This window comes from Pan paniscus, chromosome 2 (genome assembly GCF_029289425.2).
Source record: "Pan paniscus chromosome 2, NHGRI_mPanPan1-v2.0_pri, whole genome shotgun sequence".
NCBI classification, from domain to species: Eukaryota; Metazoa; Chordata; class Mammalia; order Primates; family Hominidae; genus Pan; species Pan paniscus.
Window position 1 is genome coordinate 187,423,072 of NC_085926.1, and position 576,716 is coordinate 187,999,787.

The following is a 576,716-nucleotide window of genomic DNA, read 5'->3' on the forward strand; positions in this document are numbered from 1 at the left end:
CAGTCAAAGCCTTGTAATTGCCTATGATCGGGCCTAAGGGCTCACACACAGAATTTTGGCCTGGAGCTGGACTCCTCATAAATCAATGGAATAGAACAGATTCCAGTAATAGGCCCATATGTATACAGGCAACTGATTTTTGACAAAGATGCAAAAGTAATATAGTTACAAAAGAATAGCCTTTTCAAGAAAAGCTGTCAGAAGAACTGGATATCCATATACAAAAATGAATGTAGAGCCATACCTCACACCATCTATAAAAATTAACTCAAAATGGGTCACAGAGCTAACCATAAAACCTAAACAACTATATCAATCAATACGTGTCTATATGCTAACAATAACAAACATTGAAATCCCTTTAGGTAAAATTTAAACCTATAAAGCTAGAAGAAAGCACATGAGGAAATCTTTATTATCTTGGGTAAGGCAAAGATTTCTTAGTTATCACACCAAAAGTACGATCCATAAAACAATAACAACAACAATAAATTAGACTTAAGGACTTCTACTTTCTGAAAGACACAGATAAGGAAGTAGAAAAACAAGAATCAGACTGTGAGAAGATAGTTTCCAATTGCATATCTGATACCAAACCTCTATCTAGAATATATATAGTAGTTCCCATTTTCCATGGGGGATATGTTTCAGCACCCCCAGTGGATGCCTAAAATAGGAAATAGTACCGAACCTAATATACACTATGGTTTTTCTATCTGATAACCAAGACTGCTACTAAATGACTAAGTGCGTGTAGTTTACACAGTGAATATGCTGGACAAAGGGATGATTCCCATGCCATGTGGGACAGAGCAGAACATGCTGCTCAGAATGGTGCACAACTGAAAACCTACAAATTGTTTATTTCTGGAATTTTCCACTTAATATTTCAGACCACAGTTGACTGCAGGTAACTGAAACCATGGAAAGGGGACTACTGTATTCCTAAAAGTAAAAGCTATATAAACAAAGACAAAAATGGGGGAAATACTTGAACAGATAACTCAGAGAAGATGTATGATTGGCAAATAAGCACAGAAAAGGAAACTTACCCTTGTTAGACATAAGAAAAATGTAGATCCAGATGAAAATGCAGCACCACTACATACCTATTACAACAGCTAAAATTAAAATGATTGACCATACTAACGTTGACAAGGATGTGGAACAACTGAAACTTTCATACACTGCTGATGGGACTGTAAAATTGTCAGACTTTTTTGGAAAATAGTTTTCAGTTTCTTAAACGTTAAATAGTTAAATGTAGACCTATAGCCTAACTCGGACATTTCACTGCTAGGTATTTATTCACCTAAGCAAAATGTAAGTGTATCTTCACTAAGCATTTGTCATCAAACTTCATCTCAGCTTTATTTGTAATATGAAAGTTGGAATCACCCCAAATGTTCATCAATAGGTAAATGGGTAAACAATAATCGTGTTATGTCTATACTATTTGAAATACTATTCCAAAAAATAAAGCTATTGATGTATGTATGTGGCAAAATAGATGAATTTCAAAATAATTATGCTGAGTAAAAGACTGACACTAAAGAGTACATAATGTGTAATCTTATTTATGCAAAATTCTAGAAAATGCAAACTGATCTATATTGTCAGAAAATAGATCAGTGTTTGTCTAAGGATGGGGGCCGGCAAATATGGAAGGGGCAGGAGGGTGGAATTCCAAAGGAGTTTGAAGAGACTTTGGGGATTGATGGAAATGATCATTATGTTGACTGTGGTGATAGCTAATGGATGTACACATATCTCAAAACTCAACAAATTGTACACTTTATTTTATATATATATTTATTATACTTTAAGTTCTAGGGTACATGTGCACAACGTGCAGGTTTGTTACATATGTATACATGTGCCATGTTGGTGTGCTGCACCCATTAACTTGTCATTTACATTAGGTATATTTCCTAATGCTATCCCTCCCTCCTCCCCCCACCCCACAACAGGCCCCAGTGTGTGATGTTCCCCTTCCTGTGTCCAAGTGTTCTCATTGTTCAATTCCCACCTATGAGTGAAAACATGCAGTGTTTGGTTTTTTGTCCTTGCGATAGTTTGCTGAGAATGATGGTTTCCAGCTTCATCCGTGTCTCTACAAAGGACATGAACTCATCCTTTTTTCTGTCTGCATAGTATTCCATGGTGTATATGTGCCACATTTTCTTAATCCAGTCTATCATTGTTGGACATTTGGGTGGGTTCCAAGTCTTTGCTATTGTGAATAGTGCCGCAATAAACATACATGTGCATGTGTCTTTATAGCAGCATGATTTATAATCCTTTGGGTATATACCCAGTAATGGGATGGCTGGGTCAAATGGTATTTCTAGTTCTAGATCCTTGAGGAATCGCCACACTGTCTTCCACAATGGTTGAACTAGTTTACAGTCCCACCAACAGTGTAAAAGTGTTCCTATTTCTAAACATCCTCTCCAGCACCTGTTGTTTCCTGACTTTTTAATGATTGCCATTCTAACTGGTGTGAGATGGTATCTCATTGTGGTTTTGATTTGCATTTCTCTGATGGCCAGTGATGATGAGCATTTTTTCCTGTGTCTGTTGGCTGCATAAATGTCTTCTTTTGAGAAGTGTCTGTTCATATCCTTCACCCACTTGTTGATGGGGTTGTTTTTTTCTTGTAAATTTGTTTGAGATCTTTGTAGATTCTGGATATTAGCCCTTTGTCAGATGAGTAGATTGCAGAAATTTTCTCCCATTCTGTAGGTTGCCTGTTCACTCTGATGGTAGTTTCTTTTGCTGTGCAGAAGCTCTTTAGTTTAATTAGATCCCATTTGTCAATTTTGGCTTTTGTTGCCATTGCTTTTGGTGTTTTAGACATGAAGTCCTTGCCCATGCCTATGTCCTGAATGGTATTGCCTAGGTTTTCTTCTAGGGTTTTTATGGTTTTAGGTCTAACATTTAAGTCTTTAATCCACCGTGAATTAATTTTTGTCTAAGGTGTAAGGAAGGGATCCAGTTTCAGCTTTCTACATATGGCTAGCCAGTTTTCCCAGCACCATTTGTTAAATAGGGAATCCTTTCCCCATTTCTTGTTTTTGTCAAGTTTGTCAAAGATCAGATGGTTGTAGATATGTGGTGTTATTTCTGAGGGCTCTGTTCTGTTCCACTGGTCTATATCTCTGTTTTGGTACCAGTACCATGCTGTTTTGGTTACTGTAGCCTTGTAGTATAGTTTGAAGTAAGGTAGCGTGATGCCTCCAGCTTTGTTCTTTTGGCTTAGGATTGACTTGGCAATGTGGGCTCTTTTTTATATCTCAAAATAATAAGAACTATTTATGACAAACCCATAGCCAATATCATACTGAATGGGCAAAAACTGGAAACATTCCCTTTGAAAACTAGCACAAGACATGGATGCCCTCTCTCACCACTTCTATTCAACATGGTGTTGGAAGTTCTGGCCAGGGCAATTAGGTAGGAGAAGGAAATAAAAGGTATTCAATTAGGAAAAGAGGAAGTCAAATTGTCCCTGTTTGCAGATGACATGATTGCATATCTAGAAAACCCCATCGTCTCAGCCCAAAGTCTCCTTAAGCTGATAAGCAACTTCAGCACAGTCTCAGGATACAAAATCAATGTGCGAAAATCACAAGCATTCTTATACACCAATAACAGACAAACAGAGAGCCAAATCATGAGTAAACTCCCATTCACAATTGCTTCAAGGAGAATAAAATACCTGGGAATCCAACTTACAAGGGATGTGAAGGACCTCTTCAAGGAGAACTACAAACCACTGCTCAACTAAATAAAAGAGGACACAAACAAATGGAAGAACATTCCATGCTCATGGATAGGAAGAATCAATATCATGAAAATGGCCATACTGCCCAAGGTAATTTATAGATTCAATGCCATCCGCATCAAGCTACCAATGACTTTCTTCACAGAATTGGAAAAAACTACTTTAAAGTTCATATGGAACCAAAAAACAAATTGTACACTTTAAACATGTGCAGTTTATTGTATGTAAATGATGCCTCAATAAAGTTATTTAAAGTTATGAGTTTCTGTTCATGGAAATACATATTTCCTTTTTAAAGTCGAATTCTCGGGGAAGGGTCCTAAGTTTCATTTGCTGTTGGATAGCAGGGAAAGCAAGCTCATTACAAGCTATCATGGGTATTTCCTGGGAATGATTATGCAATCCATAAATCTGAGCTCACTTCCTCATGGGGTCTTGCTCCACAGTCCTACTCTTTTTTTCAGGAGGTCACCTCTTGATGTCTCTAAATTAGCAACTTTAGGGAGTTATTGCATACACTCTATTATTGAACTCCAAGCTCGATCACAGAATCTTCCCTCAGTTCTCTTTAGTAACAATGTAACTTTTCTGAAGGCTTCAGGACTAAAAAAGTTGGAGAAAAAATTGTTTTACATTAATTGTGAAACAAAAATCTTGAAATTGAACATGCAGTTTCCATGTGTGGGATGCTGCAACTGACGTCTATGGCCTATAAAAGCCAATTATTTGATATTCAGCAATCTTTCAAGCTAGTGGTCAAGCATAGCTATTATTAAAAATTAAAGTATATACATTTAGAACTAAATGATATTAAAAGCAGAGACAGTGGATATTCTAAACTCGTCACTTCTTACATCCACTATGATCTATGCTCTTGAGGTTTGCATCTCTTACAAACTCACATTCCATGACAGCAGGTTGGCATCTTGAAATCAGCCATTGTGGGAATATTTACACCACAAAAATGAGCAAATAGTACAAATAAAGGCTTAATTTATTGCTTTGTTGACGAGGAAGTGATGGAGAAAGGGTTTATAATGCAGATTAAAACTGCATTGTGTCTATGGTCATTGTATTGTGAATAGCACCAAAAATTGAGAAACTATTATTTCAGTATTGGAAAGCTATTATTTGATTCAATGCCTAAGTGGCTTGGGTAATTGACAAACCAAAGTTCTGAGGAATGTTTTTGTTGTTTCACTTTTGTCTTACTCACTAAACAATACCAATCAATATTCATACTGGAGTTATATTCACCCATCATTTGCAACCATGGGTTGGCTATACAAGAGTTTAACAAAAACTGATAACAGAATTCTATTGTATATTCTGTTATTATTTATAATTTTGTGCTATGTAAACATTATGTCAATAAAATTTATAAAACGCTTATGTACATTAAAATATGCACCCATTTTTCACAAAAGAGCCAGCAGCTAAACATTTAGAAGTACATTATTAGGCTGCTTTCACAGTTTATAAGCCCAGATGCTATGCAGAGATTTTCTTCTTGAGCATCTTTGTCTTGGCAACTTCCTGTCACTTGGTTGCACTTACCAGTTTACTTCCCTGTAATAGGACTTGCTTGGCCCTGAACTGTAAACAGTGAAGAATATTTTAGTCGCATTTCCATAGCTAGTCACTACCTAGGGGAGTCTCTTCAAATAAGGCAATACCTGACTTTGAAAATGGTGGTTTTTCTAGCTTTAGTTTTTCCGTTGCAGCAGGAACTCTGTTACCTAAGTTAAAATACCAAAGGCAGAAACTATGTGAATAAAATTGATAGATTTGCCACATTAAAAAGCGGTGCTTCTATAGTAAGGAAAACATCATTAACGAAGTTTAAAAACTAAAGATTAATAGGAAAACATGTTCAATAACTATTTCAAAGGATTGTTGGCTTTAAAGTATAATTTTTACACATCTGTAAGAAAACGATAATACCATGAAGAATAAACAGGCCAAAGTCATGAACAGAAATTTCACAAGGAAATTCAAATGGCAAAAAAAAAATACAATAATAACCTCACCAGTAATCAAAACAATTAAAATTAAAATAAGATACATTCACTTTTAAATTTAAAGATTTTTAAATGATTATCTGGGAGAATGTATTGTGGGGAAATACAGGGACTCTCAAATAATTTGATAGGAGTAAACTTGCACCCACTTTCTGGCGGACTTTTCGGCAGGACCCTTCTTGTCTCTTGACCTCACAGCTCTACTTTAATAATTCATTTTAAGGTAATATTTAAATACATGTGGAAAGATGTAGCTAAAAAAATATTTACCACAGCTTTGTTTATAATAAATTTTAAAAAATAACTTATATGTCTAATAAGAATGAATCAGTTATTTACACAGATACAGAATCCTAAGCAACTGTAACAATTGTTTAATGAAATATTATTAACTGTCATGGAATGACTTTAATGATATATAATTGTGAAATGAAAACAGCAGATGTAAAACTATGTATAACATGATCTCACACTTGATATAAATATGATTTTATATATACAATTATGTGTGTATATGTTACATACATACATACACACATAATGCATAAGATCTTAAAGGATATACACCAAAATGTTAATTGAGCTTTTGTTTCAGGTGGCTTTATTTTCTTCTTTGATTCTTTTCTTATTTGTATTTAATTGTTCTACATTAAGTATACGTTATCGTACAATAGAATTTAAAAACCCATCCCTACGCTATCTCAGCACTTTATGAGTTTCATAATCAGGTGATTCAAGGACTTGTTAGTACTCAGATTCTTGGGAATTGCAGCTGTCCTCCCTAGAGATGCAATTGGACGTAGCTCAGCAGGATAAGTACAACCTACGAGGGCACTCCTGGAAGGAGGAGAATTCCCTGTGTTTGCATTTTTTTCTGGCTACACAAATGCTGTGCTGACTTAACAGCCCACAGGTGGCTGTTCTCTTCTGCCTCGGTGTGGAAATGGAAAGAGAGACTGACTAATTTTACTGAATCATTTCACTAGTGATGTGACTGTGGGTTTGGTTACCCACAGGCATTTCTGCTGCAATTGGTTAGCCTGGGGGAAGTTTTATTTTAACATGTTCACAGAGGCTTTTCCTTTCCAAGTGAATGGTTGTGAATGATAGCGAGGGAGACCACACCCTCTCACGTATATCCATATACAAGGATTGGGACAGCCTGACCTTCTGGGATCATATCCTTTTTTTGGCATCTCTGGGTAAAAGGCCTTAGGCTTCTAACTTCAATGTTGGAATTTTGACTACCGGGCAATGTCTCATATTTCAAGCATCTCTGTAGCCTACCCTTTACAACTATCCTGAAGAGACCTCTATCCATCTGCCACAAAAAAACCTAACACCGAGGTTGCTTCTGGAGTTAAGAGCCTGGAGTTTGCTGCCTAAGACTATAGGAAGGCTACTTCCGCACATAAATGTGAAGTGACACTTGATAGGATCTGGGTTCAGTATCCCCATCATTTCTTCAGTTGAATCTATTGACAAAGGCATCATTAAAAGCAATCAACTTACATTTCATTTTGATGACCTTGTAAACGAAAAATAAAATCCTAAGCCCCCACCATCTGAACAGGCCCCCACTTGGCCAAGGGATTCCAGAAAAACCTAAACACTGAGTTTCCAGCCATGACCCATGATGGGACAAGAGGTCAAACATACTCTGTTAACCCCCCTCCTTTTTGCAGTTTAGACATAACTGACCAGCATTAATGTTAAAATAGAGACCATAAGACTGACAGAACAGACTCTTTATGATAATAGACTATCAAATTATAAACAGGACCTAAGGCCATGCCAGGCAAGAGTTAAGTCACACGCCTGCACTAAAGAATAAACTGTGTTCTAACCATGCCACAGGCTTTTCTTTAGCATCTAAACAAGCACTGGTCTTGAAAGAAGCAATATTAAGACAATTTTCAGCTCACCACCATACACTCACTGACCTCACTGTTTTACCTGCCATAATTATAGCTTTGATTGGACAAGTGACTGATTTCAGTAACTTTCTTCTGATAAGAAGACCACTGACCATAGACTGGCTCTGGTTGGTTTACAGAGGCTGTGCACTGACTGGAATTCCTTGTGTCCTGAAAAGACTTTTAGATGGATAGGGGCTAATTATAATACATTTAAATATTGTCCCTACTCCAAGGTGAACTCTTTCTTCTTTCTTTCTTTCCTTTCTTTCTTTCTTTTCTTTCTTTCTCTCTCTCTCTCTCTCTTTCTTTCTTTCCTTTCTTTCTTTCTTTTCTGTCTTTCTCTCTCTCTTTCTTCTTTCTCTCTCTCCCTCCCTCCCTCCCTCCTTCCTTTCTTCCTTCCTTCCTTCCTTCTTTCTTTCTTTGTTCTATATATGAATGTGGATCATATGTAACATGCATGTTTGTTCAATACATGTGCGTCTGGACCACCTTCATGAATATTCACCTCCTCTCGTAACCTGTTGAATATGTATGTTTAACCAATGCACTCAGCATAAAGCTCCTACCCAATCTCGTTTGAAGGGCCTGTGCTTCTCAGCCTGCAGGATGACCACTTTGAAGGATGTAACCTTTTTATTAAAAAATAAAGTCTCCTATTCTAAATTTATAATTTTATAATTTTTTTTCAAAGTTAGCAACCTATACCGGACTTCAAAAATATGCCAAGAGTGGTGCTAGATGCTGAGAATAGAAAAATAAGTTAGACAAAGCCCTGAACTCTAGTGATATAGAGTCCACAAGAGAATTTGCATGAAAAAATATGGCTTGTCCATAAAGTCTGGAAACATAAGCATATATGCCTAATAATATATGCATGTCAAGAATGTCACCAATATATAAAACTGATAATGTAATATCATGTATGTCCCCAGACTTTATAGATAGCCTGTTGAACATAAAATAATAAGTAATATGGTGACTATAGTCAGATCTTAGATTCCAGTGAATAATTAATTCTTCCAGGTAAAGGTAGTTTTAAAGAGGAACAGACCCTCATCCTGTTTGAGGATAGAGGTCACAAGAACTTCTCAAGAAGTGAAGATGCAGTGTATTGTTTTCTGGGGTTGGCTGGGGTACTGAAAACTAAACAAAGAGATAGTGGCAAAAGTTTTCTTCCATTCATGACCATTCTTTCAGCAGCCAGATGTTTGACAACCATCATATTGATACTGGTAGAAACACATATTCAGAGAGTGGGCAGGGCAGTTAACAGGGGTGGTAGCTTGTCATTTTGTCATATCAGAGATGTGGCTGCTTGATAATCTGTAGTGACTTCCTACAATTTTCCAATGCTACAAAATTAATCATAAACTTCTCAACCTACAGGGTCTCACACAGTACCTTAAATAGTCCCCTGCAGGTCTGGGCTAGGTGGGAGGGTTTCCGTAGCCAATATTCTTGACCCTGAGATTTGGAGGCTTGGTGCAGTCAAAGTTAATGAGGATCAAAGCCCACGTACAGAGTCCAGGGGTAGAAACTGGGAGAGAAGCCTCACTCACCTGGTATCACCTAGAAGCTTGTTAGAAATGCAGACTCTTTGCCCCACCCCATGCCTAATGAATCCAAATCTGCATTGTAACAAGATCCCCAGACGATTTATGTAATACTGGTCTGCAGACCGGACTTTGAGTAGCAAAGATTTAAACTGCTATTTCTCTAACTTGGATGTATATTGAAATTAACTGGGGAGTTTTAGGAAACACTGATCTCTGATCTCTGCTGCATATTTGCAGATATTCTTGTCCAAAAATCAAAGGGCAGAAGATAGGAGACGTGACCAGGAAAAACTGTTACCAAGAAATATGTTCTCAGTGTCAGAACTCAATGGGCATGTAGATTGGATGGACCAACGATGGGCCAACAGGCAGACTGGTAAGTGAATAGATGGATAAGAAGAGGCTAAAGAACTTTGAAATGAAGATTTTTAATTTTGTAAGTAACTTTGGGTTATGCTTTCTCTTGATAAGCTTGGGCCAGTGTTTCACACAGCTTATCTGTAGAATTACTGTAAAGGAATACACATTTTAAAATGTAGATTCTGTGCCACACCTTCAGATACTGAATCAGCATTTTCAGAGAGGAGACCAAGTAATCTGCATTTTCTATACATGCTTCAGGAGAACATTCTATATACTAAAGTATAATAAGGACTTCTTTAGACAGTGTCCTGGCTAACTGTTAGAGGAACAATCTAAATTGAAGTGTTTCTCCATGAGAGGGATTTTGGTATATACTTGAGCAAGACAATTTTTCATTGTACAATATTGACCGATACTTAAATGTTTAGAATCCCTGCCTCCAACTACTAAATTCTATGGCATGACCCAGTCATTGTGACAACCAAAATGCTCTCTGTTATATTTCTAAATGGTGCCTCCAAGCTACAAAGCACTAGCTCAAACTCCCAAGTTCCCTGACAGAATCATGTGAAAGACTGTAAGTGTACAGAGAGTTGCCTATGTATGACAGCTGACTACATCAGAGATTGAGTTCAGACAAGTGAAATCATACTTCTTGAAGCTATGAATATGTATAAGTGAGGAGGCGTGAGGTAGAGTGCAAAGAATCCTGAACCTGAAATCAGTCTGCTTGAATTTGAGGCCACTCGCTAGCTGTGCAAATGAGATAACATTAAGTCACCATTTCTTTTGCCTGGGCCTATTTCCTTGTTTATAAAATGGAAAGAAAAATACCTGGTTCAGTTATCTTACAAGACTGTTGGGAGATGATGAATACACTATGTTTTAGAAGGTCTTCTGTAGCCCTGATAGTGCAGCCAGCAAGTTTTCCCAATGGTTGAAATATGGGTAACAAGTTGCTCAAATAAAAATAAACTACAGCTGCAACTTTAAATGTTGTTTTTGACTCTAGCCCCTGCAACCTAAAGCCTCTTAGAATTCCCCTACACATATTCAAGAGCAGATGGTCAATGGGAAATTCCCATAAGTTCCTCCATATAGCATTTTTTACGCTTGACTTAGAGTTATATTCTGTTCTCTCACTTTCTTTTTTGCTATCTTTTCCTGTGTCTTTTTCTTGCTTTTGTGTATTAAAATATATATTGAGAAATAGTAATGTGTGCATTTGTGCCAGATATCATCTATTTCCTCTTCCATACTCACACACCACTGGCTTTTTGTCCCAGGAGCTTAACTCCATGGACTGTGTCAACATGCCTTCTACTTTCCAGTTGGGTTCAGTTAGTGGTCAGCCCCAGTGAGAGGTCAGACGTTGGGAGGAAACAGAAGTGAGGCTCTTGATCTCTCTGGTCCCCAACTCCTGTGAAGTTTCAGGCTGGCTGTGCCCCTTCACAGAGGGCAACCTGCTCTTTTTCAGCAGCCCTTTCTGTGGGTGTCTCTTTTTGTAGATTTATTTCTTTCATTTCTTGCTTCATTGGGCCTTGGGATGGGGCACTGTCACTGCTAGACTCAGTTTAAATACCATCTCTTTTTCTTCCCCTACAATTCACTTACACACTTATATTTATTCTTTTTGAAAATAAACCCACCTATTCAGAGTGGGACATCCGTGTCCTGTTGGGATCTTTACTGATTTAGTGGCAGAAATCAAAAAACACTGGACATTAAGGATGTGGGCAAAGGTCATCATGTTTCCACCAATAATTTGCCATGAGACATTCCCTAGTAAGGCTTTGGTCTTCTCCACTTATAATAGAATGAAGCTTTTGGGCTGTGTGATCTTGAAGGTTACCGTCCCTAGCCACCAACTAAAGGGTTTGCAATAAGATAAAGTAAGAAAAATTACTGCACAGGCATGTGGTTTGGCTATGGTTATCATTAGCAGAATCTGCATTCACATATTCTCTGTATGTCATTTCATCAACTGGGACTTGTGGAATCTGGGCAGGTGAAAAAGCAGCTTTCTGATGTTTGAAATATCTTGACACTTATCAATGTATGTGATTCCTGGTGGGTGGTGATTTTGATCATTGTTTGCTTATTTGAAAATGTTATGCTCATTAAATTTAGAAATGTATGATTCTTGGCCTACGTTGTCCGAATTTGAAAGGTTTCAAAAAGGAAACAGCTTTCTGTTCTTTTAGACAACATTCATCATCATCCATCAATCAATCAACTAGCTGTCTTGGAATACTTACTGTCAATTACATTGATGCCAGCTTCTCAGTTACCATTGTTTTGACTCTGGGGAGGCAAAGAAAAGCGCCCCAAGAAAAGGAAATGACAAGGAGTACTTGTCCATGGCAGCCATTCTTTTGGAGCCAGCAGTGATGTTGTTGGCTTCCTCTAAAGCAGGGCTGCTGTTTCGTCGTGTTACAATTCCTAAGTAAATCCCCCTTGAAGAGACCTAAATTAGAAAACTTGTAGTTTACCGTTTCCGGCTATACAGTATCTATTGAGCTGACAGGGTGACCTGTCAAAACTCATTCAAGACTAAAAAAACACTTTCATTTCAGTCAAACCTAGTGTTCTATTGCTCAGTTTTCCTTTTCTATCTAAGTATTTCTATTTCTTTCTAAATAAAAAATTAAATAAGCCATACGGGTTATAAATATTCATATTATTTGCATAGTACACAACAGTTTAGACAGTTTACTTTCTGGCATCTTATTTTGTCCTCACTATTATCTAGTGAACTTTGGCTTGGTAACATTTGATAAACAGTGGCGCCAACACACAAAGTCAAATTTCCCAATACAAGACCAAAGCTGTATTCCACTATGCTGTGCAAGTGTTTCTGTCCTCCGAGGAGTGTAACATGCCCACAGTACAGGCTTTTACTATTTTTCCTAGCATCGCAGGACAGGAGGAGCACACAAAGGTGCCCAGGTGAGACAGAGTCAGAAATAAAGAAAGTTACCTGAAATAGTGTGAGAATCACTCCTCAGCTCCATATCAAGTAAAGCTCTTCATGCCAAGATGGTGACTTTAAATGTAATTCACTTTCATTCAATTCAGTCATCTTTATACATCCTTCACATGGGGCTCTCCCACATCTTTTCCACAACCAGTGCCTGTATATCCTAACCACACAGTGCCAGCTACATTCGGTTTCTTCTTTCTACTGAAACATTACCCACTGTCTAGGCCCTTATCAACCCTCTCCTTGACTTTGCATCAAAGGAGGTCCCACATGGCACCCATATCAATCTGCACATTGTTCTTAGATCAGCCTTCCTGTGGCCAGAATAGATGCTCACCAAAGGTTTGCTTGAGTGACCTGTGCTGGAGAAGCTGATTACAGAATATAATAAAAACAGCAAAGAAATATTACAGAAATACCATAAGTTGAGCCAGAAATAAATATTTTTGCAGAAGATCTAAGAAAGCATTCCAAAGTAATTTCACATGTAACAGATTATGTTAATGCTATGCTCCCACTTCATACTCAATATTTAAGTTAAGATGTTTTGTTTTGGGGGAACAGTGTCATTAATTTGAAGCCTTATAGCATGAAAACTAACTGTTGATGAGATAGCCTCGCCATCATCAGTTCTTGCAAACTGTGCTTAAGGTGCCTCTCATCCCTTTGCACATTACTGCTTTCAGGAATGGGAGGAATATTTATAAAGTCAATCTTTTGGGATCATCCCCCAAAGGATGGGGTGAAAAGCTCTTCCCCAAAGGATAATGAGAAACAGCAAGGCTCTGGGCTTTTCTCTGTTTCTGGTAGCTACTTTCTAGCCTTTGTTTATTTCACCAGTTCTGTCTCCAGTTTAACTGTTGTTCTTCATTAGCTAACATTCAAGCCCCTCACCTTGAAAATGCAAACATCCCCTATTCCTGAGTAGGAAGATGAGCCTGCGTTATTCAATCTGGTCATTTCCTAAGAGAGCCCCAGGTCTGGTACAATTCAATGGAAAATTGGAACTAGAGTGAGGGGAATTTGAAACTAGGCTTTATTACTGCCTGTGTGGCACTAGGCAATATACTCCTGGAAAATAATTCTCCACTCTGAAATAAGGACAATAATGTTTTCTTTGCCTACCTTTCTATAGGTTTTTGTAAGGATAAAATGAGGTAATGTACAATAAGGTGACATAAATTGAAAAGTGATGTATAAATGTTAGTTGTGACTATTGTTATGAATAAAGAAGAAGTAGGTATTTATTTCAAAATCATGTAGAGTCCCATGTCAGTGAGATGTAGAAAGTGAAACCAACAAATGCCTTAGTCTCTAAGTAATCTTCAAACTGGAGTCTTGATCACCCCTTGAGGTACACAGAGCAGCATAAGGGACACAAAGGAATGATAAAAAATTTTAAGCAAAATAATTTCTAGATCTTCAGTATATACATATCTTCTTTTTCCATAAGAAAAATCCAGGAGTTGAGGACTTCACACAGCTCTTACAATCTGACTCTCTCACTGTGACATCACTTTCACTAACAACTACAGGGAATCTGTCTCTTATCTTCCTTGGTCTCAAGACCTAAGGTATAAAATTTCTGAGGGATCCCTACAAAGTAGTCATTAAGAATATTGATAGGCTCACGCCTGTAATCCCAGCACTTTGGGAGGCCAAGGCGGGCGGATCACGAGGTCAGGAGATCGAGACCATCCTGGCTAACACGGTGAAACCCCGTCTCTACTAAAAATACAAAAAATTAGCCGGGCGTGGTAGCAGGCACCTGTAGTCCCAGCTACTCGGGAGGCTGAGGCAGGAGAATGGCGTGAACCCGGGAGGCGGAGCTTGCAGTGAGCCGAGATCGCGCCACTGCACTCCAGCCTGGGCGACAGAGCGAGACTCCGTCTCAAAAAAAAAAAAAAAAAAAAAAAAAAAAAAAAAAAAAAGAATATTGATATCAGAAAGTCTACTTTAATCAGTTGCTTTAATTATTTTTAATAATAATCATTATAATAGCCTAATCCAGAAGTAATATTTTAGCACTTGTGTCTTATGGTCACAGGTCATTAAAAATAAGCTTAAATTTATATGTGTGCTTTATTACAGACAAGTAGAGATAAGTAATCATATTAAAATTTTTATAGATAAAAGTATACTACAAGAGAATAAAATAATACAAGGGCAATGGGATGAATGTATGATTGAAAGGAGAAAATAGAATGATATATTTCCAAATGGTATTAAGAATGAGCTTTCTCATGTATTTTTTAAAAGATGAGTGTATGGATTAAATCACTGTGGTATTTATATTCTATTAGAATCATTTAAAAGTTTTATTTAAAAACTAATAGTCTTTATTTAAAATGTCAATATTTATAGTACTTTGAAAATTATTAACTTTGCGGCTATTTCGATTTATGATAAAAATTTAAAATATCAACTTAAAAATGTAAAGAAAGGTACATACATTTTCAAAATTATATTGAGACATGCTAACAAATTCTTTGAAGGTCAATGCTTTAGAGCAGTGGTTTTCAAAAGTTTGGTCCCCAGAGTAGCAACATCAACCTGAAATGTGTTTGAAATACAAATTTTGGGTTCCTGTCCCAGACTCTGAATCAGAAACTCTGGAGGTGGGACCTAGCAACCTGCATTTCAGCAAGCCTGAAAAGTGATTCTGGAGCATGCTAAATTTTGAGAAATATTTTTAAAGTCTTACAGAACTCATTCTTAGGATATTTGTCATTTCTCTCCCTTTGTCTTTCTCAATTCCTGTTTCCCATAGAAAATGACAAAGTTAATAAGCAATGCAGAGTTTAGAAATCTGTATGATTTATAAAGTACTTGACTGGTAAGAACTGGTCATAGTTGTAGGCTGAGGTGATAAAGGGTCTAGACTCTAGACTAAAGAGCAAATGATTCATCACTCTTTTGATTCTTGTATGGTTGAAGCTGGTTTGAAAGACCTAGTGTTTACACCTTTAGTTACTTGGATAAGTTGACTGTCTGGAATTATTTCCTACTTGTCCCTGTGAATCATGACAATGCATTATCTGATTCCTCTAGCATCTGATCAGAGCCTAAAAAGACTCCTAGACACACACTAATGTAAATAGCTGTTAGGGTAAATGAGATGTTACGATGAATGGTGAGAAAGCTGGCTGGGGCCTGCCTGGTAAAGGGTACAGGGACATTTGAGGACTGTTTACTAAGCTTCTGATGAGGGAATAATTTAATAACTTTCTGGACAAGATTACTAGTTATCTGATGGATTGGGGTTCTCACTGCTGTATCATAACTCCTCCACAGTCTAATTATTCAGCAAAGTGACCAAACCTTAATTGGAAGAAGGAGGAGATATTTATATAATTAAGAGTATTGAAGGGATCAGACAACAGCAGATTCCATCAGAAGGTATACTTACAGTGTCTAGTATTCATCATAAGAAGTGGATTAACAATAACTTTTGTACTATCTTCCCTACAATGTTCTAAACACTATACTTTTTATAGTAACTCTGTGAGACGAACATTATTATTGTAGTAGTCAGTTCTTATTACTCTTCTGCTTAAAAACCTACATATAGCTCCCATTCTTACTCAGAGTGAAAGAATAAATCTTTACAGTGGCTTATAAGGCCTGATGCAGTCCCATTTCCTCTTTGCTGTCCTGTTGTTCTTGACTTCTGGTCTTTCTGCACATTCTTTTGCTTCACTGGGCTCTGGTCACACTGGCATTCTTGCTGTTCTGTCAACACCCCAGGCCAACTTCAGCCACAAGGCCCTTACATTTACTGTTCTTTTTGCCTGGAGCGCTCTTTCCCAGCATATCCACATGGCTTCTTCCATCACCTGCTTCACTCTTGATTCAAATGTCATGTTTTCACTTATACCCATAGGGATCATATTATTTAAAAATTTTCCTTCTTCCACATCACAGCAATTTCCATCTTCCTCCCCTACTTTATTTTCCATAGTACTTGCTTGCTACCCTCTAACATAGTATAATTTTTTTTTTTTTTAATGGAGTCTCACTCTGTCACCCAGGCTGGAGTGCAATGGTGAGATCTCAGTTCACTGCAACCTCGGCTTTTCAGGTTCAAATGATTCTCCTGTCTCAGCCTCCTGAGTAGCTGGGACTACAGGTGCCCGCCACCAGGCCCAGCTAATTTTTGTATTTTTAGTAGAGACGGGGTTTCACCGCATTCGCCAGGCGGATCTCGAACTCCTGACTTCGTGATCTGCCCACCTCAGCCTCCCAAAGTGCTGGGATTACAGGCGTGAGTCACGGCACCTGGCCAGTATAAAATTTACTTATACATTTTGTTTACTGGAATAGTTATTTGTCTATTGGCTTGCTGCTCCTTCTCTGCCTTCCGTGTTCCTCTAAATGACAGAAGACTAGAAGCTTCTAAGCTACATTTCCCAGATATCCTTACTACTTATCTTCTGGATAGATTCTGTCATTGAGAGGATCTGTGAGGAGACTGAAAGACAGGAGGAAAAAGAGAAGTCATTTTATTTTGTTTCTATCCCTATCTTGGATCACACCAATAGCTTTGGCAATCACTGAGGGCTCCAGGGTACCATCCTGGTCTGTGAGATTCCAACAGAAGCAGCAGCAGGGGCTCCTGAAGTCTTGATGGCCTAACACTCTTGGAATTTAGCTTGGGGTAACAGTGGTAATAGACTTTGGACTTGGGGCACCTACAGTGCCAGTAGGAGTAGAGGCTTCTAGCTTCCTGTAAAGCAGCAGTGGTAAAGATTTCAATAGGAGCAGAAGCAGCAGCAGCAGCGTGTGCTCCTGCAGTCTCACAGACATGGCTAAGATGGATGGTACCTTTATTCTGGTGACAAACGTTTCCTTTTTTGCCCTTCTAGTTATTGGGATGGCAATTCCTACTTCTCAATAATTTCCTGTTTCTCTTTTCACCTTTCAGCTATTTCAACATTTTAAATAACTGAATCCTTACAATAAATGTTCTCTGTTGGAAATGTCTAAGTGGCTCCTATTTTTCCTAAATGGGTCTTTGTTGATATGGTACATTAGAGACTGCTGCCTGGTCGTGAATCTGGAAACCCTTGTTGCCATTAGTATTGTCACTGTCTGAGGCACCTCCAAAAACAGAGCAAAAAACCTTTTCCTGTCTTCTGCTTTTCAGTCTTCCACAAATGCCCTTTTTTTGTAGAACTTAGAGAGATGCCAGCTGACCAGTGAGTTAGAGAAATGTAGGCTTCTAGTCCCCTATGTTATTGAGATGAGGGGTAGGGATGGAGCAGCGACAATAAATAGCACATTTATGACTTCCTTGACACAAAAGTAAATCCTACAAATGAAGTGATTTTGATAGTTTTGTTCACTGTTGTGTTCTTAGCACGAAAACTGAGCCTAGTCGTTAGCATTCACTCAGTCAATACTAGATATCACCATTTGTATATGAGGAAATTAATTTACTGAAAGATTAAAGAAGTTCCTGAGTAACAAGCCAAAAACGGCAGAATTAAACTCAGGTCTCATTGATATCAAACTGTATACATTTTCATTTGTGCAGGAGAACTAACATACCAAAATTCTACTATTGGTAAGGCCTGGAGGCAGAAGAGTGAGCAGGAAAGGGTCCGTGGATGAGAGTCAAGAAACCTAAGTTCTAGATTGAGCTCTGGCTTTCTTGACCACGTGACCTTACTTCACCTTTTTGGGTCTTGATAATTGAATCAACAAACATTTACTTAATGCCTTCTTTCTATCATACCATATAGCTATGATAACATTTAGCAAAAGTTATCTTTTCCAATGATTCGTCAAGCTGTGATGATGCAAAAATGTCTCAAATATTTCCATGACTCTCCATCTCCTCTGCCACGACACTAGTCTCACCTAAGTTCTCACTTTGTTTGTATTTTGCCTGTTTCTAACAGACTCCACAAATTAGCCAGAGTAGGAGATCATATTTAGTGAAAATGAGAGTACTCTCATGCATTCCAGTCCTTAATATGATCTTCAGATCTTGCCTGATCTGTTCCCAGTCTAACTCACTAAACCCATTTTATGCTACTTTTCTCCTCACCCTGGCACAGTGTACTTGGTTACTAGAAAGCAATTAATTCTTTTTTTGTCTCACGACTTTCCCATATGTTATTATGCCGTCTTCCTAGGGTACTCTTACTCCTCTCCTTTGTCTAGGATACCTCTATTAATCATTTAGACTGTAGCTTAAATGAAAGGTGCTCCCTGCCTGCCAATCTGAATCATGGCCCACCCTTTTATACAACCCTTCTGTTTTCCTTTGTAGCACTTTTCAAAGTTTAGAACTATTTTAAAATAATTTTTAAATACTTTTATTCATGTCAGAATGAAAGCTCCACAAGAAAAGGAAAAGCATGCTTTATTCAGCACTAAATCTTCACTATACACCCCACATGCTATTTCTACAACCCAGATGCTAGATAAGCGTCTGTTGAGTGAATGAATGACTAAGAAACCATTGAAAGATTTTAAAGAGAGACGTGACTGGATCTTATGTATAATTTTTTAGGTCACTCTGCATTTTAATTTCCCCAGTGTAAAATGAGGATTAGAAGATATATATGGTACTACCATTCTCACATTTCATAATTTTGTTTTCTTACACCTGTGGCAGAATTCTTAAAATTCATCTGATGTTTGGCTTATTCCTCTCTTGTGACACACATAAAAGACTGGTCTTAGAGCTTGCTTGCTACATAAGAGAGAAAGACAGGTGAATTTGCTTAGTAGCTCATGGCAAACATGATAAAGTCTGTATCACCAAACAAGAATATGTGTGTAAAGTCAAAGATACATGAATACGACCTTGCTGATTTCCAAACTGGACTTTTTGTTTTCTCTTTTGAGATTCCTTTGAGTCAGAATAATTAACAAGCTTGGAGAGACATCTCAAACCCTTCAACAATGCCCTTGAATGTGGGCCTACACATGCTTGATTTAGGTCACTAAAACTCTACATTTTTATTTAATCTCATCAGCATGGGAATATGCAGAATTCGTGATTTGTAGAGGCCTAGAGATAAATTTAACTCCCTGGATTAGCTGCCATTTTCAGAGAATATTTGATTTGGAAGAAAACTGGCAACCATTGGACCAAAAGCTATCATGTAGTTATGCATTTGCTGACTCAGCAAACCTTATAGTTTGCCATGCATCAGACCTGTGCTAGGTGCTGTGGACACAAGCATATTCTACATGTGGGAAAACTGAGGACAACATGGGAAAAATAACCTTTCCAGAGTAACAATAGGTTAATTAGAAGAGTTAAACACAGGAATCATGAGCCTCAATTCTTGGCTCCTTTCCACTATAACAAGAGCAGACAAACTATGGCCCCTTGGGCTAAATATTGTCAGCCTCCTATTTTTTGGAACACACTCTTGTCTATTTACTTACATATTGTCTAGAGCTGCTTTCATTCTATACTGGGAGAGTTGAGTATTTGCAACAGAGACCATATGGACTGTAAAGCTGAAATTATTTACTATCTGACTCTTTATAGAAAAAGTATTCCGAATCCTATTCTGTAGCCCAGAGCATTCATGGAAAGTTTCTAGAAATGATTTTCAGGTGACACATGTGAAAGTAGTGAAAAATACCCCCCTGCCTTTTTCGATCAAAATTTCCATAAAGCATTTCCTTTACTTGTCTACAAATGATGCAACAGCTAATAGAATTGAGTAAGATGTAGAGATTGGTTGAAACAAGCCTAGGGGATTTGGCAGATCCCTCCACTAATATAGGAATAATTCCTGCTTGAGTGGGTACTTGCAGTCACAGGGTGCTAACGTGACTTGGTGTCCATTTCTAAACTCAATTTGAGCCAACGGAACAGTAAGAGGCAGTTTTTATTTCTAATTTCTGACTGTAGTGAGCATAGTTTACCTGGGCTTTAGCTGTGTGCTCTGATACTCGTTACAGCATTTCCACTAGGGCTACACTTCCCACAACTGCTCCCAGCCAAAGACTGAGCATTGCAGGGACGTTAAAGTAGGCCCATTTCCAGACAGTGAGGGCTCCTTGAGGAGTAACTTTTGTCCAAGGATTTCTGACGCCCTTGTTGAACTTTCCTTACAATTCACACTTTCAATTTTCCCTCCTTCCCTCCCTTCCCTCCTTCCTTCCTTCTTTTCCTTCCTTCCTTCATTCCTTCCTTTCTTCCTTCTTTCTTTTCCTTCCTTCCTTCTTTCTTTTCCTTCCTTCCTTCTTTTCCTTCCTTCCTTTCCTTCCTTCCTTCTTTCTTTTCCTTCCTTCCTTCTACTTCCTTCCTTCCCTCCTTCCTTCCTTCCCTCCTTCCTTCCTTCTTTTCCTTCCTTCCTTCCTTCTTTTCCTTCCGTCCTTCTTTTCCTTCCTTCCTTCTTTTCCTTCCTTCCTTCTTTTCCTTCCTTCCTTCTTTTCCTTCCTTCCTTCATTCCTTCCTTCCTTCCTTCTTTCTTTTCCTTCCTTCCTTCCTTCTTTCTTTTTCTTCCTTCCTCCTACTTTCCCTTCAGGTGTCCCTATCTTCTTCATTTCATGTTGGGTAAAATTATGCACAACATTCCCTCCAAAGTAAAAAAAAATTGTTACATCTTACACCCCACAAAGAAGTAAGCGTAGCACTTGGTGAGCTTTTTTGGGTTGTGGAGACAAAACATTACATGCTTAGGTATACTACACGGGAATACTACTCTGTCCTATATCCTGAGTGACATGAATGGCTTTCAGCCTTGAGTGGGGGCTGGAGCAGGAAAGGATTTTGTAGCATATCCAGTCCACAGAACAATTTGTTTTGTCACTTGAGCCAAATAATCTGGTAGACTCTATGATGTCACAGGTGTCACTGGTAGGAAAAACTACAGTATGGAGATTATGGAAAGCTCCAGGTAGAGAATTATAGCACAAGCCCATGTGATCCTGGAGCGAGACTATCTATGCCTTCAGCAGTAGAGCATTATTTATCTTTTGAAAAATAGCTATTGGCAGGCTAGTGGTCCCCGGTAGAGTAAGATGTTTGACCATGGAATATCAGATAATTATTAGTGTGGAGCTATCCATCATGAACTGGATTCTGAGACACCAATCAAATAATAAAGGCAGGTATGCTGAGCACTAGTTAATTTTAAGTTGGAAATAATATATCTAGGATTGAGCCTGAGAAGGACCAGTGGGCATAATAAACTGAAGGAATATATAATCCAAATCTCTGTGTCACCCACCATAGTTGTACCAGTGACCTTTCCCTGGCCTGCACCTATGAGCATACAAGGGATCTTGAAAGAGGAGGAAAAAACTCAAGCTTGGATTACAATCGGTCAGCTTGATTTTTGAGCGCAAACCAAAAACAGAATGTGCTGCACTTAATGATATCCCGGAAAAAGAGTTGAGAAGAAAAATGTTTCCAATGCATGGAATTGAGCAACAAATCTGGTTACACCTTATATGTGGAAGGAGATGTGATTGAAAGAATATATATATATATATTTCTGGGTAGTGGCCAATGGTCTAGATGTCTGGTCAAGAAAACTGGGGAAAAAATATGGGATAATGGCATTTAGATGGATATATAGGGGTAGGCACAATGTGAGAATATGTTTGTATCACAAATTAATGCTCACCAGAAATCATCCACCAATAAAAAAGCACTGAATAACTAAGTACACAAAGTTGACTGGTTGAAGTTAGGCAGCCTTTGTCATTGACCACTCCAGAACTGGCACAAAGGGAATATGAATGGAGTGGCCATGGTGGCAGAGATAAACTCTATGCCCAGGCTCAACAGCATGGATTATGACTTACTGGGACTGACTTAGCTATTGCTGCCTCTGAATATCCACAGTGTCAGCAAAAGGGACCTGCACTGATCCCTTGATATGGCAGCATTTCTCCTGGAAACCAAATAGCCACTTTTGGCAAGCTGACTACTTCAGACCCCTTCCACACCGTGGAAGGGTCAGCAGTTTGCCATACAGAGGAAGATACTTATTTAAAGCATGGATTTATTTTTCTGCACATTTAGACCCTCAGCTAGCTCCACTGTTCCTGAACCCCTTGTAAAATTTCATGCCTTAAGTGTGTCCCTCCTTGATGCTCCCACTGCTCCTTTTGTATACCCAAATTACATATAGTGTATGTTATGATTATTTACACAAATAATCATTTATAATTAATAATTGTTCCAAATCTTATTCCATTTAATTCTCTAAAGAAATCTCTCAGATAATTTCTTACTGTATCTTTATTTCAGAGCTGAGGAAATTGAAGTTGTAAGAAGCTAAAAACAATTTTCATCAGCTAAGGAATGCTGCAGCAGTAATTTCAGTCCTGGTAGTTTGACTTAGAGCCCATGTAGTTAACCATTTTGGCAACTATCTCTATTGTACTTACCCATTTTTTTCACTTTTCTTCCATATGAGGCTGTAACCTCATTGGCACTACCTAGTGCAATGTGTGGCACATGGTACTCTCAGAAGGTTTATTGAACTTATAAAGGCAGAAAACAAACAGGCACAGACTTGGGCAATGGCAGTTGACTTGTGGACTTCTTAAGAATAGGGAATAGATAAGAAGCCATGACTTGTAAATTTCAGGTTATAATTTCGCTGAAGAAAAAATAGCATATTACAAAATATTATAGTTACTCACTTTCTTGCTTCTTTATAATTTGGTGTCCCACTAATCTCTTGCTGAATAACAAATTACCCCAAAGCCAGGTGAGTTAAAACAAAAACTATTTTGTTATATCTCCTGATTTTGTGGGTCAAGACTTCTGGATGGGCTCAGTTGAGCAATATTTCTGCTCTACATGGCATTGACTGCAGTTGCTCAATAGTATTTAACTGGAGATAGCCGGTCTAGAGTATCTTAGACAGTTTCATTCACATGTCTTTTGCTTTGGCAATGATGACTGGAAGATTGAAATTAGTTGAGCCTGACAATAGTACTTATCTGTGTGGCCTTACAGGCATGTAAATCTCAGGTAGTTGATCTTACATGGTAACTGAGGGTTTCCAGAGAATCACGTTCCAGGAGTCCTACTTGCAAGGCCTCTTATGTTCTAACCTTGCAAGTCCCAGGATATCACTTCTGCCACATTCTGTTGAACAGACAAATCATGAAGGCCAGTCCAGTTGCAAGGGAGAAAGAATTAGTCGCCATCTTTCAAGGGAGAAGTAGCAAATGTTTTGTAGTTATTGTTAGTTGGCCATATTTGACTTATTATTGGCTGTTTCAGATCTCACTATCAGACAATCATTGACTGCTTATGTGGAGAGACAAAAAAAAAAGCGCTTCTATGTATAGCCTTAAAATTCCATGCTCCTTAGGGGGCTTCCCTCAGGAAGGAAGAACAGGATTTTCCATTTTTTCCTTTCAATAGTTATCAAGTTACTACTAACTCCACAGCAGTGTCTAGAGGCAACCAGCTAGAGGAAGAACTAGATCTGTGGTGTTGGGCAATCCACTTGAACTCCTTGAGCTTCAGGTTTCTTATCTTTAAATAAAGGACTTTCCAAAGTTCAAAAGTTCTCATGAGGCTTGTCTTTGTCTGTTCATGCTGCCATAACAAGACTTCACTTAATATACTTGTTTCTCACAATTCTGGGGTCTGAGAAGTCCAAGATTAAAGCATTGGCGTATTTGGTGCCCTGTGAGGACATGTTTCCTGTTCACAGATGGCACCCATTTGCTGTGTCTTCACATGGTGGGAAGGGTGAACAAGCCTATTTGGGACCTATTTTATAAGGGGACTAATTCCATTCCTGAGAGCTCTATCTTTATGACCTGATCACTTCCACAAAGACCCCATCTCCCAATACCATCATGTTGGGAATTAGAATGTCAACATATAAATTTTTGAGAGACACAAACACCCAGACCATAGAAGCCCCTGAAGTATTAATGCATGGGAAAATTACAAATTATAAATTTCATTTTTTAAAAAAGAAGCCTTTATGAATACAGTCATGCCTCTTTTAACAACAAGGATTTGTTCTGAAAAATGTGTTTTTAGGTGATTTTGTCATTGTGTGAACTTCATAGAGTATACTTACACATACCTACACACCATATCCTGCTATACCACACACCTAGGCTATATGGTATAGCCTATTGCTCCTAGGCTACAAACCTATGCAATGTGTTAATGTACTGAGAAATGTAGGTAATTGAAACACAGTGATAAGCATTTGTGTATCCAAACAGAAATGGTACAGAAAAATATGGTATTATAATCTTATGGAACCACCATTGTATATGTGGTCCATTGTCGACCAAAATGCCATTATATGACACATGACTGTATAGCTATTAAATCAAGAATATAAGACAGAATCAAAAAGGTATATAACACAATTAGACATAAAAATAAAATTTAACATGGGATATAGTGGCTGCCTTACACTAACATAAATCAAATCCATATTGTTTCAAAGGAAAGATTGAATCTGGTTGCAACAGCAGGGAAATCTTTCTTATTATAATTTAATGACTCCACTATCTCAACTCTGCAGGAATCTAATGGGTGATATCGTACTAAGTTTAGAGAAGTCAAATAGCCTCTTCAGTCCAGCCATAACTCGAGTTTTCTGGAAGAACGCTGCACCAAGCAAATGTGGCTTGGCTTCTGAAAATGGGCCTGAAAAACTCAATACTGTTATTAGATTTTTCTCAGTGTTTTTAATGCTAATAGTAAAACATGCAAATTAATCTGATGAAGAAAGCTAAGGTATGCACGATTTCATCAGAGAAGGTTGCACCCATGGCCTCTGGGAATTTTTGTCCTGTATTCAGAGCCCTGAGTGCCTATCTGGAAATCAGTAAAGCCAACATCTCAGTCATCGACCCAGCTCCACAAGGCAAAGGAGCATGTTTCCTGCATTAACTACACCTTGCTGCAGCAAATTGACTCAGATGTGGTATTTTAATTGGCGTTAAACAGAATTATTATTTAATTAAAGCAGAGACTAGTTAATTTTCTGACTCATTGTTTGTGCAAAAGATACTAAATTCCAGTCAAAACCAACTTAATTGAATAACATCAAATACCCAATTTGGTGCCTTCAGGAGGTCTATTTTGTTTCTTTTATTTTCTTATCTAAAGGAATACTTCTATTAGAAATAATTTAGACAGAATATTTAAATTCATTAAATGTCACAGTAGAAAGGGGCATTAGATAAATCTTCCAGATTTTTCATTTTATAGATGGGAAAACTGAAACTCAGAAACTGAAAAACAATTATCCAAGATCACACACGTAGCATCGGGTCAGTCCTAGGATCACTGGCTCCTGACTCTCATTTTAGTGCTCATTCCACTATACCTAGAAACATGGGTTATCTGAGAGAGGACATATAGCATGCCAGCATCAGAAGCAACCTCACAGATTATCCTTTGAAACCTCCCCCGCCTTAATTGTTGGGGAAACTGAAGACTAGTGAAGACAAAGAACTTGCCAGGGTCACACAGCTGGGCCAGAATGAAAGACCCAGCTTGCATTCTATAATCTGCCTACCTTAGTCTCTAAAGTAAGTATTAGAGAGTAGATGAGTCTGTTGTGTTGAGAAGTTAGGCTGTGTCCCGCACACCATCTCTGTGATTTCACACGTTCTAAAATAAAGACTTTGGAAAGAAATCTCTCTTTGCTGTGGAGAAAAGACAGTTGAATGATGCATAAGGCTGACCCTTAATCTTCTTCAGGCCCAGCTCTCCTCCCTGCACAGGCTCTGCTCTTTCAGAAACCAGTATTTCAGTGAAGACTTCGTGGGAGCCATAATCATCCCTCCCTCACTGAGTGTCCCCCTGGTCCAGTCTGCTATCTCGCTGTACAATTCCAAACCTCCTTATGAATTTGCTGCATATATTTCTCTGTAGTTAGTTTTGAAATTTTCCAAGGAGAGGATCTCAGCTGCCTTTTAATTTTATTATACCCTCTCAAGTACTGGATATGTGGATGGCACTAAATACATGCTCAGTATAAATTCACTATGAGGACTTTCAAAGGACCTGGAATGCAACAGATTAGCAAGGACTAGAAATCTAGATGCAATGGCTACTTATTCTACATGGAATAGATGATGAAGCTCTGTGGTCAGAGGGCGCAAGTTTTGAAGCCCAACTCCCACTTACCCACTTTTGGGTATTCGGAGGCTGAATTCCGTCATCTGAAAATTGTCATTACAATATCTACTTCACTATGCTATCATAACAATCAAACAAAGCAAATGTGTAAACCACTTGCATAAGGCCTGACAAATAGTAGAAACCCAGGAAATAAATCCGCATTTCCATATTGTCTGAAGCGTAGAGGTAAAAATACTTCACAACCTCCCCTTTTGTTAGAGGGCAATGGCCCCAACACTCCTGATAATCTTGTAGTTTTTGCAACTTAGCTGAGAATATTGGATAGGCAGGAAAAAATCATGCTTGATGCTAGTTCTGCCATGCTCTTTGCCTGAAATTTTCTTATTACTGTGCAGTTATCAGAGCTTTTCAACGAGGGGGTGACTCTGGAAAAATCTATGCTTTTGTCTCAATACTAATTTAGAAGGGCGTTTTTTTTTTTCCTGATAAAACAAAAACAAGGAAAAAGCTAATGGTGACCAGCTGTCTAAAGCTCCTAGGCATATTTCTATCTATCACACAGAGGAAGGAAGGTCAGTGAGCTCCTGGTAAGGCCAGCATGAAGCCAGCAGTCTTGAACCCTGGATCCTCATGCTAAAAGCCTAATAGCTCTACTGACTGAGCTACTCAGGCTCATTCATGTCCTTTGTAGGGACATGGATGAAGCTGGAAACCATCATTCTGAGCAAACCATCGCAAGGACAGAAAACCAAACACCGCATGTTCTCACTCATAGGTGGGAATTAAACAATGAGAACACTTGGACACAGGATGGGGAACATCACACACCAAGGCCTGTCGTGGGGTAGGGGGAGAGGGGAGGGATAGCATTAGGAGATATACCTAATGTAAATGATGAGTTAATGGGTGCAGCAAACAAACACGGCACATGTATACATATGTAACAAACCTGCACGTTGTGCACATGTACCCTAGAACTTAAAGTATAATTAAAAAAAAAAAAAAGCCAGCAGTCTGTTCTTATGTCATGAATTCAGCCTGAGTGAAGAAACCAGCCCTACCTGAAATGGTTGTCTTCATACAATGCACCCTTAGTGGTGAGTTATCTGTTGAACATAATCCCCAGCCATGCCCTAGGGAATGGAGAGCTGGTGCCAAATTCTCCCTTCAGAAGCACGTGTGTGACTCTGAACTGCATATTAGGGTGAGTTGTGGATAGTTGGGTGTGTAGAGAAGGAAGGTAGGTGAAATCTGTCAGCAACCATTGCATCAGAAGTTTTATGGGTTTTCCTATACTCAGACTTCCCATATTTGGGATTGCTGAATTGCTTCAGCTTATTTCAATGATCAGGCTAGATCTGTGGGTCTCAGCCAAAAGCACAGGGGACACATCACTGCAGTGCCAGGAGAAACAGCCTTTAATGAACTTCAGGGACAACCCCACGAGGAAGCATGACTCTTCCTCAAAAGGCCTTAGGGTGGTTGCAAAATCCAAAAATAAGGGGGCGGACAATGAGCTGTGGATCATTCTAAAGACAAGCAAGGGCAAAGTTGAAAAAAATGTTAAAATTCCCTTGCAAGAGAGTTTAACACCCCAGACACAGGCTGCGACAATGAGCAAGGAAGATGGTTATTTCTGTGGGATAAGGCTATAAATTTTAGCGTTCCAGAGCAGCTCTAGAAGGAAGAGTTCCCACAGGTGAGGGAAGACCAGGTGAAACTGTTCCTGTAAGGACAAGGCAGACCTAGCTGCTCTTTGCCCTCTCTGCTCTAGAGTGAAATCTCACCTCCTCTTCCCCAGACTCACACTGAAAGGAAGCGTTAAGACTTTCCCAAGGGCAGAAACCAAGAAGGATCCACTTAAACAACAACATAGAACACAAAAATCTTGAGTTTCAAAATAAAGACAGAGCAATTTTGAGTCTTAGTTTCTCTCCAGCTAGTGAAGTGACTTTGGGCAAGTCACTGAATCCTTAGTCTCCATTTTCTCAGCTGTAAGAGAGAGTAATATCTTCCACAAGATGTTGTTGTGAGGATCAAATTAGATCAGATATGTAAACACACACTCTTTAAAGTGTTCCTAATGAAAAAAAAATGCTCTTTCCTTCTTACTTAGCCAATCTTTTTTCCTATTTTAGTGTTTATAAATACTGAATGAGGACTGGATCAAGGGAAGAAAGGCAGTAGCGACAACCAAGTCACAAAAATCGAGAGCTTCCCCTAAGAAGTGTTTGAATTGCCTTTCCTTTGGGGCAAAGGAAAGAATGGATAAAATCAGTAACTCATGAAACTCCCTCTGTACCAGGCATTTAGCATACATTATCTCATTTGATCTTCCCTCAAACCCCTTTTAATTGGCATACATACCCATTATTATTTTACAAATGAGGAAACTGAGGCTCAAAGAAGGTAAGTCATTTTCTCAGGATCACACAGTTAGCAAGTGGAGAAGTTATGATTCCTAACCAACCCCAAGCATGTTTCAATATGCTGTCACAAGCAACTTAGAGTTCCTTTGAGATGACAAGGCAAACTTATAATGCGATGTTCCAAGATATTGCCAAGGAGTGGAAAGTGGGGTCCAATTTGGGATCATATGGTAGTTTTATTTTTAATGTTTTTGAGGAACCTCCATACTGCTTTCCATAGTGGCTGTACTAATTTATATTCCCACCAACAGTGTATTCCTTAATTAATTTATTTTAATTATTTATGCTTCCGGGTAATATTTTAAGTTTGAAAATCAATGATCTAAGTACATATCCCTGCCTTTTGTAGAAGAAAAGCCAAGCCCAGGGAGGAAAAGAAATTGCTTAAAGTTACAAAACTGTTTAGCATAGAGCACAAACTAAAAGTTGTGTCTCTAGTCTAGGGTCATTCTCCTAGTTAGATGAGACTTGTCTTAAGACTACAGCAAATCCAAGTCTCAAGGTGTTATCTTGTTCTGAAGTAAAGTTTTATATTTTAAGGACCTACTGAGCTGGAATGTTAATCAGATGCCTAAATTTCCTCTAAAGCAGGATCCGTAGCAATGGACCCAGCCTCAATTTCTCTGCTATTTGAGCTGACCTATCATATTGTTAGATAGTTCTGTTTAGAAAGTGCTTCCTTATATTGAACCTTATTTTGCCTTCCTGAAATTTTCTCCCCCTTTATTAGCTCTAATTCGTCCTTTCCAGAAGAATCATTCAAGTTTTTCCATGAGCTCTTTCTGATCCAAGATGAATATTTACAAAAGCCTTCATTCCTCTTTGTAAAGGTGTAGTTTTGTTACTTCTCCAACCTAGTCAAATTACTCCAAAAATGTTCCAGGATGTTTGCTTTTCTTGAAAGCCATGGCAGCTAGAACTGTACCCTTGGTATGGTTTCTTGGTTTGGAACACGATACTCCTCTGTTTGGAAACACCCTGTCATGAACATAGCCTACATTTGTACTATTCATTTCAAATAGCCACACTACTTGACAACGACAACAACAACAACAAAAGTCCTATGTCTTTAACTTGTGCCTCTGCTAATCACATCACCCTTACTTCGTGCTTTTTCACTTCTATGTATGGTCCTAATGCAGAGCAGTTTAGTTTTCCCTTTTCAGTTTTGCAATATTTGATGTGGTTCGCTTTCCAATCTAGAAAATGATCCTTTGCACCCTCAGTGTGTCATCCTCTGTGTCAACCTCTGTGTATCTCTGAGATTATTTTTAGTAACTTTACCAATTTATCTCTCTCTTCTCTTTCTAGTCATTAGTAAGCAGCAAAACTTTCATTTTAGATAATTAGCAACACAGGGAGAGGAGATAGGCATAAAATAGTAGATGTGAAATTGAGCTTTCCTCCTGCCAAAATAGAGCTCTCACCAACTGCTTTTTTGTTCTTGCTGCTTTGATGAATCGACTGATTCATTAACTTATTTAAGATATGAGGAATTGAACCTTTCACTTTTTCCTGCTACCTAATTTTCACTTCATCTGCATTAATAATAATAACTGCGTTGTGACCACCTGGAAATCATTGTACATCCAAATAATTGTCATCTCCTCTCTAGCCAATTTTGTAATTCAAGTTCCTTCTCTGGGAGAATTCAAGGAACTTCATTTCAGAGACTGTGCTGTCTTTAAATATTTTAAGGAATATCAAGGGTAAGAGGAATTAACATGAGGCCCCAAGAGGGAGAATTAAACATTTCATTGGGTAGAAATTGTAGTGAGTCATATTTTACTTTAATGTAGAGAGAAGAACTCTATTAGAATCAATGCCATTTGGAAGTAGAACTGGCCATCTTGTGAGGAAATGAGTTCCCTATCAAAGACAATGTTCAGGCAAAAGTTAGATATTACTTCAAGGGGCTGTGGAAGACTGCATCAGACAGAACATTTGATAACCTTTCTTATAAGATCCTCATCAGTCTGAGATTTCAGTACTCTGTAAAGACAGAATAACTGGAAAGGGTAAGAGAGAATACCTTTAAATATTTTAGCACCAGGGAAACATGCCTTTCTACCTTTTTAAGTTTCTTATATTTGTGGTAGTAAAATTCTAAGCTCAGAGTCTGTGCCTGATAAATTCTCTCTGAAGAGTTACAGGCAAAATGCCCAGTTTTGCCTTACAAGCCATGTAAATCTAGTAATAGGAAATTATGTACATTGAATTCCCCTTCCACCTTCCAAATGCCTAGGGCTGGTAAAAGGGCAGTAGAAACTAAGTGGGAGGAAGCTGGGTTTTACAACTTAAGATACGTTAGGTTGGTTGGTTGGATTTTTAGTAGTTTGAAGCTACTAATTTTTTTTCACACTCAGTATGTGTCCGGAGTTAACAAGAGAGCTATTCTTATCACTGAAACTCAAGAAAAAAGGCTGATGAAGGCTGCATTTTGATACATGATTCCATGATTGCAGAAGAAAAAAGAACACTGTGAATCACGTCCTGACTCTTGAAACTTCTATCCAGATTCTGGGAAGATAGTAGTGGTGTCATGCCACTTGGTTTTGTAATTCTCTGCCTTTTTCCCTAAGGGATTATTACTAAGCACCCTAGTGATAATTCCTTTTATATTTCAAGAGAAATATTTTCAAAAAAATTTCTTCTGTGACTCAGCATGATAAAACAACATCAGCTGGCACTATGCATTTTCAGTTCTCCCGAATCTTGGAATTGAGAGAGAAACAGTTAATTCTCTCCATAGGTTTTCGGTTATGAATTCTGTATCCAAGAAAGCTAGATCTGGAAAGATCCTTAGAGAGCATCGATCCTCTCATTTTGTAAATGTGGAAACAAGGTCAGCAAAAAGGACTGGCAGTTCAATAGCATGTGGTGATTCAGCAATGCAGCCTTCAATGACATAGATCATACAATGCTCTTTTTCAGTGATCTTTCTAAACCATGTGTTATCCCTTCCCAGAACTATTGGCAGGTGTGGTTTTATAATGTGTACTGCCTGGTATATAAATATGTATTACCTCAGAATTAGCTGAAATCAATCAGGCAAGTCACCAGTATGAAGAGCTATCCACAAGACCTCTTTTTATTTTGATAGGGTGGGGATTAGAAGCTAAAGAACAGAAGGACATCAGATACTTGAGTGGAAGGAGATATAGCCATGAATGTTGAAAAGAGATCAGAAAAATGAAAGCCAAGAGGAGAGAACAAGTTGAACAGGAATATAGTATCAGTTCTATTGATTGTGGGTGCCAGTGGCAGCTATGCACAATGGTATCTGCCAAGTGCAGACATGCAGCTTCACTGGAATACTGACACAGAGCAGAGTGACACATGGTAGCATGCTTTGCACGTTTATGAGTTATTGTCAATGCTTCCAACTTGATTATAAGGGACCTTTGTTCCAAAGGTTGTGTTAATTGAGGTATCACTGTAATGTTACACATGGCTTATATAAGATGTTGATAAAATTAGAAAGTAGGGTACTGAGATGTCTGGTTCCTCACCCACCTAGCCCTCCAAATCCCGCAGGTGGGCTCATTGAACTCTCTCTGGAGGTGAACACTATCGTAAAGTCTGCATCCAAAATCCATTCACTTTTTCATTTATTCATACATTCATTTTCATTCAACAAACACAAGGATACCTGTGTTAGCAAGCCAGTTGCAACCACTAACACATAAGAGTCTTACAACAGCATGCAATAAGTTTGACCAGACCTCTTATATATGATCTTTTTATTAGCAATATTGAGGCCAGTCTATCAACAAACATGTTTCTAGATTTATCAGGTTAGTGTTTTCATATATATATATGTGTATCTAAAACACATTTCCATGATGCCTAAATGCCTTCATATATTGTTGTTAAAATTAAATGCATAACGAAATAAATATGCATTTCAAATGATTTATTGATTTTGCAAAGCTATAAGAATGAAAATACGACTCAAGGAAAACATAGCAGAGAGGAAAGTAACATCAGCAATATGGTGGTATAAGAGTCTCCAGCATATATCCTTTCACAGAAAAATGAATTTGAAAAACCATCCAGACATAAAAATAACTTCACAACAGATAAGGACTCCAAATGAGAGATTGCGGTGCCTAGGTGGAGCACAGAAATGATAAAAGATACATTGAAGAGGTTATAAAGGACAGTTTCACACTACCCATGTCAGCCTCCTGCAAGCTCTTGGAGTGCACTGTGGAGAGAGATACCTTCAAGGTAGAGGAAGGAGAGTAAAGTGAACATTTGGTTTTGCCATGGACATACTCCATTAACTCTAGTGCCAGACTGGCTCCTGCAAACCGCGGCTCCAGTCCTGCCCTAGTGCCAGGCCATCCTCACTGGAACAAAGCACCAGCCAAGCCCTTGTGAACCCAGAAACCAGGTTTGCCTGCCAACTGACCCAGGATTCAGGTCAGCCCACCTGAGGACTGAAACAGCGTGTCTACCCGCAGACCCAACGAGCTGCTCACACAAAATTAAGCCAGCTGACTGGTAAAGGGTTTTCCTTACCAAAATCAGTCTGTAAAGATTAGAAGAGGTGCTTACTTCTTAAAATACACAGACACCAATGACAGATATCCAAAAAAATCTAGAGAAAGGAATCAAAGCAAACCACTACAAAAAAAAAAAAAAAGATCATCAACACACACCAAAAAAAGAAAAAAGAGAACTACTGAGTATATAGAAAATGATTAACCAAATGACAATAGTAATTCCTTCCTGTCAATAATACTTTAAACATAAATGGATTTAATTCTCCAATCAAAGACATAGAATGGCAAACGTGACTAAAAAAAGAGAGAGAGAGAGAGATATCAAAATGTATGCTTCCTACAAGAGACTCACTTTAGCTTTAAAGACACACATAGGTTGAAAGTGAAGAGATGGGAAAAGATATGCCACATAAATGGTAACTACAAGAGAGCAGGGGTGACTATACTTACACAGACTTTAAGTCAAAAACTGTCACAAGAGGCAAAGAAGGTCATTATATAATGACAAAAGAATCAATTCATCATGAGGATATAACAATTGTAAATATGCATGAACTCAATATTGGGGTACCTAAATATACTGAGCAAATATTACAGAAATGAAGAGAAAAGTAAACAGCAACAGAGTAATAGTAGAGGACTTAAATAACCCCACTTTAAACAATGGATATGTCATCCAGACCGAAAACCAAAAATGATACAGCAGAATTAAACAACACTGTGACCAAATGAACCTGATAGACATATGCATAACACTTCAGCTAACAGCAGCAAAACATACATTTTTTCAAGAACATATGAAGCATTCTTCAGAATTCTTTATATATTAGCCCACAAAGTAAGTCTTGACAAATTTGAGAAGATTAAAATCATCTCAAATACCTTTTCCCTACCACAATGGTATGAAACCCAAAGAAATACTAGGAAGAAAATAGAAAAAAGTCACAAATATGTAGAAATTGGGCATCCTATTCTTGAACAACCAATGGGGAAAAGGGAAATCAAAATATATCTTGAGACAAATGAAAGAAAAAAATTACCAAAATTCACTGGCTACAGCAAAAATATTTCTAAGTAAGAAGTTTATAGCAATAAATGCCTACTTGAAGAAAGAAGAAAAATCTCAAATCAACAACCCAATTTTACACTTCAAGGATCTAGGAAAAGGAGAACAAAGAAAGCCCAAACATAGTGGAAGGAAGAAAATAACACGAATAAGAGCAGAAATAACAGCAGAGACTAAGAAAACCCTATAGAAGAGATCAATGAAAGTAAGAGTTAGTTTTGCAAAGATAAACAAAATTGACAAACATTTACCCAGACTAAGAAAAAATGAGAGGACTCAAATAAAATTATAAATGAAAAAGAGGACATTACAATTGATATGACAGAAATACAAAGGATCACTAAAGACTTTTATGAACCATAATATGCCAACAAATTGGACAACCTAGAAAAAAATGGATAAATTTCTAAAAATACACAACTTAACAATACTAAATTATGAAGAAATAGGAAATCTGAATAGGCCAACAATGAATAAAGAGATTTAATCAGTAAACTAAAACCTCCTAGCAAAGAAAATCCTATGACCTAATGACTTCACTGGTGAATTCTAACAAACATTTATAAAGCATTAACACCATTTCTTGTCAAACTCTTCTAAAAAAATTAAAGAGGAGGGAACACTTCCAAAGGTATTTTATGAGGCCAGCATTACCTTGATAGCAAAGTCAGACAAGCATAATAAAAGAAAGGAAATTAGCCAATATTCCTAATTTACATATATACAAAAATCCTTCACAAACTACTAGCAGACAAAATTCAATAGAACATTAAAAGGTCCATACAGCACAATCAAGATTTTTTCCAGGAATGCAAAGATGGCTCAAAACATGCAAATCAATAAATGTGATATATCACATTAACAGAATGAAGGATAAAATTACGTGATCATCTCCATAGATCCAGAAAAAGCATTTGACAATATACAACATCATTTAATGGTAAACATTTCAACAAATCAGATATAGAAAGAATGTAGCTCACACAATGAAGGCCATATACAATAAGCCATAGCTAACATCATACTCAGTGGTGAAAAGCTGAAAGCTTTTCTTCCCAGATTAGCAAAGAAGAATGCTGACTCTCACCATTTATATTTAATATAATTCTGGAACTCCTAGCCACAGCAATTAGCCAAGAAAAATAAATTGGCATCCGAATCAGAAAGGAAGAGATGCAATGTTGTCTGTTTGCAGATACATTATATATATTAAAAAAAAAAACACTAAAGACACTACCAAAAAAAAACCCGTTAGAATTAATAAATTCAGTAAAGTTGTAAGATACAAAATCCATCTACATTAATTAGTTAAGTTTCTATATACTAACAACGAACTATCAAAAAGCAAATTAAGAAAACAATTCTACTTAGCCTAAAAAAATACTGAAGAATGAATTTAGTCAACATGGTAGAAGACCTGTAAACTGAAAACAAAAAATTGATTTTAAAATGAAAGAAGACACAAATACATGAAAAGACTTACTGTATGCACGGATTCAAAGAACTAATATTGTTTAAATGCCCACACTACTCAAAGCAACATACAGAGTCAATGCAATCTCTAACAAAATTCCAATGCCATCTTTTACAGAAATAAGAAAAAAATTTTTAAATCATATGGAACCACAAAGCACCAAATAACCAGCAACCTTGAGCAGAATAAACAAAGCTAGAGGTGTCATAATACCTGATCTCAAAATATATCAGAAAGCTACTTTAATAAAAAACAGCATGGTACTGGCATAAACACTGACATTATAGACCAATGGAACAAAATAGAAAGCTTTGAAATAAATCCAGGTATTTACGGTTTATTGGCCTTCCATAAAGGTACTAAGAAATACAATGAGTAACAGATAGTCCTTTTAATAAATGCTACAAGGAACAATAAATATCCACACGCAGAAAAATAAAATTGGACCCTTGTCTACCACAATACACAAAAATCAACTCAAAATGGATTAGAGACTTAAACATAAGGCCTGAAGCTGTAAAACTACTGGAGGAAAACATAGAGAAAAAGCTTCTTGACATTGGTGTGGGAAATTATATTTTGGATATAACTCCTAAAGTTCAGCCAACAAAAGCAAAATAGACAAGTGGGATTGCATCACACTAGAAAACTATTGCACAGTAAAGGAAACAATCAACACAGTGAAAAGATAATCTACATAATAGGAGGAAATACTTTCACACCATTTATCTGATAAGGGGTTTTATGCAAAATATATAAAGAACTGAAATAAGTCAATAGCAACAAAACAAATAACCTGATTTAAAAATGGGCAAAGGACCTGAATAGAAGACATACAAATGATCAGTAGTTATAAGAAAAAATGCTCAACATCACTAATCCTCAGGGAAATGCAAAGCGAAACCACAATAAGATTATCTCACAGCTGATAAAATAGTTATTATCAAAAATACAATAGATAATAAGTGTCAGGGAGGATGTCAAGAAAAGGTAACCCTTGTACACTGTTGGTGGAAATGTCAATTTGGATAGCCATTATGGAAAACAGTATAAAGGTTCATACAAAAATAAAAAATATAACAACTGTATGTCCAGCAACTCCACTACTGTATATATATCCAAAAAAAAAAATTAGTAACTTGAAGAGGTATTTGCACTCCTATGTTCATTGTAGCATTATTCACAATAGGCAAGGTATGGAATAAAGTGTCCATCAACAAATGAATGGATAAAGATTATGTGGTATACACACACAGTGGACTTTAAAAAGGAAAAAAAATGCTATCATTTGTGGCAACATGGATGATCCTAGAGGAAATTATGCTAAGTGAAATAAGCCAGGTACAGAAAGACAAATACTGCACAATCTCACTTAAATGTGGAATGTTTTAAAGTTGAATTCATAGAAGCAGAGAGTACAATGGTGATTGCCAGGGTCTGGTGGTGGGGAGCAGGGGTGGAGAATGAGAGATGTGGCTCAAAGGGTACAAAATTTCAGTTATGCAGGATGAATCAATCCTGGAGATCTATATAGCATGGTGACTATAGTTAACAATAATACTTGAAGTGTGCTAAAAGAGTAGATCTTAAATGTTCTCAACACACAAACATATACAATGTTGTGTTATTGGATTTGAGTTGATGGATATATTAATTAGCTTGATTGTGGTAATCATTTCACAGTATATATGCATATTAAAACATCATGTTGTATGCCTTAAATACACACAACTTGTATTTGCCAGTTACACCTTAATAAAGAGAAAAAAAGAGAAAAGCAGAAGCATATGTTATACTTTATGTTTCATTAAATGTTTGACTATTGTCAGCTGGTGTTAATGCAAACTAATATTATGTGTATATTACCGTTATTATGTAATGATATCACTCTAACTTTTAATATATAAGAAATTACTTCAGCATTTTAGATAAAACCTCTAGAGAAAGTCTCATGTAAAATATTTTTATTTAAAATCTCATTGTATGAAACGGTATCTTTCTGTGTAACTGGCATATACTCTTTCCTTTTTGATAACAAAGTTTATCTATTGGATCGTATTTCCTATCGTGCCTAGACTGCCTAGAAACTCAGATTTAAACTGAAGTTCAGTCACAGAACCATATGGTTTGTATGGTTTGCTTAGTTCTCTTTTGCTTAATATCGAATGTTTAATTTCTTTTTGGTAAACAAATCTCACAAACAGCCCATTTTATTAGCTGCCTCAATCTACTTTATTAAAATGGAAAATATATTAAGTCATATATAGATTATAAATAAATTATATGTAGATTATTAAATCAACATTTATTTACATATTTAAACTTACCTAATAAACTTTGAATTTCAGTCATGAGAGAATAGTTTTTATTGTAGTAACCTTCCTGCTGAAGACAATTATAACTATTAAAAGTATGTCTATAAAGCAAGTATTTAAAGGCCTATAAGAGCAAATAATGTAGGCCTGATTTGAGAACTATGAACTTGGAAATAATAAAAGTACAAATACTGAGCTCCAAATTTACCCTGGCATTTTACCTGGAAGAATTTTCCAGTTTTCATAGTACAAGCACCACCCCCTGCTCCACGGCGCCCAGTCCCATCGACCACCCAAGGGCTGAGGAGTGCGGGCGCACGGCGCAGGACTGGGAGACAGCTCCATCTGCAGCCCCGGTGCGGGATCCACTGGGTGAAGCCAGCTGGGCTCCTGAGTCTGGTGGGGACGTGGACAATCTTTATGTCTAGCTCAGGGATTGTAAATACACCAATCGGCACCCTGTGTCTAGCTCAGGGTTTGTGAGTGCACCAATCCGCACTCTGTATCTAGCTCAAGGTTTGTAAACACACCAATCAGCACCCTGTGTCTAGCTCAGGGTTTATGAATGCACCAATCGACACTCTGTATCCAGCTACTCTGGTGGGGCCTTGGAGAACCTTTGTGTCCACACTCTGTTTCTAGCTAATCTGGTGGGGATGTGGAGAACCTTTGTGTCTAGCTCAGGGATTGTAAACGCACCAATCAGCGCCCTGTCAAAACAGACCACTCGGCTCTACCAATCAGCAGGAAGTGGGTGGGGCCAGATAAGAGAATAAAAGCAGGCTGCCCCAGCCAACAGTGGCAACCCGCTGGGGTCACCTTCCACACTGTGGAAGCTTTGTTCTTTTGCTCTTTGCAGTAAATCTTGCTACTGCTCACTCTTTGGGTGCACACTGCTTTTATGAGCTGTAACACTCACCACGAAGGTCTGCAGCTTCACTCCTGAAGCCAGCGAGACCAGGAGTCCACTGGGAGGAGCAAACAACTCCAGACGTGCAGCCTTAAGAGCTGTAACACTCACTGCGAAGGTCTGCAGCTTCGCTGCTGAGCCAGCGAGACCACGAACCCACCATAAGGAAGAAACTCCGAACACACCCGAACATCAGAAGGAACAAACTCCAGACGCGCCACCTTAAAAGCTGTAACACTCACCGCCAGGGTCCGCGGCTTCATTCTTGAAGTCAGAGAGACCAAGAACCCACCAATTCCGGACACCCTATCAGAGATTTTGAAAACTATGAAGTGCTGGGAACAGAGAGACTGGACAGCTTCACAAAGATGGGGAAACCTTGGTAAGTACTCAGTTTTGCAGTTGAAACCCAAGAAGATAAAAATCTGAAGGACCATGCATTAAGAGTAAGGACTATGCCTCCAAAATATGGGCAAAGCTGAAATAAATACGACTTAATATTAATAGGACTTATACATAGTCCAAAACCAGTACCTGACAGGTTTAAAGAGATATGCTCAAACTCTCTCTACCAGAGGAAATTTTAATCCTTTTAGGAGGAAGATAATAATATTTAGAATCTCAAAGATGTTTTGTCCAAAACTTCTAAAATCAAATTTAAAATGACAAAATATGGTAAAAATAGAATCAAATGATCAAAACCTTAGAGAAATAGGTAGATAATTGAAACAGATTCATAGGTGGTTTAGATAATGTAGTTATCAGAAACTTTAAAATAGCTAGAATTGGCCTGGTGCGGTGGCTCATGCCTGTAATTCCAGAACTTTGCGAGGCCAAGCTGGGTGAATTGCTTGAGTTCAGGAGTTCAAGACCAGCCTAGGCAACATGGTGAAACCCCGTCTATACTAAAGAAAAACAAGAAGTTAGCTGGATGTGGTGGCTCACACTTGTAGTCCCAGCTACTCTGCAGGCTGAGGTAGGAGAATCACCTAAACCCAGGAGGTCAAGGCTGTAGTGAGCCATGATTGTACGACTATACTTCAGCTTAGGCAATAGAGTGAGACCCTGCCTCAAAAAAAAAAAAGTTAGAATTAATGTTTTGAAAAATAGAAGGAGATGTAAATAATTTTACCAGAGACTTAAAATTTACAAAAAGTCAGATGGAAGTTATAGAACTGTAAAATACTGAAATGAACTTACAAATTCAATACACTGTTGAGAAGAAGCAAAATAACAGACTAGTGAACTGAATGACAGGTCAGCATAAAATATCTAAACTGAAGCAGTAAAAAGAAAAAGAATGAAAAATAAGATTTTAAGAAACATACGAAACACAATAAATAAAACAAATCTAGCATGCATATAATTGGAGTAGAGAGGAGAGGAGGGGAGAGGAAGGGAGAGTAGAGGAGGGGAGGAAAGGGACAGCAGGAGAGGGGAGGGAACGGAATGGGAGAGGAGAGAAGGGGAGGGGAGAGGAAAATAGGGAAGGAAAGGCGAGGCAAGAGAAGAAGTAGGGGAGAGAAAGAGAGTGAAAGATAAAGCAATATAGAAAGAAATTGTGGCCATTTTTGAAAACATGTAATAAAACATGAAACCACAGATTCAATAAGCTCCCTGAACTTCAAGCAGGCTAAAGTCAAAGAAAAATATTTAATCAAAGAAAAATATTTAATCACCAAAAAAGGCACAAACAAATATACATACAAGCTTATTTCAACACTATGAAACCATACATAGCACCTTTGAGATCCGGATATCAGCCCGATAACAGAAGTAAACCACTATCTCCAGCTGAATACCGTCCAGTGAGAACCAGAGGGCTGGGACTAAACTAGAATTCCAGAGCCAGCAGAGTGTTGGTGCAGCCTGCCCTGCAGTCCAGGATATGCAAGGTCAAAGGAAATCTGAATGACCATAGTCACAGGTAAGGCATTCATCTGAATAGTCTGTGTAGAGACAGAAATCAGAATCATAGAGTTTCTTGGATCTATGGGCAGAATCTAGAGGCCCCAGACAGTCAGCTTTTGGAGAATAGCAAGTGGAAGGCATATATTAGAGGGATTTCCCAAGGATTGGAGGCGTAACTGCGAAGGCTTTTTGCAGGGTACCCTAACCTTGCCCACAGCAAAGCAGAGGCTGAAGGAGGAAGCAGGTTTGGATAATGTCCAAGCTCACTTCAGAGTCCTTCCTCTTCTCAGACCTTTTTTTCATGTTTTCACTCTTAAAGTTTGTAACTTGCTTCAACATTATATTTACCTCCTTAGATATCAGTCTCCCTTCATCCACCTTTAATTCAAACTTTACGTTTATAATTACCTCATTGTTCTGTTTCTGTTTTCCTACTCTTTGTTCTTAGAATCTGCTTGCAAATTTCTTTAGCTTTTGGCCAATTTCTTGTTACAACCAGCCACTTCGCTTTCTCAACCTCATCCTTGTATTCAACTGGGCCTGGAAGGGTCATCAATAGACTTGGGTGTCAGCTTCTTTGAAATTTGTGGACCCATCAATTCCCATAATGTATCAAGGCTTTGGACTTGTAACCACAGCCTGATTTCTCAGAGACTCTTTCTGTTTTTGCCAGCCATCATCCTCATTTTGAAACTGGAGTGCTTCAATAAAATAATGAATTAATAATATTCTTTCTTACAAGAGTGGGAGAATACCCAAAGTGAATAGTGATGGGAAGCCCAATCAGCAACAGGATAGTAGCAGTGACAGCGATCACAGCAGTCATGATTAATGAGGTCTACCAGTTTCTTCTATGAGCAGTTTTCAGATTTAAAGATTAGGGAGTTTACCAAAGAAAAACCATTAGTAGATTCTGTATTAGTAACCCATATTTTTTTCAAGAGAGTTTCCTATCTCTAGGGATACAGAGAACACCCTCATATCAGTTTCTTTGACAACTTGCTTTGACATTGCTTGGATAAAACACTAGGTTTGAAAATTGTTTGTTCACCAAACTTTGCACTCCATTTGATCTTTCCTCAGCTTTATATTTTAAATGTACTATATTTATTTTCCTCAACGAGTCAAACACTTTTATATCATTTGTATGCATATGCTCTGTGGGATCTTTTCATTTATTATTGTTGCTGTTACAAGAATAAATTTTTGTATTTCAAAAATGGATACTATACCATTTCAAAATCACGTAATTGAGAAATAATATGTCGAAGAGGCAAAAACATTTATTTTACTGAGAGTCAAAGATCTTGTCTGATAATTAAACCAGTAATTTACTTTTTTATTAGACAAGTCCTTTTGAGCATCACCAACCCCCAGAAGAGTTTGACAAAACTTGTTGAATTTAATAAATGCAAATAACCTACTCATCACTGTTGGGAGGGGGGGTGGATCAATAGAAATGGATCATGGATTCTAATCCTAATTCTGTCTCTAGTTTGCCATGTGAATTTGTATAATGTGTTTAACCTCTCTGGGCTTTAGGTTTTTTTTATCTTATAAAATGAGGATATTGATTGTACTGTAGGTTAAACATGAATTGTACACATGCTATATGTCAGAAACAATTCTAAGTGCTTTACATGTATAATTCTTTAATTATTGCAGTGGCCTTAAGAGAAGTGCAGTACTGTTTTGTACCTATGTAGCAGATAGAAAAACCAAAGCACTAAGGTTTAGGTAATTTCTCTAAGGTGTGACAACTAGTAAGTATCAGAGGTGAAAGTCACATCAGGTAGCCAAGCTTCCAAATTCATTCTCTTTGTTATTAAACTCTACTGCCTCTTTATACTGTTTCTCCCTGCTTTAGATGCTCTCTGAAGCCCTTATTCTAATTAATGTTCGATCTAGGACTACTAAAACTCCTTACTACCAGGCCAGTACTCTATTAATTGGATAAACTTTTAGGGATTTTACAAAAGTAGGTTCAATAAGAGTTGCAAAAAGGCATCTAAAGAACCTGGTGATTATATATTTATACTCAATTTTCCTATTAGCCTTGACTACATACTTTGGAGGTCACCACAAATAAATTTCTTGAGATCAGCACATATATAAATTCAGATGTCCATTAAAGAGCATACATACCATCTGATACAGCTGTCTTTGCTATATAGAGAAACTAATTGAATCTCTAATCAGTACAACATGTGTTGAATTTTAGTGTTGTGCTTCTATTACCTTGTGATTTGGTATTTGCACAACATGTTTGGTAAAAAGCTTACACTTCATTTTCCTTCTAGAAAGTCATTGCTTATTTTTAATCCCATAGTTGATGTTTTAAAGCCTTCTTCAGTTCAGGTTGGATGTGTTCTTTTGTATGACTTTGTTCTTGGACTTGAGCTGCAATCTTGTGCATAGCTAGAATTTATGTTTTTGGAAAGTCTGAGAATTTCACGGGGAGAGGGAATTTTAAAGCTTCTAAATTGTTTCCCTTTTAACACCCATGAAAAATGAGCACATGTGCTCATTTACTCTCCTTCAGAAATGTCCAAATCTAGCGTTCAGAAAGGCATTTCCTCATATGCCAGTGTCTGGTTGAAGTAAACTTGGATGTGGAAGACCAGGTGTCATTTTGGAGCCTCCTGCTTTGGGACTACTGTACATCATCCTGAACCTCCCTGGAACCCTAAATTTCTAACTTGCAGATTGCTTTGGAAACCAGAGAGACTTTTACAGCCAAAGGGTTCATTAGAAAATTCTGAATTTACCATCTGCAGAAAGAATCCTCATTTTCTTGGATTACTATTTTATCCTTAGAACATTGAAAGTGATACTTGTTTGGTTAAATTGCTTAGCTTTTCCTCATTCATGAGTAGTACTCATGTTCACATTATTCAACTTCAGAGGTGAAGAGGGTATTATGCTCTAAATATGTGACTTTCCTGAGAGCATATAGATCCATTTCCCACATTCAGTAGCATCCTAGTAAATTATTAACAGCTCTCTCCTGAGGAAGCGATGTGAGCTTTTATAGTATGTGTCCATCTCACACTACCAACATAGCCAACTTCCAGCTTCCAGTAAGAAGTCACTGAAAATGGAATTGGAAAGAGATGCCCATGGTATGCTCTTCTGAGGCAGTGTGAGCTGGCTCCAGCACACTTCTGCTATCTCGATGGAAATTTAAACAACACTCTCAAATGATGCCTGATAGTAGTGAGTGTGAAAGAGTGGGAATAAATATCTCTAGGTGTGTGTGGCTTCTAGCTTACTTCTGCCACGATCAACTGTGTGGCATTAAATAATACCTTTAAACTCTCTACATCTCTCATCTCTTCTCCACTGAAAAATGAGGACAATAACAGCTTTCTCAGATGCTTCACAGAAAAAGCTAGGAGATACTTGAAGTGGTAGTGCTGGAAATAAAATAAAAGCCTAATTCAAAAATAATAGGAGGGAGAGCGTGTAGAAAATTACATGTGAACAGGAAGTCATGTGTGACCGTGGCTTAGAAAGGGCTGGCCACAGTGTGTATAATAACGTGTAGAAGAGAGATATTAATGGATGGAACAGTGTCAGAAAGCCCAGACTTTCTGGGGTGATCAGTGCATCACAAACATTTTCTTGGTCTTCTCATATGTGTTGAAGGAAGAGTGCAGAGGCTAAGAAAGAAGGGAGGAGGGAGGAGCAAGCCTGCTATGAAATCCCTTAGATCTTTTTTACAGGTGGGATTTGTGAAATGCATTTTACATCTATAATTAGGGAATGAAGTGGAGCAGATGGCTACAGTGCAGTTATAATTAAAGTATAATGCACAGTAAAATCACCTTGTGCAGCCAGTCATGCATCCGAGACAGCAAATATTAATTCTCTTTGCACTCTGAAGCCTCTTCTTTGGGCTGCAGGGAATGGTTGTTGCATCATGATACTGATTTCATACACTCTTTTTGTACCAGAAGTTCCGTTCACAAATTCTGGATTGTGCTGTATTAAATTATGTAGTTCGTAGAGTCTGCTGTTTAATAATGAACACTCTATTTTAAAATAGAGGCACAGGCATCACTTTAATGGCATAGAGCTAGTGTTCTATGTTTAATGGCATAGAGCTAGTGTTCTATGTTTAATGGCATAGAGCTAGTAGTAGGTAACTTCCCAGGTTAAGAATTCATTTATAAACTTTTAAACTTATAAATTCATTTATAAACTTTTAAATTCATTTTGAAACTTTATAAACTTCTCAGCTGCACTACTATATAAGCTCTGAATGAGACAGCGTCTAATGCAAAAGAATGGAGTCTCTTTTACCCAGGACTCAGTTATTAGGATTATAAGAAGGTTGAAAACCAGTTATATAGTGGGACAGGCAAACGTGCTGATTCTCAAAATGCTACATGTCCATTTCTCTTATCCTCTCTATAAATACTAATGCAGCAGTGGAACCAGCAATGGGCTCAAAGTGGATAGCTGTATCCTAGTCCCAACTCCTTATATGTGCCCAGGCCAGTCCCTGCCACTTTCTGGGCCTCTCTCTTCTCATCTATAAGGTGAAGAAATTGGACTACCTCATTCCTGTGGTTTTTTGGGTTCTGTTTTCTTCTTCTCCTTATCCTTCTGAGTTTATCAGAAGACCTATTTCCTTCATAGTAGTTATACTATTACTAATTCTACTTAGTGTTAATAAGAGCATGGGAAGCAGAAAGATTTCTTCCTCTGAGAGTGTATTTTGTTTTGTTTATCACAGGAGTTGAGAGAATAGTGGCTCAAACTAAGTTCTGCTTTTCCCTTGCCAGGAAATACCGGACACTCCATGTAAACATCAAGCAGTCACTTTTTGGAGTTTTATTCTATCTCAGTGGTTTTTGCCTTCATTAAAAAAAAAAAAAAAAAAAAAAAGAAGCACAGTCCTGGAGTTACAGATTTTTTTTCCTACCCTCTGACTTATTTCAGCATTTCACCTATGTAGTTTTACCTTTAAGTATTAAACTACTTTACTGTAAGAAAAGTATATACATCCCTCAAGTCCCAAGCTTTTAGCCCTCACTGGAAAATAAAATGTTTGCCTTTTCATGTTTCCATTATAGAAACAAAACAAACAAAAAGAAAAGAAGAGAAAAGGTAAATCGAAAAAATTTTCTTTTCCTAAGATTAGCCCCCAAAAGTTAACACTCCAGCCAAGTTTCTATTGATAACTTTAATGAGACAATCTGCTAATGAATAAATGGGTAAATAGAACACTTGAAAAATATATATATATTCACAAAAAAAAGAATTAGTAGAAAAGACGAAATTATTTTACCATCAGGGAAGTAGTGTGCAAAGAACATGGTCGTTGAAGTCAGACAATTCTGAGCCTGAATCTTAGATCTGCTACCTCCTTGCGTGTCCATTCCATACTCCCACCTCGGAACCTTTAAGAAATTGTTTCACTTCTCTTGGTTTTAACGTCCTGATCAGTGAAATAAATAATTAAACCTAGATTGCAGGGTATGTGGAAAAATTAGAACAAATAAATGTAATATGTCTGGCAGAGAGGTGCTCATTAAATTCTACCTATTATTTAGCTCTCATTCATTAAATGGGTAGATTTGTAAAATATGACCTCACTCTTCTTCACCACCGTCTCCCACCCAAATCTCTACCCATCTAGCTAAATTCAGACACTTCTCAGTAAAAAATAGAGATTGACGCGAGGCCTGGAAATTTTCCACGCAAATTCAGATGAGTAAAGGATAAATCTAGGCCTCTGTAGATTTTCTTTCTTGGATATTTACCTGGAGATAATCTCTAGGAAGATATAAACAAGGTCTTGGTTAAAAGTATTGTGGAACCCGACCCCTAGACAACCAGATATCTAAAACGTAACCATGAGTTTGCAAGGTTTAGGTTGCCGGGAGAGGGGAAAGAAGTTGAGATTGAGTTTAGAAAATGAGCCATTTAATGCAACTATATCTTATTTTGTTACTTCTTAGGCAAAAATATTAACAAAATTGGAAAACCACCTTCACAGTTTGTAAAGCTGTTTGTAAAACTTCCATATAAATTATTTGATTCTTTAAAAGTCTTGGGAAATAAACAGATTGACGTTCACTTTACATGGTTTATTTACCTAAGGACCAAAGAGAATTTTCCTAAGCCACCCAGGAAAGAAGTGGCAGGGCTTTCTTCAAACTGACATCTCAACATCCTATTTCCCTTTCTCCTGAATTGTGCCAATGACAAGGTTCTGGTGTTGTATTCTTTCCCCAGTGACTCCCACTGAGGGTCTCAGAGCTCTCTTGTGGCTTGGTTTTCTTCTAGTGGTATCTCTTCTCGCTGAGACCACACACAGAGGAGAAAGAAAAAAGGCCTGTGTCCTTCTTGGGGCATAATTTCCTACAAATACAATAAAAAACAAAATGCCTGCCTTATCTACTGAAAATATTAGTCAAGAAGGAAACTCAGGCTTGTAATTTCAGGCCACTGATTATGCCAACTCAATAGACGGTTTTATTTATCTTTAACAAGAAGTTTCACATTATTAGTAAAAATTGTATCAGAAGTATGCTTTTGTCAAGGATCTCTGTATAAGTCATTGCTATTTAGAGAAGAGGCAAGAATATCTCAGTTATTCCCCAAAATGTGAAAGTCAGATATATACCATGGTGTCTTTTGGCTGATTTCTTTGTGCCTTTCTTTGTGCCTCCAGAGTCATATGTTTGCTTAACTGTGGAATTTACATTGCATTATATTACAATTTCCAGAATTGTTAAAAGGTGAGCTGCCTGATGATACAAGAGTATCTGATTTTCTAAGCTGCAATATAGATTCTGGTACCTGCTATGTGATCACTAAATATTTGTTAAACAAAATGAACCATTAGAGACCTTCGATGTTTCTATTTCTGGTAAAATGATGGGGCAGGAAACTAGATTGAATCTCATTGCAAACAACTAAATTCTTAGTAAAATAATGTGTTTTAAAATTTTTTAAGTTTAGAACCATTAATGGCTAGAAAAAAAAATACGAAGTCCTTTAGACAAAGCAGTAAGTGAAGATAAGCACTAAGAGATATGATGGAATATCAAAGGCAAATTTTACACTGAATGTGTTTATTTACTTGGGTAAATTTGAGCTTTGGTGTTCATAGTTTCAAAGGGCAGAAAGAATAGGAGACAAAATACCAACCCAATGTAAGATAACTACCGGGATATCTTCCTGCCATAACACTGTGGTACCAAAGACCATACACAATAGAAAATTTAAAACAAAAATAAACTTGTTCCCTCTCATCCAAGAGACATTAAAGGAAATTAAATATCACAAACCTAACCACATAGTAGAGGAAAGAAACATTGCTATTCATAATTTACGATCTCAAGCTAACTCTGATGCAATTTCCAGTCTAAATTCACTCTACGTTATTGATCCAAACACCTCAAGATGAAAATTTAATTGCATACTAATTGATAATTTTCATAGGCACCTGGTAGAAGGAAACAAAACCTTCCCAAGAGAAATTCACTTCCATTCCAGGCCTCAGGAAAAAAAAATCCACAAATACAACATTAAAATCAACAGTTCATGGCTGGAAATAACAAAACACACAAGGAAACAAGGTACCATGAGTGTGAAGCAATAAAAACACCAGAGCAGAGCTAGGCCTACATAAATTTCAAATATTGGAATTACAATGCATGGCCCATAAAATAGCTATGTAATTGATAGCCTTCTAAGATGGCCAAATTTTTTTTTTTTTTTTTTTTTTGAGACAGAGTCTTGCTCTGTCACCTAGGCTGGAGGGCAGTGGCACACTCTCGGTTCACTGCAACCTCTGCCTCCCAGGTTGAAGCAATTATCGTGCCTCAGCCTCCGTTGCACCACCACAGCTGGCTAATTTTTGTAATTTTAGTACAAAATGAGTAGGCACAGGGCTTTGTCATGTTGCCCAGGCTGGTCTCCAACTCCTACTCCTGGCCTCAAGTGATCTGCCCGACTCGGCCTCGCAAAGTCCTAGGATTACAGTTGTGCACCACTGCGACGGGCCAACCCCGCAATGATCTCTTAATATACTTGTGTAATTATATCTCCTTCATTGGGAGGGCTGGGTGTGGTGATTCACTCTAATAAATGGCACCCATATAAATGTGATGGAATGTCACCACCATGATTATGACTATGACTTCTGTCATGCCAGTACTTTCTCTTTCATGCTTCCCTGACTTGCTTGCTTTGATGAAGTGAGCTGTTATGTTGGAGAGGCCCATGTGGTGAAGAAATGACTGTGACCTAGAACCAGGTGCCAGTGAGAAATGGTATTTCTACAAAATACCTGAGAAGGGTTCTTCAAAATTTCAATATCATGAAATGTAAGGAAAGTCTGAGGCTCTGTCATTAGGGAATTGACAGAGCAGAGCCAACTGAGAAGGCGTGAAGACTTAATGCAATGTGATATCCTCAATTAGATCCTAGAGCAGGAAAAAGAACATTAGTAGCAAAACTGATGAATCTGTTTAGAGTCTATAGTTTAGTTACTGTTAATTTTTAAAATATTGACAAGCGTATCATAGAAGCTGAATGAAGAAAATGCAGGAACTTTTGTGCTATCTTTGCAACTTTTCTGTAAATCAACATTCATTTCAAAATAAAAAGTTTATTTTTAAAAACTTAATAGAAAAAGGTTATTTGTGAGAAGGTATTCATTGCAGTTATTTATTATTACAAATAATTTTTCCCAATTGTGAAATTTTTTTAAAAATAATTTTTATTAGAGTAAAATGGATAAGTAAGATGAAGCATTTTGTCAATAAAAATGAAACAGTTTAAAATGGTAATTATGACTATAGTGAGTATATAAATTTGTTTCTATTATAAGATTAAATGAAAAATTAGAATATATAATAATAGTGTATGTCATTATGAATATTACATATATATTTAAAATTATCTTACATATAAAAATGTATACTTTTAAGCCAAACCCAGGAGGAAATGCCAAAACATAGTACAGTGGATAGCTATTCTAGGATTATAATGTTTATCACTTTAATGTATTTATATAGTTTTAAGATGAGCATAAAATATTTTTGAATATCACATTCTTTCAAAACTCATGACTCTAATATTCTAATATTCATTGGTAAAGTTAATGAAAGGCAAACATAACTGAACAGTATATCTAACTCAAAGAAAGTGTACTGGACTTGAGAGGTTCAGCCCTTACAAACAGAGCAAAGGGTTCTTAACTTGTTTAAGATATGAAGATCTCTGATAACAACTAATTCGTAGGTTATAAGTTCATTAATTACAATAACCTGGCTTTAAAAAATAAAGTAATCTATGGAGGTAATCAAATTTCAGTTCCTAATTAAAACAGATAAAAAAAAGTTGTGTGTACTGCGTGTGCATGTATGTGTTGGGGTAGATGGTGTGAGCACTCTTGAAAACTCCTTGGAAATCTTGGGGAGGGGTATTTATTTAGTATAACATCGCACCGAGTAAAGAGGACTTTTGTAAGGAATTAGAGCATTGGATAATGTCTGTGTAAAAACTTCAGTTCATTAGCTCCTATCCTCCTAGCTCATCTGTCATCAGAGTTCTAGAATTGAGTTTTCTTGTGATTAATTCTTCAGCTCATGCACCAGAATTATTGGACACATGATAAACTGGGATTTCTGAGGCTATGATATCTCTCAGAGTCATAAACACAGAGAGATAAGGCAATGGTAAGGGCATTAGATAACAACAGATCAAAATTTCAGAGGACAGGTGATGCAAAAATTTGTGTAAGTTTTATTTTCTTTGGCTGTTTTGTGAACTTGACTTTTATACTTTGTATCTCATTTCCAAACAAATGTAAGGCAGAATATGACTTAAATATATTATCAGCTATTTACATAAATTGTTTCTGAAGTTATTTTACCCTAGGTTTCATTTTCAACTTGTAGCTAGAGCTCTATTCAGCAATATCATAATTTATTACCCAAACACTAAGCCCCCATTTATTTTCTCAGGATTACAATTAATAATATTTTAATATCTTTCCAAAGAAACCCACATTCACAGCACTTCAATATTAAAATCAAGAGTACATTTTAAAAGCTTCACAAACCCCCTGACTCTCGGTAGTATGTAATAGTATTCCTTCCAAGATTTGGAGCACCAGGTACAAATTTAATGCATGGGTACAAGTAGTTTCAATCTTAGGATTCAGGAGGAAAACACTGTAGTTTCATACAATGAATTTTTTTCTTGACCTTCTCTTGCTGTCTAATTGAGATGCCTCCAGACTGATTGTACCATTGTGTTCTTATATTCTCTGAATTCACAACCACTGTGGGCAAGTTTCTGATGAAAAATACACACCATAAATAAGAAATCACTTGAGTATAATTTTTTTATTATCTCTTTGAATCTCCTTTTAGACATCTTTCCATGTATGGGTGATGGATGAGTTTCATGTAATATAGACAAATTGTCAGCCAAGTTTATCTGATTGAATGCTTTCCCTTTTTCTCCTGAAAAACGGTAATATTCAATGTGTTGACACAATTAATAGTGCATAAATAAGAATCAAACCATGATGCTATCAATGAAATGGGTATGTTACTATCACCCATTGACTTGTTTTTAACTTTTATTTTTTGGTTTGAGGGTACATGTGAAGGTTTGCTACATATATAAACACATGTCATGGGAGGTTGTTGTACATATTATTTCATAAGCTCAGTACCCAATAGTTATCTTTTCTTATCCTCTCCTTCCTCTGACCCTCCCCCTTGAAGTAGACCCCAGTCTCTGTTGTTTCCTTCTTTGTGTATATAAGTTCTTATCATTTAGCTCCCCTTATAAGTGAGAACATGCAGTATTTGTTTTTCTGTTCCTGCATTAGTTTACTAAGGATAATACCTCCACCTCCATTCATGTTCGTGCAAAAGACTTGATCATGTTCTTCTTTACGGCTGCGTAATATTCCATGGTGTATATGTACCACATTTTCTTTATCCAACCTCTCATTGATGGGCATTTAGGTTGATTCCATGTCTTTGCTATTGTGAATAGTGCTGCAATGAATGTTTGCATGCATATGTCTTTATAGTACAATGATTTATGTTCCTCTTTGTATATACCCAGTAATGGGATTCCTGGGTAGAATGGTAGTTCTGCTTTTAGCTCTTTGAGGAATCCCCATACTGCTTTCCATGACAGTTGAACTAATTTACACTCCCACCAACGGTGTATGTGTTCCCTTTTCTCAGCAATCTCACTAGCATTTGTTATTTTCTGACTTTAGTAATGGCCATTCTGACAGGTGTGAGATGGTACCTAATTGTGAATGATTTGCATTTCTCTAATGATCAGTGATATTGAGCTTTTTTTCAAATGCTTGTTGACTGCATGTATGTCTACTTTTGAGAAGTGTCTGTTCATGCAATTTACCCACTTTTTAATGGGGTTGTTTGTTTTTCTCTTGTAAATTTTTTTAAGTTTCTTATAGATGTTGGATATTAGACCTTTGTCAGATGCATAGTTTGCAAAAATGTTCTCTGCTTTCCTTATAAAACTGAATGTCTTTAAGAGAACACAAGTCACCTCTTGAATGCTTTGCTGCTTAGAAATTTCTTCTGCCAAATACCCTAAATCATCTCTCTCAAGTTCAAAGTTCCACAAATCTCTAGGGCAGGGGCAAAATTCTGCCAGTCTCCTTACTAAAACGTAGCAAGAGTCACCTTTGCTTCAGTTCCCAACAAGTTCCTCATTTCCATCTGAGACCACCTCAGCATGGACCTTATTGTCCATGTCGTTATCAGCATGTTGTGCAAAGCCATTCATCAAGTCTCTAGGAAGTTCCAAACTTTCCCACATTTTCCTGTCTTCTTCTGAGCCCTCCAAACTGTTCCAACTTCTGCCTGTTGCCCGGTTCCAAAGTTACTTCCACATTTTCAGTTATCTTTTCAGCAGTGCTCCACTCTACTGGTACCAATTTACTGTTTTAATCCATTTTCATGCTGCTGATAAAGACATACCCTAGGCTGTGAAGAAAAAGATGTTTAATGGACTTACTGTTCCACATGGCTGGGGAGGCCTCACCATCATGGCAGAAGGCAAGGAGGATCAATTAACATCTTACATGAATGGCAGCAGGCAAAAAGAGAGCACTTGTGCAGGAAAACTCCCCCTTATAGCACTGTCAGATCTCCTGAGACTTATTTGCTGTCACAAGAACAGCATGGGAAGGACCTGCCCCCATCATTCAATTACCTCCAGTTGGATCCCTCCCATAACATGTGGGAATATAAGATGAGATTTGGATGGGGACACAGCCAAGCCATATCAACTCTATTGATAGTTTCTTTTGCTGTGCCAAAGCTCTTAAGTTTAATTAGATCTCATTTGTCAATTTTTGCTTTTGTTGGAATTGCTTTTGGTGTCTTTGTCATGAAACCTTTGCTCATTCCTATGTCCAGGATGGTATTGCCTAGGTTGTCTTCCAGGGTTTTTATAGTTTTGGGTTTTACATTGAAGCCTTTAATCCACCTTGAGTTGGTTTTCGTATATGGTTTAAGGAAGGAGTTCAGTTGCAATATTCTCCATATGGCTAGCCAGTTATCCCAGCACCATTTTTTGAGTAGGTTGTCTTTTCCCCATTGCTTGTTTTTGTCAGCTTTGTGAAAGATCAGATGGTCATAGATGTGAGGCCTTATTGCTGAGCCCTGTATTTTGTTCCATTGGTCTATGTGTCTGTTTTTGTACCATGCTGTTTTGGTTACTGTAGCCTTGTAGTATAGTTTGAAGTCAGGTAACATGATGCCTCCAGCGTTGTTCTTTTTCTTAGAGTTGACTTAGCTATTTGGGCTCTTGTTTGAATATTAAAATAGTTTTTTCTACTTTGATGAAGAATGTCATTGGTTGTTTGATAGGAATAGCATTGTATCTTTAAGTTGCTTTAGGCAGTATAGCTATTTTAATGATATTGATTCTATTTATGACCATGGGATGTATTTCCATTTGTTTCTGTCATCTCTGATTTCTTTGAGCAGTGTTTTGTAATTCTCATTGCAGAGATCTTTCACCTCCCTGGTTAGCTGTATTCTTAGGTATTTTATTCTTTTTATGGCAGTTGTGAATGGAATTGCCTTTCTGATCTGGCTCTTGGTTTGGTTGTTGGTGGTGTATAGGAATACTAGTGATTTTTGTACATTGATTTTGTATCCTGAGACTTTGCTGAAGTTGTTTATCAGCTGGAGGAGCTTTTGGGCTGAGCATATAGGATTTTCTAGATATAGAATCATGTCATCTGCAATCAAAGATCGTTTGCCTTCTTCTCTTTCTATATGGATGTGTTTTATTTCTTTTTCTTGCCTAACAGACTGCATCCAGGGTTCAGAAATTCTCTTGAGGACTGTGTTCCTTTGGGAAGTGCTGCTGATATAGTTTGGCTGTGACACCATTCAAATTTCAACTTGAGTTGTATCTCTCAGAATTCCCACATGTTGTGGGAAGCACTGAGAGGAAGGTTACTGAATCATGGAGACCAGTCTTTCCTGTGCTATTCTCATGATAGTGAATAAGTTTCATAAAATCTGATGGCTTTATCAGGGGTTTCCTCTTTTCTTCTTTCTCATTTTTCTCTTGCCGCTGCCATGTAAGAAATGCCTTTCACCTCCCACCATGATTCTGAGGCCTTCCCAGCCATGTGGAACTGTACGTTCAATTAAACCTCCTTTCTTTGTAAATTGCCCAGTCTTGAGTATGTCTATCAGCAGTGTGAAAATGAACTAATACAATAAATTGGTACCATAGAGTGGGCCACTGCTGAAAAGATATTCGAAAATGTGGAAGTGACTTTGGAACTGGGTAACAGACAGAGGTTGGAAGAGTTTGCAGGGCTCAGAAGAAGACAGGAAAATGTGGGAAAGTTTGGAACTTCCTAGAGACTTGTTGAATGGTTTTGCCCAAAATCCTGATAGCAATATAGACAATAAGGTCCACACTGAGGTGGTTTCAAATGGAAATGAGGAACTTGTTGGGAACTGGAGTAAAGGTGACTCCTGTTACGTTTTAGCAAAGAGACTGGTGGCATTTTGCCCTTGCCCTAGACATTTGGGGAACTTTGAACTTGAGAAAGACAATTTAGGGTATTTGGCAGAAGAAATTTCTAAGCAGCAAAGCATTCAAGAGGTGACTTGGGTTCTGTTAAAGGCATTCAGTTTTATAAGGCAAGTGGAGCATACAACTTTAGAAAATTTGCTTCCTGACTATGTGATAGAAAATAAACTCATTTTCTGGGGAGAAATTCAAGCCGGCTGTAGAAATTTGCTTAAGTAGCAAGGAACCTAATGTTAATCCCCAAGAGCAAGGGGATAATGTCTCCAGGCCATGTCAGAGGCCTTTATGGCAGCTCCCCCAATCACAGGCCCAGAGGCCCAGGAGGAAAAAGCAGTTTCCTGGCCTGGGCCCAGGGTCCCCGCACTGTGTGCAGCCTAGGGAGTTGGTGCCTTCTGTCCCAGCCGCTCCAGCCATGGCTGAAAGGGGCCAACAAACACCTTGGGCTGTGGCTTCAGAGGATGGAAGCCCCAAGCCTTGGCAGCTTCCATGTGGTGTTGAGCCTGCCGGTGCAGAGAAGTAAAGAATTGAGATTTGGGAACCTCCACCTAGAGTTCAGAAGATATATGAAAATGCCTGGATGCCCAGGAAGAAGTTTGCTGCATGAGCAGGGCCCTCATGGAGAACCTCGGCTTGGGCAGTGCAGAAGGGAAATTTGGGGTCAGATCCCCCACACAGAGTCCCTACTAGGGCATTGCCTAGTGGACCTGTGAGAAGAGGGCCACAGTCCTCCAGACCCCAGAATGGTAGATTCACTGACAGCTTGCATAGTGCACCTGGAAAAGTGGCAGACACTCATGAAAGCAGCTGGGAGGGAGAGTGTACCCTGCAAAACCACAGGGGTGGAGCTGCCCAAGACCATGGGAACCCACCTCTTGTATCAGTGTGACCTGGATGTAAGACCTGGAGTCAAAGGAGATCATTTTGGAGCTTTAAAATTTGACTGCCCTGCTGGATTTTGGACTTGCATGGGCCCTGTGACCCCTTTGTTTTGGCAAACTGTCTCTTATTTGGAACAGCTGTATTTTCTCACTATCTTACTCCCATTGCATCTAGGAAGTAACTAGCTTGTTTTTGATTCTACAGGCTCATAGGCAGAAGGGGCTTGCCTCGTCTCAAATGAGACTTTGGACTGTGGACTTTTTGGTTAGTGCTGAAATGAGTTAAGACTTCGTAGGACTCTTGGGAAGGCATGATTGGTTTTAAAATAGGAGGACAGGAGATTTGGAGGGTCTGGGGCAGAATGATATGGTTTGGCTGTGTCCCCATTCAAATCTCAACTTGAATTGCATCTCCCAGAATTCCCACCTGTTGTGGGAGGGACCTAGAGGGAGGTTATTGAATCATGGGGACCAGTCTTTCCTGTGCTATTCTCTTGATAGTGAGTAAGTCTCATGAGATCTGATGGATTTATCGAGGGTTTTTGCTTTTGCTTCTTCCTCATTTTTCTCTTGCTGCCGCCATGTAAGAAGTGCTTTTTGCCTCCTGCCATGATTCTGAGACCCTCTCAGCCACGTGGAATTCTGAGTCCAATTAAACCTCCTCCGTTTGTAAATTGCCTAGTCTTGGGTATGTCTTTATCAGCAGCATGAAAATGGACTAATATAGCTGCCCTGTATTGACAGCACCCCAGGCAACTTTGCTAGCTTAATAGGACTAAGTGGGAACTTCTTTATTTCTTTTCTTCTGGCATTCATTCCCTTGTAAGACATCCTATGTATACAGTAATATGTGTAAACACACGTTTAATTTCCTTCATTATTTTGTATCTCTTGCTTTACTTCAATACTGGATTCGGGACAGAGGCTCATGTGGAGTACATTTAATCTGAAATTGACTGTACAAATTTACTTTCAAAATATAAGGTGTGGGGGCAGACATTTGAAAGCATGTGGCATGGGGGTAATCTCCTAATATTAACGTGGTACTTATCCTGCTGAACTATATGTATATCATACCACATGTACTTTGGGAACCGAACTGGACACTGGAAAGTCAGCTATAAAAGAAAAGCTGTGCCATCCACCTACACAGCTACTTCCCACTCAAGGACAGACAATGGAATGCATTCACAAAGTAGGGTGAGGTCCTGGCTCAATTTGTACTGTTATTAATCCACAGGATGATTGTAGTAGCTTCCTAACAAATCTCTGTGTTCCACTCTTGTCCCACAGTCAGACCAGAGTACTATTTTTAAAACATGAATTTGGGTTATACCACATCCTGGGTAATTTCAAAAGTTTTCCATTACTCTTAGAATAAAACCTAAACTCCCTTTCTGGCCTCGTATAACCTGGCTTCTGAATATGTAAGACTCGTGTGCCATCTCCCTCTCACTCACTCTAGCCCATGTGCACCATCTTCTTCAGTCTCTTGAATATTCCTGGCCTTCCCCTACCTGACTGCGGGAATGTGCTGCTCCATCCACCTGGCATGTTCCTCCCTCACCTTTCACATCAGCCTTCAGATCACCTCTTCAGAAAGGTCTTTCTCAACTATTTGATGTTACGTAGGCTTACCACTATCACTATCGCCTCTCCCTCTCATTATTTATAATTGCTGCTTCTTTTCAGGTTTCTTTAATGGCACGCATCACATTAACATAATTTTGTGTGTTTGGTCTCTTTTCCTGCTTTGGCACATACCACATTAACATAATTTTATGTGTTTGGTCTTTTTTCCTGAGTTCTAATGAAAGTTAATGTGTGATACAAAATGTTCATACTCAGTTTCCACTCCCATATGTCCATATATTTGCTCCAGACCTCCTTGTCTCCAATCTCCCCATTCCTTTTATTCTAGGCCCTTGACAAGATAGCCAGGCCATTGGTCTTGACTCAAGCATCTATTAATTTATGTCGTTACCTCAGGCCATTTCTCCTTCCTCATGAAGTAGATGCCCACGCTCCTAAGTCACAACTCCACACTTGAGGAAGATTTCTTCTCTGTTGACTTCCATTGCTGTCCTCAGATGTTCTTGAAGGCTGCCACTGTCATTTTTGGCCTTCAACCACTTACCAAGTTAACCTATCTGTAAAGTAAGCCTGGCCTTGGGAAGGAGAAAAGCAGGGCTTGACTGTTAAGACCCGATCTGGCACTATTAGCTGAGCCTGGCGTTGCTGAAGCTGGCCTAGAACTCACAGTTAGATTTTGATGTCTTCTTACTGAACATAAAACTACTTAATGAAATCAGCATCAGACAAGGTCTCTTCATGAGTGTCATGGATTAAGACAAAAATAAGAGCATTCTGTAATCAGTTATAAACACATTTAAAAAAATTGTTCAAGCCACAAAAATATCCACACATCCTCTCATCCTAGCTAATTTGCATTACTGCTGCTTCTTTACCTAATTATAACTAGCTTCATTTCCTGCATCCTGCCTTATAAGATTTATTATGATATCCAGTCATGGAATTGTCCCACTTTCTGACAGCACTGAGTAGACAGCAAAGCCCTAATTCCTTGAACCCTCTCCACAATAAGCTAACACTAACCTAAATCCTATATTAAGTTCTTTCTAACACCCTCTTATTGAGATGTTCCATGGATCCTCATGGTATATATTCTTCCTTGCTACAACAAATAATGAGTCCAACAGATACAGCTGGTTGTCTTTGGCTGGAGAGCACTTTCAGACCTTTTCTACCTCCTTCATCCAGTCTTAGAAGTGAAGTAGGGAAACATTGCTCATATAACTGCAGTGGGTAATAGGGATATTCGGGTTACTGCTCATGCAGCTAAGTTCTGGTCCTGCTTGGGCTCAATCTGGGCACATCATTTTCGTCTTTTGGTTGAGTTATGCTTGGTTGATTTTATGACTTAGAAGAACTGAAATAATCCAGCTCATGATGTGCAGTTCCAGACATACGGTCATGTAGAGCCTCACGGTCAAGTTTTCATTGCTTCCATGAGCTGTTTAACCAAAAAATGTATTATTTTCTCTGCTGTAGATGGCATTGTCCTACTCCTGAATATCAGAGCTTGCATTGTGAGTCTCCACTGGGGCTTAGCCTAAGTTTCATGCTACATCTTTTTCCACCAGACACCTGAAACCTTCCCTGTCACTCAGATTATGGACCAGAGCATTAGGCATAGAATATGTTGCCTCCAGAACCCAAAAATAACTATCAGGCTTTCTGCTTCCTCCTTTGTGGTATGGGACTGCAAAATATATATTCTGGCAAACTCCTGACCATTGGATCTGTAAAGGCTTCACTGAAGTGTCAGGAATCTAAATCTTCATGGGGATTATCCCCCACCCTCTGGAATGCATGTATTAAATGTCTTATCAAGGCCTCCTGTATGCTAGCCATCTATTGTTTGCCCTGCCTGATCAGCATGATCTTATTGATGTAACGCATACAGTGCAACGTTCTGTGGGTTGACCAAGCAGCCCAGTTATCTTCAGTCTACAATATGACAAAGAGCAGAAGAGTTAACATGGCCCTGAGGAAAAACTATAAATGGGTATTTTTGTATATCCCACATGAATGTGAACTGTTTCTGATCCTCTTTTATCATGAGAATAAACAAAAATATATTCATCCAAATCTATGGCTACCTGTCCTGTACCTGAGGTCTTTTTATCTGCTCTAGCAAAGATATCACCCTCCCATAATAGTGACAATCAGGCTATTACATTATTGAGGTTGCAAAAGTCTACACTCCAGGATTTTTCTGAGTTTTTTAGGGGTCATATTGAGTCAATAAAGAGAGATATAATAAGGATACTCTACGTACCCCGTTCAACATTCTTTGGCTGTTTAATGATGGCATTAACATCTACCATCTTCCTAGAATGTAATATTACCCTTTATTTACTCCCTTGGCATAGTGAGTAGAGGGCAGATACAGAGGTTTCCACTTGACCTTTCTGACTCTGATAGTTCTTACTCCAAAGGCCAGGACACAATGTGGGCATCAGTCTGGCTGCCAAGTATATCATTTCCAACAAAACTCTTGTGGACTGAAAAAGTGACAACTAAGTGGGTCTTCAAACACAATAAACTTACTATGAGTTGGATTGTAATAATAAATTTATTTATTATTTAGCCATGTGAGCTTCCACAGGTCCATGATTACTCTTAAGGTCTCTGGATAGCAACATTAACTCAAACTGTCTGTACCCAATATACAGTTACTCAAGTCAACAGCAGTAGGCTGCATAATGTGCAGCATCCAGTACAAATAAAAATGTGGGATCCTTTGTTTAAAGAATTTCAAGATGGTAACAGTAAAACACTAAACCAAGTGAGGGGCCCTTCTAAGAGCAGAGTTCAGTATATGTTTCTGACGTGCCTGGCTATAGGTCTCTTTAGAGAAGCCTAATGGAATTGTCACACTATATATACTTACAGGTTTCTTTCACTGAGAAACCCAGATACCTCTTCAGTCAACAAATTCTGTATCTCAAAATGGGCTCAGGTCAAAGAATCTAATGAGAAAGTCTTTCTTTGTATTGGGATGAACATCCTCAGCCTCCTACTGACCCATTCTTTCCTTTTCTTAGCTGTTAAGCAGCACTCTTGTTGGCTGCCACTTTATTCTTCCTCTAGGAATGCCATATTCTATCAACCATTCCCAGAACTCACTGCAGGTCAAGCCCCCTGGCTGTGACTCTGACCTTGCTGGTCATAATGGTAAATATGGCCTCCTAGCATGTGGTAGGTAAGTGCCACCCTTGGCCTCTGTTCTTGAGGGTAGAGGGGCATCATTTACATGGATATTAACAGTCCCAGGTCTATGACCACCTCTCCTACCCCCAGCTCTGAGACACAGAGGAGAGCCAGGATTGAACTTAGTGATCCTGCTACCCTTCCAACTAGCAAATTCCTGATGGCCTTAGTGAATCTTGATGACCTTTGAGTGTCCACTTGGCTCCCTCATCTAACATAGTCTTCTGGTGAATTTTCTGGCTTCATATTATATATCCATTCTAGCCATGTCCTCTTCCCTCAGCCTCTTTATTTCTTATCTACCGTCTTGTAGGGAAACCCATGAAATTTCTCTTCATTTAGCATTGATCATCACTTTTTCCAGACTTTTTCAAGCCACCCTAGCTGTGAGCTTGCCCTATGCACGGTGGTTCTTAACAGGGTGTTAAAGCCCATGTCATAAGAAAATGCCCCCAAGTCAATAAACTGTTTCCTATGTGGACTTATTTTTTAGTCCCCTCAATCAAGTACCTGCAAAAATCAATTTCTAGGGATGTCCATGGCTTCTGCTGATACATGCTAGCTAATTCTGGCAACTCTTTTGTATATTATTCATGCTTTACTTTATCATGACCAGTACGTCTTCAGCTGAGCTCTGCTGGAAATTAGCACTGTCTGGGACCTGGCAGCCAAAAAAGGAAGTAAAAGCATTTGAGAGGGGGGATATATGTTGCTTTATGAAGTAATGCCTCTGCGATATCTTCCAGTGTGAGGGAAGCACTAGCTCTTACTAGGAAAGGGTGGTCCATCTCCATAATCTCTGAGGATTTAGGAGAGTCTGCAAAACCAACTTATCAGGGGTATCCACTTAATGCCCCTATCTATATTTCAAGGTCTCAGGTGTTTACAACTAGCCTTAGCTAAACATTCAAATGTCTCTAGAGCTCTGTGACTCTAACTACCACATTTTCAGTGGGCTGCTTAGCTTTGTTTTTGCAAAGAGGGCCTTGTCTTTTTGTAAGACACCAAAGATGTCATCTGACTCTCACACTTAGCCTTTAACTGCTTGTTAAGAGCCCTAAGTTTTTCAATATCCCTCTTCAAGGTATCAGTACAACTTAGCAGTAACCATAAAGCTCTGCTATCCTTGTAGGCGCTGTTCCCACCATATCTGTAGGCACTCTTCCCACCATAACTGCCAAAAGCCCGAATCTGAGGACCTACAAGCATCTCTCCCTCCAACAAATGTTTTTCCAGATCAACCTCAGTAAATTGTATAGCAATCATGCCTTCTCCTTCAGCCCCAAACTGTCCAAAGTCCACATACTTCAGGAAGCCATCCTATTTGCTTGATAAGGGAGTGAGCCAGTCCCCAAACCCCCATTTTGTTCTCCATTCTTGGACCTCTCTCAGGACCACTTGTGTCACTTTGTGTACTCAAAGAAGCAGAGCTAAAGAAGGGATTGGGTTTACAAAAGATGCACTAGTGAGAATGCCTGTGGAGGATAATGAAAAAAAGAGCGGAAGAAGGGGGGCACTTCAGAGTGTAATAAAAACTCTTGGCCGGGCGTGGTGGCTCATGCCTGTAATCCCAGCACTTTGGGAGGCCGAGGTGGGCAGACCACGAGGTCAAGAGATCGAGACCATCCTGATCAACATGGTGAAACCCCATCTCTACTAAAAATACAAAACTTAGCTGAGCATGGTAGTGTGTGCCGGGCGTGGTGGCTCACGCCTGTAATCCCAGCACTTTGGGAGGCCAAGGCGGGCAGACCACGAGGTCAAGAGATCGAGACCATCCTGATCAACATGGTGAAACCCCATCTCTACTAAAAATACAAAAATTAGCTGAGCATGGTAGTCCCAGCTTCTCGGGAGGCTGAGGCAGGAGAATCGCTTGAACCCGGGAGGTGGAGGTTGCAGTGAGGTGACATTGCACCACTGCACTCCAGTGTGGCGACAGAGCAAGACTCCATCAAAAAAAAAAAAAAAAAAACAAAAAAACCTCTCTCTGACAGCCATGAGGTAGAGGAAAAATAAGAGAATTCAATAGAAATAGTTTCAGATTGAAAGCCATTTCAAGGAAGATTTGTCCAGGCTAATGAGGCATTCTTGAGTCAAAAATCACGCATCAAAGATGTCCCATGTGCTGCCAGCATGGGCCTTGTTTGTAGCCCTACTAGGTTCAGTCCTTGGTTGGAAGCAGCCCAGAAGTGTGGCCTCAATAAATGTGACAGCAGAGTGAATCCAAGGAGCAGTGCATGAGGCTGCCATCAACTGTGCATTCCACTCTCTTAGCTCCCACACTCCGCACCACAAATCTTTCATGATGGCCATTTTTTTTCTTGAACCAGAGGTTGTCCACAGGACAGTTCATCAGGAAATTGAGACACATTCTCTTAGCTTTCATTCATCTTGGCATAATATTTTTCACTCATCTATTACGCACACCTTTGAAAGAAAATGGCTTTCACCTGTATAGTTTTTATAGGGTAGAACCATCTAAGACACTTTCTTTCATGTACATTTATCACATGACTAAAGCTTCTCCAGGAAAGTATTTGTAATGGTTATTTCTTGTAGGTTAATACAAAAATGATGCCCATTGACTGTGCAAAATTTGAAAACTACAGAAAAGTATAAAGAAGAAAATATTCTGTTCACTCCACAACTCAGAAATAATTACAGTTAGGAGCTTATGAATTTTCTTTCTTTTCCTTTGCCTTTGTGATATGGAAAATCTACATTTTCCATACCATGGAAATACACTGCATAGATTGCTTTGCTTCTTCTATTAGATGATTTATTTTTGGTTTTAAAAATAATTTTTTACTTTGATTATGTAGAAGACATTAGTAAGAAAAGAAGAAAATTAGAGAATAAACTTGACCAATAAATATTCTCTGTATATACATACATATATATACACACACATACACATGTGCATACTTATATACATATTTATTATACATGTTACACTATAGTATATTTTATATAGAGAGAGAAATATACACATATGAATATAAGTAAATATGTACATTATGTGCAATATATACATATACACATATATACACATAAATGTGCATATATGCATACATATCTATATAAATATTATCACTCTATATTTATTCTCTCTCTTCTCATATTTCCCTCTCTATGTATACTCAGGGTCTTGATCTGGAAAAGAAGGATTTTTTTTACTTTGAAAATATTTTTTGCAATTATTATAACAATACTAATGGTAATTCAGTTCCATGGGGAAAATTATTTATACTATTCAGAAGTAGAATATAAGAGATAACTGAAGAAGAATTCAGATGGATTAAATAAATCAGTGGCAGAGCAACAGAATAATGTACTAACTAACCAAAGACAGTGAAGGTTAGTTGTGTTTTCAGACTGAGGCTATTCCTCCAAGGTAGCACTTTAAATTTACCTCGTAGAAACTTGACACAGAGATGTTGCTGTAAACAAGACCTACTCAGGGGTCACCCCGTGGGGATTCCCCTGTAAAGATGCCCTGAGAATCATGTCCATCCCACAGAAGCATTTGATCAGTGCATCCACCCCCACATGCTTAAACTGTGCGCACGCCCCAGATTTCAAAATAAGCAGAGTTAACATTCTTGACTCCTGGCCCAAATGTGGATGCCCGCCATGAGCTCATGCCTTCCTTTGTGGGCTGGCATTCGCAGGGCTTATGTTATCCTGCTAACTGGACCAGGAAAGAGACACTGAGGGACATGTGCTGGAAACCATGCATATGTAGGACTCTGAGATTTTTGACTGTGCACAAATGTATTATGAATCTTTTTGAGAGTCAAAAGCAAAAATGTGGTCATAAATGTCAGGGAAATGGGTTAATTTGAGATCAGATCCTGGCTCTACCACTATCTGGCTGAATGATTAATGCAGAGTCTCTTCCTGTGTGAAATGCAATTAACCTAACTTGGCTATTTCCTAGGGTTTTTAGTAGTTATCTAAATAGGTAATGGACATAAAATATTTAGTAAGTGGCAAGCTGTATAAAAATTCTGGTTTTGAAGATGCAATATAAAGAGGAGAGATCTTTGTTTTATTTATCTTTATTTTCCTAAATCCCGTCTCAACACCAGGCATACCATAGGCATTTAATTAATGTTATTTCATTGAGTGGATGAATTCAGGTTTGGGAGTTAGAGCTGGGTCCATTACAGGCCACAGTGGCTGATGGTTATTTCATCGTGTGATTGTAAGTTTGTTTCTTAAGCCGTCTGAGTCTTAGCTTCCTCACACATGAAATGGAGGTAATGACACCACTTGTTCTAGCCATCTACTTCGCATGACAGTTGAGATGTTGCAATGACATAATGTCTGTGAAAAGTGTTCTGTACGATAAACCACGATACAAAGCCTTGTTATTTTTAAGTCATTCTGATTTCTAAGATTTTTTTTTCTAAGTAAATGATCTCTAGATCTCTAAATTTCTTTTTAACTTTCAGTATGGCTAATTTTCAAAAAGAGAAATTGATAAATGTCTCTCTAGCCCCTCTTTTGTGAGCTATGTTCCCTAGGTAAACACTATATTTCAAGAAGCTACACCCCCAAAAGAAATCATTTTGCCATAGGCTTTGAAATATACACATTGGGCTTTTGTTTTCTTGTCTCAATTTCATCTCCTTGCCTTCCAGAAATTGTGGCTTTTATGACTTCCTGATGATCAGTACCAAATCAACAAGGCACAAATTTGTGAATCTATGTCTGAAAGAGAGGTTCAGCAACAGCTGTCTTATGGGCTCAAACTAACCAAGGGAAGGTAAATAAGAATGCTTCATTTTATTATCTCCCACCTACACACATGCTTCATGAATACTGTAAACATATTCTTATTGCATCAGTCTTCATCAGGTTACCAGATATTTCAAACCAAAAGCCCAGTAGGCAAACTGATCATTAGTAACTTGGGGTCACAGCCATGCCATAGTTATCCTTTTGTCTATGAAGTTAAAGATGATAAAAGGAAAAGAAGATCATTCTTGATTCTACTGGGATCTATTTGAGCATAGGAATTGGATTTTGTTGATCAACTTGCTACCAATGGCCCCTAGCACACTGATGGGGACACAGAGGAGGTCCTAAAAGAATATTCATGTTGAATCCATTAATCAGCTATCAAATCAATGAGTGCTATGGAGTCTTGTGAGAGAATCACACTGAAACCCCACTAGGAATTTAGGTCGCATCACAACATCATTCACTGTAATGTATTTGCAATAAGCAATCAACCAAATGCATTATAACCAGAGACCAGACGGACTAAAGGTCAATTTATTTGGAAGACTCAGTATGTATTATGTTTCCCTTTTATTCGTTCAAAACCTAGAGTGTGCTATGTATAACAACAGTCAAAGCTATTATTGTGGATAAAAAATAAATAAATAAATATAAGTCCTCTTACACTGGCTGTTTAGAAGTTCACAGATAAATTCATGGCGCTTTAGCACAAGTATGGAACTTCACATTATACAGTTTGTGAATAAACACTATCTTTGATTTTTGTCTTATTTTACTTACCATTGATGTTTATGCTGAGTATTAATTTCCTCATATACCTACATATGTTTTTGAAATTATTTAGAAATCCATAGTTATGGTAGAAAGCATATATTAATGCCATGTACCATATTAACTGCTTTTAAGTGTACAGTTTCATAGTGGTAAATATATTTACATTCTTTTGCAGCAGATCACGTAAATTTTTCATCTTGCAAAACTGAAACTCTATACTCATTAAGCTACCTCATTACCCTGTCACCCCCACCCCCATAACTTTACATATGTGTGGTTTTTAATGTTATAAGTATTTCACAAGCTAACTCAAATCATTTTAGAACAAAATGATTTTATGTAGATAGAATAATAGATGAATCATATGTCAATATAGCCTTTAAGAAGTTTATACTCATAAAATCATAGACTCTTGGGGTTGAACAGAATCTTTAATATAATATATAACAGCCTTTCCTCCTGCAGCCCCAATCTAAGGCTTGATAGACATACTTGCTGTTTGCAGCACTACCCCGTTTATTTTCCTACAGACACAAGAATAGTGATAAATTCTATTTCATGCATTCTCATCATAAATAAGCATATAATATGTGGTGCATTTATAATTGCATATGCTGAATAGAGAGGGGGTTTTGATTAAATATTGATGATATTAATTTCTCCACTCACATTTTTCATGGTTGGTAAAAAGGGAAAAGCATTCACATACTTCCCAGGCCAATTACTGTAGGACATATTCATATTGTGATGTAGTCTCCAGCCATAGTTGAACCAACACACATGGGCAGGAGGTGTGCTCTTGGAAGCCATTCTACACCAGGATGAGTAGCAATAATTTAGCTATACATAAATGTAACTGCAAAACACATACATGTATCCTCTCAAACCCAAACTAAAAGTATTCCCTATTCAACTTCCTCTTAGTTGGACCCTAAAAAATCCCACAGCCACTCCATCACGACTCTCTTGAGGTAAAAGGTGATGAAAGGAGTATTGGAGTAGAGATGGATAACAATATTAAAATATTGCAGATACAGTATTTCACATTTGTCTATGTTACAATTTATGACAATATAAACATATTGCTAAGGTACTTCCCTGGACCTTGGAAGGAACTCTGCAAATCTTGACATTTAAATGTTTTAGGTTCACAGTAAATCTGAAAGAAGGCCTGGGAAAAACCTGTTGGTAGACTCTAAAAAGAGAGCAATTCCTGATATGATGCACTGAGATGGACATGGCATCACTTTTGTGATATTTCTGCCAAAAGTGCATTCAAACTAAACTAAGGTATTTATCTACAAACAACTGGCCTGTGCTTTACAAAAATATCTGTGTTACGAAACACAAAGAAGACTGGGAAACTGTTCCTAATTAAAAGATACTAAAAAAAAAAGGACAACTGAATGCAACATATCATCCAAGATTTTTCCTTGGTGTAAAGGAGATTATTAAGACAATTGTCAAATCTGAATAAGCAGCGTAGAATAGATGATATTTTATGGATATAATTTTTTAATTTCAATAATTGAACTGAGATCATGTAAGGTATTTCCTCATTTTAGGAAATACACACTGAGACATTTAGAGTAAAGGTGCATCATATCTGCAACTGACAAATGGTTCAGGGAAAAAAAAAATCTGGGGAATGCCAAATAAGGACTTCCTGTGTTTCTTTATCTCTCACTCACGTGAGCTTTGAGCAAAGGAGGGGTGGGAGTGAGGAGCAGCCCCCACACAGCTGTTCAGGGATGTCTGGAAAAGAAGCCCACCCACATTGCTTCTGGACACTGGGTGTGACTTTGGAGGGTATCAGGTTTGTCTGTTAAAGAAACTGCCAACCTCCTCCTGCCCCAATTGGCCTCTGTTCCCTTGCATGCCCTCTTTCCTTGGGACACTCCCTTAAGGCATCTTCTTGACATTAACTTAACTATAAATGTTTATTTGATGAATTTCAGTGACCTGAAGAGAGATGGAGGTCAAATCAGAAGAAGCACATGGCTAAGGTTGCAATGCACTTGCTTTTTCATTGAATTAAAGTCATTCGAATACCATTCAGTTTACTTAAGTTCTAGGCCCAGCTTTACTCCTAATCGATGTCAGACTGTAGCAAATATTAGGTCCAAAGTTGGAAGAGTTAGCAGGATCCTCCCCATGACAGAACTTTGGCTTCCACTTTACTAAAATAGAGATTGTGTGGTTGAGCTGCAGCTATGTACAGAAAAGTGTCATACAATTAAAAATCACCAAACTCAGTCTCTTCGATTTGAGCAATAGTTGGTGAATTTACTCCACCACCTCCTCTCCTTGAAGGTTCTTTCCTGCTCTCCTCACTATAAATGCAGGATGACCTGGAAAGGCTAGGACCTGAGGTTCAGTTACCCTGACACAAAGGAATTCAGTTTCTCTGATCTCATAGTCACAGGCTGCCAGAGCTCTACGGAACATGCAAGATCATCTGCTTTAAGCCTCTTGTGGTGGCATCTGTTGTTTTCCACTGCCCTGTACCTATTGCTCTTTCCTTGGTTAACAGAACCTTTATTTTCTTCTGAAAACTCTCTGCTCAGTCATGGTAGGGCCATCAGTCCAGATGATCAGGCCTCTCCTGGCCAAACATGGCATCTTTCTTTTGGGAATTTGAATCTTAAGCTGAATAGCTGAAGTTCAAAAAAAGCTGTTGAATCTGACTTAAGCCTACAGTGGCTTTGCGAAGTGACTGTCCATTCCTATTTCTTAAGTCCCTGAATTTATAATTTATCCTGGTTACAGCCCTTTCTGAGATGTGTGTTTTTTTTTTTCCAACTGTCTCTTATAGTCTGTGAATTTTCATATTTCTTTTCATACATTTTCATGTTTTGTTTGTTTGTTTGTTTGTGTGTGTGTTTTTTGGCTTTAGGTAGGCAGAATCAGTTTCTATTGTTTATACCTAAGGAATCCTGATTGATACATCCTTCCCCTTTAAAAATAAAGTATCTAAGGCTCAAAGAGAGTAGGCTACCTGCCTAAGGTCTGGGAGTAAGTTAGTACCAGAGCTCATACTAACCCCAGGTTAGCCAACTGCTTTACACAACGTTTGCTCTCTCCTTCAGAGTTATAGCAGTCTTGGAAGAAAGAAGCTACTATTTTGCCAAAGACCTCAGGAGGACCAAGAACAAGTTCTGGGATATGTGATGATTGAACTCTTAAAAAGTTTGTTGGACTTCTGTCCATAATTGTGTATCTAAGACCAGATTTTGTTCTTAATAGCTAAACAAACAAACGAGAGAGCCACAGGTTCAGCAGCTATAATAAGAGTGAATTACTGATACAGTTGACAACATGAATATATCTCAGAAACCATGGCATCAATGAGCAAAAAAAATCCAGACACAGAAGAATACGTACCATATGCCTGCATTTATGTGATATTCTAGCATTGTATTGTCCAACATAGTAGCCAGTAGCCTCACATGGCTATTCAAATTTAAGTTGATTAAAATTAAGTAAGAATAAAAATTTAGCTCTTCAGTAGTGTTAGCCACATGTAGCTAGTGGCTACCACATCAGACGGTGCAAATATAGAATATTTCCTTTATAACAGAAAGTTCTATTGGAAAACAATGTTCTAGAAAAATACAAATAATCTATAAAAACAAAAAGCAAGTCAGTGATTGTCTAAGGCCAGTGGTGAGGGGAGATCGATTGCAAAGTGGTATGAGGAAAGTTTTGGGGTAATAGGGATGTTGGAATCTTGATTGCGATGAAGGCTACTCGGTGTCTAATGTGTCACCTCCTCAAACTGAACACTTGGAATTGGCGAATTTCATTGTATGTAAATTATACCTCATAAAGTAACTCTAAGAGGTCAAGTGTTTTGTGGAAATTATTTTTAATCAGTTGCAATACTTATTATGAGATGATTTTTGCAAATACATAAACATGTTATTCATCCATTGTGCAATATTTTTGCTAGCCCCTGAAAACACAGAGATGAATTAGAATAGCAAGCCTGCCCTCAAGCTGTTCACAATCCAGTACAGGAGATGAGTCTATTCAAAAATAGCTAGAATCCAGGAAGAAAGTTATAGGTGACCTTACACAAAAAAGTGCAGATATAATTATGTAGGACAGTAGAAGTGGGGAAGGTTTCTTTTATGTGGAAAAAAGAGGGAGAATTTTTGGTCTTTGAAGGATGAGCAAGATGTGAATATGCGCAGATGGAGTTTTAAAACATTCCTGGTGGAGGGCAAAATATGATCCAAGGCACAAGAGCAACCAGAAAAATATGCAACCTAGAGGAAAGTGCATGAAGGGGAGCAGTTGTAAAATAATTTTCATGAATGTAAGTGAGCAGAGTTTGTATCATAGACCCCTGAGTTTGGCAGAGCGCATGTTCTTGGCTCCTAGGAGTCAAGAAGAACAAAGTCTCCCTTTCTCCTACATTATGCTCAGTGGTCCAAGTCCAAAACACCTTTCCTTCCTTAGGGTACTTTCTTCTCCCCTCCATACAAATCTAAAGTCTTCACAAACATCATTTAAACAGGCACGTCATGGTCAGAAAGGCAATTACTTTTCCTAGACTTCTATGTACGTTATTATATTACAATTTCTGCCTAAAAGACTCAAAGTCTTGGAAAAGTTTCCACCTTGCACACCAAAGATATAATTCATGCATTTGTATAGTCACCTTAGTCCCCTAAGAGAAGAAGGATGAACTATAAATATAAGAGGCAATTATGGTAATCATAATATAATTGCCACTTATTTTTCACTTGATCGTGTATGGTTGCATGCTACTGGTGTTCTGTTGAATTCTAGAGAGTTTGCCTCTTTTTCCTGGGTCAACTGTCGCCATTTATTTCCATAATGCAATAGGAGCCAATCTTTTTCATAATTATTTATTTAAAATTTGTTGCCATTTAATTTCTGTTCCTCTTAGCTTAGTAAATTTAGGATTTTTAAATAACAGCTATTGAAATCATGACATACGTTTAAATGATATTATTTAAATACGTTAGGCTATAAATCTTTTAAATTTTTTAAAAAAATAGATGAGTGTGGTGGCTCATGCCTGTAATCCCAGCACTTTGGGAAGCCGAGTCGGGAGGATAGCTTGAGTCCAGGAGTTTGAGACCAGTCAGGGCAACACAGCAAGACCCCATATCTAAAAAAACAAAACAAAACAAAATTACCTGGGTCTGGTTGTGCTCACCTGTAGTCCAAGCTACACGGGAAGCTGAGGCAGAAGGATCACTTGAGCCCAGGAGGTTGAGGCTGCAGTGATCCAGGATCGCGCTGCTACACTCAGTCTGGGTGACAGTGCGAGAAGCTGTCTCAAAAATAATAAATAAATAAAAATAACTTTTAAAAAACAAAAATTAATTAAATTTTAAAAACACAACACGCTAGAGATGTTTGCAAATTGATTATTTGGGAGTCTATATCCCTGGAAGTTAATTTAAAATATTTAGGAGAGTTCTTCCTCATTTCCTAGAGACGTCGAATTGTAAATATCAGAGCTAGAAGGAACACTAGGGCTCGGCACTCCAAAGTGTGGTCCAAGGACCAGCAGCATCAAGTAACCTGGGAACGTGTTAGAAATGCAGAGTCTCAGGCCTCACCCCAGACCTACTGAACCAGAATCTGCATTAACAAGATTTCTAGGTGCCTCACGGGCACATTAAAACCTGAGAAGCTCTGCACTAGAAATCTTCACTCCACCTTTCATTATAAATGGAATCACTTGGCTGTGGTCACAGGAAATTGATTATTTTTAATTTCAGAACCTTCTATTTAGGTCATCTATATTTGCTAATAGCAGGGAAGAAAGCCAAACTCTTTAACTGCAATTAACAAATCTATAATTAATTAGTTAAGCAATCTTCCCTTCAAGTTTTACATTTTGTGGAGCAAGCTGTTTGATTTGGCTGGGGCTCAGGCCGGCCTGTTTGTGAATTTCACAATTCACAGATGTTAGCCGCTCTCGGGCTAAGTAAAGGAAGAGAATGTCAAGTTTTAAATAGCTTCTCCCTTCCATCCTGGCTGAAGCAACAAATAAAATATTTTTATGAAACACATTTTGAGTTAGATTTACTTACAGGGAAATGTCAAATTTCTCTGAAAGGGCTTTAGATTGTCTCACAACTTTGACATCTACTGATGTCACCTGTTTACAGGTGTGTCCTGTGATTAGGGGGTGAAAGGAAGATGTGAACTCGCCATGTTAGTGACCGTTAGATACACAGAGTGGTTTTTTTTTCCCCCTGTTGGAGTCTATCCTAATTTAGCTTCTGAATCATATTTCATTCAATTTCCAAATCCACAAAACCAGGATAAGTTTACAGCCCATATTCAGAAAGGAAATAAATTAGTTTGTGTGTAGACTTTCCTGATATTACACTGATTTGGGAATATATGAACAATTTTATGGTTTCCTTTCGAAGTAGGTCAAGTCAAAGCAAAACCAAAAACAGCAAAAACTGTAAGACATAAAGAATAGAGTGGAGCCGACTGAGAGATTAAAATAAACTAGAATATTTTTATTAACAGGCAATTTGAAATAATTTGTGCACTTCAAAATATTCTACAATAATATATTATTTCCAATTTTAATATCTTTAAGAAAATTACTATATTATATGTAAGTACATGTGCATGTGTTTGAGGTAGGATATTTAACTCAATAAGGGTTATTTTCTTTTATTCGGGTCAGGCAAAGCTTCTAAGGGGATGTGAAAGGGATATCTCTATCTCTTAGCTGAGAGGAAGAGTGAGTTCTAAGTTAAATATAATCAAGGAATTTCCCTGTCTTTGCTATTTGAGATTGTGACCACAACAGGCGGTTGGCTGAAAGGGAAACTGAAGGGCGGGGAGGGAGGGAAATAGATGAAAAAACAAAACAAAACAAAACTTCCCTAAGCAGCTCTACAAAACATTTTAGCCCCAGAAATAGTCACAGAAATCCTCAAATCAAACCAGTATCCAGATACAAGGAAGTGTTATGGAGCTGGAGCAGGGTAGACACTCATCAGCTCAGTTCAGTTACAAAAGTCCAGGCTGCTGAAATTAAACTCTGATGCCATTCATGCCAGCATCCAATCACGACAGAGATCAGAAGTTCAGAGATGCCTCCAGCTCCAAATTGCCAACAACAAGTGTGGCTACTATACGTCAAGGACTCTGAAGCCGTGAGAGAGGGGGAAGAACAACAGTAGAGAGGATGCCCAGCTGGTAAGAATCGAGCGTTTATGAAGTTTTAGTCACTTGATGAATCTCATTGGCTAAAATCAAGAAACGCTCCGCCTCTTTGCAAATATGTGTGAAGGGGAGAAGTGCCTAAACTTCTATGTCTGATAGCATTTGACCCTATTGCTTTTAGCCTCCCGGCTTTATATCTATATATACACAGGTATATGTGTATATTTTATATAATTGTTCTCCGTTCGTTGATATCAAAGACAGTTGAAGGAAATGAATTTTGAAACTTCACGGTGTGCCACCCTACAGTACTGCCCTGACCCTTACATCCAGCGGTGAGTTTGAATGTGACATAACTTCTCTCAAAACTTAATTGAAGTGCCTTGTGTATTATGAATGTGTCAGCTGTGTACAAAGAACAATTCCTCCTTGTTTAGTGAGCACAGTGATATTATTTTGGACTTTCTGTGGACTTAAAGTGGTCTGTGGACATATTTTCTGGATGTGTTTTTTGGTTGATATTTGGATCTACAAAGTGAAAAAATTTGAAGCGAATCTTCCCATTTAAAAAAATTATCACGCCATTTAAGATTGTTTAAAATATATTATTTGCCTTGTTCAGCACCTACTCACTCAAAAAGAAATGTCACTGGGCAGGGATATAATAATGTATGGATAATCTTCAAGTCAAAATAAACACCAAATAATTTTGATTTATACATTAAGAAATAGATAACTAGCCATTGTTGTACCAAACAGATTGTGGCTTGTCATTGCATTTTATAAGGAATATTTTTTGGTATGTTTGATAATGAAAATCTTTTGACAAATCTGACGTTTAAAGCTTGTGATTCTGGTAAATTTTATTTAGAAACATTTGCCTAGTACTAAGAGAGAATATTAGTGAGGGTGCACAATTGTGTGTGTATGTGCTTCAAATTAGACTTTGCTATTTTTAAACTGGTAAATGAAATCTGAACAGTGTTTTTCCAGTCATAAAGTTATGGGAGATATTCAAGTCATATGTAGCAATGTGATGTTAGTTTAACAGCATGAGATTTCGTACTTTATTTTATAAGACTAATGAGAGAGGTCCTTTGCGTGTTGAAAATGGTGAGGTTACAAAGGGTTAACTTGCCATTTACCACCTGTGTCTGTTGGAGCTTGATACTAGAAGCAGATTCTGCTCTCTCTGGGCAGGACTCACTTACTGTAGACTAGTAGAGTGTGAAAGATGTGTGATCTTCCTTTAACATGATTTGCTACAACGTAGAACACTAATGTGGGCTATGTAGATTGTTTCTCTTCCTGTGAGGTTTCTGGTGGGTTGTGCGAAAAGGCAGAAGAGAAAGAGCAACGCAGAAAGATAAATAGAATAGAGGAGATAAAAAGAAAAGGGTGAAAAAAGAGAGAGGGGAAGCAAGTTTGGGGTCTCCAAGGTTTCAGTGGAATTTGTTGGTGGTGGCTTGATTCGTGTCTTGCTGTTTACCACAAACAACAATATTAGCACAAATAAATGGCTCTAGGATTTATGTTGTTGTATAATGGGAAAATTAGATCTAGCTGCAGTTGGGGATTGGGTTGATTAAAAAGAAAAACACCAAAGATTTTCTGGTTCTCAAAATTGTTTCTAATCTCAAAATTATCTATTCCATTAAACATCTTTGGAAATAATAGTTCTAAGAAGATCATTGTGATGAAATAGTAACCGTGTAATGCTCCTCTTGAGGGCATCTCTCCTAAACTAGGTACTTGGAACCAGGGAAGCTTTAGAAGAAACTTCCTTCTATTGACTAATAACCCACACTTCAATCCTGCATACATACCTCTCTAGAAGCATTTCTAATGATAAGAGAGGCCTATAAATATAAAGAAATAGAGAAACTACTTTTTATATTACCTTGACGATCTATTAGTTCATGAAGCAAATGTCATCTCAGTTTTTGACATACTGTAATATTCTAAGCAATCATAGTATTTTTGTTTTTTTTTTAACCTTTATTTTAAGTTCAGGGGTACAAGTGCAAGTTTGTTATACAGGTAAACTTGTGTCATGGGGGTTTGTTGTACAGATTATTTCATCACTCAGGTACTAAGCCTAGTACCCATTACTTATTTTTCCTGATCCTATCCCTCCTCCCACCTTCCACCCTCTGAAAGGCTCCAGCGTGTGTTGTTCCCCTCTACGTGTCCATGCGTTGTCATCATTTAACTCCCACTTACACGTGAGAACATACAGTATTTGGTTTTCTGCTCCTGTGTTAGTTTGCTAAGGATAATGGCCTCCAGCTCCATCCAAGTCCCTGCAAAGGACATGATCTCATTCTTTTTTATGGCTACATAGTATTTTTAAGTAGTTTTAAATTTTCCTAGAATGCCCTGGGCTTTAATCATGGTGCCTGATACTTTTGGGGAAGGCAGGGGGGCATGTTGAGAAGCTGTGAGACTATGGTTCAGAATGGCCAGGGAGCAATTATTTGCCTAATAATTTTAGGCAAGAATGTGTACTTCTCATTTGTAATGCAAGCTTAACCAGCAAAAACATTAAGGTGAAGAAACATAGTCTTACTAAGCATCTGCTCTGGGGAAGACATTGCAAATACAAAAACGAATTAGATGTGACTGTTACATTCATTTATTTAATGTTGTATACTTATATATTTAATCTAAAATATATTTTCCTCAAATATTTTAACTGTCATGTGTTTTAAGGACTGAATTATTACTATTTTCCAACGTTTATTACTTAGTGAATAAACAAGTGAATAAATGAAATATCACTGAAGGAATTAGTATGATAATGTATATGGTCAAAGCAAGGATCAAACAATATGTTCTTTGATACCTCATGAGTAAATGGGTTTGAGCTGGTTTTTCTAAGCAGACAACCGTTGTAGTTCTCAGTTTACAAAAAGCTATTTTAAGAAAGACCAAATTTAATCATTCCATAATCATAGTCATCTACATAGTTAAATTTGTCTTTACTGACCTTGTGTTTAGAAAGAAGTCATGAAAGATAATTTTTTAAAGAAAGAACAGGATATCTTGATATTTTTAACTCCAAGCTACCTTAATTTATGAATTCCCTTACAGAATAGAAAAAAATGACAGGTGTTATCTTTTATTACTAAATGTTAATGCCATTCCAAAAAAGTGTTTAAATACATGTTTCAAAGGTTGATGGTAATCATTCTCTAAGTTAAAATTGGGACTTCATCCTCTGTTTTTTTCCTTTCCACTTAAACATATTACCATATTGAGCATTTCGTTGTGCCCTGATGTTAATGCTAATTTACTTTAGTCTTTGCAAAAACTTTTCTGAAAACCAAAAAGGCAGTTAACACCTTAGAGCTTATTAAGTTCCCCTTTTGATAATATTAACAATACAAAGAGGAAAAAAGTTGGATAAAATCACATTACCATTTGAATACTAACTTAATTTTTAAAATATTGAACTATAGATGAAATTATAAAAGTTCAATAAATAAGTCAGTGGGTTCGTTACCATTAATTTATGAATAGAAACTTGTACACAATAAATTCTGTTTGTTGCTTATTTTGTATTAGGTGAATATTGAAAATGAATCTAAAATTTAGCACTTCAGAAGATACATCCTTGTTAATTTATTGTTTGGGCTAAAACTTGGGCAATTTTCCATTCTTTCATTTCTAGAATTTCCATCTACTTTGCAAAATTTATTTTTTAACAAAGTAATTTTAATAGATTAAATTCTTTCAAAGTATTTTTTCAAAAAATAAACCAGTTAAAATGATAAACATGAATCAAAATTAAATTTTGAAATTATGTGATCACTGAGGGCTAAAAATTAGAGAAAAGTAAACATCATTTCAATTTGAACCACCAGTAAAATATTTTATATTGTTTTTTCTTAGTCATCCTGTATTCCAAAGAAGCATCGAGCTATTAAAATACTATATGGATAATACGAAGTGTGTTTTTTGTGTGTGAATTACATATTTGTTGTGAATTTTATTCTTTACTGGCGTAAAGGTCAACTTTATTAGCTGTACTTTCTAAATATATCCCAAAAGGAAGAGTGATGACAATGAAGTTACGGTGGAAGATCATTTCATTTGTAAGATAAAATCACCTAAAGGCAGATGCAGCTCTGTGTTGGGCGTCCTTCACTTGCTCCTCCACATCTGTTCTTTTTCTTTCTCATTCTTTGCCTCAAGAACCTGCCTCCTGATAATTGCTTTAACAGGTCTTTTCTTCTCTGGTTTCCTGTTGAATTCAACCAGCAGCAATCTCCTGCAGGAGAGTGAAGTTGGAATATTGGTTTCCCTGGCTGACTCCCTGTTGGTTTTTGGCTAAAGGCTGCAGATCCTCTCAGAGGCCCTTGCTGCAGGTCCGAGTCCCCTGACTTTGAGTAGTTACTCCCTCCCCTTCCTTTTCTTCAAGCTTAGGAGGAGTAACCATTTCCCGCCATTGCTAATTCTAGGGATCCACATCATATTCCTTACCCCCTCATTAGACTTTCCTCAATATCTTTTTTCTTGCCAGTATCATGCTCTTTTTCCTGCCAGGATCATGACAACTCCACACATTAAAAAAGTATGCCATGATGTTGTTTATGCACATAAGAAGACTTCCAAAATAATTGCTGTAGCAATTAATAATATAATATAATTTTTGATATGAGGTAAATGATGAATCTATCCATTTCAATGAGCACACTGGCTTTTAGCCATCTCCGTAATCACTAAGTTTCTCTGACTGAAAGGAATGAGCCAACATGCTACAGTCTGCATATGTTGTTTATACACAGTTGTTTATACACACTTTTAAAGAAATATTAAGTTACAGTTTATCTTCAGCATCTAATATATCCATCAGTTGTAATCAAGAAAAAATTTTTCAGTCTCTAATGAATAAGCTTCAAAATATATTTATGACCAACTGTGGTTAGCCAAAAGCACAATGCTGCTCTATTTCCGTGCGCTGCGTCTAAGCGGTGAGTGCATTTAAACAGCAGAGAGTCATCTTAGCAGAGTGCCCAAAGGATTTGCAAAAGATCTCAATTGTAGTAAGTAAACTCCACCACTAAGTGATTATGTGACCTTCATGAAATCACTTAAGCTATCTAAATCAAAGTTCCTCATGAGTTAAGTAGGGATAAAAACCTCTCATTTACTGTTCACAACTAGAACTTTGAGAAATAAACTCAACTCAACTCTGAAATACACCCCTTTAGTGGACGGTAAGTTCTCACTTAACATTACTGATAGGTTCTTGGAGATTGTGATTTTAAGCAAAACCGTATGTAACTAACGAAACCAATTTTACCCTAGGCTAATTGATATAAACAACAGTTAAGTTTCTATGGCATATTTCGGGTCACAAAACCGCCACCAATCTTCTAAATATAGACCCACAAGATTTCTAATATTAAACATTGAGATAAATGTGAGCTACACATGTATTTAAGAAAGATTAATACAAGGAAGTAAGATAATTATTTGCCCAATTTTTGGTGAATCAGTGAGTGATGATCATAGTGGTAGTACGTTAAATCAAGGAATAAATCTTTGCAAAGCAACAATTGTAAGGAGCACCTCTTACCACCACACAGTTCAAAATCAAATGAAAATATAGCAGGCTTACTGAGCACTTTTTGACTGCATCGTTTATCATCATGTATTTTATGATTATCATAGACTTTATGAATTTTTATTTTACAATAATGTATATTCATTCCTTTAATTATTTTCCAACCTGCTTATTCCAGTTCAGGGTCTCAGGGCCAGAGCCTATCTCAGCAGCTCAGGGTGGAAGGTAGAAACCAACCCTGGACTGGATGCTATTGCATTGCAGGACACACACACACACACACACACACACACACACACACACACTCACAATGGGGCAATTTAGACACACCAGTGAACCTAATGTGCGTATCTTTGAAATGTGGGAGGAAATAGGAATACCTGGAACATCCATGTAGACCTGGAGAGAACACAAAAACTCCACATAGACAGTGACCTCAGCTGGGAACTGAATTTTTTTTTCTCATCAGCGTTATATGGAAAAGACGTTAAACAAAACATTTTTCATGACCTGCTGTATTGTTCAGTTCTACTATTATATTACGTGTATAGTGTGCCAGTGGACTGGAGCTGCCTTCCAACAATTGTGTCTTCATGTAAGCATACCTCAAGTTCCACTTTATATCAACTTTCGGAAGAAAGATCATTATGGGTCTTGACATCATCTTGGCTTGTCCACCTCAGTTCTTATACTTTAGAATTAAGGAATCTGAATCCCAGAGTGGTTAAGTGTATTGTCAAAGATCACACAGCAAAATAGTAACAGAACCAGGATGAGAATTCAAGTCCCTTGACTACCAGTTCAAAGCTCTCTTTAACACAAAACATAGCATTTTATTAGATTTGTATAAAATTTTACAGTTGACAAAATGTTTCCCAATGCATTGCACATGTGACCTACCTGGGAGGTAGGCAGATATGGTAGGCAGAATAATAGTCTCGAAAGATAGCCACATCCTAATCCTCAGAACCTGTGAATATGTTATGTTACACAGCAAAGCAGAATTAAGGTTGTAGATGGAATTAAGGCTGCTAATCAACTGACTTTAAAGTAGGTGGAATAACTCGTATTATCCCTGTGGGCACCATGTAATCACAAGAAAGCGGAAGGTAGAAGAGTGAAAGTGACATGTTGTAAAAAAAGACTTGACAGGCTATTGCTGGTTTTGAAAGTGGAAGTGGGTCAGGAGCCAAGGAAGCTGGAAAGGGCAAGGAAACCGATTTTCTCCTACAGTCTCCAAAAGCAATGAGGTCCTGCCAACACCTTGATCTCAGCTCTGGGAGACCCACATCAGTTTTCTGATCTGCAGAACGGCAAGATACTAACTTTGTGCTAGTTTAAGCCACTAAATTTGTGGTAACTTGTCATGGCAGCAATAGGAAACTAATCCACCAAGGTAAGAATTGTTATCCCCAAATTGTAGATATGGACACTAGAAAACTGTGTTTTGTTTTGATGCGTTTAACTAAACCTTCCCATGAATTTATTATTTTTTTATGGTGCAAAGTGGGGAAGGTAGAATATATGAGTGAAATACAATCCTAGACCTCAGGGAATCCAAGGTAAAAGTACTTGTATAGAAATAATACAAGGTACAAGGTGGGGCTGAAAAACACTGGACAAGCTAGCCCGGGGACTGCAGATGCAAGCATCTGCTCTTGAGGCAGTAAATTGAAACAGTGATTCTTATTACTAGTTTCTGTTAAAGTTCCTCAAACTCTTTTACACAGAGATATATCTGACTCTTAGATGGCAGCTCTAAAATTTTGAAGGCCAAATTTAGATCCAGGAAACACAGGAATGCACATACTCACTTCTGATGTTGTCAGATATTGAGAGGGCTTCGGTGGAGCCTTGGAAATGCACTGTAAACTGTAAGACAATTTTGATTCGGGTGGTTATCAGACCACACTTGGAGAAATAATTCTAGACTTTTTGGTGTTGTAAGGTTCTCAGTTAATTTAGGTTTGAGATTACATCGATGCCTCTCTCTGAGAAATTGGGAGCCAAGGGAATGAATGCAAGTTCAGCATTTTTATCAGACACTCCAGATGATTCGTTTGTTTGCACACCCAATTTTGAAAACCACTACCTACAGTGAGGCAAGCTTAGACCCAATGCCCCAATACATGCTCATAAAAAGGTAACTAGAGATAATGAAAAACAGAGATGCATGCTCCCAAAGAAAGACTTCACATTCTCACTTTATTTCAAAGCCAAATTGATTGTAAGATTAAAGTGACAATTTTCAATCTCTGTTTGAGGACAAGAGAGCCAAGTTTCTGATTAGCTATTTTGAAGCTCAAATTTGTCTGGACAGGGTTTCTATCTCCTTTAAAGAATTCACCATGGAAAAGTCCTCAAGCAACAAGTGATGGGTAGATAAAATACTGTAATTACGATCAAAGTGCACTCTGTCTATGTAATTACACACTTCCCAACCTCTGCAAGCCACTTTGTTCCATTAAAATAGAATGAGAAATGGACATGGGTGATGTGTACTTATTGGTTAGTCAAGGTTTTGGAAATGACAGTTATTAACATGTTTGTTTTACCATAAACCATAATATTTGGGGGATAACTTAGATTGTGGGAATTAATTCTTGCTCCATCCTTATTTTTATTGTTTGCCTTCCATTCTCTACTTAATCTGACTATCTTATGGTGAATTAGATTATTTGAAGTTCAGAAATGAATTCATTAAGCTTAGAAAAATAAATGTAAGGGCTCAAAATCTCTTGCCACTTTCAAATTTCCAGTTCTTTTTTCTTTCGTTTCAAATGAGTAAACCTAATCTGTTAGGTTGAACAGCAAACACCCATTCTCAAATTCCATTAACTCAGGCAGATTTTTCATAATTGAGGGCAAAACTAGCATCATCATAATGTTATGACTGAGAAAGCATTTTGAGTCAAGAAATACAAAACCGAAGCTAGCGTGGTTATTTAGTCAGCCATATGGCCAGCTAGAATAGGTGTTTAATCTTTTTAAACGGATGTTGATTTATCATGGGAATAAATAATAGAACATATACAGGTTTATAATAGTGGACTATGGGAACTCTTTCTTTTAAAGTCAAGTATATTATGCCTTAAGACTGTTGATTGCATTTAATTTAACCCTCCATCAAATGCTGACATTTTATCAATGTGTTCAATTTTTACAGCTTCCTTAAAAACATCAAACTTTAAATATTTTATTTGAAATTCATCATTAGCTTTTCTTTCTTCTTTATTATTTTCTGGCTCAAAGAAACTTCTATTTTTGCACTTGAATTTAATAGTGTCATTTACTTCTTAACTACATAAATAATGAATATATTATTCATTAAAGCTTTCAATGAGGAAATATGCTTTCTTACAACTTTTCCATGACACTGCAACTGCCTCTATAAAAAAAATTTTAATAAGATGTATTTTTCTATTTTACTTTTTTCCTTTTAACCCCTTTGTTATCTCAGGCAATAAATGAGACAAAATTTTTCAAACTAAATGATGAACAATCAAAACTGACGGGTTTTCTTTCAGCATCTTAATTGATATTGTCTAATATGATAAATCTTTGTACCTTCATAAGCTCATTTTTTAGTACCCTATAGAGGCTGATGTGGCTATAATTGAGAATTCTGCAACAAAATGTGAAATATTAATGCACGATTTATCCTCAAGTTAGTACTGCTGCAAATGTGGTCCATTGTAAATGTTGCAGTCACACTGACACACTTTTTACAGTCAGATGTTCAATCATTTTTTTCTTGCTGAACAAAAGGCTTCAGTGATGCTCTATAAATGCACTACCGAACCTCTTGTATGATATGCAAGGTGCCAGCCTATGTTCCTACATAAAATGTACATACAATTTTACCTCTGTGTCTTAAATGCTTTAAAGCAGTGAAGTGGAAAGCTTGTTTTTCCCTTCAGCTTTTGACCTCCCTTCTTTTCTTTTGCTCTTTCTCTCTTTCACAGAAGCTCTGCATTCTTTGCTGCTTGTTAGTACAGAATATGCCTGAAAAAGCTAAAAATATTATAGAACACTTTTTTAAAACAAGTCCAAGCTTTGCTTTGCAAAAGTAAAATTGGGCTATTGTGCAAACTAAACTAAGACATTGAAACAGAAACATATCAAAAATATAAACACATAAATAAAACTGGCAAAACATATGCCTTTTGGATTTTATACAATAATTGTTTTTAATACCTAGCCTCTCTGAATTAAGTACATTTAAGAAGATTTGTAAATAGCTGATCTTTAAATAAATTCATAAATTCTATTTGGTTGGGGGGACAAGGAACAATAGGAGAAGGGAAATAGTTCACTTTCATTGTAAACTTAGTAGTTGAGTTTGTAGTTTGAAAGCTACAAAGCTACTTAATATTGTTCTGCACATATTTATTAAATACTTGATACTGGATATATGATAAGAAATTTACAACTTCAACATTTTTACGTATTTGTTTTTACTGTAGCAAATTTGGTTCTGAAATAATCTTAATTAAGTGTGAGGTAAAGGAAGCTCTTCGAAGCTCAGGTAGAAATATAAATGTCAGAGCATTTTAGATATTCTTAGATAAAACATACTCAGATAAAAGTGATTGTGACTTGCTACTACTTATATTTCAATAAGTATTTATTACACAAATGAAGTGTTTCTAATAATCATGATGCCAACAAAGAAAAATTTAGTAAAACAATTGTTTTCCATGCCATCTTCTAGGTTCATAATTTTTTTACAAACAAGTTATAATCATAAATAGTTTCAATGTCTTATTCATTAATAAATAATCTAATGAGCACTTTCCAGTTATTATATAAGTGACTGCATCAGTGTCTCATCATATCTATGTAATTTACTACATTTATTATTTCCCTTATTTTTGAACATTTGGTGTGGTTATAATTTTTGTTATTAATTAAGAATGTTATACAACCACCTTTCTTTTGAATTATTTCCTTGGGATAGTTCAATGGTCCAAATATTTAAGGAAAGCAAACTTATACATGTTCAATCTAAACAAGGTATGTAATTTACCTGAATTATCTCATATAACACAGTTCTTAAGTAATATTCCCAGTTTGCAGATGAGAAAAATGATGCTTGGAGATAGCTAACTTAACCAAGGGTGACCTAACTAGTAAGTGGAAAAACCTGTTTGTACTATCATTCTCACCCGAGTCAGGGCTATCTGACCCAAAGATTTTACTGCTTCCCCCACAACATCCTGCCACCTAAGAAGCAAGAGGGCCGGGTAGTAAATGAGTGTATACTTTTTCAAGTTTCTGGAAAACATTACTATTTAAACAGTATGCCAATGTATTTTGCTAAAGAGTTGCAGCTTTGAATAGTATTATTTTTAAATTTCATTAAGTTAATAGATGTAAGATGATATGTGGTTTTGATTAGCACTTTTTATTAACTAGGACAACTACGGAAACCACAATTACTAATTTTAAAAGACCTCAACGTTTGATTTTGTATTTTTACAAAATGAAAATGAGATATGAACAGCGAAATATGTAGTATTCATTGAATTTTAACTATGTTCCAGGAACTGTTCCAAGCACTTTACACATTTAACTCTCAAACCACCTTTAAAGGTAGTTACTAGTATTATTTCTTTCTAACCAAGAGACAATAGTATAACGTTTAAGAGACTGGATTCGGGGGCCAATGCACATAGGTTCAAAAATCTCACTCTGGCAAATGTTGTACCTCCTAACTTAATCTATATGTCTATTTTTTTTTCCATGTATAAAGGAGAGTGATAATAGTAGTACCTACCTGATTGGATTGCCTTAAAAATTAAATGAGTTAATTGTACAAATGACTTAAGACAGAGTCTGGCACACAGTAAGTACTATAGGATGCTAGGTCTTATTATTTATATTTTATATGAAGAAATCGAAGCAGAGAGACGCTGTGTAACCTGTCCTGGGTAAAACAGCTGGTAGTTATGGGTAGGATTCTGATTTCTATCACATTTTCTTTAATAGTAAGTGCCTTAACTTTCAGTAAATTCTATATAGAAATGATTTTAAAGCATAAATAAAACATGACAGAAAACTGCAAAAACTAATAATTTAACATTCTAGAAAAATGGTCTGAGTCTAAAGAGGAAATATATTTCCAAGTATCACTCACACCCTTAACTTAATTCCAGACAGCCAAATTTATTTATTTATTTATTTATTTATTTATTTATTTATTTATTTTAGATGGAGTTTTGTTCTTGTCGCCCAGGGTGGAGTACAATGGCGCAATCTCAGCTCACTGCAACTTCTGCCTCCCGGGTTCAGGCAATTCTCCTGCCTCAGCCTCCTAAGTAGCTGGGATTACAGGCACATGCCGCTATGCCCAGCTAATTTTGTATTTTTAGTAGAGACGGGGTTTTGCCATGTTGGCCAGGCTGGTCTCGAACTCCTGACCCCAGGTGATCTGCCCGCCTCAGCCTCTCAAAGTGCTGAGACTACAGGCGTGAGCCACTGCACCCGGCCCCAGACAGCCAAATTTGAGGACAGTCTATTCTCCCTCTGGAAATAAATGTTTCCATTAGAACCCTTACAGACAGGGGCTTAACTTTGAAAACTTAGAGTTGCCCAGTTTGGAAACTTGGGGTCACTTACTTCAAAAGCTATCCTTTAAACTGATTTTTTAAAAAAAACCCTCAATGCTTTTGCTCCCCTATTTCTGTTGATAAATCAGAAATCTCTCATTTACCAATTTCTGTTACTGAAATTTGGTGATGTGGATCAAGCCCTCCTCCATGAACTCTTGACACAATCAGATTAATTAATTTCCACTCTACCAATGTGACTGTTTTTTCCCTAATGTGGTACTTCGACTCACCATCATTTCTTTCCATCTCTGTTCTTTTTATCTTTTATGCTTTTGCTAGCTTGTCTTAACTGAAGGCTTTTCTTTCTCTGAAAACATCTACATCGCCCATGGTTCTTTAGTAGAAGCAATGCCTTCTGCACAAACTCCTTTTCATTCCGGTGGACAAGAGAAGAAACTATCATATTTTTCAGACAACACTGCTGTTTTGGGATCATAGTTGACCCACGGTTACTCAGTAATTTCACGTTTTCTGAAATCTCAACCATCAAAGTGATTTACTGACCTTTATGACAATACACTGACCTTCAGAAAGCTCTCTTCTGTTACATGGCTCCATTTTCCTCTTTACTGTGGCATCTCATCTGCCAGTTCTTTGGGAAATCTATTCCCTTTTGATTGCCTTCCCACAATGTTGTCTTACAGTCCCTCTGCCTTTTCAGCTCAAGAAGCTCCCATTTCCACTTCAGGTACCAATCCACACAAATGCCCTGGGTTGTTCATCATTACCTGAAATTATCAGGCCCAAATCACACAATCTTACACTTTCCTTTCTGGCCACTCTCTCCTCTCTCATACCCCCAGCTTGCACCAAGTCCCTTCCCCTCTCTCATACCCCCAGCTTGTACCAAGTCCCTTCCCCTCTCTCATACCCCCAGCTTGCACCAAGCCTGTTCCTTCTGCACACCCTCACAATCTTCCCTATGAAAATTTATTCCCTTCTTCAAAGTTTGTCTTAATTTCTATTTATTTCATAATGTATTTTGTGCATATTCACTTATGAGTTTCTGTTCACCTACTAGACCCTACTACTTAAAGTGAAATGCATAGAATAATACAAAATGTGGGGCCCACATCAGTCCTACTAAATGAGAATCTGCATTTTATTTATTTTTATTGTTTCAATAGTTTTGGGGGAACGTGGTTTTTGGTTACATGGATACGTTTTTTAATGCTGATTTCTGGGATTCTGGTGCACCCATCACCTAAGCAGTCCACACTGTAACCCAAAAGTGAGTAGTCTTTTATCTCTCACTTCCCAACCACTCTTCCCCTTGAGTGTTCAAAGTCCATATATCATTCTTATGCCTTTGAGTCCACATAGCTTAGCTCCCACTTACAAGTAAGAATATACCATATTTGATTTTCCATTCCTGAGTTATTTCTCTTAAAATAATGGTCTCCAATTCCACCCAGGTTGTGCAAATGCAATTATTTCTTTCCTTTTTATGGCTGAGTGGTATCCCATTGTGTATATACACCACATTTTCTTTTTTTTTTTTATGGTGAAATGGAACTTTTATATTGGACCCTACCTTTTCACACCCAATTCAGTTTGAGACAGACCAACAGAGGCACTATAAGAGACTATGGCTGTCTTCCTCGATATTCAGACATCCTAGTTTCCAATAATTTATTATGGACCTGTTACCCATGAATCAATATAAACCTATTCATATTTAGGGATTAGTTTCCACAAGTACTAAGTTGAATTTCCTTTTATTTGTCCTAAAATGCTTACTTTCAAACTTGAAGGAACTTCAATTATTCCATGTAGTTTTCAATAACATTCTTTTATCTTTTCAGACCAGAGTCAAAATATTCGTACAGTATTCATACTGCAGCACCTTCCACACACCCTTTGGTCTCTTGAACTGCCCTTCTTTGGTTCCTTTTCCACTTTCAGATCTTTCTTGAAGTCTAGTAAGCAGAACTGTACTGGGTATTCCAGCTGCAGTTTGGTCTGTCATTGTTGGAATGACTTCTGCTACTCCATGGTCTTCCAGCTGGTCTATTTCTAAGATTATATGATCTTCTTTTTTAATTTTTTTTTATTTTTTATTGTGTTTTTTAATTTTTTTATTATTTATTTTATTATACTTTAAGTTCTAGGGTACATGTGCACAATGTGCAGGTTTGTTACATATGTGTACATGTGACATGTTGGTGTGCTGCACCCATTAACTTGTCATTTAGCATTAGGTATATCTCCTAATGCTATCCCTCCCCACTCCCCCACCCCACGACAGGCTCCAGTGTGTGATGTTCCCTGCCCTGTGTCCATGTGTTCTCATTGTTCAATTCCCACCTATGAGTGAGAACATGTGGTGTTTGGTTTTCTGTCCTTGTGATAGTTTGCTCAGAATGATGGTTTCCAGCTTCATCCATGTCCCTACAAAGGACATGAACTCATCCTTTTTTATGGCTGCATAGTATTCCATGGAATATATACCACATTATCCACTATGTTGGTTGATGGGCACGTAAGCTGATTCCATATTTTTGCATTTGTGAATTGTGTTACTATAAACGTACGTATACAAGTGTCTTTTTCATATAATGACTTCTTTTCCTTTGGGTAAGAATCTGTATTTTAACAAGAACTCAAGGTGATTTGTGAACACATTCAATTTGAGAAGCATGGATCTAATCCAGTGGTTCCCAAGGTGTGATCCCAAGAGTACAACTGTAGCACCTGGGAATAGTATTAGAAATGCAAATTCTCAGGTCCACATGTGTACTATTGAATTTAAAAACTTGAAGTTGTAGTTCAACAATCTGTATTTTAACACAGTTAACAGGGAATTCTGATGCACATGGAAGTTTGAAAACCTGACCATACAACTGACAAGGGGAGGGGTTGTCTTGTTAATTTTGGTATTCTCTGTAGGTGTAGGGTATGCGTTTTACAAATGCATAGGAAGTGACTGAACAAATGGATGAATGAATGAGTGAAGGATGCTCTTGCTTATCTCACAGATAATGTGTATTGTTTTCTTCTCTGATACAACTTTATACTTCACATATGGTATTTACATTTACTTACTTCAATGACTAAACTTTTAATTATTTCTGGATATACATTATAGCTAACATTGAGTCGTGTATATTATAAATATTCAATAAATGTTTAATTTGATTGAAATAATTCTATTATACATTCTTCTACTTTTGGTCCCACCCCCACCACCATACACCTTTCCCTTTCACGACACATTGTTTCAGGCCAAGTGAAGGAACAAACACAAGATATAAGGCAGGTGGGAATCTGACCTATTGGGATTTGTCTTCTCATAATAACAAAAATAAATCTTAAAAACAAAGTCGGCCGGGCGCGGTGGCTCACGCCTGTAATCCCAGCACTTTGGGAGGCCGAGGCGGGCGGATCACGAGGTCAGGAGATCGAGACCATCCTGGCTAACACGGTGAAACCCCGTCTCTACTAAAAATACAAAAAAATTAGCCGGGAGTGGTGACGGGCGCCTGTAGTCCCAGCTACTCGGGAGGCTGAGGCAGGAGAATGGCGTGAACCCGGGAGGCGGAGCTTGCAGTGAGCCGAGATCGCGCCACTGCACTCCAGCCTGGGCGACAGAGCGAGACTCCGTCTCAAAAAAAAAAAAAAAAAAAAAAAAAAACAAAGTCGAAAATGAAAGTGAGAAAAGCAAATAAATCTGGTTTGAGGCTACACGTAGTTGCTGACCACACCCATAATTTATTCTTTTATAAAATGCCTTTGGTTGCCATGTTGAATCATGTGAGAACATGTGGAGTGCAAACACTGTTGGAAACAAAGGGAGCTTGGGTCTGAAATAGGCTTTTCCAGTCATAAGAGAATGCCACGATTTTCATTGCTCAAAGCATGCTGCTTAGTTTCAACCAGTGAAATGAAATCGTCAGGCTGGGTAACTAATGGTGACTCTTGGCAACAGTGTTTTGTGGATCCTTTTCATTGAACAGGGACAGACTATAAATAATAGCATTTGTTTAGCACTTTGTCGCTTCCAAGAACTCCAACAGCCTTAACAAATAGACATCAGTGTTCTTTGCCAGCTCACAGGTGGTTAGTTTTTAATACCCAGTAAGGAGGGTTGCTATAAGTAGATAGCAACACGAATACTGATGAGGTCCTTCAGTTTAAGATCTTAGGCTAACAGTGACTATTTTGTCATTCTAGGCTTTTCTTAATTAGTCATACCCTAAAACAGTAGGTCTTCCCTGGGGCACTAAAAATGTCTTAAAGTATGAATATCTGCGTTAAGGCAATGATTAATATATCTAAGTTTCGTGATGAACAGTTGACCAAAGTCACTAAATATGACTCATATTTCAGCAACCTACCTCTAAGATGGTCCAACTCAACAGGTCCTCCTCTGGTGCCTTCTTCAGTCATACACAATGATCCAGAGGGTTGACAGAGGATCCGTTGATTATATTTATCTGGAAAGCCATTGCAAGCTCTACGTGGATTGTTTTTAGGGAGATGGGGGGATATCTCTCAGGAAACCTGACATCCCTTTTTTCAGTTACGTCACGCTATAAGATACGCAAGCTGTCTGGTCATTGTGTATGCAGCCCTTGTAGGAAGACCGAAGCCAAATTATCAAAGAACATTGTCTTAAAGAAAAAAAAAGTAAAACAAGCCTCTACCCTCCCTTCTCCCATCCATCGCTATAGATGTTTCCATGAATAGAAAATTTAGTAATAAAAATCATGAGATTCAAAACAAGTGACTAAAAAGTATGCGTACATTTTAAAGATAATGTTATTTATTTCACTTGCAATGGAAATGTTGCTTCTTTTGAAAGCAATCACTATTAAGAGAGCCTATGATATAGACTGTATTTCATAACTAAGATTAAAGATTTCACATAGAAAGATTAAATAAACTAATTTCAAAAGATTTTACAGTAATGTTTTTTAAAGATATGTTATTACAACTGGTTACTCCAGTAGAAGTATGTAGGCTCTGTAATTTTAAGAAAGCATATTTATAATATAGTTTTAAACATTTAAAGAAACCAAAAATAAAGAACGAGAAGTAATGGAAGAGGAGGAAAGTCTTTAAATGGCAGTGTGTGTTCGAATGCCATGGCCCCATATTTATTGCAACCTGACCCCCTTCCCTTCACACATTCTCAATTCCTAGTTTCTTATTTATGTTATTTTGTCCATATAACACACATCACCTTTGAAAATACAATTTAGTTTACTTTTTTATTATGCTTATTGTTTCTTATCTGTCTCTTCACTTTGGAAAGTAAGCTCCATGGAGGACAGACATTTGTCTACTTTGTGCCCCAATTCATCCCAAGCACCTAGGCCACAGCCTGGCACACAGAGGTGCTCAGTCAATAACTACTGACTGAATGAATTACGGAGAAATCATTAATAAATAATTCTTGGTACATTTACTTATATTGCTTTTCCTGACCACTGGGATACAATTTCTTTTAAATGAGTGAAAAACAAGCTTATTGAAAAAAAGAAAGTTTTCTCTCTCATTAGGATAAATGAATCTTAACAGGATTGAGTAATTAACTCCAAATCACAGAGCTGGTTAGTGGGAGAACCAAGACTTAATAGCCAGAATGTCACACTCAGAATTCAGTGTTCTTCCTAAATCTTACCATTATCCTGTTTGTACGTCTAGATATCTTGTTTGCTCAAATCCCTCATAGTCGTTTAGGACTTTATCATGTAAAACCATTTCACATATAGTATTTGAGCCATAGAACTATTATTAGTTTCATTTTATAGATAAAGAAACTGAAGGTTAGAGTGTTAATGACTTGCTGAAGATCACATAGATGCCTAATTAATGGCAAAGGCAGGATTAAATTCCTGGAATCTAATCAAATATCCTTGTTGTTATTACATAGTTCTCTCTAGTTACTGTTCATTTTAAAAATGTACTAAGCACCATCTATGTGCTAAGCCTTATACCAGGCACTAGTTAGCAAAAAGTTATTCATGCTATTATGGAAGTGTATCTTCAGTCCATAAATGAACACATGATATATTGGGTGGTGGTAAGTCTCTGCATAAAAATGAGGAAAATAACAGATATATACAGAGAAAATGACAGGGTTGAAAACGATGCTATTCACAATAGCAAAGAAATGGAATCAACATAAATGCCCATCAATGGTAGACTGGACACCGTGGAACACTATGCAGCGTAAAAAAGAATGAGATCATGTCGTTTGCAGGAACATGGATAGAACTGGAGGCTATTATTCTTAGCAAACTGATGCAGGAATAGAAAACCAAATAGCATTATGTTTCACTCATAAGTGGAAACTAAATGATGAGAGCGCATGGACACAGAAATGGAAACAGCAGACACTGGGACCAATTGAAGGATAGAGGGTGGGAGGAAGGAGAGGATCAAAAAATAATAATTGAGTGCTAGGCTTAATACCTGGATGATGAAATAATATTTACAGCAGAGCCCTGTGACATGAGTCTACCTATACAACCAACTTGCACATGTACCCCCAAACTTAAAAGTTAAAAAGAAAGGAAAACAGTGCTATATTAACTGGGATGGTCATCTAATAAGGCCTGTCAGATTAAGAGACTCAATGAATTCAACTGCATTTTAGAGATCTGAGTGACATAGATCTGAGGGGAATGAGGATGGAATTTGGTAGAGAAAGAGCATTCCAGACAAGGAGTGTAAGATCAGAGTGGCTGGAACAGAGTGAATAAGAACAGGGAAATAGGAGAAGAGAGCAACTGATAAGGAACAGGGATGTGACGTGTAGGTAACAGTAATGATTAATTTTTTTTAAAGGATTTTATTGTCTCATATTTTAAAGAATGACTTTGACTCTATGCTGTGTAGGAAATAAATGTATAGACCAAGTTTAGGGGCTATTGTTCTATATGAGAATTTATGGTGCTATGTACTAAGGTGGGGAAGCATGGTAGCATCAAGCACACATTTCAAAAGTTGACCAATGGAATAGTTGACGTTTACAGAGATTGACCTCACTTAATTCTTGGGTGTCATCCATAGGAGGGCATCGGGTTTTCACAGCATGGCATTACCTTACCTGAGTGAATATATGTCAATCCAAAGCTGGTTCTCAGCTTAGAGAACTTGGAAGCCTGATATGTCCGCAAAAGATCAATTTCTTGTTTAACAAAACACTCAAAGATTGATATATGAGAAGGAGAAAACCCATCAATGCATTACTTCTTACAATAAGAAATGTAATTTATCTTGAATAAGCTTCTGTTGATTGATGAGTGATATGGTTTGGATGTGTCCCCCACCCCAAATCTCATCTTGAATTGTAGTTCCCATAATCCCCATCTGTTATGAGATGAACCAGGTGGAGAAAATTGAATCATGGGGGCAGTTTCCCCCATCCTGTTCTCATGATAGTGAGTTCTTATGAGATTTGATGGTTTTATAAGGGGCTTCCCACTTCACTGGACATTCATTCTTCTCCTTCCTGCCACCATGTGAAGAAGGATGCATTTGCTTCCCATTCTGCCATGATTGTAAGTTTCCAAAGGCCTCCCCAGCCAAATCTCAGGTATGTGTTTATTAGCGATGTGAGAATAGACAAGTACACTAAATTGAAACCAGAAGTGGGGTGCTGCTATTAGGATAGCCAAAAATGTGGAAGCGACTTTGGAGCTGGGTAACAGGCAGAGGCTGGAACAGTTTGGAGGACTCAGACGAAGACAGGAAAATGGGAGAAAGTTTGGAACTTCCTAGAGATCCGGAGGGCTCAGAAGACAGGAAGATGTGGGAAGGTTTGGAACTTTCTGGAGACTTGTTGAATGCTTTTGACCAAAATGCTGATAGTGATATGGACAGTGAAGTCCAGGCTGAGGTGGTGTTAGATAGAGATGAGGAACTTGTTAGGAACTGTAATAGAAGTGACTCTTGCTTTGCTTTAGCAAAGAGACTGGCAGCATTTTGCCCTGCCCTAGAGATCTGTGTGACATTGAACTTGAGAGAGATGATTTAGGGTATCTAGCAGAAGAAATTTCTAACTGGCAAAGTGTCCAAGAGGAAGCAGAACATAAAAGTTTAGAACATTTGCAGCCTGGTGATGTAATAGAAAAGAAAAACCTGGCAAAGCCAGGTGCAGTAGCTCACACCTGTAATCCCAGCACTTTGGGAGGCCAAGGCAGGCGGATCACTTGAGGTCAGGAGTTCAAGACCAGCCTGGCCAACATGATGAAATCCAATCTCTTCTAAAAATACGAAAATTAGCTAGGCATGGTGGCAGAAGCTTGTAATCTCAGCTACTTAGGAGGCTGAATCAGGAGAATCGGTTGAACCCAGGAGGCAGAGGTTGCAGTGAGCTGAGATTATTCCACTGCATTTCAGCCTGGGCAACAGAGTGAGATTCCATATCAAAAAAAAAGAAAAAAGTAAAGCAAAGAAAAACCCATTTTGGGGGGAGAAATTCAAGCCCAAGCTGGCTGCAGAAATTTGCATAAGTAACGAGGAGCCGAATGTTAATCACTGAAACAATGGGGAAAATGTCTCCAGGGCACATCAGAGACATTCACAGCAGCCCCTTGCATCATGGGCTGGGAGGCCTAGGAGGGAAAAAATGGTTTCCTGGGCTGAGTCCAGGGCCCCCTGCTCTGTGCAGCCTCGGGACATGGTGCTCTGCGTCCCAGATGCTTCAGCTCCAGCTGTGGCTAAAAGGGGAAAAGGTACAACTAAGGCTATTGCTTCAGAGGGTGCAAGCTCCAAGCTTTGGCAGCTTCCACATGTTGTTGGTCCTGTTGGTGCTCATAAGACAAGAATTAGGGTTTGGGAACCTCCACCTAGATTTAAGAGGATGTGTGGAAACACCTGGATGTCCGAGCAGAAGTTTGCTGCAGGAGTAGAACCTCATGGAGAACCTCTGGCAGTGTGGAAGGGAAATGTGGGGTTGGAGCTCCCACACAACATCTTCACTGGGCCTAGTGGAGCTATGAGAGGAGGACCCAAAATGGTACATCTACCTACAGCTTGCATAGTGCACCTAGATAAACCACAGACACTCAACCCCAACCATGAAGGCAGCCAGGAGGGGGGCTTACCCTGCAAAGCCACAAGGTGGAGCTGTCCAAATCCATGGGAGCCCACCTCTTGTATCAGCATGTCCTGGATGTGAGACATAAAGTCAAGGAGATCATTTTGGAACTTTCAGATTTAAGGACTGCCCTGTTGGATTTCAAACTTGCATGGGGCCTATAGCTCCATTGTTTTGGCCAATTTCTCCCATTTGAAATGAGTGTATTTACCCAATGCCTGTACCCTCATTGTATCTAGGAAGTAACTAGCTTGCTTTTAATTTTACAGGCTCATAGGCAGAAGGGACTTGCCTTGTCTCAGATGAGACTTTGGGCTTGGACTTTTGGGTTAATGCTAGAATGAGTTAAGACTTTGGAGGACTGTTGAAAAGTCATGATTGTGTTTTGAATTGTAAGAACATGAGATTTTGGAGGGGCACAGTGCAGAATGATATGGTTTGGCTGTGTCCCTACTCAAATGTCATCTTGAATTTTAGTTCCCATAATCCCCACGTGTCATGGGAGGGATCAGGTGGAGATAATTGAATCATGGGAGCAGTTTCCCCCATCCTGTTCTCATGATAGTGAGTTTGTTTTCATGAGATCTGATGGTTTTATAAAGGGTTTGCCACTTTGCTGGGTGCTCATTCTTCTCCTTCCTGTCACCAAGTGAAGAAAGATATGTTTGCTTCTCCTACTGCCATGACTGTAAGTTTCCTGAGGACTCCCAGCCATGTGGAACTGAGTCAATTAAACCTCTTTCCTTTATAAATTACTCAGTCTCAGGCATGTCTTTATTAGCAGTGTGATAATGGACTAATATAATCAGCATGTTCTTTTTCTATAGATATAGAGGACAGAAAATTAGGTCCAGAATGTTGCCAGATAAATATGGCATCGCAGAAAATAGGAAATAAATGGAGATTTTAATAGCATGTTTCATCCATCTACCTATAGCTAATTCCATAAAGATATACCTGTTAAAAGGACCATATAGTTACTCATGTTCTTGGTCCAGAACATATGCCAGGACAGAGTGGGAGAACCTAGAGTCAGGATATCTCTTTCTCTCTTGTGGTTTCTCGACCCTGACCAAAGACCAAAACATCCTCCAACAGCCTGACTAGCACATTTGTACTTTAGATATGTTAATATATTTGATAGGTTTCATTCTATTTTTAACCTGAAATTAATCCATCTGTTTGATGACTTTGTCAATCAGATCCAGTGTATATATATTTTTCACTCATGAGGACAATCAATCTTATTTCTCAGTTTCTATGTTGTAACCATTATATGTCACAATTATAAACTATGTTATGTAATTTTCCTAGATTTCTATTAAGTAGATTTATCTGCTAATTTCAGCTGGTTGTACCAAAACAAGTGCAGTCTCTTTTCAAATTTTAGTACCTGCTTTTGCTTTTTTTTTTTTAAATTACTCTACTTAAACTAATTTTCCTCATGTGTCAGTTGAGTCAACCTAAAACTAGACCTTTGTGAATATATGGCACTCAATCTTTCATAAACTGCAATTGTTAACCAAAGATTCAGTCAGTATTTAATTTTCTTAAAGCTTTTCTCACAAACCATATTTAACTTATAATAAAGGTGCTTGTCTAGTTTTCCATAATCTTTATATGTTTAAGGGATTAAATATCAACAGATTTCTTACTGTTTGTTATTTAGCACCAAACCAGTGTTAGAGAGAAGCATCTTAAGTGTTTCATGGGGTCCTAAGTGCTTAGGGGAGAAATAATTGAATTTCAATTCATCTTCCACTATGGCTGAAGAGATTTAAAGATTCAAATAATGACTGACTAGAACCTCTCTCTTCATGCATTTATGTTATTCTCAGTAAATACTGTATACCTAGTCTCCCATTTATTTGTGAGATAAGTTTGTACTTATTAGCCTAAGCTGAGAAAACATGTATCTCATTTGCCAGTAAAATGTCTTAAAGACAAAACCAGTTGAAGTATCCCACTAAACATTTAAAACAAACATTTAAGTAAAAGAATGTTAATACCGAGCCTTTTGTTAGAAAAAAGAAAAATTGCAATCATTACAAATAATCAAAATGGCAGGACTCATGGCAGAATGAAAAAAATATATAGATTATTAAACTGAAATGTATGTGAAAAAGTCCATTTTCTTCCACAGGCTATAGGACAAGAAAAGCAGTCTGGCTTTAGATTAACTAATTATTTTGTTTACTGGCTTTGATATTAGAACTAAAGAATCTCATGTTACTATTTAGGAATTTCACTAAGGAGTAAAAAATAAACACATTTTTGATGTTATACTTTTATTATTGCATTAATTAATTTTAAGAAGTACTTTTCAATGGAATCTTTGTGGTAGAGATGTATTACCAATGTTTACCTTGGGATAGCCTGGGGTTTTCAGATATGCTAATGTTATAATGGCTTTTTACAAAAATATATTTAAAAACCCTAAAAAATGATTAATGGAATATGCAAGCTGAAAAAATCTATTAATTACAAAGCCCTTTTATATATGTATGAATGACCCAGTTATGTAGAAATTTTTGTGTGTGCTGAGTTTCACTCAGATTTCAACATAAAATCTCCTGGCTCAACTATTTTGCCATGTCATTTTATTTTCCATTGTAACATGCCCTCAATGTAATGTCTTGTTCAATGTGTTGAGCTGGAAGGGATTTTAATTAGGTTAGAGGAGAGAAGCCAAATTTTAGGTTTTGCATTCCACTGAGAACACCTGGATGGAAATATCATGGAACAGTTCTTGAACTATATAGGACTCTGCAGTGACTACTGCAGTGCTGTTAAGTCTTGATCATCGGTTAGAAAGAAACGCCATAATTAATCTCTTTATGGACTCACAGAATTTGGGAGAATGAAAGGAAGACTGGAGATCATTTTTATCTATTTTTAGTCTATTGGAACACAATGTAAATGAAAATTGAGATCTCTGCTTCTATAAAAGTTTTAAAAAATTATTTAGGGAGACTTCTTGTTTAGCCCTAAAATGCAAGGAGCTTGGAGGTTGTCACTCCTCTTTCGACAAGAAAAAGCTGGACAAATCAACAACTTTTTCTGAACCCACAAGAAAACAGAGACTGTAGGATGAATGGCCACAAACAAATCTGGAGAGTGGGCATGGTGGCTCACATCAGTAATCTCAGCACTTTGGGAGGCCGAGGTGGGTGCATCACCTGAGGTCAAGAGTTCGAGGCCAGGCTGGCCAACATGGCAAAACCCCATCTCTACTAAAAATACAAAAATTAGCTAGGCATGGCACATGCCTGTAGTCCCAGCTACTTGGGAGGCTGAGGAAAGAGAATTGCTTGAACCCAGGAGGTGGAGGTTGCAGTGAGCCGAGCTCATGTCACTGGACTCCAGCCTGGGCAACAGAGTGAGACTCTGTCTCAAAAAAAGAAAAAATAAAATAAATCTGGAGAGACAGATGCACATAGAGAAACTGCTTAGCTAGAACAGAAGCCATAAAGTGGTAAGAACACTTAGTTGGTAAATTTGATAAATTGTTTGAGGCTGTGTAGACTATCTATCTTAACAGTGAGAAACCCCTTGACGCTTCAGTCTTAGAAAAAACCCACACATTGTTGTTCTTTTCTGTCATTAACCCATCAGGTTCTCACTGTAGGGATCTGAGTACAAGAGAAGAGGAAGTGGGACTTTTGTGAAATATACACAGAATTTTTTCATAACCCCACAAATGACCTATTATCCATAAGAAAAGACATTGACAGGGACTCATTGCTTTTGGGAGAAGGAAATTCTTCCTGACTCTTGCCTTATCCAGGTTTAATGCCTTAGTAAGAAAGAAAAATAACATAATCAACAAGATTGTATAATAATTGAGAATAAACAAACATAAAATATTTACTTTTTTTATCCTTAATTGGTCTGAAAGAAAACTGTTTAAAACAATAGTAAATAACAATGTATTAGATGATTAAAGTGTATAGCAGGGTGAAATGAATTACATCAATATCACATGGGATGAGAGAAGAATTAGGAGTTCTCTATTATAAGAGAACATGTACTACCCATAAGATAGTGTAGTGTTATTTGGAGACAGACTTAGATTAGTTAAAAGTGCATATTTCAACTCTAAATCACTAAAAGAATGTTTAATTGCAATTTTTACATAAATAGAGGAGGCAAAATGGTCTTATATAATATGCTTAGTTAAAACCAAAGAAGGCGTAAGGGTATGTATGGGAGATTGGGAACAAAGAACATAAGCAATGAATAAAAAGAGTTTCAAACAAGGTAAGTACAAATCTACCTCAACCAATCATCACATTAAATGTGAATGGTTTAAACATACCAAGTAAAAGACAGAGATTGTCAGAATAGAATAATAAAAAACAAAAGCCCAAATATAAGATGTCTATAAAAAACTCACTTTAAATACAAGGACAGAGATATTTTAAGGGTAAAGGATATAAAATATATGCCATGCTAACACTAATATAGAACAGCTATATTCATAAGGGACAAAAAACAGATTTCCAAAGCCTGAGGACCACATAGTAACAACAAGGTTAATTCTCTAAGAACACATAGCAACACTAAATGTGTATGCACCTAACAACATATCACCAAAATGTATGTCTCCAAAACAGAAAGAACTGAAGGGGAAAATAGACAACTTTATTATTAGGGTTTGAAATTTTAACACCAAAAATTGGAAGCAACCAAGATGTTCTTCAACAAGTGAGTGAATAAATAAACTGCAATGCATTCCATTCATACAATGAAATATTACTCAGCAAAAAAAAGGAAAATATTATGAAGCATGCAAAAAAAAAAAGACAACAAGAATCTCAAATGCATATTGCTAAGGGGAAGAAGCCAATCTGAAAAGTCTTCATACTGTATGATTGTGATTTTGTGACATGCTGTAAAAGGTAAAACTATAGAGATAAGAAAAAGATTACATGTTGCCAGGGGTTTGGGGTAAAGGGAAAAATATTTAATAGAAGGTACATAGGAGATTTATTTTTGGGCAGTGAAACTATTCTGTATAATACTGCAGTGATGAATACATGATATTATGAATTTGTCAAAACCAAGAGACCATTACGGCATAAAAAATGAACCTCAATGTATATAAATTTTGTGAAAATTTGGAGATCAAGCATTCTCCAGTGGAAGGCAGAATGGGGTAAAACAGTTTTACAATATTACAGATTAGTGAAACAACCTCACTGAAGGAGATGAAAAAGGTGCTGACCTAAGTAACTTTAGAAATAAATAGAGACTATAAAATGAAGACAAAAGAACTAGACATAAAAATTGCACTCTCTTTGATGAAGCTTTTACCTATGGAGATACAATTTAACAATATTGCAACAACAAATGTGTACTGGAATTGAACAATTAAACAAATGGATGGTACATGGTAAGAACCATATTTATCTATTGGAGTAGGAGATTACAACAGATAAGCAATGAAAGAAAATGAGAGTGATTCATGTGGTAATGGATTAGAGTTAGAGACATCAGTGTGAATTTATTTATGTTTACCTTGTATTAGATATGGATGGTTATATATAGAAATATCAATATGCATATGTTCAAGTGTTTGTATACTTTCATATTTCCTTGCTCTACCAACTGATGGCCTCGGAGGAGTGATGTCCCAGGAGCAAAGGGCATATTCCTTGATTCTAGGACTGGTATAGAAGCAAGGACACCTAAGTAGTTACAAGCACACTTTCTTCCAGAATTTGATTTCTAATACTAGCCTCTTATATCTGTTCCTACTACCAGAGCTTCTTGGAAAAGTGGCAATTCTCAAACTAGGGTAAGACATATACAAGATAAAACTGATGCATCCTGTGTTTTCAAAAAGTAAAGCATTTCTAACAACAGAAACAACCCACAAAACATAATAATGGGGATGTGTCAATGGTACAAAGGCACCAACTGAAGAGCTCCCAATCCACAAAAAGGGAATGATTTCAGTAACAAAATTAATAAAGTAGTATTGGGTTGTAATACAAAATATTAAATGAATATTCATGATTCCACACTAATATGAATAAATTATTGGATAAGCAAATTAATATAGGAGAATAGAAACACTTGAAGAAAGGGATTTCAAATAATTTTTGTAGATATTCTGCCCTCAAGGAGGTGAAGCCCTCACTCCTTAAGTACAGGCTGCATGTAGTACTTCCAACCAAAAGTACAGCATAGAAAGGGAAAAAAAAAGAACTTAAAAGTGAGAAACTTTGCAAACACTCCTCAGACAGGTGATCAAGAAAAATATCAACAGTGACAATTCAAGTAGATAGTATGTAGCCTTAACAAGATGTAGTAAAAATGGCTTTGATCCCCCATGGTTTTCTTTTAAAAATCCATAACGCTAAGTCTAATCATGAGAAGACATTAGACAAATTTCAGTTAAGGGGCATTCTACAAAATACGTGACTAGTGCTCCTCAAAATTTTAAATGTCATCAAAACATGGAAAATTTGAAAAACTGTCGTAACTAAGAGCCAAATGAGATATGATGAATAAACATAATGTGGTATCCTGTATGGAATTTAGGAGAAGAAAAAGGAGATAAGCAAAACTAAGGAAATATGAATAAATTATGGGATTTTAGCCCATCTAACTCAGTTGGTAGAGAATAAGACTCTTCAGTTATGGACTTTGATGATAATGTATCGGTATTGGTTCATTAATTGTGACAAATGTACATACTAATATATGATGTTAATAATAGGGAAACTGAGTCAGGGTAAAGGGAAACTGTCCTATCTTTCAATTGTTCTGAAATATAACGCTATTCTAAAATAAAAGTTTACTAACTTATTTATTCATTTATTTTTAATTATTTCAACTTTTATTTTAGATTCATGGGGTGCATGTGCAGTTGTGTTGTATGAATATATTGCATGATGCTGAAGTCTGGATTATGATTGATTCTGTCACCCAGTACCCAATAGTTCATTTTTCAACCCTTGCCCCATCTCTCCTTCCCCACTCTAGTAGTCACCAGTGTCTACTGTTGCCATCTTTATGTCCCCCTATACCCAATGATTAGCTCCCACTTATACACGAGAGCATGCAGTATTTGGTTTTCTGTTCTGCATAATTCACTTAGGATAATGGCCTCCAGCTGCATCTGTGTTGCTGCAAAGAAGATGATTTCATTCTCTTTTATGGCTGTGTAGTATTCCATGTTGTCTATGTACCATATTTTCTTTATCTAATCCACTATAAATGGGAACCCCAAATGGGCACCTTGATTAATTCTGTGCCTTTGCTGTTGTGAAGAGTGCTGAGATGGACATATGAGTGCATTTTTAATAAAATATTTTTTCTTTTGTGTATGTACTCAGTAATGGAATTGCTGGGTCGAATGGTAGTTCTGTTTTAAGTTCTTTGAGAAATCTCCTAATTGCTTTGCACAGTGGCTGAACTAATTTACATTCCCACCAACAGTGTATAAGCATTCCTTTTACTAGGCAGCATTTGTTACTTTTTGACTTTTTAGTAATAGCAATTCTAAATGGTATGAGATGGTATCTCATTGTGGTTTTGACTTGCATTTTCCTGATGGTTAGTGAAGTTAAGCATTTTTTTCATGTGTTTGTTGGCCACTTGTATGTCTTCTTTTGAGAAGTTTCTGTTTACATCTTTTGACCATTTTTAATGGATTAGTTGGTTTTGGTTTTTCCAATTGTTTAAGTTCCTTTAGATTCTAGATACTAGACCTTTGCCATATATATAGTCTGCGAATATTTTCTCCCATTGTGTAGGTTTTCTGATTACTCTGTTGATAATTCCTTTTGCTTCACAGAATCTCTTTAGTGTAATTAGGTTCCACTTGTCAATTTTTGTTTTTGTTGCAATTGCTTTTGAGGACTTCATCATAAATCCTTTCCTAAGGCTGATGTCCAGAAAGATGTTTCTAAGTTTTCTTCCAGGATTCTTATAGTTTGCAATCTTAAATTTAAATCTTTAATCCATTTTAATATTTGTTTATGATGAAAGGTAGGGGGTCCAGTTTCATTCTTCTGCATATTGGTTAGCCAGCTATCCCAGCACCATTGATTGACTATGGAGTCCTTTCCGCATGCTTATTTTTGTTGATTTTGTCAAAGATCATATGGCTATGGGTGTATGGCTATCTGTCTGGGTTCTCTATTCTGTTCCATGAATGTATGTGTCTGTTTTTGTACCAGTACCATGCTGTTTTTGTTACTGTAGCATGCTGTTTTGGTTACTCTAGCCTATAGTTTAAAGTTGGGTAATGTGATGTCTCCAGCTTTGTTCTTTTGCTTAGGATTGCTTTGAATTTTCAGGCTCTTTTTTTGCTCCATATGAATTTTAGAATAGTTTTCTCTAGTTCTGTGAAAAATGACTTTGGTAGTTTGATAAGGATAATGTTGAATCTGTAGATTGATTTGGGCATTATGGCTATTACAACAATATTGATTCTTCCAATCCATGAGCATGGAATGTTTTTTTTCATTTGTTTGTGTCATCTGTGAATTCCTTCAACCGTGTTTTGTAGTTCTCCTTGTAGAGATCTTTCACCTTCGATGTTAGATGTAGTCCTAGGTATTTTTGTGTGTGTTCCTATTGTAAATGGGATTGCATTCTTAATTTGGCTCTCAGCTTCAACATTATTGGTGTACAGAAATGCTACTGATAGCATTTCTATCAGTGTAACTATACATTTATTTTGTATCCTGAAACTTTATTGATGTCATTTATCAGTTCTCAAAGCCTTTTGGTGGAGTCATTAGGGTTTTCTAGGTGTAAAATCATATCAGCAAAGAGAGACTTTGACTTCTTCCTTTTCTATTTGGGTGTCTTTCATTTCTCTCTTGCCTGATTGCCCTTGCTGGGACCGCCAGTATTAGGTTGAATAAAAGTAGTGAGAGTAAGCATCCTTGTCTTCTTCTAGTTCTCCAGGAAAATGTTTCCAATTTGTGCACACTCAGTATGATGTTGGCTGTAGGTTTGCCGTAGATCACTCTTATTATTTTGAGGTATATTCCTTTGATGCCTAGTTTCTTGAGGGATTTTATCATGAAGGGGTGTTGGATTTTATCTAAATCTTTCTCCACATCTTTTGAGATGATCATGGGGTTTTTGTTTTGAATTCTGTTTATATGTTAAATCACATTTAATTGATTTGTATATGTTGAACCCAGCGTGCATCCCAGAAATGAAGCCTACTTGATCATGGTGAATTAACTTTTTGTTGCACTGCTGGATTCAATTTGTTGGTATTTTTTTGAGGATTTTTGTGTCTATGTTCACCAGAGATATTAGCCTTTAGTTTTCTTTTTTCATTTTGCCTTTGCGAGCTTTTGGTATCAGGGTGATGCTGGCTTCATAGAATTAGTTAGGGACGAGTCCCTCATGCTTGATTTTTTTGAAATAGTTTTGATAGAATTGGTACCTTGCCCTCTTTGTATGTCTGGTAGAATTTGGCTGTGAATTATGTAGTCAGGCTTTTTTGGTTGGTAGAATTTTTAATGCCAATTCCATTTCAGAACTCAATATTGGCCACTTCAGAGTTTCAATTTCTTCCTGCTTCAATCCTGAGAGGTTGTGTTTCTAGAAATTTATCCATTTCCTCTAGATTTTCCAGTTTGTGTGAAAAGATATGCTTATAATAGTCTTTGAGAAACTTTTGTATGTCTCTGGATTGGTTGTAATGCCACCATTGTATTTTTGATTGCGCTTATTTGGATCTTCTCTCTCTTTTCTTTGTTAATCTAGCTAGAGTCTATCAATATTGTTTATCCTTTCAAAAAATAATTTTTGGTTTTGTTGATTCTGTGGGTGAATTTTGGGGTCTCAAGTTTCCTAAGCTCTGCTCTGATTTTAGTCACTTCTTTTCTTGTGCTAATTTTGGGGTTAGTTTGTTTTTGTTTTTATAGTTCCTTTAGGTGTGATGTTAGATCATTAATTTGAGGTCTTTCTAACTTTTTGAGGTAAGTGTTTAGCACTATAAACATTCATCTTAATCCTGCTTTTGCTGCATCCCAACGATTTTGGTATGCTGTGTTTCTGTTTTTATTTATTTCAGAAAAACTTTTGACTTCTGCCTTAATTTAATTGTTTACCCAGAAGTCATTCAGTAGCAAGTTGTTTAATTTCCATGTAAATTGCCTAGTTTTGAGAGATCTTGGTATTGATTTCTACTTTTATTCCACTGTGATCTGAGAGTATCGTTGGTATTATTTCAGTTTTTTTTTAAATTTATTGAGACTTGCTATATGGTTAAGTATGTGTACATTCCTCTAATCTGCACACAGAATAAAAGTTTATATTTAAACAAATAGGCTTTCTACACTTGAGTGGAAGATCTTCTGAATAAACATCTAGTGTTTATGTTCTTCATAATATGTAGAATTTATTTAAAAAACAAATTATTAGGCTAGCTCTGTGTTTAAAATATATAGTACAGTATTTCAATTCCTTAAATAGGCTAATTGTTTATCTTAGTCATTGAAAGAAAAAATATAAATAAATATATGACTTCACATCTCTACTTTCAATTTGTCTTTTATGGGGATGAAGAGAACATGTTCTTTCCTCTATTTTAGTTTCTTAAACATTTGTGGATATATGTTACAGTTGATGAAGCATACCAAAGATAAGGAAACTGTTGGAATTCTAATTTGATCACTAATTATTTATATAAGATTAAGAGAGCCTTTCTGGGACTTATTTTTGTTTCTATGTATATAAAGTGGTCTGAATAGATTAAGCGATTTTAACTTATTATGTGGCTTTCATAAGTGCTCTGAATTTTTTTTTTGCAAATTTAACTATTGCAAAATAAACATTTCAGAGTTTTGATCATATTTTTAAAATTATCAGTTACCCACAAAGTGGTTAAGATCCTCCGGTCTTACTGATGTTTGTAGCTGGGGTATTAATTCTGTAGAGATCTGTTGACAAATATCAGTAAGTATCAAAATACTTTTACGACATTGAGTTCTGTACAATAGTGATTATAGTTAAAAATATAAGATAGGTTCTGGAAGGACTTCAGAGTTATCAAGAACCATGGAGTCCTTACCATTTAAGTTCTTTTTCATCAATGAAAGAAATTAAGACCCAGAGGAAAAGATTTATAGAAACATCATCTTAAAGCATCTTATAGAATCATTTAAAGTGGTTATGCTATCCTTTGCTGTCCACAAAGATGAGCTGCTACAATTTCAGTACAATTTCAGGCAAGATGAACTAAAACACCTAATTCATAATTTAAGTGGCTTATTTCATTCATTCTTTTTTTTTTTTTTTTTTTTTTTTTTGAGACAGTGTCTCACTCTGTCACCCAGGCTGGAGTTCTGCAGTGCAATCTCAGCTCACTGCAACCTCCATCTCCTAGATTAAAGAGATCCTCCTGCCTCAGCCTCCTGAGTAACTGGGATTACAGGCACATGCCACTATTTTCAGCTAATTTTTGTATTTTTAGTAGAGACAGGATTTCACCATCTTGGCCAGGCTGTTGTCGAACTCCTGACCTCAAGTGATCCTCCCACCTCAGACTCCCAAAATGCTGGGATTGCAGGCATGAGCCACTGTGCCTGACCTGAGCCACCGCACCCAGCCATTTCATTCTTTCATTTTTATTCTTAAATTCACTTACGCATTTAGCAAATAATAATGTTGTAATATATGTTAAGCTTAGTGTTAGGTGCCTTGGACACAGAAACAAATATATACCTATTATTTCCTGAGTGTCTACTAAGTGCTTTAGCTTAATTAACTTCCAAAACATTTTAAATATCTAAAAACATGGAGACTGGGAAAAAGTACTCTCTGTATAGGTCTATACAGAGAGTAAGCTGCAGATTAGAACTTAAGACTTAGGTCTGACTTCCCCCTAAACTATATTTTTGTCATCTTTCCTATCCCCCCAAGAGACCTGCCTTTAAAGGGCTTAAGAGCTTTTTGGTAAAAATAGGCACGTGGACATGTGAACAGCAACAGGAATATCACAATACCCAGTAAAGAAATTTAACATAAATCTGACATAATTTATTGCATGCCTATCTCGTTACTAAAATCTTTTGTAAATTTTAAATATGAAGGGCAGTACTATGCTCAAAATTACATAGAAATATTTTTTCAAAAACATTCAAAATGACAAACTTTAAAGCTAGAGATGGTCGATCTTTGGTACTGCCATCCTATTTCCTAACTGAGGAAGATAATGCTCTGTGATGCAACATGCATTGCAGCATGCCACATTGCATAGACATCTGAATCCCACAGGAACCAGAGCCTGAGTTAAAAAAGAAAACAGTGACTCAGAATTCAAGACTTCTGGCCTTAGTTGATTCAAGATGTCATTTTTTCAGTTTTTTTTTTCCTCCAGATCAAATTTCAGTAAAATGTGACAGTAAGACTTTATTGTGTGTGCCTCTTATTTCTCCTTTAGTTTATAAAATATTTTGGTGTTCTCTGACTATTGCTGAATTGTATGCTTGGATATTAAACATAATAAAGTTCCATCTACTTTCATAATGAATGAAATAGTAGTATTTGTTTTTATGTAATGTTTAAGAGAATCCATAGCCTTTTATGTGTGTAGATGGTAGAAAGCTGTAATTTCACTAAAAGCAGAAGAGATCTAGCTGGTCGGGAGACAGTGTTGTATCGGAGCTAGCTTGTACCTGCTCATACCATCTGGTTATTAAATATTCAGGAATTTTACAAACCAATTGTGAAATATAGCCATTATTAAAAAATAAACTGTATAGACTTATAACTAAGTAAAAATATTAGAATGAAAGCATAAATAACCAAACTCATCACTTCTTAATTCTTTTACTACATCTTACTATTACCTGTGTTCTCATTATTTTACACTTACTGCCTTTGCATGGTAAAACGACTCCTTATGAGAGTGTACTACCACCCGTGGTTTTCTTCACTCTGTGTTCAGTGACATAATTTTTGTAGCTTAAAATTGGCCATGTTGGGAGTATTTATGCTGTAGAAATAGACTTATGCTACGGTTCAGGGATTTTTATCTCGGATATCCAGTTGTTAAACATGTGTCAGCATGCCACTGAGAATAGAGGAATATCACAAATATTGATCAGCTTCTGCTATTCACAAATTCAACCCTACTTCAACATTATAATCTTGTGTTCAAACCTGATAAACTACCTTTTGTCAGGATCAGGTCCTAGTTTGGTATGTTTTGAGTAAAATTCCCAAATAGATTAGAGTATATGTAGTTTGAGGATGAAGTGAATGTAATATTTGATGTTATTGATATTTGCAGCTATGAGGGGATATATCTGAAGGCAAAACCTAACATGCAGAGGATGGCTGAGCAGGAAGAAGAGTGAATCCTTGATGATGATATTGAATCACAACACTAATTAATTCTGGAGTCACACTTCAGCCACCTTGTCATGTGAAAAATATATTCTTTAAAGCCACTTTTAATTGTGGTGTGTATTATATGCAGCAGAAAGTAACCTAACTAATACACCAATTACCCATTTTATAGATAAAAGTCAGCTAATTCCTACAGCCACGACATTTAGGAAAGTTCATGTAAGGTCTTATTAGCACTTCTATTTTAAAGGCTTGTCTTTTTTATTTTTTAATTTTAAGTATAACTTTAATTATAGCTTCCAGTATATAAAAGCATTATTTGAACCTAGGTCAACGTGAAATGCAACCAGAAACTTTAAAAAAGTGTAAGCACTGCAAATATATATTTGTATAATAACGGGTACTGATGACTATGATGGATATCTAATATCTAACTGAAAATAAATATAGTTTTCCTTAGGAAAGGAAAAGACACCAGAACCCAGTTATTCAAATACTTACTTAGGCCTTTCTTAAGTAGGGGAGGTTGTTTATAGCCATAAGATACTTATCAAACGTAATAAATAAGCACATTTCCAATTATAAACTAATGAGTAGATTTTATTAAACATTATTCTTACAATTCCTTGAAAACTCTAGTAGTTATAGAAAGAGCACAAAGTATTCTGATTTTATGCTTTTAAAAATGTGACCCTTTAACAGAGAAACTCCACTTAGGTTTAATAAGACATATTTGACATTCTACTATCACTCAAAACCCCTGAGACTGGTTACACAAAAGTTATATCAACTAATACAAAAATAATGATTATATGAAGTTATTTATTCTGTGTAATGAACAAATACTAATTAATGAAATAGACTTATATTGTAATTATGACTTTTTATATTCTAGCAAAAACAATGAAATTGGGAGGTTTTAAATTCAACCTATAGTCTGAAATCCAATATTATTCTAGCAAAAGGAGAGAAAGAGAATGAAATAGAGAAGAGACAGATGAATATTAAGAAATGATTTAGAATAGGTAAACAGTAAAATAGTAATAAATAATACAACATTGGTTAATATGGCAGTTGATTTACCTTGTGAGGTGTCAAAAATCTGAAGAAACTTTTGGCAGTTTCTTGGAAGAAGTGAGTAATTCATTCTCCTAAAGTCAAGCTTAGTGTATATGGGCAGTTCTTAAGTAACATGAAATGAGTGTAATACTATCACTGGCTTAATATCTACTAAAAGGGAAATTGTGTGTATGTATGTAAATGGGTTTACATGCATTTACAAAAGAATGGTTTGGATATTTTTAAATGACAGTAGAGGAACTTATACTTGTGACCATATATAAACACACCGATATTGGACAAAATATACAAGAAAACTTTTCAAGCCTTGAGCAAAAGACAGCACAGGCTTACAGTTTTTGAAAAAAAGAAAAACTCATGAAAGTGTGTCTCATGAATGAACCTACTCTCTGCCTGAGAACAATTTCCTAAACTGTGAAAGAAGGAGCTGACACACAAGCGTAGCACGACAGTCCCACTGAATCTAAGGCAGAAGTTAGAATTTTTTTTTTTTTTTTTTTTTTTTTTTTTGAGACGGAGTCTTGCTCTGTCACCCAGGCGAGAGTAGTACAGTGGTGCAATCTCTACTCACTGCGACCTCTGCCTCCTGGATTCAAGAGATTCTCCTGCCTCAGCCTCCCGAGTAGCTGGGATTATAGGCACCCGCCACCACGCCTGGCCAATTTTTGTATTTTTAGTAAAGACAGGGTTTCACCATCTTGACCAGGCTGTTCTCAAATTCCTGACCTCTTGGTCTACTCGCCTCTACCTCTCAAAGTGCTGGTATTAGAGGTGCGAGAAAGTAGATTTAAGAGTTGCTGAAGGAGGTAGAATCTGTGGACTAGGGCACCAGAGAGCAGGGAGCTAATTTGAGTAGGAACCCCAGAGTTTGTGTGGGAGCTCTTGTAGGGTGTCTGGCTATGGGATAATCTTTACAAGCTCAGGAAGAGACTATGGGAGGCTGCAAAGCAAATAAGTACTAAAGACTTGAGAGTAGAACAGAAGCTGAAGATTGCATGGTTATGGAAGAACCCAATGCCCCAACTCAGCTAGAGTGCAAAAATCTTATTAATATCCTGAGTATTCAACTGAGACATCAAGAAGTTCATTCCTTAAGTATAGACCATGTTCTACAGCAAGAGACAGCAAATGTTTTCTGACCCTGGTCCCTATAATCTCTGTTCCAACTTCTCAACCTTGCTTTTGAGATGTGAAAGCATCTATAGAAAATACATAAATAAATAGGTGTGGCCGTGTTCCACTACAGCTTTAATCATAAAATTAACAGGTATCAGTCGAGATTTGACCCACAGACCATAGTTTGCTGACCCTACCCAAGAGTAAGGCCTATACAACACCTCCTTATTAAAGCGTAAAACTCAGCTTTGACAATATCCACAGGAAGACAGAGTTTAGAAATTAAGCCGTAGCAAGTTACAGGGGCTTGAGAAAAAAAATTAGGCATTGCACAGATATGTTCAACAAAGCATAAAACTAAGCGAATACAAGTTTAAGGTAAATAGGCTGTGATAGAGCTACTTATTTGAACAAAAATCAGCAATTTTCTGGAAAAAAAAAATCCAAAATCCAGTTTACCTAAATTACATCATCCAAGATGTCCAGTATAAAATTGAAAAAATTAAATAAATAAAAACAGATTTTAAAGTCATCCTGAGGTTTAATTTATCAAATAAAAACTTAAAGGAAACTATTGTTCATTTCAAGGAATAAAATGAAAATATGCTTTTAATGTTATATAGATGAGGTATCTAAACAGAGACATGAAAAATATAAAAGCAAATGAAATAGAAAATCTACAACAAAAATGCAATAAGTAAAATCTTAAATCCATATGAGCTTTACAGATGACTGAAGGTAGAAAAAGAAAGTGTCAATGGATTTCAACCAAATAAATAGAAGTTATCCAATGTTAAGAAATAAAAATATTGAAGAAAATATAATAGCAACTCGAGCATACAGGACAATATCAAAGGATCTTAAAAAATGTTTAACTAATATCCTAGAAAGACAAGTGAGAATGGGTGAAAAAAGTATTTAAAGAAGTAATAGCTGGCTAGACGTGGTGGCTCACATCTGTAATCCCAGAACTTTGGGAAGTCAAGGCGGGAGGATTGCCAGAGGCTAAGAGTTCAAGACCAGCCCAAGCAACACAAGGAGACCTTATCTCTAAAAAAAAAAATACATAAGTAAATAATAACTGAGATTTCCCCCAGATTTCATGAAAAACATTTATTTACAAATCCTTAAGGAACTCAGAAAAAAAGCAAACAGAAAAATACAAAGAAAGTCACACCTAGGCATATCATAAATTCATTTCTTTAAAGCTAAAGATGAAAGAAACCAAAAAAAAAAACCTTAAAATCCACCAGAGAAAGCAGAAAAAACAATTATTCAGGGAATAAATAATATAAATCATGACTGACTTCTCATCAGAAAAATGGACACCAAAAGATAATGGAATAGCGTCTTTTAAATAGCAAAGGAATGTGGTGGCAGTTAGGTCAGTTGGTTGGTGTGGTGCTAATATATAGCAAAAGAAAAAACAATACTAACAACCAAAAAACCTATAAAACTTGATTCTATGTCTAGTAAAAATAGTTTTGAAAACAATAGCAGAATGAAGACATTTATGGTAAACAAACAGGATAATTTGTAGTTAGCAGGTGTGTACTACAAAAAAAAAGAAAAATGTTAAATAATTTTCTTCAAGCTAAAAGGAAATTATACCAGACAAAAACTCAAACCTACAGGAAAAATAGAGGACATAAGAAATGATAAATAATTGGGCAAATAGAAAATGTTTTTTGTTTCTCGAATTTTCCTGAGGAAACAACTGTTTGTATGAAGTAAAAATAATCACACTGTAAAGTGGGTTTATAAAATCTGTAAGTAAAACCTGTGACAATAGTGAAAGGGAAGACAAGGAAAATAGAACTATACCCCATAAGCTTATTACATTTCTGAATGTTTTGGAAAATGGGCTCTGAGGCTTAAATCTGAAGTGATAATATATGGGCTCTAGGTAGACATTAATAAGTTAGAGATACGGAATATTAGTCCTAGAGCTATTATCATAAAATAAATAAAAAGAGATACAGTAAAGCAAGCCAATAGAGAAATAAAATAAAACAAAAGTATATGACTCACCCAAAAGTGGCAAGAAAGGAATAAGAAAGCAGCAAAAACAGAAGGGACCAGTGGAAAACAAATAGCAAAATGGTAGGTTTAAACATGGCTATATCAATGTTTGCATTAAATGTTAAACATTCCTATTAAACAGTAGAGTTTGTCCTATTGAATTAAAAAAAAGGGGCCAAATATACCATATAAACTATATTAATAAGAAAGCTGAAATGAACAAAGTATAAACCAACAAGAAGAATATTATTAGAAATAAAAATAGATACTTTATAATTGTAAAGAGACAATCAGGAAGAAATAACAAGCCTGAATGTGTATGTGCTTAATAATAGAGATTTTTAAAAAGAAGAATTGAAGACTGACACATCCAAAGAAGAAATAGGCTCATAAACAGATATAGTTGGTTATTTTCATCTTTTCACAGTAATTGATAGAAAAATTGAGTTCTGAACAGGTACAGAAGATCCAAACAACATTACCAACCGACTTGAACCAATCGATATTTGTAGCACACAATACATGACAACTGCAGAATGTACATTCTTTTTACCTACCAAGATAGAGCACATGTTGAGCCATAAAATCTCTCAATGTATTTCAAAATATGGAAATCATGCAAATTGTGTTCTTGGAGTCTAATGTTATAAATTATAAATCAATACAAAAATAAGGTTTTAAAACTCATAAAATATCTGGAAATTAAATAAGAATCTTCTAAATGACTCACGAGTGAAAGAAGAAATCATAAAAGAAAATATATTGAACAGAAATAAAAACAGGACACATAAAAGATTGTAGGATGCACATACTACCCAACTTCAAAATATGCTACAAAGCATTAGTAACCAAAACAGTCTGGTGTTGGTATAAAACAGACAAATATACCAGTGGGACAGAACAGAGAACCCAGAAATAAATCTATGTGTTTGCAGCCAGTTGATTTTTGACCCAAGGTGCCAGGGACATACATTGGGAAAATGACACCCTCTTCAATAAATAGTACTGGGAAAGCCATCAAACTAGAATCCTTTCCCTGGTCATATATGAAAATCAACTCAAAATGAATGAAAACTTAAATGTAAGATACAAAATGATAAATCTACCAGAAGAAAACATGATAAGTGCTTTAGGACATTGGTCTAGGCAAAGATTTCATGGGTGAGACTTCAAAAGCACAGGCAACAAAAACAAAAAGACAAATGAGAATATCTCAAACTAAAAAACTTGTGCACAGCAAAGGAAACGATCAGCAGAGTGAAGAGACAACCTGTAGAAAGAGAGAAAATGTTTGGAAAGTATACATCCAATAAACGATTAATATCCAGAATATACGAAAAATTCAAACAACTCAAAAGCAAAACAAACCCCAAAAGTATGATTTTAATAATGGGCAAGGGATTTGGATAAACATTTCTCAAAAGAAGACATACAAACTTACAAAAAATATATGAAAAAATGTTCAACATCACTAATCATCAGGGAAATGCAAATCAAAACCACAATGAGATATTATCTCACTCCGGTTAGAAATGTTATTATCAAAAAGCAAAAAGAAATCACAAATGCTGGTGAGGATGTGAAGGAAAGGGAACTCTTACACATTCTTGGTTGGAAGATAAATTAGTACAGCCATTATGGAAAAGAGTATGGAGGTTTCTCAAAAGATTAAAAACAAAACTATCATATGATCTAGTAATTCTACTACAGGGTATTTATTCAAAGGAAAGAAAATACATATATTGAAGAGATACCTGCACCTTTATATTTATTGCAGATCTATTTAAAATAGCCAAAATATGGAATCAACCTAAATGTCCATCAATGGATGAATTAATAAAGAACTTATGATATATATACACAATGGAATACTATTCAGCAATAAAAAAGAATGAAATATGGTCATTCACAGCAACATGGATGAGCCTGGGAGGACATTATTTTAAGTGAAATAAGTCAGAGACAGAAAGACAAATACTACATGTTCTCACTCATATGTGGGGGCGAAAAATATTGAGTTAATAGAAGTAGTGAGTAGAACTGTGGTTATCAGAGGCTGGGAAGGGTAGCAAGGAGGGAAAGATAGGAAAAGGCTGGTTAAGGTATACAAAGTTACAGCTGAGTAGGATGAATAAGTTCTATGTTCTGCAGCACTGTAGGGTGAATATAGTTAATGATAATGTAGTGTATATTTTCAAAAAGCTAGAAGAGAAGATTTTTGAATGTTCACAACACAAAGAAATGATAAATGTTTCAAGTGATAAATATATTAGTTACTCTTATTTGATCATTACACATTGTAGATAAGAATGCAAAGATCACTCTGTATCCCATAAATATGTACAATAATTACCTGTAAACTAAACATCAAAGGAAAAAAATAGGTTGCAGCCAAAGCTGTGCAGGGGCAAATTTACAGCTTTAAATATCCATATTAGGAAAAAAAGTTTTAAAATAAATTATGTAAGCTCCTACATTAAAATATTTGAAAAAGGCTGGGTGCAGTGGCTGCCACCTGTAATCCCAGCACTTTGGGAGGTCGAGGTAGGAAGATCACTTGAGTCCCGGAGTTGGAGACCAGCCTGGACAACATAGAGAGACTTTGTCTCTACAAAAGATGAACAAAATTAGCTGGTCATAGTGGCACATGACTGTAGTCCCAGCTACTAGGGAAGCTGAGATGGGAGGATTACTTGAACCTGGCAAGGGAAGGCTACAGTGAGCCGAGATCATGCCACTGTGCTACAGCCTGGGTGACAGAGCAAGACCGTTCACAAAAAAGAAAGAAAAAAGGAAGGAAGGGAGGGAGGGAGGGAGGAAGGAAGGAAAGAAGGAAGGCAGGCAGGCAGGTAAAAAGAAGAAGAGATTAAGACCTAAGATAAAAATAAAAATAAAGTATGGGCAGAATTCAACCATAGAGAATTAAACAAAGCCAACAATTGTTTTTTTTAACATAATTAATACAAACAGTTAAACCTCTAGCAAGATCAATCAAAAAAAGAGGAAAAAGCAAAAGAATACCACGATCTTGGCTTACTGCAACCTCTGCCTTCCACGTTCAAGCAATTCTTGTGCATCAGCCTCCCGAGTAGCTGGAATTGCAGACTCCTGCCACCACGCCTGGCTAATTTTTGTATTTTTAGTAGGGACAGGGTTTCACCATGTTGGCCAGGCTTGTCTTGAACTCCTGACTTCAGGTGATCCACCCTCCTCAGCCTCCCAAAATGCGGATTACAGGCATGAGCCATAGCACCCAGCCTATCAGAATTTAATAAATAACAATCATCTGAATAGATGCAGCAAATTTTTTCACAGAACTGAACATTCTTCCATAATAATAACTCTAGGAACTAGGAAAGAAGGGAATCTTCCTCAGTCTGATAAAACTGATCTGTAAGAAACCTCCAGCTAACATTCTACTTAATGATTAAAGAAATCTTTCTTAAGATTAGAGAAAAGGGAAAGTTTATTCTTGGCAATTATTTTCAATATTATTCTAGAGGCTCCAGTTAGGACAATAAACCTAAATAAATAAACATGCAAAGTAGAACATAAAGATTGGAAATATATAAAGTAAACAAAAAAACTTTAAAAATTACAAAAATAAATCTATCAGATAAGATAATTTAGCAAAGTCACATAATATAAATACAAACAAATGAATTTTATTTTTGTGTATAGGTCGTTAACAACTGAAAAACAATAATCGTTACCATAGCATTAAAATAACACCACAAAACAGGAAGAAATTTAACAAGAAGATAGGCAGGACATTTATATTGAAACATTGATGAGATAAATTTAAGCACATATTTTCGTTTCTGTTATACCTTGTGTGGAGGGGTGGGAATCACAACTCAATTCAATTATTTGCAGCTGTTTCACTTCTGCAATTTACTTAGCTTAAACTCAGTTTCTAATTCTTTGTCATCATTCATAAAATTCATTTTCTGAATATGTCATTAATAGAATTGGAAATATGTAAAGTAATTGGCATAAAGCCTGAACTTAATAGAAGTACAGCAAATTGAAATAGTTTTATTATTGTTATTATGAATAATGCATCATAAAGTGAGATACTTGTATTTATTACTTTAGCAATAAAGAAACCATAGGCAAGACTTTGAATAAAGAAAACAACATATGATTGATAGCGTAAGTGAAGATTAATTTTCATAATGGTGAGAAATCCAGGCTTATTTAGCCTTTTATTTACTAATAAATTCTGAAGATAAGTCATAAAACAATATATGGATAGTAGATACACCAGTGTACATAATGTCAGGTCTTTGCAGAAGTGGCAAGTAGCTCAAAAGTAGGTTAATATGAGAAATTTCTTTTTCAAACAAAATGAGATAGCATTGTTCCAGGACTTCTTATTGGGACCTATTCAATCCTGAACCACTCCATCTAAGTCTGCATATCTCCAAAACCACAGTCGTCATTCTTGTTTGGGATGATGTTCTTAAATGTCTTATTTCTGGTTCCCTCAAAAACAGAAACCCAGACAGGAACTTTGGTTCTGGTAATTTATTCAGGCGATGATCCAGGAAGCAAGAAAGGGGAGCAAACAAAGTAAGACAGGGACACAGAAGCGTCAATATAGAATGATTTATTGAGGTTACACTGTGGGCAATGAGGGATTTTTTTCCAAAACCTGAGAAACATACAGAAAGTTTCCCAAAATTTTCCCTTAGCCAAACAGAAATCTACAATATTTATCCACAAGCTCCATGAATTGAAAATTACATGAAGGCATTAACTCCCCTAACTCTCTGCCTATCCAGGCTGCGTGTGTACCAGGCTGAGTAGATTCCCAAAGTGTCAGAGAAGGCACTGAAGCAGAGTACAGATATACACATAAAATGAGCTTTAGATGGGACTCTATCAATGTGTGGCAGATCTGAACTAGCACAGAACTGCCCTCTGCAGCTAAGGCTGAAATCAGAAATGAGCTAAGGTGATAATGATATTAACTAGAAGACCCTATGTAGGACATCAAGTGTAAAAATGGGTTAGGTTTTGTTCACTCTACTAATGCTGAGGCACTCCTCAGCATTGACAAAATCATGTATTTTGTGAAGTGTCTTAGTCTTTTCAGGCTGTGATAACAAATACCATCAACTGGTTAGCTTATAGACAACAGGAATTTCTCTCTCATAGTTCTGGAGAATGGGAAGTCCAAGGCACTAGCACGTTTGGTGTCCAGTGGGGAATCATTTCCTTATTCATAGATGATACCTTCATACTATTCCTTCACATGATAGAAGGGACTAACTGGCTCTCTGGAGTCTTTTAATGAGGGCACAAGTCCCAGTCATGAGAGCTCTGCCTTCATTCATAACTCAGTCATCTCCCAAAAACCTCACCTCCTCCATTGCCTTAGGAGTTAGGATTTCAACATGGAATTTGAGGAGATACAAACATTAAGATCATAGCAAGAAGACTGTCATCAAAAGATAATTATTGAATTTTAATATTTAATCATGATACAAAATAGAAAAAAATTACTGTCTATAGGTCATTTTAAAAGATTATAAAAATATAAGGAGGTCAAAAAATTTAGATTGCATTTAGAATATAACCTAAACATCAGAATTTGATAAAGTCTAGATTGGCAGTGCTATTTGTACCAGGTCACATATTAGACATATATAAGTCACATATAAATTTAGAGGTCATAAATATTCCCCATATTCCCAACCCACAGATTTTTTCTCTAGTCTACTCAGTCTTTATCCACATCACCTGCTTGGATGCCTGAATCAATTTTGACTCATAAATAGATTGATATGAACGAGTACTGTGGCATGGTTATGTCTCCTGCTCCCCCTCACCCACGACTGTGCTGGGTGAGCTGCATCAGATAAATGAAACCAGCTACAGCCTGGAAGTATGGTGTCACTTATGTCAAGAGGCTAAAGACAGAGGCTTAATTCTTATGGAAAATGTTCTTCTGGTGTGTTAATTAGCTCTTCTGAGGAACAGAATAAGCATGTGCTCCCACAAGTCCTTTTTTTTCCAGTAGAGCCAGAAACTTTTTGCTGCCATTATTAACACATTCATTAAAAAGAACCGTGAACCCTTTGAAAAACCATTAGTAAAGATTTTATTTTGTTCAGCTTTATTGTGATATAATTGAAATATAAAAATTATATAGATTTATATTGTATAACATAATGTTTTGATGTATGCGTACGTTGTTAACTGAGTACCAAAAGCAAGCTAATTAAAATGTCCATCTCCTCATATACTTACCATTTTTGTGTGTGTGATGAGGACACTTAAGTTCTACTCTCTTTGCAAGTTTCAAGTATACAATATAAAATTATTAACTATACTCATTATGCTGTACGTTAAGTCTCTGGAATTTATTCATCCTGCATAACTGAAACATTGTGCCCTTTCACCAATATCTTCCCATTTTTCATACTCCCAAACTCTTGGCAACACCAAGCTACTCTCTGTTTCTATTATTTGACATTTTTTAGATTCCATATGTAAGTGGGATCATGCAGTATTTGTCTGTCTCTGCCTGGTTTACTTCACTTAGCTTTATGTCCTTCAGTTATATCATGTTGCAAATAACAGGATCTTCCTTTTTAAGGCTGAATAATATTTCAATATGTATTTGTGTTATATACAATATATCGTGTGTGTGTGTGTGTGTGTGTGTGTGTATCCCATATGTTCCTTTAAAAAAAACAGACTTAGGGAGTACACGTGGTACAGTTGTGTTACATGGATACATTGGATAGTAGTGAAGTGTGGGCTTTTAGTCTAGCCATTACCCAAATAGTGTACGTCAGGAATCCCCAGCCCCCTGCCCACAGACTGGTACCCATCTGTGGCCTGTTAGGAACTGGACCACATAGCAGAGAGATCTAGTTTTAATGCTCTTCATGAGAATCTAACTAATGCCTGACAATCTGAGGTGGAACAGTTTCATCCTGAAACCACCCACCCCCCAACATCAGTGGAAAAATTGTCTTCCACGAAACCGGTCCCTGGTGCCAAAAAGGTTTGGACTCCTGGTATACATTGTACACATTAAGCAATTTCTCATCCCTCACTCTCTTCCAACCCTCCCACCCTCCCAAATCTCCAATGTCTATTATTCTGCTCTCTATGTCCACGTACAGGGTATTTAGCTCCCATTTATAAGTGAGAACACATGGTATTTGGCTTTCTGTTTCTGAGTTATTTTACTTAAGATAATGGCCTCTAGGTTCATCCATGTTACTGGAAAAAACATAATTTCATTCTTTTTATAGTTGAATAGTATTCCATGGTGTGTGTTTGTGTGTGTGTGTGTGTATACATATTGCATGTTTATATATGTACATATAATGTGTACATATATATATACACACACACACAGTGGAATACTACTATATAAATGTTTTATATATATTATATATACACACACATATTTGTATATATATAAATATATATTTATATGTAAATAATTATATATAAATTTATATATAAATATGTGTGTACATATACATATATACATATATATACACATATATATACATATATATATATGGCATTTTCTTTATCTAACCATCAGTTGATGCACACTTAGGTTGATTCCAGATCTCTGCTATTGTGAATAGTGCCACAGACAATGTACAAATGCAGGCATCTTTTTGGTATAATGATTTCTTTTCTGGGTCAGTATCCAGTAGTGGGGTTACTGGATTTAATGGTAGTTCTATGTTTTCTTCTTTGAGAAACATCCATATTGTTTGCCATAAAGGTTGCACTAATGTATATTCCCACCAACAGTGCATAAGCATTTCTTTTTCTCCCCAGCCTCATCAACATCTGTTATTTTTCGACTTTTTAAAAATAGCCATTCTGACTGGTGTAAGATGGTATCTCATTGTGGTTTTAATTTGCATTTCTCTGATGATTAGTGATGTTGAGTATTTTTTCGCATATGTTTTGGACATCTGTGTATCTTCTGAAACGTGTCTGTTCATGTACTTTGCCCGTTTTTTCAATTGTGATTATTTCTTGTTGTTGTTGTTATGATGTTGGAGTTACTTGTAGATTTTGGATATTATTCCTTTGTAGGATGCATGGTTTGCAAATATTTTCTCCTGTTCTGAAGATTGTCTGTTCACTCTATATTTCTTCTGCTGTGCAGAAGGTTTTTATTTTAACTGAGTCCCATTTGTCTATTTTGGATTTTTTTATATTTGCTTTTAAGGTCTTAGTCATAAATTATTTGTCAAGGCACTGTCCCAAGTGTTTTTTCTAGATTTTCTTCTAGTATTTCTACAGTTTAAGGTTTTACATTTAAGTATTTAATCCATCTTGAGTTAATTTTTGCATATAGTAAAAGATGGAGAGGCAGTTTCATTCCTCTGCATATGGCTATACAATTTTCTCAGCACCATTTATTGAATAGGATGCCCTTGCCCTAGTATATGTTTTTGTTGAAGATAAGTTGGTTGTAGATATGTGGCTTTATTCCTGGGTTCTCTATTCTGTTACATTGATCTATGTATCTATTTTTATACCAGTACCATGCTGTTTTGTTTACTAAAAACCTTCTAGTATAATTTTAAGTAACATAACATGAAATCTCCAGCTTTGTTCTTTTTGCTAAGGATTGCTTTGCTATATAGGCTCTTTTTCAGTTTCATATAAATTTCGGGATTGTTTTTTCTAATTCTGTGAAAAATGACATTGGTATTTTGATAGGAATTGCATTTAATCTGTAGATTGCTTTGGGCCGTATGGTCATATCAATGATATTGATTCTTCTAATCCATTAGCATGTGACGTTTTTCCATGTGTTTGTGTCATCCAAAACACAAACATTTCATTAAACACATTTCATTTGTCAGTGTTTTGTAGTTTTCCTTGTAGAGACCTTTCACCTCCTTGGTTAAATGTATTCCTCAATATTATTTTTTTAGCTATTGTAAATGAGGTTTACTTCTTGGTTTGTTTCTTAGTTTGGTTGTTATTGATGTATATAAATGCTACTGATTATTGTAAGTTGGTTTTGCACCCTGATTTTAAAATGAGCAAAGACCCCAAATTTACTGAAGTTACTTATCAAATCTAGGAGTCTTTTCTTAATTCATTCATGTTTAGATGAACAGAGGTTGATTCTGTATCTGAGCTATTGTGATTATGCTTCAGTGAACATGGGGGTGCAGATAGCTCTTCAAGTTACTGATTTCATTTATTCTGTATATTCATTGAGAAGTAGGATTACTGGACCATGAGGTAGTTTTATTTTTAATTTTCCGAGAAACTTTTATACTGGTTTTCATAATGGTTATACCAATTTACATTCCCACCAGCAATAGGTTTGCTTTTCTCCACATCCTCACCAGCACTTGCTTTTTTTATATTTTTTATAATAGCTATTCTATCAGCTGTGAGGTGACATCTTACAATGGTTTTGTTTTGCATTTCCTTGATGATTAGTAATGTTTGCCATTTTTTTCATATACCTAGTCATCATTTGTAAGACTGTTTTTGGGAAATGTCTTTTCAGGTTCTTTGCCCATTTTTAAATTAGATTATTTGTTTTCTTGCAATTGAGTTGTTTAAACTCCTTATATATTTAGAATATTAACCCTCTATCAGATGTCTGATCTGCAAATATTTTCACTCATTTCCTAGGTGACCTCTTCATTCTGTTGATTGTTTTTTTACTGTACAAAAGTTTTTTTGTTTGATACAACTTCATTTGTCTACTCTGGCTTTTGTTGCCTTTGCTTTTGGTGTCACTTTCAAAAAATCATTGCCCAGACTAATATAAAGAAGACTTTCTCCTGTGTTTTCTTTCAGCAGTTCTACAGCTCCAGGTTTTATGTAAAGTATTTAATTGGTATTTATATTTGGCATAAAATAAGTATCCAGTTTTAATTCTTGACGTGGATATTCAATTTTTTTCAACACTTATTGAAGAAGCTATCTGTTCCCTATTGTATGTTCTTGGCACTTTGTGGAAAAAACAATTAACCACAAATGCATAGATTTATTTATAAGCTCTCTGTTCTGTTCCATTTGGTATACATGTTAGTTTTTATGACAGTACCACGCTGTCTTAATTTTGAAACCAGGTAATGTGATGTCTCCAGCTTTGTTTTTCTTGCTCAAAATCACTTTGGCTATTTGGGCTCTTTTGTGGTTTCAAATTAATTTTAGTGTTTTTTTTCTCTATGTCACTGAAAACTGCCATTGGAATTCTGGTAGGGATTGCATTAAATCTGTGGATATCTTTTGGGTGTTTGGATATTTAAATATTAATTATTCCAATTCATGAACATGGGATATATTTTCATTTATATGTGTCTTCTGCAATTTCTTTCATCAATATTTTGTAGTTTTCAGTGTATGGATCTTCAGCCTCCTTGGTCAAATATGTTCTTAAGTATTTTATTTTTATACTATTTTAAATAATTAAATAATTAATGCCAATCCTTTTCAAACTCTTCCAAAAAATTGAAAAGGAGAGACCACCACCAAACTCATTTTAGGAGACCAGCATTCCACTGATACTAAATCCGCCTAAATAAAGAAACAAATAACAGATCAATATCCCTGGTGAACACAGACATAAAAATTCTCAACAAAATACAAGCAAACCAAATTCAACAACACATTAAAAGCATCATACACCATGATCAAATGGGACTTACCACAGGAATCACAAGGATTGTTCAACACATGCAAATCAATATATGTGACATATCACATTAACAGGTCCACAAGGACAGGCCTGTATCTTGGTTCTATGGTGGCTGGCATGGAGTCAGGGTCCACTGGAGTGAGCCTGGTGACTGGGTATGCTGACATGGACCTGAAGCCTGTGTCTATGGAGGCTATCCTGAAGCCTAGGTACAAGGGGTCCATCCTAAAGCTGAGGTGGTTCTTGAGCCTGAGTTTACATTAGCTAGCCTGATGTTGAGGCACGTTTGGAGCCAGCAACAACAGAGATGAGCCTGGAGTCTGGGTCTGCAAGGGCTGGCTGGCCTGGTGCCAGGGTACACTGGTGAAGGCCTGGTGTTTGGGTCCACAGTAAAGTCAGGTGCTTCCTTCACTTTTATCTCATCACACAGCCAGTATGTCTTTCCATGAGGCACTGCTTAGGTGTGAGGAAGGGGTGACATGGGGAATTGTAAAAATGTCCTTCCAGTTCTGCTAAATGTATCTTTTCTTACTTCTGTGCTCCTATAATCTTTCACCTGGTTTTCTCAGCTCCTGGTAATATATTTTCATAAGTGAATAGTCACTTATGTATCTTTTCTTACTTCTGTGCTCCTATAATCTTTCACCTGGTTTTCTCACTTCCTGGTAATATATTTTCATAAGTGAATAGTCACCCAAATTGTAAGTGAACAAGAGCTGGAACCTCCTATTTCACTATTTTGCTGATGTCACTTCCATTAGCATACATTTTAAAATTTGTAATTAGGAAGGTTAAAAATAACTTGAAGCCAAGTTTATTAAAATGTCTAACATATCCTAAATTACAAGACATATTTCCTATTTACTTTACCTCCTTTGCTACCAAGCTTGCATCTTAGCGTGATTTCTTTCTCATGAACTTAAATCCAACTAGCTAAAAGTGGCAATCTTTTTGATCACTGAAGCCAGGCTCTATATTTCAGCTCACGTGCTCCATAAATTATACGCAATATTTGGCCCTGTTAATAACTCTTCTTCTTGCCATTCCTTTGGCTTCCTTGACTTTGAACTCTACTGGTTCTCTTCTTCCTCCTCCTCCTTTTTTTCTACTCTCTCGCTGACTGCCTCTAAAAGTAAATATTTTCCAAAAAATAGGGTACAATATAGGGATACTTCCTCAGGTTCTCTCCTCAGGTCCCTCCTCTTACTTCTGACTCTCCTCATCAAGAAATGACCTCTATCCCCACAGGCTGGAATCCCTCATTTGTTACCTAGGGAACCAGGCAATCACCTTTTACACACTAAGTGAACCAACCAGACCAAAATAGCAATGCAAAGGCTTTGAAAACTATATTGTCAGCTGAGCACGGTGGCTCATGCCTGTAATCTTAGCACTTTGGGAGGCCAAGGTGGGAGGATCACCTGAGAACAGGAGTCCGAGACCAGCCTGGCCAACATGGTGAAACCCGGTCTCTACTAAAAATACAAAAATTAGCTAGGTGTGGTGGTAAACACCTGTAGTCCCAGCTACTCAAGAAAATATTCTAATATATGGCAGAGTGATGATATTCTTAATATCTATATTCATATATCAGTGCAACACAGAAGACCTCAAATAAAAATTAATGAAGAGCATTAATAATTTCCCAAAGAAAGACCACAAAAGACCAATGCATATATGAAAAATTCTCAACTTTGCCATAAATCAAAGAGAGGAAAATTAATAATAAACTTCCATTTTCTGTTGAATAAATCAGCACCTTTATTTTTTTTTTTTAATTACTACTTAGTGTTGAGAAGTTTCTAGGAGGGGGGTACCTTTCTTACACTGCTACCTTAAAAGTGTTACATTATCCTGGAAAAAAATAGGACGATATTTTGCAAAAGCCTCAAGAATGCTGATCATTTAACCCAGCAGTTTCATTCCTGGGACTTGGTCCTAAGGGGGAAAAAATCATATATATATATATATATCTCCTATTCGCAAGGTTGTTTATTGAAGTATTATTTATAATAGCAAAAAAAACAAGGAAATATAACTTTTAGCTAATTTATTTCACCTAGGAGGTCTTTCACCATTATTCTGCACTGAACATTTCTACTCAAAAGTAATACAGGTATCACTCCTGCCTCTGTGATCTAATGGCTTTTTCTATATAGTGCCAGGGTTCCCTTTACCTCATTGACCCCAAACCGTAATTTTACTTCCTAAAATTTACTTCTAGACTAGAACTCTTGGGGAGAGTGAATCATTGGATCTCTGGAGTCTCCATTTCTGAATTATGCTAGAATGGTTTATAAATGATACTAATGAGCACTTACATCCATCAAAAATCATGATAGGGACTTCATTTAATATGCTATTTAATGATTACAAAATCTTATGCTTCAGATGCTTTTATTATTTCCATTATACAGATGAGGAAACTCAGGATTAGCAGATAATTAGCCTGTCAGTTTCATGCACCTATTAAGTGGCAAGGTTGAGATATAAGCCCGGGTTCACCTTATTTTGTGGCTCAAACTCTTAATAATTATAAAGACATTGCCTAAAGGATTCATCATATCTAATGAACATTAGATAACTATGTGCAAGGTACTGTATTAAGTGCTTTATATGTATCTGTTCATTTAAGCTTCACAACTCTGAGGTAAATATCATTATTATCTCCATTGTACAGATGAGAAAATATGCACAGCACAAAACATTTGTTGCCCAAGGCTTATGTCAGTATGTAGCAGAGCTAAAATAAAGCCACATGCATTTCTCTTTGCTGCCTTGTGAAGCTCCTACCATCTACATAATGTTTTGATAATAATTTATAACATATGCTTAATTCATTCACTTTCTTTTAGAAACAAATCTTTCTTTGACAACTCAGTTGCTAAAATACAAGATGCTGGAGCAGCAGACACAGGAAACAGGAAAAATGCCACTTCTAAAACATGAAGAGCTATATTTCTTCCTCAACAGCCAGTGAATCAGTTCCATCCCCTATCATATTTAGCATATTGAATGTCCCACCATATAGTTGGACAATTGCAGTTCCCAAACATGGCCAAGATGATTTCATCCTCTGCTCTTTTGTCGGAAACTCGGTCTCCTCTTTATACTTGAAGATGAAGTCATTGCAGTAGCCTGCCAATCCTACCCTCTCCTCACTACTTCAGAATTTATAGAATCTCTGTCTTGCATGACCTGGAATAACAACAACTCAGCACCTGCTCTCAAAGTGTTAAAGTGCCCAATGTTCTCACCAGAAGGAAATTTGCAGCATTCAGACATGTCACCTAGGATGAAAAATAGATTCAGTAAGGTTTTACATTCAAAGTTCAAAACTAACAAGGTTTGATTACATCCTGGACATCTGCAGCTTCAGCAACTGCAGGAAAGCAGTTGGTAAAATATCATTATGACGGTAATACAAGGTGTGAGTGGGTAAAAGAAAATCCACAGCATGATGTGGATTTTCTGTACAAATATAACAACACCTTAAGATTACAGAGATTACTCAAAAGAAATACTTTCCTTTCATTCTTTATTCTTTAATTCAGTAATTCAACATTTATTTGGTACCTATGGTGTGTAAGACACTTTTCTAGGTACCAGAAATATGAAGCTGAATAAGATACATTCTTCAAAACCTAGTTCTTTAAAACCTAACATCCTATAGGGAAGAGTGATAGTTAATCATCATACACATTATAAATGCTGTGGTGGAAATCTGAACAGAGGGTTTTGAGGGTTAAAGAATTCAAATAGTGATCAACTCCACTTTACAAAGTCAAAAAAGATAACAGAGGGAATTTCAGAACAGGAGAATTGCATGTAAGTATGCGTAAAAGTATGAATAAGACTGTGTTCTGAGAATTTTGAGTAGTTTAGCGTACCTGAAGGTAAGGGCAGGAAGTGAGAGTAGATTAGAGCAGAAGAGAAATATGATGCCTATTAGTGATGTCAAGGGATATAGAATTGATCTATGCATTTCTTATGTTTTCTTTCTTTCTTTTTTTTTTTTTTTTTTTGAGATGAATTTCACTCTTGTTGCTCAGCCTGGAGGGCAGTGGTGCAATCTCGGCTCACTGCAACCTCCGCCTCCCGAGTTCAAGCGATTCTCATGCCTCAGCCTCCCGAGTAGCTGAGATTACAGGCATACGTTACCACGCCCAGCTAATTTTTTATATTTTTAGTAGAAATGGGGTTTCTCCATGTTGGTCAGGCTGGTCTTGAACTCCTGACCTCAGATGATCCACCCGCCTTAGCCTCCTAGAGTGTTGGGATTACAGGTGTGAACTACCGTGCCTGGCCAAGGATATACTTATATATTATTTGTGTAATAGATATAATCAAACAAATACATATAGAGTAGAATAGTTTAGAAAAGAAGTGAAAGAGCAAAAGGAAGACTACAAAGTATGGCAGACCCTAGACAAACCATAAATGAGAATAGACAAATAGAATGTGGTGGAAATTATGACTTTTTCTAAACGAATATGAGAGTATTCTAAATGTAACCAAAGATAGAAATCAGTGAGTAGATTACCATAATACAAAAAGTACTTCAAAAAGGAGGAGATTGCAAGGTGGTGGCAGGAGATGGCATGGGGAGGATGCTAAGGGGCTTGGTTGGGTTAGAGTTGATAAAGACAGAGTCAAATGGACTGGAGAGGTTTTTGTCTCTTCTTAGGTTGATGTTTCTCCCTTTGCCCTGCATTGCAGGTTGTTTCTTCCTCTGCCTCACTTAGTTTTGGATAAGTCCAGTATTTTCCTTTTTTCATCCTCAGTGTTACTCTTCTTTCACTTCTCCTGCCTTTATTCTTTTCACCCTAGCTTCTTTTGTTCTCTAAGGCCCAGTCAAGATGAAGCTTCCCGCAGCCAGCTTCTGTAGCACTTACTTTAAACCTCTCTCATAACATATGGTTTCCTGTGAACTCCATAATGGCATAAAAGGTTTTAACTGTATATTTCCCAAACTGGTTTGTGGAGCAAGTCTTCGATACATGTGTGTTCAATGGAAGAAAGGAGGAAGAATAGGAAAAAGAAAAGAAAGCTTTTTCTCTCACAGCTGATTTTTCTATAGAATTAGAAATTTGATAGCAATATTGATATTAAATTTGAAAGCATTATTTTATAGCAATAATGCAATTGTATCTTTCCAGTCATCTTACCCCAGACATGTAGGATGTGAATCAGAGGTAATATATTTCTCCTTCTTAAAACAACAACTCCGAGGCAATATGAGCTTTTTAAAAGAAGGGAACTATCTGAGAAACAAATGAACAAAGAGAAGGGGGATAAAATGGTGAGAAGAGTACTGCTTTGCTCTGGGAATCAGAAAACCCTACACTTCTGCCTTGACTTTGCACTAAGTAGCTGTCTTGAGTGCTGCACTTCATATTTCTGAGTCACAGTTTCTTCTCTTGTAAAATGAGGAGTTTGGCTCAAAGTTCTCCAAATTGTTTGATTATGTGGCAGAAAGTAAAGAAGAGAGTGCAGAGCTGTGACTCGTCATTTCCGGAGGGAAAGGAAAGCACAGAGGAATGTGTACTCTTGGTGTCCAGGTTCAGGCCTCCATCCTGAGCACTAATTTTTGAGTTTGTCCCTTGAACTTTTACCTGTTTTTCTTTTTATGAGACAAAACTTATATTTTAGATTCAGTCTTTGCGGTTTCTCCTCCTTCATACTGAAGCTGGCAATAGAAGACAGTGAGTGAGTAAGAAGTGTCTTAAACAAGAATGGCTGGAAACAGAGCTCTCTCCCAGGCAGGGTGGTAATGCCATTCAAAGAAACTAAGATGTGGCATCACAGGATGTCTCCAGTTTTTGGGGACCATGGACCCTCATATCTTGGCTTTCAAAAAGTGAATGGTAGGTGGCTGTTGACTGAGGCTTTCTTAGAAACATAATTTCATGAACTACTGGAGAGAGACAGGAACTTAGAGTCTACCCAGTGGAAAAAGAATAAATAAATAAATAAATAATGCCCAAGAGCTTAAAAAAATGATAGCAAAGTTTACAAACTTGCCAGATAAGGGAACATACCACCAGTAAAATAATTCACTGAGAACTTTACTCAGGGGGTGGGGGGCAGGGGCAGGGTTTTTTTTTTTTTTTTTTTTTTTGAGACAGAGTCTCACTCTGTCAGCCATGCTGGAGTGCAGTGGCACAATCTCAGCTCACTGCAACCTCTGCCACCCAGGTTCAAGCGATTCTCCTGCCTCAGCCTCCCGAGTAGCTGGGATGACAGGCACCTGCCACCACGCCCAGCTAATTTTTGTATTTTTAGTAGAGACGGGGTTTCTCCATATTGGTCAGGCTGGTCTTGAACTCCTGACCTTGTGATCTACCTGTCTCAGCCTCCCAAAGTACTGGGATTACAGGTGTGAGCCACCGCGCCTGGCCAAGGGTCAGGGTTTTTAATGCTAGGAAGAGGAGGTCCTTGGTGGTTGGGTGAATGAAGGATTGAAAATTAGCACTCTAGATAAGGGAGAAGTGGTCTACAGATCTGTACACAATTGGGCAAAATAAGCTCCATTGTCTTCAGTTAGGTTCAATAGAGTCTGGAGTACCCAGATCATTCAAGTCCATGGTCAAATCAGCTCCACTTGATTTGACTCAGTTATGATGAAACGGTACATAGTTTTGCCATTTTCTAGGTGAGTTTTCACATAAATGCAAAGTTTTCTTTTAATACAATCCAATCCCATCATTTTAGAGATGGGAAAACCAAGACAAGAAATGGAAAAACATTTGCCTAGTTTGAATGATTCCACATTTGTGTCAGAAATCAGCATTATTTTATCTTTGATGCTTGCCTGTTACTTGAGCTTGATAACTTTACAGCCCTGCCTCAGTTGAAGTCTTACCTCCTTTGTAAAAGGGGAACCTAGTTTGTAGTCTCCTTGTGTAATTTCAAGGGAATATAGAATTGCAAATAAAAATGAAGTGGGCTGCTACAGAAAACAGTGAGACTCCGAATTATCTAGGTTACTTAAAGAATAGCAAGACAACCACGTAGTAGGGCCACTAGAGGGAAATATCAAGCTTCAAATGGGCGATTGGACAATGTGCCCTTTAAAGTGACTTCTAATTCTAATGTACAATGGTAGAGGAACCATGAGTATTGTATCGTTACCCTCACTGTCTTCTCTTCTACCATAAACATCTTGAGAGAAGAAATAATGTCTTATTTACAGTTCCCTGAAATGTAGCAGGTGTCCAATAATACCTGTTAAATAACTGAATGAACATAAAAACTGTGAAGCAAACAGTTGGAGATCCTTTGGAAGGACGTCTGTCAAGACTAGACTATGTTATGGCTCTTTATTTCCCTTTCATTTCAAAGAAGCTCTCAAAGTAATGTGATCTGAAAGAAAAAAAAACAGCTAGCAACTTGCTCATCTATTACAGCTTTGTAATTCTGTTAGAGGAGAAGTGAAGCAATGGTTGTATTAAAAAGCCCAGAAATAAGCTTCAACACTTGGCTCCTTCAAAGGATTTTGGGGTTGGGGGATTGAGTTTAAAGAAATTGGTTCTGAGGAAAATGCACTAAAATTAAAATCTTCAAGTTATAAAATGCCTTAGAGATAATATTGTCTTCCTCCATTTTAGAAATGAATAACTCGAGATGTCCAGGTGAAATACAATTGAACTAAAGTCTCCACATTTCTAGGTCTTACAAATTCAGAAATGTTAGCAGTGAATATGAGTACAGGATATAATCCTTCCTAAGATAAGAAAGATTTATACCCTTCTTTAGTGCCTGGGGAAAGCTCCTTGATTATAAACAGACAGTTGGTTGCTGAAGAGGATGCAGTTCACACACACTTCTGACACTGAGCTTATTCACTACAATACCTCTGTGTCCTAGAAACAGCTGTTTCATCTCCTCTGGCTCTGAGGCTACTTCCTGACCTATCGTCTCTCAAAATCCACCTGAGTTCTTATCACTGTACCCTTTTGCTAGTAAAGATGTGGCTACTGATAGGGGTCAATGCTGCAGGGGTTTATGGCCAGAAAGATTGGTAAGGGAGCTGATAAAAAACCTGATATCCACTGTGACAGTATCTTGCTTCACCAGTCACACTCTAGGACCTAGCCAAAAGCAAATACGTTGTTGTTTATGTAAATGGTTGCTCAAGAGGTCCTGGCAGGATTTTTGTTTATAGCAGGTGAATCTATCTCCACATGCTTATTAGGGAGTTAAAGCTGTTTCCTGTACCACCTTATTGTTTCCTGAATTAAGAATCTCAAAACACTAGACCCAAAAGATGATTTACAAGTCATCTTGTATTCATTCCTCACTTTACAATGGCAGCGAGACTAAGTCCCAGAGAGGGGAAGTAAACTGCTTGATTTACAACATGAAGCAGTGACGGATGGGGTTTTGGGACTCCTGGAATATCTTCCACCATACTCTTCTAATTTCATCAACACATAGAATGACAGAGTGGCCAGCATTCAAATCTACCTTTTTTTTTTTTTTTTTTTTTTTTTTTGAGACAGAGTCTCACTCTGTCGCCCAGGCTGGAGTGCAATGGCATGAACTGGCTCACTGCAACCTCCATTTCCCAGGTTCAAGCGATTCTCCTGCCTCAGCCTCCTGAGTAGCTGGGATTACAGGCACGTGCCACACTGCCCAGCTAATTTTTGTATTTTTAGTAGAGATGGGGTTGCACCATGTTGGTCAGGCTGGTCTCAAACTCCTGACCTCTGGTGATCTGCCTGCCTTGGCCTCCCAAAGTGCTAGAATTACAGATGTGAGCCACCATGCCCAGCCCAAATCTACCTTCTTATAGGTGGAGAAACTGAGACCTTGAGGTTCATTTGCCATGTATAGGGCAATACACATACTCAGTTGCAGAACTTGTTCTACAACAAAAATTCTTCACCTAAAGAATTTGGGGTCCATTGTTGAGCTACTGGGGATTTCTTGAATCATATGTATTGGGAGTGTGCCAAAATTGTGTGCAAATATGTTCATTTTTCTGAGTATATAAATGGTATTAGATATTCAAAGGGGTCATGCCTCAAAAAAAGGATAGGTAACATTGGTCTATGTCCTAGATTACTGCTCATTGTGGCAGTTATGATGTATATTTTTAAGTGTCTTAAGGCCATACATAAGAGGAGTTTCTGTCTTGAGTTGTTGGGAAACTAGCAGTTCATCTCTTTGCTAAAGTAGTGTTTATACTGAATGGTCCACTTGAAATATCATTAGTCACTTTATAGGACAGGTAATGGCAGGAGAGGAGGGTGAATATTGAGAACAATGAGGCAGATTTTTGAACTTTTATATATTGTGTCTTAACAGGGAAAGTCCTTGGGGTTTTAACCTCCAAGGTAATGGATATCTTTGCCTCCTTCCCTCTACCTCTCTGCTCCTCCTGCCACACTGAAGGTCCCAAAGAATTAAATTTTTGGACTTTGAATAAGATGACATGGGTTTAAACTCATACTCAACTACTTGCTAGTTTTGTGGCCTTGGGAAAATCGCTTTTTCTTTTCAGACTTCCAATCTCCTGGTAAACCTTTTCAGTAGAATGTAATATCATGCTTTCTACTAGGTGGGAAAAATCATCTACAAATGAAGAACCCAACAAACAATCTGTAGAGTAAGTAGAACATGGACTTATTTAATCTGCACATCTCCATCTCTTCTCAGGCTGATGGGGTCCAGGCTCTTTAGGAATCCAGGATCCTGGCCCTGATAGTAACTTGGTGTTTGGCACTCAGCCAGACGCTCTCCTACTCCCCCCAGCTCAGGACGTCTATTTCTTTATCTGAAACTTGAGCTGGTTAAAACAAGTAATTCCTACTTTCTTTCTAGCTCTAAAATTCTGTGGTCTCTCCAGCTGTCACTGAGGTCTCATGTGGATCTGCTGAAATCATTGTCATTCTATGATTGCCCCACAGCTACATTTTGAAGAATTTCCTATAGACACATTTATTTGAATTGGTCCTGGGTGATACCTGGCAGCTCAAGAACTGAGTGGCTCAAGAAGGAAAACCCAAACCCCGGTAGAATAAGGAGAAATGAGGAATGATGATTTTGGCCTGTTATTTACATGCTTAGCTGTTTTGTTCCTAATTCAATGTGGGTATCACTTATTTTTATAGAATCCTTCTATTAATGCAATTTCTGATCATTACTGGATTATTTTAGAGGCACGTTACCTTCTTTGTGACCTTTGCCTTTTCAGTTAGACTTGGAACATATTTCCACATGTTTGGAGTTTGTCCTGAAGATGCTTTTTTGACTGGACTCCTGAACCCAATGTGTTACATAAGAGAAAACTGGCGTTGTCACTCTCAGGAACTGCTCCACCAGAACAAGCACGATATAGAGTGATTTAAATTATTCACAGTATATTTAACAATATAACCTTCTTCACTACTGCCAGAGATTTAGAAAGGTAATTGATTGTGGCTCGGTGCGGTGGCTCACACCTGTAATCCCAGCACTTTGCAAAGGCTGAGGCTGGTTGATCACCTGAGATCAGGGAGTTTGAGACCATCCTGGCCAACATGGTGAAACCCTGTCTCTATTAAAAATATAAAAATTAGCCGGGCGTGGTGGTGCACGCCTGTAATCCCAGCTACTCAGGAGGCTGACACAGGAGAATCTCTTCAACCCGGGAGGTGGAGGTCACAGTGAGCTGAGATCATGCCACTGCACTCCAGCCTGGGTGATAGAATGAGACTCCATCTAAAAAAAAAAAAGAAAGAAAAAGAAAAAGAAAAGAAGAAAGGTAATTGACTGTGTGTGGCAACTCAGGATTTCTCAACCTGGGCAATAGACATTTTGAACTGAACAATATTTTGTTGTGGGAAGTTGTCATATGCATTTGTAAGGGTGTTTAGGAACATCTCTGGCCTCTTTCCATTAGATGCCAATATGACACTTCTGCTCCCCAAGCTGTGTCAACCACATATGTCTCAAGATATTTCCAAATGTTTCTTGGGGGCCAAAATTGCCTCTGGTTAAGAAATGCTGCTTTAAATAATCAGTTTTCCTGTTTAAGCTTCAGGGTTCCTATCTGTAAAAGGAAAGCATGTTTCTCACACTAGCTGTGTAAGAGTCTATACTACAGTCCTCTGGTATCTACAGCACTAGATGTTTCCTTCTAAAGACCATTCTCTTTTGTTTTTCTGTTGTTGTCCTTTGGGTTTCTGTTGTTATTTACTATAGAAATAGGCCAGTTAGAAAAACTAAGTGACTAATAGAAACATAGAATATCATACCTAGAACCATTCAAATAGATCATCTTGCCCAAGTCAATTATGTTCAAGCAAGTGTACTTTTCAAGATCAAGCTTGTTAATGTCAGGACTGAAATACAGATTTCTTCATCATTTCTTTCTGACACAATTCAATGCTTTTCTTTTATTGCTATGGGTTGTCATCTTCGGAAGCACCTATAATCTTACCTTAATAACATTACTTCTAGCACTCTCTATTATTTTATTGATAAACAGCAACTGTGAGGTAACACTGATGTGACTGAATATGTAACAAACTTACCTGAGTTTATCTCTACACACCAGTATTCTCTCTTTAAAAGTTATTTCCATATGAACTTGACATTCACTTGAACAAATACAAAATACTTTTGAAACAGCTTTAGATTTTGTGTTAGAATATGTGCCTCTTGTTTTCCTTCTTTTTTCTTCTTATTTTCTCCTCTTTCCCTCTGTTCTCTATTTCTTTCTTCTTTTCATCCCTTCTTTATTTCTTTTACCTTTTTATTTCCATCTTGTCTTCTTTCCTTTTTTCTTCTTCCTCTCTTCTCCTTTTCATCCTTCCCCTTCCTCCCTCCCCACTTTTATTTACTATGTGTTACACCTCATTACAAAAGGAATGTGGCATAACTTACAATTAATGGGCTAAAAATAGGCAGTAATCACAGTGAAAAAATATAGCCTTTCCTCATTCCACAAATGAAAAGAAATTCTACATTATTTAATAACGTAACTATAAAAATTATATATAAATGCATTTTATTTTTGGACTTGGGAGAGAAGAAAAGACTCTATGAACAACTGAGCAATAGGGGGAAACAGGATGGTCATCACAGAATCATTGATTCAGAGACAATCCAGAACTGTGAAAAGTGAAGATGCTGAGATGTTGCGAGCAATGACCTGCCAAAAGCTGCTCACAGCTATGAGTGGCCAATCTGTTTACTGAACTCCTTCTCAAAACGTGTCTTTTCTCTCTCCTTCAGGCAGATCTAGCATGGATTAAATCACTGTGGAGCCAGCCAGTAGCAAGTGTATTCGAATCTATTTAATATGATCTTAATACCCGTACAAGAGAGTCATGTCCTGTAAATGGATGAGTATTATGAAAATCTTCAGAAAAGGGTACATCTGAACCTTTCCTGCCAGCACCCCCTCAAACAAAAATCAGTGTTTTCAGGAGAATAACTATGTTACAGGTGCTTGTTACCTACAACCTTTGGCTTATATCTTATCTCAAGCATCTACTCCGTTATGTGGCTTCATCAATAAAATAATTGAAATAGATAGGATGACTGTTTCTTTGACTCCAGAATTTCATATCTTATACTATTTAAGGAAAGGTGATTAATGAAAACAAAGTGATTTATAAAGTATATACATTTTAGAATTTAAACTAATTCTTCCAATTGCTTGCACTAATCCATTGAAGGTTAGCTACTCTTCCCTACGTTCGTATTCTGCAGAATGATTTCAGATTGAGGAACAGACACCCAAGAAAATGTTTTCCCCCAAATACACATTAATTAAAACCAAGGGAGAAGAGAACAAGGTGTGACAGCTTTTCTGTGTGAATTAAGCTGGGTAAAATACCTGAACCATGAATCTTTATTTGTGGAATGATAATAGCTAAATCCAAATAGGGTTTTGCACCAACAAATTATTCTACAAATCATGGAGTGCTTCGTATACTAAAAAAGGAGTTATTGAACGGAATTTGGATGGGGACGATTATTCTGAATTTGTGCTACTCTAAAAGGTAAGAAAATTATGGTAGAAATTAGGCCTTATGTTTTGCCTATTTGAATATATACGGCTATAGTGAAATGGAAAGCAGTAGAGGTAGAGGCAAATAAAACAATCTGGACTTAGGGTAAATGATAGCTCTCTGATCATTAGATGTGCATTTGGGGCAGATTAACTCACGGTGCCTGGTGTTCTCATTTCTAAAATGTAGGTGGTGATAACAAAGATAATATATGCCTACCTCACAAGGTCGTTGTGGAGGTTCAGCGAGTGAATAGATGAAGATGATTTTAAAAAGTTTCTGATACCTCAACAACACCGTTTTAGTGTTATCTTTTATTACGTGGCCATATTGTTTTATGCATTCAAAAGATGTACATGAAATTAGCTAAACTATCTGAGGTTTAAGAGGTATAGCTCAGAGTGCCATGGACTATAATAAAGTATGTTGGTGTTATTTCTTCCAGAATATTGAAGGGCAGAACAGAAATGTGACTAAGATCAACCCAGTAGTATATCCTTCACTTCCTTTGAATATAGTTTTCTCATTTTAAATAAGCTTTTAATCTTAGAACAGTATACAATTTACAGAAAATTTGGAATGATAGTCAAAGGAGTTTCCACATAACCCACACCCAGTTTTTCCTATCACTAACATCATACGTTATTACGGTATATTTGCCACAACGAATGAACTAATAGTGATACATTATTTTTAACTAAAGTTCATGCTTTATTCAATTTTTCTTTGTTTCACCTAAGTGTATTTTGCTGTTCCAAGACCTTATTCAGAATACCACGCTGTATTTAGCCATCATGTTGCCTTAGGTTCCCCTTGGCTTTGATATTTTCTCATACTTTTCTTGGTTTTGGTAACCTTGACTGTCTTAAGGTATGCTGTTCAGAAATTTAATAGAATGCCCCTTAATTAGAATTTGCATTTTTTAATGATAAACCTGGGTTTATGTTCTTTGGGGAGGAAGACCATGCAGGTAAAGTGCCATTTTCAACACATTATATTAAGGGTACATACTATCAACATGAATTTTCACTGTTGATGGTAATACTGATCACCTGGCTGAGTCATGTTTGTTAGGTTTTTTCACTTTGAGGTTAACTCTTTTTTCCTCTTTTTCCATGCCATACTCTTTGAAAGGAGGCCAGTATTTACAGCTTTTTTTTGTTTTTTTTTTTTTTTTTTGAGACAGAGTCTCGCTCTGTCTCCTAGCCTGGAGTGCAGTGGCGCGATCTTGGCTCACTGCAACCTCCAACTCCAGGGTTCAAGTGATTCTCCTGCCTCAGCCTCCTGAGTAGCTGGGATTACACATGCCCGCCACCACACCTGGCTAAGTTTTGTATTTTTAGTAGAGATGGGGTTTCACCATGTTGGACCAGGCTGGTCTTGAACTCCTCAGGTGACCTGCCCACCTTGACAGCCTATTCTTTAAGAGTGGAGAGTTATTTTCTATCTTCTTGAGGGTAGAATATCTACCTAAATTATTTGGAATTTTTCTGCATGGGAGACGTCTTTTTTCTCACTTTTGTTAATGTATCTGAATATTTATATCATTATAAACTCATGGATAGTTATGTTATACATTGGAATATAATTAAATACTACTTTATTTCCTTGCTCCATTGCTCCAGTTTTGGCCATTGAAAGCTCTTTCAGTTAGTTCCTGTGTCCCTTTGACATACTCATATTATTTTGAGCATGGTTTTAAATTTTTTGTTTGTTTGTTTGTTTTTCTTTAATTTGTGGTGCTACAAGATGTTTCAGGCTCATCTTATATATGTCCTGCTTCAGTCATAGAAGCAGCTACTTATCCAAGGATCTCTGGTTTCTTTTATTGGAGGATAGTTTTAGAAACCAAGAACTGGGCATTAGGTTTTCTCATTGCTGCTGGGTGTTGTTGCTTCTAGGCTGTCTCAGCTGACAGAGCAAGGAAATATATGGGTATATACTGACCCATGTATATGCACATATCTATAAGTATTTCTATATGGAACTAGCTGTACCTATGCTGATTTCTCCAACTTTTATTCAACCACATGGATCATTCTAGCCTTTTTGCCTTGTTTTTCTGTATCCTCCCACACTAAAGTGAAAAACCTCGCTCTCATACACGCATCATCCATTTACTTAATTGTTTTATCACAGTGTACATATATAGTGGTTTCAGAATTGTTAAAATGTAGCCTGTGGAAAATAATTTTATCAAGTAAAGTACAGTGCTTATATATCGTTCATTCGGTTCATTTTACGTTAAATTTTATAGATTCGCTAACTTCAGAGTTACTGAAGTGAGTGTCTCCTCCCTTCCACTTCTTTAGTGAGGTTGTTTCATATATTTGTAACATAGTGAGAATATTTTATCACATTCTACATTCCATCCCAAGATTTCCTGACCTCCTTTGTATTTTATTTTGTTTTTAATTTGCACACATTAAGGTTCATTTCTTGTGCTATAAAGTTCTATGGGTCTTGATAAACCCATAATGTCATGTATCCACCATGAATATACCATACAGAAGAGTTTCACTGCCCTAGGTTCCTATACTCATCTATTCATCCTTTCCCTGCCACCAACTCCAAGTTCCAGACAACCACTAATCACTTTATCTTATTTATAATTTTGCCTTTTACAGAATGTCATATACTTGGAATCATATGGTATGTAGCCTTTTCAGACTGGCTTTTTCACTTAGCAGTATACCTGTAAGATTAATCCTCATCTTTTCATGGCTTGATAGCTCATTTACTATTATTGCTGAAAATATTCCGTAGTATGGATATACCACAATGTATTCATTCACCAACTGAAAGACATCTTGCTTGCTTCCAATTCTTGGTAATTATGAATAAAACTGCTATAAACATTCCAATGTGTGTTTTTGCGTAGATGTAAGTTTTAAATCAGTTGGGTAAATATCCAGAAACATAATTGGTGAATCTTCTATAGTAAGGGCATTTTTGGCTCTGTAAGAAACTGTCAAACTGCTTTCCAAAGTACACATACAATTTTGCATTCTCACCAGCAATGAATTAGAGTCCTTCTGGCCCCACATCTTCACCAGCAATTGCTTGGCAGTCTTTTATATTTTAGCCATTATAATAAGTATATTGAGATGTCTCATTGTTTTACTTTTATTTTCCTATGACAAATTATGTTGAAAATGTCTTCATATGCCTATTTGCCTTCTTGATATGTACTTTGTTGAGGTGTCTGTTACAATCTTTTGCCGATTTTAAAATGTTTTCTAATTGTTGAATTTTAAGAGTTCATTGTATATTTTGGATGTAAGCCCTTTATCAGATATGTGTTTTGCAAATACTTTTCCCCAGCCCGAAGCTTGTCTTTTTAGTCTCTTAATAGTTTCCTTTATAAAACAAAAGGTTTTAATTTTAGTAAAGTCTAAGTTACCAATTATTTTATTTCTGAGATTATACATTTTATCTAAAAATTTATTAACAAACTCAGTGGTCCAGATTTTTCCCATATTTTCTTCCAGACATTCTTTATATTTTTAAAATTTTTACATTGAGTTCTATGATCCATTTTAAGTTAATTTTTGTGAAAGATGTAAGGTGTATGTCTAGGTTCAATGTTTGTTTGTTTTTTTTTTGCATATGGACACTCGATTGTTTCAGCACCATTTGTTTGAAAAAAAAGTCTAATATTTCTCCATTGAATTTCTTTTTCTTCTTTGCCTAAGATCAGTTGATGGTATTTGTATGGGTCTGTATATATATCTGAACCTTCCATTCTGTTTCATTGATCTGTAAATATATTCTTTTGTCAATACCAAATGTCTTGATTACCGCACTTTACAGTATGTCTTGAAACCAGGTAGAATGAATCCTCCAATTTTTTTCTTTTTCAGTATTGTGTTGGATATTCCAGATCATTTGTCTCTCCACATAAACTTCAGAGTGAGTTTGCCAATATCTCAAAAAAAATAAATAACCTGCCAGGATTTTAATTTGGAATGTTTTGGATGTATACATCAAGTTGGGAGGAGCTAACATCTAGACAGTATTGAGTCTCCTCTCCCATCAATGCAAAACATATCTCTATTTATTTAGATCTTGCTTGAATTTTTGTCAGTTTTATACTTTTCTGCATATAGATCCTGTATTTATTTTATTGGATTTATAGCTAAATATTTCTCTTTTTTCAGTTCTGTTATAAATTTCTATAAATTTTCATTTTTATTTGTTGCTGACACATAGGAAAGCAATTTCTGTATATTACCCTTGTATTTTGTGACTTTGTTATAGTTGCTTATTAGTTTCAAGAGGTACTTGAAGACCCATGGATTTTCTATATAGACAATCATGTCATCTGTGAATAAAACCAGTTTTATATATTTCTTCTCAATTTGTGTATTTTAATATGATTTTGTTATTTTACTTCACTATTTAGGGCTTCCAGGACAATGTTGAATAGGACTGGTGATAAAAGACATCCTTGGTTTGTTCTCATTCTTAGCATTTTAAGAAGCATCCAGTTTCGTACCATTACACATCAGGTTTAGGTTTTTTGTAGGTGTTCTATGTCAAGTTGAGGAATTTCTCCTATACTCCCAATGTCCTGAGACTTTTTGGTCATAAATGGATATCGGATGTTGTCAAATGATTTTTTTCTCCATCAATTAATAAGAGCCTATTTATCTTCTTTAGTCTGTTTATGTGAGTGAATAATTTTTAAAAGTTTACATTGAAATGTCTCTAGAAATTCAATAATTACTCATTTACTCCTTCCTTTCTCTTATTTTTCTCAGTTTCTTCCATCTCGATTAGAGGTGGCAATCATTCCTTTATTTAAGGCAAGCTATGTGTTATTTCTCGAAGGGGGAATAGAGAGTGTAATGATACCTTTCTAAAGCCAGAATGCCTGTGTTAACTGTCCAGCTTTACATTTTAATTATCCATGAGATGCTATATAGATTTCTCCTTTACATTGCCTATCTGTAAAATAGGCTAATAGTAAGATCTGTCTTGTGAGGATTAAATATGCTTATACATGTATGTTCTTAGAAGAATATCTGCATGTAGTAAATTACGTAAATAATTTATTACATCCTAGAACTCATATTCTTTAGCGCATTGTTGTTCACATTGTAAATAAGAGCCTATTGATCATATCTAAACCATATAATATTTAAGTTACAGGTCAAGATAATATTTTACACAATATTTGAAAAATGGATATTGCTTTTTTGAATACAGAGCTATAATATTGTGGAAATTACAGTGTACGATAGGAAGAATAGTATCTATTATACTTGTCTCACAGAAATTCTATTGGTACAAAACAGAATAACAGACATGAATGCAAGTATATTGAGTTAAACTAGTATTGAATGCCTGCCAAGTGCTGACCATGGTTAGCTCCCAGGCACATAGTGATGAAATGGCCAACATGGTTCCTCCTTTCACAAAGCTTACAATCAAGTAGGAAAGAAAGATCAATTTTCCTGTAAATTATTTCCTTCATACAATACAGTGAGCATTTCCTCTGTCCAAAGTGTTCCATGCTTACTGCCTCATTTTAACACTCACAGTAACCCTCTGAAGTTGCTCTTAATACCCTTATTTTACTCATGGAGAAACTAAAACAGAGAGAAGTTGAGGTTTGCCTCAGGTCCCAAGACTAATGTGACTTAAATTCACTTATTTCTCCTGACTCAAAGTTATTGCTCTTCATGTGCAAGTCTCCACATTCTACAAGCTAGCATGATGTCCAAAAAATATTTTATTAACTTGTCCCATGAAATTGGAACAATAAGAAATTAAAAGTTTGGACATATTTTTTCCTATTTTGTCTTGGAGTTGGAGAGGAACTTAGAGAATGCATTAAATGATTCTAAAACATTGAGCCTGAATGCAAGTACCATCAGCCCATCATCCAGTTGTCTGTAGTTTTATCCACAACAATGATATAAGAAATTCAGAATGACTAAATACTAGGAAAGTAGGATCTACCTGCCCTTCATTAACATAGGTTAATATCTGGTAAAAATGGCACTAGCATATTTGTTTAAAAAAAAATCCTAGCATTTATGAAACTGTAAATCTAGATATCTTGACATAGCTTTATGGATACCATCACTGATTTGATTAATGTCACTTCTTTTATTATAGATAATTTAAATTTTTTGCTTGTTCTCAAAGAAAAAAAGGAAAAGAAACTATTCTTCATATTTTAAATTTCAACATTAAATAGTTAATGAAGCTCGAGTTATGATTCCTTACACAAATATTTACCAACATGGATTTTAACTGCTGAAGAAATGTATTTTAATTTATCTCAGCTTTCGCAGTATCTTGTTTTAGAAACAAAAGAGTTATGTGCGCTGATGCTGTTTGGTGACTGAGGAACACTTGTCTGACTGCAGTGCTGAGTGGATAAATCCCCTTGTGCCTTTAAGAAGTCTTAGTTGCTTAATCTTCATGGACATTTGAAGTGTCTGGAGTGAGCTTTGATAAAAGGTGGATCAACAGGTTGTGCAATAACTTGAGGTTAAATGCCTTCCCAGAGGCTCCTAAAGATGATCATTTTGATTTTTCCAATTGAGGTTGTTAAACAGCAGCTGTAGGGCAGCATTGTGATGAGAGGAAAAGCCAGCAGGATGGTTTTCTGTTACAGCTCCATCTTAAGTAATACAGGCATTATGAAAAAAATGGTGCCATCATTCATAGATTTCAGTTTCAACACTTACTGAATGCCTTACTCTAGGTCAGTCCCAGTGTTTGCTGCTTCCATGTACTCCATCTCATTTGTTTCTCACTATAGCACTACTGCTCAAGTACTTATTAATATCCCAAAATTGCGTATGAGAAATGGAAGCCCCACATGAAGAAGGGAAATAAAGTACATGGTAATTTCCTAGTTGCAGATGCTGGAGCTCTAATATGAGGTAGGTAGGTAGATGGGTATCATGGCTAGAATGTGGCATCACCATTCAGGATCAGAGATTAATGGGAATTACTGCTGGGTAGCTATAACACAATAACATGTCCTTATGTCCCTTGATGTGGGCGGGGTAAACTTTCCATTTTGATCTTAATTGCGATGTGCTCCAGTGAGCAGCTGGTACCTAGAGAATTGGAAACAGGAGTGTCTAGTAGCACTGACTTACCCACTTCTGAAGTTAAGATAATGAGTTCTTTTACATCCTCTGAATGTTCCAGGGATGTTTTAGGAATATGTTTGGGATGGGATGGTAATAATCACAACATACCAAGCTAGGAACATAAAAAGGTATGGATCATATTAATATCACCCAAATCTCTTTTAAAGTAAATGTATTACAAAAGTAATGTTAATGAATCCTGGTTAAAAGCGCTACCAAGGCCCATCCAAACCAGAAAATCTGTGATATGTGATTTTAGAAAGGATAATTTAATATTTTCAAATTTTCTAAAATGAGAGATAGGCTTTGAAACTGCAGATTGTTCCTCCTTCAACTTCCAACATTGTTGTGATGCCTCCCCAGCCACATGGAGCTGAGAGTCCATTAAACCTCTTTTTCTTTATAAATTGCTCAGTCTCAGATATGTCTTTAATAGCAGCGTGAGAATGGACTAACAGAACTCCAGTACATGCTCCTCAAGAATTATCTCTAATGAAAGGGAATTAAGAATTAGTCTGTTTCTGTGAAGATGTGAAAGCTATGAAAATTCATTTTTCCGTATGTCTGAGTATCACAGTAAATGAAGGAGTGAGTCTTCCAGAGAAGGGATTACGGTAGTTATTTAAGTGAGGTATCTAAACATGAACAAGAAATCAAGGCAAAGTCCAACTGAGTATGAGAAGCCACCTTTCAGGAAGCTGGAGATGAGGGTGTATGAGAACTGATTTTCAGTAATGTGAGGAGATATATGTATATATATGTAATTTTATATATATGTTATATATATATGTAATTTTTAAGTTCAGCAGGAAATGTGGGAGGAATACAAAAGAGTACCTATTTGGATCATATTTATTCCAACAGAAAATGGAGGGGAAAGTTCAAAAATTCACATGGTCCAATGCAAAGAGGCCTAGAGTTAAATGTTCTGATATGGCGCTCCATTCCTTTTCTATCATTTACTAGATAAGTGACCTGGGATTGATTCCTCACTGTCTCTGTACTTTCCTATTTTTTGAAGCAGAGGTGATAATACCTGGCCCACGGTCATGTTCAGTACAATTAATTGAGTGTATTCTTCAAATCTGAAGGACCTCTCTTTGTTTCTAATCTTTTCTTTCTTTTTCTTCTTTTTCCATGTAGATGAACACCACATACACAATTTACCTTAAGAAATTAAATAAATGTGTAACTTGTCTGCAAGTTGGAAATTCCTGAGGGCAAATGCATTATCTTAGGGAGCCTGCAAAATGCCTAGTATTACTGAGTTGGCCAGAGAATTCTTAACACTAGCCCTGGAGGCCTGCACCAGAGTCTGGGTCCTGCTGAATTGGCCCTTGGGGTTTTTCTGGTTCTGGAGCTGCTTTGGTGGGTTAGTTACTGAGCTTCTCTAGTGGGCCTCTTGTTGTTTTAGTAGCTTCCCTGAGGGAATTAAAGGTTTTAACTGAATGTGAAACATCAGACAGAAACTGCAGGGAAGATTTATTGACAATGAATCTCAACTTTCCAAAGGTTCATTTGAAACTAACTTCCTTCTAAGCCAAAATGATTCAAATTTGAAACCCTCCAGGGGCTTCTCTGGGATTTAGGGTATTAGGGAGCTTTTTCCTTGCTGTCGTAGATTATCTCACCATTGTTTCTTGACTTGTAGAAGAGGAGGTTTGATTGGTAAATCACCTCTTCCCTACAGCTTTAAATTCTTTACTCATTCAGAAGATAAGCAGGACTCTGGCTGTGGTGCATTCCAAATGTTTCCTCTCCTGCCTGGGTCCCAAGGAAGCCAGCCTGGGCCCTGCCAAGGGTATAATGAGCAGGGCACATGCCACAGGAAAGAGCCAGAGGGAAAAGTTGAGGTTGAGCAGTGCAGAAGGTTACCATGGATGCTACACTGTTTTTAAAAAGGTAAATATTCAGGATCGAGCAGAGCAAAAAGTACAGACATGAATTTGAGTTTTACCTCTGTCACATGAAATGTGATCTTAGGAAACGTAAACTTCTTTCATGCTCCTTTTCTGCTTCTGTAAAGTGGCTGAAATAAGTTTTATCTTACAGCACCATTGATATGATTGGAAATAATATATGTATAAAGAATAGCAAGAAATTAATAAATCACATCATTAACAACAGGTTTTAGGCACTGGCTCAGGCAATGTGTGCCAGGCATTGTGCAATGTGCCTCATATGTATTATCACATTTAATCCTCTTGAATCTGCAAGGTAGGTGCCATTGTCATTTCCATTTTGCAGATCAGAAAAACTAGGCTAGGTTTAAGGAACTTGCTCCCAGCCAGCTGATGAGTGGTGCAATCAGAACTGGGATCAGGGCTAACTACAAAGGCCACTCCATGTTCACAAACTTCTCTCAGGCCGGGCACGGTGTCTCACGCCTGTAATCCCAGCACTTTGGGAGGCCAAGGCCAGCAGATTTGTTGAGCTCAGGGATTTGGGACCAGCCTGAGCAAAATAGTGAAACCCCATCTCTACTATAAATAGAAAAATTAGCTGGTCGTGGGGGCATGCGCCTGTAGTCCCAGCTACTCAGGAGGCTGAGGCAGGAGGAGACTGGGAGGTGGAGATTGTAGTGAGCCAAGATCGTGCCACTGCACTCCAGCTTGGGTGACAGAGTAAGACCCCGTCTAAAATAGATAGAGAGATAGATAGATAGATAGATAGATAGATAGATAGATAGATAGACCTCTCCCTGATGCTATTTTCTAGGGACCCAATCCGTAGGTCTTCCTATTGAAAAAGAAAAGAAAAGGCAGGTGGCTGCCAGTTTGAGTAGGGTGTGCATAAGATGAGATTGAAAGAAAAGGTAGAGGGCAGAGTCATTAGAACTTTAAATAAAAGCAGTTTTCTAAATCCAGATCCTTACATACTATACTAATACAGAGAAGAGCCAGAAAGTGCACTAACACCCCATATTTTGGTCACAGCATTGTCAATATTCTATAGGAAAATTTAGAGAAATTTCATTTGTATCTTTTTCTCTAAAGACAAGGAAATAGAAACTAAGAAAGTGATCATGACTTATTCAGAGTTATACAGTGAGTTGTTGGGAAAACAGAGGCCAAAACACAGTTCTCTACCACACCAGACCACCACACTCTACACAACCTCAACCTGGCCTCTGATGGAGAGTCTACAGTCAGTGAGATAGCCTCAAGTTCTCTAATAAACATTCACTTACTAGAAAGGACTCTATAGTTATCACTTACACTTCAGTGTGAATTAAGGACACTTTGTTGTTCCCTGTCCCAGAGAACATTTCTTTGGGTTCACATTTGGACAACTAAGCCATACATATCCTGTTTCCACTTACTAACCAGATACTACCTACACTTCAGGCTAGCCCTGCGCAATAGGCTAGATGATAAGAGCTACAATGGTGGGAGAAAAGTATGATTGCCTGTAGGCAATAGTGTGTGTGTATATGTGTGTGGCTGTCCTGCTCCAACCTAAAAGGTTAAGTAGTAAGGTGATGTTGGTTTGCGCTATTTTTCTTTCCAGAATGTTCTTTTTCTGGTTCTCTACATGGTAATACTGAATTAACATTTCAAGTCTCAGTTTTCATTACTTCCCTTGTGAAGCCACCCCTAGCTTACACAGTAGTTTCTCCAGCTTTTTAGACAGCCCACCATTTAAATAATATCTACCTTTTGTTCAGATCTCACTTTAAATGCCAGGATCTCAGGGAAACATACCTTCATACCAGGCTTAGACTCCCCTAATACCTGCTTTCAATGTACCCTCTGTTTTCTTCTTCATGCAATTGTCAAAGTTGTATGAGAGCAATTACTGTGCTTGGTTAATGTCTATCTCGTGACTAGGCCATAAATTTAAGGAAGGACAAGGTTCTTTTATTCAGAGCTTTATTTCCTCAGGGCCTAGCACAGTGCTCAGCACAGAATAGGCTCTCAATAAATACTCCTCGACAGAATAGGTTACCTGCATTCTTTTAAATTGTATATAATTTTTCGCAATTCGGATACTCTCACTGAATTTTGTTTCCTTAGAGCTTGGCACAGAGTGTTGGCCACTAGAAAATGCTTTTTAAAAGATTTGAAAGAATAACATGAATAAAATAGGCTAAAATCTCTCATCCATGAAAATTTTGTAAATTCCTGTAAATCCAGCTAGCCAGCTAGAATAATTCCTACAGGTGGTTTATCACTTCATTTCTCCTTGAGAAGCATTAAAATCACAGAAACCTAGTGTTCCAAATATTTGTAAAATGCTATGATTTTTAAATTTACATTCACCCAGATGTATGATTTTCTTCAATATTTTTTACATATGTATAATATTTGTATAAATAACATGTCATCATTAAAAACCTAATTTAGCAACTAACAACCCAGGTTTCTCAATGCTCAAGCTATCTGAGAAGCTGTATAGTGCAGACTCAAGAGCTTAGATGTTTTATCAGAATGAGTATGACCTCAGCTCTTCTTACTGGATGTGTCCTACAGGCAAATTGCCTAACCATTCTGAGCCTCAGTTTCCTCATATGTAAAATGGGGATAGTAATAGGACCTACCCTATAGGATTAGTATAAGGTCTCAATGAGATAATGCCCAGTATTTAGCATATAGTAAGTAATGAGTAACTTTGAGTTTTTTCTTCATTTCAATGCTTTTCATTCTTATTCTTTTTTCATTCTTATTCATTTCTTTCTTTTCTTTTTCTTTTCATTCTTATTCAATTCTTTTCATTATGATTATTTAGCCTGTGGTTGGTAATACCTAAAACACATCCTTATGGTGCCTGAAGTTGCTCCTGAGTGCGAAGCAGCCTTCTCACCTAGACGGTGCACACCTCCCATCCCAGATCAGAACCTCTAGTCAATGGGAGAGCATATGGAGTTTTAAAGAACATATTGATTATAATATATACTTTTATATTTAGAAAATTTAAAAGGAATCTGTTGTTTTCAAGAACCTTGATAAAGAAAAATATTCTCAAGGGGGGTACACTGAATTCTCCAGGTGTGTTTAAGATTTTTTGTATGTCAAAAGGTAGAAAGGAACACTGGCTTAGACCTGAAAGGAGATCATTTGCCACCTTAAATTGCTTATTATATGAGGGAGAAAGTATCAGTCTACTGTGAATTCACAATGCCAGCAGCCATTTAACAGTAACTGTGATACTTCAGGGACTGGGATATCCATAAAGAAGCCTAATGTTGACCTGATTTACAAATTAAGGAAAAATTTATTAATTCTGTAGTGCCCATGCATATACTATGTCTAATAAAGTGTGGAATTCTCCCACTCTGCTTTGAATTGTGCATTTCAAATATGGAGAAAATCTTTATATCACATCGTATTAATCTATAATCGCCCCCTGGTTTCAGCTCCACCAGCCCACCCTCCCCCACAAATACAAACAGTTGTTACACAGTATAACAATTATGACAAACATTATTTTAGAAAAAAAGAGAAATCAGCTTGCCATTGTGAACTTACTTCTTTATTTTATTTTATTTTATTTTTTATTTTTTGAGACGGAGTCTTCCTCTGTCACCCAGGCCGGAGTACAGTGGCACAATCTCAGCTCACTGCAACCTCCGCCTCCTGGGTTCAAGTGATTCTCCTGCCTCAGCCTCCCAAGTAGTGGGATTACAGGCACCCACCACCATGCCTGGCTCATTTTTGTATTTTTAGTAGAGATGGGGTTTCACCATGTTGGCCAGGCTGGTCTCGAACACCTGACCTTGTGGTCCGCTGGCCTCGGCCTCCCAGAGTGCTGGGATTACAGGTGTGAGCCACCGTGCCCGGCCGTGAATTTACTTCTTAATTCTGTTTTTTCCCTTGGAGACTCTTCCCATCTTCTGCCGTGGGCTCTCTGCATCTTGTGACATCCAGCAATACATCTCAAGCAGGGAAACTTTTTTTCCAACCAGTACCAATAAATCAGACTCAGAATTTGCTATATCCTATGTATCAGCCAGGCGAATTTAAAACTCTAAGACCAAGGGACACAGGTTATCACCAGCTTTGTTTGATAGATAAGGGAGGATCACAGAGAAGACTTGTAACATTGCCTAAGGCAATAGTAGTTCTGACTCTAGATCTCTGACACTTCAATGGAGAGTCCAAATAGACAATCCAAATCCAGGAGAAACAATCTTCAGCATTTTATACAATTTCTCCTACACGCTGAAAGATCCCCATGCTGTGTAACAGGTCTTGATTTATTCTGTTATGGTTCGTAAAAGTGTTCTTTTGCTAGCTCACTTTCATAAGATTTTAGCAGTGTATATACAGATGAAGCATTTTAGCTTTGCTAATTGTTGTCAACACAGGTTGTATCTTAGAACCATACTAAGACATGATCATTTTTAATAGTACAGTTTTATGATAATACTATCTAAAAAAGGAATTTTTTAAAAACCATCTACTATTTTATCACTTCAGCAAATTAAACATTTCTATTTTTCTGTTCCTTTCCAAAATCTTGCTAAATGCTTGCATAGTATTTGCATATCTGTAATCACAGCACTGATAAAATTATATTACTTAAATGGATTGTATATTCATTTTTCTGAATTTGCCACAGAGTAATCATTTTAATTACTGTATGTAATATTGTACTATGTAGATTTGCCAGAATATTATAAACCCAAACTTTTATGTTGAATTGTAGGTGAATTATATACTCTTTTTGCTATTATTAACAAATCTATAGTCGTCATCTATATACATTTGTACATTTTTGTTGTTTTACAAATTTTCTTTTGGAGATATTCCCAGACATGTTTGCTGTGTCAGAGGATAAGGATATATTTATGTCTATAGCATAATCAAATTTTTGCTCTTTTACATATGTCATAGTAAAACCTTCCTGAGCAGAATGCTGCTAATTTAAAATTTAGATTATTATCCTAGAAAATGATTACTTTAAAAAACAATATTATTCTAAATGTTAATACTAACATCATAACCATTATAACCACAAATAGAATAAATTAAATATCAATAAGGCAAATTTATTGCCTAAATTTAGAACTTAAGAAAGTTACTTATGTATACTTCTTGTTAATTTAAAATAGACCTTACCTATTTTTTAGAGTGGCTTTCCAATATTTTTGACCACTAGCTATAATAAAAGTACTATTTATGTGGCATTGTACATTGCGTACATACATATACAAAGACATGCAAGTATCTATAAGGTGAATCCTAAAATTCCATAAAACAACACTTGTTCATATTACATGCAGTGAAATCTGATATATTCCATGTTGTTCCATTGCATTTTATTCTATTTCAGAGTCATCTATGTTTTTTTCGTTCCTTCTTTATTTTCTTAAGCTGGCTGTAGCCCACTAAATTGTTTTCATGATCTCAATCAGCAGAGTGAAAAATCATCTTTTAAAGCAGCCTTGACAATACCTAAGCTTAAAAATGGTTTACTAACATTGAATTCAATTTGTACAATCTTTTAACTTCGAACTTGGAACCAGTTTCAGCAAACAATGTCTCTGCCAGTAGTAGCAGTCATGAGAAATACACGGACTTAAGGAAATCAACCTGTTGTTTCGTGAACAACAGTTTCAAAGAAACCACAACCTATCTTTGTTTTCTCGTTTGTTTGTTAGCTACAGCCTGATTTTTGGTTCGGTCATTTATACAAGTTGTGCCAAAACCTAAACTGTATGATTGGCATACAGCAGTATTTAATTTGGTGGATTAATTTCTTCTCTGGAATGGATGCATCTAATTTCTGAGGAAAACCTCAAATGACATGTCCTTACTGAGAGATGGCATGCCAAAGTGGCTTGTGGTACCTGACATAAATAGAGCTGTGAAGCATGTTTGCTGACCACGAATGAACAGGTTATAAAGGGAAGCACGTGCAAGGGTGCTTTTAAGAGTAGACTGGGCAGGGTCTTGAACCCCTAAACCCACCTGGAACTCAAAGACACAGATTTCATTCATTAATTCTGTCACTATCCACTATTCTACTAGAATCTATAATGAACATCGCCTGAACTGCTAAAAAAAATAATATGCGAAGGAAGACTTTCATTTTTTATAATACTTAAAATAGGATTACTCCTCTTACACTTCTTTATACCCATACATTGCTTCACGGCTCAGAGACGCTGCTAGAACACGAGAGTTAAGAGCCTTTACGTTGTGTTCAAGAAATTTTAGAGTGTCAGTTTGTTTTTTCACAGTTTCCACCAAAAGCAAGCCTCTTACATACCTAGAATATATTTTACTGTGGTATGTCTCAGTATTATCCCCATAGAGTTATGTAGATTCATCCTTGTTTGCTGTTTTATTTCATCATCTCACTTTTAATCTATTATCTTACGGTATATTATTTTTCTTGTACATCATGTAAATGTACACCCCAGCTGAAATATGAATTTTTGTATGTAATTATTGCTCAGCTTTTTTGAGAACAAGGAAGATACAATATGAAATAAATTACTACTTTCCCCTTTTGGTATGATTTTAAATTTGCTTTTAGAACAAATTATTATGATGGTTTTCTATTCTGAATCTAAATAGCCTTTTTTTCCATAAGAGTTGAATTAATAAATTTGTTATAGCTTTGCTTCATGGAACTTTAACAAACATCAAGGTTATATTTCTGTCTAATCCCTTCATCATTCTGTTGTCCTATTTATGATTTTTTTCTTTTATTTTTCCACTATGGAGCCCACAGTCTGAAACCGAAGCATACTATTACAACTTTGTCTTCATTTTTATTTTAAATTTGTCTTATTTAAGACAGCTTTATGTTATTTATTCTTAATGGAAAATGCACTGAAGAGAACTTTTTTTATTTGCTTTTTTAAAGAATTACAATTGTGCCACTGTACTCCAGCCTGGGAAACAGAGCAAGATTCCATCTCAAAAAATAATAATAATAAAAAAGAATTACAGTTGCTTTTTACATTTATGCTGTCCTCAATAAATGTTCTTCAGATCATTAGTCCTGTTCTCTGATTTATAATTCCTAAGAGGACACTTTAGGAGGCATACATGGGAGGCAATGTAATATGCATAAGCTACAGTAAGGGATGATATAACTCAGGATTGTGGTTTTCCTTTGAAGGTGGGTTATACAACTTAACCTTTGCTCACTTTTTCTCCATCCATAAGATGGACATGCATTACCTTGTTTATACTTTTTAGGAATATTTTATAAATGAATAAACATATTTATCAATAAATGCTTTGAGTTATTTAAAGACACTGTAACCATATCATTTACTTAGTAATAGCAAAAATAGGGGGTTGTGTGACACTCCAGATGTCAAGTACTTATTTGAATTTGTTATGTTTTCAAAAATGGTCCATGTTTCACTAGACTTAGACTATACTATTAAATCACAGAAGTCTGTGTATATGTTAGGGAAAGGCATGGGGAGAGAAAAGGAAAAGAGAAAACATACCTTCACTGTGTCCCTTCTAAGTATAGTTTGTCAGGTAACCCTCCTAACAGGCCTAGGGGATAGATATTATTACCTCCCTGTTGTAGAGGAGAAAAATATAGCTGAAAGAGGCAAAATAACTTGCCTGAACTTATAATCAATATGTGACTGAGCTAGGATTTGAACTCAGCTACAAAACTCAGCTTTACAGGTCACCACTCAGTTTCTCAGCTTTCAGATTTCTGCTTTGGAAACATGTTAGCAATTAAAATAGAAAAGGGCAGGGATAATTTAATTAAAATACTTAATTTATAATGTTAGCCAAATAGATTTTTTTTTAGCTTCCCTCAATATTTCCATTACTGCTTTAGTTGCAGTTTTGGATCATTTCTTATTTTATCTTGCTGGTTTGTCCAACTCTAGTTCCTGGACTCACAAAAATATACTTGCTAAAGATGCGTTAAAGTGCATGACTTATACTGCAATTTCTCTACATAGTTATTTATGTGATTAAAATGGCCATCTTGGAGAGTGCCTGAAGGTTGAACTAGAGGAGGGTGATGGAAGGAGGGGGGTGATTCAACAGAGTCAGGGAAATTCCAGATGACATGGGTTGCCAGATTTCCTGCTGGCCCTTCACTGCCAAACTCCACCTCCTGCTCTTCTTACACAGCTGTGTGCTTCATTAAATAGTGATGTCTACAAATCACAGCAGTGTTAAAAAATGCAGAGCAGGGGGAATTCCTGTGCACTGACTGCTGCCAAGTTCCTAGAGTTTTAACAGCACACTCATCAAACTGCCCCTCTCTTCTCCAAAAACTATAAATAAGTTCAATATCAAGAGTGTTTTCATCAATTATAATGCCTCTCTGTTCTCTTGGAGGGTTGGGAATAGTATATAGACACATTCGTTACAGTGCCCATGTCTAAGGCAATATGGTAGGGGTCATCTGTCGTCAGAGATAAGACTTTTGACCTTGATGTTGCCACTGTTCTTCCAGTTGAGCCAGGAACCATTACTTAATCATTTACAGCATAGATTTTCCCATCTACAATTTGCTTTTCAGAAACCAGCCTTGTGGAATTTAGGCCAAGAACCTGGTTGCTACTGCTCAGAGTAGGTATAGAAGAGGTGTGCATTTAATTCAACAATTCCTCTTGAGGGTTTCTGTGTACAAGGTCCTGTGCTGGGTGAGGTTCTACCTCATCTTTAGCAAGTATATTTTTGTGTTTACAATGACAACATTAGTAAGACAAGGCTGCTAATACATTCATAGTACCCGCGTGAGGTGAGTGCTGATGAGTGGTCCACTAGAGTTGTTAAAAAGTGCCACAGGAACATGGGGAAAAAAATATAAATTTTACCTGGAGGATTGGAGACATTTCAAGGATGAAGTAACATTGGCTCCAGGCTTTAAAGAAGAGAGGGGTTTAACAGATAAATCTGGAAGTACTCCAGATAGAGGGAAGAATGCAAACAAACGGGTAGAGAACGGAGAAATTCAGTGAATTGTCAGAATAGTGTCTTGCCTTGTGTTGTAGCGGTACCATAATGACTGACAGCCTACAGTACTCTGACAATTTAAAAAATATAACCTGTTTTCTTTCATGTGGGTATAATGTCTCCAGTTAGGCCTATCCACTTTTTATGATCTTATACCAGCTGGATCCTTACACTGATGTATGGGCTTGAGCAAAGAATATAAGGCGGAGATAGGTAGACTGATGGAACTTCCATGATAGGAAGCTGTCATGTTGGTTTGGTGGATGGACAGAGGAAGAGCAAAAGCATGAAGGAGAAAAGTGGAAGAAGTGTGGAGGCCACATGAAGAAAAGTAGTAGCTAAATGGTAGGCAGGACTCGAGTCGACTTTCTTCTGGAAAGTTTCAGGACTGAATCTGGAAAAGGAAAACACAGAACAATTAAAATTGATGTGCATTTATTGAGCACATACCTTGCACAAACACTACAATAGGCAACGTGGTAGACACTGAGATACAATAATGCATTTCCCTGTCCTCACTTACGAGGACAGGAAACAGACACGTAAACAACTAACTATTGCACAAGGTAGAATTCAGTCACAGAGGTCAGTTTGTCACAGAAATATGGAAGAAGACATTTTTGATTGGAGACGAATAAGAAAGTTTTCTGAAATATTCTGAGATAAGAAGTGAAGATTAGCTAGGTTATTAGTAAGTCTTAGTCCACTAGGAGTGCTGTAACAAAATACCATAAACTGGGTAACTTACAAACAATAGAAATTCTCATGGTCCTGGAGGCTGGAAAGTCTTAGATCAAGGCACCGGTGGATTCCGTCTGATGAGCACCAGCTTTTTCATAGGTGGCACCTTCTTGTTTTGTCCTCACATGGTGGAAAGGGCACACAGCAGCTCTTTGAGGCCTTTTTAACAAGAGCACTAATCCCATTCATGAGGAGAGGCAGTAATGATTTAATCACCTCCTCAAAACCCCACCTCTTACTATCATTACCTTGGGGGTTAGGTTTCAACATATAGATTTGGTGGGGTGAGGGTGGGAACACAATTATTCAGATCACAGCAATAAGAAGACAAATATGGAAAGGTGTTTCAGATTGAAAGACAGAGTAAGCAAAGAGAAAGGTTATAAAATGCAAGGACTATTTCAGAAATGAAGGTAGGATTATGAATTATGTTTTGTTATGAGATGAGTTTAAGCTCAGATCATTAGGCATCTTCAGAACCATGCCATTGAGTTTGGGCTTTGATCTTGATAGGGAGCCATTGAAAATATCTGACATGTGAAGTGACATGGGGACATCTGTTTTTGGACTCAGGGGTGCTGGGAAATTCCACTATTGCCACATCTTAAACCTCTAAGAAAGAGCTAGGTTTGCCTGGGAATTCTCCCAGACCACCAGAGCATAGACAGAGAGGTCAGATTGGAATTCCTGATTATTTGGCTTATGGTCAGATAGATTGAGATGCAAAAACCTCAAAATAGGCTTTATGGCCACTTCATCTCCATTTGTACCCCTGCCTTTGGGCTTTATAGCATTCTATTTATTCTGTGTATTTCTGACACTTAACACACTGCCTGGCAAGTAACTGTACTCGGTAAATGTTTACTGAATGAATGGACAAACTACTAACTTGTTTCAACAGTGGGGAAGAGGCCAATTATCAGAGCTTGAGTAAACAATTTATACATGAGCATCTGGTTTTGAGCTGACAGAAAACTAGCCTTTGATACCATCCTCTGGTCCTTGAGTTTTTGGATAAATACTTCATTTTCCTCAGCTGAGTTCTTTTCATTTGAAACGAGTTCATCTTATTCCAGACGTTTTAGGGGGTAATCTCAAATGTACTTCATCTCCAATGAACTGATCCAGTTTTAACTTCAGAAAGTCAAGCTTCACATCTCCCAAATTTATTTGATTTTTGAATTTTGAAAAGATTAGAGACTGAAGCCTGCATAAAATAACAAAAGTAATCCAAAAAAGTATTATATATACCATAGTTGAACAATTAAATTACAAGTTCAAGTCTAATCCAACTTTTTAACTTATAATATTATATTAGGTGTATATTTTGTGAATAACTTTATATCCCTCTTCATAATTATAATTGATGCTTTTATAAATTTTATAATTGATGCTTTTATAGCTTTTATAATTGAATATTATTTCAATAAATAAGTCCATAATAATATAATAAAATAAGTAGGAAATCAATTTCTAAGTCTGAGAGGCTTTACAAATCACTAATTAGAAAATATATGATCAAGTGAAAAATTTTTTGTTCAGTATGGAAAGAGTGATTAAAACCTGGTCTTCATTCTCTCCAAAGTACGGTTTTAATAGTTTCTGTTGATCCTTAACACATCTGAAACCTAAAAGCAATTTAGACAAAGTTGGATTTTCCAGCTCTTCATTTTATATGTGGTATTCACAGATCCTCAGTGCCAAATGATTATCTGTAGACGAATTAAAGACACCCCGTAAGTGGAATTGTGTGTATGTGTATGTATGTGTGTGTGATGCAAAGCATCACAGGACCCTCATAAGGTGGACTTTGGGAAAGGTACTATTAAACCTCTAAGAGTTCTGCCTTCAAGTTCTATTATTCTCTGCCATGACTTTTGGGAAAGTGATCATGTTCCCGGTGTTCTGGAGCTCTACTTGTCCTGAAAGCTTACAGAGACATATGCAAAGAGATGAGGTTTTAGCAATCGCTCCAGAAATTATCCCATCACATAGTGTAGGCTCATTGCCTAAGAACAGAATATAACCGAGAATAATACAGAAATGTCAATATCCAAGGACAAGTACCGAAAAACAAATCTTGTTTTGACAGAGGTCTGTTAAAGTGTATGTTTGTACACCAATTATGCGGAAATTTTGAGAAGTTTCTTTTCTGTCCATCGTAGTAATGTTTGAGTGACTTGGTTGTGACTTAGAGGCCTCCTTTTCAAGATTGTATCTCTCACTGATGTACACCACAGTTTCTGATAGGTTTTCCTTGGTTGGAGATTATCCTTACATCTTTCCAAAATTGTCTCAAATATGAGAGGCCTGGTTTCTCAGGAGGGAGTATTGAAGAAGGGCATCCATAAATGACAAAGAGTTAATTCAGCTTGCTTCTCAGAGTTAGAGTCATTGTACGTAAACACACGCAGACATACATGTACACATTCATATAAAAGGCATCTCTTTTTTTTTAAAGTGCTGTCTAAAAACCAAAATAGAACAAAAATCCAAGAACTCAAAAATTCTACACAACCAGAGAAGCACTGGGAGAGAAACAGTGCTGTATGTTCAGCAAACTGTTTTATTTTCCTCTTGCACGCAGTTAGCTATATTTTTCCAACCTCCCTTAAAGTTAGGCATGGGCATGTGACTTGGTTCTAACTAGTGCAATACAGGCAGGGTGCTTCATGCTGCTTCCAGATGTGGCCCTAAAATTACCATCTGACCCTTCACTTGCCCTCGTTTCCTCCCTTTCTCCTCCCGTCTCCTCTCCTCTCTTTATCATAGGCTGAATAGAGAGGACCCAGAAGAAATCTTTGAGGCCCTACAGGGCAGCTAAGCCACTAGATGGAAGGATTCTAGACCTCTTAGTCACCCCGAGTAGGAAAGCCACACAAGAGAGCTGCCAGAAGGGAAATATCTGTGTAAGATTTTGTGTGAGAAGGCTGATTATAGCATTTGTTTTGAAATTATGGCATTTGTTTTTTCCTGTGATTATCTTTTAATCTAAAACAGGAAGCATTGAGGGTATGTTCTGATCACTTAGAAGAAGATAAGGTATAACATCCAGATTTGATCTCTCTTAAGAATGTGCTACCTTTGCTATTCTAGGGAATATTCCTTGATAAACATTAAGACCTATTAGGTATATACATTTCAGCAAAAGATGATTGTAATTACAAACTGACATTGATGGTAAATTACTCTATACCCTTAATAAGGTCACAGGTTGTGAGTCTGAAACCGTCTCTGTGGTGGTTTGGGATATAGCCACCATGGTATGTAAATCTGATGCTAAAAATTGGAGCAGCTAGCCATGTGAAGAATTTGGATACTGTACATAAACCACAATGAATCTTATTGTGGAATAGTAAAGATTTATCACTGTATAAATTTCTGTGCACTGATTTGGTCTGTTTGTTTTTCTTTTGTTAGAAAAATCAAGAGACCATGAAATTGTTTGAGAAATAATTCTAAGCCTACGTGAGCACCGAGGCTTCAGGAACTGAACCATGCTCTTCTGTGCCCATCCCTTAGCTCATTATTCTCAGAGGGATGTGGATTTCACTTTCGACCACTTTAGCTTAGATAGCGATAACAATTACCTACCATTTATTCAGTACTCACTATGTACTATACTAAAAACTTTATATACATCTCATTTACTCATACAGCGATATAACACATTAAATATTTTTATTCCTGTTCCCCATATGAGGAAACTGAGGCTTAGAAAGTTTAAGCAACTTGGTTCAAGTCAAACATCTGTAATGTGGCAAAACCACATTTCTAAAAGTCATGTTCCTAATCAGTGCTCAATGCATCCGTTACTGACCTTTGTATTCTTTATCTGTAATTGTATTAGATACCTCCCTTTTATGTATAATGCCCAATTTTATAAAATATATTTTTATTTACTCTTGAGTGAGATCAAACCCCAGGGGATAGCATATTTGTTCAGGGCCATTTTGTTTTAATGATTTTACACCATAAAATTTGTTTAGATTCTTAGTCACTGGACTTTGTGGAAAGAATGCCATAATTTCTGTGCTGAATTTCATTTTTAAAAAGCCCTGGAAATGCTACTTCCATGATCCCTTCCCTTTTAAAGAGAGAGAATTTGCCAATCATCTTTCTCACTCAGTCCCAACATTGGAATGGTGTCATTAGAAAAGGAACTTTTCAGCTTTCACATCAGTAAACACAGTGGAGATGCAAGAAATCCATAGTTCTTACTCGGAAAGGACTGCGGAATTTTATGATATTCTGAATTTTATAGCCCAACATTTTTAAAGGAACCAAAATAAACAAACAGTTCCTCAGTTGCATTCTTTTTCCCCTTTGGCACTAGTCTATCTTATCTGAAATTTTTTCAGTTCATCTACTTCATGATAAGCACTTTTCTTCTCCCAGGAAGAGCTATCAGAATCTCTTAGTATCTTTTTTTTTTTTTAGATGGAGTCTTGCTCTGTCTCACCCAGGCTGGAGTACAGTGGCGCAATCTCGGCTCATTGCAGCCTCCACCTCTCAGCTTCAAGTAATTCTCCTGTCTCAGCCTCCCAAGTAGCTGGGACTACAGGCGAGTGCCACCGCACCCAGCTAATTTTGTATTTTCAGTAGAGACTGGGTTTCACCATGTTGACCAGGCTGGTCTAGAACTCCCAACCTCAGGTGATCTGCCTGCCTTGGGCTCCCAAAGTGCTGGGATTACAGGAGTGAGTCACTGCACCCAGCCTCTTAGTAACTTTCTAACTAATTCACACTATCAATTGCAACAACTGAAATATCAACATACACGTATATGAACTAAACAAATATGTACACACACACACACAGTGTTTGCTGTCCTAAAGCTGCTCCCATATTTCAACATCTCTGAAATTAAAGAGTTATTATCACTATTTAATAACCTTTCCAACATGCAAACACATACTTCATCTGGATCAATCACAGATAATTTCATAATAAATAATGTACTAAATATCATCTTTCACACTGATCAAGAGATCAGCTTGAGAGAGTGTGTCATGGAACTTTTGACAAACACAATAACTTTGAATAATAATTGGCTTATTAGCTAAGATTTGGGAAGCTGACTGCTTCCAGAAGCATCTGGATGGAATAAGAAGTGAGAACAGCTATACTGTTTTCATATAGCTATACTGAATTTGAATTTCTTTAAACTCAATACACTAAAAATATGACCTCACAAGCCTGTAGGTCACAGATAAAATCTGAAATTAGGATTGTAGACATCCTGATTAAATGAAGTTGGTCTCATTAACCAAAAGTAATCATGCTTGTTCAGTCCCTAAGCTGCTTAATGCTTCTGCAAAATCTGGGAGTTAGGCTTGAGGATATCTCTTCTGTGCTGCATAAGCCCTTTCCTTTAAAGCAGTTTTCTTTGTGTTCTTTTTTCTTTTAGCTTGAAATTGGACCCAGCCTCCAAAAGTCAGTCTTTACCCTGAGCTTAGAAAGGGAAGACATAGAGTTAGTAGTAACAGGAAACATATTAAATGCAAGGGATAGAATTAAAGAATGTGTTAATGTGGAAAAATGAGAAACCTTGCTATATAATCCACGATTTCTGTCAGACTCCAAGAATCTAAAATGGAAAATTATTCAAGAAAGATAACAACATAAGAGAATGCGCCGATGGAGAAAGGTCTATATTGGAAAAACAAAAACAAATGCCAATCTTTAAAGAGGGTAACCTACAAGGATATATCACAAGCATCTACAAGTGATGGATTTTGATTCCCAAGTGTGTGGAGAAAACTCCTAGGGACAACTTTGCAGTGACCAGAAAGCCATGATTGAATAAGGGGACACATGTTCCTGGGATAGGAGTGATCTTGTGTTTATTTTGGAATGAATTATTTAAAGGGAAAAATAAACCTGATGTATTAGTTTGTTTTCACAGTGCTATAAAGGACTACCTGAGACTGGGTAATTTACAAACAAAAGAGGTTTAATTGACTCAGAGTTTCACAAGACTGGGAAGACCTCAGGAAACTGACAACCATGACAGAAGGCAAAGGGGAAGGAAGGCGTGTTTTGCAGGGTGGCACAATGGGGGAACTACCAAACACTTTTAAACCATCAGATCTTGTGAGCGGTCACTCACTGTCATGAGAATGGCATGGGGGAAACTGTCACCGTGATCCAATCACTTCCCATCAGATCCCTCCCCTGACATGTGAGGACAAGATTTGGGTGGGGAGAGAGAGCCAAACCATATCACCTGAAAATACTGCATAAATAACATTTAGCAGGCTAAGTGTAAAGACCTTTATCACATCATTTAGAAATTCAATGTTTCAATTGTTAAAGAAACATGTAAACATATAATATTGTTAAGTTAGCCAACTAATATAAGTGATTCAGTTTTCCTTGGGGGTAGAGAACCTATACATGTAAGACGGGATTGTCATTTTTGGGAAAGGTAGAAAAAGATGGAAATTACTTTTGAGCTTTACTTTGAATCATTTATCTAAAAAAACAAAAACAAAAAAACAATGTAGCCTATACTTTTGGAGAGGGGTATATTTAACAGAAATAAGAATATAAAGAATATGTGAAGAACATAAAGAATACTTCGGAATATGAATGTCTCTAGCTCTTTGTGAGGAGCTCTGACATCTCTCAGACATAACTGAATGAAAAAGCACAAATTTCTCGGTTGCCGTAATTGAAGTGTAGGGTAAGAGGAAAATAGCAGCAAGAACAAAACTCATAGATGCAGACAAGGACAAAAGCCATAGACGCACGAAGGAAAAACCTGCCCACAGAAAAACGGTGTTCTCGGTTTGGTGAAAGTGAGAGAACTTGTTCTTTGGGAAGCCAGGCAGCTCCTAGCAATCACAACTTTCTTTTGTACATACTCAGATCATTTATTTTAAAACGAATCTGTAGGCTTTTTTTGAAAATACTCAAACTTGTCCTTAGTTATAAGCTTCCTAATCTGCGCTTGCAGAGTCCATGATGCTCAGTTGGCTCTCCTTGATTATGTGCCCATATTCACTCTTTCATATCTATTCTTTTTGCATCCGATTTATCAGAAATCTGTTTATTCCTCCAGATTTCTTTTGTAAAGTTCTACCTGACCAATCAACACATCTAGTCCCTCCATTTTATGGCATTATCATGCCATAAAATGTTATCTTCGATTCTAGTCCAGCAAAGTTTTTCTGTAAAAAATCAGATTGAATATTTTCAGCTTTGCAGGCCATGCGGTCTCTGTCACAGCTACTCAGCTCTGCCGTCGCAGGTTGAAAGCAGTCATAGACTACACCTAAACAAATGAGCATGGCTTAAACACGCTGCAAAAACAGATGAGAGTAATTTTGTGGGTAGCAGTTTGTAGATCCCTATTTCAGAGAGTCTTCTGCTTTTCTTGAGCCAGATCTCCTTCGTGAGCGCTTTTCTTTGGAATTATGCTCCTCTTTTTCTCTATGAACTTTAAAAAGCAAATTTCTTTCTTGTAATGTAGATAAAGCCTGGGTTTGTCCTCTAAGTACTGCATTTGAGAAGCATTGAACAATCACATAAAACTTAAAAGGATTTTTATTCATTTAATCTCATTTATTCTGTTTCTAAAAGGATATTAAAGAAGATCCATTTAGTAATCTTCAGTAGCAGTTTTCACTGTTTACTCTTCTCTCCTGCCTTCACAAGCTACAATCTGTTCACTTTTCCTCTGCCAAACCCTGTCTCAAATTCTTGCCCCCAGCAAGCTCCGCCCACAAGGTTTTCATTTTTTCCGCGCCACCTCTATCTCAGAGCTCTTTGTTTTGTAGGTAGACTAAAGCATCATTGCTAAATTTGTTCATCTGTCTTCTCCCTCCATCATTCTCAGATACAGAAGTCAAAGAACCAGGCCAAGGAGGAAGAATCATTGAAGGGAAGATCAAAGCTTGTGAACACTCCTGATTTTAAATGTTTATCCTGTTAAATATTATTTTTATTATCGTTATTGGCTTAAGTATATTTCATTTACTTGTGAAAAAACTTCTCATACATTGTACATAGAATGTTCTCATTAGACAAGGCCTTAAAGACCATCCTGTCTCCAATAACTTTAGATAGTGCATCTCTTCCATTAAAGAAGACTGAATCCCAGCATTTTGGGAGGCTGAGGCGGGCAGATCACCTGAGGTCAGGAGTTCAAGACCAGCCTGGTCAACATGGAGAAACCCCGTCTCTACGAAAAATACAAAATTAGCCGGGCGTGGTGGCACATGCCTGTAATCCCAGCTACTCAGGAGGCTGAGGCAGGATAATCACTTGAACCCAGGAGGTGAAGGTTGCAGTGAGCTGAGACTATGCCATTGCACTCCAGCCTGGGCAACAAGAGTGAAACTCCGTCTCAAAAAAAAAAAAAAAAAAAAAAGAAGACTGGAGGCTGGCAGGGAGCAGATAGGGAGATAGGGAGAGACTCTGCTACACATTCATTATCCAGCATCTCCTAACAGACTCAGCCATCTCACACTAAGAGACAGCAAACAAAGAGAAGGCTCCCAGCAGCCACACTGCAATCACACTGGAATTACCTTCTGTGCATCACTGGACAGCTGGAGGGGTGAGGCCAGAGGGCCTATTCGTAAACAAGTCTCTCCCAGTCATGTCCATAAAGGCATTTGCCTGTAGGAGGTGATTGGCTTCCGATGAAGTTGCTATAAGAGGACACTGACAGGGAAGATCTTTGCAGAGATTTAGAGGCCTGATCTGCAATTTAGGCAGAGAGTTTTTGGTGCAGTAGGAAGTTTGAAGAAGTCTTTGCAGCAGTAGTTATTGGTTTACAGTGGACCGTCTTTACCAGGAGTCGTGAATAGATTTTCTCAGATGAATTGCCTGTCATCAGCTGAATGTTGAAAGAACTAGGGCTACTTGTGTAACAGAGAGAGGAACAATAGGCTGTGGGCCTTACAATAATAGAATAATAAAGTAGGGAGGATGCTTAGTGATTTTCTAGTATTTTCTAGTAATACAATAACCTTCTATTACACATGGGGAAAATGAAAACTAGAGAGAGAAAGGGATTCCCCCGTAGTTACCTGGCTAGTTAGGGCAGACAGTGAAAAATATATGGATCTTTCTATCAAGTGCTTTTTTTTTTTCTCTCCGCATTGCCCGTTGTGATTGGAAATATTAACTGGGTGGCAAGACACAACAAGAATCCTTGGGTTGCTCTGCTAAAGTGGGCGGCAGGAAAGTATAATGATCCATCTTGCTTTGGAGGTTCAGCTAGAACTTTGTTTCATAAAGGGACTTCTTCAAACCACCTGGGAGGCTCTCGCTTGTTTCACATGCCCAGACTTACCTCCCTGGGCGTAAGGAGTATCCAGCTGCCCAGGTGATTTCGATTTGCTTATCCTCGCCACTTGAGACTCCTTAAGTCTAGACAGCAATGGTTCTGAACCTCACCAAGCATTACAATCTCTTGTGGAATTTCTAGACTTTTAAGTAATATTCCAGCTCAGATTTAAGTCTGGGAAATTCTGATTTAATTGAACTGAGGTAGTGCCCAGGCATCTGTATTTTAAGCATCCCAGATATTCTAATGTGTAGCCAGCTTCGAGAAATACAGGGCTAAAGGAAGCCTGAAGGTTTAAGCCTGGAATTAAACAACAGCAAGAAAGTAGAGAAGTAGGAAGGATGGATTGGAGAGATCTTACTGAGGATGAATTAGGTCAGAAGAATGTCATTGCTTAAGAGGAGAGTAGGAAAGGAGAGACAAGAAACTGGTGAGCCTTCCTAGGAGAGTAATGAGGTTCAAACAGGCTCAGGTGGAAGCTCTCTGGGGGCCAGATTAAACAAAGACAGCAGGGCTTGGAAAGAATTCTGTGAAGACGCTGATCTACCCTCTCTAGACTGAAGTATATGTGGTTTCCTCAGCATAAAGGAATGACAGAGGACAAATAACTCAGCAGGAAGTGTTTGGAATTGGCAGGTAAGGAAAAATAATAAGGGAGCAGCCTTAGAAGGATAAGCGCGTCTTTAGTGTCAGCAATCCTTGGGCTGTAGTTCATCTGATAACAAGGTCAAAAGTCTCCTGTAAAATGCACGATAGAATCTTTGGACCAGAGGGTCTTAGAGCTCAGGGGAATCAACCCCTTCACCTCATAGAGGAGGAACTTGAATCCCAAACAGGGGCAGGGACTTGCCCAACATCCCAGCCAGTGAACGCATTGGGCCTGTAAGGCAGGGCTCTGAACTCTGTTCACTCCTAGGACAGTCCACACAGTGTGATAGTTAAGAACTACTCCAGGCACAGAAAGCTCATGTACCTTCCCCAAAGTTATACACCTAGTAGACGTGGGTGTGTATAAAACACCAACTTTCTCATGTTTTGTTGGGAGGATTAAATATTCGTAAGGCATTTAGAGCAATGCCCAGCATGCAGTATGTGTTATATTAATTATAATTATTACATCATACTATTTTGTTCAAGTATTAAAGTGACATCACAGTGAATAAGACTGAAATCTTGTCTATTTGAGGATAGATATTTAGAGAAAATGCAGACTTATTAAAGTGCTCTTTCATAAAACTCTAAACATTAGAATTTAGGTGAATACTGAAGCCATGTGTTTTCAAGTGCAGTTTGTTTAAAGTGCAGATTTGTAAGCCTCAGTCCAGATCATTTGAAACAGAATCTCTTGGAGGAAGGGACAAGGAACTGGCATTTTCCAAATGTACTCCCAAGTATTTCTGTTGAACTGTAAAGTGTGACACCTACCGCTCCTTACTGGGGAAGTGGAGTAACCTAAGGTAAAGAGTCAAGACCTTTTTTTCCTTCAGTGATATAGTTACTACTGGATTCTCCTTCTCACCATTACAGATATGGAAATTGAAGGTTAGAGAGGTTGCATAGCTCGCCCAAAGTTATTAACCTTGTGAATGACAGACTAGGGACTCTGAAGCCATATCCTTAAGAACCCAGAGTTACCATTCTCCCGGTTACCATGTGAGTTTGAGCATTTTTCTTATCTATTAAATGGGTTCATATTGGTATCTAATTCAAGGGATGTTGTGAAAATTAAACAATGCCTGTCAGGCATATTGCAGATACTTTGCTCATGGAAACAATCAAATGATAGCTATCGATTCTCTTATTGATGTTAGCATTGTTACTTGTCCTTTTCAAATATTTTATTCAACAAACATTTGTTTGACACCCCCTCTGTGCCATATACTGTGCTAATCTGTGAACCCACAAAGGCCAGAAACTAAAATTTGGTTCTTCTCTCCATGAACCAACCAGTCAGGTAGGAACTGTAAATAAAAATCTGTACCATAGACAAAATGTAATTCTGATCAGAGAGGAACAAAATGTGCCCTGATGATTTAGTAAAAACAAAACTTATCTACCAGGTGTCCTTAAGAAATACATTATTCTGGGTAGCTGAGTTTTCTATAATAGTTGAACATATACTTGTTAGATAGCATTTTATGTTTCTTTTTGTATTGGAAGATAGACATTTCTGAATATAATACATACTTACTTTTTAAGCCAAAAATAGTGTGCACCCTCAGGATTACCATGGGGAACTTTATTTTCTGGGTTGTGTTATCACACCAAAATCCTCAGGGGCTTTTGCAAGTACTTTTTTGTTCTTGTGCCTGGCTTTCATTTTTTTTTTTTTTGTCTCATTCTTGCAAATATCCACTTCACTCCTCACAGAGGTCATTGCAATATACCAGAAAGAATAAAGACTTAGGAGTTATCCAACCTATATTTTTATACTAACCCTTTCAGGCTGTATGAATTAAGCCATTCATCCATTCAACAAATGTTTGTGAATGCCCAGTTGTTATATCAGGAATTCTGTTATGTGTAGGGATGCGAGATATAAATGTATCTTCAAGGTTCTATAGTGTTAAAGTTTCCCTAATTGTTCATTACTTTTTTATGGTATGTAATTTATATTATATTTAATTCTTAATAATGATTTATTTTCATAGGTTATTGGGGAACAGGTAGTGTTTGGTTACATAAGTTAGTTTTTTAGAGGTGATTTGTGAGATTCTGCTGCGCTCATCCCCCGAGTAGTATACACTGAACCCGATTTGTAGTCTTTTATCCCTCACCCTCTTCCCACCCTTTCCCTGGCTCCCCAAAGTCCATTGTGTCATTCTTATGCCTTTGCATCCTCATGGCTTAGCTCCCACTTATGAGTGAGAACATATGCTGTTTGTTTTTCCATTCCTGGGTTACTTCACTTAGAATGACATTCTCTGATAATTTCTTTGCATCTCTACAGTGGAGCTGGGGCAGTAACTAACAGAGATGTTTTGTAAGAGTGGAAGACAAATACAATTAAATGCACCTGGGATTCAAATCCCCTCCATCTCCTCTGTTCACATTCTGTATTCACAAGCATTATGGTTATGGAACACCTTCGTGCTGAGCACTGTTCCAGGCCTTGGGGGATGCATCCGGGAACGGGGCAATCAGCTCATGTTAAGCTTACATTCTTCAGGCAGTGGGGTGGATGGGGGTACGGGAGAGACTAACAATCAACATGTAAATATATAACACAGTCTCGGATAATTGATATTTAAAAAATATGGGGCAAGGATAAACCAGCGATCGATTTCTTTTTCTCCCTTACTTCTCACCATGATTTGCACAAATGTGTTGCTTAATAAATAAATCCTTATGATTTGTATCAGACTTTACTGCTAGATACTATTTTTTCAAGGTGTTATACCTCATTCTGAAAAAAAGTCTAAAGGTTGTGATTTATATAAACCACATTTCCTGTCTTTAGTCAATTTTGTATATTTAATTTACTAAAAATGAAATTTACCAGGACAAATAATTAAAACAGACATAGTATATATAATTATTACTTTGAATGTTAAGGAATTAGGTAAACATGGTAATGTGAAGTTTATACAGAAGACAGACCCTGTAAAGTCCACTTTCAAATAGGGTTAAAGCATAATCAACAGAAAATTTAAAAAATAAAACATAGGACTTATCGGGACTAGGAATATAAATATGTAAAAATTAATATATAAAAGGAAATTGTTCCTGAATGGCAAGATGACTAATTTTAAAGTTTAAAACTTCTATTTTTATGCCACCAAAACTTAATAATACGTATCCCGTTGTGATAAAGTACATTTTAAAGACTCTGATTTGAGCTATTTTACTACCAAGAGTTGGAACAAATAAAGTCAGGACAGGTGAAAATATATATTTCCTTCACTTTGAAGGGAACCACACGAGGGAATTTAGCAATATGGGGGCAGATGGTGGGGGAGGAAATCCTGCTTCAGAATGTGAGTGTGTGAATTCTCAGCTTTCTGCCATGGTTCTTTGTTACTACTGATTCTTCAGTGCAACACATACATAGCCAATACAAATGTAAAATTATTTTGCCGGCCGGGTGTGGTGGCTCACACCTGTAATCCCAGCACTTGGAGAGGCTGAGGTGGGCAGATCATGAGGTCAGGAGTTGGAGATCAACCTGACCAACATGGTGAAACCCCTTCTCTACTAAAAAATACAAAAATCAGCTGGGTGTGCTGGCACGCACCTGTAATCCCAGCTACTTGAGAGGCTGGGGCAGGAGAATTGCTTGAACCCAAGAGCCGGAGGTTGCAGTGAGCCGAGATCATGCCATTGCACTCCAGCCTAGGCAACAGAGCGAGAGTTTATTTTGGGTGGGGCGGGGGGGAATATTTTGTCATCATTGCTAGTGAATGTTTGGAATAAAACATGTACAGATTAGGCAAATTTATATTTAAGAAAAATCCATAAACACATATCTTGTTCCTCCATATAAATGTCACTCGGTCTTACTCTCTGGGTGGGCGGATCATCTTATCACTGAGTAGCGGCAGTCCAAAGAATGAGGCTCAACACCTTGGTCTGCTGCTATTGATGGAATATGTGATCTTGACAAGTATTTTAATGTTATTCAGCTGTAGAATATTGACAATAATATTCATTCTATGACATCGAACCATATGAACTTGGTAGCATTCCACCATTAACCTACAAAACAGGAAGTTCCTAAGGTTCAATATGATACATAATTCGTCATATGACTATCAAATGGAGTATGTGTGAAAGTGATTTTGTACTGAAGTATTCCAGGTTTGAATCATTATGTAGCAATAGACTATTGAATCATATCTTTGTGATATATCATGCTTTATGAATTGGGTCACCATCCCATATTTAAAGTGCTAAAATATTAATGAGGATGATAAGAAAAATACATGAAGAGTTACAATAAAAAAAAATCAGGTGTGAACCGAGGATCCTGCCTCACTGGTCCAGGGTCACTTCTTATTTCCAGGTCCACATCTGATTGCTTGTAATTCCCTGGGATGACAAATATTAGCCCAGTGATCTCCCACCTTTATTTTGTACTCCACATATAATGGTCCAAGAGAAAGTTTCTACAACTTCACAAGTATTAACTCAAACTGCAATTTATTTTAAAATCTTTAAAGGTCTTTTATGTACATCAGGGGTTAGCAAACTTTTTCTACACAGGGCCAGAAAATATTTTTGACTTTGCAGGTCACATGGTTGCTATTGCAACTCCTCAACTCTGCTGTTGTAGCTCAAAAGCAGCCATATACCAACACCTAAATAAATATGGCAGTGTCCTTAAAGACTTTACCTAGAAAAACAGGTGGTGGGATAGATTTTGCCTGTGAGTAGTAGTTTGTCAACACCTAATCCAGATGAAAGATTATGGTGCAGATTCTTCACTAAGCTTTCAGCTATGGGACTTGGATTAGGAAAGTGGATTAAGGTCTATAAAATCTTTGAAAATCAAACCCAATCACTTACATGTATGTCAGTATGTATACTTCATTTTTACTTTTTTTTGTTTATTGTATAAGATTGTTCAGAACTGTCATCAGATTCCCATAATAGATTCTATAATTGAGAAAAGGTTGAAGGCCACTGCAGTTGGATTATTTTCTGCATGAATCAGACCAGTATCTGGAAGTTTTAGGGCAGTAAAGCTTTCCCGAATTTTTAAATCACTCATTCAGCAATCTGAGTTGTCTGACAGAGAGTGAGCAGCCTTATGTGGTACAGATACTCAGCTGAGGTTGCAAGATCACTGTTAATAAGTTAAGAGTTTGGACTAGATGACTTAAGGTACTTCCAACCATTAGGCCTTATAATTTTTTCCAAGAAGGTCTACTTTTTCTTTTTCCATATTTTCTTTTCTTTTTTGTCTAAATTCAATGTATCACATTCTTTAAACCTAAGAAACCTCCTTTACAGGTTTCTATTTCCCCATAGTCCTTCCTGAGCTCCATTTTCTTGTATCTGAGTCGTGGATGTTACATGCATTTTTCTTCAAGTGTTCACAGTTGTGTAAAACCCTAATGTATTCCAAACCTGATGTCATGGTGATTACACTTATTCAAATGTCTCCTAAATTCTAATTTGGGGGCAGTTTGTCAAAAAGTTCCCTGTTTGTAAGCATGCATGTTACTGTGTTTGCATGCTATAATGCTAAAATGACATTTTAAACAAGATACTCAAGTATTCCTTATCTTTGTCTTCTACCAAATGCCAGATTCTAGACTGAAATGGCTCAGAATATTAACTGATGAATTTAGTATAGTAGAGTGAAGTTTGATAACATGTTTTATGTTTGTGGAGTTAGTACAGTTTGCAAAAGTGTTGACTGTATACTTTATGTCTGAAGAGCTTTGCATAAGGATCCAGGATGGCTAGGCTCCAGAACTAGATACTTGTGGACTTCCCGTGGGATATGAGTAAAATCCCTATGAGTTTCATTTATTAAAAAAAGGAGTAGAGATGATGAGAAATAAAGCCCTTTCTAGTTTTTCCCTTCTACGGATCTGTCCAAAAAATAAAAAAACAAGGAAAATAATGTTTTTTGAGTGTCAGTGTCTTATTAGTTGAGGCAACAGACCTACATACACAAAATGGAAACGCCATTTCAGTGTGGGTAAATTCGTGGGTAAATTATGATAGAATGAACTAAGGACAAGAATACTTAAGGCATGCCAAATTGAGGGGGTGAACCCAAACAAGATATATAAATATTGTATCCTTTCTAGGTGAGCTCAGTGTTGGCAAATGTAAAGAATATGACTTGGGGGAAGATGGTGGATTATGTAAAAAGTCAATTTGTAAGGGCTCAAGGATGAAAACAACCTGTAGGATACAGCTGATGTATTAGTTTGCTTTCATGCTGCTATGAAGAGATACCTGAGACTGGGTAATTTATAAAGACAAGAGATTTAATACACTCACAGTTATGCATGGCTGGGGGAGGCCTCAGGAAACTTACAAAATGGCAGAAGGTACCTCTTCACAGGGTGGCAGAAGAGAGAATGAGTGGAAGCAGGGAAATGCCAGATACTTATAAAACCATCAGATCTCATGAGACTCACGCATTTTCAGGAGAACAGCACAGGTGGCGGAGAACCTCCCCCATGATCCAATTACTTCCTCCTGGTCCTGCCCTTGACACATGGGGATTATTACAATTCAAGGTGAGATTTGGGTGGGGATACAGAGCCAAACCATATCAGCTGGCTAAACAATTTGTAAGGAGGGTTTGCTCAAAAGAATGAGAGACAAAGGTGATTAGATTTTTGTCAAGGATGCAGGGTTAATGACTGTAAATTCTCTGTCACAAAAGGAGTAACCTAATGAAAATTCTGCTTGAGAAGGCTGATCATTACATAGTCCTTTAAGTTAGAAAATGCTGACTAATGAAAAAGGCAAGAGGTTTAGTGGGATGGGGAGCATGAGTGAAGGGGATTGTATTCAGAGAAATCATTACCTTTAAGGAAGAAATTGGTTAGGATAAAGAATGGGCCACAAAACATAAGACGTTAGAGAATTTGGTAATTGAGAGAGAAAAAGGACACTCCCTCAGAATTAATGACTGCCAAGTTTGGGCTAAATATGTAGAACTTTAATGGGAGAAATTTGGGGTTGGACTGCACAGTAAAAGGTCATGGAAGAAGCAAGCCGTGAAGCTGTGGGCAATCAGATCTTAAGACAGGTCATGGTCAGTCAGTAGAGAAAAGATTTCTGAAGATGAAAAGAAGTCAGTAACTAGGAGAAATGAGTGTTGAAATATGCAAAATAGAGTTTTTTAAGAATATATTGGTTCAGTAATATATAAAAATAAATTCCTTGATAAGATTTTTTGTTCAAATTGTGGTGAATTGAGATATTAAGGCATACAAAATGCTCTAAATGAATTTTATTTTTTGAAGTTGTGTTTTCTGAGAGTTAAGCTGACATGGATTTGAGTTGGGATGAGTAGAGAGATAAGGAACTTCATATTTTTCCATATGAGGTTGAAAAGGAAAGATTTCCATCTAAGGAAAAAAAGATGCTAATGGGCTTAATTTAGAGTTTGCAAGTGAGTTTTGGAGGCAAATTTATCTCAAGTTTATGAATAAATTTAGTCCTCCAGGGTCCTTGGGCACTGTTAGGTACAATAAAAAGGCAATACACTAAAAGGCATCAGGGTATTCTTTGGCATCCTCAAAACTAAGTATGATGATTAATGATGGAATAGTTATAATAATGGCAGGGTAAATTCTAAGTATTGGAATGTTTTCTGAACTAAAAATGTAAAAGGAATTGTGTGGTCAGGAATGCTTCTGAAGCTAACCCGAAGACTTATTTTGCAAAAGATCTAGGGAGGTTAATAATGAAGGCTTAAGCAATAATTGGATGGATTGATAAATTGGATGGATGGATAGGTGGAAGAAGTCATGTTTAGAGTTTTGAATCACTTTTATCTAAGGGTTGGGGATACTTCCAGAGTCTTTGAGGGCTCAAGTTTCCTTGAGCAATACTAATCCTAACTGTCTTTTCTTATATTACCTTTGACAGTCAGTTCCTTCTGGCAACATTGAGAATCTGCAGAAGGGCAAGCATTCTGTAAATATCATTCACCTGTCATTACCCGTTTTCTTATGCCAATTTGCTGGTCATATCGTGGAAAAAGGATGGCTATTTTGATGAGACAGAATTAGTAAAATATTTAGTTATTTCACAGAAAAAAGAAATATTCCTCTTAACTATGAAAACTTCATATGCCCAAGTTTTGTGGTGAATGAAAATAAGGAGCCATATATGTAATTTAGCAAAGCACGAATTTGAAACAATATAAATTTAAATCTCAGATTTATTACCAACACCTGAGTAACAACTTCCCTATCCTTGCTGAATGTAAAGATCATCATGTATAAATGCTGACATTTTGTGAGGTCCTCAAAGGTTTATACCTATTTGTGATCCCATCCTCCCAATGAGGATATCCCAGTTTGATCACAGTTGGTGAGGAGAAGGTCCCTCCAGGCCTGCTCTATTGGAGATTTCTCCTGCAACATTCTCTCTTACAACTGCTGACACCCTGTCAAGGAGGCCTTTGAGCCAGGAGATCTAGTAGCATCAATGAGCTTCTGGTCTGCATCACTACTAAGTGCTATTTTATTTTGTTAAATGAGTTTATATTGATGTTTCTATACAATCAAGTCTATTTGTAGTTTTACAGCTTTAAGTTTGGATGCTCCAATGGGGAGTAAGTGTGGAAACTTAAAAGAAGTCAAGGGTTAGACAATTCATGACAAGAATTTGTTTCTGATGCACAATTTTTTTCTTATTGGACTATAGATAAAGACTTAGCACCAGGCGCTCTGGCTCACGCCTGTAATCCCAGCACTCTGGGAAGCTGAGGCAGGTGGATCACCTGAGGACAGGAGTTTGAGACCAGCCTGGCCAACATGGTGAAACCCCATCTCTACGAAAAATACAAAAATTAGCCGAGCACAGTGGTGCATGCCTGTAATCCCAGCTGCTCAGGAGGCTGAGGCAGGAGAATCGCTTGAACCCAGGAGGCAGAGGTTGCAGTGAACCAAGATGGTGCCACAGCACTCCAGCCTGAGCAAGAGAGCAAGACTTCATCTCAAAAAAAAAGAAAAAAAAAGAACACTTAGGTTTTCATGAAATATATCTGGTGTGAACCAGTGAACCAATTCTTCTTAGATTTCAGCTTTTCTGTCTGTTAAATTAGAAAAACTAAGCTAGACAACCTCTCAGGTCTATTATTTCTAAAACCCATCTATGCAGCTAAGGTTGTTTGGAATCTGAAATTTTAGAGATGTGGAGATTTTCAAGCACACTGACAGAAAATAAAGGTGCAACAGACTAAAATGACAACATTTAGGGAAGAACAGGCAAAGCAAGAGGGAGTGCAGACCATTGGCAGAAACCTCTTGATGTTTTCAGTTCATTTCTGTAAAGTTCTTTCTTCCTGAATTAATGCAGAGTGTAAGACAGTTAATCCAAGAAAAACAACTTGAAAAGAAAAAAAAAATTGACTTCGGGCTTTCTATCTTTAGGTGTGACTGACTTGACAAAAACCTTTGAACAGAATGATTGTTCTATGAGTAAATTGATACTGAGAGTCACCCAAAGGTAAAGACTTGGAAGATAGGTAGGATTTGCTTCACTCTTCCTGCCCTATGGCACCAGCTAATCTTTTTCCTCCTTTTCTCTCAGTAATGTTTCAACATATTTATCTATAAAATGGAAATTAATACTGAGCATGAAAAGAAAAGGCCATGAAAATCCCCTAACATAGACCATTAATTTTTCTTTCCTTTTTGTTTTTAAGAAACAGACACTTTCTTTAACTGGACTCTTGTTCAGAACCCTAATATACCTTAGACAAGAAAAAGCTGAACTTCATGGTGTTAAGGAGATGTGTATCAAGCCCTACCGACACTGGCTGTTTCTTTACCTCTGGTGAACACACTGAGTCACCAGGAAACTGAGGATATCTGGAAACACAAGCTGAAAATGACTGATCTATTCCAACTCCCCTCCACCACCCCTGTCTTTTGTAATAAAGCCCCCTTGAAGCCCTGAGAGGAGTAAAGTTGCCTCATTTAATGTAGCCAGTCTAAGACAAAAATGATCTAGAAGAAAATGAGTGGTGATGAGGGTATTGTTTTGACCCAAGGTTACAGATGGAAGGGAGGGATAGGTTTCATATAATTACTTTATTTTTATGTGACACTTTAAAAGCTCAAACAGACCATTCAAACACACTATCTAATCAGTTTAATTCAGCAAGTATGTCCTGGATGCAAACAATGTAGCGCGTTTTATGGTAGAACCAATGCATTGACTACCAGGCGCTGTATAAAAATTATGTTGCACATTTAAAGAAAGCCTCTCAACCACCTTCTGAGGGAAGCATAGTTGAAGAAACTAAGGTTCAAAGGCATTGAGTAACTTGGCCATGGCCTCAAAGCATGTCATTAGCAGAACTGAGATTGAACCTAGGTCAGCCCCATTCCAAAACTTGCAATTCTTCAACTCTATCCTCAAGGAGCTATAAAACCACAAGAAATACAGAGTTGAGAGAGAGATGTTTCACCCACAAATTACCTAAAATCCTCTGCAGCAGGTTAATTGTTGAACAAGCAAAGTAGGACAAAGTAGCATTGATGAGATGAAATAAAAGAACAAAATTCAAAGGAGAAAAATCATACTTAAATTAGGAACTAGGAAGTACTAAGTAAGGAAGAGAGTGCTGAGGGTTGGGTAGGCATGGGAAAGGCAGTGGGGTGGAGATCCTGGTCTCCATGCTGTCACGTGCAAGGAAGCTGAAGTTTGAGGAGTCTGGAGGCTTGTCCAAGTTTTCACAGCTGATTATGGTGACATTAGAAATACAGGGAAATGACTTTTAGGAGTCAGAACCTAGGGATAAAAGCGAAACAAAAAAAATAACAAAATAAGTACAGACAGGAACCAGAACTTACTATGTGGAAATAAGGGAAATAAGAGAAATAGATGAGTATGGAACCAGTGCTGTTTTTCTCTCTTCTGCCTTAGAGATGATGTCTTCCTTCTACGTAACACTCTTTTCTGAATCTGCCTTGGTCTTTATTATTGAAGATGTTGGTCACATTATCTATCAATCAGTCTCTTTAGAAACTAAATCTACATTTCTGCCAACTTAAAAACTCATACTTTTTCGAATCTCACACACTAATATCATTATTGTTGAGAGCCTATTTGTGTGGTGATGTTTACCTTCTAGTGCTCACCTGGCTTTCGAGCTATCAGGCATCCCGTTTGGATCTTTGGATGTTGGGGATGTCCTTATGGGTCCGTGTATATGACCACTCATATGGGAGTTTATCTGCATTTTGGTTTTGGAATAATTCATGCCTTTGTTCATTTCTGTTTTTGACATTTGCTATGATTGCATTTACTTTTATTTTTTCCTATACTTCAGTCTTATCTGAAGACAAATTTTAGTGTAAATCAAACATATTCAAAAGTGTCATCTTGAGAGTATATATAAATTTCACTTCAACGTTAAAGCTATTAACTTTTACTTCTTCTCTACTCACTATTTGGCAGTAAATAAACCAAGTCAGCCACAATCTCAAAAGAGAAGTGAAGAAAATTAATATACCCTTTTAATTTAAAGATACAGGATTATCAGATGGTCTTCTAATTATAGGGACCTCCTTAATTCTCATACCCCACTCTCCCATTTCTACCAATTTAACTTTGTTAATTCCTTCCCTATATAACTCTGTTTTGACCTCATAGAGACATAGTTTTCTTCCTTTCTTTCTTTTCTCTTTCTTTCTTTCTTTTTCTTTCTCTCTTTTTCTTTCTTTTCTTTCTCTCTTTCTTTCCTTTCTCTTTCTTTCTCTCTCTCTCTTTCTCTCTTTCCCTCCCTCCCTCTGTCCCTCCCTCCCTCCATCCCTCCCTCCCTCCCTTCCTTCTTTTTTTTTTTTTTTTTTTTTGAGACAGAATTTCACTCTTGTAGCCCAGGCTGGCATGCAGTGGCGCAATCTTGGCACACTGCCACCTCTGCCTCTTGGGTTCAAGCAATTCTCCTGCCTCAGCCTCCCGAGTAGCTGGGATTACAGGCACCCCCCACCAAGCCCAGCTAATTTTTGTATTTTTGGAAGAGACAGGGTTTCCTTGCCCTGGACCCTCTTCCTGCCCTCTCCAGTCTGAATCCAAAGCTAGTCTTCACAATTCCCTTAATTCTCTGATGTAACCTATTCAGTGAAACAACAGTAGTATTGTTTTTATCTATTTTGTTTGTTCCCTTCCCCAGTGGTATAAGCTGGAGAAAATCACTTAACTGTGTAGGTTGGGAGATGACAAATTCATGTTTTCTAAACTGATTCACATTTCTAAACCCTCACCTTTTTTTCCCAAATAGTCACTTAATGTCTGACCCCCTCAATTTTCAGCAGATGGCCTTGTCTTCCTCCTGCTTCATCAAGAAAATCGAAGTCATCAGCCTTGACTTCTATTTATCTTCTATGAAAACCTTTATATCTGTACTTAATTTTGCCATCTACTTCATCCTAGAGTGAGGGATTAAGGGGTTTTAGTTCAAGACAGTCCTCTCTACCTATGCCTTGACCTTTTCCAACCTGCCTATTCCAGGATTTCTTATCATGCCATTCCCTTTCTTTCCAGGATCTTGAAATTTTCTCTCTCCACACTAGCTCCTTCCTCTTTAGGCATAATTCAGGTTCTTCTAATCCAATTGTATCCAAAAAACATTTCTTTTGCACACCCCCATTTACTCCTCAAAACACTAAAATATTTTGAGGGTGTCATTAATCTACAGAAGGTTCTAATGTCAAGGTTGCCAATGACCTCCTTATGTCAAATCTAGTAGGTATTTTTGAGGTCTTATCTTCCTAGATCCCATTGCCATTGAGTACTGTTGATTACTTTTCATTTTGTTTTTACCTTGGCTTCTAAAATACCATAAACTTCTCAGGGTCTGTTAGTTCTCAGGTTTTCTAAGTGGAGCCCCACGTGCCTTTTCTCATTGCACCTATTCTGCATAGGTCGTTTTATCCACGCTCACAGATCCATTTTTCCCCTATGAGGAAGATTTCTGTTTCTAAACTTTTGGTCTATTTTTCTTCCTAGAGTTTAAGGCTTATTTAAGTTGGTTTCACTTTTTTCATATCCCTAGGTACTTAAAACTCAACATGCTAAAATGCAGTTGATCATCTCTCTTTCTTCAAGCCAGATCCTCCAACTATACTCACTGATGTAGTTAGTGGAATCATCAACCACACGGTTCAATCAAGCTGGAAACGTAAAGTCATCTTTCACTCTTCATTCTCCCTTCATTAGTAACACAACCAATATCTGACTTAGCCTTTTTACTAATAATTGACTTTGTCCCTATCATTTCCATTCCCATTGATTTTGCCCTTTTGTTGTCTTACCTGAACTGATGCAGGAACATTCTAAATAGCCACTTTACCCATAAACTGACATGCTGTGAATTCTTCCATCACACAACTTCCAGATTTACCAATATAAAACATAGTCTGGCTGTGTCTGTCTCATGAATACTGACTGTGGTGATAGATACACTACTCCACACGTGTGATAAAATTGTATAAAATGAAATACACACATATATATATATATACCCACATTCGAATAAGTACAATAGAACTGAGGATTTATGGGTCAGGTCACTGGATTTTATCAATGTCACTATCCCAGTTCTGATATTATATGGTAGTTTTACAAGATGTTGCTATCGAGGGAACTGGGTAAAGGGTACATGGGATCTCTCTGTATTATTCATTACAACTGCATGTAAATCTACAATTTCCTCAATTTAAAATTTATTTAAAATATTTTGAGATATATATTATTTAAAATATACATATCATTTATATATGAATATTTTAAATGATATATATTTATATCATTTAAATATATAAATATATCTATATTATTTAATATATTTTGATATATGTAAATATACACACACACTCTCTCTCTGTCTCTCTCACCACAAGTACAGACATAGGCTTTTTAAAAACATAGCATATAAGTTTCTTCTTACCTCTCTGGCTTAATCTCCCAGCATTCTCTGCCCCAAATTTTTCAAAATATTAACACAGAGATGCTTGTGATTTTCTCACACATACCAGGCTATTTTCCATTATAGTGTTTTGTTTATGCTGTTGTCATAGAGTGCCCACTGTGTACCATTAGCTCTTACCTGACCTTCCTAATTTTCATCAGTAAAGGCTCTTTCCTTGATTCTTCAGATAAAATTACATTGTTCATCTTTGTGTTTTCGTAGTGCTGTCTATACTGCTAACACATTTACTGTAGGTTTGTTTTCCTGTCTTTCCTTCTATACCATCAATTCCTAGAAGATGAGACAGTATTATACACTTTTTATTTCCAGTTTCCATTATGCTTCCTGGTAAATAAGTCCTCTATGCATGTTTAACTTGAGCAAATGAATGTGCTATTGCAGGTAGCTTGGAAATCAGCATTCATAAATCTAATACTATTATCTTCTACTGTATTACTAGACCAGAACACATATTTGAAATTTTAAGGAGATGATTGACTATCTTAATACAGTATTTTTCTAATTCTTTATAACAGGAACAGTAACAGTTAAGAACTTAACTAATTTTATCCTGGGATAAAATTAGTCTACTGCTTATCACAACAAATCACATATTAAGATGATCTGCCCGGATAATATTTAGATTTGGAGAACACATCATCTGAGAAAGTTGATGTTTTCCTCCAAATATATAGGAATAAATGTTTGGAAAAAATAAGTAAAGCAAACTTCAGGGCTCAGCAGCAAAATGAAGCAAACAGAAATAGGATTCATTTGCAAAGTGTTCAGATGTTTGCTTATTATTAAGTCTAACATACAATTCTACACTTTAATTAAGAACCACCCACACATCAAGGTAAGCAACTGGCAGTAAAAAATTAAAAAATATTAGGTCCACAGGTTGAGTTTATTGTCCCTGAGTGTGATTCTAAGATTGCGGTTATGGGAGGGATGACTAATCTGAGGAAAAAATTTAAATTTTCTGAGTTCATTTCTGTTTCCTGGTTCTATTTCTTACATGCTGGTGGCAGAATGGACAGATAATCAGTTGAGACTATTATAAAATGGGTTTAATGATAGGTCAGGCTTGCTATCAAATTTAATGAGGAAATGTTTATTTTCTTTTCGAAATCTACAGAACACAGATGTCGGATAGTGGAGGTATAGAGCATAATAATATTATTAGTTAGGAAAGGAGAGCTTTGATAGAAGACAAGATTGTCTAGCATTGGAGGTCTGCCTCATTTTATGGCAAAATTGGATTCATTACACTACCTGAAGAAATGCCAATTGTGCAACTTGTAACATGTGCTACATATATACCTGCATGGTTTTATAGATTCACTTGATGTTTTCATGATAGAGTATGCTTTAATTTAAATATTCAGTGTCATAAATACAGAGAGTATAATACTGGTTTCATTTTTGTCCTTTTAAGTTTCGTAGAAACCCCAGCTCATTTCTCTTGGAAAGAAAGTTATTACCGATCCACCATGTCCCAGAGCACACAGACAAATGAATTCCTCAGTCCAGAGGTTTTCCAGCATATCTGGGATTTTCTGGAACAGTAAGTATAAAACAAGCAAGAAATGTTGTGCTCGAGCTGAATAGGTAAATATGGGTGGTCAAAATATTGCTTACTAGGGCATGTTTTTTCTAGAATCAGTAGAAGTTGTTTAGGAAAAGTTAATGACTCCAATGCCATCTCTTTGTTCAAAATTCAGTGGTGATTTTTTCCATTTCTAACACCAGAAGATCCTTGCTAATCCAAGGTGATGTAATTTTGGAGGGCCTAAGGCCTCCTGCACCAAATTCACTTCCCCAATGTTTCTCTGATACTCAGAATCCATTCCTTTGGCTTGAAGACTTATCTACTTTTATAATGCAGGTACTCACTGAGAAGATAAAACACTAAATTTTATTGTTTATTTATACCTTTCTGTGAAACGTATTATTATTTCTTTATTAAAACAGGTTTGGATAAGTGAATAAATTAAGAAAAGGTGAAAAGAGAATTTCAGCACACTGGAGACCCTTAGGAATCAAGTATAAAATACTCTATCACAGATACATCCGTTATTTCCTGCATCCTACCCAGTAATTATCTGAGGAGGGCAGAGGTCATGATCCTCATTTAACAAGTGGGGGTTGGATTTGAACTGCTTGAAATTACACATTTGATAAGTGATCGAGCCAGGACTCAAACCTAGACTTTCTAACTCCAAGAAACCAATGAGCCTTGCTGACTTTGAAGCAGAAAATGCTTGTTATTAACAACAGCATGAGTATGTTTTAGTCCCTTTCCATGCCTAACTCACTTTTTTCTTTCCTATGTGTTAGGCCTATATGTTCAGTTCAGCCCATTGACTTGAACTTTGTGGATGAACCATCAGAAGATGGTGCAACGAACAAGATTGAGATTAGCATGGACTGTATCCGCATGCAGGACTCGGACCTGAGTGACCCCATGTGGGTGAGTGGCACAGGCTTTCTCTTCAGTCTTTGGGCCATGCTATCTATAGCTCTGTTAAACCTGTCTTTTCAGTCATGTGTGAAAAGGCAGGTGGCTCTGAATGGCCAAGGCCTTTGGGAAGAGAGTCTACGTTGTTAGCTGAGAGAAGATTTGGTGTGGATTATGGATTCTGGGTCTGCCTCAAATATCTATAATATATGTGTTTCCATCCGTGTGGGGAGGGAGATTCTTTACATCTTTTATCTTGATTGTTCCTCACGTCAACCCCAATTTAGAAAAGATGGTACCAGCTCAAGGCTTTCTAGCTGGTAGGGACAGCAAAAGAATCAGAAATTTATTTTATTTATATATTTATTTATTTGACAGAGTCTCACTCTGTCACCCAGGCTGGAGTGCAGTGGCATGATCTCAGCTCATTGCAACCTCTGCTTTCCTGATTCAAGTGATTTTGCTGACTCAGTCTCCCAAGTAGCTGGGATTACAGACATGCACCACCACACCTGGCTAATTTTTGTATTTTTAGGAGAGGCAGGGTTTCGCCATGTTGGCAAAGCTGGTCTCGAACTCTCGCCTTCCTGTGATCTGCCCACCTCAGCCTCCCAAAGTGCTGGGATTACAGGTGTGAGCCACTGTGGCTGGCAAAGAATCAGATTTTTAGATCTGAATCCTATCCAGGGCACTTCCTACTATGACAAACAACTTCTCTATCCTTCTTTAATGCAGGAGGAATTTATGCACGTGAATTCTATGTGCATATGCAGGTTTAAGTACCTGGTAACAGAATAAGAGGGAGGAAAAAAACTAATACATGAAACAGGCTTTTCTTGGCTATACCACTGAGTCACTCGTGATCTTAGGCCCCAGTTCCTCATTTATAAAGTGGTGAGATCATAGGTGTTACATACTTCCCAGGTAAGCTAAGGAGTTTAATGCGTTAATGATATTAAAACACCTTCCTGCGATGTTTAGATTTCCTGTGTTTGTGCAGTTTCATAATGCTGGTGGGTTTTCTTTCTTTTTTTTTTTTAATCATTTATTTACCACACAAGTCCTGCTATCTTTTCTATCAAAAATGTCTGGAAAACTAGTCGGGGGAAGCTAGACAGTGGGGTGTCATAGAGTATCTGTTGACAAGATTAAGGGGAATGATTTTAAAATGCCTTACCTTGTTTGATATGTTTTACTGGAATTTTTGCTATGTGCTTTTTGGATATAGAATGTACTGCTTAATATTGGGAGAAGAAAGTCAATTGGAGAAAGGCAAGAGGAAACAAAAACAGAAAGTTATAACTCTGCAGATACATAGATGCTTTGTCACTAATTTCATTAGGGAAAAATACACTTTTTCATTGACTCCTTTCATTCCAATACAGATATAGTTCTCAATCCTTGAGCCAGTGAAATGAAACTATCAAATAATTCCAAGGGGAAGGTCATTCAAGGCCTTGGACTATATCATAATTCAACATAAATATGTGTAAACTCTGATTTGACAGTTACTTAAAAATTAGGACATTCCCAATTTTCATAAAAATATCATCTCTTAAGTTGATGGATAGGATCTGCCTAGGAAAACCTGTTATTGTATTCTCTCCAGGGGTTTTCTGTTCTCAGTCTTGGACTCATAAAAGTTGGCAAAAAGTTAAAGAAGTTAAAAAATGAAGAATTTTCTCTTACACACTGAAGCACGTAGTTTTTTATTGTTGTTTGTTTTTTGATTTTTGTTTTTTGTTTTTTTATGAGCAGGGTCTCCCTCTGTCGCCCAGGTTGGAGTGCAGTGGCACAATCTAGGCTCACTGCAACCTCCGCCTCCTGGGTTCAAGCGATTCTCCTGCCTCAGCCTCCTGAGTAGCTGGGATTACAGGCATGTGCCACCACACCCGGCTGATTTTTGTATTTTTAGTAGAGACGGGGTTTCACCATGTTGGCCAGGCTGGTCTCGAACTCCTGACCTCAGGTGATCCACTCGCCTTTGCCTCTGAAAGTGCTGGGATTACAGGCGTGAGCCACCACACCTGTTTTTAGCATGTATTGTCTTAATGTGCCATGTTGTTTCTTACTTCCTTGTATTCTTGGAGATGTTCTCCTTGAGGATACCATTGACATTTTTTCTCGTCTCTGGATAATTCTTATTTGTCCCTTAATGCCTAGTAATTACTTCTTACACAGTGTTATAGTTGTTTATTTTTCTCTAAAGTAGGACAGGGCTGTACTTGTCATGTCCAGTGCTTGAAGGTACATAGTAGGTCCTCATAGTAGGAGATTCGGAGAGAGCTAAAAGACAAAATGAAAACAAATGAGGTTTTGCCAGTGAGGTAAATGAAATAGGGCACTTGGAGGCATCTGTATTGAAAGGAACATAAAGGTAGAGTGAGAAAGAATTTAACTGAATAAACTTGCCTATCTGTGGCTGCTCTGTCTGTGGGAAAAAAAACAAACAAACCCTGAGATATTCCTAATAACATAGAAATCCTGGGGCTTCTCTTGCCTTATGACTATTCCAACATTTTTATATTCTCATATATGTCCATGTGTGAAGGCCACAAAAATCGAGTTGGATAACAAGAATGGAAAAATGGTAAACTTACCCAGGATGTTAATAGCTAGTGTTCTGGTTTAGAAAGTAGGGAGTAGGATCCTTTTAGATTCTTAGTCTTTCTGAACTGCTACAACAACGGGTGTGAGAGTCTTTTTTTCCCATTACTTGGTAGCATATTTTCTTTTCTCTTTTCCATGTATAGGTTAATAGCTAAATAATTCCTAAAGTCTGCAAATAAACTACTTTCCTCTTAAATATAATATTCATTAAGTAAGGATCGTAGCCAAGCATTCTCTCACTATACAAGAACTTATAGACATGAAAAAACATGTCATATTCTTAGGGATAGAAATCTCGAAATTGAGAAATTTAACCCAGTTTTACTGATTTTTTGATACAACCTAAACATTAATAACTAGCCATGAAACGGAATCACCATGTTTTGCTCTGATTGTTAGCAAAGGATGTTTGAATTGCAGAGAATGTGTGCCTTCTTAATTTGAATTATTTTAGTATCACTGAAAAATGAACTCCATTGGGTTAGTAAGTAAAGGTGAGTGGAGTCTCTCCAAAAAATTTGACATTTTAGTCTGTTTTCAAGGAACTTCTAGGTTCTTGATTCTGTTGTCAAGTATATTACTTTAGGCCAGGTGCATTGGCTCAGGCCTGTAATCTCAGCACTTTGGGAGGCCGAGGTGTGTGGATCACCTGAGGTCAGGAGTTCAAGACCAGCCCGGCCAACATGGTGGATTCCCGTCTCTACTAAAAATACAAAAATTAGCCGAGCGTGGTGGCGGGTGCCTGTAGTCCCAGATACTCAGGAGGCTGAGGCAGGAGAATCGCTTGAGCCTGGGAGGTGGAGGTTGCAGTGAGCTAAGATTGTGCCATTGTACTCCAGCCTGGGCAACAAGAGCAAAACTCCATCTCAAAAAAAAAAAAAAAAAAAAGTTACTGTATATCCCATCTTTGTATTATTCATAGACTGTGTAAGCATGCCGGTCATGTCTTCATGAGGTAGATAATAATATTAACACTTAAAAGTTCTTCCAGATTGATTGATGCTAACTACGTAACTCTTACTTTCGCAATTTTTTTTTTTATTCCTTGTAAACTTTGAAGGAAACCCTTTTAACCTGTATTGGATTTTTCCCTGGAGAGTTGGTGGTAATTATTTAAAACTATTCCTTTTTGTAAATACTTGTTGAATCATCCCAGATATATGTGAGGAGGCTTCAGCTCTAAGTATCAAAAGACCAATATCTACGTAGCCTATTTGTGTCTGGAAAGGCTTAGGCAACAGCCCTTAGCATAGTGCCCTACATCTTATATAATCCAAGATTCATGTATATTTCAAGCACATACAGTAGGTCTAGCCACAACAATTGTGCACCTATGATCTTTGTGACACAGATCATGATATCCTTGAGAAGACGATAACACAGCAGAAAAGGCAAATGTGTATAAAATTACCTATGAAAAGTAGTTAGATATATGTGTTTATGTGTTTTTATAAAGCACAGAAAAAGGAATGATTTAGTGTGCCTGAGATTGGCAACACATTGCAGAGAAGGTAATTTTTTTATTTAGGCCTTAAAATATGAGTCAAATTGATCAAAACAGGGAAAGGAAAAATAATCAGGTTTGGGTAACTGTTATAAAAATAATTGATTATAAAAACATAATGTGATGCTCATAAGTATTAAAAGATAAGACTAAAAAATTGACTAAAGAAAAGTTTATATTAAAAAGACATAAACTTTAAAAATTATAATTCATAACAAAAGCTTAATAACCCCAATAAACTAAATATTCAAAATTTAATAAGAGAGATAAATTTCCCCAATTGGAAAAAGATAAGGTAATTCACAAATGATTAATGTACAAATGTTTAACAGATTCAAAGTGTTCAGATTCTCCACTAATAAAAAATTAGGGAATTGAAATAATGAGATTAATTATATCTTTCTGATCAGCAAAAAATTTAATGATAATAACCAATGCTAGTGAGATTGTTGAGAAACAGGCAATCTTTTCATTTCTTATGAGAGTATAAATCGAAATAATACATTGGAAGGCAATTTGTCCATTCTAATTTATTTAATTTTAAAGACACTTTCCCTTTGGCCTGTAAGTTCCAGTTTTAGATATTCCACAAACCTATTCAAATATAAATAAGTACCTACAAACACAAACACACACACACATACACACACACAGAAATGAAGGCTTCATTGCAGCATTGTTTATAATAACTAAAATGGTAAGTCCAGGTAAAATTTTATAGCCTTTAAAATTTTAGAAAGGAGTCTTCAAAATGGTTGACTGGATTCATCATAGGCACCTACTCCATGGAGAGGAGCCAAAATGGCAAGTAGATTGTCACATTTTGAATAGATTATCTAAGGGAAAAAACTGGAATTCAACAGAGAAGTGACAGGAAGCATCAAAAACAAGAAAGGGATGTGAGGGATCAGCTGGGAGCCTGGAGAGGCTCCCTAATATTGGGCAAGGGTAAGTGGGAGACCCCTCACAGTCCACATTCCCACCACAGACTCCTATAGTCCTAGCCAAAGGAGAGCCCTTTGACCATCATGGGCCCTGAGACTAATACAAGGAGCTGAAGACTACTCAACAGTATTGCTCCAGAGAGAGAGCTCATGCTGAATCCCACAAACCTCTGAGTCGTAAGCAGCTGCAGCATGACACCATTTCAAAAACCCAGCCTCCACCAGACTGCATCCTACCCTGGTGCCCAATAGCCCATGCATCTCCACATCCTTCAAGCACCATTGACATTCCCTGCCTGGAATGGCTACCACCAAGGCTGAGGCAAAAGCCACAGGCAGTGACCCCTTCACCCCCCAACAGAGTAGCAGCGACACATTTTCATGTACCTCAGGACAAATCTCACTGCCCGCAGCTGCCGCCACTATGGTGGGGCTGAGATGCAAGCAAAGAACACACTCTCAAAGCAGCTATTTCCTTCCCAGTAGAAGAGCTATGGTGTAGCTGCTGTGGCCCTTACCTGAATATTGTGCTGGCCTCCCAGGGGATCACCCTGCTTCTGCTTACCACAACCAGTGCCCGCACACACCACCAGGGGGCCTAAGGACAGGTTCGCCCAACTCGGCCCTACCCCTCAGTGCCCAGGGACACCATCCAGGGGCCTGAAAATTGCCCATTTCAGTGTGCCACCATTGGCACCCGAGCATTCCTTCTGGTCACGCCCACCCAACCACTGCTGCTACCACCATAACTGCCACCAACTTACACACATCACCTGCAGGCCTGGGGTCTGGCCCACCCAGGCTGTCACAGCCACTGTCAATACCAGTGTGGAACATTTGGGTCCCAGAGGGTTGTCTTGCCACTGCTAATGCCATCACCCATGACATGCCAGCTGCCCAGGGGCTCAAGAACCTGCCTACCCACCTACCTTTCCACTGCCATTCCAACCACCTGAGCAAGCCACCTGGGACTCCCAAAATTGGCTTGCCTGGACTCACTAACAATGGTACCAGTGTACACTGCCCTAGGGTCCAAGGACAGGCACACTCAGCCCACTGCTGCTACTGCAGGAGTCCAAAGGCTGGCCTACCGGGTGTCTAAAACCCAGCAAAAGTTCACTACAGCCTCCACTAACAACCACACCCTAAGCCACAAGGGAAATCATAGACACTGCTGATGCTGTTTACAACTGAAGATATTATACAGAGGCTACAGGACAGCATGTACTGAGAATAAAAGCCAAAATTGCCTACCCATCTAATTTCATAGATAATATCTTCAGGAAAATGTCCTCTTCTATGAAAGCAAATTCAAAAAAAATTTGTAAGAAATGACTATTCTACCAGATGTGCAGATATCAATATAAAGACACAGGAAGCATGAAAAAGCAGGAAAATATGACACCACCAAAGGAACACAATAATTCTCCAGCAATAGATCCCAGTAAAAATTATTAAAGTCTTAAATTCAAAATATTGATACTGAGAAGCTCAGTGAGATATAGGAGAATACCAAAAAGCAATAGAAGTCAGAAAGATAATTCAGGATATAAATGAGACATTTACCAAAGAGATAGATATCATTAATAGAACCAAACAGGCTGGGCATGGTGGCTCATGCCTGTAATCCCAGAACTTCGGGAGGCTGAGGTGGGCAGATCACAAGGTCAAGAGATTGAGACCACCCTGATCAACATAGTGAAACCCCGTCTCTCCTAAAAATACAAAAATTAGCTGGGCATGGTGGCACATGCCTGTAATCCCAGCTACTCGGGAGGCTGAGATAGGAGAATCGCTTGAACCCAGGAGGCGGAGGTTGCAGTGAGCTGAGATTGCACCATTGCACTCCAGCCTGGGTGACAAAAGCAAAAACTCCATCTCAAAAAAAAAAAAAAAAAAAAGCCCAACAGAAATTCTGAAACTGAAGAATTTAGTAAGTGAAATCCAAAATACATTTGAAAGCTTCAGCAATAGACTAGATCAAGCAGAAGAAAGGATCTCAGAAATTGAAGACAGGTTTTTAAAAAATAACACAGTTAGATAAAAATGAAAACAGAAGAATTAAAAAAAATCAAAGCATACATAACATATAAGATACCTCAAAGGGACAAAACATTAGAATTTTTGGTGTTTCCAAATCAAATAAAAGGATTAGAAAATCTATTTAACAAAATAATTCATAAAAATATCCCAAGTCTAGCAAGATATTTATATATCCAGATATGAGTTTCAGAACTCTCCAAATAGACACAGTTCAGAAAGGTTTTCTCTACAGCACGTTACAGTCAAACTTTCAAAAGGCAAAGAATTCTAAAAGCAGCAAAAATAAATAAATAAATAAAAATTTTGTCACTTATAAAGAGACTCCCATCAGACAAAGGGTGGGTTACTCAGCAGAAACCCACAGGCCAGGAGCAAATAGAATGATATATTCTAAGTGCTGAAAGAAAAAAAAAAATGTCAGTCAAGGATATTATACTCAGCAAAGTTATCCTTCATTAATGAACAAGATATAATATTTCCCTATAAGCCAAAGGTGAGAGAATTTATTGCTACTAGATGGGCCTACAAGAAATGCTTAAGAGAATCCTATACCCCAGAAGCAAAGGAAGGATATCTACCATCAAGAAAACACATAAAAATATAAACAACACTGACACAACAAACATAAAAACAAAGAAAAGTCTCAAATGTTAACACTACAGAAAACAACCAAATCACAATTATGAAAAAAATAAAAAAGAATAATCAAAGCACATATAACATATAAGATAACATAAAGTGACCAACTGTTAAATAAGGGAACAAAGACTACACAAAAGAACCAGTAATTAATAAAATGGCAGGTATAAGTCCTCATATATTAATAACAACCTTCAATCTAAATGGAATATACTTTCCACTCAAAAGGCATAGACTGAATAGATTTTTAAAAAGACCCAACTATAATATCTATTAATATATAAATATATATTTCAATATATTATATATATATATATACACACACACACACACATATGAAACTCATCTCACCTGGAAAGACACACATAGATTGAAAGATGGAAGAAAAAATGGAAGAAAAGGAATGAAAAAAGGCATTTCATGCATATGGAAACCAAACGCTAGCAGGACTAGCTATACTTCCGTCAGATAAAACAGATTTTAAGGGAAGAAAAAAAAGAAACAAAGGTCATTATGTAATAATAAAGTAATCAATTTAGCAAGGGGATATAACAATTCTAAACATTTATGTACTCAACACCAGAGCACCCATATATATAAAGCATATCTTATTAGATCTAAAGGGAGAGAAAGACTTCAGTACAGTAATAGTTGGGAACTTCAACACTGCACTCACAGCGTTAGACAGATCATCTAGAAAGTTAAGAAAGAAACACTGGATTTGAACTGCACATTAGACCAAATTGACCTAATGGAGATTTACAGAACATGTTATCCAACAGCTACGGAATACAGATTCTTCTTATCAGCACAAGGAACATTCTTAGGGATAGATGATATATTAGGACACAAAATAAGTCTCAAAAATTTTTTAAAAATTGAGATTACATCAAGTTTCTTCATAGACAACAATGGAATAAAACTAGAAAAACAATAGCAAGAGGAACTTTGTAAATTGTACAGATATATGCAAATAACATGTTTCTGACCATTGGGTCAAGAAAGAGGAAATTAAAAAATTTCTTGAAACAAATGAAAATTGAAACACAACGTATCAAAAATCTATGGGATACAACAAAAGCACTGTTAACAGGGAAGTTTATAGTAATAAATGCCTACACCAATAAGGTAAAAAGATTTCACATAAACAATCCAACAATGCACCTTAAGGAAATGGAAACACAAGAACAAACCAGATAGAAAATTAGCAGAAGGAAAGAATAGTAAAAATCAGAGCAGAACTAAACAAAATATAGACTAAAAAAATTGCAAAGGACCAGTAAAACCAAAAGTTGGCTTTTTGAAAAGATACACCAAATTGATAAACCACTTACTAGACTAACCCAGATAAAAAGAGAAGACTCAAATAAACAAAATCAGAAATGAAAAATATATCACCGACAAAAGATCATCAGAGATTATTATGAACAACTATATACTAACAAGCTGGAAAACTGACAAGAAATTGACACGTTCCTGGACATATTGCAACCTACTAAGGTTGAATAAGGAATAAATAGAAGACCTGAACAGACCAATATAGAAACATGCCTCTACATAATGATGGCTATCTATGACTAATCCACAGCTAACATCACACTGAATGGGGAGAAGCTAAAAGCCTTTCCTCTAAGAACTGGAACAAGAAAAGGCCACTTCTAGTTCTCCTATTTAACATCGTACTGAAAAGTCCTAGTCAGAGTAGTCAAGCAAGAGAAAGAAATAAAAGGCATGCAGACTGGAAAAGAGGAAGTCAAATTGTTTGTCTTTGCTGATGATGTATCTAAGAAAACCTACGCTCTTCCTAAAAACTCTTAGATCTGATAAATGAATTCAGTATAGTTGCAGGATACAAAAATCAAAATACAAAAATCAGTAGCATTTCTATACATCAATAACAAACTAGCTGAGAAAGAAATCAAGAAGGCAATTTCATTTACAATGGCTACAGAAGTAAAACACCTGGGAGTAAATTTAACCAAGAAGGCAAAATATCTCTACAAGGAAAACTACAAAAAAAAAAAAAAAAAAAAAAAAGGGGGACAGAAACAAATTGAAAGACATTCTATGCTCATGGATTGGAAGAATGAAAATTGTCAAAATGACCATGCTGCCCAAAGCAATCTATAGATTCAAAGCAATTCCTATCAAAGTGCCAATATTGTTTTTCACAGAAAAAAAAAATCCTAAAAATCATATGGGATAAAAAAGATCCCAAATATCCAAAGCATTCTAGAGGAAAAAGAGCAAAACTGGAGGCATCTCACTACCTGGCTTTAAAATATATTACAAGCCTAAAGTAACCAACAGAGCATGATATTGGTATAGAAACAGATACATAGACCAATGGGACATAATAGGAAATCCAAAATTAAATTCAATATTTCCAGCTAACTGATTTTCAACAAGGGCACAAATAACATACATTGGGGAAAGGACACACTCTTCAATAAGTGGTACTGGGAAAATTGGATATTCATATGCAGAAGAATGAAACTAGATCCCCAACTCTCATCACATACAAAAATCAACACAGATAAAATACTTAAATGTAAGGCCTTAAAACTATAAACTACTAGAAGAAAACATAGAACACTTCAGAACATTGGTCTAGGCAGAGATTTTTATGGCTAAGCCCGCAAAAGAACAGACAAAAAAAAAAATAGACAAATGGGACTATTTAAACTAAAAATGGGGCTATTAAACTAAAAAGCTTCTGCACAGCAAAGAAAGCAATTAATAGAATGAAGAAACACCTGCTGAATGGAAGAAAATATTTGAAATTATTCATCCAACATGGGACTAATATCCAGAATATATGAGGAACTCAAGTCAACAGTAAAAAAAATAAATAATCCTGTAAAAATGAGATACTGACATCAAAAGATATGAAAAGATATTTTTCAAAAAAAGATGTAAAAATGGCCAATAACTATATGAAAATGTCAGCATCACTAATCATCAGGTAAATGCAAATCGAAACCAAAATGAGATATCCTCTTACGCCAGTTAGTTTATTTTTCAAATGACAAAAAATAACAGATGTTATTGAGGATGCAGAGAAAAAGGAACTCTTATTCACTGTTGGTAGGAATGTCAATTAATACAACCACTACAGAAAATAGTGTGGAGATTCCTCAAAAAACTAAAAACTACTGTAAAATCCAGAAATCCCACTACCAAATATTTATCCAAAGGAAAAAAATCAGTATATCAAAAAGGATACATGCACTTGCATGTTTATTGCAATTTTATTCACCTATGTGTCCATCAATTAATAAAGAAATAAAATTTGGTGTATATATACACAATGGAATACTATTCAGCTATAAAAAAGGAAAGAAGGCCAGGCACGGTAGCTCACACCTGTAATCCCAGCACTTTGGGAGCCCGAGGCAGGCAGATCATGAGGTCAGGAGATCCAGACCATCCTGGCTAACAAGGTGAAACCCCGTCTCTACTAAAAATACAAAAAAATTAGCCAGGCATGGCGGCAGGCGCCTATAGTCCCAGCTACTCAGGAGGCTGAGGCAGGAGAATCGCTTGAGCCTGGGAGGTGGAGCTTGCAGTGAGCTGAGATCCCACCACTGCACTACAGCCTGGGTGACAGGGTGAGACTCTGTCTCCGAAAAAAAAAAAGAAGGAATGAAATATTTTCATTTGCAGCTACATGGATGGAACTGGGAGTCATTATGCTAAGTGAAATAAGGCACAGAAAGACAAATATTGTAAGTTCTCACTCATATGTAGGAGCTTAAAAAATTTATCTCATGGAAGTAGAGAGTAGAATGATAAATACCAGAGGCTGGGTAGGATGTGTTGTTGGAAAGGGATGATGAAAAGAGGTTGGTCAATGTGTGCAAACATACATTATAGAAAACGTATAAGTTCTAATGTTGAATAGCAGAATAGGGTGGCTATAATTAGCAACATTAGATTATATATTTTCAAAGTAGATAAAGGAGAGGACTTGAAATGTTCTCAACACATAGAAATGATAAATACTCAAGGTATCGAATACTCCAAACATCCTAACTTGATCACTGAACATTCTATGCATGTAACAAAATAGCACATATATCCCATGAACATGTAAAATATTATGTATCAATTAAAAAATATTGAGGATCCAAAAAGGTAATAAAACGTTGGACTCTGATAGGAAGGAAACTATAAAGCAAATAATAGTTAACCCCACCATTGAGAGACGATAGTAGTAGTTAGGATGTGTAGTCATTTTTATCTTGATCGTATTGTTTATGATCCTTGGTGGAATTTCTGTATTTGTTTGGTGTCAAGTGCCTTTTATTTTTATTATTTTTAATTTTTATTATACTTTAAGTTCTAAGGTACGTGTGCACCACGTGTAGGTTTGTTACATAGGTATACATGTGCCATGTTGGTTTGGTGCACCCATTAACTAATCATTTGTATTAAGTGTTTCTCCTAATGCTATCCCTCCCCCAAGCCCCCACCCTGCTGACAGGCCCTGATGTGTGATGTTCCCTGCCCTGTGTCCAAGTGTTCTGATTGTTCAGTTCCCACCTATGAGTGAGAACATGCGGCGTTTGGTTTTCTGTCCTTGTGATAGTTTGCTGAGAATGATTGTTTCCAGCTTCATCCATGTCCCTGCAAAGGACATGAACTCATCCTTTTTTTATGGCTGCATAGTATTCCATGGTGTATATGTGCCACATTTTCTTAGTCCAGTCTATCATTGATGGACCTTTGGGTTGGTTCCAAGTCTTTGCTATTGTGAATAGTGCCGCAATAAACATACATGTGCATGTGTCTTTATAGTAGCATGATTTATAATCCTTTGGGTATATACCCAGTAATGAGATGGCTGGGTCAAATGGTATTTCCAGTTCTAGATCCTTGAGGGATCGCCACACTGTCTTCCACAATGGTTGAACTAATTTACACTCCTACCAACAGTGTGAAAGCATTCCTATTTCTCCACATCCTCTCCAGCATCTGTTGTTTCCTGACTTTTTAATGATCACCATTCTAACTGGTGTGAGATGGTATCTCATTGTGGTTTTGATTTGCATTTCTCTGATGGCCAGTGATGGTGAGCATTTTTTCATGTGTCTTCTGGCTGCATAAATGTCTTCTTTTGAGAAGTGTCTGTTCATATCCTTCACCCACTTTTTGATGGGGTTGTTTGTTTTTTTCTTGTAAATTTGTTTAAGTTCTTTGTGGGTTTTGGATATTAGCCCTTTGTCAGATGGGTAGATTGCAAAAATTTTCTCCCATTCTGTAGGTTGCCTGTTCTCTCTGATGATAGTTTCTTTTGCTGTGCAGAAGCTCTTTAGTTTAATTAGATCCCATTTGTCAATTTTGGCTTTTGTTCCCATTGCTTTTGGTGTTTTAATCATGAAATCTTTCCCATGCCTATGTCCTCCCTTTTATATTCTGGGGAAAATTGTGTAGAATTGATATATCTTATTGTATATTTGATATAATTCAACAATGAAACCATTTGGGCCTAAGATTTTTTTCTGGGACACTCTAATTATGAATTTGATTATCTAATAGTTATAAGAATCCTGAGATTATCTATTTTATCTTGGGTGAGTTTGGTGAATTGTGGTTTTTGAGGATTTGGTTAATTTCATCAAAATTGTTGAGTTACATCAAATTATTGGGAATATTTTTTATTTTATTTATTTTATCTATTTATTTTTTGAGACAGTGTGTCCCTCTTCACCCAGGCTGGAGTGCAGTGGCATGATCTTGGCTCACTGCGGCCTCAACCTCCTAGGCTCACCTGATCCTCCCATCTCAGCCTCCCAAGTAGCTGGGATTGCAAGCATGTGCCACCATACCCGGCTAACTTTTTGTAGTTTTTTGTAGAGATGGGGTTTCACCGTGTTCACTGTTCAGACTGGTCTCGAACTTCTGGGCTCAAGCAATCCTCCCACCTCAGCCTCCCAAATTTCTAAGATTACAAGTGTGAGCCACTGTGCTGGCTATTATCCTTTTTAATGTAAGTGGAATCTGTAATGATATCTTCCACTTTCATTTACCATATTGTTAACTTGCGTTTCCTCTCTTTTCTCTCAGTCTTACCAGAGGTTTATCAATTTTATTTATCATTCAAAGAATTTGGTCAGCTTATCGGTTTCACTGTTTTTCTCTCCTTCCATTTTCAACTTGATTATTTCCGGCCTTATTTGCTTTCTTTTTCTTTGGGTTTATGTTTTTTCTTCTTTTTCGAGTTTTTTAAATTAGAAGTTTATATTATTGAGTGGAGACATCTTTTCTAATGTTACCATTCATTGCTATAAGTTTTCTATTAGACACTGCTTTAGCTGCATACAATACGTTTTGATATATTTATTTTTTATTTTGTTCAGTTCAAAATATTGTCTAGTTTTTCTTGAGACTTCCTCTTTGACCCATAAGTATTTCAAAGCATTTTGTTTAATTGCTAAGTTGGACATTTTCTGTTACCTTTCTATACTAACTTAGCTTAATTTCATTATGGTCAGAAAATATACTTTGTATGATTTCAAAATTTTTTAATTTATTAGGGTTTGTTTCTAGAGTCATGATATTGTTTATCTTGATGACTGTTTTATGGCACTTGAAAAGACTGTTTAATGAGCTTCTGTTGGGTGGAATGTTCTATAAATGTCAATTAGATATAGTTGATTTGTGGTATTGTGCAGTTCTTTTATATCCATTCTGATTTTCTGTCTACTAGTTCTATTAATTACTGAGAAAAGAGGGTTGAATTCTTCAACTGTCATTATGAATGTGTCTTTCTCTCCTATCAAATATGTCAGGTTTTACTACATGTATACTAAAGCTCCCTTGTTGGGTATGTCATATTTAAGATTGTTAAGATGTTGATAAATTGACTCTTCTATTAATATATAATATTTCTTTATTTCTGATATCTGATAATTGCTTTATTCTGAAGTCTACTTTAGTCTGTATTAATATTAATACAGCAAATCTAGCTTTCTTTTGATTTATGTTTGCAAGGTGAATTTTTTCTCCTTTTACTTTTAACCTACTTTTATCATTTTTAACCTACTTTTATCATTACATTTGAAATGAGTTTCTTCTAGACAATACAGAGTTGGCTCATTCTTATGCATTATGATAGCTCCTGTCTTTTAATTGGTGTATTTACATCATTTACATATAATGTAATTATCAATATGGCACTTTTAGGACTACCATTTATTAGTTTTCTATTGGTTCCCTCCTGTGCTCCTCGCTTTCTTTTTATACTGACTTCTTTTAAAATTATTTAACCTATTTTTAGTATTCAATTTTAATTTGTCTATTTTAGTTTTGGCTATATCACTCATATTTTTAGTGATGGCTCTAGAAATCTCATAGAAATTCATTATTTCATAGTCTGCTGAGAATCACTATTTTACAAATTCAAATGGAAGGTAGAAACATTACCATAATATTGGCTTTATAACCCTCACACCTTTATGTGATACTCGTATATATTTCTGTACATTGAAAACTTCATCAGATGCTTATAATTTTTACTTTTGTCAGAGTAAAGAACTCAAGAGAAAAATAGTCTATTTTATTGACTATAATATTTATTATTGCTGTTGCTCTTTATGCCAAAGCTACCATTTTGCCTGGACATTAGCAAGAAGAATAGAGAACTGCATGCACCTCTTTATCAGATGAGTTTTTTCTAACTGGGACCATAAACCAGGTCAAAGCTCTAGTTTGCTAAATTTTGAATTGATCAAAGTTTTATAAATATTTCCTTAATACCTCTCTTCCTTCTTTCCTCCATCCTTGCATCTGCATGCATGTGCATGTACACGTACACAATCACCCACATATAACTCAATTTGAACAAATTATATTTTCTATATAGAATTGGATTATAAAACTTTCTGATATGCCAATTATTTTAAATCTTCATTTGATAAATTTTGATCTTTAAATAGATATTAAACACGTATTGTATGAACATATCAGTGGCCTACTGAAAAATACATTGACCCAACTCCAGTCAGGCTGCAAGGAGCTGGTTAACAATATTACTAGGTGAGTCACTTAAACACTCTAAATCCTCCTTGCCGTGTGCCTTTTCCTAGATCAAGAAGGTTGAAAGGATCTGATTTCTGATATGTCATAGAAACAGCAATCATTTTCTATGTGTCTTGGTCTCCTAGACTTCTGGGATTCACAGTGTCACTTGACTTTAAGTCTGACACCAATATCAAGCTCACTACAAAGAAAGCATCTCTATTTTCCTTCTCTTCTCTTCCTACGTTGGTCTCTATCAGGCTCCTAGAGCCACTCTCACACTGCCATTATCATCCTCCTTTTGTTCTTCCTATACATTCTCTTGTTCCTTTTCAAGTTCCCTACTTTTCCCCCATGTTGAGTATCCACTTTTTTGGTTACCCAGAAAACCACTAAAATTCAGTGTAGGCAGATTTGATTAAAGGCTGCTGCTTTTTTTTAGGGCTTTATGATGTCTGATTTACTTTAGAATTGTAACATGGGATTTGTACTCAGACATACTAGAGTTGAAATTCTGTCTGCACTAATTTAGGTGCGACCTTTACAATCTTTATGAGCTGCTTCTTCCTCATTTGTATGGATAAACAGTATTTCTCATTGATCTCAGAGAATTGTGGTGATACCTTTATTGGTGAGTTTCATTCAGAGTTACTGGTGCATAAATATACAGCCGAATATAAATTGTCATTCTTGCTGGTTGTCTCTCTGTACCATTTTTCCTCAAAGCTCTGTGAGGAAGGTAAATATGTATTTATTTTTATAATAAAATATCAATTTATACATTTCTCACATTATGAAAGCAATACAACTGAAATAACTTCAGAAGTATCAAAAGGACATAAATCCCAAACCAGTGATAATAACTATGAACATTTTTGGGGTTTTAAATTTTTTTCTAGAAAAGATTTAATAAAACATTTGTGATCGTGTCATACTAAATGTTATAATATACTTTTTTCATTCTATAGCAAACATTTTATTTACTAATCTTCAAAACTTAAATTTCCTCATTATGTATTATATTTTATTGTGTACATATACCATGGTTTATTTAGCCATTCTACTCACATGTTTTTAAGAAAAAAAATTTAAATATTTTCTTGTGCTATATGCTTAGAAGTGTAATTATTGGGTAAAATTGTATAAACATGAGTCTAACCAAACTTCTTTTCATGAATCTTGTTTTTTTAATGTTTGTTATCCGTTTACACTCCCACCAACTGTGCAAAAGTGTGGCCTGAAATCAATTTGATTATAGACTTGAAATCAATTGGATGATACAGTCTCCTCTTTGAAACATGCAAGTACTTTTAGGTGACTGAAGGCCTGTCTAGTTGTCTGCCATCAAATTGCAATAGTGTCTCGATATACCTTTGATTGTGGTCTATGGAAGGGATAGTAGTTTTGGCTGGAGGTGAGTAAGACATCTTGAAGAATGGAGTATCCAGGAGTGGGGTGAGCAGACCTAGCTGGGATGGAAATAATATGAGTGAAGAGGTGGTAAAAGAGGGCTAGACAAAGTCTATTTCGAGACTTTCACCTAAGGTTAATCTTGAACATGGGAATGGACATAATATTTTCCCCTTTTCCTTCTTAACCCTTGCTTTTAGTATCCCAAATGCTTTCATCCCTTTGGCTTCTACTATTAAAGTAATCATTTAAACATAATTTGTGTCAAATAGGCTTTGGGTATGAGTTCTGTAAATATTAATTAAACAAATAAGAAAATATATTTCACATAGCAAAAATCCTCTAATTTTTGGAAAGTGGATTTGTAGCTACCTATGTGGCTTATAGGGTAGCTCAATATTCACTCCGTTTAGACTGAATTCCGGTGTCCCCATAAGAGCAGACTGTTTCTCTGTTCTGTTCTTTGTACAGTATAGCCAATGGGAAGGCAGCACTTTGTTAAAGAGTGCCAAGTCGGGGACTTTACCTTAAACACAAGTATGCATTTCAAACCCTGAACAAACAGCCTTCTTAATAAAATAAGGGAAAGAGTTTTCTTTCTTCTATTCTCTAGAAATTCACAAATATCACTTGACAGGTGACAGTTCTTCCCTTACAAAAGGGGCTGTTTGCCTTTTGCTTTGGTGTTTGAGTAAACTGCAGTATGCACTGGCAGAGAATTTATTGCCTAGGGGAAGGTGTTTGCAGTTGCTGTGTTTAATCTGAAAAGAAACCCTTTTCCTTCTGTCTCCTCCCTCTCTTTTTAAGGAGGGAGAGTTGGAAATGATAGCCCCAGGGAAATAGTTCCCTTAACACCTGTCTTTGGTGTAACCTCAGCAATGTTACTTAAGACACTGTGCTCAGACTGTATGCATTCGGAATGACAAAGTTGAAGAGGGCAGATAAACAGAAAGGGATTTCAGCAGAAACACAGGAGCTGATTCTGACCTTGCATCCTCTTAAAAACTGATCAGGTGGAAATCCTATCATGCTGGCTAAAAAGAATCTGATTTGTTTGAAGTAATACTCATGCTATTAGTCATCTGTCCTTTCCTTTGGCAAAATATACATATATATATATATATATATATATATAGTTTCAATCTGTAAAACGTGAAAAATTCTACAATGTTATATTTAGGAACTTTGGACCTGCTAATTCTAGTCCAACCTTTAGTAGATGAGAAAACTATTAAGATCCAAGTTCATCAGTGGTGACTTCTCCAACATTTCTGATAAGCATTTTTAAGAAAACCAGGGCTACACCCAACTTTCTGGATTTCTAGACCCATTTTTCCAGCTATTATCAGAGGTGGTGTGAAGAGGTCAGGCTCCAGAGATAGATGGCTGCCTGTGTTTGAATCTAGCTCAGTTATTCAGTATTTGGGTGACCTTGGGTGAACTACAGAATGTTTCTAAGCCTCAGTTTTCTCATCTGCAAAACAAGGATCAGGATTGATATTGGTGACATCCTATAGAAGAGCCGTTCTGATAACTGAGATAAGGCATGTTAGCATAACACACTGCCTGTGGCCAGTCCTCAGTGGAAATGGTTGTTGCTGTTACTCTTTAGACTGTGTTAAATTTGGAAACAGTGAATTATTAATCCTAAATAGAGCAATTACTGATGCAGGACAAGAAAAAAATCTACACAGATTTGTATTTTTGTTTTTCCAAAAAATATGATATTATTTGAAGATACACTAGTGTTATTGTAGGTAGCTAGTCAGACATGAGCAGGACAGGAGAGGGCTCCACCCCCTACCCCCAACCCTCACCAGCAATCTCAGACGACCATAAGGTGATGGTCAGGCAGTTGTTACACTATTTCACTCAAATAATATTAATAATTGTTCGTGGTTGCAGCCAGCACCAGGGAAAGGCAGTCTCCCAACAGGTAGAAAAAAAACCTTAAACTAGTGATCAGCAGCTTCCCAAAAAGACCTCAGGAGTTGGGTGAATGGGCTCAAGCATGTGTACTAAGGGGCAAAATGGCAGAGTTTAACTAGTATATGACCTTCTAGGAACATTCAGCCTAGTAAAGTGAGAACACCTCAAGCAGTGGTCCTCAATCTTTTTGGCACCAGGAACCAGTTTTGTAGAAGACAATTTTTCACAGAGAGTGGGTGGAGGTATGATTTGGGAATGAAACTGTTCTACCTCAGATCATCAGGCATTAGTTAGATTCTCATAAGGAGCACACAACTTAGATCCCTCACGTGAGCAGTTCACAACAGGGTTTGTGCTCCTGTGAGGATCTAATGCCCCCGCTGATCTGACAGGAGGTGGGGTTCCAGTGGTAATGCTCACTGGCCTGCCTACCTCTCACCTCCTGCTGTGTGGTCCAGTTCCTAACAGGTCACATATTGGTACCAGTCCATGGAATGGGGCCGGGGGCCCCTGGTCTCAAGTGAGCATGCATACAACTCGAGTAAACACATTGCACATGCAGCCCCTCCTTAGTGCACATGTCGACAGCCCACCCCAAGGAAGACTCAGGGGAGAAGGGATGCAAGACTCCAGAAGTACACCAACATATAAAACCCTAAGTCAAAGGTCAAACCAGGCACTTGATCTTTCAAGTCACCTGCTTGGCTTCTTCCAAGTGTACTTTACTTCCTTTCATTCTTGCTCTAAAGCTTTTTAATAAACTTTCACTCCTGCTCTAGAACTTGTCTTGGTCTCTCCCTCTGCCTTATGCCCCTCAGTTGCATTCTTTATTCTGCGGAGGCAAGAGTTGAGGTCTCTGCAGACCCATACAGTTTGGTTGCCACTAACATACTTTGGTGCTGCATGCCTTGGATATGTTCCACTGCTGACACTGGCAGGCTGTGAAATATGACTTGACCATCATTTCCCATTTGAAACTAGACAAGGTTGAGTTTTCTTCAAACTAAGATCAGGATTTTGAACCAGACAGACTTCTTACGAAAGCCAACACTCTTTTGTCTGTTCAGGTTTCAGAGAACTCACAAGAAAACTTTATTTTACTTGCTAATTTTGTTTATTTGGGTGTCATTCAGTAATGATAACATAATGAAATATTCCCTTTGCCAGTCTAATGATTAAGAGCGTGGGCTTTGCAGTTGAGCACACCAATATACTTGAGTTTAAATCTTAGCATGATAATGAAGTCAGAGCTGAATGAACTCCTATATAGTTTAATTCTGTGGTTCTCACCGTGTGTTCTCAGGGCCAGCAGCATCAGCATCATCTAAGAACTTGTTAAGAAATGCAAATTATTGGATATCACTCCAGATCTACTGAATCAGAAACTGGAGGGAAAGTTGAGAGTGGCGATCTTTCTATAAGCCCCCCAGGTGATTCAGATGTTTGAGAACCAGTGGTACAATCAAGTGATTTAGTATATATTTTTATGGGAGGGGAGAGAACTCGGGCTTTGGGAAGTGACTAACCTGTCAAGGAAGAGGAAAACTCTGTAAAATATTTGAAGAGGTTTATTGTGAGCCAAATATGAGTGACCATGGCCCTCAAATTTCAAGAGGTTTTGAGAACATGTGCCCAAGGTTGTTGGTTTTCGGCTTGATTTTATACATTTTAGGGAGATGTAAGATATCAATCAATACATATGAGGTATACATTAGTATGATCTGGAAAAATGGAACAAATTGAAGCTAAGGGCTCATGGGTCATAGGTGGACTCAAAGATTTTCTAATTGGCAACTGTTTATTTTAAAACATGGAGTCAATAGAAAGGAGTGTCTGAGTTGAGATAAGGAGTTGTGGAGGCCACAGTTCTTATTATGTAGATGAAGTCTCATAGGTGACCACCCTCAGAGACAGTAGCTGTTGTATTACTCTATTTTCATGCTGCTGATAAAGACTGGGCAATTTACAAAAGAAAGAGGTTTATTGGACTTACAGTTCCACATGGCCGGAGAGGTCTCACGATCATGGCGGAAGGCAAGGAGGAGCAAGTCACATCTTATGTGGATGGCAGCAGGCAAAGAGAGAGCTTGTGTGGAGAAACTCCTGTTTTTAAAACCATCAGATCTTATGAGACCCATTCACTATCACAAAAACAGCACTGGAAAGACCCGCCCCTATGATTCAATCCTCTAACACTGGGTCCCTCCCAAAACACAAGGGAATTATGGGAGCTACAAAATGAGATTTGGGTGGGGATGCAGAACAAACCATTTCATTCCACCCCTGGCCCCTCTCAAATCTCATATCTTCACATTTCAAAACCAATCATGCCTTCCCAACAGTCCCCCAAAGTCTCAACTCCTTTCTGCATTAACTCAGAAGTCCCCAGTCTAAAGTCTCTTCTGAGACAAGGCAAGTCCCTTCTGCCTATGAGCCTGTAAAATCAAAAGCAAGTTAGTTCCTTCCTAGATACAATGGGGGTATAGGTATTGGGTAAATGTGGCCATTCCAAATGGGAGAAATTGGCCAAAACAAAGGGGCTACTGGCCCCATGTAAGTCCAAAATCCAGTGGGGCAGTCAAATCTTCAAGCTCCAAAATGGTCTCCTTTGACTGCATCTCTCACATCCAGATCACGCTGATGCAAAAAGTGGGTTCACATGGCCTTGGGCAGCTCTGCCTCTGTGGTTTTGCAGGGTATAGCTTCCCTCCTGGCTGCCTTCATGGACTGGTGTTGAGTGTGGTGTTTCCAGGCACACAGTGCAAGCAGTCAGTGGATCTACCACTCTGGGGTCTGGAGAACACTGGCCCTCTTCTTACAACTCCACTAGGCAGTGCCCCAGTAGGGACTCTGTGTGGGGGCTCCCACTCCATATATCCCTTCTGCCCTGCCCTAATAGAGGTTCTCCATGAGGACCCTGCCTTGACAGTAAACTTCTGCCCAGGCATCCAGGCATTTCCATACATGTTCTGAAATCTAGGTGGAGGTTCTCAAACCTCAGTTCTTGACTTCTGTGCACACACAGGCTCAACACCATGTAGAAGCTGCCAAAGCTTGAGGCTTGCACCCTCTGAGGCCATCGTACAAGCTCTACATTGCCCCTCTCAGCCACAGGTAGAATGGCTGGGATGCAGGGCACCAAGTCCCTAGGCTGCACACAGCACAGACACCCTGGGCTTGCCTATGAAAGCACTTTTTCCTCCTAAACCTCCAGGCCTGTGATGGGAGAGGTTGCCACATAGGTCTCTGACATTCCCTGGAAACATTTTCCCCATTGTCTTGGTGATTAACATTAGGCTGCTTGTTACTTATGCAAATTGCTGCAGCCAACTTAAATTTCTCCTCAGAAAATTGGATTTTGTTTTCTGTTGCATTGTCAGGCTGCAAATTTTCCAAACTTTTGTGCTGTTTCCCTTTTGAAACTGAATGCATTTAACAGCACCCAAGTCACTTCTTAAATGCTTTGCTGATTAGAAATTTCTTCCACCAGATACCCTAAATTATCTCACTCAAGTTCAAAGTTCTGCAAATCTGTAGGGCAGGGGCAAAATGCCACCAGTATCTTTGCTAAATCATAACAAGAGTCATCTTTGCTCCGATTCCCAACAAGTTCCTCATCTCCACCTGTGACTACCTCAGCCTGGACCTTATTGTTCATACCACTATCAGCATTTTTGTCAAAGCCATTCAACAAGTCTCTAGGAAGTTCCAAACTTCCCTACATTATCTTGTCTTCTGAGCCCTCCAAACTGTTCAACCTCTGCCCGTTACCCAGTTCCAAAGTTGCTTCCACGTTTTTGGGTATCTTTTCAGCAACACCACACTTCTGGTACTAATTTACTGTATTAGTCCATTTTTACACTACTGATATAGACATACCCGAGACTGGGCAATTTAAAAAAGAAAGAGGTTTATTGGACTTACAGTTCCACGTGGCTGGGGAGGCCTCACAATCATGGCTGAAGGCAAGGAGGAGCAAGTCACATCTTATGTGGATGGCAGCAGGCAGAGAGAGCTTGTGCAGAGAAACCCCCATTTTTAAAACCATCAGATCTCCTGAGACTCATTCACTATCACGAGAACAGCATGGGAAAGACCTGCTCCCATGATTTAATTACCTTCCACAGGGTGTCTCCCACAACAGGTGGGAATAGGAAAGCTACAAGATGAGATTTGGGTGAGAACACAGAGCCAAACCACAGCAGATGGCAAATGTTTCCTATTCAGAACTTTAAAATATACTAGACTTTCAGTTAATTTCTTCAGGATTGGGAGGACCTGGAAGAGGAAAGATCTAGTTAATGTTAATAGAGATTCTTTACAGATGCAAATTTCCCCCCACAAAGGCTGCCTGTTAGGGCCATTTCAAAATATGGCAAAGAAACATATTTTGGTGTAAAATATTTTGTTGGCTTCTTTATCTGTTATTTGGTATGTCAGAGTCAGGATGGAAAATAAGTCATGGTGTTTAAGGTTCAGTGAAACCCCTGTGATGGGATTTTATGGTTTGTAAGGCATGACTCCCCAGGTCCCTTAGATAGCTTTTGGGGCAAGAAAGAAAAAATGTCAGAGTTTAGTCCTCAGGCCCAAAGGTATACAGCTATAATGACAGAGAAGAAATTTCTAGACCCATCTCTAAGATAATTATTTCTGACTGTGACTCATTTTAAAACATGTGGAAGGGTCTGCTGGGTTTTATCGTTTAAAAAGTTAAAAGGTAAAATGTAATACTTTAAAATAGTAATTAAATATGATTATTCAGTGGTTGGCTACATGTATCTTTATAAGTAAGATGTTAAATGCATTCTCATGAAAATCTCTTCCTTGGCAAAAGAACTAAAATGTCAAGCTTGTGTACTTATTAGTTCAAGAAGCACTTACTGAGTATCTGCTAAGTTCAACACACTCTGCTAGGAGTACAAAGTTTAAACGAGCTGAGTCTATCACTGCCTACAACTTAGAGTGGGTGAGGAGACAGATATGAAGTCAATAAACTAGATTATTAATGATCTAAATTATTGTACCTGGGAAAATATTTGCTGCTGAAATATTGAGGGATCGATAGAAAAGACAATAAATGGGCATCCATCATTGAACAACAGACCAGAGTTCTGTTATTAACAAGGACTGCTTGCCAGGTGTGGTGGCTCATTCCCGTAATCCCAGCACTTTGGGAGGCCGAGGCAGGAGGATTGCTTGAACTTGGGAGTTCAAGATCAGCCAGGGTAACCTAGTGAGACCCCTGTCTTTATAAACAAAATTTAAAAATTATCCGGGCATGGTGTTGCATGCCTGTATTCCCAACTACTAAGGAGGCTGAGATGGGAGTGTTGCTTGAGCCTGGGAGGTCAAGGCTGCAGTGATCCCTGACTGTGCCACTGCACTCTAGCATGACAGACAGAGCAAGACCCTGTCTCTAAAAAATAATAATAATAAAGGAGGGTACTGCTGGGCTATATTACTTTAGAGACAGTATTTTATACCAAACTCTATATGAATAATGTAGAGCGTGATATATTTTTCATCACGCAGCTCAGTGGTCCTACATTCAGTTACGTTTGATGCTTGCTAAACTGGAGGCAATGTGGAGAATGAATTAATAAACAAAAAGCAAATTCTGCCCCTAAGGATTTCTTAGTTTGTTATGGACAGGAGACAATACAAACAACTCATGTCAAGGTAGAGATTGCTAAGTGCCAGAGGAAAGTAAAGCTGTAAAGAGCAGAAATTCTGATCACCATTTGTATTTGAAAGCTCAGGAAATAGCCTGGTCACTTGAAAGAGGTGGGGAGAGGTTATACTGGGAAGACGAACTGTGTTTAAGGTAGTTAGGAAATAGGCTGCCAGCTTAAATGTGTGAAACACTCAGTCTGACATGAAATGGTGATGCTTAGAGCTAAAAAATACTTGACTCATCGAAAGTATTTAAATTAATTTTTAAAAGTGTACTAGACGTGCAGAACATATATATGGCCATCAGTGTGACAACCCTTACTTAAGTGTAAACATGACTTTGACAGAATGTGCAATGGGAGGAGAGTCAGCTTGGTTTGATGTGAACCCTACAGCAAGATAAATTATATGGGAATAAACAAACAGCTGAGGGTCAATTAAAGAAAAATAGGAATACTCTATAACCTGGTGCTCTTGCTGAGCTGACTGTGGTAATTAGAGGATGGGTGGCTGGGGGTGTCCGGGTCCCTGTGCATGCATATGACCTCAAACTCTGCACCCTTGTATGCTCATTGTCAAAAGAGGTGGGTGTCTTGGGATTATGATTAAGTCCCTCTGGCACACTGTTCTTTGCAGATAAGGCCCTATTAATTGTCTACTTTTTCTTTCCCAATGTCCATTCAGAATAGACTAAATGCTATTTCTTGGAGTAAGAATAGAGGAAAATGAGAGTCTCTTTAGTTTTCAGTCTAACGAGGAATACAGGTGCATATCCCACTACCTAGGAAACAAGAACCATGTTGATAAAATGCCAGAATACAAACAGAGCTGATAAAACCAATAGCTGGATGGCTTATTTCTGACTGGGAGGATTACAGGTGTCTTCATCAGGTAAAAGGTAAAAATTTAAACACCCACGCACACACACGTAGGTCATACTCTTAGTGTGTGCAGTATAAGCTTTTGACTGGGAGCTATTTTGAAGATGTTCCCTTGGCTGTCTACTTGGTGGACATAGGTTGGCTGACTGGGGTGCTCATCAGGAGTATATTGTCTGCAGGGACGTAAGCTTAATTCTAGTCTCTTTTGTCTACTAAAGTTATCCATTGTGTTTAGGAAAGACATACAATTCACTTGTAGATTAAAAAAAATAGTTCTAACTTCATTGTGTTTACTTATCATCCTCCCAAGAAGCTGGGAGCTCTTAATAGATATTATTCAAGTCATTTCTCACCACATCCTCTTGAAGAGGTAGAAAGAGCCCAGGTATTTTAAAATCTCATCTTTGTACTTCAGTGGCACAGCGTAATGAATCAGAAAATAAACTAGAAATAAAACCCATGCTTTGTCCTGGAATTGAGTGCACTTTGTTCTAGCAAATGTTCCTACCTGCTTTTCTTAAAATTAGAACTAGATGGCTTATAAAATGTGGCTTTTAAAAAAGAACTCTCTTTTAGATGTCTGGGTGGGGTATCAGATGATTTTTCTGTAATCAAAGCTTTATTGGAGCATTGCGGATTTAGTGATGTTGGCTGCCCTAGATGAAAGGAATCAGCAGAAACCATCTTTGCTATTGAATTAAATAGATGCAGCCAGTTTCCCATTTAACCAAGATATTTTATTCACTTTTTAGCAATAAGCCTGTTTAGGAAAAGAGACAACTCAGCTGCTTGATGAGATTTTATGGTTTGATAGAAAACTAAGGGGAATATAGAGCAGACAAAAAATCAGTTTTGTGACTAATTGATACGAGAAACAAATGTATCCCAGTATATTGTTTTTTTTCCCCCTGAGATCCAAGAATTAATCTCATCAAGTAACATTAAGTTCTTTGGAAGTCCTTTGACATAAAAAGGAAAATTGGGGTTTTCAATTTGGGGCTTTGTAAATATCCTGTCCTCTGCTTTTTTTTTTTTTTTTTTTTTTTTGAGACAGAGTCTCGCTCTGTTGCCCAGGCAGAGTGCAGTGGGGGAATCTCGGCTCACCGCAAACTCCGCCTCCCGGGTTCACGCCATTCTGCCTCAGCCTCCCGAGTAGCTGGGACTACAGGTGCCCACCAAACATGCCCAGCTAATTTTTTGTATTTTTAGTAGAGACGGGGTTTCACCGTTTTAGCCAGGATGGTCTCGATCTCCTGACCTCATGATCCGCCCACCTCGGCCTCCCAAAGTGCTGGAATTAAAGGCATGAGCCAGCGCGCCTGGCCTGTCCTCTGCATTTTTAAAGGAACAGCAGTTTGTTGAAAAAGCATTGGCCTAGGAGCCAGGAGCCTTGGCTTCTGTTCTTCATGCTGCTGCCACTAATTGTTTTCTGTTCATGAACAAATAACTCCCCCTCTGGGCTTACTTTCCTTATGCGTGAAAGCATGGAGTTGGGCTAGGTGAATACTCAGTTTTCTTATAGTCTGTAATGGATAAATCTCCATGCTCTTGCTTCTGAATTCTATGTTGCTAGGATTCCTCTTGTGTCTCCATGTGGCTATGGTGGGCACCCAGCACATCTAAATAGGTTTTTAAGAAACAATGGTGGACAGTTGCAATGGTGAATGCCTGTAGTCCCAGCTACTTGGGAGGCTGAGTGGGGAGGATCACTTGAACCCAGGAATTTGAGACTGCAGTGTGCCATGGAGCCACTGCCCTCTAGCCTGGCCAACATAGCGAGACCTCATCTAAAAAAATAATAACTAGTGAAAGCATATATAAACAAATGTAATCTGTATGAAATAGTGTAAAACAACATTTCTTTCTAAATAATAGCTGTAGCATGGAATCTAAAGAGTTTGATGATGTCTCTTCTTTCTTTCTGTCCTTGGATCGGGGGTGAGTATTGCAAAAACCCAAACACAAAAGCTACATTTACATATCTGAGAAAATAAATACTTCCTAATCCGTTTTTTTTTCTGTGGAGGTGGGGTGGGTGGTAAGGTATTACACTAATAAAGACCAGTCATAAATGTGAATACTGTCTGGAGTTGGTGAAAGGAGAAGTTCCTAACTCTTTCTGTTACTCTCCTGTTCCCTTCTCTAACATGCTGCCTCTGTCTTCCTCGCAAGCCCTGCAGGCAGTGTTCTTTCCAAACAACTACTTGCCTAACCAGTTCATTGGAATGTCTTTTCTCCAGACTGTCTCCTCATTGAGATTTCTTCTGAAAATTAACCTCGCTAAAAACATAAATCATGTTTAAAAAAATACAGTGGTAAATATTGCACATAAAATCTTTTCTCTGGTTTAAAAAAATGCACAAACCTACCTACCACTTTGAAACAGCAACAGTAACAAAAACAGAAACAATTAGGGCAACAGTTGCTTTTCTCCTTTTAAAGAAAATACTTTTCTTGGTTGCAATTGTTCTTTGGAGTGACAGGGATTAAACTCTTTGGATGAAATCTTTCCTCCTTATTGCACATCTCCTACCCCTCACCCTGCACCCTGGGAGTGATTTTAGGAAATATTAAGTATATGTTTTCTTGGCTGGCATTTTAAATAAGGTATAAATTGTGGAACAAAGTATAAAAATCACATATTTCCACAAATCTTGCCATATAACAAATCTTTCCCCATAACTTCTTGTTTGTTTGCTTTCGTACAAACAAAAGGTTCTTAGTCTATCGTGAAAAATGTAATGGTTGTAGAGCATATACTTCAAAATTTATCTTTATTATTTATTAGCATCTTAGGCAATCACAGATGTCAGTGGATTCTTTTCCTTTTTTATTTTATTTGAACCAGTTTCTCATCCAGCAGTTCTACATGAAAGAAAAAAAAAAAAACATGAACAGTAATAACTCACATAACATGTTCTTGTTGTTGTGTATAGGTACTATTAAATAAATAGGGATAGTTTGTGGTTTGAATTCATTGAAGGGGAAAAACCAGTAAACATGTACCAATCTTTCAATTTATGCAGTGGACTCAGGATGCTTTTCATAGTGTTATAAAAATTCAATTTCGCTTTCTCTGGCTAAAATCTGAATGGCCAAGAATGGAATAGTCATTTTCTTTGCTAGTTTCGTATTTGAAGATATCCCCAGAATTTGAATCAATTTGAAGTTTGATTTTCATTTCTAACTCCTCTGGAACAATATGATGAAACAGCCATACCCATCAGGAAGTTCAGCTAAACAGGAGCTCATGGTTGGAAAACCGTGAGTCTCAAGTTTTACCATATAGAGTGTAGGATACTAAATTGTCTGATAGACAATAGAAATAAGTCATCATCTTATGGCTTAATTAGAGGAGAAAAGAATGTTCAGACTCAAATATCTCAATAAACAGACTGTTGTACAGAGACAAAAGAGCTACCTTAGAAGTTTTGGACCCTGGATCATAGTCAAGAATTCTCTACCATTTAGTGATGTGATCTGACACATGTCACTAACCCTCTCTAGTGTCAGTTTCGTCACTTACAATAATCTAAATGTTTGATATTTAATCCAGGATTTTAGAATAATAATATATATGTGAAATCACATACAGTATGCCAGCACATCACGTAAAACAAATGAAGTAGCATTTTATTGTTAGAGATTTATTTTAAGAACTAGGTACTTCAGGCTCTGTGTTCAAACCCCCCGCGTGTATGAATAACTAACCATCTCTAGGTTTTAGGGGTTTTGTTGTTGCTGTTGCTGTTGCTGTTTTTTTGCAAAATGGGATTAATATGATTATGGTGAAAACTAATTGAGATAGTAAATATAAAGAGCTTACCACAATAGCATTGGCTCAATAAATGTGGGCTTTTCTTTACTATTTACTTTTTTAGGTCAGTCATTGAACACAAGGGGCTGTTTTAAATAAACACAATTTAAGGGGTGATTTTGTATAGAAGTTACAATATTTTACCAGCATCAACATCCAATTCCTCTTGTATTTTGGTTGCGATGTTATTCTCATGATTATGTAATTCTTTTAAAATATCTCGAATCACAAACGTAGGTAGTTGCATGTTACTTTTTAAAACTGTTTTTGCAACCTCCAGATAATCATTAGTCAAACTGCTCTAAAATCCTGAAAGACAAATAGTAAAAAAATATTTTAAAGTCAACACACTATTATTAAACAATTGCTCATTTTTCCTTATTATAAACACTTTGGACCAAAAATTCCAAAACGTATGCACTGCAATGGCCTATGATACAATATCTCCCGCTGTGCATTGCGGATTGACTTGCCATTTTATAGTTGACTTAATATTAGGTTGTTATAAGAGAATGTACTGAAAACTGATTTGCCAGTGGCAGGTGGGTGCCATAGTGAGACTTCATGTACAGATTAAATGAATGTAACGGATAAAGCATGGAGCTGAACAACAGCAAAAAAGCACAGAGTTAAAACTTCCTAGTAAATGACATTTACAAGAAGTATAGGTATGTTCACGAAGATGACCAGAGAAGATTCAATCTAGGGTCAGAACAAAAGCAAATTAATCTGGCTGCAGAAGACCTCTTTGAAGCTCACATCTAAAACTAACTATTTGTGTAACATCAGGCAAGTTATTTCATCTCCCTGTTTCATTACCTCATTTGTAAATTGTGGGTTATAATAGTACCTTCCTCATAGGTTGATGGGAGAATTAAAACAAATCATGTATATAAAGTGCTCAGAATCATGTCTTGCCTTAAAAAGTGTTTAACAAATGGTCACTGTTGTCATTCTCTGACTCTGTTTATGCATAGATGTATTTTTTCAATGTTTAATACTGCATTAAAGGCACTATAAATTCTATCATCTTCCGATACCTTGATTCCATGTAAGGATCAAGTTGAATAATAGAGTAGAAGTTTATTCTGGGTAAAAATGAAAGCACAATTTTATCTCATTAAATGTTATTCTAATCAGTTCCTTTGAGAATATTGGACAGTAAAACACTATTACAGATGTTCCTGTTTATGTGTATACATTTGTGGTTATTTCAGTCTGACAAGCCAGCTCTACCATGAGTTTGGATTAGAAATTGTGTATCCACTGGATGTAAGAACTATGTTTGATCTTTTCTTGGTATTCTTCCACTTAATTGGTATTCCTTTAAAATAATTAGAATTAATCCAATTAATAAGATTAATATGGTCTGTGAGTACAAATATGATTATAATAAATATACCCAATAAATGGTTTATATACCATATAGGATGTATCAAAAGAAATAAAACTTTCAAAATGACTGTGCCCGTTTAGACATTTAAAAATGTTTCTAAGTAGCCATTGTAGGCAATTATGTTGCTGGACTTCCTCCTTGTCACTGACCTTCAATGAAAGATTATTCAGAGCATAAAAGTGTCCCTATTTTAATGCTAATTTGTTTTCTGAATTAAAATTATCTTATCCTATTTGACTACTCATGTTACACTCTAAATTTGGCTGAATAAATTTTTTAAAAAGATGAACATTTGTTACCATTGATTATATTCCAATAATAAGTCACAGACTGGTTCATAACTTACAACAGATTGTTTACCAGGGTTACAACTTCATGAAATCAGAAATTATACGTTTTTGGGTGTTAAACATATTATAAAGCCTGGCACCTGTTCATTTTTAGCAAATGTTTGTTGAATGGTTTGAGGCGGTAGTAGCCTCATCTCTTGAACTAAATTGTTAGTGCCTTTAGAAAAGTGGTACAATCTGAATCTTCTAAATGCTGCATATTACCTTGATCTAAGTTTTGAAAACCAGACACAATCCTTATCATTGGGGCACCATCCTTGTTAGAATTTTTTATCTGTTGCTTTCTATTCATCTGGAATGTGTAAATATTAAATTAAAATTATTTTGGGCCGGGTATGGTGACTCATGCCTGTAATCCCAGCACTTTGGGAGGCCGAGGCGGGTGGATTACCTGAAATCAGGAGTTTGAGATCAGCCTGGCCAACATGGTGAAACCCCATCTCTACTAAAAATACAAAAATTAGCCTGGCATGGTGGCACATGCCCATAATGCCAGCTGCTCGGGGGGCTGAGGCAGGAGGATTGCTGGAGCCCGGGAGACAGAGGTTGCAGTGAGCCGAGATCGTTCCACTGCACTCCAGCCTGGCCAACAGAGCAAGACTCCGTCTCAAAAAAAAAAATTATTTTGACATCTATTAAGAAATTTGCAGCAAAGTTAAGCAGCAACAGTTTACGCCTTTGGGGAATTATTGAATATTATTATGCCTAGAAGGCTGTCCCTTCTTTTTCATTTTAAAGAACATTTTTCTCTGAGTTTATGCAAATTTGAGGAGGCTAATCCAAGTCATCTCTACAGATAGTTAGGCAAGACAAAATGTTTGATGCTGCAAATTTTCTCTTGAAATGTATCAGTCACTTCCACTGTATAAATCATGTAATATGTCAGAGGTTTTTGTTTGGATGAACTAAAGCTAATTGCAGTAAAGATTTGAAGAATGTTACTTATTCATCAAAAACAAACAAATATCTTATGTTTGAGTAATGCTCTACAGTTTAAAAAGTCATTTCACATCTTTCATTACCCTTGTTCCTCACAACAACAGGCAATGTATATCTACTACCATTCTAAGTGAATTATCTCTGGATTTTTGGCTTAATTAACTGTTATGAAAAGCTACTTAACTTCATTAGTGAACAGGTTAGTATGTATGACTAATTAAAAGGTACCCATAATATTTTATACTAACATTAAACAAGTAAAAATGTGGCTATTGTTCAGGAGCTCCAAGTTGAATGAGATCTCAAAGGTAACGTTTTCTTTGTTATTGTTTCATGTTATTCTACCTGCAGGTGACATTTTTGGTAAAGCTAAGACAAATATATATATAACATATTTATATATATAAACATATTATATATTATATATTTATATAATATATTATATATAAATATATAATATATTATATATAAATATATTATATATTTATATTATATATTTAATTATATATAATAATTAATTATATAATATAAATATATAATATATTAATATAATAATTTATATATAATATAAATATATATATTTATATTATATATTTAATATAGAATATATTAAATATATAAAATATTTAATATAGAATATATTAGATATATAAAATATTTAATATAGAATATATTAGATATATAAAATATTTAATATAGAATAAATATATAAAATATATTTAATATAGAATAAATATATAAAATGTATTTAATATAGAATAAATATATAAAATGTATTTAATATAGAATAAATATATAAAATGTATTAAATATATTAAATATATATTATATATAAATATATAATATATATAACTATATAATATAAATGTATTATATTAAATATATAATATTTAATATATAATTAATTTATATAATATATAAATATATAATATAGATATGTGTGGAGGATGAAAGCACTGATCAGCTGATTGGCCTTGAAGATACTCTCATTTTCTTTAATTTTCATGATTGCCTTCCTGTTAATAATGTGACAGACTCTTTTTTAGCCCTCCTGAGTTGAATATTTGGGCACACGTGGCAGTATAAGTACAACTCATGATTGAATAAAGTCTATTTTGGTTGATTGCTCAGTTATCTGAGAGTGAGATCTTGGCTCTCATTTGGCTAAAGCAGTAAATGTCTGAGCAGTGTCTGCTAATGTCGATCAGCAGGTCAGTTCACATCAACATTCAGCAAATTTGTTGATTGATTCATTTATTCTTAAAATATGTTGAAAGTTTCCTATGCATATGACCCTGTTTAATATTTGTATGAGAATCTAATGGCTTTAGTGTAGATATCATTCCCAATGGGATTCGATAGCATTTCGGAAACTGTTGAGCATGGCAGAGTGATAAATTGTGCTTTTGTTTACATGACTAATTGTAAAGGTTTGGAAACACTCCTTTGATGTACTAAGAGCAGCTAATGAAGACAGTTAAATAAACAAACCATTATGATGAATCTAGGAGTTCATATAGACATTCTGCTAATTTGCTTCTTGTCCCTTTCCCAAAGTTTTATGTATATCTTCCCAAGCATAACAACTATTTTACATTTCATGGAGAGCGAGTTTGTTTTTCTTCATAACCTAATGCTCTATTCACTCACTTAGAATGTCACTGCTCAAACTGGCTTTAGAGATCACCTACTAGCTAGCTAATGCTCTTTACCAATAAGGACACTGAAGCTCCTAGAAGTGAAGTGATAAGCCTTAGATCGCATTGCTAATTGGTGATGGAGCCAGTCTAGAATCCAGGTCTCCTAATTGTTTCCACTATGCTATGATGCTTCCTTTAGAAAGCTAGATGCTGTATAAAATCTCTTGAAACTAGCTCTGTATTTCACCAGTCAATACACACCAACTTGAGACTAGCAAACTTTTTTACTACGTTCCATCGTTGCTCTCACACTGTCATTTTGCCTAACAGCAGCTCATATCTACTTGGAGAAAGTATCAAGGATTTTCCTCTGATGAGTTTGGTGGCTGTTTAGTGCCTAGACTACATCATGTTTAATGGAAAAGTAGATTGAATTTCTGTCTCATTTTCAAGAAATGTGCTGTAAGAGCATGCCAAGCCCAACCCCTTGATAATCTTGTCTAACAGCGTTGGTGGTGTAATGAATTAGTCTTGCACGAGTCTGCTGCTTCTAGAGGGCTAAGCAGGGGATCAAATCCCCCCTTTGTAGTGAGACAAGCTGCCAGAGAAGTGATTGATATTGCAGACAGACTTCAAGGAAGAAATAAGCAGATAAGTGGGGTAATAAGTAGATAATACTACTACTTTGCACTTAGTGTCTTTTATCTGAGCATCTGAAGGCAGCTGTATGCTTAAACATCAAGGCCCCTTAGTGTAAGGAGACAACGGGGTCTTTCCTTTTATTCTGTGGTCCTCCTCCATAATCAATAAATCAGTGAAAATGTTTCCAAAGAAAGATCAGCAGTAAAGATTTGTTTTTGCCCTTTCTCTGTGAAGCTAAGTCACCAGGATGTGAAGCAATCGCTCTAAAAGTTATCTTGATCTTGATGCAATGTTTTGTATGCACTTTCTCCTACAATGTTTGGATCTGAAAAAAGAAACTTCTACTGTACCAAGTAAGGCATTTACTGTATTTTTAATCCCTTCCGATTGTGTCAGACTCATTCCTCTGAGTAATTCTCATTCTTGCATTTATTTTACTCCTCAAAAATTTCCCTTGTAAATCTTATTTTCGGTCAAAGTCCTTAGACAGTAAATCTTTCAGACAGCTTCAGGCCATTGTGGCTCCAAGAAACCATTGTGAAATAAAGTCGTGTTTAATAAGGTGGATGGACCCTGTCGGAGATCTCTCTGAGTATGCTTCCATTAATTTTGTACACATCTTGTTAATTCACACAAAGAGAGTAAGTTGCCAAGCCAAAATTGTTTCCTTTTAGCAGACCATGACTCAAAATTCAGAAGCTGATTCCTAGGAGAGTTAAAGAACAATAGTGGCTGCCACATTATTTTTTTAGGTAACTTTGCTCTTTAACAGAGACTAGAATAATTTTCTAGTCATTAAATCACCAAATATAAATACCCAGCGACCTTACAAATATTGTTTAATCATCCTCTCCATCAATGGCTTTTTTTTTTCTAGTTTATGTCATGTGAGGGTATTTGTTAAATCATAGAAAACTTTGAGATCATGAAGGTCATCAGATCTAACCACCCATGCTGTCTCTGGCCTTTCACTCCATCATTATAATATGCAAGTGACTGGCTTATAGTTCCCTTAGGAGGTAAGAGAACACATATCCATGTATTGTGTCTTGTGCCTTTTTTTTTTTTTTTTTGAGACAGGGTCTCGCTCTGTCACCCAGGCTGGAGTGCAGTGGCACGATCTTGGCTCACTGCAAGCTCCGCCTCCTGGGTTCATGCCATTCTCCTGCCTCAGCCTCCTGAGTAGCTGGGACTACAGGCATCCGCCACCACGCCCAGCTAATTTTTTGTATTTTTAGTAGACACGGGGTTTCACCGTGTTAGCCAGGATGGTCTCGATCTCCTGACCTCGTGATCCGCCCGCCTCGGCCTCCCAAAGTGCTGGGATTACAGGCGTGAGCCACCACGCCCGGCCGTATTCTGTCTTTTGAAGATCAGAAAATATCGCTGAATATGAAACAAAAACAAAAGCAAAGAAACCAAGTTCTTAGCTTCATATTTATAGTTTGTCTAAAGAAAAAATTGCTTTCTTCCAACGAACTGCATTTCCTGTAGAACACAAATTTTATACTTGGAAGAATTATGTGTAGCGACGTTGCAACCATCTTTCCTTGTGACCAAATACTTTTGTGAGCTGAGAAGTCTCAGGATGACATAATTAAAGATAAAATGTGACAGGAATTGTATGTGCACCTGTGTTTGAAGGGGGCCTTGCAGTAAGTAGAACATAAAGATATATGCATCGCTGTTTTGGTCATCTCAATATAGTATTGACTATACTCTCATATTTTTCCCACTTTATAATTTATAAACATTTCATTTCATTTGACAACCCTTACAGTTACCTGTAAATGAGATGATGTAGGTGTTGTTATCCCTATTTAATAATTATAAAAATAGAGTTTCCAATTTTCCCCACGGCTACCAACCTAGAAAGTATCAGAACCCAGACCTTTTGACTCCTGGCCAAGTATGAAGTGCTTTCTAATAGGGCATCAGAAACAGCAAATCATCTGTTACTATGAAGTACTGTACAAAATGTTAGTACTGTTATTGAATATATTCTCAAGACTTAGGTACGCGGTTGGCCATTGAGGTACAAATCTTTTCCCATAGAAAGGAAATTGACAGCCGGGCATGGTGGCTCATGCCTGTAATCCCAGCACTTTGGGAGGCAGAGGCGGGTGGATCACGAGGTCAGGAGTTTGAGACCAGCAGCCTGGACAACATAGTGAAACCTCGTCTCTACTACAAATACAAAAAATTAGCCAGGCGTGGTGGCAGGCACCTATAGTCCCAGCTCCTTGGGAGGCTGAGGCAGGAGAATCGCTGGAACCTGGGAGGCGGAGGTTGTGGTGAGCCAAGATCGTGCCACTGCACTCCAGCCTGGGCAACAAGAGTAAAACTCTGTCTCAAAAAAAAAAAAAAAGAAAGAAAGAAAGAAAGAAAGAAAAGAAAAAAATTGACTTGTAAACTACATATAAAGAAGTCATTTGCTGTTACTGAGTCCACTGTGTTAACTTGTTTACAACTTCAAACTCATTCTGCCTCAAGTCAGTCTTATTTTCTTTTCTTCACCCCAAACCTAGAGGATTCTGCCTTCTTGCTGGGTTCTAGGTTCTACCCTTTCAGTATAAGATGAAAACCACCTTCCACACAGCTACCTAGATCGTAATATGCCATGTTTTCTCTCTCCTTGTTTTCACTTAGTTTTGTCTTTCTATTTGATTGCGGGTGCTCTTTGGATCGAGTTTTTTGTAAAGTACCTTCTAATATACTTGGGCAACTATTATACTTCTCTGAATGTTGTAAGCATCTTGTCCTCATTTCTTTTTACTGATATCTAACCTTCTATCTCTCTTTAATTCACACATTTTTAAGTATCTTTTTTAAGGCCCAAACATAGAAGTGAAAACTTTTCACAGAGAGAAACAGAGGTTACCTTTTACTATTACCTTAGTATGTTTATTGGAAACCTGTAATAGTCTCCAACACTTAACTGAATTTAAAGCAGAAATTGAGGCAGCTGAATGGGATGATTGAGATAAAGTTTTGGTACCCTAGAAATATAAGCCTTGGGCCGCAAACAAAAATATACTTAGTTCTCATAGTTAAATGTAATGAGTAATGTAATTATTTCAAATATTGGATGCAATACTAAGAATGAGGAGAGAAGGAGAGCCGCTTGACACTTACAAAATAGTTGCAAATTCGGGAGGCTGAGACAGAAGGACTGCTTAGCCCAGAAGGTTCAGATTAGCCTAGGCAACATAGCAAGACCCTGTCTCTGTAATTTAACAAAATATAAAAAAGAGTTGCAAAACATTGGGACACTTATTTTCAATCTTTGGATTTCATATTGTCTTTCTCTAAAATAAAAACGTGTGGTTATATAATTTCTAAAGTCTCTTGATGTAATATTCTTTAGTTTTATTTTTATCATTGCTTGCAATTACTGCTCATATTATCATTACAATAAGCCCGACATTCGTTTTCATCCCTTATCTTTGGAACACCGTGTTTCCCTCCAGAGATGGAGACAGAGCGCTTCCTCCTTTCTCTTCCTGTCTTGCTGGGGCCTAAGAAGAGAAAGGGGCACTATCTTTATGGGTGAATACATGTATAGCCCTAGGAAATAATGAAAAAAGGATTTAGGAGTGGATGCTTAACTGATTGCTTTCTATTAAAGGCTCACAATCCTACAGAAGAGTAGCAATGAAGAAATGGATCTTTATGTTTGAATTCCTAAATTTATCCTGAAAACAAAAGCCAGCCCCTGCTGGGTTAGAGTCCTCCAAAGCTAGGGATCTGTTAGGAGCCCTGGTTTTGCCTTACAGACCTAAATGTAAATGTTAGTCTCAGATGGGCAGAGAGTTGAACTCTCTAATTAGCCCTGCAGGTCAGTCTTGAAAGAAACAAGAGTGTAGCATCCAGCAATTTAAAAAGGCATCCTGTGCAATTGTTTGCTGAGGGTCAGAGGGTAAATGCTGTTGTGACAGTTGGGTGGACTTGGCACACTTCTCTACGCAGGATAAGAGAGAGAAGAGAGGTTGATGTTGATCTTTGGTGATAGCAATAGCAGAAGACAGTTCCCAAAATTCTAGGGTCTTTTAAATGTCCTTTCAATTTACATGAAAGGCTCCCATTTGCAATCCAAGGAATTGAAATATCAAGTCATAGGAAATAAGAGGTGATCTAGCCTATACCTTTTCTTCAGGGAAGTTAAATCATAAACCTTTCTGGAAGCTTAAAGCTGAAGTATATTTCTCATATTTACTTCAAGTATGAGAAGGATACAGATAATTCAAGTCCACCACAGTCTTATTCCAACATGTCTTTCCTACTCTATCTTCCATCTCATGTCATTCCAGGCTCACCTAACTCACCCTGTTATTTTTTTTATGTTTATTTTTATTTTATTTTGAGACAGAGTCTTGCTCTGTCATCTAGACTGGAGAGCAATGGCACGATCTCGGCTCACTCCAATCTCCGCCTCCCGGGTTCGAGCAATTTTCCTGCCTCAGCCTCCTGAGTAGCTGGGATTACAGGCACCCGCCACCATGCTCAGCTAATTTTTGTATTTTTAGTAGAGATGGGATTTCACCATGTTGGTCAGGCTGGTCTCAAACTCCTGACCTCAGGTGATCCACCCGCCTCCGTCTCCCAAAATGCTGGGATTACAGGTGTGAGCCACCATGCCTGGCCTCACCCTGTTATTCTGAATGCATAATTTCATGTCTCTGTCTTTGGTCCTATGCTGTTTCTTAATTAGATTCCTAAATGGCGATTTCCTCTTCCTCTTCTATTTCCTTTTTACCTTAAGGATTCAACTCCTTATCTCTACATGAAGAATTAATCACTCCTTTCTCTCTGTTCCCATAGAACCATGTCTGTAACTTTACACTTACTTAGTCTTCACTTTAGTTACTATTTCACATATATTTCACCCGACTTTGTTTACATATTTATTTTTTTTTCTTTTAAGTGTATGTCTCCTATACTAGATGAGGAAGTCTTTGGACAGATGCTGAGTCTTCTTCTTCTTCTTCTTTTTTTTTTTTGAGTCAGAGTCTTCCTCTGTCACCCAGGCTGGAGTACAGTGGCTGGATCTCAGCTCACTGCAACCTCCGCCTTCCGGGTTCAAGTGATTCTGGTGCGTCAGCCTCCTGAGTCGCTGGGATTACAGGCATGCGCGATCACATCTGGCTAATTTCTGTATTTCCAGTAGAGGCAGGGTTTCACCATGCTGGTGAACTCCAGCCATGGCTGGTCTCGAACTCCTGGCCTCAAGTGATCTGCCTGCCTTGGCCTCCCAAAGTGCTGGGATTACAGGCATGAGCCACTGCGCCTGGCCGAGTCTTATTCTTCTTTAGGTCTTATTGCAGGATAATGTACAATAAAGCATTCAGTTAGTGTTTGAAAGGAAATGTGTTTGTCTACAGGTGTATGTGGGAGAAATAAAATGGCCTCTAACTGATGGCCTCTAACACACTTCTAGTATTAACATATACTGAATGGGTCTATAGTTTGATGTATCAATAAAATCAAATCAACTAATTTTTAATCAGCTATTATTTACTTTAGCCTTCATTTTTTTTTGTCTTGATTCCCTGTAAGAGGATGAAAAACTCAAATGTGACAATCTTTCCTATTATGTGAACCAGTAAACATTTTTGACCTTTTCCATTCTAGAGTCATAATGGAATCGAAAGTAGAACTTGTCTGATGGGTGAGGATTGTGCATGAGTTTTAATTTGCTTAAGTAGTCTTCTAGCTATTGATCATGACCAAGAACTTATTATTGTTGCTAAATAGGAATTGTAAGAATGTGGATCTTTTGAGGAATGAGTTAGGAGAAAAGAAGCTGAATATATCTTTTAAAGAGATGTTTACACTGAAGTATCAGTTCCCTTTTTTGTCCACAATCTTATAGATCTGGTCACACCACTTACATTGTTATCAACTCGGCCCTTTAACTTTGTAGCTTAAATCCCTTACCCCATAGAGAAACTATCACAAAACCTCATGAATCAAAGAAATACTTAAAGAAGAGAATGTAAGTAAATGATTAAGATCGGTATAATATTACCATTTCATTCACTTAGCAACCGAGTTACAAATAATTCCTTAGCTTTATTTTTTATTTTGCTGAAGCCAGCTTTCCCATAGCTCGTGTGTGTGTGTGTGTGTGTGTCTTTATATGACTTATAATGAAGCCTGACTTTGCTATGCATTTCTTTTTGTGATTTAAATACAATACTCATACTGAATACATTTGAAGAAATGATTTCATCATTATCAGGAGGCTACAGTCTATAGTTTCCCTTTACTTTTAAGCAACATATATATTAACACTAAAGTAGCTTTCAATCTTTGCTGGAAATTACCTATATTTTTAAAATGCATCACTCCTCGAGTATTTTTTAATCCCTTTGTGACATTATTACAAAATCGTCTAGTTCATGATCAATGCAGATAATGTTTCCTTACAAAATCAAACCAGCAGCCTCCATAGGCCAGAAGATCTGGCTTAACCACCCGGGTCACAGAGGCACACCTACTTGGTTGCACCACTTTTTAATCGACTTGTGAATCAGGCTTGGGAAGGTGGAGTTAAGTCAGTTCATTGTGTCTGTAACAGTAGGAAGCTCAGAAGACCAACATGTAGGGAAAAAAGCTGCAAAGAAAATCCATGGGAGCCATTTGTGTCCACAGGACCTCTCAATTTCCCATGCAGAGCATGCAAATAAAAAAGGTGATTTGCTCTGATATGGAATTCCTGCACAATGTTCAGGCATGCGTGCAAGACAGTAATCTCTTCTGTGACAGAGTAACCTGTGTAGCACAGGGGAGCATGAAGTTTGGAGCCAGCAAACCTGAGTTCCAAGCTCTAGCCTTAAGTATAGTTTATTGTATGAACTTGAGTATGACATTTAACCCCTCTAGAGCCTCATTTCCTTATCTGAGAATCGAGGACAATAAGACGCTGCCAACTTCACAGACTTATTATATGGATCAAACCAGAACAGACATCTCCCAAGCAGAATGTGAATGCTTACTCTGCATACTTTCCAAGCTGCAGGAAATATAGAACTAAATTGGGCATCGCCCTTGCTCTCAAGCTTCTATTTCAGTGTGGGATTCATGAAAACATAACTAAAAGGCAATAAGATCAGATCAACAGTAATATAAGTATCCCAAGAATTGAGTAAAATGTTAACGGAGAGAGCAACTGACTGCCTAGAAAAGACAAGAAATTACAAAAAAAGCAAGAAGACAGATCCTAGCAAGCACAAGCTAGGTACACAGAAGACACTCAACCAGTGTGGAGTAAAATGGAAGTAGCAGTTATGTGGGTGTTAAAGAATGTGTTTGAGTTTGCCTGTTGGAGATAATAGACGAACTAGGGTCTACAGAGCTGCCAAATTGTGAAATATAAGAGATGTATGCTTTGTAAGCTGCAATGCAGGATAAATATCCTTAAGCTCTTATTACCCAGCCCCAAATCACTGTACCCTTCATTGCCCACTAATAAGACTTTTCCAAAAGAAGTACTTAAGTTAGATCATCCTAGACAGAAATGTAGAATACTTTAAAGCTAGAACTGATCATTAGGTTCTTATCAAAATATTTTCTTGCACTCTTGAAGTTGGATTTGGTTTTTCACTTTGGAAAACAATTTCCTCCATAGATTACTCATAGGCCCCTATTTCCTAATTCTATGTACACTTAACTCTCTCCTGTACTCACGGTCACTGGGACAAAAATGACACAAGGAAGGCACTTGTTTTTATGTCTTTATTATTGTTTTGGACCAAGATCTCCTACACCCCACACTTAGAGTGAGTGGAAATTGTTTTCAGAGACAGGTGCTTTTTCTCCCATGGCTTAGTGTCACAGAAGGAAGATGACACCAGCCTGGTGACATTTGTGCCTGGGAGAGCTGCCAGTCCATGCTGCTTCCCCAGTTTTAAGAAACACTATGGTTTGTCATACCTAAATTACTTCCACCTCTCTGCTGGCGGTGACAGTGATGTCAGTTATCCTGGGTCCAGCTAAGGTTTCAGTCTGTCCGTTTTCCTGATCATGTTGATTCTCTTCTTCTTCTTAAAATGCAATTTTTCTCATTTTGTGTTTGTGGTAAGGGCCATTTTCTGCCAAAACAGACATTATCAAAGCAGTTGCAAAGTGAGGGACTGGTGTCCTTTATAAGTGTAGAGAAAATCCGAGAACGTCAGGCCCAGAAAGGACTTTAGAAATCCCACAGGATTTGGCCAACTCTTTGTTGTACTTGCAAGAGGCTGAGAAACAGACAGACTAGATAGCTATGTCAAGGCCTTGTAGCAAGTCACAGCATGAGAAAAGTGAAACTTTAAAAAATATAGATAGCTACAGATACCACATTTACAGATACCATTTCTGTATACTTAGGATTTAAGGGTAATGTAATCCTGAACAGTGTAGCAGAGAGGATTAGTGAAAACGGGGTTCTTGGAGTGACTTATCCACCCTCATGGTTCATGATGCAAAGGTGGTGTGCATACTGGATGGGAGATTCACAGGTGGGATTATCCACGGGTTCCTGATGTCACAAACCTGTGACTTCTCCTATTTTCTAAAACTGAACTGTGGCTACTAGCGGACACATATGCTATAACTAAAGGTGCAGACCGGCAGCAATTAAAACCAGAGACGGACGCTAGAACTCTCTAAGAGCAAAATGCAATCCCCGCCCCACCTGGAGTTCATCTAGGATTCCAAAGTAAATACACCTCCTTTCTATTTTGCCTAGGGATTTTTTTTTTTTTTCCTGGAAAGGGTGGAGAAGATTTACGTAAGAAAGCTGAGTTGCCTCAAAATACAGCCTCCAGAAAGAATGAGGCATCTCCTGCCCAACCTATTATTCCTGCTGAGGAGAGAGAAATTGAGGAACTAAAAGTGAAGCCTAAAATTGCCAGGGCTGAAATCTTGGTAGAAATCAACTAGTCTATAAAATTAGCTGCCTCACTGGCCCTTTAGGGTGGAAATACCACAAGGAGCAGACATCTGATGTAAAGTTGAGAGGGAAGTTGTCTGTCTTCATCAATAGTAAATCAAATCTAGGTTAAATAGACAAATGCCATCTCCAAGGAGAGTAGGATCACAATTATATAGGATGCCAAATATATAATGACACTAAATCCAGTGAACAGGTTGAAAACCTGAGGCATGGGCAGGGGAAGTGTCTTGCTTCAAGTAATGTAATGAATTTACTGGCAGATGCAGAACTTAACCCAAAATTCATGACTCTTAGAACAGTGCCCTTTCATGCATGAACCTGAAATGCAAGAGGGGTTTCGTTTTTATGGTTTCAAGCTAGAATGAATTATGAAAATCTGGGCTTGTATTATAATATATCCCAGTGTGGAATCAGAAGGAAAAGTGATGTGTTATGCAGTGAACTTGAGTGAATATTTATTCATTTATCCATTCAGCAAAAGAGACTAACTCAAAATCAAAGAGATGAAACCCGAAGCCCAGGTTTCCTGATGTTGATTCCAGAGTTCTTTCCACTATTCCTTGCTGGCAGTTGACTGCGTCTATGACCATTTGTCATGGTGGCAGCTGTATGGAGGATATGGCAGTAAGTAGGGGGGCCAGGGACTGAAATATATAGTTTTAATCCGGCTATTCAAACATAAGACAATCCAGTGCTTTAAAAAATAAGAATTTATAGGAGATATTTAGTAGCCATCTTCAGAAATACACATATTGATAAATACAACAATAAAAGATACCGAAATTTATTTGGAATCTATCATAAACTAAATAGTGCCATAGGGCTGATTAGGGAAGTTAAATATTATAATATAAGGTGATATTTTACCTTTTAGAGATGAAAGTTCAAAGAAACTAAACGCATCACTATTCAAACACAATTTAGTTTGATTTAAGACCTTCTCTTTCCAAAGTAGACCAGTCAATGGGAGTACAGATGAGTATGTTTATTTTAGTGAATAACGTATAATAGCAATAGGAGGAACTTAATTTTGTTGATGAGTTTTTACTCTAAGAAATTTTAAAAAATATTTTAAATAATAGTAGCTGCTAGTGCTTGTACTAGTGTCATAGTAAGGTGAGCTCTGTAATGCATTGTTGGCCTAAACATAAACTGGTATACTGTTTGGAAATTAATGTATCTATCAGGCTTTAAAATATTTTTGTCTTTTAATTGAATAATTTGCTTATGATAGTGTATTTTAATAAATAGTATAATAATTTTTGCTTTATGATTATAGTGGTAAAGAAAAATCGAAGCAAATTGAATTCTCAACTAATTGGAAATAGCTAAATTAATTCAATAACTATGTAGCAATTTAATTTTTTTAATTTTAAAATTTAACATAATGCATTCAATGAACTGAGAATGTACTCATTTTAGCAGATTAATTTCAAAAAGTAGGTATACGCATCTGTATACACAGATACATATGTACATACTTAACAAAATATATCTTTGGTATTTAGTATGTGTACACCTGGTAAAACACATACTTATGTGTAATATGTATCTCTGGAAGAGAATAAACCAAAATGCTAATGGTGTCTACGTGTAGTTTCTAGGATAAATGACTGCAATTTATTCCATACATTGTGTATTTTCTATATTTTCAACAACATATTTGTAATCTAAACAAATACATGTATTTTTAAAAATCCTAAAGAAGTGAGTTTTATATAATAAAATAGAGTTTTTATTTTAATGTATATAATACTAAAAAGGAAAGCAATTTGGAAATATTTGATGAATATGTTAAAGGTTTAAACCTTTATTAATGAAGACACTACTCCCTCAGCAGAGCAGGGATTGGGAGTAAGGCAAAATATATTAATAGATCATTTAAAGGAGAAAGGCAGAGGGCTAATGAACATATTGAAACACACGTAATATCACTAGCAGTAAAGGGAATTAATATCAAAATGAAATATTTTTTTCATTTATAAAGTTGGAAAAGATAACCCTCTCAGTGCTGTAGTAGTTAGCCTCATTCGAATGTAATTTGGTGCAGTCTTTTTGGAAAATAACTTGGTATTATACCCATGAAGTGACTTAAGTCCATAACATTTGACCCAGTACTTTTAGTTGTAGGAGTACTTAACAGGGGAAAATACTCAAAATATTATGATAACTAAAAAAAAAATTATATTGCATATGATCTCAATCTTGTTTACATACATAAACACGGGAGGAAGACCATAGAAACTTTTAATGTAATTCTGAGAGTTGCGCTTACAGTTGACTTTCATTTTTTATTTGTATTTTACTTTTTTCTTCTACATTTCACACTATTTTTGTAATCTAAAATTTTAAATTCCATAATACAAAACAATATGAGGAGAGATTATCTTATCTCCGTACATTTGTATGTCTATTTACTTGAACTGTAAGTAAGGCACTATCTAAATCCAGGTAAGTGGTAAAATACTGTTGTTATAATCATAGCATGGGCTATATGGTAAATGAACTGTAGGACATACATGACATTGAAGAAGGATAAATACAGGAGTAGGGGGAAAAGTAAATATTAAGATGTAATTAAACAATGAAGCAGTGTTTGTAGATTCCAGTCTCAAAATACACAGATTCGGATCTCAATTCCAATGTTTAATATCTATCTGCATTTCAGTGTCTTCATCTGTACAATAACAATGAACATAGTATCTAAGGTATAATTTTGTGAGTATTAAATGAGTTTGTTATATGTAAAGTGCTTTGAGTACCTTAACCATAAAAAGTGCAGAATCTAAATTCTGTTTACCATTTTATCTTTTACTTGAACATGTATACAAATAAAAAATTAAATCTAGAATAAAACTGTAAGATTTACGACAGAACTCGTCTCCCTTTCTATGCCTATGAGACTTACCCATTTTTCAGAACTTAGCTGGTCACCCTAAAATGGGTGAGATCTAATATCTTGCTTTGGAACTTAGCCTCAGACTAAAAATTGATTTGTTGAACTAATTCAGTGGACTTCAGTAGCTTCCTCAAATGCTAATTCTTATCACCTATCTGAGGCAGGAGAGGAAGGTAAACACTTAATTCACGCAATATTAGAACTTTAAAAGTTACTCAGTGTGTTCTGTTGATCATCCTTCAAATTAATGGTAGCTGATACCAAAAAGATCTCATTGGTTTTGTTCTGCAGCAGCCTGGAAAGCCCCAACATTTCTTAGCTTTCACACATGTTCTAAAAACCCCAACCTTTTTTGACTATTATAGGTTTTTCATGCTGACAACTGTCCCTTTTCACAAATAATTATCAAGGGCTTGAGATACGGAGCTTGAATTGAAAGCGATATTTTTTCTCTCTTCTATTTTAATTAGATACTATACTTTGATTTTTACAAGATCAAAAGGCGTCTCTCTGTAAAAAGGCATCTCTCTGTGTCTGTCTCATAATAAATGCTTTGGGTAAATACTCTTCTAATTCTAGTTCTTTCTTATAGAATTATAGAACTGTTTAATTGAGCTAATACTCACCGAGCTTTTGGAGTACTAAATGTGACATGATGAACATAAATGTATTCTGACTTCAAAAACTTCACAATCTTGTTGAGGAGAGAGTTAAGTATACAACTTTTTGCATTGAAAGATAGAATTTTATTACTGCTTTTATTTATATTCATATAAAATAAGAGAAGGTTTAACTTCAACTAGGGTTTAGAGAAATTCTCACATCGGTAGGGTTTAAAGAATCTAAAAGTATTTGAATATATTGGGAAAGCAAATGAAGGCATTCTAAACTGAGGGACCGGATTGAACAGAAGGACAAAAATAGCCAGCTGGGGTCCACATTTGCTAAGCAAAGTGGATTATAAGGAAAGTGAAGCTGAAATGGTAGTTTGGGGCCAGATTTTAAAGGGCCTTGAATGCCATTCTAAGTAATTTATCTGGTCCTGTTGGCACTGGGACACCCTGAGGAGTGACATGATCAGAGTTGCACTTTAGGAAAGATGAAGTTATATAGTGAGGGAGCTCTAGCAGAGAGGAAAGAAAGTGGAGACATTGCTTTATGTTCCTTTTTTGCCCTCATTCAGCATTCAGGTAGATTTGTTATTTAAACATAGAAGGATTGATTGTCAGCCCCTGTACCTGCTAGTTCTGTATTCATGGACTCAAACAACCATGGATCATAAATATTCAGGAAAAAAATAAAAAATAAAAATACAACAAACCAAAAAAATCCAGTATAACTATTTAACTTTTTCACATAGGGATGTCAAATGGAGCCATTGACATCGGTATTTTATGAAAATGGCATTTCAAATCTGAGAAAAATATATATTATTCAATGAATAATAAAGATCAGTTTTCGATTGATGAGAGTGGATTTTCCTTTGTTTTTCATACCGACATAAATTCTGGAAAGTTAAAAGACTTGCATGTGAAAACATTCAAAAATCCTAATATTGTGATATGGTTGCGAAATTTTACATTGGGCTGGGAAAGGCCTTTCACGCTGTGTCTGAAACACAGTAAGTCATAAAACAAAAAAGGATAAGATGACTATGGAAAAATTAGAATTTTCTTACACCAAAAAGCAAACCATAATACTGTATGCAAATTTGAAAGACCAGACATACCTAAACACACACACACACACACACACACACACACACATGCATGCACAAATACATATACAAACACAAACACAGGAAAATATAGCACTTATAATAAAAAGTTGGATGTTAAAAAAGGATAGTCAACAAAATGTTAGCATTTTGTTATTTCTGGAAAGCATATGCTTCGATCTGACATCTTGGACTTCTATTCCCAAAGCTATGGCTTTACAGCACCGGCATTTTTACCCAGGGGGCAGGGGTGACCCCTAATTCAGAGACCATGGAACTTTACGAAGTCTGAGGAAATGACTGAGAAAAGGCAAGAGCTCTAAATAGAGTTGTTCTAACTACTGAGGACTTGGGACATTGACTTAAAATCCTTGCATTTCTTTCTTTATCTGAAAAATGTAGATAATAATACTAACTTACACCACTAGGTGGTTAGGAAAATTAATGCATGTTACTAAACATTTAGTATATTTGAGATCCATGTAAAAGCATTGTTGTTGAGTGAGTGCAGAGAATTGTTACTTCTTTGTAACCTGCTTAAATCAATGCATGATATTTACATCAGCTACTCACTAATTCTGAAACCAAACATTATCAGGTATACTTTAATTAGCTCTTTTATGGAAATGTTTGTGCTGAGTTCAAATCTACATGAACTATTAGCTAATTTTCCATTGTGAGGATACCTTAAAGCAAAAAATACGGATTTTCCACCAATATGTTGTTCCTTTTCCTTTATGTCATTTAAGTGTCTTAAGTAGCTGTGCAACTTGACTACTTCACTTGTACAATATGAAGATGAGCAAACTGGGGGACAAATAAATATCCAAGTAAAATAAGAGGAATATCCTCTAAATCACTTCTCTGATTCTGGACAAAAACAGGCTCTTATCTTTGTAATTGTCTTTAGAAATCATTTAGCTCTGCCCTCATTTCACAAATGAGGAATCTGAATCCAGAGTGGTTAAGTAACTTGCCCCAAGGGCACGGAGCTCCTGTCTCCTAACTCCCAGTCCAGTGCTCTTTTCTTCCAAAATACTCAAAGTTCTCAAGTAGCCATAGTGGATATATTGTCTTAGATTTTGTCCAGAATCTTTGTAGATAATGTTAGACAGAGACCGTATTTGGATTCATGCTGATAGCTGAGGTGGCACATGGAAGGAATCTGACTTTTTCATCTTTCAAATCTTGCTGGGAATCTTTTGACTTCATGAAAGGTGAAGTTTGTTTACATTTTTAGTGGATATCGATACTTGGGACCCTGAGCCTTAGATTTGGGTGTTCAAATGGCTACATGATCCCATTAGTGTAAAAAACAATTTAATAATGACTTTGGTAGGCAGTTGTGCTAACAGCATTTCCTCTAGATCATTGATTCCCAAGCGTGACTCATCCAGAACCGCCTAGCAGGCTGTATAAAATCCAGTTGTTGGGGCTGTAACCCTGCAGAGTCTGATTCAGGAGGTCTGGGGCCACGTCCAGAAATCTGTTTTTAAAAAGCACCCTGGATGATTTTCAGGATCATCCAAGTTTTTGGGCCACAGGAATTATGCATACCTTTAAGGAAGTAACCATCTGCTTTCTACTGTTGACTCTTAAGCTGTCAGTAGGTGTAGAATTTAGACACATTGTACAAAAAATTATACTGTATTTTGTAAGTAGGTTTTTTTTTTTTTTTGCCTTCTAGGCAGTGCTCATTTGGTTAATTATAGGTAGAAAGAGAGATCATTCTTCCCCAATATATGTGTGAAGAAATGAATGTTTTGTCTGATATAAATTTGTAGTGTTACAGAGTACTGTCATATTCTTGCATACTCAAGATCAAATTATATTATGGGAGTTTTTTGGTTTTTGTGTACAAAAGAAGGAAGCATTATTACCAGTAACCTATGGGTCTTATATATCAGCCAATGACCACGTCATCCTTTAAGTGCATAAATTTTATGGATGCAAAAGTAGAAGTAAAGGGGAGGCAAATCCGAAGGCGTGAACGTATTTGCAAACTTTGTTTCTGAAATGTATGTTCTAATCTCTTCTGGCTTCCAATTCTCTTCTAAACTTTGTGTCTTCTAAATTTTAGAAGAAATCACAATTTTCACTTATAGTTATCTTGGCCACTTACAACCTTTCAAGCAAAATAGAGGAAATTGGGTCCCTGAGTGGGGGGTGGGGGCGTAGGATGATGTCAAGAAATAAATCTAACTGAATTACAAATACTCAGCAGTAAAGAGAGTATTTTAATGAATCAGATGATAACCATCAGGGTGCATTTCATCTCCACTAAATCTTCGTACCAAGGCCAGATTCTACATGAATGTTGGTACGTATTTATGTAAATGTATTTTTAAAACAAAAGCCAATTGATATCTTATGCTTTAAGACTTATTCCACTAATCATTTACATAGATGCATCACGTGCAGTAATCATTTTTATTACCTATTCACAAGCAAAAATATTAGTATAAACTGGGTACAATAAAATAGAGAAAAGAAATATTCAAATAGATAAGCATTTTGTTAAAAAAAAAAAAAAGAAGAAGAAAGAAAGGACACATTTATCAGGATTCCTATTTCCCATACATAATATGGATGTTTGTTTGTTTTTGTAAGTTAACGGGACCGGTGGTTTAACTTGTTATTGAAACATGCTCGAAAAAATCAGGTAGCTTATTTTGTAATTGCTTGTTATGAAACCACTGGCATTTCTCTGGGGAAAATAAGTTAAAAACTCTTTAGCTATCAGGCAGTGGGTTTTAATTTTTTATATTGGTTAAATGTAACAGTGGATTTGCGTACTCTCTCCTAATTTCTAACTTTCTGTAATCATTCTTGAAACCCCAAATCTAGATTTTAAAAAAGAAGCCTTCTAAAAGTTTTCCTGAAGTTTACTTTTCAGTTACAAAGAGTAAAATAACTTTCTGAAATGCCTTCTGTAAATCGTGGTGGTGGTGCGGTTTGTTTGGGGAGATTTGTTTTGTTTTTAAAAGACAGTGCACTTTCTTATGAAAGAGACAGGGAAAGTTTTACCTGTCTGTCTCCTGGGTTTGTTTTTTTTTTCTTTCTTTCTTTTTCTTTTAAAGATTGGTGATAAGGAATTCTAACTACTTAATGAGATGGGAGAGGCCTCACTCCATTGGAGTGGAGGAGTCCAGGTGGAAGTTGATGGATTGGACAGGTAAAGAGAAGAGTCCCGCCTCCTCATGCCTATAGTTGGGTATATATTAGGAAACCTTAAATTATGTACAGAGAGAGAAAGAGAGAGAGGGACTTGAGTTCTGTTATCTTCTTAAGTAGATTCATATTGTAAGGGTCTCAGAGGGGGTGGGGGGGTTGGCAAAATCCTGGAGCCAGAAGAAAGGACAGCAGCATTGATCAATCTTACAGCTAACATGTTGTACCTGGAAAACAATGCCCAGACTCAATTTAGTGAGGTAAGGATTTTAGATTTTAGCACCCCATTTAGAGATGCTTTTTAATTTTTATTTTTGTAAAAAAACTTACGTATTTGCGGTTCTCGGTCACCCAATGTAATGTTTTGCAAATTGTATATAGGAATCTCCTTTTCTTGATTAATGTTTTCTGTGGTGGCTGTAAGATTTTTTTTTTTTTATTAAGTAGGAGATGAAACAGTAGGAGAAGATGAAAAAGAAAATCTGGGTGACAATATGTATTTGAAAAAATAATATTCAGGAGTTTATAAAATCACTTTTTAGAAAAACAGACTCAGAGAGCAGATCACACTCTGCTAGATACATTGCAATGAATCCTCTGATGGGTATTCATGTACCAGTAAGAAAAATCAGTTGACTGTGTCTTAACTTCTTAGCATAGTTGTATTTCCAGACTTCATCCTAAAAGCAAATGAAGCTTTTTTCAAAATAATCAGGTGAGATTTTTTAAAGCCATCTTCGTTTTTAAGTCTGTCAATCCAGAGACCCACCTAAATCCAGAAGGGGCTGTGATAACGTTTCTGTCGTCTGGAGGGTGACTTGTACTTTCACGTGTGATGACAAATAAAGTTATTTTGGAGGGATGCATTGTTAAATATTTATACATGCATACATGTAAATGTGTATTATAGCATACAGGATTTTATTTAAGGAACTGATTATTTGCATTTCTGATCTCTTCTCAGCAAGTTTGTCTTAGGTATTTAAACCTGTGCAAAGGGATAAAAAAAAAAAAATCCTGAAGAGACTGTAAGGCTTTGAGGAAGTTTCCTAAGGTTGAGGGAGGGCTAACAACAATATTAGTTTACATTCCTCAGAATGGGGCAGCTGTGTTGACACTAATCAGATTGGGTTGTGGTGGGGAGTGTTGTGGAGAGAGAGAGTTCGGTGTTTCAGATAAAAATGCTTGCAGGTGAGTGCTTGGAAAAGTGGACTAGAGTACTCAAATTGAGCTCCTTAAAAATCAAAACAAAATGCATAGTATTCCGGTGCAGACCGCAAGAGGAAGAGTGGAGCAGAGGGCTGCAAAGCAGGGCCTGTGCTATCGTATTGACCACGCTATTGTCTAGACTCCTGAACTGTGTAAATACAACAGGGGAAATATCGAGTTATCTAAAAAAGGAAAAGGAAGTGCCTATTTTTCTTTAAAACATTCAAGCAGGCTTGCTTGTCCTCAGTAGAGAAACCTGAGTTTCTTGTTTTGCAGTTATATTGAAAGTTAGCTTAAAATGTTACCAATTTGTTTTTAAATAGGATTAGCTTTTAAGATCTTCTTGATTCTATTGGATCCAATTTTGTCCAGTTTTAATCATTCAGAAAATGATCTGTCCATCATGTCATACCTGAGTTTGTTTGTCTTTATTCATGAACTATTTCACACACAGTATTTATAAGCCACCTAGGATCTTGTAAGTCAAATGGGAGAAGCAAAAGTCTGTTCATTGATATCTCTAAGTGAAGCACAAGGTTGATGTAAAGTGGCAAGAAATGATTATTTTTAGGTTAAATATAATGTCGTGAAAGAAAGCAATTGCATTAATGTTGTGATTAGAGGATATTTGTAGAAATTATTTCCCTTTATGGAGGCAAAAGAGTCATGTTGTATGTGAGAATATGGCAGGCTTATGAAAGAAAATAGTTTTATACACAGGTTTTAGTTTTTCAAAACTCTAGGTAAATATGTAATCAAGAGCTACAAAAGGCATCCCTTGTCTGTTTTCTATTGGAATGCTGCTAAGGTCGACCAAAAATATCTGTAAAAAACATGGCTGCACTTCCCTACCTTTCTATGTCTTTTTGCATGTTGCCTGCATGACTTTCATATCCTTCCACCAGTGCATGTATTAGGTTATAATTTCATGGCTTGACTTCCATTCTATTACGTACGAACAACTTTCTTTCTGTACAGGATTATGCTTTCATATCTAGTCCTCTGTTAAAATTCAGTGCTACATCTGAGTATATGAAATGCCTGGCACCACATGGCTCTGAGAACCATGAATTTAATATAAAAGTTATAATGTGTAGGGATTTATGTTTATTAGTAACTGTCAATACAGAAAAAGCAATCTACTATTATCACACAAGAATTGTTAAACATTAGGTAGATTAAAAATGAAAAAGGCATAAAACTCCCTGTAAGAGTGAAAATTATTTAAAAACTATAATCCATTCTTTGACTTCAAATAAATTTATAGTTTAATTTGCTAGCAATTTCTTTGAGTTGATAACTCAAAAACTATATAAGAACACTGTTCCTTCTCTATTCCTTTTTCCACAACTTTTGAATTCTTCCCCAACCCTTAGCAGATCTGGATTTGGGGGAGCTGCTAATTAACACGAAATGGTCCGGAAGGGAGGAGAACACGAGCAGGATATAACAGGCAAGGCTGAAGGCTCTACCCTTGGGTACAGCGGAGAGGCCGCAAGCAAGCTCCACTCCCCAGTGCCAGACTAGGAAAGACAGAGCCTCTGGGAATGGTCTCAGACTTGGAGATAGAGAGGGTCAAAAGAAAGGAACTTCTTCACAGATCAAGTTTTAACTTCAACTTTCTGGCAAAACAGAACAAAACAAAACTGGGCTGTGTGTGTGGTGTAAGTGTGTATGTGTGTGAGTGGGGAGGATCTCAAACTCCTTCTTAGAAAGAGATATTTACTAAAATTCCTCATCCGGGGTTTTAGATGATGAAGGAAAGACACTTTGGTAAATGGGTTACAGTATTTTCGAACTAAATGGGAAATCAAGGTTCACATATGGAAACACCTCATTTTACAAATCAGGGTTAATGATTTTTCTTTCTGTAGTTGAGAGAGCTATATGTATATGATCGTGTTCCCTTTACTCAGCCACTTTCTTTTTAATACCAAGGAGAGATGGGATGATTCATAGTAGATGCTCCAAAACAGTTTCCATGAAGAACAGTTGTACAAAGCCAGTTGAATGCAAGAAAAAAAGTGTGGAGACAGCAGTGTAAACTCCCTGTAGCCCAGGTCATTCTCACTTAATTGACTTCTTTGTCTGCTTGGTCTAGGGAAAAAAATCTGTCCTGTCCTAGTACTATTTCTACTGACTCAACCATTTAAAAGATATGGGTGTGAGTTTTCTGTTGATAGTTAATAAATGTATTAAGCTGTCCCATGTTGTACTTCTGAGCTAGTTAGCATCATAGGAAAAAGCACAGTGGGTGAGAAGCAGAAGCTGCAGGTTTAATTAGTGTCAGCCAGGTCGTATTCCTCACTCCATGCTGTGGCCATAGATTGCACTACTTGTTTTACAGTTGGTTGTCCTCGAGCCCGGAGGGAACGAGGAGAAAGACATCTTAGATCACAGATCACAGATCATACCTTCCTTCACTACTACTGGAAAAAAAAAAGATTTTGAGACAATAAATCACTTATCCTTTACCTCGATAAGGAAAACCGTGTTTGGTTTGTTTTGCTTTTTAGAAGAGCAGTGATTCTCAACAGGATGTCACACGTACAGCAGAAAGCATCAATGGATGTCTACATTTTCTAGAGCAACCAAAAAAATATTGGTTTCTTTTTCATTATACGTACATTTTCTGAATGCAAAGTTGCTAAAACATTCCTCAATGACTATGGACAGAATTTAGATTCTGCGTTCTGCTTATAAAGGGAGTATATATCTAATGTCATGAGATTTTAAAAAGGGATTTGGGTCAAACAGTTGAGAAATATGTTACCACAAATACACCCTAGTTTTCTTTGACGTGTGTATGATTGCTCTGGGTGGAATCTGAGCCGGTAGAACAGAGGGGCACAGGTAAAAATCCTTCCTTCCTAGTATAACTTTTTTCTCCCCTTGAATATTTTTAAATTTCTAATTGTTTTATGTCAACAAATAGAATGAATACAGATAACAAAAAGATACTTCTGTGAAAAACAACTTGATGATTTCCATAATTTATAAGTTTTACTATTTTGAAGATAAAAAATTGTTAAACCCAAGTGGGCGCTCAATTTTCTTTAGATGTATGTTGAGGAAAATGTCAGATGACTAATATAGCATTATTGTCCAGTGCCAATTTAGTGGAACCTACAAATGGTATCCAATAGAGTACTACATTTTGGGTCTGGAAGAGAATGGATTCAAGTGTCAAGGTGAAACATTTGATTCAAAAGTTAAGTTTTAAATCTTATTCCTAATCTTAAGGACACAATTTGTGGGCCCAAGAAAATAGTGAAATGTGGCTTATTAATGGGCCACCACTCTAAACATTTTATAATTTTTACTTATACTTTTTTATTAAGTTCTATGTTGTCAATATTCATGAAAAGTAGTATTGAGAAAGAGAAACAGGTTAGAAGAAGAACTGACTGACTCTTAAAAAAATGTTTACTGAGCATCAATTATATGTAAAATGGTATATAGGATCTAAAAATAATTAAGAAACAATTCCTACACTAAGAATTTTATAGTTCTTTGGGGGAATGAGCTAAGTATGCATGCAATTTTAATACAGGAGAGATTTTAAGTGTGTGAGCAAGATAATATAAAACATCAAAGGGAAAGAGAGTCCATGATGTAGGAAGATCAAGAAAGTCTATATGCATATGTAAGATGAAGCTGCACTTGGAAGGACAGATGGAAATTTCCAAGTTCTAGAAATATAAGAAGGAATGAGGATTTTAGGTGAAGAAATAAGCATCAGCAAAGGGAAGGGGGGTGAGGAGTGAATGCTGGTACACTCAGAAGCATCAAATAGTTCAAATGCAATTGAAATTATGAGACGATCAGGAAATAAAGTTGGAAATGCAAGATAGAGTGGCTCAGAGATGACTATAACACTGAGAGGAGAGTACATTTATCATAGTGACAATGAAAAGCCATGGAAGGATTTCGAACAGAAGAATGGTGTAATTGTGTAATTGGAGCTCTACTAGAGAGCACAGGGAGAATAAATGGCTTTGCTTGAGATTGCCTAGAAGTATGAAAATGCATCTCTCTGCATTGCACATTGGCTGCCTGTTTTGCAGAAATATCTATCACTTCTCTTGGACCTTTCGAAGGATACGAATGGATTGTTTCTAAAGTCTCATACAACCTGTGTATTTTCTGCCCAGTGCTCTTTTTAATAGCTATGGTCCCTGCCATAGACAAATTGGGAACTACTGGTCTTGGTTTGTCTTTATTTATGCCTGCTATTCTAGCATAATTACTAATAGCACACCTTTTCACTTTCAAAACTGTCCCATTTAGAAGATAAATTATATAGTCACTCTGTAAAGACCCCATTCTTTATTTCATTCTCTTCCACACACTAACACTCCACCCCAAAATGAAAAAGTAGTGTAAATTTGGCTGTAAGCCAGACACAATGATTTCGAAGTACCAGCCACAAATCATTTTGATTATTTCCCCCACTAAAGGAAACACTTCCTTCCAACCCAACAGTTACTGAAAACTTATAATAGTCACTGTTATATGCACTGTGAGGAAAGAAGAAATTAGTAATTCACAGCTTCTAGCCTCCGTGAATTCATAATCTGAGGGAGTATATGAGGGGTTCATAAATGACTCCAGTATAAAACAGAATTGGTAAAAGATATCCCAAGTTTTAAAAGAGTGAAATCGAGTTCAAACTGTTTATGATAAAGGTAATATTTTATATGGTTTGAGAACTGAAATTCAGATGTGGAGTGAGGGGAGGAAAGACCTTCTATGTAGAGGGGATAAAATTTATAAAAATACAAGGGAGGACTGTGCCAGACAACGTGAAGGAACATAGTATATTGATTTAAAAAGAAAATGTGTTGGTTTAAACACTGATATGTATTTACTATTTATGTCAAAATGGAACGCTTTTGTAGAAATAGCAACAAAAGTTAATTGGAATATTGATCTCACTAAGAGCGGAAACCTATATGTGTTTTAAAAGTGTGACCAGTGTTCAGAATTCGAGATTCACAACTTCACATACTCTAGGGATGATGAGTGACATCTTGCAGGAAGGAAAAGAAAATTAGCCCGAATGATTCCTTAGGCTGAAAAGTTGAGGATTACCTTTTCCCGTTCCTTAGACTTCTACAGAGCCAGATATGGTGTCCTATCATTTATAGGGACTTAGTAATGACATTTTAAAACTTATCAAAGCTAGGAACAAAATTCAAACTGACTCTCTGTGTTTATTATGAGTTAATTTTATTTATTAAATAGTCGTCTTAGAAATAGGACCAGAAGTCTTTTCTCTGGTCACTGCTCTAAATGCAAATAGTAATCCTGAAGCTGAATATAAGACATTTATTCAGAATGAGAATCCCAGCTGGGAAATAAATAACAGAGCAGAGGGAAATATGAATATCCCATTTAAAACCAACCCCACCAAATAAAAAACAAAAATTTAAGATATTATCTTTGCCATAAAATTTTTAAATTTGACTTTGGGACAAGGATACATACGTAAGATGTAATATGTAAAGATAAATATTGGGAGAAGACATGTCTTTTCCCACATTAATATCCTCCCTTTCCACAGCCTCCTTCATCACTTCCATCTCACCCAAGAAGACCACGTGGGCAATTGAAGAGATAATAACAGGGCAGGGGAGGGTAGGCCATGGTGGGAGGAAGCAGTGAACCAGTGACTTGATTTAAAGCCAAAGGGAGTGGATAAGAGAACTGGGCTTCAAGATAAATAAGGAGACATCTAAGCTAGTACTCATTTCTTTCTCTTTTTTATACCAACCTAATCCTCCACTTTCAGAAAGTAGATTTTGAAAGCATCAAATGTTAGCATATGATTGTCCTAGAGACATTAGGGGAAACAGGGAGGTTCCACTAAATACAACCTCCTTAAAAGAAATAAGTAGTTCAATGAAGTGTCTGTAAAACCTTTTCAAAAGTCTTACTTTATACTTCCCCACAGTTGATTTCCTTAGTTGGTCTGAAAATATAGCACCTATACTATTCAAAAACTATTCTTTTCCATTTTCTGCAAAAAAATTATAAATTTCTTATTTCTAAGTTGATTGATTTCATGTTTGATATGGACTAACTTTATTCTGATTTTGAAGTTGTTCAAGCTTCTTTTTCAAAGACAAAGTACAAATGGATCATTATGTGGATTCGAGCTGAGATGGCTTCACCAGATAATGTTCACCTGTCAATTTAAAATTCAGTCACTGGGGTTAAGATAGAGCACAGGTTGGTTCTAGGCGAGGGAATAACTGGCAAGAATAAAACATTTTTGGAATGTTAGCGAATGTGTGTGTAACGTAAATTGATATTTCATGCAAAACTTGTAATCTGAATTGCATCTTGTCTGTATTTCTTAAATGGCAAAAAGATTTCCTTATAAAAGCTGAAAGAGGGAATTTTGAGTCAAGCTGTGGTGTGTTGCCAGAGGCGGAAATTTATGAAACACTCTTGTCAGCTATGCTGGAAACACTACAAAAGAAATAGTTCTACTTTCTTATTGGTGCTAAAGCCACTAATAGGTGCAGTTTAGTATAATACCCCTATGAGAATTACCACCCCCGAAGTGAGCTTGCCTTGGAAAGAACTCTGTACAGGCGTTTTCTTTTTCCTTTTAAGCTTGCGCAAAACACCCAAAGGGGCCATTTCCAACCCAGCCAGTGATCTTTCTCAAGTTTATTCTTTCTCAGATCACAGAGACAATGGGGAATATGCCCTGTTTACTCAAATCAGTCTGGATTAGTGTCACTCTATTGATGGAGTCAGAATTAAAAGGAAAACCATTACCCTCTCAAAGGGCAACATCAGGTGTTTGGGGAATGGCATGATTACTTTTAAATAGACCGTGTGAGACTCTGTCACCAGACTGAGGTTGAGGACTCCACAAGATACACTTGAAGAGAAACAGTAACACTGGGTGAGGCAGAAAGCTCTTCATAAGCCTCAGGCCTGGGAAATTATTTCAACAGACAATCCCAAAATGCTTGAAAGGCTGAAAATCAGAATGGTGAGATTTCAGAGAAGAGGGCTTTTCTGCCTCCTTTCTTCGCTCCAACACCTCACCCCCACATATTTATCTCCAGGTCAAATCCTTTCCAGTCATTAAGCCCTGCTGGGGAGAAACTTAACCCTGAAAAAGCTCTCAGATTCCCCCATTCAGGATAACACTTCCATCCTCTGAACTCTTTTACTCTGTTTCTTCCTCATTGCTCTCTGTGTGCACCAGATCCTTCCTCTCTATCCTTTGACTGAAGACCCTGGGAGGGTAGAGGATGTGTTATGCTTATCTCTGTATCCCCTACAGGGCCACTCGGTAATGTTCCCTGAATGTGATGAGGACATGCATCTGTTGCTGTTGCTTGAAGGGATATCTTCACCTAGGAATATATGGTGTATTGTATATACTTAAAAGGCTGTTTGTAATTGACTTGTGCACAAAAATAAATAAAGCGAGCCCACATATTATACAAGCCTCTTCTATCTATATGTTCTGCAGGTAAACCAAATTGTGTCATTTTCCTTCACATCTTGCAGGTCATTTGTTTTTTGCTGTTTGTTTTAATAAGCCCAATATTATTTCCATTATCTTTTAAATAGCAAGAAAGTTTTTGAAAGACAGGGCAGATGATTTGTATGGTATCAAGTGATTAGTGTAAAGTATGTGCTGCTTTCACATAATTGATTACTCATAAGGACAGAGAATGTGTTTGATTAAAAAAAAAATCTTAGATTTTTATCTTGCTTTGCGGGCACTTTTTAAAAGTGTTTACCTGTGTCTGCACTGTTCCCTTGATTCAGTTTATCCCCTGCAGGTCTCTCTGTCCTCACCAGAGATGGGGGAAGTTTGATCTGGGTGAATAAGCTTGATGATTTGCAAACGCTCTCTCCTTTTAATTCTCTATAGTGTTATCACTAAAGGATGTCTGAGAAACCTCAAAGCAATTTTTCTCTTAAACGTGGTATTCCAACTTTTGGTTTTGCTCATATCTTTTATAATAGGATAAATAGAATAAAATGAATAAGACGAGTGTCTTTTCAAAAGTAAGGCATGTCTTCTGCGTAGCTCAAAACTTGAATTTTATTTTGCAGTTAAAGTGACAGCTGAGAGGAGCACTCCAATGTTATATAGGTCACCATATCTAATTGCAAAGTAATCACTAAAAACTTTAATTATCTCAAATATAATTTTAAAAGTAGCAATCAGCAAAGAATTTGACAAACAAAAGCAAATTAGAACTCATGAAACGGTGTTCCCCGCTTGAATGCCTATAGCCTAACAAGATTGAGTAGTACACTCCTTGTTTCAAGCCTCAGTTTTTCAGTTGCAAATAAAAACTAGTGTTTCAACCTTTAAGTGTTTGTTATATTGGAGCATAAATTTATATCATTTGCAAGAAAGGATTTATAAGTCTGATAAACTATAATCTCAGTTCCTTAAACATACAATCACAAACTGTTAATTGCGGCTTTATTCTAAACTGAATTCTGGCTAACTGGGCATAAAATCATGGAAATTAGGCAGGGAGGGACCAATTTTGTGGCCTATCTACCAGAAACTAAATGTCTTTCTCTAAGCTTGTTTCTGGGTGGTTTCTTTTCAAAGCAACCTGCATTTGGCCATGTGCTCCATCAGTAGGAAGTGAATAATTATATGACCACAAAGATATAGGTTCTTATTGCTGACCTAGATGCATTCGAAACAAAACCTAGACCATCAGGTTAAAAAACACTGCCTTGGCACAAAAGTGTGTATGTGTTTGTTTTAAGGAAGTAGAAGCTCATTAATAAACTTCCCAGCTAGGTGTGAGCTACCAAGTATTACTCATTGCATTGTGAGTGACAGGACTGGCTATTCTGCTACTAGTTCCCATAAAAGCTGAAGCTAAAAGCACAATTCCCACCTACCAAGACAAAGCTAAACAAAAAGTAAAGATCATAGAGATTATTTAGGGATGCACTATAACATTTGTCTGACAGTAGCATATAAAGAAATGAATCAAATTTGGACACAGACTTACTTCAGGATAAAATAAATGATCAGTTGTATTAGAATAAAAGAGATACTTTCTGCAAGTAATTTTCATGTTGAAGTGTTTTGCATTTATTCTTTTGAGAACTGTCTCCTGAGCATCTATTATGTTTCAGCCATTATCCCAGGTATTGGGGGTTCAGTACTAAACAGGCCAGATATATTCTCTCATTAACTTATTGCCTAGCAGAGAAGACCAACATTTTTTAAAGTTTATACATATAGTTAATTTCTATTATGATTATATGATACAAATGGAAAGTGCTATGAAAATGTGGAACAAAAGAGAATAATCTGTCTGAACAATCAAAGAAGACTTCTGGGAGATGACATCTGAGCTAAAGGTTGAACAAGGAATTGGAAAACAGCTGGCATGTGCAAAAGACTTGAAGACTGAAGGAGTTAGCCTTTAAAAAAAATGAAGAAAGTTCTATTTGGCCAGAGCAGAGTTTCAAATAGTGCCTCACAGGCCACGTTAAAGACCTGAGGCCTTTATTCTAGGAGAATAGGGAGCTGCTCAAGGAATTTAAGCTTGAGAGTGACAAGATCAGATTTGCAATGCCTTTCAAGTGGTAGTTACAAGGAGTTGGGTCTCTGACCCTTTGCAATTATACCCATTCTAACTAAGAATGGGGAAACTTTTATATCCTGTCTTTAATGAGTAAAAAAAAAAAAAAAAAAAAAAGCAAATAAAAGAGGTGCGCTTTTCTTGATTGTAACTTTCAGATGAAAATTCCAGGCAGAAATGTGAGTGATTCCTATTTACATGCAATCGGAATGAAAGCTACTTAGGAAAGCGGGTTCCGGAGCCAGATTTACTGGTTTGACATCCAGGCTCTTCTCACTACCTTGGGCAAGTTACTTAACCTTGTGGAGCTTCAGTTTCCTCATCTATAAAACATGGATATTAATGCCATGTATCTCATGAGAAATAAGTAAAATGCAAAGCACTTGAACGCTCTAAGACACATACTTAGAACTCCGTAAGAGAATTAATAATAGTAGAAGTAATCGCTCATTTTCTTTTATAGAGGGGAGGGAAGACGGATGATAAGTAGATTTCAGAGTTTTAAAATTTATTTTTATTTTTATTTTTTGCTCCTGTTAGTCACCATTACTTTATTGAAACTGATATGTCTTCAGTTTCATGTCATGGTAACGAAAGCTTATTTTCTGTGATAAAATGTTAATCACATTTAATCACCCATTGTTTTAAGTCACAATTTAGGATATGAACTAGACAAATATACTACCAACATTATTTTAAAAATATTTTTAAACTCACTTTCAAAACCAAGGATGCATTACTGCTGAGCTTCTAAAGGCAGTATGGTATGCTTAACATAAAGATGGCTTAACATTCATTGAAGAATTTTATTACTATGTATTTTCTTCTTTTAATATTACCATATCTGCTATATAGAGCTATGAAAACATATTGATTGCTATAGATTGAAAATCTCTTCAAACATATTTTGATTCACTTGGAATAAACTGAAATTCTGAATATTTCCCCTAATACCAGAATTAAAAATTATTAAATATTAAAATTCTATCCTGCTTTCTGCTTAGTTTGATACTTCTTTGACATAAAATGATAATAATTCTTTCAGAATTGGGATGCCTTCTGATTTTCATTTTGTTGAGTCGTTATGATTATTATAGGAGTATATACTAAAATAATATAATTTTAAAATTTATTTTTCTTAATTGAGTTCTACACATTTTAATTTAGCTGCATTTGGGTCAAGTTTTAATTTTAATACCTTTCCCACTTCCTGTGTTTTCAAATGTTGTGTCTAATGTTTGTTGACATTGTTGTCCACCTGATCAGACAACTTTGTATTTATTTGTCTCACCTGCCGTTGGGGCTTCTAGAGCTCTTTCTCCTAAATTATGGAATCTTGGCACTCAAAGGAATCTTGACACTTTGTGTCAGAACACAGGACATCTAGTGAACTCTCTGCTTACAGTCTTGATAGTTTTGGGTGCGTTTAAATACTTTATTCTTATATTTTGTTCTTTGTATGAGTATATATTAAGTATTCACTTTTTATATAATTTTAGAAAACAAAATGAGTGACATATTTTATACCTAATAAAATCTGGTTTTGAGAAAAATGTGATGCTAAATAAATTCTTCGGTTGGAAAGATGGTGTTTTAATTTGACGTTTGAATACCAATATATTTTCTTAACCTGGAGTAGAACAGTGTAAGTCAATTGTGTTTAATTCTAGCATAAAAGAAACCATCATTCTCTGAGGTGGGGCAGGTGGCAGAAGACGAAAAAATGACAAGTATGTCTCCCTTAGGCAGTGCTTGTTGAAAAGTCACTATCCTGCTGATATTTGGGGATGGAAATGTAGTACTCTCTGCTAAAGTATAATTGAATGAATGCTTTTAAAGCCAGGGTCATCAAGTAAAGCTGTTTTCTTTACCCATGAGGGACTGTAGAATGTTCATAAAAGCACCTCCGTGAAGCCTCAGGTGAAAGGTGGTTATCAGCTGAGGAAACTGTATGTGCTGCCTAAAATGTTTTAGATTTCTAAGTTTGGTCAGGGACATCTGTATAGAGAGAGAACAGTTACCTTAGAAAACTGTTTTGAATGTGGTCTTATAGCATTGTTTTAACGTAGCTTCACAGATGAGGATGGCCATAAGTCACAGAATGTTAGAACTGGAGATCCCTCTCATTGAATCCTCAAATTCAGTCTCCTCAATTTTACACAGACTTTGGATTATGGTAAACTAAGGTCCACAAGTTGTTCAGCTACCTTGCCCAGAGGTGCACAGCACGCTAGTGGCAGTGTTGGGACTTAGACTCCATGTAAAGAAGTTTAAGTTCAGAATTCTTTTGCATTACTAGGATCCATACAGGAGTGTAAGGAGTACTGAAGTGTGTTCAATCCCCTAGCCACAGTCACTCATGGATTATAAATACAAGTTCTTCCAAGTGAAATTTGGGAATACTGTTGTATCTTGTAACAAAGGTCTGGTTGAATCGAGATAAGTAATGATTATATATCCCAACAGTAATCTCTTCTACCCCTGATTTGGTCCCTATCCCATTTTTTAAATAACCTCTTACTATATATTGTTGACTATTGTTGCTATAGTGTCATAAATTTACTATTATAGATAGTAATATCTGAAAAAGGGGACATTTTAAAAAATTCTCTTGGCCAGGTGTGGTGTCTCACACCTTTAATCCCAACACTTTGGGAGGCTGAGGCAGGTGGATCACCTGAGGTCAGGAGTTTGAGACCAGCCCGACCAACATGGAGAAACCACATCTCTACTAAAAATACAAAATCAGCCGGGCATGGTGGCACCTGCCTGTAATCCTAGCTACTCGGGAGGCTGAGGGAGGAGAATCTCTTGAACCTGGGAGGCAGAGGTTGTGGTGACCCAAGATCATGCCCTTGCACTCCAGCCTGGGCAACAAGAGTGAAACTCCATCTCAAAGAAAAAAAATTATCTTTTACAGATAAATTGGTGGAGAGAGATTTTCAAAAACACAAATTATAGGTAAATACCTATTTCTATTGCATTGGTCAAATAGCTTCATTGGAATCTCTTTTTGATGTTAAATACTTTTATAGGAAAATAATTACATCATCAACTTTAAGTAAATATAAATCCAATTATTTAATATTGAGTTATAGCAATATATATTGACACAGTTTTGTTTCTTCATGGTGAAAACAGTTTGAGATTCAGCTCCTGGGTATCTTTATACCTACCATGCAAGCTGTATGTTTCAGAATGCCCTCAGGGTGTGCTATGATTGCAGGGAATATGTCGAGTCCATGCGACCAAGGCGTACTTCGTCCTTTCTGTGATCAGATCAGCTAGTTTGTGAGGAACCTGAATATATCACAACTACAAATACATTTTCCAGGGTCCAAACAGTGATTCTTCTATTTCAAAGTTATTTTATAGAAAATGAAGCATCTGTTTGGAATCACAGGAAATTATTTTACTTTATAAGTTTCACAGTAGATATCACAGAAGTTGTGTTCATTTTTGCCTTTATGTTTTATGGAAAGAATACTGCCTCTTTTTTCAGACATGCTGAGATAGATATATAATGTTTCCATTCACTCATTATTTGGGTGTCTGCAGGGTATGTTAAGGTTATTCCAAAGTCAAGATGCCTTGTGTTTAGAAGGGGAGAACCTGCTTCCTATTTCATTTCAGATACGCCAATAACTTTTGTTACCTAAGAAATACATGCATATGGGACATGGGGGCTCTATGGAGTTCTTCCAAGGGCCGTTTTTATGGCTGATCTGAAAGTATAGTGTTCTAATCTCTGACACTGACTCTTTGACTTGTCATTGTCAATAAGCATTGCATTAACATCCCAGCATATTACACATTTCTCTCCTCTGTTATGGAATTATTGGCTGTAAATAAGGCAAGAGGTACTGCTCCCTTTACCCCGCCAGATTTGCTGTGATAGAAAATAAGGGATAGATATTATTCACTTGACCTGGGACAGCTTCATGGGCATAAAAACTGCAATTGGTCACACAGGGCCCTATCTTAGAAAAGCACCATTCTTTGTTTAATGCTTTGCTATCATCATTTTGAAATTCTTAATCTATGAACAAGAGGTTCTGCATTTTCATCTTGCACTGAGCACTACAAATTGTACAAATTGTTTTGCTGGACCTGTCTGGGTAACACTTGTTCTTCTTGACTATAATGGCCAGCCCTTGGCCTCCAATTGTACCCTGTTAACACACGCGATCTTTGTTTAAATCAAAGGAATAAGTGAATAAGAATATTTTCTTTAAACTAGATATTTTAAAAATTAACTTCTGAAGAATGAATTTATTGATTTTTAATAAACTAAGAAAAGTATGTAAATGGATTTCCAGTCATTCAGTCCTGACTTTGGTGGGTTTGTTGTTGTTTCTGTTCATTTTAAGTAACATTCAAAGTTAGTAGTGTCAGTTTTACGCTTTCCAGGAAAAGACAACGGAGTATACTACTTGGCTTATATTTCTGTAAAGTATTACTTGAGAAGCGTTTCAACTGAAATGTGTTTTCCCACTTTGATTTTGTGTAGTAGGCTGATTTCTCATCAATCCTAAGAAGTATACCTTTATGTTATATTAATTGAGGATAAATCTTGTTTTTCTTACGTACAAAATCTCCCTTGGGACTGGATATGATTTAAAACTATGACGCCTAAAAGTAGACCCGTCAGTACCCACATTGCTATTCATGACTTTTGAAATACAGTTTCTGCTTCTTTGTTGCTTCTCAATGGTTCAGTCTTTCTATCATTCCAAAGGACTCTTGTGACTCCTCAGTAAATGGAATTTTCCCTTTCTTTTTCTTAATATCCATAAAATCAGTTTACTTAAGAAATTATATAGCAGTATACAGCCTAAACCCTTTCTCAAAATTGTCACTAGCTTTTCTTATTCATTAAAACATTTTCATCTCATTAAAAATGATTTCTTCCTTTAAAATTTCCCAGAAAGTATGGCCTCTGTATTTTCTGCTGCTCAGTTTAAACACATCATCAAAGACAGATAATTATTAATGTCATATGAGCATAATAGGAGATTTATAAATCAGAAATGTATTTTCTGGGAACCAACTTTCAAGTTAGTCAGGTAAGTTTTATTAACTTCACTGGTGAAGTCCTAGGATAAAGCAGTGCCTAGATCAGGCTTGTTTACCCTTGGCCTTATATGGCACCAAACACTGTTTCAGGACAGTGGAAGAACAGCCTGGGAGGCCTTCAGCCTTAGCCAGCCTTGCCCAGGCCCAGTCACAAGGAGAAATAGGAAGGAAGGCCAGTGAGTGTGCAAAGGAGCATGGCTTATTGGCACCAAACACTGTTTCAGGACAGTGGAAGAACAGCCTGGGAGGACTTCAGCCTTAGCCAGCCTTGCCCAGGCCCAGTCACAAGGAGAAATAGGAAGGAAGGCCAGTTAGTGTGCAAAGGAGCATGGCTTATTTTGAGGTCCTGTTAATTGCAGGCCAACAAAACAATGGCAGGATTTGAAGGAAGAAAGTATTGCAGCAGAGTCACCGTATACTTTGAACTGCAAAAGGAGACTGAGGAAATGTTGCCTCAAGGCCAAAAACCCTGGCTCAAAACACAGGTTCCTCAGGTGGCTCAGAGGCAGACCAAGTTCACCAAGTCAAGGACATTTTCCTGCTACCCCCCTGGGGAGAGGGGCCTTCACCAAACCACGCTGGACATGGATCTCCTGCTGTTCAGAACCCACCCAATAAACAACAGAAGCAAACACTTTTTTTTTTTTTTTTTTTTTGCCCCTTACACGGAATTGTCCCTTTTTGTAAGTCCTTGTTGAATTGAAGAGTGTTTGCTCACTGGCTTTTAAAGTGTGGTCCCAAAACTTTTTTCTTCGTTTATATTGGGTTAAAAAAAAAATCAAGGGGCCCATGCGTCTTTGTTCTCATCCAAGCCCACAATTAGTTAGCTGGGGTTCCTTCTGTGTAGCTAGAAGCAGGAGGGAAGTGGGTGGCCCAGCAGGCATTTTACTGCCTGCGAGAAAGTGCTGTGAGTTTCTTTGTCCTTTTTGTCAGGGACGGCTGCCTCCCTAATTGTACTGCTGTAGGGAGGCACGTGCCTTTGGGAGCATTATCTGATTCCTACAGGACGTTCAAGAGTGCTTTGTATACTGACCCTTAACTTGAACACAAAGAATATCTTTTCAATCCCCTTCCGAGGCTGTTGCCTCAGGCTTGGATACCTAAGAGCTTTAGTTCAGCCGGGGTGTGGACCATTTATATGGGCTGAGGTTTTATTTTTTTGTCCCCTAGTTGTCTTACCTGCAGTTTGGCCACACCTGCCGGGAGAGAAAGCTGAAGATGGTGGGTAAGTGGTGGATAGCAGCTATAGAAGTCAGAAGAGAGAGAAGGCGAGACAAACAGCTGCTCTTGTCAGCATGGGGATAAGTGTAAAGAGATTAATAGTTATTTGAAGAGCAAATGGGGACATGGCATTCGGCAGTGGAATGCGAATGCATGAATGTAATGGAATGAGCATGTGACTATTAACATTTAGACAAATGCTTCCTGGACTGAATGGAATGGCAAAGCCCACTTCTCCTCCCCCTGTGGAAAAAAAAAGTTCAATAAAATAATTAAAAGTTTGAAATTTTTAAAAAGATAAGCCTAGCTCCTATTTCTTTGTAAGTTTGTTCTTCTCTATAGTTTTACTTAATCTGGGACTCTCAGTTACATTTCAACTGAAGAGCTAGGCCTATTTCCTTTATAAAATATGTACGAATAGGACTGCCTTAATCTTGCTTTTGATTTTTTTTTTCTCATTCATTAGGTTGATGAAACAAGATTTCTATGTGTTGGAAGGTTTTACAAAGGAAAAACAACTGTACCATAAGCTGGTTGCCCCTTTGTTCATTTTGGCTCAGGTTTAGAAATGATGATAGGCTGATTTGCCTACTCAGGCTGACAGTTTTGATGGCATGGACAGAGCCCTGAAGTCAGAACCGGAAGATTCAGCACCGAAAGCCCCAGTCATTGTGTTAGCGGATGCTAGGGCAAATGCTCTACCTCTCCGATAGTAATATAGTCAAGTTTTTTGTAGAGTAAATGAGGCAAAATTAATTTATTCTTTCATAAATATGTTCTTGAGTACTTTTACTCTGTGCTTGGGCCCATTCACATAGAAGACATAAAAACATTTGGCAGAAGGAAATACATGAGCTAATGTATTTTTGAATTATATTGACCATAGAATTTTCTTCATAAGTAGTTGGTATTTCTCTTACAAATGTTCTACTCTAGAAAAGAATAAATTTCTATTAAGAAAATGAAAGAACAAATAAAAAAGAATTAGACCAGTTTGGATGATTTACTAGCATGTTACTTTTTAAAATACATAGTTGGGTGTCCCTAACCCTGCTACCCATGATCCTCCAGTCTTTGTGAAACCAGTCCTTAGGGTGCTGGGTGGTACACTCTTGGTACTCTGGGACAGAATGTAGAATTGCAAGATTAAGAGAAAATTCGAAGGTCATTTGATTTTGCCCCCATGCAACAATTTAACACTTAAATCCCCTCTGGAACATACCTATCAAGTGGTCTTTCTCATTTTGTGTAACACGCCCCAACCCCCACCAACAACCTCAAAATGGAATAACAGGCAGTATTTATTTAAAGACTTCCTAAGCAGCTACTGAGCACTGGGAACGTTTTGCCTAGTTTGTGAATAAGCATATACTCTACTTTCAAATGCTCTGTAGGAAGTCAGTCTCCAGAGGTGGCACATAGAGCTGCTGAGTGATCTGGAAAAGCCGTTACAAACACACACATGCTCAGACTTCTCTTGTTTTCTCTGTTTACCAAAAATCAATGGTTTTACTTTGAATGTGAAGTGCTTCCGACGTGAGGTCCATCTCTGTAGAATGCATTCACCCATGGATGCCTTTTTTTGGAGCAATGATCTGTGGCTTCAGCGGCTAATATTGGGGTTTCTGGGTGTCCTTGCAGCCACAGTACACGAACCTGGGGCTCCTGAACAGCATGGACCAGCAGATTCAGAACGGCTCCTCGTCCACCAGTCCCTATAACACAGACCACGCGCAGAACAGCGTCACGGCGCCCTCGCCCTACGCGCAGCCCAGCTCCACCTTCGATGCTCTCTCGCCATCACCCGCCATCCCCTCCAACACCGACTACCCAGGCCCGCACAGTTTCGACGTGTCCTTCCAGCAGTCGAGCACCGCCAAGTCGGCCACCTGGACGGTAAGAGCAGCGGGCACGCACATACCTGACCCCCAAGTCCAAGGATGGGCTTCACCACGTCCCAGGGATTTCTCCCCCTTCCCAGTTTAGCGATTCCATGTTCATGGTGGAAAATTTGTCTTTGAATATTTAATACTGAACCAGAGAGAGAGAAAGTGCCAGTTAGTGGGAAAAGTCCCAATTTAGGAACCAAACGTCTGCGTTCTAGCCAGCTCCTGGCAACTTCAGTCAGTGTGTTCCTGCCTGCTTCACACTGTTGTATGTGAAAGTTTATGGCAAAGTGAAGAGCGCTGTGCCAACAAGAAGTATCATAATCATGGGATATGTGTTTACAGTCTCCAGAATGTGAAAGTGTTTACCAGTCTCATTCTTGTAAAGAAGTAAGTGTCACATTAAGGTGTGATTTTAAAAACTGAGTAAAATAATAAATATAGTGTTATAAAAATTAAGAAAATAAAATCCCATTTATGAAGGAAGGATGAATATGTTTATACATGTAGGTATCAATAAATTATAATTTATCAGTAAATTGTATAATGTCTTATAAATTACTATTTATAATTTATCAGTGAATTATAATTTATTGATATGTATATATTTATTTAATTTGGAAACATTCTTTTCGAAAAGAAAGCCTTTAAATAGACATATCAGAGCCCTGAATTAGTCCAAAGAAATTGTTAAAGAAAAATCTTTCTGCATATAAGTTTTCTAAGGAAGCATGGAATTTTCTTTTCATAAATTAGGAAGATACAAGAATTAGTCCAAAGAAATTGTTTTAAAAAATCTTTCTGTATATAACTTTTCTAAGGAAGCATGGAATTTTCTTTTTCATAACTAGATACAAGAATATTTTATTTTGAAGTGTATTTTGAAATGTATTATAACAAGAATAAAGCTCAAGTATAAAAGAGGACACCTACAAAGTTGGTTTTAACTGGTTGATCAAAGAATGTTCAAGACCAAAGTGGTACGTTTGTCAAACAACTTAATGTTTACATGGATTATAATAGAAATGCTTCCAAATATCATCATCTTAATAAAAAGTAGCTTTAGAATTGTTTTGACAGTTTTTTCCCTCTTTGACAAGTGGATTTCTTTGGAAAGCATTTCTATGTTTATGTTATATATAGTATCTAGTTCATTCCAGCCTTTAGTTTGTATAGTTTATAAAATGATCGGCATGCCTAAGACCTATTACACTCTAACATCATTTCACATCCATTTCCTCTTTTTCACCTCATTTCTTTGTGAAGTACCCAGGACAAGTTTTATAACTTCCACTGTGCTAGTGAGGAAAGCTGAAGAAGTTGGAGGTTAAGAGGCATGCCTAAACTTACAGAAACTTGTGTGTAGCTGGGCCTGTTTTTCATTTCTGCTTCCCTCTCACTGGATTGTATCCTTTCTTTCAACCATTTTATATCAGGATCTCCCAAAATTGTCTAAAAATTAACGTTATTTTAGTTCTTTCCTCTTGTGGTTTGAGAAGTAATTCTCCGGTGGCTCATATTTCAACTGTAGAGCATGAACATCAGCTTAAAACTTGATCTCTCCTCCACGTGTTACTTATCAATGGTGTCATAATCCTTAGTTTCCTTTATTTTTATAATTCTGGAGGCGATGGATACTGCAGGTGAGTAAACTTAGAGTTTATAGGCTTCAAATAGTTGGTTGATTGATCTAAGCAGTATCTTGCTAAAGAGCCACTAGAATAACCATTTTATAAATGGAGCACTGATATCTCTTAGGTCACCAACCGGACATTTACAGTCACCAGTCTTCAAAGCTAACAGTTACTAATTCAGTTTACTCCACCAGGGCTCCATTATATTAGGAGTCAGCATGTCTGATGAGATGATGGGCATATTAGGGCTGCTAAATGAATAATCGCTTTTTTTCCCTGTAAAATTTTTAGAAAACCGTGGGGATGAATCTTGATGTAAGTTCAACATCAAATTAGTTATCCTTCCCTGTCCCTTCCTCACTACCTCCTCATATAGAAATCTTAAAGTCAGCCGGGCGTGGTGGCTCACACCTATAATCCCAGCACTTTGGGAGGCTGAGGCAGGCAGATCACGAGGTCAGGAGTTCAAGACCAGCCTGGCCAACATAGTGAAACCCTGTCTGTACTAAAAATACAAAAATTAGCCAGACGTGCTGGTGGGTGCCTGTAGTCTCAGCTACTGGGGAGACTAAGAAAGGAGAATCACTTGAACCTGGGAGACAGAGGTTGTGGCGAGCTGAGATCGCACCACTACATGTGATCTGCCTGCACAATAGAACAAGAGTCCGTCTCCAAAAAAAAAAAAAAATTAAAGTTATTTTCAGGTTTAGCACAATCCTAAACCATCACTCAAAGCCCCTCTTTCAGAGAAGTCAATTGTCTTACTCAGAAAGGTTGGAGATCTCTACCAAAATGTTAGGTTTAAAAGAAAAGAAAATATTCTGGTACACTGGTAAAATTTCCTTACATGTGACAGCAGTAATATCAGTGCCCTGAAAAAAGGGATACACTGTGGTGATGAGAAAAAGGCACTGACTGAGAGACAGAAAACCTGGATTATGGTCTTGATCATTTATGCAAACTTAGCCAAGTCACTTGATCTTTCTAAAATTCAGTCTGTGCCTCAGATGAGAAAGAGGATGAGGATGGAGAAACCTACTCTGTTTTCTTAAGGTGAGATGATAGTATTAATAATTAACATAGAAAGTTTTTAGAAGGACTTTGGTTCATATCGATATATTGTCTGCCATTCATGAGTGTCCTTGGTTAAGTGATTTTGCTTCTCTTGGATTTTTGTTCACTTTTCTGCATTCTACCTATAAATTTTACAATCAGGTTTCTACTCACATATCACATGGTAATTATATTTTTATTAAATTTCTTTCTTGTTCACAACCAGGCTTATTTCAGGCCCAGTTCATTTCTTCTAAATTAGGGCACTTGAACCCTTATCTGAGCAGCTACTGAGATCACCTAAAAAGATGTAAGTTCTTCGTCATGGATACCTGCATCTTAGCTTCTAATTCTTTGAGCCAAATTATATATCCTCATGTTTATAAACAGACTTCCCATTTTAAAAAGTATTTTTTCATATATTTATCTTAGTTGAGCCTCGTAACCAAGTTTGTAATCCCCAGTTTTATAGATGAGGAAACTTGAAGATGTAAAGGTCACATGGCTAATAACCAGCCAAGGATGGGGAAGAATCCGGGCCTCCCTCACCCTAATTCAAGTCTCTCCACCATCCTAGTTAGACTGTTTCTCCTCTGGTTTGAGACCAGGGAGGGGCATACAGGAGCAGGCAGTGCCTGTGTAGTTTGGAGCTTGCCTCTTATGTCCCAGAGTCCAACTGGTAAAGAAACTTTTTGTGCCTTATTATACAACACCTATTTCTTAGGCATTTGTGCATTTTAGAGCAATTTTTCAAAATAAAATGCTGCATTTTTGAACTGCCCACAAACTGAAAGAAACAGAAGCAGCTGTCATAAGGGGGAGATCATGCTTATCGCATAGTCTTCTGGTAATTCTTTAATAAAAATATTTTTAGTACCATTTTATCACTTGCAATCCTTTTTTGTCAAGTTTTCTTTTTTAACTTTTCTGGTTTTACCCTCAGGATTACTGTCAAAATATAGCTAATATATTTAAAGTATATGTGCATTTTTCCATTGCGTTTCTGTGTTTTAAATAACAAATGTGATTATGTTTCCAGTTCTACAAAAATATGGTATTTATTTTAAACTTCTTTCAATGAAATGAAGTAAAATAAGACAACATTTTTCATCTTCTCTGTTTCACACACACGTACATACACGACAAACCAATGTTTACTTTAGTTTCAGATTTTCTTATTTCCACAATTTAATTGATACTAGTTACAGAGGCCTATCATTTAATATAATGTAGTGCTGGTCTAGCATTGTAGCTGGGAATCGTTAATCATAGGACAGTTGAAAGAATGGTAGTGTGGAGATGGCAAGAAACTTAAATTCAGATTTCAACTCGGAAACTTACTAACAGCATATGGGGCTTTCACCAAAAATTCAATCTCTCTAAACCTCACTTTTCTCACCTACAAATGGGAACAAATGGGAACATTAATACTTTCCTTATCATGAGGATTACTTCATGTAAACATACCTATTAGCACCTAGCTACTCATATGCTCCCAAGTGTTTATTGGGTCTGAATTTGAATTTCTTCGGTTCGTGAGTTCACTGTAGTTTTGTTGAGGCTTTGACAAAACTTTAGTACCTTTAGTTGTACTAAAGGTACTCATTTGAGAGAATGAAAAATAAAATTTCAACTAATGTTTTTTCTTAATGCTTTTGGGCTATTAACATGCATACTTTATAGAGGGACTGTGATACTATCCACTCTCCGAATATATGAATAGATGGTATAGGGTGATAACAGCCTCTCCTGAATGCAGACTTCTGCAGGCTGGCTCTGCTGCTTTCCGAAGCCTGCCCAAGCAGATGTAGGCTCTCCTTGCCAGTGCAAGGAGAGGCCCTTTCCAGATTTAAGAACCTGTTGATTTTTGACATTCGTTCCTCATTTTTAATCTGATGCTTCATGATGGGAATGCCTTTTTGTATTCTTTGTGTTAAGGAATAACAGTGGGCCTTACTTATGGCAGACTCAAGATATTAATGTATAATGACAAACTACTGGAAGCAACCTGATCAGTCACCCATGAAAAACTAGATGGCATGTTATAAGCAATAACCATACGGCCATTAGAAAGAATTCTCTGTACTGATAAGGAAAGCTTTGGAAGTTGCTGGTGAGGGAAAAAGAAAGCTTTCTGTGGCACCTGCTTGAGAATTGAGAGTCCTGGTAAGGAACCCCACTTGTAGGGGCGGTGTTTCTTTGTGCTCCCCTCTAGAGATGAGGCTTCTTGGTGAACATAGTTCAGTCTGTCTTGATTATTGGCCTCACACACCTTTGCCAGTTGGAGAGCTATTTTTCACTGCTCATGACACGAGAGTACTCTCTGTGTGCATACGCCATGAAAATCCTCAGGTTGTTTTTTTTGCTTTGTTTTGTTTTTTAAATTGTGTTCAGACTGAAGTAAGGACCCTTCCCCTGGGACATAGGATCACTTTTTGCTGTTGTATCTTTCTCCTGTCATTGACCTCAAGGTCTTGTATGGCAGACACCCTGATCTAGTGCCCAGCACTATGTCCAGCACACAGTAAACCTTTAATAAATGGGAAGGAACTTTTTTCTCTTATAATTAAAGGAAACAATTGTAGTTCCCAACAGGAGCCCTCAATTCTGACTCTGATTGTTAACTGCCCGTGAATTTGTTCCCTTTAGCCTTCACCCATGATTTATAGAGAGTGTTCTTCCTTTGCCTTTCTTAACCATGCCAGCTTCGTGTCATGTTCAGAGCTGTGGAGAATTTGACTTGAGCAAGTGGAGAGATTAGGGAGGTGGCGTTTGAAAGGGGAACAGCCAGTTCCCGGGAGAGTTCCATTGATCCCAGCATATGGGTCTTGGTCTCGCAAGCTCACTCCCTTTGGCTCTGCAGGCAGGCTGAGATGCGCGCCTGCGGCCCACCCTCCCTGTCATCAGGTTACCTGTAATGTAAGACTTTTAGAAAAAGGCTGCCAGCTCTGCAGAAATCTAATGCAACCCAGCCAATTGCGTGGCCCTCTGGAATTTAGAGACTCTTAAGAATAGCCCATCAAAGGACAAGATGTACAGACAAACTCTTCGATGGTAAATAGGATTTATCAGTTTTCTTTCACAGTGGAAGCACTTCCCCCATTAAAGTCTGAGTCTCATCTGGGGCTTGATCTAATCTTACAATTGAGTGGCTGTTAGATTTTATTGGTGAGGGGCAGAAGTCAGTAGCTCGTGCCACTGGTACATGTGTTCGTGTTTATCATAACAAGATAATTTTTACTTCTTGCCATAGCTGTTTCATAAATTATGTGAGATATGTATCAGGTGCCTTTTTGTGCCACTCCCATGATGAAGAAAATAATAGCATTGAGCATATTAATCTGTTATCTAAACTATTTCTTAGTTCACAGAGTATTGAGGAAGAATGTACTAAATAAAGTGCTTGGAGATTTTTGGTGATGGTTCAAGTACCTTACCTCTAGGTTTTGGATTTAAAATGAATACTCGTTGTAAGGCATGCTTCCGAAGAGTTGTTCCCTCATCCAGAGCAGAATAACTGAATCAGCGTTCTTGCCTGAGTTTTAGATTGACTCTAGGTTAACGTATTCGTGATGAGCCAGTTTAATCTAATCTAAGGCTTATCAGCCTCCCCTACTATTTTGAGTGATTTGGTCACTGCACCATGGAGTGTCTATTTAACATTAAACTGATCTGGATTTATTGCATGTGAACATTATAAAAACTATTGATTTTAAAAATGAATAATTTAAATAAAGCTTATATTTCTTTTCCTACTACAAAGAGTAACAGCAAAAATCCTCTGCTTTTCCCTTTTCTTCTTTCTCCCTATTCTTCTCCTCTTCCCCCATTTCTTCTCCCCCTTCCTTCTACTCCCTCCTTCTCTTTTTTTCTTCATTTATGTTATTATTATTAGTTAATTTGGTTTTGTAGGTATCATCAGCTACATGGTATCTTTCTTTATTTTTTTTTACTATAGCTTCACTCTTCTCCATAAATTAATATGGAGAACATGATATATATCAATCACCATGGAAATTTTTATCAAGATTAAATTATCAGACCCTTTTCATGTAACAAATCACTTTGGTGAATAATAATGGGCTGCTTTAGAGGTAGCAAACCCAAATGTCATTGGGGTCAGGGAGGTAGCATAAATGAGCCGAATGATTAAGTACAGAAACTGTGGCAAAAGAGCTTATATACCTTATCTACAAGGACATCTGCTTTACAATCCCAGACTGTTGTCACAGGGGAAAGTAGACCTAGTATTAAAATATTTAAAATATTAAATTAATTATCACAGTATTAAACTGTTAAATATTAATTTTTTTAAAGATTAACTAGAAACCTGGGTTTGCATGTAATATCTTCATATCTTAAAATGATGATACTAATTCAAAAAAAAAGTTGTAAAACACTACAGGCCAAACAAAACAGTACACAGGCTGCATGCCATCCTGTGCAAGGTGTTAATGGTAACAAGGGGAGATTACTAAATGTTTAAATAAATTAATTGGAAGTTAGTTATTAAAATAACTAAAATAACTGGAATCAGCATCTAAGAGAAAGGTTACTAGTAGGTATATTTTATTCACAAGTAATAATTCTTTATTCCTTTACAAAGTCATATAGATTAATCTCTTGCTGCATTTAACTAAGCAATACATTATCAGAACATATTTTTCTCAACTTGTTTTCTTACAGCAAATGACCTTTCTGCTTCTCATGTTTATATCATTTTATATTTTAAAAATCTAATGATATGCAGGATCGGATACTTGAAAGTTTATTGTTTGTTTGTTCCTGTGCTTATCATTAGAGAATTATGGAACTCTGTAACTTAACTCCTTAAAATTGGCCAAAGTTGTACTCAGAAAAGAGCTTTGAGATTTAAAGGGCTTCTAATCAATTTTCTCAGCTTACTAACAGATAGCTTATTTTTAATTGGCACATAGTGTGCCAGAACAAAAATCACCTGATAATTGAAGTATAAAGAGAAAATAATGTCATAAGAACTTTTAATGACTCTGGAAAACTATATCATTAAGCTCAACAGAGATCCCTTAAAATGAATACAAACTTAAAATCAGCTCTGAGTGATGTGTACCATTTATTGTGGGATTGTTGCTCTTGGTACATTTCCATACATGAGCTTTGCACGTTCTCCTGTTCGCATTCCCCAAATTAGGGTTATTTCCATAACGTGACCAAGTCTATGCAATTGTTCCTACCCGCTTTGGTAAAGGGCCGATGTATGTTTCTCATGAAAAGTACTCAGCAGGTACAGCTGTCATATCACGAGTAAAACCATATAACAATATATAAAACCCCCCTGGTTTTATATTAGCAGCAATTGGTATGTCTAGTCAGGTCACTGTGACTGAAAGGAGACTTGAGATAATGTAGCTTTCCAACAACTTCCAATTCTTCAAAAGTAAAGAAGAGTTTATTGTAGAATAGAAGGATAGAAAGATAATTCTTCAGTTCTTTGAAGCCCTGCAGACATTTTGTAGATATGGAATGGTTTTTAGAATGATGGATCCTGTAATGAGGCACACAGAGGCGTAAAGGTAATGATCTTAGTAGATTTCTCTCTTGTGGTTTTTAGTAACGATCATGACCTTATCATTAGGCCCCCCACGTGAAATTTAAAAGAAAATTTGATAGTAGTCAGAGACCCTAGATCTAATTTTTTGTGAGGTAAATTAGGGAGGGATTCTGACTTTACAGATAGAATGAGACTTCTCATTTTAGTCTGAATTTAATAATGAAGATTCATGTGGGGAAAAAAAAAAACCCTACAACTTGCCACCTTGTTATTGTATCAGACAGGACTGAAAACAGAGCAGGGACCTTAATTGCTAATTGTGTTAGTACCAAACTTTCAAGTTCATTGATTAAATAGGAGTTCCTTCTTGGATTAATGCCTAAGTTTTTATTTTTGTTTTGCTTCATGTGCTGTTCAGTCAGTATCATCTGCATTGAATCTTATAAAAACTATAATGAATAAGTTGAGGAGACTATTTCTAAAGACTTTTCCTTTGAGTGGTTTCCAAGTTGTATTAAATAAGAAGACTAATGATTACTTAAGGGTTCTCATTTGAATTTGAGAAGACATCTGACAGGCTCCTGAGGAGTGTGACTCATTAAGTAGAATACGGGACTCAGAAGGACAACTTTGGGGTACTAACAAGCTATATGAACTGGGGCAGGTCTTTTGTCTCTGTCCGTATGTTAAATGAGTATTATAATTTTTACTTGGCAAGATTGCTGTGAGGCTTAATTAAAGTTTATAAAGTGCTTTGGGAGCCTGAGAGATGAAGCTCTAAAAACATAATATGTTATTATCTCATCCTGGATTTTTGTTTTTAGATTTACTTGCTTGAATCTGTATCATAACGATGCTTACAATTCAGGCAGTTTTCTGAGGTTTTTTATTTCTGCAAAGACATGAAATAAAATAACATAAATATATAAGTCCCTAGACATTCATATGGGATGAAAAAATTACACATAATTTTTTTCTGATGTAAAAGAGTTTCTTCTTAAAAAATGTTTAATTGAATCTTATATCTGTTAACCAGCTTTATTTTTTTAAAAGCATTTCAGTGTTTTATTGGTAACATTTTTGCAGAACCAGTAAAAAGTTTTAAAATGCAATCATCTTTACTGGGTCATGAGAAGAAAAATTTACTCCATTTAAAAAATGTAAATACATATTTAAATGTAAATAAATATGCACATTTAGATATATATAATTATAAATATATTACTCCAATTGAATAACAATGGAATTAATTTACAGTAATTAGAATTTGATAATTTGGGCTTGAAAGATATTCCTTTCTTCTATCTTTCTGCCTTACTTTTTTCTTCTACTGTGTGTTCATTTGAGATTTTCATATTTATAAAATATAAAAATGTATATAGAGCCCTGGAGTTAATATAAATTGCCTTGAAAATTCTTTTTATTCCTACTTTGTATTCTTGAAAGAAAAATCATGTTTTCCCATAAGAACAGTGTCATAATTATGGATAAAATTTCTGACCAAGGTATTGTCATCAAGTAAGTAATAGATATCTTTAACTCTATGTCATAAAAGCAAAGCTATTACCACCATAAGCCAGTATAATTATTTGAAATAACAAAATGATTCTCATTGTCATATAAAGTTTGCTTAAATATTTTGTATGCCTTGACATATATGTATTAAGTTTACTTATAAAATGTTATTTTTATAAACTTATCTAGAACTGACTGCTATTATAATAAATACTTTTAACATTTTGACATGCCATAATTTTGATCCATTTCATGGGGAATAATTTCAGAAGCCTATGTTTCTCAAAATTTTTGTAGGAAAATTAGAATGGATACTTGTATAATATATTCCTGTTACTAGGAATGATGCTCAAAAAAATTCTATAGTGTAGGTCAGTCTTCATTTTAAGCAATTGAATCCATTTTTAATGATATTACTTAAGAATTTTGCTTCTAAGAAAAAAAACTGTATCTGATTGAATTCGAAAATGTAGTTTTGGAGTGTATTTACTCTTCCTGCCTGATACCCCACTCCCCAAAACAGAGCAGTCTTGAGGAAATAAAGGGTCCTCAAAGGCAGCTAGATATGAGAAGAGTTTGAATTGCTAATGGGGAAACTTCTAGACCTTTGCCTTGATGTTAGAAAAGGAATTTGAGAACATGATTTATGTGTTAGACCCAGAGTTTGTCTTTAAACACAATTCAAGTTTATCACCTTTCTTATAACCTTTCTATACAAAACCATGGATTTAGTGAATAAAGCATTTGGAAGACGGTGGATAGTTGATAGATAAAGCAGATTGACCAACAGGTAAAAATAGAAAGTGTTTTCATAGTAGGAATTTGGAATAACTTTTTCTATATTCCCATAGTTAGAATGGATGCCTAGAAAATGTATCCTTATTGTGATGATTAAAAATCTCTTTTTGAACTAAGACACGTAAGAAAGTAACCTCTTTCTGCTTTGCTTATTCTCCCACCCAGGCTGTGTTGAAGTTATATAAGTATAAGCAAATGTACACTTTTTTTTAAATTTTATTATTATTATACTTTAAGTTTTAGGGTACATGTGCACAATGTGCAAGTTTGTTACATATGTATACGTGTGCCATGTTGGTGTGCTGCACCCATTAACTTGTCATTTAGCATTAGGTATATCTCCTAATGCTATCCCTGCCCCCTCCCCTCACTCCACGACAGGCCTCGGTGTGTGATGTTCCCCTTCCTGTGTCCATGTGTTCTCATTGTTCAATTCCCACCTATGAGTGAGAACATGCGGTGTTTACACTGTTTTATAAAATGCTTTAGTCTAATTTTGTTACCTTTAAGTTTAGCTACTTGGCAAATAAACATTTTTAATATTGCTTAAGTCAAGTCTTTTACAAATAGAATTGTCAACATCCAAGAGTTACCAAAAGATATTTCATTCTTTAGATTTTGATTGTTCTTTCACAGTACTCACAGGTAACGGATTATATTTTACCTTTTTTTTTTTTTTTTTTGAGACAGTCTCTCACTCTGTCACTCAGGCTGGAGTGCAGTGGTGCCACCTCAGCTCACTGCAACCTCCCCCTCCCAGGTTCAAGCAACTCTCTGCCTCAGCCTCCTGAACAGCTGGGATTACAGGCGCGTGACTCCATGCCCAGCTAATTTTTGTATTTTTAGTAGAGATGGAGTTTCACCATCTTGGCCAGGCTGGTCTTGAACTCCTGACCTTGTGATCCACCCGCCTCGGCCTCCCAAAGTGCTGGGATTACAGGCATGAGCCACCACGCCCAGCCCTATTTTACTTTTATCTATTGTCAATGACTACATTGAATACTTTTGTATGTAAATGTAACAAAGGCATATTGTGCAGTTATTTATACTTTACGTCTGAGAATTATCACATAATTTAGCAAACATTAACTCATCTGTGTACCTTTTGCTGTAAAAGCTAGAGCAAGTGATGTAGATGGGGACAAGAAAATGACTCACTCAGCCTCAGAACCACAAGGAACTATAGACTTCTTGCAGTCTGGTTTTCTCTTCAAAAAGCAATTAAATATACGACCATTTGTGTAAGTTTCCGCAATGCGTTCATATTTCAGAACTGATTTCTTACCTAGCACAGCATGGATTTCAGTTATAATGTCTCTCCTTGCACAAGCATGGTAGACATGGGGTTAGTAGGTATAAGAATGGCTCTGGGAACAATCTTTTAAGTTTTTATAGACTTTTCTCACACCTCTCCCCCAACCTAAGTGTAATTGTCATCTTAGACACTTTGAGTTTAGGGGTGGAGATAGGGAGAGCATCATCAGAAGGGACAAAAGGAGAAAGGGGAAGTGAAATGGTTTGTTGGATACTAGTGAGTGGAGCCTTTTACAAAAGTACAATGCACGCATTTTACATTTGTTAGTTAGATGTTTTCTAAGATGGTTTTGTAGCTCTGATGGTATATTTTTATGGATATAAACTTCTAATATGAGGAAGAGACCCAAACCAATTCAAATAGCATGTTAAAATTCAATCTATCTATAATCTTCAAGTCCTTGATTATTACATTCTGTAATCTCATGGGTATTTTTGCTTCCAAATATAAGGACATAGCTATTATTTCCTTCAGTTTTCTTTTTAGGAGAGTTGACTGAACTATTTCAGGAAAGAAGATGTCTTACTTTCCTTTGCCTAGTAAGCCTTGCTGCTTTTTGAAAACAGTGCATTTTCTTCAAAATATACCCAATACTTTCGGTGGTCTTAATGAATGAATAACATGTAATTGTATATACTTTTCTAAAATTCTTTGAAACTTCCAGGAGGGAAGGTCCCATTAAATATCTATTTGAATTTTAGTGAAAAGAACAAAAAAAAGCAATAGCAAATTAAGACCTTTGATTCATGTGTACTAGCAGTGGTTTTATTTTGGTAGTTAGTGCTGTGATGTAATTGAAGCAGTATTTCCATATAGAAGCATTTTTTACTTTTATGTTCTTTCTACTTGTTAGAAGTATTCTTTTATTATGGTTACTTTTGAATGTATGTTTCCCTTGCACTAACTCAGAATACAGCTTCACTTCACAGCGCTTAGATTTGATTCCTGCATTCATACTGTTTGCCTTTGAGGGTCCTGGTGACTGCAGTAATCTCCACCTCCTCCAGAGCCAGAGAGAAAGAAATGGCCACAGCTACTTTGTCATCTTTTGTCACTGGTCTCAATAGAGGGTCAAGTGTGCTTACCACATGGAGGATGCTTCAGAACAACAAGGGAAAGAATTAGAGTGTTGCCTGGGTACTGCCCACACTGCTATATGAACAGTGAGAGAGGTTATATTTTCCTAAGCCTCGCTTAAAGCATTCCCAACTAACAGATTTTCTGTTTCTAATGGTTTGAAGTTTTGTTTTTAAGTTGTTATTTGGGCATGTGGTTGTAGGGCATAGATTATCTCCTAATTTATTGCTTTCTTAATTTGACATTGGAATTTAGACTTCAGAAACAAAAAATGCAATACTTTGAATTATCTTCTTTCCATAAGTTCCTGATTTAAAATGAAAATGTCCCCTTAACTGCTAATTATGAGATATCATATAAAGCATATGATACTTACAGTGTATCTTTTTTGGTTGTTTTATAAGATGAAGATTACAAATATGATATTTAGCACATCCTCACTCTTCTTGAAAGCAGGGACTATGGCTCTTTTACTAAAGGACAAACAAATAGTGCCTAAGGAAACAGGAGGGTGTAGGAGAAAGAATTCAGCTTCATGGTCAGATAGACCTGGGGGGTTGAATTTCACTTCTCTCTAGCTGTATGGCGTTGGGCTAAACACTGTCTCTAGAGCGGCTTCCTCACCTTTCAAATAGGGATGATACTCCTTTAGGTAACAATGTTATTGGTAGGATTTGATATAATAAGTATAAAGTGCCTAAAACAATGCCTGTAAATGGTAATTTCTATTAGGATGGATCATAGATTTAGGATTAGAATTTACACTAAACCTACCTTATTCATAGATTTGTCCAGAATCATAGCAGGAAATCTACTCCATAAAGTAGCTCTAGCCCCTGGTGCCTAGTAGAGGTGATGTATTAGGATAGTACTTTAAAACTTTTACCCCAAGTAAGAGCAGAGGAAAATGAATGGCTAGATTAGGCATCCTGAGGATTTAATCTGAAATAGTCCATAGAAGACATATCATTTTCTTTCTGAAGAACTTATTTCAACTTTGCATTCAAATATAAATATATATTTCAATATAAGTATTTCTTCCCCTCATTAAAAAGTCTTTAAAATTGTTGTTCCAGGAAGATGAGTAGTATTTACCTTGTAACATTGAGTTATTATACCCAGGCGCACTACCAGGCACACTTCTGATGTACAAGTGCCTTCAATAATTGTTTCAGAAGCACAATTTTGAGATAAGTTAAAGTGCCCTGGGAAGGAGCATTGTTTATTTTTGTAGCCTTAGCCCAAAATGACTCGGACTCATGCTACAAAATGATAACGCTCTTCATCAGTTGTATAGAGCTCCTTCTTTATGGCCAGCGTTCCTAGAGATATTTTAGACTTCTTTAGATGTCCCCAAAGACACGATAACCACGTAAGAAGGGAAGCCACAGGAAGGCAGATTGCAGCAGAAAATGAATGGTCAGGGTTCTCTAGGGGTGGCTGCACTGCCTCTAGTGGTGGTGAGTTCTCCACCTCCAGAGAGTGAGAGACCCTTGACTCAAGTTTTAGATGAGAGAAACAATCAAGCAGCCTCTGAAGTTCCCCTTGAATTCAAATTCTGTGCATCCAGAAGAGAAGTATTTTGTGACCAGAAAGATATAGATTGACTGCAATTGACCTTTTCTATGCCAGACCATTGGTTAACTGAAGAGAGTAGACTCTCCAGACAGGCGGTGGACTCAGCCTACATCAAAACACACAGCAAGCCTTCTGTGCCTTTCCCCGGGACAGTGACTCTTCTCTCTGAAGCTGTGGTTCTATGTAGGAAACTACATAGGGTGAAGCTAAAAGGTAGGATGGGCCAGCCTCTGTAGGGTAAGGCATTTTAACTCTATCGCATGGGCAGTGTGCTGACATTGCATACTTTTTGAGCACCTCTTCAGATCAGTATATAAAGTAGATTAATCTGACAGCAGATGGAGGTTGGTTGGAGGGGCCTGCAGTAAAGGAGAGCAGTTTGGAGAATGCCACGGCATGCAGACGCACACTGTGGAGCTGAGCACTCAGTCGGTGATGTGGCTCACTCAACAGGGGAAGGACAGAGGTGAGATAGGGCAAGAGTCAGTTGCTGAAGTCACTACTCCAAAGGGCTAGATAGAAAGGTAGGGAGGAGGAATGGAGAGCCAGAAAAGGAGCCAAAATGATTCGCTATTTTACTAGAGCAGGTCTGTCCTAAAGGCTTGGCTGCCATTCTCTAGCTGGGACCTTGACGAATCACTTCCTCCCTAGTGCCTCAGTTTTCTTGTCTTCAAAATGAGGATGATGCTACCTATCCTGAAGGGTTATTGTGAGGATTAAATGAGATGATGGGGTGAAAGTGATTTGTAAACTAGGAAGTCTATCATGCAAACCGCATGATAGACTTCGGATAGAGGCAGCAGGTATACCTTTCAGCTTTCTGTCTTGCCAAATGAACATTTGTATCCTCTCACCTGGTGTCCAAGATGAAGGTGCTGGTTCAGTGAGATAACTCTTATCCAGCCTAATCTCAAGACTTCCTTTCATGCTCTCTCTCTCACACCTAGCAATAAATGCCAAAAGCCTAATAGCCCCCCAAACCTTGATCCTTTCAAGAGGATCCTTTCAAAGGAAACCTGCCTTTCCTCTCTCCTGGAGGAGAAACCAAAGCAGTCCAGTGAATAAAATTCATATTTTTCTCCTGGGCTGATTGAAATGGCTGGCCGTGGGAGCCTAGGGCCTTTTTGTAGGACTTTTTATTTATTTATTTTATTATTATTATTATTATTTTTGAGACAGAGTCTCGCTCTGTCACCCAGGCTGGAGTGCAGTGGCACAATCTTGGCTCACTGCAACCTCTGCCTCCTGGGTTCAAGCCATTCCGGATTCGAGCCTTCTCCTGCCTCAGCCTCCCCAGTAGCTAGGACTACAGGTGCCTGCCACCATGCCTGGCTAATTTTTGTATTTTTAGTAGAGATGGAGTTTCACCATGTTGGCCAGGCTGGTCTTGAACTCCTGACCTCAGGTGATCCACCTGCCTCAGCCTCCCAAAGTGCTGGGATTACAGGAGTGAGCCACCGCGCCTAGCCTGGACTTTTCCAATTAGGCTGTGCCGGGGCTGCTGTGAAACTGTTTTCCTATGAAGACAGTGATTTTCTCCTTAGGGTGGCTGCTGTCACACGGCACTGCCCCTTTCCTTATAATACTTGATCACAGACACAGTAACATTTGTGCCTAGATCACAAGCCATACTTACTCAGGACGATTTTCCTCTTAAAGCACCAGGGAGGGAGAGGCCCTTGTCAGAATTCTCACGACTGAATCATTGCCATGAGCTAATGTCTCCAGTTTTATGAGTCAGTGCTGGCCCAGGCATCGGTTTTGTAGGTTTAAAAAAAAAAAAAAAAAAAAAAACGACATGGGTTAGACTCCCCTAATATCATTAGCTTGTTCAGGGGGAAAGCAAACTGAGCTATCATCAGACAGCAGCATTTTAGAAATCAGATGTTTGGTTCCTCTCCTCTGTAAGGATATAGAATAAGTGGAAGGATTTCAGAATTAAAAATAATAGTAATAAAAGCTCTCTGATTTGTGCGTGTGTTTTGTTTTGCTTCTGGCAAAGAAGGTGAAATGGTGTGTTTGGGAGATGAATGTTCTTGTAATAGGCAAGATGGAGCTTGCAGGAGAATATCTGCAACAAATCCTTATTCTGCATGAGATACAGCCAAGACCTGTTTGTGTGTTAGTGCCTGTTCAAACATGTCTAATTTTTTAAAATGATTTATAAAGTTTTGGAGGAATCACCTTAAAATGTTATTTCCTCATATAATAGGCATATACATTGACAGCGTGGTGGCTAAACTATACACCCTGTTGGAGTTTGAGCAGTGCCAATATTGAGCTAAGTGACATAAAAATGGTTATCAATATGAAGTAGATATAAAAGTATTAGGAATATCTGCAATCATTCGTGAGTCTACCGATTAATCCAGCAGCAGGCAAAAATAAATTATGCTTTCCACGTTTTTAACTGTTCTTGATAGAGAATTTATGCAAAGAATAAAAGGGAAATACATGGATATTTGCTTCAAAATACCCAGAGGTATTGCTCAAAACTTGATTAAAAATAAAATAACAGAATTGGGGATGGAAGTCAATAAGAAAGAATAAGCTTAATATCAGTATCTATTAAACAACATGATTTTTAATTGTGTCTTCTCTATTCTTTCCCTTTATCATATATTTACACATAATAGGAAATACCTTTTAGGAAAGATAGTGGAAGCCTTCTCTCTTGTTTTTAACAGCCATTGCTTATGTCGTGCTAATGCACCTTCTTAAATCCACGTGCTTTAAAAAAAGTAATATTTTATGGTAGTCATGTACTTCTCAACACATCATTTGGAAAGAAAGTTAGGGGTATGCGCTGTAATTTGTACCCAGTATTCAGAGTTTACAAGAAAGATTGCTCTTCCCTGCAGCCTCTCCACCCTTCCCCCTCCTTCTCTCTCACCCCCACTGGCTTCTTGCTCCTTGTTTCTTTCTCTGAAGAAGGACGTGAGCTACATGGAGGACAGGGCAGAAAAGGGAAGAAAAAAATAGGAAATGGTGAGAAAAATATTAAGGACATTTAAAACTTAAAGTTTTATGGTTCTTTTTAGCTAAATGAATCTTTTGAGCTTCCATGGGGGAAATTAGTGTAATTAAAATTTTCTAGTTCATAAAACCAAATCTTTACATGCTGACTGAGCCCACTGTAAGTATTGACTAAGGCAAGGACAAATGTTATCCTCTGACTTGGAAAATTCAAAAGAAGCATTTTGTCTCTTAAATGAAGGTAGGTTGATTATATTTGATGAGCTTCTTGGAAAAGGCATTAATTAGTCCACATCCAGAAATTTAACTTCCCTTTTGCTTATACTACTTTAAAAATGATTTTATGGACACCGTGATATACACAATGAGTCTCTCTAGGAAGGGATACTGTGTATATTTTTTGTTTTATTTTTAACTTTGCGGCATTCGAAGACACATACAGTTTTTATTTGAGGGAAATATTCGTAAAATAGAATACGAAGGAACTATTCCAAAGTCAGGAGTTGAGTGAAATACCCCAATTAAAAAACTGAAAGGGTTGTTTATCAGTAAGTTTCAGGATATGTGTAGAGCTCCACAACATGAAAATTCAGTATTAATAATTTTGGCTTGAAATATTTTCAGTTTTATCTCCTTATAAGCTTCAGAATTACTAACCACTGAAACTGGTATAACTAAGAGGATGCATAGCATGGCTCTCATAGGATCTCTCCAACTGGTGCCTTGTAATTTTGTATGGTATGCATGTGCACACATGTCCCAAGATGCGTTTGTTGAGGCTTAGTTGAAGGCCCCATACTATGAGGTCTCAAATGTTAGAGTTCACTGAACAGCACCTTTAGTTTCAAAATGCATTGTCTAAGCACTGGAAGGTACACATTGAAGAAAAACAGATATAACTCCACAGTTGACTAGCTGGGTTGACTAGGCAAGTGACCTGATGCTTCTGAGACTCAATTTTCTCTTCTGTGAGGTGAAAATAATCTCCATTGAAGGCTTTTGAAAGTTCAATATATGAAGCCCGTAATATAGTTCCTGCCACTGAGCAGGCCCTTGATAAATTGTGCTAGTTATTATTAAGGCTAGACACTATTGGGTAATTATATTAATAGATAAGTTAGCCCTTTTTCAAAGAGCTCACAGTCAAGAAGGGCAAACTGATAAACCTAGTTGTAATTTAGTGTGACAGGTGCTATAATCTGTCTGGAATGTTCCCCTAGCCACCACCACCTCTGTCTGCCAGGCAGACTCCTACTTATTCTTTAAAACTCATTGGAAGCATTAATTGTAGATGAACACTTGCCCTGTGATACCCACCCCCCCACCAGCTCCCCCTTACAGACATGTACTCAGGAGTTCAGAGGCAATAGCTTTGACCTTTCATCTCTGGGTCTTAGTGCTGGCTTAACAAATATTTTTCAGATAATACCTATTACCTAAACAAAGTGGAATGTAGTACAGAAAACTGATTTTGCTAGTTTCACAGAAAACTTTGCATTGAAAGTTGGGCCTTCAAGGATAAGCAAAGTCTTGGGAAAAATAAGAATAGATACTCCAGGTAGAGGGACCAGGATAAGTAAAGGCATGGAGACATGAATGTGTTATGTAGGTCTAGGAGTGGGAAGCAGTTTGGTATACCTGGACCATAGAATGTTTGCAGGAACAGGAGTAGCAGGAAATGAGGCTAGAGAGAAGTCCACAGAGCCAGATTGAGATGGGCTGTGAATACCACCCTAAGGAGTTTGGCTCTAGTCCTGCAAGTATTAAGAAAACATGGAAGGGCTGTGAGTTGGGAGATGACATCATGTTCTGTTGGAGGAAGCTAACTGGCAGCAGTTTGGAGGTAGGGAGACTAAAAGCAGGGAGGCTAATTGGAAAGGTGTTGCAATATTTTAGATAAGAGATATGGGGGCCAGGTGCAATGGCTCATGCCTGTAATCCCAGCACTTTGGGAGGCCGAGGCTGGTGGATCACCTGAGATCTGGAGTTCAAGACCAGCCCGGCTGATATGATGAAACCCTTTCTCTACTAAAAATACAAACATTAGCTGGGCTAGGTGGTGGGCGCCTGTAGTCCCAGCTACTTGGGAAGCCGAGGCAGGATAATTGCTTGAACCCAGGAGGCAGAGGTTGCAGTGAGCTGAGATCGTGCCACTGCGCTCCAGCCTGGGCAACAGAGCGAGACTCCATCTCAAAACAAGCAAAAAAAAAAAAAAAAAAAAAGAGAGAGAGAGAGATGGAGATATGGGCAGGCAAAGGGGAAAGGAGGTGAGTGTGGGGTTTGGGGTGGTTTTGCAGTATATATTTTAGAGATAGAAACCTATTTTCTGTAATTGGGATTATTTTGACTCCTACCATTGTAACATTTTCTAGACATTTGTTTTAGAGGTACTTCTTATAAGGACTGTACCAAGAAACTAGTTGAATGATATATTCCTCAAGGTTTGGGGCCTTTTTGGTGCCATGCTTTGCTTTCATTAGTTAGGATTAGTCTTGGCTATTTATCCTACTGCTTTGACTATGAGAAGAACCACATACCTGTAATTGGCCAGACAAAAGAACATTTTATATTCTCTATGTCTCTGCCTTGCACTAGAAATGTTTGGGTAAAAAATTTATTGGTTTAAGAAGGAAGAAATGTGCCCAAATAGCCAATGATTGGCTTGATGGCTTTGGCTAGGCCATTTTGCTGCTTTGAGCTTCAGTTTTCTTATCTGTAAAAGAAACATATTGAGCTAAATCTTGGTATCTTTTTCCTATTTCTTAACGTGGTATGGAAGTTAACACTTTCGTCCTTTTACTGAATGAAAATAATCTAACAGTAGCTTAAAGAAAATGGAAGCATCTTTCACTTCAGTGTTTTGAGCGTAATGAAATGAATGCTATTATTATAAATAGCAGTACCATTTTACAAAATCAGAAGCTAGGAAAATGTATTTGGCCTTTGACTCGTGGTTGGTCCTCAGTGAATGTTCAGTGAATAGAATTATAAAATCTCTTTGTTCTTTTTTGCTGAGTACTAAAGACCATAAATTTATTACAGATGATATTTACTGATAATAAAGTACTTTTATTTTTACTGGTACCCAAAGAAGGATTCAAAAATCTTGGCAGATACCATATTACCAAATCTAACTATAGGAGCTGGACCAAGAGAGAAGACTCTGTAAATCACCTGTCTACAGACCCAAGACCCAACCCTCTTAGAAGAGGATTCAGGAAATCATTTAAATGTTTCTTCCTGCTTTCATGCCTTGAACATGCTGTTTCTGAGCAATACACTACAGAGATTGCCCTAATTGACACTAAATATGAGTTTTAAGCATTTATTCTGAAAACTAGACCCATGTAAACAAGTTAGCATCCAACTATCAATTCTTAGAAAATCTACTTTCCCTGTATGTCTACTGGATTATTTGTCTCAGATCTTAGGGAAGGAAGTGGAAGAGCTGGAGAACAGCACGTGTTATTTTAGAGTTATAACTGGAAGTATTTGGAATGGCTTCTATGAAAGTTTATTTCACTGAAAATGTGGAAACAGCTTTGGAACTACGGAATGGGCAGAGACTAGATTTGGAGGAGCAGGGTACTAAAAGCCTAGAGTCTGGTGAGGACTTAGAAGAGAAAAAGATTCTGGCAAGTTTGGAGCTCTTAAAGAAAAACAAAAATTTACTTCACTTCTAACTATTTGGTTGGTGCAAAAATAATTGCAGGTTTTGCCATTACTTTTTCACCAACTAACAAATTCAGTTTCAAAGATTTCTATACTGCTGACAGTTTTTTTCAAATATTAGCCCTTTTAATTATTTAATTACCAGACCAATGTAACCTTAATTTTTTTCAACCAAGATAAACAATTTTTCTGCAGTAAATTTGTATTTATGTTCCAGACACATCTCATCTGATATACAATATTTTCTTAAATTGTATAAAGAGAAATTATTGTACATTGGATGAGCTGTGTCTGGGATTAAGTATTAGCTCCACTGTAACCTTCATTTTCTTGAACACTGGAAAGAAAGGCCAATGGTCATTTAGTAGGGTTGGAATAGGATGGGGAATGGGGGTTTGGTGAGAGAGCATTGGACTGTTGGTTACAGAAACACAGTTCAGGTATATCTGGAGTTCAGATTTGAGATCTGACTAGGAGAATCTGTCTAGTGAAAAAAGCTAGACCTTTACAAATTGTAGTCAGGAGCTACCCTCGTAACAGTCTGCCAGAGTTCCTGATACAAAAGATTGATAATTTGTGTGTTTGAAAAACAAAACAAAACAAAAAACATCTACCTTCCATTTGACTTACTGCAACTCTGATTTTCATGGCAAGGGATAGAGACAAAATTCATTCTATAAAATTTGAAAAAAAATGTATATTCTGAAACCATTGGAAATTGGATATCAGCATTAATTTTATTGGACTGAAAAACCTCCAGTTTACTAACAGGAGTTGAAAGTCATCACTTTTCCTTTCATCATAGTGAGTTTTCATCACAAACCACAATGATATGCTTATCTCAAATATATTCATTTACTTGTTTTACACAAGTATCATTTCTGTTTACATAACATGCAATTTTGTTGCTGCTGCTGTTGTTTTATTATGCCTGTCACTTGAGTAAAAGATGGGTAAGGTAAGGTCTCCATTTGGAAATGTATAGTCTCTTGGCAGGGAAGACAAATAAAGGCCCATAATTATCATAACAGAAAAATTAATATGTGGCACAAGAAAAAACAAAGATACTAATAAATTTCTTTGGGACTTTGAAGGAGGAAGGGAGCATATAGACATTTAGTAAATATTGTTTGAAGAAGGGAATGAATACGTAAAGGGAGAATAAACCTCACCTATAAGGTCTAGGGCAATTTAAACACAAAGGAATTGTGTAGGATTATTTAAGGTTTGCAAATGTGTAAAATTATCTCACTACAATACTAGGGAAATGGAAAAACACCAAAGTTCCTCTACCAGCTTTTGCTGGATGAGATGGGCCAGAAGTAGTAACTGCGAGGGCAGCCTGTATTTCTGTTGTTGGTGTGGTTTATCTTCCCAGTGCCAATGCTGCCAACTTCCCCTCAAATAAAAACCCATAGGGGTTCAGAGTCTCATGAGGTGAGAACAGGCTTGCACTATCTGTGACAACAACAAAAGCACTTATAATTTTGATTTGGAGGATCATAATTTAAATCTGCTGTTTGAGGTTCCTTGGGTCCTGCATTCTTTCTTAAATATTTCTACTTGAGTTGGTTATTGATCCTTATTTATTTTCCATCTAATCGATTGACTTTATAAATATATTGCAGAGGGCAGATTAAATAGGCAGACAGTTTTCTAATTTGCTGTGAGGGTATTTCTTAACTTACTTTTTAAATACTGATTTTATTTATACATTTATATGCACAGGTCATTTTCATTTCCATGATATCATTCGAGCTTCACAACCACACTCCAAGTTCAGTGTTGTTATCTTCATCTTCATGTTGAGGATGAGGACACAGAAGCTCACAGGTAAAGTGACAAACCCCAGTCTTTAGGCTACTAGATGGTGGAGTTCAGACTCTGATTTTCTGGCCGGGTGCTCATTTGATGATAGCAGCGTGAAGCTCTTCCCATTCTGCACCATTTGAGCTCCTACCCTTCCTAATCTTCTTTCTCTAATACAAGAACACTGTAATTAAAGTGGTATTTGGCTGATAAGTAGTAGGTTTTGATTTATAACACATAGAGCTGGCAGTGTAATTTTTGTCCCAGAACTTGATGTGCCATGAAAGCTATTATGCTCTTTTTTTTTTTTGAGACGGAGTCTCACTCTGTCACCCAGGCTGGAGGGCAGTGGCGTGATATCTCGGCTCACTGCAACCTCCGCCTCCAGGGTTCAAGTGATTCTCCTGCCCCAACCTCCTGAGTAGCTGGGATTATAGGCATGCACCACCACTCCCGCCTAATTTTTGTATTTGTAGTAGGGACAGGGTTTCACCATGTTGGTCAGGCTGGTCTTGAACGCCTGACCTCATGATCCACCTGCCTTGGCCTCTCAAAGTGCTAGGATTACAGGCATGATCCACCACGCCCGGCACTATAATGCTTTTAATAGAGGGAAATGAATCTTCAGATGATGTCAGCATCCTAATTTTTTTTATCCTCTTGGGGTTTTTCTAAATGACTGGCAAATGGAAAACCTGAAAGTTACCTGAGACTTCTCTGCATCGGGCTTGTTGGGGTATGCTGTTCTTCTTATAATCAACCCCAGGGACTGACAGATGGACAGATGTTAGAGACAAAGTCCTCAATCCAAGGAGGTCACTCAGGGCCAACTTTCCTTAGTGTATATCATTCATTACATTAGTTGGTTATATTAGCTGTAGTACAACTCAAGTACAATAGCTGCAGGAGGAGACAGCTCGCCAGCTAAACCTAAAAGTTACAACAGTGACACAGCAAGCAAGGGTAAAATAAAAGGCTCTTGACTTATTCCTTCATTTTTTAATAAAGCATGAAGTTTGACATAAATTTTAACCTCTGGCCGCATAGTCAGTTATGCTTATTATCTTGTGTGTATTATTATGCTGTCAGGAGTTGGCCACTGATGACCAACTCCAAAATTTAGATGATAGAGATAAAACTGGTAGTTAATATATGTTGAGTACCAGGTCAAAAACTCCATAAGACACTTTACACTGTGGGAACTGGTTCATGTAACAGTTCTCCAGGATGGAGGATTAATATTCCCATTTCACAGATGCAGAGTTACGTGTCTTTCTAGACCTGACAACACCTGTCACCTACCAAATGAATAGAGAGCTATGCTATAAGTCTAGGGATGAGTGATCCTTGGATGCAGAGCACTTCCTACTAGTATTCTGACTTTTACTATTATGCATCTGTTACTATTTGACAGCTCTCGTTTTTGCCTGTCCAAATTTAAGCACGTTTAATGAGATAAAGAGAGCAGAGGCAAAGGTGAGACTGGATCTTCCCTTGTATGTTATTGATAGAGAGTAAATAGAATCCAATTTGCTAAGGCCTTCTCTCTCCTTTCATGTTTCCTCACTTTGCCTCCACCACCATGAGGTCGAAAAATGAGTTTCCATTTAGTTTAAGCCTTTTGTCATTCATTACTTAATTTTGCTTCTATTTCCCTCTTCTATCTATGACAAATTCAGCACAGTGAGGGGAAGAAACAGTGATGATAGTGATGGCCTCAAGAAGAAAACAGGGTGACTGAGTAGGAGCAAATAAGTATCTCAGACCAGCATATAAACAAGTTCATTCGTAGTGTAAAGGAACATTATGCCTTTGGCTTGAAAACTGCCTTTCCAATTTACGAGCATGTTTAGGATTATGTAAGTACAGTGTCTTCATAACAAGCCCAACACCTCTTACCCAAAGAATGCAAAACGCTTTGCAAACAGTAGAACTCACAATTCCCCTGTGACCTGGGGACTTATATGTATTTTCATGCATTATTTTTTATAGATTGAGAAGTGAACTTGAGACCTACCAATCTGTCCACGTTGACAAAATAGATCCAATACTAAACTCTTAATTCCAGCTTCCTGTCTTCCTAAAAGCAGACCACACTGAAAGAGTAATCTTATGTCAAGGGTAGCAATTTTCTCTCTCTCTTTTTTTTTTTTAAAGAAAACACAAATTACATAGTAGATATATTTGCATAAAGGTAGCTCTTGAAAACATTTAATTAAGACAGTGGTATCTATTTCCAGGGAAAAATAGAAAAGCCAGATCTCTACTCCACTGAATTTAAAAATTAGAGCAGCATTTTGCAGTTAAAAACGATTATTATTTTGCATTCTGCCATTTGTCTTTACATGAAGAATGCCTGAATTCAGAATGGAAAATATTTTCTTTTGAAAAGTGCATAGGAAAGAATTGTTATAAAGCAAGTGTGTTCAGAATGTATGTAGATATTAATTATAAGTAAAAGTAAAACAAGTAGGATGTATGTGAGCGTATGTGCATTTGTGTTGCAGATAAACCGATTTTGAAGGTTGAGAGACATGACGATACTTGTTAGGTATGAGGGAGACAAGACCAGAGGCGCCGGGAAGCTTGACTACCGTGGAGTGCTCAGTTGAGACTTGTCTTTGCCCCATGGCCTGCAGCGCTTATGTAGAAATTGGGGATGCTTTTACTCGTTCCAAAGCCTAACCTGATCAGACCTGCCCAGGTTGGAGTTTGGGAAAAAAAGTGTTTGAAGTAAACAGGAAAATTACTCACCTTAATGATGTGTCTTACTGGCACTGACAGTGCTTTGATAGTCTGAAAGTCTTTTTTTTTTTAAGTTTTGGGAGGAAAGACGGGGGAAATTATTAATATGATTTTTGGAAAACATAGATTCTTATGCTTATGCACTTGCTAGTAAGGTGGAAAAAGCGGGCTTTGCACCATTTACAGTTATGGACTCGCGTTTCCTCCTACTAAAGTCTATATCAGGAATTTTCCATTAGGAATTTCTACCAAAAAGAAAAGAAAATATGTTACTGTTTATTTTGTGTACTTGTTGTGCCATGTGTCTCCACAATTGCGCTGTGGCTGTTCACACAGAACAGATTCTTCCTAGCACTTGGGCTGTGGGTTCCCAAACTTGTAGGTTGCTTTCGTCTGTCTGGTGATTAAGAGCATAAACCAAGTGGTGTGATGAGAGAGTTTGGTGCTCTAGACAGAGCAAGCACACCCTTTTTTCATAAGAAGCACAATTCTTAAATCTCTGCACCTAAATCTTTCCTTAGGATGGGTCAGTTTTTTGGAAAAAGCAATTATATATGTTTTGATATTTTTTTGAAACATAATAGGTGTTGATTTCATATGGTTTTTTCCTTTTTTTTTCTTTGTCTTTGCTAAATGTCAAACGGTACATTTTTTCTAAGCTTGAAGACTGAGAACTGGGTCATATGTCTCTAAACATTTAAATCTTCACTGAGATAGGGAAGAGTGACCTGATCTTATGGATCGTCCGAGTCCTGTGAGACAAAAATGCTGGGTTTTTCATGCAGTCCCTAATTCACTTTGACCTTGGTGGAGGGAGTCAAATCTCCTAGTTTGAGATCCCACACATATAAAGCTCTAGAGTTTCAGGATTAAAATCTTTTTAACTTTATATTCTCAGATTCTGTATAGCTTATTAAATTAGATGGAGGGTCTAGTTATACTGTCTAGAAGGACATAGATGAATAGTTATATTTTATAAAAATTAAACTCCTAATGATAAAAGGCTAAATGCGGAGAGAATAAATTATAGTTTATGAAGGCATGTAAAACAAAAGATGTCTGCCAGTTTCCTCCCTTTGGTGCTCTGACTGGGAATAACTGTATCGTTTTTACTTTTTTTGTCCTAACCGTGTCCTAATTGTAAATGAATCTGGTGCCCAGTAAAATCAAATGAATAGAAATACTTACCATGGTGTGTATATACCAGCCTCCTGGTGTCTCAGATATAATTAACATAATGAAAGCATTGCAATACATTCTTACCGAATGCTCAGTTCCTGTCCTGTCAGCAACTGTTTGCCTACAACTAAAGCAAGTCTGGGTTCAAAGCATTTTAAAATGTTCCAAAAAAGTGGGGAAGGCGGCTGGGTGCAGTGGCTCACGCCTGTAATCCCAGCACTTTGGGAGACCGAGGCAGGTGGTCAGGAGTTCGAGAACAGCCTGGCCAACATAGTGAAACCCCATCTCTACTAAAAATACAAAAAATTAACTGGCCATGGTGGCAGGTGCCTGTAATCCCAGCTACTTAGGAGGCTGAGGTAGGAGAATCACTTGAACTCAGGAGGCAGAGGTTGCAGTGAGCCAAGATCGTGCCATTGCACTCCAGCCTGGGCCACAGTGCGAGACTCCATCTCAAAATAATAATAACAATAATAATAATGTAAAGTGGGGAAGGCAAGATTTGGCTCACGAGTCAGACTTCCTATCAATGGGTCTATCTTTGAAGCAAGTGCTCAGAGTGCCTATTCCTTTGATCACACGGGTAGTGGTTTATTTCCATGAGTATTTGCTGTTTTCAAGAGATTTCACTTTGGGTTTTGTCCATATTCCACATTCAGGAAACTGTTAATTTTGGAAGAAGAGATTGTTTTTACTTGGTTCTTCTAAGGAAATTAATCGAATGTGTATGTGCAACTTAAAATCAAAGAATCCCTGTTTTGAGAGGAGATTTTCTTATTTCAACTGGCAAACAATATGAAACTGAATGTACCCAAAGTGTTGGAGGTTTACAAACATGATCAGCACTTGTTAATGACAATTTTCTCCTAAGAAAATGGAATGCTACCTTCTAGCATGGGGACTTGTAGGCAGTATTTCTGTGTTTGCTAGCCTTGGAAAGTATAGCTCTTATAGGGTTGGGCAAAGCAAAGCGTTTTTGCTTTGTAACCTGTAGAAATGATTACATAGTATAATTTGGTTATTTAATATAATTTGTTAATAATTCTCATTCGTCTACCAGAAACTTAAAACTTGGTACTATCCTGCTAATTTGGTTTTGGAAATGTCTCTTTTCCCTAATTTTAATATCCCTGTTCCTTGGCAAACCCATCCATATACCTACCTGTTGTTCAACTGGTGCGATAAGCTCCATCAGTGCTCCTAGACATTTTCTTTTCCAACTTTTCCTCTTCAGTGTCAGGCAGAAGGATCTTTCTAACACTCGCTCAGTTCATGGATCGCTGATGGTCCATTGTTGGTGACTGCATGATGACCTCTAAGCATGTCACACTCTGATCAAAGTGTTTGTATTTGGCCCAATTCCCCACGGCTAATAATAATCCCTTTCTGTTTGGAAAATGTCTTATATTTTTCAAAACACACACATATATGTATTATCACATTTAATCCTCATAACAAACCTGTCACATTGGCAGGTGTTATTCTCATTTCTCACATGCAAAGTTATGTAACCTTTCTTGAGATTATACCTCAGTTTGGAAAGTAGGGGAATGAGCCTTCTGCCTCTGTGAGTACCGTGTTCTTCACGGTATACGATGCTTCCAAATATATACTCTTCCCAACAGGCAGAGGTGGTGTTTCGCAGTCAACAAAAGATGATTTTTGTTTTGTTTTCCCTTCTGCATGCCCTGTCTCCTGCTACTTCCTCTGTTCAAAACATTTTGTTTTTCTCTCTCTCTCTCCTCTCACTCCTGCCTACCAAAATTATGTCGTATAATTTGGTTATTTAATGTAATTTGGTTAATAATCCTCATCTATCTACCAGAAACTTAAGAGTTGTTATCATCCTGGCAATCTACCTTGAAGACTGGCAAAATGTTACTTAACTATTGAATATAGATGATGAGCATATGGAATTAAATTTGAAATTTCCAATTTCAGGTTTCAAAAATCCAATTTCAAATTAAGAAATTTTAAATTTAAATCTTAAATTAAGAAATTTTAAATTTAAATCTTAAATTAAGAAATTTAAGAAACTTCTTAAAATTTTTACTTATCCTTTTTAGCTAGAGTTGCCAGATTTAGCAAATAAAAACCAAGGATGTCAGTTAAATATGAATTTCAAATAAACCATGAAAAAATGTTTAGCATAAGGGAATCCCATGCAATAGTTATTACTTTTGTTTTATTTTGTTTTGTTTTCTTGAGACAGAGTCTCCTTCTGTCACCCAGGCTGAAGTGCAGTGGTGCAATCATGGCTCACTGTGGCCACTACCTCTCAGGCTCAATCAGTCCTCCCACTTCAGCTTCCTGATGGCTAATTTATGTATTTTTTTTTTCTTTAGGGACAGGGGTTTTGCCATGTTTCCCAGGCTGGTCTGGAACTCCTAGGCTTAAGCAATCCTCCCGTCTTGGCCTCCCAAAGTGCTGGGACTACATGCATGAGCCATTGTGCCTGGCCAATATTCATTACTTATGCTGAAAAATTTCATTGCTTTTACAATTAAATTTTAATTAGGTGTGCTGGAGATTATCTGGTAACCCCATTCCCAGCTCAATCACCAACTCTCTAAGCAGAAGGAAATTTTTCATCTCTCTTGCCACAGTGAGGTCAGGATTAGTGAGGTAACAAGATTAAATATGAGCTAAGCTATGACACTTGTTTTCCACAGTTTCCTGAGCCCCACTCCCTCCTTTTCTCTTTCTTCCTTCCTACCTCTCTTCCTCTCTCCTATTTATTCTTCCTACCTTTTTGTTGTTGCTGTGAGTGTCTTCACCTGTTTCCTTCCTTCCTTTATATTCCTGGTAATGTTTCAAATTTATTGGCATGGGCAGCTTCTCATAATAGGTTTGTTTTTATTATTTTTCTTGTTATTACTAAAACATGTTAATAGATAGATTCTAACTCTATGGCACAACTAAGACAGTTGTGTTACATTCTTTTCCGTGTTGGGGCTAATTAGAATATTAAGTTTACAAAGAATGCAGAAAAAGCGAACAAGATGAAGCACGTTTCCATCTTAAACAAATGAACTCTAAAGAAATAGGAAGTAACATGATGACAAGCTTTTAAGAAATGTTGCAAGTAGAGGAAAGGGTTTGTTTAAATCTCTCCCCAAGCACCCCCTACACCTACCCCCAGCCAACACAGATGCTTATATATTAGTGGTCCACACAGTACCTAATTATCAACGATGGAAATAGATGTCTCAAAATTGTTTCAATTCTCAGGGATTCCCTTAAAAAAGGAGAGGAGAGCAAAAGTTTAAAACTTGGCTTAAAGGTATTAAAGAGCAAATCTGATCTAATTGATTAAGTTACACCTTTCCTTTTTGGCAGTATCTTAATACCCCTAGGATCTCAGTATTTCAGCATATTGGTTTCCTGTACTTATCTAGAATAAAGAAACTCAGCAATTTGCCTATAGGATAGTAGAGCCTTGAACTAAATTTATCTCATTATTGTTCACTTGAAACCTTGGGGACAGCTGTAGTTGAAGGGACCTTGAAGTCCCTTAAACTTCTCAGCATTTGCAGGTTCACTTTTAAGGTGCACTAAAAAGCAACTAGTATCCTAAGCTAAAAAAAAAAAAAAAAGAAAAAGAAAAAGTAGATTTAAGTATACCAATGAGCATGGACTCTGTTTATGTTTTGAAATCCATTTGCTACTCATTTTCCTCATTTTTAAATCCTATTATATTTACACCTGGGCATCCATTTCTCTGAAGAGAGAAGAATGAAGGATCTAAAATGTCAGAATAACAGTGATTCTCAACAATTATTGTCGGCACTCTTTCATGAAGAGATTTAAAGCTCTTTGCTTATCTGACTTAATTCCTGCCGGAAGGACAGTACAGAGGGATTACAGTTTAAATATTGCAGTTAGAAGCACAAAGTGGAACCTGGACTTCCCCGACCTTGGAAGGAAAATAATAAAGTGTGGTTCCTATAAAATATTATAGGAACTTCAGACATAGAATGGAGCATCCATTTATAGTGATTTAAGTTCCAGTATTGAAACAGGCCTTCTATTTTTATTTCAATCTCCCTCCCCTTTATTTTCTTTGTTTTCTGATTCACCCCAAAACTTATCTTCTTATACGGTAATATTAGCTAGTACCTTAGTCAAAGATTGATCTCCAGAAGTTTGTTTAGAAAATTCCTTGTGTTACTTGTCTAGCAGTTAAACTGCCTAGTGGAAACAACAGCTCAGCTAAATAGTGTGATGCAATCGTGATAGCTGCTGTTCATCAGGCATTTACCCTGGACCAAGCACTGTACCCTGAATATCATGTGGCTTTTTCTCCACACTCAGGACAAGCTTGCAGTGGGCAGTAGTATTATCTCAGCCTTGAAATGAGTCACACAAGGTTTTGCAGCAGAGAGAACTGTCCTCTTTTTCAGCCCTGTACAGGGGAGGAGCAAGGGTGCCGCAGTGAGGGGATCTGGAGTTGAATCTGGCTTAGTAGCTGTGAAAGATTGGGCAACTTATTTCACGTTTAGGAGTTTCAATTTACTTAACTGGCAAATGGAATAACAATGTCTACTTCACAGCTTACTGCGATGATCATATAAGACATAAAGAACTTAGCAAAGTGCCTAGACTGTAGATCACAGTACGTGTTAGCTTTTTGTGTTTTATACAATAAGCGTAAGTCTTATTTTTTACATCTGTCTTATTACCCTTTCCCCAGTATTCAGAGTATTTGAGTGTATACGTACGGGTGGTAAGTGTTGTTTTTCATTGAAAGTGCAGATCCTAACTTTTTTTTTCATGCAGTAATCCTCAAAAAGGTAGATGTCTACCATGATTCAGTCTGTTGCTCCAATTGGAGGATGTACAGTTGTTTTAGGAGTTGAGGAATTGAGTTTATTCTTTTTTTCTTTTCTTTTTTTTTTTTTTTTTTTTACAAATTCTTTTATTCTTTTCTTCTCCAAATTCAGGCAAACAGTATTAAACACTTTGTTTTAAAAATAGATTGTGTACGTGTGTGTGTGTGTTTATGAGAGAGACAGAGAGAGAGATGGGAGAGGGTGAGAATACACAGTAAGGACTTGGAACATATTCTTTGTGTGAAATGTTAAAAAATTGTTCACGGTGGCTGGGTGCGGTGGCTCACGCCTATAATTCCAGCACTTTGGGAGGCTGAGGTGGGTGGATCACGAGGTCAGAAGTTCAAGACCAGCCTGGCTAAGATGGTGAAACCTGTCTCTACTAAAAATACAAAAATTAGCCGGGCGTAGTGGCAGGCACCTGTAATCCCAGCTACTCGGGAGCCTGAGGCAGAGAATTGCTTGAACCCGGGAGGCGGAGGTTGCAGTGAGCCGAGATCATGCCACTGCACTCCAGCCTGGGCGACAGAGCAAGACTCAGTGTCCAAAAAAAAAAAAAAAACAACTATTCAAGGTTTCCCAATAACCTTCTTGGGCTTTGAAGCTAGAGAGCACTTTGGAATTCAAGCTCCATTATATGTGTGTCTTAATGCTATATACTGTTGTATGTCAGCAATATATATATATATATATAAATTTATATATATGTATATATAAATCTTTTGTAAATAGAGGGTGGATACTTTGTCCCCACCTTTTCCCATCCTAGCATGCAGTATAATGATTTGAACACGGCAAGGACACCATAAATGCACAGGAAGACATCCTACAATGTACATATAGTATGTGCCTTATGTACAGTAAGGGCTCTGAATTTAAAGTTAAAACCTAGATTGGAGAATTCTAACTTTGTGTTATCATGAGCAAAGTAGTTTACTTAAGTCTCTGATTCTGATTCTTCCTTGACAGAAAGGGAATACAGGTGACTTTCTTATAGAGTTAGCTGAGGATTAAATTAATAGCTGTATGAAAATGCTCTATAAACTGTTAAGGACTATACAGATGGGTGAGTGATGGTGTCATTTATGGAAATCAGTAGATGCCATTACTCTCCATACTGTCGATACATAGTCTCCCATTTCTTCTTATCAGACTGGCCTACCTAGTCTTCCGGTGAAAAGAAGATCCTGCAGATACAAATTACCATTACTGGAACAGAGGACTCACTTTTAGAGCAGATGTACAAATGACACTCCAAAACAAACCACAAATCTACCAGGAAAGAGAACCAATATGTGTGGTATTATATCGCCAAGGATGCCTGAGTGATTTCATAGAAATTGAGCTGTGAGTGCCTCCCAGAATGAATGGTTTCTGAACGTGTTTCTGTTAGGAATGATGCAACCTTCAGTAGAGACCAGAGATTTAAGAATTCTATACTGTGAGTCATTTTAAAAGACAATCAAAGAGTATGTGTGGAAGCATAGACAACAACTTTCACCTCTAGCGTCCAGGTGTTGAAGGAGGTCCGCTACCAGGGAAGGACTCCTACGACTTTGGGTGCCACTGCGTGAGGCTTTGTCTTGGACCAGGGGGTAAAACATATCTCAGGCAGGACGCTGAGCTCTAGCTAGGGCTATCGTTTTTGTAGAAGCCTGACTTCTTGATACAACAAAGTAAGAGCTGAGGAAGGAACAGGGAAATCCAGTTTGGGCCCAGAGGGGAAAGAAATGATAGTGTAGTAGCCCGGGGTTTTGCAGGCAGTTGGGAGTAGCAAGCCACCCTTAGGGGGAGGATAATGTTTTCTCTACCTTAAGGGAAAATGATAGCTGACTTGCAGAGCAGTGCGCTGAGACAGACATGCTGCTACTGCAGTGGAAGGGGGTTGCAACGTATTGTCTTCTGTCTGGAGAGTGAGAGAGAGAGCGCGTGTATGTCACGTCTGTGTCCATAAAGCTCTCCGATCTGCCCACCAACCCTGTCCCCCACCAATAACATCTTAAAGAGAAGAGGTACAGGAATGTTTTACAGTGAAAAGATTACAGGGCTGGAAATTAGAAGCCACAAGTTCTAATTATGTCTCATTGCTAACTTCTGGTGTGATATTTTCTCTGGGTCTCTCATTTATCGGGGAGTTAAACTAGGTATGTCCAGTGGGGGTGAGGGGTAAGAGTTCTCTGCCCATCCAGGGTTTCTACTAGAAGAATTTTGACTCTACAGATAATTGTGTCTTCCTGTATTGCTGAGGAACGTCCAGGTTTGTTTTATTGAGGGCAGGGGAGCACATAGATGTCCAGTAGTCAGGAAGGTTGTTTGCAGGCCTTTAATCAGCACTGAGAAGAGGGAAAACTAACTGCAGTTCAGTTCTCAGTTCCACCATTCACTGGAGTGCTGCTTTCAACTTTTGAGCTCCTGTTTCTACACCTCTAACATATCAGTGTCATCTCACCCTGGCCTTTTTCTCATGATTGTCGTGACTTTAGGAAACATGTAAAAGTAAGCCGACCTTAACGCGAGTACCTGCTGTATGACAGTCACTCTGACAAATGCCTCCCAGTGTCTGCTCTGTGAAGGTAACTGTGAATGATATTACTGGTCAGGTGGGGTTGACAGAGGTGGCCCTGGCAGGAGACACTAAATGAAAGGTCATTTTACCCTCCTGGGGAGATAAAGTTGCAAAATTACCGATCAAGTCTGTCAAATCTTTTTAGACTGGGTTTCCAAATCCATACCCTCAGGCAATTAGAACAAGGCTGGCGAGCTCCACCCCCGCCCCTTCCCAAGGTGGGTGCCAACATGCTGCCCTTCAGCAGGGAGGACACAGCTGCCTCTGGGGCCAGTGCCCAGGGCTAGCCACAAAGCTGGCTATGGCCTCCCCAAGAAGACCCGGGACACATTACTCCCTGCAGAGGTTTTGCTGCTTTGTGGCATGGTCTAAGTGTCGCCCCACTCCCACCACCTGCCAGGCCCAGTGGGCTCCTGGCTGGTCCTCACGGTAAGTGAGTAGCAGACAGCCCACCTGCTTGATGTCAACATTTGTGGGCGCGGCCCGGGAAGAATGTGCCGCTCCCAGCCTCCTTGGCTCAGGTAATTAATCCCCACAACTGACAGGTGGCAACAGGCGGCCCTTTGGCTGGGGCCATCAGGAAAAGTGCTTGGAGGAAGGATTTTTTTAAAAAAATGATCAAGAGCACAATTCGTACATGTCTGGCAGCTAGACGGCTGTGGCAGGAAGGGAGGCAGGGAGAAGTAAATACCTTGCCAAGACGACTGTGGGGCCAATGTTGGGATCTGCGTCTGCCTGATCATTGTGATAGATCCAAAAGGATATGGTGGCCTTGGACTTGTTTGCAAGCTCACTTTGCAGAATTCCCCTTCCTTTGATGTAGATACAGTCTGAAAATGGAATGCCTCATTTGTGAATCAAAAAATCTGGGGCCAAAGTTGGAGCCCCAGAGGAGAAATAATTTGCCCAAGATGATGCAGTAAGTCAGTGGGCAGGTAGAGGACTAGAAGCCAAACTCAAAGCCTCTTGGCTTTGTTTCCATGATTCACTGGGCAATATTTACTGCCCCATTATACACATGTAGTTTAGAAATAGAATGACAAAACTGGGGTCCTAGTCAAAGGAAGGATGATCAGTTGCCTCTTGAAAGATATTAGTGTTTTCAATCTAACCACTTAAAGCTGACTTCTCAAGAGAATGCCCCCACCCCAACCCCAGACCACCTGTACTCATTCACGCCCCACTTTTTATTTTTGGTAGTTCGGGACACTGACTATCAGAACACATTGACCTGATGTTTATTAGGATGGATATATTTAAAGCCATTGAAATGAACACTTTTCCTTTGTCTTTATTTTTTTTTCTTTGAGACAGAGTCTCACTTTGTCTCCCAGGCTGGAGTGCAATGGCATGATCTCAGCTCACTGCAACCTCCACCTCCTGGGTTCAAGTGGTTCTCCTTTCTCAGCCTCCCAAGTAGGTGGGATTACAGGCACGCGCCACCACACCCAGCTAATTTTTGGCACGACCTCAGCTCACTGCAACCTCCGCCTTCTGGATTCAAGCGATTCTCCTTTCTCAGCCTCCCAAGTAGGTGGCATTACAGACACGTGACACCACACCCAGCTAATTTTTGTATTTTTAGTAGAGATGGGGTTTCACCATGTTATCCAGGCTGGTCTCAAACTCCTGACCTGAGGTGATCTGCCTCAGCCTCCTGAAATGCTGGGATTACGGGGGTGAACCACTGCACCCGGCCAACACTTTTTAAACATTACATTTTTTTAAAAATAATATCTTTCTCGATATGAAATTTAAAATGTTTTTCAAGTGAGTTTTTTTGTAGAGGACAAATCCAAAGTATAGTATATAATTAGCCGGTATAACTTCATGTGATAATCAGTGTCTTTGAAGCAGACCAAACTGAAGCTGTGTCTCAGCGCTAAGGGTCTTTTTACATTTTACTGAATTGGATCTTTAGAATTAATTTTTCAAACCCTCCTTATCAAAAGTTATTGTTGGACCCTCAAATTTTTATTTTCATGTATCTCATTTCTCTTCCCTAAATCTTACCTCCCACCAAATTAGCTGCCAGAACTTTATCTGGTTCTCTGGCAACCCTCCATCTGTTTTGTATGATTTTTCATTCCCAGCAGTTCTAATTATTGATTTCATCATCCTCTTACCCTTATAAAAGGACATTTTTAATTTGGAAGTCCCAAGGAATATAGCTTATGAAAAGAAAAAAAATTAAGTCACTGAATATTTTAGGAGAGCACTAAGTTAAGACAGACTTTGTACCTGATGATGATGGTTACATGTAGATTAACGGAATTGTTCTGAGAGCTTTAAAGCTTGACTTTTTTGTTCTTCCTGTCAAGTATTTTGGGTTATTTGAGATAGTACAGACAACACTTTACCTCTTAAGTTTTTTGAACTAGAAGCCATAAATTAGAAGTGCACCTGGCATTTCCTGTTTGTGACTAGTGGCTATCTTTTAGATAACAGTGAAGTCCTCAATGTCCTTGATAGGTTCTTGGTAAACTGCGACCTTAAACAAAATGATGGGCAGGAGATCTTCGAGTAATTGTTTCATACAATGTTATTTTCTTATAACAGTGATGAGAAAAACAAATTGTTTTGTCATATGTGTTTTGCTTAAAGTTACAGTTTCCAAAAATCTATCAAAAATGTTAAATGAGGATTCATTGTATTTGTAAATCTCATTATTTTTCTCTCTTTTTTAAAGAAACTAAATTCAAATTCATTCAGAAAGCCAGGCATAAAGTGAGACTAATATGTTCGTTGGTGTATTTAAGCCTTTCTTAGAGTTTTCTTTTTTTCAAAACCCAGCCATCCTCAGTATAAGAACATGCCAGACATGAATTGATCTGGAATTGCAGACTCGGGAGGGCTTTGATGCTACTCTATCTAGTTGCCTTCCTTGAAGAGGGATTGAGAAGAGAAGTAGGTCATAGAATTAATGATTTTTTTTTGTTCCGTGAGAGTTTATTTCATCCATAGTCTCTAAGATTTAGGGCTCAAGATAGCCATGTGATTTGAGATTTGCATGTAGTATGGCATTTCTTCTGGGAGAGGTTGAAAGAGCTAAAGTTCTTGTTTTTTGGTTTTGGTGTAGTAGGCAGGGAGGGTTTTGATTCTACCTTTAGGAAAGGGAGGTGTTGAAAAATTACGCAGGTGTGTGCTGATATTACCTGGCACCTCTATGCATTGTGATACTGAATTACCAGTCTGCCAGCCAAAAGCGTGTAATATAGTATGTCTACTGAGGCAGGTGGTAAAGGTAGGGTCCTAGTCACTGGAATTCTTTTTTTTCCCCCTTCTCTTTGCAACATATTATTAGTAAAGGAGCTGAATTTACTTGTTTTCCAAAATCCCCTGGAGTTGTTTTATTTGAACATGATATTTGGCTTTAAGCAGCTTACCCCTCAATATTCCAAACTTCCTCCCCTCCCTCCCAAAGCAAAACAAAATTTAGGCAAAGCTTACTTATCCATTTTGACAAGGATATTTTATAAAAAGAAGGAATTTAGTTCATTTGTTAGTTTTCAGGAACTTCTTTTCCACGTCATTGTTGAAATATTTAGTTCATGTGGATGGCCAAAACTGTCATGTCAGTATACAAGGAAATTCGGTTGAAGATCAATACAATATTAGGCTCGTCATTCTTGCCCATGGGCTGGTGCTTCCTGGGAATGAACAAACTATTGAATATATATACAGTATGTATACAGAAGAACATATATTGAGTTCTACTCTATATATTTATACATATATGATCAGAAATGGCCAGTAGGGTGTGTGTGTGTGTGTGTCATCAGAAAGATTACCAACACTTTGTTTTCCACATTCTTTTTTTTTTTTTTTTTTTTTTTTGAGACAGTCTCACTCTATTGCCTGGGCTGTAGTGCAATGGTGTGATCTTGACTCACTGCAACCTCTGCCTCCTGGGTTCAAGCAATTCTCCTGCCTCAGACTTCTGAGTAGCAGAGATTACAGGCGTGCATCACCACACCTAATTTTTATATTTTTAGTAGAGATGGGGTTTCACCATGTTGTCCAGGCTGGTCTCGAACTGCTGACCTCGTGATCCATCCACCTCGGCCTCCCAAAATGCTGGGATTACAGGCATGAGCCACCACGCTTGGCCTTCCACATTCTTTATTAAAGAGTCGCTTTGCCAGTGCAAATCTGGTAACTGGGTTCTCTAAGAGATTTGCACCAAATTATAAAATAATCAAATGAGGCTGGATACAGTGTCTCACGCCTATAATCCTAGCACTTCTGGAGATTGAGGCGGGCGGATCACCTGAGGTCAGGAGTTTGAGACCAGCCTGGTCAACATGGTGAAACCCCGTCTTTACCCAAAATACAAAAATTAGCTAGGTGTGGTGGCGGGCGCCTGTAATCCCAGCTACTCAGGAGGCTGAGGCAGGAGAGTCACTAGAACCTTGGAGGCGGAGGTTGCAGTGAGCTGAGATTGTACCATTGCACTCCAGCCTGGGTGACAGAGCGAAGCTCAGTCTTAGAATAACAAAAATCATCATCATCATCATCATCATCATTATCATCAAATGGAAGTAACACTATGTATTATCTATTTTCCCCTCTATGAATGATTAGCTCAAGATTTGGGGGGATCATGTAAGTTGCCAGTTATTTCTCAGTGAGTGTCACATATTTATGACTTCTTTGAAGAGGCCAATCGTTTTTGAAAATTATTTCAGATGTGCTTTCTTCCCCCCCCCCATCACAGTATTTTATTTCTGATTTCACTTAGATTTGCATAATGCAAAGAGCCACAGTTGCACTGGGGGTCCTTTCTAAATAGGCAACGAGGTTAGTGCAACCCACTGCTGACTTATTGAACCCAGGACCTGATGGAGTAGAGTTGATTCTTAAAGCAATTAGTGGGCATTTTGTGTTGTTTTTATGTTCAAGCTCCCATTGTGAGAATATGGTTACACTTTAGGGAAGAAAATCTCAACTCTTAGACAAACTTCTTTGCTTAACTAAAAATAAGTGTATATACTCCTGTAAGAATTTGGTGATCATATTTTTATTTTTGTTAAAGGATGGCCTCTGAGCTTTATACTTGATTGTCTAATCATATATTTTCTAATCATGTGTTTATTCACTCAAATTCACTCTGGCACGAATACACCAGTTCCACTTTGGCCTCATACTATAACTATTAAAACTGTGTGGGACGTGGGGAAGAACACTGGTCTGTATGTCAAGATGGTCCCAGTTACTGAGAACTTTTGAGCAAATCTCTTCTCCTTTCTGGGGCTTAGATTCCTCATCGGCAAATAAAGTGGCTGAACCAAATGATCTTTAACTTTGAATTTTCCTGATCTAACTTTTCCTTTTCCTTTTCCTCCCTCTGCCTCCTCCTCCTCCTCCTCCTTCTCTCTCTCTCTCTCTCTCTCTCTCTCTCTCTCTGTTGCCTAGGCTGGAGTGCGCTGGTCTGAGGATGGCTCACTGTAACCTCAACCTGCTGCACTCAAGTGATCCTCTGCACCTCAGCCTCCTACAGATGCCCCCATACCTGGCTTTTTTTTTTTAAATTTTGTATAGGCAGAGTCTTCTTGTATTGCCCAGACTGGTCTCAAATTCTTGGGTTCAAGCAATACTCCTGCCTAGACCTCCCAAAATGCTGGGATGACAGGCATGAGCCACTGAACTTGGCCCCTGATCTAATGTTCTAAAAAAATCTTAGCAAATGTGTGTTAAACTAAAAATGCTTTGAAATGGGATGACTCAGTAATAGAAACATAGAACCAAGCCCTTGCTTTAAGATGTCAAGTTGGATTTCTACAGAAATTCTGTAATTAGAATATAATATTGTAGTAAAAGCATTATCTTCATAGAACTAAGGAAATCTGAGTTCACTTCTTCATTGCCCAAATTTAGTTGTGCAACCTTTAGAAATCATTTTATCAGGGATGCACTCCTGACCCTCTGTGATATCATGAAATACGTATTTGGACTTTGTCCAAGTTTCTTGGCATATAACTCCTAAAATCCTTGGAATTTCCAAAATGCTGCCTTTTTTGTATGCTAATGCTGGCTCATGGGTTCAGAATGGGGGTCTGGTCACTGGAAAGGCAAAGGCACAATTAGAGAGTCAGCCCCACCCCCCAGCCTCCAGGAAGGAGAGAGAGGCTGAAGGTTAAGTTGATCACCAGTTGCCAATGGTTTAATCAATCATGGCTAGATAATGAAACCTTCATAAAAACCCAAGAGGACAGGTTTCAGCAAGGTTCAAGATAGTAAAACGTGGAGAGTTTTAGAGGTTGAAGCCCAGGGAGGGCATGGAAACTCTGCACCTCTCCCCCCATACCACTCCCTAGATATCTCTTCATCTTCATCCTCTGCAACATCCTTTATAATAAACCAGTAAATGTGTTTCCTTGAATTCTGTAAGCTGCTCCAGCAAATTAATCAAATCCAAATTGGGGTCATGGAAAACCCAGTTTGAAGCTGGTTGGTCAGAAGTTCCAGAGGCCTGGATTTGCTCCTGGTTGTGTGTAGAGTCTTGGGAACTGAGTCTTCAACCTGTGAGATATGACAGATCTCCAGGTAGACAGTATCACAGTTGAATTGGAGGACACCCAGCTTGGTGTCTGCTGCTTGGTGAGTGGTGAAAAACTCCCACACATTTGGCCACAGAAGTCATCTTCTGTGTTGATGATTGTTGCTGTGGTAATGTGAGAGGAGAGGAATAAACACAGTTTGAGCATTTCCCAAAACATCCTCCAAGCTAAATAGACCCCCATGTTTTACCTTCTCTCCTTTTGCTTTTTTTTCAAGACATGTGTCACAATTTTAGAAATTATTTTTTTAATGTCAGTACTTCCTTTGGATCAACTCCCTTACTGTAAGGTTTACCGTTGGTTCCCTAATAGCCAGGACAAGGACTGGCATGAAGCGCGTGCTCAATAAATATTTGCTGAATTAATAAGCTTCACCTCTTTAAGTCTCAGTTTTATATCAGAAAATTAGGAGAAGAAGGTTTGGACAAGAGGTGCTATAGTGTTCCTTCTGAGTTCTTAACATCTTCTGTATTCTCTGTCTTCTAAAATCATAGGTCTGTAACAAGTTTACAGGTTGGTGCTACTCATAATAATTTATGTATTAAACATTTTAAGTGAGAAATATTTCAAGGTCAGGTGTGGTGGCTCATGCCCTATAATCCCAGTACTTTGACAGACTGAGGTAGGTGGATCACACTTGAGGTCAGGAGTTTGAGACCAGCCTGACCAACATGGCAGAACGCTGTCTCTACTAAAAATACAAAAATTAGCCAGAAGTGGTGGCACTCGCCTGTAGTCCCAGCTGTTTGGGAGGCTGAGGCAGGTGAATTGCTTGAACCCAGGAGGTGGGTGTTGCAGGGAGCCAAGATCATACCACTTCCCTCCAGCCTGGGCGACAGAGTGAGACTCCATCCCCCCGTACCCCTTCCCCCACCACCACCACCAAAAAAAGAATTATTTCTAACGTAAAAAAAGTAAGTAAATTAAGACATCTGAGTATAAGACAAAATGTTAACATTTTTCCATATTGCTTCAAATCTTTTCCTTAAATAAAATATAAAGCAAAAAGTACGCCTCCATTCTATCTCATTTCCCTTCTTTCAGCCATTAAAATGAATAAAATATACCTGTATATAAGAACATGGATAAATCTGGGAAGCATGGGAATTGAAAATAGATTACTAAGGCTAAATGTAGGATGATGTAAATTAAATTTTAAGGACACGGGGAGGGATAGCGTTAGGAGATATACCTAATGCTAAATGACGAGTTAATGGGTGCAGCACACCAACATGGCACATGTATACATATGTAACAAACCTGCACGTTGTGCACATGTACCCTAAAACTTAAAGTATAATAATAATAAAAATAAAAAAAAGAAAAAAATTTTAAGGACACGCAAAATTATATTACATATATTTATGGATGTATATTAAAAATGTATGGGAGTAAATAAAATTCTTTTTTTAATAAATGAATCTAGTAATTTGAAATGGTTAAGAACTTAATGATTATTAATAGATAAATATGAATTGTGTGATTTATTTTAAATGGTTAACATTCAAACTTTAGCAGACTTTTACTATGTCAACAAACACTTTCTCACCAGGTTGAGATACAGTTTTCACAGTGCTGTCTTAAAATCACTTAAGCTATGTTAAACACTTTATGTGGAGAATCTTAGAAATATGAGGCTTCAGTCATAATTGTTATACATGACTTTTATTTTGATCTTTGCAGTTGAGTAAGGATTTTTTTATCTATTTTGTCTTTCACCTTAAGAGATGTGAACTATAATTTTTTCCATTTTATATCTGTAATGGTGAAGTGGCCAAAATGTGGGTTAGATGTTATTCTATTTCAAAGCTAGCTTGGGAAGGGGCGCAAAGCAGTCTGCCTTTAAATGTATTATTTCCAGCCAGGCGCGGTGGCTCACACTCGTAATCCCAGCACTTTGGGAGGCCGAGGCAGGTAGATCGCTTGAGCCCAAAGAGTGAGAGACCAGCCTGGGCAACATGGGGGAAACCCCGTCTCTACTGAAGAAAAAGAAAAATTAAAAAAAAAATTAACCGGGCATAGTGGTGGGCGCCTGTAATCCCAGCTACTCTGGAGGCTGAGGCAGGAGAATCACTTGAACCTGGGAGGCAGAGGTTGCCGTGAGACAGGATCGTGCCACTGCACTCCAGCCTGGGTGACAGAGCGAGACTCTGCCTCAAAAATAAATAAATAAAATAAAATGTGTTAGTTCCCCTTTGGAGCAGAAAGAAGTGGACACTTTTATAAGGTAAGGAGGGAAGTGAACAAGGGCAGGGGGTCCCCCTGCTAGCTTGGTGCCTTATCTACCTGATAGTTGAGTTGGCACCAACCCGGGCAGAAATAAGTTGTGAAAATGGCCAAGCAGGCAGACTTAAGATATGCCCTTCTGATGGGTGAAAGTCCCAAGGCCACCCCGTGAAGGTGAAAGTTCCATGGCAGGTGTTCTCTGGTTTGCAAATGGACTATCAGCTCTCCAGGAGAGATTTGTCTTGGAGCACACAGTTAGAACTTACCCTGCAGGGAGTATCTGGTGAGGAGGACGTGAAGGGTTATATTTGCGTTTCTGAAGGGCTAAGTAGGAAACAGGGAACGGAGGAAAGGGGACAGGATAAGAGAAAATAATAAAAATAATAGTAACTCATTCCTCTTTTCTTAGAAAAAATGGGAGTACTCAGTTACGACTACATGAAGGCAGAGGGAGGGAATAAAAAGAGGAGGCAGAATTTAAATAGGATTTTTTAACTCCTAGTCCAATAAATAAATGATGCCCACAGTTGTTGGTGTTGGACAAGAGTCTGTTTTCTGTTGCTTTTAGATCTGAGAACTGAGCCCTCTCCTTCACAACAAAATTGGCCTATTAATTCCAGTGTTACTTCATGTAATTTTTTTATTTGTCCAGAACTAAAACTATCCTTTCTCTATTGTCGACAATTCCATTGGCTAAGCCAGGTTTCAATTGTCTGCTGAATATCAGGAGCTCTGTGTTAAAATTAACTCATTCATTCTGCTTTGATTTTAGAAAACAGATAAACAACTGATAGTATTTTTGCAAGCATCTTTTGTTCTAAAGCATAATATGTATTGGTCTGTTTTGGTACTTCCATGTATGTATTTCATGTTAAAACCAAGAAGGCTGAATTTAGTAAATCCAAAGAGTTTCCCCCATCATTTTCCCTTTTCATTCATTTCTACTGCCCTAGGTTGGGCCCTCCTCATTTCTTGTCTGAATAGCTCCTGATGGGTTTCCCCAATTTTACTTTGCTTGTTCCCACCACCTTTGTATTTCTGAATACAAAGAACTGATTAGGTCTTTCCCCTACCTTATAATCCTCAGTGACACCTCTTTGCCTGCTCATAGTAGTTAACGGTATCTTGTGACATCCAAGGCTCCTCAGAATCTGGTAAGTGCCTTTCTAGCTCAGCCTCATTGAGTTCTGCTGGGCTACTCCTCCTCCTTCCCCCATCCCATCTATATTTCATCCACAGTTAACATCCCCTTGCTTTTACTGATGATATTCTGTCTTCATGGAAAGCCTACTGTTGTCTCCTGGCTTTTCCTTCCTTTCTTTCTTGGGTGCACAATCCAATTGGTGAATAATAACTTCTTTTTTAAGACCTAGTTTAAATATCACTACCTCTATGAAAATTGTCTTTCCTATTTTAATTTTCTCTTTCTTATCCCCAGCCAGTTCATCAGCTAATCTGGTGACTTCTCATCACCTCTACTGCTGGTCTAAGCCACTCTCATCTTGCACTTGGATTATTGGCAGGAGCCCCCTGACTGGTCTTCCTGCTTCTGTCTTTGTTCCACAAAGTCTGTCCTTCACGTAACAGCTACAGTAGTCTTACAGAAATGAAAATCAGACCACATCAGTTGCTCAAGCCTCTCTAGTGGCTTCCTATCTCACACGAAAAAAGCTGAAGACCCGTCCTGCTCTACAAGGCCTTGCGTGATCTGGGCTCCCTATTATCTCTGATCTCGGATCTTAACTCCTACCACTGCAGGCTTTGCTTACTTTTCTGCAGGTGCACTGGCCTCCATGGCAAGCATGCCCAGCCAGGACTTTAGCACTTGCTGTCTCTAGTACTTGGAACACTATCTCCCCAGGTATATATATGGCCCAGCTCATTATTTCCTCCAGACTTTTTTCTTTAATATCATCTTATTGAAGAATTCTTTCCTAACAATCTTGGAAAAAATAATATCCTCTTCACACTCACTCCCCTGACTCTTGGCTTTTTATACTCTATCCCCTTTAAATTTACCCTGATTTACTTTTTCTTCTAGCACTTATCACTATCTGACATAGTAGTTATTTGTTTATTCTAGAATTCTAGCATTTTTAGGGCATAGACTTTGTCTTTGTTTAATGCTGAATTTCCAAAACTAAAACAGAGCCTTGGTAATAGTATATGCTCAATAAAAATCAAATGTATTACCTAGTAGTTAATTGTTCTATCTCTGTAATCCCATAACACTTGCAGATGGTTCCTTTATACCCAGTGTATTTTGGTTGTTTTTGCTGTACTCTGCCTCTAGACTGTGAGCAACTTGAGGATAAAGATCGATTTTTTTCTTTCAATTTATTTTATATTTCAAGTACCATCCTAGGCAGCATGGATACATAAAATTCTGCATTCCAGGATTTTAAAGTCTTACTTCTATCTGTTCCCAGTACAGAATAAGGACCTAGCATTGTGCAATACATGCTCAGTAAGAGTTTGCTAGATAAGTATTGAATGTTGTACAAATGAGAAGAACTAGCTCTTATTTGTGGTTTATGATGGCAACTGACTAGCAGCTTTTAGTGTAGTCTCTCCTATGTTGTTGTTTTTATGTTTGTTTGTTTGTTTGTTTGAGATGGACTTTTGCTTTTGTTGTCCAGGCCGGAGTGCAATGGCGCAATCTCAGCTCACGGCGACCCCCGCCTCCTGAGTTCAAGCAATTCTCCTGCTTCATCCTCCCGAGTAGCTGGGATTACAGGCATGTGCCACCACGCCCAGCTAATTTTTTTGTATTTTTAGTACAGACGTGGTTTCTCCATGTTGGTCAGGCTGGTCTCAAACTCCTGACCTCAGGTGGTCCACCCGTCTTGGCCTCCCAAAGTGCTGGGATCACAGATGTGAGCCACTGCGCCTGGCCTCTCCTAAGTTTGTATTAAAATATTAATATTACAAATTCCAGAAAAAATTAAACTAAATTGGACACTCAAGCCATTGGCAGAATTTTATAATAATTTTATGCCCTAAAAGCCTGATAGAATAGAACTGAAAAATGTCAAAATGAAATGAAAGCTGCAAACACTAGCTATGGCTATATCTTGCTATGTTCATGGAAAAGTAAAAAAGCAAGAAAGGGCTTATATTAAAAACAAACAAAATCCTATCTATAGGGGAACATCGTTTTAAATACTCAAGAAAATCAACTTAGGAACTGGAAGAAATATTTAGAAGATTACTTTAGTGCAAATTAATAAGACAGTAACACTACAAAGTTGGGAAGACATGGCAAACCTAAAATTGCAGGCTGAGATGTAAAGAGGATTAGTAAAAAGGGATGAAGATTAAATAAGGAAGGACATTTGAAATGCAGCAGCAGAAGTGAAAGTATTATTTGTAGTAGAATAGAGCAGAATTAACTGTAGAAAACCATACACATACTGAAGACAAATTTAAGAAGCTGTCCCAAAATGCAAACAATAGGAAAAACTGCATAAAATATATGGCGGATAGAAAGTGGAGATCCTAAAGTAAGACTTAACGTGTTTCTGGAAACTGATACGAGCAGAAGAAACAAAAATACAATTGAAGAACAAAATGTATTGAGGTCAAGCATGAAAGTTAAAAGGACCCACCAATTTCCAAGTAACTTCCATTTTAAAAATCACATTTAGAGACAGTGCCACTTTATTTTTTAAAAAAGATAAACAAAATTCTACAAGAAACTATGGAAAAATAAGCAGCTTACTTAATTTAAAGAAATAAAATTCAGATTGACCTTGGACTTTTCTACACTGAAATGTACATTGACTCAATTATTCTGTTTTAAGAGATCTATCTAAATCCAATTTATATACTAAACTGTGCTATATGGTGTTATTTTTAACTGGAGTAAAATTTATACACAAGTTTACTAAATTATACTATTCTACTAAAAAGTTACGATTAAATAAATAATGGTATATCCCTTTTTAATACTGTGACAGCCACCACTTAAAATCATGTTTTAAAATTAGAACATGCTCATGATATATTAAATTATAAAAAGAATACCGTCTTTGTATTATATGCCCCTAGTTTGTGTGTATATATGTGTGTGTGTGTGTGTGTGTGTGTGTATGCACAGAAAACAGTCAACAATGTTAATAATGGTATGTATCTCTTGAGTAAGCAAGAAATCATTTTTTTCCAGAATTCTGTGTGCACATGTTTTGACAGTGATGAAATATTAATAAAAGGCAGATTGTAGAAAAAGAGAAGTTGGGGAGACGTTGATAGAAGTTTTAAATTTTCTGTAACGGCTTCTCATAGTGACAACACTACACGGCAAGGTACTTTATACCTTCACATAGAAGGTTTGAAATATTTGCTATCCACCCAAAGAGCTGCTGGAAATTTAATACAATGGGCTGGCATAATCAAAAAAGTTCTTAGCTATAGAAGATATTTTTTCAGGTATAAAATCAACTGAGTTCTTAATTTAATGCCTATAAGTAGGAGAAACCTACACAGAGATATAAGGTAACCCTGGGAATAGCAATTAAAAAATCTGTTTAGAATGGTAAAGAAATGTGTAAAGGAGAAAATAAGTTTGAGCTAGAAATGGAACCTGTGAAACAAGCAGAAGACCTAGAGAATTAATTTTCTTAGGAATGTGAGTAAGTGTTGTCATTTGATATATTGGTTATGAGGACTGATAAAAGATTTAAAAGAAATGCTTCACATATGACTCAGTATTAAGAATTAGATATATCAAAACTTTGTGGACATAGCTAAGAAGTACTTAGAAGAAACTTGGTAGAATTAAATGCTTATATTAAAAAAACATGAAAGTCTAAAATGAATGATATATGATTCTAGTTCAAACAAATAGCAAACTCAACCCTGGTTTAATTATTGCAGTCACATAAAAATAAAAATTTAAAGGTATGCAGATTTGAAAGGAAGAAGTAAAACTGTCCCTGTTCATAGGTGACATGATCATCTATGTAGATCGTAAGGAAGGCATCTACAAAAAGCTACAAGAACTAGTAAGTTTAGCAAGGTCATAGGCTACATGGTCATTATACATGAATTAATTAGGTATAAATACATGGCATAGTATAAAATGCATTAGAAACAAAAAGAAATTTTCATTTTTAAAAGTACTGTTTATAACAATTATTTTAAAATAAAATACTGAAGGATAAATCTAACAAAATAGGTACAGTATTTATACACTGAAAACTATAAAATATTTCTGAGTAAAATTAAAGATACTCTGTTTAAATGGAGAGATATCATATGCTCATGGTTTAAAAGACACCACATTGCTAAGGTATCAGTTCTCCCCTAAAAGACCTTACATATTTAACACAATCTCATGCAAAAATCTTACCAGGCATTTTTATGGAAATTGTAAACTGCGTGTAAATTTTGTATGGAAAAATCAAAGGATATAAAATAGCCAGAACAATTTTTAAAAAGAACAAAATTGCAAGAATCAGACTACCTGATTTCAAGACTTACTATAAAGTAGATTAACCCAAACAATTTGAAATTGATATATGGATAGACAAATAGATCAATAGGAAAGAGGGAAGTATTCAGATACAGACATGAACACATATGACCAATTGATTTTCAATAAAGAGTCCAAGGCAGCTCAACAAGGGAAAATATGCAGGTAATCTTTTCAACAAATGGTGTTAGAACAATTGGATATCTGTTAAAAAGAGAAGAATTATAAACCCTTAATTCACACCATATACAACAATTGACTGAAAATATAGTTCTAAATGGAAGAGCTAAGACAATAAATCTACTTGAAGAAAACATAGAAAATCCTCCTAATGTTAGGCCAAGATTTCTTAGGATATAAAAAGCAAGAGCTTTCAAGGGAAAATATTGATAATTAAGTATTTTGGGAAAGCAGGAAAAAAGCCAAGCTACAGGCTGGGAGAAAATATATTTTTAAATGTATATCTGATAAAAGACTTGTAGCCAAAATACATAAGGGACTTCTAAAACTCACATTAAAAACAAAAGCAACCTAATTGACAAATTACCCCAAATCGCCAAAATAACCCAATTAAAAAATGGGCAAAAGACCTGAATGGATATTTGTCAAAATAGGATAAGCGTATGAAAAATGCCCAATATCACTAATCAGGGAAAGGCAAATCAAACTACAATGAAATACTACTTCATTTAGAATGGCTATTAACAACAAGATAACTGTTAGCGAGGATGTGGAGAGAAGAGAACCTTTACATGCTTGCAGTGGGAATGTAAATTAGTACAGCCATTATGGAAAATAGTATAGGAGTTCCTTGAAAAATTAAAAATATAACTACCATGTGATCCAGCAATCTCACTACTAGGCATTTATCCAAAGGGAATAAAATCAGTATGTCAAAGGGATATCTTCACTCCTGTTTATTGCAGCACTATTTGCAATAGCCAAGATATGCAATCAACCTAAGTGTCCATCAAAGGATAAATGGATAAGAAAATGTTGTGTATATGCACAGTAGAATACTGTTCAGTCAGAAAAACATAATGAAATCCTGAGGTTGGGCATAGTGGCTCATGCCTGTAATCCCAGTACTTTGGGAGGCTGAGACAGGAGGATCACTTAAGCCTAAGAGTTTGAGACAAGCTTGGGCAAAATAGTGAGACCCCATCTCTACAAAAAACATACACCAAAATTAGCTGGGCATAGTAGTGCGCATCTGTAGCCCTAGCTACTCAGGAGGCTGAAATGGGAGAATTGCTTGAGTCTGGGAGGTCGAGGATGCAGTGAGCCGTGATGGTGCCACTGTACTGCAGCCTGAGTGACAGAGCAAGAACCTGTCTCAAAAAATAAAAAAAGAAATCCTGATCCTGTCATTTGCAACAACAGGGATAAATCTGAGGACATTATATTAAGTGAAATAAGCCAGGCACAGAAAGATGTAACCACAAGATCTCACTCAAATGGAATCTAAAAATGTTAATCTCATAGAAGTTGAGAGTAGAATAGGGGTTACCAGAGGCTGAGAAGGGGACACGGGGTGAGGGGAAATGGGGAAAAGATGGGTCAATGGGTACAATATTACAGTTAGACAGAAGGAATAAGTTCTGTTCTATTGCACAGTAGGATGACTATAGTTAACAGTAATGTATTGCGTATTTCAAAATAGCTAGAAGGGAGGATTTTGAATGTTCTTACTACAAAGAAATGATAAATGTTTAAGGCGATGGATATACTACATATCCTAATTTGATCATTATACAATATAGACATGTATCAAAACATCACATTTTACCTATAAATATGTACAATTCTTTTGTATAAATCATAAAATAAAACCTAAAAAGTGAAATTTCTGTGTTACAACGGGGGAGAACACAGTCTGTATTACAATTTTTTTAACTCAAAAGTTACAAAATATTTGAACAGATGCTTCAAAAAATATCAAATAGTTGTATAGAATTATATAACATGTTTGTTTTTATTTTTATTATATATAAATATGAATGAAATAAGTACATGAAAAGATGTTAAACATTATTAATCATCAGAGGAATGTTAATTTAAACCACAATGAGATCTGCATACATACCAGAATGACATCAATTAAAATAACAGCTGACAATACCAAATGCTGACAAGGATATGAAGTCCTCATATATTGCAAGTGACAATGTAAAATGGCACAACCACTTTGTAAAACTATTTGGGAGTTTGTTAGTAAGCATACACTTACCCAGCAATCATATTCCTAGGTATTCAAGAAAAATGGAAATGTACATCCTCACAAAAATTTGTACATGAATGTTCATAATAGTTTTATACACAATAGAAAAAAGTGGAAATAATTGGTGAGTTGACAAATAATGAAGTGCTATTCAAAAATACAATGGAATGCTGATACGTGCAAAAACCACAGATAAATCTCAAAAGCATTATCACATAAGATTATATACTATATTTTTCCATTTACATAAAATTCTGGAAAGGTAAAACTAGTGGAGGAAACAGGTACATGATTGTTGAGGCCAGGAGCTAGGGAGGGGATGAACTGCAAAGAAGCAAAAGATAATTGAAACAGGAATGGAAATATTCTATATCTTGATTGTAGTAGTAGTTGCACAATGGTGTACATTTGTCAAGCCATCAGCCTTTGCACTTAAAAACTGGTATACTTTGCGGAAAAGTATACCACATAAAACAAAACCCCCATACAAAAAAGAATAAATTAGGCCTTAGAATGAAAAGAATCTCAAGTCAATGTTGAGGAGCAATTTAGATGTGAATTTTTTAAATTCCACACAGAAAGAAAGATAGTAAAATAAGCCATGTGTGTTCAAATTTACAATTTCTGCTGACTTGAATCATCAGGGTATTTTAAAATCTTGCTGTAAATCAGATTCCCATGTTCCAATCTTGCAGAAGCCGGGAAAATTGGAGATGATGATGCTATTTTTAAGGGATATGGAAGTGGGCAAGTCTAAGGACTTGTTTATACACATAGACCAGGGAGACTGAACTTAGTACTGGGTAAAAAAAAATAAAGGTCATCATGGAACAGATTTGCAAACAATGAAGTAAACAGAGTAGCAGAGATTTGGCTTTGTAAAAAGAAAAAAAGCGATTGTGCCAGACCACTTCAGCGCCTCTAGTTGCTGAATTGCAGGACTGGTAGTTGAACCAAAAGCAATAAACATAATGCATCTTGGCTGTGGTCAGATATTTTGATTTAGTCAAATATGAAGCCCTCACCACTAAAATTGGAAAATATGGTTTGCAGTACAGATACAGTACTAGCTGAAAAGTGATATCTGAATTGTCCTGGCATGACGTGGAGAGCAGAGGAAAAAGAGAAGTGTACCACACTGGGAATATCACTTTTGTTGTTGTAGTTGTTGTTGCTTGCTTGTTGCTTTTAATTATTTTAGGTTTCAGATTCCGTGGGTACATGTTCAGTATTGTTACATGAATATATGTATATACATGTAATATACATGTATAATGGTGAGGTTTGGGTTTCTAGTGTACCTGTCACCCAAACAGTGAACATTGTACCCAATAGGTATTTTTTAACCCTCATCCCCTCCTACCTTCCTCATTTTTGGAGTCCTCAGTGTCCATTATTTCCATCTTTATGTCCATGTGTATCCTTTTTGGGTTTTTTTTTTTTTTTTCGTATTTTTAGTAGAGACTGGATTTCTCCATGTTGGCCAGGCATGTCTTGAGCTCCTGCCTGCCTCGGCCTCCCAAAGTACCGGGATTACAGGCATGAGCCACTGTGCCCGACCACATGTGTATTCACTACTTATCTCCCACATATAAGTGAGGACACATGATACTTGATTTTCTTTTTCTGAGTTGTTTCACTTAGGATAATGGCCTTCAGCTCAATCCATGTTGCTGCAAAGGACATGATTTCAGGGAATAGCATTTTGAATTTTGGGTGATGATCCTATGGTGTGTTTGAAGCATTAAAACGTTTGTATGGGTAGAACATGGGGTGAGAAATGTGTGTGGGTGGGGGTGGAGGGGTAGGGGGAATTAGAGATAGATAAGGCCATAATACAGAGGGCCTCATAAAGTCCTCAATAAACCGTGTTAAAGAGCAAGACTGTATCCTTGAATTCCCAGAGGCAGCTGGTGTAATCGTCCAGGCTGTCTTCCACCTAGCCCAAAGTTTTTTCAACTCTATCACTTGCTGCCTCTCCCTACCATTAAATGAGTAAGCAATATACTGAGAAATTAATAAAACTATGTTAAATAGACCACTTTTGAGCTCCATTTTAATGCTTGGAGAAGAGTATAAACATTGTAATTGATTCAGAAAAGAACCACAATGTTGGAAACTAGAAAAAGGTAAACATTTGCATGGCTGAGTTAAGAGAACAGAGACATAAGAAACTGTTATTACAGGACTAGGATAGACTCATATACCAGTTACTAAGCAGGTTCTTGGGCAAGTCCTTTCTGTACATTTATTTTCTTATTTATAAAATAGGGATGATAATTCAAGTCAATTATCTGTTATCTACAATTCTGAAGTTCGAAGAGCTCTGAAAATCAGAAGTTGGTTCAGTTTTATTTTGATTTCTTAAGTTTGTGGCACACTCATTTGATGGTGAAACCCAGGCTTCGTAGTCATTTATCAGTTAGTGTGAATATTTATGAATTCTGCAGAAATAATGTTTGATCTTATGGTGCTACCCTAAATTCTGCTGGATACATTTATATGTTATGCAAACTACTATTTTTCTAAAATCTAAACAATTCTGGATTCTGAAAATTCTGGCCCCTGTGGTTTCAGATAAGAGATAGTATGCTTGTAATACCTTCCTCTTAGGGTTGTATCAGGATAAAATTTCTTAAGGCAGAACTCAGTAAACGATGAAGCTATTATTATTTATCATTAATTAAGCTTAAAAATTAGATTCCCACCCCCATCCCCGAGAATGAACAAGAATTAGCACTTGGCGATCCTTAATCTTACTCTTAATGCTTTTATACTGTACTCTGTCGAGCTTGATTTATAGTATATCAGTTATTAAAATGGAATGTTTTCCTTAAGAAGCTTCTACTCTGAACACTTAACCTTCATTTCTGCAATCTTTACATACTTGGAAGGATACCTTATTTGCCTTTAGGTATTAGTTGACAGACTTATTTTTCAGTCATCTTTCCTAAGGGTCATCTTACGAAATTCATGGTTAGATTATGCATTATATACCTCCTAACGAAAACACGAATGGATATGCTTATTTTCTTCAAGTTCTCAATAAAAGGAAGTTCTTAACATGTCATAAAACAAGTTCTGTGTAAGTCTTTAGTTAAAAGCACTAGAGCAAAAATACCCATCTAGATTTCATTCAGTGTTTCCCAAGTAGAATTTTATTTTTGTGGTTGAAGTTTGGCGTGTTTCCTATTTCTCCAAGCTATATAAAACCCTTTTGCTGTGTCTAATCCATGGCCTGCGGACATGGAGGACTGATTTTGCAATACTTTTCTAGCATTGGGAAACTTCTAACTAAAAATTTCGTATGCTGGAATACTTGGAAGAAAAGGAAAGGTCATTTAAACAAATACTATATTTTAAAATGAAGAAATAAAGCAACATTTTAAATGTGTGATTTTTGTTAAGATACTTGCCATTAGTGAGAGTTAGGGTGGGACATATCAGTAACGAATCCGATTGCCACTATGGCTCTGCCCCCCCACCATCTTTCCTCTGGGAGGATGTTGGGGCCAACTTATGATTGCAACCTGTGTGTGTGTTTATCCTTTGTTTGGATACATGTTACTAGGTGCCCCACTCTTGGCCAGCAATTCCAGTGCCTGGGTGGTTTGCCTGAGCAAAGTGCCTGAGTGGGTAGGAATGTAGAGATAGGGCTTTGACCCAGAGCACAGGGATGATAAGGTTTACTATAGTGTAAGGATTAGAATGAAGGTTCTCTTCTGCTTCAGAAGTGGGAAGAGGAAGCAACACAGGATGGGATCTCTATCTGGTTCTAGGTCTCAGGCTTTCTCCAGCCCGTTTTGCCAACTTACAAGCAACTAACCACCACTAAAGTTCCTCTCCCTGGAGAAGGAAAAATTTCACTCCCTTGTGAGTGAGAAGATCTGCATCCAGATCCTTTCTGTGCCATGATTAGCTGTGCTACATCAGGCCCGGTGTTTTCAGGAGTTTAGGACCGAACAGCCCCTTTCAGCTCTTGCGTTCTCCTAGTCTATGACATCAGAAGGAAAGTGCAGGCGTTCAAGGGAGTTCTTGTTTTACAGTTTCAAGCGATCTGACATCAGGCGAAATCTCTTCACTCTCTAACAGATATTCCATCTTAAAAAAATCTCATGAACCCTAATTCCTGTGAGTCTCTCTAAAGTATATTAAAGTCTGGATTAATTGTAATCTAGGCAGAAATCTGTCTTTGTGGTTGTTGTTTAATATCACTCAGTACATGCCAATACTCTTCTTTCACTTAGCTTCTGGTAATCTATGAAGCTACTCATGGTTTCATTCATTTAAACCCCTCTCAGCCTCAGCTTCTTCATCCTAAAGGAAAATAACAGGAAATAATGGCATAAATGTGTTTTGACAAACATAAAACCTTTTGTAAACATGGGGTTTTATTTATGATAGCACAAAATATTAATATAACTTCCTCTAATAACATTGACATACGTCACATCTATAGTAGCCAGTAGTAAACAGGCAGCATGCAGCTCTAAAAAGTGGACAGATTTTCATTGTTCTGATTTGGAATGTAACAATATCTCCTGTTGGTTCTCTCCTTCCTTTCTCCACTGGCCCCAACTCTAAGCAGTATTCCACTGAACTGAAGAAACTCTACTGCCAAATTGCAAAGACATGCCCCATCCAGATCAAGGTGATGACCCCACCTCCTCAGGGAGCTGTTATCCGCGCCATGCCTGTCTACAAAAAAGCTGAGCATGTCACGGAGGTGGTGAAGCGGTGCCCCAACCATGAGCTGAGCCGTGAATTCAACGAGGGTAAGCAGAATTTGAATCTCTAACTGTTCAACCTCCTTGAAGGTCAAGATTCTGTGGGCATTTTTGTTTGAGACCCACCTACCTGATTCAGACTTCTGCACTCTGATGGCAGATCAGTCTGCCTTTTTTTTTTTTTTTTTGGCTGACAGTATCTAAGAATAATGATAAATAAATTCATGGCTTTCATAGTGGTTGAACTATTTAATATTAGTAATTACTAGATGACCTGAACTACTGGTTATCTTTACTCCTTCCTGCTTCCTTCTTTTTATTTTTCTTGCCTTTAAAATAAAATAAGAGGCTGGGTACGGTGGCTCATGCCTGTAATCCCAGCACTTTGTGAGGCCGAGGTGGGCAGATCATGAGGTCAGGAGATCGAGACCATCCTGGCTAACACAGTGAAACTCCATCTCTACTAAAAATACAAAAAAATTAGCTGGGCATGGTGGCGGGCACCTGTAGTCCCAGCTACTCGGGAGGCTGAGGCAGGAGAATGGTGTGAACCCAGGAGGCCAAGCTTGCAGTGAACCAAGATGGCACCACTGCACTCCAGCCTGGGCGACAGAGCGAGACTCCATCTCAAAAATAAAAAATAAATGAAAAAAAAATAAGAGGGTGCCAGGAGACTACATGGTAGCTATTCTACTTGGCCCAGGCTACAGTTTCTTCAGATTTAGTGTTTTCCCAGAAAGATTCTCAAGTCTAGACCAGTTGAGACCTGGAAGGGTAAGAGAAAGGAGCACCAAATGAAAGAAATAATGAAAAAACCAGAAGAAGAAAAAGGAAAAAAAGATGAGAAGGCAAGTAATGGGTAAGGGGAATAAATAGAAGGCCTAGAGCATACTGTGGCCAATCAAATAAAGGACTGGGAGTCGAGGGATGAGGTATCATGAAGGCCACCTTTAGACGCTATATCCATGAATAAGTCATGCCTCATATTCTACATCTCAGATCCTACAACAATTTAGCAGAAAAGGTCAGCAATGCCAAGAGTTCCCTTAGATCTGATATTATAGTTCCATGAAGGGAGACTAAATAGAGAGTGCTGAAAAGTGGAAGGTAAGAGCAGGATAAAGCATAAGCAATCCTCAAAGAGTATTGAGGGTGCCAAAGGTGTTGGGGGTTAGGATACTTTATAGAAAAAATATTAAAATATAAGGATTGATAAATACAGAGAATATAATTGTAGAGAAAATCAATGGAAGAAGAAAGAGAATGGATCGGAATTTAAAAGAAGAAAATAAAGTCAAAATTCTCTTTAAAAAACTACTTTTTACACATTAATTTCGAGTCCTTGCCCACATGGCCACATTATCCGTACATTTATGTCTTGCTTTTCACTTAACAATCTGCCATAAAGAATATTGCAATATAGATAGACTTCATTATCAGCCTCCCTAACTTGGTATTTCACCAAGACAACATAGTATTTGTAAGCGTTTTCCCATTTTTTAAACATAAAAATTGTTTTTAGTTTTAACCATAATAGATGATGCAGCAGAGAACATTTTGATATGCTTCACTTTTTACTTTGATTGAATGGTTTTTGTAGACTGGGACTGTAGGACCCAAGAGCTGTTAAAAACAGCTTTACGGGTCCCAGTTCTTGGAGCATCTTCTCTTTTCTGGAGCTCTGCTAAATATCACAATTTTATGAAACTTTACTCAGTCTCTTTTTTAAAATTGCATCCCTTTTCTTACACCCAACTTGGGACTCCTTCAACACACAAACACCAGAATGTTTCTTATCTTTATAATCAACACAATGTTTAAAAGTTGAGGAGGAGGAAAGAAGAAGAAGTGGAAGTCATATCCTTGCTATCTTCTGCTTCTCAGTGTATTTGCTGGTCAGACTTTTGGGCAGCATTTTCTCAGTTAAACTGATTTTTTTTTTTAATTAATTTGCTTATTTCCCTTTCGTTTTCCAGGAAGCTGGCAAAATTTCCTCCACGATGAGGTCAGAGATGTAGTTATAGAGTTCCATAAAGCTTGAATCATTAATCTTAAACTCCAGATTATAGGACTGTTCCCTTAACTGTAGATGTGCATTCCAGCCCTTTCTGTTGCTATAAAGGTTATGACACCTTCATGTATTTGATATCTGGCTATGGGATCTGTTCGTTTCTTCAAGGATGCACATTTTCTTTATTATACAGACTATTTCTTTTGCCACCAACATCCTGTTCATGCAATTTCATTTTATTTTCTTTATTTTTAAGGTAAAGAACTAACTCTTTTATCGTTTTCTGCTCTGCAGGACAGATTGCCCCTCCTAGTCATTTGATTCGAGTAGAGGGGAACAGCCATGCCCAGTATGTAGAAGATCCCATCACAGGAAGACAGAGTGTGCTGGTACCTTATGAGCCACCCCAGGTAAAAAGCAAACCAAACCAAAAAACAACACCTCTATGGACTGAGTAGACTTGAGAGAACATCTGTTTCAGCAACAGCAATGTTTCTAGCATCTATCACTGTCTCAGTTCTTGTCATCAAATATGTAATATTTTTGTATTTTTTTCTACCTATTCTCCACATGCTTTCCCTTCAGAATACCTAAATATGCACTGAATCAACTTGGTAACATGGCTCTGTGTCCATATTCCCATCTTAAGGGCAGATAACAATTGAACTGGCAATTGGGTGTATACATGAGATTGTTTTATCCAACTGGCAATTGGACAGGTAGTGGATAAGCAATAGTAGTGGATGCAAGTGTTACCATAAGTGGGAAAGCCTAAGAGGGATCTCTTAGCTGAAGTTTGAATGAACAGATGATAGATTTGTAAGTCTGTTGCATGAAGCAGAGTAGTGTGGTTGAAAGTACACTGGTGTAACAGGACCCAAGTTCTTTGGTTTGCAGGCTTGCTGTGTGGACCTTCGGCAACTCTCTCTCTCTAGGCTTCAGTTGCCTTACCCATACGTATGTACTTTGGACTAGATTATGTTTAATTCTGAGAACATTTTGAGCTCTAAGATGTTATTAATGGAAGTGTATATTCAAATCTATATTGTACTGTTTTATCCACACAGGGAAAATATTCTTGGAGCATTGCTACTGTTTTTGGCAATTATTCCCAGTTTTCCCTTTTCAGTGATATTCATGAAGGTGGTATAGCCTATTTGAATTACATGATGTGGATCAGCTTACAAACGAACAGGATCAAAGATCACAAAATGTTAAAGCCTGTCTCACCTAAGGTAGTGTTCAGTGTTGCAAACGTTAGCTTTAAGCTTCCCCGCAGGCAAGATGAAGAAAAATCTACAACAGGGTTCAGAGTTTGCCCTTTTAGGAGGAAGTGTATCACTTCATCAGAAGTGGAATTCCTTAAATAGAGGGAAGAACTGAGAAGGAACAACGTCAGTTTAAACCATTGTTAACACAGATTATTTTCCCCTTGTTTTCAGGTTGGCACTGAATTCACGACAGTCTTGTACAATTTCATGTGTAACAGCAGTTGTGTTGGAGGGATGAACCGCCGTCCAATTTTAATCATTGTTACTCTGGAAACCAGAGAGTAAGTGGCATATGTAAAATTGTCATTCTACACAAAAAATCACGAGCAGAGGGCAAAGTGAAATCGTGGCTGCTTTATCATTAATTTTGCATGTGCAGCGGAGAGCTTGTCCTTTGTGCTTTAAATCCTTGCTACAAACGGTTACATAAAAGATCTAAGAAAGTGGAGACAAAGGAAGGTGGGTAAAGTTAGAAGGAAAAAAAGAGCTAGAACAGTGTGCAAGTCACTTCATACCTGAATTCTTGACATTTGACTGGAATTGTTCTGATTAGACCATGGTCCTCAAGGCATTTCACAGTTTTTTTTAAGTCTGCGCTGCCTCAGGGGATTTTATCCTTGAGACATCCACTGGCTTAACTCAAGTTTCCTTCAAAATATATAGCTAAATACAGCTGTTCAGCTAATAGCTCAGAGGTTCTTTGGAGAACAAATGGAATGTTATTTACTAATATTACTTGTGGCATGTTAGCACTTTTGTGTTCTGCCAAGTGCTTTTGGGTCCATTCTCAAAGCCGCCATGGCTAAGCTGGTAGTACATTGGCGATGGCCCATATGGGAAGTGGAAGTGGTAGATCTTCAGGGGACTTTCAAAATGCTTTGAATTTAACTCTTTCTTCCCCTTTATTCTAATTCCTAGTGGGCAAGTCCTGGGCCGACGCTGCTTTGAGGCCCGGATCTGTGCTTGCCCAGGAAGAGACAGGAAGGCGGATGAAGATAGCATCAGAAAGCAGCAAGTTTCGGACAGTACAAAGAACGGTGATGGTACGAAGCGCCGTAAGTAGATGTAGTGGCCAAATGGGGTAGGGTTGAATCTTCTCCAGATGTTGGAGAATGGGGTGATATTGGAGAAGCTGCGTGATAAGACCTGTGACCTTCAGCAGCAAGTGGGACGTCAGCCCTCAGAGCCAGTGAGAATAGGTATAGCATTGAAGTGGACTCCAGGCATGTACCACAGCTTTACAAAAACAAGTAGTCATTGTGACAATTTCTTAGTCCAGGGATTCTCAAAGTGTGACTTCCACACCAGTAGCATAAACATCATCTATTCACAGACACACACCAGCAAGATACGGGCTTTCCTGCAACATTACTTAAGCCAAAGGCTATTTCCCAGCATATACTGAATTTCTTTTATTTATTCTTCCCCACCATCCTTCCACCTCCTTATTGCTAGGATCACAATCAATGTAAAAACAATTGTCCCCAGTTAAATGGACGCTTAGGACTAGAGCCGCTAATCTTACATGTGTTGCTGGTACTACTGTCTGTTTAATATGTACATTAAATCTGATTAATATTAATATTTAATTATTAAGTAATTTAATATGCATTAGTGCTTTAGAAGTGTTCCCAGGATGAAACTTGCATTTTTCCTCCACCAGCGTTTCGTCAGAACACACATGGTATCCAGATGACATCCATCAAGAAACGAAGATCCCCAGATGATGAACTGTTATACTTACCAGTAGGTCTTCCTTGGGTGTTCATGGTTGCTTCATTTTAACCTTCTTTGAATGGGCTTTTACAGTATGATCATCATCTCGTTATCTGTGACAATGGGAAAGGAGGTGTCTTAGTCAGTTGAAGCTGCTACAACAAACTACCATAGACTAGATGGCTTATAAACAACAGAAGTTTATTTTCTAGAGTCTGGAAGTCTGAGATCAAGGTGCCCCTATGGTCGGGTTCTGGTGAGAGTTCTCTTCTGAGTTGCAAACTGCCATTTTCTCCTTGTATTCTCATATAGTGGAGAGGGCTAGAGAGCTCTCTAGGGTGTTTTTTTTTTTTTTTTAATAAGGGCAAAATCCCATTTATGAAGGCTCCACTCTCATGACCTAAATTACTTCCCAAAGGACTCACCTTCTAATGTAATCACAATGGGGTTAAAATTTCCATCTGTGAACTTTGGAAGGACACAAACCTTCAGTCCATAATGGGGAAGAGGGGAGACGGTTGAGAGCTGGTGATACAAAGGAGAGAAAATATGTGTTTTTTTAAAATTAGAATATTATTCTTTCTCTCCACAGTTTTGGACTGTATTACTAGCATGAGCTTCTCTACTTACCTACCCACCCAACTAAAGCTAAACTCCTAACAGAATTTTTCTTACCCTAATATTTAAAATTAATTTGTCCTTCATTATTTGAGAATGATAAGATTATCCTAGGCAGCATGGCCATAGAAATTTAGGCCGAAAATATTGTCAGAAAAAGTTCACAAAATTGATAATGCAGCAATGATAGCCTTGACTTTGATGTCTTTTAGGCAGCACTATAAAGAAAGCCAAGCAAGGCAGAAGCCTGAATTACAGTCAGCCCTCCCTATCTGCCTGTTCCATATCTGCAGATTCAACCAATCACAGATCAAAAATAGTTGGAAAAAAACAATAAAAAAATACACCAATCAAAATAATACAAATATAACAACAATATAGTATAACAACTAATTGCATGGCATTTACATTATATTAGATATTATAAGTAATCTAGAGGTAATTTTAAACTATACAGAGGATATGCATAGGTTACATGCAAATACTACACCATTTTATGTAAGGGACTTGAGCAACCTAGGATTTTAGTATCCACGGGGGCCAGATGGGGGTGGGTAGTCCTGGAATCAATGCTCTGCTAATATCAAAAGACAACTGTGTATGTAAATGGCCAGAAGTCTTAGCCCAATTATTATGTAAGAACCTCATTAATTCCTACAAGGGACATTACTTCTCTTGCAATCACTAATGAGATCACTTTATTAGATTATGGTTGCAGTTAGTTAGTTGAATTTTTATTGCATTAGGTCTTTGCCATGTAGGGTGGCAATGACGTTTTGGTGGCTGGCATAGCCCTTGATGCCATCTAAAGTGATGACATGAGACACAGCCAAGCAGGGCCAGGAGATTTGACCGTGAACTACTACCCTGGGATTGAACTAACGGAAGTCAACGGGTTTAGGTGTGCTGCACTTTCTTCCTCATCTTCTTTGGGTCCTGACTCTCAGGGGGAATAAATTGCCAGTAGACCAATCAGACGGTGAGTTAGCTGAGATTCCCAGTGTCTTGTTTCTCAAGGTATATATGGAAACTGACTTGTGATGTTAAAGTAAAACATTACCCTGATACACTAAATATTCCAAAAGTCTTAATATGTTTTCAGCTGATAAAACAGGAACTGCTTGAAAAATTATTTTTAAATTTCAGTTTGTACTAAGAAGGAGGTATCCTTCTTAGTGTCATGTCTCAAGTTGAGAGAAGACTTAGCCTAAATAATTTATGGGTGAGGAAAAACTCCATTAATTTAATATATATTTTGTTGGTGTTTGGTGAGTGGCAAATATGCTAGACCTTGAGCATTTAGAGTTCAGTAGGATACAATTCTTACTTTCAACTACCTTGCCTTCTATTGAGGACACAAACAGTTATAATGCAATAAATAAATGTAATGTAATAAAATAAATATTCCTAGATCAAGGCCTAGTGCTGTGTGAGTACACAAGAAGCTCCAAAGATGCAAAAACTATAAGAGTAAGATCAAGAAAAGCTTCTCAGAGAAGGGGTCCCACAGCTGGGATGAGTAAGAGTTAATTCAACAAAAGGTGGAGAACATTTTTCATTTCTGAATTCTGACTAATTCTGCCTTTCCTACTGGGTGCAGCAACTGGGGTAAGGCAGTTAAAGTGCCTAGGGTGCAAAATTTAAATAGTCACTCACACCCAAGGCAATGCACTTGTGCTGAGTGCCTCTCTTGCCTCACTCTAGTCTTGGCCCTGCTCATCCGTTTTTTTGGGTTTTGTTTGTTTTGAAACAGGATCTCACTTTGTTGCCCAGGTTGGAGTGTAGTGGCAGGATCATGGTTCACTGCAGCCTCAGACTCCCAGACTCCAGCAATCCTCCCACCTCACCTCCCCAGGTAGCTGGGACCACAGGTGTGGGCCACCACGCCCACTAATTTTTGCACATTTTGTAGAGAAGGAGTTTTTTTCCCAGGGTGGTCTTGAACTACTGAGCTCAAGCAATCTGTTCCCTCCCAAATTGCCGGGATTATAGGTGTGAGCCACCATGTCTGGCCCCTGCTCATAACTGTGAAAGCCTTTAAGAGCCTTTATTTAAAGATTTTAAGGGACTCTCTTAAAGAGAGAAACATATTTTATCCCACATGAAAACTTTTATCCTATCAGACATAGTTACAATCTATTCTTATGTTTTGTAGTAGTTTAGTTTTATGAAGGTGTTGCAAAAATGGTATTGGTGGATATGAATCATCTCATCGCTCCTAAGAGAAATATAGGATTGGGTTTCTATGCACCTCTGGTCACATACATTTCATCAACAGAATAATATATCACTTCATTTGATGTGTGTTTCTGTTAAGAGACATTTTATTTAATATATACCGTTGACTCATTAACATCAGACTCATGGCCAATTAGCCTTATAACTCATGCCTGAATAAAGTTTCTCTAACACACATATTTTCTCCATAAGGCATGGAACGACCTTCTCGCACTTAGGGACACTAGATAGCACTTCCGCACTGCCCTTGAGGGTCTTTTAAATAACAAAATCACCAATGAAAAGCACAAAAATGTAAAACATGTGGCGCTAAATAGACCATGAAAAGAACGTGGGTTTACGGTATAAGAGCTACAAGATGACAGAGCATCTCCTTGTTTGAACCAGCTGGGAAGGCGCACAGGTGACTCAAATTTTTCATCACTCTGCCCGGGTCTGAGTGACCACAAAAGGGCCAAGAGTATTGATTTTCATGTTACAAATAAATGTTAGCAAATAAACAAATTGCAATTATGGAATCCTCAAACAATGAGGATTGACCACACTTATAACAGTTCTACAGCTTTTCATGTTTCCTTCTTTCCTTCTGCTCACCTCCATAGGTGAGGGGCCGTGAGACTTATGAAATGCTGTTGAAGATCAAAGAGTCCCTGGAACTCATGCAGTACCTTCCTCAGCACACAATTGAAACGTACAGGCAACAGCAACAGCAGCAGCACCAGCACTTACTTCAGAAACAGTGAGTGTATCAACGTGTCATTTTAGGAGGCATGAGTGAGGGTGACTTTATTTGGATCAGCAATAGGGTGATTGATGAGCAATGTGGAACATAATGGGAGATAGCAGATTGTCATAGATTCAGATGACCTGGTGTGGCAACCCTCTTTCAGTTGCAACCTCTTTTACGTGTCTTATTATAACCTTCCCTTCAGAATTCCACTTATGTTCTGAAATTAAATACAAACCATTTCTGGTGAATTACAAAGAAACTCACACTAACAGTTCTCTTCTCTATATGCCTGATCCATACACACTAACAGTAAGCACACACTCTATTTGGTAGTAATGTGTATATTTGAAAACATGAAATCTTTTCTCATCCCAATGGATTGTCTTATAAATCTCCTGGGATGCACACTATCCACTTTTGCGAATAACACTGTAGACCAGGGATAGCAAATAGGCTTTACTATAATATAAAGTGACTTGTTTGAATGCTGTAGTGAGAAGAATTCTGAGACCTAGTGCATGATAATTGGGGAAATATCTGGGTGCAGAAGGATAAGGTAGCATCATGTTGCCGTATTTTAGCATCTCTGCTCTAGATTGTCTTCCAGCAGTACATTTTTTGCATAAATCAAGCCAGATTTTTCAAGTATATTACCATATACATATAACCTATTTATATATTAAGCTTTGCCTTGAATCTTGGATCTTTCCTAAAGTTATTTTATGACTGACTAGAATAGAATAGCTCTTATGAAAGGATGAGAGGTTGACCAATCAGGACCTTGTTTATATTTACCTTTCTGTGGTTAAAAATAATCACTTGTTAGTTTAATTAAAATATGATATGTGTCCTGGAAGTATTGTCAGAGACTCTGTAGATAAGTGTAAAATATATACATTATGAGTCCACTTGAGTAATGTAGACTTTCAACTTCATACTTTAGGCAAAAAAGAAGTCAAAAACTATCTTCCAGAGGCAAAGATTATATTTTACAATAGAAATGCAAATGAACAATAAAAATGGTTATTTTCTATGTTATTAGCTGTTGTAGGGAGTCAGCTATGGAAAATGTAATAAAGAGGGCTTATTATTATTATTATTATTATTATTATTATTATTATTATTGAGTCTCGCTCTGTCACCCAGGTTGGAGTGCAGTGGCACTTTCTTGGCTGACTGCAACCTCTGCCTAGCGGGTTCAAGTGATTCTCCTGCCTCAGCCTCCCGAGTAGCTGGGATTAGAGGCACCTGCCACCATGCCTGGCAGATTTTTTGTATTTTTTAGTAGAGATGGGGTTTCACCATGTTAGCCAGGCTGGTCGCGAACTCCGGAACTCAGGTGATCCACCCACCTCGGCTTCCCAGAGTGCTGGGATTACAGGTGTGGGCCACCATGCCGGCCTTGTTATTATGTTTTAATCAATATGAATGTATCTCTGATAGTGAAGAAACACTTTCTGAGCACCTGTTATCTACAGAGTGGAGTAGACGGCAGGGAGAAAAGCGGCACATTCTCTGTTCAAAGGACTCTAAGCTATTTGAGCATCCAAGATCCTTTTTGGCCAGAAGGGATCTCACCATTTACTTTTAGCATAAAAGTTTTGCAAATTTTAGTGGTATGGTTTTATTTGTAAGCCTGAGCAGAAAATTTAATCACACAGTGTATTCTGAAGGAGAATTAGAACTCAGAGTTGCAGACACAATTTCCATTGCTAATCATATGGATGTTTGGGGATATCAGATGGAAATATATACTAACATATTTAAGTGGAAAATGATTTAGTTCTTATAAAACCATACAACCAGGATCAAAGAAACAGAGACCTGTAACATCATTTATAGACCCAGGAGGGATATCTACCTTTCCTAAGATCTGTGTGTCATGGTATTAAGAAACACCCTCAAATTTCCTCCTGTTCACTCTGAAAGTTTGACTATACCAAAATGACCTCCAAAACACCACTAAGTAATATATCATGCTGAACTAGTTGCTCTTCAGTACTCTTTCCTGTCTTTTTTTTTTTTTTTTTCAGTTAATAAGAAAAGGTCTCATATGTAGTACAGGAATTGGCAAGCTGCTTTTTGTAAAGTCCTGGTAGTAAATATTTAGATTTTCTGGGTCTATATTGTCTTTTGCAACTACTCAGCTCTGTGGTTGTAGCACAAAAACAGCCGAAGATAATGCATAAAGAGAGTGGCTGTTCCATAAATGGAACTTTATGGACCCTAAAATTTGAATTTCATATAATTTTCACATGCCGTGAAATATTATTCTCCTTTTGATTGTCCCTCCCCCTATTAAAAACTGTAGGCCGGGCGCAGTGGCTCACGCCTGTAATCCCAGCACTTTGGTAGGCCAAGGTGGGTGGATCACGAGGTCAGGAGCTCGAGACAAGCCTGGTCAATATGATGAAACCCCGTCGCTACTAAAAATACAAAAATTAGCTGGGCATGGTGGCACGCACCTGTAGTCCCAGCTACTTGGGAGGCTGAGGCAGAAGAATCGCTTGAACCTGGGAGGCAGAGGTTGCAATGAGCCAAGATTGTGCCACTGCACTCCAGCCTGGGCAACAGAGAGAGACTTCATCTCAAAAAGAAAAAGAAAAAAAAATACATATATATATATATATAAACTATTCTTAGCTTGCTGTAGTTTGATAGTCTGTCTTATAGATAAATGAGTGGATCTCCTTTCATTGCTTCTTGAGGCTCCAATTTTGTTTGATAGGTGTACTTGGAAGTTAATATGTATATTCCAAGCTAGAAAGTTATTAAAAGATTTTAGGAAATCCTAAAGTGGTTTTTCAGGTGGCATTTCAGTATCTAATAAAAACAACACCAGCCTTGAACAGATATCTTTTTTGTCTGAGAAAGTGAGGCATGCCCATCCAGATATAAAATGCAGTTAATGACACAACCTCATTGTCAGATGAGGCTGGAATAGTTGACTTGATTCACGTCACATATTCTTATTGAAGATGTGCTATGTGAAAGCATTAAGGATAGAGGTGAGAAAGATGTAGCTCCTGCCTTCCCATGGTCTACAATTTAATGGTGAATTTCTAACCTTAACACTCTGAGTTTGAAGAAAGCTCTGGAAATTTATTCTCAGCATTGTGCAAGTTAATAGGACAATTTTAAACAGTTTCCATGGATCATATGAGAAAAAGAATAGTTTCATGTCATTGTTTTAGAAACTTGACAAGCCAGGAGGATTGACATCATTCAGTTCAGGGACATATGCTGAATGTATTTGTTTTTATGGCATACATGAAAATACATAACCCTCTTTTTCTATACGATGAGTATCTAGTGCTTATTGTCTGACCGGCTCACATTGCTCTAAAGGGAATTTTTTGTTCATATTTCATAAAATAATCTGTGTCCCCAGAGAAGAAAACACATGTTAATATTGTGTTATTTTTAAAAGCACACAAGATTTTAGGGACATATTTACACTTTTTTGCATGTGTGGCCACAGATAGATAGTAAAGAACTAGTAGCTTCGTAGTTCCCTGGTGTGTTCATTTAAATGTATTATATGCATGCTTTTGAGTTGGTATCTCACAGCTGTGATAACTTGTGCATGGAAATCTAACAGACTGCAAAATTAAATCCTTGCAAAATATAGACATTTGGTCTAATTATGTCTTTGTAACATTATATATACATGGGTCTCCAGTGATTGATACGCATCTATATAAATCCTTCAGTTGAATTCTTCAGCTGAGTTTTTTTAGCTCTTATTTTCATGCAAATCTCCAAGAAAGAGCATGAATGACTAAACAAAGAAAAACGAAAATCTAATTTCCTGGCAATCATTTGAAAAGAATAAATCAGCTTGGAAAATACCTATAATAGCCTGTGATTTTCTTTCCAAAAATGTAGTACCAATTTTATGCTGGTAAGGAATCAATTTTGTATTTTTCTTTATAGTAGAGGGAAAATTAGTGGGAAGAGAACGTACTTTCTGTAAGGTGGCACTACAATATTTTTACTTTAATTACTTCTATTAGGTTCCCACTATGTGTTTTCTTCTGCCTGCTTTTCATTTGTGCATGGTTTTTCTTTTTAAAAAAATTTCTTCGCGTTTACCTTCATGATCATAGGCTTTATCGAAGATAGACTTTACAGAGCTGCTGTGAATCAAATTGTTATAGATACAAGTAGGCTTTATATTACGAAGAAATGTGATTTTAGTTGATTTGCTTACATTGGAATAAATATAGAGAGTTATGTTTCTAGATGCCAGAATCTAATAGAAAGACAAATCGGACCCTATCTTTAGACTTCTTGCCATCCTATTATCAAGGGGCATCAACGCTTAAGACAGCTTTGCAGAAGCCTCTTGAGACCTATTTAGCAACGTTTTGACTTCTGTACTTCAGATCAGTACTATTTCTTTTTTCATTTGTTAATTGTTTTCCCTTATTCTTGGCTTCCAACATAAAAGCGAGGCTGACATCGCTTTGTTACAGTCTCGCTTAGGCTAGCTCTTCCTTTCCTCTAGAAATTTATTTTTGAGCTTCTACAGGATGAATTTTATTTAAATGATAAAACAGATCTGTGACATCCTGATGAGCCCTTAGTGTTTCCTTCTCTTTTATGATTACTTGACAATTGTGGCTCATTAGTAACACAAGTCAGAGATTATTAGAACAAAGCAGGATCTCCAAGTCCATGGTTCCAGCCCCTCACACCATAGCCAGATAAACTGAGGCTCTGTGAATTTATAGCCAGTTTATAATAAAGCTAAGACTAGAATCAGATTTAGAACATAGAGCTCTTTGTAATGTTGTGTTCTGCTACATTGGCAGTTAAGTAAGTAGTTAATTATAAAACTTAAACATCCATTTCCATTTTTCTGTCTCTTTTTTGTAGGATTGTTTTAGAGATGGGGTCTAGCTATTTTGCCCAGGCTGGACTTGGACTTCTGGGCTCAAGCGATCCCCTGCCTCAGCCTCCCGAGTAGCTGTGGACCGCAGGCACACCCCACTGTGCCTGGCACGTTTTTCTGACTCTGTTGTTAGTTACTTGGTATTTATTCTTGTAGGTTCAGTTTAAAGTCCTGTATCTTTAAACTTGTTTGGCGATGGTTATCATCAAGAATATTGATATTTTTTTCTCAGATTCATGTATCTGAGAGAGAAGCAGGCAGTATTTTCAGGATTATCAATGTAGAAAAGAGAAAGGTACACGGTCTCCAAACTGATAGAAAATGTCAACACCGTATTTCTAGGTTAGACAGAGAAATCCTCCACGTTTCCAGAATATCTGAAATTGCCAGCTTTATAGGTTAAAAACAGATGAATATTGATAATTTCATATGATTCACCCTTATAGTTATTATGGAACTACACAAGCTTTTACAGTTTCCTTTTTTTTTTTTTTTTTTTTTGAGACAGAGTCTTGCTCTGTCACCCAGGCTAGAGTGCAGTGGCATGATCTCGGCTCACTGCAACATTTGCCTCCTGGGTTCGAACAATTCTCCTGCCTCGGCCTCCTGCGTAGCTGGGATTACAGGTGCCTGCCACCATGCCCAGCTAATTTTTGTATTTCATATATATATATATATATATATTTTTTTTTTTTTTTAGTAGAGACGGGGTTTCACCATGTTGGCCAGGCTGGTCTCAAACCCCTGACGTTGTGATCCCCCCGACCTTGGCCTCACACAGTGCTGGGATTACAGGTGTGAACCACTGCGCCTAGCCTACAGTTTACTTTTGAATTTCATAGTTACGAAGTTTTCAGGGCAGAGATTTATTATCTCTGAATTGGTAATGAAGAAAAACCATAGAGACGGGGTTTCACCATGTTGGCCAGGCTGGTCTCAAACCCCTGACCTTGTGATCCCCCCGACCTTGGCTTCCCACAGTGCTGGGATTACAGGTGTGAGCCACCGCGCCCAGCCTACAGTTTACTTTTGAATTTCATAGTTATGAAGTTTTTAGGGCAGAGATTTATTATCTCTGAATTGGTAATGAAGAAAAAACTCAATGATTAATTAAACTCAGATAGATTAAATTACTTTTGTAACTTCTCTCACCTCATTGCGGAATCAGGCTCAGTCCTAGGTCTTAGAGGTCTTTAGTTAGCTGTACATTGCTTCCCCATCCATTTTTATTCGGGCATATTCTGTTAAGATGATATCAATTCTTGCTGGTGACATGGTTTACTGAATCCTAGCATTAAGCAAATAAAAATGACTTTGTTCCTTTGAAAGGCATAGCCAAATGTGATTCAAGAAGCCAATCTGGGAAACAATTTCCAAACAGTTCATGAGATTGCCCAACTTTCAGCAAAATAAAAGGGTTTATTTCTGGCATCCTCGTGGCGTAAATAATTTCTTAATTATGCAAAAAATTGCTTTCTCGGGTTTGATATATGCATTTATAGGCCGAGTTTTTTACTCAAAGGATTAAGGTATTTATCCATCTCAATCTGGGAATATCCAAAATACTCATTAAACAGTTCTTTGTAAATGCCTGATGCCACAGGCCCCATTCTGATATCATATTTCTCTATACCTCACACTTAGGCTAGACAAGAACTGTAATGAGGGATAATAATTGACCAGATGACATTTTACAAAAGATTCAAGTTTATTCTTCTTTCTTCATTCCTTTTTTTTAATTGAGTCCAGTAAACCATATGCTAAGCACTGTGTTAAATACCTTCATCTACCTTGATCTACCTTATCTCAGTGGTCCTCGACTGAATTGCCTTGTGTAACTTATTAAAAATATGTTTTCCTGGATGCCAGCTTGTGTTGGAAGGGAGCCAGGAAAATGCATTTTTATAAGTTTCACAAGTGATTCTGATGTTTATTTCTGGTTAACTACTATAGCCTTATCCCATTTCTTCCTCATAAAAATCTTGAGAAGTCTCAGTAATTGTAAAAGAAGATAAATTGGAAGAACAAAAATAGCTTTTCAGGCACTCTATTCTGTCTATACTATGATCATGAAGGTATAAGGAGTGTGTTTCTGAATTCAATTGATTTGAATAGATGAAGTCCTAAGCCTTCATTTTTTCTTTTCTCTGGTTCCTCTCTGCAGTCTCCTTTCAGCCTGCTTCAGGAATGAGCTTGTGGAGCCCCGGAGAGAAACTCCAAAACAATCTGACGTCTTCTTTAGACATTCCAAGCCCCCAAACCGATCAGTGTACCCATAGAGCCTATCTCTATATTTTAAGTGTGTGTGTTGTATTTCCATGTGTATATGTGAGTGTGTGTGTGTGTGTATGTGTGTGCGTGTGTATCTAGCCCTCATAAACAGGACTTGAAGACACTTTGGCTCAGAGACCCAACTGCTCAAAGGCACAAAGCCACTAGTGAGAGAATCTTTTGAAGGGACTCAAAACTTTACAAGAAAGGATGTTTTCTGCAGATTTTGTATCCTTAGACCGGCCATTGGTGGGTGAGGAACCACTGTGTTTGTCTGTGAGCTTTCTGTTGTTTCCTGGGAGGGAGGGGTCAGGTGGGGAAAGGGGCATTAAGATGTTTATTGGAACCCTTTTCTGTCTCCTTCTGTTGTTTTTCTAAAATTCACAGGGAAGCTTTTGAGCAGGTCTCAAACTTAAGATGTCTTTTTAAGAAAAGGAGAAAAAAGTTGTTATTGTCTGTGCATAAGTAAGTTGTAGGTGACTGAGAGACTCAGTCAGACCCTTTTAATGCTGGTCATGTAATAATATTGCAAGTAGTAAGAAACGAAGGTGTCAAGTGTACTGCTGGGCAGCGAGGTGATCATTACCAAAAGTAATCAACTTTGTGGGTGGAGAGTTCTTTGTGAGAACTTGCATTATTTGTGTCCTCCCCTCATGTGTAGGTAGAACATTTCTTAATGCTGTGTACCTGCCTCTGCCACTGTATGTTGGCATCTGTTATGCTAAAGTTTTTCTTGTACATGAAACCCTGGAAGACCTACTACGAACCAACTGTTGTTTGGCCCCCATAGCAGGTGAACTCATTTTGTGCTTTTAATAGAAAGACAAATCCACCCCAGTAATATTGCCCTTACGTAGTTGTTTACCATTATCCAAAGCTCAAAATAGAAATTGAAACCCTCTCACAAAATCTGTGATTAATTTGCTTAATTAGAGCTTCTATCCCTCAAGCCTACCTACCATAAAACCAGCCATATTACTGATACTGTTCAGTGCATTTAGCCAGGAGACTTACGTTTTGAGTAGGTGAGATCCAAGCAGACGTGTTAAAATCAGCACTCCTGGACTGGAAATTAAAGATTGAAAGGGTAGACTACTTTTCTTTTTTTTACTCAAAAGTTTAGAGAATCTCTGTTTCTTTCCATTTTAAAAACATATTTTAAGATAATAGCATAAAGACTTTAAAAATGTTCCTCCCCTCCATCTTCCCACACCCAGTCACCAGCACTGTATTTTCTGTCACCAAGACAATGATTTCTTGTTATTGAGGCTGTTGCTTTTGTGGATGTGTGATTTTAATTTTCAATAAACTTTTGCATCTTGGTTTATCTTGCAGTTTTTTTGTTTCTGTCTCTCTCACTTTTTTTCCCACTAAATACTAGAATATTCTCATGTAAGTGCTTGAAGTAGCATGTGTAGGTCTAAGGAACAAGAATAATAATAGAATCATCACTTTGTTCCTATGTACATTTCTTCTGTCAGTATTTGGTATTTTTATTTAAGATACTCTGTGTCAAGGTCATCAATCGTAACAAGGAACTAAAATGCCTAAACTAACTTAAAAAAATACTTTAGCTCTATGAGTTTTAAAGTTTGTCCTAGGAAGCCAGGCACCTTAGAATCATTTATTGACATTCCTGACAAACCTCTAGTTGTATGTTAATTCGCCAAATTTACTAAAATGAATTTCAATCAAATCCAAATGTTTTAAATAACATGGCTTCTGTGGCATAGACATTAGCAAATATTTGGCCAGAAATCAACAGTGGAACCTATTGTCCAATTTTTTTTTTTACTTATAATATGTTTTGAGCCCTGAATAATTGCTTTTAAAAGCTTCATAAGAAGTTCTAACCAAAAAAAAAAAAAAATTAGTATTTTAGATAAATATTTCAGAAAAAAATATCTTTATATTTGAGATAAAAGTATATTAGTAAAACCAGATGCTCCTGTTATATTTGCAAAGTGTTTTTCAATTGGTCTAATAACTTTGATTCACAAAGCCCTTAAAGGATTGGTGAGTATGTTTCGTTTTTTGATATTTGCTTTTCTTTCAGAAGGGTTTTTCTTTTCTTTCAGCCTTTTTAAAGTAAGTTTTTAATGTGTTTATAGTGACTTGTATATAAATGCACATATTTGAAATGATGGAAAATATTAGAAAATTACAGTTTTCCCATCTAGAGAATAAATGCTGCACTGTCTTTAGTAGCCGGATAACCCAGCTAAAGAGAAAGGTCACAGGTAGGCAGTACTGGGTAAAATTGAGAGAAGATATAATTCTTTTTCTGATGGTCCATGTTTTCCCTTTTTTTTTTTTTTTTCCTCACCTTTCTCATAACAAGGATGCTCTGCTCCGCCCTCAGTATCCCTTTCTGCTCCCAAATTCTTTACTGCAGAAATGGTTTGTTGAAATAGATTTAGCCTAAGCTATCACCAAATCCTACTAGAGGGTTGCTTTTTAATGAGCAATGGAAGATTTTAGCCAAAAGAAGGAATCTAGTGGAATTCTAGACATCTAGGAGGTAGATAGTGTAACTTGTGTCTGCGCAGGAATTTTGATATTCTACCACATAGATAGTCACTAGGGTTGGAACCAGAAAACCTGATTTTAAGTCCTATATGTCCTAAAACCACTTCTCGCTTTTCAATTTTGAATTTTATTCTTCGGAAACTGTGCAGAAGCTTATATTGTTAAAGTTAAGAACTGGGACTTGGCTCCACCAGGATTTTTCTTCAAAACTGGAAATACGTGAAATATGATTTTCTACATCTCTGTTACACTGAATTCTTAGAAAAATCTAGTGAGGCTCTAGAGAAAACAACCTGAGGTATACACCTTACGATTTTTTTCTGCAGACAGCTGGATTCTTACTTTTTTGGGTTTTGGATAGGAGAGGAGAGTGTAGGCAAGAAAACCAGAATGGTACAGGTCCTGTTATTCTTCTGAACACATTTTCCTTCTCTTTAGTTTCTCCAGAAATTTTTGGAATATTTCACTTAAGAACTATTATATTAAATTTGTAATTTTTTTTAAAAAAAGGTTGTTCTTCAAGGCTTTCAAATTGGCTGAGTTTATTCAGCCTTGCTTCCTTTTTCACAGTATGTAGTTTTCAGAATGCTTCTTCTAGTTCAGTCATTTTGAAATTAATAGTAGACAGACTACCTTGCTCCCCTTCCGTGTGGCTTTAAAACTCACTTTCATATTAAAGGGAAGGCATTCCGAATTTCTGACCTTTCCTGACTGTTAACCCCATTCAACTGTTCACCCTCATTTCTGGATATGTTCAATTAAGAATCCAACTCACCTCTGGCCACTTCCTCCTATTAATTCTTACATTGTTATCTTCTATGCCATGGGCCATGTATCAGAGTGTTAAATATTTGAGGCTGGATGGAAACAGTGAAAGAAGCTAAGAAGCTGATGTTTCCTGAGCACCTACAAATCACTGGACCCTGTCCAGGGCTGTTACATGATCTCATTCTTCATAGAAATCTTCTAGAGTAGGTACAATATCTAGGCTACAGGTTAAGAAAATGAGACTCAAGAAACTTGTACAACATCCTGCGTCACTAAGTTTGTGTTAGATGTTTTGATTGACTTAGAATCCATGTTCCTTCTTTCTTCATCTGTGGTTTCTGACTTGCCCTCCTCAAATTAGTGGCTTATGATGAAAAATGATAAATGAACTAATAAAATAGTCAAAAATAATAACCATAAGCTAAAGAAAGCAGGAGGTTGTAACAGGAATTGTAAGAAGGAATTTACTCTGAGCGTCCAGAAAAAAAAATGCAAAACTTTTAAATGTATTTTTATTTTTCTAATTGTGGCTATTAATGATTCAAGCACTGCTTTCTATTAGCTCTTGCTGTACATTTGACTGGTTTGAGGAGGGACAGATAGAGAGGTCTCCTCAGGTTACAGAGGACCAACTGCATCAGGAATATGGGCTACCTGGAATCTTAGGTACTTTTCAGTGAGCAAAGAGAATTGAAGAAACATCAGCTGGCAGAGAATCTCCTTACTGCCTTGCCCCAAGCTTTCCTATACTCTGATGTGGACTAATGGATGAGCCTAAGTGCAGCCATATGTGCTGACTCTTTGAAAAGGTTTCCCCACAGGGACGGAGTGGATTCAGAAGTGCTTGGTAGTAGCTGGAGTTACCTCCTTTACCCCTCTTCCATCTTGGTCTCCTACATTTCTCTTACTACTTCATCTATTTCTTGTCCCCATAACCTAGAAAAAACAATAGGTGCCAGGAGACCTAGTTCTGCCCTCAGTGCATCCATTTAGCAACATGTGATCTTGGGCATATGTTTTTTCTTAGAACCTTATATTTACCCGTATGTATATTTGGAATAGTAATTTCTGTCCATCTCTGCCCTGCTATACCATGACCTGCTCCACAAGGATGGTGTGACAATCATTCAGAAAATGTACAAAGAAGAGTTTGGTAACCTGAAATGTTTTATAGTTGGGAGGATTTATTGTATCAACACCAGTATATATATACAATGTGGATCTATAATTGTGAGTATTTGATAAGGGTAAAGAGAAAAGTCAATGCCCTCCTACCTTAAAGGCAGTGATTGTAAAATCCACCTGAATTGTTAATTTACATTAATTGACATGATAATTTATACACATTAAAATACAGCATATTGTTTGCATTCATCTAGCTGTGGCTCTCCATTGACATGGAATGGAGCCTCCCTTATTTTCATGTAATTATGGAGAGAATGCAGAGTGGCAGCTTCGAAGACCATCCCTACGATTGCAGCACCTAAGCGCTAGGGCCATTTTTAAAATGATTTTTTCAAATATTATGCCATATAGGCTTGGAACCTGGGTCCATTTACAGAGCCTCCAAAATTTGAATTATACATATATATGCAGATAAAACTCAAAGAAAAAATTTGTCTCCCCTCTAATGTAAATATGCCTGTGACAGGGAAAAGGTAAACAGGAACAACATAATTCACTTTGTTTGAAAATTGTTAAAGGGGAGTTTTCCCATACCAGACTAGACACTTGCTTAAAGTCCAGTCTTCATTCTGTGGTCACAGTAATTCAATGTAGATGCTGCATAGTCTGTACATTTCTTCCTCATCTTCTCTTTTTCAGTTCTCATCATAGCCGTATAAGGTAGGATGGATTATTATATCCATTGCCTCCACTACTCTATGAGTGTCTCAAAGATGGGGACCATGCCTTAAGTTTTATTAACTTGAACATCTGACTCATGCAGCAAGTGTAAATGTATGTAGTTTATATAGTTTTCTTGTGAGAAAACAAAGGCCAGGATGTTAAGTAGCTCGCATGGGCATCTATAGCATCCTAACAGATGACGGAGGAAGGCTTCATCTCTGACTTTGTGACTCTCATTGTAGTACACATCACTAGTTTTTATATTAAGATAAAACATCAGGAACGACAGTTGAGTTGGGAATATTATCTGTTAGATATAATATGACAAATGAGTTCTGGTAACTTTCCAAATTGAAGATCATGCTGAATGGAAAACTTTTGGGTTTTTATGTTGCTTTGTTTTTTTCATTTCTCCCAGGAGACTTTTGGAAAGTCAATAGAATAGTTATTTGGGCTTCAGCGTTCTCCTGTGTAGAAATGCTTTTGACATTCCAGTAGGTTCTCTCATACATCATGAACATCTCTATTGAAAATGCATGTTTCCAAGTAGGGGCCTCTGCATGACAGCAAGATGAGCTGCCAAATGCCCAGTTTGATTGGCTTTGTAGTCATTTTCTGCATATCCCAAATGGAATATACAGAAAGCTACAAATGGAACGCCTTAGCTGCAGTTTGAGGGTGGGATATCCATGTTTTTCGTCAGCCTTTAAGTCTTTGCTCAATTCTTTTCCCTAACTGCTTTTCAAACTCATTTGAGTTGAAGGGAAAAGAGGAGAAGCGAATGGAGAAAACAACTGAAGGGAAAAGAGGAGGCAAGAATTTTCTCTTTCTCAAAGGAAATACTAAACCTTGCACTCTGCACATTCAGGAAAAATATGATTTGATGATAGCCTCGCAATCAGTTTCTCCCTATTCAGGAAATATTCTCAGATGGAAATAAAATTAACTTCTTACCATTAATCCTAGAAGAATGTTTTCAAATGTTTGGTTTGAGGCCATGTTTTAAACAGAGACCTGTTGAAAATCAATAGTCCCCACTCTTCAGTGTCCCGTGCTCACCATCATTTCCATGTTTGTCTTCCTAGGACCTCAATACAGTCTCCATCTTCATATGGTAACAGCTCCCCACCTCTGAACAAAATGAACAGCATGAACAAGCTGCCTTCTGTGAGCCAGCTTATCAACCCTCAGCAGCGCAACGCCCTCACTCCTACAACCATTCCTGATGGCATGGGAGCCAACAGTAAGAGCATCTCCTTTTAGCTGTGGCTGAAGGATGAACAGGCTAGCTTAGGACAAGACTCTGTGATAGGGAAGCCATGTTCTTAAGCTAAATGAGAGGCACAGTGGGACAGATCAGATCAAAGTGGAGTGGCTTGGGTTTCTGACTGAACCTTTCACTTTTGAGGTTTATCGTTCATTGCAAAATATACTACTGGTAGAGATAGGGACGGATGTTTCTTTAGTGTAGGGATAAGGATTTCTGTGAAAAGAACAGTCTACTTGCTGCTATCCTGGATGGAGACTCACCACCTGCAGCCTTTGAAATAGTCAAAAGGAAACAAATGCAACATGCATAAAGTAGCATGTTGCAGTGAACTTAAAATCTAGAGAAATAGGCCGGGCATGGTGGCTCACGACTGCAATCCTAGCACTTTGGGAGGCCGAGGCGGGAGGATCACTTGAGGTCAGGAGTTCGAGACCAACCTGGCCAACATGGTGAAACCCCGTCTCTATTAAAAATACAAAAGTTAGCTGAGCCTGGTGGTGCATGCCTGTAATCCCAGCTACTCAGGAGGCTGAGGCATGAAAATCACTTGAACCCGGGAGGCAGAGGTTGCAGTGAGCTGAGATCACACTGCTGCACTCCAGCCTGGGTGACAGAGTGAGACTCAGTCTCAAAAAAAAAAAAAAAAAAAAAAAATCTAGAAAAGTAGATTATCATCTGGACTCTATGAAAAATATACCTCTAATTACGAAGAAGTTACTTCTCGAATACTTAATTTTCTATCCATAAGATTGTCACTATATATACTTAACATTTTATGTCTGTTACTCTATAATCCTGGCCTTTTAAACTCACCTATTCTATCCCAGACACAGTCAGTAAGGAACTGATCTACAAAGGAACCTGCCTTTTATTTCTTCTCACACACATTCCTCATATCAGCTAAGTACAAATGAAAAAGGCACTGTAAGAATTGGGCCTCCAAGTGGATGATGACTGGCATATAGCTTTACTATAAATATAATTATCTTCTCCACTAGGACTAAATCTAGCAAAGTGGATACACAAACTTGAAGGAAAAAAAAGTCGTGGTAAAAATGCAAAAGATTGTATAACACCCTCGGGGATACAGAAGACTGAACATTGCATGGGTATCATATAATCCTTACTACCTAAAAAACAGTACCCTCAAGCTTGTCTTTTGAAATCCTAATTATTTTGATCAAACCTCTAAACATGCATTTCAGTGTTGTCTCTTCTGAAAGAAATCAGGGGAGGCTAGGATTATGACTTTCTGTGGTCTAATGGCACACATTCATTGTTTTGTTTTTTTTTTTTTTTTTTTAGACAGAGTTTCGCTCTTGTTGCCCAGGCTGGAGTGCAATGGCACAATCTCGGCTCACTGTAATCTCTGCCTCCCAGGTTCAAGTGATTCTCCTGCCTCAGCCTCCCGAATAGTTGGGATTACAGGCGTGCACCACCACGCCCGGCTAATTTTTTGTATTTTTAGTAGAGGCGGGGTTTCACCATGTTGGCCAGACTGGTCGCGAACTCCTGACCTCAGGTGATCCACCCACCTCAGCCTCCCAAAGTGCTGGGATTACAGGCGTGAGCCACCGCACCTGGCCACACATTCATATTTTAATGAGATAGAGGTGCGTGTGTTTGCAATGGTTGCCTGTTATGGCAAACGTAGACTTTAGAGTGAGATCACTCTCTCACTAATGATAAACGCATCATAAGGCTTAAAACCTGACCCCTTGACAGGCCTACTTTGACATAAAAAGAGTAGAAACCATTTATTTTCAACTTTATTTTATTTCTTGTGACATCTTAGAGTCCTCAAGTTCCTTCTTGGTATGACAAAATTGTGATAATAGTGATGATGGTTCACATTTGTATAACTAACAGTTTGCCTACTTTTTTTCTTATTTGTACTTTACAATTATTTCAGAAGGGAAACAGATTGAGATGTGATAGGGTATGCTCTTTAGTTAGCTAGTTAGTGGCAAAGACCTTTTCTAGGCATACTGCTACTCACTAAAGTAGAAACAAATTACATTAATCTTTTAGTAAATTATTTTGTTCTTTTTGACATGAAGGCAAAATTCATTTTATAAATATTGATATTAAACTTTTTTTCTCTATCAGTGAATGTTTACACTTAATTGTTTAGTAAAATATCAGTAAGTATTGGTGGTGTTCCTGTATACAACCCTGAAAATGGACCATAAGTAATAGAATATTTAATTGTATCATCATTTATTAGGCACATGAGTCCTTCTAAATATTGAAGTCAGTCTCCCTATTCCTAAATAAATGTTCCAAGGGTCACTCTTTCATTCACAGATTTGTGCATTTATCCACTTACCCTAAGTTTACTGAGCACCTACTCTGTGCCAGGCACTGTGCTAGGGACTGTAGGCATCTAGACACCTATAAGATCTAATCTCTGTGCTTGCACAGGTTAGTGAGGGAGACAGAAATATCACCCTCGAAGGCAAATACAAGGAAGAATATGTTAACATTAAGAGCAATTAGCAATTAGAGAATTAGAAGCAGAGAAAGGGGAGGAAAGAGATTGTTCTCGGACAAGGTACAAAAGTCAAGAGGTGCCTAATTAGTTTGGAGTCTGACCGTTCTGTTTGACTAGATGTAGGCTGTTTGAAGGGGTGTAGTGAGAGCGAAGATTAAAAAGGAAGGCTGGCAGTTTAGGCCCTTGATAAAATTTAACCAGACAAGATGGACCACTGGGATGCTGGTACATGATGATGGCAGTAACCCTTTTTGTTCCTCCTGCTTCTGTTCAGTTCCCATGATGGGCACCCACATGCCAATGGCTGGAGACATGAATGGACTCAGCCCCACCCAGGCACTCCCTCCCCCACTCTCCATGCCATCCACCTCCCACTGCACACCCCCACCTCCGTATCCCACAGATTGCAGCATTGTCAGGTGAGTCCACAGCATGTGCCCCTGGGGGCCTGCCCTAAGCATCCCGGGATGGTGGAGGGAGGATACTGTTATAGTCCATAAAACAGTTGGAAGGGAAGACAGCAGTCCTGTGGTTGGAGTTCAGTCACTATTATCTCTGATCTGTGGAGTGGTCAACAATGTTTTATCAAGGAAAACTACTATAACCAGCATGGAAACAAGGGAAAATGTCTGTTGATAGGCATATTGTTTTCATGTCTGTTTCCCTCGCCTTCACTTACTCCCTTCCTCCTCTCTCACATTTTTACATTGTCAATTGCGGCCCTCAAGTTGGTGCTCAGGGCTGGGTTTCCAAAAGGGCAATAAACTTGCTATCTCGCTCCTTTTCCTCTCTCTCTCATCCTCATAGCTCTCAGCCACCATGGGACCATTATTTTGGAGTTGGATGTCCATAAAAAGTTTTAATGTTATCCAAAATGACAGGGACTTTCAAAAACTGATGGCCTTTACTACTCTGCCTATGGGAAATGGGCACACTCCAGAAAAGGGGAGTTGAGATAGGCAGAAGAAAGAAATGCATGAAGCCTGAAAGATTTGCTTCCCACAGAGGCAAGAGTAGGTTCCCAGATTTCTTGCCTAGTGTATATCTTCTTCTGCTTCATGTGCAGAATGATTGTTTCATTTGGCTACTGGAACGATTTGTGTTGATTTTCCTGCTACGTCAATCACAGGGATGGCAAAGTGCATGGCCTTTTCCACCCAGGGTCTGTTCCGTGATGATGGTGGCATCATCATCAGTCTCAGACCAGCACCAAAAGGAAGGGGATCTGTATCCTGAGAAGGACATAAATCAAAAGGCATGAATGACTTCATGGAGTAGAGGCCTACAATTTTTTTCTTAACCACATGAGCCATTCTCACAAAGCCCAGATACAAAACAAATAAAGTAGAGATGTTCTTTTTGAAGTGTAGAGCCAAGCAGCAAGAAAGCTAGGAACCTGAACACTGGACTTCCCTTTCACCCTTTGCAATGGTTTCTAGGACACTTACACAGAACCCTAGAATTCCACAGATCACCATATGATAATCGCTGATCTGCAGGAATCCTTATAGTTGCTTTTAATTTCTGTAGACCTAAACTTCATGTCACCAGTAATCTCCAGACCTCAGATTTAAGGCCCACATATATATTACCCAATCCTCATCTCTGATGTGGGGCATCCAAGGGCAAAATATATTGGGTTTTCCCTTATCTCGCCAATGCAGTTGGGGTGAACTTTCTTTTTCTGTTTCCTCCTTCCTCTTCCCTCCTCCCTCTGCAGTTTCTTAGCGAGGTTGGGCTGTTCATCATGTCTGGACTATTTCACGACCCAGGGGCTGACCACCATCTATCAGATTGAGCATTACTCCATGGATGTAAGTAACTGTTAGACTTTTCTCAAATTTTATTTCTTCATTTCTTTCCTCTGATGACAACCGCCTTGTAGTTCAATCCCTGATAGTTTAAAAATTTGTTTTTGTCATGCCCCCAATTATCCATTTTGATAGAACCCATAACTATGTTAGAAAGATTCCCAGGCCTCAACCTATACATATTAGAAGCTTAGCAATCAATCTTCCTTAGCTTGTCTGATCAGTCAACAATTGTCTATTGCACTTACACTATTCTCAAGGTGGGAAAGAGGAGCTATTCCCGCAATCAAAAAATTCATAATTTCTAAAGAATTAATACAACTTTTTGAGTGTTCTCATTAATCTGTATCAGTTCCCAGAAAGGATAGCAGGACACCGGTGGTGCTAGTCTCTTAAAAACATGGAGAGATGACACAATAGTCATTTGCCATGACTATTTAAAACAAAACTAGGAATAGAACACAAACATGTAAGCTTACAGTCTTTAACTTTATTAACTGGCCTTTTCTGCTTTTCTTTAAATTAGTACCTTAAGGGAGATTCAGCCGTTCCTCTTGATTAAAACTATATGTTCCTTTATTAATTTTCAGTTTTATCCTAATAGAGCCCAGCCATTTCTAATCATTGGGCATTATCAATGGCCATGGGGTCAAATCCCAATCACCCTTTTTAGTAGCAGTGAGAACTTGGGGTTATCACTTTGCCTCTCTGGGCCTCAGTTAATAAAATATTGGGTTCAAATTACTCCTTTCTGGCTTTCATATCCTTTGATTTGTCTTTGAAACAAGCTGGGCGAGAGGGGACTTTTTCTTGCTTCCTACTCCACTTTTTGAACTCCTGCTCACACGGGAGCTAGTGTTGCTCTGGTTGATGGCAATCTGATTTGTCTCTTAGGCCGCGCTCTTCATGCTGCTCTCTTTGGGGTTCACTAGCCTCTCTTCTAGCTTCCAGAGGGTACTTTGGATTGCGGGAAGAAGACAGTCTCTGCCTCTGCTGCTACTTCTATTGTTGGGGACTCTTTTTTCCCCCTCCTTGAGCACCGATGCTAGAGATGCCCCTGCAGCATAAGAATGCCCCCACCATGAGGTGACGTGTACATAGTGTCCTGCCCCTATGCCCACCCCTCTTCACCCCATAAATCACTCCTGGCTGCTGCTCCCTGATAGAATAAGTTATAAGTGAAAACTGCAGGGAAAGCTTTAAGAGTAAGTTCCAGTATTATTCTGATAACTTTACAGTCACTTCCGTCCACTGAAGAGAACAGAGTTGCCCTATATTTGAGAGAGCCTCCTGTAGTAGATTCCTACATTTTGGAACAGAGAATCTTCCTCTTCCCTATATTTTTAAAGTTATACTTTCCACTTGCTCACTTATTTCCACTGGGGAATGTGTCAGGATGTTCCCTTGATCATTAGGATCTGCAGATACCCTTTATAAGTTCATTTCTGCTGATGTTGACTAAGTCCTATGCCAATCTGTGGGCCACAGCTTTCTCACCTGTCAGTCATTAGTTAAAATCCATCCAGGGCATCATGACAATTGACAGAGTCTAATTTACAAAGAGCTTTGCATTTACTGAGAGCCTCAAAAGTATAAAGAATCCAAGAAACATAAAAAGCTATGCTCATTTAGGCCGGGCGTGGTGGCTCACACCTGTAATCCCAGCACTTTGGGAGGCCGAGGCAGGCGGATCACGAGGTCAGGAGACCGAGACCATCCTGGCTAACACGGTGAAACCCTGTCTCTACCAAAAATACAAAAAATTAGCCAGGTGTGGTGGTGCACCTCTGTAGTCCCAGCTACTCAGGAGGCCGAGGCAGGAAAATGGCGTGAACTTGGGAGGCGGAGTTTGCAGTGAGCCGAGATCACGCCACTGCACTCCAGCCTGGGTGAAAGTGCAAGACTCCGTCTCACATAATAATAAAAAAAGCTATGCTTATTTATTTGTGGATTACCTTCTTTATAAGGTATTCTTCTGCTACAGTAAGAGATTAGGAATACCTCTAATGGCCTGAAAATTCACACCATAGGAAAATATGACACCAAACTACAAACTTCCAAATTGAGAAATGTTGGGAAGCTGTGCAACTTTCTCCTCCTCACCTCAGCTTCTTCCTGCGTATTTCTAGAAAGAGACACCCTTTTCTCAGCTTTTATCTTAGAGCCAGTCTAAGTTATTGGGCATCATCACTTCCTGGAAAAGGAATGTGACCTAAATTTGGGGAACTTCATTAATATCCCCATAACATGCAAAAAATGAGGTAACAATACAACATAATAATAATACAAATGGTTAATATTTATAGAGTGTGTTGTAATTTATAAAATACTTTCATAGCTGTATTTACCTATGAGTCTATAGCATCTTTTGCCCTATAAAGCAATTGTATCTCATTTTACCAAAGAAGAAACTGAGGCTGGTAGAGAATAAGTGACTTGCTGAAGTTCTATAGCCAGTCAGTGACCATCAAAACCTCTGCCACGGTTTTCTCACTCCAAGCACAATGTGCTGTTTACCTACCATTCTGCCCTGTGAAAATATGAGCTATCACTGAAACAATCTAAAGAAGAGCTAACGCAGATAAATGTAAGCGATATCACCACAGTCAGTTAAGGTTGACCCTATTTGCAATGCCTTCTGCACCCATTCACAGAACACAGACACAGTTGCTCTGCATTTTGATACCTTGCTTTATTCAAACACCAAGAGACCTTTTAGATAAAAGTGCCGTTTCAGGTTCTGAGGATGCCCTAAGTCCCGAATTTTTTCACTTAGTTATGTGACTTTAAACTTGTCAACCTCTCTGGCCTTCAGTTGTTCTATCTATAAAACAGGTCTAATAATGTTTACCACTAATCTGAGGATTAAATGATATCATGAATATAAAATAATTCAGTGCCTGGCACATAGAAAGTACTCAGTCTTTTCTTCTCATCTCCTCAACCAAGTGGTGGTGACATTCCATTAATACCTTTCTTCTAGTGACTAGCCAGGTAAATTCAAGCATAAGTAGGTACCTCATGTTTCTATTTGGGATTTTTGCCCTCTCATCTAGCTATTATCCCAATTTTACCAATGAAGAAACTGAGGCCAGTAGAGACTAAGTGAAGTGTTCTACACAGGCAGGAATGACACCTCAAGGCTGTGCCTTTGTGCTTAGTTACATAGAGTTGAAGACTCAGAGAACTAATTTTGTTTTCTACTTTGTCGATCAATAGATTCAGATCAGTTAAACCAGAGCATCAGGGAATGATAGGATGCTGTGGACTAAATGTCAGTTTTTCTCCTTGTTTTCGTTCTCCATGACACCTTCCCCTGTTGCACAGGATCTGGCAAGTCTGAAAATCCCTGAGCAATTTCGACATGCGATCTGGAAGGGCATCCTGGACCACCGGCAGCTCCACGAATTCTCCTCCCCTTCTCATCTCCTGCGGACCCCAAGCAGTGCCTCTACAGTCAGTGTGGGCTCCAGTGAGACCCGGGGTGAGCGTGTTATTGATGCTGTGCGATTCACCCTCCGCCAGACCATCTCTTTCCCACCCCGAGATGAGTGGAATGACTTCAACTTTGACATGGATGCTCGCCGCAATAAGCAACAGCGCATCAAAGAGGAGGGGGAGTGAGCCTCACCATGTGAGCTCTTCCTATCCCTCTCCTAACTGCCAGCCCCCTAAAAGCACTCCTGCTTAATCTTCAAAGCCTTCTCCCTAGCTCCTCCCCTTCCTCTTGTCTGATTTCTTAGGGGAAGGAGAAGTAAGAGGCTACCTCTTACCTAACATCTGACCTGGCATCTAATTCTGATTCTGGCTTTAAGCCTTCAAAACTATAGCTTGCAGAACTGTAGCTGCCATGGCTAGGTAGAAGTGAGCAAAAAAGAGTTGGGTGTCTCCTTAAGCTGCAGAGATTTCTCATTGACTTTTATAAAGCATGTTCACCCTTATAGTCTAAGACTATATATATAAATGTATAAATATACAGTATAGATTTTTGGGTGGGGGGCATTGAGTATTGTTTAAAATGTAATTTAAATGAAAGAAAATTGAGTTGCACTTATTGACCATTTTTTAATTTACTTGTTTTGGATGGCTTGTCTATACTCCTTCCCTTAAGGGGTATCATGTATGGTGATAGGTATCTAGAGCTTAATGCTACATATGAGTGACAATGATGTACAGATTCTTTCAGTTCTTTGGATTCTAAATACATGCCACATCAAACCTTTGAGTAGATCCATTTCCATTGCTTATTATGTAGGTAAGACTGTAGATATGTATTCTTTTCTCAGTGTTGGTATATTTTATATTACTGACATTTCTTCTAGTGATGATGGTTCACATTGGGGTGATTTAATCCAGTTATAAGAAAAAGTTCATGTCCGAATGTCCTCTTTAGTTTTTGGTTGGGAATGAGGAAAATTCTTAAAAGGCCCATAGCAGCCAGTTCAAAAACACCCGACGTCATGTATTTGAGCATATCAGTAACCCCCTTAAATTTCATACCAGATACCTTATCTTACAATATTGATTGGGAAAACATTTGCTGCCATTACAGAGGTATTAAAACTAAATTTCACTACTGGATTGACTAACTCAAATACACATTTGCTACTGTTGTGAGAATTCTGATTGATTTGATTGGGATGAACGCCATCTATCTAGTTCTAACAGTGAAGTTTTACTGTCTATTAATATTCAGGGTAAATAGGAATCATTCAGAAATGTTGAGTCTGTACTAAACAGTAAGATATCTCAATGAACCATAAATTCAGCTTTGTAAAAATCTTTTGAAGCATAGATAGTATTGTTTGGTAAATGTTTCTTTTAAAGACCCTCCTACTCTATAAAATTCTGCATGTAGAGGCTTGTTTACCTTTCTCTCTCTAAGGTTTACAATAGGAGTGGTGATTTGAAAAATATAAAATTATGAGATTGGTTTTCCTGTGGCATAAATTGCATCACTGTATCATTTTCTTTTTTAACCGCTAAGAGTTTCAGTTTGTTGGAAAGTAACTGTGAGAACCCAGTTTCCCGTCCATCTCCCTTAGGGACTACCCATAGACATGAAAGGTCCCCACAGAGCAAGAGATAAGTCTTTCATGGCTGCTGTTGCTTAAACCACTTAGACGAAGAGTTCCCTTGAAACTTTGGGAAAACATGTTAATGACAATATTCCAGATAGATCTTTCAGAAATATAACACATTTTTTTGCATGCATGCAAATGAGCTCTGAAATCTTCCATGCATTCTGGTCAAGGGCTGTCATTGCACATAAGCTTCCATTTTAATTTTAAAGTGCAAAAGGGCCAGCGTGGCTCTAAAAGGTAATGTGTGGGTTGCCTCTGAAAAGTGTGTATATATTTTGTGTGAAATTGCATACTTTGTATTTTGATTATTTTTTTTTCTTCTTGGGATAGTGGGATTTCCAGAAGCACACTTGAAACCTTTTTTTATCATTTTTATATTTTCATGAAAATACCATTTAGTAAGAATACCACATCAAATAAGAAATAATGCTACAATTTTAAGAAGGGAGGGAAGGGAAAGTTTTTTTTATTATTTTTTTAAAATTTTGTATGTTAAAGAGAATGAGTCCTTGATTTCAAAGTTTTGTTGTACTTAAATGGTAATAAGCACTGTAAACTTCTGCAACAAGCATGCAGCTTTGCAAACCCATTAAGGGGAAGAATGAAAGCTGTTCCTTGGTCCTAGTAAGAAGACAAACTGCTTCCCTTACTTTGCTGAGGGTTTGAATAAACCTAGGACTTCCGAGCTATTTCAGTACTATTCAGGTAACACTAGGGCCTTGGAAATTCCTGTACTGTGTCTCATGGATTTGGCACTAGCCAAAGCGAGGCACCCTTACTGGCTTACCTCCTCATGGCAGCCTACTCTCCCTGAGTGTATGAGTAGCCAGGGTAAGGGGTAAAAGGATAATAAGCACAGAAACCACTAGAAAGTGGGCTTAATGGAGTTCTTGTGGCCTCAGCTCAATGCAGTTAGCTGAAGAGTTGAAAAGTTTTTGTTTGGAGACGTTTATAAACAGAAATGGAAAGCAGAGTTTTCATTAAATCCTTTTACCTTTTTTTTTCTTGGTAGTCCCCTAAAATACAGTATGTGGGATATTGAATGTTAAAGGGATATTTTTTTCTATTATTTTTATAATTGTACAAAATTAAGCAAATGTTAAAAGTTTTATATGCTTTATTAATGTTTTCAAAAGGTATTATACATGTGATACATTTTTTAAGCTTCAGTTGCTTGTCTTCTGGTACTTTCTGTTATGGGCTTTTGGGGAGCCAGAAGCCAATCTACAGTCTCTTTTTGTTTGCCAGGACATGCAATAAAATTTAAAAAATAAATAAAAACTAATTAAGAAATTGTGTGTGTGTCTATCTGTGTCTGTTTGCCTATTTGTCCATTCTTCCATCCTTTGGCCTTGTTTATATTATTGAGGAAGAAGAGATACCGAGAGAAACATTGGAGAGGTTCAGATGTTGACGTTTCTCATCTGAGAACAAATAATCATTCTTTTCTCATTTTAGCCAACCTACAAAATAGGAAAGACCAGAATGGCATTTTCATTTGGTGAATGAGACATTCAAAGTTTTAATACCTTATTTGATTCAGGTCAGAAAGAGTTTGCTTTAGAACAGGGACTAGACTTCAAATATTCGTAATGTCTAACTTAGTGACCTTCCAATGATACTCAGCAGTGACCTCATCAGTACTGTGGGAGTGGAAAGCAAATAAGCTGGTGGTATGTGGGAGCACACTGCAGATGATGGGCCCTGACTGGGCCATGTTCCCTTTTAAATTCATTGTTAAATATCACCCTTCAATTATGTACATTGATTCAGCCAATACTATCTCTATCAAAATGGGTGAATTATTTTTATTAAATAAGAATGTATATTACTTTATGGGATAACATTGGATGGCATGAATACAATATAATGCCTTAGACTTATAAAATAAACTTTTCAGAATAACAAAAATATATAGTAGAGATATCAATTTGTTTTTCTATTTATAGATATAATCACATTATAAAGATATGTTCATATAGGCAAGCAGGTGCAGCCAAAATATTCAATTCTTAGTCCTTGCAGTCTAGGTGATAGAGTGCCAGAAATGAAACAGTTAATTCAATTATGCTAGCATGAGGAATATAAAAGAGCTATAAAAATGATTAATAATCTGTCATTTTGGCTCTTTCAATTTTAATTTTTATTTTTTCAGTAGTTCTATTTGTATGGATTGGTAGTTCATGACTTTTATTTACTCTTAGCTGTCTTCTGGAGTAAAAGAAAAACCTACTTTTAAAAAAATGCATTTGCTTAGAATTATTGGGTCTGTTAAACCCTTTTACAAATACAAAATGCACTATGGAAACTCGGCGATTTTCTTTTTCATGTCTTGAGACTTTATTTTAGCCGTTCTAGAAATTGCTTTATTTTTATCCATCAATTCTAATGAGTAAAAAAAGAATAAAAACCAAGAAGAATGGTGGGATTGCCCAAAACCGTGCTGTCCAATATGGTAGTCACTAGCTACATGTAATTATTGAGCACACGGATGGAGCTAGTCAAAACTGAGATGTGCTGTATATGCAAAATACACATTAGACTTCAGGGACTCAAAAATATAGAATAACTCCTTGATAATTGTTTAAATTAGATGTTGAAAATAAATATTTTGGGTTAAATATACTGGAATTAATTTTACCCATTCCTTTATATGCTTACTACAAAATTTAAAATTATGTAAATGGATTTCATTGTAGTTCTATTGGGCAATTAGCTAGAAAGATGATGTAATAAGAAGCCTGTTAGGATGATGAAATGAATTTACTATTTACTATTGTGTAATTGTCCAGGTTTTTTGGTTTTTTACTGGGTTGCTCATTAGTATTGCATCAGTTTTCAACAAAGTATAGAATAGGAGACAATATCTTTGTAGTTAGGATTTTTCATTTTCTCCCCATAATGGTAAAGGTATTAAAACTGAAAGAGAAAAGCATTTCAAAATTGTTACATCAGAATATGAATACAAAACACAATGGCACTCTAGACTCTGGTGATGGTGAAATGGCTTGTGTAAGTTAAATTTTAAACTGAGTTTTCATATAATGATATCCTAGATGAATTTTCTCAAGCACAAGGCTCAATGGCCAAGGAATAAAGTTTTAAAGATAAAAGGGGTATATGCTTACTTTAATCTAGATAGTTCTTCAATAGGAAGAATTTTACCATTTAAGGTTACAACAATAATCTGACCATCCGATTTTCTAAAAGGACATGCGATAGTATTATTTTAGTTCTAATGATTCTTGTGCACCAAAATTTACCAATATACTTCACAAGTGGACAAATAAAGGCTGGTGTGTATCAAAGGTAATCGGAAGAAAATGAGGTAGAAACTTAACTCATTGGATTAATCATTCTAATCGGTGTTTAAAAAGTATTTTGCAGTTTTGGAGTGAAGAACATAGTCATCCTCTCTTCAACAAAGGCATGAGCCGTCAAGGATTCAAAAAAAATAGTTCAAGTGTTTTATGTTGATGATGTAAATACAAGAAAAGCAATCAGAAGTAATGATGTTAGAACTTACCAGAGGTGCATTTGAAATCAATACTTACAAGGTAGCTATGTCCCAAATTTCATGATAGTTCATGAGCAGTTAATTGCATTCAGAAGATATTTTCTATTTCATGTACATGTGCCACTGAAATCATTAACAAAATTTTAGATTTACTATGTTTATATTAAAATTTCTTATAAAATTATTCTTCATATATTCTGTTATTTATAAAATTACTAAAATAAAAATATAAAGCATTAATTAGACCTAGAAGATGTGGATAATGACTACTGCACTGAGAATTATTAGAATAATTTATCTAATATTGTTATAGAATGCCAAAAACCTAATGTTCATTAAATACTCTTGAATTATCTAAAATCTGCATAGAATCTCTGAGATTCCAAGAACATATTTGTGCTTTTGGGTGCAGTTTCTGAATTATCTAAGAAGGTAACCCAAGGACTTTCCTTAGTACACTGATTTATTTTGTATTCCTAGTAGCAAAATAAAAGTATGGAATAAAGGCCTGCACATAGGTGGGTAGACATTGGAACCTTCCTAGATCCAGGAAACATAACTTTAGTCTTGAGTCAGGGCATCCACAGACTGGCAGAAGGCAGTGGTTATTACCCGTTTTGCCATTCTTTCTCTTTCATATACTACAGTTGTCTTACTAGGTAAACTGGAACATAGGACACTTTCAGCCTTGAGTATGGATTTCCTAGCTTCCTCTTTGTACCCATAAAAATTTTGGTGTCCATTATCATTCTTCCGAATTTGATTTACACTATGCCTTTTCCCCTGGTGCTTCAGACTCATTCCAAAAAAAGTTATGCAGATGTGTAGATTTCACGGAAATATGAAGATCCAGAGTGAAAGGAACACTTGACTGAGAGGAGTCTGGTGACTTGGGCCAGATGCTTAATCTTCTGCATTTCAGTTTCAACATCTGCCAAATGAGAGGTCTGAACCCCTAACTTGTATTTCAGTAATATCTTTTGGAAGAAAGCTGAAGGATGGCATGAAACAACTCTTCCAATATGGAAATGGGGTTAGAGTTTTCAGAAAAAAATTCAGCAGTCTCAAAGCTCTAATCTTCGTTAAATGCAGACCTAAAAGTGTCGGGAATCTTGTTCCTTCTTTAGAAAGGTTTTTGATAGAGCACTAACCATATATATTTTTCTCAGATAAGAGTAGTTCACTAATTTAACTTTGTGGTTTTAGAGTCATGTTGGGTGTGTCCTTGAAATTTATGAGATTTGTAACTCCTTACACTAATCCTGACTCTGTCTATGTGCCAGATGGGTGGCAAGTACTGGCAGGTGAACTTTCCTTTTGTGATTCTGATTAGAATTCTAGGCCTAGCACACTGGAGGACCAACGTTTTGCAATTCAAGTAAAAGTCTGACACAGGACAAGGAACAAAAATTTTTCGCAGAGAGAGTTTGACATCAGAAACACCAGGCAGAAAATAACGAATCCTGTGAGTGCTTTAACTCATCTGACATTTGCTCTATAATTAGAAACGCTATTATTTTTCTGTGAAAGAAATTATGGTGACTTTGAATATGGTTCAATATTCCAAAATTCTAGGACTACCTTCTATAAGTAAGTTGATTACTCTGCAGTGCAGTGGCACAATCATAGCTCACTGCAGCCTCGAACACCTGGGCTCAAGCAATCCTCCTGCCTCAGCCTCTTTAGTAGCCGAGACTACAGATGTGTGCCACCAAAACCGCTAATTTATTTTAGTTTTCATAGAGATGGGGTCTCGCTATGTGGCCTAGGCTAGTCTGGAACTCCTGGCCTCAAGCAATCCTCCTGCCTCTGCCTCTTTAGTAGCTGAGACTACAGGTGTGTGCCACCAAAACTGCTAATTTGTTTTAGTTTTCATAGAGATGGTGTCTCACTATGTGGCCTAGGCTAGTCTGGAACTCCTGGCCTCAAGCAATCCTCCTGCCTCTGCCTCCCAAAATGCTGGGATTACAGGTATGAGCTACTGCGTCCAGCCTGCTCTTCTGTATTTTAGCTAAGTTTGCATCAGCGGTCTTCAATATTTCTCCAACTTATCAATACCTTCCTAATACGATTTTGTCTCACTAATGATTAAATGTTAGAGAAAGCACTTGAAAGCACTTGCAATCCCTAAAGTACAGAAATGGTGGAATTTTAAAAGAGAATGAAAGGAGAAAGAGAGAACAAAAAGATCAACCCATTGTCAGATTCTGGATTGTGAAATGAATAGAGAAAATTCTGCTGTGTCATTTCATGGGGCCTCTTGCCAAATGCATTTTGGAAATGTTTAGAAAGTTCGTTCTAAAGAATTCTGGAATTACGTGGCATCCAGGTACCAGCACATTTGGTATCTCAGAACAAATGCTGACATCCATAAATATCCAATGGCAGTCGTGAAATAATATTCTAAGAAATAGAACACTTTTGTGAACCTTGCCCACGCAGAAGAAGCCCTAGGAAATATTTGCCTAACAACACCTGGTGTTCAACATGGCTTTCAGGACACTGAGAAGTAAATATATATATGCATATATACAATTTTTGTTTTTACTGCTTGGGGATAGGAACATCTCAATATCCCTTTTCCTTATCTTTTGCTTTCTCGGGGTCCCACTGTCACCCTAAGTAATTGGCTTATAAGCAGCACAGACTCTCAGCAAAATGATATGAAAGTTGTCTTTGGAATATTCCATTTCCATGCCTGTCTTTCTTTTCCCTTTCTGCTGAAGACATTCACATTTTCTTTTTTACTTTCTCTACTCAAACCTGATGTTCCTAGCTAGGTGGTAATTTCCTTGATGGTGCATGAGATACCACGGTTATATGCATTTTGCCAGGAGTTTCTAACCATGCCTTGGAGGTGGTTACCTGCCACTTATTCTTACCAATCCCCACTTTAAGGCCCACAAGTCTTTCAAGAGTCACATGTAAGACAGGAAGCCATGGCTAAGCCTAGTCTCACCAAAGGCTCAGCAGAAGGCGTAATACTGTCCAGTGGCTGGCCAGTGTTCAGTTAGCATTTGGCAATCAATAGAGTTCTGTCTTCTCAGATACAGCCCTTCTTCTTCCCTGGTATAATATCCTATTCATAAGAACATAGTTTGGCTGGCTCTCTCCTCCATCTTTCATCTCCTTAGCCTCATTATTTCTTGTCCTGGGGTACAATACCACAGTCTTTGCTCATCATCACAGCCTCTGTAACACTTTGACCTCCCTTGGTAGAGTATCAGGAGAAGTGAACGGGTGCCTCTCTCCCATGATTGTAATGCATTCTTTCCTTCCCTGAGGAAAAGTGCTTCCCTGTCTCTTGGCTGAAAGACTAATTTTTTTTTTTAAATGAACTCCACTCCAATTATTTCCATGATATTCTTGTGTAATACCAGTCTTTCCTCCTCATGTTGAATGGGTTGGGTGCATTCAGTGAGGAGACTAGAGGTGGTAAACATTGGGAAAATGAAAGAATCTGATGGAGCAGGTGGAGCTCAGCAAAGGTCTGTGTGGAGGCTACACATGGGCTTTGGTGAGGGATCTCCTTGTGCTTCCGGTCCCAGGGGTTACTCAGCTGCCTTTGACAGACTCTCATATGTGCAAGGCACTGTGGGAAATTCAAAGTTGAAAAATACACAGCTCTATGAATCACAGAAGTTTAGACCTAGAAGGAACTTAAGAGCCATCTAGTTTAAACTCTTCATTTTCTGGAGTGGAAAACTGAGGCCCAGGCAGGAAAAGGAACTATACAGATTCTCACAGCAAGGCAAAGAAGAACCAGGTGATCCAGACTTCCCTTTCTCATTTGTAGTACAACCTAACTCCACCTCTACTTAGAAGAAGTCTCTCTTCCATACCACAGTGATGCCCTTGTTATTGCTGTTGCTATTTCTCAATGGAACTTGTCAATGAATACTTTTGAGGGCTGCTTAGGAGTGACTCCTTCTCTCACTCTGTTTGCTTTACTCTTTTTCATCCCTATGCTGGTTTTTACCACAAACACCCCTGGCCTGAAGAACTCTGGAATTCACACAATGGGTCTTGGTTTTCCCATCTCTAAGAGGAAAGAGGCTGGAGTAAAAGATCTCAAAGTCCTCTACTAGCTTCAGTGTTCTAGAAATGTACATTTCACCATGAGGTAGGCCACCATTTAAGGAAGAAAATGGGATTTTCATTACATACTGACATTACTTAGCTAAAATTAAGAGGCCTTAAGAATTAATAACATTTAGGTAAAAGCTGTGAAAGGTGCTAATAGGAATTGCTGGGATAAAAGCAAAGATTTGTGCAACAGCTATAGGTATTTTCCATGACAATCTTCCTTCATAGCATGACTTTCAGCTGGGACACCCTCTTCTAATCTCTCAGGAAACAGAAGAGATGACGTCAACGTAGGGGAAAAGAAGTGGCAATTTTCTAGTTTATATATTTAAAAAAATACAATCAAGTAAAACATAGCTAAAGAGTATCTGTCAATAGGTCTGATGATCTAGATGGATTGTATAAATAAATATAAAATCTTTATATTCTTAATATATACTGATTCACTGTTTCCTAAAACATTTCATATAAATTATCTTGTTTATTTCCTCAACACTGTGGAAAAGACAGAGCAAACATTGTCAGTACAAAGGGCGGAGGAAGCTGAGCCTCTAAGAAGTTACAGGCATGTCTAAGTTCACAAAGCTATTATAGTCAGTGGCAGAATCAGCAAGTCTTCCTATTCTAGTTTGGCTCTTTTTTTCCATGGTACTGTCTTCAATCAGAAAATAAGTTCTCAGAGGGTCACTCTCTTAGGCTGCACACACACGCCTCAAAGAAAAGAATTCTGTGGACTTTCCCTGGTTGGAGACAGAGTATGCGTTCCAAAATCTGTCAGCCATAGATTGCATCCAACTAACCTAGGCCCCTCAAGCCCCTTATTGAAAACATAACCCTTCTATCACTGGCCATTGTCAGCAGGATAAAGCCTATCTAACTTTGTCACTAATTTGCCCTTTAAGTCTAATATTATCTGATGCTCCAACCAATTCTATTTACTCAACATTCCCAGCTAGAATGTAATCTTCACAAGGCAGGTTTCCTTGCGTTGTTAATTGATGAAGCCTACTGTAGCCTTCACTCAATAACTATTTGTAGAATTCAACAAATCAGTTCTTGAATTTTCAGGTATCTGTGCATTTTCTATGCTGTTCTCTTCAACAGAATGCTTCGACCCTACTCTCACCCATCTCAGTCTACCTCTTCTTGTCTTTCAAAAATTACCTCAAACATTACTTCCACAACAAAGCTTCCTTAATTATCTACCACTGGAAAGACTTTGTAGGACTTAGATGTGTTTCTGTTTTCATGATAGATATGAACGAACTTGGCTTCTCAGTTTGATCGTCTTTTTTTCTCTTTTTTCTATTTCTGAATGTTAAAAAGCATTTTAATTGTTGTGGGGGCAGAACATAAGCAATCCCTCCCCTATCCTCCAGGGGATAGGAAATAGGAAGAGAAAAGGAAAACATATATCTATATCTATATCTGCACACACACACACACACCATTATATAATATATATCTATATACAACCCTCAGCTATGGCCAATTATACCACCTGTCTTTCAAAAATGCCTTTTGAAAATCCCAGGTTCTCCTTGATACAAGAATGCTCATTCTTTATTCAAACCCCCTAAAAGTGTATCTTTTAAGGCAAGCTACCTGTTCTGATTGGTAAATGTGTACATTTTGAGTGGTCTGTGCCCATTCTCTGTGGGTTGTTAAGTAGTTTGAATATAACACATGCCTCTATGGATGTCATCACAATCTGCTTCATGTTTTCTGTTTTGTGGTCATATATCTCTTGAAAGTTGATCCTGCACAGTTTCTAGTCCAACCCCTAAATAAAGTGCTTAAGACATAATGGGTGTTTAATGAAGGTTCGATGGATTATTATTTTAAATGCTAATAAATACTTTGCAAACAGGAAAAACAGGTAGTATGTTTTGCTTTTTCTGAATAGCTTTCAGTGGAAGGAAGTAGAAAGGTAAAAAGGTACTAGATAGGTATATTCAAAATTTATTTTCACATATATATATATATATTTTTTTTTGAAGGTTTTCTTTCAGTCACACTAGATCTGGCATCAGCTGTGGTTCAGCTCCTGTCTAGAAGGGACAGAGCTTTGCAGATGGGGTAACTCCTAATTCTTAGCTAGGAAATAACCCCTTGGGATATTAGAGATCTCAAAAGGTTTTACTACTTTCATTTGAGAGTCTAATGCTCTATTAAAACCTACTCTAGCTTCTCCTTGATTGTCCCTTGATTTACTAGTGACATGCTTTCTACTCAAGAAAGAGGATTTTGTGGTCAACAAACCACACCCTAAGCTCTATGATGTGAAATGGAAATTTTCTAGTATACATAGAATTTATACTTTTAAAAATATAGAAAAGTTTAAAAAATAATTGATACATGTCCATATACCTACTGCCCATAAGTTATGATTAACATTTTTTCATATTTACCACAAATCTATGTATCTCTGTGCTTTTCATATAAGTCAAACTTAACAAAGTAAATATCCCCTTTATCGCCCACCTATAGGTATACACATCTTTCTCTGTTACTTCCCTGCATTACCTGGGGCCAGAATTAATCTGCACCATAAGTTTAGAGTATTTCCTCCAATCCATTATCATTTTGCTTTCTATAGTACAGATAAGTGAATTTCATATAATTGGAATAATAATATACATACATATATATATATATATATATATATATATTTTTTTTTTTTTTTTTGAGATGGAGTCTCGCTCTGTCACCCAGGCTGGAGTGCAGTGGCATGGTCTTGGCTCACTGCAACCTCCGCCTCCCAGGTTCACGCCATTCTCCTGCCTCAGCCTCCCAAGTAGCTGGGACTACAGGCGCCCACTACCATGCCTGGCTAATTTTTTGTATTTTTAGTAGAGACGGGGTTTCACTGTGTTAGCCAGGATGGTCTCGATCTTCTGACCTCACGATCCACCCGCCTCAGCCTCCCAAAGTGCTGGGATTACTGTCGTGAGCCACCGTGCCCGGCCAGAATAATAGTCTTAAACATAACAGTTGCCACGTTAAGGTTTTTTTTTTTTTTCATCCAGTTTCTCTGCCTTCATACAGTCAAGCTAAGTGATGGAATTGCCATGTTATAGATTGTATTAGGCTTCTCCAAAGAAACAGAACCAATAGGGTATATATATATAATGAGAATTGGCTTGTGTGATGATGGAGGATGAGGAGTCACATGATCTGCTGTTTGCAGGCTGGAGGACCTTGAAAGCAGGCAGTGTAATTCAGTCTGTGTCCAAAGACTCAAGAACAAAGCGAGAGGAGGAGGGTGTTGGTGGATTGTGTGCATCCTTGCAGGGAACTGGGAATACCGATGTCTGAAAGTCAAGAAGATGGAGGTTGCCGCTCAAATAGGGGGCAAATTTGTCCCTCCTCCACCTTTGGCTCTCTTCAGGCCCTCAAGGGATGCCACCCACATTGGTGAAGATGATCTTCTTTACTCAGTCTACTGATTCCAATGCTAATCTCTTCCAGAAACATCCTCACAGACACAATCAGAAATGTTTTTCTAGCTATCTGGGCCCATTCAAGTCGACATCTAAAATTGACTGTCACACAGATGAAAAAACAGAAATTCAAATATTTGAAACAAATTACCTAAGGCCACGCGGAGATTAAGTAGAAGCAGCAGGATTGAAATGCTTTTTTTTTTTTTTTTTACTTCAAAGTTTTCCTCTCCCCTTTGCATCGTGCTGTACCTTCTAAAATGATTGACTAAAACATATGCCAATACTACTGAGCTTGGAAGTCCATAATTTTTAGTGGTACCAGTCTCCATGAATTATTCTTTGGAGCAAGACAGATGTGAGACTTATAGCCCTTGCCCTTCCTGTGAGCATGGTTTAGAGTTTGGGAGAAGGTAAGGATGCATAAACAAACATGTACAAAGTCTTTCCAAGTGAGACTGCAGTATGAACTACTCGGGAGAATCCCAGGGGAAGAAAAGATGTTTTTGATCAGAGAAATCTGGAGAAATATCAGAGGAGAAGAAGCATTTGGACTATCTTGTAGAATGAATATCACAGGCAAAGCCATAACGACATGGCAATGTGACGGTTAAGTCAACAGACCTCTTCGCTAAGCTAGGAACATGAATGGGGACTCACAGCTTTACATATGACCAAAAGTCAGGAAAGACAGGCCACTGTACCTACTTTGGGGATTTTTGCCTCAGAAAGCTTTACAGAATTTTAGAAAAACTCTGTTTTCTTGGTATTCTACAACTCAGCTAAACATCTAAAACTCGCTAGTGTGGCTAGCCACCCCTCATAATATTTAGACAATTGCTCAATTACCCCTGGAGTAACTTGCAGGTTTTACACAAAGACATGTGGGAGAAGCAGGAAGGCTCCAATGCCTTGGGGTGAACAGCAAATTGTGAGTTTCCTAGTTTTCTGTTTTGTGGCTAGCTGATACAGGGACCGTTCATTGTCCACAGAAACACTGGATACTACGAGAGAAGAATGAAGTTGCAGAATGCTGACCACAGCGAACTCATAGTGACTGCTTTTCTCTACAGATGGGGATGCCGTTACTCAGATAATTTGAGTTATTTTCCTAAGGTCGCAAAGTCAGTGATTGACCTCCAGTGACTTCTCATGTCTCTTCTTCACACCCTGTGCAATACTCTTCCTGGCATGCCATGGTAATAACACTCCTACATGTTTCTTTAATTTTCTTGCACAAAGCATGCTCCAGTTTAGCTTCAGCCAAGCAAGAGCACACTAGGAGGATCCTGAGAGTGAAATTTGTTACCTGGAATATTAGGTGAAGAGTGCAACCTGCCTTCACTGTTCAGGTCCTATAAAATACAGAGGCCAGTTTGTTTTTCTCTAAACCTCTTAGTGTTTGGGAATTCCACTGGGGTCTCTAGAAAGAGTGCCTACCTTGGTCATCTGATGCCATTAGCTTGTGCCACTGCACCCATACACTGCTGTTTCTAGATTTTCAACACAAAGATACAGAGAAGATACAGGGGAAGATGACTTCTGTGGGCCCACTTAGAGAGGTAGTCCCATCAAAGTTAGCAAATACCTACGTTCTTCAAAGACATTAAATAGTCATGCTGCTCCAATACAGCCAAAACACACTTTTTGGAGCAAAGTTAATCCTACTGAAACCACCTTCAATTAAACCAAGCTCTAGGGGCTAAGAAACAGAAAAGTGAATTACGCTTCAGTGACTCAGCTCCTCCTTCCTCTCTGCCTTTGTCTATCAGCCAGGAATGTGGGGAGGAAGTGAGTTAGGGCAAATCTATGCTTGAGCTTCATAATGCAAAGAACCAGGATCTATACACACCCAAGGTGATTTTCCTGCAAATGCTATTTCTTTACAGTAAGTCTCCCCTAACACTTGGCTCCAGTGAGTATGAATCTTACATTTGCAAGTCTGGAAAGACCATGAATGGAAAGAAAGGCATGGATGCCCATGAAGAGGAAATTAAGGTGTGGCCATAGTACTCTCATTGGCAATAACATGAACTGGATGATTTACTAATTAAGGTTAGATTGCTTACCATCGGACCCAGAAAAAAATTCATAATGTACAAGTGATTTAATAACAAAGTTCTCCATGAAAAAATAGTGACAGAAACAGGACAGGAGAGAGGAAGAAGCCACACAAGCAAGAATACAGTGTCAAGCAAGGTGGGAGACAATAGCTTCAGCCTGAACTTGACACTGAACTATGAAATGTCAAGTTTCCCAAAATAGTCTCAACCTGAGGCTGGGAAACTTGGGATGTCATAATCCTGTACCTACCGATCATTGGTAAAGGGCTCTCCCAGGGACATATAAACTCTTAGGAACTCTCAGTTTTCTGTGTGTTCCAAAAATCCCAGGGGCAGTCATCGAAAAAGAACCATCACAATTGCTGGCTGTTGGAAATGAAACATACCAAAGCCCAGGGAACATATTTAAGAAAAAAATATATATCTAGAAAAACGTGTTCTTAGAATATCTAAACCTTAATCCAATAGCATCCTATCAGCTACATTTCCCAATTTTTTAAATTAATATTAACAAGGGGATCTATATTTAAGAGAGTTACCTTCATTTACTAATTTACAGACATCACACTAATGCTTTCATATATACTCTATGATACAGCATGGTGATTTTACATATACTATATGGCATTGCAAGATCACTGGAGTTCAACAGTTCCAGGTTTAAATTTTGACTCATCCGTATTTTAGCTGAGTGACTTTGCTGAAGTTGCTTCACCTGTCCATGATTCAGCAGGTAGGTCAGTGCCTGTGAGAAAGGAATGAAATAAGCAAGTACAACCTTTAATAACCCAGTCATGGCACATGATGAAGTCTCAGTAAATACTTGTTATTAACAATGATAATAATAATAATAATGTTCTTTATTTATTCATTTATACAACAAATATTTATCAAGTACCTTCTATGTGTCAGAGCCTCTTCAAGGACAGGAATTACAGAGGGTTTAGTTAAAGACCCTGACCTCACAGAGTTTATATTCTAGTAAGTGACATAAACAATAAGCACACAAATAAGTAATGCAATGTCAGTTACTGATTAGCACAATAAGGAAAACTGAAGCAAGGCAAAAAACAAAACACAAAATGAGTGGTAGAGTGAAAGATGGAGGCTATGATTAGATATGAAATTCAGGATATCAATGATTAGATATGAAGTGCAGGAATTCCTCTCTGGGTAAAAGAGCAGACACCTGAATAAGTGGAAAGGATAAGATATCTTAGGAGTAGAGTTCCAGGAAAAGATAATAATGAAAGCAAAGACCCTGGGAGGGAATATATTTGTAATGATAAAGAAATAGGAAGAAGCCCTGTATGACTGCAGTTTTGTGAGGCAGGCCAAGAGTATTAGGAGACAAAATCAGGGACAGTGGCAGAGAACAGACTAGATCACATACAGTCAAGTAACCCAAGGTAAACAGTGGAAATTTCATTTAACCTGACTGATAGAAAATTATTGGAGGATTCTGAGTAGAGAGGAACAAACCTGGTTATGTTTGTAAAGAGTACACTTTTGACTATATGCTGCCACAGGGCACGGGAGCATCTGTGCAAACCACTTTCGAGGAACAGACCTGGAGCTCACAGAATCCTCAAGCTCAGTGAGCAAACTAAACTAATAGTAAACATAGGTTACTGGTTCATTCATGTGTCAGTATTGTCATTCAGAGAATAAGAGTAATTTTCTCTAATAGTTGCAAATCAAGTCCACATAAGCCATCTCTAATATAAACATAAGGTTACAAATGCACCATCCGGGTATTCTTTACCTTTAGTCTGTAACTTTAATTTTTCTGCCTTTTAGTGGAATAGTCTCTCTCATTGGAATAACTGTTTTAGGATGATCTTATATAACTGTGCCTGATTTGCTAGAAGCAAAATTACATACTGTTGGGAATTAATTTTTTTGAAATATCCTGTTTCACAGAAACTCCCTCCATTTACACACCTCTGATGGCTGCCTTTTGATTTCAAATTAAAGCTCAACTCTGTAGCTGAGTATTCCATACTTCCTCTTTCCTGAACCAGGTAGAGCACTCCAACGTGCCTTACCTATGTTCTAACCTAAGAGAACCACCTGCCCTGACACAACCAGGCTTCACTGTCCCTCAAACATACCATGCATAATTTTGTTACCACATAACTGCTGATTTATTTTATTTGCTTAAGTGTTATAGTTCTCTCAAGGCCAAGTTCAAGTCTCATCTCTATGTGGGGCCTTTCCTCACTACAAAACCTCAATGATCATTCTCTTATGTGAACTACTTCTGCACTTGTTAGAGTTAGCACGTCATCTCTGGGATTATTACTGATCTTTTAAAGAATACATCCTTATAGGCCATCTGTAAACTTCTAAAAGATGGTGATTATGTCTTACAAATCTTTGTATTCTAGAAACTCTGCATGTAGCGCTTGACTTTCCCGTAGATAATTCAAACTCATCATGGTTCATTCATGCTGAGTTCACCCTGCTTTCCACCCCCAGCACACCTACTCTTTTTTTTCCTTTTGTAACGTATGAACCTCACTCCACAAACTTAAATGTGCAAGAAATTTACCTTTCTTTATTTTTATTAAATATTGACTTAATTTCTATTTCATTTTTTTTGCACCAATGTGGTAAAAAATAAAAAGATTCTAGGTCAGTTCAGGCTTTCTTCCTTTTTAAGTTCTGGTAAGGCACCTCAGATCCACTCAGCCAACTGTCCACTCAGCCATCTGTCCACTCAGACATACACTAAGGATTCCATAATCCCATCAGCTCCTTAGTCATTAATCCACTAGTGTAATTTCTGGAAGGCTTCTTTCTCTCATCACCATGGCCATCCAAGGCCTGCAGCTCTATCTCAGGCTTAGAAGTTTGTGAGTCTCTCTGATGCTGTTTTGGGCTCTTCCTGCCTAGGCTCACATGCAATATGGACATATTAAAGTCTTGCTACCTTCTTAAAGCTCTGTTCTTGAAGCAAGAAGCAAGACTCTTCTCTCCAGTATCTACCAATAACTATCGTCTCATCTCTGCATCATAACTCTGTCTTTCCAAGTGAGGAAAGCTTTTATGGTCTGGAGGAAGCCAACTCTCATCTTTCAAATATATTTTTTCTGCCTAAATTATTTAAGTTAACCTTAAACATTTATAACAAAACTCCAGAAAAACACTAGCAAGTAATTTTGTAATTGTACTTTGAAAATTTCTCTTTTTTAAAGCAATAATTCCTGATCAACCACTACTTTGATTAAGCAGTATAGGAACATATAGATAAATTACTGGGAAAAAATGATTATGGGTTTAAAATGTCATCCAGCAACATTTACTTTAGTAGTTAGCATAAATGTATACTTCTCATCTACCTAATCCATTAGCTTGGTAGTCAACTTAGACTTCTTTCTCTTGCCCATCTCCATTGGTCTTGTTGTGCATAAACCAACACCAAAGAGAACCCTTTGGTGTAAAATTAGGTTTAATGGTAACATTCATGCCTAGACAATTCTGCTTGAGAAAAGCAGAATGAGTGAAATAATTCAAAAGTTCAAAGTAGCTAGGGATAAACCATAAGGGAAAAGAAATAATACGTGCTAGAAGTTCAGTTGAAAAAGAAATAAATTCTTTTGTCTTGTCTTCCTTAAGTTTCACCTCCCTGCCTACATGTTCTAGGTATTCAGTAGTCATTTGTTGTTACTCATGATAATGACAATGGTGTCCATTTGCAGCTCAACTTGTAAGTTTATTTTTCCTTTTAAAGCAGCAATATGGTGCTTTTTTAATAATAGAGAGCATATTATCTTTCTGAAAGACACTTATAGTCATTCAGGTTGAGAAGTGCACACAGGCACAACATTCCAAAGTTATAACTTTTACTGTAGCTATCATAGCCTTGTACATTTAGGACAACAACTGAAGTAAAGGGTCTTGAGAAAAGGACAGCATTTTATAATTAACACATAGCTACCATATGAGCTAGGGACTATTCTTTCCCCTAAGTATCAAAGAGCTCTCTAATTTGGTCCTCAAATTTTAGTTTTAAGAACCACCTGAGCTCTTTATTTCATTCATACATTCTTTAAAAATATACCAAGGTCATTATTTATTTATTTCATTTTTTTTTAATTTTTGTTTTTGACAGGGTCTTGTTCTCTGTGGCCCAGGCTGGAATGCAATGGCATGATCATGGCTTACTGTAACCTCAAACTCTTAAGCTCAAGCAATCTTCCCGCCTTAGCCTACTGAGTAGCTGAGATTACAGGTGTGTGCCACCACACTAGGCTCTAAGGCTCATTGTTTAGTTAATTAGAAATAAAAAAGGCATGACATCAAGGACCTGTAGGCCTCTTCTTTCCTTAAACAACCATCTACTAATATATGCAAAGCATGGTATAGTTATCCTCCTGGGAAGAACCAAAATAAGATTACAGAAGTATATCAGACCTAGTCCTCATCTTCTGAAAGTTGACATTCTAACTTATGAAATAACACAAAAGCAAATGGTTGCAGTACAAAGTGATGAGAGCTGTAACTGCTGCCCGTCCAAAATACTGAGGAAATACCAAGAAGGAAGCAACTAACTCTACCTTAGGGATTAGGAGAGAGCCTCAGTGAGGAAGTCAGGATTGGGACTTCCCAGGCAAAGAAGAGAGGGAATGCTTCCCAGTAAAAGGAAATAGCACATGCCTGTTTCAGGGAAGTAAATAATTCTGCTAGAAAATATTAACTGAGTCTGTAACTTGGGGTACAGGAGTGTGGAGAAGAGGGATAAAGCAAATCTGGTAAGACTGGCTGGAGTCCGGTAAGATTATGGAAACTTGTTTGTCAGGACTTAGAACTTGATTTTAAATGAATATGAAGGAGAGAAATGCAACTGTGTAAAGAAGAAACTTCAGATGGTGTTAGGAAGATCTGAGGCACTCTACCACCTGAGTATTAAAACTGTCTATTTGGCAGCGCTGTAGAGGTGGGTTGGAGGAAAGCAAAGGACGAGTAAAGGGCTAGTCCAGGTAGGAATAGGACAAATCTAACTTCAGGAATCTCTTAGCCATCTCTGACCTTGCAGGACATCATGGAAAAGCTCTAATCATCTTGACAAGAGTCTAATTCTAAGACTTCTGTTGTCTCCACAGCACCAAGCAGCTCGTGGTAACAAGTTTCTGTATGCCACCAACTTCTGAGGTCAAAAAGAATGAAGGTGTTTATTTACAGTCCCTTCATTATTGCCTCTCATAGAATTGTGCTCCTTTCTTTCAGAGCATTTTTTAAAATTTGGAATTATTCTTTCATAAGTATGATTATTTGATAAATGTCTGATGAATCTCACTAGATTATAATCTTCAAAATATTAAAAGTGGTGCCTGTATTTTGCTCATCACTGTCTCTGGAGGCTAGCAGAGAATCTAGCATATAGTAGACCATCAATAAATGTTTGCTGAAGAAACATTGACTAAAATATTGAGAAAGTTGATGTAATAGCATGCTACTTAGAAAAATGTTTAGTGGTTTTTTTTGAAATGATAAAATATTCAATTCGTGATTTACTGTTTACTAGATAATTTTTTTGCTGTTTATAGCCAAATTTTCTCCTCAATATTGCATGTGTACACTAACTTTGTACCTATTAAATTTCAGGTCTGAAATCCACTTAAATTGGGAAGTAATTTGACCAAATTATTTAATTCTCTGGACTTTATATCCCAAGATAAAGTAATATCTTCTGTAACTAAAGGGGACTTTTTTAACCTAAGGCAAACAATTTTTCAATCATGACTTTACATTTGATGAGGTTCCATTGAGAAACTCTATGCATGTCCTACTTCTAACAGGCACACACAAAAAGAGACAGTCAAAGCACTTCATTAAAGGCAGAAAGATTAAGGCAAAAGATTACACAACAAAACCACCCACATTCAGTTTTGCAAGTCTAATAGTCATCCTGAATCATCACCCTAGAGCGGCCTGTATTCCGTTCCAACTCGTGGCTTCAGCTTACCATTCAAGATGCAAGAAAGTAAAATATTAGTATTGGTGACCAAAAAAGCAGGTGTGTTTCTCTTTCCTTAGATACTCTTAGCCCTGGAGGCAGCAATTGTTTCTTGGTTGCTAGTTAGTAAATATACATCTCTTGGGAGGTAATTAAAGAACAAGCACATATTTTAAAATCACCAAAGAATAATACTTGATCGTATTTCTAGCAACCGAATCACTGACTTAAGAATCTCAGAAACTAGTTTTTAAATAAGCTTTACCCAGCCCTGGCTCAGCCCCATAACAATATCCTCCAGTTATTCATCCTTTCCTTTATCAGGCTCTTCTCTCAAACTACCCTATTTTTCTCTTCTTGTACATTTGTTCATGTTGTGTTCTTAACCTAAAGCAATGTCCTTCTCCTGGCAAAGTGTGTGCTCCAATGCTAGCCCACCATGTTCTCCCTCATCATTCTAGGAAAACTGTATTATTCCTTTGTCTGCTTCCCTTCAGCATGTGGTTTATGCACCTGTTACACAGTTTTCTTCCTCTCTCCTATTCCAGTTATTTGACTGCAAGACCTGTTAAGTCAGGAAATATGGAATTCATCATTATAGGCCTACTTAGAGACTAATTTGATGCCCCAAATAATGTAGGCAAGTGATAATAAATAACGAGTGAATGAACTTCATAAAATACTAGAGAATCTTTATAATAATAGATACAGGTACAGTAAGACAATTAACTAAAATAAAAAAGTTTGTTATAAAACTAAGAAACAAGGTCAAGGTCAATATAATTGTTGTACTTAAATGTTAAACGTAACATGAAACTTCCAGGAAACCAATGAAAAAAATATATAACTAATGGATCACATATTTCTCATGACTTATTGAGGAGTAATGGGAAACTAAAAATAGAACAGTTGTTACAAAGATTGAAATTTAGCCTCACATTAGCACAATTCCTTATAGAATTGAAATGTTATACCCTATTCTAACTTTGAGCTTAAAAAGAAATACGAAGATGCTACAATCTTTTTTACACAATGTCAAGCATTCAATCCAAAATGATTAGCTATTTCCGAATAAGACAAAATAACCAAAAGGGGAAAAAAAATAACACTAGAAATCACTGAACAGGTGAAATGTATACAGAAAAAAAAATTTTTTTCAGAACTGACTAAAGAAATTAATTCACAGATTTAAAAAGCTCTGCGTGTCTTCAAAGGAAATGATGAAATACAGAATATAACAAAATGCTAATGCTAAACTATTGAAAAACAAAATTCACAAACAAAACCTATATGCCAGTTGAAAACATTTTTTTAAATGAACATAAAATAATTTTCAGAAAAATAATGAGAAAATTTAGTGGCAGCAGACATGTACTAAAAGATATGCTAAAGAATATTCTTTGGGCAGAAAGAAAGTTATCCTAGACAGAAATGCAAGAAGAAAATCAATCCAGGCAAAAATTTAAGTAGAAATAAAATCACTGGAAAGAATAAACATATAAGGAAACAGAAATGAATACTGATAGTATAAAATGACAATGGTAATACAACATGGGGTTTAAAATGCAGGCATAATTAAAATACTTGACAATAATACAAAAAAGCCTGAGTGGGGTAAATGAAATTGAAGAGTCCTCAAGTGCTCACATTTCCTAAGAAATGAACAAAATATTAATTAAGAGTACATGCTAATAATTTAAGGCTTTCTGTTGTAATTTTTAGTGTAATCACTAAAATAAGAGAAAAATAATTTCTAGCTAATAAGCTAATAGATGGCAAAATGGAATGATAGTTGAAAAAATCATAAATTAAAAAGAAGGCAACAAAAGAGAAAAGAAGAACAGTTGGGATAAACAAAAAAATAGAATACGGTAGATTTAAATAAAAAAAAATCAGTGATAAATTGCCTGTAAATAGACTACAAGTTTCAGATTTGATAAAAATAAAAATGCACATTCAATTTATGAGTCATTTCTTAAACAAATATGTAGAGAGGTTAAAAATAAAAGAATGGAAAAAAGAATATACTATGCAAATATTAACCAAAATTCACTTTGGAAACTAATAAAGTAGGCTTTAAAGTGAAAAGCATTATTACAAATAATAAGAAAAATTGTGACAATTACAAATCTGTCTTCACCTAATAACATCGTCTCAATATATAAACATGTGTAATGTGGCACAACTGCAGTCATAATGAGAGATTTACAACTTTCAGTAACTCATAGGACAAACAGACAAAAGTCAGAACAAATACAGTAGGTTTGAACTACATAATTAACAAATATTGATTCAAAGTTTAAAAAAATACACAGTGTGTTCAACAGAAAAATATACTACATGGTATTTTTATAAAAATAATGGCCGGGCATGGTGGCTCACGCCTCTAATCTCAGAACTTTGGGAGGTCAAGGCGGGTGGATCACTTGAGGTCAGGAGTTTGAGACCAGCCTGGGCAACAGAGCAAAACCCCACCTCTACTAAAAATACAAAAATTAGCCAGGCATGGTGGCGGGCGCCTGTAGTCCCAGCTACTTGGGAGCAATTCAAGCATGAGAATTGCTTGAACCTGGGAGATTGCATGAGCTGAGATTACGCCATGGCACTCCAGCCTGGGCAAAAGAGCAAGACTCTGTCTCAAATAAATAAATAAATAAATAAATAAATAAATAAATAAATAAATAAAATAAAATAAAATTTGAATGTTTGGATGTTAACTATAAACTCCTAAAATAATTGATGAACCAATGAATAAATTGCAGTGTAAATTGCAAAATATTTTGGATGACTTCTAAAGAAAAATATGGAGGTCAAGCTCATGCCTGTAATCCCAGCACTTTGGGAGGTACAGGTAGGAGGATCACTTGAGCCCAGGAGTTTGAGACCAGTCTGGGCAACATAAAGAGTCCCTGTCTCTCCAAAAAAATTTTAAGAAATAAGCCAGACATGGTGGTGTGCAGCTGCATTCCCAGCTACACAAGAGGCTGAGGCAGGAGGATCACTTGAGTCCAGGAGTTCAAGGCTGTGATTGTGCCACTGCACTCCTGCCTAGGTGACAGAGCAAGACCCTGTCTCACGCACACACACACACACACACACACACACACACACAGGCATACTAAAGCTTTACATACACAGCTAAATTTGACAAAAAACAAACAAACAAATACTGATTTGCAATCATCTACCAGAAAAGAAAGGCTGTATTTCATGATTTAATGTTTTATCTTAAAACATTATGAAAATAACATCAAAGTAAACATAAAGAACTCAGAAGAAAAGAAATAAGAGTAGAAATGAATGAATTAAAACCAAAAGTACAACAGAGAATATTAAAAAGGCAAGAATTGGTTTCTGAAAAATAATTAGTGAAGTGGATAAGACTTTTTTAAAAGATTGATCAAGAAAAGAAAAAAGTACAAATTACCATATTAGGAAGCAAAAGTGGGCATTATATGTATTACAAAATACAAATTACAGAATATTTTTGTAAATTACAAAATGTATTATTTAAAATATTATATCTTTCATATATTCTTTCATATACATATGAAAGATAAGAGAATACTAAGAATAATTTTTGATCAATATATTTGTAAATCAGAGGAAATGAAGAAAGTCATTGTGAAACACAATTGACCAAAACAAACACAAGGAAAAAGCGAAAAATCTAACAAATCCAACATATGATTTTTGAAAATGAATTTGTAATTTTAAAACATTTTACAAATCAATTTCCCAGCACAGATGACTTTACAGAAAACCTTTCTAATCATTTATAAAAGAAAGAACACCATAAAATCATAAATAAAGGTAAAATAAAGCATTTTGTTTTTCTTATTCTTAATCTAAAATGTAACTTTAAATTATTAATAGTTACAATGTATTGGATAATTATAGTACATAGATAAGTAAAAGGGATGACAACTTTGTCATAAGAAATGGGATGGAGGAATTGGAAATTCTCTATTGCAAGATATCTGTACATCTGAAATGGCACAGTATTATTTGAAAATGGGCTTTGATTAATTTGAATTGAATAATGCAAATACTACAGTAATCACTAAATAATTTAGAATAAGTAATAATAAATTAAATTTAAAACTTTAAAATGCATATAATACATGTGCTAAGAGTGGAGATAAATGCAATTATGCAAAATGAATAATTAACCAAAGAAGAATTTTTTATAAGTAGAGAAAAAAACAGCAAATGCAACAAATAGAAAGCAGTTTAAAACACGTTAAATTTGAATCCAACTGTGTAAACAACCACTGTAAATGTGAATGCTCTAAATACACTAAATAAGACAATATCAGAGTGAATAAAAACAAGTAAGATACAACTATATGTTGTCTACCAAGAACCCACTTTATAATGTAAAGTCTCAGATAGGTTAAATGTAAAGATATACCATGCTAATTCTAACCATGAGAAAGCTAGAGTAGTTATGCTAATTTTAAACAAAGCACACTTCAGAACAAGGACAATTTTGAAAGATAAAGAGGAGTAATACATAATGATAAAAGGGTTAACTTTCTAAAAGGAGACACCAATCCTTAATGTGCATGTACCCAACAACACAGCATAAAAATATGCAAAGCAAATCTGATAGAACTGCAAAGAAAAATTGACAAGTCCACTACTATAGTGGGAGACTTCAACACCACTCGTTTAATAATTGATAGATCCAACAGGTAGAAATCTGATAAGGATATAGATGACCTTAAAAACATCATCAATCACAGTGATCTAATTGACATTTGCAGAAAACTCTATTTAATATGACGAAATATACTTTTTCTCAAGCCCCCATGGAATATTCGCCAAGAAGAACCACATTTTAAATCATAAAACACACCTTAACAAATTTAAAGGAACAGAAGTTATACAAAGTATGCTCTCAATGTACACAATAAACAAGAAATCAGTAATATAAAGTTGGGTGAAAAATATCAAAGTATCTGGTGATTAAATAGCATACATCTAAATAACACGTGATCAAAAAAGAAGCCTCAAGATAAATTTAAACATGTTTTAACTAAATGAAAGTAAAACATCAATATTTGTGAGCGGCAACAAAAGCAATGATTACAGGAAAATTTACAATTACATGCTTATGTTAGAAAAAAAGGGAAATATCTTAAATCAATGACTTAATCTTCTACCTTAGGAAACTAGAGAAAAAAAGAGTCATGTAAGCCTAAAGCAAGCAGAAGAAAAAAAAACATAAAAAATAGAGCAGAAATTGATGAAATTAAAAACAAAAATAAAATAGAAAAAGGTAAACTAATATCTATTTCTTTGGAAAGATCAATAAAATTAATATGTAAGAAAGTAAGAAAAAGAGAAGACTTAAATTGCCAATATCAGAAATGAAAAAGAGGTTATTTTTTATTTTATGAAAATTAAAAGGATAATCATGGAATACTATGACAACTCTTTGCCTACAAATTTGATAACTTTGATAAAATTGACCAATTCCATGAAGACAGAATCTACTAAAACTCATATAAAGAGAAACAGATAATCTGAATAGGCCTACATCTAACAAATAAATTGAATTAATAATTGATAACCTACAATAAAAGAAATAATAGGCCCAAATGGTTTCATGATGGATTCTACCAAATGTTGAAGAATGAATTGTACTTATTCTCCACAATCTTTGGAGAAAATAGAAGCAAAACAAACACCTCAACTCATTCTATGAGGACAATGTGACTCTAGTAACAAAACTAGATAAATAAATTACAAGGAAAAAAGAAACAGTTGGTTCAGCAATTAAAAATCAACATAATTCACCACATCAAAAGGCTAAAAAAGAAAAATCATATGACTAAATGCATAAAGTATTTGATAAAATCCAACACCCTTTCATGATTAAAAATGAGCAAAAGCCAACCAAACAAAAACTCAGCAAACTAGGTATAGGAGGAATATCCTCAACTTGATAAAAATCTATACTCGTGGCTGGGCACGGTGGCTCATGTCTGTAATCCCAGCACTTTGGGAGGCTGAGGAGGGTGGGTCACGAGGTCAGGAGATCGAGACCATCCTGGCTAACATGGTGAAACCCCATCTGTACTAAAAATACAAAAAAAATTAGCCGGGCGCTAATTTTTGGAGCACCTGTGGAGGTGGGCGCCTGTAGTCCCAGCTACTCGGGAGGCTGAGGTAGGAGAATGGCGTGATCCCAGGAGGCAGAGCTTGCAGTGAGCAGAGATCGTGCCACTGCACCCCAACCTGGGTGACAGAGCGAGACTCTGTCTCAAAAAAAAAAAAAAATCTATACTCATATTTAATGGTAAGAAACTGGATACTTTCCCCTAGGATCAGAAACAAGGTAAAGATACCCTCTCTTACCATTTCTATTCAACCTGGTACTGTAAGTTCTATCTAGTGTGATAAGACAAGAAAACTAAATAAAATGTATATACATGAGGAAGAAAGAACACTGTTTTTGCAGACAAAGTGATTGTCTATGTAGAAAGTCCCTCCTGGAACTAAGAAGCAAGTATAGAAAGGTGACAGGTTACAAGTTACTATACAAAAGCCCATTACTTTTCTATATACTAGCAATGAACAGTTTGAATTTAAAATTATAAAAACAGTATCATTTGCAGTAATACTATAAAACAAAATATACATGTATAAATCTAACAAAATATGTGTACAATCTAATTGTGGAAAACAACAAAGCTGTGATGAAATAAATCAAATGCCTAAATAAATGGAGGTGTTCCATGTTCATGGATTGGAAGACCCAATATTATTAAGATGTCAATTCTTTTCAACTTGATCTATAGATTCAATGCAATTGCAATCAAATCTCAGTAAGCTCTTTAGCAAACTGATTCTCAAGTTTATATTTAAAGGCTAAAGACCTAGCACAGTTAACACAATACTCAAGAACACAGCTGGAGGGATAAGAACAATGGAACAGATTAGAGAGGTCACAGATAAGCCCATTGCAAATACAATCAACTGAGAAAGGTGCAAAGTCAATTCAATAGTGAGAGCACAGATTTTCAACAAATTGTGCTGAATCCTCACATGCAAAAAAAGGGTAAACTAGACAGACCTTATACCATTCACAAAAATTAAATCAAAATGCACCCTAGTTTAAAATATGAATTGCTACACTACAAAACTTCTGAAAGAAAAACAGGAGAAAATTTATGTGATGAGTTTTTAGATATAACATCAAACGCACAACCTGTGAAATAAAATAAATTATTTGAACTCTATTAAAATTACAAACTTCTCTGCTGAAAACAGTGTTAAGAAAATAAAAATACAAGCCATAGACTTGGATAAAATATTTGCAAGACGTATATCTGATAGAAGGCCTGCATCCAAAATGTAGAGCAATCTCTTAAAAATCCACAATAAGAAAACAACCCAATAAAAATGGGTAGAAGATCTGAAAAGACATCTCATCCAAAAAGATATACTGATGGTAAATAAACATATAAAATGCCCAATAACATTTGCCATTAGGAAGTGAAAATCAAAACAATATGGAGGTACTACTACACATCTATTAGAATGGGTAAAACAAAACAAATAAGAAAAAAAATCACTAACAATACCAATTGCTAGTGCAAATGCAGAGGAACAAGAATTTTTATTTGCTGCTAGTGGTAATGAAAAACGATATGACCACTTTGGAAGACAGCATGTGAGGTTCTTACAAAGCTGAACTTAGTCTTATGATCTAGCAGTCACACTTTTAGGTACATACCTAATTGATTTGAAGAGTTATAACGAAACAAAAATCTACACACAGGTGTTTAGAACAGCTTTATGTACACTTGCCAATCCTAGAAAGAACCAAATTCTTCAATAGGTGAAGAGATACACAAATTGTGATACATTCATGCAATGGAACATTATTCAATGATAAAAGTAAAATAACAAGTCATAAAAATACACAGAAGAGCCTAGTGTTGACTACTATGTGAAAGAAGCCAGTCTGAAAAGACTACAAACCTGTATGATTTTCATTATGAGGATATTCTGGAAAAGGTAAAACTGTAGATAAAGTTAAAAAGTAAGTGATATCCAGGGCTCAGTGAGAGAGGGAGATGGTTAAATAGGTAAAATTCCCGTGATTTTTAGGGTATTGAAACTATCCTGTATGATGCTATAATGGTATATACTATAATGACATTATGCATTTATCAAAACCCATTGAACTTCACAATACATAGTGTGAACCTTAATGCATGCTCATTTTAAAAACTCATCTCTGAAACTGGAGGATTTTAGGAAGAAGTGTAGACTGTGGCAAGAGAATCTTACTGTATTACAGATGTATGAAAAACTTCAATGAAAGGTTTGGAGGGAAAAGATACTGGCTAAGTAAACTTTGGAAATTACTTGAGTGTGTAAAACGGAAAGTAAAATAAGCTACTTACAAGCGCTATACTCTAGTTAGTAAAGCTGTTTCTAGCAGGTACTAATACTGATGGTGCTATACTGTATACTGAAATTGAACAATTAAGTAAATGGATAGTGGATGGTGGACACAAGTTTCTCAGTTTAGGTGTGGGAGTTAACAGATAAGCAAAAAAATTATGCCACGGGTATTCACATGGTAATGGATTATATTTGGAGACATCAGTATGAACTCTTGTTTGCTTAAATTATAGATATAGATTATTACAATTAAAACATTTATAAATATGTGTATATACACCAATTAGTATCTTTCCTTGGTTTGGTTAGCTGATGACATGGACAAAATTCTTGAATGACACTATGATCAAAATGTACACAAAAGAGGCCGGGCACGGTGGCTCACGCCTGTAATCCCAGCACTTTGAGAGGCCGAGGCGGGTGGATCATGAGGTCATGAGATCGAGACCATCCTGGCTAACACGGTGAAACCCCATCTCTACTAAAAATACAAAAAAATAGCTGGGCGTGGTGGTGGGCGCCTATAATCCCAGCTACTTGGGAGGCTGAGGCAGGAGAATGGCGTGAACCCGGAAGGCAGAGCTTGCAGTGAGCTGAGATCGCGCCACTACACTCCAGCCTGTGCGACAGAGCAAAACTCTGTCTCAAAAAAATAAAAAATAAAAATAAAAATAAAAAGTACACAAAAGAAATAGAAAACGAGAATAGCCCTATGTCTATTAGGAAAAATGAACTTGTAATTTACAACCTTCATCCACATAAAACTCTAGTCCCAGATGGCTTCATGAGTGAATTCCATCACATATAAGTTTAAAAATATAAAGCAAATTCTACATAAATTTTACATAAAATAGGAGAGACTTGCCAAGTCATTTTATGAAAACAACGTCACATTGTTATAAAAACCAGACTAAAACATTAGAAAAAAATACTCTGAAAGACCATTTTTTTTCAGGAATATATTATCTTGTTAATATATTAGCAACTTGAACCTAGCAGTATACAAAATGATAATACACCATATCATATAGAGTTTAATCTCATGAGTGCAAAATTGGGTGAACATTAGATATTCAATCAATGGAATTTATAATAAAACAATAAATGTGGCCAGGCGCGGTGGCTCACACCTGTAATCCCAGCACTTTGGGAGGCCGAGGCGGGTGGATCACAAGGTCAGGAGATAGACACCATCCTGGCTAACACGGTGAAACCCCATCTCTACTAAAAAATACAAAAAAATTAGCCGGGTGTGGTGGCGGGTGCCTGTAGTCCCAGCTACTCGGGAGGTTGAGGCAGGAGAATGGCGGGAACCCGGGAGGCAGAGTTTGCAGTGAGCAGAGATTGCGCCACTGCACTCCAGCCTGGGAGAAAAAGCGAGGCTCCGTCTCAAAAAAAAACAAAAAACAAAAAAAACAAAAAAAAACAATAAATGTGAGAAGATTATCATTTAAATGGATGGAGAGATAGCATTTGACAAAATTAAATTCATTCATGATTAAAAATAACCTCTCATCAAATTAGGAATAGGAGGTAATTTTTTCAACTTGATGAAGTGCACCCCATAAAAGTAGAAGCTAATGTTATACATAATAGTAAAAGAAAATCTGACAAAATTGTCCTGATGATAAAAGAAGGTTTGAAGGAAACTATTTCTTTGATTCCTGCCTATTAATCGACAATTAATCTCTATTGCAGGCAAAGTCAAATAAGCACTTTATTCATTTTCATGGGAATGTAAATTGGTATAATCTTTCAGGAAATAAGCTGGGCAACATGTTCAAGGAACTTTAAAAGATCATATCCTTTGACCTAGAGTTTTTACCTTTTAGAATCTACTAGAGGATCTTATCAAAGATATAGGTAAATATTTATATATAAGAAAGTTCACTGGATAATTTGTTTTTATTTGTAGAACCACGTATTGAACTTTAAAACAGATAAGATTACTTAACTTTCCTTTTAGAGAACACAATTTGCCTTCAAAATTATTTAGGAACTAAATTGTTCCCTCCTTCTCCCACAAAGAGAAAGGAAAGGCATACAACTATCCTGTTACCTCTCCTTAAGCCAGCAAAGAAAGGATAACCCTGTTGGTGACAGGACTAGTCTAAGGAACCTCTCAGCTAATAGGCAATGAACAGAAAAATAAATAAATAAATAAATAAAAGCTATGTTCCTCAAAGTGTTTGAAGGCAGATGACATCCTGTGAAACTGCCCCGTCTTGGAAAACTTTGACCAAAGTTCTTATCTATCCAATTCAGTAGAGCATTGATTTGACAAGTGCTAACCAGAAGCTGCGCTCTAGGTTCTAGCAGTTGGACTTTCTCTGTTAAAATTAGGATGCTTTTTTATCCATATGCTTTTGGCAGCATTCCACCCATCTTCCTTAGATTCTAGGAAGTTCTCTCTATTTGGTGACTTACCTTTTTAAATAATGTTTTTCTTCCCATCACCTTAGGTTGTTTACAGAGATGTATAGCCCTTTAATTAAAAACAAGACTATAATTTCATAATCCAGAGCTATACACACACACATATGTATATATACACATCTATATGCCAGTAAGTAATCTGTATATGTACCCATAATTTTTTTTCACACACACACAATTTTTACAGCATTGCTTAATGTGAGATTATTGGCTCAAAGGACCAAAAAGGGATTCTCTGATCAGTGAGGTTTTTTGGCTGAGACCTCATACTACAATAGCAGCGACAACAGTGTCAACCATCAAAATAGCCATTAGGAAGAGATGGGTTAAAAAATTGTGTTATTAATATGTAATGGAATATTTTTCATTCAACTGTTATGTTTTTGAGCAAAGAGCATGAGAACATTTCACATTTTATACAACAGGTGCTCAACATTTCTTGAATTAATTTATTTTTATGTGTTTTACAATACTGGCATAATAATATATGCAAGTTAAATGTTTTTCCCCATTTATCAGTATCATCATGTCTATAAACCCTCTTTGAAAATGCATTTTACACACTACACAATATTTTACTACATGATATTTTACTACACAATGTTTTATTATATGTTAGTAAACAAATTAAGAATAACTATGATACCACACATCATACTGGCCCCAGGATAAAATATAGATAGTTTTTTCCAGGGTTAATTCATTGTACCCTGTTGATAAATATTTGTTAATTTTCTCTTAAGATTTACACATCTATCTTTACCCTCCCCCGCCACCAAAAGTATAGCCCCACATGGAAGCAATTCTCTAATTATCTAAGGCTATTAAAGAAGATTCCATTGTAACTGCCATGAAATAATTATACTTGTATAAAATTAATTAGTTTATAAGTATGCCCTTTCATACTGAGTATACCATTTGCAACTTAAAATAGCTCTATTATATTGGCATGAGAAGGCATAATCTCATTTAGCAATGAAAATACTGAAATCAGAGAAGTTAAGTGAATTACTCAAAGTCACCTGAATAATTAACAGTGAAATCATGGCTTAATTTTCTGACACTAAATTCAATCAGTGTCCTTTCACTACATCTTTGGTCTCCTGCGATGTTTTTCCGTAATAAATAGAAAACATCAATCATGATTTTGCATAAGAAGCACATGGCATTTCTTGACTGTACATAACCAATAACCATGTACCAATATAAAAACTTATTTTTGTTTCACTGTAGTTCTGTTTGTTTGCTTGTTTGTTTTTACCAGGTTTATTTAGCTGAACCTCAGGTATATTGAAATTCTAGGAGAAATATTTCTATTGCCTCAGCAACCAGATTTTAAGGAGTGTTCTAGGTTCTCATTTTGCAACAGAATTGATAGAGCTTAACAGATGGCTAAATCTTAATTCTAAATTTCAGTGCAAAGAGTCACCGGAATCTAGGTCGACACTGGGACAATAGGCAACACTGTCTGAGAGCTTCACGGTGGAATGGTCCTAGAGCTTTCAGTAGGCATAAGAATCACTTTGGGGAGTTTTAAAATGCAGACTCCAAAGATCTATTTCTGATTGAGCATAACAAATTTGGGGGGTTTGGAATTAGAATCTGCATTTTAACAAGATCTCCATGTAATTTTAATGCAGACACTTATTAGAAACATTTCTGTGAAGCCCTGCAGACTTGTTTTTTCATGTGGGATGTTTGGCAAACAGTGAAAAGGCTTCAGAATCCAAATATCCCTTCACAAAGATTATCTGCCATATAATAATGTCCTTTTAAGCATAAGCACTTCTGTCTCTTTTCCTTCATTCACCCCAAAGATGACATTGGCTATTAAATGAAAGAAAGTGTCAAATTAGAGTCAGGACATTTGATAGCTGTTTCACCTTAGTATCTCCAACCTAACATAGAGAACAATCTCTGCCTAGACCGGTGCATACAGTGGTTATGGAAATGAAATGAGAAATGAGAAAGCTTCAAAAACCAAATTTCAAAATAAAAGAGTATTTCTCAGATTAATTGTTCTCAAACTGTTTTTTATATTAGATCTTGGGGAGCTTTCAAAAATTCTGATGCCCAGGCATTAGTATATATATTTTTAAACTTTCCAAGAGATTTCAGTGTACAACCAAGTTTAAGAACCAGTATATTAGACCAATCCTTACATTTTGCCTTAGTGCATTCACTTTTGCCTTAGTGCATTCAATCTCTTAAAAAATGAATAAGCACTGATAAACTCTTGCTGTAGAATTGATTCATTGGATTCTTTAGAATCAGCTCCACTCTCACCATAAATCAGCAGTGTTTTATGTTAGGCATGAGCAGAGCTGCCAAACAGGCCATTTTCTTTCTGTCCTTCAACATTGTTTCCTCTAGGTAACTCACTGGCCTTGGATTAAGGAAATTGGCAACTAAATCGAGTCTCAGGAAAAGCTGCCATACTGTATCTTGCTGCAGGGGAAAAGATCAGCCCTTCATTTCTGGGAATTCTTAGTCATAAGCCACATGTCATCAGCCATACCAACCATTTAGTTCCATTTCCCTTCAGGTGAGACTGAGTCACTTCTCCAGAATGAGGACAGCAATGCAAGATGGTAGAGAGAAGAGATTTGTTACCAACGTGGGAATAAGGATAACTTATCTCACATGATTTATGCAACATACATGCCTCTGGGTACCATTAGTTCAGAAAAATCATTAAATTATTCAGGTACCAGTCTAGATAAGGTCCTTTACCTCATATAACATTCATTTCAGGTTTCTGATACAGATCAGCACCTAATCCCCAAACTTATTTTGAAATTAAGAAACAGTACCACGTGATGGAGAGAGTCTGTTGCACCAAAATGACATGGTAGGAGACTTTATTTGTCCGCCTCGGCCTTCTGATAGCTGCAAAAGTATTCAGACCTTCAACATTGCTCCAAGCCCCTTCGTATTTACCTGCACTAGAGCATCGGTCTCACCAATTCACACCCCTAACTATTCTGGCAGAATATATGTCAGTTTACAAAATCTCTAACCCCACACTATTACTACCACCACCATTAATTCTAGCTGCAACATTACAAGAGGACAGCTTGCATTTCCATACCCTCTTAAAGTTTATTTCCATACTAGTAATGTAAAGAGACTGTATTTACATGTGGCTTTGATCCAGCTGTATGAGTGTGAGTCGTTAACATATTGTCTCTGAATCTCATTTCCCTCATCTGTAAAATGGAGCTAGTAATTCTGATTTAATAAGGTGTTGGGAGTTTGTAATGTCATGTTAAAATTAAGAAAGCACTCTCTAAACCAGAAAACGGTTACAAATTAGATTGTATTATCACTCTTCAGAAACCCAGGATGCCCAAGACACTTCCCCCTTCATTTGAAATATTATCCTGTCATTCTGTCTTATGAAGATGTCCCAGTGTTTCAGGATCTGCAACAGGATGCCTACTGTGTTAGGAACTCTATGGCCCCCTTTTGTGCAAGGTGATGTTAGTGTGACACAGTAGCAAGTGCATTGGATAATGTCAGAAAATCTGTGTTTTATTCTCATGACTGTTCTTAGTAATTTAAGTTCCATGAATTTCATTTTTCTCACCTGTGAAAATGAGAATTAGATCTATCTCAAAGATTTATTTTAGGATTTACATGTAATATTTGTGACAGTGCTCATAAATCATTAAAATATATATAAAATTATCAGATTATGATGAAGGGTAATTAAATATTATCATGCTAGTTAACTATTCTTAGTCAAGTCTCTGGTATAATAATTTCATCTATCTAGCTATGTGAGATTATTGTAATGTTGAAGTTTTAGGATCCAGCTATGGGGTGGTTTAGGGTCAAAATCAATAGCCTTTGAGTCATTCCAAGCCCACCTTTACATAGATTCATGCATATACACGCATCTTTTACTGAATCAAGAGTCTGGGTTTCTCGTTCCTCCCCTGTTTCCAAAACCCACTCCTCATCATCCATCTTCCTTGTTAATCTTGTCTTCTCTGATGATAAATCTTTTCGCTCCCTAAGATAATTTTTAGCACAAACTTTTTGTCTTTGACCCCCTTTACTTCTCCTTTCACAATATTTATTAAAGAAGCTCATACAGTTTTATAGTTTTGACTAACATGCATTTATTAAGAGTGTAATATCAGCCAGCTCTTGTGCTTTTTGCAGGTGACTTCTGAATTTATAACTTTAGTGTTTAAAGTTCTCTTCATTTCTAGTCCCACAATTTCAACTCCCTGCCAGACTTCTGCTAGAATTTCCATCAGCACTGATAATAATAATAAATAACATTATAAAATAACCCGTATGGTGCCTAAACCCAAAACCTCTCCGACCTTTTTCACCTCGCGTTCTTGTTACTACTCCTACAACTTTTCAGGCTATAAATGCATCCTTAATTGAGTGACTGCCAAATACCGATAATGTTTCTTTCATGATATTTCTCAGACATATTTCCCTGACAACCACTGATCTATTTACTGTCTCCATAGTTTTACCTTTTCCAGAAAGTTGTAAAGCTATAATCATACAGGTTGTAGCCTTTCAGACTGGCTTCTTTCACTTGGCAAAATGCATTTAAGGCATTTCCGTGTCTTGATGGATCCTTTGTTTTTAATGCTGAATAATATTTCATTTTATAGAAGTAGCACAGTTTATTTATCCACTCACCTATTGAAAGGCATCTTGGTTGCTTCCAAGTTTTGGCAGTTATGAATAAAGCTGCTATCAACATTCATGGGCAGGTTTTTGTGTGGACATGAGTTTTCAATTGGTTTGGATAAATACTAACCAGCATGATTGCTGGATCATACGGTAAGAGTCATCCCTCAGTATCATAGAGGATTGGTTTCAGTACCCCCTGCAGAAATCAAAATCCATGGATGCTCAAGCTCCTTATATAAAATGGCACAGTATTTGCATATAACCTATGCACATCCTCCTATATACTTTAAATCATCTCCAGATTACTTATAATACCTATTATAGTGTAAATGCTATATAAGTAGTTGTTATACCATAATGTTTTTATTTGTATTTTTTATTGTTGTATTGTTATTTTTATTGTAGTGGTTTTACCTTTTCAAATATTTCCAGTCTGCGTTTGGTTGAATATGCTGATGCAAAACCCTTGGATATTGAGGGCTGACTCTATTTAATTTTTTAAATATTAATTTAATTAATATTTGTAAGAAACTACCAAACTATCAACCAGAGTGGCTGTACTATTGACATCCCCATCAATAATGAATGAGAGTTCTTGTTGCTCCACATTCTTACCAGCACTTGATGTTGTTAGTGTCTGGGATTTAAACCATTTTAACAGGTATGTAGTGGTGTCTCATTTTAATTTCCTAATGGCATATGATATTTAGCATCTTTTCATATTATTCCATGCCACTTGTATACCTAGTTTGGTGAGATGACTGTTCATATATTATGACAATTTTATATTTGAGTTGTTTGTTTTCTTATTGTTGAGTTTGAAGATATATTTCTATATGTTGTATACCAGTCCTTTGGAGATAAATCCTATGCAAATATTTTCTCTAAGTCTATGGATTATAGTTTCATTCTCTGGACATGTTTTTCACAGAGCAGCTTTAAATTTTCATGAAGTCCAACTTATCAATCTTTTCTTTTATAGCTTATGTTTCTGGTGCTGTACAAAAAAGATTATCACCAAACCGAATGTAAACTGGATTTTCTACATTGTTTCCCAGGAGTTTTCCAGTTTTGCATTTTAGATTTGGCTTTATGATCCATTCTGAGCGAATTTTTGTGAAAAGTATAAGGTCTGTGTCTAGATTCATTTTGTTTTGTATGTGGGAGTCCAGTTGTTTCAGTGTCGCTTATTGAAAAGACTATTTTTACACATCCTATTGCCTTTGCGCTTTTGTCAAATGTGAGTTGGCTATATTTGTGCAGATTTATTTCTGGGTTCTTTATTGTGTTCCGTTGACTTATGTATTTTTCTTTTTTCTTTTTTTTTCCCAATACTCACCGTCTTGAATACTGTAACATTATATTAAGCCTTATAGTTAGGTAGTGCCAGTCCTTCAACTTTGTTCTTCTCTTTCAATATTGTGTTGAATTTGCTGAAAGATTCTTTTATCATGAATGGGTATTTGATTTTATCAAAGGCTTTTTCTGCATTTATTGATAGGATAATATGATCTTTCCCTTCTTTAGTTTTTTTTTTTTATTATACTTTAAGTTCTGGGATACATGTGCAGAATATGCAGGTTTGTTACGTAGGTATACACATGCCATGGTGGTTTGCTTCACCCATCAACCCGTCATCTACATTAGGTATTTCTCCTAATGCTATCCTTCCCCTGGCCCCCCTCACTCCCCAACAAGTCCCAGTGTGTGATGTTCCCCTCCCTGTGTCCATGCATTCTCATTGTTCAACTCCCACTTATGAGTGAGAACATGCAGTGTTTGGTTTTCTGTTCCTGTGTTAGTTTGCTGAGAATGAGAGTTTCCAGCTTCATCCATGTCCCTGTAAAAGACATGAACTCATTCTTTTTAACAGCTGCATGGTATTCCATGGTGTATATATGCCACATTTTCTTTATCCAGTCTATCATCGATGGGCATTTGGGTTGGTTCCAAGTCTTTGCTATTGTGAATAGTGCTGCCATAAACATATGTGCGCATCTGCCTTTATAGTAGAATAATTTATAAACCCTTGGGTATATACCCAGTAATGGGATCGTTGGGTCAAATGGTATTTCTGGTTGTAGATCCTTGAGGAATTGCCACACCATCTTCCACAATGGTTGAACTAATTTACGCTCCCACCAACAGTGTAAAAGCGTTCCTATGTCTCCACATCCTCTCCAGCATCTGTTGTTTCCTGACTTTTTAATGATTGCCATTCTAACTGGCGTGAGATGGTATCTCACTGTGGTTTTGATTCGCATTTCTCTAATGACGAGTGATGAGCTTTTTTTCAAATGTTTTTTGGCCGCACAAATGTCTTCTTTTGAGAAATGTCTGTGCATATCCTTTGCCCACTTTTTGATGGGTTTTTTTTTTTTTTTCTTGTAAATTTGTTTAAGTTCCTTGTAGATTCTGGATATTAGCCCTTTGTCAGATGGATACATTGCAAAAATTTTCTCCCGTTCTGTAGGTTGCCTGTTCCCTCTGATGATAGTTTCTTTTGTTGTGCAGAAGCTCTTTAGTTTAATTAGATCCCATTTGTCAATTTCAGCTTTTTTTGCTGTTGCTTTTGGTGTTTTAGTCATAAACTCTTTGCCTATGCCTATGTTCCGAATTTTTTTTTTTTTTTTTGACAAGGTCTCATTCTGTCACCCAGGCTAGAGTCCAGGTGTGATCACAGTTCACTGCGGCCTAGAACTCCTGGGCTTAAGAAACCCCCCAATCTCGGCCTCCCAAATAACTGGGACTACAGGGACATGCCACAATATCCAGCTACTTTTTTTTTTAACTTTTTTTGTAGAGACAGGGTCTTCCTATGTTGCCCAGGCTTTTAGCCTGTTGATGTGGTGGATTAAATTAATTAATTTAGTGAATGCTGAAATAGCCGTGCATCCCTAAAATAAATCCCACTTGGTCATGATGTATAATTCTTTTTGTAGGTTGTTGCATTTCATTTGCTAATAGTATCTTGAGGATTTTTGCATCTATGTTCATGAGTGTCAACTACCTTGTAATTTATGGATTTTAAAATGTAGCTGTAACAGTATCATAAAATTGCTTCATATAACTTGCAGTTTATTGTGGATTTATTCATTTTAACATGAAGAACTCAGGATGTTATATTTAATTTGTATTATCCCAGAATGTTGCAAGCTGTGTGGCATATAGGAAAACATTAAATAAATGTTCATTCACTCAACTGATCAACTGAAAAAGTAACCATGTGATAAGTAAGTGCATATTTAGATCCCACTCTATGTATGAAACTGGGCTAATTAATAGCAACACACGGGTGAATCAAACTAAACTCTGTCTTTATGGATATCACCAGACACTACTTGAGACATGGTTAAATTAGAATTGTTATAATTATGAGATCTACTCTAAAGTTGGAACCACAGTCAATGTAAAAATTGGCCAAACAACAAGATCCTCCGTTTGAAAGCTAATTCTCTATACTGCAAGGCAAATTTTCAGTAGATATTCAAGGTATTCACATAGCACAAATTATAGTTGGAAATATATCTATTATGCAAACAAAGGGGTTATAAATAAAGTTTGTGAGGCTGGTGGATATGGCATTTTTATTTTTTCTTGACTTCTTTAATCAATTTAATTATTTCTTCCCTGATCACTCCCCTTCACCACTAACACTTATTTAACCCCGTAGTAAGCAATGAAATGGATACTCAGAGTATGAGTAAAGCACTGGCAGAAAATGTTGGCAGTAACAAAGGCAGGACAAATGTGTATTACTGGTTTTTCTATTCAAGTGCAATGCAGAACCTTGTCATAGGAATCTGAAGAATAGAGGCAGAAAGAAAGTAATTCTTTACAAAATAAAAGGATATTGGGCGACGTTTGTTATCTATAAAGATATGTCTTCATTCATTATGTCATTTATTTAACAAATGTTTACCAACTTCTTAGCATGTGCCAGGCAGGCCTTATGGTAAGTATATTCGAGATGAATAAACCATGATCTCTATGCCTTCGAGAAACACACAATTAGGAAAGATAAGGTATGCACATAAGTAACTCTAACACAGTATCTAGCATAGTATAGGTGATCAATAGGTATTTAATGAAATTTAATTTAATTGATTCAATAATTATTTATAGAGCATGTAGTACTTTCCAAACCCTATTCTGGGTGCTTGGGATACACCATTGAACAAAACAGACAGACAAAATCCTTGCTCTCAAGTTGCTTTTGTACTCACAAGGGAAAAATTTAATGGTATTGACGAGATAAGTTGCTAGAACTCAAATGGGAAATGCAGATAAAATGTTACTAGCATTATATTGAAAGGTGGAATGGTTACAGTGGATGGGGGAGAGCCAAGGAATGTCATCCATACATTACAGTCCCATTTTGTTTTGTTTTCTGTTCTTCTTTGGAGATTCAGAAGAAATGCAATCCAAGCAGAAAGGGACAGATGAGTCAGTCTCCAGTGAGCAGCTGGGTGTGCATGTGTCCTGGATCCTTAGGCACTTTATTGAATCTATATGCATTGGACATGTGGCTGGGACTACTAAGACATAAAGTTGGAGAGTTAGATGAATGCCTACAAACTTTAAGTCGGATGGCGCTATAGCATGCAGAGGGAACCTAGTGAAGATTTTTAAAGAGAAGGATGATGTTATTCAAGTGATGTTTCCAGAAGGATGGATGTGGTAGTGTGTCCAGAATTGGTTCCTTCCGGTGGGTTCTTGGTCTCACTGACCTCAAGAGTGAAGCCGTGGACCCTCGCGGTGAGTGTTACAGGTCTTAAAGATGGTGTGTCCGGAGTTTGTTCCTTCAGATGTTCAGATGTGTCCAGAGTTTCTCCCTTCTGGTGGGTTTGTGGTCTTGCTGACATCAGGAGTGAAGCCACAGACCTTCACAGTGAGTGTTACAGCTCTTAAAGGTGGCGCATCCGGAGTTGTTCATTGCTCCCAGTGGGTTCACAGTCTGGCTGACTTCACGAGTGACGCTGCAGACCTTCACATTGAGTGTTACAGCTCATAAAGGTAGTGCGGACCCAAAGAGAAACCAGCAGCAAGATTTACTGTGAAGAGCGAAAGAACACACCTTCCACAGCGCAGAATGGGACCCCCGTGGGTTGCCGCTGCTGGCTCTGGTGGCCTGCTTTTATTCCCTTATTTGGCCCCACCCACATCCTGCTGATTGGTCCATTTTACAGAGAGCTGATTGGTCCATTTTACAGAGTGCTGATTCGTCCATTTTGGCAGAGTGCTGATTGGTGCATTTACAAACCTTTAGCTAGACACAGAGCGCTGATTGGTGCATTTACAATCCTTCAGGTAGACAGAAATGTTCTCCAAGTCCCCTACCCAATTAGCTAGACACAGAGCCCTGATTGGTGCATTTACAAACCTTTAGCTAGACAGAAAAGTTCTCCAAGTCCCCACCCCACCCAGAAGCCCAGCTGGCTTCATGTCTCAGTAGTGTCATTGAGAATAAAAGAAAGGAATTGCAGGCAAAGGCATATTTACGTTAATTTAAAATAGTAAAATAGTGTGCATGTGGATCGTTTCTAGTCTCAGGACAGAAGCTGAAGTTTGTGCCCATGGACTATGCATCAAAATCTGTGCTCCTGCAGAAAGGCACCAAAATACTAGAGAAGAATGTTCTGCAAAGGCATTGCTGGTCTTTCTATGTCTACCTTGATATTTATAAGTCTCCTGAGGAGATTCTACTTTCTCTATGGAATGATATTACATAATCATTTAGGAGTTTGACTTCAAGGCCCGCACAATCTATCTATTGCATTATACATGACACAAGATCCGGGCACAGAACAATGTGTTAAGATGATGACTCTACCACTGTGCTCACATTTGCCTCCAGGGAAAAGAAGGGCACTCTTGTCTCCAAAATATGTAACTCCTTTTCATCTCAGCCGTTGTGGCTGCACTTTATTTCCTTGTCATGTTAAGCTGAAGAAATAAGAGCAAAGCAAAGGGAATGAGCAGAAGATATCACAGATTTGCTTGGAGTGGTTCGTCTCAGGAGGTGAGAGAAATGGTGAAAATTATTGGGGAAAAAGCAAGACTGATAAGGTAGTGAGAGACACGTGAGTGTCTCCCACAGAGGCCAAACAGGAACACACCCAAGGCTAGGGGAAGTTGGGAAATAAGAAAAATAAAAACAGAAGATACAACATGAGGAATAGCAACCTTAAAAGACACACATACACACAGATGGCTATTGGGTGGTTCCCAGCCATCCTAGTGAAAAAGTGTATCAAATAATTAAGTTGGCAGATGGAGTAGAAGAACAACCCAGAGCCAGCTTGGGCAGGGCCTCTGACTGTTTCTAAGATAAAGCATCCTGGAACCTTGGGAGAAAAGACACGGCACCTTTTGTTTGTTTGTTTGTTTTGTTGTTTTGTTTTGTTGTTTTGTTTTGTTTTGTTAAGGAGGCCTTAGATTATTCAACTCTTTTTTCCCATTCTCTGTCTTGTAATGTGCTCTACTACTTGGGAAATAAGAATTTTACTGTGAACAGAGGTAAAATTTTTATTACAATTTTAGAGAATGACACGGCTGAGATCTGTGGAATGTTTAGAGCACGAAATGAACTTTAAACACTTGGATTGTTTACTCTATCTTTTCTGTTCCTATTTACTTACTTATATACATGTATCCCCTTAGCTGTCATGCTTTTCACTGCCTGGCAAACTCCTATTCATTTTTCTACACTTAACAATTAATTTAATTCTCATGTGAACCTTCACTTTCCCTCTCAAGTTAAGCTACACCTGACTTTGTCATTCCATGTTATTCCATTCCATGTATATGCCTTCATTCGCAGCGATTACAAGGTGTTTAATATTTTAAGGTTTATCTTTCCCTCTAAGTAGACCTGAGGGCCAGGGCTATCTGATTCATCTTTGTTTTCCCCATGCAAATAATGCAATCCTTGATACATGAGGAGGGAATAATATATTTAGGGGCAGACGATAGGTACTAATAAAATAAACAAATGAGCAAATGAGTTGGCTGACCTCTTCCCTTCTCTTCCTGAGACTATGGGTGTAATTAGTGCTTTCTAGGGCACTGTGAGGACCTGCCACTCCCGTGCCCTATCCTTGTGACTGGCCCCGTGGGAATTTGCCTGGCTTTTGCCGGATAGGTCACCCTCTTTTTGGCTGGAGAATGATCAGGCCTGGGTGTTGGAAGTCAGATACACCACTGAGTCACAGTACCTCAAGGCACTGTGGTTCCACTCCATGTGTGAAAGGTCTCTCTGCAGCATTCTTGCAAGATGAGTTTTCTAATTAGCTTTCCCTTATAAGGTGCCAGAGGGGATGGTTGGTCAGCATTAGAGCCTACAGATGGGAAAACAGTGGCCAAGAGACTTTGCCTAAAGCTACTGGGTGGGCCGAAGCCTTCCAGTTAACATCTGGTGAGAATTTAATGACTCAGTGCTCTATTCCCCACCCAAGGTTCTCTCACCCGCCAGTTCCTTTCATTCTGCTGGGCCTTGACCTCAAGAGCACGAAATTGAGTGCGATGTGATTCTACGACTGTGCTACTGGCTACATTTCGCATTGGTGACAGGAAAGCACGGGCTGAGGTGACTTTGTCTTTAAATGGCTAGAAGAGGGCAGACTGCATCTCTGAGTATCCTTGAACCTAACACCTTTGTTTAGGGTTGCTCTCCAGAAAAAGCTTGAGAGAAAGCCTAACAGTTTGCACAGTGGTCAAGAGATTGAATAATAACTGAGTAGCAATAATACTCAGATGGGTTATGTCTTTTGACTGTTTAAAGGACTTTTGTATACCACTGTATGCAGCCTTATGAAATAAATTGTGTATACACACACACAGACACACACACACACATACATATATCTAGGATAAAATTAATAAATGGTTCAGTGTTAAATATTGGAAAATATGGGAAGAAAAACAAAAAAATTGACATATAATGCCATCATCTAGATATAACTAGTATTAATATTTTTGTGTTTCTCTTTTCTATTTTTATTAAATAACATAGTTCCTAATATAGTAAAAAAGTGACAATTAAAATGTTTATTTATGGAGGAGGATCTGAGATAGCAAGACGGCTGGAAGAGTAGTTCAGGAATGGAGAGAGAATCAGGAGTTCTGATGACTTCATGTGTGATCTTGAGTAGATCTTAAAATTTCTCTTAGTCCTTCATTTTTGCCCCTACAGAAGGGCAGGAAATTTGAAGGCAATGTCAATACAAGCTCAATGCCCTAAGTTGAAGGTTAAACCTTAAATACCAAGAATTAATGTGATAAGAAGTTAGTCTACATGCAGTAGACAAAGACACCAAAATACACCCTTTAACTTCAGAGCTACTGCCAGGATTTCTATGTATCAAGGGACTGTCTTACAAATTAATATTTTTTTTTTTTTTTTGAGATGGAGTTTCACTCTTGTTGCCCAGGCTGGAGTGCAATGGCACAATCTCGGCTCACCACAACTTCTGTCTCCCAGGTTCAAGTGATTCTCCTGCCTCAGCCTCCAAGTAGCTGGGATTATAGGCATGCACCACCACCTCCGGCTAATTTTTTATTTTTAGTAGAGACGGGGTTTCTCCATGTTTGTCAGGTTGGTCTCGAACTCCCAACCTCAGGTGATCCACCCACCTCAGCCTCCCAAAGTGCTAGGATTACAGGCATGAGCCACTGTGCCCAGCCGCAGGAATTAATTATTTACCTGATCCCCATCCTTTTTTTTATGCCCATATTTTCAGGTTGCCAAAGTCTAAGAAAGGAAAGGGATGAGGTAGCTTAAATGACTGTAAGATGAGCAGCTCTTCTATCATTTAAATCCACAAAACTAGGCAACAAGGGAATCATCACATCAAGCATCCTACACTAGTAGTTAGCTGTAGTATAAAAGGTAGTTGGCCCGGCGTGGTGGCTCACACCTGTAATCCCAGCATTTTGGGAGGCCAAGGCGGGTGGATCACCTGAGGTCAGGAGTTCAAGACCAGCCTGGCCAACATCATGAAACCCTGTCTCTACTAAAAATACAAAAATTAGCTGGGCATGGTGGTGTATGCCTGTAATTCCAGCTACTTGGGAGGTGGAGACAAGAGAATTGCTTGAACCCGGGAGGCGGAAGTTGCAGTGAGCTAAGATCACACCTCTGCACTCCAGCCTGTGTGACAGAGTAAGACTCTGTCTCATAAAAAAAAAAAAAAAAAAAAAAAAAGAGGTAGTTTTCTGCGTTCAAACTATCTCCCATTTAATGATTTGAACACACCTGTTCTGTGGGCCTCATACCCTCTCCTCTGATGCCCAGACATCACAACAAGAGAACTCTACCTAGAACAGGCAAAGATTGGAGGAGATGAAAAAATGTCCACCCTGAGTCAAAGGAATGGCTCCACCTTTAGGGCATACCTCTCCAGACTGGGAAAGCTAGTTGGAGAAGAATAAGAATAAAGGACATCTGGGTTTTCATTTTTGCCTTGCTGGCCTGTGGTTTCTTGAGATTTTCTTACTATAAATTGCCCGCTATTTAGAAGAGAATTTTGATTCTGTGGGTTCAAAGAGACCAGGTAGGCTGTGGAAGAAAAAGGCAAGGGCTAGTGGCATTCACTTACTCCTGGGCTCTGAGCTCTGGGCTCTCTCTGGGAGAGAGAGGACCCTTCTATATACTTCTTAGTGTGTAACCCAGTCTAAGGTAGAAACGAAGAAGCTCTCAGGGCAAATGTTCTATCCAGGACATTGGCTGGAGCATTCCTTGTCTTGGATCATATTGTGGATCGGCAGCAAAAGGCAGAGAACAACTTAGGGATATAATTTGCAGAAATATCCAAACATTGTTGTTTGAACAGAACTCTGTTGAGTAAATGGTGATGGTGATGATGGGATGATCATAAGTACTATTATTGATGTGTTCTGTAGCCGCTTTACATGCATTATTCTTTCTACAACCCAGTAAAAATAGGTATTATTTCTTCCTTTGCACAGAGGAGGAAGATAATGTTCAGAACACAAACAAGTCACCCAAAATCCCACAGCTAGTTATTAACCAGGACAGTATTGAGGTTTCCATAGCCTGTGAAATGTCTTTCACTATTTGCTGTTCCTAGTTTTGTGTTAGAGTCTTGGGTTTGGTCTATTAGAGAGAATGCAGAATGCAAATTCTGGAGACTCCCCCACCTAACATGTCTGGGCTACTGATCCGAGAAACCCTCACAGGTAGATCTAACTTAACTGGGTACAGCTAGATGGCATTTTGTAGCAAAGGCTGTGAGCCTAAAGGCTGGGGATGGGGAGCGGTTCAGCCTTCATGAATTGCAAATAATTTTTCAAGGTATCTTCTTAGGGAAGAAAGAGAGTTGGGGTCTCAGGATGGTGGGGAGAAGGAGCTGTGGTGGGGCCCAGTGTAGAAAGAGGAGGCCTATAGCTATTTTCTCCCTCTGTTAGGGCAGATCTCAGCTCACTTATTTTCCTTCAGCCTCAAACGAGTTTTTTTTTTTTTAATTTAGGAAAGAGAAAGATTATCTTTAAACAAAAGTGGCACCAATATCCTGCCATCCTGATTAAAAGCAGGATGAAGATAAAGTGATTTCTCTATCCCTCATGGCCTACAAAGCCAACGCCTCCCAGGGAAATGGCCTTCTCCCAGCGGCAGCCCAGCCATTCACCTTTGAAGCTGCCTCTAAACCTGTTTGCTTTTGGAGCTCCAATAAGATTTGTGCTTGCTGCCACAGGCTGGCCCAGATAGGCTGCTCATGCTGAGACTATGGCTGTCTTCCCGGGTGAACAACGACAGTTAATTACATCAACCCAATTAGCAGCAGCACCCACTTTGTGCAAGCAAGGCCCACCTGTGGTCTTACCTATGTCTAGCAAAGGGCCCCCGGGCCTTAGTGGGGAAGCTGGTGAATTGGGAGGCTAGATGTTCAGCAGTGACCTCCTTTCGGAGCCCTCTTTTCTTGGAGATAAGTGAGGGAACTGGAAAAAGACCAATGCCTTACACCATAGTCGGCTAAACAGCCTGCAGATCATAATGGTTTTCAGATTATTCTGCTAGGTAGGAACAGAGTCTTCCCTCAGCACTTAGTGGATGATCAGAGGTGGAACTTTATCAGATTTTGCCTTTGGTAATGAGGCCGTGTTTGCCTTGCCTCTAATAGAACACTAAGAACAAAGGCCTCTCTATGGAAGGTGGGAGGTAGACAAGAGAATGTGACAGCTGTTTTCCTTGGCTCCACACTCATGTTTTCCAGCCTTTACAGGGAATCAGAAGTGCTGGGTTCAAAGGCTAAATCTAACCACCTATTAGCTGCTTACCTTGGGCAAGTTACTTAAACTTTCTGAGCGTTGCTTTTTTATTTGTTAAAAATGTGTCTAGACAAACTGTAGGGGTGGAGAGCAAACCAGTGATTGCCCAGGAATGAGTCAGGAGGGAATGACACAAAGGGCAGCGGGGTGGGTGGGAGGAGAAAAGTTCTGTGTCATGATTGCAGTGGTGGTCTCACAGCTCCACGCATTTGTGACCCATAGAAGTGAACCTGAAAATAATGAATTGTACTGTATACACATTTTAAAAGCAAATAAATTCTAAAGAGTGATTAAAATAAGGGTGAGGATAATAATAAAAGATTTGAAAACATCTAGGACAATAAATGGCTCACATATGTACTAAATACATATCAATTGCTTTCTTTTCTGTTTCTTCATTCATAAAATAAAAATTAAAATATTACTTCTTATAATCATAAAACATGTTATCTTTGTCATAAGTATTGTATGATTATAGGATTTTGAATGTAAACACTTTATCAGTAGTCAAGATATAGCAATTCATTCATTCATTCATTCATTCATTCATGTTTTTTGAATGCTCTTGTTGGGTTAGGCCCCGTTGTGGGCGCTGCTGTTAGAATTTTAACAGAACCAATCCCTCCCATCCCAATGTAGCTCATAGTCCAGGGAAAGAGAGAGTGATGAAAACATGATTGTAATAAATGCTACATGTGTGAAGTTCCAACAGCTGTAGTAGTGTATCTAAGAGGCACCTAATGCAGACTCGGAGGACCAGAGAAAACTGCTTGAAAAAAAATATTATCTAAAAAGAGACATGGAAGGCGAGTAGAAGATAGGCCCCAAAGGAAGCACAGAAAGAGTAAGGGTTTGCAGGCAGACAAGACTATATAGAGAAAGATCTAGAAGGGAGGAAGAACAAGGCTCATTCTGGAACAAAGCATCTTTCAGTCTGGTTGGGGCCAGGGATGATGGTTCATCCTGAAAATTCAAGCCTTAGACGGGGTGTTGGAAGAAGTGACCACTAGAGAGATTTCCACTCCCATGGGCACATTATTTCATAATGACTCTTGGCTCCCTCCTTGTATTCATTTCTAGGCAAGTGGGGTCTCCGCCCTTTGCTTTTCCTCAGGTATTTGGATTGGAACTTAGGGGAAAGTCTCTCTATTGAGCAGTGTGGCCTTCTAGGTTCCCTGTGTCTGCTTTTGCATAATCACTCAGGTTCCAGCCTGCAGTCTTCGCCGCCAGATAGAAGGTGACAGGAGTCATGGAAAGGATTCAAATCCTCTAAGGCTGCTAGATGATGTCAACCCAATTACCAGAGACAGCACTATCTGAATGGCAATGCCCCTCAGGTGTCTGCACCTGTGTGGATCTGGGTGGAATTCTTTAATGTGACATTTGACTGGCAGAAGATCTGCTCCTCCCTGCCTCTTTTGTCCCCTTCTGAAAAGGAAGCAGCATCAGCAGTAGGGCAAAACTTCAGACAATTCATAAATAGCCACTTTCCCCAGCCCCAGCCCCTGAACCACAGCAACCTCTGCCTCTAGCCTCCTCAGTTCCTCCTTTAAAACCTTGAGACCTCCTCACAATCCAGGTTGTGGGCCTGGCCCCTGCCCCATGCTTTATTTGTTCTGGTTGTTGAGAATGTACTGCTTGTTATATATTATAAATGTCACCTCTTTGGAGGACAGAGGACAACTGACTGGATGACTGCCCCGGGAAAATCATTTTCTTTTTCTGGGTTGCTATGACTCAGTGAAAATAAAAAAGGATTATCGTATAGTTAAAATGTAGAGTTACCAGCTTTATTAATTTCTACGGTCTCTTCCACTCTTAGTAGTCTATGATTCTGTAAACTGTGAATAAATTCAGATTCCCATATCGGAGGTCTGAATACTGAGTGCTCATCCAAAGAAAGGAGTAAATAGTTTACATCCGGATATGAGTAGGAACTTCTGTGAATCTTAGATTAATAGAACTTTAGAGCTGGGAGTGAAATCAAGTTCACCCAGCAAGCCTTTTCAGGTGTGTTCCACAGAGCTCCAGGAAGACCATGGGGAAAGATGAGAAGGGGTTAGCGGAGAGAGCTCCAAATTCCTGACTCTTGCTTCAGCCCAAGAAGCTCTGATTTTTCCTGCTGTTTACAGTGGTAGTCTGCCTAAGATTTTATTTGACGAAATATTTCTGTGTCTGGCAGACAAATCCTAAAATCCTTATATCCTGACTTGACAACTTGCTCTCAGTAGAGCCTTGAGTATTTACCTCCCAACGTCTCTGAGCCTCAGTTTTCTTGTCTATAAATGGAACCAATCATTCTGGCTCTCAAGGTTTCAGAGCAGCACAAAACGTCCAAGAAAATGACTAGCATGAACTAGGCATTTGATATCTGTTAGTTGGATCTTAGTCCCATTTATGATTACTTCCTTAAGGTGGAAACCAGGTTCCCAGAGCTGCTCTGTGAAGATTGAAGAGGTTGGTAAACACATAGAGATACACATGAGCACACACACACACACACACACACACACACACACACACCAGGAACTGCCAAGAGGATATTTTAATAAGGACAATTACATCTGCAACGCTTGCTATCTCTGCATTACCAAACAAGGTGACAACAGCAAAATCCTACTCAACCACAACGGCAGAAGCAGATCGCTCTGATAATCAGTGCAACACCATGGGTTTGGTTACTGCAGGATAACTCTCTGACCTTACTGGGCATCGTTTCCATACAGTAGCTATACAGGGGAAGTTGAATAACCGGTCTTGTTCCTCGCACTCAGGGTGTGGCAGCCGTAGTGCTTACAGTGTCTGTTTCAAATTTACCAATCCAGTCCCTTCCACCCTCCCCATTTGCCCTAAAATGGTGGCCAGCTTGTTGCTCCCACCAGAGACAGTGTTGCAGTGGGCAGAAAGTTGTGCGCACGGTGACCCTGCTTTCCATTTCCGAAGACATGATACTCTTCTAAGTGGAACAGCCTAGAACTTAGATGTGTCTTCTCTTAAGCCTTCTGTTCTCATATGACTAATTCGAGAATCCACCCACTCTGGGGGCCATTAGGCGGGTACGAGGAAAGATTTCCAGGCAGTGTTCTCGTCACAAATTGTATCAGTGCAGGGCTTTGTAATCAGATGGGGACTGACTCTCTCTTCCAGGCTGCCAGGGCAACATATCCCTGGGCTGAGGTTCAATCCTAGCCCTGTAACAAATTGACTGTGTCAGCTTGCCCCAGTCACCTGCCTTTTGTGTGTTTCCTCACATATGGAATTCTCATGTTTCTTGTATATATTTTTTTCTCAGTTGGAATTTGCACAATGCTTCTCTTTCCCTTGTTATTGTTTCTTGCTTTTGGACCCTGTTTAGCAACAAATTTGGATTCTAGTTCATACTTATCATTGGCTCCTAGACTTTGACAGTACCATTACTTATAGTATTCTCAAAGAGTATTGAGACTAATGCCTTCATTTTTTAGTTGGAGAAATTAAGAATTTGAGTTAGAGGGTAATTTTCTCAGAGCCTCCCAAATCCTGAGTGATTAAGCTAAAATTTGTGACTTTCAGTCAGTTATCCTTTCCAATGTGTTTGTTCACTCTTTCATTTAATTGTGTGTACATTAATTAATTACTCATTTAATTAATAGTTATGCATTTCTTATCTGTGTCATGTAATATTTTAAACTGTGGAAATATAGCAATGAATGGAACTCTTGTCTTAGAAACTTTATTCTGGGCAGAAGGAGGTAGTCAATAAATCAAGTTAGATTACACATAAGTAGGAAGTTATGATATTAAGGGTTATGAAGAAAATAAGCAGAAGGCTGAGGTGTGCGGATCAACTGAGGTCGAGAGTTCAAGACCAGCCTGACTAACATGGAGAAACCTCGTCTGTACTAAAAATACAAAATTAACCAGGCGTGGTGGCACGTGTCTGTAATCCCAGCTACTCAGGAGGCTGAGGCAGGAGAATTGCTTGAACCCAGGAGGTGGAGGTTGTGGTGAGCCGAGATTGCACCATTGCATTCCAGCCTAGGCAACAAGAGCGAAACTCCGTCTCAAAAAAAATAATAAAATAAAGAAAAAAAAAAGAAAAAATTAAGCAGAGAGAGGGAGTGAGAATGCTGACTGCAGGAGTTCAGTTGTAGAGAGAGGTCATGGCGGACCTCCCCAGGAAGGTGATCTTTGATCTCAACTTGATAGACATGGGGAATGAGCCACGTAGACACCTGAGGGAAGAATGGCTCAGGCATAAACAACAGTAAATGCAAAGCCCTGAGGCTGGAGCATGCTAGGCAACAGGCATGTTCTAGGAAGAGTAAGGAGGCCAGTGCCACTGCAGCCAACTAAGCAAGGGGAGAGTATATAGGATATAAGAACAGAGAGGTAGCTGCCTCAGGTCTTGGTGGCTGTTCTAATGACTTAGCCAATGAGATGCAAAACCAACGAAAGATGTTTGAGCAGAGGAATGACATAAGCTAATTTATGTTTAAAAGGATACCGCTGGCTTTTTGGTTGAGAATACACCGAAAGAGGACAAGAGCGGAAGCAAAAAGAAAAGTTAGGAGGATACTGCAGTAATTCAGCAGAGAGATAGATGATGGTGGCTTAGACCAAGATGGTGAGAGTGGTGATGGCACAAAGTTCACTACCATGGACAGCAGAAGAGATGAATATAAACTCAATAATTAGGAGTGTGAGAAGGGTAAGGAAGGGTGGGTCTGGACTACTCTGCAGAGAGACCGAACTTAGCCTAGGAGTACATGGCATCAGAGAAGGCTTCCTGGAGGAAGAAATCTTCCAGACCTAAGCCACAGCATGATGTGGAGTGACCAACTGTCCAAGTTTGGTTTTCAGACCCCTCGGTCCCAGGGAAAGTGGGATGGGTGACCACCCACGGTCGGAGTTTCCTGGTGAAACCAGAGTGGTGGTGGGAGGACAGTGTTTTCAGCAGAGAGAATCGAATGTAAACATCTGAGAGACAAGAGAGGGCCATGCTACAGGGTAGGGAATAGAGAGGAGGAAAGTGGCAGCATGCAGGGTTGAGGAGGTAGGCAAGGACGCCAGCGTACGGCAAGGAAGCCAGAAGATCGCTGGGATTTGTTTCTACATCATTGGAAGGGTTTTAAGCAAGGAGTGTTAGCACTAACACCTCAGTGTTACCTGTCACCTCAGTTAATTTACCTGTAGAAGAGCTATTAAAAGTAATTTATAAGTTTTCAGGTAAAGAAAAAGATGACAAGCAAGAAATCACTAAACAGAGTAGGAAATACATTTATACGAAAACATTCCAGCTAAGTGTTCAGTTGCTACTTGGGAGTCCTTCTGTGTAATAAGGTCAAATTCCCTATGAAACTAGTTGATGTTTTCCCTCGTTTCTCTGCTTGCATCACTGACATCATTATTTTCTTAGGCTCAACAGCTCAGAGACATAACTTTTATCTTTTCTTCTTGGTGACTCTGACAGCCTCCAAGTTCTGATTGGTTTTTCCTTCAGGATGTCTCTGCTTAGTCCTTCACCTGCAAGTTCCACGGCTGCCAGCCTGCCTCAGGCTTCCTCACATGTGCCTCGGCAGTGGTGGACTAAGCTAGGCAATCGGTAGGATTGGATACCCCTGGGTGCAGGCAATGACAAGGTGTTGTCTTTAGAGGTCTCAAACCAATACAAAACCGATTCGAAATTAGCCTGCCTTGTATTATTTCTATGTGCCAGCAACTATAGACAATGACAAAGATAAAATCTCCTTCCCACTGGGGCAGACTACTCCCAAATTCCCTCCCACCCAACTCTTGATTAGTGTAACATTGGCTTTATTGGTATCCCTGACAATTGACCTTTTTTCCTCCAATCCTTCTCAGGTTGACTTTGTTAATCTAACAACTACAATCTATAACCACCTGTGTCGAGCTCTCCCAAACTTCAGAATCCTCCCTGAGGTTTACAGGATCAAGCCCCAATACCTCAGTTTAGCTTTCAATCAAGCCCTTGGTAACCTGTAGGTAGCCTAACAGCTGTGACTTTTCCTTTTAATTTCACATCCCAAACCCTCTTTTCCAGGGGAGTCTGTGTTACAAATTTATGGTTTCCTGCTGCAGTAGCAGGGAGGAAAACCAGTTTTGGATCCCAGCAGTACTAGTGACTGTGTGAGCTTAAGCTAGTCACTTTCCCTCTAAAAGCCTTGATTTTCTCATAGTAAAATTAGGATAATAATACCTATAGAGCCGAAGTCACAGGATTACAGCAAGGGCAAAATGACATCATGGTTGTGAAAGCAGCTACCCATGTGAGCCACGATGACTATTATAAGCAGTAGAGGTAAGTAATACTTGTCAGGGTAGTGGTTGTCAACAATTAGTGTTGATATTCATGGCAATGCATGACTTACTGATTTTTTTAATGTTGTCTATTTTATCTTTTATATATTTTATCTTTACCACTCCATATCATACTCATCATTTAAGAAACAACTCTAGACTAACTTCCTGCCAAATACTTCCTGGGTCACACTAGCCTACCGAACTGAACTCTGCTGTCCTCAAAAACCTCCAAAACATATACCCTTTGCATTCAGGCATGTACCACATGTATCATTTCATACCATGTTCCCACCTGGACTATAAATGCAACATCTCATGCTTGTTTAGCATTTCTCTAAATGCTGAGAACATAGTAGATGTTAAATCAAGACTTGCTAAAATGAACGAATGAATGAATGCATAGAGGCATCTTTCTTTTTTATTTTTAACCCCTCACAGCAAAATATGCTAATAGTGCCCTCTGCTGCTGACTAACGATTCTGTTTTTTACACAGTTGAAAAGCAAGTGACAGAAAGCTCAGTAAAAGGAAATAGGTAAAAATTGTGTCTTTCAAGGTGCTTGGCACAAACAAAGTAGCTGTAATGTCACAGTGCAGACAGAAAGCTAGGCTGTCAGAAGGACCAAATGAGGTGGCTGCAGACAAGACAAGCCTCTCTTTTCTGGACTGCTGATTGACAACCAGCTTGGAGTTCAAACACTCTCAATTTTGTAATTTTGTAACAAGTTTCTCTTCTCCTGTGCCCCTGCCCTAGCAATAAGTGCGTTATTTATGATCAGACTATTTATAAATGTAACTGTATGAAAATTAACCTTGAAGGTTCTGAGGTTGATCAAGGGATAATGCACTAAAAAAAAAAAAGTCATGAGAGCAGGTGAAATATTGCCAGAGAATTCACGGTCCTATTCATTTTCCTTCATTTTAGGTGTTCTGATATAGTCACAAGTCATTGTCTTTTAATGATTACCTGCTATGTGTTCGGCTCTCTTTTTATAATCTCAATTAATCTTTCTTCTTTTCTTTCTTACTCTTTCTTTCTTTTTCTTTCTTCTTTCTCTTTCTTCTTTGTTTCTCCTTTCTTTCTTTCCTTTCTTTCTTTCTCCTTCCTTCCTTCCTTCTTTCCCTCCTCCCTTCCCTTCCCCTCCCCTCCCCTTCCCTCCCCTCCCCCACTCCCTGCCCCTCCCCTCCTGTCCCCTCCCCTTCCCTTCCCTTCCTGACAATATCTCCATATGTTGCCGAGCCTGGTCTCAAACTCCTGGCCTCAAGTGATCCTCCAGCCTTGGCCTCCTAAAGTGCTCAGATTACAGGCATGAGCCATCATGCCTGGCCAATGAAATCTCTAGATAACTTATGAAATAGATATTACCAGCCTTTTCTTTATAGATAAAGACACTGAACAGATGTGCGTTAAAGGCCAGTAAAAGGCAGAAAGGGCTGCAAGTCCATGTAACACAGTCTGCTCTCTTCTCTGCAATTCCATAGCTTCTCAGTGTGGTCTGCCGCTCTAGGAGTCAGAGGACCTGGTTTTGAGTCCATATTTCTACCACTAACATTTCAGTAAAGTTGAGTAACTCACATTTCTCCACCTCTAAAATAAAGGGCATAAGGTCAGGTGCTTTCTGAGGTCCCTTCCAACTTGGAGTCAGTTGTTTGCAGTGTCGTTCATTTGCTAAGCTATAAATACAAAGCACAATTGTGGCTATGATTCTTCCTTGGGGTCCCTACCATGGACTTGATCTTCCCTGTTTAGCCTGCTCTGATGAGTTAAACGTTGACCTCAGATCAATAATGAAAAGCCCTCTGTGCTGACTTTGATGGTCATTCAAATATCATTCTACTTAATTTGTAAATCCTTCTACACATAAATGACATGTTTTGACCACAGAGTTCAAGGCATGATAATTTATTTCATGCTGATTCTGAAGGTAGGGCAGTTTTCAGTTTTGGCACGCCAATTTGTCACATTTGACATTTTTGACAATCAGCCTTTAGCTGGTAAGTGGCTTGGTGGGCAACGTGTCCCTAGTTAATAGGCACACCCCGATAGCTCACAGTCTCCAGGGACAGCCATCTCTGCAGCATGCCTAGCCTTTGAAGCGGCTCACGCGTTCTTCAAAGCAAACTTTCTGGTACAGGGAGCAACATCTGATGTACTTTTATTACCCTTAGAGACAAAAAAAACATCACTCAGAAGCCAAACGTCTGCAAGGAAAAATCTGTACCCTGTGCTTAGCCCTGCGGCCTGGAAGTTCAGAGAAGGCTGAAAGTGCTCCCTGTGAGGAAACCAGGGCATGTTTAGACAGAGCTTTAATCATGTCTAACCAATTCAGAGCAGTGGCAGCAGCCATCTTGCTGAAGAGGTCGCCTCCTTCTGGATTTGCACTGGAGTGTGGAGGAGCGGGTGAGATCTAGTGTCAGATAAGCTCATAATAATTCCTACTGCTTCCTAGTTATTCAAAACATCAAAACTGCAAAATCTTCTTAGAGAGTTCAGCAACTTTTTTTTTAACTTGAGGAACTGACATCTACTGACTTTGACTTCTGTCAAATTATTTATCTATTCTGGTGTTTTATTTTTTCCACTATATAAGAATAATCATCACATCTATTGGGATGTCGTGAAAAACTTAGTGAACCCAATGCTAAATGATGAAGTGGACTACTTTCCCAGAAATCTTTACTCTGTCTAGGCAATGGAGCTTCAACAATACCGCCCATGCCTGTTCTTTACTTAATACTAAGTAGCTAAAGTTAGAATAAATTGCAGATTAAGACCACTGAGAATCCAGCTGTCCTAAAAGATGTTTACACCTTTATCTGGGATGCTGAAGGGGTGAAAATCTCCAAGTAGTCTTTATTTAATTAACCAAAGTTAACTTCAAAGAAATATAATTCTGGTTCATATTACCTTGTGAAAAAAAGTCCTGAAATTTGGAACTTGAAATATAATAAAAATTCTAGCATCTATTCAGTAAATGTTGCTAAACACTGGACTATCGTGATAGACCAGAATATTACTCCAGTGACCGGAAGACTTGAAGTCAGCTTCTGAGCCTCAGGGACTCTATAATTTATTCTAAATCTAAGTAGTCTGATTGCCTAAGACCTTCAAAGGCATTTGCAAAGTTTAACACACCAAAAAACAGGTACAGAGAACAAAAAGGGTGATTGGATGCTTGTTGCTTTATGTCCTATTTGACCCTTTGGTTTTAAATGAGGTAAATTGCTCCAATTAACTCCTGTTGGAGATGGTTTTCTTTCAATGATTCCTTCTGTTCCTTGTTTGACATTGGAAAAGATGTCATTAGTAAAGCATTACATGGCTTTCGGGTTTTATTAAAAGACTGAGTTTACCAAATGCTAGGCTTTTCAGACAACACACCTGTGTGCTGCAATATTGTCATTATTCCCATTTCTGATATGAAAGTCTAATAATTTGAGTGAAGTAGATTAGTTCCAGGTCATGTAGGGTAGAAAGTTTCATGGACTTACGGGCAGAGGAATATGCTGCTGGTAGAGCCCATTGACTTTAGTCTCAACGATGAATTCACGTCAGCTATTTCTGATAGTAGCTACTCCTCTGCTTTTCAGAAGCAAGCTCAGTCCTTCAGGGCTTTCACACTACCCACTTGAATAATACCTCCCTTGCAAGTGAATACAATAAAACTTACTCTTTAACTGGTATTTATTAAGATTTTCACAGCATTCATTAAACTGCTTTCCGAAGGCTGTCTCATTCCACTCCACCCCAAAACACCAACTTTCTGAACTCTCATTTTCTCTGAAGGCTCAATCCTTTAGAACCCAAGAAATCATTCAGTTCAAATGCAACACTTTTCAGCTGAGGACACTGTGATGCAATGAGAGGTTAAGTGGCTCATTCCCACGTATTGGTGGCAGATCAGGCAGGCCAGATCCAGCTCACCTGTCACCTTCTCTCCAACTTTTCCCTACCACTAACCACTCCTTTCCCACTTGCATGACCTTTCCTCCTACCCCTATCACAATCCTCTGCCGTAACATTCACCTTACTTTAAGTTGATCATTTGTTTACATCTGTTTTTTTCCACTTTGAGTTCCTTAAAAGAAGGGATAACATTTTATTCATCTTTAAATGCCTCCCTAAGCCTACAACGGCACGGCCACTCAAAAACTCTCTGCGAAATGAATTCATACATGACCAGGGCTTTACGACATCACCTTCTCTGTGCCTGTTTGTTTTTTCCCATTTACACAATGAAGATGGCATTGACGTGTCTCTGAAGATAATTATGTCGTTACATATGATTGCTACGTGCTTCAAGACCATAAAAAAGCTTTATAAAGCCAACCACGATTACAACCTTTGAAACAATGGAATATACGATTAACAAGTGGAAAGAGATGAGACATACCAGGTAATGCTTATTGTCCATTCCCTATTTCTACCCCCACCCACCACCAGGTAGTAACTCAGAGGTAAAAACATAAACTTGGAATAAGAGAGGAGGGTTTACCTCGGGTCTGGATAAGATTATTAGGACCGATGTCATCACGCTGCCGTCATGCGGGAAGGCACCTAGGTCTGATGAGAGAGGCCCAGGGCAAGATTCCCATATATATAGGTAACACTCAATTCACTGTTGAAATGAGGCTCAAATCAAGAAGGCACTTGGCCTTATCTATTCGAAATTGATTCGTCCTTCAAAAGCAGAAGATATCAGATAATTATAAAAGGGACTGTTAAGGTAGAAAGACTGTCAAACTCTAGGCTACCCTGGCTCTCCTCTGTGGCCATTCTACCAAAAAAAAGAGAGGGGGTACAGCATGTCTTATTCACCTTTTGTTCTCCCTTCTTCTAAATGTACCATATAAAATGACTAGAAAACGTGTGTCATATGTTGACTAAACGAAGCATTCATTTAGATTTTCCTCCCCAGCAACATGTCTGGAAAAAAAATGATAGGAACATCTTGTTTGGTTATTTTTATTGCAGGCCCTTAACAAGATAGTTGAAGCCAGAGGTGCCTCATTAACCCAACTTTTTACAGCTGATGCCATCCATTGTAGAGCGAAACAGAATCAATAGTCAGATTGTTCGCAACTTGGCTTTGCCCAGCCTCAGAGGTCAGCAGTGGGCACAGAAAACACTGTGAACTACAAGGAGGAGGTAAAGGGGAAGCTCTGACAGAATGAGTCTGCAGCTCCAACCCAGCAGTGAGCTCAGTGAGTGGTTGATGTTACTTGTTTTGATGTGTTTGAAGAAATCAACCAGGTTCAGGAGAAAAAAAAAAAAAAAGTCTATATGCCTCCTGTTGGAAACATCAAATTATCTGGGAGTAGAGGATTTGTGGGTGGGCAGTTGGAACTATGTGAGACGTCATTTCACATCACAGCCTTCTTGGCAGGAGGCAGAGAGGGCTTGTAACACGGACTTGTGGTCTGGAGTTGTTGCCAATGGCTCCTGTTTCCCTAAAGTGCTCTGGATGTGGGAACAGGTCAACATTTTCCCACTTCTCAGCCACACCACTGTCAGTCAGCTCAGAATGTTCAATGTTTTGGCATAAGGAACTGGTGAGGCGGCCCCCATTACCTCCTTTCTTGACGTCAGTGAGGGAGTCATTCCCTGTGGTTCTCTTGTGTGAAATAATTCAGCATTTGTACTTCAATTAAAATTCACAGGTATATATTATTAAATAGCACTGACTCATTCCATGGCTTCTCCTCAGCTGAGGAAGTGCCAAAAATGTTACGATGTCAATGATGAAGAGTGCATTCAAAGTCTTAAGAGCGCGTTAAAACGGAGATTTCCTTGTCAAACAGTGTAGGTTCGGGGCTGTGAAGAAAGCGCTTCGCCCATCCACGGTATCACTCTGTCCTGTGTCAGATTTTCCTAAGGAAGAAATTTAAGTTCAAGATTCTTTTTGCCTTTGAGGGAGAGAAAAATGATACCTGACTAGAATCCTCTTCCCTTTTGTGAGCTTCATAAAAGCAGTTCAAGGCTCAAGGTATGTCTTTAAAAATAGGGCTGAATCAAATTGAATAATACAACTCGTATTCAATATATCACAGAGGAGAGAAGAGGAAGTATGCCAACATACATCCCTCAGCAGGAAAATAAAAGAGGAGAAAAAGGTTTTCTTGATTTGGTAAAATCAGACTTTTTTATTCACATTTATTATTTTACATTTCATATGCCTAGAAGCACGGCCAGGGGAGCAACAACCCTGGTGCTCTTTTCTCCCTTCTGACCCAAAAGACTGTGCTTCTAGCTCAGACCTGGACACTCTGAGCCGCGTGACCCCAGGTAATCACCTCTCTCCACTGCTCTCCATGTCCTCATCTGCAAAATGGACATCACGATCCATGCCCAGAATACCTCCTGGGGTTCCCAGTGTGTGAACATGCTCTGTGTTATAAGCATTCAAAACAATAATACAGGTGAAAATAAAAGCTTTGTGAGCTGCAGACTTTTCACACAAGGGAAGGATCATCACCAAGACCAATGGTAATTCCTCAGATAACACAGATGAGATGTACTATTCGTACACATTGGACTATTTAACCTAGGCTGACTCAAGCACATTCAGCACTTCGTGAGAATTAGAAAAGACACCCTTTCTGGAAAGACATAGCCCTGCAGGTCCATAGATTGGCAAGCAAGTACCACCTCTGGGCAAATAGAATAAGACATCCCTTCCACCAGCTGGACAAAGCCCTGTGCCAGGGTTCCAGCCCCCATGTACACTCCCGCAGGCATTCTTGCATAACCAAGTTCAACAGTCCTGGCTTTAGCTCGGCTCTGTTGCTCAAATTCTGTAACCATGGGATCATCTTTACCACCTCTAAGCCTCACTTTCTACCCAAAAAGAAAGATGAAATTGAACTGTGATTTCTACGCCCTCCTTCAGCTGTAAAAGCAACAAACGTCCTAATGGGCTTTTCCATCCTTCTACACAAGGGATTATGTACCATACGAACTGCAATTTCTAAGCTTCACTTTTTTTTAAGTCGTCCGATGACACTCCCTAAATATTTGAATGAAATTATGTATGGTTTGATGTGGAGCAGATTAAGAAGTAAATGCTTTAGTATATACATGATGTTTCAGGTGTAAAGCAACATGGTTAACCGGCAAAACAAGAATAACTACCCTGTGTTGTCAGCAAATGGCACAAGATGTGGCTCTAACACAACATCTCTTCGGCCTTCACCCACTTTCTGTGGGACTGAATATAAGAATCAGTGATGAAGTCCCTGCCTCTCCCCTAGTGCCCATTGCACCCAGGAAGCGGGAACTTTAAGGAGCCAAACAAAGACTGTTTCTATGTTGATGCCTTGTTGCCAGAAAACAGAAATCAGATCCTCACCCAGATCCTCCAATGAGCAAATCTGAGTGCCAAGAAGCTCTTCACAGTGGGAGGACAAATAGCAATCTACCTTTGCAAAGCTCAAGAACTTTTAGGCCTAAATTTGGGTTTAAGTTTTTAAAAATCAGGTACACACATAAAAAACCCATTCATGGCCGGGTGCGGTAGCTCACACCTGTAATCTCAGCACTTTGGGAAGCCAAGGCAAGTGGATCACCTGAGGTCGGGAGTTCGAGACTAGCCTGGCCAACATAGTGAAACCCCCATCTGTACTGAAAATACAAAAATTAGCTGGGCATTATGGCAGGCGCCTGTAATCCCAGCTACTCAGGAGGCCGAGGCAGGAGAATTGCTTGAATCCGGGAGGTGGTGGAGGCTGCAGTGAGCTGAGATCACACCACTTCACTCAAGCCTGGGCGACAGTGAGACTCCGTCTCAAAAAAAAAAAAAAAAAACCATTCACGACTCTCTAAATGTTAGCAGAAATAAATTTGGTTGCGACTATTTCTAAAATGGTTTTGGTTTCTTTTTTTTCTTTTTTCTTTGTTTGTATTTTGAGTAGGAGGGAGGGCCTTGTTACAATCAATTATGTCATTTTCAGAGAAGGGAACTAAAGTCTGGAAAGGGAAAGAGAGTAGTTCTATATCACACAGCAGGGCATATTTGATAGAACTGGGAGGATAATCCAATGCTCTTTCCACTTTCCCATGATTAAAATACAACCAGAAGGTTCAGTAAAAAACAGATGGTTCATACATCACTAACTCAAATTTTCAATTTCAATGGATGAATGTTCTTACCACTCACCAGATTGTAAACGGCAGAAAGTAAATCTTCCCTCCACCACTGCCCGTCATAAAGGCATGTGATCTCCCACAGGCAAATGATAAAGTCTCCCCTAGGTTAGAAGAACCCCATCCCCAAAGAACTATGCCTTTGTAGTGTCTTTCTTAGAAGTGGGACCTGGAACCAAGCATTCTCTGGATCAATGCCCAGTTTGGTCTCCATCTCTGTTCTTCAAGAGCGGTGTCCCCACCTTTCCTGAGGCCACTGCACCAGCAACAATAGTCATGTCCCAACGTTGCCCCTAAAGTGGTCCCAAAAGCTCCTATGTAATTACAAAACCATTCTGTGAAGATAAACCAAACATTTGGGAGAACAAAAATAAATGCCAGATATTAAAATAAGCCTCCCTTTATTAAACAAATCAGCCACAAGCACAAATCTGTGTGCTGGATAGCAGCAATGAGGAGGGGCCCCCAAAATATAAGCAGATGACGGTTAAATCAATCAGAAATTTATTTTTCTTATGTAAGTACAAAACACCTCTTTTCATCAGTGGACCCCACTCCTAGGCAACCTAGGTGCCCGGATGCAGGCAGTATTCAAGATTTTCTTCCAAAGTCACCAGGGTGAAAAGCCATTCTACTACAACCTCTACATGACCTTTTAAAATGTACAACTTATAGGACAGTCCTTTCTGGAGTACTGTGGAGGGTGAATCAAAGCTTCCAGTGTAAGTTTATTGTCTGGCGAAAACACCAGAGCCAAAAATTCCACCAAGGCCCTGGAAAGACTGAAGTCCCCTCTGTCTCATACAGTAATCATCCATGAGATCTCCCGGAGCCTGGGTGATCATTACGCCCATGATACCTGAGGCAGCGTGGACTCTGCCAGGTGCTCCTCAGACCCAAAGTGGAGCTCACTTTGGAGAGTCGGAGCTCATGGCCGTTAGCACCTAAGGATGTGGCTGAAAGGCACAGAGCAAGAAAGGGCTTCAGAGACCAGGCACAGGTTAATTTTAGAACTGGAGCACACATGAGAGTTGTAGTTTCACCACCAAGAAGCTTATTCTCTCTAAGCTTTTGAATTTGCAGCAACTTAATTGTGTGTGTGTGTGTGTGTGTGTGTGTGTGTGTGTTTGGGGGAGGAGGTGAACTGGGCTTTGACAGATACATGAAATGATGAAAAACCAAGAAAGAGAGCTGGGTGTGGTGGCACGTGCCTGTGGTCCCAGCTCCCCGGGAGGCTTGAAGGATCGCCTGAGCCTAAGAGTTTGAGGCTCCAGTGTGCTATCATCACATCTGTGAATAGCCACTGCTCTCTATCCTAGACAACATGGTTAGACCATGTCTCTAAGAAGACAGAGAGAGAGAGAGAAAACAACCCAAAACAAGAAAGATAGATTGATAGATTGAGTGAGGCAACAAAAGCATCCTTAGGAAGAGAAGGAAGATCTGATGACTGACATTAACCTGTTAATTTATACCATGGCTCTGTACAAAAATAAAAAGGTTCTCATAAGATTAACAATTTAAATAAATATTTGATAGAACATTCTTTCTCATTTTTATAGCTCATCTTTAGGGTTGATATTCAGTTCATGCTTCCCTTGCTGTTCTTGATCCAGAATTGCAATCACTTCATCAGCCTGTATTCGCTCCTGCAAAAAAGACAATTTACACATTTCTGTTACAAGCATAATAATCAGTCTCATCAGCAGACACTTCCCAAACACTTCCTGGCATCCATCTGTACATGGGTTGATGCTAAATCCAGTTAAGCATTGAACACCTCCTCTTCATCCCCAGACAGATGCCTTCTCCTAACATTCCTGGGTCCTAAGCAATTACTTTCTAAGATTTTCTCTCCTGCAAAGAACGATTGTATGTTCAACCGCTTCCTACCCTTTCTAATTCATGGCCCCATAGCCATCTCAGTTCAGTGGTCAAGCTGAATTCACCATTTTCTCCCCAAGAACCTGCTCTGTTCTTCACGTAGGCTCTCTCTCGGTAAAGACCAGCATCGCTCATCTATTTGCCTTAAAAGCCCGACCATGGTTTCCTGCATCTGATAAGTCACCTATTCTGTTCTATCTGCTGTCTCTGCCCCTTTCTCCTCAATGCACTATTGTTGCCGGAGTTTAGGTCAGGGTTTCTCAATTTTGGTCTGATTGACATTTTTAGACCAGATAATTACTTGTTGGGGGGTGGGAGGGTGGTGCTGCCCTGTGCCCTGCAGGATGCTCAGCGACACCCCGTCCTCTCTACCTACCACAGGTGTCAATAACAACCTCCCCCACCAACCCCCAGATATTGCCAAATGCCCACTAGAGGGCAACATTGCTCCCTCTTTTTTTTTTTTTTTGAGATGGAATTTTGCTCTTGTTGCCCAGGCTGGAGTGCAGTGACGCGATCTCGGCTCACTGCAACCTCTGCCTCCCGGGTTCAAGCGATTCTCCTGCCTCAGCCTCCCAAGTACCTGGGTTTACAGGCACCCACCACCATGCCCGGCTAATTTTTTATATTTTTACCATGTTGACCAGGCTTGGTCTCAAACTCCCGACCTCAGGTGATCCACCCGCCTCGCCCTCCCAAAGTGCTGGGATTACAGGAGTGAGCCACTGCACCCGGCCAATCGCTCCCTCTTGAGAGCCACCATTGTAAGCCCTCATCATCTCTTAATTACTGCCGCAGCCTCCAAATTGCTCTCGCTGCTTCACTACTCACCCTCACATGCTTCTAATGAATCCTACTGGCTTATATCTGATTATATCTCTTTCCTACTCACAGCTCTTCAATGGGTCCCTACTGCTTGAAGTTTCAGGTCTACTTTTCTTGGTGTGCTTATAAGAAGTTGCCTTATACCTGTCTCTCTTCTTTTTTATTTATTTATTTATTTATTTATTTATTTATTTATTTATTTTTTATTATTATACTTTAAGTTTTAGGGTACATGTGCACAATGTGCAGGTGAGTTACATATGTATACATGTGCCATGCTGGTGTGCTGCACCCACTAACTCGTCATCTAGCATTAGGTATATCTCCCAATGCTATCCCTCCCCCCTCCCCCCACCCCACAACAGTCCCCAGAGTGTGATGTTCCCCTTCCTGTGTCCATGTGATCTCATTGTTCAATTCCCACCTATGAGTGAGAATATGCGGTGTTTATTCTCTCTTCTTATTCATACCTTTCTCTCTTCTTTAGGTTTATTTTGCCTCCCTTCTCCTCACCTTATATTCCAACTTCTTAACTTACCTCAAGCTCCCTGAATGTAACACTTTCAAAAGAATTCCCTAATCCAATTCTGAATTAAGTGTTTCTCTGGATGCTCCCATTATATTCTACGCTTTCTTTTATTCCTCACATTAATCCATCAGCAGGTGCAGTTGGTCTACCTCCAAATTGTATCTCAAACCTTCCATCTCTTTTTACCTTCTCTATTACTACTCCAGTCCAAGCCCACATGTTAGCTAAAGTAATCTTCTGTATCCTGTAACTCTCCAGGACTGGAGGAGATGCGTGTGTGTGTGTGTGTGTGTGTGTGTGTTGGGGTGTGGGGACTACATGACTTTCCACTAGTTAGAATAAAATTCGCATTTCCCAATCAGCCTGTGGAATCCGGCTCCTGCCGCCTCCACGTCCTCTACTGAAGCCACTCTCCCTCTTGTCTGCCATATTCCAGATGCTCTGGCTTTCTTTGTTTCTTGGCGACTCCAAACATCTTATTGTCTCTGGGCCTTTGCAGCTTGTCCTCTGCCTGGAATACTCTCCTCCAGACATTTATCCTAGTGGACTTCTCATTTCTTAGGTTTCAGCTCACATGCCACTTGTTTGGCGAGGCCTCACAATTTGCCGCTCCTACCCTTTCACTCCAGAATCAGTTGTCTTGTTCCATTTTCCACACATCATTGGTCACCGTGTGAAAAATCTCTCGATTATTTATTTATTTTTTACTTTTTTGGGATCTGTTTCCTTCCACTAGAATGTAAGCTCCAGAAGAGCAGGGCATCTTATCTTCTTGGTCACTACTGTATTTTCAGTGCTCAGAAAAGCCACTGACATGTGGCAAGAGTTCTATTTTCTTTGATGAGTAAATGTGTAAATGGATGAAGCCTTTCTCTGTCTAAAATGCCTCTCCCTAAAGAAATTGATCTTTTAAAGCTTTTTTTCAAATGCCATCTCCTCAAAGAAGCCTTTTTGGATTACTTTTTTATATCCCTCAAACCATGCATTTGCTGCTAAGGATTCTTACCAAACCTTGCCTTGTGGTTTAATTAGTTGGGTCCTTGTATTATTTCTCCAATTTGACTTCAAGCTCCTTGAAAATAGGAATTATATCCTACTAGTGTGCATTCCCTATAGGCGGTCTTTAACACAGTGCCTGGGCACAGTAAGTTAAATAAATAACTATTTTATGAATTGAAAACAAAGCCCCTTTCATGCAAGAGCTTGTAATAAAAAATGTTTACAAAAAGGCAACTAAAAGGACTAGATATACTAAATAACAGAAAATTAAGTTGCTGCCACATCTAAATAAAAAGCCCAAGTACTACTTTACAAATATAAGGAAAACAATCTTCTTTTTTTTTTTTTTTTCAAGACAGAGTCTCACTCTGTTGCCCAGGTTGGAGTGCAGTGGTGCGATCTCGGGTTACAGCAACCTCCACCTCCTGGATTCCAGTGATTCTCCTGCCTCAGCCTCCCCAGTAGCTGGGATTACAGGCATATGCCACCATGCCTGGCTAATTTTTGTAATTTTAGTAGAGACGGGGTTTCGCCATGTTGGCCAGGCTGGTTTCGAACCCCTGACCTCAGGTGATCTGCCCGCCTCGGCCTCCCCAAGTGCTAGGATTACAGGACTGAGCCACCGCGCCGGGCCGAGGAAAACAATCCTGATACTTAACAAATCGATACACATACAAAGCTTTCACATCTGTTGACCACAAGAAATGATTGTAATCTTGTTTCTCATTAAGGGAAAGAAATTCAAGAGCTGGAACCAATATATATGAAGCTTCGAACATCCTTGCATCCTTAAAAGGATGTTGCTAAATACTCCTTGAGAACTGAGACCCTTTAATTCATAATAAGCATGAGAATCGGCCAGCTCTAATGACTTGTTCATAGGTAGGCATTTTTTTTTTTTTCTCAGAGATTCAATCTGCAAAAAGACGTCTAGGCCAGGAACTCCCAAACTCTGCTGCTGCACGTTAGAATCACCCGGGGAGCTTTTAAACCTCCTGAAACACAGATGTTAGTAGTTTGTAACGATCAATAGATGATCTCCACGTGTAGCAAAGAATGATTCACAGCCTGGGCTAATTTAGCTGAGGAAAAAGTTCTGGTCATTTCCCACTGTGGCCACTAGATGCCGCTACGGCCTGAAGACTGGAGAGGTTTTCTAGTACTTTTCCATCAGAGGAAGGGACGCTGGCGTTGATGTTTCCTATTACAAAGGAGCAAAGAGAACTTACTTTGTGTTAGCTTATTTTGAGAGAACAATACCTTGGAAAAGAGAGTTTGGATACTGAATGATGAAATAGATTAAATATCTGCTGAATTGAATACTAGAATAGTGAGGTAATATTTCAATAATTTTCTCTTCACTGTCTACCCATTTACATAGGTTCCTTAGTTTAAAAAAAATGCTTTGATGGAATGCTAGCATTTTGGAGATGGAAAATACCAGGATATAAAGTAATGATAGGGGAAGGCAATTGTTTGCTGCTCCCTTGAGGTTTTCAGGACTCTGTGCTCTGGTCCTTTTGTCAGGGCCTTTCTTTCTTTTTCTTCTTCTTTTTTTTTTTTTTTTTTTTTTTTTTGAGACAGAGTCTCACTCTTGTCGCCCACGTTACAATGTGGTGGAGTGATCTCAGCTCACTGCAACTGCAGCCTCCACCTCCTGGGTTCAAGCGATTCCCCTGCCTCAGGCTCCCGAGCAGCTGGGATTACAGGTGCGCGCCACCACGCCAGGCTAATTTTTGTATTTTTAGTAGAGATGGGGTTTCACCATGTTGGCCAGGCTGGTCTCCAACTCCTGACCTCAGGTGATTCACCCACCTAGGCCTCCAAAAGTGCGGGGATTATAGGCGTGAGCCACCACGCCCAGCCAGGGCCATTTTTTCTATGCCTGGCTATCGTCTTTGCTTCTAGGTCTGAGCTTATAGAAGTCTTCCTTGATTCCCTGCTACAAAACATATACTGTTCTCTTCTTACAGCATATTTACTAGCTGTTCTGTCCAAGCTCCTCATAGTCCAGGACCTTGTTCTGTTCACTCTTCTACCCCTAGGGCCTATCTAGCAGAGTTTCCAAGGCAGATAATAATAGCTCTTTTGTACAATAAAAGGTCACAATAGGTCTTTTGTAAAATATGTGAAAGAATGGCTTAGGGAATGTGGGGAAACACTTTGTAAGTTAGATTTGATGGTGAAAAGTATATGAGAAAAACGCATTATTTTTAAATAGTTTCTGATGAAATTGGATTCAACTTAGGAACCTAAGAAGGAAAACTGGATAGAATGCCAGTTTTAAGAATAGAATTTCATAGCTTCATCAATACTTAGGGCTGGAGAAGATTTGGAGGTCATCCAGTTAAGCCTCTGCTACGATGTTTTAGATTCCATTTCAGCGTTCCATGCTAAGCAGTTGCCTGGGCTTTGATTGGAGCCATCCAATCAGTGCTTCCAAAGCAGACAATTCTGCCAAACTGTGGTGACTATTTGAAAGTTATTCCTTGTGTGGAGCCCAAATTTTCCCTCCAGGGCTTCTACCCATTGGTCTTAATTCATGCCTCTGCAGCTCCACAGGTGGAGACTATGACATCTGCCCACGGGCTTCCAAAACGATGAGATCATGGTCTCCTCCTAGCTAAGTGTCCTCAGCTAGTTTGCATATAATAATATTGAAATACTTAATGTAATAACAGTAATAAGTAATAATAATCTTTTAGGTTTCCTTGCCCTCTTTCAAATAAGTTTCATAAATGATTCAATACTATTTCTTATGATTTGCGAGAAAACAAATCCGTCTTCTGGGTGACCAATAAAAAGTGATTCCTCCCTGATGCCACAGGGTTGTTTTTGTTTTTGTTTTTGTTTTGAGACAGAGTCTTGCCCTGTTGCCCAGGCTGAAGTGCAGTGGTGCGATCTCGGCTTACTGCAATTTACGCCTCCCAGGTTCAAGCGATTCTCCTGCCTCAGCTTCCCGAGTAACTGGAACTACAGGCGCATGCCACCACATCCAGCTAATTTTGTATTTTTAGTAGAGATGGGGTTTCAGCATGTTGATCAGGCTGGTCTCGAACTCCCGACCTCAAGTGATCCGCCCGCCTCGGCCTCCCAAAGTTCTGGGATTATAGGAGTGAGCCACCGCGCCCAGCCTTACAATTTGTTAATAAGGTCAAGACAGATTAGTGACTATCAAATATCATTGACATAGCTATTTCTACAAACATCTTCACTTACTAGAACATATCTGATTAAGAACTGCCTTTACCCTCTTCTTTTCCTCAGATGAAGCAATTTAAAGGACTTCTCAGATAAAGCAGTTCATGAAGCAAGCCTAACTGGCTTTCTGGGCGGGTGAGAAACTCACCAATTCTCTATAAAGTGGGTCCAAGGTGAACCACAGAGCCACAGCACACCTCTTTCCCTTGGTGACTGCCTTCACCCCATGAGGGTTCTCTCCTCCAGATGAGAAGCTGATCATGCGCCCACATTTTGGTTTTATAGAGGCCTGAGAAAGAAAGCAAAAATTAGACTTTCAATTGTTGTATCATAAACATTTCCACAACTTCTGCTTCTCTGGCTATGAGATTATTTGAGTTAAGGCCTCAGGCGAAGAATAAAGGAATCCTGGGATTGAAGATGATGTAAATTATCTCAATTTTCTCACCCGTAAAACAAAGGTAAGGTCAAAATAATATATACCTCAGAAAATAAAAAGATGTTCAAGTAAAACGTGTAGCAAAGTCCACATACATAGTAATCATTCAATACATGCTACATGATAGCCTGCAAATTCAAAGAAGGCAAAGTTTTTCTCTCATAATTCATTTCTGTAGCTTTTGCACTAGCTAAGCATCTGGATACAAGGTAGGTGTCCATTCCATACTTGCGTAATTAACAAACAAACAAACAGGACATCTGCAGTGCTGGAAAAGTTGTTATTGATCTAGGTAGTGGTTACATGAGTGTATACGCTTTCTAATTTTTAAATTGTACATTCATGGTTTATGTGCTTTTCACAATACAAACATTTTTAAAAGTCATAATTCTGTATAAGATTTCATTTCCTTTACACTATTGTTTCCCAGTGGTCGTTTAGGCATTGTTTGAACATCTCCAGTGGTGAGAACCCGACACCCCTTGGAGTGGCCTATTCGCCATCACCCTTAAGTGTTTTAAGACTGACACAGTCCTTCGCAGCTTATGCACTGCTCAGGTGGAGCTGTCCACAGCGTTTAGGTAGAAGAGTGTAGTGACAGAAAAAGAAATACTGCTGGGCTCACTGAGCCAGGGTAGAAGATCAAACAAGCTGCCTCTACAAGTTGAATGAGCTTAAGCAACTGAATATTAGAGGCCTTGCTTCTGTGTTTAAAGAAGTGTCTCATGTGAGTAGAGTCCATTTTGTCTTTCTTGGGAAATACAGAAACTTTATTCATTCCTCTGTATAGTTCAGAAAAGTAAAGTAAAACCAAAAAAAGTGGCACTAACCATTTTACTAGGTGAGAACATGGACTGGTTCTCACTAGCCATTTTCTGAATTGACTTGAGTTGACATATGCCCGTAAATCTTTGGTTTCCTTCTGCATAAAATGAGCTGGCTGGTTTTTCACTGCTAGCTTCAGGAAGAATATTTGAAAAATTTCCTAAAGTCCTTGGTTGCTACATAACATAGGTGCTCCCGGACTACGTGACCACATATGGAAGGTCAGAGGTAGGTGGAGGAGTCGGAAAGCCAGAGAGACAGGTGGGTGCATATGTGTTTATGTGGGCACGTGTGTGTGTTTATGTCTGTGTGAGTCTGCATGTGTGTGTATATGTGACTTGTGTGTGAGTGTTAAAGGGAAGAGCAGAAAAAAAGCAGTCAGTTTCTTTTTACTCTTCTATTCACAATAACTGAAGAGTGATTTGTCTTTGCTGGAATTGCTTTTCCTAAACAGCTTTACCAAGGCAACTGTTCTGATGTAAATCTAGAGAGTTCACGAGTTAGTCGTGTCCTCAGTATCAATCTGATTCTGTTTTTCTTGAGAAGGAATTTGTACATTTCCACATAGAAGCAGCAAAATAAGTGAAAGTAAAACCTCTGAAGTAGGACAGAAAAGACTTCTGAGGCTGGGCGTGGTGGCTCACGCCTATAATCCCAGCACTTTAGGAGGCCAAGGCAGGTGGATCACCTGAGGTCAGGAGTTTGAGACCAGCCTGGCCAACATGGTGAAACCCCGTCTCTACTAAAAATACAAAAATTAGCCAGATGTGTTGGTGGGTGCCTGTGATCCCAGCTACTCAGGAGGCTGAGGCAGGAGAATCGCTTGAACCTGGGAGACGGAAGTTGCAGTGAGCTGAGATCGTGCCACTGCACTCCAGTCTGGGTGACAGAAAAAAAAAAAAGAAAGAAAAGAAAGAAGAGAGGGAGAGAAAGAAAGAAAGAAAAAGAGAGAAAGAAAGAGAAAGAAAGAAAGAAAGAAAGAAAGAAAGAAAGAAAGAAAGAAAGAAAGAAAGAAAAAGCCTTCTGAGTAAATGGCCTTGGGATGTTGGAATTTCAGGTTTTCTGGGCTGCCCACTCCCTGGTGCTGGTCAGGACTCACTCAAACACGCATTTGCCAATGTTTCTATGTGATTACCAAGTCTTGGTAACATCTTATACGACTAAAGAAAGGATGTGGGGACAAATTAGTATTTTCTTTCTTCTGGAATTGAAAGTAATTTTAAACATGAATAACTTTGGGAAAGTTTAGGAAAAGAAGATGTGAACTGTGTGAGGCAGTTGGAACTGATTATAGCCGTGGATTCACAAGGATCTCTAAAGACCCATCTCATCACACAGCGAACATCATCTGTTACATGTCAGGTATTTGGAGGAATAAACAAGCTTTAGTGAACCTGCTTCCATGTGTGACATTGTTTCTACAGCAAAAATATGTTATGAAGTTTGGATAAATGATTATAAACATACTTTTGCAACACAGCCCCATTTATACTGAATTTAATTTTTCATGAAACAAATGGAACTCATTAAATTTTATCTTCTTTGAACCTGCACAGAGAAACCAACATCCTTGAATTCCCAAGTCTCACAAACAAATGCCGCTATTGAAAAGAATCCACGTACCTTCCAAGTATACTAAGCATAATTTAAAATAATCCTTTTACTTTCCGTCTAACTGATGATTGATTTAGAAAAGCGTTTGTGCTGTAATTGTCTTTAATAAAAGTAAAATTTCAGCCACCTTTCAGATAATTATACAACTTCCAGATATTTCCAAAGTAAAGGACTCAGAAGACGTTACTTCCTTATGTGGCCTCAAGTTATGCTATTTCTCTGCTCCATTTGTCCCTCCACAGTCAAAGGGAAACTAAAACAGAAAAATACCCATTTCTGTTGTTGCTGGTACTAGAATAAACTTCCTGTGGGGAAGGATAAGAACTGCCTTATGTAAGAATTTTAGTTATCTACGTTATTCCCTAAAATGCCATTGTATGCATTAATATGAAGTATTTGGGGAAATAAATGTTCTCAAACAGGAACTTTTGGATTAAAAATTTGTTTAAATCAGTTTTAGTTTTTTTAGGGGAGGTTAGATTCTGGGTTTAATTAAAATTGTAGCACTCTGAAAGGAGAATATTATCTGCTTTCACATCTTTAAAAAGCAGAATTCCAGTTAACTTGACATTCAAAAATCAATGAAACAGGCATCCCTTGCTTTAAGCATCAAGCATTTCCAAATACGGCCACTAGATGGAGGAGAAGCAAAGAAATCTTTTCAACCACCTGTCTGACTTTCTTTGAAACTGCGAAATGCCAGTATTTTTGTACCTCAGTTTCAGTGTTAGCAGAGATCAGAAATAAAATGCTTCCTACACTCAAGCTTTCCCAGAAGTGCAAAAAACCTTCTGGACTTTAAACTCCAATACAGATCGTCAATCTTGATTTAATTTATCAGATTACGGAGTATTAAAGTACTCTCATGTTAACATTTAAGCTTTTTACCCAAAAAGTGAGGCATCATGACTTTTTAACATATATTATTGTATGAAGTCACATGAAATATTTTTTCTTAGTTATTACAATGTTTCTAGACAATTTTAACGAGAATCCTCATAGGAATCACCTTTAAACCCAGTAATACATACTTTTTGATATTACCTGCTTATATCACAGTACTGTGTGATGAATGACATATGTGTGTCATGAATGACAGATATGTTTCACTAATGAGAAAAGCATGTAAGCTATGAGGGACAAGCATAAAATTCAAGAAAAGTTTAGAAATAGCTTCTATAATGCCAAAACTTTGAAGTTTATCACATACATGTCCCAACTACTTAGATTTTGTATGGTGGTGAGAGATACCTGGTCATCTATAATCTGCTTACTTTCTCAATTGGAAATTTTTTTATTATTATTATACTTTTAAGTTCTAGTGTACATGTGCAGAATGTGCAGGTTTGTTACATAGGTATACACGTGCCATGGTGGTTTGCTGCACCCCATCAAACCATTATCTACATTAAGTATTTCTCCTAATGTTATCCCCCTGACAGGCCCTGGTGTGTGATGTTGCCCTCCGTGTCCATGTGTTCTCATTGTTCAGCTCCCACTTATGAGTGAGAACATGTGGTGTTTGGTTTTCTGTTCCTGTGTTTGTTTGTTGAGAATGATGGTTTCCAGCTTCATCCATGTCCCTGAAAAGGACATGAACTCATCCTTTTTTATGGCTGCATAGTCTTCCATGGTATATATGTGCTACATTTTCTTTATCCAGTCTATCATTGATGAGCATTTGGGTTGGTACCAAGTCTTTGCTATTGTGAACAGTGCCGCAATAAACATACATGTGCATATGTCTTTATAGTAGAATGATTTATAATCCTTTGGGTATATACCTAGTAATGGGATTGCTGGGTCAAATGGTATTTCTGGTTCTAGATCCTTGAGGAATTGCCACACTGTCTTCCACAATGGTTGAACTAATTTACACTCCCACCAACAGTATAAAAGCATTCCTATTTCTCCACATCCTCTCCAGCATCTGTTGTTTCCTGACTTTTTAATGATCGCCATTCTAACTGGCGTGAGATGGTATCTCATTGTGGTTTTGATTTGCATGTCTCTAATGACCAGTGATGATGAGCTTTTTTTCATATGTTTGTTGGCCTCATAAATGTCTTCTTTTGAGAAGTGTCTGTTCATATCCTTCTCCCACTTTTTGATGGGGTTGTTTGTTTCTTTTTCTTGTAAATTTGTTAAAGTTCTCTGTAGATTCTAGATATTAGCCCTTTGTCAAATGGATAGATTGCAAAAATTTTAAAACAGAAAACTGGGCTATATTCTTCAGGCCATGGAGGGTTTTTGACCATTCCATGGATCCTATCTGAGGTATGGCAGTGAGCAGTAAACTTTTGGCTTTACTAGCATTTTCTTTCGGGGTCTGTAAGTCCCAGTCCACCAAAACTGCTTCCTCGTGCTCCTTCCAGCAGTCATAATCTGTCACCATGGCGATACTCGCATAACAAATTCCAGCCTCTTTAGTGAGAACCACCTCTGGAACTGTGGTCATGTTGATAACATCCACCCACCAGGTGCAGAACATGAAGCTTTCTGCTCAAGAGATAAAACGAGGTCCCTCAGTCGTGACCATTGTCCCCTGTGAATGTCACCAGAGTCCTAGCTTCTTAGCAGTCTCTATAAGAACCTCTCTCGTTTGGGGGCTTGGCCCCCATTAGAATATGGCACACTCCTCTAGCACAACAATGACTTCCATCATAGAGGGACTGAGGTCTCATAGTGGTCCCATCAATGAACTGATCAATAATGACAATATCGCCAGGTTGAATCTCCTCCCTCAAGGAGCCACAAGCTGTGGTCCCTATGACATGTGTACAGCCCTCTTCCTTCAAAGCCCAGATGGTCGCCTGGTAGTTGACCTTGGAAGGCAGGATGGTGTGCTGCCTCCCATGCCTTGCAAGGAGGATACAATCAACACTTTTTATCTTCCCCAAAATTAAGGCATCAAATGGCTTGCTAAATGGAGTATCCATATATTTTTCAGTTCTTCCTTCTAAAATTTCTGGATCATCCAGGCCTGTTCCACCAATTATTCCAATCTTCATGGCAGTGGTGGTGGTGCTTGAGGCCATGTCCGCACAGGAAAGGAAGCTGCAGTGGGCGAGCACTCGGAACTAAGGGAACGAAGTGGGCCAAAGAGCGGCAGCAGTCGAAAATATATTTTTCTACCATTGTGTATGCTCTTTGGCTTGAAGACCAAAGGATGCTAACTATATGGTCTTTAAGTGGGCTTCTTTCCAAAGGCACAGGTTTGCTTAGGAAGATGGTCATTGAATTGAACTTTTGATTTACTCTTTGTTTACATATTTGTGTGTGTGTGTGTGTATCAATTTTCAGGTATAAGTTTATTACATACAGTCACAATCATATATCTCTCTATGCATATATATATGCAAATATATATATATATATATATATATATATATATATGAGGCCATGTCTGCACGGGAAAGGAAGCTGCAGTGGGCATATTTATATGTGTGTGTATATATATATATTTTATACATATAATATATATATACTATATACATAATATATATACTATATATATAATATATACATATACTATATATATAATATATATATACACACACATACCTATAGGTATATATACACATACACATACATACACACGTGTATGATAATTTTGGTAACTATATATCTGAAGGCCAATGCTTAGTCCAAGTATGTAGAACACCAGGTTACTTGAAAGACACCTTGTAGAATCATTTGACTTATTCTAGACTTGGGTGACTTAGGAACTGATGTTCTTATGTTTCCATCAGATTACTTGACAAAGAATTAGAAGACCTAGGTTTTGGTTCCAAGTCTAACACTAACTAGCTATATGATCACGATAAAATGATTAATATCTCAATTCTTTAATTTACTCATCTTTACAACGTACTAGATTTTTATGGATACTTCTAACAGTTTATGATCTATACATTTACTGAAACTCTCTTAACCTCTTGAAATCTTGAGCTCAGAAGTATTTGAAATCTAACCATCTGTAAGTCCTTAGAAAATGGCAATACTGAGCTAAAAAATACTAAATAAGTATTCAAGAATAGGTTTACTTACAGTCACAGTCTTAGCATCCATCTCTGTGAATATGAATTCTCCTCCTTCAAAGTCATCATTCATATATAGGAGAGCACTAGAAGAATGAAGAGAAAACCATTTGTATTATTATATGCTTATGAAAGCATGGTCATAGAATACTGAAGACTGGTGATGTACTGTCCAGCCTCCATTAGTAAGTTTCCTTTGAACTAGACATTGGCATAATTGGCCCTCCCAACTCTTAAAGAGAAGATCAGATAGAGTTTGGGTTATACCTCTGAAGAGTTTACTTATTCCATCTTTATTAAAATTGTAATCATATTTCAAAGCTTGTCTCACATTGCACTTCCTCCACAGAAAACCTAACTAGTTTTAATTTAATCTAGCCCTCTGAACCTGCCCACCCTAATTACAACTCTCTTTTTCCCTTATATAACTCTAAAGGATGTTTTGTTTGTTTGTTTGTTTTGTTCTTGTTGTTGTTTTTCTCTTTAACTTGCTGAAGAGTTCCTTGTGGCCTAGCCACGCCTTGCAGATAGCGGGTGCTTAATACATGTTTTGGAATCGAGTACAGTGTAGTAATGATGAACGCATGGTGACTATAACTCCTGATTCCTTACACACTGAAATATCTCTCAATAGGTTAGGACATTCTTTTCTCCTGAGTTTCTAGTGTCTTATTTATAAAATGCAGACATCGTTCTTCTTGGGTGTGAATAAAGATAAGTGATGTGATAAAGTCCTTATGTAGGCCAAGACTCCATGCCCTTGTATTCTGACTGAAATACATATACCACAAGGAATATGTTCCAGGGAGAACAGGAATTTTTTTAAAAGAACATAAAATTTACTTTTCATATTAAAACAAAATGGACATTTTGTGAAATGGGATGCAAAATGTGCACAATTTTTAAGATAAAAGTGAGATGATAATGCCACTTATTGGTTATGGCAGCTACTTCAGAAGATTATTTGAGAATTTCTGCCTTGGAGATATGAACACGACGTCAGGCAAAACAGAGCACCTTTCCAGTTTTCACTGTTTGAAAACTGTTAGGTAAAAGCTTTGTTTTGAAGCAGGTTCTAGCTATACCTATAGTCTCGAAATGTGTAAGCAGGAGGCTCCTTCCAGCATTCGTTGGCCTCTGGATCCAACAAACAGTTGTCAGCATGGATGGGATGACTGAGGTCATTTCTTCTATCCTGCTGACCTGCCAGAAAAGGGAATAGACAAGAACGAGAAATGAAGTGCAGCAACTTCCACCGAAGTAACTGACAATCTCTCTTCTCCCAGTCCTGATGATCTTTGCAAATGGGCGGAGGCAGACAACAGGAAAGAACAGATAAAAGAACAGTGGACAAGTAGTTGAGATTCTGGTCTGGTTCTGATATGAACTGGATGTGAAACCTTGAGCATGTCACACCTGTCTCTTCAGCTATAAAAGTTATTTCTGATATAAACATACATGAACAAATTCCATGCGTTTCATGGGTTGTACTTCACGTAGGGCAGCAAAACAATGGGAAGGAAATGAAAATTTTTTTAAAAAACAAGATTTAATTCAGCTAAAACTTCCCAAGTGTAAAAGTCTACTCCTATGACATCATTATTCCCCCCGCCCCATTCAGGGGGGCATAAGACATAGAGGAGAAATCATGAGCAGGGACCGAGGAGGTCCCGGTCTTTCTATTACTTTCAATCATCCCTTCATCTTCTATGCTTCCACTTAATGCTGGTAGACATCATGGTGACTACGATTTCCATGTTCCTGATTCCTCAAAATGGGAAACCTACAGCAGAAAAGCATTTTTTTTTTCCAAGACTTCAGCAATTGGGGAAAATTGATTTGGAAGGGAAAATGTTCAGAATGAGGGTTTTCTGGAACTTCAGAAAAACAAAATGAAGAAAAAGAAGGAAGCAGAATAAGAGTTCATAAGCTACTTTTGTTTTAGAAATCTAGAATTCATCTAAAATATTAATCTACCATGCTGTAGAGCTTTGTTTTGCCTTGTTTCATTTCCCAATGTATTGTGGGTAAAAGGGAACCATTTCAGACTGCAATCTCACCAGACAGGGCTGTTCGGCAGACCATGTGTGTATAGGAAAAATACAGAGTTGAGTTCAGCATAAAATAAGATTCTACAATCCTTCGAGCCTTTTCGCTGATGTCGTAAAACAGACGAGCGCTCTTCAGTGGGACTCGACCTTCATAACCAGACTGAAAAAAAAAAAAAAAAAGAGAAACAAATGGGTTCATTGGAGGACGTAAGAAAAACAGGCACTAGATTGCACTGAGCCAATAGAGGATTGTCATGTCTGTATTGACTAATGGGAAGGCTACTACATATTTGTGGATTTCGGTTAGGACATTGTGCCATTGGAATAAACTCTTCCCAATAACAGATGGAAAGCTAAAAGCTACTTGGTTCCTCTTCTCTTCTATTATAATATGTTCTACCATCCTCTCTAACAACCCTTCCTGCAGTAGAGAATAATTACTTGTTTGAATATGTTTTCACTATTAGATCATGATTTTACAAAGAGGGATTGTATGTATTTTTTGTCAGGAAATGTAAAGTTTGATAAGTTGATGGCTGAATGGAGGAATGATTAAATACAATGAAGGTTTCATTTCACACTTGCTTCTTTCATCCTGATAGGTATATATTCAAAACTTTTTTCTTTCTTTCTTTTTTTGTTTTTTTTTTTGAGACGGAGTCTCGCTCTCGCGCAGGCTGGAGTGCAGTGGCGCGATCTCGGCTCACCGCAAGCTCTGCCTCCCAGGTTCACGCCATTCTCCTGCCTCAGCCTCCCGAGTAGCTGGGACTACAGGCACCCACTACCATGCCTGGCTAATTTTTTTGTATTTTTAGTAGAGACGGGGTTTCACCATGTTAGCCAGGGTGGTCTCGATCTCCTGACCTCGTGATCTGCCTGCCTCGGCCTCCCAAAGTGCTGGGATTACAGGCGTGAGCCACTGTGCCTGGCCACTTTTTTCTTTCTTATATCTGCCATTTACAGAAGCCTTAGGCTGACACTAAAGAACTCAAACCCAAAAGAAGTTAAGACTTTACTTTGAGTGCTTTCAGGACAGTTGCACCTTCAAACTTTTCATTGGGCGTATGGGGTGAAGTTTTTCCTCTGTATCCATCACCAACAAGCATGATTCCCTGGAAGCAAATACAAGAAGATACGTCATCAATGATAACTATGAATTCATCGGGTCTTTTTCTGCTTTGGCTGCCAGAAAGCTGAGAACTCTAGTCAATGCTAAGAACCATCCCCATTTTATTCCAGGATGCTGGTATAACTATTTCTTTTAATTAAAAGAGATATCTTTATTTAATCTTCATTCTACATTTTTATTATCAAATACTGTCACTTTTTATGGAAATAAAAAGAATGTAAATTATTGATATATTGCCTAATAATTAATTAAAATAAAAGGATTTCTCCAGCAACTTCATATGATAGGCAGGGACCTTGCTAGATGGCTGTTGGGCTAGGAAATATGCCAGTAGCTATTCCAGATCCCACCCGGGAAAACTAAAATAATCCCAACCCAAAGGCTATAAAAGTTCCTCAAAAATAATTTATGTCTTTCTACTCAAGAAAGCAATATTTCAGCGCTTGTTGTCTGGCTCCAGATGAGACCAGGACCAAAGCAGTTGCAGCTTCTTGGCAGGCCAGCGCAGTGAGCTCCCCTCCTTCTCCGGATCCTCACACTGGCCACGCTGTGGAGCTCCCGGCACTGTTCTTCCGACAGGACGTTATCCAGGAGAACCCGCTGAGTCCCGTTCAGCTGCTCCGAGTTGTAGACGAATGTGATGTTCTCATAGAGCAGAGGACCACCTACAGAAACAGAGCACATTGTCTTCCCTGTTACCTCTGTCCCTCGAAAGGAAGCACAGAATACCAAACAGCTTTCAATGTGCAATTCGAGTGAGTCCATTTCTTCATGAATATTTAGAAATGCAAAGACAAATTGCAAATTAGGAAGCTTGATAAACACAATATAGATTCAGGAGAAAGACGTCTATCAGGTTTCCTCATAATGTCATAATAATGTTACATGCGTACATTATTTTGGGAGAGAGAGAACTATTTTTCCATTTGTTTCTAATGCTGATCCCAAAAAGTTGACTGGGCATCTCATAGGACTCTCTTCTGAGAAAGTCCACCCTTGTTCACAGCCCCTCATTCATACCTCTGTCGCAACACCACAGATTGCATGTTTGGGTCCCCAGGTATGACATGCACACCTCAGTTTCACTGGTGTCTAGAGTAACACCTTCACTAGGTGATTCAGGTAGTCACACCCAAGTCACTTGACTCCGCCTCCGTCTTCTTCCTACCACACAACTGACCCTAGGTTGTCTTGCTTTTGGAGTGTTTTTCTCTGTTCTCCAGGCAAAATCGTCACGTTTCTATTTCCACACAGGAGGGTTTCCCTTAGGCACCTACTCTCTTCCCAGAGAGAGACCACAAGTTTATAAAATTAACTCCAGATAGGCTCTTCAGAGGGTGATGCCTTTGGGTCACATTTTAGGTTACGAAATTACAAAATCCAGACCTGACAAAGACCTTTTTTCATAGAGTAGGACTGAAGGACAAGGCCTCTGATAGAGAGGAAATCTTATGATGTAGCATAGTGCAAACATTTTGAACCAGAAAATCGAACAGAAAAGAAAACACTGCTTCTAACCATTTATAACACTCCCGAGGGGCCTGGTGCGTGCTTGTCCATAGCAACAGCTGAAGGTAAGGACAGCAGGGATAGGGAAGGCACAACTCCCTGCCACCCCAGGTCTAGCAAAGGTCACCAACACGTTGGCCTAAAACACTTCTGTTGGAGGAAGAAGAGACAATTGAAATTGATGTCTACTTTATAAAATAGATTAGTCAGCCTAGGGAAGAGCACTAGCTAAATGTTTATTAGTCTAGCTAGGATAAAAGACTCACTACAGCTCATGATTAATGGAATATTAAAAGAATGAGGCAGTGTTTCTCAATCTAGAGTAATGTTCGGTTATCTGTTAAAGCAGAAGTTCCCTAAGGAGCTCCAGTGCTGACAAATTATTTTCACTCTAATTTTACTTCTATATATGCAATCATAAAACTATGTTCACATTATTTATTTTAGTAGTTTCATACAGTACCCAAACCAATTTACAAGACTAAATAAAAGCAAGACCATAAAATGAACTAAATTCCAATCAACAAAGGGAATGGTTAACGTTATTTTTCTGAAAACAAAAAGCTACCTTCCACATGAATATTCTACTCACTGATCTGGTCTGGGTTCTTTTGAGCCAGGATTCCTTATAGTACTGTTGGTGTGTAATTACTATTCTACCACAACTTTTCTCTAGTTAAACTACTACACAATCTTAATGTACCACGATTAATTTTGGCCTTTGTATCAGTCCATTTTCTTGCTGCTAATAAACACATACCTGAGACTGGGTAATTATAAAGAAAAAGAGATTTAACGGACTCACAGTTCCACGTCTGGGGAGGCCTCACAATCATGGTGGAAGGCAAAGAAGGAGAAAGTCATGTCTTACATGGTGGCAGGCAAGAGAGCTTGTGCAGGGAAACTCCCGTTTATAAAACCATCAGATCTTGTGAGACTTATTCACTACCAGGAGAACAAACCACCCCCATGATTCAATTATCTCCACCTGGCCCTGCCCTTGACATATGGGGATTATTACAATTCAAGGTGAGATGTGGGTGGGGACACAGCTAAACCATATCAGCTTTCATCTAAGCCTAATACATTATTTATAAGTTCATCGTATTTCATTTATTTCTAGTCTTTAATCATTGAAGTATTATTAGTTGGTGTTAATATGACCATAACTGTGCACATTGAACTGTGGAATCCCATGACACCACCCGGCTAGAAGTTGATCCCTTAGATAACCCCTAATTGCTTCTCTTAATTTTTGAAAATTGTGATTAAAATTTATAAATATGGAATTTTTGGATCCCAAGAATATATCCATAAGCTCCGTTTCAGTATCACATCTTTTAGTTGAATAGAAAAATATGCTTTTCTACAATTCACTATTTCTCAAATTGTGTTGCATTGAAAGTTCTGGGAAAGTACTGGGTTAAATAAAATATAAGAGGACGTCTCAGAACTGTTAATATGTGAACAGGCCTTATTAATGTCCTAAGTAGTAACATAATATGCAGCAGTTTTTAGCCTTAATTGAATACAATTCTCTCCCTCCCCGACTCCCCCAACTTCCTTCCTGCAGCAGAGACTTTACGATGGGCTGCAATGATCATTGCCTCCCAACATTCATACAGCTGTGCAATTTGCTTCCCACAAGTGCAAGTGGAACCTGGAACTTACTTCTAAACAGTAGAATATGGCAAAGGTGATAAGGTGTCATTTCTGTGACTATGTTACATAAAATTGCAACTTCTATCTTGCCTTCTCAGTCTCTTGCCTTCTCTGCTGCCATGCTGTAATGAAGCAAGTGGCTGTACTGGAGAGGATCACATGGCAAGGAATAGAGGGCATCCTCCAGCCAACAACCAACTAGGAGCTAAAAGGCCATAGTCCAACAACTTTTTAGGAACTGAATTCTCAGCCCTGGTCAACAGCTTGACTGAAACCGGTGAGAGATCCTGAAGCCAAAGACACAGTTATGTTCTCTGCAGACTCTTACCCCACAGAAACTATGAGATAATAAATGGATATTTTCATAAGCTGCTATATTTTCATTATGTTTTCACAGCAATAAAAAAAGTAGTCTTTAAAAAATTTATTTGACAGGGTCTCACTGTCACTCAGGCTGGAGTGCAGTGGCACCACCATCATGGCTCACTGCAGCCTTGACCTCCTATCCTCAAGCAATCCTCCCACCTCAGACTCCCAAGTAGCTGGGACTATAGGCACGCACCACCATGCCTAGCTTTTTGTTTTTTTTTGTTTTTTGTTTTTGTCAGGGTCTTGTTATTTTTTTATTTTCAGGGTCTTGCCCAGGCTGGTCTTCAACTCCTGGACTCAAGCCATCCTCCCTCCTCAGCCTTCCAAAGTGCTTGGATTCGAGGCATGAGCCACCACGCCCAGCCAAGTAGTCTTTTAAAAATCCCCCCTAAACGTCTTAGCATAGAACGCAATTTGGAAAAGGCTGTTCTAATCTATGTAGCTGATTAAAGTTTGTAGTCAAATTGAGACAGGCATTCCCTCGAATATTTGGAAAAGTGAACTGTATATTCCATTCCAATTTAGAAGTATAAAAAGAAATGTTCCTTCAAGAAGAAAGGTAAGATACTTGTAGATTCACTGAAAAGCATCTGCTAATAAAAACTCAAATAGAAATGAAAGACAGATGAGAGATTTAGTGAATTAAGTTGGTTTATACTTTGCCAAGTTTTTCTCTTTTTCTACATTGAAGATGTATTATTTTAAACATAATTAGCTTATTTTCAAAATATGATTTTGAAAGTTAGCAAAAATAAAATATTTAGGAAAATGTCTACCAGTCTTAAGCTCCGTTATAAGTATGTATTATCATTACTATCGTTATTGTTGAATTAATAAGCTACACCTGGAATACTGTGTTAAGTTCTGATTGAGACACCTTAATAAGCGTAGAGCCTTAAGAGAAGGCTACTGGGATATTGAAGATTCTCCTAGCATTCCACAAGTAACATGCAAAGATCAAGTGAAGGAAGAATGTAACATGGAGTCTTCAATATCTGAATCTTGGGTTCCGGGAGAATCTGCGTTAGAAATCTGCCTTTCATGTAGCTAACATAATCATTAATATTACTAAGTGTAGAATTTTACACAGATATTTTCCACACGTACATTTAACAAAAACGACCCATCACCCATCAACTAACCAAAGGAAAAAAAAAAAGACAAATGAAACCCTATCATTCAACAGGCAAGTCAACCAGCCTCCATATGACTACCAGTCTTAAGCTGGTAGCTTAATGACTAGTAGCACACCAGACAGAGGAAAACATTAAAATAAAAATAAAAATGTAGTCCAATAAATTGTGGTTTCTGGGGCCTGATTTGATGGCTTCAGCCAATTCTTAACCACAGCCCAAGAAGATTTAGTCAAACAAGTTAATTCTTCCCTCGTTTATAAAGTATGTGCCTGGCTCTGACTCTCTGGTTGCAACAAGAAGGGATCATCTAAGAAAGTACTCCCTTGTACTCACTGTCTGGCTCATGGCAAGAAGAATCACTTTATCAGAAATTCGATAGTGTCATACAAAGCATGATGGTGTAGGCAGGCTAACAATCCCTATATGAGTACAGCCTTTTACAGTTAAAAAAACAAAAAAAGGGCAAGGCACGGTGGCTCACACCTGTAATCCTAGCACTTTGGGAGGCTGAGGCGAGCAGACTGCCTGAGCTCAGGAGTTCAAGACCAGCTTGGGCAACGCAGTGAAACCCCATCTCTACTAAAATACAAAAAAAAAATTCGCTAGGCATGGTGATGCATGCCTGTAATCCTAGCTACTTGGGAGGCTGAGGCAGGAGAATCACTTGAACCCAGGAGGCAGAGGTTGCAGTCAGCCAAGATCGTGCCACTGCACTCCAGCTTGGGCAACAGAGCGAGGCTCTGGCTCTAAAATAAAAAAAAAGAAGAACTTTTTATGTTTACCATCTTAAAACAGTTACTATCCTTCTTTTATAGATAAAAATCATAGGGCCCAGAAAAATTGAGTCAGTAGATCTTCATCACTGTGGAGCATATCAGACTAAGATAATTCCAGAAACTAAGCCTCCTGATTCCAAGTTTATTCCCCAACATTGTTTCTACTATCCCCCTACTGACTCTGGAATCATATCCAGCACAACCTTTAAAAATCTGGTGGGTGGGCTGAGCACAGTGGCTCAGGCCTGTAATCCCAGCACTTTGAGAGCCCAAGGCGGGTGGATCAACTGAGGTCGGGAGTTCAAGACCAGCCTGACCAAGATGGTGAAACCCTGTCTCTACTAAAAAAAAAAATGAAGAAATTAGCCTGGCATGGTGGCATGCACCTGTAGTCCCAGCTACTCGGGAGGCTGAGACAGGAGAATCACTTGAATCCAGGAGGCAGAGATTGCAGTGAGCTGAGATCGCACCACTGTACTCCAGCCTGGGTGACAGAGTGAGACTCTTGTCTCAAAAAAAAAAAAAAAAAAAATCTGGTGAGTGAAAGGAGAATGGACAAGTGACAGCAACGTTTTTAGTGAGTTTCCATATCACGCATGTTTCATGGACTGAAGCCACTGTGGGATGTAAGTAGCCCTGGGTCACCCCATCTTAATGCTTAGGAGCTATCCTGTAGGAATAATACGAAATACTAAACACTGATAGGCATCCAGAGTAGATGACAGTCTCTTTGGGGAAGATGAGAAAAGCTGAAGTATACTTTATTCTGCGACACATGCCTCCCTGACATCCCCTTTTAGTCAGATTAAGATATGAAAATGTTGCCAGGCGTGGTGGCTCATGCCTGTAATCTCAGCACTTTGGGAGGCCGAGGCGGGAGGATCACAAGGTCAGGAGTTCGAGGCCAGCCTGGCCAATATGGTGAAATCTCGTCTCTACTAAAAATGCAAAAATTAGCCGGGTATGGTGGCATGTGCCTGTAGTCCCAGCTACTCAGGAGGCTGAGGCAGAAGAATCGCTTGAACCCAGGAGGCGGACGTTGCAGTGAGCTGAGATCACGCCACTGTACTCCAGCCCAGGGGACAGAGCGAGACTCCATCTCAAAAAAAAAAAAAAAAAAAGAGATATGAAAGTGCTTTCTGATTGGAAACTTTGTCTCTATCTACAACTGTTCTTAATTTAGATCCTAATTAGGTATCTGACGACTGGACAACAGGCTTTTTAGTTATGATATAATAAGAAATATACTGGTCTTTATCCCTTGTTTCTAGCACAGAGCTCCTAAATCCCTTGGAATTTCCCAAGGGATAAGAGTGTCCTTTTTTACTTATAATGAGATCCTTTTGATCACACTTAAGTTTATGCTGATGAGATGAATTAGGGTAGGGCCCCTAAAAAGATTCAGAATGGGGCTGGTCACCAGAAAGACCAAGTGATTAGGAAAGTGAAACTTTTAGCCCCACCCACAGACCTCTGGGAAAGGAGTTTGGGGCCTGCAGATTAAGCTCTATAAAAACTCTTGAACAACAAGATTTGATGAGCTTCTAGGTTGCTGAGCACGTGGAGATGCTGGGAGGGTGGTTTGCCCATGGAGGGCATGGAAGCTCCTCCTCCCATCCCCCCATACCTTGCCCTATGTACCTCTTCATCTAGCTGTTCATCTGTATCCTTTATAATAAACCAGTAAACACAAGAGTTTCCTGAGTTCTGTGGGATGCTCTAGCAAATTAACCTAACCCAAAGTCAGGATCATGGGAACACTGGTTTGTAGCTGGTCAATGAGGGGTTGGTCAGAAGTATAGGTAACAACTTATACTTGCAATTGGCATCTGAAATGCCAGCTGTGGGCTAAGCCCTTAACCTGTGGGATCTGACACTATTTCCAGACAGACAGTGTCAGAACTGAATTGGATTAGTTCACCCTCAGTTGCTATCCACTGGAGAATTACTGGTGCATGTGGGTAAAACCTCACACACATCTGGCCACAGAAGTATTCTGTATTGAATGAATATGAGAGTACGGTAGGTAAAAAAAAATTTTTTTTTTCCTTCAGACCGGTAGGTTCCCAGAAAACATTCCATCCTACAACCCATTAGCCACTTCATCCTAGACAATTCTGTAGAAATGGTAGATTTGTGTAGCCCATTTAATCATGATCCTTCTCTATCACACGTAGTCTTCTGTTCTGCTCTTCTATTAACCTTCTAGTCAGTTGCTGGACACCAGATTCCCTGGTAGCCAGGGAAAAAAAATGCTTTGAAATTTGGCAACTGTCCTGGAGTTTCCCAAACATTTACAGCAATGTGTTGGCTTATTGGCATGAACTTCCTGGGTGATTTCTCAGCCTAAAAGGCAACATGAACTCTGGCTGACCATGAAGCTCTCTGGCATTTGTAAAACAGCTTGGGCTTTGTGGCTGCAAACTGAGGTCCAGGTCAGATTAGATGAGCATATTATCCTGTTTACTGGTTCAAACTGACTTGGAAGCTAAGGAAGGAAAGGGATGGGAAATGTGAGAGCTGTAGAGAGCCAAAAGTTTTCAAATCAGAGGAATGTGCTGACAAGGTCTCCTGGGGAAAGAAGTACTGTACAGCTTCCCAGTGCAGTGCTTTGAAAGCCTCTTGTCTTGCAATTCTTTCATCAATAGGTGATACATTTTTGATATCTACACAATTCTGTGTTACATGCAGCAGGTGAAGAAGAGAAAATGGGATTTCGGGTCAAATGTCTGGGTTCAAATGCCTGTTCAACCTGTTCTGAGCTTCTGAGACTTCAGAGAAGTCATTAAATCTTCCCACATGAGATGCTGTTAGTATTAAAATAGTATGCAAATAAATTGTGTGCAAATTTGCTGGGAAATCATAAAACATATAGAAATAATAATTGTTAAGAATTAACCACTGCTGTTAGTATTACTATTGCTAATAGTTTTTATTAATATAACAATGCTTGGCTCTACTTAAAAACTGTTTTTGGCAACACTCCACCTGTTGTCTCTACTAATTTTCATCTTACATAAGTAGGCACATAATGTTCCGCTCGCTTCATCTCTGTGCCTTTGCTCCGTTTCTTTTAACCACTAGAATGGTTCCCTCTACATCCGTGCATCCTACTACATTCTGCTTTCTCTAAAGGCCCTGCTCAGATCTATGTGCTTCAAGCATCTAAGGTTAACTAATCTAATATCCCATGTGGCTGGTCTCCTCTCCAAGTTCCTCTGATATACAGTCTGTCCCACACTACCTAGCTCTTACTGACTGTGTAACAGAAGTAAACCATAGGAAATTGCTAAGCCTCCGGTATTCTGAGAATGGTGATGACCATGCAAGTTTCCTTGGGAAACAGACGAGGGAGTGAATTTGGAGGCTTTTTCTTTTTTTCTTTTTTTTTGAAACCTATGGTAATAATACACAAATCTAAGACTTTTTTTTTTTTAAGTCTTGCTTTCAGACTATTAGGGAGTGTAGTAGCTTAGTCTTATTCTTTATTTTCTAGAGAAAGTGGGTTCTTCCTTGATCTGGAAAAGAACTGGTCAAGGCCCATCTTCCCCTTCCCCTCCTTTATAGAGTAAAAGTGCACAGCTACTTACCTTCTCTTAGGTCTCGATCTATCTTGGGTGATAGCTTTTTTCCCATTGAGAATCCATGAACTTCTGCTCCCTCTACGTTCACTCCTGAAGGGACCCTGCCCATTCAAAAAATTTAAAATGGCAATTTGTCATTGAATAACGATGTTCAAAGGCAAAGAATACTTTACCAAGGTAGTCTGTGACTCTATATTGTGTATTTTGTTGTAAACAAGTTCACCTGTCTTTTAAAGTCAAATTAAATGTCACTGCCTCTAGTAAGTTCTCTATTTCCTCGGTGAGTTTGCCTTATTTCACTCATCTAAATCTTCTTAGCAACCTTTATTACAATTAATTGTATGCATAACATAACTCTCTTCAGATTAGACTCTAATCTCAAGTAGGAAAAAAATTATCATGAGCATCTTTATAATGCTCAGAGTGTCCAGTGGGGCCTGGAACATGGACTGCATCATTGAACAACTGTTGAATTGAAATAAATTATGTCATAATGTAGTAGTTCTTGACTATTGTGAAAAGAAGACACAGGTTTGTCATTTGCAAACACACAAATGATAGCAGGCTGTTCTTTATATACGTAAAAATCAAACAAATCCAAATGTGTATATACATTCTTGGATCTCTTGAAATAATTTCATGCCACCCAAGGGTTGAGTTTTTGAAGCCTAGTGAAAGACTTCAAGATTCTAAATAAGAAGATCTGGATCTGTCCTTCCTTTGTGATGAGACTCTAAGCAAGTTGCTTGCCTTGTCAGGGCCTCAGGTTCCCAATTTGAAAATGAATAAGCTGGACCATGTGATCTCAAGCAGGTGTTTCTAACCTTCTGCGTTTCAGTCCTTTTAAAAGATGTAAATTGACTTTTGTCATTTTAAATAATGAGCTTTCTTGGGAGGAGGGGGGAGGGATAGCATTAGGAGATATACCTAATGCTAAATGACAAGTTAATGGGTGCAGCACACCAACATGGCACATGTATACATATGTAACAAACTTGCACATTGTGCACATGTACCCTAAAACTTAAAGTATAATAATAATAAAATTAAAAAAATAATAATGAGCTTTCTTGATTTCTGATTCAGTTAGTGACACCTAATATTTTAGCTATTTTAGTATAACTTTCTGAACTTCATTATTTTAGGTAAATACAATAAGGGAATTCACCATCAAAAAACTCATTTCATAGTTTTTCTGTTAATAAATCAAAACCAGTATCCAACCTTCTCAGATTCGGAATCATGGAATGTTAGCAGATAGAGAGCACCTGATTTAACCCTTTTTTTCTGGAAAAAAACATGAGAGCCAGAAAGCAGAAGATACATTACCTAAGGTTACAAAAACGTGGCAGGAAGAGCTGGGACCTGGATGCAGAGCTCCTAATTCAGAGCTTAGAATTATTTTATTATATCTCCTTGCCTATTTCATAGAGCTACATTTCTCTATGATAGGTTATGACACTAAGTATTTCTCCTCATAAAAAACCAGTTTGCATTCTGAATGGACTTACCGATTCTCATCCTGTCGTCCTCCATATCTGATCCAATAATTCTGTTTTGAATCGAGTAAAAAAAAAATGCAGTAATTTTGTCACTAAAACATCACTTACAGAATTAAGATAAAATAAAATATGCACAAAACATTCAAAAGATCTATAATTTAGGAATTTTGCATATTGTGTAAAGATACAATATATTTATATTTTATAGATTAATGAAAAGGAAGGCTAAAGTTAGTGGAGATTTGGCAAGGACAAAATGAAATACAAGTCGATTTTTCAAATACTATGGAATTAGCCTAGATATCCATCCTTTTGTCCAAGAAAGTGACTTGGAATTTGGTGGCAGAAAAACATCTGAAAGATCATTCAGTTCAACTTCTTTATGTTTTCTGAATAAAACAAGCAAACAAAATTGAGCTTGAGTAATCATCTGTATAGATCATGAAATTAGTAAATAACATATTTTAAGGTCTCTTGGATAACATAATTTTAAAAGAATAATAAGTAAGACCCGATATAAATATTAATATATTAGAAGGTGTTATATTAGAAATAGTACATTAAAATTAACCCATTTTAAAAAGTGTGCCTATAAAAGATGAAAAAAGGTTGTAAATGGATATATTATAAATAATTTTATAAATGTATTAACTTGTATATCATTTGAAGAACTTACATAGTAACCAATGGATAAATGAATAAAACCCATGCCCAAGCAATTAAAAGAAGAGGAAAAATAGTTAATATGTGAAAAGGTTTATTCCTGCTGGTCATCAAAAAAATTACAAGTTAAAATGATGTATTATTTCATACATAACATATAAATGATAAAAGTGATTTTCAAATGTTATTTCTTATCGCTGATAAATTTGTGGTAAAATGGTACGTTTATGCATTACTAGGATTCAAATGCCTGTTCAATCTATTGTGAGCTATGAGACTTTAGAGTAGTCACTAAATCTTCCCACATGAGATAGTGTTAGTATTAAAATAGTGTGCAAATAAATAATTCCAAGAGAATTATTCTCTTAGTAATCATATATAATTATATATAATTATAAATAAATTAATAATAAATAATTTCTAAGAGAATTCTCTTAGAAAAGCAATTTAGTTTCAAGAAGTTTAAAACCTTATATCCTTTGATGACAGAATAATTCCACTCTTAAGAATTTATTTTCAGGACATAGTTCAATAGAGAAAAAATGCTTAATACATTATGTATAATTCAAAAATCAGAAATAATTCAAATGTTCAGCAGAAGAGTTCATTTATTTATTGTATGTCAATTCTACCTATCTAAAATTCTAAATTCTACCAACTTTTTAGAGACTAAAATGTAGCTAAAAAGACCTTTTAAAGCTATACAAATGTAGAAATTTCTTATGGTATCTTCTTAAAAGAATACAAATCTCTTTATACCATAGTATATGTTTCTGCAAAAGCTATGTCTTCATATAAAGAATGATTAGAAGACAACATGGAAAAGCGGAGTGAAGTCAGCATGATGGGTGTGATAGCATTGTGACTGATGATATTTTGAATTCTCTTTAATGTTTAGGTAATATAAAAGCATTAATAGAAAAATTTAAAACACCACATCCAGAATTTAGGAAAATAAAACACTCCCAGGGCAAATGAGTCATACACAAAATACTTTTACCCAATAGATTTGCTTTTGACTTTGGACCTTGTTAATATGGAATGACTGATGTGGAAATCCATTAGTCTTTTAAAGTTCATCAGATGGCCGGGTGCAGTGTCTCAAGCCTGTAATCCCAGCACTTTGGGAGGCCGAGGCGGGCGGATCACCTGAGGTCAGGAGTTCGAGACCAGCCTGACCAACATGGTGAAACCCCATCTCTACTAAAAATACAAAAAAAAATTAGCTGGGCATTGTGGCGTGTGCCTGTAATCCCAGCTACTCGGGAGGCTGAGGCAGGAGAATTGCTTGAATCCAGGAGGCGGAGGTTGCAGTGAGCCGAGATCACGCCACTGCACTCCAGCCTGGGCGACAAAAGCGAGACTCCATCTCAAAATAAATAAATAAATAAATAGATAAAGTTCATCAGATATATTGAGTAAATATCTCCCACCCCCAATTTCTACCTCAAGGAGGGCATCGAAATCTTAGCTTTTTGAGGTAAATGGCAAAAATGGAGGCAGGTAATAAAAACATGAAAAGGATTCCACTGAATCATTATTTTAATAAACATTTCCTCTTTCCTCTTACCGGTTCAGTGTATGAAAACCCCAGACCTTCTGCAGCTGATTTTATCAGCTCAGACTCCAGCTTATGACGTTTCACAAACATTGTTAAATCCTAGAGAAAAAGAAGTAAAGAAAGACATTTTTTATTTAAATAGCAGGTAAGAGATATGATAAATGTTCAGGTGGCAATATTTTCATTAGATAGTCACAAATGAGCTAACAAATATTCAGAACTGCAAGACTTGGCCCCATCTCAACATACTTTCACACGCTAGCATGTATGAATAAAAATGTGCTTCAGGCATAAATAAAGTTTGAAAGAACCGAGTTCAACAACCTTTGCTAAATTGTTAGACATCTTTAAGACCAGTGTCATATTTTTATCGACTCTCCCCCGAACACATGCAGAATCAAGAATTTCTTTTCAGGCCAGGCACAGTGGCTCACGCCTGTAATCCCAGCACTTTGGGAGGCCGAGGCGGGCAGATCACCTGAGGTCGGGAGTTCGAGACCAGCCTGACCAACATGGAGAAACCCCGTCTCTACTAAAAAAAAATACAAAATTAGCCGGGTGTGGTGGCACATGCCTGTAATCCCAGCTACTAGGGAGGCTGAGGCAGGAGAATCGCTTGAACCCGGGAGGCGGAGGTTGCGGTGAGCCAAGATTGCGCCATTGCACTCCAGCCTGGGCAACAAGAGCGAAACTCTGTCTTAAAAAAAAAAAAAAAAGAATTTCTTTTCAAAACATTGGTCTCACCTCTCTGGCCTCAATGGATGCCGGGTCAGTGCTATCATCCAGCAGACTCTCATAGTAATCCACATTGTCTAGGACATCCTCATCATCTGGATGGCACAGAAGATAGGCTTTGGCACACTCCAGGGCTTTCACATACTCACCAACTGAAAGACAAAGGAGTTGCAGCATTAGAGTCAGCCTAGGTCTGTCCAAAGGATTTTAAAGGGAGGCCATCAACATGTCCACAGAAGTCAGCATTAAACATGAATAAGAGGGAAGATAAATTGAGGCTCAGCAGAGAAAGCAGAAACAGTCACAGATACAAGGAAAGACATGATTTCAAGTATTCAAAAGTTATTACCTTTGGTCTGCTTTGGTGCTAGTTGTTTTGTGCAAATCGTCAAGTTTCTATCTGAAGATGTTTGTTGACAACTTTTATTATTTAACACATATAAACAGCAGAATTCTATGAGTTAATTCTGATTTTTGTACCGAGTTTGGGTTAAGTAAACATCCTGAAGGTGATCTTTGCAACAGTAATGTACCATTTTATATATAATGTATGAGTAACATAAGTGCTTTTAAAATGTTATTTTTCATTGCTGCAGTTTGTGGTAAACTGGTACTTCAATGCAAAGTCCTTCATAGAGTCCCAGATGTTCTGGAGGAAGCCCCTTAAATCCTTCACTATACAATTATAGCACATCCAACAGCAGCAAACTACTAAAAGGAACTAACAAGGATGTTTCCAATATAAACTTTTCATTATAGAAATATTTAGCTATTACAAGGGAAATTTTAAATGTCTGTATGCCTTGTTTTCAAATAGGTCACAACATTGTATTTCTTCTAATGGAAATTTACAATATATGTATGTGTGTATATATATATGTGTGTGTGCATGTATGTGTGTATAATAAATACATATACACACACATATCTATATATATATACTCTGAGATGACTCTGATTTTTAAAAAGAATGATAAAAATTAAGCAACTCTCTCATCTTTGATTCACTGTTTATGACTTGAGCACGTGATTCACTGTGTGCCATCAACGCCAGGATAATAAATAATGTTTTGTTTTTGGAAAGGAAGAGGATTTTGCAAAGTTCCTTTTAAATTCAGTTCTAAAAAAATTAAGTCTAAAAAATCATGCAAAATGTCAATCTAGTATAATTTTCAGTAAATTATCACAGCATTAAATTTTGTACTTTGCCCATTGGTGATATTCCCTTCTGCTCTTCTTGTCCTGCAGCTCAGGAGAGAAGAAATGCATAAATTCCTATTGCTTTCATAATAAACTGAAGAAGTCAGAACACTCAATTACAAAAATGTGATGTCTGTAATGATGAACCACAACCCCCCAAGAAGTCTTCATGGATGATCCACGCTTTACCTCGATAGTAGGCAAACTGTAGGTAATCATAGTGCAGAGGAAGAAAATTCTCGATGGGAGAGAGGCGGCCAGGGCGGGTGGCAAGTTCCCTCACACATTCATGCTGACAAACAAGCACCTGCATGTAGTGATCTGGAAGACAAGAGCCAATACGTGTGTTCCTCCAGGTTGCTGAGTGCCCAAACGTCAACGTCACAGCCACAGTTACACAGGGCATTCCTCACCTCACCACACTGGAAGACCAAATTACTATAATCCTCACTTCCGGACTGCAAAACCTTTTTACAAAGAAAGTAGGTGACTTGGCCAAGGTCTCCTGGTCAGCGATCACTAGAACGACAGTAGATTCCGAATCCTCCAGCTCACAGTCTGTTCTCTACACCTCACTTTTCCCTTCCCATATACACTTTTTATACCCCACAGTCCACTTTACCCCACCTACACCAAGCTGAATGTCAGTTTTCATATTTAACAACTTTGGGGTCTCTCTTTGGATATCTTGGATGGCTCGAAGTGCCCTGGAATCGGGAATGGAAGTTCAGATGCTAGTAAATGTTAAGGAACAGTTTGGAAAAAGAAACCACCACGGGCATGGAAAATTCAGGCTGAGAAGTGAAGCAAAAGTGCTCTTTTTCTTTCTTAACATTTTCAAGCCAAATTGTCCGAAAAGAGAAATAAAAACTCTTTTTTTTTTTACACCTATTGGTCAGAAACCTATTCTACCCAGTTATAAATTAGTCTATCGCCTAGACATAGTATATTCTGATACTAAGTACATTGTATATTCTTTACCAGAGACTGGTAAAACAGGCAGAAGGATGTAAACTAAAGGAATGAGCATCTTATTTCCTATTTCTCTTCACTGCCCTTTCTATTGCTCCCATTCTTCTTGCTTGAGAGTCCTGAAGTGTTAGGGTCTTCATGCCGCCTTTAGCTCTGGACTCTATTTTATCAAAGCCTGAGATGAGGAAACACAAGTGGTGAATGTCCTAGAGAAGAAAATGCCTCCTACGTTTCACCTTGACTGATTTTTACAATGAAGATGGATGTATTTTCCAGAAAGAAAGGTTCATTCATGCCTGCGCTGAGTGGGTTCTTTTGAGAATGATGATAAAATCATTTGATCTCATAGCTGTGCAATTTAATTTACCACAACTGCCTTTTTTTCAAAAGGTTCTCTGTTTAGTCTGAGTTTGGCTTGGATCTTGGTGATTTTGCAGAGGGACCCCAAAACACAACAGGAAGGAAACGTGCATTTTCTGGTGTGGGGGAATGTGCCAGTTTTGTATAACTTGGCTAACTGAATCATTTATAGCACAGCTAATAGAATCCCTAAAGCCCATTGGTTATTAACCCCAGTCAGGGGATGTGAAGGAAGAATGAGTTCTATTTATTTGATTAGCATGTTAGAAATAAATAACCAGCTGTTTCATTTCTTAAGAAAACAAAAACAAACAACCTTCAACTGTTTTCTCCTACTCAACTTACCATTTGCATTTCTATTTACTTTCTAATACACATTCCTTTTAATTCCAAGTGACAAGCAAAAGGTAAAGGCCAAAGATACCTACCGAGAACTCAAAATCTGAATGGAAATATTTTTTCAAAGCGGATATAAATAGCAGCAAAATAGGAGTGACAGAAAGGTATCCTTTAGGGTTTCATAGCAGGGCTAGTAATAAATAGCTGCATTCAGCAGCCATTTGTATTTTTCCCCAACTGTTAATGTCTAACTCTAAAATTCAAATATTCTGATTTTCTAATACATTTGCTATTTAAAAAGCCAGTTTTATTCCTAATTTAGGACAATTTTGAAGCAGACAAGAATTTACATAGTGAGAGCTGTCATATTACTTTTATTAGGTATATCCCTTGCCTCCTTTCTATCTTAAATGACATTGTGCAATTAATATGTTTTTAATAAGTTTGAGTCTTAAAAATTAAAGAACCTGAGTTATGAGATCTCTATTCTTTTCCAGCTACCGACATGCTGTGGCGACCTTGAGCAAATCACTAAATACTAATCTGTGGGAAATCGTCGGTCCATTTTCCTAAACCAGATCTAGGACATTGGCCAAAACTGTTCAGTGGCCATTGGTGGAAGCAGGTGTAGAGGCGAATGTGGGCGTGAAAGCAGGATGCATATCTCCCCACAACCACAACACAGTTAACTATAATAAAGGAAGAATCTGCCATTCCCAAATACAAGATCAAGTGTAGAGAAATAGCAATTAAAATGTGAACCACACATAAAACTGACATTCCAAAAATTTAGGCAACTGGATCTGGCAGAGATCCAAAAAAATAAAACTTTCAGGAAAATATCCTCAATAATTGAGATTGCTGTATTGAATTTAGGTGAACTGAGTTGATTTTGGGTAACTGGGTGTGTCACAAATTGTGTCATATTAATTTTCAGTCTACTTCCTAGTCTAATTTTTGATAGCTATACCCTAATTGTCTCTATAAGAAACCTTAACAATAATTCTTAACAATAATTCTAAACCTACATTCTCATAAACATGGAGTATTTAACCATTTTAATCCCTGCTATGAGATTGATGGATATATCATGTCCTTCCTTCATTCATTCATTAATCAACCCATTCATTTAACCAGTATTTACGAAGTATCTACTATTTGCCACTCACTCTTCTTAGGCACTGAAGATTGAGCACTAAACAGGACAAGGCTTTAGCTGAGAGATAGAAGAAAACAACACTTTGAAGATCTGTAAGTGGAAATAAGCATGGCATATTTAAGGAATCAAAAAGCAGGAGAGAGAGTGAGAGGGAGAGAGAGAATGAATGAAAACATACCCAAGTGCCCAATTATGAAAGTTCTTATTAAAGAATTGGATTTTATTCCAAGTGGAACGTAAACCATTTGGGGTGTTTAAACCAGATCTGTGAGCAGAATTTTGTTTTTTTAGAGACTGCTCTGTGGGCATTTGGAGCAAAACCAGAACAGGACATGAAGAGCAACAAGGAGGCAATCACTGTTGCTTTGAGCCAGGGTGGTAGCAAAAGGGGTGGAGGGAGTCAGGAAGTGTTCAGTGCTATTAGGAGATAACCTCTATCCAAGTTTGGTAACAAATCATATGGGAATAGGAATTAAGGAAGATGTTGGATTGAAAGGTAACTTGGTTTGAGTTATTAGGTGAGTAGCGCTTTTTGTTTGTTTGTTTGTTTTTCCTTTGAGATGGAGTTTCGCTCTTATTGCCTAGGCTGGAGTGCAATGGCACCATCTCGGCTCACTGCAACCTCGGCCTCCAAGGTTCAAGTGATTCTCTTGCCTCAGCCTCCTAAGTAGCTGGGATTACAGGCGCCCGCCACCACACCTGGCTAATTTTTTATATTTTTAGTAGAGATGGGGTTTCACCATGTTGGCCAGGCTAGTCTCAAACTCCTGAGCTCATGTGATCCACCTGTCTCAGAATCCCAAAGTGCTAGGATTACAGGCATGAGCCACCGCGCCCGGATGAGTAGTGCTTTTTAGGAAGACTGAAAGCACTGGAAGTTGGGGAGAGCAAACTGATTTTATTCACTGGCATTTCAGTAAGTAAATGAAGTTGAACGTTGCTTTTCATATATGGGTAACTCGGAAAAAAATGTGTGCTCAAAATATTTGTGAAAATTTTATTAATAAATTATCCTTTGCCTACTTTTCAATTATGTAGACCTTAAAAGTATAGATTCTAGATTCAGAAAAGTCCAAATATGAGTTCCAGTTTCACTCTAATCACATCACTTAATCTTTTTCAGATAAATTCCTCATTTACAAAAGGGAGAGGAGAGTAAGTAACAGTAGTATCTATAAGAGTTGCTTAAAGCATTAAATAGATAAAAATATGTGAAGTGCTCTGTACGTTACAATTGCTACATATGTGTTGGTTATTATTACTACTGATAATTAAGAAGTAAATTACTATGAACAATAATAATTTACAGGCTCTCTTTGAATATGAAATATATTAACACTTTGCCTATAAAATATTTTGCAATACTTTCTATTTGTGTTTGTAGATCAGCTCGGTTTATCGTATAAATCTGTACTTATAAATCTTAGGTAAAGTTTAACTTGTTCTTTATTTTTCTTGCCTTTTGTCATGCTTAGAAGAGCTTTTCTGCTGGGCGTGCTGGCTCACGCCTGTAATCCCAGCACTTTGGGAAGCCGAGGTGGGCGGATTACCTGAGGTCAGGAGTTTGAGACCAGCCTGGCCAACATGGAGAAACCCCGTCTCCACGAAAAATACAAAATTAGTTGGGTCTGGTGGTGCATGCCTGTAATCCCAGCTACTCGGGAGGCTGAGAAAGAAGAATTGCTTGAATCCGGGAGGCAGAGGTTGCAGTGAGCCAAGATCATGCCATTGCACTCCAGCCTGGGCAACAAGAGCGAAACTCTGTCTCAAAAAAAAAAAAAAAAAAAGAGCTTTTCTTCTCCTAATATTATACAAATATTTTCCCTCATTTTGTTCTAACAGTTTTATATTTTACACTTATATTGTTATTACAAATAAAATTTATTTTTGTGTAAGGCATACAGCAGAGAACCCACTTTCCCCTCATAAGTGGTTAACTAGCCAATCTCCCAAATTATTCTATAATGTGCATTACCTACTATTTTAAATGCTGCTTTGTAATATATTAAATTCTTATTAAATAATAAAACATTTTAAGTAGTTGAAGACTACACAAAAGTGTTCACTACTACATTGTTTATAATAATGAAAAATTTCAGCCTCTTAAACACTCATCACTAAAGGACTAGTCAATTAAATTATGATGCGTTTATATAACAGAGCATTACCCAACCATTAAATACAATAAAATGGCTCTACGTACTTACATGAGAAGTCCACAATATATTGTTAAGCATAAAATAAAACAACAAAAGTTGAAAAACAATATATATAGTATTGTCCTATTTTATAAAAAATGAAATAATAACTATAAATAAATACATAAATATTTACATAAGGACCTGAAAAAGTTTGGGAAGACAGTCACCAAAATTTTAACTACATACATTTCTCTACAGGAGATAGGCTGGGATAGACACATGAGAGTCTTTTATTTTTACAGTATATTCTTCTATTTTGCTGGAATAGTTTTTTACAAATTGCAAGTAGTATTTTTATAATCAAGAAACAAATAAAATGAAAAAATAAGCTTTTACCTGCAATAGCTTCATACAGACCAGCCTTATACCCTAAATACTCATATTCTTCAAATCTCTGAGGCCCCTCACATAGGGTCCGGCATTCTATATCTTCAATGAAATATTCTCTTAGGGCTTGTTCGAAGTGCCTGATAGCCATCTCAAAGTCATCAGCCTCATAATGTTTAACTCCTGCATTGTAACTCTCCTGTAATGAAACAGACAAGAAAAAACAAACAAACAAACAAACAAACAAAAAAACCCTTATTTTCAAAGAGGGGTTTTTGTTGACTGAGGATCATCTAGGTAGATGGCGTACTGGATGCTTCTGCTGCAGAGGGATACAGAAGGGTTGCACTGGGAGATAAAGAACAACATTCCTGGCTTCAAATGCTTGTAAGTGAGAGGGGTCTTACTGAGCAAATAGATTGCTATGTGATCAGTCAATGTCGTTTTTTTCCTTAGCACATGCAAGACTGTGTTTTTGAAATCATTTGCCTATAGGTAGGGCCATGTAACAAGTGCAGGACAACAGATGTGGGTGGAAGTGACATCCACTTTTAGGCCCTGCCTGTGTTTTTTTTTTTTAAAAAAAAATATGTTCTAAAATCTTTCCTTATCCTTTTCTGTGATAATTTCGGAGGCTACATGTTGAGAATGGTGATGTCAAAAATTAAAAAAAAAAAGGCTTTCAACATGTGATTTCAAGTAATGTTTAGTCTATATAAAGAATTACATCACTTTTTAAAACCCCAGTTTGAAACATACAGGTACAATGGGCAAACCACTGGACTGGGAGCTGGAAAATCACAGTATAATCCTGAACAATTTACACTGGCCTCACCTCCTAGGTATAAAATAAGAGTATTGGAAAGGTTCAGAGAGGATTATAGAGAATTATATGATGTTCTAGTTTTTATCACATTATACCGATTTTCTAAGTTAATTTTTATTTTCTCTTAATTTAAAAATTTTTAATTTTTTAGTTTTTTTATTTCAACTTTTAAAATTTTAATTAAAATTTTTTTAAAATCTCAATTTTTTCAGACCTGATCATTATATTCTGAGAATTCTGAAAGTCCAAAAATGTTACTAAAATTTGAGAATAAATTTTATGAGATATTCATTCATAGAAATTTGCTTTGACTCAGATGAAACTTAGGAGCACTTAGCTCCCTGTGGTGAGGGCAGGGGTCCACAGAGCTTACCATGTGTGGCTTGGCTTCTCTGTCTACCAATTGCAATGCTTCAACACCAGCTGTCGCCCTGTAATTCTCAATGTTCTGCTGCATTTCCATGTGCTCAGGGTTAGCCACGAAAAATGTGTGAGCTGCTTCCACTGCTTTTTCGAGCTGGTTAAGCTAAAGAGAAAAAAAAATGACCGAATGAAGGCAAATATTTCCAAATCACACTCAGAGAAATACAAAGATCAATCCAAAATCTCACAGTTTAAGAATGAAACTAGGAGCCTTGGGTTTTTTTGTTTTTTGTTTTATCAGACAGGCAATAAAAACAAAATAAATGGGATTATAACAAAGTAAAAAACTTCTGCAAAGCAAAGAAAGCAATCAACAGGTGAAGATACAACCTACAGAATGCAAGAAAATACTTGTAAACTATATATCCATATCCAAAAGGGGTTAATATCTAGGACCTATAAGATATATAAAAAGCTCAAAAAACTCTATAACAAGAAAAGAAAGATTAAAAAATGGGCAAAAGATCTGAAATCACATTTCTCAAAAGAAGATATACAATTGGCCAACAGGTGTGTGAAAAAATGCTCCACATCACTAATCACCAGGGAAATGCAAGTCAAAATCACAATGAAATACAACTTCATTCCAGTTAGAATGGTTATTAACAAAAAGATAAAAGATAACAAGTGTTGACAAGGAAGTAGAGAAAAGGGCACCCTTATACACTGTTGGTAGGAATATAAATTAGCAAGACCATTATGGAAAACAGTATGGAGTTTCCTTAAAAAATTAAAAGTAGAACTACCATAAGATCCAGCAATCTCACTGCTGGGTATATATCCAAAGGAAATGAAGTCAGTATGTTGAAGCTATATCTGTACTCCCATGTTTATTGTAGCACTATTCACAATAGCCAGGACATGAAATCAACCTAAGTGCCCATCAGCAGATGAATGGATAAAGAAAATGTGGTACATATACACAATGAAATATTATGCAGCCATAAAAAATAATGAAATCCCATCATTTGCAACAACATGGATGAATCTGGAGGATATTATGTTAAGTGAAATAAGCCAGACACAGAAGGACAAATACCACATGATCTCATTCTTATATGGAATTTGAAACAGTTGATCTCATAGAATTAGAGTGGAACGGTGATTGCCAGAGGCTGGGAAATGTAGGAAAGGGAGAGACAGGAAGAGGTTGGTCAAAGAGTACAAAGTTACAGTTAAAGAAGAAGAATAATTTCTGGTGTTCTATTGCACAGTAGGATAACAATAGTTAACAATTATGCATTGTATATTTCAGAATAGCTAGAAGAAAGCATTTTTAATGATGTCACCAACATAAATGATAAGTGTTTTAGGCAACAGATTTGCTGATTACCCTGATTTAATCATCATACAATGAATACACATATGGAAACATCACACTGTACCCGTAATTATGTATACTTATTATGTGTCAATTAAAAATAAGACAAAACTTTTAAAAAAATTAAAAGGATAAATTATTCCAAAGCATAAAGATGCTAAGAACAGCACATAAAATGCTTTACCACACAGCTTTGAGATATTTGATTCCAAACTTACAACTTTGATTCTCATTAATAAGAAAGAATTTTGAACCACCACTACACAGACACTGCCAACTGTCTCCTAAACCACTTAATACAATGATCTCCATGTAACAAGCAATGATATATTTTTTAAAAATGGAATTAATTTACGCATTTTAACACATTTTTAAAAATTATTTTTGAGACAGAGTCTCGCTCTGTTGCCAGGCTGGAGTGCAATGGCGCGATCTTGGCTCACTGCAATCTCTGCCTCCAGGGTTCAAGCGATTCTCCTGCCTCAGCCTCCGAAGTAGCTGGGACTATGGGCACGCACCACCATGCCCAGCTAAGTTTTGTATTTTTAGTACAGATGGGGTTTCACCATGTTGGCCAGGATGGTCTCGATCTCCTGACCTTGTGATCCGCCCACTTCACATGTTTACATATGCTTTAGTCATGGAGAATTTCAATAGAGAGATCCATTTACCTCACATCAGAAAAATAAAAATTCACATTAGTTATCGTTTTCATGGTGGAATCTAAAATATGCTCAATCCATTTTAGTGTGAAGAAATGAAAACTAATTGTTGCTGAACAATATAAAATCACAGAATGGCATGTAAGATTCAACTGTATCTGCTTTTGACCATTTTGCCACTCAATTATTAAAAACTAGAAGTAGTAGACTCACAAGTGCTCAGTCCCTGCAGTCTTGTGAAATATAATCAACACTTAACACAAAAACATAAACTGCCCTGTTTTAAGACCTAACATCCCATAATAGTAAAGCTTTCCCTTTTCAAATGTAATTGCACATTTTTAGCTACTGTCTTTCCTTCCATTAAATCTTGCCTGAAATGAGCTCTTCCTGCCACTTTTACCTTTGTCCTCAATTCTGTGCACTCAGAATTATTTTGACTGTCAAAATCACTAATTTTGGATTTCATCTTTCTCAACTTTAATCGTCTCAATCTCTTACATATCAATACAGATAAATATGAATTGTATGCATCTACATAGTAATAACTATATAGGTATAAAGAATGGGTTCAAAATTGTGTGTGGTTTGCATTTATTGGCCAAGTGAACCTGGAAAAAGTTGTTTAAACATTGGTGCTTTAATTTTCCCTAAAGAAAAAATGCTCAAAAGAACTATACACCATCATTTACTGTGGAGGATTTTGGAAGGATTCAACTGTGAAATACATATGAATGTGTTCAGCAGTCACTAGAGCACTAGAAAAAGATAAATAATAGCATACAATATATAAATGATCTGTTTCAAGGATGTGAATATGCTCCCATTAACGAAGAGTAGAGTTTATAGCTCCCATGAACACATAATATAAGAGGATAGAGTAGGTGCTTCTGGTTGGTGAAAATTTTCTCTGGGCAATAGCCAATCTACAAGCTATGAGTACAACAGGTTAGTACTGACATACTCTGATTCTACAGCACTAGACGTTAAAGTTAATGGAACACAAATAAATATTTATGTTCTTAATTTTCCTACTTTATGCTTTGGCTCAGGATATTCCACTGACTTAGAGAATCTTTGTCCCTCTGTCTTTTCTTACTGAAATATGTCATGTCCTATAAGGCCAAGCTTAAATCCTGCCTTCTCTAAGAGACCCTTTCCCATTCCTGTAGCCATAGTTAGGTACCACAATATAATCTCAACCTGTTCCTTTATTGGTACTTACCATTCTGTACCTTATATATGCATCAGTATATCTGCTTCTCCCATTAGAGCTTTCTGTGGATATAGATCATATGGTATATTAATGTTTTTATTTTCTACCTATTTACATACGGAGTATATCTATGATATGTCTTAGAAAAGAGAAAAAAACTTGTAAGAAGTAACTTGTAATAAGTTCAAAGGTATATTACATGTGAATATGCTTCATGAATTATAAGGCAGCGGTCCCCAATCTTTTTGGCACCAGGGTCCAGTTTCATGCAAGACAATTTTTTCATGGATGGGTTGCAGGGATAGTTTCAGAATTAAAGTGTTCCGCCTAAGATCATCACGCAAGATTCTCATAAGGAGCACACAACCTAGATCCCTCACTTGCACACTTCACCAGAGGGTTGGCACCCCTATGAGAACCTAAGACCTCCACCGATCTGACAGGAGACAGAGTTCAGGTGGTAAGGTTCACCTTCTGCTGTGCAGCCCCGTTCCTAACAGGACTGTACTTATCCATGGCCCAGGGGTTGGGGACCCCTCCTATAAGGTACTAAAAGTTTGTACATTTAATAAAAACTTCTCTGAAATCATCATTCATACTGAGAGCTTCCAATGTGGTTATCACAATGAATGTGATTCCGTAGCTCTTGAAAACAGTCAATGTCAACAAACTGGGTCCTTTTCTCAAATTTGACGTTTTGCTTATTTGGTGCTTTCCTCCTTTATAGTCCAGAATTGAAGATACTACAATCTATAAAAAAAGATTCCATGACTAAAGGCTGAACCATAAAACTTCATGAACTGGCCCTGGCTTTTAAACTATTGTGAACCAGTTTAGGAAACTAGAATTTGCTGCCAGGGTCTATAAAATAAACCACTGTTTTAACTGGAAGCTTGATACCTCTGTCTTCCATTGTATAAATACACACATCCAAAGTGGTAAGAAAAGTCCACATAAACATGTGCATGCTACATATAATGTCATATGATTGGATGGAGGTTATTACAAGGCATAGTCAGTACTAGGTTTCAGCTAAGGAAGGACCTACCCACTCCTCCAATGAAACAAACCAACAGCACACTACAGTTAAAGGCTCCAAACTGGACATCCTTTAAGACCTAATTAAAACAAACCACAGGAGCGAGTAAGTCTAATATGGGGGTAACTCTATGCATTAGAAAAATAAATTGTGAAATAAAGAACAATGGAGAAAAGGGGAATAATCTGACATGAAGATGGTATTGACGTTTAGGGGAGGCCACTGAGATGTCAGAAATACTGGTAAAAATGCCTTCAAGAAGCTTCGGGCCATTTCCTCTCAAGCTGTGAAGAACTAAGGCAAACATTTTCTCTTGCCAGCCCAGAAGCATGACTACGTGGTAGTCATACTGTATGGAAAAAGAAATGAACATTGACTAAATCAACAGCCCGCTGACGTTCAGAAGTTACACTGTCCTTGAACCTGGGAGTGAATGAGGTTCCTCTGACACAGAAAGAGTTTTCCATAGCTAGTAATAAAGGAGGGATTGCTAAAGCACACATTGACTATTCAAAAATCTCCAGTAGTCATCCATTGACTAGAAAACAGATTTCAGACACTCCACATCATGACATTCAAGAACTCTGGGATTTGGCTCTGTTTTTCCTGGCATCACTTCTTCTTCTCTGCCATTATACCAACTCTTTCCAGAGAAACTGAACTTCTCTAAGTTTTAAAACTTACCACCCGCCTATTCAAGAACACACACATAGGTCCAATTCTCCAGTCATGCCCCAGTTCATTAGTTCACCCATTTACTTATTCAGCAAATATTTATTTTGCACCAACTCTGTATCAGACACTAAAGAGAATACCTACGTGGTCAAGACAGACAAAGGCCCTCCTTTCTATAACAAATGTTGACATTCTCATAGAAGGGGACAAATCCCAAGTAAATAAATAAGTAAGGAAAGTAATTTCAGATTGTATTAAGTGCTATGAAGAAATAATGAACAAAGTTGTGAGCACTGACTGGGACTGGGCTGGAAGGAGAACTCCTTTGGATTCATTCATCAAAGATTTCTCTTCAATGTAATTTTTGAGCTGAGACCTAAAAGTCAAGAAGCCAGGCATGAACCGAACAAGAGGAAGGGCATTCCAGGCCAAAGAAAGTCAAGTGAAAGGTGCCTGAAGTGGAAAAAGGCTTGATGTGTTTTCAAAGCAGAGCAGAGATCAAGGAGGGAGATTTTAGAAGTTAGAGAAGGACGGATTATTTGTATAGGCTATGGTAGAGTTTAAATGTCATTCTAAGTGCACAAGGAAACAGTAAAGAATGTTAAGGAGGGATATAATCAGATATGATACACATTTTAAAATGATAATTCAAACTTCTTTGTGGAAAACAGATCTTCCTAGAGGGCAGAAGAGCACTGCAGTAATCAGTCAGAGATGATGCTTTTACTTTGCAAAATAATGCAGCACAGCGTAAGTCAGTTGCCTGTTTTACTTTCCTTCCATTTCCTGCCTCGATTCCTTTCTCTTCGTCTATTTTGCCCATCCTTGCTATAACAATGTTTCTCAATTCAGAAGGCAAACACATAACACAAAAGGAAACACTTCTAAAATTTCCAAAGATTTTGTGTGGAAAATATGTAAGTTCCCTATTTTCTGAATTAGGATATGTAGCTCAAATATTTTGAATACGAAATTAAGAACAACTTGTAAGGCACGTGCAACAAAGAAAAGGGGCTAATAATTCTAAAGCACATTAAAACATGGAAATACCACTATGTACTTCTCAAATAGAATATTTGGCAGCACTTTTTACTCTTTTGAAGGTTTTTTGTACAGAGTAAAACATCAAGCGTAAAATAAGTAATTTCCATTATTCTCAAACATCAACATTTTCAATAAATGAATGAATTCTTTTTCTACTTTCGTCACCCTAACTTTGGGAATTTATCCATTACATTTTAATGAAGTGCTATAGTTTTTGCCTTCGTTTTTTTACTTAAATTTCACAATATAGTAACTTTAGAGATTTTTAACTCCCAAGTGACAAGCATGTAAGCTGACACTGAAGACATCCTGTTTCTAAGCCACAGCGCAAGTTCTAAGCTCTAGCTAGCAGCATAAGCACAACAGCTAGAGAGAAAGGAAGTCATCAAATTACAGCATGTATATCACACTAAACAACCAAATTCATCCTTTGATGAACCTGTAAGATGTGTGTGTGTATACACTCATATACATACACGTCACAAGGCACACTTGTAGACATTTCATTACTTGCTGAAAAGTCTCCAAATTTACTCGAATTTTTGCCAACTTGAGTTAATTTTTCTTCATAGAACCAAATAAATAAATACATTTCTTACAATATGAATAATATATTAAAAGAATATTCTTAAAATTTACAAAACATCAAATTTTGAAATAAAATTTGGAAGCAGTTTGTTCAACCTACTGAATTAAACGAAATCCTGTAAATTACAGTATTTAAATGTAAAGTATGGGCTTATGAATGAGAATTTAATCTTATTTTAGGACATTCCTAAACATTTCTATATAGCAGAGTCAGATTTTTGGAGTAAAATAATAGCCATATAGCAAATAACTTTGCATTTTATTTCACAGTTACTGATGATGTTAATACATTAATATAACTTGTAAAAAGATCCATATTTGAAATTTTCACAATTCAGTTATAAGAAAAAACAGTTTATTTCTCCTGACAAATTTATAAAATTAATTTTTACATCCATAGAGAACTACCTAATATATTCTGTTGCACCTTTTGCCTTGACTACTGGGAAGCTCAGAATTGCATTCACTGTCATTTACAGTAACTATATTATATTATGTTGGGTTTCTTTCTCTCTTTTTTCTTTTCTTTTCTTTTTTTTTTTTTTTTTTGAGTTGGAATCTCGCTCTGTTGCCAGGCTGGAGTGCAGTGGCATGGTCTCAGCTCACTGCAATCTCTGCCTCCTGGGTTCGAGCAATTCTCCTGCCTCAGCCTCCCAAGTAGCTGGGATTACAGGCACGCGCCAACACACCCGGCTAATTTTTGTATTTTTAGTAGAGATGGAGTTTCACCGTGTTGGCCAAGCCGGTCTTGAACTCCTGATCTCGTGATCCGCCCACCTTGGCCTACCAAAGTGCTGGGATTACAGGCATGAGCCACCGTGCCCGGCATTATGTTGGGTTTCTAATGTGTCAAACTAAAGCTGGCATATTTCACTTTTTTCTTTGAGTGTTTTTGTTTCCATTTCAAAAATCTAACTATACAAATAGTTGCCTTAGCAAGGAAACTCAGGGACATACAAAAGGTACAACCTATTTAAAATATATACTCCCATAGTAAGGGAGATTTTTATACAATATATTCCTTTTCTACATCTCAAGGCAGAACATTTTAAAATTTCTAGCTTTGAAGAACACATGTTAATTCACAAGTTAGGTGGCCATGCTAATGTAGAAAATGAACTTATCTTTGCATTTATGGAATGTCACTCTAAAATACAGTCATAGGTATAAGTAACTATTTATCGTTTTCAAAATGCAATTTGGTAAGGATTAAATGGAAATGATGTTTCTAAAGAGTAATATTTCTTCTGTGGAGTAAGTTGGAAAGGAAGAATGAACATGCTTTCTTAAAGTGCTTTCTTTTGCCAAACTGCTTATGCTCTTTCCCTCAATTACTTATGGTCCTGATTCTGATTAATAGACTCCTGCTTTTTTAAACACTCTAGTGAAGTTTTAGTCTGATGTTTACATTTTAGTGTTAAACACTAATGGTGAATAGCCATGGCCAAATGAGGATACTCTTAGGAGCTCCGTGAAACAACAGATTCCATCAGCTTTCTAGAAGATTTCTTATCTAAATAGAAACCATCTTTCTGGGTAAGGAAAACATTAAAGTGAAGACACAGAACTTTTAAACATACTATTTCCGATTAGAGACTATTAAAAATGAAATGCCCTTGATGTTAAAAAAAAAAAAAAAAACTAAGTATTAGCCAGAAATAAGTGTGTGCTTTGAATTAGACAAAATCGCTCAAGTCATCTGTGTATTGTCTAACTTCCTACCAAGGGAACAGCCAAAATTTGAATGGCTGCTGGGTAAGAAGGAGAGCACATTATCTTAGTGACGGAATGTAGACAAGTCGTCTCTGCCTCGGGTCGAATGAAGTTAGTGTGCATGGTTTATTGGTATGTTACTGTTGTTTTTGGTTCTAAATGCTAGGACAGGGTAAGACTGAATAACTGGGCAGGGATCTTAACCTCTGCAGTGTTTGTCCAGCACTCTCCCTTGAGGTGTCAGATGATGACTAATGGTTACCGAAAAGCAGTGTGGGCCAAGACCTTGCTGACATTTGTTTCGTGCTACTGTTTTTGGAATCAGCTTTAATCCTTTTCAAAGTTTATTCTGAAGGTAGTTGTCATTAATTTCATACCCTAGTTTTGCCAGCATCCCATGACTATGGTAGTAGTCATTACTTTAACATCTCAAGAATCTAGTTCATGTCAGATTTTGAAAAATAAATAAATAGAAATCCAATGTTTCTCTATGTGAGTACAGAACTCTACTCCTCTTATACATGACCTCTGTATTGGTGAGCATAATCTAACTTGTGAGGTTGCCAATAATAAAAATTGCATTTGTCATATAGTTTGTATGTTTTATATAGTTGGCAAAGCATTTTATAATATTAGTAATAAAAATAAGAGAAATAAAAATGGCCATTTATTGAGTTTGTCTGCCCAAGAGGACAGCTTCAAAAAGCTAGATGAGCCCTTACCTCTACTTCAGGACCAGTGCAGAAAGTGGCTGGTAATTATTGACAAGGGTACGTTATGATACAAACGATAATTTATTTATTTATTTTGAGACGGAGTCTCGCTCTGTCGCCCAGGCTGGAGTGCAGCGGCGCGATCTCGGCTCCCTGCAAGCTCCGCCTCCCGGGTTCCCGCCATTCTCCTGCCTCAGCCTCCCGAGTAGCTGGGACCACAGGTGCCCGCCACCACACCCGGCTAATTTTTTTGTATTTTTAGTAGAGACGGGGTTTCACCGTGTTAGCCAGGATGGTCTCGATCTCCTGACCTCGTGATCCGCCCGCCTCGGCCTCCCAAAGTGCTGGGATTACAGGTGTGAGCCACCGCGCCCGGCCACGAACAATAATTTATAGCACCAAGTCAAAACTTGTCCAGGGACAGAGTTCCCCTTAATGAACTTTAGGATACAAAAACAAATTTTGTTGTGATAACACTTGACTCATATTTTGCCTGGTTTTCATTATAATAAAGGGGGAAAAATGTTGTCTTTCCCTAGTGACTCAATTAAAAAAAAAAAAGTTTTAGCTGGCCATCAATTTACTACAGCTAAAAGCCAGCTTCCTAATTGTTCACTACCACAGTTATGTCTCTACAACCATTAGCAGCCAGATCACATTTTTTCCTCAAACTGTATGTTACAATCATTTGAATTTGTCACAAATCATTTGTCACAAATCATATGTCACAAATCATTTGAATTTGTCAATTATGAAAGCAAAATGGCAATTAACTATGGATTTCTGTTTCTAAGATACCTTTTTGAAAATCAGCAGTGAAATAGCTTAATGCAAGCCTGGGAATGATTTTTCTGATCTTGAGAATATGAAAAAAAAATTTCAAAAGTTTGTTGCTGTGTCTGCAACATTGTTTTGTGAAATGACAAAGCCTCAGACATAAAATGCTTGTCATAAGCAACTGGGAATCAAAGTATGGGTTTATTTAGTGTTTCTCCTGTAAGTCCACATGTTTCCTGAGTAGACTGCATGGGGGCATATAGATCAGGGAGAAGCAGTAATCATTTGGGCCCTGGCCTGTTTTAAATTGTAACAATGCTAGGATAACACTGAAAATAGCTTCGCAAATTTGATTATTTGAGGAGGGTTTTAGGGTTTAGTGAATGTACAAATAAATTCTGTCATTACAATTTCCAACATGCTTGGTCTCCCTTCCATTTTGTGTTTATGAAACAAACTTAACATTCCACTCAAATCGCTTTACTGTGAGCAATGCAAGAAAAGCAAACAAGTAAATCAAAAGCCTTTCCACTTGTACCTTTTTGGTATAAATACGCCACGTTCTTCTGTGAAATATAAACTCTTGCTTTTATAGGAGTGGGAAGATTTACTTCAAAAATTATTTCCAAACACTCATTTCAGCTCATGCAAAGGAATGCATCGTGGCTGCAAGCCAAGGGGAATTTTATTCCAAAGACCCCTCCTGGAGGAATCTTTAAGAGGAGACTAAGGTCTCTGCAGGTATGTCACCCATCAAGCTCACTAATGGGTACTCCTAACCTGACAGGCCACATGCTCTTACTAAAGAGATGGTTTTGATGATAGAGTTCTTTCATTTCAATGTTTCATACATTCCTCTGGCATCACACCTGCACTTTTATAAGTATCCAGCCACAGCAATAACCTTCAGGCTGTACAGTATATGAAATATCCCTACCATATATCCAGGTTAAATATAAACTCAAACATTTTCTTTGTACCTCAGCCAAGAGACTATATTAGAAAGAAAGTTCTAGTCCATGTAAATTCTAGAGAAAGCTAAAGTTTGGGAGAGATCTACTTACTAACTAAACATATCGAGTAGCATCAGTTCTGTTATTTTTGTGGCACTTGCATTGATCTTATAAATACTAATTGCAATTAAGTCTATAGAAGACTAGGGCTGGATAGACTATTTATATCATATAGTCCCACTGTTTCATTTTACAGGTGGATAAAGAACCTGCCTAGAATATTAGCAGCAGAAGTATAATTAGAAGCTACCTCTTCGATTAAAACAAACATTCACAAATAGACACCTGGGATTTTAGTCACCACTATTTCAAAGTAGAGGTGAGTTTGTGCATGTCTTGTTTATGTAACAGGTTTGCTGGTCACTTCAGTCATAGAACTGTGATAGATGACAAGTGTCTGAGGATACAAAATAAATGTGACAGGATCCTAATCTTTTAGTAAATATAGCCCAGTTAGGACAAGAAGACATACACAGACTATTGATATCAAGAACTGGGAATTTACAAGCTTTTAGGGCAGAGTGGGTGGGTGGCAGGCAATATAATGCTGTAAAAATTAGGAGAAATGTGAAATCACAGTAACCTGGAAGGTTCAGGAAAGGCCTCACTGAGAAAGTAGGACTGAGGGTCTTGAAGAACAGAAAACATGTGGATGTCCCAGCTGCAGAATAGCATGATAATGGTAGAGCAGAAATGTCTCAGATCTATTTATAAGATAGTGTTTTGGATAACGTGGCTCATGTGGAAGGTTTTGATTCCAGAGTAATGGGAAGCAAGGTGGAACAGGACTGGATTATGGGGATCTTTGATACTAAGGTGAGTTGTTTTGATTTTTATTCCTGGAAAAGGGGAAACAGATAGATATATCTATGTATTATCTATATGTGCATGTTTGTGAACGTAGTCATAAAAATATATCTCTCTTATTCCAAAAAGGGCTGTGAAAAGTAAAAACTAAAATATGTGAAGTAAAATTTCACTTATTGGCAGGGAGAACTTCCTCATTGGCAGGGAGGCGAGTGTAAGACTGGAGGCCTATGATAAACTTTATAATATCCTTTTAGTTGTGGAAACATTAGCCTGGTTGTTGTAGGACTAAGTGGGAGTAAAGGGACACTGGAGAAGAGGCAAAATTTTGGGGAAACCCTTGTACTTCTCTTTCTCATATAACACAGAAGTAAGTTGGTCAAAGGGAAGTGCAAAGCTAAAGGCATGCTTAAAATTTCAAAACTAGTTAACTTGGAATATGGTGGTAATAGCAATGGAAATAGTATTTTTTAGGTGGCTACAAATTTTGGTTGTGGGTTGGAGAAATTTTTCATTTCACTTTGAGCTAGTTTGTGTTTGATATAATGAAAAGGCATCCAAATAAGTACATCTTCCTAGCAGTCAAGCACCTTGACAAGAGATCTGATCAACCAAATATCGAGCAAAGTCTTCACTTGAGACACACTTGAGGTCTTTTCCCAGACAGAAAGCCAGAGAGAAGAGTTTCCTAAATGAAGGAGCAATCTATTATTATAAATAAGTTAGAGCAACCAAGAAGGACAGAAAAAAAAAATGTTTATTTTGATGTTTGTCAGCCCTTACCTTGCTAAGAAATGTATTGCCCTAGATGTTCATAAGACTTATAAAAATGCTTTTATAATTAACAAAGGGTATGATGAACTGTAGTAAGAGTTAAACACATTTCTTTAGGATACAGCATTCAGATTTTTTTTTTATGTACTACTGTAACAGTTAATCTGTGTAAATGGGACACTGTATTTCACATTTTTCAAACTCTTTTGGCCAAAAACCTTCTAGTCTGCTTCAGACTGGCTCAAAAAACTAATCAGCTGCCTGAGACTCTATTTGTTGACATATATATATATATATATATGGTAAACTTCAGTAACGTTGATGAATGACTTTAATTATAAAATAATGACCTAAGTGATCCCAGAATCCCGAATGCAGATATTGAAATAGCTCTTCATCTGCTGTGACATCTGCTTCCCTAATATACTTACATGAATAAGATAAGTATAGAGTGAAAAGTGTTCTTCTCAGGGTCACGTGGGTTCTGACAGAAGAGCTGAAACCTGGTCTTTTAATTCCAAAGTTAATAATTTTTTAGTATAGTTCGCTGTGCCTGAGACTAAGTGGACAATCTTCCTTCTTCAGCAGGGAAATTAAGAGTCTACCATTTTTAATCAGTGCATATAAAAATGTCAGACCCAAAATGTATCTCTCCAAAAGTCAGTGGCAGACATCAGTTTCTCCATGCCACCCAGAATAACGCAAATTAAAGTTGCAAAGTGACTGCTAGTAAGTATAGAAGAGAACTATAGGATTGTGTTTAAATGAAGAGACTGGCTTGAATTGAACCACAGCCTAGAAAAATTATATCAAATAGACTGTGAAATTATATTCGGTGGTTAAAAGAACTGAGGGTTTCTGATTCCAATTTTGTATATACTGTGGGTTTACATTGGCTCCCTTCCCCTTGAAATGTTATAGTGTGGCAGAGTGTAGCAGCTGCATGTTTGGTCTGTGCTAAGAAAAGACTGCCACTATGCACTTCCACATATGGAGGCCCGCTTTGTCTGCAGAGAGGACTATGAGCTTTCTATTTCTAGAGGTTCTAAAGCTCAGGCTGCTTTACTTCATCTTTCCATTCCACCCGAGCAACATTTAATGAGGGGCCTGTACTGGCCATTGGGTAGGTGGGAACAGTGGAGAGAAATCTGAGATAATTCCTGTGTTTTAGTAGTGAATCTGGGGGGGGGGTGGGTGGGAAATCAGGCAAATACCTATAATTTGGGGTTTAGTAAGGGCCCTTAAGAGAAGGAAAAAGAAATTCTATAAGTATTCAAAGTAGGAGAAAGAACTTCTGAATAGATGGATCTGAAAAGTCTTCATGGGGATCTTACTACAAATATGGCATCTGTAACAGACCTTGATGGATAGATGAGATTTCAACAGGCAGAGGTGCTGGGAAGGGCATTTCACCATGAGTAAGACACAGAGGAAAAGCGTCATCTATATTTGAGAGTTAGTTTACTAGGAGTACAAGTGTTGGGAGTGGGGTTTGAAAGAGCAAAGAATACTAACATGGTAGTCTGATGCCAAAGTGGGCTGGGGTTTGAAAGTTAAGCACATATTAGGTTTTATTTTGGGGAGAACATGAAACTTGTAAAGCAATTGAGTGATTTCTAGCTCTAAAAATTTCCTTCCAGAAACATCTCCATCTGAGAGAGGAGAAAGTCTAGGTTGTTAGTTTGTTTGAGTAGCATAGGATGGTCTATGAGAGAGCTGGATTAGATCAATCTTACTGAGCAATGCGTGGCAGTATACCCTACTCCTTCCAACCAGTTCTCCACCTGGCCCTGAATGCTGTGTTATGGAATCAACCTGCATACTCACACTCCAGCAGTTCAGTTGGTAGGGCATCCCAATAAGGTACTACACTTCCACATTTCACATTTCTGGAAGACTCACTTTCTGTTCATTTAAAACGTTTCATATTTTGAAGACTCCATAGCAAACCCAATTTTAAGCCAGAGAGAAATTTTAGCCGAGTCATTAAAATGAATATAGCCTTCCATCTGAGAGTTGCCATCTCTACTCTTTCTACCCAGAAAAACATGTGGTTTTATTATGAAATAATATAAGCAGCTTTTGTTCTTTTTTATTTGGAAACACTCCCATGAGGCACTAGAGGAAATCTCATTTGCCTCTACTTGGAGACAGTGAAGCAGAGAGATTCTGTTCCACTTTCATTAATCTTTGCTCCTTGCCCCATGTGAGCAGAGGAAGTACCGTGGGAAAGGCTATATGACTTGAAACTCACTAAATCTGTGTGTCTAGGAGCTGAGGATGCTAAGACCCTAGAAAAATAAAAGGAAGATGACTAGGAGCCTAAGTCCCAACCTTCCAACTTCCAGCTTTAATGTAAAAAGAAGCTAACAGCAAATGCCTGGATGCAACTTGCATATTCTCAAAGAGAAGATGGTGAGTATGTGTGTGTATGCCTAAAATACACAAGAGTATTCTACCATTTAATTTACAAAGAATGTTAATATAAATAATCTTAAGTCATCATCATGTGTAGACTGGGCAGATATTAATATCCCAATTTTGCAAATAAGAAGAATGAAGTTCAGAGAGGTCAGGTAATAATAGTTGCCACTATTATTAAACATGTAATACACCAGAGACCTGAAATAAATGTATTACCACATGTTTTGCGCTAAATGGTGTCTCCCAAAATTCTTATGTACTAACAACTAGTATTTTAGAATATGGCTGTATTTGGAGATGAAACCTCTAAAGAAGAAACTGAGTTAAAATGAGGCCATAAGGGTGGGCCCTAATCCAATCTGGTGGTTTTTTGGTTTGTTATTTGTTTTTGAGAAGAGGAGATTAGGACACAGAGAGAGACACCAGGGGAATGAGCACACACAGAGGAAACACTACATAAAGACACAATAAGAGGGCAACAATCTGCAAGCCAAGGAGAGAGGTCACAGGAAAAACCAAACCTGACTCCTTGACTTTGGGCTTCTGGCCTCTAGAACAGTCAGAAGATAAATGTCTGCTGTTTAACTTACCCAGTCTGTGGTTTTTGTGATGGCTGCCCTAGCAAACTAATATATGCTGAAAATAACAAGTTTGGCATCAGTAGCTTCATTTGCAATTGAGAGATTCAAAAATAGTAAGTAATTTAATCTGACTTTAAACTCATTTCTGTCTTACACCGGAAATCACACCCTTAAGCTCTACTATATCCTCCCAGCATGATCAATGACAATGCTGGCAACTAAAGTATTCTAACTTTTAATCCAGTGTTCTTTCTACAAAGGTATCAAAAAGTGACCTTGGTAGACTCATTACGACATTAAAACAGAATGGGAAACAAAGTTAAGAAAAAATATAGTTCCTTGGGAGGCCAAAGCAGGCAGATCAGGAGGTCAAGAGATTGAGACGATCCTGGCCAACTTGGTGAAACCCCTTTAGTCTCTACTAAAAATACAATTAACTGGGCATGGTGGCACGCACCTGTAGTCCCAGCTACTCAGGAGGCTGAGAGGAGAATTGCTTGAACCCAGGAGGCGGAGTTTGCAGTGAGCCGAGATTGCGCCACTGCACTGCAGCCTGGCAACAGAGCAAGACTCCATCTCCAAAAAAAAAAAAAAAAATAGACTTTCATGCAAAAATGAAAATGTCTGCTTTTCTTTATACTTTCTCAGAATAAGACTAAACAATTCAAGAAAAATGATTTTTGTAAGCATTCTGGAGTGATACGTTTGTTTTTATTTATGGTCCTTAAACCTTCCATTTTGGTTTATCCTAAAAAATAAGTTTGATCAAGACCCTCTTCCTTTAAGCATCTCCATTTCTTTTATTGGAAGTAAACAGTTTTCCTAATGCAGAAAGCTTCCCAAAGGGAAGATACTTTTCTGATATTATTTTGATTAGCTGGTAAAGTTACTGAAAAGTGCTGAAAACCCCAAATACCAGAGCACCCGACAGAAAGAGCTGCCTGGGGAATGTCATCTTAATTTCGTCAAGCAGATTTTTTAAGACTCCAGATAAACTATGGTCTGATTAAATTAAAAGCAAAATTTCTAATGGGCATAGATTAACTTACAACACAATCATATGGTAGAGTATTATATGCCCACTGAGAATAATTAGAATGCAAACATGCTCGTGATATACTCTCGAATGAAAAAAGCAGATTGTATGACATTCTGGATAATATGATTCTACTCATGTAATATAAATTCACTAGAAAAACGTTATACATCAAATGTTAATGGTCATGATATCCACGTGGAGAAATGAGACTTAATAATTGACTACTTCTAATTTTTTTCTTGTTTTCTAATTTTAAAAACAAACATATGTGTGGTATATGAAGAAACAGGAATGGAAGTAGAATGAGAAAGGAAGCAAAGGTAGAGCTTAGTCATGATTTCCTAAATAAATATTTCAAGCATGAAAGGGCTTCATCTTGAAATTGGGACAAATTATGCCACCAGTCAATTTAATTTATATAGTTTATATAAGACAAGTGAAATTTCAAAAAGGTGTGTGCCTGTGTGTAGGTAAAGGTGTGTGTGTGTGTGTAGTGGGGGGCGGGGGACATATTTAAATGTACAAAGGAAAACAGCTGTAGGAAATTTTCTTGTGAATTCCTGCTGTCCTTAATCTATTTACCACACTGCAGCCAGAGTGATCTTTCTAAAATGCAAATCTGATCTTATCCCTCTCTGATTTAAAACTTCCAAAGGCTCCCCACTGGTCTAAGGATAAAGTTCAAATTCCTAAACATGACTCACAAGCTCTTGCCTGACTGCTTGTGGTTTACCTGCCCAGACTTAAATCTCATTATTCTCGGCTGTTTTCTAAAATACGGTCCTGATGAATTTTGTCTCAGTTCCACTCAGTCTCCCCTCTGGGTTTGTAGTGTTCCTCTTCTTGGGCAATTCTCCTTCCAAATCTTTGACTGATTATTTCTCACTCATCTGTAGTGACTAGCTTAAACATCATTTCCTCTGCTACGTCTTCCATGAACAACTAAATCCCCTATGATCCCATCCACTTCTGGACTTCCCCTCATGGTGCCTCTCTGGTAGTATTATACTCATCCACTGTTATGTCTGTATTCCCCCCAGTGGCTCTCTGGGGGCAGAGTTCTGAAGACACTGTTTACCAGTATACAGAAGATTAAGAGATTTTGTAAGTCAAAATAAAAACTCATCTGTATAAAAAACAGAACTAGTTTCTCTCTTTAAACTTGAAAGTCCGCTTAGCTCATAAAAAGCTGTGTCTCTATGTGTCTCTGATTGATCGTTGTATTCCCAGTGACTAACTCTTCTTGGCACACCTTGGGCTCTCAATAAGGACTGTAAGAAAAGCTGATCATATGGTTGTTCACTCATCAAACACTGATTGAGAGCCCTGGATGGGCTACTGTGGACTAGTTACCAACTATGCGTGATAGGCACACAGGGCATGGGTGTGCTCTTCAATATATATTGATATGAATATAATAAGAGATTATAGCATTGGGAGGGCTACACAGGAAATACACATGACAATGATCAGGTGATGAGTCAAGTGCAAAGGAGAATGATGTGAGAACACATAGAAAGGACACCTAACTCAATTTATTATACCACCAAGTTTTAAAAATTATGGCAGCTGGTTACAAACTATAGCAGTCTCCTGATAGCTGTTTTTCAAAAGAACTTTAGTTAAACTGGAACTAGTAAGTTATTCTAAAGAGTTTGTTAAAAATAGAAATAAACCAATGACAGTTGAAGATCTGTTAGCAAACTTTGATAAGCTGAAAGGCATTTACTAAAAAGGTGTAGAATTCAGTCAGCTACTGGATGATGGATACATCTGTGGAAGGACAAGTGGATGTGTCTTCCTGCCACATAGGACAGGGCAAGGGTGAGACATGTAAGAAGAGAAAAATAGACAAATAAAAATCTGTAAATTCCAAAGAGAAAACAGATTTTCCTTGTAAATATTTTCCCTTAGGACTTTTAACATCCTTTAGGGAAATGGTGATTTTAACAACCCTGGCTTTGCCTGAGGCTCAGTTTTCAAATATCTTTTCCAGGTCCAGAGAGTAAGTGGAATGGTCCTGGCTGCCAAATGCTAATAGCTTGAAAATCCTCCACGAGAGAAGAAAATCAATTAAGATGTAATTAAATCATCACTTCATCATTTCTGCATATGAAATATTACACTGAGATCAAGAATTTGGTGTGAGTGGAGTATCAGTAAATGTTAGCTTTGATCTTATTTTTTTTTAAGTAGGAAAAAAGTAGGTGTAATGTTTTCTTGATATTTTTCCTGAAGAAAATTACTCTCTGGGCATTTGCTGTCTACTAGCGAGAAAAAAAAAATTTGGTGGCAAAATACGGACAATAAATAGTTGATTTATGAGAAGTATTTATTGCTTACAGGTGAGGAATTAGGGAATGATTCATGAAGAATGTAACATTTGTGCTGATCCTGGAGGAAAAGATGTGATTTGAATATGAGAAGCAGGGCTCAGCCCAGGCTTGTTAAACTAAAAGATTGAATGAAGGAATGAATAACTATTTCAAGTCTTTGTAAAGTTACAGGATTTCTTGTCATTGATATTTCTTTCTCCTATTTTGATGCAAATAATTTCACCCCTTCTGAGAGAAAAGTAGATAGGTGATTCACAGGTATGGCTACGTGAGAAGCATATCATTTAGGAGAGAGAAGTAAGGCTCTACCTAAAGGAGCAGACACTTAGGATCAACCTTGACAGATGGATAGGGTTTGGCAGCTTAAGGTGAAAAGGTTATCTTCTAGGTAAAGCAATCGTAACTGATGAAAGCAGGCTGCCCAGAAAGTGCCGGCTATGTACTGGGAAAGAAGCTCCAATTGGCTGCATCTGAGACTGATGACTGGAGAGAAATGGGACATTAGGAAGGAGGAGAGATTTCATTCACATTGTGGTTGTATTGGAGTGAACATAGACACCAATCTTGAGCCCACATCTTCTGGGGCTTGAGTCATAATGAAAAGCTCACTGTCTTCTTTGCCGCTCTTGGTGGCCTCGTGGCTTCTCTAATTCCCTGGCCTTAGCATGGAAGCCTTTTTATCATTCTGCTCTGTATGACTCTTTCCATACTCCCTGGCTGGTGCCTTCAGAGCCACAGAAACTTCCTTACTAGACTTGTGAGGAAGGAGGGAGCCTTGGTAAGAGGGAATGTGTAAGACCAGACATCAGAAGAGAGGAATTCTAGTTTTGGCTCTGCTGGCAACCTGTCGAGTGACCTTAAGCAAACCATTCAATATCTCTGAATCTGCTGCTTCATCTGTAAAATGAAGGGTTGGGCCAGATGATTTTATTTCATTATTATTTTTTAATGTTTAGAGACAGAGTTTCACTCTGCCACTGAGGGTGGAGTGCAGGGCTGATCATAGCTTACTGCAACCGGCAACTCCTGGGCTCAAGTGATCTCACCTCAGACTCCTGAGTAGCTGGGACCACAGGTGTGCACCATCATGCTTGGCTAATTTTTAAAAATTATTTGCTGACACGAAACCTCACTATGTTGCCTACTTTCCTGAGATTACAGGCATGAGCCACTGCATCCAGCCTAGGACACATGATTTTTAAGATGACTTCCAGTTTCCTATGTTTATCTCTTTAGTTTCTATACATTCTAAGAATTAAAGGCTTAAATAGTATAATCTGCTTAATCCACTTTAGAAACTAAATTGTGAAAAAATGTAAAAGCATGCTTCAGTGTATAACAAGCCTTACTCAGAGCCCCCTTGGCTCTGTTTACTCACTGAAGAATAACTGATTCCAACCCACGGTTTTCCCTTCATGCCAATACCAGCGTTCTATGGTAGAAATAGCACTGACCCAGGAGTCTGGCATGAACTTTTTTTGTCTCCCTCAATCATCTTCTTTCGACCAACCTTGAACTACTCCTCAAGATAAAATACCTCCCCAAGAGTAGGTCCAGCATTTCTGATTTTCCCAAGCTGATATTGGTAGGATATGATTTATCTCAGCATCATTGCACTCAGCCTGGAACTGTCCTAAAGAGGGCAGAGATTACTTCAATCTTTTGGTTATTCCCTGACCAAGCTAAGGTTGAACCAGTGCCCTTGGAGGGCTGCTTGAGACAAGATCATAATTGCTACACTCTGCCTGGACTGAAGCTCTGCCCAAGGATAGGACTGGAGATAAATGGTCCACTGGAAGTACGCAGTTAGGGGACATTTGGGTGGAGAAATGTGTGTGTGTGTGCATGTGTGTGCCTGTGTGTGTGCATGTGCATGTGTGTGTATCTGCGTTGGAGGGTGGGGGTGCTTGCATTCTACTTCTTGACTATTTCCCGTAAAGTTCAGGCATGAGGGTAGACCTCTATTAAATGTCCTTGCTCTTTAGCTTGCTGTTTTGCCTCTTTATTATCTGTGGCTTCCTTATCCTGGAAGGAGAAAACATCCACAACATATATCACTGATGGGATTTTCCATTCTTCTTGTTTTGGTATGTGATAAATCCTAATTTGTTTTACCTTAATTGCCTCATGTGGATAATGGGAATATTAATACCAAATCCTAATTTTTATTTTTATTTATTTATTTATTTATTTATTTTTGAGATGGAGTTTCACTCTTGTTGCCCAGGCTGGAGTACAATGGTGTGATCTCGGCGCACTGCAACCTCCGCCTCCTGGGTTCAAGCGATTCTCCTGCCTCAACCTCCCAGGTAGCTGGGATTACAGGCGCCCTCCACCACACCCAGCTAATTTTTTGTAATTTTAGTAGAGACAGGGTTTCACCATGTTGGCCAGGCTGGTCTTGAACTCCTGACCTCAGGTGATCCACCCGCCTCGGCCTCCCAAAGTACTGGGATTACAGGCATGAGCCACTGCACCCGGACTGCTTATTTTATTTTTTAATCTGGCATGTGATTTGTGAAATGAACGCCAATTGTGATCTAAACTGGTTAGAAAAAATAATAATAATAATGCCAAGTTTGCAAATTAAAACTCCAACATATGTTTAATGTAGTCTCATAGCTTTTTTCCATTGAATCTGAGACTGAAAAGTTCTTAAGAGTCATCTGGCCAAACCCCACTCTCTCCTCTGGTACTTGGATCTTCTGCAGAGTTCTGTCAATTGTCCCGTGACCCCCTTCTTGCATGCATTCAGCAACAGGACATTCACTACCTTCCAAAACAGCCCATTCCAGCTTTGGGCAGCTTTGGCCATTCCAGAGTCCTATACTTTGTCTTCTTAGAATTTCTACCAAATTTCCTTCTATCTATTGGTCACAGCTATTCCAGATAGATCTAAGGTAGCCATTCAAGTATGAGTCCACTGAATCAATGTGGTTAATTCAGTAGAAAATGTTGTTCTTCTATGAATGTTTTTATCATGAGCTGCATATCTTAATGTACCTTTAGATAGATACATGCATATCTCTATTATGGGAGCTGCTGCGTCTTCTCTGTGTTTCCTCGCATTTGTTCCTTAGTCCCTTTCCAGCTGTCCTGTCAGTCAGGAGAGGTCTCTCCATATCCTGAAGAATTTTGTTCAGAGAACCAGAGATACATGATACATACAGCAATGTCATTTCTTTGTTCTTCATAAATTAGCCGTGACTGGGGCAGTGAAATGCTATTTAGTAATATAAATTTAAGCCACCTCAGCTGCTCTCTCGGGGAAAAAAAAATAATACTGTTGCTTCTCCAGTTACAAAAGTTTGGGAATCATCCCCAAAAAAATATTTCAAAAAGGTATTATTTCCAGAGGCCAAAGAGCATATACATGGATGCAAAAGAACTGTTGACTATATGGAGCCAGTAACAGCGTGGTAAATATATTTGACTCCTGACAATAACAAAAGCAAGTCCTGAAGACAGCTTGCATAATGGGAAATGGATTTTAACAGAAATTCTTCTCTGGATTTCTCTTCAGCAGATTCACCACCAGCAGTACCGTTATGTGTTTGCCATCGAGCCACACCCCTAAGCCACAATGTATTATGCATGTGCCGAGTTGCTGAGTATGGCTGATGCTGCAGCCCTTGTTAGTTAGTCTTGGAGAAGGAGGAAACACTTTGTTTGTGGATTCACAAGAAAACCTCTACAATCTATTTCCTGAAAGGTTTTTCTCTTTGACTTGAATGATCCTGACTCAGGACATTGGAATGGTGAAAACTGGCCCCAAGAGGGCAGAAAAGTGCTTCAATGGCAAAGAGAACTTGCTAATGCCATAGACACATATGTCTCTGTATATACACAGAAATACTAGCCCAAGTACAACAGATCTGAGCACGTCAATGGAAAAAAGGTGTTTAGATTACCCTTCTCATGAATTGTCAGGTGGCTGAAGTCACAGTGACCGATTCTGTAGTTCCTTATGAATTCATCCTCTTATTATGAAAGGTTTCACAAGCAGTTGGTCAAGAATTATATGAAACTTTGTAAGGAAGTATTGTTCTACTTGGCAAAGATTGCTTCTATTTTAACATCGATTTTAACTTATTTCACCCATCATTGTGGTCTACCTTGATGAACTAAACACTCACATTTGCCACTAATTCAGTCTCTCTTGCATCTAGATGCACATTTCTACAAAATAATAATAACAACAAAATCATGGCTATCATGTATTGTGCCACCTTGCTAAGCACTTAAAATGCATGTATTGTACTTAATCCTTTTAACATCATTATAAATCAGGTGTTAATAGTCCCATTTTTACAGATGAGAAAATCAAGGCTTAGATAAGTAGGCCAGGTGTAGTGGCTCCTTCTTGTAATCCCAAAACTTTGGGAGGCTGAGGAGGGAGGATTGCTTGAGGCCAGCAGTTTGAGACCAGCTTGGGCAACATAGCAAGACCACTGTCTCTATAAAAAATTTAAAAATTAGCTGGGCATGGTGGCAAGCACCTGTAATCTTAGCTACTTGGGAGGCTGAGGACAGAAGATTCCTTGAGCCCAGGAATTCGAGGTTGCAATGAGCTATGATTGTGCCACTGTACTTCAGCCTGGGCAACACAGCAAGACCCTGACTCAAAAAAGGATAAAAAGATAAGTGCCTCGCTAACTCCACTACTTAATGCTGCAGTTTAAGTTAGATATAGGCATAAGAGGGAATGAACTGTAAGTGGTTGTTGATATATTTATGTATGCCTCACTTAAGACTGTTGTACTCCTTTCTAAATTATTCACTCTTTCAGGTCAGAACAAGTATTTCTATCTTTCCTTATAATACAGCCATCGGCAAACTTCTTACACAGTAATGGCCCAGGATATTACGGAAATACATGCAGAAATCTTAGTGTCTCTGTGACAGACACAGGAAGAAACTACTGGATCCTATGCCACTCATCCTTCTCCAAAACACATATGAGTATGTTTTGACCAAAGCCTGCCTTGAGAAAGCCAAGATAATTGCCATTTATTTCAATAGCTGGGAAGATTCAATGCAGTCACTTTTCTGACTTGACATTTAAGGAAGGGCTAGTTAGACAAACAGAAGCGAGGGAAACCAAAGAAGACTGGCCCTCCCAGTGTCTGTCAACACAGGCTCCTCTCAGGCAATGGAGATTAAGGATGCTGATGCTATTTTTAGCCACATTTCCCCTGGAGTGAATGCCACTTCTTATGCCAAAAAATAAGGTATTTCTTTCCATTCCAAAAGTCCACTGTGAAAACTTCATATTCAGAATACCTGAGAGAGTTTAAACGTACTTTTCAGAACTGAAAAATTGTCAAAATACTCAATAGCATTTATTCAGTGACATTTATTTATTTATTCTTACATGATGAGAATAAGTCATATCCCTTTATCCCTATATCCATAGATGTCTGGATGCTGATTACTGTCCCTTTATCCCTATATCCATAGATGTCTGGATGCTCATTATCATTTCTATTACCATTAATTTTGCACATTTTAATAGTAAGAAGACAGATGACCTGGGTCTGTCTTTCATTTTTGAAACTTCAGCAAGCCACTCCATTGCCCCGCTCCTTTCAAAAGCCTCATTTATAATAATAGCAATGATGATCCTTGCTTGGGTTGCCTCAAGAAGTTGCTGTGAGGAAGAAAAGGAAAAAATCCATGTGACATTACCTAGAAATTAAATATATATATATATATATATATACACTCACAAACCCACAATTGATGCTTCTGTAATTATTTCTATTTAAGTATGTCTTGTCTCCATCCTGATGACAAGGACTTGCCATATGTTTCATGTTATCTCAAGTGCTTCAGAAGAGCAGGCATTCAGTGGATATAAATAACAATGATGAGAATAAAATTTAACATACCTTGCCCCATGAATACAATTCTGCGAGTAGTCATCATTGCCAGCAGGTGGGGGCACAAACCTGAAGACTTTAATTAGAAAGGTTCATAGTTGGTCTACTGCTGAAATACGGTGAAAAGCTATCAAATTAGTTCAAAGTTTCTTCCATTATCTGTGGTGGCTGCCACCTTCAGAAAGGCTAAGGCATTCAACACCAGGTTTCCGGCAAAACAGAGACTGTAGGTTTCAGGAAACCTACACCAGGTATCTGAACAGCACTGGATATGAAATCAGGAATAAGTCTGAGCACACGAATGTGTGATCTTGCTAATGTAAACGTCAAAGGATTTAGAAAAAAGTAAAATGAATTAGAATTTTTCTTTTGCGAAAGAGTGGAAGAATTGTCTCAATAACCAAGATTGCCTTCTCTTTTCCATCTTAATCCAAATATGTTTTTCTTCTTTTTAAAAAAATAAAGCAGCTTACTGGATTCCCAAATACAGTATTAATATCAGTGGTAACTTCAAAGAAGCCACGATCAGTTCTTTAAGGACTTTCCCTCCTAGCATCTTTTTTATGGCTCAATAGGCCTGACCTCCAGGTCTCATCTTAAAAGTCAGAGCTTTCCCCTTTCATGAAAGTCTCCTATGTCTCATCGGTGCCAGATACACAGCAAAGTTAAATAGGGTCACAGTTTAGCGTGGGTCTCTAGGGTGAAGCCCATCCAGGGGTGTGGTGATTTTTCCTATGCATGGTCTGGCTGGGCGGCTGCTACCCACACGTTGATTACTTTAAGCCTGCTGAAGTGCTTGAAGCCTAACTGGCCTTTTAGAAAGGCTTCCTAAGGAGTCCTTTTCCAAGGAGGGGTGGCATCTGTCAAAAATGTCAAACAAAAAAAAGCAATGTCTACAAAATCCCTATTAAAATATTGGGGTAAAAGCTGGATGGCTATGGAACTGCAAGGAACTTTTAAGTATACTTTAGTCCAAATCCTTCAGTTTTATAAAAAGAGAAACTGAGACTCAAAAAGGCAAAATAATGTTTTCAAAGTCACTTGGAAAAATCGGAGACCCCAGGACCCTAAGTAACCATCTTTGCCTTACACCAGGCTGGAGTCCTCTAGATGTTTATTCTAAATAATGCCGACTACAGCCATCTGGAAACCAATATTTACAAAGCAGCCACCATGAACTGTTTCCAATAATCAGAAACTTGGTCTGAAAAACTAATAAAACAACAAAAAGTGCTTGAGAGGTTCCAGAGATTTTACACCCTTTATGCAGATGTTTTACTCTGGTGGAGAAATGAGCACAATCAGTGGTTCCCTTTCTTACGCATCAATGTGGCTCATTAAAACAATAATTTGCCTTTGTCTCTATTTTTTGTCATTTCCTTAAGATTGAAAAAGTAAAATTCAATTATTAAACTATTTCAGTTTGTTTTTAAAGTCTTCCTTTTTTCAATTTTTTGTTCTGTAACAAACAGATTTTCAGCAATGTTATAATGCATAAATTCTAGCCAAATATATTTTTTCTTTTAGAATTTCCTTTTTTAAAAAAGTAACTTCCTCTTCTCTCCAAATATTTCATCCCTAAATTATGTAAACTTTTCTCTTTCAGTTTTAAAAAATAAAATCCATACTTCTGGCTTAAATTGCACACATTTGTAATATTCATACCAACAGATGCCTATCCAGCTAGCTGGACATCTGCCTACCCACTCATCCATTCATCCATCCTTCCATCCATCTTCCCAGTTATTCACTTTTTCAATAAATCTTTAATGAGTGCCTTTCATGTGCCAGGCATAATGCTAGGTACTGGTGATCTAAGTGTTTAAAAAATAAGCATCTCTGACCTTGAGGATCTACTCCAGTGGGACTAAATTTGTAAATTCTGGATTTCGTTAGACAACTATGTACAATATTATATGATAGTGTGTTTCTGTAATGTAACTGACATTACAGGACAGTTCTTAAAAGCTGTCAGTGATACGTTATTGCCTATTCATTCAACAAATATGTAATGAATATATATCATGCGCCAATTACTATTTTAGGGATACATTGATAAAAATAATGTCCTTCTAGGAATGTACAATGACATTAGCCTCTAAAGAGTATTGAGAGTATCTTGGTTACAAATGACTAACCAGACTTCTCCCAATAACTGAGAAACAAATTTTACCATTGATTTATTTTTCTCATAGTAAACATTAAATAGCATCTCACAAATAATATTCCATATAATAAACAGTAAATTCTTAAAATTTACATATGTAACATTTGTGACTTTAGCTCTCTGGAAATGACCAAAGGCTTTTAAGAAGTAGTAGATTTGTAGTTTAAGGCACAAATGAGCCCCTCAGGGGTGGGGTGTGCATTCAAGAAAATAGATCCAGCCAGGGGACCAAAATGTTCAGCCCAAAGTGGCTTTGCTTTTCTAAACTCATGGTAACTAATGCAGTAACTCTCAGGATTCCATAAGACCATTGTTTCTTTATGAAATATAAATAATGAAGTGAAAGTCTCCTTTAGGTATTTTATACAGAATAAACTTGTATATACTTTTTTATTTAACATATTATCCTCAAAGAAACATTATTTGTTAGTTAAATGCACATACACAAGTTTCTCTATTTGCAAAGTTGGCAATTTAGAGGGTTTCTAAATAGATCAAAACCCCAAATGCCTTTAGAGGCGAGGCAGATAATATCAATAAGGAAGTGGGTACTTTATAAAACCATTAGGCAGTGGTTATCAAATTCTGTTATGCCTCAGAATCACCTAGGGGTCATAGGTGACTGCTGGTCCCCTCCTCCGAAGTTTCTGATTAAGTAAGTCCAATACAGGGCAAAAAATATATATATATTTCTTTTTTTTTGAGATGGAGTCTCACTCTTTTGCCCAGGCCCGAGTGCAGTGGCGCGATCTCAGCTCACTGCAAGTTCCACCCCCCGGGTTCACGCCATTCTCCTGCTTCAGCCTCCCGAGTAGCTGGGACTACAGGCACCCACCACCACGCCTGGCTAATTTTTTGTATTTTTAGTAGAGACGGTGTTTCACCGTGTTAGCTAGGATGGTCTCGATCTCCTGACCTCACGATCCGCCCGCCTTGGCCTCCCAAAGTGCTGGGATTACAGGTGTGAGCCACCACGCCCAGCCAAAATATATATATATAGTTCTAACAAGTTCCCAGGTGAAGCTGGTGCTGCTGACCAAGGACTACACTATAAGTCTGACGTAAGAAATGGTGAAACTGATGACAAATTAAATAGCCTTACTCAATTGCCGTTTTGGGAATGGAGGTAAAGTACTGGCAGGTGATTCAATTTTTTATAGAGATGATGAGTGTGTTACTCCATTTTCATATTGCTCTAAAGAACTGCCCAAGACTGGGTAACTTATAAAGGAAAGAGGTTGAATTGACTCAAGAGTTTACATGGCTGCAGAAGCCTCAGGAAACTTAAAACCACGGAGGATGGCGAAGGGGAAGCAATGAACCTTCTTTACGAGGCGGCAGGAAGGAGAAGTGCTGAGTGAAGGGGGTGGAGCCCCTTATAAAACCATCAGATCTTGTGAGAACTCACTATCAGGAGAACAGCATGGGGAAAACTGCCCCCATGACTCAATTACCTCCACCTGGTCTCTCCCTTGACATGGGCGGCAGGGATTATGGGGATTAGAATTCAAGAGGAGTTTTGGGTGGGGACACAAAGCCTAACCTTGTCAATGAGAGTCTATTTATCTATGTAAAATTTGTTGGCAGTATTTAAAAGTATTGTGCAAGTCTACACTTGGAAGCCCAAAAGATTAAGTCCATAGATTGGATTTGCTATGAAGGCCAAATATTTGTGTATTTTGTTCAACTGTATTTAATTATGTTAGGTTTAATGTACTAATGTTTTACATAGTATTACAAAGGCAACAGGATGTCCAGAAAGCTCTGTTACCAATACCACTTATTTTTATGCATCCACTACACACTAATGGTGAGATATAAAGTGAATTACTTAACTGTTACGGTCCCGTTTCATCATCTGTAAAATATAAACATATGTGCTTTAGAGGATACACTGTAATATTAAATATAATAAGGACATGGTGCATGGTGCCCTTGCAGTTTTTTTAATGCAGGGGCCCTGCTTGGTATGAAATAAATTAAGTGTATAAATAATTGTTCCTGAATTTTAAAATATCTATCAGAGTACACATGGTGCACATAGTATACAACTAATACATAAATGTTAGCAAAAAATATAATATGTAAATCTTACTATTTACGACAGATGGATTGGCCAGGTGCAGTGGCTCACACCTGTAATCCCAGCACTTTGGGAGATCGAGGCAGGTGGTTCACGAGGTCAGGAGTTCGAGACCAGCGTGTCCAATATGGTGAAACCCTGTCTTTACTATTAGTAAAAATACAAAAATTAGCCAGGCGCGGTGGCGCATGCCTGTAATCCCAGCTACTCGTGTGGCTGAGACAGGAGAATCACTTGAACTGGGGAGGCAGAGGTTGCAGTGAGCCAAGATATTGCCACTGGGCAATAGAGTGAGGCTCCCTCTCAAAAAAAAAAAAAAAAAAGGAAAAGAAAAAAAATTGTAAATAGATGAATTCCAACAGTCTGAATTTACTTTCCTCTTTCATATGCATTGATGGAGCTCTTGGTAAATGTGTCTGATGCCTTCTGTCTGCTTTGGTACCTCTACAGGTTGTTATACCTGCAATGATGTGAATTTGTAAGGCTAGCAGAAGAAAACTCTATTGTCCCCAATATAAAAGAAAGACTGGGAATATAAAAAGAGGATTTCAAGCAAATAATGTGAGAGAAAACACACAACTACATTTTTCTTACAGACAATGTTAATATTGGAGTCATTTCAATTTACCTACACATGAGCATAAATGGAAACCCTTCTCCACCCTAACACTACCATAAATGTGGCAAGTACTTTTGTCCTTGATACCCAGAGGAAAATCCCGTCCAAAAACAGACTGACTGATCAAAAGACAAAAAAAAGCCTTTTAAAAAGACTCTTAAAGGAACTATACAAGTGGCACTCTGTCGAGTCCTTGATACATGCTGTCATATTTAGCTCTTAAAATAGACCTATGAATATGTAAAGCCTACGAAATGCGGGCTTCCTGCTTAAGGAATCATTTCCTCATCTGAATTTTTCAACCACAGTCACTAGTAGAACTTTTTTTTTTTTCTTTTTGCCTCTAACATAATGTTTCTCCAGGGATAATTTCCCTCAGAGACCATAACTTTTCATCCTTTGTAAGCCAAAAGTCCACAACATTATTATCTTTTATTTTTCTCTTTCGCAGGCTAAAAAAACCAAACTGCATTATCCCTCAATTATTTTTTTAATTCTTAATATTTTAATCATTAATAAGTAGCATGGTGAGTTAGTCAAGACTGTACACTCTAAAACTAAACTGGCTGGATTTTAATTTAACTGGTAATTTAGTAGCTTTGTTTTCTTGGACCACTAACTAAGCTCTCTGTGCCTCATTTTCCCCAAGTATAAAGAAGACATAATAATAGTACTCACCTGTGAGGGTTATGATGAGGATAATGTAAATTGGCATTTGTTAAGAACTTAGAACTCTCCTTTGCATATAAGAGTTTGATAAAGCTATTATCATTATGTCTCACTGATATCTTCTTCTCTTTATATTGCAGCCCCAAAATAGATAAAAGTCAAATAGAAGTATGAATGAAAGAAAATAAAATGAGTTCGAGATATTTTTGGAGCTGATTCATTTACAAATGGACTAACACATAATAAACCTCAGTCGGGAATCTTAGAAGTAACCATCAATGCTTCCCACAAGAATGGAAATTATCTGTAAATCAAGAGCAGAATCCTGACCATGGACCAAAAAAAAATTTTTTTTGAAAAGCTAATTTTATAAATTTACTACTGGATTTACAGTACACTTTTTAAAGACCAAAATAATAAGTATTTGTCTTTAGTAAGGGAAAGTACCTTTTAGAGTTGCTAACTTTATTTTGATTCGATTTTTTGTTTTTATTAACCATTATTTCTCGGGCCCCTGAAAACATTTTTCTTTCATCTGGGGAGGTTCTGTTAGTCAGTTTACAAAACTTGCAGCATTTCATTTTTTCAATGAAATTTAACAGAATTTTGTCTCAGCTTTTACATGATGTGTATGAACTTGAATAAATTCATCCCTTTCTTTTAGCCTGTTTACTTAAAAGTCAAATTTTGGGAAATTCCTGTAATCTCTTTCTTATAGTATTGTTGTGTCAGAGACATTTGAACCAGAGCAACTCCATCTTGAGTAGTGGCTGGGTAAAGGGAGCCTGAGGCGTACTGGGCTGCATTCCCAGATGGTTAGGCATTCTAAGTCACAGGATGAGACAGAAAATCAGCATAAGATACAGGTCATACAGACTTTGCTGACAAAACAGCTTGCAGTAAAAACACCAGCTAAAACCCACCAAAACCAAGATGGCGCTGAGAGTCACCTCCGGTCATCCTCACTGCTACACTCCCACCAGTGCTAGGACAGTTTACAAATGCCGTGACAACGTCAGGAAGTTACCCTATATGGTCTAAAAAGCGGAGGCATGAATAATCCACCCCTTGTTTAGCATATCATCAAGAAATAATCATAAAAATGGGCAACCAGCAGCCCTCGGGCTACTCTGTCCATGGAGTAACTATTCTTTTATTTCTTTACTTTCCTAATAAACTTGCTTTCACTTCGTTCTGTGCAGTCACCCTGAATTCTTTCTTGCGGGAGATCCAAGAACCCTCTCTTGGGGTCTGGATCCAGACCCCTTTCTGGTAACATAAAGATTAAAGTAAAATAAGAAGTGCTTCATAAACTGAAAATATCATACAGGTATTAGTTGTTCTAATAACCAGGTCTGGTTTCTCAATCTGTGAAGTGTGTAGTATTTATCAAAACTCAATGAATATTTGCTGGGTGTATGAAGCTATAAAATGAAAAGGGGATAAGCTAGGAGAAAATATTTATACTTTATTTAAAACATAACTGCCTTCTACAATACAAGCCAAGCACTGTTTTAGGTGATTTCGAAACATTTACTCATTTAATACACATAACAATTTTATAAGGTAGGTACTACTATCATTCTCACTTACATATGACAAAACTGAGGCACTGAGAAGTACAACTAACTTCACCAAACAAATGGGTTGGAAATAACAGATAATGTAATGCAAACACAGGCAGTTTGGCTCTGAGGCCTGTAATTTTAAACTATGATACCTAACTAAATCTCCACCACTTAGCTCTGGACAGAGAAACCACCCAACAGATAATACTATACCATGAAGCAAAGATGATGTAAACACATCTTGTGGCATTTTATCTCTGTGTTCTATCCATAAGGGCAAGAAAAGGGTTTCACAGCCAGCTAATTCCACCACTATGGAAAATACAGTAACCCATTCTTAACCCATGTGAGGGAGAGTGGTTGGGTACCTGAAAAGTACTGGAATAAAATAATTAACTCTGAGGAATTATGACCTTATAATGAAACATCAGGTTATAGAGAAAGAGGTAATTAAACTATAAAAGTGCTTGTACATATTTGTTGTATTTTCACTAAAATAAAGTAGATATTTAGATATAGGTTGGTGCAAAAGTAATTGCGGTTTTTACCATTTTTTTTTTTTTTCAGCAATGGCAAAAACCGCAATTACTTTTGCACCAACCTGTAGGTACTGTTAACATTTAGTGTTTAATGAATCTTAAGTGGGTAATGGATTCATAAAATATTATTTTCTATCACTCACTGCTCAGGATTTCCCTCTGCTGCTCTTCCCACCCAATGCTGGTACATGTATTTTGCACACAGGAGGTCCTTTGTGCTGGGTCTGAGCATTCACCTCCTCTCTGGCTTCACGGAATACATTTTAAGACCAGGCACTTGAACCCGGAAAGTGGAGATTGCAGTGAGTGCGCCACTGCACTCTAGCCTGGGCGACAGAGCAAGACTCCATCTCAAAAAAAAAATAAAGAACCAGGCTTCCACTACCTCCTCTGCTCATATTGTCTCTTAAGCCCTCTGCACCCTATTCCTTGGTCTTTTATTTAAGGTGCTTTTCTATTCCTGTCAATAAGTTCCCTCTATTTCCACATATTTCTAGAAGAATGATTGATAATTCTCACAATTTCCATGACATGGAAGCAAAATTTCACAGTACTATGCCAAATAAGAGACACACATTAAATGTTATTCCCACTTTTAAAGGAAAAAATTACCATACTTAGCAAGAGAAATAGCAAAGCCATTCTCAACTGGGGAATAATTTTTAGGCTGGCCTCTCACCCAGCATAGTGAAGAGAAAATACACATGATTGATATTCCCCTCAAGCCCTACTCTTGCAGAGCACTCAGGTTTAGAGGCTTAGTGAAGGTCGGGACTGGGAGAAACAGAGAAAAATCTGTTTGAAGAGGTATCCCAGCCAAACTCTGGAGACCTGACATCCTCCATCTTTTCTGTTGACACACAATTAGAGGGGAACTTGTCCAATATTTCCATACCTGAGGGGCTCTCTCAGTAGCCACAGATCAGAAGCCACAACTTAGACCAATGATCTTTTTGACCACAAGTGCTATGGTTTAATCTTCATAGTGCCCTGCATAGGATGTGCCATTCATTGAATGCTGTCAGAATTAATTAAAATTCTGTGCTTCTTAGAATGGAGACACTCTATGTTTTACAATGATTTTATTATTTTAATAATTGTTTGAATGGAGACACTCTATGTTTTACAATGATTTTATTATTTTAATAATTGTTTGAATGGAGACACTCTATGTTTTACAATGATTTTATTATTTTAATAATTGTTTGAATGGAGACACTCTATGTTTTACAATGATTTTATTATTTTAATAATTGTTTGAATTTTCTCTGAGTCTCCTCAGAAAGTTCATTCCTTAAAAGCCCCAAACATACCTCTGCTGACTGATATGAGAGAAGAAAAGGATGATATGTTTGTACTTGGGCTACACAGTCTAGGGAGAGGAGTGTGGGGGAAGCCAGGGAGAAATTTCCAGGAAGCTAAGGTAGAGGTAGAAACCCTGAATTTACTACTAATTCAAAAAGTCATTTACATGACTTAAAGAAAAATTTTCTCTGGTTCTTGCCAAATTCTGGTGTTCCGGCCTGAGGTTCTTAAGACAATATTTGATTATCTCTTAAGAGTTCGAGTGGGGGTGGTTAGTATTTATTAAGTGTCCATTGAGTTTGGAGCTCTCAATATCTGAATAGAAGTTGATTATCCAAGGAGCTGAGAACCATTGATTCAATCCACCATGAAGTGTTTATATCAAAGGTGAAATTCTTATTTAGTCTCAGTCTCATGCTGGTAATTACAAAGAAGATTTTAAGAATTCAGAGAAATCTGGGGACTTTTAAAAGTCACCATACTGTTACCCCTATCTATTCTTAAATATCATCAACTTGACAATTTCATTTGGTGAGAACTGTTTATTCATTCACATGCCAAGTTTCGGGCTGTCACAACTGATAATCCTCTAGAAATATCAACAGGCAAAAGGAAATTGGTGACTTTCTTTTTTTTTTTTACTTTTTAAATTAAAGTATCTGACCAATGCACTTGATATAATTTCTGACTCAAAAAAAACATGCTTAATAATTAAATATTAAATCAATCTTTATCCACATTGTTATTTAACCCTGTTCTAGAAATTCTGACCAATAAACAAGATGTCAAAAAATTACAGAAAAGTAGAAGACAAAATGTATCATTATTTGAGGAAACAAAGATAATTTGCTGGCCAGGCACAGTGGCTCATGCCTGTAATCCCAGCATTTTGGGAGGCCAAGGTGGGTGGATCACCTGAGGTCAGGAGTTTGAGACCAGCCTGGCCAACATGATGAATCCCCATCTCTATTAAAAATACAAAAAATTAGAAGGGCATGGTGGTGGGCGCCTGTAATCCCAGCCATTCAGGAGGCTGAGGCAGGAGAATTGCTTGAACCCGGGAGGCAGAGGTTGCAGTGAGCCAAGGTCGTGCCACTGCACTCCAGCCTGAGCAACAAGAGTTAAACTCTGTCTCAAAAAAAAAAAGAAAAAGAGATAATTTGCTGAACTATCAGGCTAAGAGTTCAGTTAAATAGCTGTATAAAAATATATAATTACATAAAATGTTTAGCTTTTCTATATTCCTTTAAAAATAAATTTAAATATATAATGAGAAAAGATAATATCTATATATTCCATACACAGAACCTGAACACATGATCTTTATAAGCAATGTGTCATAGCTACATGAAAAAAATACAAAATTTCACTGAGATATGAAAAATTAAAATATTAGAAAAACAATGAGATTTTGGCTGGGGTGGTGGTAAATGCCTATAATTCTAGCAGTTTGGGAAGCTGAGGCTGGCACATGGCTTGAGCCCAGCAGTTCAAGATGAGCCTGGGCAACATGGCAAAACCTCTTGTCTAAAAAATGCAAAAATTAGCTAGGTGTGATGGCACGCAACTGTAGCCCCAGCTAATCTGGAGGCTGAGGTGGGAGAATCACCTGAGCCCAGGGAGGTCAAGGCTGCAGTGAGCTATAATTGTGCCACTTCACTCCAGCCTCGGCAAGAGAGTGAGACCCTGTCTCAAATAAATAAGTAATTAAATAAATAAATAATAAAAACAATGAGATTGTATTGGAAGTTGGCAAAATGATTATCATGTTTGAATGGAAAAATGAAAAGGCAAAAAGGAAGAGGTAAAATTTTGAAAATTAAAAGTAATGAAAGTAAACATGCTATAGTAAATTTATAATAACTAAAATAATCTGTTAGTGAGAGAAAATGGGAGAAAATAATCAGTGGAACAAATTAGCCCCCAAAGAGATCTTAGACTATAAAAGAACTTAATACAGGAAAAATGAGGCAATGTCAATTAATGAGAATATTACATAAAATCAATAAATGATGTTAGAAAAATTGGTTGATCATTTGGAAAACATCACTTTGATCTTAGCCTCATATCCTGCTAAAAATAAACTACAGATGTATTAAGAGTATGTACTATAATTCGTAGTGAATGCTTTTTCAAGTTATATATATTTTTTTAAAAGCTGGAATAAAATACATGTGAATATTTCTGACACTTAGATAAGGATGGATTTCCTATGCTGAGAAGTGATGAAAGACAGCACAATAAAATAAACTAAAAATGAATTAAAATACTAAATGCTCTAAAATAAACATAAAACAACAAGACTAAAATATATGCAGATATTTCTAATTTATAGATGAAAGGATTTCTCATGTTTAAAAGTGATGGAAGATATAACCAAAAAATGTCATTCAACATGCATATACATAAAATGAAGAAAAATAAGACCAAAATAAACCCTTGTGTACATAAAATTACATTATCATGTTACAAAAAATATTTTTAAAGAAGTGTACGCCAGGCATGATGTCTCATGCCTGTAATCCCAGCACTTTTGGAGGCCAAGACAGGCTAATCACCTGAGGTCAGGAGTTCGAGACCAGTCTGGCCAACATGGTAAACCCTGTCTCTACTAAAAATACAAGAACTAGCCAGGCATGGTGGCAGGCACCTGGAATCCCAGCTACTTGGGAGGCTGAGGCAGGAGAATCACTGGAACCCGGGAGGTAGAGGCTGAGGTGAGCCAAGATCACACCACTGCACTCCAGCCTCTGTGAGAAAGCGAGACTCCATGTCGAAAAAAAAAAGAAATGTAATTTCTGTTAATATCTTAATATACAAAGATCTTTTCTAACTTTTAAGGAAAATCACTAAAAGTCTAATAGATACAATCAGATAAATTTGCACAAAAAAATGCAGATTGGTAACAAAAATTTAAAATTTAAGCTAAGATTTGTGACATACATATTTCAAATGACTCAGCTAGAAATAATTGATCAGAACTCAATGTACCAAAGACATGTAAGACAAGTATAGACCAAGAAACTGGCACAGTGTAGAGGAGACTAAAAAGACAACAATTAAGGGCAATGTGAGATCCAGGATGGGCTTTATCATTTTTTAGTTTATTCTAAAACATTCAGTAAGTGTCTACTAAGTGCTAGACCTACTGCTATACCTCATAATGCAAGAATGATTGAGACAAGATCCCTGTCTTATGGGAGTAACAGGGCATTTAGCTGGCATGAGCTGAAACTCCAGAAATGCATGTCCAAGGAGATGGAGGATATGCTTCCTTCCATATCCTATTCTGAAGTGGATTTTTATAAATTATTTGTTATCTCTACAATTCTAGAAATGTTTATGGTAGCAGTGCCTGGTCTACATTGTTTATTTTCAACAGAGAAATTTTTTTTTTCAAAGCACTATATTTCTGTAGGTGTGTTGTCAAAATGCTGATGCATTCACTCAAGTATAAAATTTACTATATGAATTGCCTTAGGAGCCTGAATATTTTCCAAATTCCATGTCTTAAATCAACATGTGAAGATTTCAGTTCCATAATTTCTGTGATTTAGTCTCAAGAAATTCACAGTAAAAATTCAACATGAAAGTTTTGGTAACATCACAAAAAGAAGGAGGAAGAGAAGGATGAGAGAGAGGAAAAGGATAGGAAGGAGAGGAGAAGAGGAAATGCAGGCAAGCAGGTTGGCTCACAACACATGAAGGTCAACTTTGGACACAGACTGAAAACCCATGAGAACATTTATGGGTACATTTAGAGCTTTGGATTTGTAAGATTAGAATTTGAAGCTTTACTATTTCCTCCTAGAAACTTTGTCTACAATAAAATTAAATTGTCACCCTATGACAGAGTCACCGAGAAGGAATGTTCAAGTTTTGGCTTTTTTGGTAGGTATGATTTAACTCAGTGGTCTTCAGCCTTTTTGGTGCCAGGATTTCGTGGAAGACAATTTTTCCATGCACCACGGTGGGGATTGTGAGGGGGTGGGGTAGGGCGATGGTGTGAGAATGATTCAAGTGGATTACATTTATTGTGCACTTTATTTCTATTATTATTACATTGCAATATATAATAAAATAATTATACAACTCACCATAATGTAGAATCAGTGGGAGTCCTGAGCTTGTTTTCTGAAACTAGACAGTCCCATCTGGGGGTGATGGGAGACAGTGACAGATCCTCAGGCATTAGATCTCATAAGGAACTCGGAACCTAGATCCCCCACATGCAAAGTTCACAATAGGGCTCGCGCTCCTAAGAGAATCTAATGCCACTGCTGATGCGACAGGAGGCAGAGCTCTGGCAGTAATGCAGGCGGTGGAGAGCAGCTGTAAATACAGTCGCTTGCTCACCTGCCGCTCACCTCCTGCTGTGTGGCCCAGTTCCTAATGGGCCACAGACTTGTACGGGTCCGTGACCTGGGGGTTGTGGACTCCTGATTTAACTGAATTAGTAATATTGTGGTGTTTTCTCTTTTCAAAATAACCAGAATATATACCTTTATTAAAATTAATATTGGAAATTTAGAAAAATAGAGAGAGAAATCTGTGAAAGAAAATAAAATATCTAGAACCAACTGGGTACTTTTCTCATACTCCTTGAGAGAAAATTATCTATTACTTTTAAACATTTTTGTCATTTATGACTGCAAAAAGAAAACATGATTTTTTTCTTTCAGTAATCTCATGTTTAGTACATGTCTATTTCTTTATGAGCTCAGGATCCATTCTGTATTGTTTGGCCGTAGCATTTCAATCTTCATTTGCAAACCATACGGCCTTCATTCCATTTGGATGTGGCTGGTCCTGTAAACTTGGCTGTAAAAGTCCCAAAAGAAGTAACTATTCTTACCAAGTTATCTGTACCTGGTTTTGCTGCCTTTTAATCCCCATGATTTAAGCTATTTGCAAGAGACTGCTGAAGACCTCCTACCCTAAAATCCCATGTTGTTGTTTATTTTTCCAACCAAAAGTGGATGATATTCATATCCTATTGCTCAGGGTAAGACAGTCTCCTCTTTTCAACAATTTTGTTATTTTACCGCCAAATATTTAATAAACAGAAATTTGCGTACAATGGTTTTCTTGGCAACCAGGGAAGCTTATATTTTCTGCTTTTAGATATTTACTTTCCTAACATGGGTTTTGCTACAATTTCAAGCTCACGTTACAGAATACTTTCGTAAACAATATTCAGACAGAACGCGATGTTATAAAAAAAGATTTAATGTAGTTATTGTGGCAAGATAAGACTCAACATGATATAAAGACATCTAAAAATTTGCATAGACCTCTTTCATAAATAATCCTGTCCAAAGGACTAGATAAAGGGATAGTTGAAATAATCACATATCAATAATTGTTCCTCATAAACTCTGTCAAAAGTCAGGTTTAGTAATGAGAGAGACACCTAAAAAAGATGACAGCTGGACTTGCACTTTTGGTGCTAATACTTTCTCTAGGCATATTAGGTATAATCTTTAAGTGACAGAATTTGAACAATAATTTGTCTCACTATTTGGACATTGAGTTTCACAATAAACACAATAATTCAGAAGTTTCTGCAGTATTGCACAGTTTCAGATATGTAAAAAACATAGGAAAATAATAACATACTCTCCATGTGATTTCGGTCACCCATAAAACAGAAAGAAGCCAGAAACAAAATGATTCATATTGTTTGATCCCATTAATAGACTTTTGCAATAGGCAAAACTTGAGGAAGAAAGAACAAATGGTTGTCACAGATTGGGAAGGAGGGACGGGTTGATTATAAAAGGGCTGCATGAGGGAATTCTGGGTGGTGACGTAACTGCTCTGTATCTTAGTTTCTGTGTGGTGGTCAACATGACTGAATTTGTTGATGGGAATCGATCTATACATCAAAAATGGGAATTCTGCTGTATGTTTATTTAAATTACATTAAATAATTTCAAATATTTAAAAATATCTGGCCAAATGGCTTTTTCTTTTCTTTTTTTTTTTTTTTTTTTGAGACGGCATTTCACTCTGTTGCCCAGGCAGGAGTGCAGTGGTGTGATCTCGGCTCACTGCAACTTCTGCCTCCCAGATTCAAGCGATTCTCCTGCCTCAGCCTCCTGAGTCGCTGGGATTACAGGCATGTACCACCACACCCGACTAATTTTTGTATTATTATTAGAGACAGTGTTTCACCATATTGGTCTGGCTGGTCTCACACTCCTGACCTCAAGTGATCTGCTTGCCTCAGCATCCTGAAGTGCTGAGATTACAGGTGTAAGCCACCGTGTCTGCCCCCAAATGGCTATTTTTTTCTTTTCTTTTTTTTGGTTTTTTGTTTGTAATTGCTTCCTTGGCAACTAGGAATAGTTCATAAAACAAAAGCTTTTATATCAGAAGACCAGCATTTAAATGTTGGCTCCCACATTATTTGCTGCATAACTTTACAAAAATATTTTAACTTCTCTGGTTCATTCTATTTAATAGGTATTAGAGGATACCTGATACCCAACCTGCCTCAATATATTTGATAATTGAGTTAGTCTATATAAAATCCTATTAAAATGTTATGTGAATATAAAGCTTATTAAAGAGATATTTAAAAGTTTTAAATTCTTAAAGATTAAACAGTCTTAAATCCTTCATTTTTTTTTTCTCTTGTAAACCCTTGAATAAATTTCTCAGGACATCTCTTTGTCACTCCCTTTTAATCTACCAGCTATGATGTATATAGCAATTTTCTGTCGCCCATTAATAATCTTATGCGTTTTATTTTTTACTTTTGCTCTTTTATTGATACTGTTATCATGTCCTTTGCCTTAATTTACACTAAAGGACAGCAGGATGGGAGTATTGCACTATTGATAACTCAAAATAATCCCCATTTAAACAAAAGGCAAAAGGCTAAATACCTTCTGTTGGGCTTTAGGCTGCTTGGGGGATTTAAAGCAAACCCAGATCTTATACTGGAATGTCTTATTAGAGTTTTTCCTTCAACATGTGCTTCTAATTAGCAGTAATATTTGGAGTGGGGGCAGGGGACAAAGGGTACATACAGGTTATGTTCTCAATTGTTAAGTTACTTGGTTTAAATTCTACACAGTAAGCTGCAGTGAAGGGTCCCTGGAAACTATTTGTTAGTTGGATGAATATTTCTGACCAGTTATTTTATTCAATAGCAAGAATTGTCTCTACTTCTGCACCATTTGGTTTCCCATTTTTCCATATTCAGAATGAAATTTTTTCTTCTGAAAGTCTCAGTTGCCACCACCATCTCCTTCCCACTTCTGTTGTTCTCTAAAATGAAGTCACAGTTTGTCTCCCTTTTATGTATAACCACATGACTCTTCCTTTTCTCCCAAACTTTCTCATTTTTCAGTTAGTCTCAAATTTCTGATTTGAGAATTTTGCTCTTAACTAATGATGCATTCCACATATTTCTTGTGTCTCTAAAGGAACAGTAAATCATACATATAGACTACATACATGTTTGAATAAATACAACAGTATTGAAAGCCCATCAAAAGGAAGTCCAAGGGAGTGATCAAATTATTTTGCACCTTAGAATTTTGTGCAAATGACTATGCCTTAATAATTAATAACATCTAAACTGGTATATCACTTTATAGTCGACAAGCTTCATCCCACAGATATGATAATTTCATTCTTAACATAATCTTGTGAGATTATTCTTTAATATCTCCATTTTTTAAAAAATTAACATTGAGTCTTAAAGGAATTATGACTTGCTTAAGATTGCATGATGGCAAGACAGAAATTAAAACTCATAATCTAATGTCAAATCACATTCATTTCCACTTTTCTATTTCTCCCTCAGTCTCACTCACTGAGTCTACCTTTGACTTCAATTATAAGGAAACAGAATTAGTTCCCCCAAGTTCCCTCTGTAGAATCTGACAAAGACCAGGGACACCCTCTGCTCTGCCCTTGAGCGATGATCCCTTCTCCTCCACTGTGATGTAAACCAGGCAGCAGCCATGGTACATGAGATACTTACAATGATTCATTTAACAACAAAGGCCTCCAAAGGCATGGAAAAACTGAATCATCATTCTTTGAGAAACTATGTTGGCAACGTTGGAAAGATAAAAATACATATATATATTTACTTGGTAATAGAATAAAATTTTCAACTAACAACAACAACAAAATAGTATCACGGATTGGCACATGCAGAAGCCCAAACAATAGTAATAATGTTTATGTCTGCAAATATTTTATAGTTTATTCTGGCCAATCATATAGCTCATCTCATTTGACACTTAGGAGTGAAGGGATTATCTGCCCATTTCATATATTAAAAAAAATTGTGGTTGGATAACTTGAGATCATACAGCTGGAAAGGAGAGCATTAAGGTGTATAATTTATGCCTTTTCAACTTAATTCTAGAATTCTGACACTGCCTTCCCTAAAAGGAGAAGCAAATTATAAGTAAAAATCTATATTAATGATTCTTAACATTACTGGATCATTACTTTTAGAATCTAGTATAAGCTCTAGATTTCTCCCCAGAAAGATGCTCACATCTACACAATTTTATGTGCTTCACAGATCCCTAAGCTTCAGGAAAAATATGGACCCTAGGGAAGAATCATTGCTCTGGATAGAGTCTGCAGAAAAAAATAAGATACTGTGGCTCAGATTTTAGCAAATAGTTTGACTTAGTTACCTGAATCAATTCTTCTCCCTTGATGTCAACATGTCAATCTGTCACATCTATTCACCTTATTAGCATGACTCTCTGTTTTCTTTTTACAATTACTGATCAGCATGACTTTAAAGGTTATTTTAAATTACTGACACATATTTGAGATATGAATGTTAATGATTATATGGTAAGACATTTTAATAAAGTCAATTTATAAGCAATTTAACTATGGCTATTGTGTCTAAAATATTTTTTGCACCTCCTTTATGTCACATATTGCAGACACTCAATATTTGTTAAGCAAAATAATAGTTTCTTTAAAATGAGACAACAGAATATTTCTATAGCAATGAAAGCATCACACATGGGCTCAGATAACAATATCGATAAGCCATTACCAACATTTATTTTTGTAACAAAGCCACTCTCCTGCCTAAGTTGAAACTTCTCCACTGATCTGAAAGATCTCCAAGATCTAATGACAGGCTAATTCACACCGGTGATGAAAACTATCTTTTTAGAAAATCAGCAAAAATAAAACTGAATTAGAAGTTGGTATTGAGATATAACTAAATCTAAGAGAAAATTAGATCAAATTGCTTTTGATTTCCACTCATACTGTTTCACAAAATGCTTATCTACTGTGCCTAACACACTGCAAGTCAAGACCTGTCGCGAGCCGAGATTGCGCCACTGCACTCCAGCCTGGGGCACAGAGTAAGACTAGGTTTAAAAAACAAAACAAAACAAAAAAAAACTGTCACAAACAAGGAAACCTGATTGGCTGCAAGCTTCCTGGAGACTATGAGTGAGTAACATGATGAGATAAACAGAACTTTTGGCACTAGAAGTGCTGTGGCCTCTCAGCCTCCTGAGCATACAGTCTTCCTCCAGACACCAGATACACCCCTGCATTATCTCAATCACCCCAGGTGTCCTCCTAGATTAAAAACCTAGATATTCAACAAGAAGAACTAACCGCAGAATGAAAAAAAAAAAAAAAAAAAAGTGAAACCCAAACAGGAGTAGAAAAAAGTCACATAAAATAAAAGCTGATGACTTTTCAGTTCCCTTTCTGCCTAAAGCTCCAGGGATGAAATAAGGATAGAAGCCGGCATTATAGCTAAAAGAAAGTTGGTCCTCTAGGATGCATTAATCACTGAAGCCAGAGGTGGAAATGACTGCAGAGGCCATTTATTTCATCCCCAAGACAAGCCAGAAATATACCTTATAGTTTCCTTCCTAAAGTACATACAATATTTATCATACACTGAATGAAACCATATGCTACAATAATTCACATTTATGGACAAGGCAGAGGTTAAAAGTTTTAAAGAATAAACTGCAGTTAGTATGCTTCATGAAATCCTACTCTTTAACTCTATGTTTAAGAATTGAGGACTGTGGCCAGGTGCGGTGGTTCACGCCTGTAATCCCAGCACTTTGGGAAGCCAAGGCGGGCGGATCACCTGAGGTCGCGAGTTCGAGACCAGCCTGACCAACATGGAGAAACCCTGTCTCTACTAAAAATACAAAATTAGCCGGGCGAGGTGGCATATGCCTGTAATCCCAGCTACTTGGGAGGTTGAGGCAGGAGAACTGCTTGAACCCAGGAGGCAGAGGTTGCGGTGAGCCGAGATCACACCATTGCACTCTAGCCTGGACAACAAAAGCGAAACTCCATCTCAAAAAAAAAAAAAAAAAAAAGAATTGAGCACTGTGAGGAAGGACAATTTTATGGAGCATATGATTGTTGAGTCCTCCACTAATAGTAACAGAATCCCCCAAACACAACTACCAGCCATAGTTAAATGGCAACTCATGTTTAAATGAAAGCACATATTCAATTTTAATAAGTCTGTACCTTGGTAAAATGCTTTGCTTTTCAGTTTGCAAAATTTAATGCATCTAATTCTGATATGATAACTTCATGAAATATAGCATGTGTTATCTTCACAGATGAGAAAACAGGCCCCAAAGATACAAAATTACTAGCTAAGAGTCTTATATATTGTTAATGGCAAAACCGTTGAACCTTTTATTTAAAAGCGTGTTAAGCACATAGCATGGAGTAATCACTACACTGGGAACCAGGGATATAAAGATAGGGAAAACAAAGTCTTTGCCTTCCAGGCATTCAACATCTACCAAGGAGCATAAAAGAAATGCCCACAAACTCTTAAGTAATATGGACTATGATAAATCCCTCCAAAGGTTTCCAGAACGCATGAGGACTCACAGGAAGGAGGAATCAGTATGAGATTATTCGGGTTGATTTTCTACTGATCATGAGGTCAGTAAGGGGAGAAAATGAGATTTATTGATTCTTGTTTCCCCAATGAGCCTAGAACACTCTGTAGGTGTTCAGAGTATTGATGGAAAGGAATGAATAATGAATGCATTAAGCTTTCTGTTCCCTGTATTTACTTTCTATGATATTCATTCCTAAAATGATTCACTTTACACTCTAAGAATAAGGAACAGAACAAAAACTCACAGGAATATGGAGAAGTGAGAGCAGTGACTATAGTTGCATTAGATATTTCTTAAATAGATATTTAGCCTTTTAATCTTTTTATATGTAATAATTCAAGATGTGTATCTTCAAGTCCTCAGTAATTGGCATCACACACACCAAAAAAACCTGTCTTACACTTTTATCAAATGACATCCAGGCGACAATCAGTTACAGAACAACTGCACATTTGGCTGCATAGATTCCAGGGGAGATTTGAAAAACCTGGGATGAAGATATTTGTAAAGCACCACCAGATATTTAAACAGTTTTTATTGGGTCTATAAACCATTGTGGTACTCATTCGGTCCATAAACCTGGTGTGCACACAGGATTACCTGAGGCTTGTAAGGGAGAATGCCAACTAATGGTTACTGAATCCACCACCTGCAGAATAACTTTGGAAAAGCATCTTGTTCCATCAGAGTCAAGACACGAGAACACCATCTTTTCATAAAGACATGGAATCTGATCTGACTGGTCATCTAAGGGCACCAGATATACGACTAAAAATGTTCATATTCATCACCTAAGGAAGGTAATGCTTTTATGTTTGCTATCACAAACATAGACAGTAGTGTTTTTCCAGGAATGGTGATAATATTGCCTTAAGTCATTTACATCTTCTGATTTCTTGGTTTCACACAAAGTATCCTTGACTTAAGACAAACTGCATCATTGCCTGTGGAAAGTTATTGGAATAGCAGATACATTGGATACATTTCTGTTATGAACTCTATGCAAAAAATGAGCTGATTAGCATGCAATCCATTCAACAAATATTTAATTTATGATTATGATGTATCAGCTACTACAAAGCTAGTACACATAGTACCAGTTAATTTCCATATGTTGGCGTGTGTGACCTTCAAGAAGGCACTAAAGGTCTGGTATGGTGGTGCACACCTGTAAACACAGCACTTTGGGAAGCTGAGGCAGGCAGATCACTTGAACTCAGGAGTTAAAGATCAGCCTGGGCAACATGGCAAAACCATGGCTCTACTATATATATATACACACACACACACTATATATATATAAGCACCACCATGCCCAGCATATATATATATATGTGTGTGTATGTATATATATATATACACATATATATATACACATATATATATACACATATATATATACACACATATATATATACACATATATATATATACACACATATATATATATATATATACACATATATATATATATATATGCTGGGCATGGTGGTGCACACCTGTAGCCCCAGCTACTTGGGAGATTGAGGTAGGAGGATCATTTGAGCCTAGGAGGTTAAGGCTGCAGTGAGCCAAGATTGTGCCATTGCACTCCAGCCTGGGCAACAACAAAGTGATAACCTGTCTTAAAAAAAAAAAAAAAAAAAAAAAAAGCACTAAAATTTGTGTTTACATAAGTTCTTCATTTTTTATTTTCATACCCTGTTTCTTTTTAGCATATTAAGAGTATATTTTTTAAAGGAGGGTGGCAGTGAAGAGAAGAAACCTTTACTGCCTACTCAGCAAAATGTTTAAATTCTTAGTCCAATAACGGGAAATCCCGAGAGGTTCACAGCTGGCTCTGCTTACTGCAATTACAGAATGCAAACTAGTACTTCAGTCAGAGCCTGCTTAAAAGTTTCCATGCCTGACCTGCAAATGCTTAAGGAGAATAATAGCTACTTTGCAACCTGAAAGGCCTCAAAGACCTAGGTCAATAGCACAGCTGGTCTAGTCATTGTTGCCCCTCTATTAACATGTTAAAACCTGAATTAGCTAATTTCTCCCTATTACTTTTATATGTTTTTTTTATGTTCTCAAGTACCAGGAAAGAGACACTCTGCTTTTTAAATTTTTAATTTTTTACACAAAGACAATTTTTAATTTTTAAGTGAAAACAATGCTGTGAACAGAACTTAAAAATTCATGGTCATGGGAAGTTCAACTTTAAAAAAATTTTTAACATACAAAAAGCATATGAAGAAAGTAAAAAGAAAGTAATCACTTACCCAGTTTGTTTATTTTTCTTACCTAGTTCGTTTTCAGTTTAGAACAGCATATGCATGGAAAACACATTCCCCACGGGGGAATTCTTTATTCTTAATGATTAAAGTCTGTAAGTGCCTAAACCAGTGGCTTTTGGTAATTAGCGGCTTTAAACTCTAAAACTGGCTTCTATCGTCTGAATGCAATGGTGGAGGAGTAGAGGGAAGGGTGGAAGAAAATTATTTATTTTGGTTAAGACCTATCCTGACTAGGATCTTCTGATGTGTAACTAACCTAGTAGACATGAATAGGAAATTGAGATTCTGAACTCTATTAGGGACTGAGGGTTATTGCCATATTTGATGTTTTTTGATTAACTTATCCAGTCCACAAAGTCTGTGGCAAGTAACCATGAAATTGATAGCAGAAAGTGTATGGTATTAGGAATCTGAGGACATGGTTCCAAAAATTTTTACTTGTTTACTCTGTGTGTCCTTGGTGTCAGGATATCCTAAGAACTTCATTGTCTTGTAAGATTGTGTGTGTGTGTGTGTGTGTGTGTGTGTGTGTGTAGAATCTGGCCATCTATCTCATAGGCATATTGTGGAATATATCAAAGTATGTCAGAATATACTGCAAACTCTAAAGCTGTAAAGCAATATAAGATGTTAGTATATTTGTAATAAAAGATTTTCAAAATTAATGTAGAATCTTCCTTCGGAACAACCTTATGAATAAAAGTACAGTATGTTCTACTTTGCATCATTTCCAGTCCCTACAGTAAACCTTTTGACCTGAATTCAAAGGAATGGTTCCTATTTTACATTGGCATGGTTACTATTCCCTTTTAGGGGTAAGTGGGATTCCAGCGTACTGACTGTTCTTAGAAACAAGAGTCACGAGAAGGCAGTGAAAATTTATCCCCAGAGTTCCACATTTTGGAGAAAACTGTTGAGCCCTTAACATTTTTTTTCACTCATAAAATAATACTTTGGTAGAAAGCCAGACTAGAAACAAAGGCTAGTCAATTTTAACGCTGAAAATGAAGGCAGATTTTTTTCATTTGAAATGTAATCACTAGAAATGGTCGTTAATTTTTCTTCCTAAACTAATTTCCAGTAGCAGAACAGCGTACCATACATGGCCTATTAGCAAAGGGTTGTGAGAGAGTAAGTATAGGAAAGTGTTTGAAAATGTAAGAAATGAAACAATTTCAAAATCACTTTTATATTATAATTATCACAAAATAATAGAAGTGTCTGTGTGTGTGTGTGTTCATGTGCACATGCTCAGATGGAACATCATATACATTTATCATATTCCTAATTATAGTAAGATCTCATATAAGGCTTATTATGTACCTTCATGAAAATTCAGGCAGTTGTCATCCTTCAAGAGCCAAAGCAACAAATCAAAATTAAGGAACCAGAGTTGCTAACCTCCAGGAAGCCATGTGGAGCCTATTGACGAATGGAGATGATGAGGCTGCAGAGTGATGAGTGGAAAGAGTGCTGACTTCCTATGGGTAATTCGCGACTCTCAGCTTCTTCTTATTCTCTTTAAACTTGTACTTTACACAGGTGGAAGAAAGAACAGCAGAGTGCAGGTCACCCGTGAGAACTTGCCACAATTTCACTACACAAGAATTTCCTATTGATGTTTATTCCCCCTCACTTTATTGAGGTATAACTGGTAAACAGGAATTGTATATAGTTAATGTGTGCAATTTGATGTTTTGAAATATACATATAATAAAATGATCACTACACTCAAACTAACATATCCCTCACCTTCCGTAGTTACCACTATCCAGACCTTATACTGTTGTTGATATCAATCAAGTGTTTATATATCATAATTAGAAACAATAATGAGAGTAGGAATTATGAACCTTGAGCCAACATGTTCCACAAGTTCACAGCTGTGTCTCCCAGAGTCAGATGGAAGATTCTCAGGGCAGCAGACTCTGACAATGCACCTCAGGAGCATTTTTCTAGCAAATCTGCCTTAAAATCATGCTTTTGTTACTGAAATAGGAGTTTTATAGCGTTATTTGGATGAATTCCAGGGAGATGTCAAAACAAAACAACAGAACTGTATTGCTTTCCTGAACTTCCAAGGTAGTCATAAACACTTTACAAAGAAGTATAAAATGAAAGAGAGATTGTTATATTTTACTTCATTTTTAGTTAGCATATTGCACACCTCTTAAAATAAATGCAGGGTCAAACAAGTGTTTCTTTAAAATAAAAACAAAACAAAAGCACAAATAAGAGAATGAATAGGTGTCCAACTCCATTCCCAGGATATTTTGAAAATCATTAGCTAATACTTGAGCACTTGTTAGGAGCAGACGTTATTTCCCAGATGCTCATTGCCTTCTCACCACTCTGCATAATCCTAACACATGACACATTAGTTTCAGATGAGCCAGATGCCAAATGGGAGACATTTTACAGTACAGAGAAATCAGAGTGGTGGAGTAATACAGAAACTTTTAGCCAAGGCACATTCTCTGGGCTCTCAATCCTTTGCAGCTGCCACACCTCTCGCTAGAATGCAGTGCACACAGAAAACAGTTCTGACATCTGCCTCCCTTGTGGTCCCCAGTAAGAATTCTCGACATTGATATAAGCTGTTCCACTCAGGACTGGAGCATGAGAATCCTCACCAGGGACACTTGATTAATTCTGCAAAAGCATGCATTTATCAATAGACTATACACTAACAACTTCCAAAAATAATAGTGTAAGGTAACTTACAATAACAATATATGTGGCCAGAAAATATAATGGTACAAGCTAGGACAAAAACTATCACATATGGAGGAGTGATTGATCATACTTGGAAAGTGAATTGCGATGCCTCTATTTATTCCACGAGTATGAGGTAAACCTCGTCTAAATGTCAGGCAAGGCTATTGTCACTATGATTTAGCAGAGGGAAAAAAAGAGTCTCTGTTCTCAATAACATGAATAAAGTGAAGACATGCAGTAACCAAAAAAACCTGTGAAATCACTAAGATTAATATAGATACAACTTCTCACTAAAAATTGAAATTGGATGGTAGGATACAGTAATTTGGGGAGGAGGAGACTCCTTTAGCTAAGGTAGCCAGAAAGGCCTCTGAGTAAGTATTTAATAACAATTGAGCTAAGAACTCAATAAAATGCCCAGGAGAGAAAATACTTTGAGGAAGATCTTTAAGGCAAAGAGAAAAGCAAGTGCAAAGGCTCTTTGAGGAAGACCTTTGGCATCTTTGAGGAAAAGAAAAACATGCTGGATTTTATAGGACCTAATAAAATTAGGGAAGGCTTAACAAGCAGGCAAGGCCCAGATCATCTAAGCCATTGTAGGCCAATGTGAAAAGCTTGGATTTATTTTGCAATGATGAGAAAATTAATGCAATTGTGTGGTACACTTAGATATAAGCTTCGTGGCAGCTAAGATCTCTAAACATTCTTTTCCCTTAGCAAGAATAAATAGGGCTCTTGCTGTAAGAAGAGACATCTGAAAAAAATTCAAATTTTCTTCTTCCCATTATTCTGCATTCCTGTTTGCTGCCTTTTATTCATTTTTTCCTTTCCCCCAACCAAATCCTTCATATATCCTAGTTCTAAGTATGACAGAAAGAGAGAGAGACATAGAGAGGCAGAACAAGAACCAGCTACAGAGCTGTGATGTGTCAACTTAACTAGACTACAGTCCCCAAACACCAATATGAGTGTTTCTGTGGTGGTATTTTTGTAAATATGAGTAAAGTCCATAATGAGTTGACTTTAAGTAAGACAGAGTATTTTAGATAATCCTGGTGGGCCTGATTCAATCAGTTGAAAGGCCTCAAGAATAGAATTGAAACACCTTAGGAAGATAATTTCATCTTTCCTGAAAAAAAAAGAAATTCCTCCTGTAGACAGAAGCCTCAGCTCATGGTTAAGAGTTCAAACCTAGGCCGGGCACGGTGGCTCACACCTGTAATCCCAGCACTTTAGGAGGCCAAGGTGGGCAGATCACGAGGCCAGGAGATCGAGACCATCCTGGCTAACATGGTGAAACCCCATCTCTAAAAATAAAAATACAAAAATTAGCCAGCCGTGGTGGTGGGTGCCTGTGGTCCCAGCTACTCAGGAGGCTGAGGCAGGAGAATGGCGTGAACCCGGGAGGCAGAGCTTGCAGTGAGCTGAGATCGCACCACTGCACTCCAGCCTGGGCGACAGAGCAAGACTCCATCTCAAAAAAAAAAAAAAAAAGAGTTCAAACCTGCCCTTCCTGGTGCCTGCCCTAAGGATTTCAGACTTGCCAAGCCAGCCTCCACAATCGTGTATGCCGTTTCCTTGCAGTACATCTCTTGTGATCTATCTGGTTCTATTTTTTCTGGTTGAATCCTGACTTACACAAGATATCACACTTATTTTGAATAAACGTCTTAAAGATAACTCATGCCAAACACCAAAGGGGTAAAATCAACATAATCCCTTTATTTCTGTGACCCATACAATATGGTTTCAATTACGTGGAAGATGAAAGGAAGAACAGTCTACTCAGGTATAATGCTGCCAAATTCCATTGTTCTGGCCAAATGAAGTAATGGTAGATGATGATGAAGAGAGGAGCGGAGTTAGAGAGCCCTCATCCATTTTGGATGTGTGGGCCACTGTAGCTGTGGATGCTATTGCCAGAATAGCTTGTCATAGTAGCCAGTAACATTAAAACTAAACATTTCAACACTATAATCTCACAGGTTACCTTTAAGAAACAATCAGATATAAACTCAAAATTGATGCAAATGGATTTCTCAATAAAATTTGTAATTGAACCACAGAGAATTAAACTAACTAAATGCCCAATATTAATGTGAATTAAAGAAATTTATGGTAATTTATTTTTAATTTAATTTATTTTAGGGTAATTTACCCTATTAAGCCACTCTAATTGGTATTGTAGAAGACCCCAAAAGCTCAGGTAAGCAAAACAAAAGTTGACAAATAGAATTATATTAAGCTAAAAAGCTTCTGTACAGCAAAGGAAACAATCAACAAAGCAAAGAGATAACCTACAGAATGGGAGAAATATTTGCAAACTATTTATCTAATGAGGAATTAATAACTAGAATATGTAAGAAACTCAACTCAATAGCAAACAAAACAAAAAACAAACAAAAAAACAAATAATCTGATCTAAAAATGGGCAAAAGATCGGAATAGACATTTCTTAAAAGAAGACATACAAATGACCAACAAGTAAATGAAAAGGTGCTCAACATCACTAATCATCAGAGAAATGCAAATCAAAACCACAGTGAGCTATCATCTCACCCCAGTTAAAATGGCTATAATCCAAAAGACTTCATATAGCAAATGCTGACCTGACAATGACGTTGGTAGAGATACAAATTAGTGCAGCCACTATGGAAACCAATATGGAAACAGTATGGAGAGTCCTCAAAAAACTAAAAGTAGAATTACCGTAAGATCTAGCAACCGCACTGCTGAGTATATATCCAAGGGAAAGGAAATTAGTGTATTAAAGAGGTATCTGTACTGTCATGTTTATTGTAGGAGTATTCACAACAGCTAAGCTGTGAAATCAATCTAAGTGTCCATCAATGAACATGAAAGTACAGATATCTACACATAAGAGTTCCTGCAAATGACAGGGTTGTATTCTTTTTTATGGCTGAATAATATTCTCGTGTGTATATATACACCACGTTTCCTGTGAAGAAACATTTGCAGCAACATGGATGGAACTGGAGGACACTATGTTAAGGTAAATAAGCCAGGCTCAGAAAGACAAATATTGCATGTTCTCACTCATATACAGGTGCTAAAAAATTGATCTCATAGAGGTAGTAAATAGTCTCTGGTGGCTACCAGAGGCTGGAAAGGGTAGTGGGAGAGGTGAGAATGAAGAGGCATTGGTTAATGGGTATAAAAATACAGTTAGATAGAAGGAATAAGTTCCAGTATGGAATAGCACAGTAGGGAGACTACAGTTAACAATAATTTATAATCTATTGCAAAATAGCTAGAAGTTAAGATTTGGAAAGTTCTCAACACAAAGAAATGCTTCACCCTTGTTTTATCCTTTTTTTATGTATACAGGTCTTTCTTCTGATTTCTTGCATTTGAGAGAAGTGGCTGTCACAATGACTTCTGGAGGTACTTTAGAGGTCCCTCAAGGACTGTTGAATACAGAAGAGGAGCAGTTTCACCAACACAACTATCTTCATTTATTATTTTTTCTTCTCTCTTTTTAAAAAAATTACAATGATTCAAGAGATTTTATTTTAAAAATGGCTTCTGCTAACTTAAACATGGTTTGAGCCGGGTGTGGTGGCTGACACCTGTAATCCCAGCACTTTGGGAGGCTGAGGTGGGCAGATCACTTGAGGTCAGGAGTTCGAGACCAGCCTGGCCAACATGGTGAAACCCCATCTCTACTAAAAAATACAAAAGTTATCTGGGCATGGTGGCAGGTGCCTATAATCCCAACTACTTGGAAGGCTGAGGCATGAGAATCGCTTGAACCCGGGAGGTGGAGGTTGCAGAGAGCCGAGATCACACCACTGCACTCCAGACTGGGCAACACAATGAGACTGCCAAAAAATAGTTTTGAAAATAATATAACTACCATAGATTTTGCTTTATTTTACTAGATGATTTTTGTACCTGGTAGGCTATTGATGAACTATGACATTAATAACCAAGTATATTAAAAAACAAACAAATGAAAACAAAGTTAAAATGTAAGCTTGACATCATTGGCTATAAAAATTCTCCTGGAGAAGATGATCAGAATTGAAGCCTTTTAACTTTTCGGTGGACTATAGGGACAGTAGCAGGAGATCAGCTACATATCCCAGAAGCAATGTTTCTTCCAGGTCAGTATCATGTCATTCACAAGTGAAAAAATAAACACTAAAAATAAACAGAAGTTCTATAACAGAGACAGGAAAGGGACTCTCCTTGCTGTCTCCTGTCTACATGTCCTTTTAGCCTTAACACCTTCCAAAGGAAGGAGAAAAATAGCTTTGCAGGTTTGCAAATGTGTGTAGTTAGCATTTTAAGAACAAAAACGGGCTGCCTCTCACAGCTGTGTTGGAATTTGCTTCAGATTCTGCCTTCAAATTACAGAAGACGTGAGTAAGGGCACGTCCGTGACTCAGTCCTCAACCCTTGCCAAAGTAGTAGTTTTCTTGATATAAAACTACAGGGAAAGAAAAATAGAAAGTCAGAAGAGGAAGAAAAACTGCATGTTCATAAATCTTGCACAAAACTGAATCTCGAAGGTGTGATAAAAAGATCAGGATCGGGGAGTGTTTAGGAAAGAGAAACACACATATGTGAGGCACTACCTAACATTTCAATAGACACATGGTTTTTTTTTCAGTCATATTAATTAAGTTCTGTGCACGGTGCTTGCACATAAATAAAGCCAGATGCTTAAATTGTAGCTCAATCATTACGCTGTATTTGCTCACATCCCCTCCTGTACCACTTTCAAGAAATTGGCTTTTTGCCTAAATGGCAGGGGAGGGAAAGGGAAAAAAAGAAGAAAAAAAAGTTCTGGAGCTTTAGCCTTATTCTCAGGTTGATGAGTGGTTGTTGATATGTGACAAATACATTTCGCTTTCATGACATCTCTATGGAAAGTTAAGAATTGTAGTTTTCTTGAGGCAGTTGAGATTCTTAAAGGAGTATTTATTCATCATGCTATTAATTTATCGGCCTTCATAAAAACTCTTTCAAAATTGTCACCTATCTATAAATAAGACTTAAAACCCACCCTCGGCTACATAGATACACACAAACACAAACACACAGATGTATGTGTGTGAATTTATAAAATAACCTGTCAATACATATGGAGAAAATAGTTTCATGGAATCAAAGTTATCTGGTTCACCTCCTTTAAGTGCATTTCCCAATGTGTGTTCTGAAGCATATTTGTTCCACGATATGTGAAAAACTGAGGGGCTTAAATAAATTGGGAAATGCCGGGTTACACAAAGTTAAACAGCTTTCTTTATTGTGGAACTTTCAGAGTCTCTAATATGCTGATGCACATTGTAAATATTCAAGAGGTCAACATACTCTGTAATATCTCTCAAAGCTGGTTGACCCAGAAACTTGCAAAATATCTTACAAGGGTGGTAATTTGCAGGACATGCAGTGAAAAATGCTAATATAAATCAATCTAAAGTGTTCATCCAGTCTCTGGTTAAATTTTCCCCATGTGAACAAAATTGCTACTTTCCAAAAGAGTTCATTCTGTCCTACGAAAGATCTAAGTCAAACAGGATTTCTTTCTTACGCTGAACCATAACCTATCTCTCTATAACTTCCACTATTGCTCTTGATTTTGCACTTTGGAAGAACAAAAAGAAGAGTAATGCAATTCCTTTTTCCTGCAATAGCATTTTAGATATTTGAAAGCGACAATCATATTCACAAACTCTTCCATTTTGCAGGAAGACACAGCTCTAGTTCTTAAATGAATGTGTCAAATTAATCCTCTCTACTTATCAATGTCTTATTTAAGACGTGGGGCTTCAAAATGATTACAGAAATTCAGATCTCTAGAAGTATCTATGCTTCTATAGATGCAGACTTAGATGTCAGGTTTTGTTTTTTTCTGGAAGGCATGTCTTATCATTGATTCCAATTAATTTACTAAAACTTTTGAGTCCTCATAAATATTGTGGCTAAGTCAATTCTCTACAGTTCTATATCTGTATGATCATTTGTTTGTGTATATATGAGTTTTTTGAGGAATATTAGGAAAACACAAGTCCATTAGATTTTATTTGTCCTTCATGACAGAGACTGTGCTTTATAATAAAATTGGTCATCTTTTCTCAGTTACCTTCTCTTATAAAGTTATCATATCTCAGCTTCATGCAAATTCTATTACATTAGAAGAATGAAGAGTATTAGCCTGAAACTTACTACCTATACTAGTGACCTCCTTCCAGCTTAATACCAATTCATTACTTGATACCAGGTAAATTGTTTCACAAACCTACACAATACCAATGATAATACATTGATCTAGCTGGTCATGAAATCATAATACAAAAGACACTGTCAAATGCCTTTTGGAATTAGGATATTAATCTGTAGCAATTTCCTAATCTGTGAACTCAAGCAGACCAGTCATAGCTATAGGTAGTGCAGGTCTTGTTAGTTCACCTGTGACATCAATAACGGTATCATCATGTAATTTGATATGTTAGACTCAATAATGCAGAAACAGGACAATGCTAATGCCATTTGATGTGGGTACAGGTTAGGATTTGAAGGAAGTAGGCTATTAATAGCTGGGAGGTTACATTGGATGAGAAAAGAGTGAAGAGGCAACTGAAGAAAAAGTTACTTGTGTCAGGATGATGAACAACCAATACAAAATAACACTTGATTTTTCTCTATAAAAAATGGAAATAGGAAAAAATGACATAGAATTTAATGGCATTAAGATAATGTCATTTAATCTTTGGTCAAACAATGCAATGTAATATGGAAAAGGTAAAAATTTGCTCAACTTTTCATACTAGAGGCCATAGTTGAAAAGCATATAGAGATAAATCCTGGGCATTTAGTAGCTGTAATAAGAAGGTCTTGCTTAAAGAAGAGCCAATTTTTACAAGTTACAGCTTATTTTCTTTTAAAAATTAAAAGGAGCAAAGGAAACCTGCCATTTGGCAAATTCAAGGGTCTTGTAACTGATCTTCAAAATCCTCAACAATTTAATTGGAACACAAAAAATAACAGAAACCTGCAATACTTGTTTGTCATTTTTAAGAACAAACATTACTTTCAAATCACTTTCCCTCTCCAAGATCTAATCTGCCAGGTTTCAGCCCACAGTGAATTCTTGCAGCTGGGTTAGGATCCCCCAAGAAAGGGCGTTCAAAACAAAAATGCTGAGGGAGGCATTTCAGCCAAGGGAGGCATTTCAGCTGTGGAGGAGGATGGAAAATTTCTAAGCACAAGGACTTCCCCTCTCAGGCCTGGGAATGCCATTTGAAAGGCTTCTTCACCCATCTGTTCTATTCACACTTGCCCAGGAGTCAGACCTTCTAAAAACTACATACCACAAAATAGTCCTTGAGGAAACATAATATCTTTCCTGGTAACAAATATCCTCAAAAACAAAGAAAAAAATGGAGAAATAGAATAAACAAATCATTTTAAAAATAAATTTTACTTTAAGTTCTGGGATACACGTGCAGAATGTGCAGGATTGTTACATAGGTATACATGTGCCGTGGTGGTTTGCTACACCTATCAACCTGTCATTCAGGTTCTAAGTCCCGCATGCATTAAGTATTTGTCCTAAAGCTCTCCTGTCCTCTTGCCCCTCACCCCCCGACAAGCCCCGGTGTGTCATGTTACCCTCCCTGGGTCCATATGTTCTAATTTTTCAGCTCCCACTTATGAGTGAGAACATGCGGTGTTTGGTTTTCTGTTCCTGTATTAGTTTGCTGAGAATGATAGCTTCCAGTTTCATCCATGTCCCTGCAAAGGACATAGACACTTCTTTTAAAGCATACTTCTTTTAAAACAAACTTCTTTTAAAATATGTTTTAAAAGAAGTGAACTGTACTACAGAGTAATAGTCTTAGCTCACATTGATTGAGATCTTTCTCCATGCTTAGCACTGTTCTCCATGAAGTAAGTAATATTATATCCCCAATTTATACAAATGTAAATCGAGGATAGAAAGGTTATTACCTTGTCTAAGAACATATTGCTGTGTGTTTATGTGTATATAAGTATATATATATATATATATAAATGTCTGTGTGTGTATATATATATGCATGTGTGTATATACACATACATATCTATGTATCTATCTATCTATCTTTAGTGAGTTTCATTGATGATCAGTAAACTGTACATATAAAAGAATATAATTTGATGAATTTCGGCATATGCATTCCCCCATGAATCCACACAGCGATCAAGACAATGAATATATCCACTCTCCCTAAAAGTTTGTGTGTGCCACTTTCAAATTCATCTTTCTTCCTTAGTCCATTCTGAGGCAAACGTTGATCTGCTCTCTATCCTATAGGTTAGTTTAAATTTTTATAAAACTTCATATGAAAAGAAAAATACAGAAAATCTTTTGATCTGGCTTCTTTCACTCAGAAGAACTATTTTAGGATTCAATCATGTGGTGGCACATATCAATAGCTGACTCCTTTGAACAGCCGAGTATTCCATTCTAGGACAATATCACAATTTGTTTTGTTATATATTTGTTGAGGGCCACTTGTTTCCAATTTTTAGCTATTACAAATAAATTTTCTAAAAACATTCAGATACAAGTCTTTAACTTCTCTAATGATGTTGAGCATTTTTAATGTATTTATTTGTTATCCACATATCATATTTGGTGAAGTGTCTATTCACATATTTTTGGTTGTAAAATTGGATTTTCTTACTGAATTTTAAGAATTCTTTATATTTTCCAGATATATGTCTTTTGTTAGGTATATATTTTTCAAATATTTTCTCTCAATCTATGACTGTATGCCTGCCTTTTTATTTTTATTTTTAAATAAAGTGGTTTTTTTTTTTTTTTTTTTTTTTTTTTTTTGAGACAGAGTTCCACTCTTGTCACCCAGGCCCCAGGCTGGAGTGAAATGGCGCAATCTCGGCTCACTGTAACCTCTGTCTCCTGGGTTCAAGTGATTCTCCTGCCTCAGCCTCCTTAGTAGCTGGGATTACAGGTACCCGCCACCATGCCCGGCTAATTTTTGTATTCTTAGTAGAGACAGGGTTTCACCATGTTGGCCAGGGTGGTCTCAAAGTCCTGACCTCAGGTGATCCACCCACCTCGGCCTCCCAAAGTGCTGGGATTACAGGAATGAGCCACTGGGCCCAGCCAAAAGTGTCTTTTGAAGAACAACCACTTTTAATTTTTATGGGGTCCAATTTGTTGTTCTATTTCTCTTATAGTTTATGCACTTTATTTTCTAATCAAGACATATTTTTCAAATCCAAAGTTACTAAGATTTCCGTGTTTTCTTAAACAAATTTCAAAATTGTAGCTTCTATACATAGGTCTACAATCTATTGAGGTTTTTTTATATCAATGTTTCCATCACCATTTACTGAAAAAAAATATTCTTTCTCCATTGAATTTCCTTCATACATTAGTAGAAAATCAGCTGGCCATATATGCGGGGACTTTATCTGGACTGTATTCTAATGTTCTTAGCCACTATGCTACATTATACTCCAAGGCCACTACTGGAACAGTGAGGTTACTGAAATAACGCCTAATCAGAGCCCTCCACCCCCACCTATAGTTTATTTTCTAAATGCCTTATTTATCATCATTAATCAATTTAGGAAATGAAAGATTCTGCCTTATATAACTATGGTATTCAAAGGAAGTTCATAGTCTGAGAAAATTGAATCTTGAATAATTTGCAGGGCAACTAGCCTGGTCTCTGAGGATCTGGTGAAGCCATCAGCCACGACACAGACTGATCTGAGAGCTGACGTCAGTAGTGACATCCAGCCTTGTCATATCTTTGGAATGCGGTAGAGAGAAAAAAAAAAGATCATAGAATATCAACATTGGGAGAGATACTACTGGGCCTGTAGTTCAGCTGTTTGATACTAGGATCTTTATTTTTTTTTCAGTCATGTAAAATACCTTGGCTCAGTCATGAAGCTTTGATTGGACCTCTACAGAGATGCCAGTATCACTCCCTCCACTACTCCAGGCAGCTCATTTATCTATGGAGAGTCCTAACTGCTTTAAAGATTGTTCTCACGTTGTACAATTTCTAAGATTCTGAATTTTTCACCCATTCATCCACACCTTGTATCCCTTCATGGATTTCAGCTACCTGGGCATCAGGCATATGAAAAGACTCAGGCACTGCCCCCATCCCCTCACCTCACTTCATTCAGTATTATGAGTAGAAACTAAGGGAACTAAGCTTACTACCCGCCTCTTCTTCACATTACAGAATTGTATGCCCCCCACCATCTTGTTCTCCATCTGTAACAGCTCTTCTCTTTCAATATCCCTCTTAAATGCCCCCAAACAGACACAATTCTCCAAGAATCTATCCATGAGAAATACATTGTGAAAGTCAAATTCCATGTTCATTAGGCCTCCCAATTCCTTTTCCTTCCTTCAGCAGTTAAAGTGGGATGCACATCTTTCTTGTTCTCTGAGGGACAGGCCTCTCTCGAACAGGAGACTCCCCCGTCTTCCCCAATAGAAACAGGAAAGTGTAACATGGGCATCAGATGTTAAGGAGACCACTGACCCCTGAGTCCACAAACAACTTTTAATAGTGCATTTTACAATCGGGAATAACTACAAGCTGTGCGTAATATAGGGTCTTACATTCAGCAGTCTCCTCATTACTTAGCCAAGTTTGTTTTCGTTTGGATAAAAACTTCTAAAAATTTCCCACATTAATTTTCTTCTGCCAAAAAGTGACATTATATTTAATTTATAAAACTTCAGTTTGAAAGACTGAAATTCACATCAGTGCATTCTCAATTTTACCCCTTTACTTAAAAAAGAATCACCATAACAAAAAAGATTTAAATTCATTATAACAAGAATCTTTAGATATTAAACAAAATGTGAAAAAAAAATTGGGAATGAAACTCTATACAGAGTGCTTTTTTTTTCCTTTCTCTCATTTCGCTGAATACCAAAAAGTGAAGTACTTAGAAATGTAATTACATTTCAAGAGTCAGGCAATGGCCATAGTTACATTTTACAAGACGATCATATTCTCTTGAAGGAAGTCAAAGATTATTATGTGGGCCTTGAGGCAAGTACAAAGAAAATAGATTCAGCGTTCCAAGAAAGAATGCAGAATACGATATCATTCTCAATTTTACACTCCTGGCTCTTCTGATTTATATTTTTAGTGGATAATAAAAGTAAGCTTTCTATAACAATTCCATGGAACGCAGCTCTAAAAAGAGCCTTTTTTTCCTTCTTGGGATGTACTATGCTTTGTAATTGGGATTTACTTGTGTGTTTACTTGTACTATGGACTGTTCGTGTCCACCCAAAATTCATATATTGAAGCTCTAACTTCAGCGTGGCTGTATTTGGAGATAGGGGATACTAAGGAAGTACTTCATGTTAAATGAGGTCATTAGGGTGGGGTCTTTTAGGATGGGGCTATGACATGATAGGATTAGTAGGATCCTTATAGGAAGAGACACCAGAAAGCTCTCTCTCTCTGCCTCTCACATGGAAAGTCCATGTGAAGGACGTAGTGAGAAGATGGCCATCTTTAAGCCAGGAAGACAGCCTCACCAGAAACTAAACCATCTGGAACCTTGATTCCAGACTTTTAACTTCTGGAACTGTGAAAAAATAAATGTCTGTTGTTTAAGTCATCCAGACTGTGGTATTTGTCCTGGCAGCCCAAGCTAATACAGCTTAAGAAGCTGTCCCCCTGATAGAGACCATAGGCAGTTCCCTATGGTCATGAGGGCAGTTACTGCCTTCATTTGGTTCACCGCTATATTCCCGAGTACTCAACACAGGGTCCACATAGCAAGGGCTCACTAAACATTCATGGAAAAATATGCAGTTTTAAATTAGATTGTTCTCAAATGAATTCTGGGAAACCTTTAAATCTTTTCATTTCATTCAGAATGTTTGATAGGTGGACTCTTTCTGAAAAGCCAAATCTACAGGGAACGTAATTTCAAGAAGTCGTGATGATAATCTGGATTAATCCATTCATCACCAGTCAAACTACGATTAAGCTTCTGGGGGCCAATAGAAATGATAGAGACTTTGGTGTGAGGCTGGATAGCTCAGTCAGAAATGATGGAGACTTTTTCTCAGCTGCAGTTAACTGGGATGCCTTAAACATGCCAGCGGTCTATTTCTATAAATCCAAGGAGCTGGATTAGAAAAGCACACGCAGCTGCTCTGGGCCTCCCCACTTCCTTTGCCTAGGAAAAGTCCTCAGATCCACACTCTACTCAGACTCTGCTGTGTTTTACAAAGAATATGCTTCCCAAGCCTCAACTGTTCAAGCAGACCCTCCCCCTTCACCATAGACTAGAAACATGCTTTTGGAAAATGTGACCTCATTCCAGGATAACTTGGATTCATTTATAGCAGAGAGGACTGATGAAACGGCTGCCAACCTTTCAGACATGAGAGAAGGGGAAGTGGGGAACTGGAGCAGAAGGAGAATGACTTGAAAAGGGGATGTCTGTATTACCTACAAAGCAACTTGAAAAATTTAGTAGGCCTAACTTCAAGTATCTTCTTATCCTGCTTCTTTTTACATAATGATGGATAGTTAAGAGTCTTGTTACTTAAAGGGTGATCCTTAGACCAGAAGCAAAGGGAACTTGTTAGAAATGCAAATCTCAAACTAGATCAGACCTACTGAATTAAAACTGCATTTTAACAAAATCCCCCAGCTGATTTGTATGGACACGAAAGTCCGAGAAGCACAGCTTTTCAGTGTTAGGAGTAAGAACCATGGAAGGCTAAGTCCCAGGGATGTATCTGAACCCCGCTGGTTCTGATTCCTAATCATGCTGGAATGAATTTCTCTGCTCCTTCTCATGACTTTCTTCTAAGGTCTACCATCTACCAGTGTTATTCCTTTCCCTAGTTCCCTGGAAACAGAATCCCACATCACGCCTCCATCTGAAGCAAGCTATCCTTTGAGAGTTTCGTGTAGGTTTCTATTTGGGATAATGGTGTGGACGCTGAGGGGAAAGAAAAAAGCCATCACACTTTTATCTTACAGGATCATCCTGCAGAGGGAAGGCTGAGACAAACAGATGATGTGGTGTGGCCTTTGTTTTAGACAGCTTTACATTCATCTATATTTCAATAAAAACCCAAACTTTGGCTACTAAGAGCATTTTTCCATTGAAACATGGGAGTGAAAGGAAAGATGAAGGAATAGGTAACATATTCAGCAGTAGGAATCTATTTTCAGAGTGTAAGGAAGATGGGTGAGTTCTTGAGTTTCCTTTCCTTCTTCCCTCTCTTCCTCAGTCATTCCCAGAACTAAGGCATAGTTGACCTTCAACTTGAAGTACTCATTAATGAGAAAAAAAATCTGGGTCTGTTTGTGAAAGATGGGAATATTAGAGACAGAGGAATAGCTGGGGCAGATAAAAAACAGGATTGAAAGGGTCTCCCCAACACCAAAATATAAAATAAAATAAAGACTGTAAGGAAGAGCATGGAAAATCCCAATATCACCTCAGTCATTCCTGACTTAATATAATTTAGGAGAATATATATTCCTCAACACATAACCCTAAGGGGCCAGCAAAATGCCTTGTACATAGATTTTAGTCCCTATCTGTCAATTGGCTTGTTGAAGTCCTAGTTCTTTTTCAGTAAGATGGGGATAAGCTACCCTCTCTCGTGTAAGTAGCATTTATCGTTTCCTATAGATCAATTTATTCACCTCATAGTGAAGATACCAGGTATTGATGATACCTATCCCCGCCCCCAAGGAATAAAAGTATTTATTCCTGTCCTAAAACAAGGCGAAAACTACAGAAGCCATAGGAACTACAATGGGTTAAACTTGTGAAGTTTCAAATATGGGTCAAAGTTGTAAAATGGAATGGGGAGTAAATGGTCCCAGGAATGCTGGAAACAACTTGGTAACAGAATGGGAGTGAGTAGATGTCCAGGAATGGAAAGGGTGAAATGTTACATCAACTTAAAAGGGTAAAAAGACTTAATTGCCTTGACAGCTTCAACATTACTGGAAGCTGTGGGCAGAAGGGTGACCTGCTTTGCTGATGCAGACAGCAAGTTACAGGGAGGATGTAAACCAGTCAGCAAAATTCAACCTTCATTTCAGCTACTGCTGTTATTTTAACCCTGCGCAAAAGGTCACAGTGTTCTGTCCCTGATAATAAAAGGATGCTGGGAAAAGACCAGAGAAGGCACACACACACAAAGGAAACTCACTAAACAAAGGCCAGATTTAGTTCAGCGAGAAAACAACTGATTTTTGCTGAGGAGACTTTACAGTGAAACACAATGGCTTCCTTCTTTCCCTGCTATCCTTTCAGCTTAGTGGATTGGGGAAGGAGGGCATTCTTATTAGCTACCAACATTGTACATTCAGTTGTTAAATCTCTGCTTTGCTAATCCCCTTTCTCGATCATTTTCTGATACCCAGGACTTCGTTTAGACAAAGGCCGCACTACACAGAGGATGCAGACTCAGACAGGCAGTCCCTGCTTCATGGCAGTTGGTGAGGCTGCAGTAGCTTCCTACCCTACACTCCCATAGCCTTGTGAGGATTCTCCTACTTCCCCCAACCTGTGCCATAATAGTATAATTATCTGTCTTCATGTCTGTCTCCCCTACTGATGGTGAGTTTCTTGAGTAGCAGGTCTGTGTTTTAATAGCTGATGCAGACAGTAGGTGGGTCAGTATGTGTTTGGCAACTGTATTCCAGGAAGATAGTCTCATGAGTAAGAGACTCCCAGCACAGCTGCACCGAGAGGTATCAAAAGCACAGCATTGTCATACAACACTGGAGGATGGAAAATTGGAAAGGTCACTGGTTTTAGTCATGGGGATCCTTTTCCTTCCTGGGCTCCAGCCATAGTGTCATGGTGAAAGAAGCAAAGACTAAGAGAATGAGAAAGCTCTGAACTACCAGAATTGGAAAAAGTGACATTTTCCTATTTGTCATTATCCTTACTTCACTGCTTTCCTCCAACGCCAGCATCATTCACCTTCACTGCCTCTGCCACCCACCCCTCCAACACTTGCCACCAATTCCCACGAATGCTGGCCTCCTCATCCTGGTAGCATCTTTAGGATATGAAAGAAACACTGCATGATGGCTAGGGGACAAAACCAAACATAATTCTTGATCATTTTTTAGTATCCTGCAAGAGCCCTAACCACCCTCCACAGTGTCTTCTTGTTCACAAGTCTGACTAACTTCTTGTTTTTTAAGCTTGGAAAATGAAGATTCCTTCTCGTCATCTGAGATTTTTTAAAGTCACATGGTACCATATGAATGAAGTGTGTTACGCTGGGAAACTCTAATTGGTATAGTTCCAGTTTAAGGAGAAAAGACAGGAAATTTTTCCAGGTATCTACCTTTTGCCAACATCAAGAATTTTCTTCTAAAAATGGCTTTATCTAAGACACTTAATGTAAGAATTTAGAACATTTTGATGAAAACATTTTTCTTAAGACTAATCCAATGCCTGAAAAATACCCAGGTTTTGTAACAAATAGCTGAAAGTGTTTGTCCTGAAGCAGATGAAGCACCCAATTTGTTGAAATTCACTGCTTTGGAGGTTCCTAAAATGCCTGGATGTTAAGGAAAAAAAAATAGTAGTCACAGAAAAATACAACATTTGCCACTATTAACGAAGTATTTGGCTAAATCCTAATGCAAAGCATCTATTTTAAAACTAGGCTGGAGATCTGTAAGGAAGCTTACGATGCATTCAGCATCCAAGTCCGCCAATTTTCTGGAGGTTACAAGTGATCACAAAATCCGTTCAAGTTCACATATTAATTTTCTGGGAATTAGAAGAATCATGAATGCCAAGCCAGACTTAAGAGAAAAATTTCCTGGATATTTTAAATAGTCAGTGACTCCTGGAAGTGGTTTCCTCTCAATTCTTCTAATTCCAATTTTATATTTTTTAATAGCTATCATTGCTTTCAGTCAAGCACTCTGTTTTTATAGAATTGGATGATGCACTGTATCTTAGTCACAATGGCCTAATTTAGCCTATGATCTCTACTTACTCGAATGAAGTGTATCTCCAAGGGAAAACCAAAGATTTCACATCAAACTATAATTTGGTGCTATTTTGTTCCACTGTCTCATAAATGGATAAAGATGCTTAAAAGAACTTCTGAGAATAAAAAGTTGATTGTAAATCAAAACCCATGTACTAACATGCTAAAAATATAGGGAAGGGGAGTATAGAAATGGCAGGAACCACGCTACATGGTTTGTTTTATTTTGATGACCTTTATGGAACACTAAGCACCTGCTTTATTTTTTATTTTCTTATTTGTACAAATTTATGGGGCACATGTACAATTTTGTTATGTGTAGATTGCTTAGTGGTGAAGTCAGGGCTTCCAGGCTATTCCATCACCCGGATAATGTACACTATACTCATTTACTAATTTCTTATCTTGCTTCATTCTTCACTAAAGGGCTCTAGGACATTCCATTGTTTCTGACTATAGAGGAATATACAAAGTAAGATTGAACTGGAATTAAAAACAAAACTAAAACCCCTTCTTCCTCCACTCTGCATCCTCCTTCCTTGCCCCACAAGTGCCTGAGAATAGCTCCTTCACTTTTTTTCCTCTGGACCTTAGGAGAGCATTTAAATACCGTTCTGTGTTTGGGAATTAACGCCATAGGAATCCCAATGGAGGGAAAACTGACAACCATTAAAACACACATTCCATTGAAAGGTTGATGCCAGGAGCTCTGGGTGGATTTTATTTAGTGCAATATGGTTCTGTTTTTAATGCAAACCCTCATATGAAGGTGAAAGTGATAAAAATGGCTCAAGGAAGGGTCCAGAATTACAAAGACTGGCAGCTAGATGACAGGAAAGCAGGTTCAACCACAAACTTCAGAGTTAAAAACAGGTTACCCAGTTTATGTTTATCAATACCTCCTACTATACTACAAAATCTAAATAGTACTAAACCTTTTAGAGTTCATTTCTGCCATGTCCTGAAGATGATTTCTTACTCTTCATTCACCTGCCAGTTTCCTGCTAAGGACACTCATATCCCTTAGCCTTGCCTCCTTCTAACTCAGGCAAACTGGTGCCAGATACCATGTACTGTCCTAAGAAGTCTTTAAGGGTTTCTTATTGCCTTCAAAAGAAAGAGGTCATGATGAAATGGAAAGAACAGATGCTAGGATCCACACAAGCATGAATTCAAATCCTAGTGGATTACTAAATGACTTTGAGAAAGTTCCTCAGTCTGTCCAGGCTTTTGTTTTTTTTTCTTGGTAGAACACAAAACACAACTACTATTTGTGGTTGTGAGAATTACATGAGAAAAGTATATAAAATGCCTGGCATATATTAGGTACTTAATACATGGTAGTTGGATTTTCTTTCTCCTCAAGGTCCTCCATGATATGCTAACTCACTTTTCCAACCTTAGCTTACTTCTACCCTTCAACAGGCAAAATCAAAGGTAATCAAACTCTTTCCTCTAAAATTCTCCGCTAGCCTTCTTAATCCTTCATCACAGTCATTTTATATCAATTGTGTTCATATGCTATCCATCCTTCAAAATTAAGCTGCAATACTATCTCTTTGCTCTCAAACCCTTCCTTATTTGCTTCAACCCTAATCTTTCCCCCTGTATCCATGGATCCTTATAATTACCTGTCTTTTGGCACCTCCTAATTCTGTGTCCTATATCATAAACTAATGTACATGACAAATCCCCTCCCATCACAATCCTTGATGCAAGCATCATTTATTTAATGCTCTAGTCTCAAAGTTCCTTGCACAGAATATCCCCATTTAACAAATTCAAATTGAATAAAGAAATAATTTTTCACTCTTAAGAACTAGCTCTAATAACTAAAACTGTGGCCCATACATTACCCACTGCTTTATCACTAAATGTAGAATATCCACACTTGTAAGTCGCGGACTTAATAGGTGTCCAGTGAATACTTACTGATTAATAATAAGCCTGGCACTATTATTATGTATAAGCATTGCATTTTGAAATAAACCCAGACTTCCTTTGTTGGAATCCCAGCTTTCCTTCTAACTAGTGACATAACCTTGGGCAAGTTACTCAACCTCTCTGTGGCTTGGTTTTATCTTCTGTAAAATGGAATTAATAATAGTATCTTGCATCAGTGAGATAACGTTATTCCCCACCGATTCAATCTTACATTTACAAACTCCATATCCTAACCACCACCAAGGACTTGAACAGGAAGCAAGACCCTGGCATAATGAACTGGTGGGAACAGAATACCAGAATGGGATAACACCAGAATTGGGAGCAAGAAGGTGGAGCAGGCAGTAGTTGAGGGCCATGAGCAAATTCTATTGAATAATTTTAAGATTAACTCTGAGCTTTCATCATTAAGACTTTTAATCAATCAGAGAAGTTATATAAAGCTATTCTTCTATTCAGCCAGTGTATTTGGGCCCAAACCACATTCCCCAACAAATGGCTCCTGAGATGTTTTAGTTTAAATTTAGGAGCTCTACTTTTTAGAAATGGCTTCATAATCTATGAAAATGGTGCCATCGGGTGAGCACAACTACTGGTAAATGATAAGCTGCTTCTAGTTAGTTAGTGCTGGAGAGTCTGCAGATAGCAAGGGCTGTGGATTATTTAATGTGATCAGTAATCTGACATGAAGAGACAGTATTTATCATTTCCATGCCTGAGCACAGCATCCTACTTGTCAGCATTCCACAGGCAAAAGCAAATGTTCTTGGGAAAAAGGCATTTTGCTAAACTTTTGCTCTGGTCAATACGTTTGGCTATTGCATTACAGACAGTACTAATGGTTCTCTTTAAATAGGACAACCACATCAGACACCGCTTGCTACAAAAGTTATTTTTAAAAATCATATCTGCAGTTGCTTTCAGACTTCCATTTTTTAAGTTTAAAAGCTTCCCTTTGCATGACTAATGTGTTATTAAATACCAGGTGTGTGCTTTGTTAGAGATTCAGATAACGGTGCTTCAATACAATTTCCACCCTTGATGTTCTGTGACATATAAATGTGTGAAAGTCTCCTCACGCCCACTGTGGTGGTGGTTGTAATTACAATGTTTATTTTTGGAGTGAGTGAAGCCTGTATGGTGACCATCAGAGACTTCCGAGCTGCCTCTGGAACATAAGCTGTTACCCCAGGATATGCAGAAAAAGATGCGGAGCAGATAGGCAGAGGCTTTAAAGAGAGCAGCCAATTTGTTACTTTCTGCGAGAAATGAATTTGAAGAGCCTCCTTGCTCTTTTCACCATGAGTTAGATTTGAGAATGTTTATACTTAACTATATATCTATTTAAACATTTAAATTTAAATAAACATTTAAGAAATCATTCTAGAATAAACTTTTTTTTTTTTTTTGAGACAGGGTCTCACTGTTACCCAGGCTGGAGAATAGTAGGGCAATCATAGCTCACTGTAGTCTTGACCTCCCAGGCTCAAGTGATCCTCCTGCCTCAGCCTCCCAAGTAACTGTGACTACAGGCACACACCACCACACCTAACTTTTTTTTTTTTTTTAATTTTTAGTGGAGAACAGACCTTACTATGTTGCCCAGGGTGAACTCCTGTTGCTCAGTTCTTGAAATCCTGAGCTCCAGTGATTCTCCAACCTCAGCCTCCCAAAGTGCTGGGATTATAGACATGAGTCACTGAACCCAGCCAGAATAAATATTCTTATAACTAAATTCTTGGCTACACTTCGGTAATTTTGTTTCTGATTCTTCCTAGGGAGTGAGTCAACAAATAGGGCTGTGCTGGAAGGGCTAGGCTGATAGCTGCTCAGTAAATCTCATCAGGGTATGACTCTTCTGAATCTGAAGTCGACAGGTTTAAGCAAGGGGATATTTTGTAACTTAAAATATATTTAAATAACATCTGATGTACATTTCCAGTCTTTGTGCATTCACATATATATTTATCTATTCAGCCTATTTTTATTGAGACAATGGTATGCCAGATACTCTGGAAGGCACCAGGGACAAGTGCAGAGCAAAAATTGGTATATCTGAGGCTTCACTGAAGTAACAGTCTAAATGTACATATTTATAATAACAAAGATGTCTATATTTGAAAAATATAAAATTTGAGTCATTCCATATAGTTTTGAAAATCCCTCCTAAATTAACATGCTGTCTTAAGCATTTTCCTGGCAGCAGGAAGTAACAGGACATATCAGAGGCTATAAGATAAGCCTTCTTGTTTTGTGTCAGCCAGTCTTCTGATATACAACAAAATCAAAATGTAAAGCAGCTTCCTTAGGCGCAAACAGTACACTACAGGGGCTGTTCAGCTAATTCCATCTTCTAGGAAAAGCCTGTTGTTGCGTAAAGAGTTTGGGCTCTTGGTTTCTGGTAGGCTGGCTCTCCATAATTGGAGGACTCCCTGCCTAAAAACTGCTTATGCCAGAAGGCACTGATGTCCAAGGTCTCCAGGAGAGCACTGTCTCCATTAAAAAACCGAGTCTCCCCAAGGCAATGACAGCATTTCAGAGTCCGTCTGGTTGTTCACTAAACTTGTTTCCCTGTCATCCTGGGCAAAAAGTGAGACAATATTGTCCAGTCCTTTTGCATTAATGTGACCACAAGACTGAGTTATACATCAGAATATGGATGCAGGTGATACATGCCATTCCCAGGCTTGGCCCATAAAAACCTTCCATGGAATCCATTACCCTCCCTCCCTTTCCTTGTCTATCAACTGGTTGATGAGTGTCAATACCCAGGAGGATTTTGAAGCCATTTGTTGAAGACGTCAGAGGAAGAGTACTCCTCCCCATCACCCAACACCTCTTGAACTTTATATGAGAAATAAACTTTTATTGTTTTAAGCCACTGAGATTTAGGAGTTTCTCTTTTACAACAGTCAGTGTTATGTTAATCAGTAACGACATAGAGATTTTTTTTTCAGTACTGCTCCTATAGAATTACTTTCTAACTGAAGACTCTCTCTAGTCAAAGTCTTAGTCAATACAGGATTCAAAAAAATATTGTTTGGCCTATTCTGTCATTTCCTTAATTATATGAAATGTCCTACACGTATTTGGTCATCATATCTGCTTCTGTTACCAAGATATAAGTAAACCATTCTGGGCTACTGCAATAGCCTCCTATTTGGTCTTTCATCAATCTCCCCTCCAATAATCTATAATTTATAAAAGTTTATGAAACACTTTTTGATGTAGACATTTAAGGCTATGAACTTTCCCCTTAGCACCACCTTTGCTGTATCCCAGAGATTTTCATAGGTTGTATCACTATTGTCGTTCAGGTAGAAGAATTTTTAAATTTCCATCTTGATTTCATTGTTGGCCCAATGATCATTCAGGAGTGTGCTATATAATTTCCATGTATTTGCATGGTTTTGAAGGTTCCTTTTGGAATTTATTTCCAATTTTATTCCACTGTGGTCTGAGAGAGTACTTGATATAATTTCAATGTGGAACAGATCCAAATGTCCATCAATCAACGAGTGGATAAAGAAACTGTGGTGTGTGTATATACACACACACACACACATATATACACACATATATATATGATGGAATATGTATATATACATGTGGCATATACATACATATATATGATGGAATATATATATATATATGTGGTATATACATACATATATATGATGGAATACTACTCAGCCATAAAAAGGAATGAATGCATGGCATTCACACCAACCTGTATGGGATTGGAGACTATTATTCTAAGAGAAGTAACTCAGGAATGGAAAACAAAACATTGTATGTTCTCACTCATAAGTGGGAGCTGAGCTATGAGGATGCAAAGGCATAAGGATGACACAATAAACTTCAGGGACTCAGGGGGAAAGGATGGGAAGTAGGTAAGGGATAAAAGACTACAAATTGGGTTCAGTGTATACTGCTCAGGTGATGGTTGCACCAAAATCTCACAAATCATCACTAAATAACTTACTCATGTAACTGAACACCACCTGTTCCCCAAAATCCTATGGAAATAAAAAAATGGAAAAAAGAATGCAATATAAAAGAAGTTTATGAAAAAAATCTGACAGTGAAATCCCTCTACTTCAAATAATTTGGGACTTACTATCTATAGTCCAAATTTCTTACTATGTCATTCGTCAACAATCAGACTCCAAGCCAGAGCTCTAGCCCTGTCTATTCATGGCTCCCTGAAAAAGTCAGACAGCCCCTCATCTGTGCTTTTGCTCATGATGTTCCTTCTGCTTAGAGTGCCTTCTCCTTCCACCTTTCCAGATCCAGCTCAAATGCCACTTCCTGGGTAAAGCTTTCTTTGACAGTCGCTGGATGAACAATAATTCTCTCCACTACATTCACATGTAGTTTATTCTTTTTTAATTTTCTTTTTTTTTTTTTTTGTAGAGATAGGGTCTTGTTTTGTTGCCCAGCCTGGTCTCAAACTCTTGGGCTCAAGTAATCCTCCTGCCTTGGCCTCCCAAAGTGCTGGGATTACAGGTGTGAGCCACCACACCCAGCCTTATTCTTACATTTACCTATTATTTGTGTATTTTTGTAGATGTCTCTACTATCAGATTCATAGCTTTTTGTAGACATGATTTGAGTCTAATCCATCTTTCAGACTCAAGGCATTCAAGAAATATTTACTAAATAAAAAGTGAAGGAAGAGAAAGGAGAAGGAAGAAGTGGGAGGAATATGAATTATCAAGCAGTCTTCATGTACCCAGGAACTTGAGCTCCACGTTTCTTCCACAGAAGCAAAGAGACAAATCCTTGCATGACCTCCATACCCCTTTTACTATTTCCCTCATACACCCAAAACAAAATAAAAACAAAGAATTAGTCACTCAAAATCTCCCTATGACAAATTCTCAGATAAATGCTACCATTCTATGTTATCTCAATTTCTCTAGAGTTTTGCTTTTGAATAACTAGTGATTCTGTGTCACTCTCTGGTATATTAATTTAAAACAAATATCCTCTTCACCTCCCCTCCAGCCATAAAATTCTACATATGGTGCTGGCACATTTACCTACTAAGCATATACTTTTGATTCTTCTTCTCCTCCATTTAAGTGTTCGTTAAAAAGTTTTAAAATTATTTATGAAATATTTCTGGGGGGGAATATTTTCTTTATTCTTAAGTATACAAAAATTATTTATCTATATCTGGAATCCAATAAAAAGATAAAATATTGCATTTCATTATTTACATAATAAATGCAAGTACAAGTTATGTGCATCAGCATCTCAATATTTAAGGTGAAAAACGAATTTGAAAAGAAGACCTAAGAAAAAAATGTACATAGTTATAGCAATTTAAATATAAAAATTAGGCTTCATCCACAAATAGCATGAGTTAGATTTTTCATATGATAACAATAAAATATACATTTTTTATTTAATTTTAAGTCAAATTTATGCTTAAAATGTTTATATAATTTTTTTCAAATCAAGAAAGGTTAAGATGAATGGGATAGTATAATCTCATGTCTGAATTACATTGTTTATAAAAATTTTCTAAGATAAATCTTATAAATCACTTATAATTTTCTCCAAACATTTAAAGAGAATACATTGTTAGCAAACATTTGAAAGGACCTTCAAAATAAAATCAATCTGGTTGAATTTCAACAATAATTAAAATGAAAAACAACAGCTAAGTAACAAGTACTGAAAAGAAGGTTGGGAAATCTACCTTGTCCCATCCTTTGAAATATTACTAGATTCCAGATACCTTAACCTCGACAGCCACTCTATAAGTGGCCAAGCGGTCTGGTCACATGAGGGTGGACTCACCCCCTGGACACATACATATGTTGGTGGGAAGTTACCCCACACCCTTTGTCTCCCACAAAAGTTATTGGGTCTTAAAACTGCTAGATTTGGTAAATCAGGCTTACTCTAAATCTTTAGTGATATCAAAACTGAACAGTTACTAAGGAGCTGGCAAAAATACATAGAGTAAATCTATGTAGGAGATTTGTTTTCTTTGAAAAACTACTGCTTGCCCAGTTCATTCCTGGATGAAGATGGACGAGTAGACAGAGTTGTTTCCTAAAAGCTGAAGTTGCGATTTCCTGAGGGAGAAGGCTTATCACTTAAAAGAGTTACCGATTTTTCTTGGTAAAATGACAGCTATTTGTTGATCTACATAATGTGTTTTCTTCTTCGGCAATAATTTTCAGCTTCTCTACATATAGATGCTTTTGCACACAAGAAATTCAAACCAATATATAATTTATAAGACTTTTACAAAAAAACTGCAAATACAAAAAAGAGAACAATCACATTTAATATCCTATTACAACCAACTAAACGTTTGCTATCGATACCATCCCATGTTTGGTAGTACACTGAAAAACCACAGAAAAAATGTTTTATATGAGTGAGGTCAGTATTTTCACAGGCGGCACCTTAGTTCATTCTAACAAAAATTCTGGTATATTAATCCAAGAGAGTCTCACCTATCTGTGCCTTTCACATGGTAAAGTTCAATAAATACTTAGGTAATTAAGGATTAAATATCTATAGGCTCAGCTCCAGACCCTAGAGTGTCTTCTGAATAAACCATACCAAGAAGAAAAAATCTATGATGACACAGTCTTGGTTTCTCTACTGGGACATTGCTAAGACTTGGGTTTCCAATAAAAGGATATTGCTACCTTCAATATGAGGCCTAGTTAACTGACCAACCCCACTGAGTAAGCATCTTTTGACATTTCACTGATTTCAGGACTAGAAAAAATGGAAGGTTCACAGTCCCTAGAAATCTTCTTCTAGTCTCAGTGTAAATCTTATATATTTGATGGGATGTTTCAAACTTCTCCCATAAATGAATCTCCTTTTCACCTCCTCTCCAGCCAAACAGAACTTCTCTGTAAAATTTACAGCATGTTTACCTTTTCTTCTTTTCCCAGTCCTCCTCCTGTTTATCTCTGTGTGTTAAAATTCTACCCATATCTTTAGCAACCAAGATGCTGAAGGACACCAACTTTCAGAGGGCCAGTCAAAGAACCAACAAACAAATAGAGAGAAAATGTCCAGTGAAATAGAAGGAAATCTAGCAAGGGTGGGAAGAAATGTCTGGAGAAGAAAGGGTTTCAAGATGCAAGGTCATGAAAGTGAAATAGTGCTAACAGGCCAAGAAAGCTGATGGCCAGTAACTGACCATTGGCTCTAGCAAGGGGTAGACAACTGGATACATTTATGAGTGACATTTCAGAGCAGTGGTGTAGATGGAAATCCAATTAGCATGGATTGTGGAGAAAACTGGGGGTAAAGCCAGCCAGCAGGTAAAGCCAGCAAGTGTAGACAAGTTTTTCTTCTTCTTCTTCTTCTTCTTCTTCTTCTTCTTCTTCTTCTTCTTCTTCTTCTTCTTTTTAAGTTGTGGTAATGGAGAAGTGAGGTGAAAGGTGGTTTACTTGTTTTAAGATGCATGCATGAAGGCTGTGCTGATGGCAATCACGTGGTGGCTGTGGAGAAACTGATGACACAGGAAAACAGAAAAAAAGGATAGTTCCAAGCATGAAGTCCTTATGAAGGCTAGCGGAAATAGGTCAGATCCAGGCATTTAGTCAAAAATGTTGAACTTGCATTGTTCTTACACAGAGATTTATTATTATTGTTATTATTATTACTTACTATTGAAAGAGGAAGAGAAGCAGATTTTGGCTCAGTGCATTGGAGGAATTGGTGGTAAGAGGATAGGATTATCCTCATCTGATCTATCTTGTTTTCTTAGAAGTCATAGTACATAGGAAGATACAGAAGGGGTTCTAGTAAGCATCAGGTTCAACTTTCTTGCCTTGCATTTGGGGTAACCGAGTCACAGGAATATCAAGTGAGTTCCTGAAGTCATAAAAATGTGAAAGTGTCCTTCATGAGGGTATCCAGGGTAATCTAGCCATGAAGCTTCCTCTCATCTTTTCCAGCATTATAGTCATAGTGCTGTAATCAAGAGCACACGGTCCAAGGAGGGAGTGGTCACAGTTCCATCAAAGAGGCAACGACTTACAAGACAAAACATTTTGACTATCTATATGTAGCCAATTCCCCTTCTCACATTAAAGTTCTTATTACTAACAATCCATATGAACAGCCATCATTCTCAAAAAAGCTATCTTCAGTTAAACAACACATTGTCTGCCTGAAACGGGAATTTCCATGACCTCAAACTTGCCTTACATTCCAGCCCCTTGCTACAGCTTCCATTTTCACGCTTATGCATTGCTCACACTTCATTAACTCCTGTTCATTGAGAAAAAATGTTGTTCTTTTAGCTGACCTGACCAGAACATCATAATCATATTACATGTAGGCTGCACACAGTCTTTTTAAATGACTTAAAGTAGAATAAATTAAATGAAGGAAAACAATTTATTAGAACAATTTTAATGAGTAAAATAATTTTGGCTTTTTTCCGGATTATAAAACACTTTCCACTAGCTTCTAAGATATTCATCAAATCTGAAGTATCTAATTTTCTCAATAAATACTATCATATTACAGGATGATATGTTTGCATTGAAACTGATGAACTATGCAAATCCCTGTGACATTGACTTTAGCTATTACAGTTTGCTTCAGGCACTCAGATAGTATCCAAATATTTACTAGGTAAATGTTGAAATAAATACCCTTCAAAGGGCCTACATTAATTTTGAAATGTCTTATTACAAGCCACAATAAACAGACTTTTCAATGCCAGTCCTTAAAAAGAATCTGTCACCTAGAATAAATATTGAATTAAAACTTAAAATATATTTAAGTTCTTTCCTGGCAAATCAGTTAAATCCACTCGTAGTTCTAGAAACATGTAAATCCAATCAGCTTCCATACTAATTCTGAATAACACTAATCACTAAGCAAATATTAGTTAATAGCCACTATAAACAGTAGCAGAAAAGTTAAAAATAAGGCAATTAATTGTATTCCAAATCATTCCAATGAAGAATGTAAAAGCACGATTGTGCTGTTTTACTCCTTTCCATTTGAGGAAAGATCATAGTCACCAACTTATTGTGCTATTCATGGGTTTTTCCTGGGCACATACATATTGAAATCAAAAAGAAAAAGCTGCAGATGTTAAAGAGTCATTTGAGAGTGATGAAAAAGAACATTTCTTTTTAGTATCTAGGATTCATGTCAAATTAGTTCTGGTAAGTCTGTTGATCTCAGCTATGATTATAGGTGATCAATAATTGAAAGGACAATGAGGAACTGGGAACAGTACCTGCATACCTATCTATAAACAAATCTAACATAGCAATAAGAAAAATACTTCAATAAAATGGACAAAAGACATAAACAATGAGCAAGAAACATTTAAAATTTTTTATATTGATAATAAAAAATGCATATTAAAACAAGATGAAGGTTTTTTTTTTGTTTTTTTTTTGTTTTTTGAGGCAGAGTTTCACTCTTGTTGCCCCGGCTGGAGTGCAGTGGCGCCATCTCGGCTCACCGCAACCTCCACCTCCCAGGTTCTCCTTTCTCAGCTTTCTGCGTAGCTGGGATTACAGGCATGATTACAGTGATTCTCCTGTCTCAGCTTTCTGCGTAGCTGGGATTACAGGCATGTGCCACCACGCTTGGCTAATTTTTTGAATTTTTAGTAGAGACGGGGTTTCACCATGTTGGCCAGGCTGGTCTTGAACTCCTGACCTTAGGTCATCTGCCCACCTCAGCCTCCCAAAGTACTGGAATTACAGGCATGAGCCACCATGCCCGGCCAAGATGAAGTTTTAATCCATTAAATTTTAAGTCTCTTTTATTTAAAGTATAATTTAGAGCATTGGCAGTGGCTCTAGGAATCAGAGAATCTCGTCCACTGATGTTGAATTATGTTGATGAGTATTAAGTGGTACCAACTTTCTAAAGGATGATTTAGCAATATATATCAAATATATTAAAGTGTGTTTGCTATTTAATCCAGCAATTCTACTTCTAAGGATGTACTTAAAAATTTTTAAAAACTAATATTCAGATACAACAGTGACCATCAAGCAATATTTATTAGTGCAAAACTGCACACAAATAACTAAAAATCAGTATTTATTAAATAGATGCCAATATGCTCATATAACAGTTATACTACAGCTATTCAAAAATTTTGTATCATTTTATTTTTTAATTAATAAAAGTTACTAAACAACATGCACAATATAATTCAAACAATTGTTTAAATTTATATGTACATGTGGCATATGTGCATTTCAAATGTTATACTGGAAAATGTTATCCATGATTAGTTCTGGATGATGATGTTGAATACTGATTTCTGAGATTTGTTATCTATACTTTGCTTCTCTATATTTTGCAAATTATCTACCATGAACATAAATTATTCCAGAGAAAGTAAATATCATTCTTAAACCACTATTGTAACAGTCTCATATCAGAGTACCATATCTCCTGTACCATTTCAACTGCGTTCATATCACTTTAAAAATCACAAAACAAAGTCACGTGGTATAAAAGAGGTACTAGAAACAGTAGTTTGTGATCAATGTGGTGAAAATATTTATTATCAGAATTTGGCACTAAAGAACAGATACATCTAATTTGGAATTCTAGTCTTCATTAAATGGATGCTCACCTTGTGATTTCTAATCAATGTGCTTTTCTGTGTGTCTGTTATACTTCAATTAAAAAGATTACAAGTAACTCCAGCCTGTTATTTCCTAGATTCACAGCAAAGCTGGCAGGAAACCCAAGAGGTCATTTCCAACCTCTCATCCCATTTCTTCAGTTCCACAGATAAGAAGTGCTGCGATCCTTGAGTATCATTCCATTGCCACGCAGCCCTGATAAAAGCCCTCTTCCTCAAAATGAGCCATAAACAATCTGCTTGTTTTCAGCTTCCGGGCGATTCTGAGCTAATCAGTTACAGGCATGCTTGAGCATAGACGGTAAGAGGGTCATTAACCACCAAGGCCTAGAGTACATCCTGTCATTTGGCCTGGGAACTGTGGCTGCCACAGCAGCTCTGGTGGGCATGACTGAAGGTCGCTGACAGCAGTGTGCCCAGAAACTGCAGTGTGGTCAAGGAACATAGGCTGAGTGTAAATGGTAGGGCCAGAATTTCTAAGGCTCAGTTACGGCAAACTGAGTTTCATTTCAAAGCCAGTGGTATATATACATCCAATAAATGTATGCTTTTAAAAGAAGAGATGCTTGCAATAATGGAAATGATTCAACTGCAATCAAGGACTTTTGCTCTTTTTGTGCCAAGGCCATACCTCAAATGAGCTACAAATAAGGCTGTTTGGAGAATTATGTCTGCAGCTGTGTGAACTTTGCCTGAATTTTTAAAGTGATAAACAAAACTTAACAAATAATGCTTTAGGGGATAGTTCACTTTTTTGAGGAAGGATCAGCTATTGAAGCACATCATGCAGGGAATATTTGTCATTAGATTAAGAAATACTCTCGTATCAGTAAAAGACAGGACACTTAAACTGTAAGGACACTTGGATTTTACCTTTGAGCCTTCATGTACAAGCTATATGACTCTAAATTATTTGATCTTGTGGTGTTTCAGTTTCTGGATTAGTAAAGCGTGATTGGATAACTTAATCTTGAGATCCCATTTATTCCAAAAATTGTGAATTTAAATCTAGAATACTATGATTCTTGGCCAGGTGCGGTGGCTCATGCCTGTAATCCCAGCACTTCGGGAGGTCGAGGCGAGTGGATCACTTGAGGTCAGGAGTTTGAGACCTGCCTGGCCAACATGACGAAACCTGGTCTCTATTAAAAATACAAAAAATTAGCCGGGTACAGTGGCATGCACCTGTAATCCAAGCTACTCCAGAAGCTGAGGCAGGAGAATCACTTGAACCCAGGAGGCGGAGGTTGCAGTGAGCCAAGATCGCACCACTGTACCCCAGCCTGAGTGACAGAGCAAGACTCTGTCTCAAAATAAATAAAATAAAGTAAAATACTATGATTCTAAAGGTATAATTTCACACCAAAAGCATCACTGTAAAAAAAAAGATATCACCTAATTTATCATAACACAATGTAATTCCTAGATTTATTACAGACCCAGTTCCATCTCATTATAACCAGAGGGGAAAAACTAAAAAGAGACGGAGGGTGCATGTACAACTGAATGTAAATTGAACATCTTCTTAACCAATCTGTCTTTTGATTTTCAACAATTTGCTTTATGTCTTTTCTCTCACTTCCTTATGTATCCTCTAAGTTCTCTTTAATAGATTATAAAAATAAAATTAAGAAAGACCTGAAAGCACGAGAGAAGAAAATATACACAGATAATCAATCAAATACATGGTCAATGTGTACAGTTCAGTCTATGATCACTTCTTTTTGAAACTTCTTCTCTTAGTCAGAGGGGATTTGCTCTCTAACTTTGCACTGTGCTACTACTCTCAATTCTCCCTGAAGAACATTTGACCAACAGCACCTCCCTCAGCTCTCATTCATCCACTCCACTCACACCTTTTAGCATATAATGAGAGTGACGCTATGGCCAATACAGAGGCAAAACTGACAGAGATCCTGTTCTCAAGGAGTTCATCGTCTAGTAGTGAAGAAAAGGCTAGGATATGAAACTAATAACTGTCATGCAAAGTAGAAAAGAAAAAGTGCAGCTGGGCACAGTGGCTCACGCCAGGAATGCCAGCACTTTGGGAGGCCAAGGCGGGTGGATCACCTGAGATCAGGAGTTCAAGACCAGCCTGCCCAACATGGTGAAACCTTGTCTCTACTAAAAATACAAAAAAATTAGTTGAGTGTGGTGGGCACATGCAATCCCAGCTACTCAGGAGGCTGAGGTAGGAGAACCACTTGAACCTGGGAGGTGGAGGTTACAGTGAGTCAAGATTGCACCATTGCACTCCAGCCTGGGCAACAAGAGGGAAACTCCATTTCAAAAAAAAAAAAAGAAAGAAAGAAAAGAAAAGAAAAAAGAAAAAGTGCACCAAGACAGATACACATAAAATCTCATGTGATTTCTGAGAAGGGAAATCTTCCTGGTAAACTACAGGAATTAGGGAAAGCTTCCCAAAATATATGGCACTGGAGAAGTGCCTTGAAAACAAAGATGGGATTTGGACATGTGGAGATTAAGAGGGAGAAACATCAAGAAAGAGAGAAGTGGAAGAGACATTTGGTATGTACTTAGGGTACCTGAAAAGGATTAATAGGAGATCAGGCTGAAAGATAGGTCGGGTCAGATCTCGAAAGCCTTGATTTTCAGATGAAGACAGTCACATCTGTGTCCTACAGAGGACTCACTACAGGTTGTATTTTAGAGGAATAATGTGATTGAATTTTTACATTAGAAATGTATTAACTTCCCAAAACTAACACTTTTTTCTGCAGATGTATCAACTACCTTTCAGAAAACTCCTCCAGGAAATTTGAGCATGGCTTTGGCTTGTACTCCTCATGGTAACACAAATGGTCACTCTTAGACCTGAATTGGGCAGATTTCATTTCGTCTATTTAGTTCATATATTGGACAAATTTGGGCTTGTTTCTCCTGGGCTGAACCTTCAATGTCAGCAGTGGTGATTTCCAGCCATATTAAGATATGAAAAAAAAATAACCACCAAACACACATGCACACACACACGCACACAGAAACAATTAAAGACAAGTGTCCTTAATTTTGAGATATCTATGTGCTTTGGCAGGAGCACACTCTGGATTTTCAGGGCCAAGTGCTCCCTGCTTCCTGGAAACTTGACAAAAAAGAGAATGTGTTTGACCAAAAACTATCAAAAGCCAGAACATTCCCTGAAGTTCTTTGCTGGCTCTAAGAAATGGAACACTGGGCAATTCTTCAGTACAGTGCCATGCTACCTTAATCATGGAAAGATGGGAAAGATGAGGCAGCTATTACTACAGCTGCAGCAAAGTGAGAATGCCTGCTCACTCATTCACATATCCACCTCCCTAGGTCTACCCTGTGATCCCAGCATCCATGTGCTTTAGAATTAATATAAGCAGATCTGGGTTATTGACATTTGCCTGTGGTCCCAGAACCAAATAAAGCTGAATATTTTATAAGGTATTATAACCCACAATTCTAGCCTCACTCATCTGAGAAAAAGGAGACTCCTAGAGAAAGATGACATGTCCAAGCCCACACGGCTGCTTGGTGGAAACAGGGATTAGTAATGAGTTCTTCCAAGTCCAGGTAAGGACACACCACAGCCTTCTCTTACAAACACTGCAAAAAGTCTAGACTCTAACTCAGTAATGATGATTCATTTTATCAGTAATTTTGACTACCTCAAAGTAACTCTGATGACAAGCAAGTTAAAACTCCTCCAGCTTAGTCTTTTGGAGGAAAGGGTTTTTCATTCTAAATGCTGGTTTACACACAGTACCACCTGCCTCAGGGTGTTACTAAAAACTTTTAAGCATCACATATCTACTGCTGAGCCTTTCATTAGGCATTCGTAACTGAAAAGAAAAAAAAATTAAGGGAAAAACCAAAAAGAGGTAGAAAAACTTTCCTGACTGTTTTTAGCTTCGGTTGATTCTGACTTAATCCTACTGGCATGCATGATTCAATAGTTTATGTCAAACACAAATTCCAGCCCAGTGCCCTCCATCCGACATGTTCTCATTCCTGAGCCTGACAGCAGACCTGGTCTCCTAGCAACACTGAACATTTTCTCTGCCTAGTCATCTGTAGCAATTGGTTCTTTTTCATGGCTGTGCTCTCGTCTTCAGTCCAGACAAACCAAAAACCTTCCCTGTAATCAAAGGGGTCTGACGTCTAAAGTCAGACCTGGAAAATCAGTTGAAATTGAACTTATTTTCTTCCTTCCTAGGTCTCCACCTCCCTTTCTCTCCCTTCTTCTCTTTTTTACACACAAACATTTGTATGCACATGGACACGCACACAAACCAGCAAAAGAATGGCCTGAAATCTGTCCTGGAGATGGGAATACTATCTAGTACAACAAGCATAGAATTGTTCTTATCTATTGAAGAAATCAGACAAGTCCCAGTGCCTCTTTGGTTACCTCATCATGTAAAAGGGAGATGATAAATACTCAACTCAAAGTGTTATTGTTAGACTCAAAAGATACAATGAAGGATGAAAGGTTTTGTAACAATAATGGCTATACAGATTAATACAGTTATTACACTATAAGCAGAGGAAATGTTTTTAGACATGTATTTAGGAAGAGATACAACTACGCAAGCCTGTGAAAAAGTCACTACTCACTTAAGAACAAAGCTCTTATCAAGATATAAATGGAATTTATTCTCTTTAATCATCCAAATTTCAACTTGTACCAGAGCCTTCCTGGGACCCATAGAGAGTAATGATTGCAACTGATGAGGCATATAAGACCAGGGAAAGCAACATATCATTAAATTGAATAATTGTTGCATGACCCAAAACTGCTCCAACTGGCCCAAGGCAAATAAATCAAGGGCCCTTCCTATTGCTTTCAACATAGTTCAAGAGATGAAAGTATTGATGGGTAGCGACTCCAAATCCTCTCCATCCCCTTTCTCAAGGGCTAATGGAGTAGAACTAAAATTTGTAAGTAGATAAGTTGAGGGAGTGAGACTTATTCAGCACTCAAAGTCCCTGGACTGTAAGCTCCACTAATCCAAAAATTATGTCTGTTTGTATTATTTTTTACTTATTGTATCTTCAGTGCTTAGGACAGTGCCTAGCATTTGATAGCCACTTGATAAACATTTGTTGGAAGATGGGACAAATTCAGTAGTCAGGGCTATGAAATTGGTCATTTTAGCAGTTTTTACTGCATTTATGATGAATTTGATTAAAACTTATAGGTTACTATTAAACAAGAAAGTATATGTCAATCATTTAGCACTTAATAGGATTTCAATAAATGAAATCTGTTGTTTTATCTTCTACTATTATCAATTTCAACCATCACTCATCACCACCTACTAAAGGCAACTGATTAGAGGGAATTGTGTATGAGGAAACTTCTAATCAAGCAAAGGAGACCAACGAGCTATAATAGCCCCATGAGACAAGGGAGACATACTATGACCCAATGGCATATATATTCACAAACTGGAAAAGGACACAGAAATGTAGTGTTATTATCCTCACTCATGATTTCATAGGTAAGAAAAAATAGGCTCAGTTCCCTGAGCTCTAACTGTATACCCAAACTTTTTATTTGTTTTTTATTTATTCTTTATAGGATCACCATTCTCTTCCTTCCCATGAAGACTTTGTTCTTCCAGGGAAGTAGCAAAGAAATCCGTGTGGATGCCCTAATGTTCTTAGTTAAGGGTGGAAGAGTGGTCAGACAGCTTCCTTGGGAAGTGCAGGAGGGTGAAAGGACTGTTTACATGAGACTGTATGCACAGTGGTTGACAGCATAGACTCTGGAGTCCACATGCTCCAATCCTAGCTCAGTCACTTGCTGGCTATGTAACCTCTGACATCAACACTCTATGACTTAATAGTCCATATTTGAGCCAGGTGTGGTGGCTCACACCTGTAATTCCAGCCCTTTGGGAAGCTGAGGCAGGTGGGTCACCTAAGGTCAGGAGTTCAAGACCAGCCTGGCCAACATGGTGAAACCCTGTCTCTACTAAAAATATAAAAATTAGCTGGGCAGGGTGGTGCATTCCTATAATCCAAGCTACTAAGGAAGCTGAGGCAGGAGAATCACTTGAACCCAGGAGGTGGAGGTGGCAGTGAGCTGAGATCACGCCACTGCACCAGCCTGGGTGACAAAGCAAGACTCTGTCTCAAAAAATAAATAAATAAATAAATAAATAAATAAATAAATAAATAAATAATCCATATCTGTAAAGCTGGGGACATAATAGTACCTACCACAAAGAAGTATTGTGAGAATTGAGTTCGTATATGTAAGCACAGATGAATGATACATCAATTTAAATTTTATTAGTAGTAGGTTATGATTTGGCAGAATCATTTTAGATATACGCCAAAAGCTCATGAAACCTTATTTTCTTAATACCTGATATTTATGAATTGAAAGTCCACTAATGTCCCAAAACACAGAGACACTGCCCAGTGTGCATCACCCTTTCCACCTTCTCAACCGAGTACCTAACACCACCACACCTGGGGCTAGCAACTGTTACACAGGAATGCATTAGCCATTGAACCTCCCCCTTCTTAATTCACTGATTTCAAGCTGTATATTACAGTGGTGAGAACCTTTACCTCAAAGCAGATAGAACTGACTTTAAATACTGGCTATCATTTACTAACTGTGACCTAGGCAGTTAACCTGTCAGTGCCCAGTTTTCTCATCCATAAAAGGGGGCAGGAGAGTATTAATGGCAATTTCAGAGATTTGTGATACATCATTTAAATAACATCATATATGAAAAGTCATTAGGACAGTGCTTGTACAATAAAACTACTCAATGAATCATTGTTATTATAATAGAGTAGGAAAAGGCAAGTTATATATTTCCCTTATTAAGCAGAGGCATAAAAAATTAGTGTGACAATTCAAAGTCATAAATGGGTAAGGAAAGTAACTGCAGAATCTTGAAAATCAGTTCAGAGGTGGCATAAGGGCCTGACAGGTAAAAGGAAGAGCATAGACAAAAATCACAGATACATGTGTGAGCATGATGCATTGAGGCAAACCCAGTATTTGATTGGAGTTGGATAACAAGATACGGGCATAGCAGAGGGCACTGAGGCTACAGAGTAAGCAAGGCTTTATTGTATGAAGGACCTTGAGTGCCATGGTAAGAGTTTTGGCCACACAACATCTGATCTTGTTGGCATAGCTGGGAGAGAATTAAATTTGAGTGTTTTTTCTTTTTCTTTTCCTTTTTTTTTTTTTTGAGATGGAATTTTGCTCTTGTTGGCCAGGCTGGAGTGCAATGTCGTGACCTTGGCTCACCGCAACCTCTGCCTCCCAGGTGCAAGTGATTCTCCTGCTTCAGCCTCCCGAGTAGCTGGGATTACAGGCATGCAACACCACGCCCAGTTAATTTTTTGTATTTTTAGTAAAGACAGGGTTTTTCCATGTTGGTCAGGCTAGTCTCGAACTCCTGACATCAGGTGATCCTCCTGCCTCGGCCTCCCAAAGTGCTGGGATTACAGGTGTGAGCCACCGCACCCGGCTGAGATTTGAGCATTTTTTCTAACCCCAACTGTAGATGGTGTCTGTAAATTTGAGAGGCAAACCATAAAAACATAGCAAACAAAAGAAAAACATATGGCAACATCTGTAGTGGAGACATGAAAGAGAATGAAATAAAAATAATGACTTTCCCATCTCTTGAATTCACAGAAACCCTCCAGAACCTCATAATTAAATAAAAAGAAACATGCTGCTCTTTCTTTCTGTCACAGACAATAATTTACTTCAAAAGAAGTTCAGAGCTTAGATTACCATGTTTATGTGAACAGCTCTGGCTGATAGTCACACTCAGAATATCTAACGCTTACAGATACTCTGAGCAAACCCTTGGCTCTTCTCTTTGTTAGTGTCTCCAACTGTATAATAGAAAAAGCAGAAGTATTCCTGCCTTTTATATAGAACTAAAGAAATTATCAAATAAAATTATGAATATATATCAATCTGTAAACTCTAAAGATTTTATGTGTTCTGTGATATTTATTATTATGGTTCGTTTGTGTAGGCAAGGTAGTTTGACACATGGAAGCCTTAAAATAAAATAGAGATTATAGTATTAGGCACTTAAAGAGATAGAAGTCTTTAAGACTTTCTTATCTGAATTATTTTTCTTACTTTGGTATATAATTAAGGGCAAAAACAAGGTAGCTTCACGTTACCATCAACCCTAAAGTAAGTGGATTATTTTTAAAAAGGCTTTCCAAATTGAACTGTATGTATGTAGTGTATCTTTACAATAATAAAATGAATATAAATGGAAAGAAAAAAGAATGATTTGGAAAAAAGAGAAAGGGCCTTCAAATTGTTTCAAGAAAATGAGTCTGATTTCTCAAAGTGGACTACCATCTAGTGTCACCACTTTCTCCTCTTCAGGCCTGAGAGACAAAGTGACTAGTGACAAGTGACTACCGTTCTAGTCTGGAGGAGAGGCACTAAGAGACAGATGCCAGCATTGTTTCAATGCTAGCCCTGCATATTATTGTTTCGCATGCATTAACTTCCTCAAAACCCTTGAATGATGAATTCAACCACTTCTATTTTAGAATACGAACTAAGTTATAATATGAAATGCAGACAAGTTGAAGAGTCAATCATAGGGCTGGGGCTGTAGGATGATACCCAGCCACTCATTTTGGCAAAATTATAATTTATGAAGTATAAAAATGTGCTGAACAGCTAAGGCTTTCTGAGACCTCAAACTTAAGGCATTCAGCTGTACATGCTAAACGTGGTTAAAACAATGGCCTTAGCTTGTGGCCGGGTGCAAGGGTCACGCCTGTAATCCTAGCACTTTAGGAGGCCAAAGTGGGCAGATCACTTGAGGTCAGGAGTTTTCGTGACCAGTCTGGCTAACAGGGTAAAACTGCATCTCTACTAAAAATATAAAAATTAGCTGGGCGTGGTGGCGAGTGTCTGTAATCCCAGCTACTCAAGAGGCTGAGGCAGGAGAATCACCTGAACCCGGTAGACGGAAGTTGCAGTGAGCTGAGATCACGCCTCTGCACTCCAGCCTGAATGACAGAACAAGATTCTGCCTCAAAAACAAAACAAAACAAACAACAACAACAAAACGACAAACATTGACCTTAGCTTGAGGCGAACCTGGATGCAAGTCCTGAGTTTGCCTTCTAATTGTGTGAAAACACACAAGGTAGTCTTGGTTTCCTCATCTATAAAAGAAGACTAATAATAATGCCCACCCAAAGATTCTTGTTTTAAATTGATATATCATAGTTGTACATAGTTTGAAGGTACATATGATATTTTGATATATGTACAAGGTAGAACAATCAAGTCAGGGTAATTGGGATAGCCTCCAACTCAAACATTTATCTGTTATTTGTGCTAGGAACATTACCATTCCTCTCTTCTAGCTACACTGAAATATACAATACATTATTACTAACTATAGTCTCCCTACTATACTATTGAATACTGAAATTTATTTCCTTTATTGAACTGTATTTTCAACCTTAGGATTCTTAACAGGAATAAATGAATTTGTGAAGGTGATGAGCTTAGCAGAATGCTTTGCATAGAGTATTGAGAGCCAATGCTGTAGACAACAGAGGTGGGGTTTTTTTTAATGTTTTCTTCTTGTTATTTAATCAAGTGGGAAGAATATAATTACCTTGTGTTTACCATTAATATGAATAATAAAAGAAAATGAAGAATCACTTTAGAGAGATTGTATACACATATTTATAAACAAAAATACAATTGTATCATACTCATGATTTGACAAAGGAACATAATACTCCAAGATTAGGTGAATAAATATGTACACATAATCAGGATCCCATAATGCAGAGGATCATGGAGCTTATCTGCATTTACCTAAGGTCATCAAATTCTCACAACCAAGCAGCTCATAATGGTGTCCAGGTCTTTCTCTTATGATAAAATTAATTTTCTAAAGTCTTGAAAACACAATTATGAAAATAACTTGCCTTTTTTGCCTCTTTAGCCTAACTTACCAAGAAGACATATGGTCTGAAAAAGGCAAAACATCTTATTTTACGGGAAAGACCTGGAGAAGGGATGGGATGTTCACAGTGAATTTCTAACAGAGAGGAAACACCACAGCCATCAGAGGTGTTAGAGAAGAAGTTGTGCCTTATCCACATCAAAGAAGGAAAATCCACACCCTTTCTATTTTGGATAAGGAAAAGACTCAACTCCTGGTGTGTGCTTTTTGGCTAAAAACTACAGCCTATATAAATCTCCTAAAGACTGGGGAAAAATCTGCATGTATGAAAAGGATCAAACCATTTTCAAAGGATTTTTAACTGGCAATCTTTTAACTGGGGAGAAATGAGGGGGTAGAAATTACATCTGTCATCAAAGGATCCACCCTTCTGAAAATGTGTAATTGTGGTGTATCCCGCCCCATCACAGGCATAAAGGCAGCTGTAAATAAAAGTTCTTTCTAAAATTAACCGAGTATAAGAATTCCCTAGTCACCCATTGATATTTAATCCATTCTCAAATCATGTATGGCCTCTCAGAGACATTTCAGATTAACATCAAACCTTTTTTCTCTCCCTTTTGCCAACTGGACCTGAGAGCAACTTTCGGCTACATGAGACAACAGAACCCTCCCTGGTGGCTCCCATGGGGGCTGTAGTTGTGTCTGACAGAGTAATGTTTGTTTAAAAGTGAACGAACAATAACCACAAGCTTGGTTGGATTTTTAAAAGGGTACGTGGATGTTTTCATTATAATAACATTCTTCTAGGTTAAGAGTCTAAGTACTTAATGTACTCCATTCTCATTATGTTTTTTTAAAAAGTCATCAAATCAAAAGATAATTCTTATAGCAACTTGGATTCTCAGTAGGAAGATGATTTAAATGGTGGCATATTCCCTCAGTGACTTAGCCAAGGTCAAGCAGCTATTAAAAAGCCGAGAAAGGACCTGAATCTACACATGAAGTTAGGACTCAAATGAGCTGATTATGTATAATGCATATAGAGCGAGAATTTCCTGAATAATTTCCCACCATTCACTTCCTTTACACCATGCCAAAACCTCCTCAACGTGTTTGCAGCTAACAACCTTCAGAACAGGAGGATTATATAAATAAATGGTCTCCACTAAAGAAGAAAATAAGGATGACAATTAATCTGACGATTTCACAAACTTTTGCCATACTTTTAAGTAGCACACTAATAGCATTATTTTGTATCTTATTTTCTTCAGAAAGTTGTATTAATTTTCTCCATCTCTTGGCCAAAAGACATACTGGTCTTAGCTCACGTTACTTCCAAGACCTAAACGCACATTTAAAAGGTAGGTGGGGATATTGTAAAAGCTGTGATGCTCAGACTTAATAATAAATTAATAATCACAGGTGCTGAATCTGAAATTGTTACTCTGGCAAGTGGTTTTTGCATTTTTAAAATCTTATCAATATTAAATGAAGAATAAAATATTATTGCATAAAAATAAACCAACTCTGTGAAATGCCTTTATTCCATTTCTTTATTTCTCCTGTAATGAAGTAATATGAAACAATGCAAAGTATACAAGTTTAGGGTTAACACAGACCTTGGTACAACTTTTCTGAACTGAGGTTTTGTTTTAGCCACAGTCTCTACAACCTGTGGAACAGACTTAATATCTCGCTCAGTAGGTGTTTTCTGGTGTAAGATAGCATGTACATAGTTCATAGCACTGTACCTAAGGGTAATTCCTTTTACCCAGTTTTTGTTGAGAGCTAAGAGAAACAAACAAAAAAAAGAAAGAAAGAAAGAAAGAAAACTAACTATAAAGCTTTCAGATAAAAATTTAAGATGGTGTTCATCTCAAATACAGAATTACAGGGGATGTGCTGCCTGGGCCTAAGGTTCTTTGTTTGGGGAGCAGACGTTGAATTATTCTCGTGTTGCTTCTGGTGAAATTCTCATCTGTGGGATGAGAATTTCTCAACCAAAGCACAGAGAAAAATCACGACTTTTGCTTGGGGGCATAATAAATCAGAGAAAGAAGAAGGAGCTAGAACCCAATGTTGTTTGTTGGCACAACATTATCTCTAATGACGCAGCCATTGGTGATGTCTGCTGTTTTTACTGAATTTTTAGTGTAAGTGTGATGTTAACTACGAAGGTCAAAATTATGACATTTCTGTTTATTGATACAGACATACTCAAAGGTAGCTTACCCCTAATTAAAAGTCTCTGGATACATGTGATTAAATATATAAACTTCTGAATGGAGAATAGAAATGTTGCCAAAGCAGGAAAAGGATCAATTTCCCAATTGCTTGACACGTGCTTGCACAAATTATCTAAGCATTTGCAGCTCCACACAGTCTGATCGATTAATATGCTCCTTCCTTGTAAATAAATAACTCTTTAAAATTGTTGTTCCTACTGGAACTGACTACACAGTTTTCCCTTTTGTAGCTTATTTTTCATTGCTCAATAACAACTACTTCTAACCCTTTGTTTGAGACAGATTAGAAAACCTAGAGAGAGAAAATACTAATATTTATGTACAAAAGTGACTTTTGAGTTATTGGCATATTTAATATATGTATTAATTATCCCTCTATTCATTAATATAGATCAAAAAATCATGGCATTATTTTACTTTGTTGATAATATTCTCTTTACCTTAGTTGAGTCTCAAACCTAAAAACCCATCCTTGTATATATCCCTAGTAATTTTACAAAATTAATAGTATGTAATGGTCTAATTCTTGAATTTTTAGAGGAACATTTTTCACTGGACAGGTAAAGAGAGATGGGAATATTCCACTGGGTGCAGCAAAATTTACCAAAAGATTTAAATAAAGATTATTCTTCATTACCAAAACAGCCCTCAGTAAATTCTCCCCCAAACCCATTACTTTGCTTGATGGTATCATTAGCTACCCCATGACCCAAGCAACAAATGTTAAGGTCATCTACTCATCCCCCAAATTCAAACTAAATCTGTTTGATTCTAATCTTCCTAATACATCTCGGACTCACTGTCTTTTTTTATTCCCCAAAGCCACTATCCTATTTTAGAACCTATTTTAGAACCTCACTGTCTCTCACTTGGAGTCTCTTAAGGGCTATCACTGAATACCCTCTAACTGCATAACAAAGATTGACAGCTCAGAGTGAAACCTCTGTAGAAAGAAACAGATACTTACAAAAGAGAGTGCCACAGCATGAGGTGTCTGCTTCTCTGAGTGTTTCCCGGGGGTAGTTGCTGACCTCCAGATGCCCAGCTCGTCTCTCTAATTCCCAACCTGCAGCAGTTCTCCTGGATTCCTTACCCTGCATATAGCTGAGTAAGAATCAGAACTCCTGCTTGTGCAGAAGAAGCCTCAGAATTGATTAGATCATGGATGTGCATAGGCCTGAGGTTCTGTGGTAGGGTTTCAGCATATGGATTTCTCAATTTCACAAATGGTTAGGACTAGGGAAATCATGAATCCAAATTCTCCCTTAAAGGTCAAGTGGGACACACCATACCTCAGTTAGTGCTAGCCCAGGGACTCAACCAGACCAGCATCCAGGGGACTCCACGAAGTTCTGAAAGAACCATACTCTCTGCTACCAAGAAGTCACACAAAGCCTCTCAAATATCCAGGCATTGTGTTGGAAAGGGGCATTGAGAAGAGAGAAGAAATCTGAAGGACCAAGTATTTTCCCCAAAAGATTGAGCCATTTAAAGAAACAAAACCAGAAGGGGACAGATTGGCAATTTGAAATTATTCTCCATAGCCCAGCCTAAGATGGGAACTTGAGAGGAAGACTCGATCTGATGTGGAGCATAAGCTTTAACTTATTTACACATAAGAGCAGTAGTAATTAAGTCTACAATCCCTTTATGAAAATCCATGCTATTTCCTCCACTTTGAAAATCCAGCGAACTCCTATTCATCTCCCTAGACTAAATTAAGTTAGCCTTACAAATACTACCAGGTAGAACAAATTCTTACTCTGCATATTTTATACCACACCGAATTTAACTCTATAAAAATACTTTTCAAACTCTATCACTGCTGTTTATACATCTGTATCATCTGCTTTAATAAAATACCATCAAGAGGCCGGGCGCGGTAGCTCACGCCTGTAATCCCAGCACTTTGGGAGGCCGAGGCGGGCAGATCACGAGGTCAGGAGATAGAGACCATCCTGGCTAACACAGTGAAACCCCATCTCTACTAAAAATACAAAAAAAAAAAAATTAGCTGGGTGTGGTGGCGGGCACCTGTAGTCCCAGCTACTCCGGAGGCTGAGGCAGGAGAATGGCGTGAACCTGGGAGGCGGAGCTTGCAGTGAGCCAAGATCACACCACTGCACTCCAGCCTGGGCGACAGAGTGAGACTACATCTCAAAAAAAAAAAAAAAAAAAAAAAAAATCATCAAGAAAAGGCAATGTCATCCATTTATTTGGCTCCTCTTTATAACTTAAATATCTAAATGCATTATGGGAAGTCAGTATTTGAATACGATCAGTATTTCTAAATTCAGATCTATAAAATTCCATAATGATCCCAATTTTTGTGGGTTTTTGTTAGTTTTGTTTCTGGTAATGATTCTTGGGCAGGAGAGGGTAGGAGAGGAGTGGGAAAAAGTAAGCAAAAGTGGAAGAAGGAAGACTTCAAAACAAAAATTGTTCTGGCTTACTGTAAGTTAAAAGCAGACCTGATCATCTGTGTTTTCACAGCTAAATGATCTCAAAGATGCCTTATTATATATCACACATTAACAAATATTGGAAATAAAGGAATTGGTCCAAGCGTTCAACAAGTTCCTGAAAGTGATTACTATCTGCCCTCTCAACAGGAGTTCTATTGTGCAAGTTTTCTTATCAAAACTTAATGTGCTAGTTTTCAATTTGGCTTTACTCAAGGTAAGCGCAACAGAGACCAAACATAAAATTTCATAAGAAACACACGGAAATAATCTTTATTTCAATAGATCTAAAGTCTCATTGATGATAATAAAAAAATTTAAAGCCATTTTTAAAGAGGTTCTTTCTTAGGTTCTTAAAATGAACACATCATTTAAAAAACTAAATCCCTAAAATATTATTTCCTCAGAATATTAATATGTACAATACATCTGGATAAGCATGCTATGGGATAATTCCCTTGGCAATATTAAGTGAAAAACCTTAACTGGACACATTCTTAGATGTCTAGGGAGAGAAGGCAGGTTATTCATTAAGCTCAATGATTCTATATTTCTTTGTTAATTTGGAAAGTGGTAAATGCAAACAAGGTAAGCCTGTGTTCCTTTTTACAACACTGATGTATAAAGAAAACACATAGATCTCTCTTGTATTTAGGTTGTTACCAAAATTAGTCATAATTGGGAAGGGAAGGATAAAATTTGACTCTGTTATCATATTCTGCTCTTGAATGGTACTTGATAACTGAATTATTAGGGTCAAAATTAATAGACCATTAACAGAGACCAGATCAGAAGGAGGGCAAATGGGTATAGGTTTTTCTTCCCAGAATAATAGTTACGGGCTTGTGAGAATGTCAAAGATTGAAAAGAATGACCCTTGTACTTGATTTTCTCATTTTTTAAAAAAGTAAGAAACTTAATGAGATTAATTCTGATTAAAATGAAAATTTTTATGTAGCATTTTTATATATACTACAGCCATGAAAACAGTTCCTGCAATACCTGCAGATGTTCATGAATGAGCAAACTCCCTCTACCTTTGGAATATAGCGTGTTCGACCCCTACCTATAGCACACTTCAACTCTCCCACACTTACACCACCCTAAGTACTTAAAGTGTGTGAAAACCAGAGGGAACAAGAAATAGACCCAGTTTTGTCAGAAGTCTTCGCCATGGCCCCCGTGGTGTCCCCAGGCAGATATTGGGAGCTCCACACTGACACCATATTCTCTAGCCCTTTATCTTATCTCCTAGGGCCAGCATTCATGCCAAGTGACTAAGGAAGTTTCCAAATGAGTGAATCAGATGTTGAAAATTCATTGTTAATGAGAACACTTGGACACAGAGTGGGGAACATCACACACCGGGGCCTGTCGTGGGGCGGGGGAAGCGGGGAGGGATAGCATTAGGAGATACACCTAATGTAAATGACGAGTTAATGGGTGCAGCACACCAACATAGCACATGTTTACATATGTAACAAACCTGCACGTTGTGCACATGTACCCTAGAACTTAAAGTATAATAAAAAAAGGGAAAGAAAATTCATTGTTAATCAGATGTTGAAATTTCACCAAAAATTCCAAAGTAGTTGTTTGAAACAAGGGCAACAGAGGATGGGCATACATGTCCAGAGACTAGTTCATTAAAAAACACCTTAATGTCTCCTTCCTTGTGACCTTCTGTTCCCGCCCTCCCAACAGGAGGACTGGACGGATGTTCTGTCCTGACTCTAGAGGGTGGTCACACATACCTTATGCCTCATTCTCCACCTCCCCTCTTTCTGTATTTTGTCAGTAAAGGGATGTAGCATTTATAGGAATAAGTCATGGGCATCTGAGACATGGGAGGGCAAGTATGTCAGAAACTTGGAAACAAGTGCTGGTTGTCATGTCGGACTTTCCAAACCCATGGAGTCATAATAATATGGGCAGGACAAGATGGGTGTCCAATTTGTGGGGCCTGTTTAAAAAGACTTGCATACCACAAGGCTACCACCCTGGTGCAATTGGGGTTTTTGATCCCATATTTAGCTAGTAATGCCTGACACCACATCATATTTTAGTCACAGGGTGAAGAAATGATGAATGGGGACGTTTGTTGGGGAGGCTTCCTGGGTCTGGCAGAGTCTCAGTGGTCAGTGAGGTAAAGAACTTGTGGTTTGGTGTCTGTGTCATGAAGCACAAAGACCGAAGTCAATGAATCTTCTCTGTAGGTAGATTTATCTAGGGCTTTGCCTGCCAGCCTTCAGAATCGCTCCTTCCTCTGTGCCCCAACAGACCCTTTCCATTTCTCATTATGCATCAGGTCAAACATGCTTCTTAACTAAATAAACATGGCTACATCCCCAAATAGATTGGAAATTTCTTTAGAAGATATCATTCATTTTTATTTTTTTCCATTTCTCCTTTTCCTTGTGGAGTAAACCGGATCAAAGGCACTAAAAAATATGCTGAGTAAAATGCTTACTGAAAACAAAATATTAATCTGTACAGAAAGGTAAATAAACATTTTATGGACACATTTTTCACAGTTCTCACTGAGCATATTTTAGACTCAAAAAATATTTACCACCTATTGGCCGGGCGCGGTGGCTCACGCCTGTAATCCCAGCACTTTGGGAGGCTGAGGCGGGTGGATCACGAGGTCAGGAGATCGAGATCATCCTGGCTAACATGGTGAAACCCTGTCTCTACTAAAAATACAAAAAATTAGCCGGGCGTGGTGGCGGGCACCTGTAGTCCCAGCTACTCGGGAGGCTGAGGCAGGAGAATGGTGTGAAGCTGGGAGGCGGAGCTTGCAGTGAGCCGAGATTGTGCCACTGCACTCCAGCCTGGGTGACAGAGCAAGACTCTGACTCAAAAAAAAAAAAAAAAATTACCACCTATTACCTTAGAAAACAAACTGTAAACCTAGTAGAATTCTTCACCAGGCGCTTGAACACTACCAAGTCTTTATACACATTATTCCTTTTTCTTGGAGAGCCCCACCCCATTTCCTCTGTGTGGAATGTTTTACTCCTTTGCAAGGCGTAACTTCAATGTCAATTTCTCACAGAAGTTTCCTTCATTCACTCAGTTACCTACTCCCTCATCAGTACTATCATAGCCTTCTCATGTATTATTTTTTTATTCCGCCTGCTGTCTCTCAAAACTATGAACAAATAAGGTATGACTGTGCTTCTTTCTACCTGCCAACACAGGTATTCAGTCTTATTTGGAATATAATGTTTGTTCTATAAATAAAATAAATATCAAAGCTAGCTTTTTATTGTGCAAGTGAAGAGGAATTTCAGCCACAAAAAATCAAAAGCCAAGTAATCCAAAAATTATGTGTTGGCTTTTAGTATTGATTTGGATTTGTGGAGACCATTTTAGCTTCTGGATTGTGTTTACCAAGGTACAGCGTTAAGCTCAAATTTGCTAAATGCTTTCTGGTCTGATATAAAGCATTCAGATTGATGGAAGTGGTTCTAAGAGTCAGGATTGCCATATGGAAACACGAAGTGGACACATTTGTTACCTTAACAGTAACTTATTTTAATGACTATACACTCTCAACTTTACACTTCTGCATAATTCATAGTCAATGAAATGATACACTAGGATGTCCCAGACTATTTCCCATTATTACTAAGAAAAGAAAGGAAGTGTTACCACAATATCAATTTAGCACAGGTGACAATTTAGGTTATAAAATGATACATCTTAATGTCTGTAAATGGCTATTTGCTTATATATATTGTACTAGAAAGTTTTCTTTATAAATACCAATCAATATAAGTTTCAAAGGAAAGATGGCACAAGCCAGATCCTTAACAAATAGACTACCTGATAATTCTGAAAACAATGATGGCAAATGAGGCTTTTTAAAGAGTACATAGGCTGGCAGAGGAAAACAGTATTCTGACAGTGCGAAAGCAAAGAGATGTTGGAAATGCCATATTTGTTTCTTTTGTTTTGTTTTGACATCCTCTGTGAAGTAGGAAATGTTACATGCAAAGAAGCTGAGATATTAAAGAAAACACTATAGAAAGGGAAGAGAGAGCATAACCTGATGTATTAGAATAGGAACAACGTGGAACCAGGTTTTACTAACGTGCATTAAATAAGTGGGGCCGTGTTTTACATGTAAAAATGTTTTCCAGCCATGCGCAGTGGCTCACGCCTATAATCCCAGCACTTTGGGAGGCCGAGGTGGGTGGATCACCTGAGGTCAGGAGTTTGAGATCAGCCTGGTCAACACGGTGAAACCCCATCTCCACTAAAAATACAAAAATTATCCGGACATGGTGGTGGACACCTGTAGTCCCAGCTACTTGAGAGGCTGAGGTAGGAGAATAGCTTGATCCCAGGAGGCAGAGATTGCAGTGAGCTGAGATTGCACCACTATACTCCAGCCTGGGCGACGGAGCGAGACTCCGTCAAAAAAAAAAAAAAAAAAAAAAATCCAGTTGGTCTTAGCAACTCTATATTTCTATCAAAGGAGAAATACTTCAGCTGAAATAGTATAAAAGGGCCATGTACTCAGGGCAAGTAGTTTATACTAAAATAACCCCAATGCCGTGAGTCACTTCCTCACCAACTCTGTCAATCTTTGGTTTGCTAAAAAGCAAAACCCTCCAAGAAGACAGTTGCTTAGCAAAATAGCTGGTGCTTAAGGCAAGGAACAAAGTCTAGAAAATACTCTCATTAAGAGCTACATCTTGCTTACATGGCTATCTTTAAAAATAAGGAAAAGTGCAATGGACTTATGGCATTTTTCCAAAGGCAGAGTGCTGTTCTAGTTATCCAGCATTAGAGAGCTTACAGCTGCCTTATTAAGAGGATTATTCTTTCGGGAAGCTGGGATCTGAACTCTTTTCAGTCTTACTGGTATGTGCCCTTTTATTTTGAAAGCTCATTCATTTCAAGCAGTAAATTTTTCTATTTTATTTAAGGCAATTAAGCAAAGATAATGAGACTTTTAAAAAGACAAAGAGGAAAAGAAGGGGCAAAGGAAAATAATATCCTTCCTTCCTATTCTACATCCGCTCCTGTAGTTCTTGTTTTTGCTCATAGAATCACAATCCATCAATCACCCAGGCTTTAAATCTCCGAGTCAATTCTGATCCCCTTCCTTTACTTTCTAATCCCCCCCAAAAATGATACAAACACCTATTAATTTCACCTGCTTAGTGTCTCATACATGTGATCTCTCTTCTCCTATTCCAATTCACCACCCAAAATTCCTCCCTTTATTAGCACTTTCCTTAGTAGTGTGGGAGATAAAATCATGAAAAGAATGAAGGGACACAGTTTGAGAAGTAGAAATAATTCTGACATCAATTCTAAGAAATAATACTAAGCAACGATAATAGAAAATTGATAAACAACTCTAAAACCTTAGTTGTGATCATGCAGTGCGAATACATAGTAGATGGCAGAGACATAGCTCTGTGTCATTTGTCTGCAGTGCTCAGTGAACAGTGGTGGAGTGCTGTAAAGCTTGACAAGACAGACAGTTGAGGAAAAGAATGATCATCAATCTTTATTGCAATGCAAATGGCCCTACCCTTCTATACACGTGACTAGCTAAAGAGGTTGGCCATGAGTTGGGGGTTGGTCTGGAGAGAAAGGGAAAGAGGAGCGAAGGCCATAGAGGAAAGTTCTGCTGGATAGCTAGAAAGGGTGAAATCAGATAAAGAAATCTGAGAAAATTAAAGGAAAATTATTAAGGCAGTGTCCTCACGGTTGTTGAACTCACAGGCATTGGTAGCTGGAGAGTGGATAAAAAGGAGGATCGTGATGAACCACAAGCCAGAAACTGAAGTCATCAAAGGTGTCCAGGATGGAGAAGAGAGAGAGTAGATGGCACTGCTGCAAATGTGACTGAGTGGAAGAAAAAAAGTGATTGCTACTATTTACAGTGTTTGTTTGCTTTGTTTTGGGTTTGGTTTAACATTGTTGTCAAAACGATTTGCAGTAGATACACTGAAAATAATTAATATGCTGGTGGCTTTTTTGGTAAGTTTTAGAAAAATTCACCACATTAATCGTTAATGAAAATTTCGTTAAAATTGAAGATTATACGCTATAAGTTTAAATGGCTCACTGAAAAATTCTCATGAAGTCATTTAGTTTTCATTTTACATGATAAAAATTTCACATCCTTTTCCCATTATCAACTTGGCTCCCAAGAATAAAAAAGTGGTGCTATGTAGCATGAACTAAAATAATTTTGATTAATTTTAAGAATTCCACAAACATTGATATAGAGCAATAGGTGACAATCTGATATACTGTAAAACCAGAATCGAGAATGTGTTTCTCTGGAAAATTAACATCTGCTCTACTGACTGGAACTATGGAGCTCTGTACATTGCAAAGACACTAATCAGTAATCCAATACTGACACTATTTCTTCCACCCAGGAAAGCAAAATCTTGGACCACGTCCTCATGACAACAGCCAAGTAACAAGCAGGAAATTCCAAGCTTGAAGTTATAGTTTCTATTTAGCTTTCTTTAGTATTTCAACCAGCCTCGGGATTCTTGCAGAAGGCATTCCTTTGAAAAGTTATTTTCCATTTCTCTTACATATCTGATGTCCTTGAATTCTATGACCCTGGTTGCTGATGGCAACCAGAACCATTCTAGGCAGACTTGTTCTGATTTATGAAACAGTGAACCAAATTTAGCAGCCAAGTAAAACAGCCCACTGATTCACATTTTCCCTACAGGTTCCACAGAACCCAGGCACAGCTCCATAACCATTGGGACAATGGTGGCCTTGGAAAGGCTGACTCAAGCTCATAGCCTTGATGTCCTGAGTACAATACAGCAACAACAGTGGGGTACTGGGTCTCTCTGACATTCTGCCCAACCCAAAACAGGAACTGATAAAACTGAGATAATAAAAAGACATATATAGTACTTTGTAATCTGCAAAACACCTAACACAGCCAATACAGAGAAACATCCTTCTGTTCATCCTGTAAAGGAAGAGGACCACTTTTCTTCACTAGAAGACAAAAGAAACAAGACTCAGAGGTGTAAATGACTGGTCCAAAGTCAGGCAGCTAGAAAAGGAATGACTAGAACAATTATTCAGATTTTTTGACTGATTATCCATGATTATGTCATTGTATCGAGACAATTCTGCCACAGCCAGGCCAAATATAATCAATATCACAAGTTTGAAAACTTAGTAAAAGAATAGAGCCAGTATTTCCCAAAGTAAGATCCATTAGTTTTCACAGAAAAGTGAACATGTGCTTTATTCTTATGTTTTGACAGGCATATCTAAGCATTTTATATGTATTAGCTTATTTAATTATTATAACACTTTTAGAAGTTGCTCATTGTACAGACATGAAAACTGAGACTTATTATTATGTTCCTTTGCAGATGACAAAACCGAGTCTTATAGACATTAAATACCTAACCCAAATTTACACACCTATACACAGGAACTTGAAGTTGACTCATGTCTCAAAGACAAATTGTCTCAAAACATATATATATATATATATATATATATATATAAGGATTATCACCTCAAAATGTTAAGCAATGAACCTATATCTACACCAAAAAGAGTTATACAATGTTCAACATTTTGCTTACAATTCTGCAGTGTAAGCAAACCAAAAAAACCTCATCCAAAAGTTTACAAGGAGAATTTAATTTCAAGTTTCTCTTGGGTTCCACAGTGAGCCACAATAAGAGAGAGCTAAGTCCATGAAGATACGTAATTTAGAGGGAAATTAAAAAACAAAAACAAGTTGTGATTCCTTTTTTTTTTTTTTTCCTTTAAAACGGAGTCTCGCTCTGTCACCCAGGCTGGAGTGCAGTGGCGTGATCTTGGCTCACTGCAAGCTCCGCCTCCCGGGTTCACGCCATTCTCCTGCCTCAGCCTCCCAAGTAGCTGGGACTACAGACGCCCACCACCACGCCTGGCTAATTATTTTTGTATTTTTGGTAGAGACGGGGTTTCACCGTGTTAGCCAGGATGGTCTCGATCTCCTGACCTCGTGATCCGCCCACCTCGGCCTCCCAAAGTGCTGGGATTACAGGTTTGAGCCACCGCGCCCGGCCAAAAACAGGCTGTAATTCTAACTCATTACGACTCAAGTGAAAGGCAAGTAAATACAGCATAAAAGGCAACAACAACAACAACAAAAACCCATGTGTAATGTAAACCATCTCTTTTGATGCCCTATCTTGGATTCTGAAAATCATGTAGTCCTTTAACTGATTAGGGAATGAAATACAACACGGCACATCAGTGTGTACACAGAGCACAAACAGAATGTTTACAAACAATGCAAACAAACGCCAAGAACCTGACAAATAGACCTAGGCCCATACAACTGCCATTTCCTTTAAGTACAATAATGAACAATTGGGAATATTATTCAGTGATAACGGTTTGGATTTGTGTCCCTGCCCAAATCTCATGTTGAACTGGAGAAGGGGCTTGGTGGGTGGTGATTAGATCACAGAGGCTGATTCCTCCCTTGCTGTTCTCATGATAGTGAGTGAATTCTCACAAGATCTAGTGGTTTAAAAGTGTGTGGCACTCCCTCCTTCACTTTCTCTCTCCTGCTTTGCCACGGTAACACGTGCTTGCTTCCCATTTGCCTTTCACTATGACTGTAAGCTTCCTGAGGCCTCCTACTCACGCTTCCTGTGGAATTGTGTCAATCACACCTCTTTTCTTCATAAATGACCCAGTCTCAGGTAGTTCATATATAGCAGTGTGAAAATGAACTAATACATTCAGAATGCTTAAGAAAGAAAGAGAAGCATGTAGCTTTCACTTCAGATGAAAAAAGCTTTTGGGTAATCCCACATTCAGTCATGCAATTGTGTTAGCATCTGGCTGGAAACAGTATTCTCACACCCACCTTCTTCCATGCCTATCATAGATCAATGAACACAGACACCCAACATGGCCAAAAGGTCTCCATATATTAAAGAGTGGGGTGAATTGCTAAATTTCAATCTCTTCAGCTTGGAAATACCACCTATCAGAAAAGATAAAGACACCATCATGAAAAGACATCTTTTTATGAAAAGATAAAAGCAGCGTCATGAGAGATGAGAGCCCTGAAAGAGAAATTTATTAGTTTGTAGCTTTGTGTCTACAAAGAACTTCAAATCTGAACAGACAGCAACTGTGACATTTCGGCAAGAGCACTGGCCTTGGAGTCAGGAAACTTCTCTACTGAGCCATAGTTCTGCCACACTTGAGACTGGACAAGCCATTAAACCTCCGATTTCTCACAGGGCTCTTGTGAGGAAGGGAAGACGTGTGTGATGAAGTTTCAGAGCATGAATTTCAGAGCATGATGCAAACATGAGAGGTGATTATCTTCCTTCTCACTGTAATTCTCACCATTCAAAAGCAAGGAGAATCAATATGAAACTGAGTGCTGGAACATATCATGCAAGTACTGACTGTCACAGATGTGATGCATTACTAAAAGTAAAACAAACAAACAACCAAAAAACCGCTATGATTTTCCCAATACTGATTCTTCCCATATATTTGAAAATCAGAAAAAATGTTGCTGGTTCCTCATATATAGTTCAATGAAGAAGTCAATAAGAGACTGACTTATACCTACAAACAAACAGACTGTGGACTGAAAAATAAAAGAAAACAAAACCTACGATTACACCTGTTATGACATGAAAAACAATGAGGTCCCCACATACTGTGCTCTGGGGCCAATTCAGACCTCCCTCACAGGTACATATTCCCCTTCTTTCTTTCTGCCTCAGGTATCATATCTACAAAGTCTTACTTGAAAACCTAATTTTTATTGTTGTTGGATTGCTACATAATCTTTGGCAGTGGATATTATCATAAGAATTCAAAACAAGAAGCTGCAAATATTCTAACCATTGGCCTTATCAAACAATTCCTACCGGAAGTGTTGTTTTAAGCAGCAGCTTTCAGCCCCACGCCCCACCCCCGCAGGATAAAGGCATGCATGAGTCTGGAATGTATTAAAGGAGGTCAGAGGCCTTAAACCTTTCAAGGCCCCCCAAAAAACCCTACATATGCTCTCTGTGTCTGCACTATCCATGTCTAATTTATGTAAGCGCAATAGCATTTGGAAAAATACTTTAGGTCACATTAAGCCTTATGGCTAGTATGGATATTGTCATTGTTAAAGTAAAAATAAGCAATTACTGTGGTGAAACATTATATGAATATGGTAAAAGTAATTTTTTAAAAATGAAACAATTTTAGGCGATGCAAATTCTCATATGAGAAATTACAGTCGTGTAAAATGTATACATTTGTATACACTACATTTGTATAGAACTTGAACATTTCAAAATACTTTCCTTAGTCCTTATTGCAAACGTGTTCCATAATCAATATTAGTAGCCCCCATTTTACAGAAGGAGAAACTAAGTTTCCAAAAAATGTATGACTTTTGCAGGGATCTGTGGAATCGCTCTTATTGTTTTATAATCAGATTGTGTACAGTTTAGGTTCCAAATGACAATAGGTTAATCTCGTGCTACAAAATTAAAAATTAAGAGATGAGGTCTGAAAGTGACAACAGTCATAATTTTCCGTAGTTGCTATAAATGAGACAGGATAATAGATGATAGATAGCCCATTAGAAAAATGATAATGATAGCACCAATAACAATTATTATTTACTAGTGCTTACAATAAGCTGTTACTATTCTAAGTGCCTAACTTGTATTCACTAATGAAATCCTCGCAATGCCACTGTCACTTACCCCTCCTTTCTGGATGAGAAAACAGAGGCAAAAGAGACTTTGAGTAACTTGCCCCAAATCAAAAAATAGTGTCTCGTTTATTTCTCTAGATCAGTGTTTCTCAAAATACATTGATCATTCATAATTTATTACACGGACCACCAACAGTTTCAGACTTAACAATGATTTGATTTAGGTGTATTTCGCAGAATTAAAATGCAAGTTTAATTATGATTTTCTTAGCAATTCCATTATATTCTTAATAATTATGACATTCTTAAGGTCATACAAGCTCTTCATTGGATTCTTCCAGGCATTTTCTGTCACATACCACTTAGTTGTCAAGGTTTATTTGATCTTGCTAACTTAATATTGTTGATACAATGCTGTTTACTTTTATTACATTTGCAGTTTTAATGCCATTGCTATATTTTGCTATAGCTGTGCTTTTTTTTAAGAAAAAGGGTTCTTTCATGATTTACTGAAGCTTAATAGTAGATATAAAAATAATAACAAATACTAGATCTAAAAGTAATTTAACTAATAAAAACATTTTGTCAAGTTTCACTTCTTGCAGCAAAAATACTTACATTAAATATTATTGCCAAGAAGCTAGTAAAAAATGCCTCAACATGAACAACAAATTATGAGTGGAAAGAAGAATAAAAGTCTGGCAAAACTTCATTTTCAAATGACGCTGTAGGATATCACATAATGTAACACAATACACACAATGAGGAAAGACAATTACTACCACATGTTTAGATACAACAGATATTGCTTTATAGTTGGACAAACCACGAGAGAAGAATTACACTTGGACAACGGGTATATATGCAGGGGGAAAGTGTGGAATAACTTCTTTTTTCTTTATCACTAAAGCTTTATATCTTTATAAAGGTTTTATCAGCAAAAACTTCTTGTTTCTTTATCACATAGCAAGAAAGATTCTGTTGCTCTGGTTTAATTCACAATATTGTGTAAATCAGAACATGGATGTGTTGAACCAAGGTTGGCTGAAATAAAGAATGATACAGAACTGACCTTTTTTGTGCAGCAAAAAAGCACATTTCTAATAAGAAGTCTTACCTGAAAGACAATCTATAAACTGCTTTATTCATAGAAAAAAGATGGTATTAACAATATATATCTTGATCTTTTTTAGCATTATGGAAAATAAGGAAAATCGTGAAGAAAGTTGAATGTTAACCACTGGTTTACATCATTTCAGAGCGGAGTCTGCAGAACTGTGTGGCAGGTACAATACCTTTATCTAAGAGGAAGAGGTACTGAGGCTAATTGTAGAATTGAGTGATGAAAACTAAAATATTTCTTCAGAACCCTGACACTGCTATAAAATACCACTTCTGGCTGGACATGGTGGCTCATGCCTGTAATCCCAGCACTCTGGGAGGCCGAGGTGGGTGGATAACCTGAGGTCAGGAGTTCGAGACCAGCCGGCCCAACATGGTGAAATTCCATCTCTACTAAAAATATAAAAATTAGCCAGGTGCAGTGGTGGGCACTTGTAATCCCAGCTACTTGGGAGGCTGAGGCAGGAGAATTGCTCGAACTGGGGAGGCAGAGGTTGCAGTGAGCCAAGATCATGCCATTGCACTCCAGCCTGGGCGACAAAGAGCAGAACTCCATCCCCCGCCCCCCCCGCCGCCCCCCCCCCCATAAAAAACACTTCTATGATTGCATAAGGCTTGCCAAGGTCATTTTTCTCTGCAATATATTCAATATTTTATATTACCTAAGCTTATTATCTTAATGTCTAAATGTCACAATTTTTGGTATTGAGGATAAGATACTAGGATTTATTAAAATGAGGAGTGAACAACTGCTGAGAGTTTCATAGTTTAGTAGCATTTAATAAATTTTTTTATCAGTGGAAATATTCTGCCAAATATTAAAATATATTGAAGCTGGCAGAGACTTCCAAGATTACATATTACAATCACCTCATTTTATAAAAGAAGACTCTGAGGCCAAGAAAAGGTTAACTATTATAAAGCCCTACAGAGTTAGTAACATAATTAAAACTAGAGCCACACTTTCTAAATTCCTCACTCTAATACAGTTTCCAAAATGTTCCACCCAATTTCATGCTATTATTCTCAAACTGACATATGAAGTTGGTATCATCATGAAAGGTCTGTCTTTACAAAACTACGATCAAGTGCAGAAAATGGTGTTTTTGAAGTATGTAAATACAGGCATACCGCTTCTGATTGTGCTTCATTTTATTGCACTTTCCAGATATTGTTTTTCACAAATTGAAGGTTTGTGGCGACCTTGCATCAGGCCACTTCTTTCGGTGCCACTTTTCCAACAGCATGTGCTCACCCCATGTCTCAATGTTACATTTTGGTAATTCTCACAATATTTTAAACTTTTTCATAGCTACCATTACTGTCACGATGATCTGTGATAACTGATCTTTGATGTTACTATTGTAGCTGGTTCGGGCCCCACAAACCATGCCCGTATAAGATGGCAAACTTAATAGAAAAATGTTGTGTGTGTTCTGATGGCTTCATCAACTCACCATTCACCTGTCTCTCTCCCTCTCCTCAGGCCTCCCTGTCCCCTGAGACACAACAACACTGAAATTAGGCCAATGAATAATCCCACAATGGCTCTAAGTGTTCAAGTTAAGAGTCACATATCTCTCACTTTAAATCAAAAACTAAACATGATTAAGTTTACTGAGGAAGGCAGGTCAAAAGCCAAAATAGAATGAAAGCTAGGTTTCTTGCATCAGTTCACCAAATCATGAACACAAAAAAAAAGCAATTGAAGGAAATTAAAAGTGCTACTACAGTGAACACATGGATAAGAAAGTGAAACAGCCTTACTGCTGATATGGAGAAAGCTTTAGTGGTCTGGATAGAAAATCGAATCAGCCACAACATTCCTTAAGACCAAAGCCTAATTCAGGGCAAGAGTCGAACTCTCCTCAATTCTGTGAAGGCTGAGAGAGCTGAGGAAGCTATAGAAAAACAGTCTGAAGCAAGCAGAAGTTGGTTCATGAGGTCTAAAAAAAGAAGCCGTCTTCATAACATGAAAGTGCAAGATGACGCCGCAAGCGTTAATGTGGAAGCTGCAACAAGTTATCCGGAAGATCTAGCTAAAGTAATTAATAAAGGTGGCTGCACTAAACAACAAATTTTCATTGTAGATAAAGCATCTTCTTGGAAGATGTCACATAGGACTTTCTTAGCTAGAGAAAATGTTAATGCTGGATGTTAAAGCTTCAAAGGACAGACTGGCTCTATTGTTAGAGCTAATCCAGCTGGTGACTTTAACTTGAAGCCAATGTTCATTTACCATACCCCAAATCCTAGGGCCCTTAAGAATTATGATAAATCTACTATGCCTTTGCTCTATAAATAGAATAACAAAGACTGGATGACAGCATATCTGTTTACAGTATGGTTTACTGAGTATTTTAAGCCCACTGTTATCTGCTCAGAATAAAAGATTCATTTCAAAATATTACTGCTAATTGACAATGCTTCTAGTCACCCAAGAGCTCTGATGGAGGTGAACAAAGAGATTAACGTCGTTTTCCTGCTTACTAACATAACATCCATTCAGCAGCCTGTAATAGAGGAGTAACTTTGATTTTCAAGTCTTATTATTTAAGAAATATACTTTGTAAGGTTATGACTGCCATAGATAGTAATTCCTCTGGTGGATCTGGGCAAAGTAAACTGAAAACTTTCTGGAAAGGATTTACCATTCTAGATGTCATTAATAGCATTCGTGATTCATAAGGAGAAGGTCAAAATTTCAACATTAACAGAAGTTTGGAAGAAGTTGATTCCAACTCTCATGGATGATTTCGAGGAATTCAAGATTTCAGTGGAGAAAGTAACTGAAGTGTGGTAGAAATAGCAAGAGAACTAAAATAAAAAGTGGAGCCTGAGATGTTAGTTAATTACTGAAATCTTATAATAAAACTCGAACAGATAAAAAGTTGCTTCTTAAGGATGAACAGAAAAAGTGGTTTCTTGATGTGGAAACTACGCCTGGTGAAGACGCAGTGAACACTGTTGAAATGACAACAAAAGATTGAGAATATTACATAAGCTTAGTTGATAAAGCAGTGGCAGGGTTTGAGAGAATTGACCACTTTGGAAAGAAGTTTACTGTGAGTAAAATGCTATCGAACAGCATAGTATGCTACAGAGAAAGTGTTCAAAAAAGGAAGAGTTATTTAATGGGGCAAACTTTCTTGTTTTTTTGTTTTCGTTTTTGTTTTAAATGCCATAGTCACTCCAATTTACAGTAACCACCAACCTGATCAGTCAGCAGCCACCAACACTGAGGAAAGACTGTCCACCAGCAAAAAGACTGTATCTTGCTGAAGGTTCAGATACTTTTTAGCAATAAAGTATTTTTTAAAATTAAGGTATGTACATTGTTTTTTAGACATAATGTTATTGCATACTTAACAGACTAAATTATAATGTAAACACAAATTTTATATGCACTGGGAAACCAAAAAATAAAAATTGTGAGGCTTGCTTTATTGCAATGGTCTGGAACCAAACCTGCAATATTTCTGAGGTATGCTAGTTTTCTAAATAACTGTGTAAAATCATATGGACAAACCTATGTCCTAGGAGAACTGACAATTCAAATTCAACAAGCATGAGTTTCCATCACGTGCAAGACTCAAATAGTACTATCAGCCATATGTAAATGTTTAGGTCAAAGATTCACAGATAATAATCTGGAATTTAGGAGGTATTGATCATAAGACTATCAGACTTAATCTGGGACAATGGGTTACAGGAAAAGAAATCATTACTTAGAAACTTTTTTTCCCTATTCCAAACTCTGTGTAAATTGGTTTTCCATAAATAACACATTAGGTAAACCTTTGTTAACTATCCTATTGGGAAAGTGGACCAGGATGATCAAATCTGTATTTATTTATGAAGAGTTAAATCACAGTGTTCTAGAGGAGCTCATCTACAGACATATAAACAAGTGAAAGGGCAGGCTGGTGGCAAGGCTGAAAGAGCACTGGGACTTTTCCATACTTCTAAAGCAGAGGTAGGAAAGAATACTCAACAACTTGACATGAACTATAGCACAATCCGGTTCACCTACTTATGGTTAATTTAGTAGTGGTGACAAAGTTGACTTAGAGATTTTTATTCAACATTAGAAAAGTTTTTCAGTAGCTTTTTTTTTTCAATGAAGTCTTGCTCTGTCACCTAGGCTGGGGTGCAGTGGTGCGATCTCGGCTCACTGCAACCTCTGCCTCCCAGGTTCAACCGATTCTCGTGCCTCAGCCTCCCAAGTAGCTGGGATTACAGGTGCCCGCCACCACATCTGGCTAATTTTTGTATTTTTAGTAGAGACGGGACTTCACTATGTTGGCCAGGCTGGTCTTGAACTCATGACCTCAAGTGATCTGCCAGCCTCGGCTTCCCAAAGTGCTGGAATTGCAGGAGTGAGCCACTGCACCCTGCCTTCAGTAGCTTTTTGTGGTAAAGTATTGGTAACAAAACTCTGCTAGAGATCTGAAATCATATCCATTCCAAATTATATTCATCATCATCATCATTCAAAGATCATTTAGAAAGCATGCTCTCTCTAGTCAAAGGATTAGGCATAGCAGAACAGAAATATTAGTGATAATATCTATCCTACTCCAGCCAAACAGCATGGGGCAAAAACCATGGCTCAATTCACCTTTATGTCAGCTGGTCCGAGACAGCATGGACTTCCACCCACTCCCCTCCACTCCAGTGATGGTATCAGGGCACTCCTCCCGCTCCCAACTAGAGAGTGAGGGAAGAACTTCAAAGAGGAGGGAGCTGGATAAAGGGATTATTTAAATATTATTATAAAATATTTAATATTTTAATACCCTTTAAATTTCTTTAATAGTATCAAAGTTTGAGAAATGAACTACAGTGCAGAACACCACCAGGTTTAAAGATTGGCCTCTGGACAGTAGATACAGGAAGCAAATCAGAATAGGACTGCAAAGCCTCTAGAAATGAAATTGCTTTTACTTAGTATATCACGATATATTCGCTCAGAGAAGCATACCTACTTTCAATTCCTAGCATGGATGTCCTGATCAGTTGTAATAAATTTAACTTAAAACCCCCAGTGGTACTATGTAACCACAACTAAATCCATCTCAGATGTCATCTCATGGAGACACGAGTCAGAAATCAGAGGACTGATGCCAATCATGCATGTGGATATTATTACTGTTAAATATTCCATGCATGTGTGTTCTGGCATGTGTGTTTTAGGGCCTTGGTACTGTTTTCTCCTCTTTTCTTTTTTGCATTATGTAACTATTTATAGGGAGTAGGCTGGCAACCATGGCCTAAAATACATTAACTAGAATTCAAAAGGAAGCCAGAAAACTGTATGCCTTTTTCAATGAAAAAGACTTTAATGATCCTTTCTGTGAGTACAAGAGAAATTTTCATTTCACAAAATCATGGAGTCTTATAGACTTTGGATTGGAAAATATTTTAAATCTCATTTATTTCAACATCACTCTGGTGCTTGCACCTTAAATACAACCTCTACATTAGGTATTTGTTTGACTCACGTTTGAACACCTTCTAGGTCTTCCTATTAGATCTCAGAATAGTGTGAGGAAAGTCTTTCACATTCGAGCCGAGATCTTGTTTTCTGTAATTTCTGTTATTTGGTTCTAGTGCTTCAAATCTTCAGTGCCATAAAGATCAGGAACAATCACCTCAAATGATAATCTTTTTTGAAACTGCAAAAGGAGATTTTTTGTTGTTGTTGCTTGTCTTTTCTTCATTAGCTTACTCATCCTCTATATCAGCTGTTTCTCATATATGGTTTTGAGCCTTTTATCTATCTTCTTTGTCTCTCTTGAACATGGCCTAGTTTATTCTGTCCTCTTAAATTACCATTAAATTAAATATTTGTGTAACTTCCTTTCAAGTTTTACTTTAAAGGGATTCACTGCCCCAAGATGAGGACCAGCATTAGATACACTGGAAGTAATTCCTTTCCTGTAAACTTTTAAACTAATTTATGTCCATTGCATTTTATATTCCATTATTTTATAATCTCATCAGTTTTCTGTTTCCACAGGTAGACTGTTGGCTTGCTGTACCAATCCACTAAAGTATTTTAGCATCTCAAGCTGGCAGATGCAGAAGAGCTCTTATTAAGTAACTGGCCCAATGCTGCCCTAGTCCAAATGCAAACCCCAAGGACTAGAGAAAGCCACTTATGACAGAGCTGGGTGTAGAGATTAAATTGCTTGATTCCTAGACTTGTAACCCTCTACTACTTTTTGTGAGCTACTCTCCCATTTACCTGACTGCTAAACAAAAAGCAGTTTCATTTTGGTGTCTATGATGAAGAAATGTTTGTTGATTCTCAAACTTAAGTCATCTCCCATGGGTACAAGAAATCAGGGTAGGAAGGAGGCTTAAAGAGGTTTAAAATTCCCAAGATGTGTCTGTGGGAAGAGATTTTATCTATTAATATGAAACAGAGAAGATTTGGAATGTGTTTGAACAGAGTCCATTTAAAAAAAATACAAAGAAGAGGACACAATCTCAAGGAAATTGTGAAATCAGAGAATGGGAGAATTTAGTGGGGAAGAAAGAAAAGAACATTTCTTAACATAGCAAATGAACAGCCTCGAATTTCCATTAAGAGGATGATTTTTGTTTTATCTTGATGGTGGAGAGGCTGGTAAGTCTGTGCTACAGTGCGCAGTGTTGAACGTGAAGCCAGTTACTAAGATTGAATGGGTCAAGCACCTGTTTTATATGTCCCCTAGTGTTCTGTACCTGTTATAGATGTAATTATTTTCTCCGCTTACCATGATATATTTGCCTAAATATTCTTTGGCCCTTTATCTTCCCTTAGAAATTCACCATCTGCCTAGAAACTATGAGGCAAGGAACAATCTTTTTTTTTTTTAACTTCTCACAAGTACCTTGTAAAATAGGTATGATTATTGTCATTTTCCCGATACAAAATTCTGATTCATGTAGACAAGTTTCATACAGTCTCAAACAACTGATATGTCAGAACTTTTTTGGACTATATACCTGTTTGATGTCAAAACTCAAGTTATGAGAAGTGGATGACAACTCAGGATTTGTGATCAGAAAAATCTGGATGCAGATTCTGATTCTGTTACTTACTAGCAGTATAATCTCAGACACATTATTTAATCTTTCAGGCTTCAGTATCCCTATTGAAAAATGAAGAATATACTAGAGTTTGGATCTCATGATTGTTGAAAGAATTTGATGAGAAAATTTACATAAAGCTTTTAGCATAATACCGGGTACATAGTAAGAGTCAATAGTATCTGTTATCACTAATAACTATAGTCATAGAACATAACTGTCTTCAAAACTAAGATCAAGTGTTTGATTTCAGTGACTTTTTAAGTCTGTTAAAGGAAATGTCATTTTGCTATTTCAGGTTTCTTCAAAATCTGTTTTGAAAACAAAATGTATCAAGAAGATAATATAAGATGGTCTTCAAAGGCTGACAATTTTTTCTATATGAGTATTTAGTCTGATTCTTCCTGCACATACACAAAACATTTTTCGTTATTAGTTTAATGACTTTCTTGATATATATTTGGATGATAGATAGATGATAGATGGATATACATTTATACCTATTGAGGTAAAAAATAATTCAACAAGTTATCTTGATAAAGTAGGGAGATTCTTTGACCTGTGTTTCAGCTGTGTGAATAGAAGATTTTCTTCTTGTTGCGCTTTCATAGCATTTTTGTGTGAATAATTTAGTCTACGAATAAGGATTTTAATTTCTCTATTTTCTCACTCCTAATTTTATGTATCCTATCCCTCATAAATGACTTTCACAAATATTTCCTCATTTTGTCCTTTCATCAACCCTACGAGTTGGGTAGTTTTTATTATTATCTTTTCACAGAGATAGAAATTGAGACACAAAGAGGGTGAACAATTTGGAGAACTGTAAAAGGGAAGGTTGAGCTTCACCTAGAATTTCAAAGGAACCTGAAATGGCAAAATAACATTTCCCTTATCAAACTTAAAAAATCTTTAAAGCTACAATTCACTTACATTTAGCTTTGGGTAATGGATTTTATAACTATTAGTAAAATTCCCTAAAAGGCATTGTTTCATATCTTACTATACATACATTTCTTTCAAGCCTCAGAATAGTACAGATTCTTTTACAAACTATGATTAGTCAAATTTATTCTTAAAACTGCCTGTACTATTGATTAAATTAATTCTCCAAATTTTTCACTGTCTCTGTTTCCAATAGTATTTTTTGTTTTTTATTCCTTTTTTCCTAAGTATTAAAAATTACCAGTATTTTATTTTTACTTATTTTTTTTTTTAGACACAGGGTTCCCACTATATTACACAGGCAGTCTTGAACTCCTGGACTCAAGCAATCTTCCCGCCTCTACCTCCCAAAGTGTTGGGATTACAGGCATGAGGCATTGTGCCCAGCCTAAAAATTACCAGTATTTTTTAAATGGTAGGTTTCACACACCATAATTTTTTTTTTCTTTTTTGAGACATGGTCTTGCTCTGTCACCCTGGCTATAGTGCAGTGGTGCAATCATGGCTCACTGTAGCCTCAAACTCCTGGGCTCAAGTGATCCTCCCACCTCAGCTTCCCAAAGCACTGAGATTATTTACAGGCTGTGCATTTCAGGATGGCCAGCAACAGTCCTGGCCTTTACCTGTTATATCAGTAGTAACACATTCCACTCCCCTCCAAGCAGTGATAACAAAAAATGTCTCCATATATTGCCAAATGTCACTTGGAGGTCAAAATCACCCCAGATAGAAAAACACTGATTTAAACATTTAGCCATATTTAAGATGACTGGGCCAGGTGTGGCCAATCTATGCCCAGCCTGTAAATCTTTACTTTTTCTTTCCCATATTTAATTTCACTTTTTTGATACAAAACATCTCTGAATTGACACTACATAATCACATAGGAGTGCCTCTGTTTATTACGTTAATTAATATTATAGCTATATACACATTTGTTTTTTTCAATGGACTGTGACTTACTTGAAGATAGGAAGAGTGTCTTACTCATCTTCATATCTCCAGGGCCTTAAAAAAGAAGGTTACATCTAAAAGGCCTCAGTATTTTTTTTAAATTGCTGATAGAGAAAACAGTTTAATTTAATGAAAACTATTAGCTAGCATTTTTTGTTTGAGATCTTTCTCGTTTGTTTTTTTAGAGGGGAATTATATCATTTGGTAAATATTCAGTGTTGTACATGTGGAATTTCTAGCCAGAGGAATTACTTCCTTCTCTTTCCTGAAGAAGCTGATTAACCCTGCTGTTCTGGGCTTCAGCAAGGCAGAAGTGTCTCAATTACTAATTATACAACATAGACAGATATCAGAGTGGGAAACATCCTAGTTTTCTTTCGTGAGACTCTTTTCATGCCTGAGACCTTTAGACTTCAATCGAATTGCTTTTGGCTTTCCTTTGCTTCATTTTTGTTCATTATCTAGTCATCCTTCTTCCTCTATTTCTGTATCACTCTTTGGCTCCCTCCTTCCCTCCCTTTCTCTTTCTTTCTCTCTCTAATATTTTTTCTTTCACCTGACCTCCTCTTATTTCCCCCACTTCCCAGCCTTCTGTGAGTTGGCATTTTTGTTTTCAGTCAAGCTGCTTCCTAAGAATAGATGTGACACAGAGCTAACCCAAAGAAAACGTACAGGTTGCAGTGGATTATTTATACATAATTGGGTTTGAGAACTTTACAAGGTGAATGAGAAATATAGTCATTCTGGAGTTTGAAATTCACAACTAAGATGTGTTAGTTTGTATTGTTAAAGCAAGCTGTCTCATCATGTTAGGACGATCAGTAGAGAAAACTATCTGATCTTTTCCATAAGCTGAGTTACTGTAGCTATGGAGAACCAGATATGGGATATATGCCAAGTGCTTTGCATCTTGAAGAGAGAAGCTCTATTTCCAATAGATTTCTCCTCTAAAAGATATCTAGCTGCAGCCAAACTTTTTTAATAAATATTATAATTCATCAGTGGGCAAACTGCCTTCTAGTATAATCTAGTATAAACTGTACTTATCTAACCATCTAACCTTGATGCCCAGTCTTTTTTTTTTTGACACAGGGTCTCCCTCTATTGCCTAGGCTGGAATGCAGTGGCGTGATCTCAGCTCACTGCAGCCTCTCCCTCCCAGGTTCAAGCAATTCTCCCACCTCAGCCTCCCTAGCAGCTGGGACTACAGGCACACCACCACACTTGGCTAATTCTTGTATTTTTAGTAGAGTCGGGGTTTCACCATGTTGGCCAGGCTGGTCTCGGACTCCTGACCTCAGGTGATCCACCCTCCTCAGCCTCCCAAAGTGCTGGGATTATAGACATGAACCACCGCACCTGGCCCAGTCATCTTAAATATGGCTAAATGTTTAAATCAGTGTTTTTCTACCTGGGGTGATTTTGACCTCCAAGTGACATTTTGCAATATATGGAGACATTTTTTGTTATCACTGCTTGGAGGGGAGTGGACTGTGTTACTACTGATATAACAGGTAAAGGCCAGGATGTTGCTGGCCATCCTAAAATGCACAGGACAGCTTGCCACAACAAAGAATTATTCATCCCGGAATATCAATCAGCCAAGGTTGAGAAACCCGGACTGAAATGCTTATTGACCTGAAAACCTGCAAACCCCACTGTTTAACTGAGCCCTTGGTAATCCTATAGAAACAATGATTGACTGTGAAAGTCTCTGTCCCTGGCGGCATTTATAAATGGCATGTATAAGAATCAATTGCTGACTGTTGATCCTGGATTTCATATGAAAATATTATTTTAAAATAGCACATGCTTCAGTGGAGAAATAATTTGTATGGTCTACTGGATTAGTCTTTGATAGTATAATTTTAGCTCATTTTTAAAAAACAGCCAAATCTGGTTTTAAGGTAATTCTCTATGCCTGGAGTCTTAATTATGTGTCAATTTCTCTGTGCAAATCTATTGATTTTGGCAGACTTACAAATTTAGCATTCAAGCAAGAAGAATATGTCAAAATTGGCTCAAATTTCCTGTGCTTCCAGATTTGTTAGAAGTTTCTTTGTTTTGTAATCATTTATTTTATTACATATTTTGCTTTTATCCATTCCTTTCCAGGGTCCCAGTACAATTAAACTGCAATCCCCAGAAGTTTCCTGTTATGTGCTCAAAAACTGAATCTAATATTTGTAGATAATGAATTCCAGCAGGATCATTCTGATAGCCCTGCACTTCTAGAAATTCTGACGTTTTGGATCTCCCCCTTTCTGGCTCCTATTCTTCTACTTCCCTTCCAAAGAAGATCCTTTGCCTCACTCATTTTCATTAAGCTAACTGGGAAACAGCATTGACTCAGGTTCTTATTTCTGAGTTTTACCCAGAAGTAGGAAGAACAGTAGTGCAAGGAATAACATTGCATAAGAAGATTGCAGCTTTTATTTCAGGGTCTCTTTCATTTGGCAAATAATGCAAGTGGCATGCTGTGTGTTTCATTTTAACTTCGTTAAGCTTGTGTTTTCACCGTGGGCCTTACAAATAGTGGTCAACGGCCATTTCACAGAATGGAAGTCAGGGTTCTTGGATTCTAACCCTGGTCCTTCTCTTACAGTGCTGTAAAATTTGGGCCACTCAATTCTCTTTTGGCCTTTATTTTCCATCTGTAAAATGGGATGCCTGGAATACTAGTGTTCCATTAATGTGGCAGGGTGCAGCTGCAGAAAGATAGGGTGGTAAAGGGTGGGGAGAAAGAATGCCTTTTTTAAAAAAAATCAGTCAAAGGGGCTCTATTTTAATATACTATATATAGAAATGACACTGTAGCTTTCATCTGTGTATCCAAAACCCCAATCTGTCAACTAGCATTGGCCCCTCTAGAATAAAAGATTTTTAAACTTCACTTCCTCCATGAAACCAGTTTCTGGTCTTCCTATTCCCCACTTGAATGTGACTCTTTCTTTCTTATGAGCTTTCAAAGACACAGAAAATTTTGTACAGAATCCCATGCATCTAATTTACCTGATGCATGGATTCTTGCCATAAACAATATTCTTGACAGCCTCAATGTCAGAATCACAGACCTGAAGGAAACTAAATAATTAAGCTGATCCAGCCACTTCTATTCACAGGAATTCATGGAAGATGCTCAGAGAGAGAAAAGTAAAACTTGTTGAAATCGTTAATGTCCCTAGGGTTAAGTCACTTTATCATTAATGGAATAATGGGGAGTGCAGTAAAAATAATCCTATAACTGGTATTATGGTTGACAATTTCCCCCATGGGTCTTGTGTTATAATTATGCGCCATTTGAAATCTTCTATATTAGATGTGAGCTCACTGATGGGAGGAACCCTATTCTAGTGTGGATCTTACAACTAGTGGTCAATGGCAATGTCACAGGAGTTGGAGGGAGTCTGGGTTCCTGGATTCTAATCCTGGATCTTCCATTTGATTGCATTTACTTTGATCAACTCAATTCTCTTTTGAGCTTTATTTTCCCATCCATAAAATGCAATGGTTGCAGTACTAATGTTTCATTAATGCGGCAGACGGGCAGTGGCAGAAAGATAGAGAGCTGGTGGGGAACATCTTCCCCCAACCCATACCCAGGTCTTGCACAACACACATGAGGGTAAGTGACATAAAAACAGTATCAAAAAGTAGATACCTATGATGTTTTATCAGATTAAATGAGAGGCTCAATGGCTTTTATTTTAATACAGCTAGAAACCTGACCTTAGGTCTACCAATATTTTCTCTTTCCCCATTTTTCCCTCTGCTCTCTTCTTTTCAGATGTACTTTCATTGTGTAGACTACTAACAGGACAATGCAGGGGTAGGGCCAAGGAAAAACAGAGAAATAACTAGAGGAAACGATATAGTACAGTAGAGCAGAAAGGAGTGTGGTCAAGAGAAATAGCTTCTTTCAACAACAGTCTGCAGTCCTCTTCAGTACTAAAACCAGCAAAACACACATACAACACTAGGAATGCCACTCAGAAGGCTGACACCAAATTTTTTTTTTTAAAGATATGTGTAGGCCATTTGGCAAATGATGACAAGGTCTGGTGGAAAATACTCGGCTAGAAAATCAGACAGCAGGAAAGGAGGGATGAATAAAAAGACAGAAAAAGAATTACAGAAGAAAGATGAATGGAAAAAAAAAGACAGGAGGAATTATTTTTCCTAATGAGAAATGCAACATTTTCCACCAGACAACTGTGACTCTTGGCTGAATAACTTACGTATCATGTGAATGAAAGTGCAGGGTGGAGAGGGCAGTCCAGGAAGATGTGTCTTATGTCCACTTTGTCTCTGAAGGCAATGGGTTTACTGCAGGTCTCAAGTGCACCACTGATTCACCAGACCACCCCTCAAGGAGGTAGCCATGACTGTTACATAGAGGCTGGAAAGAGTAGGAGACTGGAAGTGAGAAAACCTATTCTGGACCAAGCTCCATTTGCTTTCCCTTCTTGATTTGTTGTAGAATCTGTGAGGCCAGTGTCATCATCTGTTAAGTGACATTAAGGGATAGATTTTTTCATGATCTTTGAGGGCTCTTTCAAGCTATAGCATTTTTATAATTTTAATAACTACCACTTCCACCCTTGTTAGATTACATTTCTTGAACAAAATAATTACCCTTTCCTCCCTCGCTTTTACGTCACTGCCCCAAAGCAGTTAGTTGACTTGCAGGTGTTCTTTTGGAGTCTCTTCCAGCTATAAAATCTGTGATTCTAAGAAATCCACAGTTTACTTAATTCCTTAGCAATACAAAAGAATAGTCATTATATCAAATCCAGCAAGTCTTCATTTAGGTGAACCTATCCACCTTTCAAAATGTATCAAGTCTCGCCTATGAGGAAGGTGACGTTTTATCAAGCATTTCCAAGAGAATTTCACAGCTACCCCTTTGGAGTTTATCAATGAGCAGATGATATTAGTAACAGAATCCATTTGATTCTGAGAGACGAGGTCTACGAAGAAAGGTAGGCAGCAGTTTATTAATTTCCATTGTTAAAGGAGGCCGGGCGCGGTGGCTCATGCCTGTAATCCCAGCACTTTGGGAGGCCGAGGCGGGCGGATCACGAGGTTGGGAGTTCGAGACCATCCTGGCTAACACGGTGAAACCCCGTCTCTACTAAAAATACAAAAAGAAATTAGCCGGGCGTGGTGGCGGGCGCCTGTAGTCCCAGCTACTCGGGAGGCTGAGGCAGGAGAATGGCGTGAACCCGGGAGGCGGAGCTTGCAGTGAGCCGAGATGACGCCACTGCACTCCAGCGTGGGCGACAGAGCGAGACTCCGCCTCAAAAAAAAAAAAAAAAAAAAAAAAAAAAAAAGTCCAGGAAGGAATCCCTGATTAACCAGGCTGACTAACCATGGGAGAATACTTGCAAGCAATTGCTGCCCTCATCTAACTATTATTTAATTTTTTTTTTTTTTTTGAGGCGGAGTCTTGCTCTGTCGCCCAGGCTGGAGTGCAGTGGCGTCATCTCGGCTCACTGCAAGCTCCGCCTCCCGGGTTCACGCCATTCTCCTGCCTCAGCCTCCCGAGTAGCTGGGACTACAGGCGCCCGCCACCGCGCCCGGCTAATTTCTTTTTGTATTTTTAGTAGAGACGGGGTTTCACCGTGTTAGCCAGGATGGTCTCGATCTCCTGACCTAGTGATACGCCCACCTCGGCCTCCCAAAGTGCTGGGATTACAGGCTTGAACCACCATGCCCAGCCTCATCTAATTAAATTTTAAGCCTCTGTGGCACTTATCACTTATACGGGCAATAGATGACTGGTAAGGAGCTGACCAGGCTTTCAGATATGGGAGAATCCCAAGGAGGAACAATTTTGATTGTAATTCCTTAGCACACGGTACCTAAAATCCAGCTAGATCAACAATCTCTCAGGTTTTCTTCCTAAGGAGTGAGACATAAAGATGGTGACCTGTACATTTTGATGGTTTAAGCACAAAAAAGTGTTCAGTTGTTAAAGAGAGGGGGGAAAAGCTTCATCTTTTGAGGAAATAACCATTAGAACAATTTCATAACAGCTATTTCAAGAAGATATGAAATCAATCTTCTATTTGAAATAATTTGCAGATAAAATATACATATTCTACAAATAGGTAAAAATAATTTAAATATGAAATTCAGGAAAACATTTTTATTCTAAACTAATAAATCTATATGATACACTTGTCTGGGTTTTCAATTTCATTTTAAGGCATGCATTATAGAAAGAGATAGCAGTTGATAAAACAGAGTAAGAGTGAGGAAATTCCTAGAGTTTACTTTGTTTTCCCCTAGGAACCACTAATCAAATAGATTATGGTCAAGATAAAGGAAGTTTCAAGAGGACTCTAGGACCAAAATAGAATTGTCTAATGTAATTGTGTCTTTATTTTTCCCCTTCCTTTTAATCCTAATCAAATAGATTATGGTCAAGATACAAGAAGTTTCAAGAGAGGACTCTAGGACCAAAACAGAATTGCCTAATGTAATTGTGTATTTATTTTTCGCCTTCCTTTTAATCCTAAGAAGAAAAACAAAGGTCAAATGGAACAAAGCAACAACACAGAAACAAAACAAGCAGGGGCAAGCTTGTTTTGAGTAGAAAAATGAATAAATAAACAGCATTTTTTTTCCCTTTTTTAAATGGTTGGGAAAAGTGGGAGAAAAAAAAAAAAAAACCAGACACTGTCAAACCATTCCTGATTATAAAGGACACAGATAAGAAAGAAAAGTATCCCTCATGTTTGTTTAAATTCCAGAATTGTGCATGAAACAGGTACAATATGTCAAGGGTATTTTGAAGTACAGTTTTAAGTAATAAGAACTAAAGAAGAAAAAGTGGGGTGGGAAAGGGGGTGAAAGTTTGCAACATTAGCCAGAACTTGTAAGTAGAAAATAGTGAGAAGTCAGGCAGTCAACAGTCCTGAAACGTTCTCTTCCAACTGACCAGCCAGGAAGCCAAACAACTAAAGTGAGAAAACCTCCTGCCACCACGCAGAAATCTTCCTCAACAACATTTCATATGCATGGAACCAAGTTATTATTCATTCAACAAACATACACTGAACCACCCCCTGTTTTAGGTATTTGGAGGGAAGATGGTTGTCAATGACCCAACTCAGACCTACTGAGCCTGTATCTGTAATTTTGAATCACATTTTAAAGCCCCTGATGATTAATAATAATTATCCATTTAGTAATCATCCAAATCTGGGAACCTCTGCTTTAGGAGATACAAGAATCACTAAGACAGTTCTTGATTTCAAGAAGCTCACCTAAGTAATAACGAAATTATCAGTTTTTCCAAAACAAGGTTAAAAATGAAAAATGACAGAAGAGGAACAAAATTGTTACTGTGGGAATTCAGAAAAGGGAGAAATGGTGTACTTTTGGGAGTTGTAGATGGAGTGAAGGAAGAACTCACAGAAATAGGTGCATTTATATGTTAGGATAGTTATGATTTGAACATGTAGAAGAGGAAGAGGAAAGGTCTACTATTCTAACTAATAAAAAGAATAAATGTATCTCCAATGGTTACTGAGAATCAGGCCCTATTCTGGGTGCTTTGCATCACTCATCTCTTAAACTTAACTTAAAATAGGAACGTAGGCCCCATTATTTCCCCATTTTGCAGATGGGGGAACTAAAGCTGAAAAATCTTATGGAATTTGCTGACAGTCACACAGATAGAGACTGGGAAAACTAAAAATTAATCCCATATCTATCCATTCGAAAGCCTCTACACCTCCCAAGAAAGACTAAACAAGGCCAAGAGATGCAGAAGTGTCAGGCATAAGACAAAGCACTCATTGTTACCTTTGGCTGGAGGGCGGCAGAGTTGGGGAAGATAGGGCTGGGAAGGTTGAGAGGGAGCCAGGCTGTGGATGCTATGGTAACCTATTTGAGCTTTATATGGTAGCAAGAAAAAGGCCACTGAAGGTTTCTGAGCAGAGAATGCAATGATAAAAGCTATATATTACGTCTTAGGCTATGAATCATGGGTTATCTCTAACAATCTTAAATGATAAAAATCAAAAGTTTGAAGAGTCTCACGCTGCCTTTAAACAAAAAGTATGGCTAGGAGCCACGTGAAACTACTGCCTCATAGCTGTCTAGGCAAATTCCCAACATGCCAGGCCTTGAAAAAATTCAACAGAGCAAGGCTTATGAAAGATGTAGTGAGTATCTGTTACCCTGCAAGACAAGGACATACTCATCCCTGGAGCTGTCCAAATCTGGCATAAGGATAGCCCTGGGGTATGCAGCATTCTCTGGGACCTGATGTGAACCTACAGGCCAGTGGGCACAGGAAAGCTATCGGAATCAGTTATTGGAAGAATCCAGACTCCTGACTCCCAGCCCTGTGCTCATTTCAACAGATCATTTGGTATGCCACTAAATATGTGACACTGAGCAAACCTCTTTACCTTTCTATTAAACATTTAGAAACATCCCTTTCCTCATCTGTGAACCAAGAAATTGAACTCATTGGGTCTCAGATTTCATGATTTTTCATCCTTCTTCCCCTCCAACACACCAGCATAAATAATCTGCTTTCATCGGAGGCCCACTCAGCAGGATTTGGGGGGGCAGTAACATCTCCTGAGAGCTTCTATAGTTGGAAAATCTCTTAGCCGAGAATAATTGTACTTTCTTAGCTTTATGAAGCATTCCAGTCCTCCCTCACTGAATTTGATCTAGTCCAGGATTATCCTTTTAAGTGCAAACTGGATCACTGATGTCAAAAGCAATTAAACAATACAGGGCACCATGACCATATCCAGTCACATGCAGGGAGTTCCTCATCCTAACATCAGGGAATCAATGCCCTAGAATCCAGACCTGTCAGAGCTCCAGGATGTTCTTTTATTATTTGAGAGGTTTTTTTTTTTTCAGTCTCAAAAGATGGTGTGTGTGCGTATTCATAAGTGAAATTCCGAGGAAGCCAAGCAAAGGCTAAAATTGGGGCGTTCTTGGGGGCTGGGGGAGAGGGGTGCAGGGGAGAGAAAAACCATGATGCAGTTTTAGAGGTTCACAAACTCCAACTTTCAAAAATGAATTTCCAAAAGGATAAAATATTTTCTTCTTAAGAGATTATCAATTATGTAGATCCAAGAAACTGCCAGAGAAGAGAAGTAGGGAGAAGACGCAAGACTTGTTCTGCTCTCAGAAATATTGCTGGTAGAACTGAAATGAACACACGAAGCCACGTATCTTTGAAAGAACTTCTTAAACTTCATTAATTCATCAGACAACACCCAGTAATTCACTTACAGAGTGTGACTTGTTCCTGTAATCAATTCACCACAAAAATTTGAGGTATGTTAAACCTATGGCTTCACCTTCTTTGACCTCCAACCAGGGAACCGGAGGGGAAATGACTGACAAATGCTAACATTAACAGTGAAGCAAGCAGAATTCCAGAACCAGGGAAACCCACATATTGAGAGTTACCTCATGGTTATTTGTTTTTATAGGACTGACCTTGACTATGTATTCTTTCTCCAGATATGAGAAAGGAAAATATGTCCAAAATTTGTGACAGAATTAACAGCAGGACTGCTAACCTCACATCCGAGACTCCTGGGAGGACCAAGCTACAGGGACCACCCATGTTCTGCCCTGGGAACTAGCTTATGATAACTTCACTGTCAGACACTCAAGGTCCCCTCTCTGCCTGGTGTTGACTGATTTCTGTAAGACCACCAGAAATTGTGTAAATCACTTAGAAGAAATTAGAGTTATACTTCATACATGCCTTAGCAATCAGGAGGCACAAGCGAGCAGAAGACAAGTCCTGGAAAGGATTCAGACTTTCTCCTCATTTCTTGCCCAAGATACTAGTCCAGTGAACTCCAACACCTTAGCCACAATACACAGGAAGTTAAGATTTATACTTAGTTGAAATTTCGTGCACTCCACCAACAGTTGCCAATCTGAGAGAACCCTACCACAGATGAGGGCAGAGATCTTGTGGGATGAGCTGCAAAAGGCATTTGGATATTTGAACATGGTATGTACTTTCATCTCCTTAGAAATACTGCCTGGTCCAGCCGTGCTCACCCCTATAAACCCAGCACTTTTGGAGGCCGAGACGGACGGGTCACCTGAGGTCAGGAGTTCGAGACCAGCCTGGCCAACATGGTGAAACCCCTTCTCTACTAAAAATATACAAACATACACAAAAATTAGCCTGGCATGGTGGTGCACACCTGTAATCCCAGCTACTCAGGAGGCTGAGGCAGGAGAATCGTTTGAGCCCGGGAGGCGGAGGTTGCAGTGAGCCAAGATTGCACCACTGCACTCCAGCCTGGGTGACAAGAGCAAAACTCCGTCAAAAAAAGAAAAGAAAAGGAAGAGAAGAGAAGAGAGAGGAGAAGAGAAAAGAAAGCAAAGCAGAGCAGAGCAGAGCAGAGCAGCCTGGTCCATTGGCTAGCATGAACAACCAACCCCAAAGCTTCCACTTTTCCAGTAGCTGTAGAAGATACATTGATATATTAACACAGAAAACAAGAAAGAAGGGTTAAGAGTGTCAATTTGAAGGAAAATTGGGTGAGTGGCAGTGGAGGTTGAAGAACTCATTCAAATTCCCTCTGCTGAAGCATCCAGAGAGATCTTCAAAGTTATGGATGTGAACAATATGTCAATATGCACACTATACCTCCTGACGCTAACTTTAGGCAAGTTAGGCATACAAAAATAAAACTAGAAAGAGAGGACTGATGCCTAGTAATCCAGTCCAATGCATACCACCAGAAAACGTAAGCCCTCTATCAAAGGAGAAAAAGTCAACACTTAGGGTGGACACTTTGACGGAGACTGCCTCAAACAGCTTCGCCTCCTCCAAGCACACCTTCTCTTTAACCTTTGATCTTTACTTTTTTGTAGGTGAAGGGGAGAAGAGAGAGAAATTTGTTTTGGAACAGGTCTTTCAACTTCACTATTTTGAAGATTCTTTTAAACTTCAGAGAAAAGGTGCAGACTACAGTATAGGAAGGATAAGAGAGAGACAGAAAAGAAATGGGAAGTGAGAAGGGAGAAGAGAAATGGGAAGTGAGAAGGGAGAAGAGAAATTGTACTAGATTCAGCTTTGTCAATGCCTCATGAATTAGTGCTGAATGGGTACTTTAAACATCACCTTATCGGGACAGTCCTCTTTTTGAAAGAGAAGCTGGCTCTGAGAAAGAGAGAGAAAGACTTGTCCAAGTTAATCAATTGTTGCATACAGAGATAGGGCCACCAGATATCTGGATTCACAAACTGAGACACATATTTAAGGAGGCCCAATTTGAAAGACTGAACAGAGATGACGGGGGGCAGCAGGGAGGGCTCAAGAGAGCCTGTGAGAGCCGCAGGGGCTTTGCAGTGGAGGAGCGCTCTGTGGGTACCTTGATGTAGGCCCGCTGCAGGTAGTTGTAGGGCACTCTGCGCTGGAAGTCGCTGCGCACATCCTCGCTGACGCGGTGGCGGGATGCGGGGCCCCCGAGGCGCTGGGTCTCACAGCTGCGATAACAGCGCGCCCGCCCCAACAAGGAGCGGAAAAGGGGCAGCTCAGCGCCGGGGCCCTCGCCGGGGGGCGGGGGCGGGAGCGGGTGGCGCGCCGCGCAGTGGCGGGCGCAGCGCGTGCGGATTTCCCGCAGGCGCCGGTGGCTGCGCAGCGCCGCTTCCAAGTCGCGCACCGCTCGCTCGTAGTCTCCGCTGTAGTAGGCGGCCGCGCCGCTGGCGTAGAGCAGGTCGAAGGGCTGCAGAGGCCCGGGCTCCAGCTCCAGCTCCAGCTCCCGGCGTGGGCTGTCCGGGGGGCCGCCCCACAGTGGCGGCGGCAGTAGCAGTAGCAGCAGCGGCAGCAGCAGCAGCAGCAGCGGCGCCCAGATGCGCTCCCGCATCCTCCGCCTCAGAGAGGCGCGGGACGGTTACGCTCGAGAGGGCTTCGGGGCACCTCGCGTCCGGGTCCCCTCTCCCACCTTCCCTCGGGGAAGCGCGCCGACTCCGCCGCGATCTGGCCGCTCCGCGAGCCCCAGGTGACCGCCGGCGCTCCGCGTACTGAGAGGCGGAGGCCGTGCCTGGCCAGCCGCTCTTAAAGGGACGCCCACAGCTCACACGCTCCTCCTGCTGCCTGAGACTCCGAGAGCCGCTCTCCCAGGCTCCCCGCTGCAGCGGCGCGGCTGCCAGGGGCGGCACACTCCAGCGCCAGCCAGAGAGCTAGCGCCGCTTGAGGCCGCCGGGGACGAGGCGCTTTACACGTGAGCTCCCTTCTGGTTGTACAAGTGGATAGTATTAGTCTTCTTTTTGGGAAATAAAGAAAATCCAGCTTAGCAAGGTTAGGGCCTTAATCATATTCTGGAATCTCTGTATGGCCTCGCAGTTTGCAGAGTGCTTCACCTTCTCATGAAGCCTGGAGCGCCATTTCAGACTGAATCAAACCGTAGATGCCATGTGTACCTACGCCACAAATCTGCGCGTTCTGCACATGTATCCCGGAACTTAAAGTTAAAAAAAAAAAAGAATAAATAAATAAATAAATAGAAAACCCATAGAGGCCCTGTAGGCCCAGATGCGGAGGTTTAAGAAGATAAGTGATTTGCCTAAATGCATAGAGCTGAGAAGTGGCAAAGGACGGACCCAACCCAGGGCCTTTAGAATCAAAGCTTACCGCTCCTTCTCTTGGGGAAGGTCTCTCCCTTACCTTTTCGTCCAACTTGGTGTGGATGTGTGTCCGGGCATTGGATCAGGGCGCTGGGCCAGGGGAAGAACAATATATAGCCTGCCTTTCCTGTGCAGCCCGTGGTTTTACAGGGCCCAGAGAACCTTTGGAGGCAGGAGGAGCTGTACTCGCATTCTGGCTCCGTCCGTTTACCAGCTGTATGACCTTGGCAACTGAGGGCCTCAGTTTCCTCATCTCTTAAACAGCCAGACGCCTAACACGTAAAATGCTATTCAGAAATAAATTCTTGCTGTGGGCCAGGTGCACTGGCTCACCCCTGTAATCCCAGCACTTTGGGAGGCCAAGGCGGGTGGATCACCTGAGGTCAGGAGTTCGAGACCAGCCTGGCCACCATGGCAAAACCCCGTCTCTACTAAAAATACAAAAATGAGCTGGGCGTGGTGGCGCGTGCCTGCAGACCCAGCTACTCAGGAGGCTGAGGCAGGATAATTGCTTGAACCTGGGAGGTGAAGGTTGCAGTGAGCTGAGATCATGCAGCCTGGGTGACAGAGTGAGACTCCGTCTCAAAAAAAAAAAAAAAAAAAAAAAAAAAAAAAAAAAACAAAGAAAAAGAAAGGAGAGGAGGGGACGGGACGGGAGGGGAGAGGGAAATTCTTATTCTAAGAGTTGAACAAAGAGGCAATTTAGTATATCCCTTACCTCAAGGAATTAAGCAATCTGCATCAATCTAGGAATGGGAAAGCTGACAGAAATGGTTGCCAGATTCCAAACGACTAGCTGGAGGCTTCCTGTTCCTCCCCTTCTCCTCTGTCACGAATACATTCTTAGCCAAGGTGTTCCCTTCTTTCGTGTTCCTTGGCTTCACACTCTCACAAGAATATTGGTTGGACCCTGGATCCCAGCCTGCCTCCTGGAGGCATTTCTGTGGTCTTCTAGTGCCTGTGAGAATCTCATCAGTCTTTCAGCCCCTGCAATGGTGAGCAGAGGGACAGGCAATGGGAAAAAGACTCACGCATGTATCTAGTTGCTATGATTTTTCCGAAGAAGGCTTTTATGTGGAATCACCACTACGCTGAGGGGCTTGCCAGAGATTCATGCTGATTCCTTCATTCATTTTGTTAGGTTTGACCACTCAGGCCATGAACAGCCCTGGCTGTGTAATTCCAAGAGACACTGATGAATCATGCTCTTTTTTTTTTCCCACCAAACGTTACTAATTCGGCTCATATCACTGATGAAAAAGCTCCAGTTTGGAGCTGAATGTATATTGAATGCCTTGGATGGTCAGTGTTCCAGAATTAGCACATCAGTCATCTGCCCAGACTTTTTCTCTAGAGATTGTCTCTGTTTTCAGATAAAGATTTTGGAGTCTAGTCCAGGGTTATCAGTCCACTTGTGGAAGGTTTTGAAGCACATCAGGATAGGAACTCCTGCTGTGGGACTGAGGGCAAAGTGCCAGGATACCTTGCTACATTCTATTTGTACATTTGGTGACATTTCTACATCATTTAATATATTTCAATTAAATTAACAATTTTTGATGCCTACTCTTAAAGTAAATATTCTAGGTGAAAGAGAAGATGAGTAAGTCAGGATTCTTATCTTTGGGAAGCTCACAGTACTGTATAGGAAACAAATTTGATATATATGATGTATAGAGCTATAATACAAGGTAGAATGTGGTACGTGTTAGATTAGATTGAAAGTGTTGGCCGGGCGCGGTGGCTCACACTTGTAATCCCAGCACTTTGGGAGGCCGAGGCAGGTGGATAACCTGAGCTCAGGAGTTGGAGACCAGCCTGGCCAACATGGTGAAATCCTGTCTGTACTGAAAATACAAAAATCAACTGGGCGTGCTAGCGAGCACATTTAATCCCAGCTACTCAGGAGGCTGAGGCAGGAGAATCACTTGAACCCGGGAGGCAGAGGTTGCAGTCAGCCGAGATCGCGCCATTGTATTCCAGCCTGAGCCACAGAGTGAGACTCTGTCTCAAAAAACAAAAAGAAAAAAAAAAAAAGAAAAAGAAAAAAGAAAGAGCTCTGGGAACACAGAGGTTACAAAGATAGCTTCTGGCTAGAAGGATCTAAAAAGACTTAGGGAAAGAATTGGCATTAGCACACAGTCAATAGCCTATAGAATGCAACCACATCCTACTGATTCCCAAATTGGCCAGGTTCTTTCAAGCCTCTTGCATGTCCTACTACCTTATTTCTTATATCTTACTACAAGTAGTAAGTAAGTAATACGCCTTGTATTACTACCTTACGTACAATCTCTGCCTGACTTGAGAGAAACTATTCATTGACAACTCAAATTTGCTTGAACATTAGAATCACCTAAGAAGTGTCTGGCTTCTGCTCTGAAAGATTCTGATTTATTGGTCTGGGATAGGACCGGAGCGATGGGATTTTTAGAAGTTTCCCAGGTGATTATAATACGAAGCCAAGGTTGAGAACCACAGGTCTACAGCTAATGCCACAGCCCAAAGAATAAGTCTATGAGTTGGGGTTCCAGGTGCTGTGTAGAATTCATGAGTAGGTAGGGTTTGGGAAATAGGTAGGGTTTTGTGTAATCCCCCAGATATTCCCTCCCAGGAAAGCCAATCTGATCTGCTTTTTAAGGCTGGGTCAGGACAAAAAGTTCATGACCTTATGGTAATAAGAGCCATGCAGTGCCAAGAAGCTGATTCCAGGTCATGCTATCCCAGTGGTACTTACTCAGTGTTGGAACAGACAGTCATCCATGAGTCTCTTATACTCCTGAACTTCTCGCAGAGTGTGCCAAGAATGTACTTTTTCCTTACATAATTAACTGACTTCCATCTCAGAGTTCCGGATTCACGAAACCTGGGGTGGAGCTTTCAAATTTGCATTTCTAACTTGTTCCTTGATGATGTGCTGGCCATACTTTATTATCTGATTTCTTATGAACAATGGTTCTAAAACTTCGTTGTGTTGTTAAAAAGCTAGTAAGATCACAGAGACCCTGGATTTCTGAACTAGAATCTAGTCTGGGCCTTTATATTTTTACTAGTTTCTCAGGAGATGCAGATACTAACCAAAGGTTAAGAATCACAGCTTCAGTTAGAGCAGCGGTTCTCAATTGAGAGTGATTGTACTCCCCAGAGGACATTTCACACTATCTGGAGGTATTTTTGGTTGTCGGATCTGGGGCGTGGTAGGTGGGAGCATTCATACTGTTGGTGTCTAGTGGGTAGAACCAGGGATGGTGTTGACCATCCTGCAATACACAAGACAGCTACCTACAAGAAATAATTATTCAGACTGATGTGTCAGTGGTGCCAAGCCTGAGGGATATAGCATAGTTTGAGCACTGCAAGGCTCATCTAATTCCCTTAATTTAAAAATGAGGATACTGAGACCCACAAGTAGGCGGTAGCAGGAGTACAATGCTTAATTTGATAAAGCAAAATAGAAAACATATATGCTAGATGTCATGGGGCAGTGGGTGATAGTAGTTTTGTAAATTCTTTTTTAAAAAGCAAAAGAAAAAAGCACATGACAGTAAGAAAGAAAAATATTTGAGAAAAGACGACATTGGAACATAAAATGTTGACATTTCTACTAAGATAGGTATGAACTGGGAGACTGGAATTTTGCTTTTCTTCCTGTTCTTTACAAAATCAAAGAATAGCCAGAGCACAAGAGAATCCATCCAAAAACATTAAAAGAGATTCTGGGTGACAGAGCCCTTTTTATTATATTTGGATTGAGTCTTAACAGAGCTTGAATTTCCTTTTGACTTCTGTTTACAAGTCAACAGCATAATTGCACCTTCCTGCTTTAGGGAACCATCAGCAAGTAGGAATTAGAAGAGATTTTTAAGTGCTTCTTATTTTCTCCAAATCAGCTTAGTTTTTAAAAACCAACTTTTCTCCATTCTAGTAAATATTTTTGGAACAATAAAAGTGTACTCGGACTTCAGCAGTAGACTTAACACTTTCCAAAAGCGAATCTGATACTAGTTTATTATGATCACGTGTAACCAGGGCTCTTGCTTGCCCCAAACATCTTTGATTCCTTTGAAATGAAAGGAATAATTCTCACTGTGCGACAACCCAACTCGTTGTTCAGCTGCTGTTGATGCTGGTGACAAGGGAGTTGTTTTGGAGACAATTTTTTCTTACGCAAATAAAATCATCTGAAGACTTTTTTTCCTCCAAATAAGTTAGTGTGAAAGGCAAGCCACCAACAATCTGTCAACGTAAGAGAGTGAGAGAGAAAGCCCTCCCTGGAGAAAGAGATTTTTTTTTTAGAAAAATTAATATTTAACTTACATTTAAAATCAAACAGGAGCTGCCACATTCCAGGACTGTCTGTTCCTTTCCAATTTCTTTAATAGCTCCATCCTTGTGCTTACCTTAATTCTCAGTTGAGCTTTAAAATTCCAAATCAAACAAAACATGCAAACACTCTGTCCTCACACTCATGTTGTGGAGACATTCTAACTTCATTCCTTGGAAGCCTCACATTTAGTTGAACAACAACTACAAAGAAGTGAAAAAATAATGCTGGCTGGGCGCAGTGGCTCACACCTGTAATCCCAGCACTTTGGGAGGCCAAGGCGGGTGGACTGGAGTTCGAGACCAGCCTGGCCAACATGATGAAACCCCGTCTCTACCAAAAATGCAAAATTTAGCCAGGCGTGGTGGCCCCCGCCTGTAATTGCAGTTACTCGGGACGCTGAGGCAGAAGAATCATTTGAACCTGGGAGGCAGAGGTTGCAGTGAGCTGAGATCATGCCACTGCACTCCAGCCTGGGTGAAAAGAGTGAAACTCCATCTCAAAATAAATAAATAAGTAAATAAATAAATAATAACGGTGCTAAGTATTCCCCAAATAATTGAGGCTAAAAACACAATTCAGATTGAAATCCAGATTATTGGGTATATCCTATGTGTTTAGCATTTTACCAATTATTTTCACAAACATTAGGTTATATAACCCTCAAGGGTCCCTTTGAGTAAGACATTTGTACTGTAATGTTACCGTTGAAATAATTGAGGCTTATAAAATAGAAATGACTTGCCTAATGCAATAGTTTGAAACTGACAGAGCCAGGACTAAAGCTTATTTAGTGCTTTTCTCACTGCTTCTCAGTGCTTCCTTCTAGGCCTAAAATACCTTCATAGCTTCTGTCAAAATTCTGCCTTGGTTCAACTTATACAGACCACATTTCTGCTTTAATCACCAAATTTGTTTTATAAGCATCATTCAGCTAGAGTCCCAGACTCATAAAATTATTTTGCAAAATATATATAGACAAAGTGTGTTTGTGTGTGTGTGTGTGTGTGTGTAAAGCCATATGTATTGGACAGAAGCTGAATACAACTTTGAACTCAGCTTGTTAGACAATATAATGTGTATAGGAACACTCAAGACAAGAGAAGTAAATAGGTCTTAATTCATTTCTACACAAGGGATGCCAGAACACTGTTCTTGGGTGCAAAGAAAAGCCTTATGCATCAGAAATTCTGGAAGAGAAGAATATTCTGTATGCATGGGATGATCTGTCATCCTGAGATAACCCTTATGCCCTCCCTGTCCCAAGACCCTCTTCGCATTTCCATCCCTGCACTCTTCCTCACAGGGCTCCCTGATATCACATTTCAGAAGCATCCCTGTTGCAAGCTCTAGGAACTGAGTCTGGCTCTGGTCATTCTGTAGTTCCAGGAGGCTTTGTCCCATGGCAAAGTAGACACCACTGTTCTCCTAGTGGCCTACTCTAACTTGGAACACTGGTTTAGAAACTGAACCCTTGTATTTTCCTGTTTAGGTATATTAGGGTTGATCATTAATGACTTATCTTTTCCCAACTTCAAACTTGGAATCACTTGAGATAATTACCCAAATATTACCTTTATTGATGAATAAGCAGTTTTGAAGAACATGGGTTTTAATCTTTAGTAAATGGTCTTTTTATTTCTTCAGCCAACCACACCCTCGAATCAAACTTACCTGCCTACTCCCAGGCCACGCTAGACAAGTATGAAGTATTACTGTAGAAATTTCCTCATTGAGATATTTAAGAAAAATGAGGGCTTCCTTCAACATTCTACTTAATCTCAATAATTATCGCCCTATTTCCTCTGAAATGGGTCCCTTGCCTTACTCCTTCTGGCTCTAACTGAAATTGTTCCTAAACCTCAGTCCCTTTCATAGCTGTTAGATATCAGTAATGCCACTAACCTGCCTGGACCAGCACCTAGCTCTTGCTATCAAATTCCTTGGGTAAGAGCTTCATCTCTCTGGTATGGCATCTTCCTGTCTCCCTTTAAAGCCACCCGAATACTGACTGCTTTGCTGTTGGACATCTGCATTTCATCCTGTTGCTTCCTGCCTACATACCCCTAAGTCTGGTCCACTAAAATGTTCTGACCAGTTGCTAAGACCTTCCTTCTGGATCTGGCCTGCCCTGCTTCTGACAGGGCCCCTGAGCTGACACAGTGCACTGAGGCGTGTTCTGGCTACAACAGAGCTATTGATGTGCTTATCTCTCTGGCCTCGGCTTCATGGGAAAAGGATGGAGACGCACACTTCAACTGTGAATCATGTCTTGTTCCCATTTTCAGAAAAACGTAGGCTGCTGCAGTTTTTACATTTTGTTGGGGATCTAGATGGAAAGCCAAATATAAAAAGTGCAGGAAGGAATACAAAGATATTAGTTGACTGATAGAAAATTTACATTAAGTTCCCTCCTAGCATTAAACTTTCATCTTTGTTCAGGTTCAACTCATACTAATTGAGGATTCTAAACTGGAAACATTTTTTGTGATTTTATTTGAGCCCTGGGGTTTAGAGACAGGGAGAAATTAAGGGATACAATATTATACAAACTTTACGAATGAAGACATTTGTAAAGATATTTGTCTTTACTGCCTAATTTTTGATTTTTTTGTGGATTTCAAAAAATATTTTAAGTCCACAGAAAAAAAAATAAGTTACGCAGTAGAGAGTTGAATCTGAATCCAGAGCTCACTTTACTGGAGATGTCTTCCTTCTCTTGTGAGGACCTCCAGACAGGAATTCCTTTCAGCGCCTGCAAACAGGAGGCTTTGTTCTAGTCAATTTCTTCAGACTTCTGGTAGCCTCCAAACTCATCATCTGGTAGGATCACAGGGAAACTAAAAGAGCCAAATACTAGGACAATAAAGCCTCAGCCACTAAAACCCTCTGAATTCTACTGCTGGGTATTCACCACTCTAATGATTCTAGGCTGCTTTGCCCACCCTTATCACCATTTCCCCACATCTACATTATGTGTCATGTAACCTGTGGTATCCTGCATGCTGGCACCAAGTTTTCCCACCCAATCTTGCATCCCTGCTTCTCTGAATAGCATCTACATGTGCTTCCCCCAGGACTGCTGAGCCCCCTCTTCTGTTCTCTTCTTTAGTGCCTGATGGGTACTAGCAGCCCACCCCAGGCAGATGGAGGACAAGGCCTCTCCAAGTCTCAAGGAAATGCACAATCCTTCCTTACCTCTGGCCTCAGAACTCTCAGCATCTCATTGATTAGCAACCTCGTCTGTGGCAAATCTAAGGTAATTGCTTTGAAGGTAATAAGATGATGTAATATGTAATGTTTTTACTTTATATAAAGCATCAGTAGCTCACATTTTATGACTAGTCACTAAGATTAACAACTCATATGATTTACTAGCAAGTATAGATTAAAAGGTAATTAAAGAGTCAACTTTATAAATATATACATATATGTTTTTTCTCCCATATATACATGGTCAAAAAAAGGTTCAGAGGAAAAAGAACAGATTTGCGACCGAGCGCGGTGGCTCATGCCTGTAATCCCAGCACTTTGGGAGGCCGAGGTGGGCGGATCACCTGAGGTCAGGAGTTCGAGACCAGCCTGACCAACATGGAGAAACCCCGTCTCTACTAAAAATACAAAAAAAATTAGCCAGGCGTGGTGGCGCATGCCTGTAATCCCAGCTACTCGGGAGGCTGAGGCAGGAGAATTGCTTGAACCTGGGAGGTGGAGGTTGTGGTACCAGCCTGGGCAACAAGAGCAAAACTTCATCTCAAAAACACAAACAAACAAACAAAAGACAACAGATTTGCTTTTTTCTTAATAAAGAAAAATGTCTTGAATTCACTCTGTAGAAATTTAAAACTGCTTGATGTTTTAGTGATCAAAATAAAATTATCAAAGCTAAAAATACCAAATAGATATGTCACTAAATTGATTATTTTGTTCCTCATAGTAATTTTTAAAAATACATTCAGGCTGGGTGCAGTGGCTCACACCTGTAATCCCAGCACTTTTGGAGTCCAGGCAGGTGGATCACGAGGTCAGGAGTTTAAGACCAGCCTGGCCAATATGTTGAAACCCCGTCTCTACTAAAAATGCAAAAATTAGCCAGGCATGATGGCGCGTGCCTGTAGTCCCAGCTATTCAGGAGGCTGAGGCAGGAGAATCACTTGAACCTGGGAGGCGGAAGTTGCAGTGAGCCGAGGTCATGTCACTGCACTCCAGCCTGGGTGACAGAGCAAGACACCGTCTCAAAAAAAAAAAAACAGAATGCATTCAGAGGAAAATATTGGCAGAACTCATAAAACTTGCCAATGTGACTTCTGGAGAAATCTTCACTCATCATACCTGGATATTTTATATTCTGTCTGACTTCACTACTCATCTTGGCTACCCTGAAAATAGATTCCAGCTTCCTGATTACCTCACCAGCCTGTCTATGGTTTCTTCAACCAGGCTGTCCCTACACCAGTCCAGTCCTGCTGTGTTTATTTCCAAATTACCTCTCGGTAGCAGTACCTGACCATATGCAGATTGCCCATATGGAAATGTATTTGAAGGGATAACCTAGTGATCATCATTCTCTTAACCTCTTGGAAAAAAGAGATCTATTTGATGTCAACACTGTGTCTATGTTCTAGCAAATAACATTTTGTTGAGTGAACAAAATAAATTTATATTTCAAAAGAGATGTACACATAAAATTACCCTGGATAGGAAATTAGGACATCTTGGATCCGGTCTGTTTCTTCCGTTAACTAGGTCTGGTATCTTAGGCAAGTCCCTTTCTGGGCTTCTTTTACTCCCATCAGTAATGGAAAATATGAAACTAGATCTCTGAGATGTCTCCTAGATCTCCATATTCTTTAATTCTTTCATTTAAAATACATACTTTTGTCACATTCCTAGAGATCCCCAAAGCATTGCTCCCCCTCTTCCTACATCTGTCTCTGGGATAAAGTTTAACTTTGGTTCCCAAGCAAATTTCGAAGCTCCCTCTGGGGTCATTAAAAGTCTTAGTTTACTCAGAGCTTGTTGGTTTTGCCTAGAAATCTCGGCTGCTCTCACCCAGTAGAGCAAGAGACTACTGTTATTGTTTTGAGCCAGCCCGTAGCATAGTAACAATTCTAGGCAATACAGAGTTGATCCATATGCCCAGCTCCCTGGGGAACCTCCTTACTTCAGTCTGTCCAGCATGCGTGTTCGCCTTCTGTCTTTGGGCCTTTATCCATAGGAAAGAAGAAATATGAATATAATCCAGGACTCAGGGAAAATAATGACTGGAATTGCAGCTACTCTATTCTACCACTTCACATGATAAATAGAGAAGCTAAGACCCAGGTGCAATGATGAAGCTCACCTAAAATAATAACAAATGATTGGTTAAACCAATATCTTAACTCCTCTCTCCTGTTGGATTGAACCCCTTGTCACTCTGTTCCTTGGAGAAATTCGGAATGTAAGTAGTAAACTAACTGAGCCAGTTTTCTTCTGAAGGAGGGAGACACTTTATATTTTAAAATAAACTTATTTAACTCTAAACCAGCTTCAAACTTTCAATCACTACTTTTGAGGTACTATAAAAATATACCTATGTATGCTTAAAACCTTTTCGGGTTCAGAGGACTAGGACTAGCTTTAGATGACTCCTTACTTTCAATGATGCAAGTCGTATAAACAAAATATCCATTTTTGTTCCCACTTCATTCCTAATATACCCATGAGAAAACATGAGTCACTAACTTGACATTCTACTCCTGGAAGACTGCCAGCCCTCAGGTTCTATCACATAAAACCAAATGATAGGTTGATTTGTTAAAATAAATATCAAATAAATTATAATTAATTTCCTTCAAAGTAGACACCTTGGTGTTACATACGCTGATCTCATTGATGATATTAATGCTTTGGGAAGGACTTGTGGATAAATTTCTTATGTTATTTTATAACCAAAACTGATTGTTTTTCTTTTTTACCAAAGAAGAGTCTTTTTAAATTCATTTTCCATTTTGTTTTTCTTTTTTACCAAAGAAGAGTCTTTTTAAATTCATTTTCCAAAATCAACTCCAGGTGACATTTAGATGTTTCCTGAATTCGAGTAAACTTCAAAGGATAAAGAATTACCCTTATTAAAAATAATAGTAATTGCAGCCAGTCTTCTAAATGTTCAGAGACCTTTCTTTTGATTAATGAATAATCATTTCATATATAATAATAATCACAGATTTTTAAAATATAATATTACTTTAATTTTTGTAGCCCTTGATCATTTTCAAAGCCCTTTCACATGTGTAAAATGATAGTGATACAGCTGTTGTCTCACCACCTGGTCTGGTCTTCTGGGCATTTCCTATATAAAGGCTTTGGGTTGTGTTGCAAAGCCGGAGAAATTCAAAATCTTGCTTGTCCCCTGGGACTGCCTTTAGTAAACCAATGACAGTCTGCTTACCTATACCCTAGGACTCTACACTTCAAAATAATGTACTCCTCACATTTCCATCATTATTGAAAACTTTAGCTAGTAGGAAAACAATTTTATTAAAGCAATCCATTTATCTTTCTAGAGACATTCTCTGTACTCCAGAGTTTTCCCACACTTTGAGAAATAAACTTAATAATATGAATCCCAAATGTTGGGATATATGAAAGAGTTGCTATTAAATATCTTTTTTTCTCTATTTTTTCCTTACTTCATTCCTGATATATTCACTAGAAAACAATTACTGAACTCTGCATCCGAAAGACTGCCAGACCTCAGATTGTTACACAAAATTTGAAATTCTCCAGGGATCTGCTTCTCTATTATTGCAAGATAACAGAAAAGAACAGTTAAAAATCAGAGTTTACCCTTGTATTACACTTGCTACCTCATGTTCATTGGCAAAACTTATGACACTTCTCTTGGAAGATTTTGCTGTAATTGACTAAGGCTTTCTGATAAGGACATTAAAATTCAGAGATAAAATTTTTATTTATTCACTTTTTTTTCAGTGACATTCCTTGTAAGAGGACCTCTGATGTGACATTTTAAGAATAGAACGATGTGGCCAGATTATGTATTTATTCAAAATCTCTGTTTTTTTTTCCATGATTAGAGATTAAAACTCAGATTTTCCTGATAATGAAACAGATTATGACCTCAGGATATGCTTTATCTCAAATCTCACAATGAATCTAGGACTAAACCAGCAAATGAGGCTCGGTGACTAGCTTTCCGATAGTGGTTAGGCAAATCACACGGTCTCCTACTATCATACTTGTCCAAATTTCCTACTACCTTCCTTTTTCCCTACAACCACACAGTGACCTACTATTCCAAAAGAAAGTTGAAGAGCTCATGATGAGCAAGGTAATTATACAGAGATAATCTTGGATGCTTAAGCTCATTGGATGCTCCAGGCTGAGAGAATCTTTTAAGTTCCTCTAGTCCAGATTCCTGATTCAGGTGAAGACGCTGAAGCCTAGATTAGAAAGTGATTAACATACAATGTTATAGTGATTGGTGGCCAAACTAGAAAAACATCATGTTTTTGTAGATAGAGCTCTTTTTTTTTTTTTAAGAATGACCATGTCAAGATTGAGATTTAAAACTCTTCCTTGCTGATTTAACGAAAATTGTAGTTAAACTGCATATGGGATCCTTAGATGTTCTTTAGAGTCTCCGAGGCTTTTTGGAAACCCTGCTCCCACTTCGGCCAGAGCTCTTTGATTTTATTTGCATATAATGTATTAGAAAACTAATAAGATACTGCTACTTCACGCTTTGAAAAACCTTAGCTTCAGAAAAGCCGCACGTACAGACAACACACCCCATAAACTCCAGGCAGGATCTGTGAAGAAGACATTATTGAGGACAAAGAAAATATGCAAGATTTATCAAGGGCTCAAAGTTGAAAACATCAATATTGTTCAACTGCACAAGAGTTTAGAAGTTGTGTAATGCCCAACCTTGTTTTTACTAACCCTGTTTTTAGACTCTCCCTTTTCCTTTAATCACCTAGCCTTGTTTCCACCTGAATTGACTCTCCCTTAGCTAAGAGAGCCAGACTGACTCTATCTTAGCTCTTTCACTGGCAGCCCCTTCCTCAAGGACTTAACTTGTGCAAGCTGACTCCCGGCACATCCAAGAATGCAATTAACTGATAAGATACTGTGGCGAGCAATATCCGCAATTCTCAGGATTTTGTCTGATTGATAACACCCAAAGCCCCAGATCTATCACCTTGTAATAGTCTTAAAGCCCCTGCACCTGGAGCTGTTTACTTTCCTGTAACCATTCATCCTTTTAACTTTTTGCCTACTTTATTTCTGTAAAATTGTTTTAACTAGACCCCCCCCCCCTCCCCTTTCCAAACCAAAGTATAAAAGAAAATCTAGCCCCTTCTTCTAGGGGCCGAGAGAATTTTGAGTGTTAGCCGTCTCTCGGTCTCCGGCTAATAAAGGACTCTTAATTCGTCTCAAAGTGTGGCGTTTTTCTAACTCGCTCGGGTACAACAGTTGCTTTTGGTTTTAC

The 576,716-nt window shown here is 37.7% G+C and overlaps 2 protein-coding genes and 2 pseudogenes across 6 annotated transcripts; 2 read left to right on the plus strand and 2 right to left on the minus strand.

The window, feature by feature from the left end:
• The first annotated feature begins 39,260 nt into the window (after positions 1–39,260).
• On the plus strand, positions 39,261–339,895 carry TP63 (tumor protein p63). Of its 5 annotated transcripts, none has more exons than XM_055110786.2 (15): positions 39,261–39,784; positions 65,723–65,847; positions 180,356–180,484; positions 181,258–181,390; positions 251,292–251,546; positions 306,884–307,070; positions 309,328–309,443; positions 310,476–310,585; positions 311,223–311,347; positions 311,968–312,050; positions 315,479–315,615; positions 329,005–329,162; positions 331,958–332,102; positions 333,404–333,497; positions 336,822–339,895. In XM_055110786.2, the coding sequence occupies exons 2-15, from the start codon at positions 65,789–65,791 to the stop codon at positions 337,116–337,118; spliced, it is 2,028 nt and encodes a 675-aa protein (XP_054966761.1). In that variant the 5' UTR covers positions 39,261–39,784; positions 65,723–65,788; the 3' UTR covers positions 337,119–339,895. The 5 variants fall into 5 exon arrangements, with proteins under 5 accessions (XP_054966761.1, XP_054966759.1, XP_054966758.1 ...); XM_055110784.1 differs by having other exon boundaries at positions 39,293–39,784; positions 311,223–311,359; XM_055110783.2 differs by lacking the exons at positions 39,261–39,784; positions 65,723–65,847 and adding an exon at positions 73,784–74,110 and having other exon boundaries at positions 311,223–311,359.
• Positions 339,896–399,395: 59,500 nt separating this feature from the next.
• Positions 399,396–567,666, minus strand: P3H2 (prolyl 3-hydroxylase 2). Its single transcript, XM_003824964.5, has 15 exons — positions 562,641–567,666; positions 437,699–437,851; positions 436,509–436,698; positions 431,331–431,462; positions 429,951–430,093; positions 429,216–429,305; positions 426,992–427,032; positions 425,487–425,581; positions 416,982–417,109; positions 416,332–416,427; positions 415,325–415,475; positions 414,350–414,467; positions 413,275–413,350; positions 406,495–406,635; positions 399,396–400,557 (listed from the first exon to the last, which is right to left on the minus strand). The coding sequence occupies exons 1-15, from the start codon at positions 563,133–563,135 to the stop codon at positions 400,465–400,467; spliced, it is 2,142 nt and encodes a 713-aa protein (XP_003825012.2). The 5' UTR covers positions 563,136–567,666; the 3' UTR covers positions 399,396–400,464.
• On the minus strand, positions 411,379–412,262 carry LOC106634636 (S-methyl-5'-thioadenosine phosphorylase-like; annotated as a pseudogene).
• Positions 567,667–571,341: 3,675 nt separating the features above from the next.
• Positions 571,342–576,716, plus strand: part of LOC100975825 (nicotinamide/nicotinic acid mononucleotide adenylyltransferase 1-like) — a 38,656-nt pseudogene continuing 33,281 nt past the window's right edge.

Coding starts and splice junctions, on each gene's coding strand:
- TP63 (XM_055110783.2), top strand. CDS start 74,049: ATGAATTTTGAAACTTCACGGTGTGCCACCCTACAGTACTGCCCTGAC. Junction 180,485..181,257: donor ATCTGGGATTTTCTGGAACA/GTAAGTATAAAA, acceptor CCTATGTGTTAG/GCCTATATGTTCAGTTCAGC. Junction 251,547..306,883: donor CCAAGTCGGCCACCTGGACG/GTAAGAGCAGCG, acceptor AACTCTAAGCAG/TATTCCACTGAACTGAAGAA.
- P3H2 (XM_003824964.5), bottom strand. CDS start 563,135: ATGCGGGAGCGCATCTGGGCGCCGCTGCTGCTGCTGCTGCTGCCGCTG. Junction 436,699..437,698: donor GAGAAGCCAAGCCACACATG/GTAAGCTCTGTG, acceptor GTTTCATTACAG/GAGAGTTACAATGCAGGAGT. Junction 415,476..416,331: donor CTGTCCTGAAAGCACTCAAA/GTAAAGTCTTAA, acceptor TTTTTTTTTCAG/TCTGGTTATGAAGGTCGAGT.